The following is a 573,320-nucleotide window of genomic DNA, read 5'->3' as shown; positions in this document are numbered from 1 at the left end:
TCTGCTCCAAAGTGGAGGCGGTTCTCTCTAACTTTCTCCGTTCTATTTTCGGCGTTCCCCGATGCGTCCCCAATGCAGTCCTAAGGTTAGAGGCAGGGCTCACGTCCTTGGAATGCCAGTCTGGTCCCGCACCCTATGCTTTTGGTCCAAGCTGGCCTCTCCTAACCTTAAGTCAGATTACGCTACTTACATCCAACAGGATTTCTTTACCAGCTCCTGGGCTAAAGCAGTCCAACTCAAATTCTCCTCTATCCCACTGCTATCCCTAACTAGTTTAGACCCAATTACAACTAAGGTCTCTATCAACAGAAGACTTAAGGATATTGATCTACAAATGGACACAGCTAAGGCTTCCACCTCCTGTTCCCCTTTTCATTTTGGTCTGAGCTTTTCATCCCCTTTCCCTGCCCCGTACCTGGCTTTTCTAGACCTTCCATGCTACAGACTAGTCTTCTCACGGGCCAGGTTTAATTGCCTAAAGTCAGCCCTTCTCGAAGGCCGCTTCAGGGACATCCCATATATCAACCGATCCTGCCCCTGCAGCCCCAATGAAATCGAATCTCTTGTGCATGTTCTTTTTATCTGTCCCTTTTATCACACGCCTCGAATTAAGTTTCTAAATCCCCTGATTGCCAAATTGCCTCAATCCAGCTCATTTTTAGACAAACTACAGTTTCTTCTAAAAGGGACGGACAAGTATATATCCCATGGGACTGCCAAGTTCCTGCACACAGCTCAATCTCTACGATGCCAACTTTTTTAACCTTCCCTGTTTTTTAATTTTGTTTTTACTGTTTGTAGTTCGGGTCTCTGACCGCACAATAAATTTGAATCTGAGCTCAGGATCATTTCAACATTCATTTCTGCAAATGTTTGCAGGAGCAAAAGTTAATTGTTCTAAAGCAGCAACCATTGCCGCTAATACATTTTTACTATCTAGTTCCTGCCACTTCCATTGCAGCGGCTAATATGGTTCATCAGGATAGGAATTTATGATTGTACCATTACACAATGGATACAGGATGACTTTCTATGATTAGCTGATAAAACAGACAGTTATGGTTAGGGAAAACAAGAAGCAATTTATTGGATAACTGATAGGCAATCTTTAATCTTTTGGAACACCTCTCCCAATATGAACCTACCTGGACCCTTAGAACCTCTGAGGCCCTCCCTTGCTCTGAGGGAGGCTCAGAGGGTGGTGACAAGGGAGAGGGTCTTTTCAGTTGTGGTTCCCAAGCTGTGGAATATGTGAAGTCCACCTGGCACCTTCATTGTTATATTTTCGGCGACAGGTAAAGACGTACCTTTTGTCCCAAGTATTTGATAGATTGAGATGTTTTGTTTCAATATGCTGCCAGACCTTCCTGGGGGTGCTACTGCTGTTGTTTTGTTGTTGTTTGTTGTTATATGTGTTTATAGTGTGTTATTTGTTTTTGTTTTAAAATTATTTAATAATCTAAATCATCATTATCATCATAATCATAATCATCCTTTTTGGAAGTGGGTGCCACCAAAACAAATAGGATTTCCTTCCAAGTAAACTTTAGAATCAGGGCTAACTGACAGCATTATTTTTATTCTGTGTCTTGCTTAAAACTACATGTTAAATAAGTGAGACAGCTAGGAAGATATGAGTTATCACAATTTGACAGGATTTTTTTTAATTGAAGGGGAATATGTATAATATTCTTTGTGACATCTAATCCTTTCTTCTTTTCTTTATAAACCTCCTATTTTCTTTCTGTATTAATAATGACTTTCAAAAAGTGAAAGATAATTTTATAACACGAGTAATTGATTTCGAACTTACCCCCCCCCCCCCGTCCAAAAGCATCCTAGCAACAGCTGCACAGCATTCTGTGTGGAGTCACTCATTATTAACATTTTCAGTTTGATTGAAAGAAAGTAATGAATTTGTTTTCCTGTGATGTTCCCAACACATGATAATGCCTGAATATTTCGTAAGGGCTTTAACAGATCTGATAGCTGGGAAGCACTCTGTCTGAAGCAGCAGGCTGGCATTCAGTCACAATATTAACAAGTAAACTTCCCAACTTGCTATGAGAAGTGACATACCAACAGTTCAACAGTAGTGGAGCCTTTCATATTCATCAGTTTCAAAAGTGCTAGCATGTTACATTTGCTCAGGTTTACTATGTTGAGAAACCCGTGACACAAGCAGAGTGGTTAGCAGTCCAGCTTCTTGCGCTGCCATTTTCTAAGATTAGACCAAGAAATCACACCTGTCCCAAGATGCAAGTAAATATCACTTAAGAAAAATTATACCTGTCTATTCCAAGAAACATTTTAGAATTGCAGAATGCTCAAATTAACTTTAGCCTTCCTGATGTTGGTGGATGATGTTATAATGGGTAGCAGTTACATCTAGCAGAGGGAACTTCAGGGAGACTGCCATGGAGATCTGGAGGCTGAGCTCTAGTGTAAAGGCAGAGCTTGGAAAAGTTACTTTTTTGAACTACAACTCCCATCAGCCTCAGCCAGCATGGCCACTGGATTGGCCTGATGGGAGTTGTAGTTCAAAAAAGTAACTTTTCCAAGAAGGTCACGTGGGAGGAGCCTGAGCGAGCACAGCAGATCCTGTAAGCATTCTCTTAATAAAGGTTTAGTTATAGCAAGCAGGTTTCTGTCTCCTCTCAGCAAAGAAAGCACTATTAAAACATGGTGTCAGAAGTGAATCTACTTTTCTGAAGAAAAGGAGGGCTCAGGCACCACTGCTTGCAAAGACAACAAGCGCACTGGTGGCAGAAGAAGATACTTTGGCAATGGCAGACAGCATGATTCCAGTTCCAGGGCCCATGGACATGGCAGGTGATATTTTTAATAACTGATGTTTTTCGAAGTGTAGTGGGAGAATTATGAAATAGCAACAGGATTGGATGGCAAAGATAAAAAGATTAGGGTTGCAACACTGCTGTCAGTGATGGGAAAAGAATGTCATTTGCTCCAGCAGTACCTTGATATTACAGCAGCAGACAGACAAGATCCTGGCAAATTGCTAGAAGCGCTTCAAAGGCATTTTGAACCTACTAGAAATGTTATATATGAACAATATCTCTTTAACAAATGTGCCCAAGAACCTGATGAAACTCAGTATGTTACAAAATTATGCAAACAGGCAGATTCATGAGCATATAGCACTTTGAAAGAATAATTGATTAGAGACAGATTGGTTATAGGTATTAAGGACAAGGAAGCACAGATGAGAATGCTCCGAAGGCCTGCCTTGACTCTGCAGGAAGCCATAGACATATATGCAAGGCTAGTGAACAAACCCTTGTGCAAATGCAGAAATGCACCCTTCAGAAGCTGATAGCATTCATTATATCAGCAAAAATAAACATTCTAACATGCATATACCATCATGCAAAAACATGCATATGCCATCATGCAAAAATAGTGCTGAGCCCAGAAGATTTCAAAGTGAGAGTTGTGGATACTGTGGCACAATTCATGATCCTGGCAAATGTCCAGCATTTGGAACTATTTGCAGAAGCTGTGGTAAAAGAAATCATTATGCAAGAGTTTGCAAACAATCTAAACAGAAAAAATCTGCACAGCATGTGAAACAGATAGGCAATGATGATCTATACAGTAGGTCAGACAGTGATATTTTCTACATGCATGACATCAAAACAGTGCATACTAAGACAAAAAAATGGTTTGTCAAACTTGTATTAGCACCTTGCCCAGAAACTTTGCAGTCCTGGCTCAAGCAAGACACTGAATGTCAAATAGACAGTGGTGCATCTGTAAATGTAATGGGTTACAGAGATTATCTCAGTATTATGCAAGATGGAGAGGCAAAGCCATCACCAAGCAAAGCTAAGCTGAGACTATATGATGGCACAATTCTCACACCACTAGGTCAATGTGTGCTGCAGGCAGAATATCAAGCAAAAAGACATCAGCTAGAATTCCAGATTGTGAATTACAGGCAAAAGCCCCTCCTATCAGCAAGCACTAGTGAACGTATGAAACTGTTAACATTAAATACTACACAAGACATCCATACACTCAGACGTGAAGCCAACAGTACCTTGGCTATGGGGACAAGTACAAGGTGGCATAGCAAAGGCACAAATTCTTAAAAATTACCATGATGTCTCCTTACATTTCAAAGTGGATGACACTGTGCAACCAGTGCAGCATATGCCACATAGAGTCCCTGTCACATTAAAAGAAAAAATAATAACTGCAATAAGACAAATGGAAAAAGATGGAATAATTGCCAAAGTGACAGAACCTACCAAGTGGATAAGCAGCATGGTAGCCATAGAGAAACCTGGTAAACTTCGTATCTGTATAGATCAAAGTAATTTAAACAAGGCATTATTACAAGCTCACTACCAGATGCCCACCATAGAAGAAATCTTACCAGCCCTTGCCAAGGCAAAAATATTCTCTGTCTTAGATGCAAAAGATGGGTATTGGCAAATCTTATTAGATAATAATAATAATAATAAAATTTTATTTCTAAGTCGCCTATCTGGCCGAATTAACGGCCACTCTAGGCGATGTACAGAAAATTGAAATATAACATATAAATACAAATACAACATCAAACTCTACTTAATCTAAACCCACCCACATCTTTACAAAATAAAACTAGATTACCCAGGAGTCCCATAGGCCCGCCTAAACAGCCAGGTTTTCAATTCTCGGCGGAAACCTACCAGGGAGGGGGCATGGCGGAGGTCACATGGCAGAGAATTCCAGAGGGTGGGGGCCACAATCAAAAATGCCCTCTCTCTGGTCCGCACCAGCCTAGCTGTTTTAACTGGCGGGACCGAGAGAAGGTCTTGTGAGGCTGATCTCGTCAGGCGGCATATTTGATGATGCTGGAGGCGCTCCTTTAGATAAACTGGACCGAAACCATGTAGGGCTTTAAAGGTTAACACCAACACCTTGAATTGGGCCCGGTAAACAACTGGTAACCAGTGCAGATCTTCTAGCACTGGAGTGATATGATCATGGCGGCGGCTGTTCTTAATCAACCGTGCCGCCGCATTCTGTACCAGCTGTAGTTTCCGGACCGTTCTCAAGGGTAACCCAACGTAGAGCGCATTACAGTAGTCTAAGCGAGAGGAGACCGGGGCATGTACCACCCGTGGGAGCAGATGGACAGGAAGGTAGGGATGAAGAAAGCAGCCACCTTACTACATTTTGGACCCCAGAAGGACGTTATAGATGGCTGAGAATGCCCTTGGTAATAAAACCGGCAGCAGAAGAGTATCAGCACCACCAACAAGATGCACTGGCGGGTCTCAAAGGAATCAGTGTAAATACAGATGACATTTTGGTATATGGCTGTGGAGATTCAATGGAGAATGCCATAACTGACCATGATCGGAACCTCATCTGTCTCCTGGAAAGGGCGAGAAAAGTCAATCTGAAACTCAGTAAAAATAAGATGAGGCTAAGACTGACAGCAGTACCCTATATGGGACACCTCCTAACATCACAAGGCTTACAACCAGATCCAGAAAAGATGAGAGCTATCCAGCAGATGCCTAAACCATTCAATACCAAATCTCTTCAGCAGTTACTGGGATTTGTTAATTATATGACTAAATTTCTTCCTTGCCTTTCTGATGTTTGTGAGCCTCTCAGACGACTATTGGACACAGGTGCAACTTGGGTGTGGCTACCTCAACATGATGCAGCCCTCCGACAGATCAAAGACGTGGTTACTAGACATCTGGTGTTGAAGTATTATGACATAAATGAAGATGTCACCATCCAATGTGACGCCAGTGGAACCGGCCTGGGTGCTGTATTTTTGCAAAAAGGACAGCCTGTTGTTTTTGCATGGAGGTCTTTATCACAGACTGAACGGCATTATGCCCAAATTGAAAAAGAATGCTTAGCAATAGTATTTGCTTGTGAAAAATTTGACCAATATATATGAGGTCAGAAATGCATTAAGGCTGACAGCGATCATAAGCCTCTAGAAGTTATTTTTAAGAAGTCATTGCTATCAGTTCCAAAACGCCTCCAACACATGCTTCAACACATGCCTTGAAGGTACAATATAAAAAAGGAGCTGAGATGTACATAGCGGATTTCCTATCCAGAGCACCCTTGGCACATGACAAGCACACTGACAAACAAGACTATGAGATACTCAATTCCCTTGAAGTGCAAGCCAGACAAAAGGAACTAGAAAGCATTAATCAAGCTGCTTATATGCCCATCTCACATCAAGGACTTCAAAGAGTCCAGGAATATACTTTACAGGACAAAGAGCTGCGAGTATTGATCTCTGTTGTCTTAGCAGGTTGGCCAGACACCCGGGACAAAGCTCCAGTGTCTACTCAAGAATACTGGAACTATTGTGATGAATTAAGCATCCAAGATGGCATCATATTCAAAGGACACCGAATATGCATTCCAAAGGCCATGAGAAAAGACATAGTATCAAGAGTACATAGCAATCATTCTGGAGTAGAAGCATGTTTGCAGAAAGCTAGAGGTGTGGTATACTGGCCAAACATTACTAATGACATCAGAGACCTTGTACACAACTGTGATGTGTGTGCTGAGTTCCAAGCCAGTCAGCAAAAAGAACTATTGGTGATACACGGCATTCCTAACAGACCATGGAGTAAGGTGGGGATGGATCTTTTCACAGAAAATGGCAGCAGTTATCTCATTCTAGTAGACTACTATTCAGACTTCTGGGAAATGGATAAACTGCCAGATACAACATCAGCAACTGTAATAGGAAGAATCATGAACCACTTCAGCAAACTCGGCATACCTGACTGTGTGATTTCAGATGGTGGACCACAGTTCACTTGCAAAGAATTTGCCACATTTTCAAAAGACTGGGAATTTCACCACATAACGTCATCTCCCTACAACAGTCAGTCTAATGGCAAAGCTCAATCAGCCATCAAAATTGCAAAAACTCTACTAAAGAAAACAGCAAGAAATAAAGAAAACATATAGCAAGCTATCCTGGAGTGGAGAAATACTCGAACTGCTGGCATGAATAGCAGCCCAGTGCAAAGACGTATGTCCAGACGCACACAATCCTTTCTACCTACAGCTCTTGCATTATTGAAACCCAAAATTGCAATGAAAGTCACAGATCTGCTGCAACACAAACGCAATGAAACTAAAAGCTATTATGACAGGGATTCAAAAGAGCTACCACCTCTGCACACTGGAGATTCTGTATGTGTCCAATTATTTCCTCAAGACATGACATGTCCTTGGAGGAAAGGAACATGCATGGGACAAATAAATCCCCGGACTTATATTGTTGGAGTCAATGGGAGTTCATATCAACGGAATCTTAAGTTCTTTCTCCTAATGAGTTCTCAGGGACTTAAAGACACCTCAGATGTGGTGGATGATGATATACAGGATAATTCCATCATTCCATGTGTTCATGAAGATGCACACCATACTCCAGGCCCTGAACCACAAAATAAAGAGACACATGTAACTGTATCACCAACACCGAACAGTGACCGTGTCAAGAGCACACATACCTGCAATCATATCAGACCACCTAAACGATACACAGATTTTGTATTAGATGACTGAGAGGCAGTTCAATTATCAGTCATTCAGAACCAATGCTGCTGTCAAGTTAATTGCTTAGTACGAAAAGTTATATTTACGTTGTTTGTATGTTCTTATAACAAATATGACATTGGGGATGTTATAATAGGCAGCAGTTCCATCTAGCAGGGGGAACTGCAGGGAGACTGCCATGGAGATCTGGAGGCTGAGCTCTAGTGTAAAGGTCAGGTGGGAGGAGCCTAAGCAAGCACAGCAGATCTTGTAAGTGTTCTCTTAATAAAGCTTTAGTTATAGCAAGCAGGTTTCTGTATTCTCTCAGCAAAGAAAGCACTATGAAAACAGATGACAGCTCCCATCATCCCTGACCATTGGCCACGCTAGCTGGGGCTCATGGGAGTTGTACCGCAGCAACACCTGGAGGGCCTCAGGTTCCCCACCTCTTCTATACTGGTTGCTATGCAACAGTTGCTTGTCTTTTAACACATTTAGGTCTTAAAAAGTAATGTCAACGGCAGCGCTGAAACTACTGGCAGTAACATTAATGTTTTTGTGGTGGTGTTTTGTTACTGAACTTTCAAATAAAGATGCTGAGGAATCATAAAGCACAATATACAGCATAAAACATCAAGCTGACCATTATATTTAGATACTTACTAAAGCTGTCGGAATATGACTGAGGGGAGATCTAAGCTCCCCTTCTTGTGTCGATTCTGTTCCCCTGACCACTGATGTTGTTGCTGTGTTCCTAACTGCTTTGAAAAAAAACCTGTTGTTTTCCAACTGCCACAACTATGCACTAGAATGTTAGCAAAGTCCACTTGAGCTCACTGTTAACAGGAGCCTTTTTCCATAGAAATAATTATAGGGTATGTAACAGCAACACCTCTATCTTAAGAAGTATGAGAAATATTATTAAGTCCCCTATACCATTATCCCATAACACTTAGGTACATATTTGAGATCTACAGTCACTAATGATTTACTAATTTAAGGGGGGGGGCTGCCAGACACTGTTTTGCTGCTTTAACATGGCTGTCATGAGATTTCTGTGAGTGAAGTTCCCTCTTGTTTGGGGTGATGCAGTCATCCAACATATTGTTGTCTTCTGCTTCATTTAATAGAGGTTTCTATGAGCTGGGGAAGTAGAAGAAAAAGCCACTCTCTCTTCCCCCTCCTCATAGCTCAGTGTTATGCCACTGCCTACTTTTCTCATATGAACAATAAACATTATTATTATTATTATTTCAATTTATATACCGCCCTTAGCAGAATAGCTCTCAGGGCGGTGAACAAACAAGATAAAATACAATATATCATAGTAAAAAAACCACAAAACATGTACAAACAACAGAAAGCACAACAAAAACGAAATACAACACAAATTAAGGATACATGTTAAAAGTAGAAAGATTAAGAAAATTAAAAGATTAAAATGCCTGGGAGCATAAAAAGGTCTTTACCTGGCGCCGGAAAGATAGAAGTGTAGGCGCCAGGCGTATCTCTTTGGGGAGGCTGTTCCACAACTCAGGGGCCACCACAGAAAAGGCCCTAGAGCTAGTAACAACCCTCCGGGCTTCCCGATGAGCTGGTACCCGGAGGAGGGCCTTAGATTCTGAACGAAGTGAACGGGTAGGTTCATAGCGAGAGAGGCGTTCCACAAGGTATTGAGGTCCCACGCCGTGTAAGGCTTTATAGGTCAAAACCAGCACCTTGAATCTCGCCCGGAAGCAAATAGGGAGCCAGTGCAGACGCGCCAGAATAGGTGTTATATGCGAAGACCGACTGGTCCTCGTCAATAGTCTGGCAGCCGCGTTCTGCACCAGCTGAAGCTTCCGAACTGTCTTCAAGGGCAGCCCTACGTAGAGCGCATTACAGTAATCCAATCTTGAAGTTACCAGAGCATGAACAACGGAGGAGAGGTCGTCCCTGTCCAGATAGGGGCGTAGTTGGGCTACCAGACGAAGATGGTAAAATGCATTCCGTGCCACCGAGGCCACTTGGGCCTCGAGAGACAAGGAAGAATCGAAAAGAACCCCCAAACTACGTACCTGTTCTTTCAGGGGGAGTGTAACCCCATCCAGAACAGGGTGAACATCCACCATCTGAGCAGGGAAGGTGTTCACCAGCAGTGTCTCGGTCTTGTCTGGATTGAGTCTCAGTTTATTAGCTCTCATCCAGTCCATTATCGCGGTCAGGCAACGGTTCAGCACATCAACAGACTCACCTGAAGAAGATGAAAAGGAGAAATAGAGCTGCGTGTCATCAGCATATTGATGGCAACGCACTCCAAAACTCCTGATGACCGCACCCAGCGGCTGCATGTAGATGTTGAAAAGCATGGGGGACAAGACCGACCCCTGAGGGACTCCACAATGGAGAGTCCATGGTGTCGAGTGATGTTCCCCAAGCACTACCTTCTGGTGACGGTCCGCGAAGTAGGAGCGGAACCACTGCCAAGCAGTGCCCCCGACACCCAACTCCGCGAGTCTCCCCAGAAGGATACCATGGTCGATGGTATCAAACGCCGCTGAGAGATCAAGGAGAATCAACAGAGTCACACTCCCCCTGTCCCTCTCCCGACAAAGGTCATCATACAGGGTGAGCAAGGCTGTTTCGGTGCCAAAACCGGGCCTAAAACTGGATTGAAACGGATCTAGATAATCGGTTTCATCCAAGAGCGCCTGGAGCTGGCCGGCAACCACCCGTTCCAAAACCTTGCCCAAAAAAGGGACATTCGCCACCGGTCTATAGTTGTTCAAGTTATCTGGGTCCAAGGAGGGTTTCTTTAAAAGAGGTCTCACTACTGCCTCCTTGAGGCTACCAGGGACTACTCCCTCCCTCAAGGAGGCATTAACCACTTCCTTGGCCCAACCGGTGGTCCCAGCCCTGCTAGCTTTCACTAGCCAAGATGGGCAAGGATCCAGAACAGACGTGGTTGCCCGAACCATTCCAAGCACCTTGTCCACTTCCTCGAGCTGCACCAACTGAAACTCATCCAATAATGAAGGACAAGGCCGTGCTCCGGACACTTCAATGGATTCATCTGTCGCAACATCGGAGTCAAGATCCCTGCGGATACATGCAATCTTATCTTGAAAGTGTCCAGCAATTTCGTTGCAGCGGGCTTCCGATGTTTCCGTAGTATCGTGGGGGCCAGAGTGTAAGAGCCCACGTACAACTTTAAAAAGCTCCGCTGGGCGGCATAGGGATGTTCTATCAAACATTTGATAGAATGGTACATATGTTTACATCATGCCACCCTGGGCTCCTGCTGGGAGGAAGGGCGGGATATAAATCAAATAATAAATGAATTAACGAAGATGGATAAATAGACAGAATCCAGACTAGTCATGCTTTAATCTCTTTGTAATCAATGGGGCTTAAATTAGTCATGAGAAGTTCCACTGATTAAAATGGGGCAATATATATATATAACTAATGTAGTCTAGACCAAATCTATCTGTCCATCTGTAATCTATTATCTATCATTCTACACACACATCCCTTAACTGTATACATGACTTTTTATTCTTATTAACATTTATTACCCGCCCTTCACCCAAAGGTCCCTTGGCGGGTTGCAACCATTTTAGAATACATATAGCTTGTAATCATGATTCGCCTCATCGAATTTGTGTAGATTAGAGAACTAGGAAATACCAATTACTCAAAATAAAATACACAGTAAAAGGATGTGTTCTGTGCAGAGGGACCACTTACACATCATCAAAAAAGAGGAAATGCATCACATGAAGTTGCATAAAATTTGCTTATATTATAGATGCAAATCCAGAAATTATTGCTATATTATTAATAATATAACTGTATATCCCCAGTATGATGAAATGTAGAAATATATCTCATTATATTAGGGAAGACTGTGATCAAGGGTTGTATTCAATGTAGCACTAAGTTGAACGTTCCATCAGTGCAAGGATTTTTCCTTGTGCAATAGAATGTTCTCTACCTCACCTACTGCCAAACCCCCCGTAAATCCATTCTGGATTTCCCCCAACCCTCTGGAACCGATTTGGGAACAGCATGGGGCACGTGTGGGGAGAGGTGGGGGGAAGAAATTCCACTGCACTAGTTGAAGTAGTTCTGCTAGTGCAAGAGTGTAGTTGAATACTGCTCCAAGTGACCAGTGTTCCTGCTCAGTCTGCTGTCCAGATTGACTTGAAGACTTCAACTAAACAGCCTTTCAAATAAAGGACAGTATTCTTAAGAGTCCTTGAAAGAGAGAACAGTCTTCTGTAAAGTAGGATACATGACCATCTTAGTTCTGTGAAGCTGAATTATCCCTCATTATGTCAACACAGAAATAAGTACCACTGAGTTCAATGGGGCTTCTCAGGTAAATATGCAGGGTTGGCACCAGCCTGCCCTTGGCCCACAGTGCCATAAGGCAGAATACCCCCCACAATACAGCAGCGCAGAGTTTAAATAAGACCACCTGCCCCACCTACCTGTCACATCTGTGTATCAGGACATCAGTGGGCACACTTACAATAATCCAAGATGGCGCCAGGGGAGTCAATCCCTCAGGGATGCTCCTGCTGCCATTTCGGGTGATGGAAGACATGAGTGCACAACACACGGTCCAAGTGAGCTGACATGACAGGTAGGTGGGACAGGTGGGCTTATTTAAGCCCTGCACCGCCTATATTGGGGGTGCTGTGGAGGCGCCTGGGAGCTCCCACTTTACGCTTTGCAATCTGCAGCAGTGTCAGGTAGCTGAGTCCTACAACCCGACATTGCTGCAGATCACCGAGCGGAAGCTTTACCCTCCCACCCTAAGGAGCTGCAGCGTCCCTCAACCAGGGCCCAACCTAGCTGCCCACTGACCCTGTTAATATGTACAGGATTGCAACCTCAATGTAGAGTGAGAGTTTCTGTTTGTGGCTGTGTGTTCAGAGCTAGTGTTCTTAAGTGTGTATAGAGATATGATAGCCTGGTTTGGGAAAAGATTATTTGTCTGATGTTATCATAAAGAGATGCCTTTGTAAGATTTGTTTAAATTACTCTGAGTTATAGGATGGTTTGTACTCTAGTGCTACTTGTTCTGAGTACCAAATGAAACTGCTGTTGCATTTTTACTGCTTTTATACATTTTAAGTGATACACTGTCATAGTGCGACAAAAAGTAGGCTATAAGCACAATTAATCAATTAATCAATAACAGAAACAATTGGAAATGGACAAGATATTTAATTTTGCAGTCTGCTTCTCGAAGTGCTGCCTGTCCGTTCTGTACAAATGTATATATGAAGCAGTATGCCTTTGAGTATCAACTGCAAAAAGACAAGCAGTGTGAGAGGGCTGTTACCGTCATGGCCAGCATGCCCAGATGCATCTGGCTACAGGATGTTGAAAGCAGGATGCTGGACTTTGGTCTCATCCAACAGGCTATCCTTAGATTCTTAAGTGGTTAGGTTAATCCAAAATGATTTCAAGATGATTCCAGAATATGTTTTGTTAAGGCATTGAAATAAATTTCAAAAATGGGGGGGGGATGGGACGACTCCCATGACTCGAACACAGCAATTGAAGGATATAACTTGTTCAAAAAGAACAGAAGGAATAGAAAGGGATGCAGAGTCATGCTATATGTTAAATATATATATATCCCTGCAGGATATATATCCCTACAGGAGGATGACCTTGGTAGCCCCACCAAGAGTATCTGGATTAAAAGTAATGGGGCAAGGAATAAAAGGAACATGGTAGTTGGAGTCTATTATTGACCACACAATCAAGGAGAAGATGAGGATGGAACTTTTGAAAAGCAAATTGCTAAAGTTTCTAGGAGGCATGATGGGGGAATAATGGGGGACTTCAATTACCGCAGTATCTGTTGGGAGACAAATTCTGCCAAACACGGCCCCTCCAAGAAATTCCTGACGCATTAGAGATAATTTTCTCCTACAGAAAGTGGAGGAAGCAACTAGAGGATTAGGTATCCTTGATTGATTCCAACCAATAAAGATGACTTGGTAAATGTAGTGGCAGTTACGGAAACTCTGGGGGAAAGTGACTATGCTACACTTGAGGTCTTGATTTTAAAGGAAGGAAAAGCTGAGAGTAGCCATATGAGTACCCTGGACTTCAGGAAAATTAATTTTAATAAATGCAGAACAATGGTAAGTAAGATTCCGTGGTAAGCGACTCTAATGAGAAAAGGAGTCCAAGATGGGTAGGAGTTTCTAAAAGAGGAAATTCTAAAGGCACAATGGCAACAATTCCATCAAGGAAAAAAGGAGGAAGACAAGCAGAAGAAGCCAATGTGGCTTCACAGAAAGCTTAGAGATGACCTGAAAACAAAAAAGGACACATACAGAAAGTAGAAGGAACACCAGACCACAATGGAAGAGTACAGGCAGGTAGCACCGAATTACAGGATGGCATCAGAAAGGCTAAAGCTGAGAAATGAGCTAAGGTTAGCGAGAGATGTCAAAAGCAATAAAAAAAGCTGTCTACAGATACATCCATAGTAAATGACAGAGAAAATAAATGGTGGTATAGTTACTCAATGAGGATGCAAAATGATAACAGATGACACAGAAAAGGCAGACATGCTCAGTCCCTACTTTCGCTCAGTCTTCTTCCAAAAGACTTCTTCCCTCCTGCAAAACATGAAGTTGAAGGAGCAGGATTGCAGCTTGACATTGATGCACAAATGGTCAAGGAATACCTAATCACTTTGGATGAGTTCAAATCTTCAGGGCCCGATGAACTGCATCCTAGAGCAGTGATTCCCAACCTGGGGGCTGCGGCCCCCAAGGGTGCCGCAAACCAATAAAAAGGGGGCCGCGAACAAGAGGTCAGACTGCAGAGGAAATGCCAAGCCTGCTGCCACCACAAGTACAAAGGCGGGGAGGACAGAGCCTGCCTGCCTGCCTGCCTACTAGCTGGAGGCTGTTGGACTCCTACTCCCATCAGCCCCAATGAGTGTGGCCAATGGACAGGCATGATGGGAGTTGCTGTCCAGCAACATCTAGAGGGCTACAGATTCTCCATTCCTACACTTAGAGGGTTTACTTTTCAGCACACATGTTCAGGATTTCAGTACATGAGACAGATTTCTCCCTGGAGGTGGGGTGGGTAGATTCATATTCAAGCTTGCTTAGAGAAAGAAACCAGTGATCCATAAAAACTCTTGGTTCAAGTCCCTGCTCAGCCATGAAGCTCACTGGGCAATCCTACCTCACAGGATCACTGTGAGGACAAACTGACATGCGGGGGGGGGGGAGGGAAGGGAGGAGAGACCTGCATTCAGCCTTGAGCAGCTGTGTAGGAAAAAGAAGTGCAGGCAATAAAAATGAAACATATAAAATCCTCTCTTCTGGGACCTTGGCTAGCTTGCACTTACCCACTTCGCTATACGCCATACGCACCGCCCATCCCAGAGTATTAAAAGAGCCCAGCGGCTTGCAGAGCTCCAGGCAGCCCACAGCGAAGACTTCCACCTTGCAGGCGCCTGGGACACAAGCCACCAGAAGCGCATCTCGCCCGCAGCAGAAGAGTGCCGGCTCCTGCTTGCTAGGCACCACTTGCTGCGAGCCGAACGGGTGCAAGTTGTACAGCTGCACCATGGTGCCTACTGGACCCAGCCACTTCCTGGGCTCCGGCCACTGCTGCGAGAACTTCTGCCAGGGGGACCGCCCCACGCTGGTCAGCTTGCAGACGGCGTCAGCCATGCCCCAGATCCCAGCTGCGGCTTCCCACAAAGGCAACATCTTGGCCATTCAGTGCTGACTGAAACCCAATACGGACCCCATTTATATCCCCAAAAAGAGAGGTGCCGGGGTTCACACCTGGAATCTTATACAGGGGATAGCCCTGCATCTGATGACTAACAGTGCAATCTTATACATGTACACTCAGAAGCAAACGCCCATTCTGTTCAGTGGTACTTACTCCTTGACAAGGGTGTAGTCCTCCATGGTGGTGGTGAGGATGTCTTTGCCCTTTACCTTTTTGGAAGCAGGGTCCCAGAAGGGCCCCTAGGTCTCCAGTGTCCTACTGGCCAATTAGAATGAAAGGGGAATATGTTAGCCACTGAGAAGAGTCTTCTAACTTGCTTCCTTGCCTTTTTCTGCTGATTGGAGTGAATCAGAGTGAAAGGAGGTGAGTCAGCCGCTGAGAAGATTATTTTCAGTAGGTACTGTAACATGCTTCCTTTCATGCTGATTTGTTCCTAACCGTTGGAACGTTCAACCACTCAGGGAATTGTAGCTCTCTGAGGAGAACAGGAGCCTCTCAACAACTCTCAGTACCCTTGATAAACTATACTTCCCAGGCTTTGGGGGGGGAAGCCATGAGTATTTAAAGTGGAATAATAGCAGAATAAATACATGGTGTGAATGTGGCCTGGTTTCACTCTTCTTCACAATGTGGCTTTTAGAAGTAATTATCTGAGCAGATTCACCTGGGGAGGGACCTGTTCTGGTGGGTGGGTGAGTGAGCAAGTGTGAGTGTGTGTGTGTGTGTATGCATGCGCACCTGCACGCCTGTGCCTATGGGTGTGGATGGGTGTGTTTTGGGAGCTCCTGTGTGTGTGTGTGTTTTGGGTGTGTGTGTGTACATGTACGTGTATGTGTATGAGGTTGGTGCGTGAAGTCCCTAGTTACCTGAGTTGAATATCCTTCAAATTTTGTTATAAGTTGTTTATATTCTGTAATCTGCCCTGGGACTTTCTGGTGAAGGGCAGATAATAAATATCATCATATTTGTTGTTGAGATGAATAAAAAATGACATTATTTAACACTTCATTATGTTTTTTTTTTCAATTAACAGATACTAAAATTACAACAATTAGCATGTGGGGGTCACAAAAAAAAATTATTTTAAAAAGGGGGTCCCGTACTCATAAAGGTTGGGAACCACTGACTTAAGGTACAAGTGCAAATGAGACGCAGTCATTTAAATTACTTAGCACTGAACAAACTAAACTGATCATCTGGATCTAGGTATCCAATGAATGCTAACTTCTGTGTTCTGCCAACAATCTTGTTGCATATTTCCAGCTATCGACTCCAGTAAGAACACTCACAAAAGTGACTTCAACCAATTTGTCATGGATCGATTGTCATACCAAATTGGTTGTGAATAGATCCAATCTGGCAAAACAGAGGCTCCTATGCTTTGTCACAAAAGATTACTGGAGAAAGCCGAGACACTTTAAATAAAGTAGCACCTTGCTCTACAAGTGGGATGAACAATTAGGCTGCACTTGCTGCTGCTATTATGTAAGGGCTTTGTTTCAGTTTGTTCCTTAATAGAGCAACTTCATAGCTTCCCAACTGACACCCCTCCATTTTGTGTCCTGCCTGAACCTTGTCCTGCCTTGGCTGGTGCCCAGCCTTAACCTTGCCTTGTCCTATAGCCTGGTTGGGCCTTGCCACACTACAGAGCAGGACACCCAATTTGTTTTTAATTCCACTTCAAAACTCTCCCAGTTCAGAATCATCCCACTTTTAGGGCTGGCTACAGCAACCTTTCATACAAGTCCACAGCAAACACTTCCATCTCTGCACATTTATGTTAGTCATTTGTGGTAAGTTTCAGTCTGAAAGGAAATAAAAGAGAAAACAATGCATTCTCTATTTATAAAATTGGTTAGTGATTCTTCCCCACAATAGGATACTAGTAAAATTACTAATTACATGGTCAAGTTACACATTCTCTCCCACTTGAAGGGTTCCCAAGAACTATTTCCCTTTATACTGTGCTACTTCCATGAATACCCTGGGAGGAACATGAGTATTACAGGATTTCAAAGAACCTGGCACCAGATTTGCTACTGAGTGTGGGAAGTACTGGGGCCTAGAGATGCACAGGCAACAGATGCAAAACAGAGTAATACTACAGTAAGTGACTCAACAAACTCAGGAACAGAGGTATAATATGGGACAAAATAAGAGCAGTTTTTGTGTTGTGAAGAGCAGGACAGGACTGAAGAAGATTCAAAGGAAGTAAGGTGACTGGCAGCAAATAAGAGTGCTTCCTAATGAAAGGAAGTGTTTTCTGTTTGCTTGTTTTGGTCTCCCAGATGTTTTTCAGTTGGTCATTTATAAATGCTGGGACAATTTTGACTTCCGGGAAGGGTGACTTAGCCTGTGCCTGCTTTTGAGACGGGCTCCTGCCTCAAAAGAAGCTTATTCAGATATATCAGTCAGTTTTTTCTTTTTTTTTGACTGATTAAACTTCTCCCGGGTAGGGAGAAACGAAGAGATTAACCTCAAAGCCTATTTTTGTTGGGGCGACCAGATCTCATTAATTTATGGGACGAGGTCCAGCCGACGAAGGTGGGACGGATTTTCAACAGCAAGCTCTATCTGATAAAGCGAACGTTCACCTTATCTTCTAAGAGAGAACGCACTAACAGGCAAGCACCCTTCTTTCTATATTTTTCTTTTACTTGACTTAAATTGTTGCTGTTTAAAAGAGATTTGCCAGATTGATCGGTTTTTGACATCTCACTGGGGAGCCATAACTTCTCTCTGCTACGCACTAATTAATAGCTTATCTCTGTTTTTGTTGCAAAAAGCTGTCCTGGATTTGCATTCTAAAGATATACACAGAAGAGGGATTTCTATTCCAGATTTTTATTTTGAAGAATATTATATTGTCTGAGACTACTCTCTTTTTGGTCCATTTTATTTTGACGAATCTGTTTTTTGACGACTGCCATTAATTGTTTCGATCCTGGGAACTGCATTTTGTTTACTTAACTATGGAGAGATAAGGCTGTCTGCTCTGTTTATACTGTGATGTCACCAAGTTTGGAGTATTAACCCAATTGTTGCTGAAATAAGAAGTGGTTTTCCTATATTTTTCTTTTAAAATGGCAATTAAGAAAGTGGCTGAGAATCTGGAAATAACTATGTTTCAGAAAATAATGGATGAGATTGAGATAACGAAACAAAACCTGCGACAGGGTTGTAAGGAGTTGAAAATTGAATTGAGTAAAATGACGCAGGAGATTAAAGATATAGGGGTCCCTGTGAGAGAGGTGACCCTGGAAGGGGTCCCTGTGAGAGAGGAGACCCCGGAGATTGGAACAAACGTGGAACAGGAAAAAGATTTGGAGTCTATGGACTTTAGAAATAAAATATATTGCTTGGAGACACAGGAGATTAAAGACATAGGGGTCCTTGTGAGAGAGGAGACCCTGGAGACTGGAACAGGGGTCCCTGTGAGAGAGGAGACCCTGGAGACTGGAATAGGGGTCCCTGTGAGAGAGGAGACCCCGGAGATTGGAACAAACGTGGAACAGGAAAAAGATTTGGAGTCTATGGACTTTAGAAATAAAATCTATTGTTTGGAACTCAATGTTATCTCTGAAGAAATTAATGAAGATTCTAGAGATAAAGTTATCAATGGCATGGATAATCTTCTGGACTGGAATGACGTGATGGAGCCCAATATAGAGAAAATCTATGGAATTAACTGCAGCCATGTGACAATGGAAAAACTTTCAAGAGATGACCCAGTGTATTTTGAAAAAAAGAACAGAGATATGATTTTACAGCAGTATTTCAGCAACCTATTTAGAATGGATGGCAAGAAAATATTTGGGATAGAGGTAATTCCCATCAGACTCTTACTATATGACTATGGCTTTGACAGCAAGATTATTATGGAATACTGATAATGGAAGATTGGATACTGAAATTACTGGACTTAACAAGACTACTGAAGATGGAAGATGGAAAATGGAACTAATAGGGATAATAGAACAATGGCTACTGAAATTACTGAACCTAACAGATTCTGATGTGATGGATTAATTGAAATGTTTATTTTGACTATGGTTATGACAATAAGATTATCATAATTAGTAATGAGATGGATTAATCGATATGCTTATCTGGAAAAAAAAATTGATAGATATATTTCTTAAAGAATTGAAACCTCTCTTTGACTTTTTGTGGAAAGAATAAAGTAATGTTTATGAGATTTGATGATTAAGTAAGATAACTATTGGAGGAAAGTGATTTTATAATATGACTTAAGAGACAGGATTGTTATATATTATAGACTTATAACTGATCTGATCTTTGACAAATGGGAAGTCAATATTTTACTCTTTATTTTTTATTTTTATTTTTATTTTATTTTTTTTTTTTTGTTTAACTATTTTTGATTTTGTTTTTTGTCTTTGAATGTTTTATGATTTCGTCTTGTATGTTTTATGAAAATTTGAATAAAAATTATTGAAAAAAAAAAATATAAATGCTGGGACAATTTTAAATTTGCATACATGCAAATTAACTAGTGCAAATGAGCAATAGCTTTAGTGGCGGTTAACCTCTTATTTCTTCAGAGGAAGGAATAAAACGTCAAGTCATTACATAAGGCTATTATATGTTTTCAAATCACATCAAAGCTTTCCAAACGAAAGAGGCAGTCTATATACCACTAAAGACAAAATCTAATCTTGCCTGTATTACAATTTCTGTGCATTTTATCCAAAGAGCTTATTGCCTGATTCACAACATTTATTTTTCAATGAATTAATTTCCCCCAGTGAATTCAATATGCCCGTTCATGATAGCTGCTGTAAACCACCCAGACAGCTTCGGCTATGGGGTGGTATATAAATGTAATAAACAAACAAATAAATAAATAGCAGATTCTAGATATAGGAAAATGTTACTGGAAAACTTAGTTCATAGACTGCAGCACTCATATAATAAAGCATCATTGTTTTTATATTGTTTTAAATTTTAAAATTGTGTTTTAAATTGTTTTTAAAATATGTGTTTTAAATTGTATATTTGTTTTAATGTTTTTGATTGCTGTAAATCGCCCAGAGAGCTTCGGCTATGGGGCGGTATACAAGTGCAATAAATAAATAAATAAATAATCATGCACAATTGTGGCACTATATAAATACCAAAATTTAAAAATAAAAAATTGTCGTTGTTGTTATGTACCTTCAAGTCGATTATGACTTATGGCGACCCTATGAATCAGTGTCCTCCAAAAGCATCTGTCATGAACCACCCTGTTCAGATCTTGTAAGTTCAGGTCTGTGGCTTCCTTAATCCATCTTTTGTTTGGCCTTCCTCAAAATAGTGGAATGAAATTAATATTTTAAATACTCAGAGGACTCTCTCCTTTTTCTGACATTTTAAACAGCAAATATATTTCTGGGTCACCCTAGTGAGTGCTCTGTAACAAATCACTTGTGTTTTCAAAGGCACACTCACAACTGGTGTTATTTTTAAAGCTAACTGAATGGCCATGTGTCAAGCGATACTTGATAAGAGTTAAAGCAGGAAAAAGAGGAGCAAGAATACTTCCTGTCCCTCTCCCTTCCTCCTCCTTGCATCAAATTCTTTGGCTGACCTATTAGCTTCTATGTTACTACTTTTGGATTTGGATTTCTCAACAACGTCAAAGTTGTTTAGGAGCTGCTTTTATATCTGATAGAATTATTGAACTGGGGGGTGTTTCCTGAACTTCTTTCCATCAATATATCTATCTGTTTTTCAAGCAAAAGTCAAATGGTATGTTATGGTATATTATTCACTAAGGCTTGCACAATCAGGTCATCACTCTTTTATAACTCTTTTATTTTTCTGTTCTGAGATACACTACAGATTCAAAAGCCTTAGCCAATAACAATTGCAAGCAGAGGCTGGAAGAACATATCATCTTCTCATGATCTCTAGAATTCTTTTTCTAACTGTTCCCCGCTCATAAACCAGGCTTCACACCCAGCAACTGGATTGTGTGTAGTCAGGTACTTCATGGGTTCACACCCGCTTGTGCTCCAAGCTCAATTCATGTATGCAGAGAACTGCTTGCTAGGAGGCATGTTTTCTTTAAGTGTCCAACAGCTGCAAAGAAGAAAGCGACAACAGAACAAAGAATTTAAAAAACAGTATTTTGCTCTTGAATATGAGCTTTAATGTGAAGATCTCAAAGTTATTTTAGAAATAAGTGTCTGTGATGAAATTCAGATACAGAGAAGTTTATTGACTTGCCAAAGTTCATAAAGGGAGATTGCTGCAAAGCTTGAAACATTACTAAAACACATGCATACAAATTCTAGTCTTACTGTAACAGCCTCAACAAGAAGCAGGGCATTCTTGATGGTTGCCCCTGGGTTGTGGAACAGCATCACAGAGAAAATACATCAGAAGAGAACCCGTGGCCTTTAGAAGAAATGAAAGAGAAATCTGTTTAGATGTGTTTTGGGAATTAATGGAAGATTTATATTGGAAGTTATTTCTACTGAATTGCATGTGTACTATGTTATATAATGCATTTAATATTTTGTTTTCTATGTATTGTTTTTAAATGTTGTGAGTTGCTTCAAGTCACAGGACAGACAGAAGAACCATATGCTAAATGAATGAATGAATAAAATGTAATGGTCTTGAACAAAGAATTTGCCTAACTTCAATGACAGACTAAAGTGGACTACACACTTTTAGCATAGATCGGTAAACGTAGAGTAATGACACAACCAACTAAGAACACAAGAAGCTGCCTTATACCAAGTCAGACCATTGGTCCATATAGTTCAGTACTGATACACCAACTGGCAGCATCTCTCTAGGGTTTCAGGCAGGAGTCTCTCCCAGCTCCGCCTGAAAATACTGGGGATTGGACTTGGGACCTTCCACATGAAAGGCAGATGGTCTACCAATGAGCCATAGCCATTCTCAAATGGTCCTGTGCTTATGGTCATCTGCTTATGAATAAAAGAGTAGTTAAACTCCATCTCACAGTAACTAGTGTGCAGAAAGTGATTCTGATGGATATGAGAGCTTTTACTCAGGGCAATATGGAGAAGGAAAGCCTTGGTGTAACCTTCTGTAGCTGACAGTTGACATCTACACAGTTATCAAGTTGAGATGAAAGAGATTCCAAGTGAATGAAGGACCTGAAGGGCATAGAAAGACAATAGGTATGACAAAGAGAGAAATAGCATAGGGAAGAGGAAAAGAGCATCACTGGGATGAGATAAATGAAGGGAAAATGGCAACAGAGAGAATATCACAAGGGAGGAGGCAAAGCGAATGCACAGGGAATAAAAACCAGGAAGCATATGTAATTTTGCAAATATACAGCAATTTGTTTGGCAAAGTTGAACCATAAGCAAACTTACAAGCTTTTACTTAGTCTGTTGTTTAGCTTGTTTGCTGCATGGTTGAAATTTCTAATCCCAAACCAGGCTATGTTGTACATTAAATATGTCAAATTAAAGACATCAGATTCTTGCAGTGTGGGCAAACATGTGTTGAAAGGCGGAGGAATGAAAAATGCCTAACAGGAATAATAATAGTTATCATTTATACAGCATTTTAGAATATTCAGAATGTTTCATGTACAGTACCTCAGTAATTCTTATCTCAACCCGTTACTGAATATTGTGATCACATACTGCAGATGGAACTCAGAGAAACAGAAGCTTGCTTGAGGCTGCAATTCTATACAACATGGGTGACTACCCTTTTTTTGGCCTGAGGATATCACCAAATGTTGGGCACACCTGTAAGGGTTGCATGCCAGTGTGTCCACACACCTTTGAAACATATGCACATACAGTCATGGGGGCGGGGGAAGAGACAGAGAAGTAAGTAGTCTGCTGCACACTTGTATAGATGCACATGCTCAGCAGAAGTGGGGCGACAGACTCAGCAAACACAGTAGAAGATACACACACACACTTACCCAGAAGCACTTTTGCTTCCAAGGGAAGCTAATACTGCTTATATCATTAAGAAAACTCTACTGATTATAGGCTGGCAGATGTATTTTTTAAAAGTGGTCCAAAAAAAGCATTTCAGATTGTGATTCCCCTTGGTTTCAGGAACAGTAAAAGTAGGTCAATGCCAGGTGCTTTTTATTGCTTAAACTGAACAGTACAGTAGGAAGGAGATTCAACAAAGCTTTTCATGGCGGGATATTGAATTGCAACACACTCAGACAATTACATCCCAGACTAGGGGCATTACATCATCTGAACAAACACACTTGCTAATCACACTGTGCAAGGCAGTGATACATAGCCCATTAGCTTCTCAGTTGATCCTTTTCATGGATGATGGCATGTACCGCCTCACAAATCTCTTTGAGGAGGTGTCTCTGGCAGTTGTTGAAATCCAAGTTTCCTTTATTAAATTATCCTGTATTGCAGTTTCCCTGAAATATCTCCCTTACTTTCCTCTCTAGATCAGGAAGACATTTCAGGACTGTCCTTTTCTTTATCCTACAACAACATAGAAATATATTAATAAATAATAATAAAAATCTGTCAGTTGTATGTTTTGGGGTGGTAATCCTCCATTTCATTTTTATTCAGTTTTCAGGAAAAATGCACTATTTTAATTTCACTACACTTTGAATCTCTAGATCCCCTCTTGGATCTGTCTGAGGTCTGCCTGCGTGCTTTCCCACTACCCTTTGTCCTCCCCACTTTCAGTGAAGGATGGCCCTTTAAATAACCCACGATGTGACCCAAACATTTTGCAAATATTTAAAACCTTGGAGAAAGCTGCAAAAAAGCTCCCACACTTATATACATTCAAATGTGAAACCAACAAGATCTGATCAATTTCAGGTAGCTCAGCCAGTTCTGTCTGCTCCTCCATTTTTCCTTAGCTTCCTCCCTCCATATCACCTCCACATTTCTGTTTCCCTTCACTCTTGATTCATGTTTGTGTATTGTAGTTGTTGACTCCTGTTTATATTTTTAATAATAATAATAATAATGTTTTGCATAAGACTGCTCTTGTGCAAAACCGTACTAAAAATAAAAAGTAAAGAATGATTTATGATTAGCAAATGTGGCTTTCATTCCCATAATCATTCACTCCCAATGTATGTCTAGCTGCAGATTCAAAAAGCAGTCACATGCAAAACCACTGTATTTTTTTTTTAATTAGAAGGTTGATATATGTTCTGTAAATGTGCCCTCAACATGCAGCAATTGGGAACAGGCACACTTGGAAACAAGGGTTCTTTTGGCAGCCACAAGGAATGAAGCATTTCCTGTACCTGCCAATTCTTCCTGAAGGGCCAATTTTATTTTTAATACAACTGTACATACTACCCTGAACACTCCCAATCTCGTCTGATCTCGGAAGCTAAGCAGGGTCAGACCTGGTTAGTATTTGGATGGGAGACCACCTGGGAATACCAGGTGCCGTAGGCTTAGAGGAAGGCAATGGTAAACCACCTCTGAATACTTCTTACCATGAAAACCCTATATCCAAAAAGATTCATAGGGTCGTCATAAGTCATAATCGACTTGAAGGGATATAACAAGTACAAGGGCAGTTTTGGACACAGCTGCTGTTTTAGTGCCTTCAGCAACAATTAATGGAAAGAAGCATGCTGCATCATTTCCTTTGAGCTGATGGGAATAAAATGGCTAGATTCTGCTCAGGCAAAGATCAAAAGTAAGTAGGGGGTGGGGCAATAGACAAATCACAGCAAACATCACCACATGCGTAAAAAAACCGAGCTCATGCAAATGTGTTATAGTATGTACACAGCTGGGCAACATGGACTTTTATATTGGATTTTCATCCTTTATCAGATTGTCTGTAGATTGAGAAAATCCAAATTGATTGGGGGAAAGTGTGGGTTGCCAGCTGGATGATGTTGTGTGAATGCTGCAATTAAATAAATAGTGAGACATAAACAGCTTCAAATCCAAATTAAACTCCTGTGTGGATAAGCTCACTATAAATATGATCTGAATGTATGATATCACTCAAATGGTTATTGTCAGCTTCGGAGGGGTGATACCTGGGCTATATAAACTCATTAGCTGGCAGCTAGCTGGGTTGTAAATCTGCCACGGCTAGGCAGATAACAGGAATGGGACAAGGGAAGGTCAGAGGAGCTATTCCAGACACATGTACCAAAATCAGTGTTCAAAAAAATGCAGTCCAGGAGGGAAAGCTGGGTCCAGTGAGCCAAGAGTTCAGTCCGAGGGTCTGGGTTCTGGAAGCTGGGTCACGACCGACATTGTAGTCAGCAGCCTGCTGCAGCCACGAACTGCCTTTTAAATCCCACTCCCTAAGACAGGTGCAGGTAATCAGCCTCCTGGCTTCTAAGAAATTGCTTGTCTTAAACGGCCAGACTGACAGCGTTGTTGCAATAGTCGCTGGTGTCTTTGCTCTGCAGGGGGGAAGGGAGCCTCCTGCTCATTCCCTGAAACCAACTGAGGGGCTTCAGTCGTGTCCTGGACACTCTCCAGCTGAGGGAGAGCTGGAGCTGCGTCCTCGGAGATTCTGTTTGTTCCTTCTCCTGGGTCTGCTGCTGCTGCCCCCGAATCCTCCTCCTTCTCTGAGGAGTTCTCCGAAGGGGCCCTGATAGTTATGATGGCTGTATTTGTTTATTTATTTGTTTGTTTATTTATTTATTTATTTATATCCCACACTTCCTCCCTGTAGGAACCCAGCCTTAGCATTCAAACCAAAGCAGTAACGATAACAAAGATGGCAAGTAAATTTCATGACAGGTAGAACTCTCTATGACTGTGATCTGCTACCAGTTTGTACATTGATATATTGGTTTTAGATCTTTTCTACCCAAGAAAAATATTGAGATGAAATCAGTTTAAATTAATGTACTGTACTTTGACTTTAGTATGTTATGGATTCGTTTGTGTGTCAGACAGACAGACAGATTAACTGATGTGACAGGTGTAGTTGGATCCCGAGATTCACACATGGAGATGTGGCCCAGGGGCTGAGGGGAAGGAAAAGGCTGTGTAAAATTGAGCAAAGGCATGGCTAGGGTGGCTGCTAAGGAGAGGAGCGGGCAGGAAAGTATTATTATTTACAATATTTCCATCCCATCCTTCTACCCTAAATTAGGGCACTCAGGGCAGCACACAATAAAATCATACACAATAAAAACACAAAAAAATTAAAATAGATAAAAGTACATAAAATCTAGAGGAGTGATCTTAAAAGGGGACTCAAGAGGTACATTCTATCTACCCTACTTTACAGGCAGATCTCTAGATTCAACCCACAGATATTCACATTTATTTTAGAAAGCTTTTAACAACATAGTTAGAAATTTTAATTTTTCTTTTGGGCTTGATTTTTTTATTACAGTTCATCCATTCATTCATTTTACATGTGTGTGTAAACATAATATGCATGGTGTCCACAAATTATTTCAAGGTTATTGTTTGGGAGTAATCTCTGTTTTTAATTTATGCTTTCTTAATGCTTGATTACTGTAATTCCTTGCTTGGACCCCGCCGATTCCAGTTTACTAAGATTTTGGATTATATAACTTTGGACTGTTGAATTTGTCGTGTGTGTGTGTGCCTTCAAATCAACTATGACTTATGGCAACCCTATGAATTGGTGAACTCCAGTAGCATCTGTTGTAAACCACCCTGTTCAGGTCTTGTAAGTTCAGGTCTCAATTAATCTCTTCCTCTTTTTCTACTCTCTTCTGTTTTCCCCAGCATTATTATCTTTTCTAGTGAATCATGTTTTCTCATGATGTGTCCAAAGTATGATAACCTCAGTTTCATCATTGTAGTTTCTAGTGATAGTTGTGGTTTAATTTGTTCTTTGTTGTTGTTATGTGCCTTCAGGTCAATTACGACTTATGGCGACCCTATGAATCAGCGAACTCCAAGAGCATCTGTCATGAACCACCCTGTTCAGATCTTTTAAGTTCAGGTCTGTGGCTTCCCTTATGTAATCAATCCATGTCTTTTTTGCCCGTCCTCTTTTTCTACTTTATTCTGTTTTTCCCAGCATTATTTTCTTTTCCAGTGAATCATGTCTTCTCATTATGTGTCCAAAGTGTGATAACCTCAGTTTCATCATTTTAGCTTCTAGTGACAGTTCTGGTTGAATTTGTTCTAACACCCAATTCTTTGTCTTTTTTGCAGTCCATGGTATGCGCAAATATCTCCTCCAACACTCCATTTCAAATGAGATTAATTTTCTTTTATTCCTCTTTTATTTCTATACAATAACTATTGTAATAGTTCTCTTTGTCCCTACCTGCTAGTTGCTGTATTGTTTCATTTAGGGTTCTGACCATGTTTCTATCTACTTTTGCTTTTGCTTTCCTTCTCTCTTTAACCATTTTAAGAGTTTCTTCAGTCATCCATTGAGGACTTTCTCTCTTTTTAAATAGTGGTATTGTCTTTTTGCATCCTTACCTGATAATGGTTTTCTGTCAACTAAGTTTAAAGCCTCAAATCTGTTCCTTATTTGATCTTTATATTCTTCTGGGATGTTATTTAAATTGTATTTTGGCATTATGATTGCTTTGTTGGTCTTCTTTAGCTTTACTCTGATTTTCAATATGACCAGTTCATGATCTGTACCACAGTCTGCTCCTGGTTTTGTTTTCGCAGAAAGTATGGAACTTCTCCATCTTCTGCTACCAATTATATAATCCATTTGATTCCTATATTGACCATTAAGTGATGTCCACATGTACAGTCGTCTTTTCGGTTGCTCAAAAAATGTGTTTGCAAGAAACAAATTATTGGCTTCACAGAATTCAGTAAGTCTTTCTCCTGCTTCATTTCTGTCTCCTAGGCCCCATTTCCCCACAATTCCTAGTTCTTCTCTGTTCCCTACTTTTGCATTCCAGTCCCCCATGGTTATCAGCACATCTTGTTTTGGTGTGTGATCAATTTCTTCCTGAACTTCTGCGTAAAATCTTTCCAATTCCTCTTCTTCTGTGTTTGCTATTGGAGCGTAGACTTGGATGATGGGTATGTTAATAGGTTTCCTGTTTAAACTCATTGATATCACTCGTTCAGACCTTGTGTTGTAGCTCCTAATTGCTTTTGCTACATCACTTCTCACTATTAAAGCAACCCAGTTTCTTCTTAATTTATCATTTCCTGTATAAAATATTTTGTAGTTGCCTGATTGAAAATGTCCCATTCCTGTTCATTTTAATTCACTCACGCCAAGTATTGTAATGTTGATACATTCCATTTCTTCCTTGACAATTTCTAACTTTCCCTGGTTCATGCTTCTCACATTTCATGTTATACGTCGTATAACTCGGGACTCTCCTTTTGCATCTATGCGCATCAGCCTCTGGGCTTCTTTTCGGCTTTGACCCAGCTGCGTCATTAGTCACAGTGCTACTTGTCCTTGTTCTTTGTTCTTCCCCAGTAGCTCGGTGAGTGCCTTCTGACCTGGGAGTCTCATCTTGCAGCACCATCTTGTGTTTTGGATACTCTGTTCATAGGGTTTTCGTGGTAAGAGGTATTCAGAGGTGGTTTACCATTGCCTTCCTCTGAGTTTGGATGCATCATAATCTGGTGTCTCAGCTTTGACCATTCCGCCTTGGGTGCCCCTGCTAGGAGTCTAGCCTCTTGGTCTCATTGGTCTCAGCTTCTTCAACATTCTCAAACCCTCTCACCACTTTAAGGTGTGCATCCTAAAGGGGTTTAATTTGTTCTGACATCCAATTATTTGCCTTTTTCGTGGTCCATGGTTTCCACATAACTCTCCTCCAACACCACATTTCAAATGAGTTGATTTTTCTCTTGTCCACTTTTTCACTGTCCAGCTTTCACATCCATACATAGAGATCGGGAATACCATAGTCTGAGCGATCCTGACTTTGGTGTTCAGTGATACATCTTTGCATTTGAGGACCTTTTCTAGTTCTCTCATAGCTTCCTTCTCCAGTCCTAGCCTTCTTCTGATTTCTTGGCCATTGTCTCCATTTTGGTTAATGACTGTGCCAAGGTATTGATAATCTGTAATATTAATTAATCATTTGATTAATATTTAAGGCTTGTTGAATGATTTTGTAATAGATTTAAGGCCTTCTTTATTATATTTTGGTACATATTTCACTTATTATTGTTTCATGCAACTAATCATGCGTACAGTTACAAAAAACATGCTTCCATTTGCAATGCTAAGGGTGTTTTCACACATGCACCAGTGTCAAGCCGATCTGTAGACTAGCAACAAATAAATAACCATTTGATTCTCAGTCTTGTACACTATTCAGTTTTATTTGTGATATATAATTTTGCTTTGTTTTTATCTTGTTTTTAGGAAATTTTATTGAATGGTAGTATAATCGTTTTTACGTAAACCACTTAGAACTTTTTACTTCTATTAAGCAGTTTAATTTTTTAATTAATAAATAAATGCAAGGTGAAATTCTGATTAAATGCTTCTTGTAGGAAGCATATGGAAATGTTAAAATTGACGCAATTCTTATAGAGAAGAATATGTGTGTCTTCTAAAGTTCAGAAAGTACAAGGGGCAATTCAATATACACTTCATTTGCTTGTTGTTTTTCCTTGTAAACTCAACACCTGTGTTTTGTTCACAGATCTTACATTGAAATTGGTCCTCTATGGGTGTTACTACAGTGAAGCAGTACTACCAGCTAGTATCAAAGGCAGACAATGGGCAAATCTTAAAGATGATTAATCCTCGGGTCATTTCTGTCTAAGAAAATACCTTTGTCTGTTTAAGGAAGACTCCCTGAAAGATTAGGTTTACTGCTATGCCTCTTGCATACTTGGTGTCCTCAAATAGTGTGTAGGCTGAGTTGGTAGGGTTCATTTTCTGCTGCACAACAGCTTTTGCAAGGGAGCTCTGCTGATACTGGTTAACTAGATTTATGGCTGCAGGTGATAACGTGGTCATTGTGTAGACTGCACACAAGCAAATTTGCAATGGAGCTATTTTCAAATTCTTTGCTACACTGAAAGTCTGTTCAAACTTCTTTTTCAGATAAGAGATTACTTATTTGGGAGAGAGCAAAGGTGTGTAGCAATTCCTTAAAGTTTTGAGTTGAGGTTTCTGGCAGGAAAGTTTTAACAAATTAATTATAAGTTTAGGTTCCACAAATAAAATTAAATAAATGGCTCAAACTATTTTTATAATATAAACTGCTTCCTGTCTCATCCTTCTGCTTAATTTGTTTTTTTGTCAAACTAATTTTAGATTTTTAAAATGTTTATATTCATTCTAGGACCTATTCTAGTGGTTGAGAGCATGCTTTGCATGCAGATCCCAGGTTCAACTCATAGGCCTCTCCAAAAGATTATCAGGTGATGAGAACAATTTCTGCCTTGAATTTTGGGGCCTGATCAGATGCCGGTATAATGAGGATCTGATGCTTTTTGCAGATCCTTTTAATTTGGACCATTTACATGACGTTTTTGCCAATGCGAGGGCATTCAGCTGCTTTTGCCTTTAAAACTGGATTAAATTGTGATAAAAATCCAAAATTGACTTAAAAATCTGCACCTGCCTCGGTGCCAACCTGCTGTGTGGTCGCATCCTCTGCTGTTCACCATTTTAGATCCTCCTTTTCTCCACCCCCTTACAATGTCTATGGACATCATTTTGTTTCCTGCTGCTGACGGACAAATTTCCGGTTGCTTTACGTGCTATTTTACTTTATGAGCCAGGCGGGGGCAGTGAGGGAAGAGAAGAGGCGCTGCGCTACCACTCTTCCCTGCCCCTCTATCTGCCGGGGGAGGAGGAGCTGCTTCACTCCATGCCAGTTTGTGGGGAAGAGACCAGGTGGGTATTTAGGGATGGCGCCCGGGGCGTGGGTGGGCGAGCAGCCCCTCCTCCCCTTCCCTTCGAGGCAGTGGCAGTGAGCAGTCCTGCCGGCCAGCAAAGGCTGCCTTCCCTACAGCCAGCGTGAAAGCTGCCCGTGACTAAGGAGGAGGGAAGAGATGCAGCCCAGTGAGCAGGACTTGCCATGGGATGCGCCAGGGCGGCCCTGCTTGGTTTTCTGGAGGGGGAGAAGAGGGGGGTCAACCCAGCCCCCCCATCTAACACTTTCCAGCTGGGACACAGCCTGGGGAAAGCTCCTGCAGAAGCCATGTTGCAACTATATTCTCATTCACAAAGAGGTTATGTGCGTGCACACACACAAACACAAAAATATACACACTGCGCACTATAAACATTTACAGCCATGGGTGGGAGCCGGGGGGACGGGAGAAAGCCTGCACCGCAGGGAAGGGGGTGGCTGTAGGCGATTCCCCTTCTTTCAAGCGCCCTCCCTCCGCGAGGCTGCATCACAGCTGCACAGAGGGCTAATGTGAAAGCATAATCCTTCCTTCTTGCTTGACACGCCATGGTGTAGCCATGCTTCCCTTCCTTTAGGGAAAACCGCCCCTTCCCCGCCTCCACAGGTAACATTCTAATGTGTGAGCGGGGCAACAAGGAAACACTGATAGCAATAAACGCGAATGCATGTGAACGCTACAAAGAAATACAGCCAATTTAATCGTAGCGAGGGCGGACGTATGTGAACTGTCAAAATCAATTGCAATGGAAAAAGCAGCATTTTTAATGCGGATCTTGGCTCATATATGAACCAGCCCTTGGATATGTGCTGCCAGTAAACAAAATTGGGGGAAATGGACAATTAGTGTGACTTTGTATAAGGCAGATTCTGATGTTCTAAGACCCTTCCCCACAGGATGAAAAGGCACATAGGCTTTCTGCAGCTGATACCTTTTTAATGAAAAGTAAATGTTTTTGTTGTTTTTAAAAGGAGAAATTATATTCAGTATTTATTAATATAATTATCTTTATTAATACATATTAATACATTATTTACATTGATTTCATTAATTAAAATCTTACTATATATAAATAATAATAAAAAATATATTTAACACCCCTTTCCCCAAAGTAGTCCAATACCTAGAAATGTTTTTTTTAATTCAAGCATTCAGCATCAGGAAAAAGCATGGTGGATTGCTGCAGGGTGGTTACGTAGGACAGTATTGCTGATTGCCATTTTTTCAGTGCTGGAGTCATACAGCAGAAAATGTTCAGCCTCTACTAAAGCTAAAAGAAACCCCAAATCCCCCCCCAATAATCCCCTAAAATAAAAAATAGGATAGTGTGTGTCACTCCCCTATGACAGTGACTAGTCAATAGGCATCCATGACACTCTCCTAACACACTGCATATAATATTTTGAACTGTAATATGCACCTTACCTGGGAGGGTTCCCAGTGACAAAATGTTGTTTCAACATTTGCCTAGAACACGTGCTTTACCTAAGAAAAGCTTGTATATTCCACACAATAACAAACATATGTAAACTGGTGAGCAACACCTAGCACAAGCCAAGTGCTCACATCTATTGATATGTAAGAAATGCAGAGGAAACAAATAGCCCAACTAGAAACATGTTGCTGGTGCTGGCCAGAGAAGGGAGCCAATGACTGGGGTGGTGGTGGCTGGAAGGGGATGACTTCCACACAGCTGCCTGCGGAGACTCAGTGTTCTCTATGGGGGGACCTCTCTCTCCATTCCACAGGCACCGCCCAGTTTATCTGCCATGTAAGACCAGTCATCCTCCCCGCCATTCTTTCAGGCCAGTCTGCAGGGACATGTTGCTGGGTTCTGTGAAACATTGCTGGAAATTATGCATCTACTTTATGGAATTCCTAAAACTTAAGTCTAAAGCAGAGGTGGGGAAATCTGTGGCTCTCCAGATGATATCAGCCTCACTATCATCAGTCCCAGCCAGCATGGTCAATGATTCGGGATTATGGGAGACTCCTGCTATATATAGGATTTGTAGTTTAAGAGCTGAGGAGAAGCTTCACGATTTAGTGTTTTAGCCACATAGTCTGAAAGGTTGTCTCCTTTTAGATCTTGTCACACACAAAAATTGTCAAGGTTCTTGAGACAGTTCCTCAGCTAGGTATCTGTGGAGTATGCATATGATTAAAGGATGAGACATCTCACCAGTTTTTCGAAAAAAGCACATGCTGGCTGGGGCTGATGGGAGTTGTAGTTCAAAAAAGTAACTTTTCCAAGCTCAGGTTTTTCCACAGGGTTTTTGGCTCCTTGGCGGTCATTTAACAACAAATATGTGAAATATAAAAGCAGACGTGTCTGGGAACAGATTCTCCCACACTGATCTAGAATTCTTCAACTTCTGCACACCAATTTGCTTTGCTAATGATACCTAATCAATCAGAAGTCTGGCTATTCTACATGAGGATTCCTGAAACAGTTTTTAAATGGCAATCAGATCAAATCTGAGATCTCCATATGAACAATACTGTACTCAGGGGTGCAGTCCTCTAGGGTTCCAAGAGGCCTTAGACCCCTTACCTTTTGGGGAGCAGGGTCCCAATGTCTCCAGCATCCTTTCCTGCTGATTGGAGCCAATCAGACTCTTCTCAGTAGCCAACACACTCCCCTTTCATGCTTATTGGCTCCTAGGGGCGTCTGTTGTTGTGGGAGAAGGAATAAACAAGGATCTCATTCTCAACCTATTAGCAAAAAAAGGGGAGTTCCAGAGTAGTAGGGGAGCAGAAGAGAAAGAGAGAAAAATACATTCAAGGCAGGAGGTGAAAGAATGTGTGTGTATATATATGTGTGTGTATAGAGAGAGAGACAGAGACAGAGAGAGGTTAGGATCAGGAATTTCCTTGCTTTCCTTCTTAAACTGATAAGCTCTGCCCAAATACAGTGACTTTGAGTCTTAGTATGACAACCAGGAAGGGAAACTCTGCAAAGGATGTGCTTTACCTTACAGCATCTTAGTACATTTGCCCATATACATGCACGGAAGATTATACAGTCAAGAGAGTACCATTCTGATGCTTCCCATAAGCTAATTTCAAAACAAAACCTTAGAAAACTTATAGTCCTGAACTCAGAAACGCTCGCTTAACAGCCCTCTCAATTTTCATGGTGATACACAAAACAGTCAGAGAGAATTGAGAGTTCAAAATGTAAAAACAGAGAGAGAAAAACCAGACCCCTTTTGGACTTTTTTCTGTCAGAGTTCTCATAATTTGTTGAAATTCATTAAAAATCAGCCATGTCCACAGAGTACCTGTAATTCTATTACTGACCTTGCCCAATACTCTGACTTTCACCTTCTGCAGTTTTAAAGTTAAAAATATGCCTGGCTGATTTTTAATTAATTTAAGAAATTTAGCATTGAACTCAATGATATGGCTGGGCGTGCTCAGTAAGAACCAACTGTCAGTGTTCTAAAAGACAGACTCACAGCCGCTGGGCGTGCCTAATTAGGGGGGCACACCCACACCAAACCTTTATTTCACTTTAGACAGTTATGGCTTCCCCCAAAGAATCCTGGGAAGTGTAGTTTGTGAAGGGTGCTGAGAGGAGACTTTTATTCCCCTGACAGAGCTCCAGTGCCCAGAGTGGTTTAACAGTCAATTGCTTGGTAACATGTGCCTCTGAGCATATGGTGAATGGTGGCAATACCTGCAATCAGCCCAAATAACAGAAACAAGACACGTGCTCTGCTGATCTTGTTTAAACAGGGAGGAATCAACAAAATTGAAACAGTTGATATAGTTCAGATAATCACTTTAAATATGTTTGATTTACTTTGCAATTTTAGTGAGGTTTCCTAGAGTAAATCAATTTTTTTGCTTCTGTTTCTGTGAATATGTGAAGTACAGCAACACTTTGCAACACCAAAAAAAAGCTCCAGAAACAATTGTGAAATAATAGCACTAACTGTTCTGCAGAATAGTTTTCAATGGACATGAGGAGCGTCTCAGTTTGCACAAGATAAAACAATGGGAGGTGAAATATATGCTAGCAAAGTTCTAGGTGTGTTCTATGTTTTTGATTGACCATGCCCACCTTTCCTTAAGTGGAGTGGTTTAAGCACAGCAGGCTGAAAACATGCATCTTGGGCAGGCCAAGTTTGTTTTTTCCGGCAGCTAGAGTCATTGCTTAAGGAACAACGTAAGAACATAAGAAGAGCCTGCTGGATCAGGCCAGTGGCCCATCTAGTCCAGCATCCTGTTCTCACAGTGGCCAACCAGGTGCCTGGGGGAAGCCCGCAAGCAGGACCCGAGTGCAAGAACACTCTCCCCTCCTGAGGCTTCCGGCAACTGATTTTCAGAAGCATGCTGCCTCTGACTAGGGTGGCAGAGCACAGCACATATTATAATCAGTCTGATTTTACATCAAACTGCAGTTTCAGATTCAACTGTTCATGAGCCCCAAATAGAAATAGAGCATAACCTCCAGTTTGAAACACAAAAAAGGTTGTATTCACCATCATATGACATTAACCAATAAAAAGGCTTTGAAATTAATAAAAATAAATATGACACAGACTTCTAGGATGAATAATGAGAGAAATATAATTTTCTAAGTTAGATTCTCTGTAGAAACAGTAGTAATACAGAAAAGAAGCAAAGTAAGAAGAACACCAATGAACATACAAAAATATAATTCTCCATCTTTGGAGATGGCAGGTGTTGCCACCACTCACCATATGCTCAGAGGCACATTACCAAATTCTTCCAAGCTACACAGGAAGTGGATTGGACTGAGAAAGACCAACCCAACTTGTGTTTGCATTTTGACCAATTTGTAGGGCAGTCCAATATCTCAGAGAGGAGGTCAGGTCTCCTGCTCCCCTGGTGCATTCACTATAGCTGCCCAATTCCCCTGCTTTTTAAAGTTTGTTAGAAATATCTGTTGGCTGTAGGTACGTTCTTAAACCGCAAGGTGTTTTGCCTATTAGTGAACAGTAGATCTAGCTGAAAGGCAACACATGGAGTTATTCGTTGATTGTTGCAATGCATCAGTAAGGAAAAGTAATCCAAGCAAAGTAAGACACTGAAATCTCATCTTATTGTATGATCTTAGACGGTTGTATAATCTTAGAAATGTGTTTTATTTCTTTTTAATATTGTGTTTCAGATTTTGTAACCTGCCCTGGAACCTGTTGGTGAAGGGCACATAAGAAATTATTTTTATACTTATTATAAGGGGGCATGGCTATGAGGGGGCATGGTGTGACTATCATGAAGAGACCCTGCACTTCTGTATTTGCCACTATACTACTGACTGTACTTAAGCAAGGAAGTTGTTATAGAACCTTAGAGAAAAGCACCAACTCATTGTGGCATCTGGCATCTGTATTAGGCTTTACAGACAAGAAGTCTGCCTCCCAAAACACAACTGTTTTCACCTACAAGTTTTCAAAGCAGATAAAAAGCTGCTTTAGCTGTTATTGAGCCAGCTTATATTGGTGTAGAGTTTCACCAAGTCATACACTTCAGAGAACTCCCAAAAATTAAACAAACAAAACTGTAGCTGTGTATGCAGATTTTCCTTCCTCAAGATAAACAGATGTGGTAAACCATGCCATAGACAACACACGCTGCTGAACATTATGCGGTTACTAATAGTTTAAGTAATAGGTTTTCTGACACTTTGAGCAAGAGTGCTCATCCTGCCCACATCCTATGGTTGGTACTTTGCAAAAAGAATCTGCTTACATTCATCTTCTAGCCAATCATTGTTTTGTAAATCGCATTCTGTCTGTAGGAACATATTAACCATTCAGCGCTACAACATGAGAGAGGGGAGCTGTGCTTGGAATTTTACAAATTTTGAACCACAAACTAATTATCCAGGATTATTTCTTTTCCTTTTTGCCTTTATTATACAGCTAGTGCCATCAAACGTTCATGGCACTTTACAGAGATGAAGCCGAAACATATTTGAATGTTAAAATAATGACTTGAATCAAATAATTGCCAAATGACATTGGTGTAAATGGTGCTTTATATATTAACAAAAGAAACAATGATTTCCAGAGTAGCAGCCTTATTGGTCTCTTGCAATAAAAAGTCCATAAAGAGCCTTAAAGTCTAACAAGATTCTTCTGGCAGTCTTTGCTACAAATAGTTTACACCTTAAACAGTGGTAGACAAAAGTGGAAGATGAGGAAGACAGAGTAACAGAACAAAAGAAAGAGAGGAGCAAATGTAGTTCCTTATTGGAAAAGATCATCAGAGGTTAAGCCAAGAGTTTTAAATTGCAGAGTTTAAAATACAAAGAAAGGGAAGGAATAGGCACAGGTTACACATTAAATGCTGGCTTACACAAGAAAAATGTGTTAATTACAGATGCTCAAGAACATGACCACACGGAAAAAGTTCTTAACTGGGTGGTGTACTCTAAAATGTCTCATCATCATCACCACCACTACATATAAGTTGTTTGTTACCTAAAAAGTCCCTCCCCCACAACAGCCATAGGAAGCTTTGGCAGTACACTAACAATAGATCAGAATCAGCTCAGTCCATGAAAGGCCTAAAAAACAAAAGGCAAGTCTTTACCTAGTGCCAAAAATAAGTCAGCTAAGGTGCCAGATTGACCTCACTGGGGAGAACATTCCATAGATGGGGAGCCAGAACTGAAAAGATCCTCCCCCTTGTTGTCTCCCTCTGAGCCTCCCTCAGAGGAGGGACCCAGAAAAGGTCCTCAAATTAAGATCTAAGAATCAGGGTAGGTTCCTATCGGGACAGGCATTCCAGAAGATACTGGGATTTTGAGCCATAAAGAGCTTTAAAGTTCAAAAGCAGCACTTTGAATTGGGCTCAGAAGTGTACAGGTAGCCAGTGCAGTTGGAACAGAACTGGTGTTATATGACCTGTTGGCCTTGAATCTGTCAACAGTCAGGCAGCTGCATTCTGCACTAATTGAAACTTCTGAACTATTTTGAAAGGCAGCCCTACATAAAGTGCATTCCAATACTCCAATCTCGAGGCTACCAGAGCATAGAGTACTGTAGCCAAGTTATCCCTGTCCAGATAGGGTCATAGCTGGGCCACTAGCTAAGCACTCTGCACCCTCAAGGCCATCTGTGCTTCAAGTGGCAGCAATGGATCCAGAACAAAACTCAAACTATGAACTTGCTCCTTCAAAGGGAGCATAACTCCATCTAGAGGAGGCTGAACGCCACTCAGTAAGACAGAGGAACCACCTACAAACAGCATCTCAGTCTTGTCTGCACTGAGTTTCAGTTTATTGGCCCTCATCCAGTCCATTTTCACAACCAAGTACTGATTCAGCACATCCAGTGCCTCACCGGCAGAAGATGAAAAGGAGAAATAGAGCTGTGTGTCATCAGCATACCAATGACAGCATACCCAAAACTCTGTATGACCTCACTCAGCCATTTCATATAGATGTTAAACTTGGTCATGTTCCTATAAAACATCTCCACATGGGAGTGTTCCCCCATATACAATCACATGGAGAAAATAAGCAGCAATCATTTGGGTTAATCAGGGTTGCAAGCAATTGCAGTTATATGTATGCTTAGCTTACTTGTGTAGTAGGTGGAGTGCTGGACTCTCACAGAGGTGACTTGGGTTCAAATCCCCTTCCCCAGTCAGCCATGGAGATCACTGGGTGGCCCTTGACAAATCACTGTCCTTCAGTTAAACTAACCACACAGAGTCGTTGACAGAACAAAGAGGAACAAAAGTTAAGTATGTCGGGATGAGCTGCTTGGAAGAAGGGCAGGTACAAATATAAAGGTCACATAGTTTTCTTCTTCCTTACTAGCATCCAGGTCCTGCAGCATGCATTCCACTTTATCTCCACTCAGCACTTCAGCAATTCTCACACACAGCAGGAGCGAGTAGAGGTTTTGTTAATGTGAATTGTAGAAAAACAGCAAAATTCAACCATGGAAGAAGGGAGTATATTTGAGGCAAAAGTATTGTGACCTGCATTCTGAAATTAAATTGATGTGATTGGATAGGGAACAACAGAGTTGGGGAAAAGCTGAATTTGCAGGGTAGCCAATGTGGTGCCCTCTAGAAATTTTGAATTGCAACTGCCCATGCTAGCTGGATCTCATGAGAGTTATAGTCCAACAGATCTGGAGAGCACCAGCTTGGGGAAGGCTGAACTAAGATTTCAAAGAGAGTATTTTAAAAAAGGAAAGATTATTAACAGTAGGCATTTGGCGAGGCTATAAGGAGCAACAAGGGAACATGTTTGAGCTGATCAACAGCAAGACTGTGACTGTCATATTCCACCACAAGACAGAATTCATCTGGATGAAGATATAAATGTCCAAAATATGAATGCCAAAAGAGGGGCTTATATGGCAGCAGCAGTTTATTGGCCACCTAGAATGCCAAACTACGTTAAGGCCACCTATAAAGGAAAGGTCTCAAAAAAAGATGGAACATGGCCACAGTGGTTGTTTTCCATATTCTTATAGTGACTAGGTCAGCCTTCCCCAGCCTGGTGTCCTCCAGATGCTTTGGACTACAACTTCCATAATCACTGACCATTGGTCATGCTAAGTTGGGGATGATGGGAATTGTAGTACAATACCATATGTACAACACCAGGTTGGGGAAGGCTGACCTAGGCTACAGAAAAGAGTCAAAAGTTGCAGCTGGTTGAAATCTGCTGCACTGACAGCTTGGAGCAAAATTGTTTACATTTTTTACTGATCTACTACTGTAATTATATCCTCTGCATGGAGTCAGTTTCTCTCATCACCTGCACATGGCATGTATCAATCCTGTCTGAACTCTTTTGGAGAAAGCAGTCATTAGATGACTACAAAGATATGTCTACACTTAAGTATCCAAGGAAGAAATATGCAGCTGTTTGCTTTTAGTGTGTAAAAATCCAAATCAGACACTATCTCTGCTTACCATCTGGACCTTAGGAGAGAGGCTCCCTATGATTACCTCTGCTGTCGTTCCTCTGGTTTTAAAGCTGTGTCACAGTTTGCTTTTTAAAATGAGAAATGCTGTGCCTCAATCTTCGTTATTCCCTCTATCAAAAGTGTGTGTGGGCTGTGACTACATGTTACACCACAGTTGTAGAGGAAAATCATATTACTACACAGAAGCCAGCAAGACTGGCCCTGGATGCTTCCTAAAACCTTTTCAACTGACTTCTTTGCTCATGGATACTTCTCAAAACCCTCAGAGAAATCTGCAGTAATATGAGTTGCAAAATAATAGCAACAAACAAACTTCTGGACAAGTCTTAATGTATGTTATTGTTGTGGTCATGTTAACAGATGCTGAGTTTTACAAAAATCAGACCTTGCGGTTTTCTCCATTGTTCCTAACTAGAAGCTGAAGTTTTATTTTTTCAAATTAAATTAAATACAGCTCTCGCAGTCAGTAAAACATCCAGTGGCTCCTACTGGGTAATGAGAAATTGTTCTGGCAATTAAAATACCTATCAAAACCAAATGTATTCTTCTGAAATACATTTTTCAAAGTGTGTTTTAAATAAGGATACTTATTTTAGTGTTGTATCACCTACCCTTTGGAATTCCCTCCCCTTAAACATTAAACAGGCACCATCTCTGTTGTCTTTTCGACGCCGACTGAAGACCTTCCTCTTTCAACAAGCCTTTTAAGTAGAGACCTTATCCCAGTCTGTGTCTGTGTTGGAATCGCTTTTTAAGATATTTTTAAAACATTTTTAAAAGATATTTTTACAGATGGTTTGTGCTAATATGTTTTTAATATGTTAATATGTTTTAATATGTTTTCAAATATGTTTTCTTTTAATATATTTTAATATATTTTAAAGTCTGTTTTTTGTTTCAGGGTATTTTTAGTGTTTTGTTTGCCACCCTGGGCTCCTTCTGTTTCCTGACTCCTAACTAAGCTGAGCAGAGGGAGCTGTGTCAGCTGGTCCAGAAGACATACAAGCGAGCCAGCTCTCCAACAGAGAGCGAACAGAGTGAGCTAACAGGAGTTCGGCAGAGGAGTTTGGCAGGGAAGGTCAAAGGAAAGGTCCCTAATCTTTTTTTCTTTTACGGTTCACCATACACCAGTGGGATTCTCCTGTTTACCCTAAAGGAGAGGAGAACAAAGCACAGGTCATTCCAATACAAGTAGAAAGAAAGAAACAAAAGGCAGTAGAGATTATGGATGGGAAGGCCACTCCAGTGATGGTGACCTACATGGTGTGTGCAATGTTTGCCTGAGAACAACATGGTGTACACATGCAACAAGTGCAAGGTGGTGGTAGTAGTAGTAGTGGGAGATTCCCTACTGCATGGGACTGAAACTCAAGTATGCCGGGAAGATCCATGGGCTCACCAGGTATGCAGTCTCCCTGGAGGGCAGATTAGAGATGTCATCACTCATAAAGCTCACTGACAAATATCCCTTTCTTCTCATCCATGTGGGAACGAATCACACTGCCAAGTGGAGCTATGAATAAATCACATCAGACTTTGAAGCTCTGTAAAGGAAATTTAAGGACTTTGGAGCCCAGATAGTTTTCTCATCCAGTACTTAGAAGAGGAGTAGAAAGAGGGGAAAAATACTCTGGGTGGATGACTGGCTACAAAAGTGGTGCTGACCCAAGAGATTTGGATTCTGGGACCGCAAGCTAGTCTTCCTGGAAGATGGACTGCTGCCAAGGGATGGATTGCAAGAGGGATGGATCACAAGAACTGGGAAGAATGTGTTTGGCCACAGCATGGAGAACTTCATCAGGAGAGCTTTAAACTGAATTCTAAGAGGGAGGATCAACTTGGCAGTAACGACTAATAAAGGCTTGTGCACAATAAGAGGAACTGAGAGAATGGCTCTAATGGGGATCAATAATAGCCTTCATAAAAATGTAGGAGGGAAACCAAGCCATAAATCACATGGTCTTCAATGTCTCTATACTAATGCCTAGAGTATGGGAAACAAACATGATGAACTTGAACTCTTAATACAGGAGAGTAAATATGAGTTGATAGGTATAACTGAAACTTGGTGGGATGACTCCCATGAGTGGATTACAGCAATTGAAGGATATAACTAGTTCAAAAAGAACAAAAGGAACAGAAAGGGAGGCAGAGTTGCACTATATGTTAAAATATATATCCCTTCACAGAAATACAGGAGGACAAGCTTGGTAGCTCCACCAAGAGTATCTGGAGTAAAATAAATGGGGCAAGGAATAAAAGGAACATGGTGGTTGGAGTCTACCACTCACCACCCAATCAGAGAGAAGATGAGGATGAAACTTTTGAAAAGCAAATTGCCAATGTTTCGAAGTGGTATGATGTAGTAGTAATGAGGGATTTCAATTACCCTGACATCTGTTGGGAGACAAATTCTGCCAAGCATGGCCCCTCCAAGAAATTCCTGATGTGTTGGAGATAACTTTCTCCTACAGAAAGTGGAGGAAGCAACTAGAGAATCAGCTATCCTTGACATGATTGTAACCAACAGAGATGACTTGGTGGATGAAGTAGCAGTTACAGGAACTCTGGGGGAAAGTGACCATGCTATACCTGAGTTCTTGGTTTTAAAGGTAGCAAAAGCTGAGAGCAACCATACTCGTACCCTGGACTTCAGGAAAGGATCTTGGGATTGTAGTTGATCACAAGGTGTGTATGAGCCAACTGTGATGTGGCTGCAGAAAAGGCAAATGCTATTTTAGGCTGCATTAACAGAAGTATAATTTCCAAATCACATAAAGTATTAGTTCCCCTCTATTCGGCATTGGTTAGGCCTCATCTTGTGTACTCTGTTCAATTCTGGACACCGCACTTTAAGAAGGATGCAGACAAACTGGAACAGGTTCAGAGGAGGACAACAAGGATGAACAGGGTATTGTATTTATATACCGCCCCATAACCAAAGCTCTCTGGGCAATTTACAATAACTAAAAACATTAAAAACAAATATACAAATTTCAAAACACATCTTTTAAAAACAATTTAAAACACAATTTAAAACAATTTAAAACACATGCTAAAATGCCTGGGAGAAGAGGAAAGTCTTGACCTGGCGCCGAAAAGGTAACAGTGTGGGCGCCAGGCACACCTCGTCAGGGAGATCATTCCATAATTTGGGGGCCACCACTGAGAAGGCCCTCTCCCTTGTTGCCATCCTCCAAGCTTCCCTCGGGGTAGGCACCTGGAGGAGGGCCTTTGATGTTGAGCATAGTTCGTATCGGGAGAGGCGTTCCATCAGGTATTGTGGTCCCACTCCCAAGCCGTGTAAGGCTTTATAGGTTAAAACCAGCACCTTGAATCAAGCTCAGAAACATACAGGAGGAGAGACTGAAAGAACTAGGAATGTTTAGCCTTGAGAAGAGAAGACTGAGGGGAGATATGATAGCACTCAAGTACTTGAAAGGTTGCCACGCAGAAGTGGGCCAGGATCTCTTATGATTGTCCCGGAGTGCAGGACACAGAATAATGAACTCAAGTTGCAGGAAGCCAGATTTTGACTAAACATTAGGCAAAACTTCCTGACAGAGAGGTAAGACAATGGAACCAATTACCTAGGGAGGTGGTGGGCTCTCCAACACTGAAGGCCTCCAAGAGGCAGCTGGACAGCCACCTGTCAGATATGCATTACTTTAGATTCCTGCATTGAGCAGGGGGTTGGACTTGATGGCCTTATAGGTCCTTTCCAACTCTACGATTCTATGATGCTATAAATTTAATAAATAAATAAATAAATATTTTTAAACAATCTGCCAAAGAAGCTTCTCTGGAAAACTCCAGATTCTTTGCTATGGCTGAAGTATGTGGAAAAACTACATTTACATAAAGCTCTTTGTAGAATTGCATTAATTTTCCCCCAATAAGGTAACTGAAGATCACCAATCAAGGCACCAATATATATTGCTTACAACCCATTCTAGTCACTACAAGAACTCATTCTGTATTTTTATTAAGAAGTTTTTTTGGGGGGGGTCTGTCCCTCTCTTACAATGTAGATCCTTCTCTCTAAGAATAGATCTCTTAGGTATATTCCAACAAATGAAAGACATCTGATGTCAAGTGTGCTTGGAAATTAAAATCTCTAAGCTGGAAACCTTTCCAGCTACTTCCACAGCTGGTCCTGGTTGCTCAGTGGCTACAGAAAGGTACACAACAGTATGTTTAAACCCACTCTTTCTTATTATCACAGCATATTTTACTAGGGTGATCCCTGGCACTGAAAAGTTTCTAGGGGTAAACCATAGTGAGCCTTGGTCTAAAATTGCCTCTTGCCTTCTCCTGTATGGCTTTTCTTACACTGATTGTGTTACCACTGTAAATATGGGAAATATTGGACAGGGGTATTAATGTGGCACATGGACACTGCTATTTCAAGATACTATTTTGCTTATACTAATAAAACATACAGTAACCTTATTCAGGCGTTCCTTCCCCAGTTCCAGCTGCATGGGGGGGGGAGAGCAGAGGTATGCCTCCTTGTACCATTCCCTTTGTTATATCAGTGTTAGCCACTCCCCACAAATTGGGGGCTGAGCTTCTTCAGTGGGGAGCCTTCTCTACTCATATGCATGCATCCCACACAATTTAGAACCTAATCTTTCCAGCACAGCAGGCTCCTCACTGCAGACATTCAACCTCCAACATATTGGAGGCTGCAGGTACAGTGCATCTGAGATGCAGGGCAAAAGGAGACAAAGGCCTCATTCCACCTCTACCCCTCAGGCAATGATAATCATATGGGAGAAGGAGCAAACAGGACTAGTGATGCATTGACACTCTCCATTTCAAAGGCATTATGAGATTTGAACATCATTTATCCTTTCTCCCTAAAGGGAAGAAGATGGGTGAGTGGTAATCAGCTCTACTATCTACCTGTATGAGTTTCTGCAAGACCTGCTCCCTGCATTTCTGGCTAATTTCCACCTGGCCTGGAGGGGTGGGGCCCTGTCTCTCTCCAGCTACAAAAGCAGCAACTGCTGAAGGGGCCAGAGACCATCTACCTGTGTGAGTTTCTGCAAGACCTGCTCCCTGCATTTCTGGCTGATTTCCACCTGGCCTGGAGGGGTGGGGCCCTGTCTCTCTCCAGCTACAAAAGCAGCAACTGCTGAAGGGGCCAGAGACCATGTGTGTGTATGTGTGTGTGAACCTGCTGCTGGGGATGTCTATAGACTACTGGGGTTAGTTGTTTTTTGGTTGTTTTGGGGGTCAAGATTTAATTTTGGAGATTCATTTTTGCTGTTATTTGGACTACAGCATATTTTTGTTAAACACTGTTGTGAAGTGTGTGGGGATTGTTTAATTGTATATTTATTGAGATGTTCTCATTAGTTTGTTGTTTATTATTATTGTTTGGCTACTTATATACTGTGTATATTTATATGTTAAAAATAAAAATGCTACTTATTTGCTGGGAAATTGAAGATTTTTATCTAGGCCTTTTTATAGTGTTTGGTTCTCTTATTGTGACACATTTAAATGTTTTTTCTTTTCTTTTAATAATGTTATTTGTTATTTAATTTTGAGAATTGCATTATTGTATTTATGCATTATGATGTGTTATATTCATGTTTTTGTAAGCCGCCTTGAGGGCCTTTTGGCCATAAGGTGGGGTATAAATTTAATAAATAAATAAATAAATAAATACTCTCTTCATGTTTATACATGAATGCTACACAACATCAACAACAACAAAACCCTTCCCTAATGGCAATAGTTCCACTGATGAAAGTTTAAAACAAGTATACTTTTGGCTTGATCCAAGGTGAATAGCATGCTTGTGTAGGCAGGGCATAGTGGACAACTTCTCCTGTCAGTATGATATTGTATAGTGCTCAATGTGAGGTAGTACTTCCCTAATACCTTCGGCTCTCAAACATTTTAAGATTTTTGAAGTCATCATTTCTTGGCTGCCGGAGGAACTCAGAAGATGGCATTCTCAAAGAAACATGTGGCTCACTATAAGGAAGCACAACTTAACCCATAATCATCCCAGCCCTGTCCAATCCGTTTGTGATAAGCTTGTTGTAGGTTAGTAAGTGTGGGCTGATTTTAAATTGGGTGTGTCAAAAAACGGTTTCATCCAGTGTTAAATTATGTGTAGATCCACTCTGCCCACACTGTCAACATTCAAAGAGCTATTGGGATGAGTAGTTAGTCTGAGCTATGGTCACCCACCCAGAACATAGCTTACAACCTACCCACCCCATTCATCATTCCACTGTAAAATTGCCCCAAATGTGTTAATGGTGGCATGGTAAAAGTGAATTGAGTATTTTTGTATGAAGAAATCACATGACCACCACTTGTCCCAGATGCAATCTCCCTCTATAACTTCATCAGGTCTAGGCTACAGCCTAGAACAGGTCTAAAGCCCAAACCAGATTGAGGCAAGAATCTTTGGTATGCCAGTAGACAGGAGCGGGCACCTAAAGCAGGGGTGGGAACAAAAGAAGAGCCTGCTGGATCAGGCCAGTGGCCTATCTAGTCCAGCATCCTGTTTTCACAGTGGCCAGCCAGTTGCACATGGGAAACCTGCAAGCAGGACTTGGGTGCAAGATCACTCTCTACTTCTGTGGCTACTGGCAACTGGTTTTCAGCAACAAGTTGTCTAATCTTCTTTTAAAGCCATCCAAGGTGGTGGTCATTACTGTCTCTTGTGGGAGTGAATTCCATAGTTTAACTTTGCACTGCGTGAAGAAGTACTTTCTTTTGTCTGTCCTGAATCTTCCAACATTCAGCTGCATTGCATGTCCACGAGTTCTAGTGTTATGAGAGAGGGAGAAAAACTTTTCTCTACTTTTTCCATGTCATGCATAATTTTGTACCCTTCTACTATGTTGCCTCGGACTCACATTTTCTCTAAAGTAAAAAGCCCCAAATGCTGCAACCTTTCCTCACAGGGGAGTCGCTCCATCCCCTTGATCAATCTGGTTGACCTTTTCTGAACCTTTTCCAACTCTACAATATCCTTTTAGAGGTGAGGCAACCAGAACTGTACACAGTATTCCAACTGCAGCCACACTGCAGATTTATACAACAGCATTATATCAGCAGTTTTATTTTCAACACTTTCCTAATGATCCCTAGCATGGAATTTGCCCTTTCCACAGTTGCCACACACTAGGGCCCTCCAGACGTTACTGAACTACCATTCCCTAATATCAACCATTGGCCATGCAGGCTGGGGCTGATGGCAGTTCGGTCCAAAAACATCTGGAGGGCCCTCATCTAAGTTCTTTATCCCTGCTCTAAAGAGAATTTTCCTTCCCCCATCAGGGCCCAGGGCAGGTTACAACAATGTAAAAACACAACTAATTATCTCCAAGTACCCCAGAAAGTCAAGTATTTGTTATTCAGACAGAATCTATATAAAATAATGGGAATTTCCTGCCTTACTTGGTTGAGGCACTTACCCCTTAGCCTTCTAAACCAAATTATGTGCCTGACCCTTTTTAGTTGGATAAAAATAAGGGTAAATATATAACGATAACAACGTTCCACCCTCTCACCCTATTTTTTTTACAAGCAGGCAATAAACATTGATATCCTTTGTTATGTATACACTATTCAGTCACCTTGAAAACCTAACCAAATGGTAGACTCACATGTCTGTAGCATTAACTGATCCTTTTCTTTGAGTGGATTGTTTATCTTTTGAAAGTACAGAGAAGTGTAGAAGTATTTAACACTAAGGTGAGAAAGTCTGATTCAGATATGCAAGAATGTAACTGTTAGTAAAGCACTAGTGATGATCCTTGAAATGTAAGGTTTTGGTTGAATGACAATTGGGAATTTGGAGATAGTCAGAGATACAATGTGCCTGCTTGGGGCATACTTTAATCATTTCATTAGGGCTTGTACAGGAGGACATCCTGGTGAATTGTGCCCTATGCGAGTCAAGAAAGGAATCACATGAAAGAACCAGTGTGATAAACTTGCAGCAAGGATAAAAGGTGACATTTTGTAAACACACTGATCCTTTTGTTTTTGCTGTGGCCTTGTCCATTGTTAACGTAAAGGAATGAAAAAGAAAAGAAGTTACCAGGGTGTTCTGAGTATAACTAGAGTATGGAACCAAGGATGCACAAACATTTTTTTCTGGGGTTGCAGAACACATTTGTAAAAACATATTATGCAGAAGCACCATTAGCACAAGCATGTTTACTGAAGTAGATTTTGAGATGATTCAAATCTTTCTCAGGCTTATGCTGAGACTTTGTAGAAGAAAGCAAAGAATAAGTAACGTATTAAAAAACAATCTCTCCTTGCATTTTATTTTTGCCTTTTTTATTTTTTCAAGTGGAGGAAAAAGGTGCATATCACAATTATAACTGCAAAGTGGACTTTGGTACAACCCTCTGGCTTCCAGGAAGTGTATAACAGTAGCATCCCCAGATGTGTGTCTGACACAATGGCTGCAACTGGAGAATAGGCAGTCCCTGCCCTTTGGAACTCCCTACCAATACAGTTTAGGCAGGAACCATTCCTCCTTTTTTTCAGGTGTCTTTTAAAAACTTTTTAGACAGGCCTTTTGATTCCCACCACCCATACAGTATTATTGATGCTTTTATTGTTGTTTTTAATGATAATTTTATTGTTTTTAAAAAGTTTTATGCCTTTGTATGTTGTAAGCTGCCTTGATGTACTCTATGACAAATGCAGCTTATAAATACTTTAATTAATAAACAGATAGATAACATTGTAGTAGATAACAGATAGTTCCCCAGTCATGGGGTATACTAAAGCTTTCTTTAGGGTTCAGGGACAGATGAACTTTAGTTCTTTTTAAAGTTTTTGATTGAAATGTTTCAAACTTTCACACAGAACTGGGAACCAACTTCATCATCATCTCTAATGGAGAATATCCAATTCTGCCATTGATGAAATACGTTGTTTAACTTGGGCTGGATCATTTCCATGGAATATTTCATCCCTGTAACTTGCAATACCATACATGAATAAGTTATAGTTACAAGGTTTAATACACTGTTTTTAGAATCTTTCAGTAGATTTCCTATCTCAAGAAAAAAAAACTTCCCAGAACTATGAGACTTAAGGGTCTTGTTTCATCAGAATTTATTTCTGAAGAACAAAGACAGACATGGTACACTCCCAGTCCAATAGGCTGTCATGTATGAATCTTGAAGCAAATGGCTCCAAAACACAGAGATTTGTTGTACTCAAGTCCAAAACCGCAGGGAGAGGAGTGAGCTGATAAAATCCATTGTCTCTAAGTCAGGGGTTCCCAAACTGTGGTCCATAGACCACCAAGGGTTTGCGAGCTTCATCCAGGTGGTCCACAGCATACCTGTAAAAATACAGTTTATTTTTATTTATTTATTACATTTATATACCGCCCCATAGCCAAAGCTGTCTGGGCAGTTTACAAAAATTAAAAACACTGAACATTAAAAACAAATATATAATTTTAAGAACCATACAAAGTTTAAAACCATGAAGCACAGATAAAACAGGTAAAAGACCTGGGGTCAGAGCTCAGAACATGCTGTTAGAATGCCTGGGAGAAAAGGAAAGTCTTGATCTGGCGCAGAAAACAATGTTGGTGCCAGGCGAACTTCATTGGGGAGATCATTCCATAATTTGGGGGCCACCATTGAAAAGGCCCTTTCCCTTGTTGCCATCCTCCGAGCTTCCCTTGGAGTAGGCACCCGGAGGAGAGCCTTTGATGTTGAGCGTAGTGTATGGGTGGGTTCATGCCAAGAGAGGTGTTTTGGCAGGTATTGTGGTCCCAAGCCGTGTAAGGCTTTATAAGTTAAAACCAGCACCTTGAATTGGGCTCAGAAACATATAGGCAGCCAATGCAACTGGGCCAGTATCGGTTTTATATGTTTGAACTGTCTGGTCCCTGTTACCAATCTGGCCGCTGCATTTTGCACAAGCTGCAGTTTCTGAACTGTCTTCAAAGGCAGCCCCACGTAGAACACATTGTAGTAATCTAATTTGGAGGTTACCAGAGCGTGGACAACTGAAGCCAGGCTTAAAAACCATAGCATAGCCCATTACGATTCCTACAACAGACAGAAAAAGAATTAAGTAGTCCACCAAGACCTTCAGCAATTTTCAAGTGGTCCATGGGAAGAAAAAGTTTGGAAACCACTGCTCCAAGCCAAGTCAATTAATGATATGAACCAGAATATATATATTTATCACCACGTCTCCAAATGTTAAAATTTAGTCAAACAGGGATTCCTTTTTTTAAAAAAAACCACTCTCTGTGAAATGCACCCCTTTCAGCAACTGTTTGGGCAGACCTGTGAAACAGGGTGAAAATGTTCATCTATTCGGACGACTCACCCTGATTTGGATTTGTGACACCATTACATAACCAAATCTGATTGGATACTTGGGAATATCAGAAAGTCTACCAGAATGACCAGAATGCTTCCTGTCTTCAAGATGAATTAGGCTTGGGGCATTGCGATGTGGCCAAATCTGATTAGCTGCATAGTTGCATGATTGTGTAACATTGCCACCCAGCTACATGTCCCCTACTTGGCTGCGATTGCCTGAGGAAAAAGTCCCTGTTTTAAAAATACTTGTTGCCAAAGCTGCAGATCAGGGAAGGAAGCAGCTCTAAGTAAGTGGCAAAGAGTTTATGAAAAGGTAAGCAAGGTATTTTCGGTGACACTTTTCATCTCCCCAATACTTCCTTTTTAATTTTTGTAGAGCAAAAGTTTGGCATAGCCATATTGATAACTCCTGATAATATTACAATCTTCTAAATAATTATTAGACTGTGACAAAGGAAATAAGGCAAAATGCATAATAAGGCAGTACTTTTATTTGGACCAACCAAAATGACACAAAACAGAAAGCAAGCTTTTGAGTTTTCCAGAACTCTTCATATGGCCAAATGTTAAGCAAAACACTGGGGAAGCACAAGCTAGCATAGTAAAGCCATGAAGTCTGCAGAGAGAAACAGTCTTAAGGTGGATTCCAGAAACTGTTGTACAGGCTTCATTAGATTACCCTTTGCTTGGTACTAAAAAAGATTTTTCTGGTTGCTCCAAGAGCTGTTTGGAAAAATAAACAGAGATGTCTGACCCCCATTTTAAAAAGTATATAAATGCTAGAATTGTTTGGACCTGTCTTTTGTGGATAAGCAAAAGCTGATTTCAGACAACGTTCCTTCAAAAAAACCTGCTCCTCCTAAAAAACTGTTTTATCTTCAGTAGTTTGTATAGAACTATATTATTCTTTGGTAAGGCAAACAATTTGCAGCATTTATTGATCTGAAAGCTAGCAGGTCAAGAAAAAAGGAGCTCTCCCAAGACCAGGAGATAGCTATTACAAACTGAAGATCTTTTGATTGATAGCTCAGTGCTCAAGCATGCACATCATAAAATACATGACTCTGTTGGGGCATGTTGTTTTCAGGAAACGTCCTAAAAAGATGCAGCAATCTAGTTAAAAGCTTGACAGTGAGCACTAGGGAAGCCATTAATGAAATAATTCCACACTAAGGGTGCTTCCAGACAGGGATGATATCACAAATGGGTTGTTCAGATCCAATTTTTGTTTGTGTGATTGGCACATGAAGGTCCACACATGCAGTTTAAGTCCTCTGCTCTTAATGCATATAGAACTATTACCCATCCAAAGCAGTCGGTGTTGGGATACAAGGAACTGTCAATTTTGGTTTTCTCAGTTTCTCATTTTTCCAATCTGCAGCAATTTGTGACTTTAAAAAAAATCCTCATAAAATTCTTCAGCATTTTAGTGTGAATTTTTCCTAACACACACATTTTTGTATGCAGTTTTGATTTTTGCAAGCAATTTCTCCCAATATATAATGCATTTTGCACTAATATATTAATTTTCATGCACACTTTGATCTAATACATGCATTATTGTAAACATTCTTTGGTTGGAGAAAACTACTTGAAAACGACTCCCCTCCCTTTTCCCATTCTGAGCATGCACACAGGTATTTCTGTATCTCTGTGTGTGCCCCTTAAAATCTCTCTCTCTCTCTCTCTCTCTCTCTCTCTCTCTCAGGAAGTGCATATGAGCAAACAGTACAAGCCATTTAGTATGTTTTACAATGGAGGTCTGTGCTTTGGAGGAGGGAACATCCATTTCCATTTGTTTTAAAATAATATTAATAATAATACATAGGGCTTGCATGGCAGAAATTCTGATAGGAGTGTTCAAGCCTTCTGTATTTTTTTTACATTTTCATGTAAGTCCTGTGATCACAGTCTTCAAGGGAACCCCCCATGTGTTGAGATCTTGAGAGAACAGATCCTCCAAATTGGGTTGCTTAAATTCCTTGTGCCTTCAGTAATTAGTGGAAATAGGCACACTTGCATTTGAGCTACTGGGGAATAAATAGCTATGTTGTGCTCAGACGAGGAGCAAACGAAAGTAGGGGCGTGATGATCCAGACCACCTATTAAAACTTCACCACATATAACTCACTCACTCATACACACACACCCCAAAATGTACAAACGAGCCTCAACACCAGTCGATGTATAATGGGTTATTTTTACTACACAGATTTTCTGTGGTAGAGGAAATCCAGTTTAAATGTAAAAAAAGTATGAACTGGTATTTTGATGATGCTGATGCTGACAATGTCATGTAGCAGTGCAACAAAACAAAACAAAATCACTTGTGTGTGTGAGCAGCACCAACTCCACAATAAATTTTCATCTGGAAGCACCTCTGCTGTAAAAAGGCAAGAGCTGTATTGGAACTAGAGCCAAGCCACTTCTGGCTACTGCCTGAGCAAAAAATAAAATAAAAAAATTTAACACTTTGAAGAAGGAAAGTGAAACCGTACAAAAGGATCTCCATCACCTGAAAGGTCTGTCTCAGAATTTACTCACAGGGGAATATCATCAAATTTTGAATTGACCACAACTGATAATCTCTCAGATATAATAGTTCATATAGTATTCTCCAAACGCATACCACTGTAATTTATTCTGGCCCCAGCAGGCCCAAATTCATTTCTGGGTCAATTAAAGAGTAATACAATTTATCACTGCCTTCTCGACAAGCTGCAAAAGGGCCTGACTCAGCAATACTCACCAAAAGAAATGAACTGATGTGCTTAAGGAGTGTCCTATAAAAGACTCTCTTAGCCTGTCAGGCAAGCAGCCCAGGATCACTTGAACTGGATTGATGTAACCATACAAGGATAAGAGTGCAATTAAGGTTTCACTGATACTATGTTATACCACAGCAGAAAAATTGGAATCATGCAGAACATCTACTAAACAAATAATTTATCCTTTCACAAAGCAATCAAGGCAAGATCATGGAAACTTTCTGCTGAGTTAGTGCAGTTTCTAGACACATAATCCAAGGCATTTCAACTAAAATAAAATTAGCAAAGTGAAAAATATGGAGTGAAGTGATGTGTTAAGATACACATTCTTTTCTTGCTGGCATGGATGAATAGACTGGATCATCCTCCATTTCCTTTGCAACTTTTTTATCTCAGTATTTTTTGGTCATTTCCAATAGTGCTACAAAATGTAAATTTCATTTAGGAGGAATGGGAAGGAAGCAAGAATATACTAGCAGGTATATTGCTGTCATACAGTTCCACGAACTTTATAATGAAATTCATTCCTTTTCTAAAATACTAGCCTATAGTTGAATTTAGATCCTAGAACAATTACTGTCAGTTTTGGGAAGGGGAATGGTGATTGGATTCAGATCCTTTTCCTGGGCATTTTCTTAAAATGTAGAGTGAAATCACATAGCCTTTTAAGTTTCTTTTTTCAAAAAGATTTTCTTTTTTCAACTTATTTTGAATGACTACATGGTGATTCACAACACATATTCATCACATGTCCAAGTTCCAGAACAGTCACAAACAAAAATAAGAACCAGATTCAAGTATTCTGAAACTCTGATGGATAGTACCATTAACACAAGATGAGTTGCCACATGATGACTGAAACAAGCCAACCCAGTTTGAAAAAAAGCTCTTCCAGGAGACAGTAGGAATTAAACGTTACAGGTTCTTACTGCATGCTATTGTAGTTATATTACATCTTTATGATTTGAGACTGCCTGCTCTGCTTCATGCTCTACATGCACCGGAGACCACCATTTCAAAGGATCCCTGATTTTTATAAAGTTTTATTTGACCATCCTTTCTTCTCAGCTAAAGTAAAGGCATCCTAAAATGTTAATCTTTCATTTTCAATTTCATATTGAGATCTTCCAGCAATTTCAGTTTGGGCATGCTCTCCTAGTCACTTATAGTGGGATCTCCTAAAATCATAGGTTGCTTCATATAAGGCATTTTCCAAATGGAGATAATCCCACACTTGTAAGAAATTGCTGAATTGTGGTAATTGAAAAAGCAAACATAGACATGTCTCTTCAGCTTCCTCAAACAATGTTGCTTAAACAGGTCATGTATTGCACACATCTGATTATTTTTTAGCTTAAAGAGCTGGAGTTTTTTGTGTTGAAGTTGCTGAACAAAAGCACAGAGGGCAGTTCATTAAAAGTTTCATTAAGAACATTTTATAGAATCAAGTATAATTTCTATAATTGTTTTCCTTAACTGCCTAATCAACTGGAATACAAACCAGCAACAGCAACATTTTTATTGCCGTCAACCAACCATTAAAGCAGCTTGTATAGCACAGTGGGGAGGAGAGCCTGGCTGGGAGTCCACAGTCTGTGAGTTCAAATCCCCGCTCATGTCTCCTGTATCAAGGGCCAGTCAAAGATCACCCCCACAGTGAGTGGCTCAGGGATTACGTGCCCTGCCACTTGTGCAGCCGTGGGCAAACTGCATAGTCCCAAGGAGCCCAGTTGCCCCCCAGCTGGCAGTTGTGGACAAGGAAGGGGCTGGCTTGTGCAGCTGTGGCAACCTGAGCAGGCCCTAGCCAGCTGGGGAGAACTAGCCTCAGAGGGAGGCAATGGTAAACCCCCTCTGAATACCACTTACCATGAAATCCCTATTCATAGGGTCACCATAAGTCGGGATCGACTTGAAAGCAGTCCATTTTCAACCATTAAAGAATATACAACCGTATAAATACATAGCTACAAAATCAAAAGAGCAAAGGTGAAGATTAAGAACTAACAATCACTGAATGTCTAAAAGATATTACAACATTCAGAAATATTGCTACCTGTTCAGTAATGATAATATTGGACCTCCCAAGGAATATACAAAGCAGTCTTGCAGCACAAATGTAATTCATGCTACTCCTTTGTTCAAAAGAATTTTGTTTGCCGCCCTGGGCTCCTTCTGGGAGAAAATGTGGGATATAAATTTTATTCAAGTTTTAAAAGATATTTGGTGCAATAATATGTAGTTTTAAGTATGTGGATATGTGTGAATATTTCAAAACATGTTTGATGGGGCTTACTACCAGACATCATGGAAGTAGCACTTCTATTTGATTTGAACCCAACGTTCACTTCAGATGAACTAATGTACCATTTACATCTGTCAATTGCTGCAGGATTCAGAAGAAAGCTTAAGATCCCAATCTGAATATATATTGAGAAGTCCTTTGATTTCAGTAATTATGCGTTTTTACGGTGCCTACATATCTTTGTACTCTACTGTAGTAACTATCACAACTGAGTTTGCAATCCTCTGCTAAGCCACAATAACATCTAAAAGGACACATGGGCTAGCTACTGAGGTGGCCTGGAAGATCTAAAACCAACAGGAGAGGAGAACATCACTGCCTAAGAAAAGGAAGTTGGCTGCTTTATAACTGCTGGATCAGCATCTCTACCTTCATCACTTTTTTGGGGGGGAGGTGTTAAAAACAGGTGCTTGTCTGAGTGGAGGAAGCCATATTGGGACATGTGTCAAGGGAGTGATGGGGGAAGGGTGGGAGGCCAATGTATAGAGAGGCTGGGCGGCAGATGCTGGTGGAAAGCTAGGGGCAGGCCAAGTCAGAGAAGAGGAACCAGGGAGAGATGCATAATATCTGTCCCTCGTTCCGGGCCTGTCCAAAGCCAACAGATAGCTGGGGGAAGCCGGACTCCATACTCCGGCCTTCGATTGCTGCTGTGCAATGCCAGGTCTGTAACCCAAAAAACATCCCTCATCCATGATATGATATTGGATGAGGGGGCGGACCTGGCATGTATTACGGAAACCTGCCTGGATAATGCAGCTGCTCCTATCCTGACTGCCATGTGTCCGGCTGGGTTCTCGTATGCACAGCAGCCGAGGGTCGGTAGTCGGGGAGGAGGAGTGGTGGTTATCTATCAAACGTCTTTGGTTTTCACCAGACCTCCTCTCTGTGAGACCAGGGTGGCAGACTGCATGTACTGGAGATTGGGCCCAAAGGGCAGTCTAGGGATTCTGCTCATGTACCGTCCACCCCGCTGCACGACGGACTCCCTGGCCGAGGTGCTGGAGGTGGTCTTGGATGTACGGGTGCAGTCCCCAAACCTTTTGGTATTGGGGGACTTCAATGTGCATTCGGAGGCCACTCTCACTGGGGCACCTCGGGACATCTTGGAAACCATGGCTTCCTGGGAGCTGCACCTTATTTCTATGGGGCCCACCCATGTAGCTGGTCATGCACTCGACCTTGTGTTTGTCTCGGGAGAGGAGGGAAGTGATCTGAAAATTGGAGGTACATCCATCACCCCTGTGTCATGGTCAGATCACTATTTGGTGAAGTTAGACTGTTCGATGCCACAAACCCTCTGTGGGGGTGGAGGACCTATTAAGATGGTCCGCCCCAGGCGTTTGATGGATCCTGATGGATTCCTGAATGCGCCTGGGAATTTACTGGAGCAGGTACACAGCCACTCAGCTGAGGCCCTGGTGGAAGGTTGGAATACTGCAATTACCGGGGCATTAGACCGGGTGGCTCCGAAACGTCCTCTCCCCCTGAATAGAACTCAGACCGCACCATGGTTTACTCCACGGTTGCGAATTCTGAGGCGGGAGGTGAGACGACTAGAACGCCGGTGGCGGAAGTCTCGCTCTGATGACGATCGAACACATGTTAGAGCTGCGGTGGCAACCTATCATGTGGCAATAAAGGCAGCAAAAAGAGACTTTTATGCTGCCTGTATTGCTTCGGCAGAGTGCTGTCCCAGGAGACTGTTCCAAGTGGTCCGGAGCCTGGCCGGTCCAGTTGCTCCGGAACCGATGGAACATGATAAGGTCTCCTGTGACGAATTTGCAAAACATTTTGCGGAGAAAATCGATCGTATTAAGAGCGCTATTCCGTACACTGTGGATACTGTGAGTGAGCCAGAGGTGACTGGTAAAGCTCCGGTGCTGTGGGATCGGTTCCAGCTTCTTCCATCCAATGAAGTGGACAAGGTGCTTTCAACCTTAAAGCCGACCACCTGCTTACTCGACCCTTGCCCATCGTGGCTCGTTATGAGCTGCAAAGATAGACTCGGTGAGAAGATTAAACTGGTGGTAAATGCTTCACTAGAAGAGGGAGTAATGCCATCAGCGCTCAAGGAGGCAATAATAAAACCAGTCTTAAAGAAGCCCTCCTTGGACCCTCGAAATTTCAACAACTTCCGCCCGGTTTCAAATTTACCATTCTTAGGCAAGGCGATTGAGCGGGTGGTGGCAAAGCAATTGCAAGCACACTTGGAGGAAGCAGATTATCTAGATCAATAAGGCTTCAGGCCTGGACATGGGACTGAAACAGCCTTAGTCGCCTTGGTGGATGATATGAGGAGGGCGTGGGATAGAGGCGAATGCACCTTCCTTGTCCTCCTTGATCTCTCAGCGGCTTTTGATACCGTTGACCATGCTATCCTCTTGGACCCGCTGGAGAGGTTAGGCGTAGGGGGCACTGTATTGCAGTGGTTCCACTCCTTCCCCTCTGGTAGGTACCAAAGAGTTGCATTGGAGGAGGAGGTGTCGGATCCTTGGCCTCTCACTTGTGGGGTGCCACAGGGTTCCATCCTCTCTCCGATGCTGTTTAACATCTATATAAAGCCGCTGGGGGCAATCATCAGGAGATTTGGGCTGCAATGTCATCAGTATGCGGATGACATGCAGCTTTATCTCTCATTTAAATCTTCACCGAGGTTGGCTGTAGAAACCCTGTCCAAGTGCCTGGTGAGTGGCTGGATGGGAAGGAATAAGCTGAAGCTGAACCCTGACAAAACCGAGGTACTGTTTGTGGGAGACAAGGGAAGATTAGGGGATATTGACCTGGTGCTCAATGGGATACGTTTGCCCCTGAAAGACCAGGTCCGCAGCCTGGGGGTCATTCTTGATTCCCAGCTGTCCATGGAGGCTCAGGTTTCGGCTGTGAGCCGGGTGGCGCTGTATCAACTCCATCTGATACGGAGGCTGCACCCCTACCTTCCCAACCATCTGTTCTCACCAGTAGTGCATGCTCTGGTCACCTCTCGCCTAGACTACTGTAATGCGCTCTACGTGGGGTTACCCTTGAAAACGGTCCGGAAGTTGCAACTGGTACAGAATGCAGCGGCTCGTCTGATTAAAGGCAGCCGCCGGCAGGATCACATCACCCCAGTGCTAAGAGAGTTGCACTGGTTACCGGTTGTTTACCGAGCCCAATTCAAGGTGTTGGTTTTGACCTTTAAATCCCTATACGGTTTCGGGCCAGTCTATCTAAAGGAGCGCCTCCAGCATTGGCAGGGATGCCGCTCAACAAGATCAGCCTCAGAAGACCTTCTCTCTGTCCCACCGGTTAAAGCAGCTAGACTGGTGAGGACCAGAGGGAGGGCCTTTTCAATAGTGGCCCCCACCCTGTGGAATTCTCTCCCAAATGATCTCCGCCATGCCCCTTCGATGATGAGCTTCCGCCGGACTTTAAAGACCTGGTTTTTCAGACAAGCCTTTGGGTTGGGCTAAGTTTTTACTGTTGGGTTTTTATATCTTAATATTGTAATGTTTAATGTATTTTACTTGTACGTCGCCCAGAGTGGCTGGATAACCAGCCAGATGGGCGACTAATAAATATAATAATAATAATAATAATAATGCTTCCAAGTAAATGTGCACAGGATTGCAGTGTTAGTCATCCACTATTTTGCTTTTTAATTATTTGGCACATTAAAACAGTGTAAAAAGTTGGACTTTTGTGAAGATAGAAGTTGGGTAGAGACCTGAAGGTTGGATAAAAGTATGTGCTTATGTAAAAAAACGAATACAAAAAATATATATGTGCTCAAAGGCATTAGTCCAGCTCTAGTCACCTGTCTTGGGCAGAACTAGTGGTCCAAGATGGCAATTCAAACTCATACCTGCATCAAAACATGATGGAGAGGCCGTGCAAGCCCTGGACCGCTGCCTGGACTCGGTGGTGGGCTGGATGAATAAACTGAGTCTGAATCCTAGCAAGATGGCGGCGCTGTGGGTTGGTGGTTCCCAAGTTCAGATAATTGGTCAGTTGCCTGCTCTGGATGGGGTCGTACTCCCTCTGAAAGAGCATCTGGATCCATCTTTGTCGCTAGAAGCCCAGGTGACCTCAGTGGCTAGGAGTGCCTTTTACCAGCTTTGGCTGGTAAGACAGCTGCGGCCGTTTCTGGACTGGGATAGCCTAACCACTGTTGGCCACGCACTGGTAACCTCTAGGCTCAATTACTGTAATGTGCTCTATGTTGGGCTTGAGGTTGGTCCGGAAGCTACAGCTGGTGCAAAATGCGGCAGCAAGACTGCTCAGTGAGGCAGGGTATTGCCAACATGTCACCCCGCTGCTGAAAGAATTGCACTGGCTGCCCATTTGCTCCCAGGCTAAGTTCAAGGTTCTAGTCTTGGTGTACAAAGCCCTATACAGCTTTGGTCCAGGATACCTGAAAGACCGTCTTATCCCTTATATACCCAGTCGATCACTGCACTCTGCTCATGAGGGCCTCCTGCAGATACCATCTTATCAGGAGGTCCATTCCGCACAATATAGGAAACGGACCTTTAGTGTGGCAGCACCTACCCTGTGGAATTCCCTCCCTTTGAATATTAGACAGGCGCCATCTGTGTTATCTTTTTGGCGCCTATCAAAGACCTTCCTCTTTCAACAAGCCTTTTAATTTGAGACATATCCCAGTCTGTGTCTGTGTTGGAATTGCTTTTTAATATGTTTTTAAACCTTTCTTTAAAAAACAAAATGTTTTTAACCTTTTTTATTTTTAAAGATGTCTTGAAAGCTTTTTTAAAATGTTTCTAAAGATGTTTTGTTTTAATGTATTTTAAAGTCTGTTTTTATAATGATTTAAAGTGTTTTTAGTGGTTTTGTTTGCCGCCCTGGGCTCCTACTGGGAGGAAGGGCGGGACATGAATAAAATAATAAATAAATAAAATAAAATAAATAAAACAAGCATGTATAATGTTCATCTGAACCCTGATTATCATCATATCATGAGAGCATCTGCATATCTACAATACTCATCTACTCCATAGTAGTGTAGTGGCAAATACAGAAGTGCAGGATCCCTTCATGACAGCCACACCATGCCCCCTTTTCTATGATTATACAACCTTCTAAAGTTATACAATAAAATAAGCTTTCAGTCTCCATATGTTGCCTTTCAGCTGGATCTACTATTTTCTGTGTATGTACATGGGCAAATGTACTAAGATGCTATAAGATAAGGAACTTCCTTTGCTAAGTTGCCCTTCTTGGTTGTCATATTAAGACTCACAGTAACTGCATCTGAGCAGAGCTTATGAGGTTTAGGAGGAAACTAAAGCATGGACATTCCTAATCCTAACCTCTGGTGTTGGCTGCAGCGCGTGCGCGCACACACAGGCATATTCAGTTGCATTTCACCTTACTATGCATGACAAAGCATATAGAACTTCATTAAATGCTGAAACACCATCTCTCTCACACACATACACACTTTCTCTCCCCCCGCAACATACATTTTCTCTGTTTTTCTCCTCCTCCCCTACTACTCCTGGTTTGGGGCTGGAACAAAACCACACATATTCCCCCTTAATCTCCTTTTTTGCTGCTGAATTGAGAATAAGATCCTTGTAAACAAACAAACAAACAGGAGGCAGCACAGCAGAGAGGGAGAGAGAAACCCCTTCAGCCCAAGTTCTCTCCTCGTACCTCCTTTTCCGCTTTTCCTTGCTTGCTTGCTCTCCATTGTCATCACCACACTCCTCAGTCCTTCCTGTGCACACCTTCTCCCAACACAACAGAAGTCCCTAGCATGAAAGGGGTGTGTGGTAGCTACCAAGAAGAATAATTAGTTCCAATCAACAGGAAAAGGTGCTGGAGACACAGGGACTTTGCTGGGACCCCCTGCTTCCAAAAAAGTAAGAGGTCTAAGACACACACACCCCAGGACCTGGGATGCCTACAGCTCTGCCACTGCACACTTTCCTTGCTGGATCAGAGGGAAAGAGCTGTAATCTCAGTGATATAACACAGAATCTTGCAGCTATAAACGATTAGCAAGTAAACGTTTGGGTCTGATTTCTGCATATGGGTAAAAAGAGAACATATGGATTACATTTATTAATAATCCAACTTTACCATGGGAAAAGTTATGACCTATTCTTATTTACTACAAAACTGGGGGGGGAGTGAGTTAGTTAAAATTATAGCAGAAGGCATTAATCAATTAGGTGGTGATTAATTGGTTTAACTGTTGATTACAAATTAAGCTTATAGTTGCAATTAATCAATATAGGCCATCTGAACTCTCTTACTGCCACCACTGTTACCTGATTCTAAGGCTGATTTTTTGAAGGCAGGATGTGAAGGCCACAGTATTATATTAGCAGAGGAGCTCTCAATATACAGGAAATCATTTTTACTCTGGGAGGCAGACCACTTTACAGATATATATAGAACAGAGAACGAAAGAGCTGGCTCATACCTTATTCCAGCTTTCAGAATGCTGTAGAGGAGAGGTCCTCTTATGAAGCAGGAACTGGTAAAGAAACAGGAAGCAGGGAGTAGGAATAAAGCGCCAGTTCTCCCAATGGAGGGAGACTTGGCTTCAAAGCCAGCTGCTGCAAATCAGTGGGGGAGTAGGTCTTCCTCCAGGGATGGCTGAGGGCTCTCCTTTTCTTACTGGGAGGGCAGTAGCAAAGGTACAGCAATAATAGACGGCAACAGTTTGCTCCACTGATGTTTCGGTTACTCTCCTGCTGCTGCTGGGGTTTTCCCATATAGGGTTATGCCCTGGGAAAGTTTGTACTCAAATGGGGTGGATATTTTTATTTAATTTATAAAAATACTTATATATTGCAATTTAATAAAAAATATCAAAGCATTTTACAATAGACACACACACACACACAAAACCTCATAAAAACTAAAAACACATATCCATCCATCCAGCTATTACAGAAGGAACTCTTTCTTAATTGTCTGCATAAACCTGGTGGTATAGAAATGTTTTCAGTTAATGTTTAAAAATTAATACAGAAGGTGTGTGCTGAATCCCTATTGGAAAAGCATTCCACAGGATCACAGGGTTGGGCTGATGACCCTGAAGGCTGGGTTTCGTGTTGACATCAAATGAGCCTCACCAACTCTGCAACACTTCAACAGATTACCTCAGTGATTACTGGTGAGAAAACAAGGAGGGTTTCAGATACAGATCTTAGATTACAGCCAGGATTATAAAGGTGCAGGTACTCCTGTAGACGATCTGATCCCAACCCATTTAGGGCGTTAAAGCTTAATATTATCAGTCTGAATTGAACCCAGAGATGAACTAGCAGCCAGTCCAACTGACACAAAAGCAATGCCACACGTTCAGTCCTTCTGGTCCCTATTAACATCCTGATCACTACATTTGGCATAAGCTGATGTTTCTGAGACATCTTCAGAAGCAGCTCCACATGAAGCACATTGCAACAGTTCAGTTTGGAGCTAACTAGAGCACAAATGACTCAGACCAGATCCTGCCACTTCAAATAGACCAAAACTGGTGTACCTGAGCAGCTGCCCCAGCTGGTAGAATGCCATTCTGGCCACTGCCACTACCTGTTCCTCTCTACACAAGCAACTAGTAGTCCAAGAGCACTCCCAAACTGAGTACCTGATTCTTCAGGGGAACAATAACCCAGCTAGAACCGGATTAACTCCTCTGTCCACTGACAGATCACCTAAACCACATGACCTCCATCTTATCTGGATTAACTTCTCTTTCATCCATCTCAAAACTGCATCCAGGCACCCATTCAGGAATTCCACACCTTCTGTGGGACTTGCATACTACAAATCACACACGATTTGCATAATTGTGGCATCTGCCTAGATTTTTCATTGTCTAACACAGTGATTCCCAACCTGGGTGGCGTGAAGTAATGCAGGGGGGCCACGAACAGTAAAAAATGAATTATTATTTTTAAAAAGTCTTCATTCCCTGGATACTCTCTGCTCCCCACTGCCACTGCATATGACACCTCCCCATTGCTCCAGACAAGAGGGAAGGACTTTTGCTGAAGGGGCAAAGCATATTTCAGGCGTGCTGAGGGCAGGCATCTGCCTATAAAACATGAGGCAGATGCCAAAGAAGGCTGAGGGTGGAGCTACCAGGAAGAAGAGGGGATTACTGTCTCTGACTCCCGTCTCCTCGCTGTCGACAACACCTTTGCTCAGAACGAGAGGAGAGGGCTTTTCGTGAAGTAAGGCTGCAAGGAAAGGCTGCTTTCCCCCTTCCTGACAGCCAGCCTGCCTGCCTTTCTTGGCTCCTGCTTCACTGCCACCACCTTTTAAAAATTGTTCTTATTTGGGAGGCCCTCCAGATCTCACCTTTGGCCCAGATGGAGCCAAGCAGCAGTGAGGACACTCGGGACCTGCTCACCCCCCATCTCTGAGGCTAAATGTGTGTGTGTAGAAAAAAAGGAAGGCCAAACAAGAGATGGATTGATTGCATAAAGGAAGCCACAGACCTGAACTTACAAGATCTGAACAGGGTGGCTCACGACAGATGTTATTGGAGGTCGCTGATTCATAGGATCTCCATAAGTCATAATTGACTTGAAGACACATAACAACAAAATGAACAGAGCCTATGTACTACAGTAATTCAAAGCTGGAATCTGCTTTGGTGGCTTCCTGTGAATCCTGGCTTCTAGACTCAGTGTGAGTGGTCTCATACCTTCCTATTCAGACCCCTATAATGCAGACTGTCAGCAAGAAGGATCTTTTGGCCTAAGAAACTGTATAAAGCTGAACAATATATTTTTTTAATTAAGCAGTCTACACATTTGGTTAAATATAAATAAATAATTTACAGCATTATGTAGCAACTCTCCTTGGCCGAACGTTGTAGCTGGTTGAGTACAGCAATGAAAGACTGCAGAACTGATGGGAGGAGACCCTGGAAAATGACTTCTTTCTGAGAGAAAATCTTACTAGAATTCAACAGTTCTCAAAACTTGCTCTGTTAATATGATGAGCATGTGAGCGCTGTAGTGGCTAAGAATAACTGGGAAGCTCTGGTTTGAATCTCATCTCTGCCATGAATTCATTAGGTGGCCTTGGTCAAGTCATAAATTGATTGCCATAATTAGTACATAAAACATAATAATAAACCATAGCTTTCTTATCCACCTACTTTCATACAGTGTGTGTTCTGCATTTGTATGGCTATTAATACCTTTGTGCTCAGTACACTGCTGTTAATGTTTTCCCCACCTAGTGTCTTCCAATAATCTGTTGTTGATTGAACCAGATGTCTGCATGTCAGCTGCTCCAAGTGCAGTTGTTTGCATAATACGGTCCAAAGCTTGGGTTGCTTTGTGTATGTTTTAATAAAGAAAGGAAATCACAAGAATTAGGGCTTTCTGGGAAAACAATCTTCCTTGCCAAATTAGATTTATCTGATTTGACTCCCAATTAGATAAATCAGTTGTGTGGAATCATGAGTATGTGACGTGTATTTTAGAACATAACATAAGAACATAAGAAGAGCCTGCTGGATCAGGCCAGTGGCCCATCTAGTCCAGCATCCTGTTCTCACAGTGGCCAACCAGGTGCCTGGGGGAAGCCTGCAAGCAGGACCCGAGTGCAAGAACACTCTCCCCTCCTGAGGCTTCCGGCAACTGGTTTTCAGAAGCATGCTGCCTCTGACTAGGGTGGCAGAGCACAGCCATCATGGCTAGTAGCCATTGATAGCCCTGTCCTCCATGAATTTGTCTAATCTTCTTTTAAAGCCGTCCAAGCTGGTGGCCATTACTGCATCTTGTGGGAGCAAATTCCATAGTTTAACTATGCGCTGAGTAAAGAAGTACTTCCTTTTGTCCTGAGTGCATATGAAGGTGGGGGTGGAAAGACTGGAAAGGGCAATTTGTTTAGAATGGAGAGAAGACCGCACTTGAAGATGGACCATGGTGGTGTATGGAAATATCTGCTATTAATACCATGAAAAACCTATTCATAGGGTTGCCATAAGTCGGGATCAACTTGAAGGCAGTCCATTTCCATTTCCAATCCCAGCACTTATTAAAAAAATACAGTGTATCATAATGCAAGTTCATTAATTATGCATAGACTTTTACTATACGGTAAACCACTTGGAGTTGAAGGTTATTCCATAAGAAATGTTGAAGTTACCAACTGAGCTTAAATTTAGTATTGATGTCTGATGACTGTGCAATTATCATTGCATTTTATGTAATTACAGAGATATTTTAAGAGCATCATTGAAGGTTACAGTACAATCCTAACCATGTCTACTCAGAAGTAAATTCTATTGACTTCAATAGGTCTTATACCCAAGTAATTGGGGTTAGGAACACAGCCTCAGGTGGCAAATACATGTCTACTCAGAAGTAAATTCCGTTAGGTTCAATGGAACTTATTCCCAGGTAAGTGTGTATTGGATTGCAGCCTCAGTCACCAGCTTCAGGGATTGTAACTGTTTCATTTCTGCAACAGGGGTTGAAACCTATTGATGAGGCATGAATATTAAGTTCAGTTTTTTGATGGGGAGTCAGTTTCCTGCAATAAAAACTTTCAGAAGTTTGGCTTGTATGTTATTCTACCTAGTTATCACTGAGGTAGTGAACTTGTATCTGGTTTGTACTACTACAGCAGACAGGTCGGGACTCACATGAACAAATGTTCCTCTGTAAGAAATAAAATAAAAACTCAACAGATAGAAAACTAGCATCTCAAGGAAAAGTCTTCTCTCTGATATCTTACTATGTGTTTAAACACATGTTCAGCACCCACCAATGCCTCCCCTTTACCATCAACATCCTTGTTGACCATGTACTCTGCATGTTAAGCTACCATGATGCATACTCATGTATAGTTCCTCCATGTGAGAGGGAATCCTGGGCCAGTCAGGACTCCCTGTTGGGTGGAGAAGCTCTATTACATACCTGTACATCAGGGCCCATTTTCACAGTCACCAAATACATAGCTGGCAGTGTATGAGGCTTGCCTATGCAGCCCTCCAACCTCCCATATTCTCTATCTATGCAGGATTATGATGGAGATGATGTAAAGAGGAGCATTCTGTCATGGATGCCCTTCCTTGCAGTCTTACCATCATAGTGAGAATAAGGCCTATGTAGATTAGAGTGTCAGAGGATCTCTGAGTAGCCAGAATGAATTGGGAGACCGGATTTTCAATAAGGGGGGCAGAGTATCTGGAGTTGCTGTGGTCTGATGATTTGTGGTGATTGTGGAGACGTTTAGAACTTCTAGCAGGGATAAATCTCATTTGGGAGAGTTAAGGTAAAAGTGAGTCAAGTGAGCTGCAATATTTTAATTTCAACTATGTATATAATACATATAACATTAAATAGTGTGGATAGATATATATATCAAATCTATCTATTTAACATGTTCCGTAAGTGTTCATTGCTTATTTATATAAAAACAGTATAAAATGGGGAGAGGGAAGAAGGGAGAAAGTAAGAGGGAAAATACATAGTCAATAGCAAAAATATACCCTATCTGTTTTAGTCTCTGAGACATCAATCAAGTACAAGAAAAAACACTGACTGAGAAACAGTGTCTATCAAAAATTTCAACATACAAGTTCCAGAAAGCAAAGATGCATGGAGTCATTTAATTTTGGACTCCCATGTTGCAAAATTGGGAAGCTCATAAGTCATTGCGTTAATTGAGGGTGAATGTGAAAACTTCTATCCTGGTAGATCCAGCCTCTTGATCACTAAGGCAGCTGTCCTAATCTAACTGGTATGGGCCTCTTGGAAGTCCCAGATAACCAGAATATGGCCAAAAAAGAAAGTATTTAACAATAGTGTCAGGGCTGTTTCCAATACTTTATTGATTCATGTCACTTTAGAACAGATGAAAGGACGTCTCTGGCAACCCCACAATATTTTATTATTATTTATTTATTTTATTTTATTTTACTCAATTTTTATACCGCCCGAAGCCAGAGGCTCTCTGGGCGGTGCACAGCATAGCATAAATACGATACAATAAAAATACATTAAAATGACAATAGTAACACTAAGCATATATGTTAAACGATTAACAGCCTGGTCTATGTAACAACAAAAATTTTAAATATTTAAAAAGCCTGGGAAAATAAAAAGGTTTTAACCTAGCGCCAAAAAGATAGAAGTGTAGGTGCCAGGCGAACCTCGTCGGGGAGACTATTCCATAGTTCGGGGGCCACCACTGAAAAGGCCCTAGATCTCGTTACAACCCTCCGAGCCTCTCTGTGAGTCGGAACTCGGAGGAGGGCCTTTGATGTTGAGCGTAGTGAGCGGGTAGGTTCATATCGGGAGAGGCGTTCCGCTAGGTATTGCGGTCCCGCACCGTGTAAGGCTTTATAAGTCAAAACTAGCACTTTGAATTTGGCCCGGAAACCGATAGGTAACCAATGCAAATGCGCCAGAACAGGTGTTATATGTGCGGACCGTCTGGTCCTAGTCAACAGTCTGGCTGCTGCGTTTTGCACTAGCTGTAGTTTCCGAACCGTTTTCAAAGGCAGCCCCACGTAGAGTGCATTGCAATAGTCCAATCTAGAGGTTACCAGAGCATGCACAACTGAGGCGAGGTCGTCGCTGTCCAGATAGGGATGTAGTTGGGCTACCAACCAAAGGTGGTAGAATGCATTCCGTGCCACCGAGGCTACCTGAGCCTCATGAGACAGGAATGGATCAAACAAAACCCCCAAGCTACGAACCTGTTCCTTCAAGGGGAGTGTAACCCCATCCAGAACAGGTTGAACATCTACCATCTGGGCCGAGAAGGCACTCACCAACAGCGTCTCAGTCTTGTCAGGATTGAGCCTCAGTTTGTTAGCTCTCATCCAGTCAATTATCGCGGCCAGGCAATGGTTCAGCACATCAACAGCCTCTTCTGAGGAAGATGAAAAGGAGAAATAGAGTTGCGTGTCATCAGCATACTGATGACAACGCACTCCAAAACTCCTGATGACCGCGCCCAGCTTCATGTAGATATTAAAAAGCATGGGGGACAGAACCGATCCCTGTGGGACTCCACAATGGAGAGTCCAGGGTATCGAGCAGTGCTCCCCAAGCCCTACCTTCTGGAGACGGCCCATCAAGTAGGAGCCACGCAGTACCTCCAACTCCAACTCCCAACTCCGTGAGTCTCCCCAGAAGGATACCATGGTCGATGGTATCAAAAGCCGCTGAATATGTGAATAAAGATGCCCTCATTTCAAATTGTAACTTTAATATGATGTGAATGTGTTTGTTTTCTGTCCAAATGATCTCTGCAGGCCCAACTAGAGTTGGAGTTTCTGTTGCATTTGTGTCAGATAAAAGATTTTGATGAGTGTGGGGGTGCCACAGCATCTGATTGTCCTGATGCGCAACCTATACTCTGGACTCTATACTCTGGACAAGAGGCTACTGTAAGGACAGAACATGGAGAAACCGATTGGTTCCCAATAGGAAATGGTGTGAGACTGGTGAATTTTATCACCCTATTTGTTTAATCTATACGCAGAACATATCATATGGAAAGCGGGATTGGACCAAGATGAAGGAGGTGTGAAAACTGGAGGGAGAAATATCAATAATTTAAGATACGCAGATGATACCATACTACTAGCAAAAACCAGTAATGATTTGAAACGAATGCTGATGAAAAAAGCAGGACTACATCTGAATGTCAAGAAGACTAAAGTAGTGACAACGCATTTATGTAACTTTATAGTTGACAATGAGGCCATTGAACTTGTCAAGGATTATCAATACCATGGCACAGTCATTCACCAAAATGGAGACAGTAGTCAAGAAATCAGAAGAAGGCTAGGACTGGGGAGGGCAGCTATGACAGAACTAGAAAAGGCCTTCAAATGCAAAGATATATCACTGAACACCAAAGTCGGGATCATTCAGACCATGGTATTCCCAATCTCTATGTATGGATGTGAAAGTTGGACAGTGAAAAACCGGATAAGAGAAAAATCAACTCATGTGAAATGTGGTGCTGGAGGAGAGCTTGCGCATACCATGGACTGCGAAAAAGTCCAATAATTGGGTGTTAGAACAAATTAAACCAGAACTGTCACTAGAAGCTAAAATGATGAAACTGAGGTTATCATACTTTGGACACATCATGAGAAGACCTGATTCACTAGAAAAGACAATAATGCTGGGGAAAACAGCAGGGAGTAGAAAAAGAGGAAGGCCAAACAAGAGATGGATTGATTCCATAAAGGAAGCCACAGACCTGAACTTACAAGACCTGAACAGGGTGGTTTAAAGCAGATGCTCTTGGAGGTCACTGATTCATAGGGTCGCCATAAGTCGTAATCGACATGAAGGTACATAACAACAACAACAAGAAGAAGAAGTATAAATCTATCCGACAAATGCCAGTGTCTGGTTCAAGAAGAAACATTTAGAGATACATCTGTATTGTAAGTTGAGGCTGGAACTCATATATGCACTGGAGTGGTGTTTAAATAAAGTAGGAAGATATTAAATGGGTGTATTTAGCTTCTGAAGTTTGACTTGTAGCTTTCTAAGCACTGGAAGACTGATTTATTGCAAAACCAGATTTGACAGGCATGTGCATAACACACATGTAGGATCTAGTCATGCTGGTCTACAAATAATCTTCCACTAGGACCAGGTAAAATGAGTGGACCAATATATTTGTTATGTTTGAAGCCTCGTAAATGACCAGCACCTCTTTTTAAAAGAAGATTTAGGACTACTTAAAATTTTAAATATGCCAAGCGGTAATAAATATGAACCTTTGTTTTAAAAAATTGCATTCATCTAAAAGAAAATAGGGAATGAATATCTGCTTTGGGTCCATTTCTCATCTGTTTAGAGTAGGCCATGTATATTTATGTTTTTCATGTTCCTGGTTCCCATGGCTATTCAAAAGCATAAGAGCAGTTGTTTAGCCTAGTGTTCCTAGAAACAACTGTCTGGACTATTCCACTGTAAATAGCTTGAATTACGAGATAATGAGATGGAGGGACAGTGCTGGCTGTGCAGCCCATTCTGCCAGGATCCCTAATATAAATGAAGAGAGACTTTTCTTTTGTTGTGCCCAACTTGTGGAGCTCCCTCTTTTGATAGGTTGCTGGTGCCCTTTGTTATATTTTTGGTGCCACATGAAGTCTGTTCAGTTCATGCCTTCATTGACCTATAATGATGATTGACTCATTTTAAATTGCCCTCTGCTGTTATGCTTTTTTATCTTGAGTTTAATCAGTTCCATTGTCATCTTTTCAATTCGTGATTTTAGATTACAACCCAGACAGGACTTGAAACAAAATGTGGTAGTGTATTCCCAGCCCCTAAGACCAGAACACCTGTTCCAGGCAATAGAAACAAACATTTTTAAAAAAATTCCAACCTGAGGCTTTCCCTGCTGTGATACAAGAATCAGACGATGTAAAAAACATTTTGCCTTAGACCCTGGAGACCAGCTGTCAGTCAGAGTAGACAATACTGGGATAGATGAACCAATTGTCTGATAGTTACCAACACTGTTTTAGCAATGTTATAATAGAGGATAAGGCCACCAGCCCCTGACGTTTGCATTTTATAGCTATATAGCCCAGAGGGGGATATCTGGATTGTGGGAAAGGTCTCTCTTTTCCCCTCCTAAAACATCCCTGTATTGTATTTATTATTTATTTATTTATTTATTAAATTTATTAATCACCCATCTGGCTGGTTGTCCAGCCACTCTGGGCGACGTATAAGATAAAAAAAACAACAATACATTAAAACGTTAAAATTTAAAACCATAACCGTAAAAACCTAACCCACCCCAAAAGCCTGCCTGAAGAGCCAGGTCTTCAAGGCCCGGCGGAAGCTCATCATAGAAGGGGCATGGCGGAGATCATTTGGGAGAGAGTTCCATAGGGTGGGGGCCACTATTGAAAAAGCCCTCTCTCTAGTCCTCACCAGTCTAGTTGTTTTAACCAGTGGGATCGAGAGAAGGTCTTCTGAGGCTGATCTTGTTGAGCGGCATCCCTGAAGATGCTGGAGGCGCTCCTTCAGATAGACTGGGCTAAAACCGTGTAGGGTTTTAAAGGTCAAAACCAACACCTTGAATTGGGCCCGGTAAACAACCGGTAGCCAGTGCAACTCCTTCAGTACTGGAGTGATGTGATCTTGCCGGCGGCTGCCTTTAATCAGACGAGCCGCCGCATTCTGTACCAGTTGCAGCTTCCGGACCGTTTTCAAGGGTAACCCCACGTAGACCGCATTACAGTAGTCTAGGCGAGAGGTGACGAGGGCATGTACCACCGGTGGGAGCAGATGGTTGGGAAGGTAGGGGCGCAGCCTCCATATCAGATGGAGTTGATACAGCGCCGCCCGGCTCACAACCGAGACTTGAGCCTCCATGGACAGCTGGGAGTCAAGAATGACCCACAGGCTGCGGACCTGGTATTTCAGGAGCAATCGTACCCCATTGAGCACCAGGTCCACATCCCCCAGCCTTCCCTTGTCTCCCACAAACAGTACCTCGGTTTTGTCAGGGTTCAGCTTCAGCTTATTCCTTCCCATCCAGCCACTCACCAGGCACTTGGACAGGGTTTCTACAGCCAACCTCGGTGAAGATTTAAATGAGAAATAAAGCTGCATGTCATCCGCATACTGATGACATTGCAGCCCAAATCTCCTGATGATTGCCCCCAGCGGCTTTATATAGATGTTGAACAGCATTGGGGAGAGGATGGAACCCTGTGGCACCCCACAAGTGAGAGGCCAAGGATCTGAGACCTCATCCTCCAATGCCACTCTTTGGTACCTACTAGAGAGGAAGGAATGGAACCACTGCAATACAGTGCCCCCCATGCCTAACCTCTTCAGGCGGTCCAGGAGGATAACGTGGTCAATGGTATCGAAAGCTGCTGAGAGATCAAGGAGGACAAGGAAGGTGCATTCGCCCCTATCCCACGCCCTCCTCATATCATCTACCAAGGCAACCAAGGCTGTTTCAGTCCCATGTCCAGGCCTGAAGCCCGATTGAAATGGATCCAGATAATCCGCTTCCTCCAAGTGCGCTTGCAACTGCTTTGCCACCACCCGCTCAACCGCCTTGCCTAAGAATGGCAAATTTGAGACTGGGCGAAAGTTGTTCAGATCTTGGGGATCCAAGGAGGGCTTCTTTAAGATTGGTTTTATTACTGCCTCCTTGAGCGCTGATGGCATTACTCCCTCTTCGAGAGATGTATTTACCACCATCTTGATCCCCTCACCCAGTCTATCTTTGCAGCTCATAATGAGCCACGATGGGCAAGGATCGAGTAAGCAAGTGTTTGGCTTTAAGGTTGAAAGCACCTTGTCCACTTCATCAGATGGAAGAAGCTGGAACCGATCCCACACCACCAGAGCACCACTGGTCACCTCTCGCTCGCTCACTGTGTCCACAGCGCACGGAATAGCACTCTTAATACGATCGATTTTCTCCGCAAAGTGTTTAGCAAACTCGTCACAGGAGGCCTTAGCATGTTCCATTGGTTCCGGAGCAACTGGACCGACCAGGCTCCAGACCACTTGCAACAGTCTCCTGGGACAGCACTCTGCAGATGCAATAGAGGCAGCATAAAAATCTTTTTTTGCTGCCCTTATTGCCACATGATAGGCTGCCGCAGCCGCTCTACCATGTGTCCGATCATTGTCAGAGCGAGATTTCTGCCACCGGCGCTCTAGCTGTCTCACCTCCCGCCTCAGAATTCGCAACCGTGGGGTGAACCAGGGTGCCGTGTGAGCTCTATTCAGGGGGAGAGGGCGTTTCGGAGCCACCCGGTCTAATGCCCCGGCGATTGCAGCATTCCACCCCTCCACCAGGGTCTCAGCCGAGTGGCTGTGTGCATGCTCCAAAGAGTCCCCAAGCGCATTCAGGAATCCAGGAGAACAGTTTTCTATCTCATGGCATGCATCCCAACCCTAATAGCTTCCCTCAAGTAAGCTATAAGCTATTAAGGGCTTGAGCAGGACAATTCCCTCTTTTCGTTCCAGCCCACCCCTCCCCCCAACACTCTGTAACATCTCAGCATGCTTACATATCCTTCTCGGGTCATTTGGGATTTTTTCTTTTTATGTATTTATATTTTATTCAAGTATTCATATACACTTCTCATCAAGAAAAAGATCACAACAGCTCCTACATCTGCCTGTCTTACATTACGTTTATGCACCTGTATACCTAGAGACTTCCCTGAATACGTAGAAACCACTGTCTCCTTTTTGGGTGGCCCCATTTTGCTTTTAGATAGGCACTCAGCTGCCTGAGTTCCCTATTAGAAGAAATGTTTGCATGTTTTGTAGTGTATGTATGTCTTGTAAGCTTCCTTGAAACTATTTTGTAAAAGGTGAGGAAGTGAATGTTCCTTTTCTGCAGGGGAGAAGGGGAGTCCTAGGTTGGGTTGTCATTGCCCATTCACTCCACTGACAAGAAGAATTATTTGGGAGAAATTACCTTACTGTGCTGGACAACCTCTCCTCAGATTTGCTTGTCATACATCTAAGTTCTCCAGATGTTCTCAATGAAAACACAAACAGATTCATTAATAGGCAAAAAAAGTGCGGTTTAAGAACGTACCTATAGCCCACAGATATTCTATCAAACTTTAAAAAGCAGGGAAATTGGGCAGCTATACTGAATGCACCAGGGGAGCAGGAAACCTGACCTCCTCTCTGAGATATTGGACTGCCCTACAAATTGGTCAATATGCAAACACAATTTGGGTTGGTCTTTCACAGTCCAATCCACTTCCTGTGTAGCTTGGAAGAATTTGGTAACATGTGCCTCTGAGCATATGGTGAGTGGTGGCAACACCTGCAATCAGCCCAAATAATAGAAAGAAGACATGTGTTGTGCTGATCTTGTTTTAGCAAGGAGGAAGCAACATTATTAAGACACTTGATATAGTTCAGATGGTCACTTTAAATATTTCTGATTTACTTTGCAATTTTAGTGATGTTTCCTATAGGAAATCATTTTCTTTTGTTTCTATTTCTGTGCATATGTGAAATACAGCAACACTTTGCAAGATTTACACTAAAAAAACTCCAGAAATAATTGTGGAATAATGGCACTGACTATTCTGCAGAATAGTCTCCAGTGGACATGAGGAGTGTCTCAGTTTACACAAGATAAAACAGTGGGAGGTGAAATATATTCTAGCAAAATTCTAAGTGTGCTCTATGTTTTTAATTGACCGTGGCCACCTTGCCTTAAATGAAGCGGTTTAAACATAGCAGGCTGAAAACATGCATCCTCTTTTTCCAAGTAGCAACATATTGTAGTCTGATTTCTCTGTAGAAACACTAGTAACACTAGTAACACAGGAAAGAAGCAAAGTAAGGAGAACACCAACAAGCATACAGAAATACAATTCTCCATCTTTGGAGATGGCAGATGTTGCCACCACTCACCATATCTCAGAGGCACATGTTACCAAATTCTTACAAGCTACACAGCAAGTGAATTAGACTGTGAAAGACCAACCCAAATTGTGTTTGCATTTTGACCAATTTGTAGGGTAGTACCATATCTCAGAGAGGAGGTCAGGTCTCCTGCTCCCCTGGTGCATTCACTATAGCTTGCCTTCCTTGCTTTTTAAAGTTTGATAGAAATATCTGTCGGCTATAGGTACGTTCTTAAACCGCAAGGTTTTCTGCCTATTAGTGAATTTCTATGCTTTTTAATCCGGGAAGTAAGAAATGGGATCCTGTGCAAGTTTGCTGAGAATGGATTGATCATTTGCATGCTTATTGAGTTCAGTGGGATTTACTCCCCTGCAATCATGCTTAGGATAGGTAAAACTGACTGGGGGGAAGGAGGGAGGGCTGGAGTGGGAAGGGGAGGAGGAAGAAGGAAGAGGGGAGGGGAGGAGGGAGAGGAGAGAGGAAGGAATGAAAAGGCAGGTCTGATCATTTGCATGCTTATTGAGTTCAATGGGATTTACTCCTATGCAATCATGGTTAGGATAGGTAAAACTGACCATGGAGGAGGAGGAGGGGGAAGGTGAAGGAGTGTTTTGGAGGGGGGCAAAGGGGGAGGGGAAGGCAGGTTTGATAATTTGCATGCTTATAGAGTTCAATGGTATTTACTCCCGTGCAATCATTCTTAAGATAGGTAAAACTGACCATGGGGAGGAGGAAGGGGAGGGGCGGGGAGGGGGGAGGGGAAGAGATTGGGTGGGTGGGCACTGGGCAGACGGGAAGCCCCTTTCCTTTCCAAAAGGACAACATTGTGAACAGTATCAATGCTTTTCAGTGTTTCCCTCACCTTTTTATTCTACAGCAGGCACATGCAGCCTCCCACCCAAATTTAAACCAAAGCTGTCCTTGGCCACATCCACACCAGGCCTTTATTTCACTTTGGACAGTCATGGCTTCTCTCAAAGAATCCTGGGAAGTGTAGTTAATGAAGGGTGCTGAGAGTTGCTAGGAGAAACCCTGTTCCCCTTGCTTGCTTGCTTGCTTTCTGAAGAGAGAAGGGGGAAACTGGGATTGAGGAAGGGACTGAGTAGCTCATGTGGCTCCAAAGGTGGCCTGTGCAGAAGTGGCCTCCAGCCTTCCTGGACGTAGCTCTTGGCCTGTCTACCTGCTACTAACTGGATCAGGATTGGCCTTGCCCTCCACAGCGGAAGTTGACCACTGGGTGGGCCAGCTCCCCTGCGGGAAAGAAACTTATCATGATAAGTCCATCATTCACTTTTCCTGCAGTGGAGGAGTGGAGTCTAGGTTGAGATATACCTCAGCCATCCCCATTTGGGTGGGTCCCGCTGTGGTCTGTTTCACTCTGTTCCACCACTTGCTGTAGCATTCACTTCCTTCTGCTGAAGCATAAGTACCCAATCTGTAGTGCTTGACAAAGGTGGAAGCTGATGACCAGGTGGCCACCCTGCATATATCTCCTAGGGGAGCTCTTGTCCCAAAGGCGGCTGAGACTCCTTGTGGAATGAGCTGTGATCCCCTTTGGAATGGCCTCTTTGGTGGCCTCATAGCACTTAAAATATGCATGCCTTGATCCAACACACTAGTGTGGCTGAGAATACTTTGCACACCATGGTGCTGGGCTGGAAGGAGGCAAACTAATAGACTGTCTAAACTCCTTGGTGTGCTTTTCCTTCTGGGACTTGGACTTAGGACAGAAGGATGGTAGGACCACCTCTTGGGCCCTATGGAATACTGAGTTTACTTTGGGCATGAAGGAGGGATCCAGATGCGGGGTTCTGAAAAAGGCAGAGTTCTTTTTATAGTGACAAGACTGCCAGTTCTGACACTCTCCTGGTTGAGGTGATGGCCACCATTAACAGAGTTTTCCCGCTTGGCATTTGATGGATGAGTCCCTAAATGACATGAAGGGCAATTTGGTCAGTGCTCTCATGACCCCGTGAAGGTCCCAGATAGGGTACCTGTGAACAGGGAGTGGTTTAAGTAGTGCTGCTCCCCTGAGTAATTCTGTACTCATATTATTGGGTGTGCTCTTAACCAAAACTGAGCTCTGCAGCCTGTTGCTTTAGTGTAGGAAAGCCAGAATCACGGACACCTCTCCAGATAGCGGGTTTACTTCCTTTTGTGTATCCCGTTGTATGTAGGTATTCCAGGTCACCTTGTACTGTGTGGACAGCCCAGAATTTTGGCATCTCATAAAGGTTATCTTGTCGCTGAAATCCGGAATCTTCACATGTTGCCTCTCAAGAGCCAGACATGTAGCTGAAGACAGTCAGAGTATGGATGCAGATTTCTTCCTTGACTCAGTAGATCAGTGGTTCTCAAACTTTTTTGGTTTGCGGCTCACTGTAAAACATATAAAGATTTTCTGGCGCACTTCGTGTACAAAATTAAAAAAATAGTATCTTTTAAATTATGAATAAAAATAAACAAACTATAGAAAACTATTACTTACCCTATACAAATGGGTTTCTTCTCATTTTTAAAATATACTTTCATAATATTTGAGGCACACCTAGCCACCTCTTTGAGAATCACTGCATTAGATCATGTCTTGAGATAAGCTGCCAGGGATCCCTGACACCTCAACCAGGTCTGGAAACCAAGCCCTGCAGGGCCAGAATGATGCTACTACTATTGCCTGTAGTTTGGATGTCCTGATGCGCCTTAGCACCATCTAGAGGAGAGCTGTGGGTGAGAAGGCGTACTGTACAGAAGTTCCCTCAGGCAGTCTGCTGTTAGTGCGTTGGCTCCCAGGGCTCCAAGAGACCTGAAGAGAGAGAAGAAGAGATTGACCCTTTTGTTTGCTGGGTTTGAAAACAGGCCCACCTTCAGTGTTCCAAATGTATCTATAATTTAGTGAAAGACCTCCTGGTGAAGACGCTGTTCTGCTGCTATCTGCTGTCAGCTGAGCCTGTCTGCCCTCATTTTGCCAAACCCTGAGATGTGCTGTGCCGACAAGGATGCAAGATTTTCTTTTGCCCATGTCAACAGAAGACTCACCTCCTGCATAAGGGTGCGCAATCTGTACCCCCCCTTGTTGATGTGTGCCTTGGCAGCCATGTTTTTGGTGCATACAAGGACATGCCTGTGCTGAACTGGATGAGGGCTAACCTTACTTCTCTGAGTTCCAGTCAATTTATAGGTTATGCCTACTCCTCCTGGGTCCTGAGACCCTGGGAGAAGTGGCTCCCAGAGTGCCCCCCCAGGCTGTCAGACCTGTGTCTGGCGTGATCTGCACCTGTGTCTGTTCCCTGAAGGATAGTCACTTGAGGAGGGCTGGGGAGAGCCACCAATGGAGTGAGTGCTTCACCTTCTGCTTGAAGGCAGACCCTGAACTGCCTGCACTCTGCTATTTCATTCTGGTATCATAGGTGGATCCACCAAAGCTCCATGGAATGGAGCCTCACACAAGGTTTGCATCCTATGCAAGCTGTTACTGTTCCCTGTAGCTGGGCCATGAAAAAGATGTCTAGACGTTTGGTGCTCAGTAAGGAAGACACCATGGCTTGAATCTTTGCTATGCACTTTTGGGGCAGGCTTATGATGCAACATTGAGTGTTGATCGGCGCTCGCAGATATATGATCTCCTGGACTGGTACCAGCTGGCTCTTAGCCTGATTGATCAGAAAACTGTGCTTGAGGGGGCATGCTTGTGTCAACCCCAGATACCTCTGTGCCTGTGGCCTGGATGCCAATCTGATCAGGATATCATCTAGATAAGGAAAAACATGTATGGGCCACCATTGCTACTAGAACCTTTGTGAAGACTCTGGGCACAGAGGAGAAGCCATGCCCTGATAAACAAAGTATAAGAACGGATGGTGCAGAGAATGAATCAGTATATGCAGACAGGCCTCTGTGAGGTCCAGAGATGTCAAAAAATCCCCCAGACTGAGAGATTGTAATATTGTCTTAAGTGTCTCCATATGGAACTTTCTCTTCCTCAGATACTGATTTACCCTCTTCAGGTCTAAAATTGCACATCAATCCCCTGATTTCTTGGGAATGATGAACAGGATTAAGTAGCAGCCTGAGCGAATCTGAGAAGGGGGAATGTGTTCTATTGCCTCAATCCCCAGTAAGTGTTCTAAGGTCCGTAGCATTAACATGTTTCAGGGTTTTCTGGGTCTTGGAGGAGAATACAAAATGATTAGGAGTCCAACTCCTAACAAGTAGCCCTGCCTGGCTGTGTGCAGTATCCACTGGTTTCATTTTTTTTTTTTTTTTTACTTTTTGTTGGTGTGTTGATGCAATTTGAGATGAATGGGTGCATGATTATATGAATGTATGTTTGTTTATATGCTGTATATATGGCTGTATATATAGCTGTTTTTATACGTTTAATTGTTGTATATTTTAGTTGTATTATGTGCTTCAGAGAGAGTTTTATCCATCAGGCGGGGAGACTTGAGGGGGCCCCAATTGCCGTAGTGACGGGCAAAGGAAGGTATGGCGCTGTGAGAAGGACGTGCCAGGTAAGGGGAACGCGGTCCAGACATGTTGTGGCTGTGCCTTGTTCCGGTCCTTCCCACACCCGCAAGGTCGTTGGTAGTCCTATCAGCCAACTCTCAGATCTCCAGTTGCTGTTATTAAATGCCAGATCGGTATATAATAAAACCTCCCTCGTCCACGATTTGATTGTGGATGAGGCAGCCGATCTGGCATGTATAACCGAGACCTGGGTGGGTGAGCAGGGAGGAGTTGGTCTCTCTCAGCTCTGCCCACCGGGGTACCTGGTCCAGCATCATGGTAGATCTGAGGGTCGGGGAGGTGGGGTTGCTGTTGTCTATAAGAGTTCCATCTCACTCACCAAGCACCATGTTCATTCAGTTACTGGCCTGGAGTGTTTACACCTTGTGTTGGGCCAGAGGGACAGGCTGGGAATCCTTTTGGTGTACCGCCCACCTTGCTGCCCAATGGCTTCCCTAACTGAGCTGGCGGAAGTGGTCTCGGATATATTGTTGAGGTCCCCCAGACTAATAGTACTGGGGGATTTCAACATTCATGCCGAGACCACTTTGTCTGGCGCGGCTCAGGACTTCATGGCTTCCATGGGGCTGTCTCAATATGTTAGTGGTCCAACACATGTATCGGGGCACACTCTAGACCTTGTTTTTGCTACTGAGCATGGGGAAAGTGATCTGGATGTGGGGAGTTTTACAACACTCCCTTTGTCATGGACAGACCACTGCTTGCTGAAGTTTAGACTTTCAGTAACCTCTTCCCTCTGCAAGGGTGGGGGACTTATTAAAATGGTCCGCCCCCGGAGACTAATGGATCCTGAAGGTTTTCAAAGGGCTCTGGGGGATTTTCCGGCTGATAGGACTGGCGCTCCTGCTGAAGCCCTGGTCGCTGTGTGGAATACGGAGATGACCCGGGCTGTAAACACGATCGCTCCTGCACGCCCTCTCCTGTGTAGAGCTCATACAGCTCCATGGTATACTCCGGAGCTGAGAGCGATGAAGCAAGATAGGAGGAGGCTTGAGCGGAAATGGAGACGAACTCCCGACGGATACAATTATGCGCTGGTTAGTGCTTCGACTAAGCTCTATGTAGGAGCAGTGAAGGCAGCTAAAAAACATCATTTTGCTGCCACTATTAAATCATCTCTTTGCCGCCCAGCGGAGCTCTTTCGAGTTGTCCGGGGGCTTCTCCATTCAAACCCTCCGGACAGGGTGGAATCATCGGAGGCCCGCTGTAATCAGTTTGCCGATCACTTCCAGAATAAGATCTCATGTATCCGCCGGGACCTAGACTCTCAAGTTATAGCAGTAGATCCTAGTGAGGTGTCCGGAGCACAGTCTTGTCCTGTTTTGTTGGATGAGCTTCAGTTGGTTCAACTCGAGGACGTGGACAAGGTGCTTGGACAGGTACGTGCAACCACTTCGGTACTGGATCCTTGCCCCTCCTGGCTGATAAAAACTAGCAGGAATGGAACAGGTAGCTGGGCCAAGGAAGTGATAAATGCCTCTTTACGAGAGGGAGTGGTGCCGGGCTGTCTGAAAGAGGCAGTGGTGAGACCACTCCTGAAAAAGCCTTCCTTGGACCCAGACAATTTTAACAGCTACAGGCCAGTGGCGAATGTTCCATTCCTGGGCAAGGTCTTGGAACGGGTGGTTGCTGGCCAGCTCCAGGCGCTATTGGATGAAACTGATTATCTAGATCCATTTCAATCGGGTTTTAGGCCCGGTTTTGGCACTGAGACAGCCTTGGTCGCCCTGTACGATGACCTATGTCGGGAAAGAGACAGAGGGAGTGTAACTCTGTTGATTCTCCTTGATCTCTCAGCGGCTTTTGATACCATCGACCATGGTATCCTTCTGGAGAGGCTCGCGGAGTTGGGAGTTGGAGGTACTGCTTGGCAGTGGTTCCGCTCCTACTTGGCGGGTCGTCTCCAGAAGGTAGTGCTTGGGGAACATTGCTCGACACCGCGGGCTCTCCAATATGGGGTCCCGCAGGGGTCAGTTTTGTCCCCCCTGCTTTTTAATATCTACATAAAGCCGTTGGGAGAGGTCATCAGGAGTTTTGGAGTGCGTTGTCATCAGTATGCTGATGACACGCAGCTCTACTTCTCCTTTTCATCTTCTTCAGGTGAGGCTGTCGATTTGCTGAACCGTTGCCTGGCCTCGACAATGGACTGGATGAGAGTTAACAAACTGAAGCTCAATCCAGACAAGACTGAGATGCTGTTGGTGGACGGGTTCTCTGATCGGATGGTGGATATATACCCTGTCCTGGACGGGGTTACACTCCCCCTAAAGGACCGGGTTCGTAGTCTGGGAGTCTTTTTAGACTCTTCCCTCTCACTTGAGGCTCAAGTAGCCTCGGTGGTTAGGAATGCGTTTTACCAACTTCGGTTGGTAGCCCAGCTACGTCCCTATTTGAGTAAAGAGGACCTTACATCAGTGGTACATGCTCTGGTAACCTCACGTTTGGATTACTGTAATGCGCTTTACGTAGGGCTACCTTTGAAGACAGTTCGGAAGCTACAACTAGTGCAAAATGCGGCGGCCAGATTGCTGACAAGGACCAAGCGGTCCGAGCATATAACACCTGTTCTGGCCAGCTTGCACTGGTTGCCAATATGTTTCCGGGCTAGATTCAAAGTGTTGGTATTAACCTATAAAGCCTTATACGGTGCGGGACCACGATACCTTGCGGAACGCCTCTTCCGATATGAACCGGCCCGTGCACTACGTTCTGCTATGAAGGCCCTCCTCCGGGTTCCAACTCACAGGGAGGCCCGGAGGGTGATGACAAGATCTAGGGCCTTCTCAGTGGTGGCCCCCGAACTATGGAACAGTCTCCCTGAGGAAGTACGCCTGGCGCCGACTCTGCTTTCCTTCCGGCGCCAGGTCAAAACCTTCCTATTCTCTGAAGCATTTTAAGTTACATTGATCTAATTTTAATAATGTTTATTGTATTGTTGATTGTATTTTAATATTATTTTGTTATTCATTGTATTTTTATACTATTTTATGTTCACCGCCCAGAGAGCTATCGCTAGTCGGGCGGTATATAAATTTAATAAATAATAATAATAATAATTCCAATGTGAGGCAAACAGCTGGAGTCTGCTTCCCACTGGTGTGGCACCTGTCAGGCCTGAGGGTGTTGCTGTGAATGTGGATGCCTTCCTCCCCTGTATCCCTCCCCTGTTGTGTGGTCCTGGGGAAGGAAGGATGAGTTCTTTGAGTCTGGTGTGAAAAGCTATGGCTTCTACAGGCTGGCTTGGATCCTCCACTGTCTCTGTGTGCATAGTGTCTCCTGTAAGGGATGAAAGGAAGAAATATTATCCTTTCCACTCTTCCTGTCTTTCTTCCTTGAAGTCTGGGGTAAGGCCTTCTTCTTGTCCTTGGTATCCATCAGGGCATCTTTTGGGGACTCCAATGAGTTTTCCTGCTTTGAAGGGGCACTGGCGAGATTTTTGCCTTAACATCCGCTTGCCAGCGTTTGAGCCATAATTGCCTACGCACTGCTACATTGGCTGTGAGGGCCCTGGCTGAAAATTGCAGTGTGTTTGCAGATGCATTAGCCATGTAGGCAGATGCCTTTGCCAATTTGCAGTGTCCCTGGCAGACATATGCATCATAGGAGACCTCCTTTAACAAGTCGTAAGCCCACAGAAAGACCACTCTGGCCATAAATGAAGTTGCAGAGGAGGCCCTAATGGCGAGTGCCGAGGCAGTGTTGTGCCCTGCGCAGCATGGCCACGGTTCTTTTGTCCTCTGGGTTCCTGGGAGAATCCTCCGCATCCTGGATCAAAAGCAATCCATGAGACAAAGATGCCACTGGGGTGTACATTGGGGGACTCCCAAAGAACTCAAATCTCTTTCTTTTCAAAGGGGTACCAGGACCTCATGATAGACTGTGAGGCCCTAGGGTCTCCTGGCTTCCGCCACTCGGCCATAATCCTATCCTTGAAATTAGAGGGGAAAGGAAAAAGCCTGCTGCCACGCCTGTGTTTTGGAAATACAATGGAAGCTCTGTCTGCCTCTGCAGCCTGTACAGCCTCCTGAGATTGCCACTCTCTTACAGGCCTTTCTAACCATGGCCTTGAAGTCTGGACCCAGGTATAATCTGGGGTCACCCCTTTTCTCCTCCTCCCTCTCCCCATCCGCTGACAGCTAATCCGCTGACAGCTAGCCCTCCCCCATGTCTAAGGGGAGCGGGAAAGCAGTGTCCCCAATTATATCCTCCTGGCCCTGGGTGGAAGGCTGCTTGGTGTCTCCCTCCCTGGGACTCCTCAGAGGCTGCGCCTAGGGAAAGAAGGCTGTGCTGGGGACTAGTGCCTGATTTGATGAACCAAAGGAGCCCTCTGTGGAGGATATCAGGCAGTGCTTTCCCGCGGTGGCCCCTGAAATGGGTCGAGAGGGAAGAGGAGCAACAAGAAGGGGGGAGATCTGTCCCCCTTGCACTAGTGTCCAAGATGGTGGCCATGGCTGCAATGGCCATGCGTGGCCACCTGCACCTTGTTTGTGGCCTCCATAGCTGGGGTTGCTGCCCCTTGTGTTTGTTGTTGCAGGCTAGCAGCCATATTTTAATTAGGAACATAGGAAGCTGCCTTATACTGAGTCAGAGCATTGGTCCATCTAGCTCAGTATTGTTTGCAGGTACTCAAGAAGGGTCCAAAATAATAATAAAAAAACCCTTACTATTAGGCTCCATTGCAGTTCATTGCAGTTCAACAGTTCAAGGAACATTAAACATTTCAAACACTAGTATATTGTGCTGGAACGATCTGAGCATTATTTATATCATAGCCAGATTTCTTCTTTTTCTTTTCAGTCTTTTCTTTTTAGATTGTAAGATTATTTCAAAAAATGAATTAGAAAATAATTCAAAATTAGTTGTTTGGGTAGGCAGGCATGTGGTACAATCCTCTCATACGTCTTTCTAATCTGTCTCAAAATACCCACGACAATAAAAAAAAGTTCCAGACTTTGTACCTAAAAACTGATGCCTAATATAAATGGCGTACTGCAGCTAAGGTTTAGCAGACATGCACTGGAATTTGTTGAGATACATGTACCTATGGAATAGGGCTCCTTGAGGCCTAAATGTCTTCACCAATAGACAGACCAGAAGATTTTATCTTTATAGAACAATCAGGAGAAAAAGGGATCTGTGACTATGCTTGAGTCCTTTTCAGAGAGTTACTTAAAGAATTAAGCTTTCTCTTTGCAATGACCCCTATCCCAGACTTAACATTTGCTGTATTTGGATTTGTTGTGAGGGGTGTTGATCTGGAAAGAGACTATCTAAATAGTCTGGAAGACACAGCAGAAGCAGCAGGAAAAGTTGGAGATCCGAAGGAAAACTATTTTACTCCACATATTAAATACTAATTGTTGTGACCATATATAGGAAATAGTTTTCTTAGAGCTGTTGTAAATGAAATTAATGATGAACATTTTGTTCTACGTTCATATTGTATACGGTTCCATTTTTTCCTTGCTTTTTAACACTCAGACTACAAATTCTTTTTTGTTCAAATCCTTTATGGTATGACAGCTTATGCAAGTTAACTTCTTCCAAATGTCCTTTAAACTTTTTGAATGAAAAAGGTTTACTTTCCAAATAAATATTTGAGCTTTTGCATGAAAAACACTCTCACAAATGTACATCAACTCACACACATTAGAATGTGTATATATAATATGCTGCAGCTTGGATTATTGCTCCAGGAGTTGCAATTTTGACCACACTTGTAGAAATATTTGAATTTAACTGATTTGTTACATAAACAAATTGCTTGAATACCCCCATTGTGCAATTATCCAGCTATACCACAGCAGCCATTTTCTTGTCACCAAATGTTTCTAAGTGGGTAGTCTGCTTTTCCACTTTATGTTCCCTATAATTCAGCTTATTTTTCTAAAAAGGAAAAAGATAAAAATGTGTAGTTTATATCCATCAGGAAAGATTGCAAGCCTTGCAACAAATCTAGTTTCATTAAAAACTGGAAACCAAGGGGAGTTTTGAGACAGTGCTGATACAACTTCTAGTTTAATTCTTATGAATTCTGCTTGTGAAACCTTGAGAAGATTGAAGCAACCTGCAAAACTAGTCTCCAGAGTCTGTTAGATTCTCTTAGTGTGTCTTAAACCAGTGGTTCTCCTCAAGAACTTTAATCCACCAACACCTACGATGTATGCAGCATGATTTATTATTACATTTATACTTCACCTTTCCTCCAAAGAGCTCAAGGTGGTGTACATGCATTCCCTCACGATTTTCTCCTTGCAACCATCCTGTAAGGAAAATTAGAATGAGCCAATGACTGGCCTAAGGTCACCCAGTGAGCTTCATGAGTGAATGGGGATTTCAACACTGGCCTCCTAGGTGCAAGTCCGACACTCTGACTACTACACCGCACTGCCTTATAATCTAGTGGTCCCCAAAACACAACTAACAAATTAAAATTTTAAAGTCCTAACACTCTAGCCAAGGGAATTTGAGAAGCCATGGAATTGCTCTTGGGTGGTAGAATGGAGATGGCAGAGATGGGAAATAATGGAATATGGAGGGATAGGTTCTGGAACCTCATATAGACAAGGAAGGAACAGGTTCTCAAAAAAAATGCCAATTTTTATTTAAGGCAGCTTGGCACTTCTTTGAGCCCCCATTTCACCCTTCTTTGTTGCTGTTACAGTGCCCCACTGCCATTGCTTTCTTCCTGGAAACACTGCACACAGCCTCACTGCAAATAGAAGTAGTATTCTTTTTTTCCCTCTAGCAGGGAGATAGCATTCCTGTTTCCCTTTTAGTGTGTGCTGCTTTATGGTCCTGAGGAGAAATCTAAGGTCTGAGATTTTATCCTCAGGGCAGGATGAGAGTGCACAACTCTCTTCAGCTGCCTACCAGAAGCCACTCTAAGAGGGGAGAATGGGCTGCCCACAATCCTGAATGCCTGCCCCCAAGTTAGGTTGTCCCAGGTAAGAATCACTGGGATAAGCAATGAGAAATAAAGTGACTGAACTTTAAAGCCCTTGGTAGCGCTCATAGTTCTCTTCTGAAAAGATTGATATTTGGTCCTGTGCTTTTAAACCCATTCATAAACAATCTTGTGCTTGGGATGAGTAGAGAGGTGGCCAAGTTTGCTGATTATACTAAATTGTTCAGGGTTGTTAAAACAATAAGGAACTCTCCAAACTGAGTGGGTGGTAAAATGGCAAATGCAATTTAATGTCAGCAAGTGTAAAGTGATACATGTCAGAGCAAAAAAAATTAATTTCACATATATGCTCATGGGGTCTGGACTGGCAGTGACCGACTAGGAACAACACCTTGGGGTCATAGAGGATAGCTCTACGAAGATGTCGACCCAGTGTGCAGCAGCTGTGAAAACAGCAAATTCCATGCTAGGGATCATTAAGGAAGGTATTGAAAATAAAATAAAACTGCCGATAACATAACTTTGCCATTATACAAATCTATGGTGTGATTGCATTTGGAGTACTGTGTACAGTTCTGGTCACCTCACCTCAAAAAGGATATTGTAGAGTTGGAAAAGGCTAAAAAAAGGGCAACTAAGATGATCAAGGGGATGGAGCAACTCCCCATGAGGGAAAATGGCAGCATTTGAAGCTTTTTAGTTTAGAGAAAAGGGGTTACATGACAGAAATTTCAAAAATTATGCATGTCGTGGAGAGTTTTTCTCCCTCTTTCATAACACTAAAACTTGTGGACATCCAATGAAGCTAATTACTGGAAGATTCAGGACAGATAAAAGAAAGTAATTCTTTATGCAGCACATAGCTAAGCTATGGAATTCAGTCCCACAGGAGGCAGTGATGGCCACCAACTTAGAGGGCTTTAAAAGAGGATTAGACACATTCATGGAGAATAAAGCTATCAAAGGCTACTAGCCATGATGGCTATGCTTTATCTCCACAGTTGGAGGCAGTATGCTTCTGAATACCAGTTGCTGGAAACTGGGGGGGGGGGGGAATGCTCCTGCACTCAGGTCCTGCTTGCGGGCTTCCTATGGGCATCTGGTTGCCCACTGTGAGAACAGGATGCTGAACTAGATGGGCCACTGGCCTGATCCAGCAGGCTCTTATGTTCTTAGGGGAAGATTTAGTAGGCTAGTTGAAGGAGTTGTGTGTTGTATTAGTATATTACCTTCACTATTCTAAGGCTGCCCTCATATCTTCAAGTAGATTTTCCTGTCATGTCACTGACAGCATGAAATTTAGCTGAAGTTTCAACCAGCTTCTTATAATATGTGACCACGAAACAAAGCAATTAGCATCTTTTATTTTTAAATATCCCTGACCACTCCCAGTTCTGGTTTGTAAGAGTCCAGAAAATGAACCATATAATTTTTCTCCACAAATATTACACTGTTCTAATCAAATGATATAATTGACAAAATGAATGGACATTTGGTATTCAAAAACTCAATGACATCATTTTTTGAGGATTAAAATTGAGTATCTTTTCAGCCACTTGACATATGTCTGCTTTATTGTAGGTCATGCAGTTGTGTGGGCTGGATTGCTGATAAGTATCTATGAACAGAATAGTGCAATGCATTCCTGGAGATAATGCAATAAAACTGTTTTAATATGCAACAGACACTAGAAGGGTGGTATTGTGTATGCTAGCACTCACTCTAATAACAACATGAGAAATAATATCCCCAAATTTTCTATTAACGTATATTTCGGTTAATACTAGATTTTTGAAAGGGCAGCGAAATTTATAGTTGGCAATTATAAAGCCCAAACTAAGGGGTTGTAGCCAATCCTGCACTAGATGTCTGCTTGTGCGGCAGGCCTTCCCTATCCTTCCTTCCCATTTCAACCTCCTAAACATCTCACATAGGAAAGAGTTAGGATATGCTGCAATGGGATGTGTGAATTATTCAAAATCTGCTTGTGAAAGCAACTTCCCACTTGTGCAAGCTCCCGCCCCTTCCTCCCTCTACTGTGTCACATGCTCCACAGCCCAGGCTTTTCCTAAATGTCCTTGTTCCTCAAGAGTAGGTTTTCTCTTGTGGGGCGGGGAGGATACAGCAGGAAGGAGGGCATCAAAGGTACCCTGGCACGAGCACTGTTCCACTTGCACAGCATTGGATATTTGACTGACTCTACCAACTGCTGACTGGAATAAGCAAATATATGATACAACAGCCACTAGTATTTTATTTCCCCTTACTAACCTAAGGCTATAATGCAGTACAGTTATGTTAAAGTACTACCCAAAATAGGGCAAATTCAGTATTGTACTCATGTACATTTTTTATAAAAGTGGGGGTTGAAGGTCTTGCACATAAAGATTTACTTCCATTGGCTATAAAAAGAAAGAAAGCTCATTGACATTTGGGGAATCATAGAGAGTTATACACAATAGTTCAAAGCAGTAAGCCCAGAAACATGAACTCATTTGGCAGACAGCAATAATGGTGAGATACATAAAGTTATAAACATTTCACAGCTGTTTGGCCACAGAGGGAAAAATGCTTATTTTTTATTTTTTAATAAAACTTTTCGGCTATTTTATGAAATGAGATCCCTCATTTGAAACCTTAGTTTCTTCCCACCCCAGTACTACCCAGGATAACACTGAACAACAGCTCAGACATTTCCAGCTAATTTTGTTTTTCACTTCAGGTGCTGAAATCGAGAAACTGTACTATACCCTATAAAATGCATTAAATGTCATCAAGAAGCAGCATTCTTTTCTAAGCTGACCAAGGCGAGAGAAACACTTTGGTTTTGCATTTTAAATGTTGTTGTTGTTGTTATGTGCCTTCAAGTCGATCACGACTTATGGCGACCCTATGAATCAGCGACCTCCAAGAGCATCTGTCATGAACCACCCTGCTCAGATCTTGTAAGTTCAGGTCTGGGGCTTCCTTTATGGAATCAATCCATCTTTTGTTTGGCCTTCCTCTTTTTCTACTCCCTTCTGTTTTTCCCAGCATTATTGTCTTTTCTAGTGAATCATGTCTTCTCATTATGTGTCCAAAGTATGATAACCTTAGTTTCAACATTTTAGCTTCAAGTGATAGTTCTGGTTTAATTTGATCTAACACCCAATTATTTGTCTTTTCATGGTATGCGCAAAGCTCTCCTCCAGCACCACATTTCAAATGAGTTGATTTTTCTCTTATCCGCCTTTTTCACTGTCCAACTTTCACATCCATACATAGAGATCGGGAATACCATGGTCTGAATGATCCTGACTTTAGTGTTCAGTGATACATCTTTGTATTTGAGCACCTTTTCTAGTTCTCTCCTAGCTGCCCTTCCCAGTCCTAGCCTTCTTCTGATTTCTTGACTATTGTCTCCATTTTGGTTAATGACTGTGCTTAGGTATTGATAATGCATTTTAAATAGTGATTAGAAAACCTTAAAGTGTAGAAACTGTCTTTTCTTTTTATATCATTTCCCCTTCCCTACAACCATTAGCCAGCCTGTGGGCAACAGCATGTCTTGAAAACACCCCTTAACACTACACTTTACAATGATTTAGTTAGTACTATTTTTATACGTTGTTCTTGCTTTGGTTTTTCATTATAGTAAGGCTTCAGGAAAGAGTATATTTCTTTGATTTTGTCTTTTCCAATATTGTTCCAGAGATATGTTATAGGCATTCTTCAAATTCATGCTTGGCTCATACTCCAGGAAACATGGAAGTCTGGAAAATAGAGGGGTGGGTGGGAGTGAGTGAGTAAATATTTTAAGAATTCCTTATTAATTGCTTGAAGAAATAGACCTTTTTGTTGTTCTCTCTCAAAAAAAGATGTTAGACAGCAACGTATCTGTAACATTACCGTGTTACAATTCTTTTGCCTGGAGGATAAGTAAAGCAAAATGTTTAACTGTTCTACATGGTATAGCGTACATCCTCCTAATATAGGCCGACCCCTAATGTTTCCTACACAGCAGTGTATACTGGAGCAATGAAGAAGTGTATTTCTCATCTTTCAGATTTATGTCAGTGTTGCTATGCTTGTGTCATACACTGAACAACTTTGTGACTGCCTATGTATAAATGTATATAGATCACCAATTTAAAGATCACCTATGTTACAGAGTATTGTTATTGTTATCATCAGCTAAGATCCAATTCTACGTATTTTTTTCTGCACCATATATTCCAGTACAAATGGTAGAAATAAAAATACTCCACATCAACTATTCTGTTGAATGAAGTTTGAACTTGGATTTCTAAGGGCATGTGGAAGTAGGTAGTGTGTGTCTCTGTGTGTGTGCCTAACATTAGAAGCATGTAGCAGCTCCCTATAGCTAACACATAAATGCAATTTAGTTCTGCTGCTACTGTAGAGGCCAGGCTGTATTCCCTCAGGGGGAAGTGGTTGGGGGCCATAGACTTGGCTGTACACTGAGGTTATGACGCAAGAGCTGTAGAGATGTGGTCTCAACAACTGTCCATTGGTTGTGGAATTCCCTTCCCCTTGAGTTCATCAAAGTTCAAGCATCTTTCAAGAATATAGGAGTAAGGTGATCCCAGCCAGCTAGAATCCTAATATCTAATTTTGAAACAGTTTGTGTGCAATTCAGAGAAATTAAAATGAGTCTTTTTCTGCAGTTGACTTTAATAGGATGTCACTATGTCCTTAGAGTCTTTTTAAAATAATCCACATTACTTTTGCAAGGAAACTTGTTTATCCAGTCCTTGCTAGAATTATCTGGAAAATTCACTCAATTCACTCACTCTCTTTGTCAAGAAGTTCAAAAGGAGAGGAACAACAAGTATAATTGGAAAACGCACTTTATAAATAATTCTGGTTACAAAAGGTTTATACAAAAGGGCCTTTGATATTTCTATATGAGAAGCTGGACTAAAGGTAACACTTTAATTTTATTACAAAATGTATATACCACTTAATCATCCAACATTTAAGCTGTTTGCATAGAAAATAGAACGGTGTAAGAAGCGGATGTCACCTCCACATCCCCCTACCCATTATCTGAATTGTTGTAATATGACAGAATGTTCATGGACGTTCTAAATGCTGATGACAGCAACTGAACTCAAGCCTTGGTGAAAGAAGTGAAATAGCGGTTTGACTCAGAGAAATCTGTGCAAATGCTGTGGACAGGAGGAGCTGTCCTTGTCAGGAAGGTGGACAGAGCAGTATTCTCTACACTCACTGGCAGCAGCTCTCCAGGGTTTTTCCCAGACCTATTTGCAATGCCAGGTATTAAACCTGGGGCTTTTTCCATGCAAAGCATGGGGAGCTCTAACACTGAGCTATCTACCCCAAAGAGGTTAGAAAGGATGGCAAACAATATACAACTCCCTATAGTGCAGAAATTAACCTCATGATACATATTCCCCCAGCCTCTTGTCTTCTAGGACACTTACTATATGCTGTGATGGACACAGCAAATCAGTTCCCTCTTTCCTCTGCCCCTCCCTGACTAACACATTCCATGTCTCAGTTACTCTCAACTTATGACTTATGGACTCACACAATCTGCTTCACTTCTGGTTCTTTTAAATGTCTTCCCCGCCCCCTCCACAGTAAAAATGAGGACTGTCCATAGAAAACTATGACGAAATCCAGGATTTAGCACAGCTGTAACTGGGCAGCAGCATGTTCAGCAAAAGGTTCCTGTGTCTGATGTTCAGTGTGAACTTGGAATTTCTCTCCCTACATAATAGGATAAGTTACTGTAGAATTTTCCCTCTCTATAGGCTGAAGTACTATTAACATGTGCCATGCAAGCTCATAAGCCCTTATTGGAACCATTCTGTGTTGATATATTTTTTTAAAATGTTCAACTTAATATACTTCTGCACTTAGTAGAAACCACTACAATATCTTTGGGTGGTATCATTTAACTTCCAAATTCAGAGGACTCCATGAGTCTGATATTAGAGGAACGACAAGCACTTAGTTTTATACATTGGAAGGTCGATCTGAATTTATTATCAGCAGTAAAGCACCATTAAATCCAACTTTAATTAATTAATTTGATTTATGACTTGCTTCCTATTTAATATCTCAAGGTGATTAACTTGGTATGTATTCAAGATATGAATATGTAATGAATGAAAGCCACATAGTGTAAAGAAATCACACACACAAAAGTGTTCAAAATCTATTTAGTTCATTACTACCATCAAGAGCAAGAAGCAAACACTGGGGAACATTTTGGGACAAGCCGGGCCTGTACAAAAGGGACGGGCTCCACTTGAACCAGAATGGAACCAGACTGCTGGCACTTAAAATTAAAAAGGTAGCAGAGCAGCTTTTAAACTGACTGAGGGGGGAAACCCGACAGGAGCTCAGAAAGGTCCGGTTCGGAATAAACCTCCCCCCTGGGATAAAAACCAAAGAAATGATGAAATTTTAAAAGGGGTAGGCCTAGAAGTAGGCATTGTGAGAGCAGGGGCACAGGATATAAATTCAGAAGAGCAAAATTACCACAGGCCTAACCACAAGTGCCAAAGACACTTGAAGAGAGACACTGCTTACAAGTGCCTGTACGCTAATGCTAGGAGCCTCCGAACCAAGATGGGAGAACTGGAGTGCTTGGTCTTAGAAAAGAGCATTGATATAGTGAGCATAACCGAGACCTGGTGGAATGGAGAAAACCAGTGGGATACAGTTATCCCTGGATATAAACTATATCGGAAGGACAGGGAAGGACGTATTGGTGGCGGAGTCGCTCTATACGTGAAAGAAGGCATTGAATCCAGCAAGCTCGAAACCCCAAAAGAGGCAGACTCCTCCACAGAATCGTTGTGGGTGGTGATACCGTGCCCCAGGAGGGACTTAATACTGGGAACGATCTATCGTCCCCCTGATCAAAATGCTCAGGGAGACCTTGAGATGAGATATGAAATTGAGGAAGCATCCAAACTAGGAAATGTGGTAGTAATGGGCGACTTCAACTACCCGGACATAGACTGGCTGCATATGTGTTCCAGTCATGACAAAGAAGCAAAGTTTCTAGATATTCTAAATGACTATTCCCTAGATCAGTTGGTCATGGAACCGACCAGAGGGACGGCAACCCTGGACTTAATCCTCAGTGGGGACCGGGACCTGGTGCGAGATGTAAGTGTTGTTGAACCGATTGAGAGCAGTGACCACAGTGCTATTAAATTAAACATACATGTAACTGGCCAATTGCCAAGAAAATCCAACACGGTCACATTTGACTTCAAAAGAGGAAACTTCACAAAAATGAGGGGATTGGTAAAAAGAAAGCTGAAAAACAAAGTCCAGAGGGTCACATCACTCGAAAATGCTTGGAAGTTGTTTAAAAACACTATATTAGAAGCTCAACTGGAGTGCATACCGCAGATCAGAAAAGGTACCGCCAGGGCCAAGAAGATACCAGCATGGTTAACGAGCAAAGTCAAGGAAGCTCTTAGAGGCAAAAAGTCTTCCTTCAAAAAATGGAAGTCTTGTCCAAATGAAGAAAATAAAAAAGAACACAAACTCTGGCAAAAGAAATGCAAGAAGACAATAAGGGATGCTAAAAAAGAATTTGAGGAGCACATTGCTAAGAACATAAAAACCAACAACAAAAAATTCTATAAATACATTCAAAGCAGGAGACCATCTAGGGAGACGATTGGACCCTTGGATGATAAGGGAGTCAAAGGTGTACTAAAGAACGATAAGGAGATTGCAGAGAAGCTAAATGAATTGATGACAAGATCTAGGGCCTTCTCAGTGGTGGCCCCCGAACTATGGAACAGTCTCCCTGAGGAAGTACGCCTGGCGCCGACTCTGCTCTCCTTCCGGCGCCAGGTCAAAACCTTCCTATTCTCTGAAGCATTTTAAGTTACACTGATTTAATTTTAAAAATGTTTATTGTATTGTATTGTTGATTGTATTTTAGTATTATTTTGTTATTTATTGTATTTTTATGCTATTTTATGTTCACCGCCCAGAGAGCTATTGCTAGTCGGGCGGTATATAAATTTAATAAATAAATAAATAATAAATAAATAAATTCTTTGCATCTGTCTTCACAGTGGAAGATATAGGGCAGATCCCTGAACCTGAACTAACATTTGCAGGAAGGGATTCTGAGGAACTGAGACAAGAGAGGAAGTTCTAGGCTTAATGGACAATATAAAAACTGACAAATCACCGGGCCCGGATGGCATCCACCCGAGAGTTCTCAAAGAACTCAAATGTGAAATTGCTGATCTGCTAACTGAAATATGTAACTTGTCCCTCGGGTCCTCCTCCGTGCCTGAGGACTGGAAAGTGGCAAATGTAACGCCAATCTTCAAAAAGGGATCCAGAGGGGATCCCGGAAATTACAGGCCAGTTAGCTTAACTTCTGTCCCTGGAAAACTGGTAGAAAGTATGATTAAAGCTAGATTAACTAAGCACATAGAAGAACAAGCCTTGCTGAAGCAGAGCCAGCATGGCTTCTGCAAGGGAAAGTCCTGTCTCAGTAACCTATTAGAATTCTTTGAGAGTGTCAACAAGCATATAGATAGAGGTGATCCAGTGGACATAGTGTACTTAGACTTTCAAAAAGCGTTTGACAAGGTACCTCACCAAAGGCTTCTGAGGAAGCTTAGCAGTCATGGAATAAGAGGAGAGGTCCTCTTGCGGATAAGGAATTGGTTAAGAAGCAGAAAGCAGAGAGTAGGAATAAACGGACAGTTCTCCCAATGGAGGGCTGTAGAAAGTGGAGTCCCTCAAGGATCGGTATTGGGACCTGTACTTTTCAACTTGTTCATTAATGACCTAGAATTAGGAGTGAGCAGTGAAGTGGCCAAGTTTGCTGACGACACTAAATTGTTCAGGGTTGTTAAAACAAAAAGGGATTGCGAAGAGCTCCAAAAAGACCTCTCCAAACTGAGTGAATGGGCGGAAAAATGGCAAATGCAATTCAATATAAACAAGTGTAAAATTATGCATATTGGAGCAAACAATCTGAATTTCACATATACGCTCATGGGGTCTGAACTGGCGGTGACCGACCAGGAGAGAGACCTCGGGGTTGTGGTGGACAGCACGATGAAAATGTCGACCCAGTGTGCGGCAGCTGTGAAAAAGGCAAATTCCATGCTAGCAATAATTAGGAAAGGTATTGAAAATAAAACAGACGATATCATAATGCCGTTGTATAAATCTATGGTGCGACCGCATTTGGAATACTGTGTACAGTTCTGGTCGCCTCATCTCAGAAAGGATATTATAGAGTTGGAAAAGGTTCAGAAGAGGGCAACCAGAATGATCAAGGGGATGGAGCGACTCCCTTACGAGGAAAGGTTGCAGCATTTGGGGCTTTTTAGTTTAAAGGCGGGTCAGAGGAGACATGATAGAAGTGTATAAAATTATGCATGGCATTGAGAAAGTGGATAGAGAAAAGTTCTTCTCCCTCTCTCATAATACTAGAACTCGTGGACATTCAAAGAAGCTGAATGTTGGAAGATTTAGGACAGACAAAAGGAAGTACTTCTTTACTCAGCGCATAGTTAAACTATGGAATTTGCTCCCACAAGATGCAGTAATGGCCACCAGCTTGGATGGCTTTAAAAGAAGATTAGACAAATTCATGGAGGACAGGGCTATCAATGGCTACTAGCCATGATGGCTGTGCTCTGCCACCCTAGTCAGAGGCAGCATGCTTCTGAAAACCAGTTGCCGGAAGCCTCAGGAGGGGAGAGTGTTCTTGCACTCGGGTCCTGCTTGCGGGCTTCCCCCAGGCACCTGGTTGGCCACTGTGAGAACAGGATGCTGGACTAGATGGGCCACTGGCCTGATCCAGCAGGCTCTTCTTATGTTCTTATGTTCTTAATATTTAACAAGAACTACCACTTACCTGATTTTTGTGCTTTTATTAAAACAACCCTTTGACTTCCTCTGTATCAGGATCCAGGTCAATATCATAGAAGCAAGGCCTTGTAGGTAATCCTGGCATAGTACTCATCTAGGGTAACAATGAACTACAAGTTACAATTCTGTAATTGTAAGCTGATAACCACACTGTGCATATATACCCATGATGAAGTGAAAGACCATATTGTTCTTCATGGGCCCATAACTTTACATGCACTGAAAACAGAAGAATCAAACTGCTACTCCAATCGCTTCTGCTAAATCAGATCCAGAAACCTTAAACAGATTCATTTACGCCTCAGATTGCTAACAAATGTATAGAAGAACCGCCGGAAAAGAAAACTAAAAACAATGCTATGTGAAACCCTGTGGTGTAGAATTTTAGGAAATTATGCGTTCTTCATGAAGAATATGGCAATGGAGCTAGGAATGTAGATAGTTAACAACCATGAATCGAAACTGTTTGGGTAACTGCTGAACCAATGGAAAGGTTAGCATTCTGTATTAGGTTCCTCCAGCCAACTCATTTTTGAAAGTCGGTTCTCAGTATCAAGATTTATTTATTTATTATTTGATTTATATCCCACCCTTCCTCCCAGCAGGACGACCTCCTGATAAGATGGTATCTGCACGAGGCCCTCACCTGCAGAGTGCAGTGATCGACTGGGTATATAAGGGATAAGACGGTCTTTCAGGAACCCAGTCCCAAGCTGTATAGGACTTTGTATACCGAGACTAGAACCTTGAACTTGGCCCGGTAGCAAATGGGCAGCCAGTGCAATTCTTTCAGCAGTGAGGTGACATGTTGGCGATACCCTGCTCCAGTGAGCAGTCTCGCCACTGCATTTTGCACCAGCTGCAGCTTCCGAACCAAGGGGAGCCCAACATAGAGTGCATTACAGTAATTGAGCCTAGAGGTTATCAGTGTGTGGGCAACAGTGGTCAGGCTATCCAGGTCCAGAAACGGCTGCAGCTGTCTTACCAGCTGAAGCTGGTAAAAGGCACTACTAGCCACAGAGGTCACCTGGGCCTCTAGCAACAAAGATCGATCCAAGAGCACCCTCAGACTACAGACCTGCTCTTTCAGAGGGAGTACAATCCCATCCAAAGCAGGCCACTGACCAATTATCCGAACTCGGGAACCACCAACCCACAGCACCTCCGTCTTGCTAGGATTCAGACTCAGTTTATTGACCCTCATCCAGCCCACCACCAAGTCCATGCAGCGGTCCAGGGCTTGCACAGCCTCTCCCGATTCAGATGTTACAGAGAAAGAGAGCTGGGTATCATCAGTGTACTGCTGACACCTTGCCCCAAATCTCCTGATGACTGCTCCCAAGGGCTTCATATAGATGTTAAACAGCATGGGGGACAAGATGGTACCCTGCGGCACCCCACAGCATAGCTGCCAGGGGGTCGAAAGACAATCACCCAATGCTATTTTCTGAAAACGACCTTGGAGATAGAATCGGAACCACAGTGCCTCCGATACCCATCTCACCAAGGCGGCCCAGAAGGATACCATGGTCAATGGTATCAAAAGCCGCTGAGAGATCAAGTAAGAGTAACAGGGTTGCACTCCCCCTGCCCTTCTCCCAATAAAGGTCATCCATCAGGGTGACCAAGGCTGATTCAGTTCCATAACCAGGCCTGAACCCAGACTGGGATGGCTCAAGATAATCTGTTTCATCCAAGAGAACCTGCAATTGCTGCGCCACAACCCTCTCGATCACCTTCCCTAAGAAGGGGGTATTTGCGACCAGTCGGTAATTGTCACAGACCAATGGGTCCAGCATAGGCTTTTTCAGGAGTCGTCGGATCACCGCCTCTTTCAAGGTGGCTGGAACCACTCCCTCCCACAGTGACCATGCCCTGGATCCACTCAGTCAAACCTCCTCAGCAAGCTTTAATAAGCCAAGAAGGGCAAGGGTCAAGAGGACACATTGCTGGTTGCATCAATGCAAGCACCTGGTCTACATCATCAGGCCACATCAACTGAAACTATTCCCAGGAAGTTGCAGCAGACGTTGCACTGGACACCTCATTGGGGACTGCAGTAGATGTGGATGGGACATCAAGACTGCTAAGGAGCAACTTTACCCTCAAAGTGCCTTGCAAACAATTCAAGATGTTTAGTCCACATGCAGTAGTAATAGCTGTTGAAAATGTGACAGTGCAACTCAGCTTTATGCCTGGGAGGGGACTGCATGCTACATGGGGAGTAGAGAGATAGAGAGAAGTCCTCCCAGATTCCTAGACTGTACTGCCCACTCTTACCTAAGCTGACTTTTCCTTGCAGGTGTAAACTCATACTCTCAGGGGAAACTGATCTCCTTTCCTGTTTCTTCTCTGATCTTAGTTTTACTTTGTTCTTCTTGCTAGCATGGCTCCCTGAGGAGGAGCAGAGATGTAGGAGACATCTCTTCTACAGCATCACCTCTCAGATGTAGTTTTTTTCTATCTAAATGTATTTCCTACAATATAGTTTGTTATTTTTTTCCTGTAACAGAGTCTCAGTGTAATTTCTACCAAGCTGAAGTGTAGCTACTGCTTAGTAGTTACTGCACGTGCTTAATGCCACAAAATACCATTATAACCCATAGATCCTAACAATAGCCACACAAAAGCATTTTTGACATCAAAATGTTTGCTCTGTTAATGGAAATAAACTTGGATAAATAATGAGTTAATAATTATACTACTACTACTAATAAATGCTATGTGATACTTAATAATTAGTTGAAACTAATTTTGGCCCTGATAGTGTGTCAGCTAAAAGAAAGAGTAAACTCTTTGATGGCATAAGAAAGTTTCTACAGTGGCTTGACACAAATTCTTCAGACGTTCCTCCATTTAAAATTCCAGTGAATGAGAGGAGTGCTTCCTAGTCTCCCCTGCAAATGCCTCCCTCCTCCCAATTTTATCCCCTCCCCATAAACAGGAAGGGAGCCCAGCTGGAGAAAGACCACCTCAGGGAGACACTGGCAGAAAATTATGTCTGTGTGCATGTCTTGAGGGGTTAAGCATAATTCAATATAAGTTCAATATAAATTCAATATATAATTCAATATAAATAAGTGTAAAATTATGCATATTGGAGCAAAAAATCTTAATTTCACATATACGCTCATGGGGTCTGAACTGGCGGTGACCGACCAGGAGAGAGACCTCGGGGTTGTAGTGGACAGCACGATGAAAATGTCGACCCAATGTGCGGCAGCTGTGAAAAAGGCAAATTCCATGCTAGCGATAATTAGGAAAGGTATTGAAAATAAAACAGACGATATCATAATGCCGTTGTATAAATCTATGGTGCGGCCGCATTTGGAATACTGTGTACAGTTCTGGTCGCCTCATCTCAGAAAGGATATTATAGAGTTGGAAAAGGTTCAGAAGAGGGCAACCAGAATGATCAAGGGGATGGAGCGACTCCCTTACGAGGAAAGGTTGCAGCATTTGGGGCTTTTTAGTTTAGAGAAAAGGCGGGTCAGAGGAGACATGATAGAAGTGTATAAAATTATGCATGGCATTGAGAAAGTGGATAGAGAAAAGTTCTTCTCCCTCTCTCATAATACTAGAACTCGTGGACATTCAAAGAAGCTGAATGTTGGAAGATTCAGGACAGACAAAAGGAAGTACTTCTTTACTCAGCGCATAGTTAAACTATGGAATTTGCTCCCACAAGATGCAGTAATGGCCACCAGCTTGGATGGCTTTAAAAGAAGATTAGACAAATTCATGGAGGACAGGGCTATCAATGGCTACTAGCCGTGATGGCTGTGCTGTGCCACCCTAGTCAGAGGCAGCATGCTTCTGAAAACCAGTTGCCGGAAGCCTCAGGAGGGGAGAGTGTTCTTGCACTCAGGTCCTGCTTGCGCGCTTCCCCCAGGCACCTGGTTGGCCACTGTGAGAACAGGATGCTGGACTAGATGGGCCACTGGCCTGATCCAGCAGGCTCTTCTTATGTTCTTATGTTCTTAAGCACTTTTCTCTCTTGTCCATGACAATTTCCTGCAAGTTTCCTTCCCCTGCATTCCTGTTATCTCAGTAAATTTAGGGTTGGGACTATGCATTTGCTGACATTGTCTAGCTCCATTCTAAGAACAAATTGATGGGAAACAAGCCCCTTTCTCTCAGTGCACAAGCTGTCAATGCTATAATACAAAATCCCTTCCTATACTTAAAGCTAAATTAATACAGAATTAAAGACAACCATTGCCAATTTGGAACAGCTTGCTAAGAGTAATCTCTTAAAATAGCATGTCTGTTTCACTAAACATAAAGGTTTTTTTAGCAGAAGTGGGAGCACCACCAGCCCCCTCCAAAGATACACATGTGGAACGTGTGTGCAGGGCCCCAGTTCAGATTGGGATGCCATGCATCTACCTTTCCTTAAAAATAGAAGTGGACAGCTTAAACATGCTATCTAAACAATGTGCTTAATACAATGTTTCCTCCAGACCTCAAATTCATAGTATGTTATTGTTTTGTTAAAAATAATTATACTTCCTTGTTTACTAGTTATTAGTTGGTTATATCTATATCTTATTAAATTATTCCAGAATAAAAGGTTGTGTCTATTTTTGTGTGTCTAAAGTGAATGTGCAAGGGATAAATGAAAGCCTTAAGGCATTTTAAAGTAGGGGTTTGTGCCACAGTCATCCCTAAACCAAAACCAACACATTTACTTTTACATCATCTCAGCAATGTGGGATTACATAAATACCTGTTTGCTCTCCCCTTCCCTCAGCACTGTTGCCCCTTTCCAATCAGCCTTCCCCTTGCAGTTTCATTTATCATTTTTTAAATCCTCGGCAAATCCAAATTACAGATCCTCCATATTACATACATTTGTTTTTTAGTAAGACCTTTCTGTGGGCACTGCTCAAACATATTCATTATTAGTTGTGAGCCCAGCAGGGGTTCTAATTTGGCTGGCAAGTCCTTTTTCCCCAAACCACAGCCACCTGCCTCACACCTGACTTCATATGTGACATCAGATGTGGGGCAGGTAAAAATGTGGCTGCAAAGGAACAATCGGGAGCCTTCAAGTGCACTCTCCATAGTTCCTTAGCAAGTGAGACATGCTGCCAGTGCCAGTCAGCAAGCCCACCAGGACTGGCTGCACTGCAGCATTCCTGATCAGGAACTCTGTACAGCAGTCAATCCCCTAAGACAGGGCTTGCTGTAAGTGCCAATCAGCTGATCAGTGCTTATAGTAAGCCAGAGAACTGCTGCTTTTGGCACCATGGTTTGATTTCAAGCTGTGTGAGCAAAGGCAGTAGAATGGCAGCTGTTGCCACGAACCCTTCAGTTTGAAATCAAATCACACCAACAAAGGAAAACAGTTCACCTGCCTTCATGGTACCATCAGGTGAATGACAGGTGAGTGGCCCACCAGCCAGATCCAGATCCTCATCCCTGCCCTACAAGAGAATAGCTGACTCATTCTTCGAATGTGCTCCTTATGTAGCCAAAACAAAACCATTCATGAATAAGAACAAGGTATCAGCAGACTTGGGAGAATTCTGAGGTGGGAGTGTCACAAACACTGAGTGGGGACTGAGCTTGCTCAATGGGCATGGAACGCTGGCTGACTTGCTGGTAGACCCAGAAAATGGGGGAAGGAGGAGGAATGGACTAGGAAGGAGTCTGCTGAAGAAGAGATAGCTGGCTGGAACTCTGGACAGGAGCTCTCTGCACTGCAACTTTGTTGTTGTTGTAGGCTTCCCTTGCGGACAGAAATAAAGAATTTGCTGAACACAGAAGGTTCACCTTCTGACCATTAATGATCTCAGTTCTGAGGCTTCAGCAGACCTTGCCAACGTTTATTCAAATTGCAACCACAACTGGCCGAAGAAGATATTTTTACATTTTGAAAAATGAAAACAGATTCTCAAATGACAAGGTGCATGATAGTTTCTGCACTGTGAAACATACAGTATCCATACTGCTCTGCAAATAAGCAGCTTAAATTGGCACAATAGATTTGAGGAATGGTGCTCCCTTAATAAATTTCATTATTCCTTGATGTACTCAGTATGACTGGGAAATGGCTAATGCTTCAATAAAATTAGAAAAATTATGTATAATTTAATTGGATTTTAAAATGAGTCAAAGAAGCAAAGAAGATATATACTAGAGATCTTCACAAACCTCCCTCTCCTACAAAAAAAGAAAAGAAAGAAAAGAAAACCCGAAAACCTCACATTGAAAAAGATAGGGCTGCCTTGCAAAAGAGTCAACATTTAAAAATATCTAATAATTTCAGGCTTTAAGGCAACATTCTTTTTCCAAAACAATTGATATACCTAAACATTTTTAGATGACATAATCTCAGTATATACATTCAGTACCTCAAAACAAATACATGGTTTATGAAAGCAGCTTAATCACAATTTTAGGCACTTGAGGTAGGGGTGGGGTGGGGAGTTAATAATACGATTTTATGAAGATTTCTTTCTTTCTTTATTTGATTATTAGTCACTCATCTGGCCGGTTATCCGGCCACTCTGAGCGACGTACAAAGCAAAACATATAAAACATCAAAAAAACTAAGCAATAAAGCTAAACAATAACAATAACATAAACACCAACCCAGATATATTTGGATTTGATTTACATCTTTAGCCAATTGTAAGAGGTTACTAAAACAACCACATATCATCTGTTTATCTGGTTTAGGAAATATTGACTGTAAGTAATTCATGCTTCTGCAGTAGATAGTAACCCAAATCAGTCCTGCTTAACATGTGTAACTCTGACCTTGTAATTCAATGTTCAAGTGACAAATGTCTCTTAACCTAACATTCAGCAGAGATCCTTAACAAATTTTAAAATTTGTATTTATCTGCATAATTACAGCCCTTTTAGCTAGACCTTTTATGCTTTTTCTGGAAACAGAATAGCTTGTGAGAAGTTGCAATAAATATGATGGTACATTTTTCCTGCTCCCCTCCAAAACAGGTAGATGATTAGTCTGATTTTTGAACTTGTATTCCAAGATCTATTGTAGCATTGTATATTTTTAAGAGAAATCATTATAAATAGAAAAACAGGCAATGCTGAACATGCAAGTTAAACTAGTTTTTGCTCAAACAGTAATAACTTTCACTGCATAACTTTTCGGAAAGATATGAATTAAAAACACAGATGTGGTATTTTGAAATAATACCCTTACAGTTACATAAAATGCAGCTAGTCAGACATTATCATATATAAAATTGTCCATGAATCATAAATAAAGGTATTTTTGTTATCCAAAATCCAGCCTTCCTATTTGTTTATTTATTGTACTTATATACCGCCCCATAGCTGAAGCTCTCTGGGCGGTTTGTATTTTGACAAATTTGTAGGGCAGTCCAATATCTCAGAGAGGAGGTCAGGTCTCCTGCTTCCCCGGTGCATTCACTATAGCTGCCCAATTTCCCTGCTTTTTAAAGTTTGATAGAAATATCTGTTGGCTATAGGTACGTCCTTAAACCGCAAGGTGGGGTTTTTTTTGCCTATTAGTGAATTTCTCTGCTTTTTAATCTGGGAGGTATGAAATGGGATCCTGTGCAAGTTTGCTGAGAATGGATTGATCATTTGCATGTTTATTGAGTTCAGTGGGATTTACTCCCCTGCAATCATGCTTAGGATAGGTGAAACTGACCACGGGGGAGGAGGAGAAGAGGGAGGGAGGGCTGGAGTGGGCAAGATAGGAGGAAGAAGGAATAGGGGAGGAGAGAAAACAGGGAGGAGGAGGGGAGATGAAGCAGAGAAGGGGAGAGGAAGGAGAGGAGGGAGGGGGAGGGGAAAGGCAGGTTTGATCATTTGCATGTTTATTGAGTTAAGTGGGATTTACTCCTGTGCAATCATGCGTAGGATAGGTGAAACTGACCATGGGGAAAGAGAAAGGGGAAGGAGAGCAAAGGGTATTTAAAGGGTAGGAGGAGGGGTGAAAGAAGGGGGGAGAGGGATTGGAAGGGGAGGGAAAGGGGTGAAGGAAGGGGGAAGAGGGAGGAGGAAGAAGGGGGAGAAAAGGGTAGGGGGAGGGGAGATTGGGTGGGCGGACACTGGGCAGAGGAAAAGCCCCTTTGTAAAGGAAAACATCGTGAACAGTATCATTGTTTTTCAGGGTTTCCTCCATCTTTTTATTCTATAGCAGGCAGATGTAGTCTCCCACCCAAATTTAAACCAGAACTGTCCCTGGCCACATCCACACCAGGCCTTTATGTCACTTTAGACAGTCATGGTTTCCCCCAAAGAATCCTGGGAAGTGTAATTTGTTAACGTGCTGAGAGTTGACAGGAGATGCCCTATTCCCCTCACAGAACTACAATCCCCAGGAGAGGGGCTTACTGTTAAACCACTCTGGACACTGGAGCTCTGTCAGGGGAATAGGAGTCTCCTACCAATTCTGAGCTCCCTTCACAAACTATACTTCCCAGGATTCTTTGGAGGAAGCCAGAATTATCTAAAGTGAAATAAATGTCTGGCATGGGTGTGTCCCCGATTAGCCAAGCCAAGCAGCTGAGTCTGGCTTTTAGAACACTGACAGTTGGTTCTTACTGAGCATGCCCATGCTTATCATCGACTCCAATGTTAAATTTCTTAAATTAATTAAAATCAACCAGATTTTTTTAACTTTTAAACTGCAGAAGATGAAGGTCAGAGTATGAGGCAAGGTCAGTAACAGGATTGCAGGTACTCTGTGAACATGGCTGATTTTAAATTAATTTCAACAAATTATGAGATTACTGACAGAAAAAAAAACCAACAGGGGTCTGGATCGCTCTCCCCGTTTTACACTTTGAACTCTCAATTCTCTCTGAGTGTTTTGTATATCACCATGAGAACTTAGGGGGTTGTTAAGCAAGTGTTTCTGAGTTCAGGACTATACGTTTTGTAAAATTATGTTCTAAAATGTGCTTATGGGAGGCAGCACGTCTGAGAAGTGCAATTGTTGGGCAAGGATGTATGGGGTGAGGTAGTCTCTTAGGTATCCTGGCCTCAAGTTGTTTAGGGCTTTAAATGCTAAAAGCAAAACTCTGACCTGTGCCCAGTGGCATATTGGTAGCTACTGCAGCTCCCTCAGCAGAGGTGTTACTTGATGTTGACAGGATGTCCCAGTCAACAACTTAAGAGCTGCATTCTTCACCAGCTGCAGCTTCCGGAATAAGCCCAAAACAAGCCCCACATAGAGCACTTTGCAATAATCCAATATGACAATCTGAACCACCCCATTGTGCTTCCTGTCCAGCTCTGCACTTCACCTGGTTGCCTCTTACTCCTGGTAATTAGCAACTGTCCCGTGGCAACTAGTTCCAGGAAAACCAAACACACAGAATGCTGTGTGTGTGTGAAATTCTGCTGTTCTCAGTTCTGGTTGAGAACTATTGTGGAGATTGGTTTAGGTGCAGGGCACACCCTTATTTGCAAGGGTGCTGTAAAACAGGTGGACACTGAGGCCTGAACTGACATTACTTTTGTTTAGATTAGCGAAGAAACAGGGTGAATGAGCTGGACAGTGTCAACATTATGCTAAAGAGGCTTGCAGGGATCAGATGAGCTGTGTGTACCCTTCTGACTTCCCTCTTCTCCAGTACTCAAATTCCATATAGATATACCCGAAAAATAAATCATACAATATTAATGGTTAATATTAAGCTAGTTTTGTATTTAACAAATGCGTACATTTCCTTAAGAAACATAATTAAAGTGCAGTCTACAATGGCAAATTAGTGCCCAGCTAACTAGGAGAAAACCTAATCATGTCTAATCACTTCAGCTACTGTTTCTCTGGCCTCTATTTCATGAAGTCTCACATACTTCTCTCATATGAGTCTAAAATTATGTAAAGGAAATTCTTGTTCTCAGAAAGTACCCATTCAATGTGTTATGACTGAAATTATCCCAAGCCAGTATTGCTCTGACCAAGTTAGTTAGAATTAGAACATATCCTTATCTTGCAGTTATAACTACCAACCATCATATACTTGTATATTAGTTCTCAAAATACAGGTATAGCCAACATGGAGTTCTCCAGATGTTGGACTACAATTCCCATCATCCCTGACCATTGGCTATGCTGGCTGGAGCTGACGGTAGCTACAGACCAACAGCATCTGGAGTGCACATTAGCTGTCCCTATCCACATATGTGCAACTGGCATGAGTAGATATAAATGAACCCTGGATTAAGAAACAAGCTTAATCCTTTAAAAAAAATGATGTTAAGCTGATCCAAGCACCTAACAAACAAACCCAAAGGATGAAAGATCCATTTTTCTTAAATCAAAAGAGCTAATTTCTGGTGAAGCATTTTTGGCACAGAAGCCTTTCTGCAGCATTACTGTTTAGCCAGGGGCACGATCAGCCAGAAATCATCTACAGTTTAGCTTCTCTTACTCCCCCTTTCCTGTGACCTCAAGTAAAGTAAAGCTTTCCATTATGACAGGTCTCAAATAATAAGCAGCACAAGAGTTTAAAAAATTCTGCAACATATTTAAGGAAAAGTGATGCCATTGACCAACTGAAGTATTTTCTCACAGAAGGCATCCAAGAAAGTTCCTCCTAGAACTTAATTCCCTGTACATTGCTGGCAAGCATGCAGGTTCAAATCCAGCCAGCATTCCTACTCATAGCTAGTGTTGAGTAATCTTTTCACTAGAAAGAATAATATTCTGATGTTATTTTCTACTACAGAGTTTTGTACTTAAATGTCCAACATAGTACAGAATAGGCTGGTAGAAAAATGTTTACTATCTTAAACGTATAAAAGACCTCATTAAATTGGTCCCTTTGTACATGACTAGGAATTACAACATGTGACTCAGGGGTGAGAATTTTACTTAGGAGCAAAGTTTAAATGTAATCCTCTAATAGTTTTCAAAGTTCCAAATTATATTATTATTTACTACTACTACTACTGCCACAAATATAACTGACTTTGTTTTACAATGGGAAAAAAATAGTCAGAGGCTCTCTGCCCCCACATACCCCAAATCCTCCCCCTCAAATCAGTTCCAGAGTGGGGGGAACCTTCAGAAAAGGGTAGAAGGCTGGGGGGCTGCAGAGGAATTGACAACAATCACCTCCTGCCTTCTATCAGCATCTGCTTCTTCTGGATCAAAAGTTTTTCTGTGAGTACAAGAGTACCAGATGGATTCCATCAATTATCTGTGACCATTTGGCTCCACTGCTTATAATTTCCCCCTGTATATCTTGTATGTGTGTCTCAGCAATATGAGGGTAATACTTCACACATATGAGAAAGTATTGTGCCACAATAAATCTGAAGCATGTCTGGGATATTCTATAAAACAATTAGTCTTATACTGAAGACCAGTTGAAAGGTAGCGTTAGTGTGATGTGGTCAATGAAATATTGGGTTTGAATATGGGAAACCATTATTCAATTCCCTACTATCCTAGAGAGGAGGACAGACTCAAGTGCAGATGACTCACAAGTCATCCCATCTGGTGGAGGGGGGGGATATACCCCAGCATGAGGACACGACTGTCCCATCAACCTCAGCTCTGAAGATGACCTTCTTGCAGATTCTCCTGTTTCACAGCCATGCAGGGGCATGCGACTGCAGAATCAGCTGCTTTAAAAACTGCATACAGCTCTCCCAAGAGGGTGGAGCCATTAGAAGGGAAGATTTTGCCAGTCTTCAGATCACTCTGAACCTTTGCTGAAACAACATTTTCCAAAGCTCAGCCACAGAGCCAACTGGGAGCTGCCCCAAGTCACGATTGGTGTAGCCTGAAGAGGTTCTGATAATTGGTACCATCTCCTCAGTAAGCACCATGCCCCAGCAGAACAAAATAGTAAGCTTCTCCCAAGCTGCGTTTTCCTCACAGGGTTGCTATGAGGCTAACATGTAGTTCTGAATTCCTGAGACAAAGGCTAATATATAAATGTAACAATAATGCCAGCTACTTCTAATGAGAGATTCAAGGCATAGAAATATTACATTCAGTTTATATTCAAATATATCACAACGTAATGTGAAGCTGTTGGTTTAAACAGTAGACTCAAGAGGAGTGCCATTTTCCTGCCTCCATTCTCCATGCCAGTTGAAACTGGCAGAATGTAGTGTAATCTTAGCCCTATTCAGGTGTTTAAAAGTGTGTTTACTTAACATTCAAGAGGTAGGCCACAGGAAGGAATGCACTAGCTTCACCCCTACCCCCGCTGTCTGGCTCACCTTCCAACTTGTGATTTCTGAAATGGAGAGTCTTCTGTGCTCATGAAAACGCCCTGTGTATTTTAGAACCCTTGCATTCTAAATGTAGCAAGCTTACTGACTATACATTAACTTTACTAAAAGAACTTATAAACCAGTCAAGTTATTTTAGTATTTAAAATCCTATGCCAAATCATTACCACCAGAATGTCAGCAGCTTCAGTTTATCAAGTATTCCAGTATGTTCTCATATAAGAAAAACTCTGATCTATTATTGTGAGGTTAATATACCAAAAATGGCATGCTGTGAAAACAATAGTCTAGATTACATCATATTGTCAATGTTTTCTTTCATTTGGGTTACATACATTTGCTAGTTTAGTTATAGGAGTTTGGGATTCAGCTGCACAATTGGTTTTGATACCAGCTAAGGTGCCTGGGTTATATACACTATAATTAAACACTTTCATTTCTCCTGCCCCCTACGTCTTCTGTGGTTACTGGGGAAGGGTAGACTCGAGGTGGGCAGAGTACAAGAACAGACAGTTTCAGTCTGAAAGGAGATGGAGATGAATTTAAAGCAAACGGGAGCAGGGATCTGGAACACAGTACAAAAATGTTAATATATTAAGCACAAAGTGTTTTATGTTACATTTCCACATGAGGCAATCAGGCACCGAAGACAGGGTTGAATGCAGTGTTAGCACAATTGAGAAAAGTCAGGATTAGGATTTGCACAAGACTGTTGCACAACACCTCTATATTGCCAAAGAGTCTGACAAATAATGGAGTACAGCCATATGGTCTGGAAAGGACAGCACAAGCTTAATGGCTATGCAGACTAGACTTACTACTTGATGCCCTTTTTCTTGGACATTTCTTGTTTTTGCATATATAACCGTTTAAAAACTAAGGCTGCAATCCAATAAATGTCTACTCAGAAGTAAGCTCCATTGGGTTCAGTGGGCCTTACTCTCAGGTATTGGACTGGATTGCAGCCTACGTCTGTTCCTATGGATATTTTCCTTTGCTACAGAGCATTTTATTATTCACTGAATCTGATTATACAAGAAGAAAAATATATAGTTTAAACTGATTTGGCAATTTTGGAATGATCTCCCTGACGAGGTGCACCTGCCTGGCACTATCACTGTTATCTTTTCGGCGCCAGGTCAAGACTTTCCTCTTCTCCCAGGCATTTTAGCATGTGTTTTTAAAATTGTTTTAAACTTTTTAAATTGTGTTTTAAATTGTTTTTAAAAGATGTGTTTTAAACTTGTATATTTGTTTTTAATGTTTTTAGTTACTGTAAACCGCCCAGACAGCTTCGGCTATGGGGCGGTATTCAAATACAATAAATAAATAAATAGGCTACAAGGCACTCAAAATGTTGTTAGTTTTATATTTTAACTAAGTTAGCATAGTAAAATCTTCCATACATGTCTGTTTCCATTATTTCCCCCAATGTTTTATAGTTTACAAAGCAGAAATATATACCATGACACGATCCAGGTTTGAACAACTTGATATATGTTTTAGGTACATCTAATTCCAGCTGTATATTAAAACAACCTCACTGTATATTTTTACAACCTCACCCTACATAAAAACAATTTAACACAGCAAAACAGTAAATCATATTTACTCTCTCTGACTATACGCTAACAAGACAGAGATAATCATAGCATGCTTTTATTTTGTTTTTTTGACTATGTTTCTGAAAGACAGGTTAACTTATACTCATGTAACTTGAAGTCTAAATCCATTTTAAGCCTTTTGTGGGGGGCTGGTCACATAGTCCCTTGGATCAACATTAGTACTGCAATAAGTATATTTATCTCCCTTTACCAAACAGATCACTATAATTTCCTGAACAATTGAGGTGAAAGAGTGGAACTAATATAATCTATTTGGATAGCTGTGTAATGCATTCCTCTTCTGTTTTTCCTGTACTGCATTTGTAAAAAGAGCTCTCTCCCAAAATTAAATTAAATGGAAGCTAATAACAATTAACTAACTCAGTTTTTCAACAGCAGCATTCCATGGAGGGAATATCTTATTCAAAGGAACACAGTACAGAAGAAAAATACACAATTATCCACCTCTTGGTTTCCTCCTCTGATTCACTGAAGCTCCCTTCTCAACATTACTTTTGTGATGTAGAAACAACTGCAGCAGGGCTCCTTCTCATGCCACAAAGGAAGCCCAGAGCATGGGCCACACAGAAGGATCCACTGGTGTGGCTTCCTCCACATTAGCATTTACATCAGCTTCTGAAAGAGGCTATGTTAATGCAGGGAGGAACTGCAACATGGCCTTCACCAACACGACCAAGGGCTTCACAGCACAGGAAAGCGCTGCACTGTAGTAGCTGCCACACTATGAAGCAACATGAGATGAGGCCATAGTAAACAGTACAGAGGAATGACACACACCTTTGGATGCATAGCCGACTCCACACTTCACTGCATTATCCCAACCTAAAGGAGTGTCCCCCACTTACCTCACTGACAGAGATGAATTCCCATCTGCCCTCCCAGCAAACAGGAGCAGATAGGTACCAGTGAGCAATGGATGTGAGTGGACACCCCAAAATGCATGGAAGAGTGTTTTTGCAAACATTTTCATGCCCTCTGAAATGTAACTTCTGCTTCAAAAATCAAATTTCACCACAATTTGACAAAGCACAATCCTTAACCCATCTTGTGGTAGCTAGGTATTTATGCTGTGAGGACCTGTAATGGTTGTCCACTCTAATTGGCCAAACTGCAGTGATTTAAGATGCATTTTAAAAGTTTAAATCCCAGTGGTACGTACAGCCCTCTGCAAGTTTAATTGTAAGTTAATTTGAGTTTACAGGCAGGCTTATAGTATGCATGTTCTAACTTCTAACAAAATATGCTTTAAAATAATGTCTTCAGATTAACGGAAGTGGTAAAGAGGAGCAATACTGATTGTATAAAACAGAACACTGAGCAGTAAAAATATAACTTCTAGTTGTCGTATGTCAGTTCTACAGAGGAAGCCAAGATGGTGTCCAGAGAGTGTTGCACTCCAAATCGCATCAGCTCAAACCAGTATGGCTAATGGTCAAGCATTATGGTTGGAGTCCAAGAATTTCTGGAGGGCACCATACTGGCTACCCCTGATAATCACAGCAATGAACACACTAGTGACCTATAGACTAGACTGCTGAATTTTATAACTATATAGTATGGCAACCACATTGTAAAACAGTGTCAGCTAGTACCAGTGAACTGAAAATTTAAATATTTAAACATAAATTAATGTCATGTCTGTACAATGACACCTCTATCCTGCTTCTACCTGAAAGATGCTATCTTAAGCATTGCAGTGCAACACATATATTGTTATTCTAAATCTTCAGTAACTATAGTAAAAACTGAAGAACAAATTTTGAGGAGTAACTAGCTAAAGAGAGAAATAAACTGAATTACTGCTAAAGCAGGAAATATAACAGGTGTTAGGAGTCATTTGGCTACCAAGCCAGGGGAAAATACATATTGCATTAGAAAATTGACATTCTGCAACAGTCACCTTGCAAAGGACCAACACAAACAAATATGTCATTAGGAGTATTTAGAGCAAACAAAGGAACCACATGGGATAGATAACTGTGGGTACTTTTAGTACAGAATTTTAGAAATCCTGGTTGTTATTCACCTTTAACATTCTTTCCTCCAGCCTAAACATACTCATTTTTTATGATTTCCCTACATTCCATGCATTCTAAATCCCTTCTCATCTCTCTTGCTCTTCCAAAGCCACTTTATTCCCCCCCCTTCTTTAAAGTGTTGTGACCAGAACGGAGCATAGAATACCAGCTGACTTTTCAAGGAAATAAAAATCAACTGACAAATTCGAATGTGATCTAGTACATATATGTTGCAAACATTCAATTATTTATCCTTCAAGTGTCTCCTGACTTAAATCTTTCACACAAAAAATCACTCCCTAAAATTCACATTTGATCTGTTGTGCTTTGTCTTGTTTTTCAGTAGATGCATTCCTGCATTCTAGATAACTTTAGAGTCTGGCATTTATTTATTTTATTTCTAATGTACTTATAGATCTTTCCTTTTGTTTCTCTAAGCAGATCTTACTTGTAAACAAAAGCTTCCAAATTCAAATCACACATTAAGCCTTATTTTCATAGAGTATTTGGCAACTAATTTATGCAAAGAACCAGGCAAACTAGTGAGCAGAACAGGAGAAATAATTCACATTTCAATGCAGTTTTCAATAATCTGTTGTTCTTTGATGAAGTAGTCATGTCCAGGCCCATCATCAATGGGCCAGTATGGTTGGACACATGCTGGGGCCCAATGCCAAATGCAGCCTCCCCCCCCCCCAAAAAAAAATTGCTGCTGGGCCACTCATTAAGTTTCAACCTTATTATTTAGCAAGGTGAGCAAGTGGTGTGTGTGTGTGTGTGAGAGAGAGAGAGAGAGTTACTCCATGATAGATCTATCAAAGATACCTCTTTGAGAAATATAGATATAAGGCCTAAATTACTAAAAACGTGTTCTGACTGAGCTTTTCTAAACAATGTTATCAGGAATCAAGATGGGCTACTAGATAGGAATGAAATACAACTGGAGCTTTTTTGCAGATTAAATTAGGATAAACAACATTTATGGGATGAGCTTAAAAACAACTGTGACATTAAGTAATTACCAGAGCAATTAAATGATAGACTCCATATTTTCCTGCTCAGAAAAGTACCTTGGATAATGTGACAGATGATGCCCCATACTGCTATATGAACCTGAGCCTATTTATTTATTTTTAAAATGTTTATCCCACTTTTCACCACATAAGTCTCAAGGTGGCTTACAGTGAAATATAAAATATAAAAATATACAATGTACAAAATTTAAAACAAAAAAACTGCAAAAAATGAAAATTCCATAAATTTAAATCAAAAACATCAAAACATTAAAAACCCATAACTGAAGCACTCGTGGTGCAAAAACCTCCTGAAATAAAATAGTTTTAATCAGGCACCTGAAACTCAGCACCTGAAACTCAGCAGTAACCTAGCCTTGAGGTTACCAACACAAGAACTACAGTGGTCAAGTTAACCTATCCAGGAACAGCCATAGCTGACATACCAGCCAAAGCTGATAAAAGTCACTCCTAGCCACAGAAGCCATCTGTGTCTCAAGCAACAATGATAGTTCAAGGAGTACAACCAAACTACGTACCTGCTTCTTCAGAGGAAGTGCAACCTCATCCAGGGCAGCAACTGCCTTCACTCCCAGATCTGAGAACCACTTACCCACAAAGCCTCTGTCTTCCCAGGGCTCAGACTCAGCTTAGTGGCCCTCATCCAGGCCACCACTGCATCCAGACACCGGTCCAGGCCTTTCACAACCTCTCTTGACTCAGATGTAACACAGAAATAGAGCTGGGTAACATCAGCATAGTGATGACATTTTGCCCCCAAATTCCTAACAACCACTCCCAACAGCTTCATATAGATGCTGAATAGCATTGGGGACAAAATTGCGCCCTGTAGGACCCCATAACATAACTGCCATGAGCCCAAGGAGCAGGTTCCTCTACAAGAAGGAACGGAACCACTATAGCACAGTGCTCCCAATACCCATCTCACAAAACCGGTCCAGCAGGACACTACAGTGAATGGTATCTAAAACCGCTGAGAGGTCTAGTAAAAGAAGCAGGGTCGCAGTCCCCCAGTCTCTCTCCCAATAAAGGTCATCCATCAGGGCAACCAAGACTGATTCAATCCCAAACCCAGGTTTGAACCTAGATTGAAATGGGTCTATATAACCTGTCTCCTCCAGAAACATCTGTAGTTGCTCCGCCATGATACTCTACACCACTTTACTCTAAAATGGAATGTTAGCAATTAGTTGACAGCTGTTGCATTCCATTCGATTGAGAGTTGGCTTTTTAAGGAGTGGACACAATAACACCTCTTTCAGGATGGCATGAGCCACCCCTTTCCACAATGAAGCATTTACCACACCCTGAACCCAGCTAGTCACACATTCCTGGCTGGGTTTCACCAGCCAGGACAGGCAGGGATTCAGACGTGGTCAGATGCAAAGCCACAAATATTATGTCCACATAATCAGGCTGCACAAACTAAAAATGATCCCACAAGACAGAGGCATTAGGTACTTCCACCAGAACTGCCACAGTTGTGGCATCCAAGTTGCTACAGAGTTGAGCGATGCTAGTATTGGGCAAATCATTCACATTTGGTCTCCATGTGCTCCACACTCCCGTCCCCCATGTTTGAATTGACAAGCCTCTGGACCACACGGAAAAGCTCAGCTGGGCTGAGGATGCAGTGGAGGCAGCAATGGACCACTTCTTAGCTGCCTCAACTGCTACTTAATAGGCACAATTTCTTGTGGCGCGCATCAAAGACCAATGGTCAACTCTCCTGTTAACCTTCAAGGCAGACAGGACAAAGCACAGGCCATTCCAATACAAGTAGGAAGACAAACAAAATGGCTAATATAGATGGAAAGAACACTCCAGTGATGGTGATCTGCAAGATGTGTGCAATGTTTGTTTTCTTGCCTGAGAACAACATGGTGTACATGTGCAACAAATGCAAGCTGGTTGCACTGTTGGAAGAAAAAGTGAGAGGCCTGGAGCAATGAATGGCCACACTCAAGGGTATAAGAGAAGATGAAGAGTTCTTAGACAGAACCTGAAACAACAGCAGCAAAGAGAAGTACAGGAGATGGAAGAACAATAGCAAGCAGAAGAGGAGAGTGTAGAGGTGGAGAACAATTAAGTGGAGGAAACTCCATGGAAAAGGGTGACAGAAGGACAGCTAGAAGACACTCAGCACCAGTGGAACTATGAAACCACTTTCAGGTACTTGAAGGTGAGACTGGAGGACAGTCTGCAGAGGAAGCTCAGTCAAGCAGAGGCAATGAAACCATGCCCTGCAACAACAAGAAGAGAAGAGTAGTAGTAGTGGAAGACCCTCTACTACATGGGATTGAAATCCAAGTATGCCAGGAAGATCCATGGACTAACCACATATGCTGTCTCCCTGGAGGACGGACTAGAGATATGACTGAAGGGTTGCCAACACTCAGAGCCCACTGACACTTATCCCTTTCTTCTCATCCATATGGGAACAAATGATATTGCCAAGTGGAGCTACAAAGAAATCATGTCAGACTTTGAAGCTCTGGGAAGGAATCTCAAGGACTTTGGGGCCCATCCATCCTTCCAGTACTTAGGAGTACAAAGGGATAGAAAAATATTCTATGTGAACGACTGGCTACAAAAGTGGTGCTGACATGAGAGATTTGAATTCTGGGACCACAGGCTATGCTTCCTGGAAGATGGATTGCTGGCAAGTGATGGGTTGCTCCTCACAAGGACTGGGAAGAATGTCTTTGGCCAAAGCATGGAGAACTTCATCAGAAGGGCTTAAACTGAATCCTAAGAGGGAGGGAGACATAAACAAATGATTTACAAAGGCACTGTAACAGGAACTGAGAAAACATTAGTCTTCATTAAAATGTAGGAAGGAAGCCAGACCATAAATCACATGGTCTTCAATGTCTGTATACGAATGCCCAGAGTATGGGAAACAAATAGGATGAACTTGAACTCTTAATACAGGAGGGTAAATACAACTTGATAGGTGTAACTGAAACTTGGTGGGATGACTCCCATAACTGGACTACTGTGACTGAAGGATATAACTAATTATAAAAGAACAGAAGAATAGAAAGGGAGGTGGAGTTGCACTATATGTTAAATATATATATATATCCCTGCATACAAGAGGGTGAGCTTGGCAGCTCCACCGAGAGCATCTGGATTAAAATAAATATGTCAAGAAATAAAAGGAACATGGTGGTTGAAGTTTACTAGTGACCACCCAAAGAAGAAGACGAGGACGAACCTTTTGAAAACCAAATTGCCAATGGTTCAAGGAGGAATGATGTAGTAATGGGGCACTTCAATTACCCCAAAATATGTTGGGAGCCAAATTCTGCCAAACACAGCCCCTCCAATAAATTCCTGACTTGTGTTAATGATATCTTTCTTCTACAGAAAGTGGAGGAAGGAACTAGTTAATCAGTATCCTTGACTTGATTTTAACCAACAGGGATTATTTGGGCTGCAACCCAATACATGTCTACTCAGAAGTAAGCTACATTGGGTTCAATGGGACTTACTCCCAGAGAAGCGTTATTGGATTGCAGCCTTAGTAGAAGAAGTGGGAGTTATGAGAACTCTGGGAGAAAGTGGCCATGTTATACCTGAGGTCTTGATTTTAAAGGAAACAAAAGCTGAGCATAGCCATACGTGTACCCAGGACTTCAGGAAACCTGATTTTAATAAACTCAAAACAATGATAAGTAAGGTTCCACGGCAAGCAACCCTAATGAGAAAAGGAGTCCAGAATGGGTGGGAGTTGCTAAAAAAGGGAAATTATAAAGGCACAACTGAAAGCAATTCCAATAAAGAAAAAACGTGGAAGACAGCAGAAGAAGCCAATGTGGCTTCACGAAAAGCTTAGAGATGACCTGAAAACAAAAAAAGATACATGTAGGAAATGGAAGGAAGGCCAGGCCACAAAGAAAGAGTACAGACAGGTAGCATGAAATTGCAGGGGTGGCGTTAGGAAGGCTAAACCTGAGAATGAGCTGAGATTAGCGAGGGATGCTAAAAGCAACAAAACAGCTTTCTTTAGGTACGTCCATAGTAAAAGACAGAGAAAAGAAATGGTGGTACAGTTACTCAATGAGGGTGGCAAAATGATAACAGATGACAAAAGAAGGCAGAAGTGCTCAATCCTTATTTTGGCTCAGTCTTCTCCCAAAGAGGGTCCTGGCAAACATGAAGTACAAGTTGAAGGGGCAGGACTGCAGCTTGAGATTAATAGACAAATGGTCAAAGAATACCTGATTACTTTAAATGAGTCCAAATCTTCAGGCAGGGGCATCACTACCAGGGTGCGGGGGGTGCGGATAGCACCCGGGTGACACCATGAGGGGGGTGACACCCAGATCCACCCCCCCCACACTCCCGCTAGTGACGCCGCTGCCCCCCAGCACCCGGTCCGGTGCGCGCCGAAAGCAGGCGCCCGCTCGCTGGCGGTGAAGCCTGGATGGGCCTTCCACTGTCAGCCTGGAGTGTGTGGTGAGTGCGCACACACGCGCAAGACCAGCCACCCCTGTCCATGCCCCTGGGAGGGCGCGCGCTGGAGGTCCGCACCCCCCCCGCACTCCTGCTAGTGACGCCGCTGTCTTCAGGGCCCAATTCACTGCATCCTAGAGTAATTAAGCAGCTGGCTGCAGAACTCTCATAACCACTGTCTATAATCTTTGTGAAATTATGGAGGATGGATGAAGTGCCAAATGACTGGAGGAGGGCTAATGTTGCCCCTATCATCAAAAAGGGCAAAACCGAGGAACCTGGGAACTACAGACCAATCAGCCTAACAGCAATCCCTGCAAAAATTTTAGAGCAGATTATAAAATGGTCAGTTTGTAAGCACCTTGAAAACAATGCAGTGATTACTAGAAGCCAACATGGATTTATCAAGAACAAATCCTGCCAGATTAATCTTATCTCACTTTTTGATAGGGTAACCTTCTTGGCAGACTGGCGGAATGCTGTGGACATAATATATTTCAACTTCAGCAAAGCTTTTGATAAACTGCTCCATGATATTATGATTAGCAAGTTAACTAAATGTGGGCAGGATGGAACAACTATCAGGTGGATCCACAGTTGGCTACAGAATCGTACTCAATGAGTGCTTATCAATGGTTCATTCTTAAACTGGGGGAGGTAACGAGCAGGGTACAGCAGGGATGAGGAGGTGTAGGGAATGCTTATCAAATTTGCAGATGATACAAGATTGGGAGGGATCGCTAATACCCTGGAAGACAAAAAGAAAATACAAAAGTGATCTTGATAGGTTGGAACATTTGGCTGAAAACAACAGAATGAAATTAACATTCATTAGGTTCTACATCTAGGAAAAAGAAACCAAATGCATAGTTATAAGATGGGGGATACTTGGCTCAGCAATACTACATGTGAGAAGGATTTTGGAATTGTTGATCACAAGATGAGCATGAGCCAACACTGGAATATGGCTGCAAAAAGGCAAATGCTATTTTAGGCTGCATTAACAGAAGTATAGTGTCCAAATCACACGAAGTACTAGTTCCCTTCTTTTTGGTACTAGCTAGGCCTAATCTTGAGTACTGCATCCAGTTCTGAACACCACACTTTAAGAAGGATGCAGACAAACTGGAACGGATTCAGAGGAGGGCAACAAGGATGATCAGGGGAATGGAAACAAAACCCTATGAGGAGAGATGTAAAGAACTGGGAATGTTTAGCCTTGAGAACAGAAGACTGAGGGAAGACATGATAGGACTTTTCAAGTAGTTGAAAGATTGTCACACAGAGGAGGGCCAAGATCTCTTCTCAATCATCCCAGAGGGAAGGCCACAGAATAATAGGCTCCAGTTACAGGAGGCCAGATTTTGGCTGAACATCAGAAAAAACTTCTTAATGTTAGAGCGGTACAACAACAGAATCAATTACCAAGCGAGGAGGTGAGCTCTCCAACACTGGAGACATTCAAGAGGCACCAGACAGCCATCTGTCAGATATGCTTTAACTTGGATTCCTGCATTGAGCAGGGGGTTGGACTCAGTGACTTTAAAGGCCCCTTCCAACTCTACTATTATGATTCTATGAATTGTGTGCCCTAGCAAGTATTCAGTTAGCTTCAGAGCAAATTTTAGAGTGCCACTTGCACTCTAATCTAGATCAGGGATTGTTGTTATGTGCCTTCACGTCGATTACGACTCATGGCGACCCTATGAATCAATCACTTCCAATAGCACCTGTCATGAACCACCCTGTTCAGATCTTGTAAGTTCAGGTCTGGGGCTTCCTTTATGGAATCAATCCATCTCGTTTGGCCTTCCTCTTTTTCTATTCCCTTCTGTTTTTCCCAGCATTATTGTCTTTTCTAGTGAATCATGTCTTCTCATTATGTGTCCAAAGTATGATAACCTCAGTTTCATCATTTTAACTTCTAGTGATAGTTCTGGTTTAATTTGTTCTAATACCCAATTATATGTCTTTTTCGCAGCCCATGGTATGCGCAAAGTTCTCCTCCAACACCACATTTCAAATGATTTTTCTCTTATCCGCTTTTTTCAGTGTCCAACTTTCACATCCATACATAGAGATCAGGAATACCATCATCTGAATGATCCTGACTTTAGTGTTCAGTGATACATTTTTGCATTTGAGGACCTTTTCTACTTCTCTCATAGCTGCCCTCCCCAGTCCTAGCCGCCTTCTGATTTCTTGACTATTGTCTCCATTTGGGTTAATGACTGTGCCAAGGTATTGATAATCCTTGACAAGTTCAATGTCCTTGTTGTCAGCTTTAAAGTTACATAAATCTTCTGTTGTCATTACTTTAGTCTTCTTGATGTTCAGCTGCAGTCCTGCTTTTGTGCTTTCCTCTTTAACTTTCATCAGCATTCGTTTCAAATCATTACTGGTTTCTGCTAGTAGTATGGTATCGTCCACATATCTTAAATTATTGATATTTCTCCCTCCAATTTCACACCTCCTTCATCTTGGTCCAATCCCGCTTTCCATATGATATGTTCTGCATATAGATTAAACAATTAGGGTGATAAAATACACCCCTGTCTCACACGCTTTCCGATGGAGAACCAATCGGGTTCCCCATATTCTGTCCTTACAGTAGCCTCTTGTCCAGAGTATAGGTTGCACGTCAGGACAATCAGATGCTGTGGTACCCCCATTTCTTTTAAAGCATTCCATAGTAGACAACTTTATTCTTAATTATCATTTTATTTTCCAGATAGTGATCTGAGGACTAGAAGAATTTCTCTTTTCATAGGCACATAGGATTGGAACACAGGAGGGTGTCTTATACTGAATCAGACCACTGGTCCATCTAGCTTGGGATTATCTACACTGACTGGTAGTGAGTCTCAAGGATTTTAGACAGGGAATATTCCATGTCTGACTGGTAGATGCTGGTAATTGAACCCGGAACCTGCATGCAAAGCAGATGCTCTACCACTGAGCTAAGACCCTTTCCCATACCAGTGAAACAGTGGGATTTTTTTTTTAGTATTAATTAATTAGAATCTGCTAGGGTCATAAATGGCCAGGTTAGATGGCTTTCAGGGCCAGATCCAGTCCATCAGTTGATCATCCCTAGTCTACATCAGTGTTCATAAAGATTCTCCCTCTCCCCTCTGTTTTATGCTATCAAAGAAGGAAGAGTGCAACTTGACTGATTTGATTTTCCTCTACCCCATAACTTCACAGACATAATTCTGTGATTTAATTATTGGTACCCAATATATTTTAAAAACTATTTGAAACAGATGTAATAATGCAATCAGTTAAATAAGAAACTGACATTAATTTTAAAAGAACTCACAAAATTATAGTTTAATCACATGCAATTATTGGTACTTGAGTAGGATTCTGTTGGAAGTACATCTCCCTATTTCCAGTGCCAAAATAAAAACAACTCTCTCTTATTGCTAGTATATTTGCCAATACATCTTCTCTTCAAATCTCCCCCAAGAACTTTGTAAGCATTTTTTAAATCAGCTTCACTACAATTCTCAGGAACCCCAGCTTGGGATATCTACTGGAGTGTGTCAACCTTTAGAACTTGCATTCTGACATATAGATATTGAGTGGTCATTTGTTGGAGATTAAGGGATTAAAGGTGAAAATGACAAACAACCAATACCCTCTCATAATTAACCCTGAAAGGCTAGGGCACTCAGGTAAGACACACACAGTGAGCCTTAAAATGTGACAACCCCTCCCCTCTCTCACACTGCCTAGAGGGGGAGGGTGGACTAGTCAAAGTGGAGTAGTAACAGCTGCCACCATCCCAGTCTCCTTGCAGCAAGCAGACTCAATTTGCTTGTCATTGATCCATCCAGCTGTGATATTTACCAGCTTGCTGCAGTTACTCCCTAAGTGCATTGTTTGCTCACCCTTTTGACAAGAAAGATGCAGCAGCAATGAAAAGGCTTACAAAAATCACTACTGGATGGCCAAGTGGAAGCCTTTAGCTGCAACAAGGAGAAGAATGGGATTGTGACAGTGACTAGGAATAGCAACAAGCTGGCAAAAAATGCACACACACATGCACATGAACCAGGGTCTGCCCTGTGATGTAGCAGGAGACTAGATGAGATTAGCTGCACAAGGAAGGAAGATTGCTCAGCAGCATCAATGGCTTCCATCTTATATATCTAGACATGTTACTATCCTTGTGCCAAATCTGCCACAAATGTTGTTGCCATGAGCAATCTCAGTGCTGCCAACAGGATAACCAATAGTGAGCAGTAAGTAGATTTTGCACAACTTCAGTAGCATTTGTAAATGTATGAAGGTGATGTCCCTTAAATCCCTTCTTTTCAAGTGCTGTCTTTGGAATCCAAACAAATGGAACAGGTTTTGCGAGGTGAGCAGTGGTGACAACTTCCAATATATTTAGAAATGTTTCACCCTTGCACCAAACCTGTCACTCCCCATTGGTCTGAGGTTGTATAGCTTCTGTGCATGTCTGAGAATGGCCATAAGGCTAAACTGTACTGTTGGTCTGGTCAATTATGAGTCAGGATATGGAAATAAGCAGATGCTCAACTATGCTGACCTCTAATGCCTGGCCTAGTTATCAATATTTAAAACAGATTTCCCCCCCAAAAAGGAATACTGAAGTAAATTGTTTTGGTTTCAATGAAAGTGAAGATCATGGTTAATATAAAAGGTTTGGTTATGCTTTGATCACACTTGCGTTCAAATGATGAATAGGGCATGTTTCAGAGCCAAAATATAGCATGCTGTTCACTCAGATTTTCAAAGCTCCAAATGCTTTTCCCAATTTTCATTTAAACAGCTATCAAAGATATGTGTCTAAATTGCCTCAACATCTTTGAAAATATATCAGACTGTATGTTATATCAGTTCTGTCATCAGTTTCTTTCCTCTAAAAAGCCTCCTTCAAACTGCAAAAATGCAAAGTCTCCAGATTAACAGTAAACTCTGAAAGAGCAAAACAGATCGTATAATGATCGTAAACTTCTCTGTAATGCATAAAAACTTAAGGTGTAGCAGAATAGTTTTTTCTTCATTGTGCTGGATAACTTTTTCTAACCGTCAACACTTTTTAACAAACAGGAAAAAAAAAGATGAACCCCCTAATATATTGAAAGGAAATGTACATACAGCACTTAAGACAGTCAAATGGCCAAGAATTAAACAAATACTTGTGCCCCAATCCAGCCATAGTTACAGACAACTAGTACCAGAATGCTCATCCAAAATGTAAGTAACACAGTATGGAAAGAATATACCTGCATAAAGTTCTGCACCTACAGGAACAAGTTGATAATCCACATCTAAATGTAGTATCTTCTCTTCACACTGCATCACTTACAATTGGATGTACAGTACATTTGAATGTACCTTCAACAACTACTCATGTGTAACTATGTGCCAACAGACCTGGAATCAGGGTACTAGAATGCAAGTGGTTTGTGACTGTATTTGCTTACTATCTTAACTTCCCACCTTTTTAGAAAACAAACATATTTTTGTTTGCTCAGAAACACAAACAATTTTGTGTATATAGAGGTGCAAGGGAATGTATGGCTAGGTTTCAGGAAAGGAAACATGGCATTCTCATGTTTCTTTGGTTTTGCCCATATTACTGTCATAACTCCCCTTCTGTTTGTTGACTCCTCCACTGCTAAAATATAAATAGTGTAAACAGCACATCCGGTGGGGGTCCTATCTTTTTGCTAATGTAATTCTGGAAGTGTCATGCACATTGATCTATGATAATCCTGGTTGGTTTGGTACATATGGACTGGCAGTTTAGCTTATTTAAAAGAAAGAAAGAAAGAAAGAAAGAAAGAAAGAAAGAAAGAAAGAAAGAAAGAAAGAAAGAAAGAAAGAAAGAAAGAAAGAAAGAAAGAAAGAAAGAAAGAAAGAAAGAAAGAAAGAAAGATAGATGTTCAATATATTCAATACAGCTTCAGGGTTGTTGTTTTTACTAACTACAAGACTAGAAGCTTGACAGATCCGTTGAGACTGTCAAGATTACACATTCTGCACATTCTAAATGACTGCTGACAACAAACTTGGGTCCATGCCTGCAGTCTGGGCTACCCACATGCCGAGCAGATTTCAAAGATTACAGCCACGTGCGGAGTGCCAGCAAGTGGAAACTGTGTTTTGCTGCCTATATACATATGTGGAATGTTTGAATTAGCTGTGAGAACAACTGAGGTGAAGAAGAAAAAGGCGGCCAGCATCTATTACTTAGTAGTAACTACAAAATCCCAAGCATTGCTGAGCTGTTGTACAACTTCAGTTCAATTCACTGGGGTTCCATTGAAAAACAAGAAGCAATAATTAGTGTGAAAGCAACACCATTTGGTGGATTCCATTCTGGGACGATTCATGCAAAACCACTGTGATGTGGGAGCCACTTCCATGCTGTCAGGTCCCTTTATGCAATCCTATGTACAGAAGCCACAAGATATAGCTAGATCAAGTGGTTATGTCCCATACCATTGCCATCCCTTTCCCCACCTTTCCACCACAATTCCAGTACCGAGATCTTACTGGGGCTCAGTCACAAGGAAGGACCTCCTACAATTCAGCTGCAATGTATTTATTTGCCCTTATTGCTAATGAGTGATGTGGCAAATGTATATCTGTTTCAACAATGGAAGGTACACCCAACTTTGTTAATTGAACAGCATCAGTAGTAAGTAATAATAAAGTAGTAATTTCCCCAGTGGCATTAAACTGAAAAATGCAAGAAGAGTGGCTATCATGGATTAGATAACAACCTCTCCCACAATGATGTGCAAGCAGAGATCACTTCCACTTGGAAGCAGGAGCTTCACGCCTTTTAAGTACCATCCTGGAGAGACATACAGGGACTGCCATTTGGAGAGAGACATTTTTAAAACCCAGGCATGAGCAGAGCACTCACTCATTTGGAAACAAAATATTCTTCAACCACAAGAACCATCACCACCGTTTGTCTGGCTCTCAGCACCTCACCACACAACAGAATTAGAATAATCATCATATAGTGAAGTGGGAAATTATAAACCAGTTTTAGCATTTTATTTTCCTCCTTCAGACATTTGTCTTCCAGATAGTTCCCTGAATCTCTGAAATTAGCCCCCTTTCACCTTTTAACACTCCCTGGAAAACTCTCTCCCCGAAATGAACTGAATAAGAGCAAAGATGGCTGACTAATTATGAGCAAAAATGTAAGAAGAGGGATTCCTGTGGGAAAGGAGCCCTTCACATCACAAAGGCGTGCCAAAGCTTTCTACCAGTGAATTAGATAAAGAGTGTGAGCTGACAGTTTTTCTGGCTAGAAGACAATAGAGAACAAGTAATAAGATATGATCAGGAGAACAAAGCAGCCAGGCCTCACAGGTATGTGGAGAAATGATCCAGCCACTCTTTCTAATCAAAACCCCAAATGAAAGTAAAATCTAGAGTAGGAGTAGAAAATCCCACCACTTTGAAAAAGAATGAAAGGGCTTGTAAATAGCTGAAGCAAAATAGTATATCCACCAGCGGAGGCTGGTCTACGAGGGTGAGTGGAGCACTGCCCCCCCAACCTCAGCCTGCCCCCAGGCTCAGCTAATCCCCACAGGGCTGCCTGCCTTCTTTCATATTTACATCCAGCCCATGGGCTGACACTGGCTGTTGCCTTCCCGTGCTTAGTCTCAACATTGCCACTGTAGATCTCAGCAGGGAGGAAGATGGGGTAAAATTAGAATTAGTTGGCCCTGCCTGTCATTGGCTCTGGGTCTACTTACTGCTGGACCCTCTCCCTTCTCCACCCCACCCACCCCAAAATCTATCATCCGTTTAACTTGGATGTAGTTGGTTTCGGATTTTATATTCTTGTAATTAAGTAATTAAGGCTGCAATCCAGTACATGTAAACCAGGTAACTGTGTATTGGATTGCAGCCTAAGAATGAAAAGAACAGCTTTCAATGATGTATTTTTAAAATATATTGACTGATTCATGTCCTATTTTAAATACATTTAGGCCTCATTGATCTCACGATTAGGGAGAATAAAGAAGCAAAAAGAATTTACTGCTAAATTGTGCATTTTAGCTAAAGTGCTTATTTTTTTTATTTATTGGCCAAAATATGAATCAAAGGTAACGTATAATTCCATTTCTTTTACCATGTTAATAAAACTGTATATATAGTATTTGCTAGTTTTCAGTTCTGCATAACTGTTTTGTTTTTTTAAAACTTCTCTGGAAGTTTGGTTAGTAAGCACTATACAAAGAGTATCAATGGCTGCTATAATCCAACAAAGTACACACACCTATTTGTTTGTTTTTGTAGCTATCTCACAGCAGATATCCTCAACAATTTTTCCATAAACCACTAAATTCTCAAATTGTTTTTTGAACTTGGGGAACAGTCTGGGGAAATGTCTACAAAGGAAACTGAATAACAAAACAGGTACATGTGTGCTCCTTTGGATGGTGGCCAACGGCTATAATCCTGTATAAAAGTAGGTCCCAAAATTTGTTTCCCAAAGACCATTTGAAAATTGCTGAGAGTCTTGGTGGGCCACTTAATGATTTGTCTGCATATTATAGCAATTGTAATGTGCTGTGCTAGATGCTGTATGGTTTTTAATTGTATTTTTATTGCTGCATTTATGTCTTATATATTGTATTTTAAAAGTTAGATGTAACATCAAGACATCAGCAGCATATAGTGGGCTACACCGAGTTTTAACACAGACAAAGAAGAGCATGCAATTATTAGCTGTGAGGCTATGAGATTATTTTAAAATGTATTTATTATTTTTATATGTTTAAAGTATGTTTTTATCTTATCTTATTTTTAATTGAATTAACTTTTTTGTGTTTGCCACACTCGGCTCCTTTGGGAGGAAGAGCAGGATATAAATTTAACAACCAAATAGAATAAGATTCAAATTCTTATTCAGCCATGTAGCTTTCTGCTGGTCTCCTCAAGTAAGTTGTCACCTCTATGCCTAATCAACTGCTAAGGGTTTTGTGATGCTAACAGAGAAAAGAAAGACTTTGGAAAACAAATTGTGCAAAGCTGCTGACATGATAAATAATGTGATAGATGTTTTATAAAGTCAATGATGCATACATTACATGGCAGCAAACTTGAGATTTGCCACCAAATGTAAACTCAACAGGGAGCTTCAGCCAATCTTGTTTCTACAATAAATGCTCCTGAATGATGTATGCCTTTCCAAACACTTGCTTGCAAGCAGCTGAATGAATATAAGACCTATTTTTGAAGCACCCTCCCTGTCCTACCTCCAGACTTCCATATATTTTATATTTCCTATATTTGAATGGCTCTTTGCATTTCTAGTATGACAGCTGGCTGTACTTGTTCTCAATTATCAGCTTAACATCTTTGGTCCTTCTCAATTTGAAGGCAGCTTTAGAACTGTCCTGCATTCAGCAAGCACATTGATGGCTCCTTCTATGGCTTGTGTTGCATTTTTACACAATCCATGCAGTAATTTGAAACCGGTAAAAAGGATGTTGAAATATGATGCCTTGATCTATATATATTGGCTTGACTGAAGTCCTGACCATGTCATATAATTGATACCATTTTGATAAATTAAGTAGGATACATATTCTGTCATCCTGATTCTCTCCTGGTAGATAAATTCCACAAAACACAACAAACATTCTTTGACTACCAAATTGTTCTAGAATTCAACTCTCTGCAATCCATTAAACTAATTCATGCTGAATTTTGAGCACAGAGAACAATCACTTTGTAAGATTTTTCATACACACTTTTAAACGATTCTCCAGAAGGGCATGTATGCAAGTTCACGCATGCTTTCAACTTCTTCCTGGTTGATCCTTGCCATTCTAATTTAGACATACTATTGTGGTAGCCAATGAATTCTATTTTTCTTCCACTGCCAATTGTTTCAAAATTGTTTTTGCACTAGAAGTAACAGAGCCACCCACACACTGCCACTGATACTGTACGGTGCACCTCAGTAATTGTATTAAAAAGGTTCTGGAGGGAAAACAAACAAAATCTCACAGCACCCAAAGTGGTAGTGTCTCATTGTCTCATTTTTGTTTTAACTCCTCCTCCCTTGATGTTTCTGGACTTCAAAAAAGAACACATTCCATTCTTTATGTCAAACTTATCAAAATTAAACTACCTCCAGCTGCCAAAACAGCTACAAGAAAGAAAAAAACCCATTGTTATTATATCATACAGGGCTGCTAGCTAGTTGTGGATTTTTTCCCCATCCACTACCAACAATACAATGTAATAAAACTCAACATATGTAAAAATACTGCACTGAGTAGGACAGTATACATGGCGATTAAATAATAAACATGTATGCTACCTTAACACATGTAATTGGTGTTGTGAGGAGAACGGGCCAGGTAAGGGGAACTCGTCCCAGACAAATAGTGCCTGTGACTTGTTCCGGTTCTCCTCACATCCCCAGGACTGCTGGTTGTTTTGTCAGTCAGCCTTCGGATCTCCATATGCTGTTATTAAATGCCAGGTCGGTACATCATAAGATCTCCCTTGTTCATGATTTGATTGTGGAGGAGGCGGCCGACCTGGCGTGTATAACCGAGACCTGGGTGGGTGATCAGGGAGGAGTTGCTCTTTCCCAGATCTGCCCACCTGGGTATATGGTTCAGCATTATGGTAGAACCGAAGGATGGGGAGGCGGGGTTGCTGTGGTCTATAGGAGTTCTTTCTCACTCACCAAGCACCCTGTCCAGGTGACGACTGGCTTGGAATGTCTCCACCTTGTGCTGGGCCAGAGAGACAGACTGGGAATTTTGTTGGTGTACTGCCCGCCCTGCTGCTCAACAAATTCCCTAACTGAGCTGACAGAGGTAGTCTCGGAGGTATTGTTGTGGTCCCCTAGACTATTGGTACTGGGGGACTTCAACGTCCATGCCGAGACTGCTTTATCTGGGGCGGCTCAAGACTTCATGGTTTCCATGACAACCATGGGGCTGTCTCAATTTGTTTCTGGCCCGACGCATGTGTCGGGACATACCCTTGATTTGATCTTCGTCACTGGACATGGAGATGGTGATCTGGAGGTTGGGGATTTATCATCTATTCCTTTGTCATGGACAGATCACCGCTTGCTGAAGTTTAGGCTCACAGCAGCCCTTTCCCTCTGCAAGGGCGGGGGACCTATTAAATTGGTCCGCCCCCAGAGACTAATGGATCCTGAGGGTTTCCAAAGGGCTCTGGGGGTTCTTCCGACTGAGAAGACTGGCGCTCCTGTCGAAGCCCTGGTTGAACTGTGGAATACGGAAATGACCCGGGCGGTTGACACGATCGCTGCCATGCGCCCCCTCCTATGCAGAGCTCATACAGCTCCATGGTATACCTTGGAGCTGAGAGCGATGAAGCAAGAGAGGAGGAGGCTTGAGTGCAGATGGAGGTGAACTCCCGATGAATGCAATTACACCTTGGTAAGTGCTTGTTCTAAGCAGTATATAGTAGTGGTGAGGGCAGCAAAAAAGAGATATTTTGCTGATACTATTAAGTCATCACTCTCCCGCCCAGCGGAGCTCTTTAAAATTGTGCGAGGGCTTTTACATTCTGGCCCTCGGGATATTATAGATTCATCTGTAGCCCGCTGTGATGAGTTCGCCGAGCACTTCCAAGATAAGATCGCATGCATTCGCCGGGACTTAGACTCCAATATTATAGCAGTTGGACCTAATGAAGTATCCAGATCACGGTCTTGTCCTTATTTATTGGATGAGTTTCAGTCTGTGCAGCTTGAGGATGTTGACAGGATCCTTGGACTGGTGCGGGCGACCACGTCTGTACTGGATCCTTGCCCCTCTTGGCTGGTGAAAGCTGGCAGGACCGGAACCGCCGGCTGGGCCAAGGAGGTAATAAATGCCTCTTTAAGAGAGAGAGTGGTCCCTGACTGCCTAAAAGAGGCGGTGGTGAGACCACTCCTTGGATCCAGACAACTTGAACAACTATAGACCTGTGGCGAATGTTCCGTTCCTGGGCAAGATCCTGGAGCGGGTGGTTGCCGGCCAGCTCCAGGGGCTCTTGGATGACACTGATTATCTTGATCCATTTCAATCCGGTTTTAGGCCCGGTTTTGGCACTGAAACAGCCTTGGTCGCCCTGTATGATGACCTCTGTCGGGAGAGGGACAGGGGGAGTGTGACTCTGTTGATTCTCCTTGATCTCTCAGCGGCGTTTGATACCATCGACCATGGTATCCTTCTGGGGAGGCTCACGGAGTTGGGGGCACTGCTTGGCAGTGGCTCCGCTCCTACTTGGTGGGTCGTCACCAGAAGGTAGTGCTTGGGGAACATTGCTCGACACCCTGGACTCTCCATTGTGGAGTCCCGCAGGGATCGGTACTGTCCCCCATGCTTTTTAACATCTACATGCAGCCGCTGGGTGTGGTCATCAGGAGTTTTGGGGTGCGTTGTCATCAGTATGCTGATGACACGCAACTCTATTTCTCCTTTTCATCCTCTTCAGGTGAGGCTGTTAACGTGCTAAACCGTTGCCTGGCCGCGATAATGGACTGGATGGGGGCTAACAAACTGAAGCTCAATCCTGACAAGACCGAGACGCTGTTGGTGAGTGCCTTCACTGCCCAGATGGAGGATGTTCATCCTGTTCTTGATGGGGTTACACTCCCCTTGAAGGAACAGGTTTGTAAGCTTGGGAGTTCTTTTCGATCCTTCCTTGTCTCTCGAGACCCAGGTGGCCTCGGTGGCACGGAATGCTTTCTACCATCTTCGACTGGTAGCCCAGCTACGTCCCTATCTGGACAGTGACGACCTCGCCTCAGTTGTTCACGCTCTGGTAACTTCTAGGCTGGACTACTGCAATGTGCTCTACGTTGGGCTGCCCTTGAAGATAGTTCAGAAACTACAGCTAGTCCAGAATGCAGCGGCCAGATTACTGACGCGGACCAGAAGGTCTGCACATATAACACCTGTTCTGGCTCGTCTGCACTGGCTTCCTATTTGTTTCCGGGCTAAATTCAAAGTGCTGGTTTTGACCTATAAAGCCCTACACGGCATGGGACCGCAATACCTGGTGGAACGCCTCTCCCAATATGAACCTACCCGTACACTGCGCTCAACATCTAAGGCCCTCCTCCGGGTGCCATCCCATCGAGAAGCTCGGAGGGTTGTGACTAGAACTAGGGCCTTTTCGGTAGTGGCCCCCGAACTGTGGAATAGTCTCCCCGATGAGGTACGCCTGGCGCCGACGCCGCTATCCTTTCGGCGCCAGGTGAAAACCTTTTTATACTCCCAGGCATTTTAAAGTGTATTTTAAATTGTATTTTATAGTGTATTTTATCAGTATTTTCATTATTGTTGTATTTTGACATTGTTGGTTCTTTGTTATTGTTTGTTTTGATCTTTGATTTTGTTATACTTATTGTATTTATATATTGTGCTTGTTTTATCTCTTATGTACACCGCCCAGAGAGCCTTTTTGGCTTAGGGCGGTATATAAATTAAATTAAATAAAATAAAAATAAATAAATTAGAACCAATTCTCAGAATTAACTAAAAGTAGTCTGGAATATAAAGCAGGAAATGAGAATACTGTTTTCCTATTAGACAGCACAAATGACCTTTATAATGCAATTATATTGAAATAAAGCCTACTTTACTCTTGTGCTTAAAGTTATTATGAGAAAGTTTTCACACATCAAAACACAACGGTACAATCTCTCAAATTATAGCTTATCCCCCAGTTTTTGTACAATTCTGCTCAAAGTGCAGAAACTGACATTGCATAATTCAGAGCGTGTTTTTCAGCAGGCAAGGGTCAATAGTGTCAAAAGGAAAATAATAGATACACACATCATATCAATCTGTGTTCAGTGCCAACTTTGCGGCAAGCAGTGTGGAAGCATGTTGATACCTGATCATCCTGCGTGCTGCCATTTGCACAGGAAGAAGAGACAGTGTAAACAGAGTATGCTTCCAAGCCTGCCTTTTGCTTTTCCAATGCTAGAATGAAGTGCAGGTAGTGAAAAATGGGTGCCCTTAAACTGTATGGTACTTTGTCACCGCCTTGCATTCTGTAAATAGATGTGTGGTAGCATGCAATAGTGCAATGAGCAGTCTCTTATATTTATTTTGATTTAACCCATCACGCAACCCAAGGCAGGTTATATAAGATTTCAACTTGATCACCCATCCAGATCCAGACCTACTTTGATTCAGCAAATGAATGGCCTCTCGAACATTTACTATAAAATCAGAATAGTATTAAAATATTTAAACATTAATGTACAGTTTGGACATCTACATTTCATGGTACAAAGTTCATTTCATGGTACAAAGAACTGAATACAATATATTTTATTGGTTCCCTATGGATAATGTCTTTGGGTTCTATTGAACAAAGTCGTCCCATTAGCACAAGGACTTCTGCTTGCATGACAGAATTTCCCCTCCCTTTTGTTTCCTCTGTGCACTCCCAAAATCTCTTTTGGGGTTTCTCCAAACCCTCTAGAGTAGACTTGTTGGGGCAGGAAAACACAGGAAGGGAGACAAGAGGGAGAGGAAGTTCCATCATGCAAGCAGAAGTCCTTGATCTAATTGAGAAGAGAAGACTGAGGGGAGATATGATAGCACTCTTCAAGTACTTGAAAGGTTGTCACACAGAGGAGGGCCAGGAGCTCTTTTTGATCGTTCCAGGGTTCAGGACATGGAATAATGGGCTCAAGGTACAGGAAGCCAAATTTTGACTGAACACCAGGGAAAAATTCACCAGGTGAACAGAAGGTATCTGAGTGGCTCCAGAATATTTAAATCAGCAAATGAATAACATGAGCCAAGCCCCTGCCAAAAAGAGTTATTTATATTATCAGATAACTCATAACAAAGGATCAGAAAGAACTTTAAAAAAACAAATAAAATACTATCTGAGAAAACTGTTATCCAGTGAAGCCAACATTTCTAACATTCTAGCACTTGTGTTATTTTAATACATATATTTAAAATGTATTAAAATGATAGGGTATAAACATTTACACTTCATAATTATGTGATTAGAAAGTGAACACTGGAAAATGTGGTTTGTTTTTTTAACAAAAAAAAATGGCTTGATAGTGACTTCAGATGCTGGTACGGTGAAATTATGTTTATCTCAACCCAATACAGAATTGGTGCTGACTCAGAGGAGTAAAGTTGTATACTTAAGTACTTTATGGAATATACCACTTCCACTACAATAGCAGATTAAGAAAAAATGTGGGAAAACACAAAGCTGCAATAACCTTTGGGTGGAGATAAGTCTGTTCACATGCACCAGAGAATCCAATTCTCCACCCAAACATAACTCATCAATGACCTCACCAGTTTCCTAAACACACTCAACAAGCCTTCCTGCCTGTTTGCTGTATAGCCAAACCATGATGTCAACAGTCCACCCGCAAGTATACTGTGGTGCCTTGGTCAGGGTCAGAGGGATATCAGAAAAAGCAATGTCAGTTAATGAAATGTGCCACTTGTTTTACTGCCAATTTCATCTGATAAAAATTTGGCACATTTATTTTCATAGAAGAATTCCCTATTGCACAGGGATTCCCCACTGCAGGGTTAAGTAACCACGTCCTTCCTAGAAGGGCAATAAATTATAAAAGGAGTTGCAAAGATTAGAAGTTGCTTTACATTTACACGTTATAGGAATATACATATATAGCCTAACAGAACATCATTTAATTCCTCCCCACATCTAACTCAGAAGTGCAGGTCTGGAAGGCAAAAGTGCATTGTGTGAACATGGAAGGGGCAAGATTTGGCTGGTAAATATTTCTGTGACTTCATTGAGGCTAGTAGTAATTTAGCATTTCAACTTACTCATAACATTCCACGAAACATTAACACGTTTCCCAAGAGTGCACAAAAAGGCTAAAGTCACGTTATGGATTACCTCTTTCTAAGGAAATGCTAACAATTTACTGCACTTGTGGTGAAAGGAATGTTTCCTGACCATGTACATAGAAAGCATACCCCCAAGGCCAGAGAGCCTTCATGACAGAATTTCCTGAACTCCAAAACCACATCTAGTCAACAATCACTTCCTTCCTTGCTCCCTTTCACTGGTAATGCAGAACAATAAGTCAGATACTTTCAGCCACTCCCCATCATGCTGCTAATGTTAGGAAGCCAGCCTGTGTTCTGGGATGATGAGATAACACCACAAGAGCACTCTCTTGTTACATGGTTGGTGCGTGCTTGGGTTCCACCTCTAGTTCAGCTACATAAGGCATCTTCCAATTAGAAATAATTAATGCCATGAAATAGTATCAATTTAAAAATAAATTGGGGAGAGCAACAAGATCAAACTAGAACTTAAAAGGGAAAACATATATACTACATGTTTTGTAAAGGCTGAAAAGCTTACAGGAGCAGTTTTCTCTAGCAAAAAGAAATGGACATGATCCCACAAGCTAGCCCAGTTTAATTTCTGACTTTTTAGCTTATCCTCATGGTGTATCACAAACTGCTCTCTCCACAGTTTCAAAAGTAGCATTGAGGAGCTGCTGTTTAAAGAAACACAAGTCTAAAGTGTACAGGTATGGTGTAGTGGTTAGAGTGTCTGACTGCAACCTGGGAGACCAGGTTTAAATCCTCGCTTGGTCATGAAGCTCACTGGGTGACCTTGGGCCAGTCACTGTCTCTCAGCCTAACTGTTGTTATGAAGGTTGTTATGAGGATAAAATCTAGAGAAGGAGATCCATGTTTGTATACCACCTTGAGCTTTTTGGAGGAAAGATGGGATATAAATGTAATAAGAAAGAAAAAAAGGCCCTTTGGTTTTCTGGAATAAATTTCACAGTTCTTTGGATCCCATTCAATGTACTTTTATTAAAATGTACTGATGTAACTTGCAGGTTAAGGCATATTCTGGTAGGTAGTGTTGTGTGATTATTTGTATTTTAGAAATTTCTACACTGCTTTATTTCACAGAGTTTCCAGCAAGATCTACAAAATATACAATACCTAAAACACAGATTCAAATGCAGTGGACCCTACTCACCGTTCCTACCAGTGGATAAATGAAGCCAGCTCCGATACTGGCCCTCACATCACTAATAGGCAGAATAAAGCCAGTGGGAACGCCTTTCCACTCAGGCATGTGAGAGAGGGACAGATGGGTTTTTGCCATACAAATTGGCAGATTTCCAAATCCCTGACAAAGGATAAATAAAAAGGGCAGATTACTGTGAAGATTGAGTTTGCGCTGTACAGAAGAAACAATAATATCCCCTCCAAAAACATGCATCAAAATAACATTATTCAACAAATAAGGCTAAATTCTATGACTATTTATACAGCCATGAGAGTGGCTGTATACTATAGTCAGCATGGAATTTTTGCATTCTGCAATGTTAAATTGAAAATACCCCCCATGCCATTCTGATGCTTCCCATAAGCTCATTTCAAAACAAAACCTTACACAACTTATAGCCCTGAACTCAGAAATGCTTGCTTAACAACCCTCTAAATCTTCATGGAGGTACACAAAACAGTCAGAGAGAATCGAGAGTTCAAAGTGTAAAAAGAGAGAGAGAGAAAACAGACCCCTGTTGGTCTTTTTTCTGTCAGAGCTCTCATATTGATTGAAATCAATTAAACATCAGCCGTGTTCACAGAGTACCTGTAATCCTATTACTGACCTTGCCCCATACTCTGACCTTCACCTTCTGCAGTTTAAAAGTTAAAAAAATACCTGTTTGATTTTTAATTCATTTAAGAAATTTAGCACTGAACTCAATGATAAGGCCGGGCATGCTCAGTAAGAACCAACTGTCACTGTTATAAAAGCCAGACTCACAGCTGCTGGGCTTGCCTAATCAGGGGGCCACAACCAAACTAGACCTTTATTTCACTTTAGATAGTCATGGCTTCCCCCAAAGAATCCTGGGAAGTGTAGTTTGTGAAAGGTGCTGAGAGGAGACTATTATTCCCCCAACAGAGCTCGTGGCCAGAGTAGTTTAACAGTCAGCCGCTCTGATTGAAGCTCTGTGAGGGGAACAGGGCATCTCCTAGCAACTCTCAGCACCCTTCACTAACTACACATCCCAGGAAGCCATGACTGTCTAAAGACAAATAAAGGTCTGGTGTGGATGTGGCCAGGGACAGCTTTGGTTTCAATTTGGGTGGGAGGCTACATGTGCCTGCTGTAGAATAAAAAGGTGGAATAAATTCTTCCAAGCTACACAGGAAGTGGATTGGACTGTGAAAGACCAACCCAAATTGTATTTGCCTTTTTACAAATTTGTAGGGCAGTACAATATCAGAGAGGAAGTCAGGTCTCCTGCTCCCCTGGTGCATTCACTATAGCTGCCCAATTCCCCTGCTTTTTAAAGTTTGATAGAAATACCTGTTGGCTATAGGTACGTTCTTGAACCGCAAGGGTTTTTGCCTATTAGTGAATTTTAAAAGATGGGCTGGACGAATAAACCTTGGGCTCATATATACATTTTTTTTTGCCAAATGAATGTGTGCATATATGCTGCAACATACATGCTCTTCATTGTTTGTAAAGCCTACACAACAGCAGCATGTCCTCAGAACTTTAGAAGCCCTTGGCACAAATTGGATAGTTCTAATCGATCATCCAAATAAATATACACAATTCATAAAACAACAGGGAAGGATATCTATAACATAACCAATTGCATACACCCTTATTGTTTTTACCTGCTCACTGTAACAATTTATTTGAGATTGTGCAGTAGGAGACAACTCAATATCTTCCGCTCCATATATTTTCTGTGCTATGATTCTTATTTTTTCAACAATGGGAAGCTGTGGAAACAAAAAGGGTAACAGAATGTTAACACACATTGCCAAGAAACTTAAGACACTCTCCTGGGCCGCAAAGTTTACTTGAAGGTTTTCTGGAGTATTTAGCATTGAATTATGCATACATTGCTGGGCAATGTAAAATGTTAATAATTATTGAAAGTGCTTGCTACAACAGAAAGTAGCCTCTGACACCCTCTGTTTGGACAGAAGGGGAAATATTGAGGAAAGGAAACAAGAGGAAACATTTTAATATTGTGTAAGTTGCTTGGGGATCTTCAGGTATTAAGCAAATTTAATAATAATAATAATAATAATAATTTGGATTCTAAATAGAAACAGATTTTTAAAAAGCTTAATTCTGTACAAACTCTGGTTCTCAAGTGTCTTTGCAAGTCATATATGCTGATGCTTTACAAGAAACCCTACATTTACAGAGGTTAGTTGTATTTATTTAGGGCTAAGTATGGGATGGCTAAAGGCAGTGTCTTTTTTAATATGTCCCAGGACTCAGAACTGGCACAAATCAAGTCCTGCATACATAGCCATTATAATTACAAAGGAGTTCTCTTACTTACACAATTGGAAGTGCTATGCTATCATTTACAATCCCCAAAGTCAGACTAGTTTCAGCAGTCTCACACCCTTTACAAATTGACATGTCTGACAGGTACCAATTGCACTTTACAGTCTGTATGGCTTGTATTATTCTTCCTGAGCTCCTAGTTAGGTTCTACACAGCACCAAACATGTACAGGCAGCAGTTATGCTGCTGCTCTGTTGACGAGCCTCAAGTAACCTTTTGCAAAAAGCCCTCACTGAGGTTAACAAGGCCTGGAAATGTAACTCCAGCATTTGCACAAGCTTCCCATTAGTGAAGGTTTGCCACCCTGGGCTCCTTTGGGAGAAAAGGCAAGACAGAAATGTAATAAATCAGTAAGTAAGGTGCTGTTCTAGACCTAAATTCAAACAGTGAGGGTATGTAGAGAGTAGTGAGGTCCCAAACAAAGAGGGGCGTATTGTAAAAAACAGAGGAACAAATTTGCATAAAATGTGCATGTGCTAATTTACATGTATGTCTGACACTAAGAAAGAATTACTACAATTTAAACAGAAATATGTTTCACCTTAGAGGGGAAGACTGACCAGGTGACCTATGTGCCTGCTCAGTCTGCTGATGGGCAACTTTAAGGGCTCTAGTCTGTCTTCTAATGGTTCTTTATCTTTAAAGTGGCCATGGAACTGGACAGCCCTTCAAACAAAGGACTGCCCCTTCCCCCAACATGCACACACATGGAACGCCTGTCTGTCAAAATCTGAGCCTGTAATGTTTCCTGGAAATCCTGTAAGACTTTCTTATGGAGATTGGCTTGCAACAGTTGTGCTTAAACAAGTGTAAGGTAATTTTAACTCACAGATTTGTATTTAATTGTGTACAATATTTTATTATATATTATTATAGATTTTATTATATTACATTTTATTAGTCTGTCATTTTATTTTGTTGTTGTTGTTATGTGCCTCCAAGTCGATTATGACTTATGGCAACCCTATGAATCAGCGACCTCCAAGAGCATCTGTCATGAATCACCCTGTTCAAATCTTTTAAGTCCAGGTCTGTGGCTTCTTTTATGGAATCAATCCATCTCCTGTTTGGTCTTCCTCTTTTTCTACTCCCTTCTGTTTTTCCCACCATTATTATCTTTTCTAGTGAATCAGGTCTTCTCATTATGTGTCCAAAGTATGATAACCTCAGTTGCATCATTTTAGCTTCTAGTGACAGTTCTGGTTTAATTTGTTCTAACACCTAGTTATTTGTCTTTTTTGCAGTCCATGGTATCCGCAAAGCTCTCCTCCAACACCACATTTCAAATGAGTTGATTTTTATTTTATTGTTATATAAAATATTATACAATATTTTATTATATATTTAATTATATTACATTTTTCTTGCAATTTTATAAACCACCTTGACCTTGAAAAGAACTTGGGATAGAAATGAAAATAAATAAATTTCCTTGGGAAAAAAGACAACAAAGGGATGAAGGAAAGATCCTTCCCTTTAAAAAAAAGTCAAGAGTTAACACATATAAGCCCCCTCTTCTCTTCCTCCCCACATAACAGCAGTTACCTCAGCTACATTTCAAGATTGAGAAGTCACAGTGAAAGCTTCATGCTCATACCAGAGGTAATTTTACAGCAGGATGCCTTTGAAATCAATAGTACATTGATCAAACTCTGACCAGTGTATCTTGCACATGCTTTGATTGCTGCACTTATGTCTGTAAAGCACTTCCAAGATCCCTCAGATGAAAAGTGCCATAGAAACATAAATGCTTCATTGCTCTCCTGTAAAATGACAGGGCTTAACCTGATCATTATCCAGTTTGGGAAGATTCCTCATTGTCATGTTGCTTTTTTAACAAACTGAGAGGGTTTTTTTAAAACAACAACAACTTTTCATTAAAGTTGAAATATGTGCATTCACATAATGAGCAAAACTGCTCAAGGAAATATTCAAGAACAATCCATGAGATTATCTTCTTCTCTGCTCCTCTTTCATTCACATCCGATCCTCTCCCTTGATCAGTGGTGTGTTGCTATCCAGGGCAAAGGCAGTGTCAGCAATGCCTAGGGCAGGGGTGGTGAACCGGTGGAACGCGGAAAAAATTGTTGGCACGCCTGGCTGTCCACCTCCCCCCAAGAGAGACCACGGTCTGAGAACTTTGTGAGATCTCTTCCTCCCACAGAGGACTTGTGTGTCTCTGCTGGAGCTCTCAGGCAACACACTGTGCTTTCACACACCCTCCTTAGATTAAGGGGAGGACAGACTGAAGGAGAAGGACAACCGCAGGCAGCTGGAGACTTAGCTGTGAAAGGAGAAGAGGAGACTATGACCTGGTGAGGAGGCTGGTTGGCTGCCTTGTTTTAAGAGCCATTGTTGTTGCCAAGGCCAAACAGGGCAGAGGTGCAACTGGGCAGGAGTGTGGACGCCCCCGCGCTGAGGCAAAGAGAGCAAGGCAATTGGCTGCCGCAATTCCCTCCTTATTTATATTATCATAATCAAGTTTATCGGTGAGATTTTTTAAATTGTATTTACCCTTTTCAGCTTGTTCAGATTGTCAGCTCAACCAGCAAAGAAACAAAAACGTTATTAATTTTACTTCTTGTGAATTACTAGTTATTAATAACATGTAATTCCTAAAGCTGTCCCGTTTTAAACAATTCAGAAGTTATTAGTTGCCTAAACAGACTTCTTTAAGAATGCTTTCAAGCATTTTGTTCTCTTTCTCCATAAAAAAATGTAAAATACAAATAACAATAATAAATGATAATCTGCTGTTCAAAATTACCATGGGCATGCGAGAAATTTTTTTAGAATATTATCGCCAATTTGGGCACAAGCTCTTAAAAAGGTTCACCACCCCAGGCCAAGGGTAATAGTTTGTGCTTCAGTATACACTGATGTCAATGGGGGATTTCTCCCCAAGAGCATAAGAAGAGCCTGCTGGTTCAGGCCAAAGGCCCATCTAATCCAACTTTCTGTTCTCACAGTGGCCGACCAGATGCTTATGGGAAACTCACAATCAGGACCTGAGGGCAACAGCACTCTCTCCTCCTGTGATATCCAGCAACTGGTATTCAGAAGCATAATGCCTCTGACAGTCGAGGTAGAACACAGCCATCATGCTTAGTAGCCACTGATAGCCTTATCCTCCATGAATTTTGTCTCAAGCTCTTTTAAAGCCATCCAAGTTGGCAGTTATCACTGCCTCTTGTTGGAGTGAATTATACTGTAACAAATATTGGCTTCAGAAGAGGAATTTTCTCAGGACAGCAGCCTGGAAAGGGTTAAATTGTCCTGCTCTCCCGCTCTGATACCAGTAATAAACACCCCATTCACAGCAGATGCAATCTGCACTGATGCAAAAACACATTTAACTTTGCATGTAGTTTAACCTTTAGAAGGAGGATAATTAAATTCACTCAGATAGATTTCTCTTTTTTGAACTTGCAATTGTGCTGCTCAGAATTTGTGTGACTTAAGCATGCTCATGAACCAAGGGTTTGATAATATTCACTAACAGGCAAAAAATCCTTGCGGTTGAATAATGTATCTATAGCCAACAGATACTTCTATCAAACTTTAAAAAGCAGGGAAATTGGGCAGCTATAGTGAATGCACCGGCGGAGCAGGAGACCTGACCTACTCTCTGAGATATTGTACTAGTCTACACATTCGTCAAAATACAAACACAATTTGGGTTGTCCAATTCACTTCCTGTGTAGTTTCAAAGAATTTGGTAATGTGCCTTTGAGAATCTGGTGAGCAGTGGCAACACCTGCAATCAGGACCGCATCTCCAAAGATGGAGAATTACATATTTTGTATGTTTGTTGGTGTTCTTCTTACTTTGCTTCTTCCCTGTGTTACTACTGTTTCCACAGAGAATCTAACCTAGAAAATTACATTTCTCTCATTACTCATCCTAGAAATCTATGTCAAATTTATTTTTATTAATTTCAAAGCCTCTTTATTGTTTAATGTCATATGATGGCGAAGACAGCCTTTTGTGTTTCAAACTGGAGGTTATGTTCTATTACTATTTTGGGTGCATTAACAGTTGAATCTGAAACTGCAGTTTGATGTAAAATGCAGTTTGATGTTGTCCTTAAGCAATGACTCTAGCTGTTAGAAAAAACAAACTTGGCCTGCCCAAGATGCATGTTTTCAGCCTGCTATGCTTAAACCACTCCGCTTAAGGAAAGGTGAGCATAGTCAATTAAAAACATAGAGCGCACCTAGAATTATGTTAGAATATATTTCACCTCCCACTGTTTTATCTTGTGCAAACTGAGACACTCATGTCCATTGGAAACTATTCTGCAGAATAGTCAGTGTCATTATTCCACAATTGTTCTTGCAGCTTTTTTAGTGTTGCGTGTTGCTGTATTTCACATATTCACCGAAAGAGAAGCAAAAGAAAATCATTTCCTACAGGAAACTTCACTAAAATTGCAAAGTAAATCAAACATATTTAAAGTGACTATCTGAACTCTATCAACTGTCTTAATATTGCTTCCTCCCTGCTAAAAAAAGATCAGCACAGCACGTCTTCTTTCTATTATTTGGGCTGATTGCATGTGTTGCCACCACTCACCATATGCTCAGAGGCACATTACCAAATTCTTCCGAACTACACAGCAAGTGGATTGGACTGTATTTGCATTTTGACAAATTTGTAGGGCAGTACAATATCTCAGACAGGTCAGGTCTCCTGCTCCCCCTGCTGCATTCACTATAGCTGCCCAATTTCCCTGCTTTTTAAAGTTGGATGGAAATATCTGTTGGCTATAGGTATGTTCTTAAACTGCAAGGTTTTTTTGCCTATTAGTGAATTTCTCTGCTTTTTAATCCAGGAGGTAAGAAATGGGATCCTGTGCAAGTTTGCTGAAAATGGATTGATCATTTGCATGCTTATTGAGTTCAGTGTGATTTACTCCCATGCAATCATGCTTAGGATAGGTGAGACTGACCACAGGGGATGGGGAGGGGAGGAAGGGCAGAGGGAAGGAGGGGGATGGGAGCAGGCAGGAGGGGGAGGGCAGGTTTGATCATTTGCATGCTTATTGAGTTCAGTGGGATTTACTCCTGTGTAATCATGCTTAGGATAGGTAAAACTGACCATGGGGAGGTAGGGCTGGAATGGGCAGGGGAGGAGGAAGAAGGAAGAGGGGAGAAGAGGAAGAAGGGAGGAGGAAGGGAGAGCAAAAAAGGGGAAAGGCAGGTTTGTTGATTTGCATGCTTATTGAATTCAATGGGATTACTCCCATGCAATCATGCTTAAGATAGGTAAAACTGACCATGGGGGGGAGAGGGGAGGAGGGGGAAGGAGGGGATTGGATGGGCGGGGGAAGGAGGGGATTGGATGGGCGGGGGAAGGAGGGGATTGGATGGGCGGGGGAAGGAAGGGGCAAGAGGAAGGCAATAGGAGGGAGGAGGAGAGGGCAGGCTTGATCATTTGCACGCTTTTTGAGTTCAATGGGATTTATTCCTGTGCAATCATGCTTAGGATAGGTGAAACTGACCTGGGAGAGGGGCAGGGAGGGGAGGAAGAGGGCAGAAAGGGGTGGGAGGAAGGGGGAGGGAGGAGATTGGGTGGGTAGGCACTAGGCAGAGGGGAAGCCCTTTCCCCTCCAAAAAGAAAACATTGTAAAAAGTATAATTTTTCAGGGTTTCCCACACTTTTTTATTCTACAGCAAGCACATGTAGTCTCCCACTCACATTTAAACCAAAGCTGTCACTGGCCACATCCATACCAGACATTTATTCCACTTTAGACAGTCATGGCTTCCCCAAAGAATCCTGGGAAGTGTAGTTAGTGAAGGGTGCTGAGAGTTGCTAGGAGAGGCCCTGTTCCCCTCACAGAGCGTTAATCAGAGTGGCTGACTGTTAAACCACTCTGGCCACTGGAGCTCTGTCAGGGGAATAAAAGTCTCCTCTCAGCACCCTTCATAAAGTAGGTTGGTTCTTACTGAGCATGCCCAGTCTTATCACTGAGTTTAATGTTAAAATTCTTAAATTAATTAAAAATCAGCTAGGCATTTTTTTAACTTTTAAACTGCAGAACATCGAGGTCAGTAATAGGATTATAGGTACTCTATGAACATGGCTGATTTTTAATTAATTTCAACAAATTATGAGACCACTGACAGAAAAAAGTCAAATGGGGTCTGGTTTTTCTCTCTCTCTTTTTACATTTTGAACTCTCGATTCTGTGTTGTGTATCGCTATGAAAATTTAGAGGGTTGCTAAGCAAGCATTTCTGAGCTAAGGACTGTAAGTTTTGTATGGTTTTGTTTTGAAATGAGCTTATGGGAAGCATCAGAATGGCATGGGGGATATTTTAAAATTAACATTGCGGAATGAGAAAGATCCATGCTGGCTATAGTATTCAGCCACTCTTGTGGCTGTATAATCTAAAGTCCCCTTTTGTAAGTCCAATAAGCTGGTCAAAGGGAGAACTAACTTTTAGGAGGTAAACATTTTTGGTTCTAAGAGAGGCCTTTGAGGACCCCAAAATATTTCCCAGAACCATCTTAAAAGCTAACTATTCTTATTGGCTTAACAAACTTAATTATCTGCAGCTGTTGCACTAGCACTTTGTTTGTGGAAGAGTTAAAAATCAGTCTTCCTGGCCATTGTGAGGTGGTTGTATAGTCCAATCTGACTGTCCACATGGTAACACTGTCACAGGCAGATTTTTAAACAATGAAATGGCAAGTAATTGGGTTCAGGAAGGAACCAAAAAGGGGAAGGGCTAATTTCATCAGACAGGAATATTTGTGAAATGTGTCCCCCTATTTCAGCTCAGTCCTTGTAATTTGGCTGTCTACACACCATAAATTGAAAGCATATTGAAAGAACATTATTTCCCCCAAAGAATCCTGGGAAATATAGTTTGTTCAGGGTCCTGGGAATTGTAGCTATATGAGTGGTAAACTACAGTTCCCAGGAGACTTTGCAAGAAATAATATGCTTTCAAGTTGCTTGAAATGCATGGTGTGCTTGCTACCAATACTTAGTCTCTGTCTTCACAGCGAGTGTTGATGATAATCTTATTCCATTGCTTTTCTATTGAAAATAAGCAACTGATGTACTTTTAAGTACAATAATAGAACAGTAGAGTTGTAAGGGGCCTATAAGGCCATAAAGTCTAGCTCCCCGCTCAATGCAGCAATCCAAGTTAAAGCATATCTGACAGATGGCTGTCCAGCTGCCTCTTGAATGTCTCCAAGGTTCGAGAGCCCACCACTTCCCTAGGTAATTGGTTTCATTTTCATACTGCTCTAAAAGTTAGGACGTTTTTCCTGATGTTTGGCCGAAATATGATTTCCTGTAACTTGAGCCCATTATTTCATGGCCTGCAGTCTGGGATGATTGAGAAGAGGTCCTGGCCCTCCTCTGTGTGACAACCTTTCATGTACTTGAAGAGTGCTGTCATATCTCTCCTCAGTCCTTTTCTCAAGGCTAAACATTCCCAGTTCTTTCAGTCTCTCCTCATAGGGCTTTGTTTCCAGCCACCTGATCATCCTTGTTGCTCTTCTCTGAACCTGTGCCAGTTTGTCTGTATCCTTCTTAAAGTATAGTGTCCAGAACTCAATGCAGAATAGAGAGTAACTAATACTTCATGCGATCTGGAAATTACACTTCTGTTAATGCAGCCTAAAGTAGCATTTGCCTTTTTTGCAGCCACATCACACGGGTGGCTCATATTCAACTTGTGATCAATGACAGTTCAAAATTCCATCTTGCCTGTAGTATTGCTGAGCCAAGTATAACTCATCTTACAATAGTGCATTTGGTTTCTTTTCCTAGGTGTAGAATTTTTTTTTAATTGCATTTCTTAGTCGCCCATCTGGCTGGCTATCCAGCCACTCTGGGCGACGTACAAAATAGGCATACAAATATAATAAACATTAAAATCTGAAAACAATGATAAAATCTAGCCCACCCCAAAAGCCTGCCTGAAGAACTTTGCACTTATCCCTGCTAAATTTCATTCTGTTGTTTTAAGCCCAATGCTCCAGCCTATCAAGGTCACTTTGAATTTTGTTTCCATCTTCCAGGGTATTAGCTATCCCAATTTTGTATCATCTGCAAATTTGATATTTCCTGTACTTCCTTATCCTAGTCATTAATAAAAACGTTGAAGAGCACTGGGCCCAGGACTAAGCTCTGAGATACCCTGCTAGTTACCTCTTTTACCTTTGCTGAAGTTGAGATACGTTATGTCCACAGCATTCCCACAATCTACCAGGACGCTTACCCGATCAAAATCTGAGATAAGATTAGTCTGGCAGGATTTGTTTTTGACAAATCCATGTTGGCTTCTAGTAATCACTACATTGTTTTCAAGGTGCTTACAGATTGGCGGCTTTATAATCTGCTCTAAAGTTTTCCCAGGGATTGATGTCAGGCTTACTGGTATGTAGTTCCCAGGCTCATCCTTTCTGAATTGAGACCTAGAACCTTTAACTACAGTCAGCAACCTTCACAGCAGCTACAGTAACTAAGGGAACTTCTCATCGCACCTCTAGATGGCAGACATTCCTTCCTACCATTATTAATTCTTCACTCACCATAGTTTTGTAGCATGCATTTTAGCACAGACCCAAATAGGACAATTGTAATTCTTTCTACACCAGAAAAGTGTCCCTGCTTTGTTCTGATTTTACAAATCTAACTTGGAAATTTAAAATATGTCAGTGGAGATCACAACAAATAATTAGCAGCACAAAGACAACTATGAGAAAGCTTTACAGCTCAGAGAACAAACTAGAACTGATATGTCTAAGCTTTGCTCTTTACATGGTAACTATAGGAAATGTGCTTAATGAAATCCATACCTTTAGGTATTTTTTAACAAGTTACATGCTTAACTATTGTGGTTAAACTGGATAAGATAATGCCACATGCTTGATTTCAGGTGTTTTATATAACAAATGTCTGAGAGAATATCTCAGTGAATGTCTTGGATGTAATTTCTGACAATCTGGAAGCAGGGAAAGTATTTTAGCAGGCAGAGTTTGCCATCATAAAATTGTGACTCTTGTTGCAATACTTCCATGTCAGCCATCATTGCAAACAAAGAGGAAAAAATGCAAAACATCCTTGTTAATGTAACTTTTGATTACACTCTGGATACAGCCAACAACTAGAAGTTATAACAAAGGAAAACATTCCCGTTTTTTCCCCAACAAGGTCCTGCCTGGAGTTCAGAGTTCCCTGCTGCTTCACTGTCTACTTTGCAAAAACATTTTATTTTATTCATTCATTCATTGGCGATCACTCGTGGCCGAGTAAGATTGTCTTCCAAGATAAGGTCTTTAACAGTGGGTCCGTGAGTGACTGTGGAGGCCAGTTTTGGATCCACACAGCCTCCCACAGTGAGGACATAGGTTTCCAGATGGAAGATGGTCGCAATGAGGATTTGTTTGATGTGCCTTCCGCTTAGCTCATTTGTCCCGTTCACCCTGTATTCGTGCTTCTTCAAAGTCCACAGCACCTTTGATAATAGCCGACTTCCATTTGGGATGTTCATGGGCCAAGGCTTTCCAGTTGTCGACATTCATATTACATTTTTTTTAGTTTAGTATTAAGAACATATTTAACCCTCTTTTGCTGTCCACCAACATTCCATTTTCCATCCTTAAGTTGGGAGTAAAGTTGCTGCTTTGGAAGACTGTGATCAGGCATTCGAACAACATGGCAGATCCAGCGAAGTTGATGTTGAAGGATCATTGTTTCAACACTGGTAGTCTTTTCTTCTTCCAAAACGCTAACATTAGTCCATCTGTCTTCCCAAGTAATTTGCAGAATTTTCCGGAGGCAGCGTTGGTGGAATCTTTGAAGAAGTTGGGAGTGGCGTTTATAGATGGTCCATGTTTCACAGGCATACAGTAAGGTCGGTAGTACAATGGCTTTGTAAATAAGCATTTTGGTCTCCCTGCGAATATCCCAATCCTTGAACACTCTACGCTTCATTCGGGAGAATGCAGCAGATCCATTATTCACATGGGCATGCTTATGTAGCCAAACTAGCACCATCCATGCATAAGAGCAGGCTTGGGGGAATACCAAAGTTTGCAGAACTACAAAAGTTCATTAGGAAAAAAACCCTCTAAGTTACATGTATGGGGAATCACCAAACAACTCAATGTGGACTAATCATGCTTAGTGGGCACAGAATGCTGACTCACTGTTGGGGGGAGGAAAAACAAAACTGAGTCAGGGGGAGAATGGAATGCAGCATCCTGAAAGAAGGCACAGCTGGCTGGCTGGCATTCAGCCAAGAACACACCACACTGCAACATTTCCGATCTCACTTGTTACTATCTCATGCACAATCTGGAAAGTTGAAGGACTGTGCAGAGTTCAAAAGTTGGTTATTTTTGGTCTAAATCATTCTATTCAAACCATAACTCGTCTGCACAACACAAGTCTTGAAAATGGTGTGGAATGGGGCAAGTGATCAAAGAATGTATTATTAGTGGGGGTCTGTTTTTACAAAATTCTGCCAGTGTAGCCCAAAGCATAAATTCTTATAACAAACTTAAACACGCTTTTCCGCAAGTCTATCAGTAGCTTCCACATATACCTGCTGTTTCCACTGATGGAACTATATTTCATTCATATACAACGGTTCCAACAGATGACCTAATAAGAAATAAGATCTGTAACTCTACTAAAGGAGAGCTGCACTGGTATGGATGGGAGAAGGGTTAGTTCCTGCACAAACATTTTTCCTGTCCATGTGTCCCTGTCTGCCACATAAATAACTGAATGTGGAAACTCTTAAAGCTTATGGAGTCCACTCCCCCCCAAAAAAAACTTAAGATCCATCCTAATTTCTAGAAGCCAACTCAGAGGGAAGGAGAGATACAGATTCAAGCACCCAAGCAAGAGGAGAAGTAAGAGCTTGCTAGGGCTTGATCTAGTGTTGATGCAAAGGCAACTATCAAATGTACACTGAAAAATTATGAACTAGTCCAATCCCAGTGCATTTGGGGATGCAAAGTCTTTTTTACCATGGAAATATTTGATGCCAAATACAGCTTAAGAAATGCTTTTGCTGTTCAGGCACGTTTCCAAGAGAAGAGAGTTCCATAGTCAGACCTATGTGTATTCTATAAGCACATCATTTGGAACTAGACATCCTGAAACTCAGGTTTTATTTTAAAATAAGCAAGTTTCTAATTGTACATAAAAAATAGGTCTTGAAGAGCATGTGAGTAAAGCCTGCTGAGGTTACAGAAGTTCAGCAGCATTCACAGTGGTGGGTGGGGGAACCACTGAATTGCTCTTTGCTTTCCCAAGTGATTAAGAGATTTTTAAAAAGCAAAAATAAATAAATGTGTACAAATTGTTTCATTTGTGTAATTCATACATGTATCAAAATTCAGTGGTACACAGTTTTGATATACATGTTAAAACAGAATAACCTCAGTATAATAGTGACACTGCAAAAGAAAATGCTAATCTACAATCCCCTTGGCCTTCAAACATTAATGTATGAATCACATTGTTATGAGAGCCCTTTTGGATTATTTAAAATGACTGAAATGGTACAAAGAGAGCTTGTTTTAGTACAATTCATAAACTACCTCTAAATAAAAATAATAAGCTACAGTGTGTGATGGACCAATTCGCTTAAAACAAAACAAAATGTTACTGAATATATGACCCAGTAATTGGAATCAGACTATACTGATAAAAAGTGATATTACATTTAATGTCCACATAAACACATGGACAATTCTCCTTGCATTTTGTTTTTAAAGAGACAGTCATCATCAGTTTTTAAACAAAATTATCAACTATGTGGTACAATTCTAACTAACACAGTGGAATCATTTCACAATGCCCCCTACTTTAATTCTGCTCGGAAATTATGGTATTTTACAATCTTTGTCATAAGAAAAGCTTTATGTATCCTCTGAGTTATATGCAAACATTTAAGTATCCAAACCTCTTGTTTCTTTCAGTTATGTCTGCATATTAAATCACAAATATGCTAGTACTGAGGTTTTACAGTTGTTTTGCTTGAGGAAAGCATTTCAGAATTAAGAGATCCAGAAGGTAACTACAATTAATAAATGCTACAAAACTGTTCTTGATTTGGCCCCAGCCCAGGCAATTTGGGAGAGGGGATTATGATTTGTACATTCAGGATACATGGTGATCAGTTGCGCAAAATTCACAACTAAAAAATGTAAAACAAGACTAACACTTTCTATCACAGTATAATTTTTTGTCCATTGTGAATTTCAACATTTATTTGCTTACAATGTTAATACACTGCATTTCCTTCCCTAAGAAGCCCACTAGAACTATGGGCCAGAAAAGGGGATTGTCTGCACTGAGCTAACCCAGAGGCAGCATCATGATGTGTGAAGGTACCCCAACGACTGAAAATTGGGAGAAGCACAGCAGCTTATCAGATATGGACTAAGCCTCTGAACTCTTCTGCGAGAGTGAAAGTAGGACGTACCATAACTTGAACCAGGCTGGCAGCGTCCTTTTCACCTCCCTTATGCAGCACCCTAGAAGCCGTTCAGGCCCACAACAACAGCAGAGATGAACACAAACCTACAGCAGCCATATTCCATAGTAAAGGACAGGAGTTAAGCATTGGCTGCATGTTGGGTTGACCTGGTCTACCTCACTTGCAAGATGCTGTAACTAGACAAATCCACAGCCAACTTTGGTACAATAAAAAAAACATATTTAGTATCTTAAATGAAAATTTTAAAACCAAAAAATTACTATGATTCAGTATGTTGTTTCCTAAAAAACCCCAAAAAGCACGGTGCAAAACTGTCTATCTTTCACATGACACTACTCAAAAGATGCTACAGCATTCAGTTCAGCTTTGCTGAATGTGCACCCGGGGATACTGGTGCTTATACCCACACTAATGGCATGATGCAACTCCCTTGATATTTATGGTGAAGATGGACTGTGTGGAGTCCTTAGGGATCAGGTATACTGCAGGCCAGAGGTGGAAAACAATTCGGCCATTAGTGTCCTGTTCTCCCCCTTCCTGATCTGTTTACACAGATTATAGTGACTAGAATGAAATCAATGCAAACTGAATGTTGACTTCCTGTAGTGAGTGGACGGGTATCCCTGAAGGAAAAGTACCTGTCCTGTCCTGGGACGTTTTGTGATGTCCTAGTTATGTCATCAGCCTGGGGACCTAGGAGAAACCTGCTATCTAGATGCAATCTAGAATTTACTATGGTGATATGACATGAGTACAATAGTCTCTACATCCATTAGGAATTCTGCCTTGTCACAAAGAGCTGCTTTATACAAGACACATACAAAACCCGGTAAGCATTAGCTGGGCAACTCAAAGGCTACTGCTTATATTGTGCGCTCAGTACATAAGGACTGCACTGTATATATTCAAAGTAGCTGGACAATTGAATCAACAGCATATATTTTAATACACTCTCCACCCCCACCTCACCCCTGTCATTGAATGGCCAAACACTAAACCTGGAAAAGTCTCAAAGTGAGAATTGTCCATATCTCTCAGTGTGGTTTGATACAAGTTCTGCATGCTTAAAACAGATGGCAGATGAAGAACAACAGACATTTTCACTATTAATCCCTTAATTTAGGAAACGGTGGTGTGGTTTCAAGTGTTGCATACATTTATTTGTAGCACAATACCAGGGAATTTCTTCCAGTGGAAATGTTTAATGCAAATTATACTATGAAACAGTCAGTGTAAGTTTATATTGAACATGACATGAGGTACTATAAGGGTCAAATTACATGCATACTTGCCTGTGTCTCAGTAGCTCTGGTACTACTCTGAGAAATAACAGAACCCTTCCAGTTTTACTATGAAGCACGTAGCCTAACTGAAATGAATAGTTTAAGAACAATCTAACTTATGCACTTCTTCCCATATGTATACAAGAGTGTAGAAATGGGCTCATTCAAAACTTCCAGTCATTTAAACTAGGTGCAGAATTCACCCCTTGATTACATCCTTAGCAATAACTGCAAAAAGTGACAGTAACATATACAGCGAAAGCCTATGTTAAAAATATCAGCTGCAATTTTGTCAATTTAAGAGAAATTCTTTGGGGGGTAGGGAGAAAGAGCATACAAAGACAAGCTTATCCCTTAAAAGATCACCTTTACCTTAAAACCAGGTAAACTTGACTATTGGCCAAATTTGGGCCACAAGTCAATTTTATCTGGCTTTGCTTACAGTCTTTACAAAACTATGGTTAAAGAGTAGCTCAAAAGAGGAAGAAAAGAGTTATTTCAATATGTAAGAAAGAGAGACCTGTCACTAAAAAGGTTTAGTGCGTGTAAGGTTTGTGTCACTGTTATGTTATGGTTTATTTCTAGGCCGCCTTTTGACCCAAACGGCCCCTAAGGTGGCTTACACACAAATAGAAAAACACAAATACAAAATGCAAATAAAAACAATACAATTTACAAAAAATCAAGACAACAAAATCCTAGCATTTCTAAAAAACAACAACAGCTAAAACCCAAAAGCACTCATCTTCCTGGTAAAGGACAGTCCCCAGAAAAATGTCACTAAGAGAAGGGGTGAGGGGGCAAGGCAGGTGGACAAGTTCACCCCTTGATGGTCCCAGCAGTCTCACCCCTGTAGCAATCACTGCTGGACATAATACTTGCAAGTAATACCATATCTAAGTGCATGTGTGCAACTTTTGTGAAGACCTCACAACTGGATGGTGGTAAGTCCATTAAGGAGCTTGCACCACTTGTGAGGTTGTAATTTATTTGAAACAAAGTATGCTTCAGCCCACTCTCTAGACAGCAAAACGGACTCCGAGAAGTTGGTCACTCCTGCCTTAAACCCTCCATTCCTACTGAAAAATGCTTAGCATTTAGAAAGGCTATTTCAAGTCTTCAAACTACTTTGTACACAAATTACCTGTAATCTTTACAACAGCCCTGTAAAGTAGGTCAATGTGAATATAATCTTCATATTGCAGTTGTAAGACTGAGAGAAAGGTGGTTTGTCTAAGACCACATTAATGAGTTTGTGGGTGTAGTGGGCACTTCCTCGCTTGCAGCTCACATTCTAAATTAATATACAACACCTACTTTCAAATACTTAAAAGATACTCCATTCTCTACTGCTTCTTATACTTTCCAAGAGCATTAGTAGCAGGTCAGACTGAGTCCTATTCTGAAGAAAGTGAAATGAATGGTGAGGAGAAACAGTTTGGATGAGTGGTGATGTATAATCGACTTGAAGGTACATAACAACAAATGTGCCTCCAAGTCGACTGTGACTTATGGCAACCCTATGAATCAGCGACCTCCAAGAGCATCTGTCATGAACCTCCCTGTTCAGATCTTGTAAGTTCAGGTCTGTGGCTTCTTTTATGCAATCAATCCATCTCCTGTTTGGCCTTCCTCTTTTTCTACTCCCTTCTGTTCCTCCCAGCATTATTGTCTTTTCTAATGAATCATGTCTTCACATTATGTGTCCAAAGTATGATAACTTCAGTTTCATCGTTTTAACTTCTAGTGATAGTTCTGGTTTAATTTGTTCTAACACCCAATTATTTTTCTTTTTCACAGCCCATGGTATGCGCAAAGCTCTCCTCCAGCACCACATTTCAAATGAGTTGATTTTTTTCTTACCCGCTTTTTTCACTGTCCAACTTTCACATCCATACATAGAGATCGGAAATACCATGGTCTGAGTGATCCTGACTTTAGAGTTCAATGATACATCTTTGCATTTGAGGACCTTTTCTAGTTCTCTCACAGCTGCCCTCCCCAGTCCTAGCCTTCTTCTGATTTCTTGACTATTGTCTCCATTTTGGTTAAGGACTGTGCCGTGGTAATCCTTGACAAGTTCAATGTCCTCATTGTCAACTATAACGTTACATAAATCTTCTGTTGTCATTACTTTATTCTTCTTGATGTTCAGTTGTACTCTTGCTTTTCTGCTTTCCTCTTAAACTTTCATCAGCATTTGTTTCAAATCATTACTGGTTTCTGTTAGTAGTATGGTATCGTCCGCATATCTTAAATTATTGATATTTCTCCCTCCAGTTTTCACACCTCCTTCATCTTGGTCCAATCCTGCTTTCCGTATGATATGTTCTGCGTATAGATTAAATAAATAGGGTGATAAAATACACCCCTGTCTCACACCCTTTCTAATGGGGAACCAGTCAGTTTCTCCATATTCTGTCCTTACAGTAGCCTCTTGTGCAGACTATAGGTTGCGCATCAGGACAATCAGATGCTGTGGCACCCCCATTTCTTTGAAAGCATTTCATTGTTTTTCATGATCTACACAGTCAAAGGCTTTGCTGTAATCTATAAAGCACAGGGTAATTTTCTTCTGAAATTCCTTGCTCCGTTCCATTATCCAACGTATGTTTGCGATGTGATCTCTGGTACCTCTTCCCTTTCTAAATCCAGCTTGGACATCTGGCATTTCTCGCTCCATATATGATAAGAGCCTTTGTTGTAGAATCTGGAGCATTACTTTACTTGCATGGGATATTAAGGCAATAGTTCGATAATTACTGCATTCCCTTGGATGCCCTTTCTTTGGAATTGGGATGTATATGGAACGCTTCCAGTCTGGGGGCCATTGTTTAGTTTTCCATATTTCTTGAGATTTTTGTCAAAATTTGGACAGATTCAGTCTCAATAGCTTGTAGCAACTCTATTGGTATGCCATCTATTCCTGGTGATTTGTTTCTTCCAAGTATTTTAAGAGCAGCTTTCACCTTGCATTCTAAAATTTCAGGTTCTTCATCATACGGTTCCTCTGTGAATAAATCTGTCATCCTGGCATCTCTTTTATAGAGTTCTTCAGTGTATTGCTTCCATATTCCTTTTATTTCATCTCGGTCAGTCAGTGTGTTCCCATTGATTATTCAGCATCCCTACTCTTGGTTTAAATTTGCCTTTCATTTCTCTAATCTTTTGGAATAGGGCTCTTGTTCTACCCTTTTTGCTGTCCTCTTCTATTTCTATACAGTAACTATTGTAATAGTTCTCTTTGTCCCTACGTACTAGTTGCTGTATTGTTGCATTTAGGGTTCTAACTGTGTTTCTATCTCCTTTTGCTTTTGCTTTCCTTCTCTCTTTAACCATTTTAAGAGTTTCATCAGTCATCCATTGAGGTCTTCCTGTTTTTTTAACTAGAGGTATTGTCTTTTTGCATTCTTCCCTGATAACGTCTCTGACTTCATTCCATAGTTCTTCTGGTTCTCTATTAACTAAGTTTAAAGCCTCAAACCTGTTCCTTATTTGATCTTTATATTCTTCTGGGATGTTATTTAAATTGTATTTTGGCATTATGATTGCTTTGCTGTTCTTCTTTAGCTTTACTCTGATTTTCGATATTACCAGTTCATGATCTGTACAGCAGTCTGCTTCTGGTCTTGTTTTTGCAGAAAGTATAGAACTTCTCCATCTTCTGTTACCAATTTTATAATCAATTTGATTCCTATATTGCCCATTTGGTGATGTCCACGTGTACAGTTGTCTTTTTGGTTGCTCAAAAAATGTGTTTACAACAAACAAATTATTGGCTTCATAGAATTCAATAAGTCTTTCTCCTGCTTCATTTCTGTCTCCTAGGACTCATTTCCCCACAATTCCTAATTCTTCTCTGTTCCCTACTTTTGCATTCCAGTCCCCCATTATCAGAACATCTTGTTTTGGTGTGTGATCAATTTCTTCCTGTACTTCTGCATAAAATCTCTCCAATTCCTTTTTCTGTGTTTGCCGTCGGAGCATAGACTTGGATGATGGTTATATTGATAGGTTTCCTGTTTAATCTCCCCGTTTCTTCTTAATTTATCATTTACTGCATAATATATTTTGTAGTTGCCTGATTGAAAATGTCCCATTTCCATCCATTTTAATTCATTCACGCCAAGTATTGTAATGTTGATACGTTCCATTTCTTTCTTGACAATTTCTAACTTTCCCTGGTTCATGCTTCTCACATTCCATGTCCCTATTGTGTGCGTTGTACAACTCCGGACTCTCCTTTCGCATCTGTGCGCATCAGCCTCTGGGCTTCCTTTCGGCTTTGACCGAGCTGCGTCATTAGTCACAGCGCTACTCATATTTGTCCTTTGTTCTTCCCCAGTAGCTTGTTGAGTGCCTTCTGACCTGGGGGGTTCTCATCTTCCAGCACTATCTCGTGTTGCATTTTGGATACTCTGTTCATAGGGTTTTCGTGGTAAGAGATATTCAGAGGTGGTTTACCACTGCCTTCCTCTGAGTTTGGATGCATCTTAGTCTGGTGTCTCAGCGTTGACCATTCCACCTTGGATGCCCCTGCTAGGAGTCTATCCTCTTGGTCTAGACTCTTGACAGCATTGCTCTTAGCTTCGTCAACACTCTCAAACCCCCTCACCACGTTAAGGTGTGCATTCTAGAGGGGGATTGCAGATTTACATGACAATAAAGGCAAGGGGTTTAGAGAGTTAGTCAATCATCGTGTGGTAAAAGGGCAGCACAAACTGAAAAAAATCAGGAGTCGGGCACATGGTGAATCAGTCACTCAGCCCACATCCTGTTAACCCACAATGGCAGCTTGGATGTTATCCCCCCGCCACACATACCTCTACATGCCTCATGCTTCCTTCCCGCTCCTCTTCCATTCTCACCATGTGTGCAAAATGAAAAGACATTGTGTGTTCCAGTTACAGAAAGATCTCGACTCAGCTTTTATCTTTTATGCTTCATAAAGGGAACAAGAAAGAGACAAGGAAGCCTGGGCAGAAGCGTGTATGGGGAGCAACATCTGACTAGCCCCATAATGGGACCTGCTGTCAAGCGCATGCGAATGCTTCCAAATTAAAAGAATGATTTAAGACAGCCTTTCCCAACTAGTGGGCCACTAGATGTTGTTGGACCACAATTCCCATCTTTCCTGACCATTGGCAATGCTGGCTGAGGCTGATGGGAGTTGTGGCCCAGCAACACCTGGTGGCCCATTAGTTGGGAAAGGCTGATTTAAGATAATAAGCCTACTGTGTTGTTTTTAATCTTTTAACATCATAAGAACAAATCTTTTGATTTGTTATTAATAATATGACAATCCTTTTTTTGAAAAAAAATATAATAGACTTGAGCTTGAGGATCATTACTTCCTCATTTCTACACACAAACTGGGAGAAATAATAAATAATCAACCATCAGCTAAATGAAGCCATCTTTATCTTCCTCAAATCTGTTGTGAGGAACACAGCCAAGACAAAATGTATAGTTCAAGGTGCTCTGGATATGGCATGGTGCTAAAATAGCAGCTGACTCTGCACATTTCATCTTTCATTTCTTTTTCTTGTTACTTTCTCATCACCCTTTCATAAATCTGTTTTATGTTTGTAATTTCAGCTTTCTCTTTTGATTCCACGTTATGTGGATGACAAGAGGGCAAGTCCTACACTCAAAGCACCCTCCTTAGCTACAATGGTGTAGGACAGATTTGGCTGATTAATGCAAGGAAGAAAACGGTCAATTAAACTTAAACTGTTACGTGAATCTACACCTCCATCTGTGGTCATATGAGATTTATTTTCATCTTCCCAACATGCAGCCATTTCCCACCCCGTGTTTGAGAACATGAAAGGGATGGAAAATATTTAATAAAAACAAATATTAAAAGTGCCATGCTGTCACGTGGGGTGGGTGGAGTGTGCAAATAAGAAAGGGACAAAGCTAGCTTTCACACTCATCATTAACAAAAAATAATTCAGGCAAAAGGACATCCAGATTTTGTTTGAAAGGAATTCACATGGGGGGTTATCATACACTCCACTGTATTTATGAATGCTTTCAAGTGCAATGCTGACAGATGTGAGTCCTTGGAGGGGGAGGAAGCAGGGTGGCCTGTGCTGCAAATTAATATGATTTGAAAAGGGCTGTTGCAAAGGAGCAAAAAAGCTTTATTAGTCTCTCCACTGTGACCAACACTAAGCAACCCCTATAGCAGAGGTAGCCAATATGTTACCCTCCTCATGTTGGTCTACAACTCCCATCAATCCCAGCCAGCATGGCCAACGGTAAGGAATGATAGATGCTGTGGTCCAACAACATATGTAAGGCACCATATTGGCTACCCTGCCCTAAAAGAACAAAACTTCCGTTCACAAGCACAAAAGAATATCCTCATATCACAGAAACAAACATGTATCTATCACTCCAATAACATCAGATCCTAAACTTTTTCTCTTTGTCTTTTTTATACAATACCATATTAGACACTGTAATTATAGTTCAGTTTTAATAACTCAAAAGCTATATGGATAGATATGGTGAATAATTCTTGCTACCTTATTAATTTTGTATTTTGTATGTATCGGTTACATTCTTTCAATGTATTGTAATATAAAGAATAAATAAATAAATAATTTCCTAACTTAACATTTGTTTATTTAACAAAATGTATATATCGCTTGAATGTAAAGACCTCTAAGCAGTTTACAAAAAACATTAAAATAATCAAAAACAGTTAAAAACAATTAAAACATGTTTAAAACAATTAAAACCACTACTAACTTAAAAAAAAAATTAAACACATCAGCATCTATGTGTCTGGGTAGGCTTGCCTAGTATCCTGATTAGTTAACTGAGATTAAGCCAGAGTTCCCTGGTTTGGATGTGTGGCTTTATATAAGGCAGGAGCGAAGCACCAAAGCCAGAGCAAGAGGAAGGAGCACCCAGTCATAACACTTATTCCTGACATCATAGCATGGGGCAAAGAAGGCACCTGTTGCTACCTGGGAATATCACCACTGCTCCTCCCGAGCCATTTTATTTATTTATTTATTTAAAAAGTTTATACCCCGCTCTTTTTCCGAAGAACTCAGGGCGGCTTACATTAAAAACCAGAAATGATTAATAAACATGATATTCATTTTAAACAATTTAAAAATAAATTAAATAAACATAAGTTAAAACTAACTACATTAGTTAAAAGCCCGTCTAAATAGAACAGTCTTCACCTGTGCACGAAAAATCGATAATGAGGAAGCGAACCGAACCTCACTAGGGAGAGAATTCCACAGTCCAGGGGCGGCCACCGAAAAAGCCCTATTCTGTGTCTCTGCAAGATGAACTTGCAGGAAAGAAGGGGTAATGAGAAGGGTCTTGCTGGAGGATCTTAGTCCGAGCAGGTTCATAGAGGGAGAGGCGCTCTGACAGATAGCCTGGACCTAAGCCGTATAAGGCTTTATAGGTCAAAACCAGCACCTTGAATTGTGCCCGGAAACAAATGGGCAACCAGTGGAGCTGATACAGCAGAGGGGTTGTATGTTCTCTATATCCCACCCCAGTTAGCATCCTGGCTGCAGCTCTTTGTACCAATTTCAGTTTCCGAGCAGTCTTCAAGGGCAGCCCCACATAGAGCGCGTTACAGTAGTCTAATCGGGATGTAACTAAGGCATGTGTCACCGTGGTCAAGTCTGACTGATCAAGGAACGGGCACAGTTGGCGCACCAATCTTAATTGAGCGAAAGCACTCCCAGACACAGCAGAGACCTGTGCCTCCAGGGTCAGAGCCGAGTCCAGGAGCACTCCCAAACTGCGAACCTGTGATTTCAGGAGGAGTGTAACCCCATCCAGCACAAGTTGAATCCCTATTCCCTGATCCACCTTCCGACTGACGAGGAGCATCTCTGTCTTGTCAGGATTTAATCTCAGCTTGTTCGCTCCCATCCAGTCCATCACTGATACCAGGCATCGGTTGAGAACCTGGACGGCTTCCTTGGTTTCATCAGGTGGAAAGGAGAGATAGAGTTGGGTGTCATCTGCATATTGGTGGCACCGAACCCCAAAACTCCGTATAACCTCTCCCAGCGGTTTCATGTAGATATTAAATAACATGGGGGACAGAACTGAACCCTGTGTGACCCCATAGGTCAATGGCCAAGTGGTCGAACAGGAATCCCCCATAACCACCTTCTGGGTTCGTTCCTCTAGGAAGGACCGGAGCCACCGTATTACCATGCCTCCAAGTCCCATCCCAGCGAGGCGGCCCAGAAGGATACCATGGTCAATGGTATCGAAAGCAGCTGAGAGATCCAGTAAAACCAACAGGGACACACTCCCCCTGTCCAGCTCCCTGTCCATTTCCCCCCTCCCCAACTAGCCCCAGCATGGGATGAAGGCCAGCAGGCAGCAGCAACCTGGGCATCACTCCTTCCTCCACTCCCCACCTCTTTTTTTTTTCTTTCAAAGTAAGCCCCAGCACAGGGTGAAAGAGACACCCGGCACTGGCTGGCAGACAGCAGCAGCAGCCTGAGCAAACTTGCCAGTATGCTGTTCCAGAGCATACCAACAACAACAACAACAAAAGCACTACCTATCTCTATCCTCCATCCAGCCAAACAAGAGCCATTATCAGAGTTCAAGGACACAGAGCAGCCAGGCAACACATTCAAGAAGGGTGTGAAGCAGGGCAAGTGAGGGATCTGGCCTGGGGAGAGAGGGTGTTGCCTAAGGAGAATTCCAAGGGCCAGACAGAGAGCTGGAGGGACACATTTGGCCCCTCTGGGCCTGGCTGTCCCACCTCTGCTATAACACCTAGTAAGATAGTAAGCTCCATTAAAAACAATGACACTGCACTGAGTAGACTTGCATAGGATTGTATTAATGAAGTTAGGAGCAGGCAACCTTTTCTACACACAGACATACACCACTCTGTTCTCCATCCAGAGAAGCAAGAAATATTATCAGAGTTCAAGGACACGTTCCTGCCAGACAAAAACGTTCAAAGAGCAGTAGTATAGTGGCAAATTCAGAAGCGGAGGTTTCCTTCATGTTACTCACAGCCATGCCCCCCTCCCTTTTTGCTGCTGGGTTGAGAATGAGCTTCTTGTTAATGCCTTCTCCCACAACAAAAGACATCCCTAGGAGCCAATAAGCATGAAAGGGGAGAGTGTTAGTGTGATGCCTCTGTAAATGTAATACGGTAGATATGGTAAGTGCGGGTTTATTAGAGCATATGTGGTAAGTAGACTGAGTGAGAGGGGGGAGTACATGGATTGGAATGTTGATGAGTGTTGTATGATGATTGGCTGAATGGGTGTCTGAAGGTATAAATGGGAGGATGACAGTTGTGAGAGGGTTGGAGTGCTGAGAGAGGTTTTTGGAGGGGTGGATTAGATATAGGTGGGAAGTGAGGCAGGTTATCTATGACTAAGAAATATAAAGAACGCATCTTATGAAACCACACACATGTTGACTAAACCTTTAAGTAATCTTGTTATTCCCTGTGTAAATAAATAAATAGTTCTTGGTTTACCAAAATGCCTAATCCTTGGCTGGGTTTCACAGACCAGAAGGGTGGGCAGGGCATATACTAAGGTTGGGAAACAGTATCAATGGTGGCAGCGGTGAAGAGATAGTGTAACATCAGAAGGTATCCAAAACAACCCAGGGCTGTAATCTTTACAGGCGGGCCCCGCTTATACAGCAGGTTCCATTCCAGGCTGCCGCTGTAAAGCGGAAATCGCCGTAAAGCGGAACCCATTGAGAATGGGAGCGTCACGCAAAAATGCCGCAAAATGCTGCAAAAATGTAAAACTGGCTTTAAAGTGGGGAATTGAAAGCCGCCGCATTAGCAGAACGCCGGAAAGTGAAACGCCAGTAAGCGGGGCCCTACTGTATAGGCACAAAGATACAGGGGGCTTGTGGCCTGTAAGTGCACCCAGACACAATGTAGCAATAGGCCAGGAGGAGACTAAGGCACAGTCTCAAGGCTATATTGTTTGTTACAGAGTCAGGTGGTGGTGCCTAGAAGTGGGATCTTGAGAGATCTGCGCTAGGGCCGGTGAGAGAACTGTTTTGAGAGCAGGACCCTGAGGTGGGACCGTGACAGGCGGAGACCACGGGAGGGGTCCTGACAGTTAGCTACTGAGAAGAGTTTTCTCAGTAGCTGACTCGCTTCATTCACTTTGATGGGCTCCAATCAGCAGGAAAGGCAAGGAAACCACTGAGAGTCTTCTCAGTGGCTAATACACTCCCTTTTCATGTTGATTGGCTCATAGGGTGCTGGAGACATAGGGATCCTGCTGGGACCCTGCTTCCAAAAAAAATAAGGGGTCTAAGCCATCCCCAAGACCCTTTCAAAGAGAGACCAAGAATGGCCAATGAGGGTTGTGGGGAGAGGGTGTGTGACTGAGAAAGGAGTTTGATGTAGGAAAACTCCAGAGGGCCAGATAGAGAGGCTTGGAGGGCCACATTTGGCCTCCAGACTTGAAATTCCCAATCCCTGTGTTAAGCTTGGAAGGTTTTGGAATGAGATGTACAGGACTGCTCATCTACTTGTCCTGCTACCCCACCCTGGTTATCTAAGCTTATTACTAATGGGTGGTATCAATACTCAGAGTCCTACTCAGAGCTGACTCATTGCCATTAATAGACATGACTAACTTAGGTTCATTAATTTGTGTGAGTCTGGTCCTGCTTAGTTGAATGCAGCCCAATGAATGAGTTTGTTTTGAGTAATAGCTCTCTGCTTCAACTTAATGACTTGTTCTTCAAGAAAAGAGAAATGCTGCACCGGTATGTTGATGCTCGACATACGTATTTCAACTGATACAAAAAAAATCTTATGAAAAACAGATTGCTTCATAGAGTGTTCAGATTACTTTTGTGGGCAACTCTCTCTCTCTCTCTCTAACAATGGGAAAGAAATAATAAACAACATAGAGTCAAACAGTTTAAATGGGCTCTTGTGTGAAGAGAAACATTTTTAATATTGTAAACATCACTGTGGTCTTCTCAAAGTTTCTTGCCGCCTGTCTGCATTTTTGCAAAAATCCCTTGTGTAATTCCCCAAACCACAATTTATTTGTATATATTTAGCTTCACCTTATTTCTTAGTATTTTGGCCCCTTGACAAATGATGTATTTCGCATCTCTCTCACTCACTCAAATCAGTGTACTGTTGGTTCTTCACACCACATTTCAACTATGCCAGAAATTTAATTACTAATTTTGATGCTTACTTACTTGCTTATATCACTATACAAGCATTTATTGCACTAGGGCTATATACTCACAAATATAATGGAAAGGAAGGAAGGAAGGAAGTTCAACTGCTGTGTTTGGGGAAAGGGAATTAAATTTAATCCTGACAGCTTAAAAGGGTAATGATTTGGAGAAATCAAACAATAAATAAATTTTTGACAACTGCATATTTCAATCTTTTTTAAAAAAATATCCACTCCTCCTTAAAAAACAAAAATGGCTTGCATATGCATCTCCCAGTAGACTCCTACCTAGGAACTCATCCGCTCTTCATGTCCCCTTCCCCAACCCTAGGCAACATCTTCAAGAATATTATAACATCAGATGCTCCCAGAAGGATTAAAGATTTGAGGTAAGAAACATCGTAGTAGCCAGCGCTGTATGACAGTACAAGAGTTAGAACACAGGAACATAGGAAGCTGCTTTATACTGGGTCAGATCATTGGCCCATCTAGTTCAGTATTGGCTACACTGACTGGCAGCAGCTATCCAGGGTTTCAGGCAGGGAATCTTTTCCAGCCCTGCCGGGAGTTGCTGGGGGTTGAACCTGGGATCTTCTGAAAGCAAAGCAGATGCTCTACCACTGAGCTACTTCCCTTCCACTTATGGGTTGCATACATAACAGATCCTGGGTTTGATGTCACAGCAGAGTACAGCTCAAAACAAAGTTTGACTTCAACTATATATATTAGGATCTATAGGTTTTCAAATGTACAGAGTAAAAGAGCTGGACATGTTTAAAACATAATTTTGGCAAAAAACACAAACATATGATCCTATCAGGAGTAATGTGTACTGCTAGAGATACAGATTGAATTGCCACTTGCAATATAAAAGAACATGTACACACTACAAAGAAATTTGCTAGATCTTTTCCTTTTGTTGTTGTAACATTACTTAATCTTACCTCCAGGTCATATAGATATCTGAAACTCCTCTGCTGATTAGCAGCTCTTTTTACAGCCTGAGCCAATTCCACAGCTCCTCTGCCCCCATCTGACCAGTGATTGCAAGGCACAGCATCAGAAGCTCCAGACTGTTTAGCAATCTCACAGACTAAATCAACCTCAGCAGGAGAGTCCGTTCTGCCAACAAAACAGTTTTTTCATTATTTCATTTTTTACTTTATTCGTCATTCATATTTGCTAAGTGGTTCTCCATACTGATGTACTCAGGACAACAGCAGATCTTCAGGTAAGAAGAGTAGTGATCAGGAACCTCTGGCCCACCAGATGTTGGTGGATCCTAACTCCCATCAGCCCCAGGCAGCAGGGCCAATAGTCAGGGATAACTGGAGCTAGAGGGCCACTGGGTTTCTGATTACTGGATAAGAGGACTATAAAAAATATCAAATGCATATACAAACTTAATACTGTGTTAGACAGTTCAGGCTAAGGAAGAACAAAAATTTATACTGACATAACATGGGTGCAAGGTCCAAGATCCAGTCACCACTGACTCCTATAAAACTGGTCATGGTAACTGACACTACATTGCTGAAGAGGTTAAAAAGATGGCTTCTCCTCCTTCCATTATGCTGCTACATGTGCAACTTGGTCATCCTCTCCTGTTACTGAGGCAGAGATTTCCAGGTAGCCTACCTTGATTCTTGTCTCTTCTCAATTAACATCTGCCTAGGACAAAGATATGCTCTCACCTCAGCTAAAAGATAAGAACATAAGAAGAGCCTGCTGGATCAGGCCAGTGGCCCATCTAGTCCAGCATCCTGTTCTCACAGTGGCCAACCAGGTGCCTGGGGGAAGCCCGCAAGCAGGACCCGAGTGCAAGAACACTCTCCCCTCCTGAGGCTTCCGGCAACTGGTTTTCAGAAGCATGCTGCCTCTGACTAGGGTGGCACAGCACAGCCATCACGGCTAGTAGCCATTGATAGCCCTGTCCTCCATGAATTGGTCTAATCTTCTTTTAAAGCCGTCCAAGCTGGTGGCCATTACTGCATCTTGTGGGAGCAAATTCCATAGTTTAACTATGCGCTGAGTAAAGAAGTACTTCCTTTTGTCTGTCCTGAATCTTCCAACATTCAGCTTCTTTGAATGTCCACGAGTTCTAGTATTATGAGAGAGGGAGAAGAACTTTTCTCTATCCACTTTCTCAATGCCATGCATAATTTTATACACTTCTATCATGTCTCCTCTGACCCGCCTTTTCTCTAAACTAAAAAGCCCCAAATGCTGCAACCTTTCCTCGTAAGGGAGTCGCTCCATCCCCTTGATCATTCTGGTTGCCCTCTTCTGAACCTTTTCCAACTCTATAATATCCTTTTTGAGATGAGGCGACCAGAACTGTACACAGTATTCCAAATGCGGCCGCACCATAGATTTATACAACGGCATTATGATATCGCCTGTTTTATTTTCAATACCTTTCCTAATTATCGCTAGCATGGAATTTGCCTTTTTCACAGCTGCTGCACACTGGGTCAACATTTTCACCGTGCTGTCCACTACAACCCCGAGGTCTCTCTCCTGGTCGGTCACCGCCAGTTCAGACCCCATGAGCGTATATGTGAAATTAAGATTTTTTGCTCCAATATGCATAATTTTACACTTGTTTATATTGAATTGCATTTGCCATTTTTCCGCCCATTCACTCAGTTTGGAGAGATCTTTTTGGAGCTCTTCACAATCCCTTTTTGTTTTAACAACCCTGAACAATTTAGTGTCGTCAGCAAACTTGGCCTCCTTTCAAGCTGCCTTCTACAGGAATACCTCGCATTAACGTACTCAATGGAACCAGAGCGAGTACGTAAACCGAAAATGTCCTTAAAGTGAAGCACTACCTTTTAAAGCTTTTTTTACCTCTCCTTCAGGCGGAGCCTCAAACCCCCGCGCTAAAGCCTGTGCTGCTGCACTGCCGTGCCCCTCCGCTGAGCACAATCGCGCCTCCCAGCTGATTTGTGGTGGCGCGATTGCGTCTATTTCCACCCCCACGCTTGGTTAAGTGTCCGTAGGTGTGAAGCAAGCATACGTAAACAGGGGCATGGTGGAGTATGGAGTATGCCTGTAAAAGCGAGTGTACGTTAAGTGAAAGTCCGTATAGCGGGGTATTCCTGTATCTTTTGCAAAACCTTCTGCACCATTATTACACACATAAGTATGAATAAAGCACATAAACACTTGCAGAGTTAGCATGGTTGAGAATGTCATTTTGAACAGTTTCACATAAACAAGCAAAAACAATACATCACAAATAAGCTTCTCACCCTAATTCTTGATTGGAACTATTGTTGATTGGATTCAGTGCTTCATTTTAGAAGAAGAGATGCTGGGTGTTGAACTAGTACAGAAAGAACATGAAGTGGTCTGGAAACTTTCCCCACCCTAAGAAGGAAATGCACTCTCCTTAGGACAGCTTCAGCCTATTCTTATATTGCATATTCAATTCCAGCGCTAAAACGTATGTCAAATCTGAGTCTTATTGAAGCATGGCACAAATTAAGGATCCAATTTGTTACTCACAGGATGGCAGTTTCATACAATGGGATTTTGCAACTTAAAGAACCTATGTAGCTGTAGCTGTAAATACTATTGTTGTTCTTGTTGTTTATTCCCTCATTTTTATTCCTATAGCATATTTGTGATTATTAATTAATTTGATTTATTAATATGGGTATGTTTTCAAATTGAACATGTTCATGATGGCTTTCATTACCGTTATTATTTATAAGGAACCACTACTGTATGAACTTTGATGCATTTAGATTGTTATGGCCTTCAACTTAAAACAAAGCAATAATACAACTATTCTGAAAAAACATTTGCATGAATGCCCTATAAAAAGTAAAAGAGCTGGTCCTTTAGGCATTTGGACAAGCTATTGTTTCAGAGGGTTATCATCATCTGTACTTGCTGAATGGGTCTTTGAATGAACTGGAACATGTTAGACAGGAGGCTGGACTTTAAGAACCACAATCCACTACAGAAAAATCTCAGTCCAGAAATGTGCCCAACGAATGAAACCATCAAGGAGATGGAAACTAGACACTTCTTTCCCTTCTACAGGGCATGGAAGCCAAAAAGAAGGTACTTGGCCTGCACTTCTCAGGTGCTGGATGCAGTGCCGGGAAGAGGTGCTGTGGTCCCAATCCTGATCATGGGGACACACTTAAGGTAGCGCGTTGTTTGATCCTTTTTTGCTGGCAATGTCTTTGAATACAAATTTTAGTTTGATAACTCAAAACCTGGTTGATTCATTAGGCACTTAAACGACGTATAAATGAAGGACTGAAAATCAACAACATGGCCTGTGAAGTCCCATTCCTTCTGTGATATTCAATTACCAATTATTAAAGTTCTTTGTTGGCTAGATGTCAACTGGTGCAATAAATATATTTAGGCTGAACAATGACTAGGGTGGAAGTCCCACTGAGTTCAGAAGGTTTTACTTCTGAATAAACCTGTCTAGGATTGCACTGTTAATTAGTACAAACTTGATTACAGAAGATAAGATATAAGTCACAATGTCCAGCATCTAAATTTGAAATAGGTATAGATGTATAAAAGGACGACTAATTTTACCTGAAAACATTGAGAGCCACTACAACAGGAACACCAAATTGTTGTGCGATTTCAATTTGTTTCCGTAAGTTACTACAGCCATCAGACACCAGCTTGAGATTCTGGAGGAATATAAACCCAAAAGTAAATGAAAACTTTAAATTGCAAAGAAGACTTTTTATTTATCATACGATCAGGGGAGGTTATATTAATATAAAAATGCATTGTTAAAATCAGTAGAACAATTTACATTCAGAAAAATTGCCAACATAATGTGGGGGGAAAAAGAAGACACCACCAAAGAGATGCCTATCATGCTCCATGTCCCTTGACTAACAAAACCAAGGCACTGGAAGTTGTATATGCCACTGCTGAGTTTCCCCTGATCTAACATACAGCTCCATCTAAAGGTTTTACATGGTAAACACATATATTAAATGAAGATATGTCTTAGTATCTCCTCCGCTAAGGTTGCATCCTATGCATGCTTATCTGGGACTAAGCCTACTTCTGAGTAAACATGTTTAGCATTGTGTTGTAAGATTCTTATTAATTTATTCCACACTGCATAGAAAATTATGTTCAACTAGTTCAACAAAGGTCAAATCCAGATTGAATCGTGAAAACCACTCTACTGAAAAATTTCCAAGCTTATTATATCTGAGACACAACATTAATTTTGGATAAGGCTAATCTCTAGATCTCAAAACCTTTACTTGTAGAACTCGTATGGCAGTTGAGTGAATCCACATTGATAGATCACGTGAGTCAGTTCGTGGTGAGTGATGTTACCAGAGCAATGAGGAATTCTTGCTGTTTCCAACCATCCCAGAAAAATGGAAATGGACTGCCTTCAGGTTGATCCTGACTTACGGTGACCATATGGTAAGCAGTATTCAGAGGTGGTTTACTATTGCCTTCCTCTGAGGCTGAGAGGCAGTGACTGTCCCAAGGTCACCCAGTAAGCTTCATGGCTGTGTGGGGATTCGAACCCTGGTCTCCCAGGTCTCAGTCCAACACTCTAACCAGAAGCCTCCGTCAAAAAACAAAAAGCTTCTAGTTTCTTCACACCCATATCCTCCAAATCTTGAGATATTTCAGAACAAGGCTGGGTGTTTAACAGGGCAGGTTAAAAAGAGAGAGAGAAGGGAGAAATAAATAAAGGATATTGAGTCTGTGGATGTGGGGAAGGGAAAGATTAGCAGCGCATGTGAGAGGAGGGGGACTCCTTCCAGCACTCGCTATTTAAGGGGACTACTGATGGGTCTTAGGCCTACCAGAACCCTGGGTTCTGCTGTCATAATTGCATAAGCAAATTGGTCACAATGTCTTATTGCTCCAAGACACTCAGTGAAAAACTATATAAAACCTATGGTCAGAATATTTGTGGCATAAGCTTTGTGGCAGGTAGTCTACTTCCATTAAAACTATGAAGTAATAAAATGTATTGGTGAGTTTCATATTCCATGTAATGATGTACAGTGGAGGGAAAAGAAACAGACCAAATTAACATGAGAACTAAGGATAATAGCATTGCTTAAGCAAGTGATGTAGAAATGAAACAATGTGTATTCGTTAGATCATCAGAACAACAACACACAGCCACTCCTGTGCAATTTGTTAACACCACAAAAAGGTCTGGAGAAGCATTTGCTTCCTTCCAGAAAATCTATGCAGTACTAGATTTTCCCCCCTTTGACAAACATTTTCCTTTGTATTTAGTTCTCATAATGAATGAAAATGAATTTTTGTTGCAAAGTATTTGGCTGAAACTATTTTTTTTCATTTATATTATCATTTATATCCTGCCTCTGTAGCCCAGGTAGGGTATTCAGAAACAGACTAACAGAAGCATACACGTATAGAAAAACTCTGGTTAAGACTGGTAAATCTAATAGATAAATACAACAAAGTTAAAAATGCCCAAACAGAAATGCAACACAAAAGCACAAAAGTCCAGGAGTCTAGTCTTTGTAGGTGTCAAATTTAATTCCTGTGTTATTTTACCTGCCTGCAAAATAACAATTAAAGTTTTAAATCTGTCAGGAAATGTTCTTACCTCGTCTGTATATTCTTTCTTAAGAGGAGCACCAGCTGTCACCTGAAATAACAAACGATAAACAATGGTCATACAATAGATCAGCCCAAATAGATGGCTTCATGATTTGTTTCATGAAATCTTATTTTAAAAACTTACATTTCAACACCTTTAAAAGCAGCAACTATCAGCATTTTTACATATCTTGAAGTAACAGCATTTAAAAAACTAACAGTGGGAATTTTGGAATTTCATATTACTTCTTTTATTAATTACTGTACCTATGCAAGCAGATTATTATTGTTATGTGATTTGACAACATCTACTATTCTTTATGTTCAGCACTGGCTAAACAATGTTAGATTCAAACACAAAGTTCATTTTTGGCATATCTGGGCTCCTTTGGGAGGACGGGTGGGTTATAAATTGATATGGTAATAGTAATGATAATAATATCTAAAAACTTAACCATTAAATATGACCAAATTTTTCATGCTTTCATTTTGCAACTGAAGTTTTCTTTGTAACAGGGCTGTAATTTCTCATTAAGCCATCAAACAAAGATTCCATATCCCTACCCAATGTTTGCTCAGGCCCTTGCAAGCAAGAAGCACCAGCTGCACCTTAATCCTTTCTCTTTTTCCCTCACAGTTCCCCTTTACCCAGGGAGAGGCAGCTGGCATATGCGACTAGGATGAAATTCAACTGGAGGAAAATGTGGCCTGAGAGAAGAAGTTATGGGGGAAATCTGCAAGTAGGGAAAAGGATTAAGCACTCCAGCTTCTCCTCTGCAAAAAGCCTCCAGCACTATGTTTATATAATTAATCTGGGTCAGGAACTCAACTAACGTATGCAAACAACATGCTCTTTCAGCCACATTTTAAGATGGTTAAGCGTTACCTTTCAAGGTGAATGTGAAACAATTATAAAATAATAACAAATAAATCTGGAGCTCATATTAACTGTGATTCTAACCACACTTTATCATAAACTGTTGCCAGCTAATGTCCCAGTGCCAGATAAGAGCTGCAGCCTATCCAACAAACACAACCACCATTCTCTCTCTCTCTGTGTCTCCACACTCCTCTTTAGCATGTCAGTTCAACACTGCACAGTATCCTCTTCCTTCAATTATTCTGCCACTGTTATCACCTGATGGCCAGCTGTTGTTGGTTTCTAGTGTGTGTGTGGGGAAATGTGACAGTTACAAGAGAGTGCAGGTGGAGGAATTGGGAATGTGCTGGGAATGTGACTAGGAGGGCAGGCAGGGTGAGAACGTGATGAGGAGAAGGAAGAGCATAAAGAGGGGAAGACCTTGCTAGAAAGCCACACTGAGAGGTACAAAACCGGGGGGGGGTGTTTAGTAACAAACAGGGTTTGTTGGGTTTGCCTCTTCAATAAGAGCTGTCAGAAAATGTAACACGGGTTCCCCACCCCCACTTTGCAATCTTGTTACTTGCCAAATCGTGAACAACCCTGTTTGAAAATAATGACTAAAAAAGTATAAATCTGCTACACTACAGCTGCTTTCACACATGGGGCTGATTGTATTAGTTTGATTGAAAAGGAAGCGCTTCTGTCCTGATGTCTAAAATCCCTTTCATACTGCAGTACAGTAGGGCCCCGCTTGTCGGTGTTCCTCTAATATGGTGGTGCCAGCGGGGCGATCAGCTGGAGCGCGGGGAGCTCCAGACACCACACTCCAGCTGACAGGGATTAGCTGGAGCGCACAAGCTTCCTGCACTCCAGCTGATCGCACGCTCCAGCTCCCTGCACTCCAGCTGATCAGCTGATCAGCTGCAGCGCGGGCAGCTTGCACACTCCAGCTTATCATGCACTACAGCTGATCCCTGTCAGCTGGAGCGCGGGGAGCTCTCGTGCTACAGCTTATCGCTGTTGGCTGGAGCTCCCCAAGCGACAGCTGATCACGCGATTAGCTATAGGGCGGTACAATTTTTGTCAGGCAAAAAAACCCCCCACATGACTAAAGGGCAGGAATGCACTTCATGCTGGGATGCCTGTCACATGAGTGGCAGCATCTAATAAAAAACTCCAGCAATCTTCTGGGTTCCCAGCCTTGCTAACGGATTATTTCTGGTATCATTTATCACGGAAATTTGTGCTAAACTTGCACTACATTCCACTAGAATTCCAGAGCTCGCTTGTGCGTCGTGTGAAAGGTCAAATATAATGCGCAAATTACCAGGTAAGAAATTGTCAGAATAACGAAATAAAGTGCAGTGTGAAAGCAGCCTACATCTGGCAATTCTTCAATGTGGAAATCAAAAAGTATAACAAAGTAAATCAGTTCCAATTCCTGAAAACCAGCAGCACAGCACAAACGTGAAGTACAACTCACCTGGAAAAGTTGAGGAATGGAAATCACCTAGAAATGTTCAGCAGGGGTGAAGGGAGATCTATTTACGTTCTAATGTATGAATTATATGGCTTGGTGCTGTTCTTGCTTAGACTGAATGCCTCATTTGGCTAAGCTAAGAAGGTGAAACATGTTTTAAAGTTTTCAGTGGCTATAGCCTATTCAAAAGGAGCAATCTTATTTTGACCCAAGTTCTCAAATAAATAAGTGCATTCTCCGACTTCAGTTTTGGAGTTTGTTTGGTGTGAAACTACTGATCATTTTTACCCAGCCTGCAAATATCTGCAGTTACATGATGTGAAGGGCGTAATAAATAATATTAGGGCTGTATTCCAAAACATACTGACGTAGTAGTAGGTACCATTGAGATCAATGGGGCTTTACTTCTGAGTAAACATGGCTAGGCTCAAGCTGTAGGTAAGAGTTTGCAAAGTATTAAGTAGGAAAAGATATTTTGAAGAAGCTTAAAGGTGGAGATGGAGGGAGCAGGTCATGCATTCTGTGATGGAGTTTCAGCATGAGTGTTAACATGAAATGGTGCATCTACTACTTTAGGAACAAAGGCTGCAGGAGTAAGCATGGAAGATGAAGAGTCAGGAAAGGCAAAGGTAAATGCAGGAATGCGGTGGATGCAAAAAACACTGCACACTGGCTGAATATAACCATAGTGGCTATCACACAACACAATCTTGGAAGTAAAATTCTGCACAGAGGTAAGATGGCTGAAGTAGGACCAGTATGTTTGCAGGTAAATAGCAGTGGTCCACAGGTAGTGGTTGCAAAAGCTCAGGAAAGAGAGAGAGAGAGAGAAAGTTTACCCCTCAAAGAAATTCAAGTTAAAAAGAGGGGGGGTGGACAGTGAATCAGATGAAAGCCAGGCTGCATGCTTGGATGACAGGAGAAAGTACTACAAGAACTTTGAGAGGAAGGAGAGGGAGATTTGGTTTTCATACATCTGCCTAGAGTACTGCTATGATCCAAATCAAAAGAAGACAAAGGAACAGGGCATAATCAACCCAAGGTCAGTACTTTCATTTCCAGAGGTTTTAGTAACTCGGTTCCATTAAATTAAATGGGCCTTAACTTAACATTGGCTGAAGCATGCCTCTAGTAGTTAGCAATACAGGACTGAGGAAATGGCACAGAGTAGAGAAGGTAGTAGAGTAGACTATGGCATAAAGCATGGGTTGGATCCATACTTAGTCATAAGCCCCACTGAATTCAATAGGACTTTTTTTTTAGTAGACATGGTTAGAATTGCATGGTAAGTCTGGACCTAACCTGCGAGTTTAGCCATGACAGTGTAATAGCACTGGGTAATGGTATAGTAATGGGTAAATACTGTAAAATAGAGAGGAAGAAGAAACATTCCAAATAGATTTACTTCTCTTTCCTACATTTTTAGTTTAATACATCTTAATCCAACAAGCAACAAAGATAATGCCACATCTATGATGAAAGACAGTGCAATGAGAGTCTTTGTTAATCAGCTTGCATTGAGAGCTATTCCAGCAATTTTGAAATTAAAACATTTATACATATTTCAAATGATAAGGGCTATTTTCAGTTTAGGGAGTTCTAAAGATTTATCATTTGTTTTATTAGATAGGTACAGAAACTTACATTTGGCCCACCTCCATGCATCTTCAAAGCCCTCACTGTAGCAACAAGCACAACCACACTGGGAACCAGGCCAGAAGCTCTGCATTTGATGTTGAAGAATTTCTCCATCCCAATATCAGCACCAAAACCAGCTTCAGTTACTGTTAAGAATAAGGAATTATTTTAAGTTAAGAGGGATCAGAGAGTCCATTTAACAGTCATCAGAACCTAGCATACACACATAGAACTTCATATGTGCAGAGGTTTCTCCTTTCTCCTCTAGGAAAGATGAAACACATGTATGATCATGTGTTCATGGGGGTATGCAAGGAATTTCTTTTTTACATATATTCTATAATTATATAAAATTCTGTAATTATATGTATTCTTCCAGTATTGAAATTTAGATCACTTCCTGTTGCTATTGTTCTAAATCTCATTAGCATTTATTTTACACATGTCTGTTTTACAGATAAAAATTATAAGTACATAACTTATGATCAGCCATCTAATTTTCAGAATATATTTTCCTCCCATGCCCCCAATAATGAAAGTAAACAAAATTATTTTACTGGACTACCTTTCACACTATTAAAATACTCCCAAGTGCTTTTTGAAATTATAAGTACTCCAGATTACCTCACACAAAACAATTATCTCTAGATCATATTTTAGACACTCTATGCGTTATTACTCTAGATAGATTACACATAATTAGGGCCAGTCTATAAATAATGTTAACCTTGGGGAAGCTGGCTGAAACAATTTGCGTCAGATGTTGTGTAAAGCATAACATGTGGATCATTTGCACAGTGTGGGCATGTCTTCGCTGCCAGAAGCCACCAGGAATATTTGGCTGGCAGACAGTGACTTCCCTAATGCCACAAAGTGGCTTCATGACAGAGGTGAGATTTGAACCAGTCTCTCAGCCACTATGCTACACCAGTTCATATGCACAGAAAATGGATCCCATTCCTGTTAGTTATTATCGATACAGAGTCAGGGGATAGCAGTGCCAGTGACACTATGTTGTTTCTTTCAGGAAAAAGTGATCTCTAACGATATAATATTTTGGTAATGCATCACACATGGCGGCAGGACAGCAGGCAACTGAGGTTAGAGAGTGAGAGAAGCAATGATGGCAGGCAAGAAAGCAGGGCAAGCAGTTGAGATGGGATGGCAGGATGGCAACAGCATGGGCAGTCAGGAAACTAGTAAGCTGCCTAACCAGGAGGGTGGCAGCAAGTGCCTTGAGGGGCCTTTTGGGAGTTGTCTGGGGATGGGGAGGCTTTTGCGAGTTGCTTGGTGTGTGTGCGTTTGGAAGTCCCTGTGTATGTGTGTGTTTGGGGATGCCTGGTGTGTATATGTGTTTGGGGGTGCCAGGGAGTCTCTGGGGGGGGGTGTATGTATATGTTTTTGAGTCTCTGGGAGGATTGGGAATCCTTCTTTGTGTGTGTGTGTGTGTGTGTGTGTGTGTGTGTTTGTGTGTGTGTGTGTTTTAGGAGTCCCTGGGTGGGTTGGCACACAAAGCAAAGCTCTGGGCTCCTGCAGGGAGGAAGGGCAGGATGCAAATTAAATAAATAAATAAAATAAATAAATAATAAAAGTTACGAATACAATTATTAAACAATATGTGATTAATTTATTTTTGCACACACAAACCCCAAGTGAAAAACAAAACAGTGCTTTGTTTAAATTTTACCTGCATCAGTGCTTTTAATTCTTCTAGAGATGGTGTGGCTAAAAGTCTTTAGAGAGAGGCCACCAGAGATTGTGTGGCTATCAATGGCCTCCTTTTTTTTTTTTTTTTTTGCAAGCATAGTCATGGCCTACTGATTTACAAAGCAAGCATATATATACAAACCTCTTAACAATTAATGCCAAACTAATAAGCAATCCTCTGTCTATGCACACTTCCTTACAAGCCTAAGTATCACGTTGTTTGATCAAATCAAACTCCACTCAGTCCAACATTATTTCTTTAAAATCCCAGAACTAGCAGAGATTTAGGGCTCCCCAACATTTTGGGGCCAGAGGACATGTTTGGATATCAAAAACACTGCCAATTTCACAGAAGAAACATTACCAATGCTTGGAACCAGCCAAAAGAAGCAACTCGCCTCCCCACCAAACAATACCCCTCTGCAAAAAACCCCAAACCCTCCATTTAAAAAAATAAATGTAAAAATTGGGAGAAGCAGGAGACCCTGGTGGGTGTAAACGGTGTCTGGAGGTACCACGCTGGGGACCTCAGGATTAAGTGGCCAACTGGAAATTGGCCAATGATCCATCAGTGAACTGCCGTTTACCTTCTGCCCATCCCTGAATAGAGAAAATAAAATTCTTGACCTGGATTCTGAATTTCAGCATCTTTCAAACTAAAGTGTTAAGAAAACATTGGAACTTGGAACACTAGGGGTGTAGTCATCTGAAGTCGCAGGGGGTTGTACAGCCTTTACTTTTTGGGGAACTGCAAAAATATCAGGTGCCAAACAGTGGACAAATGGCCAGAAGTACAAAAGAAGAAGAAGGAAATTATGCATGTTGGGCTTACTGCAAAAGTGAATAGAATTTCTTATTTTAAAGACTCAAGTGGGACAACACAAAGTCAGGACTGTCGGCACTCCAACTTCTGAGAGAGGAAGGAAACAGGATGCTGTAAAAAAAAAAGCTGCTAGGATGAAGGCTACCAACTGCAAAGGAAATAAAACAGAGAGTAAATGTGAAGATAAAGTCATGTGCCAAAACCATGTACTTTGAAACCTGTTTGTGCTCATATATTCAGCACAATCACTTTTGTATTATTTCCTGACCACAAATAAAAGTGCCAAAGAAAACACGAGCAAATAGAGGCCAATGAGACAAGAAAGAATCAAGCTAGTCTTTAGTTCAATAATGACATAATTTATACTGCAGTCCTATACATACCTACTCGGAAGTAAATCCTATTACATTCACAGGCAGGTGAGCACAGGACTGCTGCCAAAGGTGGTTATTTATAACTATATAATTTCAAAGCTCAAACACACACATATTCATGCTTTGAAAACACTGTTTTTAGTCAGAGATAAAACAAAGGAATAAACAACAAACGTAAGAAATTATGAACATACATAAATGCAGATCACACTCCAGGCAAAGAAGAGCAATTTTTAAGTCACTTCAATATAACTACTCAACTAAACCAATGTGATGCAAATAATTTATTCACAACTTGCAATCTGTTTTACTGCGAGTACCCCTTGCAAGTCCATAGGTAGCCACTGGGACAAGTTAAGACAAAAAACCTGCATACTGTGCAAAGCCGCCTCTAGAATGCACACCTTCATGTAGTGAGGGGGTTTGAGAGTGTCAAAGAAGCTGAGAGCAATGCCGTCAGGAGTCTAAACCAAGAGGCTAAACTAGCAGGGGCGGAATGGTCAAAGCTGAGACACCAGACTAAGATGCATCCAAACTCAGAGGAAGGCAATGGTAAACCACCTCTGAACACCTGTTACCACGAAAACCCTATGAACAGAGTATCCAAAATGCAACACGAGATAGTGCTGGAAGATGAGATCCCCCAGGTCAGAAGACACTCAACAAGCTACTGGGGAAGAACAAAGGACAAATATGAGTAGCACTGTGACTAATGATGCAGCTGGGTCAAAGCCGAAAAGAAGCCAGAGGCTGATGCGCACAGATGTGAAAGGAGAGTCTGGAGTTGTACGACACACACAATAGGAACATGGAATGTGAGAAGCATGAACCAGGGAAAGTTAGAAATTGTCAAGAAAGAAATGGAACATATCAACATTACAATACTTGGCATGAATGAATTAAAATGGATGGAAATAGGACATTTTCAATCAGGCAACTACAAAATATATTATGCAGGAAATGATAAAAGTGCAGGAAGAAATTGATCACACACCAAACCAAGATGTTCTGATAATCATGGGGGACTGGAATGCAAAAGCAGGGAACAGAGAACAACTAGGAAGTATGGGAAAATGGGGCTCAGCAGATAGAAATGAAGCAGGAGAAAGACTTATTGAATTCTGTGAAGCCAATAATTTGTTTCTTGCAAACACATTTTTTGAGCAACCAAAAAGACAACTGTACACGTGGACATCACCAAATGGGCAATATAGGAATGAAATAGATTATATAATTGGTAGCAGAAGATGGAGACGTTCCATACTTTCTGCAAAAACAAGACCAGGAGCAGACTGTGGTACAGATCATGAACTAGTAATATCGAAAATCAGAGTAAAGCTAAAGAAGAAGAACAAAGCAATCACAATGCCAAAATACAATTTAAATTAACATCCCAGAAGAATATAAAGATCAAATAAGGAACAGATTTGAGGCTTTAAACTTAAGAAGTTGATAGAGAACCAGAAGAACTATGGAGTGAAGTCAGAGACATTATCAGGGAAGAATGCAAAAAGACAATACCTCTAGTTAAAAAGAGAGAAAGACCTCAATGGATGACTGAAGAAACTCTTAAAATGGTTAAAGAGAGAAGGAAAGCAAAAGTAAAAGGAGATAGAAAAACGGTTAGAACCCTAAATGCAACAATACAGCGACTAGTACGTAGGGACAAAGAGAACTATTACAATAGTTATTAGAAGAGGACAACAAACAGGGTAGAACATGAGCCCTATTCCAAAAGATTAGAGAAATTAAAGGGAAATTTAAAACAAGAGTAGGGATGCTGAACAATCAACAGGGGAACACACTGACTGACCGAGATGAAATAAAAGGAAGATGGAAGCAATACACTGAAGAACTCTATAAAAGAGATGCAACGATGACAGATTCATTCACAGAGAAATCATATGATGAAGAACCTGAAATTTTAGAATGTGAGGTGAAAGCTGCTCTTAAAATACTTGGAAGAAACAAATCACAAGGAACTGATGGCATACCAATAGAGTTGCTACAAGTTACTGAGACTGAATCTGTCCAAATGTTGACAAAATTTGTCAAGAAATATGGAAAACTAAACAATGGCCCACAGACTGGAAACGTTCCATATACATCCCAATTCCAAAGAAAGGGGATCCCAGGGAATGCAGTAATTATCGAACTATTGCCTAAATATCCCATGTCAGTAAAGTAATGCTCCAGATTCTACAACAAAGGCTCTTATCATATATGGAGTGAGAAATGCCAGATGTTCAAGCTGGATTTAGAAAGGGAAGAGGTACCAGAGATCATATTGCAAACATACATTAGATAATGGAATGGACCAAGGAATTTGAGAAGGATGTGCTTTATAGATTACAGCAAAGCCTTTGATTGTGTAGGTTATGAAAATTATGGAATGCTTTAAAAGACATGGGGGTGCTACAGCATCTGATTGTCCTGATGCACAACCTGGACAAGAGGCTACAGAATATGGAGAAACCAACTGGTTTCCCATCGGAAAGGGTTTTATCACTCCATTTGTTTAATCTATATGCAAAACATACCATATGGAAAGCAGGTTTGGACCAAGATGAAGGAGGTGTGAAAACTGGAGGGAGAAATATTAATAATTTACGATATGCAGACGATACCATATTCTTAGCAGAAATCAGTAATGATTTGAAATGAATGCTGATGAAAGTTAAAGAGGAAAGCACAAAAGCAGGACTACAGCTGAACGTCAAGAAGACTAAAGTAATGACAACAGAAGATTTATGTAACTTTAAAGTTGACAACGAGGACACTGAACTTGCCAAGGATTATCAATAACTTGGCACAGTCATTAACCAAAATGGAGACAACAGTCAAGAAATCAGGCTAAGATTGGGGAGGGCAACTATGAGAGAACTAGAAGAGGTCATCAAATGCAAAGATGTATCACTGAACACGAAAGTCAGGATCATTCAGACCATGGTATTCCCAATCTCTATGTATGAATGTGAAAGTTGGACAGTAAAAAAAGCGGGTAAGAAAAAAATCAACTCATTTGAAATGTGGTGCTGGAGGAGAGCTTTGCGGATACCATGGACTGCGAAAAAGACAAATAATTGGGTGTTAGAACAAATTAAACCAGAACTATCGCTACAGGCTAAAATGATGAAACTGAGGTTATCATACTTTGGATACATAATGAAAAGACCTGATTCACTAGAAAAGACAGTAATGCTGGGGAAAACAGAAGGGAGTAGAAAAAGAGGAAGGCCAAACAAGAAATGGATTGATTCCATAAAGGAAGCCACAGACCTGAACTTGCAAAATGTGAACAGGGTGCTTCATGACAGATGCTATTGGAGGTCACTGATTCATAGGGTCGCCATAAGTTGTAATTGAGTTGAAGGCACATGACAACAACAACTGTGCAAAGAGTAGCAGGAGTAATTAACATCTCCAGTTGCTGGATCTGTCTTTCACAACACAGTTTTAATGCAATACAGCCAGTAGTCCAAAAGACCTCAGGTCATACAAGAAGATACTTTAAGCAAGGCTATTTCACAGAACAAGGCCCATAGTAGCCGACCTAGATTCAGATCCTTCCTCAGCCACAAAATTAGCTGGATATCCTTGGGCAAGTCACTATTAGCTGAAGACCTTATTGGCAATCCAATCTGAGTCCTTAGGCTGGTTTCAGGAGAGAGGAAGTCTATTGCAATTTTGTAAGTTACACAGCAGCCAATCTTGGCTATTCACAGAGTGGACACTCAACAAAGGGTCATTGTGAATCCTAGCTCTCTGGTTAGTGTACCTCTACAGGTGTTTATGAGCATCAGTTTGTCATATTCACATAACATTTTTGGTACACACTTATAATATCACAAGCATACAACTTAACCATGTAATGTCTGAACAGGCCCCAAAATAGTGCAATCTTTGTCCTGGCTAAATACTGAAATACTTCCGTTTGCTCACTTTAAAAGTGTTTGCTGTTACAAATTTATAGATTTATCTGTACTCTTTGTGTGTGGAATAAAATTCTACAATGCATTGAACGAACAAATAAAGCATTACAATGAAAAGATGTATCGATAAACCATGCAACAAAATTAATTGATGGACTACGTGGTACTTTACAAGGACTACGAGAAACAGGTTTTGAACAAAATTTCCTGGAAGCAAAAAATTTGGCTGAAACAATGGATATAGAGATTGGGTTTCCTAATAAACGGAAGAGAAGAGTTAAGAAAATGGAAATAGATGAAGCACCGGATGAAGGAAGTAGCATGACAGAAGAAGAATTATTTAAAATGCAAATTTACAGCGTTTTTGACACTCTATTGTCTCAAATAGATTGGCGTTATGAGCAACTGAGAACTATCTGTGACGATTTTTGCTTTCTCTATGGCTCGTCTTTATAATTAATGAGCGTTGCTGATTTACAAAAATCGGCTGCAGATCTCGCTATTAAGTATAGCAAAAATTTAAATATGTACAAGCTCACATGTGAAATTCAAAGCTTTAAGTTTGAAACCTCGACACTAATACAAAACATTAAAACTGCAACTCCGCTTGATATTCTACAGGCTCTTCATGACTTTGGATTAATTGAATCATATCTGAATATCAATGTTGCTCTCCAAATATTTCTCACTCTTCCCGTTTCTACTGCTTCGTGTGAGAGAAGTTTTAGCAAGTTAAAATTAATTAAGAATTATTTAAGATCGACTATCGAACAAGGACGATTATCCAATCTTTCCATAATTTTGATTGAATATAATATTGTTAAAGATATTAATTATGATCATGTAATCAATGAATTTGCTGCAATGAAAGCCAGAAAAGTACAATTAAAACAATTATTTTCATTTATAAATACATGTGAATGATCTTGTATATTTCTTGTGTACACAAAAATTATTTATAAACAATTGTTATATCGTATTTGTTTTATTTATTTATTTATTATTTTATTTTATTACATTTCTAGACCGCCCTATAGCAGAAAGCTCTCAGGGCGGTGTACAACAAATAAAATCACAATTAAAATATGAGCAAGTGTGAAAAATATAACATGATAAAAATCCGAAATAGAATTGCCATGAGTTTATAAATTAAAATCCATATTAGGTTTAAAATTAAATTTAAAATGTTTAAAAAGCCTGGGCGAAAAGGTAGGTTTTTACCTGGCGCCGAAAAGATAACAAAGAAGGCGCCAGGCGTATCTCGTCTGGGAGGGCATTCCATAGTTCGGGGGCCACCACCGAGAAGGCCCTAGATCTAGTTGTTGATCTCCGGGCCTCTTTATGAGTTGGGACCCGGAGAAGGGCCTTCGACGTCGAGCGTAGTGAACGGGTAGGTACATAGCGAGAGAGGCGTTCCACCAGGTATTGCGGTCCGATGCCGTTTAGGGCTTTATAGGTAAGAACCAACACTTTGAATCTGGCCCGGAAACATATCGGTAGCCAGTGCAGCTGCGCCAGGACAGGTGTTATATGGTCAAATTTCTTTGTCCCAGTGAGAACTCTGGCCGCAGCATTTTGCACTAGCTGAAGTTTCCGAACCGTCTTCACAGGTAGCCCCACGTAGAGTGCATTACAGTAGTCCAATCTAGAGGTTACCATAGCATGGATAACTAAGGCGAGATTCTCCCTGTCCAGATAGGGTCGTAGTTGGGCTACCAGCCGAAGCTGGTAGAATGCATTCCGTGCCACCGAGGCTACCTGAGCCTCAAGTGACAGGAGCGGATCTAATAAGACCCCCAAACTACGTACCTGCTCCTTTAGGGGGAGTGTAACCCCATCTAGGGCAGGTCGAACGTCAACCATCTGGGCAGAGGGCCCTCCCACCAACAGCATCTCAGTCTTGTTAGGATTGAGTTTCAGTTTATTAGCTCTCATCCAGCCCATTATCGCGGCCAGGCAGCGGTCTAGTACATCAACAGCCTCACCTGACGAAGATGAAAAGGAGTAGTAGAGCTGCGTATCATCAGCATATTGCTGGAAACGCACGCCAAAACTCCTGATGACCTCACCCAGCGGCTTCATATAGATATTGAAAAGCATGGGGGACAGAACTGAACCCTGTGGGACTCCATATTGGAGTACCCAGGGACTCGAGTAATGTTCCCCCAGCATCACCTTCTGGAGACGATTCCCGAGATAGGAGCAGAGCCACCGCCAAGCAGTGCCTCCCACTCCTAAATCCGTAAGTCGCTCCAGAAGGATACCATGGTCGATGGTATCAAACGCCGCTGAGAGATCAAGGAGAACCAACAGAGTTACACTCCCTCTGTCTTTCTCCCGACAGAGGTCATCATACAGGGCGACCAAGGCCGTTTCTGTACCAAACCCCGGCCGAAAGCCCGATTGAAATGGGTCCAGATAATCAGTTTCATCCAAGAGAGCCTGGAGTTGGCGAGCGACCACACGCTCTAGGACCTTGCCCAGGAATGGAACATTTGCTACCGGCCTATAGTTGTCCAAATTATCAGGGTCCAAGGAGGGTTTTTTTAGGAGCGGTCTCACCACCGCCTGTTTCAGGCAGGATGGGACCACTCCCTCTCGTAAAGAGGCATTAATCACCTCCTTGGCCCAGCCGGCTGTTCCATTCCTGCTAGCTTTTATTAGCCATGAGGGGCAAGGATCCAGAGCAGAAGTGGTCGCCCGCACCTGTCCAAGCACCTTGTCCACATCCTCGAGCTGTACCAACTGAAACTCATCCAGTAAAACAGGACAAGACTGTGCTCTGGACACCTCATTAGGATCAACTGCTACAATAATGGAGTCAAGGTCCCGGCGGATGTTCATGATCTTATCACGAAAGTGTCGCGCAAACTCATTACAGCGGGCAATTGATGGTGTTATTGCATCCTGGGAACCAGAGTGTAAAAGTCCCCGGACAACTTTATAAAGTTCTGCTGGGCGGTTAAGAGATGACTGAATAGAGACAGCAAAGTATTGCTTCTTTGCTGCTCTCACTGCCTTCACATAGAGTTTGGTAGAGACCCTCACAAGTGCATGATTACAGCCGTCGGGAGTTCGCCTCCATTTATTATTATTTCCCCCCCCCCAAAAAAAAATTAAGGAGCCCCAAAATAAAACCTTGCACAGGGCACATGAAAAGCTAGTTATGGCACTGCATAATAATTTTATTCTCCTGAACTTGGATACTCCGCCTCCCAGTGTAATGCTGTGAGGAAGAGAATTAACAGCAAAACAGAATTTTGTCTTTTATTTTTTAAACATTGCTGAATCTGAAGAGAACTTTCCGAAGAATAAAGTTCCGGAAACAAGCAAAAGTTCAGAATTGCACATGGCAGGAAAAGGGATATAAGATTGATATATGGGAGGAAGAATGAAAAACAAATGTTTTAACTTTTTTTACGTTCAAGTAAAGTAGATACGTACACTGATGTAAAAAATCCCATTTTGGCTTTTTGGGAAGATTAAAAAAAAACCAAATCATTCTGGAAATTAAATATTTGCAGCTTATTTTATCCCCTTTCTCAATGCAATTTTTAAATATGCAAAATGCTCTTGGGAACTTTTTTTTATATAGAATACTGAATGTCAACAACAACAAACATCAGAATAAATGGTATAGTAGGTAATGTAGCTGATTGGATTTCTGACCCTTTAAAGAAAGAAAGAAAAAAGCTATGGTTACTATGCTGCAGTTTAAGCAGCTCCACAATAACCCTGACCACAGCAGTGGATTTTGACATGGCAGGGAGCCTTACAAAAAGGGACCACATGTTTCAGTTTGAATGGCTACAAATGGAACTGTGACAAGAAAGTTAATGTATCTCATAATAAAATTCCTTGTAAACAGAGGTGGATTTTAATGAAAGTGATAATCCTCCAGTCAGCAGTTACTATCAACATAACTAAATCAAAGCAAAGGTATGCACTGGAAGACCCTACAGAGAAACATGCACATTAGGCTAAGTTTCAGGACATGGAAATGTGAAGGCCAAATTCCAGAACAATGCAAAAGGAAATGGAAATTCTGAATTGCTAGCTGCTGTCCACTTCCATGATGTAAACATATCTGTCCTGGTGCAGCTGTCAGCAAGAAAACTACGGAAAGGAAGAGTTCAAAGTCACAGAAGCACATGAACTCTAAACCCATAGATTCAAGGCATTTGGGCTGGTGCTTGTTGTAAGCAGCAAATCACCAAACTGAGTAAATGCCAAAATAAACCAGGATGGATCATGATTCATCTGAAAGGACACCACATTTTTGTTACTACAGCAAGGGTGAATGAACCGTCTGTTTGTACAATATGACCCAACATCTCTTCCTTCAATGACTGATTGTGGAACTTAATGCTCTCAGATCTATCCAATTGTTTCAAATGTTTCCATGAATCTTATTTTTTCTATGACCTGCTCAGCAAATGTCTAATACTTTTGGCATGCTCATGGTCCTAGAGTTATGGTATTTAAAAAAAATCATTACAAGTCTGTGCAGCAGAAAAAAGACATGTACCATATAAAACAACTTTTAATGTGTAAATGATGCTTTCTAAGGCTTTCAAACATGTCACATTCCAGTAGTTCCAGGTTGGTTGGTCTTATCACCTCCATCTTACAAATTGACAGGGAGAGAGGAGGGAGCTGAACAACAGTAGCTTGCCTAAGGCCACTCAGTGAGTTCATGGATGAGGTGAGATTTGACCTAGGGCTTCCTGGCTCACATCTCACACTCACAGGCATCACACTATATCAGCAACATGTTGCAGCCTGGCTTGATTTTTATTAGGAAATTCTGCCTATGCCCTATTGAATGAGTCTCCTGTTAACAAGATTCCCCTCCAAGGGTACCTATGTGTAAGAAATTATTATTTTATCCAGTCTCCCATCCAAGCTCGTACCAGACTCAGATCTATGTGGATGCAGACATTAACTACTTGAGTTGCTTTCCAACCATTCTCTGCTTATTTGCTTTATTTCAGTTTTCCCAATGCCCTTCTAGAACTAGTTTAGACCAACACAATGGTTTAATGATGCCCTGGAGCTTTCACCCTGAACTCATTATGACAAGGAAAAGTGCTGCAATGGACCTTCCGTACCTCTTTGGGTCCCCATCTAGCTGCAGGTACCAGCTCTGCACACCTGTAGGCCAGACGAAGGATGTATAATAGCAATCCTCTCAAGGACACAAGGGGAGAACAGCAACTGTCGGGGGCATGTAAAGTTTGAATGGAAATACAACAAAATGGAAATGATTAAGCTCCCCCTGGCCAGCCATTTCTCTACTCTGATGTTCAGCTTCCTAAAGCTGCTTTTGGTAAAAATAAAAATGGGGAAAGATACTCACAACTCCATGTTATATAAGTCTATCGAATTTACCCCATTGTTTGTCTAGCCACACGGGTATGTTGGCTGAAAAGTATCATGAAGGAAGAGGCCATGCAGAGGATCTAAACAACAACTAGAACTTTACTATAACTAATCATATACAGAGAACAAGGCCCACAGCATGGTGCTGCTTGTAAGGCAGACCTAGAACTGCAACTGCCACAGCCTGGGGCTGACTCAGCAGTTCCTGGTACGGCAAGCCTGGAGGGCCAATACACTACATTGCCAATTCATGGTGTTGATTATCCATGATCCCTCAAACACTCTTTCTTTGATAGTGCTATATGGTATAGCAACATGGGCCTCACATCTATAAAGGCAGGTGTTTTCTCAGTGCTGACTACTACTACATTCAGATGCCTGGCCTTACTCTTTCACATAAGAATGGGTGACAAACATCTGCTAAATAGCTAAAATGCCCAACTATGTAATTCAGAACCTGCTTTAGGAGACGCTCTAACCAAACTAAATATTTTGAAATATTCTCCAAATGAAAATTTAATTCTACTTTTTAAATACAGACTTGAATTGCTAAAAGATTGTTCTAGTACAACAGTTCCTTATGCAACACAGCAATTTCAGCATTAGGTATTCTTTCAGATACATCCTGTTAACATCCCCATTTTCTATTAAAGTTGCACAGCTGTACTTTCTTCAGAAGACAACACCATTCATGATGTTGTTTAAAAAGCTACTAAAACAAATTTAAGACGTCTTGATTTTACATCCAGTATTGTATATATTGGAAGAAATTATAATCAAAGCAGCAGCAGCAGCAAATCTCAGAGAGCAGTCTTTCAATCAAGGTTGTTTCAAACAAGCTTACTCTTAAAACTGCTGTCAAAAATTGCCCTTAAAGTAAACACTCAGACAGTAAGGTGTTTCAAGTTGACATTTGTTTTCCAACTTCTGTATCAAAGCAGGAGCAAATAAACATTTGCTAGAGGCCTGTGGCCAAACATTCGCCTACTAAATACCCATCAATATATGAAAAAAGAAAGAAAAAGAAATCATCTCCAGCAGCAGCCTACTGTGTTGGGCTCCCTAGTTCAAAATTCTGCAGTTGTAAATATTTTATTTGGGTGGAAACCTTGGAATGCTCCTGCCAGAATAAGGAAACTTCTAACTGGGGAGGGGGGGAGGGAGAGAGAAAGGGGGGGCACTCTGCCTGGAACTAGGAGAGCAGGAATTGTAGCTTCAGATGTCAGTGTGGGTTTCACCCTCCCAAAGCAAATACTAGCTTCAGAAGAGGGATATTCCTTAGGACTGCAGGAGGGGTGAAAGAGTTAATCTCCCCCTCCTCACCTGCTCTAATCCTATTATCAGTCTCCCCTCCTCCCAGTTTATGCAATTTGCATTTTAAAAAAAACCTATACACACTTACTTGAGAGTAAGATCCACTGAACTCAGTGGCACCTCCTAACAAAAATGCAAAAAAAGATCAGGCTGCCCCATCCACTACATACTGCAAGAGAGAGAAAACACAGACAGGCAATCCTTTCATTTCAGATTTCTGCAACAAGAGGAAGCTGTGCTGCTCTCTCATATCTAGGGAGTCCTGCTGCATAATGGAAAGGACTGTGGTCCTCCCCCTGTTCTGTGTCATGCAGGTGAGGGAAGGCTGGCAAAATCCTTTAATTTTGCACAAGGCGGCATTGGAAGTGAGGAAAGAACCTCCTCAGGTGCCATGCGCATAGGAAAGAGTCACATTTTGCAGAGTGCTGGGTTCACTTCATCCCCAGCATGTGTTGTTTGGGTGGCAACTGGTCTGGGTTACTCACACATGGACTGAACACAGTGATTTCAATTTAACAGTGTTTGCCTTTATATTTTAGATGAAATCTTAAGACTCCTATACTTTCATCCGTCCATTTCCTAGGAAAAAACCAGTCAACCTCTCAACATACAGATTCATGTGTGGAGGCTACTTTCAAACTCAATAAAAATTTTACCATATTACATACGAAATAGATACAAGAGATATAGTAAAATGTGCCTTACTTCATCCAAGATGCTAGATGACCAGCTTGTGTGGATGTAATTGCTTTTTGGTAATCTATGAATAGCAACCATAATAGGCATTTGTATCCAAGAGCTTATACAACAGGGGTGGGGAACATTTTTTATTTGGGGGGGCACATTTTTGGCTCCTTGCATTGAATGGAAACTGCTGCCCCCTCCTTGAGCAAGGTGTACTCCTACTGCCCATCAGCTGATGTGTGGTTGGAAGTATGCCTTGCTCCAGCAAAGAAGCATCCCAATTGTTCCCTTACCCGTAGATAAAGGAGTAGGACGGGTGCACGTGGCTTCCCCAAAATGGCCCGATGGGCCAAATGGGGAGGCCTGGTGGGCAAAGTTTGGCCCACAGGCCAGAGGTTCCTTACCCTTCTTATAAAACCATGTGTTGTGATTCCACTTACCTACTTAGCTCAGATAGCTTCCAATGTTACAATTTCTTTATATGCATAGATGCAAAAATTGATCAAACAACTATATAGTGCACAGTCTGAAAGATGCAATGGTAACACAGCTCATTTTTATAAGCAGACAACAATTCCATCTCAGAACAGGCAGAATTTGTTTTCAGTGACAGGAATATATGAATTAGAAGGAAAATCAAATATGCCTTTGACAATAAGCAAAATATTTAGACTTTTATCCCACCCATCCTCCAAGGAGCTGCAGACAGCATATGTAGTCCCCCCTTTATCCTCACAAGAAGCCTGTGAGGAAAAAGATAAGCTGAGAGACAGTGCCTAGGCCGAGGTCATTTAGTCAGTTTTATGACTGAACAGGGATATATGTCGGATATCCCCAGTTTAAGCCCACCACTATAACCACCACACTATATTGGCTTTCTGAACCACATTCCACTCATGTGCTCCTGTGATTAGGGGCAAGCTTCCAGGTCAGTGTGCATGGCTTCCAAGAAGACCAAGGCCATGGCATTTTTCTCTTTTTTTAAAAAAATAATCAATCCCTAAATAGAAAATGTGAAGACTCTTTTTGGAAAAGAAATTTAATGACTGATAAAATATTTTTGCAAAATAGTAAGTTAAGCTTGGAGGTATAACTAGCAGCCTCCAGAGAAGCCTCCACTCTGTTGGTGGTGCCTATGGATCTTGTCAGGCCGTTTCAAGCGAGACGGAAAATTCAAGCTGTGGCCACACAAAGGAAGCTTCTTCCTTTGCAACAGCTCCAGCTTGAATTTGGCTTTTTTTAAATTCAAGAATCTTCCATTGTAGCCACAGCTTGAATTTTCTGTCTCCAGATGTCATATGACACAAGGGGAATGGCAGACAGATGGAGTGCCCACCTGTCATAGAGGCCCATGGAGAATTGGCTTCTTCTGGCTGGATCCAGTTCTCCACCTCTCCTCCACTTCAAGGTCACCATATCTGGTCAGCTGAAGACCAGGGTCTTTTCCCGTGAAGTAGTAAACTGCTCGGAAAGGAGGAGTCAAAATATCTGTTCACACACACAAGATGGTGTATATTCCCAGAGTACTGCTTGCTGTTCATAGAGATAACAGCAGATGATACACCACTGAAGCCAGTGGTCAATCAGAATGATCAATGTCTCTATCATTTGGTGCAATCATCCAGGACACAGCAAGTCTCAGAGTTATCAATCACAATGGTGCAAGGCTGCATCCCAATTCAAATCATAGGCTGCTTTAAGCTGCTGAGTGGTTAAAAGTATTGCATTTATGACTGCCTTTTTCTCCAAAAAATGAAATTTTAAAAAAATCAGGAGAGAGGTTCTCCTCCTATTCCAGTAATGCTTCTCCCTTATTGCCCAATAAGAGCCTACTCAAATGCAAGGATGATGTGGAGAGAGTGTACCTCCCTAGTGTGATCATTATGTTCACTGGGATTTCTTAGGGCTTTTACGATAGCAAGTGAACCTGGATTAATATCACACTGACATATAAAAAGAACGCAAATAGCATAACCAAAAAGGCTTCATGCAAATGGAAAGGCTTTAGTTCTCATTTTATTTATTTGTTTCTTATTTCTATTTTTATTATTACATTTGTTTCCTACGATTCTTCCAAGGAGCTCAAGATAGCATACATGGTTCTTCCCCTCCCCAATTTTATCTTCACAACAATTCTGTGAGGTAGGTTAGGCTGAGAGATAGTGCCTGGTCCAAGGTCACCCAGTTAGCTTCATGGCTGAGTGGAGATTTGAACCCTGGTCTCCCAGATCCTAGTGCAATATGCTAACCACTATACCATGCTTTGTACATCGCCCAGAGCGGCTGGATAACCAGCCAGACGGGCGACTAATAAATTTAATAATAACAATAACAATAATAACAACAACAACAACAACAATGCTGGCTAGTAAAATTGACTGCTACAAAAAGCAGCTTTGAGTGGTTTTCCAGAAAAATTTCAAGTATCATGGATGTCAAACTACATGTTACACACACTATTAATTAGGCTTTTGATCTAGCATCTACAAACATAAGAGTACAGTAGGGCCCCACTCATACGGCGGGTTATGTTTCGGATCCCCGCTGTAAAGCGGAACCAATTGAATAGAATGGCGCGCGATGCCCGAAAACCGCTGTAAAAGGGGAACAAGCGCCGTATGAGTGGGGCTTTAGTCTAATTGCGTCTAATTGAGACAGCTGTATTAGCGAATCGCTGTAAAGCGGGGTCCTACTGTAGGTGATTTTTGCCAGTGTCCCCTTCCTGCTGCAGCCCCTGTGGGCCCCCCCCCACAAATCCAGAGTAAGGGGATCCTCCAGAACAATGTGGAAGGTGGTGAAGGAGCACAGGGCAGGAAGGGGAAATTGGCAAACATTGCCTCCCTTTATCTTACGTTGGCAGAGACCTCCACCAGATTAAAAACCATTGTTGAAGGGCCATAGCTCTGTGGTAGAGCATCTGCTTCAATCCCTGGCATCTCCAGGTAGGGCTGGGAGAGACTCCTGGTCTGAAACTCTGGAGAGCTGCTGTCAGTCACTGTAGACAATATCGAACAAGATGGGCCAATAGTCTGACTCAGTATAAGGCAGTTTCCTATGTTTCTATGTTCCTATACCATTAAAACATGTGTAACAATAATCTCAAGGGCACTCAGAGAGGAAAAGTAGTGGGGGGGAAGGGATGTTATCCCTTTCCCAGACTGCCGTTTCCAGCTCCAAATTTCATCTCAACTGCCCCACATGGGGTTTCAAATGCAAGCCATCACTTTACTAGCCAGATTTAAGTAATATACCTGGTCCCTGCACCCACATGAATAAGCTGATTTGCCCCTGGGTTTTCTTATGTTCAGTATGTATATGTGAAGATACATTGCAGAAATGAGGGGTAGGGGGAAACAGCTACTACTATTTCCTCACCCACCCCACATATCTAATTGGAACCCCCTTATTTTGTGAATTGATAAGAATGAGCTATGAGAAGCAGTACCTTTGACAGTGCTGCTGGATTTGATTTATGAATTCTTAAAAAGAGAAAGAAAGAGACTGACCTCTAGTATTTTTTTGCCTGTGGGAGACAAAGAATTTTTCTGTGTTAGCTATATTTCACAGTGGGGGGAAAATGCTGAAATGGCTTATATTGAGACTATAAATTATAATGAGAGATGGCACCAGAACGATGTTTGTTAACAGATGTCTAACTAACAGAATATTTCTATTATCAGCAGAGCAGTTTACATCAAAGTTTTGTAAAAATGCAAGTGAAAACAAATATAAAAAGTAAACTAGTGCCTATATACAAACATGGATATCTTAAAAAAAAAAAAAGAGCTAACAATTGTTACATGGCAGGACAGGGGAAATTCAACTCTAAAAGCCCTTGGCATCCATCCACTAATAAAAGAACACCTCTCCCTATACTGCCCACTACATGCTTTGAGGTCAATCAGAGAACCCCTCCTCATGGACCCACCCCCACAAGATGCTGGGAGGATAATGATATGGGGCAGAGTATTTTCCATAGTGTCCCCCCCCCCGATGCTGGGGAAATACAATAGACAATAGACTTCCACAGTGAATAGTTTCAGGAAACAAGAAAATACTTTTTTTTAATTTCACCTGGCCTTTGGTTGAAGAGTTTTTTACTCTTCTTTTAAATTTATTTTTATTATTTATTTATTATTTGATTTTTATCCCGCCATTCCTCCCAGAGGGAGCCCTTTTTACTGATCTGCTACTCTGTTGGTTGCTCTGTAGCTTATGGAATTTTATTGGTGATTTTATAGTGGTTTTATTTGTATTTCTTTTCTGTGTAATACACATGCAGAATCCATATTGGAAGAAAAGTGGGTTGTAAGTCTAACTAACCAATACGTAATTGATATGGCATTAGACAATCCTACTGGAGAGGAAACTCTTATATTCCCTTCCTTCTTGTGTCGAACTTTGTTTTGTAAAATAATCTCACAGACTGAACTATGATACAAGCAAACTTAATTTACCCTTGTGTAACTCTTGCTTCAAAAAAATGAACTAAAACCTATACATCTGCTGCACACCCACCCTGAACCCATATTTTCTAGCACAATTAAAGGTGCTGATCTTGACATAAACCCCCTAACTAGTCTGAAACTAATGTAGTTGAAGGACTGCCTGTTCTCTTGTGAATCTGTCTGGTAGCTAAGATTTTCATCAGACTTTTGTTCAGGTGCCTCTAGAGATGTTAGGAAGGAAGCTATTGAGAAAAGGTTGTCCCCCTCTCCTCTTGTTCACAGTTGGATCCTGTTCTTATTTGTCTGTTTGTGTTTTCTCTGCCATTGGGTAGTCATGGCTTTCAGTACCATCTGCATGCTGCTAATACCCAGCTGCACCTCTCTATCCAAGGACCTCTTCAACCTGCCTGCATTCAGAAAATGCCAGTTTTTTAAATGGTAAAGATCCAGTCCCTGATTTTGTAGTAAGTACTTGTTATGCGAGAGCCAGTGTGGCGTAGTGATTAGCGTGGTTAGAGTGTTGGGCTACAACCTGGGAGACCAGGGTTCGAATCCCCACAGCACCATGAAGCTCACTGGGTGACCTTGGGCCAGTCACTGCCTCTTAGCCTCAGAGGAAGGCAATGGTAAACTACCTTTGAATACCACCTACCATGAAAACCCTATTCATAGGGTCACCATAAGTCCAAATCGACTTGAAGGCAGTCCAGTTTATTTTTCATTTTACTTGTTATGCATAGAAGTCTTACTCTCACTGTGTGAAGGGAAGAGCAGGGTTGCATCCCCCACAGGCCCTCCCTGCAATGAGTAGGTAGTCTTAAGTGAGGAAACTGCTCCGCAGTGCAGGGTTCTAAACCACACGAGGAGCCTGTGTGGGCAGAACAGGCTTTCCCCTTCAGACCTTCCCCTCCTCAGAGTAAAGATGCTGGGGGAGAAGGGCAAGTAGGGGATGGGTCAACAAGGGGTGGGGTCAGTGACCCTCTCTCCCTCACGTGATAGTTTTCACACAAATATAAACACCCAAAGAAGGCTAAAGTGCAGATGTACATTTAAAACATCTTAGGGATACACCTAAAAAAAGTGTACACTCATCAAGGCGTTATGATTGGCTGCAGCTCCATCAAGTATACAGACAGTAGTTAACATGGTTTTTCCTCTTGTGTGTTCTGCTTTTTTAAAAAAATGTTCTGGGTTGTATTCATTACTAGTCCTACTTAGAATACACTAATTGAAATGAATAGATACAGTTAACAAATGCATAAATTTCTATCTGGCTACTCTGAAGAGGACTAGCTTTGGATACAACCCTTTTGTGTTTTATTTCTTAGCATAAAAGATCCATTGAAATAGACACATTTGCAAAACAGCCCAAAGATCCGACTCTTCTACATCTTTGTGCTAATAGTTCTGCTGGTATTGGTCCTATTGTTATTAATAGCGCTGCCCCAGAATAAGATCTAGGCAACATAATGGATAGTGCAGTCTGGATGTGAATGCTTTATTTTACATGAGACTAAGATTTGGAGGTGGTAGCTTTATTTGAAGGATACAAATACGAGTGTGTTTGTTGATCTCCAGAGTCATTTTCTTGGAAATTGATCCATGCAGTAACTGTAGTAATAACATTAATAATTTTAGATGTTTTTAAGGAAAAGGCCACACTGTGGGTTTTCCAATTTTGCCATCAATGATCAATCACTAACCTCAGTTACTAACAACATATCAAGTAATGACCCAGCTTCCTTTGTTGTCTGTTAAGAAAAGACCCAGCTGGACAGAATGAAGGAAGGCCAGTCTTCATTTAAAACATGATGCAATTCCAAATGTTACTCCTTTATATTGGAAAAGAGTAATTCCCAAATAAGATAATTATTTGCAGAAATTTGCTCTCACATTATTGGGGAGGGGAGGCGACAAAGAAACAGAAAAGTAAAACCAATCTCTGTATGAGTAAAATCTGGTATTATCTGTCTTCCCCTACCCTACCCCTTCCACTCTTTGGAGTTGGGTCGTTTCTACCAGTTGGTCCTTATGTACAGTACTCAGCAGACTCTCAGACTGAATATCAGGCATCCACTCTGGGTGATGGCTGCAATGCAGACAGAAGTACAGCAATAATTTTTTTTTACTTGTATGTCTTCACCATTTTCCTACCTTTTACAATTCAGAATCAAACTGTTATACACTAAGCCATGGCACTCAATAGTGGCTATGTTATTGCCACTGGAATAGTTTGCAGGGCTGAGGAGGGGGGTCAAAATCCCCAGGGCCCAGACCTTGGGGGGGTGGGCCTCTGAGGACCTGGACTTTGAAAGAAGAAGCAATACCCTTCAGGGAGGAAGGGTGGGACATAGAAAGAAAGAAAGAAACTTTACAAAATAAATGGTGGTATATCAACAAACCAGAGAGTAGGTATGAAGTCTGTTGCTAAATCTCAGCATATCCAAGTCTTCTATAAGCACCAACATTTATTAATATGATCCAGACATTCCAAAGCACTACATGCACCGTGAGGGTTGAACTACTAGTTCCCAGTAGTAGGCCCCAGTTCACATTTGCTCAAAAAGCATTTCCTATAGTTCTCTTAAAGGAACAGTACACGAAGGTGGCGGGTAAAGAAAAAGCGAATATATGGGACTGCGTGTCACCTCATATTGTTTGGTCTGAGACTAGAACACATTGGAACAAGTCTACATGCAATCTGACATTGTTTTACGGTGAAATTAACATTGTGGAGCACAAATACAAGCTTAGAGCACAGAAGAGAAAAGTGAGAAAAATATGTAAAAGCAAAAATAAAAGGTCTGGCAAGTTTATTCAGCCTGGGCTTTGTTTCAAAATCATAATGTGGTGGTGAGGGAGACAGAGAAAGCCATTCGTTGGATGCTCAAGCATTACTGGAAGAAGAAAAAGCTAGTTAAGTGAGGATTCTGCTTAAGTAGAAGAACAGAGATGCACCAGCACTAGCACTACTCAGGGTAAGAACAGATTGCTGTCATATCTCATTATTGAATACTGTGAATTAATTTGCCTGTACACTTAGCACACCAGAAGAAATTTACATATTTCATGATGAAACCCTGGATAAAGTAACAGAAATCCAGAAGATCCACTCAAGATGGATATTTAATGTAATTGTCGGAAATCTAATTTCCAGCTTTAAAACGTCTTCTGAAGCTGCAACACTTTTAGATGAGAAATTTGGGTTTCTGTGGAAATATAGAAAGATGACTGAAAACCAGATTAAAGAAACATGGAAGTCATTCACTGAAGAGTACCATGCTGATGTCACAACAGACTTCTGTGAAGATGTGAAATATCTGAAAGCAATTCATTTGGCTAACTTTGGGGTCATTACTTTGCAGCCATTGAACCTTTTAAATAAGACTCGTGAACTTAACATTTCAAGATTATTTCCAAATGTTTGTGTAGTTCTGTGTATCTCTTGCACTCTTCCAGTGACAGTAGCTGAAGCATAGAGGTCGTTCAGCATTCTGGCTCATGTTACATGGATAAAGCTATAAATGGCTACTACACATGATGGCTATATTCTGCCTCCACGGTCAGAGGCAGCATGCTTCTGAATACCTGTTGCTGGAAACCACAGCAGGCCAGAGTCCTCTTGCACTCAGGTTCTGCTTGTGGGCAATGGGCATCTGGTTGGCTATTGTGAAAAAAGAACGTTGGACTAGATGGGCCATTGGCCTGATCCAGCATGCTCTTCTTATGTTCTTATGTTAAAACTGCCTCAGGTTAACAATGCGCCAAGAGCACCTGACAGATTTGGGAACCTTGGCTACTGAATCAAAATGTGCAAAAAACCTAAACTTTATTATATAATTGAAACATTTTCAAACAGAAAAGCCTGCAAAGCCCTGTTAAATGTGTTGTAGACAAACAGACAAACAGAACTATTGCAATAGTTATTGTCTAGAAATAGAAGAGGACAACAAACAGGGTAGAACATGAGCCCTATTCCAAAAGATTAGAGAAATTAAAAGGAAATTTAAAACAAGAGAACGGATGTTGAATAATCAACAGGGGAACACACAGTGACTGACTGAGATAAAATAAAAGGAAGATGGAAGCAATACACTGAAGAACTATATAAAAGAGATGCAAGGATGACAGATTCATTCACAGAGGAACGACATGATGAAGAACCTGAAATTTTAGAATGTGAGGTGAAAGCTGCTCTTAAAATACTCGAAAGAAACAAATCACCAGGAACTGATGGCATACCAATAGAGTTGCTACAAGTTACTGAGACTGAATCTGTCCAAACTTTGAAACAAATTTGTCAACAAATATGGAAAACTAAACAATGGCCCACAGACTGGAAGCATTCAATATACATCCCAATTCCAAAGAAAGGAGATCCCAGGGAATGCAGTAATTATCGAACTATGGCTTTAATATCCCATGCAAGTAAAGTAATGCTCAAGATTCTACAACAAAGGTTCTTACCATATATGGAGCGAGAAGAGCTGGATTTAGAAAGGGAAGAGGCACCAGAGATCATATTGCAAAGATACATTGGATAATGGAATGGACTAGGGAATTTCAGAAGGAAATCTGTGCTTTATAGATTACAGCAAAGTCTTTGACTGTGTAGAGATCATAAAAAACTATGGGATGCTTTAAAAGAAATAAGGGTGTCACAGCATCTGATTGTCCTGATGCACAACCTATACTTTCAACAAGAGGCTACTGTAAGGACAGAATATGGAGAAACCAATTAGTTCCCAATTGAAAAGGGTGTGAGACAGGGGTGTATTTTATCACCCTATTTGTTTAATCTATATGCAGAACATATCATACGGAAAGTGGAATTGGACCAAGGTGAAGGAGGTGTGAAAATTGGAGGGAGAAATATCAATAATTTAATATATGCGGACGATACCACACTATTAGCAGAAACCAGTAATGATTTGAAACAAATACTGATGAAAGTAATGACAACAGAAAATTTATATAACTTTAAGGTTGACAACAAGGACATTGAGCTTGTCAAGGATTATCAATACTCCAAAATGGAGACAATAGTCAAGATATCAGAAGAAGACTAGGACTGGGGAGGGCAGCTATGAGCGAACTAGAAAAGGTCCTTAAAGCAAAGATGTATCACTGAACACTAAAGTCAGGATCATTCAGACCATGGTATTCCCAATCTCTATGTATGGATGTGAAAGTTGGACAGTAAAAAAAAAAGCGGATAAAAGAAAAATAACCTTATTTGAAATGTGGTGTTGAGGAGTGCTTTGCACATACCATGGACGGTGAAAAAGACAAATATTTGGGTGTTAGAACAAATTAAACCAGAACTATCACTAGAAGCTAAAATGATGAAACTGAAGTTATCATGCTTTGGACACATAATGAGAAGGTATGATTCACTAGAAAAGACAATAATGCTGGGAAAAACAGGAGTCAAAAAAGAGGAAGACGAAACAAGAGATGGATTGATTCCATAAAGGAAGACACAGACCTGAACTTGCAAGATCTGAACAGGGTGGTTTAAAACAGATGCTATTGGAGGTTGCTGGTTCATAGGGTCACCATAAGTCATAATCGACTTGAAGGCATATAACAACAAACAAACAAACAAACAAATTCCTAACTTGCTCTTTCTCTCCTTTATGCAGCCTCTACTCATTCAAGAAGGTGGGCCCCAGAGTTGTTCAGGTAAGAGGCAGAAAAGGGCAAGTGAAAAGTTCACTGCTATCCCTCACCACCCCTCATAAAGGCACTAACACTAAATAACGTAGAAATGCTTTTACTATTAAGATTATCACTAGAAGCTAAAATGATGAAACTGAGGTTATCATACTTTGGATACATAATGAGAAGACATGATTCATTAGACAAGATAATAATGCTTGGAAAAACAGAAGGAAGTAGAAAAAGAGGAAGGCCAAACAAGAGATGGATTGATTCCATAAAGGAAGCCACAGACCTGAACTTACAAGATCTGAACAGGATGGTTACAACAGATGCTCTTGGAGGTCACTGATTCATAGGGTCGCCATAAGTCGTAATCGACTTGAAGGCACATAACAACACGTATATCATAATGTTAGCTCCAGCCCAATATTGTGCCCATATCAGAGTTTATACTCTTCACAAATATCATAAAACTTTCTCCCTGTAAATGATAGCCTGTCTCATTTCACCCATGCTCTCATACTGCAAAATGGTTTGGATCAACTCAGAGAGAGTTTAAAACATTGCCTACAATGCATGTAGGGAGAAGCAGGTGTGCCGTTAAGGACTGACAAATATAAGCACCACTATAAACTCAGATCTGTCTACACACTATTCTGGATCATGGCCATTATTAATTTAACATTTGACCCCAAAGACAAAAAAGGATAATTTTTATTACTGCAGTAAGCACTATATTTTCTTAACTATGGAAAGAAATGGAACTACAATAGCCAGAAAGGGAATGTTATGACATAAGATATCTAGGAGTTTTGAATTTAACACTAATTGGAACACTCAATACACGATGATTTTTCAGTGAAGTCAAGCAAAAAAAGAACAACTATAAAGAATCCCAAATAATGCAAATATTAAGACATCACATGTGCTCTGGTGCCAACAGAGATTTAAAGCAAATCATTTACTTCCTTTTTTGGAGAAAAGACTACAGCCAAAGGAATACTGAAAAGTATTTTACAGTCTATAAAAAAAGAATACTGCAAATCATTCTTTCCTATTTTAAACACGTATGCTGCGCTATTTTTACAAAGTGATTTATAAACATTTTATTACACACTTTAAGTAGATATACGAATATACATACATATAAATTTTGAATACATGAAAATATTCTTGAAATGCAACTGGGTACATGCTGCACAGATAGCTAAACAACCACCTAAATAGTTTCATTCTGATGAGCATTTTCAGTGCAGTACAAGGTAAATAAATTATTCCATCAACTTAGTAAAGCTTACTTCTGCTTAGGTTTACAATTCTGACAAAGCCTGCCAAAATGCCTCCAATTATCTGAAAGTGCCAGAACAGAAAAAGACCTATTCTAAAGAGGGCAAGATTAGGATTGGGAATGCTATATATATTATACAAAGTGGTGTGCCTCCAATGTTGCACAACCGGAAGGCAGCCCACGCAACAGATCTTTCCCAACCCCTCCTCCCCTTGCAGTTTCATGTATCCTCTAAAAAGCCCATCTCTAGAGGGGGCGGGGGAACAAACCAAAAATTATTTATTTATTTATAGCATTTGTTAGTCGCTTTTTTCCAAAAATAGGACTCAAAGCGACGTACAAAAAGGAAAACAAAAACACACTGCATATGAAATAGCTTACAGCAAGTCAAACAATGACAAAAACAATTTCAAGCGAAATAATACAACAATAATAGAGAAAATAACAAATGGCAGATATAACAGCAACAAAAAACCATACCAACACTATAAATATAATATACAATTGTGGCTTATAAAGCTCTATACGGCCTAGGTCCAGGCTATTTGTCAGACCGTATCTCCCCATATGAGCCTGCCCAGGTGTTGAGATCCTCAGGAAAGGCCCTTCTCTCAGTCCCAACACCTTCGCAAGTGCGACTGGTGGGGACGCGAGATAGGGCCTTCTCGGTGGCTGCCCCCAGGTTCTGGAACTCTCTTCCTAGGGAAGCACGAATGGCCCCTTCCTTGCTATCCTTCCGTCGGCAGGCAAAGACTTTTTTATTCCGACAGGCTTTTGGACTAGAAGATGTTTAAGATAGGGCCTCATAAGGTCTGTTGTATTGTTCTATGGTCCTATTCTTAATGTTTTAAATTGTCTTAGTATCTTAAGTGTATGTTTCATGGTTTTAATGTTACGAATAGTTTAATTCTATTTTAATTGTATATTTTTGTATGTTTTTTTACCTATGTGTAGTTTTTATTTGTAAGCTGCCCTGAGTTCCAGTTTTGGAAAAAGGGCGGGGTAAAAATAAAGATTCATTCATTCATATATCACCCAGAGCTGTAGTGGGAGTGTAGTGCCAGTGTGGTGTAGTGGTTAAGGTGTTGGACTACAACCTGGGTTCGAATCCCCGCATAGCCATGAAGTTCACTGGGTGACCTTGGGCCAGTCACTGCCTCTCAGCCTCATGAAAACCCTATTCATAGAGTCGCTGTAAGTCGGAATCGACTTGAAGGCAGTACATTTGCATTTTGTAGTGGGAGAAGGGAATTGCCCCAAATCAGAAGGAAGAATCAGGATAGACCACAGCAGAAAATCTCTCAGACACCATTTTTTTCTGGATATTCTGAGCCTCCAGGGCTACAAGCACCATCACCAGTCCTCTGCAACGGTCTGCCCCTTATCTATGTGATTGGTCTCTGCCTTTGCTAATTAGATTTCTTTTAGTTCATTTTATGATTGGCCGATTAGTTTCAGTTGAATTTGCAAACTTATCCTTTGCATTGCTTAGTATAAATAGTTTCACTCAGTAGAGTGTGGCTGCTTATAAATTGTAACTATCATGATGTTTATTTCAGATGAATGTGTGGGTCAATGAGTTTATGTTGTTATCAATGTTTTAAGACCTCACTTCCCAAGCAGGCCTAATTATGAACTATTTGTTTAAATTGGCCCTAGACACTTTACAAGATTAACTTCCATATATTTCAGGTTTCTGCCTATCATATCCAGGGCTCATGCAGATGTAATGGCTAAACATTGTTTTGGGATCAGGCTATAGAACTTTATGCTCCTTCCCCCTTGCACATATTCCCCTCCCCTCCCCATGGTCAGCATTTCTACTGATCAACCTTAATTCTTTTCAGAGTCTTCTAACCTTGTAAAAGGTGCACTCAGACTGGAGCAACTGGTGGGTGACCTCACAACATGCCGCCAACCCTAAACCATTGTTGGCCATTATATCTGTATGGCAAAATAGCAGAGGGAAATCTAAATAGCAAGTTTATTTCACGAAAAATATACTGTGAGACTGTCACTGCTGAGGATTGTTTGAAACAATGAAATTCAACAAAATATTGTTTTCAATCTGGATTGCTTTGTAACACTATGAAAGAGTAAAAGACAGCCCTTTATGGCCAACATCATCCCATTGTGAAAACTGAGCAGACAACAGGAATACTACTTGCCTCTGATTTAAGTGGATATCTACCCAGGCAAATGGGCCCAAGTGGAAACATGAAATTCCAAATAAACAATTCAGATCAGAAATATCTTTTTATTAAGAAAGTACCACTTAAATTATGTTTCATAAAATATTATATGCATCACTCGAGTAAAAACACACTTGGGCATTAATTTCAAATGAAATTATTCCAGCTCCACATGAACATGCCAAAACAAAATGAGTTTTCACTCACCTACAAATCCTTCTTTGCCAACCAATTTAAGGGCAATTTTGTCTGCCAAAACTGACGAATTACCATGAGCAATGTTTGCAAAAGGTCCAGCATGCACAAAAACTGGAGTTCCCTAAAAGTACCACATGAAAAAGCAAAATTGTCATCAACGCGCAAGAAGAAAACAGCTAATACATGTTACACATATTCTACATTTTTTTGCAGAGCAGTGTGGGATATTGTCTAGAGTGAAAGACAGAGTGGGCCTCTCTGTGAGATCCCTAGGGTCATAAGAGCTTATTTTGATCCTCAGCAGTAGTGTAAAACTGTGCATCCTGCTTATGTCAGGAATGTAGCCTTGTGTGCTGGCTGTTTAAGGAGGTAGAATGACAGATCAGGCTGCTCTAGTAACTAAGCTGGTATCCCTGTTCAGGGTTGTGATTTACTTGCTTAGGCAAAACCCTTGTGAATAGCAGGCATGGAAGCCCCTGATTCCAATTGGGACTGGAGGAGAGTCAAAGTGTTAAATCCCTCTACTGTGTGCCACACTCCTAATTCAGCTCATCTTTCCTCCTCTGCCCTCCCGCCATGCTAGTTGTCATTGTTATTGTTAAATACTATATGAAAAATGTCACACCTATTTTGGCCTTGAGAACTCAGGAGGATTTCAATGGAGCCTTCTCCAGCCTGGTGCCCTCTAGATATTATGGACTACAACTCCCAGCAGCTCCAGCTAACATGGCCATGATAGGCAGGGCTGATGGGAATTGTACCCAAAGCCTGAGGAGAGCACCAAGCTGGGATGGCTATTTTAGTGATGAAGTTAGGACCCATGTTTAGGTAGCTGCTTTGCTGGTTAAAAACCTTTTATTGTGCTATTCAAGCAGCTGAAGCAATCTGGAGAACTCTGAAAAATGCCTTCTGTCCAATTGCCTCTTTTCCCAGGAGAGTGTGACATCTGGTACTGCTACTTTCAAATATTCACTGTCACAAGCCAGCTGCTTTAACTTAGGCTCTAAAGGCCAGTTTAACTGAGGCTTGCAATCCTATACCCACTTACCCAGAAGTAAACCCCTCTGAACTCAATGGGCCTTACTCCGAGTAGATATGCATAGGAGTTAAGGATTAGAAATAATTAAAAAGAAATAGTGTATCTGGTAGCTCTCTTTAAGTTATTTGATTCATGAGATTCTAATAAATGTCTATCTGATCCAACAGCTCTAAAATTCCTCTAGGAGACATATGAAAGAGAGAACCTATGGTGATCCCATCTGTGAAAACACAAGTTTTCTTTAAGTAATGGAGAAGGCCAGGGGAGTGAAGAAAGGAATGTAATATAAAGACGGGGGAGAGCATATCCAAAAGAGGACATTTTGTATCAATGATAGCTATTCTGCTACGTGTGCTTTGAAACTGAAAACTGAAGCTGTACAGAAATAGCAAATAATAGTCCCTGATGGTATCAGTATTATTGAATAAATGCAATATATATTTATTCTTTTCAAACCAACAGGAATGGCTACTGATCATTTTTTATCAAGGAAATAATTTCAGTAGCTTTTGGGTCTCATTCAATCAACCAACAAGCTACTTTGTTCAGCAAGACTTATAGTGAATATTAGTGTGCTAGACCCTTGTTTCCGTGCTGATATATGATTACTGGTGTGATTGGTTCAAAGCTTTAAAATGCTATATAAATGCAAAGTAGCAATGGTGACTGGTACTCATTTGGACTGGTAGGGTGGGCTGTAGAGAGATCAACAGTAGTTGAGCCAGTACCAATGTAGGCAGAGCTGATTGTTAAGAGAGAAGGCAGGCAGGTGGGAACTGGTCAAGGGCAGGCTGAGGTTGGTGGGCAGTGCCCCACTTGCCCTAATGGACCAACTTCCACTGCACAGCAGTAATATTTGAATGGTTCCTGAGAGGTTGACAAGAATCAGAAAAGGATAATAGGCAAATTTCATGATTTTTAAAAAGGAATGGTACACACCCACATGTATTTATCCAGTTTTAGAAACTTTTCTGCACATACCCCTATCAAATGAGATGTAGTGGGCAGCTACTGGGAAAGGGTCTTTTTGGTGATGGCACCCAGGATGCAGAATGCATTCCCTGGAGATGCTTGCCTTTTCAGTTACTTTGTGGTATTTTCGGGACCAGGTGAAGTTCTTTTATATTACTAAACAATTAAAAACCCATACATTTTAAATCTAAAACTTAGTTTAAGTTATTTTTTGGTATCACCAAGATTTTTTTTCATTATAAAGATTTTACTCCCTACTTTATATTTATTGCCTATAGTTGTATTTTATTGTTTGTTACTGGATGGCATATAAATGTTAGGGCTATGCACCGACTCCAGACAAATCCCAGATCCTGAACCAAATCAGTCCAATTCAGGTCAATCCAGGATTATTAAGAAAACAAACACAATTTTAAGAATGCCCACAGCCAAACACAAGGTAGTATCTTATGTCTTCTACGGACAACTTCCATTGGTGTGCTTTTTTATTATTATTTTTGTAAAATAACACAATGCTATAGTTCTTTACTTAATAATATCTTCCAATAGTTACCCATGAGTGATGCACAATGTACACTAAAAATACTATATGAATAGTAATTCGGGGTATATATTATGCCAACATTATTCTTCATCATTCCTATGATCCCTAGATTTGTTATGCTGAAATATTGTTAACGCACCCATGCATACATCCTATTTGGCCACATGAATGGATACAACCAAACCAAAATTAGGCTAAGAGAAAGCTGGTTGTAATAAAATTCACCACATAAAATATAAACCCTCTTATATATAAGAAATGCAATAATGCTAAGAAGTTTTCAGCAGAGCAATCATGTGTTGTGCTTTGTTTTAAAGGGCACATACGTTAATGCAAAGCTTCTCTGAGAAAAAGATCAAAAAAGTATAATGGCTTGGTTTCAGAGTGGTCCTTTCTCAAATGGAAGAGCTCCTTCTGTTTGCAGAAGGGCTGATAATCCAGAGAAGGCTCCAACTAACAGAAGGGGGAATGGAGGAAATTTTGCTGATACCCTCTTCTATCTGCTTCCAAGCTTCCAAGACTAGTTCCCATATTTCTCCAAAGGTCCTCTAGAGCAAAAGCAGCTCGATGGTTGGAGTGGAGCCTCTATACTATCTTCTCAGCAGGTGGGTCATTGTTGCGTACCAAGAGGGAGACAGGTGAGCAATGAGAAGGTCAAAGTGGTGTAAACACATCAGTGGAGCCAATCCGACACACCTCCCAGGTCACAGGTAGAAGGAGGAATTGACAAAAAATGCCTTCCTCCTCTCTTCTGTGAACAGAACTACACTTGCAGTTTCTCTAGATCCAAATCAATTAAGTGCTGTTTTTTCTTTTGTCATTTTGGAAGGGGCTTCAAGTAAAACTGCCACGCTTAAACCAAAGCAAGTCCTATGACTCTGATTCTAAAGTCACACCAATTATCTTTTTATAAACATATATTTAAATATGGTAAAAGGGTATGTCCTAATACTATGTTTTTTAAAAAACAGAAAGCCCATTTATGTACTGTTTAGTTCTGATGGGTGACAAACCACATTTCATCATTTATGTTCCTGAAGAACTATAAAAGGAGAGGCTGTGATTGCTGTGACATATATATATATGCTTAACTCCCATGGAGTGGAATTTAAGCATGTATAGATTGCAGCCTCATTCTTAACCATCCCATGGATCCTGACGCTGTGCAAAGGGTTCTGCTCACAGAATGGAGCTTTCCTACCCCTTTGCCTCCACCATCCACTTCAAAAGCTGTTCCCAAGAATCCTCCCAGGAATGATGTAGGGTATGGCAAAAGAGTCTGAAGACAAAAGGCAGAGTTGGCAAAAAAAACCCTCCCTTGTGTAATCCAAATCTGTGTTTCTAGCACAGGTACTCTTATGGAAATTCAAATGTTCTTGGACTGAAGTGGAAAAAAACCCTCTCGTAACAACCTGCCTTGTAAAGCTCCCATGCAAATCAAATATACAAAGGAGCCATGTTGTAAAATCAATTGTACATTTAATTTTAAATCTTTTAAAACATTCACTGCCAACTTAGATATAGTCTTTTTAAGAAAGGAAGTGAAAGGTTAGGGTTATAGATGACTGGACTCACCTCTAATGTCTGCATCAGTGTTGGTTTAATTGCATCTTTCATCAAAACTGTCAAAGCACCAGTTACTCCCTAAAAAACAGAAACTGCTTATAGCTTTAGTTTTCAAGCTAATATTACTTAGCAGAAATTTAAATAAAATGGTTTAAGGAATCAAAGTGTCTAGCAAAACACAACAAAACTACAACCGTTAAAAGCATTATCATCTCCACATAGGGTGATGCTTAAAATATAAGAAATATGGGGCGGTTTCCAGCTAAACTAGCAGAAGGAGTTATAGCTGCCCATTGGAACTTTCCCACCCCATGCTCTCCCCATACCCCCGTAAATCTGCTCCGTAGGATTGGGAGAACCTCTGGAAGGTTTATGAGGCATGCTGGGGGCAAATGGGGAGGAGAGAAGACTACGAAGTCTCGCTGTATAGCTAAAACGTCTGCTAGCAGAGCTGCTTAGTTGGATACTGTCCATGGCCTCTATCACTATAAACTCTTAACCAGTGATAAAAAAGCCTGAGTTATATACAACTCAATTCAATTAAATAAGTAATACATGCACTGAAAAATATAAATATTTTAATGCACAGATCCGCAAACTGTAGCTTGCCTTTTGTACCAGCCACAACAGGCCTTCCCCAAGACCTTTACACATTTCAGAGGACTTAGAGAAGGGGGAGGTATGTCTCACTTTGCACTGGGCTTTGAAGAAAACAAAAGCAGTTGTAGAAGAGGAGGAGGAAGGTCCTTTTGCAGCAGTGCCCTGAGTCCCTTATGCTGCTTCTCCTTTCCCCAGTGCCTGCGAAGAGGGTGCACAAGGGAAAGAGCAAAAGGGACTCATGATGCTTTCCCCCCTCTACAAGGGGGAAAATCATGCCAAAGTACATTCCAGAAGACTCTGGTTGAGTGTTGTTTTCCTTTGCAAGCGTTCTACAAAGACAGTGTGAACTGAGAGACCATGTTCATCCCCCATCCACAAGTACTCAACACATTACAGAGACATTGGGGGACAGGTGGTCACTGGCAACCTTGCAGGTAGGTTTATGGAGTCTTGTTCACAGACAAACCTTATTTGCCCACTATTTGAAAGAAACTTCTTTGCAGCAGGAATCCCCTCCTTTGTGTACAGAGGAGGTTCAATAACTGAACTCTCCACGGAGCAAACAGAGAGGTCAGGTGGTAACAGGCTTGAACTTGGAGCCAATGCGAGCTGACTGCTTCACAAGCATCTTCCCTCTCTTGGTGGCCCGTTTACTCTCCTGTTGGCACAGTGTAGGTGGATTGTGCAGAGTGATCTGTAGGGAATTTCTGCCTTGCAGACCAAGTGTTGGACTAGGTGACTTTTCAGTCCCCTACCAGCTCTATGGAAAGGTTGCTTTGCCCACCAGGCCAGAAAATGCTCTCTCTTAATAGCCACAAGTAAAATGCTACTGAGTTTGTGGAAGGCAATAAATTATTTGTGATGGTGAAATCAAAAGCAGACAGTGGAGAGCTCCAAAACTCTCTGTCCCAACTGGGTAAATGGACAACAAAATGACAAATTAGATTCAATGTAAGTAAAATGCAAAGTGAGTAAAACTCATATTGGAAGAGCAACAACAAAATCCTAAGCATATATATGCTGCTGGAATAGGAATGGGTTGTGATTACCCAGAAAAGAAATCTTAAGGTTGTGGTAGACAGCTCATAGAAAAATGTTGACTCAGCATATAAGGGCAATGAAAAGGGCACACACAACACTGGGTATTATTAGGAAAGAGATTGAAAACAGAACAGCCAATATCATAATTCCTTTTATACAGAATTCTGGTAAGGCCACATTTTGAATACTATGTACAGCTTTAATCACCAAGTTGACACTGCAGAATTGGAAACAGTACATAAAAGGGCAACCAAACTGTTTGGGGGGTGGGGGGCATGGATAACGTTCTTTATGTGGAAAGGCTACAACCAAGATTTGGGACTTTTCTTAAGTTTAAATAAAAAGGCAATGGGGGGGGACATGATAGTAATTTATTAAAATTATGCAGATGTGGAGAAAGTGGACAGAGACACTCTGAGCCCATATAAAATTCTGCTCATCCTATGACACTGATTGGCAGAAGATTCAGCACAGAAAAAAGGAAGTAGTTCTTCACATGGCACTATGGAATTCATTGCACAAGATACAATGATGGCTATTAGCTTAGAGGATTTATTTATGAAGGAAAAGTCTCTCAATAGCTTGCAGAAGCGGATGTCATGGTGGCAATGTGCTGCTCACTTGACCTCTCCCAGCTGAATCACTGCTGCACACCAGGCCAGACAGAGGGAGAGATGAGGCAGCAGTGAGGTCAGCGCAGTGCACCGGGAGGAGCACCAGACTGGCTCTGCCAGCACGTTTGCATGGCATCGACCTCTCCATCACCTCTCCCTTCCTCTTCTACATCCTGGTATGAAGCAGCGACTCAGCCAGAGGGAGGTCAGGTGAGCAGTGCAGCCCCACAATGCCATTTCCTACTGATAGGGATGGGATCCGTTAGCCAGTGCCACTTCAAAAGCATTATGTTGACCTAACGGGCTAGTATCTTCAGATTTGCTCTTTGTCCATAACCCTCTGCTTTTACTGACCCTTTTTTTCTCTTGGAAAAAAATTGATATTAATATCTATATTTTTAAGGAAATATTGATATTTTAAAGGAAATGGCAATCAATTAAAGGAAATATCTATAAACTGAAGAAAATGTTGATAAAAAAATCTGTTTAGGAAAACAGCCACAGAAAATAACTACATAAAAATCTGTTCCGTTACAATAGTGAATGAGTGAATCAATGAAAAATTTGGTACCAAATCCAAATTGGAGGGAGTTCTAGCACTTCCCAAGCTTCTGATAGCTACTGGTCATGATGGCTACATGCAACCTCCAGGTTCTGGGTATAGTATTCAGTATGCCTCTGAATACCAGAGGGATATTGCCTTTATCTTCTGCTTGTGGACTTCCCAGAGGAATCTGGCTGAGCTACACTAGATGGAGCCTTATGTAAGACCATAGGAGAGAAGTCCTTTTTTGTAGTTGCTTGCAAACTGGTCAGGCAGCTGCAACCAGAAAGCCAAGTCCTCCATTTGCTGGCACTCAACAATTTGCTATCAATATAAAAAGCTGCAGGCTTTTTGTAAAGCAACTTCCAAGCTTTCTTCTCATGGCTATTCCTAACCCGTTTTCCTGATCTTTAGGGACTGATATAGTTTCTCTAACAAGACATCATCTTCATTAAGGCACAGAGGTTCAGAAACTGTGCTTTCTAAGATTAAAAACTGAATTCTGTTGATAACTGTCTCAATACAAATTCATGGCATACAAATACAGATGGACTCTCTGGTTGGATATTTTGTTTGCTAACGTTTGAAACAAGACCACATAGAACACTGGTTGTAAAAAAAAAGAAAAGAGCTCCATAAATTAAGATGTGCCTTTTGATAAGTTTTTTGTCCCTAACATAAACTCAAATGGACCCTAGACAATATCCTCACCTGTATGCTATTTGTAAAATGAGTTTATTCAACAATTTTTTTAAAAAAATCCTCACAGTAACTTGAGAAGTTTCACACAGTAACTTGAGAAGTTTCACACAGTAACTTGAGAAGCTTCCCTACTAAACAAATAGCTACATATTTATTTAATATTCTTCATGGCTGCTGAAATACTAACCTTGGGCATGCCAGTTTAATTTGCCATGGAGATAGGGCATCTGTCCATCAAGCATTTTGTTATAATACCGCAGCCAAATTGCAATCTAGTCTGTCAATGAACACCATATTTTGGCAACAAATTCTGTAGTTCCATTACGGAGGCTAGCTTTTTAAAATCCATTACACTTGTGAAAGGAGCCTCTGAGTTTATGAAATATTCAATTTATCTTTTCTTTTCAGCCTCCTCCAGCCCTTGCAGCATCTGGTTTTCATCTTCCAATGTGTATTTTAGATTTTGTTACGCTAAACTGAAAATGTAGTATAGCAGCCTGAAATTAAGAGCAATTGCATATTTGTAGGGTATATTAAACATTATTCACATCCGAAACAAATGAAAGAGAGAAGGAATTAGAGGTTTAGATTGAACATTAAATAATGAATTGAAGATTATTGTCAAAACCTAATTTTAATATAGAGAAAATTAGGCAACTTTACAATGGGTTCGTTTTTGAGCACATGCTAAGTGTTAATGGAAGTATGCACTCCGTGACTTCAAAATATTTCTGAGACTTAAAATTTAGGATACTGTCCTTTTCTACAAAAGATTATTTGTGGTTCCACTCCCAAGTTTTAATCTGCAAACCCTAGCCCTTTTTTGAACGTGTGGGAACATATGCATGCAGGTCATATTTCTCAAACTTTTTATTTATTTGGACATTTATATCCAGTCTTTCTATGATAAAATCAAACTCAAGCCAGCTTACAGATAAAAAATACAGATCAAATATTAGAAGAATCCTAACAAAAAAATAAAACAAATGGCATTAGAAGCAGCAGCATCAATCATCGCCATCAAAATTGTATCAACAATACAATCGCCAACAGCAACAGACTTGGAGTCCCTTTCTAAATTCATTCTACCTTCTTAGTCCACTTCTCAAGTCATCTCTACCACAGGACAGCATGCAGAAATCCTTGCATGCAGTCATATGCATGCAACCTGCAAAAATTCATGGTTTAAGGTAGGGATGGGAAACCTCGGGCCTGAGGGACAAATGCTACCCTCTGGAATCTCTATGTAGCGTTTGGGACCCTCCCTAGGCCATACCCCTCATTAGTACTGGTTCACCGGGCTGGAATATGTCCTTCAACACTGATAATGTCTTTTGCTTGCCTGGACAGAAAATAGAGAGGAGTGTGTGAGCATGTACAGAAAGGCCCCTGGGAGGTTGCCCAAAAGGGAATGTGTCTCTTGAGCTGAAACAAATTTCCCCACTCCTGGCTGACAGTATTAATCCTACCTAGCGGTGGAAAGGGGAATTGAAACCATACACAGGGACACATGCTGGCCTGGCACCAGCAGGCAGCCAGCTTGGGCATGGGTCCGAGGCTCCCTGCAGCTCAGAAGGGCCACTGCCTAAATCTAGAGGCTGGGGCTGGGACGGTGGAGCTCCGTGATCTGTGCCAGCATCAGGCTGTGGGGTATGATTTGTGGCCTAGGGTAAGGTGGTGGCAGGAGTGTCAAATCCTTATCCCTGGTGTGCCCTGTCACCTGACATTGGCATGGATCGCAGAGTGGGAGCTTCACCTTCCCAGACAACACCTCCTCCATGCAGCCAGCACAGACTTAAACAGGCCCGGCCGTCCTGCTTCCCGCGTTGCCACATCAGCGCATGCACATGCACACAGCATGCTAGCATTCTGATCTGACAACATGGGAGGCAGGGCAGCCAGGCTTACTTAAGCCCGTGCTAGCTACATGTAGGACTGTTGCTGCCCAAGGGCGCACTAGTGGCTGGCTCTGGCCCTGGACACATTATTAGAAGCAGCAGCTATTCCAAAAGCAGGTTAAGGTGATGGGACAAGTGGGAAAGCCATCAAGCCCAAAAATACAATGTGAATTAGTTAGAGTCTTTTGCTAGATGGAATTCATCCCACCATAGTTCACTGGCAAGGTGAAGAAGGCTCCATCGGCCTCAGGATTCTACCTCTTCCTGCTATCTTGTGCCCCTCTTCCAGGTTCTGATGTCCACATTTGAGAATCGCTGATGTAGGCAGGAAGAGATTTTGAAAACATAAATCTCCATCATGAGCAGTTTTGACCAGAACATGGCTTCCCATTTGATTCTTTGGTAATTAGGTGCACCCCCAGAGATACTACATCTCCAAAATTAGCTAAATGTGGATTTAAAAAACAACAACGGTGCATCATGCCTTAAAAAGCAAAAGGACTTCTAAGAAACATTATGTGATCCTTACCAAATCCTCTGCTGTTACTGGTTCTCCTTTTTTGTCATTAGCAACAACAATTTTCCCCATTCTCTCTTTCATATCTGACAGACCGCTGGTCAGTGCTAAGATTGCCATGATTTCACTTGCCACAGCTATATCAAACCGAGTCTGCAAAGAGAAAAGTACAGGTATAAAAGACAGTGACACCTGAGATTCTAATCCATTGCTGGGAATCCAATGTATACCACCTTAACTTCCACCATGGAAGAAAGGTGGGATACAACTGAAAGAAAAAAAATAAAGAATACTGTTTCTGTGGAGGTTGACACTTCTGAGTCAGCATGGTGATGGACAATGAACATCTGCATCTGGATGTTCACACTGTCTGCATTCAGTTGAGCTTTGTGGCTGTGCACTCAGCTGCTTCACTCTTCACTTTGCACAACCCAACAAACAAATCAGGACGTCTTCCATTAAAGACACTTCATGTGGACCTAGAAATATGGTTAATAACTTCAGAACAAACCAGGATATTACGCCATTGTGAAGTTGCCTCAATGTGCTGGCTTATTACAAAGCTGTTCATCATAGTTTCATGGTTTGAATGAATAGGAAGTTATAGTTAATTGTAAGTTCCTGGTTTGTTTGCCAGCTTGTGCAGAAAGGAGCGAAGTGGCTGTATAAACATTCGTAAGACTTATTCACATCTTGACATTTAAGCAGAGATTTGATTGTCCAAATGCAGCTGTTGTCTGGATGAGTTCTTAAAAAGATAAATAGCATGATGACTGTAACACTGTGAGAAGTTTGACATCTATAGGCTCAGCCCATGTGGTTAAACCCAGCATTGCCGTCTCCCTCTACGGCTACATGGAAGATGGATTTCCACTCTAGCCACGTCTCCAAGGTAATGTATGGGAAAAGCAATGCTGGTCTTGTAACATTTCACTCAGAGTAACTGTCATCTGTCCCCCATCTGGCTACTGGCTCTGTAGCCAGTCTTCCTTGTTAGGTGGGGCAGCCACATTTCTAAGTGGGACATGGGGGAGGAGGTGCACAGTGCCAGCCAATACCCCCTTCCCCTCACTGGTGGAGAGGACATGAGGGTCGTGTCAGGGGAAGGGGAAGGCAGTGGCCTCCCCCTCACTCCTCCTTCCAGAGAATGTGTTAACTTACATGAATGAAGTTTAATCAGTTGAATTGTCTCCTAAAAGCTTGGCTTTGCCTATAACTACAGTCCCTTTTCACCTGTGGTCTGTCCTTGTGTTCTGATTCTTCATGAACTGAACTACTTTGGTAAAGACAGTGAACTCCTGAGCTTGGCTTTGATGCTACATTAGGTATCTCAGGTTTAGATTCCACCTGAAAAACAAACTTGTGAATACTACAAGTGTAGGGAAGGGCAAGAGAAAATAAACTTTATAGGGTGTGTTTGTTAACTCCCCCTTAAGAGTCCCTCCTAGTCTTGTACCTGGCCTTTATAGGTTCATTCCTGTTGGGCAATCAAGGGAAAACTTTTTAACTGGCTGCTATATAAAGGACAAACAAAGCAATTGGAAACTAATTGGGGAAAGCAATTGGATTTTTTTTTTACTATTAGCTTAGTTGATTTTTCTGTCCAGAAACGCTGAAAAGTCCTCATACTGAGCTGCACATGTTGGGAAAACCAGAAATTAGACTTGAGTTACAGCTAAGGTATCCTTTGAGCTAACTAACTAACTGTAATGTACACAGTAATATTTCTATGGCTCTAGGGCTGTTTTCATCCTTTGCCATCAAATATTCAATAAAAAGAAGAAAAAACAGCCACTATGATTATGAGTGCTTTAAAAGGGTAAAAGGTAGCCATTTTTTCAGATCACTTTAAGTTCCCTCTTTATTTCACCCTTTAGCAATAAGCACCCAATCCTGATCTACTCATTATAATAAGTGCAGAATAAACAAACTTTTACTTCTTACTGCAGGCAAACAAACATGCTTCTTTATTACTGGCTGGATAGACAGCACAACTGAAAATGAAAATGAAAAGCAGAGCAAAGGAAAGTCCAAAGGGGAAAACGTAACTCTAGCCCATAATACCAAGTTCTAATATTTAATTCTTCAAGTGTCATATTACACATTATACAGGCTGTTTTTTCAGGATCACAAGTAATTACAGGATGACTGTAATAATTATTTATTATTTATTTACTCATTAAATTTGTTAGTCGCTTTTCTTCACAAAATGAATCATCAACATGGAAACACACTGACTGGCCGAGATGAAATAAAAGGAAGATGGAAGCAATACACTGAAGAACTATATAAAAGAGATGCAAGGGTGACAGATTCATTCACGGGGGAACCGTATGATGAAGAACCAGAAAATTTAGAATGTGAGGTGAAAGCTGCTCTTAAAATACTCGAAAGAAACAAATCACCAGGAACAGATGGCATACCAATAGAGTTGCTACAAGTTACTGAGACTGAATCTGTCCCAATTTTGACAAACTATTGTCAACAAATATGGAAAACTAAACAATGGCCCACAGACTGGAAGCATTCAATATATATCCCAATTCCAAAGAAAGGGATCCTAGGGAATGCAGTAATACCCAAACTATTGCCTTAATATCCCATGCAAGTAAAGTAATGCTCAAGATTCTAACACAAAGGCTCTTACCATATATGGACTGAGAAATGCCAGATGTCCAAGCTGGATTTAGAAAGGGAAGAGGTACCAGAGATCATATTGCAAGCATACGTTGGATAATGGAATGGACCAAGGAATTTCAGAAGAAAAGTGCCCTGTGCTTTATAGATTACAGCAAAGCCTTTGATTGTGTAGGTCTTGAAAAACTATGGAATGCTTTAAAAGAAATGGGAGCACCACAGCATCTGATTGTCCTGATGTGCAACCTATACTGTGGACAAGAGACTACTGACAGGACAATATGGAGTAACCGATTGGTTCCCGATTGGAAAGAGCGTGAGACAGGATGTATTTTATCACCCTATTTGTTTAATCTATACGTAGAAAACATATCATATGGAAAGCGGGATTGGACCAAGATGAAGGAGGTGTGAAAACTGGAGGGAGAAATATCAATAATTTAAGATATGCAGACGATACCATACTACTAGCAGAAACCAGTCATGACTTCAGACAAATGCTGTGAAAGTTAAAGAGGAAAGCACAAAAGCAGGACTACAGCTGAATGTCAAGAAAACTAAAGTAATGACAACAGAACATTTGTGCAGCTTTCAAGTTAACAATGAGGACACTGAACTTGTCAAGGATTATCAATACCTTGGCACAGTCATTAACCACAAGGGAGACAATAGTCAAGAAATTAAAAGAAGAAGGCGGGGACTGGGGAAGGCAGCTATGAGAGAACTAGAAAAGGTCCTCAAATGCAAAGATGTATCACTGAACACGAAAGTCAGGATCATTCAGACCATGGTATTCCCATTCTCTATGTATGGAATTGAAAGTTGGCCAGTGAAAAAAACGGAAAAGAGAAAAATCAACTCATTTGAAATATGGCGTTGGAAGAGAGTTTTGCAGATACCGTGGACTGCAAAAAAGACAAATATTTGGGTGTTAGAACAAATTAAACCAGAACTATCATTAGAAGCTAAAATGATGAAACTGAGGTTATCCTACTCTGGACACATAATGGGAAGACCTGATTCACTAGAAAAGACAATAATGCTGGGAAAAACAGAAAGGAGTAGAAAAAGAGGAAGGCCAAACAAGAGATGGATTGATTCCATAAAGGAAACCACAGACCTGAACTTACAAGATCTGAACAGGGTGGTTTAAAATAGATGCTACTGGAGGTTGCTGATTCACAGGGTCGCCATAAGTCGAAATCGACTTGAAGGCATGTAACAACAAAACAAGTGTGGCAGCACCTACGCTTTGGAACTCCCTGCCAATTGACATTAGGCATACGCCTTCATTGTAAAAAAATATTTTTGTTTAGGCAAGCCTATCCAGGCGTGTAGAAGCTATTATGTTTTTTTATCTTTTTTTAACTCATTGTTGGGTTTATTATTTTGAATGTTTACTGGTCTTTAACTGGTTTTGCCAAAAATTTTATTGTTTTAATTTCTTCTGTAAACCACTTTGAGATTTTTTACAATAAAGCGGTATATAAATGTTGTAAATAAAATATATAAATACATTTTGGAGTCACTGGGGCCCTTGGGTCTCTTTCCACTTTTAGGAACAAAGGAATCTGTCTTATACCGAGTCGGACTATTTGGTACCATCTAGCTCAGTACTGATGACATGGACTAGCATTGGTTCTCCAGGATTCCAGGCAATAGTCTTTAACAGAAATTGAATTTTGGAACTTTGCATGCAAAGCATATGCCCTACCACTGAGCTATAACCCTTCCCCTGTTTTAAAAAGTATTTATTTATTTGTTTGTTTGTTTAATATCCTGCCCTTTCTGGCAGTAGTAGCCCAGGGTGGCAAACGAAAGCACTAAAAACACTTTAAAACATCATAAAAACAAGACTATAAAACGTACTAAAACACAACAACATATTTAAAACATTTTTAAAAGCTTTAAAACCATTTAAAAAAAGGTTTAAAAATATATTAACAAGCAATTCCAACACAGATGTAGACTGGGATAAGGTCTCTAGTTAAAAGGCTTGTTGAAAGAGAAAGGTCTTCAGTAGGCCATGAAGATAACAGAGATGGTGCCTGTCTAATATTTAAGGGGAGTGAATTCCAAAGGGTAGGTGCCACTACACTAAAGGTCCGCTTCCTATGATGTGCAGAACGGACCTCCTGATAAGATGGTATCCGCAGGAGGCCCTCACTGCAGAGCACAGTGATCAACTGGATATATAAGGGATAAGACAATCTTTCAGGTATCCTGCTCCCAAGCTGTATAGGGCTTTGTACACAAAAACTAGAACCTTGAACTTAGCCCAGTAGCTAATAGGTAGTCAGTGCAATTCTTTCAGTAGTGGGGTGACATGTTGGCGATAACCTGCCCCAGTGAGCGGTCTCATTGCCACATTTTGCACCACCAGCAGCTTCCAGACCAACCTCAACAGTAGCCCCACATAGAGCACATTACAGTAATCCAACCTGGAGGTTATCAGTGCATGGAGAACAGTGGTTAGGCTATCCCTGTCCAGAAACAGCCACAGCTGTCTGACCAGTCGAAGCTGGTAAAAGGCACCCCTAGTCACTGAGGTCACCTGGGCCTCTAGCAACAAAGATGGATACAGGAGCACCTACAGACTATGGACCTGTTCTTTCAGAGGGAGTACGATCCCATCCAAAGAAGGAAACTGACCAATTTTCCAAACTCAGGAACCACCAACCCACAGCATCTCCATTTTGCTAGGATTGAGAGTCAGTTTATTGGCTCTCAAACAACCCATCACAGAAGCCACTGGTGGTCCAGGGCTTGCATGGTCTCTCCTGATTCAGACGTTACATAGAAATAGAGCCGTGTATCATCAGCATACTGCTGACACCTTACCCCAAATCTCCTGATGACTGCTCCCAAAGGCTTCATATAGATGTTAAACAGAATATGGGGCAAGATTGTACCCTGCAGCACGCCACAGCACATCTGCCGAAATACCATCGCCCAATGCTCTTCTCTGAAAACGACCTTGGAGATAGGTTTGGAACCACTGTAAAACAGTGCCTCCAATACCTATCTCACCAAGTCAGCCCAGAAGGATATCATGGTCAATGGTATCAAAAACCACCGATAGATCAAGCAAGATAACAGGGTCACATTCCCCCTGTCCTCCCGATAAAGGTCATCCATTCGGATGACCAAGGCCGATTCAGTCCCATAACCAGGTGTGAACCCAGACTGGAATGGGTCAAGATAATCTGTTTCCTCCAAGAGTACTTGCAATTGCTGCGCCACAACCCTCTCAATCACCTTCTCTTAAGGGGTATTTGCAACAGGGCGGTAGGGTCTAGGGTGGGTTTTTTCAGGAGCGGCTGGAACCACTTTCTCCCGCAATGATGTGTTGACCACACCCTAGATCCATTTGGTCAACTCCCCTCAGCAAACTTTAATAAGCGAAGAAGGGCACTGGTCAAGAGGACACTTTGCTGGCTATATTTTCACAAGCACCTTGTCCACGTCATCAGGCCATGTCAACTGAAACCACTCCCAAGAAGTTGCAGCAGACATTGCACTGGACACCTCACTGGGGACTATAGTAAATGTGGATAATGCATCAAGATTGCTACGGAGGCGAGCAACTTTACCCTGCAAGTGCCTTGCAAGCAATTCACAGTGGGCCTCCGAAGGGTCTAAAACTCCATTTCCTGGAGTTGATGTCAACAGACCCTTGACAATACAGAACAGCTCTACTGGATGGCTACTTGAGGATGCGATGTGGCACAGAAGTGGGCCTTCTTCACTGCCCTCACCACCGCATAGTAGGCACGGTTATGATGTTTTACTCGTGCCTGATCAGCCTCACAGCATGTTTTTTGTCACTTACATTCTAGCAATCATCCAGCCTGTTTCATTGCCCCTAGCTCACTGGTGTACAGGGTGCAAACCAGGCTCCACAATGCTAGAGAGGGCGCTTGGGGGCAACCGTGTCAAGAGTCTGACGCACCTCGCTGTTCCACAGTGTGACAAGGGCTTCAACAGAGTCACTTGCTCTATCTTCTAGGAACTCCCCCAGGGCATTCAGGAATCCAGTGGATTCCATTAGTCACTGGGGAGGGACTGTTTTAATCTGTCCATCACTCTTGCAGAAGAGGATCAGAGCCATCAGACTAACTTCACCAGGAAGTGGTCTGACTATCATTCTGGGCTCCTCCATTACCACAGACAAGATGGCTTCCACTAGAGAAGCTGCCGGGCAGCAGGGTGGACAGTACACCAGCAGCAACCCTCATTTACTGTCTTCTTGGCCCAACACCAGGTGCAGGCCCTCTCAGCCAGCTCCAAGACAGAGTGGTTTCCTGGCGACAGAGATGGAAGTTCTGTAGACCACAGCAACTCCTCCCCCCCCCGTCCCTATAGCCTGTGCTGGTATTGCACAGAGTACCCAGGTGGGCAAACCTGGGTCTGATCAACTCCTCCCAGCACACCAAATAAGCACATTCATCCATGATAAAATCAGTCACACCCACTCAATATTTTTCACACAGGGCACATCTACTCCCACTCTGTCTCATGCCCAGGGAGGGCCACCCTTCTGCCAGTTACAGACTCTCACTCTGAAGGCATCTGGTGACTTTCTCCTATTGTTCAGTTCACTGCACAGCCTCTCACCCTGCGCAGGAACTACACATCAACCATCCACCCTCCCCACTACCAATCTCCTCCAGATTGGTTTTAAAAAAAATAGAAGTGGGCAGCACCCTCGCCCTCGGGACTCCCCAAGGGCAGCCAGGCTTTTACGCCTCCTCACCCAGCCAGGAGCTGATGAAAGAGGCTGCAAGATTGACTGCAGTCTCTCTCTGGAGTCAGGGTCAGGCAAGGGGTCCCGGTCCTTGCAGCACTTATCAGGGACTTCAGCTGTCTCAAGAGACAGCAACCCATAGGAGCAAGCAAGCACCCAGATGCTCAGGTACTCCCAGGGCAGGTCTTCTGCAGCAATTTTAAAATTGTTCTTTTCAATTCACTAATGAATGCACAGCATACCTAGGGCAGATCCACACCACTCATTTAAAGCACATTAAACACACATTTGAAAAACATGAATCCCACCACAGAATTATGGGAACTGTAGTTTGTTAAGGGTGGAGAGAACCGTAACTGTGAGGGGGAAACTACACTTCCCAGGATTCTTTGGGGGAAATCATGCACTTTAAATGTGAGTTGGATGTGCTTTAAATGTATGGTGTGGATCTATTTAATAAACTTTGCCTACATGTAAATGGTTTTAATTAATTTTTCAAAATGGAAATGAGCTATAAAGTGAACTGGGTTACCATGGGCTACTCACAATCTCTAAGCCTATCTGCCCCTCAGGATGAAAACAGCAGAGGGGAACCATGACCACCCCAAGGAAGAAGGGCACACTTAAAATGTTGACGAACTAATAATCTGCAACCATAGTGTGAAATCAAATACTTATTGGGACACAGTATGAAGAAATATTTATATAAGCATGACTATCAAATATGTTTATTATTTACACAACCTGTAAAGGTATTTATAGTGCACTCCTATGTTTGTTTACTCAGAAGTCCCAATGTATTCGGTGGGGCTTACTCAAACAGGAAAGCGTGCAGAGAACTGCAATCTCAAGCGATAAGGAACTTCATTCACCCAAACCAAAATTCAGAATCATGCCACTTTAAGCTGTTTTGCAACTATTTATACTTGTTTTTATGGTTATTGGATTTTAAAGGGATTTATTTTTTATTGTGTGCTGCCTTTGTTTCCAATCACCAAACCTACCTCACAGGGTTGTTGGAAAGACTCCATATATATATATATACACACACACTGCAGATGTAAAAATACATACACCCCACATAAATAGTTTATTGTCAAACCAGTTGGTCATTGCAGAACATTTTTTAAAAATCTGTATTAGTTTCCTACATAATAAAAACTGTGATACCTAAGTAAGCCTTGCCTAATTGCTTTAAAAATAGGATTGGAGAGGGAGAGAAAGATTTACAACACAAACACAATTATTTGTTATGTTCACTCAAAAGTCCCATTAATTTACAGCACAATCCTAACCATGTCTACTCAAAATGAAATAACATGATTTTAATTTTGCACACTTTTTCAAGCGTTGACATCCCATTAATCTCTAACAAGTTTAAGGAACAATCCTATACAAATTAGGGGGTAAGCCCCATCAGGCGCTGTGGAACTTACATATGAGTAAACAGGCACAGGATTTATGCTGCTCAGTACTTATTTTCCCCATATATCAATGCAATGTCCGATTATCACACTACTTGACAACCGTATGGAAACCACTGCTGTAACCAACTACCATGCACCAAATCAAGATTCCCTACAAATTCATTCATATCTAAAACCTTTAAGCAGCAGGTTTTCCATTAATTTATTGCAATGATAGTAGGAAGGACACATGTGTAATAGTTAAAAGATACTTCCTCTGCAAACATACAGTCAGAACTTCACCTACCTGGCGAGAAAATCCCTTCTCTGTACTTGCTTGCCCAACTGTTATTTTCCTAAGGAATCTATCATTTGTATCTATCACTGAAAGGAAAAAAGTAAGAAACATTTAGCAAAAGAAAGAAAGAAAGTCATATCTAAATCTCATCATGTTAATGTGATAAAGGTTTTTATTTTAAAATGTGGCTGAAAGAGACTGTTCCTGGCAACCGGAAGATCATTGGATAAAATAATGTTTTAAACTGTAACTGTTTTTAGAATGTTTTAAACTATTTTTAGAATACTTTCAAAAAAATTTGTTGATGTGTTTGCCACCCTGGGCTCCTTCGGGAGGAAAAGAAATTAATTAAATAAATAAATAAATTCATCCGATGTAACCATAGTAATTCTTGTTTATATGACCTTGGAAATTCTATAGTGTAGCAGAATACAGCAGAAGCCTCTTGATTATTCAGTTTTGCTGTACACCCTCAGGCAGGGCCGGAGGGAGTTTCCAAACAAAAGCCAGAATCAAATTTAGACTTTTGGGTGGGGTGAGGGAATCTCTGTGGCAGAATGTGTTGTGATAAGGTAATGATTATGCCACCTTATCACAACACAATTGGCCACGGAGCATCTCTCACCCCATCCAATAGACTAAATTTGATTCTGGTTTTTGTTTGGAAGCTCCCTCTTGAATGCAAGTTGTCTACACTCCCTTCTGTAATCTTTTCTAGACCCTATCAGTAAGATCAAAATACTTTTGAGTTTTAATGTTCAGTTAAGAGCATGACATTAAATCTTTAAAAAACCCAGAAGATTTAAACAGCTTCTGATCTGTCTTCATGTATAAATTTTATTAGACAAATACCAGCAGAATAATCCAGATTATGCTTCGTAAACAGACATAAGGAATGTTGGGAATGTGCATAATCTCAACAATGTAAACAACGACATACTTACCATAGTATGAACAAAAACATGAAAGGAAAATGTAAAGGGTTTAAAGAATTTTAAAAAACATAAATCTTATCTAGCTGAAAAGATGTATCTGGTTTTCCATTGCTATTTAAAATGCAGAAACGTTGTTAAATGTCGGGAGGATGAGCTGGGCTCCTGGGGGGTTGTCAGAAGAGGATTCAAATGGCTGGCAGAGGGAGGAGGGAGGAACTTACCCTCTGTGGAGCGAAGCCGAAACAGAGGACATGCCAGAGATAGGGTCGCCTAGCAACGGGGAGCCTGAGAGCCTTGAAGTTTTAGAATCCCCCCCAGATATTCCCAGGCCCTCCCTTCTCCGCAGCTCAGAGCAAGAGGGAGGGCTGATCACAGCAGAAAGGCGGAGAGATGGTTTACCCTCAGTCCCTCCTTTATCACCCATAGGGGAATCGGACACTTCAGAAGAGGAGGAGGTGATGCCTCCCCCCTCACCACGCACACGCAGACGGTTGAAAAGACAGGAGAGAAGGGGGGAAGGCGGGCAGTACCTGAGGGGGAGTTAAGGAGGAGCGAAAGGTTGCGCGCCCGTTTAGCCCCTTCTTAAAGAACAGGCGGGAAGCAGCCCCTTGCTCTGTCAACTTTCTCCCAATGTCGCAGGACCTGTATCCCTGTATTGCTTCATGAGAAAGCGCAGTCTTTGTTGGACATTACTCTAATAAAACACGAATTAACTACAACCTCTGGTCTGGTTCCTGAGTCGCATCCTGGGCCTGACATTAAACAAGACATTTCACAACATCTGGCTCCAATGGCAAGGGTCAAAAAAAGTATGGCACTAGTTAAAGACAAATTTTACATGGTTAATCTGCAACAAGATTATCACTGAATCATTTTGTTTAAAACTCCGCTATTCTCATTCATACAGTTTGGTTAGATAGAACCGCAGCTGAGAAGAACTGTGGAATGATGGCATTCACATACTACCTTCTGGAATTATTATGGTGGACACATACGCATTAAGATATTTTGTCTGAAAGACTGGGGTGAATGAATGCCTCAAATGCATTTTATGTGAACTTGAACTTGTTTTCATATCAAGATTCAGTCATGAGCATGATTCATGGATGGACCACTTCAGCTATTGATTTATTTTTATTAATTATTGCCTTTATATATCTTCCAATGAGCTCAAGGTGGCACACATGGTCCCCCCCATTTTATCTGTACAACAGATAGAGATAAATTAGTCTGAGTCACTGATGAAAGGTCACCCAGTGCGCCTCATGGCTGAGTGGGGATTTGAACCCTGGTCTCCCAACTCCTAGTCTAACACTCTTATCCACTACATTACACTTACTAAATATTTTTAAGCATATGCATCTACACAATTCATTCCTAAAGCTCTGTTGCGTACATCAGGATTGGAACTTAAAACAGAAATATCTGTTGAGGTTTTTCTGAAAATGATCAAACATGAACAAATGTTTTTAAAAATAAGCTTCTTCTATTCAGAGAAACTCAAGAATTTAATTTCTGTTATGCGCTCCTCAGTGATTCACAAATAAACTGCCCTGACGAGTTTTTTAAAGTTCTTGATTCCAGTTATTATGAGCCACAAATCAAAAATACAGTGAACTTTAAAAAATAATTTTATTTATTTTATTTAACAAAATTTATATACAACTTGAATATAGAAACCTCTAAGCGGTTTATAACCATAATTTATAATAATAGTAATTATTATACCCCATTAACCACTATTACTGGCCATTATTTATGCCCGGGTTGATGGCTTTCCAGAAGCATCTGGTCCATCATGGTAGACAAGAGCAGGCTGGACTAGATGGACCTTTGGTTTGATCCAGAACTGGCTCCTCTTATTTTCCAACACCTACCTCTTTGCCATGTTATCGTAGATGTGTCTATGTCAAGACGTACAAATCTGTTAATCTCATCTGCTGTTAATATGTCAGGATCCATTTTGGTTATTCCTAGCCTCTAGAGAAATAAGCCAAAAAGAAGAAAAGCAACAAATGAGATGTGCTGCTTGAAAAGCTACAGAAATACCTAACACAACTCCGTTATAAAACCCACCACAGTACATCCTGTGGCCAGTTCAAGCCATAATAGCAGGTGCTGAAGGGGTCACATGACTGCTGCCCAGATATGCTAAAGTCCATGCAGATTGGCTTTTAGCTTAAATGACATCCAACCGTGTTTATTTTAGCAGAAGTCCATGCTGAAGGAGGTTTGTGTGATAGATTACACTCAAGTTTAGTTTCTAATTTTCTTGCTAAGGTGTATAAGTCCTGGGAACAAAGCTACAATCAAACCATCCACACCAAAACTGCCATAAATTTGTAACAGAAACTAGAAATTGCCACATGCAAATCAAGGTGATGTTCCTATCTGTAAAATACTGAACGGTCAGGATCCTGTTTACCTTAGGGACCACTTCTCTCTACTTGAATTCAGCCACCTTTTATGGTCAGCAAAAGAGGACACTGCTTGTGATTTCATTCACAAATGATATGAGGAATACTGAGTCAGGAACGGAATCTGTTCAATAGTGGCCAATGTATCCTGGATCCACCTGCCTAGACACCCTTATCCATGTGCAACCTTTTCAGGATATAGTACAGGTTACTCTAGAGAGATTCAGCAGTAGAGCTGCTGATAGGGGTCTGGGTAGGAGACAGTTACTGAATGTTTCAGTGTAAGGTGTAGAAGTGAGTACCTTGAAATTAATGATCAGGCTGTGACTGAGAGCCTGTACATCTAGTCAGCAGACCTGTAGCAGAGGTGCTCTCCATGCAGATTCCTTGGAGCCATCATGTGACAGAACTACTTTTAGCAGCATTCTAGTATGAGAGCATTTCAGTGTGGACATGCTATGGTCCATTTTGCCCCTTCTCTCATGAGACTTTCAGTGGCTGTAGTAGGTTCAGCCCACCACTGAAAGGTTCATGAGGGGATGGACTCAAGCTCTGAGGACATAGAGCAGAGACACACAATTTTTCTTTTTTTTTTTTTTTTAGCAGATGCTAGCCTTGGGGCTACAGGGGGTTGTCAAATGCGTTGACTGCAGGAACCACATACATCTTGATTCCCTTCAGTTAAGCAGGTGCCTAGCAGAATTGTGATCCATTTCTGTATCTTGAGATTGCCTAGGATACAATGCTGGCCTCCCTAGCATTCTGTACCTTGCCAATTCCCTGTAGCTACTGGGCCAGAGAATTCCTTTTTGCAGTAAATGGGGACTGCCCTGTTGCCGCGTAAAGGATCCCAAGGGAAAAGATATTTTGATTATTTATTATTTAAAAATCTATCCCACCTTTCCACAGCAATAACCCTCAAGAAGCCCTCTCACAAATTTAATTAATATTAACAACCATACAGAATATTATCAACAAATTCATTAAAATAACTATCTAAGAACAAATTCCAGAAAACAGATAAACAGAATACAGACAAGAGCAGACAACAGAATTGGGGTCAGAGGATAAAGGCCTTCTGCTGTGCTGTGTTAGAATTCAATTTGTTCCCTCAGAGGCCCTTTGAGGATCAAAGGGGACACTGCAATGATCCAGGAGCATCAAGTTCCAAGATTACATGCCTTCTAGCACAATTCTGATCCAATTCCTCTTCCCTCTACAATCCGGTTGGCAGCAAAAGGCCAGCCCCCGCTCCCTTTGATGCCAGAAAATGCATGACATTTTAATGGTCCCAACTTGTTTCACTTAATTTATAAACCTAAAACTGGTTATTACTCAAATCTAGTTCAGACCCCAACAATTCAATGCAACCCTCCTTACTTACCTGTCCAAAATGTAAATTAGTATACAGAAACCAGGCATGGAAAAGTATCACCCCCTAAAGGACTGCTCAAAACTTTATGAACAACAATCAGCTCCTCTTTTTTTTTTGCTAGGCTTCTAACATAAACAAAAACATTTTCAATAGATTATCTCATGCAAGTGTCTATGAGAGCAACTTTCCAACAGAGATAAATATAGGTAACACCTTTCTCTTGTTTTACAAAAAAACAACTGGCTGGTCCACAATGTAAGAACACATATTTTTACAAGATAGTCAATAGCAGTTTAAAAATAAAAAAACATTGGGCTCCATGAGTACTTTGTAACCATCCATTGCCACCCAGTGGTGATAAAGTACACTAACTGGCATGATATATGAGATGTTGAAAGTGTTATTATAAGCTAATGTGTCACTTTCTATATGACAATGTATGGTTGGGTGATAGGTGAGAAAAGATTAGTACAGGAATACCCCGCTATACGGACCTTCACTTTATGGACACTTGCGAGTATGGACATACTTACAGTAGCACCATTCCCGTTTACGTACTTCGCTTTGCAAGAACGGACACTTAACCTTTGGTTGTGGCCTGTTCTTTTGGTGGGGGTGGAAAGAGACGCAACTGCGAATCAGCTGGGAGGTGCGATCGTGATCAGCTGAGAGGCACGGCAGCGCAGCAGCAGAGACTTTAGCATGGGGCTTTGAGGCTCTGCGTGAAGGAGAGGTGGCACAGTGGCGGCGCAAGTGAAAAAAGGTAGTGCTTCACTTTAAGTACATTTTCGGTTTACATACTCGGTCTGGACCCATTGCGTACGTTAATGCGGGGTATTCCTGTAACCAGATGCCCCTAAAACCAATGCATGCTTACTTATTGTTTTATAAATTTCTGTACCAAACTGGATTCCCACTCACTGAAGGTGTAGCTTTATCAGTGTTCCAAGGAACTGTAAACAATTTGTAGTGGAAGATTCTTTGGTAGTATAAAATATACATGCAAAGCTGTGTGACATAGATGTCTTTTCCTGTAGGAGGTGATATGAACCATGGTCAACAAATCTTAGCTATACTCCAATAAGACATGAATGTCTACTGCAGACAAAATGTAGCTCCGTGAACCATACAGTGTGGCATTTCCAATCTGCTACTTGTATCATGAGAAAACATCTGCTACCTCAATAGGAAAAATCAGATGGATTTGTCCAAGGTTATCTATCTGTGTCCTTAAAGCCAAGAAGAATTAGAAGCACAATGCTGTGACGAAGGTTGCTTCCAGATGGCCTGTTTAATTCAGACTGATTTGTTTGCAGAGAGATTAGACTAGATCAGTAAGCGTTCATGCTGATTTGTTTGTGGGTAGACAATGTTGCATCTAGCATTATCCCACACTTTCCATTGCACTTCCCCATCACTTTCCTTATTGCAAAAAGTCATCTAGGGCAGGAGTTTGTTTCACAAAAACTCCAGATCAGCTTGAATTGCACAGCCTGAATTTCCTGGGATGTGATTGATTCCCACCTGAAAATAGTGACAAAGCACCCTAAGTGGTGTTATTTGCAAGCTTTTCCAGAACCATAAAAGACTCCAAAGCACCATACTAGTTTGGTGGGGAGGATGGAAGGTATGGGACAGTTTCCAAACAATTAACTTATTTTGTCCACCACCATATTCACTTACAGAGCAATCCAACTGCTGGACAGCTGGCAGGGGGGTGGCAGCAGAGGAACCAGCGGAAAGCTCTGTGGGATCCTCTTCCCGCTCAGGAGCCGCTAGCTTAGTTGAACGCTGGCTCCATCGGAAGCCGCACACATGAGACAGCCAGAAAGCACTGGCTCTGGCAAACAGGACTCCCAGGGAAGTAAGAACTGAAGGGCACAATAGGATTCTACTTTTTTTTTTTTTTACTCCACCGGCCTTTTGGCCAGTGGAGTTTGAAGGTTTGAAGGTGGATCAGGACCCGGGGGAGAGGTCTGAACATGAGAAGGATCTCATGTAAGTGCCCTCACAGCTCCTCCCCCACCACAGACCTTCTTCCAGCTTCCGCCAGGCCTCCATCCACCGGCCTGGCCATCCACAGTAGATCCCCAGCAGTGCCAGGAAGATCCTGGTGAAGCCATATCTTCATCGTGATGGAGGGCTGCTGCCGGGTGTCTCCCGGCACTGCCAGGTATCTGCAGCATCCAACTCACCCCAGCACAGAGGAAGGGTGAGTTGGATTGTTGTCAGCTTCAGGGCTGGGGGCTGGGCAGTAACGAAGCAGCCAGCAGTTAGCTGGGCAATAAATCAGTCAAGGCCAGGCAGATAATGGAGGCCGGCTGGCAGAAGAAAGGCTTGACAAACTAACCAGTAGCAGTGTCCAATAGCGTTGTCCAGGTAGGGAAGCAGAATTCAAAAAGCCAGGGGTCCAGTCCGAAGGTCTAGAGGCTAGCAACGGCGTTACACGCGAAGGGTCACAACCGACGTTGTAGTCAGCAGTCTGCTGCAGGCATGAACTGCCTTTTATAACAGACTCCCTAAGCCAGGTGCCTGTGATTAGTCTCCCAGCTGCTCAGAGCTGCTTGTTCTTAAATGACCCGACCTCTTCCTTCGTTGCTGTGCTACTCGCTGGCATCTCCTTTCTGCAGGGGGGAGGGGAGCCTCCTGTTCATGCCCAGAATCCGATTGAGTGGCTTCAGCCAGGTCCTGGACATTCTCCAGCTGGGGAAGAGCCAGAGTTGTGTCCTCAGGGGTTCCACTAGTTCCTTCTCCTGGGTCTGCCAACTCTGCCTCTTTTTCCGAGTCCTCTGAAGGGGCCATGACAATTGTGCCCTTAGACTTCTCATATACTTTTCTCCTTCAGAGACAACACAGTGAGAAATCTCTCATTGTGAAGAAATCACTATAAGATGGGGGAAATAACTCAACTGATTTCAAATTATATTTGTTTGGTGACTGTTTGGCCTTATAGTTTGAAAATAAGAAACCCTTATATATAACCTGAGTCAGTCTAAATACATTAGGGTCTGCTTTTTTAAAAACAAAACAAAGTAAAGCAAAGCACCAATGACTTCTAAGAGCGTCCATACTGAAAGTTTTAAAAGCCACTTACTTTTATCCGTGCAAGCTGTATGGTTGAAAATTTCCTCTCTCCATGAACTAATGGAACCAATCTATTATATAAGGCCTGCAAAGAACATACAATGGAGATCAGAAGGCAAAGTGCCAGTCCCCCATCAAAGATTGTAACCTGTTGTCACTGGAGTACAATCCTGACCCTACTAATAAAGAGAAACTGCTGATACAAAATGAACTCTTATCATAATCAGCAAAAAGTCTTTCATCAGGTGAGTAAGGAAGGAAGGCCTGCAAATTGCAAGGACCTTCTGCACACAAAGCCCACAATGCACTTCCTTTGAAGATTAGTGGTGCAGGTCTTTAGGACAGACATCCAGGACTCCACTCAGCAGAATAAGCAGGAGGTCCACCAAACACTGCAGGACTTGTGGCTTACTACATTTGGAAGTAAGTGAAATAATACACATTACAATCTAAAATCAAGGGCTTCCATAGGTCCATTAAGGTCCCTTAAGGCCAGAGTCTAAAATTATCAAACTGTGCTGCTCCTTGGATCCTCATTAGTATGGACTGAACACCCAGTTTCAGGGATGGAAGACAAGAGTTGCTTTCATTGCAGCTGTGTTCTCAAGTACAGCATTTCCCTTTTCCTTCTAGAAGTGAATCCCAACCTTTCAACTATAAGGGAGAAAATAAAGGGGTATACTTGGCAACACTAAACTGCAATGGAACCTAAACATATTTCCTGGCAACCTCAGAAGCCCACCTTTACACAGCACATCCAAAATTCTGTTTCTTGGTCACTCTAGAGCAGAAGTATCCAATGTGTTGCCTTCCAGATATTGGGTGCTTTCACACTGCACTTTATTCTGTTATTCTGACAATTTCTTACCTGGTAATTTGCACATTATATTTGAGCTTTCACATGACATACCGGGTAGCTTCGGAATCCTGGTGGAATGTAGTGCAAGTACTGTATAGCACTAATTTCCGCAATAAATGATACCAGAAATAATCCGTTAGCAAGGCTGGGAACCCAGAAGATCATGGGGTTTTTTCACTAGCTGCTGCCACTCACATGACAGGCATCCCAGCATGCAGTGCGTTCCCACGCTCTACTCTCACAGGTTTGCTTTTTGCCTAATGAACGTTGTACCGGTATTCCGGCATTGGCTCAGATAGCAGCAGCTCTTTCCCACACACCTCCGTCTTGATACAGCTAAAACTATTTAAAAAGTCAGATCCTAGAGGGCTTGCATGGCAACGGGACAAGATCTTAGACCTCCTACACAGTGGGGAACAGGATGCATGGGTGAGGGACGAAAACAAGCTGTGTGCAAGACAGTTGCGTGAAATGCCGCTATATCGGCTGAAAAAGCTACTGTTCATTAACTCAACAGGTACTGCAGTGTGAAAGGGATTTTAGAAATTGGGACAGAAGCGCTACCTTTTTAATCCGTTAAACTAGTGCTATTAGCCCCATGTGTGAAAGCACCCATTGTTTGACTGCACCTCCCATTGTTCTTAACCATTTGCCATGCTTGCTGGTGCTGATGGGAGTTGGAGTCCAACAACATTTGGAGGGCAGAACGTTAGCTACCCCTGTTCTAGAAATGATTGTAATTAAGTGATATAGAAATTGTCTAAATAAATAAATAGTGTGTGACAAAATGCTGGGTCTGTATACAGATGAATTTTATGTGAAAAATGTCTCAAAGTCCATCAGAATAAACCTTTACATCAAAATAGATAAACAAATTATGAAACGATCAATAAAATGAAATTTTAAAATGCTTTTAACTATGAATACAATATTCACAGTACCACTCAGAGACAATAAAGCATGGAAATGATAAAAGGCTGATCTTACCTTATCAGACTGAGTGTTTTCATGCAAAATCCTAGCATCTATGGCAGCAGCCAGCAAATTATTTGCTGCAGTAATGGCATGAATATCTCCAGTTAAGTGAAGGTTGAACTATAGATGAACAAAAAATGAGAAAGACATTCATTTTGAACACTCCATTAAACTAGTACTAACTAGTGAAACCATCCAAGCACTGTCAGTTTTGGGATTAACAGCTCAGCTGAATGACATTAAAAATTTGTGGAAATGTGATTAAATCATCATCATTAGGGTTGAAGAGATTTAATATGAAAGAGATCCTTTCAGTTCAGTGGGTGATAGCTTACAGCCAACACAACCAAAGTACAGATGAATTAAGACAAGCTGGAAATGAAGCTTTTGGTAGGATGTGGCAACCTACAATTTGACTCATATATTCTTGCTTTTCTTTGCAATGTGAATACTGAAGGACAGAAACTACTATGTGCTTCAATATGGTTGTGTGAATCAGTTGCAACATATTAGAAACAGAATGGCGGGTGGATGGCAGGGTCTTATGTTTTCATGAATTTCTTAACACCATTGAGCAAAAGTGTCTCAAACCAACCCAAAATGTATGATAAAAATTAATGGCATTACATAAGGGATGCCAGTTAAGCAGCTACTTAAAGATATTTCAGGAAAATTGCTTAATATGTTTTTAATAATGTTTTTAACCCTTTTTTAAAGTTGTTTTTTTAAAAAAACATTTTTAATGCTGTTTTGTTTTAATGCATTTTAAGATCTGTTTTTATGATGTTTTAAAGTGGTTTTAGCGCTTTGTTTGCCGCCTTGGGCTCCTGCTGGGAGGAAGGGTGGGATACAAATTAAATAATAAATAAATAAATAAAATGCATACTTGTCTCTGTATTTACTTTTTCAATAGAGGAGCTAGAGTCCATTTTTAATGATGTGAAACAAATTTTAGCTTACCTCTTCCATTGGTATGACTTGAGCATAACCACCCCCTGCTGCTCCACCTACACAGCAAATCAAATGCTTAAGTTACATTAGTAAGACTATTCTGAAGGAAGGCTTGAATAAGACCATGCACAATTCTGAGCCTCTAGTGAGAATCATTCAGAAAGCAAAGCAGCATCAGCAGTTCAAAAAGCATGTGCACACAAAGATTAATGCTGATACCCCTACATTATTGTTGTTGTTATTGTGGGCTAGCTGTTCAGACAGAATATTGATTAGTGACAGATTTTCCCATCAGAGTTCCCCATATGTTTTAAGAAGATGCTTCAGGTTAAAGAGGCTCCTTTGTCCTTTTTTGTTCCTCCAGTTTGACTGTAGTTTTTTTCATTCAATTCTGGGAAATTGGTCAAGCTCCTAAGAGTGTAACATCAAGAAGATAACAGGCTGACAGTCCTTTTATGGCTTTCCTGCTTACGACTGAAGCCTTTGATGAGGTATACGTGTGAGAATTTAGAGTTGGTCAGACCGATGAGAGCAAGAAATTCCCAGGGTAACATTTCATGGACCCAATAATTCGTTCTTCATTTATTCTTATGAGTGTGTTAAGCCTGCCCCCAATTTACCAGTCTCTTGGACTTGGTCATTCACCTTTCAATTGCTGTGTAGAGAGAGCTCTGCCTTGGGATTTAGAAGGTGAGAATTATTCATTCTTTTCCAGGTGGATACAACCTGAACTTACAAGATCTGAACAGGGTGGTTCATGACAGATGCTCTTGGAGGTCACTGATTCACAGGGTCGCCATAAGTCATAATCAACTTGAAGGCACATAACAACAACAAAAACTTAGATTTTACAGCATGTCTAGACTTATGTGGTTACATCATAGTATAACAGTATGCTTTAAAGCTTGAATAATGCTAACTAGTGTTTAATTGAATAGGTTTTGTGTAACAGCCTGACATATTCTATTATATTGCTTCACCCTGAGAATTTAACTCAATTTACTGGCTAGAGCCAGGATTGTATGTTACTGATGTAACTGAGAATTAAGTGTGTACAAAATAACCATTGTTATACCGCTGTGAAGATCCCATTATTTTGCTGATATATCTCTAGTCCTAAAATAATCTTTGGTGGGATTCTTTCCTCTCTTGATCTGCACCTGGGGATCTCTCCAGTGTTCAGAGACAGAGTGCATTTAGGTTAGCACAGTGTTTGGCAAGAGGAGCTCTGTAGGGCCACAAAGTTACAAGGGAACTCATGGGAATACTTGATCCTGTACATTCACTAGAATGAAGTAGTCCAATCTATAGTCCAGTCCAGTTTATTTCATTAACAAGCAAATTATTCTCACAACCAGTATGGTAGAGTCAATAGGTTATCGGCTTGAAGTTGGAAGACGAGGGCCCCAATTTCCCTTCATTTGGGATGTCCTTTAGGAAAAGCATTCTCTTCGAGACTCAGGCTTCAGATCTGCATTATTATTTTTTGTGCAGTCTTCCTCATTTAAGTGGCAGGTTGCACTCTTCCCCCAATTAATTTGGATTTTCCAAATCTGCAGACAATCCAATAATGGAAGAAAATCCAATATAAAATTGCATATTACCCAACTGTAATATATATTATTTTTAAAATAGCTATTTTGCAGAAAACTGCTCTTGGGCAAAATAGCTGTATTAAAAATAATAATAAAGTTGGCCCTACACGAAGAAACAGCAGGTACAGGAGAAGGAAGAGGAAAAGAAAAACACTTGATCTCTCTTCAAATTATTTCTCCATCCTGCCTTGGCCATGTGTGCTTGTGTGTGAAATGTACTGCTTATGTCTTCTCCAAGTGAGCCACCAGTCTGGGATGGGATGGAGAATCTGGATATTGAAGGTACCTCCTCCTCCTCCTGTCTGGTTGTTCTCTGTCTTCGCAAGGCAGTCCTTCTTGGGCTGCTTGTTCTCCTCCTAGCAGGGCACTCCACTGCCCCTGAGGGAAGAGAGGTCAGGAGACGCCTCTGTGTTACCTTTCACCCAAGCACAACACACACATATATATTTTTATTTTTGAAACGGCTGTTTCAAAACTGCTGCGCAAAACCAGGAAATGAAGAACATGCATTTCAAAATTAAAAATTATCCACTTTGTCCACTGTGAAACATCCCTGAAACATTTGCTTTCATGAAAATTTATGGCTGAACAATTCCACAGACAAAACAATTTTTTAAAAACAGTGGGCACATAAAAACACCTGCACATATGCCCGCGAAGGACCACAGATATACAGAATGCCTACAGGGATGGAAAGTAGTAATTGAGGGCAGGGGCCAACAACACACAGTGCAAATACATTGCATCAAGTACAGCCCACTAGCAAGGATGGGAAATACAGAGATAAATTTTGGAGGCATCAGAGTTGCTGATGTGTGGATGAAAGCAGACAAAAGCACACATGGAAGAATCAACTCACACACACATTAACCCCCTAGTGTGGACACAGTCTCAGCTGTGCATCTGTAAAATGGACAATCACCCAAATTATAGGTGCATACTTAAAACTATTTGCATACTTAAAAGATACAAACATTATTAAGGATCATATTCTCTGGATATGCTTTTAAAAACAAAGAGAACTCTAAAACATGTGAATGTTTCATTGGCTTTTTTTAGCCAAATAGTCGACAAGAAGCTAACCATAATGTCTTATCTAATGTGAAAGAATGAGTACCTTTAACACCAAATGTAGGTCCTTGAGAAGGTTGCCTCAGGCAGGCAAAGGAATTTACTTTAAGGTGGCCTGTGAGAGCTTGAACTAGACCAATTGTCACAGTGCTCTTCCCTTCTCCAAGAGGGGTTGGTGTAATCCTAACAACACAGGAAGAAAAAATGTATCCATCAATAGGCCTGCTGATGTCAGCCTTAACAGTATAATTTCAACAAAATGATGCTATTATAAAATAGTTAATGCCATCACGTTCTCATCTATTGCACTAACCATGGGTGACATCCAATGGTGTCAGCCCACTTGTGGAACAGATGTTCCCTCCTGCCATGTGACCCTCCTTCCTTCTCCCTACTGTCTCTGTGCACCCCAAAATATGTTCAAAAGTTAGGAGAATAGGGGTGCACAGGGGCTGCAGAGGGGAGGAGTGGAAGGGGAAGTCCATTGCATCTTCTCACATGATACTGTATATCACTCAATTATCAATACCTCTTCTGTTGAAGCAATCGACTTAAGAAAAGGAAAAACAATTTATTTGGCAACTACACTGAATTCAGTATAAATTTACACGAAAGGCTAAAGCCTCTCCAACTGTCTCAAAATTCTTCATATCTTAAAAGGAAGTACAATGAATAGGTATATCTTGCGTACCATTACTGAGTGAACCATGATTTCCTAGCCTCTCCAAGCATATGTGTGTGTGTGTGTGTGTGTGTATGTATATGTATATATAAAAATAAAGAGCAGAGAGCAACGAATTCCATTTGTGGTAGATTTCCATCCAGCATCTCCTAACTATCACTGAGCAATCAGGGAGAGCTACCCATTACTGGCAAACTCTGAACATCTTGCTAGAGCCATCAACAGTCCTCCTGTTGTAGCATTTTGCCAGCCTCCTAATTTGCGCAGACTGTTGTTGAGAGCTGTGCTTAAGCCACCTATCACCAATCTAGGGTCTCATCCTTGTCACTCCAAACGCTGTATCACCTGTGTGTACCTCAGGGAGACAGCTACGTTTACAAGCACTAGGACAGGCAGGACCTATTACATCAAACAGAACATCACCTGCAGGGTCCTGCAATATAATTTATGTCATCGAATGCAAAAGACCAGGATGTCATATCCATTATAGGTAAAACCACAACTCGGCAATCTTAACAAAAAAAGTAGAGCAACCAGTTGCAAAACATTTCAACATGGATGGTCACAGTCTGTTGGACTTTTCTATAACAGCGATAGAGATGCCAACGGATCCAGCAGCATTGACTAAAAGGGAGAACTTTTGGATTTACTCTCTGGACACATAGGCACCACATGGCCTGAACCTGGAGGACAGTACCACCACTACTTAGCTCCTGCAAATGAAGCCCCTCTAAGCATTCCATCCTCTAAGCTCTATAACTGCCACCTTGGTAACAGCATTTGTATGTTAGCAGCTGATGAAGATGGAAGCTGAAATGTTTTGTTAATACAGTAAAAACCTGTTTTGTTAATCACAATTACTTTCATATATCTATATCTATATATGGATATATATAATGGATATATAATGGTTCAGGTTGTTGTTTTTTGCAAGATATTATTAATACAATTTCCAGCCCTGAAGTACCACTGCAATGACACATTAACAGGTCAAAATCATGCAAATGGAAGTTGATTATAGTTTGATTTCTATGGCATCTCCATTCCTGGAAAGGTACGATTGCTAAAAGTATAATTGCTGCTGGGTGTGACAGACTGATCAGCTATTGATGGCTGAAGCATTAAAATCAAAGCTTCCTTATCTCTTCAAATTATGAAGCAGTTGATTTCTATTCTAAGAAAGTGGCAATAGAACCCTCTGAATCCTCTTATATTTAGGCAACAATTGCTAATGTGGGTGCTGAAGACCATTTTATATTGCCTGTAGATGTCTTTCCCCCAGGAAGGGCTACTGGTGGACAGCTCTGACAGGGCTCTCCTTCTCCAGGGCTGGAGGACCACACGTTTCTCATCATTTACTTAAACACAAAACAAGCAGTGAATGTGTTATAGTAGTGTTTGTAAAAGCCTAAAAATATGTGAGCCATCCTGGGAATTTTTAAACAGAATGGCAGCATATAAATATGCTAGATAGAAAAAAGGAATAAGAACAATATTTGGCCTACCAGCTTCAGCAAGAAAGTAGAGAACATCTTTTTCCCATGGAAAAATATTCTCACAGTTTCCTGATTACAGCTGGCAGCAGCATTCAGTCTTTCAAATTGTACCTGGACACTTGCTAATCATGTTCCTTCTCAACAGCAGATTTTTTCCCCAAGGAATAAACAACTACCTAGATATATGTCTTCTTAAAGCGTTTTGATATTTTTAACAATGATCAAAGATAGGCATAGTACAACATCTCAAATGAACTCTACCAACAACACCTTAGCAATTAATATAATTAAATACCTTAGGAAATAAAACAAAACCTGACTGGGTAAGGTTCCAGCAAGCTGGGTAGCAGGAGAACCAGCTTCCTGATGTTTTTTGACAGTTGTTCTAATTTGAAAGTCTATAATCTTAAGTTTAAGAGAATGGCACCCACATGTGAATTGCCAAAACCCTTGTCACATTCTGAACCAAGTTAAACCAGAAATTATATACAGGCATCAATCAAGCTGACTGAGATCACAAGGTTTTAAAGAGAAGAGAATTCAGCTAATATCTGATAATGAAGAAAGTGAGAGGGGTGAAGTAAAACCAACAACAACAAAAACATTGAACATAATTTTAGTTATTGCTTATAGCCTTCTGGACTTACCTGCATTATTTATACAGCCACGAGAGTGGCTGGCAGCGGGGTTTCCCTGCTTTTTAAAGTTTGATAGAATAGCTGTGGGCTATAGGTACGTTCTTAAACCGCAAGGTTTTTTGCCTATTAGTGAATATGTATTCTATATAACAGAACCTTTCTTAGATTCTGAATATTAGAAAGAAGTGGGGGTGTTCTATATTCAAGTGACAGCTGTCTGTAGACTTAAAATGCCCATATGCATTTTTCCAGACTTTGTGGGAGAAGGAAAGAACTTGGAAGGGTGAGGCTCACAGCAAGATTTTTGGAAATATTCAAGATGAAACTTGATACAAGGTGTAGTTTAAGAGCATTTGTAGAGATGACTATTTTTTACCTTACAATTACAAAAAAAAGACATAGATGCTCCTTGCAGATAATCACATGCGCTCTGAAACATTGTGGGGGGAATGTCCCACCAGACCCATCTTAGTCATGCCCCAGCACACATAGTTAAGACCCCAGATCTTTCAGAATGAAATGGAGCAGTCTATATCTTGCACAGGACAAGCGTTTCTTCACCATTCTCCACAGTACCATCCCTCAATTACTGTATGAGTCAGTATCCAAATAGCTTAAATCAATTTGTTTCTGATATATATATGACCTCAGAGCACACAATTCTCTTAAAATAAGCAGATCTGGCATCAGAGGGACTTGTAATCAGAGGGACTTGTAAAAAATCTGAAGGACCAGTATTCTTGGTAAAATGTAAAATGATACTAAATTAAATTTTGTTCCATCTTGTAATCCATCAATGCTTGGTTAATTTATATTCTGTATTTTAAAAAAAAACACCAAATGCACACACCTAAAGTTAAAGTATGATGAACGACCATGTGTTACCCTAGAAAGATTTTGAAAGCAGTCATACAATTCATTTGGGACGTTTCTTTCATCAGCCAGAAAATATTCCAAGTTAAAAACAAAATGAAACAAAACAAGATTACGTTTTCATTCACATCACTCCCACTCAATTTCTAAGGGAAAAGCTTGCCAAGATATGCTATACTTAACTGTTTAAATCTGTGATACTTTGGTACTTGCAGTGAAATAAGTAGTTTGTTTAAGGAATGTGACATTAAGGATTACATTTTCATTCCCAAGGACATATAAGCATTCATGCATATGCTAGCCAAAAGGGGTAACTCCTATAGCATGACCTCCTGAAGACTCTAGCTAGAAATCCACCTCTAATTAGAAACATATTTTCCTCAGCTATAGAAACTAAGCAAAAGGTCCAGCTGTCCTCTGTATGCTACACTCACTTCTGATGAGAGTTGCAGTCTGAAATATTTGTCTTATAGATTATCATCTTTTTTTTAAAAAAAATGAGTATTTTGCCCCCGCAGTTGCTATGGAAGAATGTGCTGTCTCTTCTCTCTGAATCTGGAACAGAATACAAGCTCTCAAAGGCATAATGCTCTTCACTATGATCACAGGTGCCAGGAAGACTGACAGACATTCTTTCCCAGTCTATCCAGTACTGAGAAAAATGTCATTTGTCAGTAGTCCAGCCTACAACCGATTTTGAACCTGGGATCTCGGAGATATTGTGGATTCAGTCTGTGAACCATCATCACCAATGTCCCAAATGGAAGATGTAATAAAGCAAATGTGTTTTCTGTGGCAGCATGTCCAGAAATCTCTCTTTCTGCTGATACTTGAGTAGGAAAACACAGAGCATCACGGTATAAGGATAGGTAAGTCTTAATAGACATTACAGACATGACAGAGGTGGAAGCTAGACATGGGCTTGCTATTTTCAGCAGTCGTCACACAGAAGAACATCTAGTCTTATTCCACAATTTGATCAAACAAAGAAACTGCATGGTCTGCGAGAGCTACCTGAAAACCCACTGGACCTGGTCAGTGAGAAGACCTGCCTTTTTGTGAGTAATTATTTGAATGTTCTGATACTTCCGGCACACACTGAGAGCACAGGCCACTCTATTCTGAACAGTTATAAAGAAAAAGCCCTTTTTTCTCCTTGATCACCACTGCATGGTTCTAACATATAATTGTTTCTACTGAATCCTGTCTGGCATTGTCAGCTGACGCAATGGCTCCAATCTCTAGCTGCTCTTTATGAAAAAACACATGTGGTTTACTGTAGCTGATTATAATAATACATAAGAAAAAAACTTTCAAACGTTAAGGACATTCTCTCATCTTGTCAGTTAACAGGTGACATCTTCATATAAGGAAAGAGGATTATAAACAAGTCAATGTTGAATTCTGAATCTGTTAGGATACTTCAAAGGAGAACATGGCAATAAGTTGAATTCCTCTCAGTTTTCCTTTGGTTCAAAACACAGAGCTAATCTGAAAGAAGTCCTCTTTAAAAATGAACAAGGGAGCTAAACTTAGCCTTTGTTAGCTATTCTTTTACAATTTATATAGTCAGCACCCTAAAAAAATTCAGTTTTTTAAAAGTGAAGCCTAGAAGACTCTCTCCCCTATCCCTATAATTTAAAAAAAATGCAAAATAAATCATTCCCATGTTGCAGTCACTTGCCCTAGCGGTGGTAGAAATATAAGAAATCAATGTGTGTGAGATGCAAAACACTAACAAACATCCTGGAAAAGTCCTTTGGTTTGCAGTGTGCACCCTTTTCATATCAGATTATGCTGTAATGTAATCTGTCTTCAAAGTGTCAACAAGCATACAGAGGTGATCCAGTTGACATGCTGTACTTAGATTTTCAAAAAGCTTTTGACAAAATGTTCCTCACCAAAGGCTCCTGAGTAAGCAGTCATGGAATAAAAGGAGAGGTCCTCCTACAGAGGTAGCCAAGTTTGCTGATGATATCAAATTATTCAGTTCAACAGAGAAGAATATTATATATGGCATGGAGAAAGCAAATAGGAATATGTTTTTCTCCTCAGACTACTAGAACCTGGGGCCATCCAATGAAGCTGAATGTTGGAAGATTCAGCTCACACAAAAGAACTTCTTCATACAGCACAGGAGAAAGGGGGAATTTGTGCAAATCACCTCCCCCCACTTTTGACTCATGGAAGCCTCCATTGAATGACAGAGCATTCCATCAGCAGATCGATACAACTGGATACATCCCAATGTACTTAAAGTCACTTAACAGAACAGTCGTAATTCAGAGCAGTGAGACAGGATAGGAGGATCCATGGCTTAAAATGGAAAAAGGAGAAGCTTGTAAAAAGGGTACACCATCTCGCATACTGCACTAAGTCTGAAAACAGGACTGTGTAGTATCTGCTGCTAATCCCCAGAATTACTGAACATAAAATAAGCCCTGTGCTGATGTATATTTGCAAAGGGCTTATCAGTTACTTAGGACATTTTCAGAAGCAATAACCATTATTACTTTAAGCTCTGTGCCTTCTACTCCCCCACAAAATGGTTCATCAATTTTTAATATTGGTAGAATTTAATATATTTTTAATATAGGCAAAATTGAATATCAGCAGAGGGAACTGACAGAGGGAATTAAATGAGAAAGGCAACAAAGCACACCTTTTTGGTGCTTGACCCAAAGGTTTCCCAGTTTACTATCCATTACCACACATTTCTAGTGGTGATTTGCTGCAGTATGGGGTCATAATCCCCTCTGAGTACTCTGATTCAGACCAGCAGTGACAGGAATAGGAGGGCGAGGCAGATGAGACAAGAGAGAACCTGGTTGAAAGAGCAGCCCCCTTGCCTCTGGGCGTGCCCAGTTCTGCTGTTGAAGCAGGAGCCCAGGGGCTTCCTCTCCTCCACCCATGTAGGAGAGGAGGCTGTAAGAGATTGCACAGGCCACATCCCCGCTGGGAGATAGGGAAAGCTCCGGGCTGCAGTCTGATGCGACAGAGCGAGAGGATTCAGAGGTGGACGTGGATCCAGCATTGTCTCCCAGGAAGAAAAGAAGATATGCATCCCTCTAGACCAGTGATTCCCAATGTGGGCGGTAGAGCCCCCCTGGGGGGCGGTAGAGCCTTTCAGGGGGGCGTTGGCATGACTACAAACTTTAGGGGGGTGTTTGGGTTCATTAGGGGGGCGTTGACATTTGGCGGTCTGATGCGACAGTTGAAGCATTTAAGTTTAATTTTATTTAATACACAAATCATTAATTTTTAAACTGTTTTGTCCCCAGTAAGAATGTATTTAATAGTCTCAATTCATGGAAATAACACTATAAATAGTGTGTGCTCTTTAGTAAAGAAATTCTGAATAGCGGCCAGTGTCATATCAAGGAATGGGGATATTAGTCACGCCCCAGCACTAGGTAATGTTCTGATGCTGTCTTGAGGGATGTTGGAACCAATCATGAGAGAGTGTTTGATAAGTTGGTGGAGGGCGCATTCTTCCAATGGATGAGTGCCGTGTGCAAACGGGTGACGCAGACAGTTATTCGCTGGTTTTCTTCAGGAATGGGACACACTCGCTACCCGTTGTTTCTGTGATGTTTAAATGAACTTGTTTGACGAAACAATGCCGGTAAACTGAATGAGTTTGTTGTTAAGTAACACAGTGTAAGACTATTACTATCCAAGTATACTCCAGATATTGTGAAGTTAGCCAAAACTCATCAAGCTCAAGGATCACACTAGTATTTTATAATAAATCTCATTTTATTTACTTTTCTATAACTATAACTATGTATGTATATTAATAAATCATACTAAGAATTCAATGTGTAATCTAAGTGCAATAAAAAGGCATGATAAAAACGATCAGTAATAATAATTGAAAATACCTTTTATGCATTACTCATATTTTAAGGGAAGAATAGGAAGCATTGGCATATACTTAATCTGAGGGGGGCGTTGGGCACAAAAAGATTTTGCAAAGGGGAGCTGGGTCGAAAAAGGTTGGGTAACGCTGCTCTAGACATAGCACCCATCTTCAGGCCACAAATTCCTGCATGAGCAGGGATTCTCATGAATAGATGGGCATCTCCGCCTCTGCTTAAAAGCTTGGTGGGTCAGCAGGGAAACTTGTTAGAACAAGTTCTCAGCTTCTGTGCAGACCTGAAATTCCTGTTACTGATCTTGGACTTGTGAACATTGGCCCTTGCACCTAGACCAGACTTATTCCAGCTAACCCTGGACTGTATCTGGTCTTTCCATGCCACTTAGCCTGTACCATTAATCTGCTTTAACAAGGTATCTTCCTTACTTATAAGTAAGTGCACCTGCTGTTGTGTTTTGGGTAGGAGCGAAAAACATATCGAGGCAAACCTGCAGTGAGGACCCATCTGTGCTGCAAGCTGACCCCCCCCCCAAAAAAAATGGTTCGCTGTGAAGAGCAGATGCCACACAGAGCAGCTTGGTCAGGAGAAGCAACCTCAAGCTCAGCCAAGTGCCACACTTTCAAGAAGAGAAGGTGTACCAGCAAAACCAGGCATTTCCTGAACATTCTTTCCTTTTCATTCTCTAGAATTACAGTTTATCTTCCTAGTCCATATTTGGTACATACTGTATATGGCAGTTCAAAGGAACACATGCATAGCTGTGCACAAGAGCTTCCAGATCTGCTTTTTTTACTGGGGAATGTGCCATAGGTGCAGTGATGATTTTATAATATTGAAATAAACTGGCAGCCCATGTTGCATGGAAATAAATGCATACAAGCAGCAGGAGAATGGTGACTCATAAACCTTTCAAAATAAGGTGATACATAAATATTTCAAAATAACGGTCATGGTTCAGCTTTGCATGCAAAAGGTTCCAGGTTCAATCCCCGGCATCTCCAGGTACGGCTTAGGAAAGACTTCCCACTTGAAACCCTACAGAGCAACTGCCACTCAGTGTAGACAGTGTGAAGCTAGATGGACCAATGGTCTGATTTTGTTTAAGTCAGCTTCCTATGTATGTTGCTATGTAATAATAGGAACAGATTTGTCAGAGAGTAGGATAAGCTTTTCTGGAGACATGCCTACATTGAAACCCCCAGGAATTTTACTTAGGTTTCCTGATTGTTATGCAGTAAAAACTATCGACCAAGACTAATAACTGTCATGACACCTCCATTAAAATTGTTTTATGATACACAGGCAAAGGGTAGTCACAGAAGAAATTCCTACTCTCTGAAAATATTTCTGAGCTGAAGAATCAAGAAAAGTTACATAGCTGCAGAAAGTCATTTTAAGCAGTGTGATCAGGTCTACCTTGCATAAAAACATGCTTAATTTCTGCAGTCACAGCAGGAAGGTCATTTTGTTAAGTGAAAGAAATCACTGCTTCAAAAATAGAGGGAGAACATTCATTTTTATCTTTTATTGAGCAGTCATGTCCCCACCCCACCCCAGCCATTTCTTAAAAACAAATATAAACAAGTACAAGGAAGGGATAGATTTTTCAGGGCTATGGACTTTAATCTTGAAGAAATATTCCATTAAATAAATTAAAGTGCAAGTTGCATTTGTGTTATGTAAGGGAGAGTTAAATGAGAAAAATGAAACAAAATACTTCTTACCCCGCAACCAGCACGTATTTTCCATCTGGCTGATCTTTTAACCTTTCCAGCAGGGACAGACATACTTTGGCTTTGGTTTGACCATAGATTTCAATTTCATCTGCAAGCAATCCTATCTCCCTGGCAAGGACATCAATAGCTTTTGGACTCTGTCCTCGGGAGATCTCAATATCACTGCAAAGGAAAACAAATTGGAGCCATGAGATCTCTCTCAGCTTAGGTGGTCAAAAGCAAGGAGGCAGACAGCAGCAAAAATAAAATAAAATAAACCGACAACAAAAGAGTTACTGTAGGCATATCACAGTCCTTTCGTTCTTTCCAAACTTACACTGCAATCCCATGCACGTCTGTTCAGAAATAAACCACATGGGGCTCACTCCCAGCTAAGTGTGCATATAACTGCAGTAAAATAGGTAACTAAAATATTAATATTGAAATACTGAAAATGTATTAGTATGTGGAGATGGGAAGAACTAAAAGGAAGGGCTCAATAATAGAACATATGCTTGGCATGCAAAAATGTCCAGGCTTCAGTCTCTGGTATCTCTGGATAGGACCGGGAAAGACTCCTGTCTGGAACCACTGGCAGTCAACGTAGACAATACTAAGGTAGATAGACCATTGGTCTGATTTAGTATAAGGCAGCTTCCTATGTTCCTATATGTCTTTCATTATATCTGTCTTGTTATACTCTGTGTGTGTATGTGTGAGGGAGGGAGGGAGGGAGGGAATGAGCCATTATGTGGTGGAGGGTGGGGAAGGGTGTCAGATATATATAATTTGATCTACACTTTAAAAAAGCTCCAACATTGTGCAATGCTTTTGCATTTCCAAAGACATAACTCTTTTGGCTGCTTGATATCTATATAAAGGGAAGCCCAGGGATTCATATAATTGCGCTTGAGAGACAGAGATGCTTATACACAGTGTGCTGCTGCTCCCCTGTTAGGTAGTACAGTTGGGCAGGTACAAAGTCAAACCAAGAAAGAAGGGGAGAGGGTAAGAGAAAGATGAAATGCAAAAAGGAACCAAGGCAAGGATATTGGATTCATGTAAACCTTCACAGAGAATATATTGCAGTTAGGACAATATATGAATCATATCTGCTGCACATGGCATGGATATAAAGAACAGTTTTGCTTGTCTAAAAGAATAAAACACAATCTTTGATCTCTATAAGGTCTTGGAATATTCTAAATGTAAATACTGGTGTGCAGACAAAAACTTCAAAAAATCACCAGATTCTTTTCCATCTCTGCTATAAAATCATCTCAGGTCTTCTTCACTTACAGCAGTTATTTGCATCCTGCCTGCCCCCAGTATAAGCTGCTGCTATACAATGTCTCATATGAAAACACCATGTGCAGCTAACAGCCGGACAGGTAGCAATAGATGGAATCATAATAATTAACCTTCCAACACTGAATCCCTTCAGTGTGTATACCAGGACCTTCAAAAGGATTCAAACCAGGTGAGTGCTAGATGACCAAGGTGCACTGGAAAAACTGCATTATATGTTGTATTTTTAATTATGTACGCCGTCTAGAGTGGCCGTTCATTCGGCCAGATAGGCGGCCTAAAAATAAAATTTTATTTATTTATTTATTTATTTGAGCATTCTTCTCCCCTGGTTCCTCAATAGCGAACTCGACATGCTATTCATGCATTTTATAATTTTTAAAATATAAATAGCTAGAAGGGGACAAGGTAAGCTGGACTGGGACCATGGTGTGGTCTAACCAAGCCTAAAGTTCACAAGGCTGGCAAATGGGCTGAAAGAGAGACAGAACTGTACCTTAGACACATGCCTTCTGAGCCCATTTTCTCCTCTTGTATAGGTGTGCAAAGGAGGCTTTTCTCTGCATTCTGACAGTGGTGATTGTTTGAGATGGAGAGAGGATTTTTTCTATGACTACGTCCAGATTGTGGAACTCCCTGTGCTGGGGGATCCAGTTGGCCTCCTCATCTTTCTTGATATTTCATCAGGTCATTAAAGGCATTTCTTTTCTGGCAGCCTTTGGATCCTCAAGCTTTAAAAGGTTTTAGTAGACTGCTTACCTATGCAAGAGGTTTATGTTTTAGCATTTGCTTTTATTCATTTTCATTTTTTCAATTGTAATTTTAATTTCCTTCTAAGCCACCCTGCACTTTGTTATTGAAATAGAAGGACAAAATGTACATTATATTTAAAAATAAATAAAAATCACCCCATGGGATCTTTTACTCAAGAAACTGCCCCTTCATAGTTTGATGGGAGAGGGAATTGCATGAGCCGAGTCTTTGAGCCTCAAACTATACATCCTCTTTGGAATCCCACTAACTTCATGGAGACGCTGAACCAACTGTGTGGCCCCCATCGTTCTGTGGCATACAAAGTTGATCCTTGTTTGGGCAAATTCTTGCAATCCAGCTTGGTTAAACTTTCCTCAGACATCCCTTGTATCCTCCGGACTCCTACTTATGGTCAGAACAGGACAATATGGGAGAAATCTAGCAACTGGGTCAGCCATCACTATTGTTGACCTATCCCATGCTTTAAAACTACGGGTCTAAATAAAGAAGCAAACCTTTGGATAATATACTTTTTGGTTGGCATGGTCTCGGTTCCAGTCTTAAACTTTCTCCTGTGATAGTTTATTGCAAAGCAGCCGCTCCTTTATCTATGCTGAGAGCTGTTCTCAGTCATAGGGCACTTTTAATGGCCAACAGGTTTTATTATCTGCATCTCATTCACAAGAGTCACAAAAACAGCACCACTTAGCAATTAAAAACAAGGGCTAACCAATAATAACTTAACTAAGGTCACCTTGTGAACCCCTGTCTGAACTAGGATTTCAAACTCTGCAGAATGAACCATGAATGCCTTCAGAGGCCTGGGTGATGGGGCAGAGCTGCAGCTTATCTGGACAGGATGGGGCAAGTGGCAGCAGGGCTGAGGGCTGCATGGCTCTCCAATCTAGTGCTCCCGCTGGTCTGTTTGCATGGCCCTTCTTGGTACCACCTCACCTCAGCCCCAACCCAGTAAGCTGCAACAATGCTGGTGTCAGGAGGGTGGCTTCATCCCACCACAGAGGTGATACTCATGAATGCCATCCTGAGCTTCTTGGAGGAACAGCTGGATAAAAATGGAACTATTTAATAAAATAAACAAACCAGAATGGCTATTTAATAAGAAATAGTACTGGCAAACATCTTTAAAAAATAAAAGTCCAAACTCTTTTGAGTCATGGCTTCAACCACTTGTTTGAAAGCAGTGCCTTGTGGTTCCTATCTTTGCACCCTGCCACTACAAATAGTTTGGCGTTGCTTTAGTTTTTAACTCTTATTTCTTTTGTAATATTCATTTTTTATCTAGGTTGTAAGCCCCATTGGGGTATAAATCTTAGAAATAAAAACAAACAAATAATACCTGGGAACGGGTGAAAGGGGCTGCAGTTTCAAGCAACGGAGATTCCAGTTCTTATACTGCTGGGCCCGTATCCATCGCTCACTGATCTTTACCAAGTTCTTTCAGAAAATGACAAAAAGAAAAATTAGGACTCTAAAACAGTCGCAGTATACAGTTTCAGCCTCATAATTTGTTTCTTAAGACCATTTCCTCTTTTCATCAACTTTGGGGCATGAATGAGGGGATTTTCTTGTGGGAAAGACCTAATTAGAGATGGGTACATTTTCTGTGTTCTGTTGGTGCTTCATCAGCCTTCTTATTTCTACAATTAATGTTATAATTGCACATGCACATCATGCCACTTTTTTCAGTTCACAGATTTTTCCGTATAGAATACTAATGCCCACCAGCACATGTGCATATTGATTAAATCACAGCACAGGAAGGAATCTCAATTGTGAGCCTGCATTCATGGACTATCTTCTGTTCTGCTTTCTGTGTTTCAAGATCCAAAAAGGTAATGCATAGACTTACTAACCTGCATGCATAATACCACTGCCAGCTGACCTACAGCTTCACCCAGAGTGTGGTCATTGTGCTTTACTGGCTGTTCACCAGAAGCATTTTGTCCTGTAAAATAAAATAAAAGAACTATCACATAAGTTAATCAGGAAAGGCAACTAGAACTGTACTGAGAGAAGAGAACTGACAACATTAGCAAAATTATGAGCAACTGTGATACAGGATTTTGTTCCCTTCAGTATTTGCAACTGAATATTTATAGGAAGGAGCCCAAATGTTCCAAGGCCAGGTTCAAGGCTCTTGTGCTAATATACAAAGGCCTGAACACAGGGCTGATAAAAATCAATTACTTTTTTTTTTTTTAAATGGATTTTTAAATTTTAAACCATATTTCAAAATTTTCTTAAAACAATTAGTAAAAAAAAAAGAGCCTAGGTCAAGTCATCATGAATACTATTTATACAACTTCTAATTATATTCTAGATTCTCTGTGGCGCAGAGTGGTAAGCGGCAGTAACGCAGCTGAAGCTCTGCTCATGGCCGGAGTTCGATTCCAACGGAAGGAGGAAGTCAAAACTCCGGTAAAAGGGGTCGATGTCCACTCAGCCTTCCATCCATCCGTGGTCGGTAAAATGAGTACCCGGCATATGCTGGGGGGGTAAAGAAAGACCTGGGAGGCAACTGGCAATCCCACCCCATATATACGGTCTGCCTAGTAAAAGTCGCAAGACATCACCCTAAGAGTCGGAAATGACTCGCACTACAAGTGCGGGGACACCTTTACCTTTTTAATTATATTCTATATTAACAGCAATTAATGGAGATGGAAGGTAACCTGATCAGTCCTATTCTGCAGGTGGTATACATGAAGTGCACATGTGCACTCTCTCTCTCAAGGCCTTGCCTTTCTCTAAGTGCAAAGATGAGATGGTCAATGAATAGAGAATTGGTGAAATGAAATAGATCTGAACAAGGAGGAGACCACTGAAGTGATAATCCAGCTCTTAACAGCAGCAGCCTCTTCTGCAGGTGTAGAGAGATTTTTTTCTTCCCTTGGACTAATTCATTCTAAATTGAGAAATATGTTGGGAACTGAAAAAGCAGGAAAGCTTTTATTTCATTTCAGACAATGAACAAGAAAGACAACGGTAAAAAAGAAGACTAAGTTATCTCAACCACGCAATATTGTAAGTTTCTCATGTTGATTTGATTGAAATTGTCTAAATTTACATTTATCTAAAAACTGAAATAGTTCATTAATGTTGTTATTTGTTGAAAAAGAAAACCAGAAGAATAAACAATCTTATTAGTACAATTTAAAAGCCTGTTTGGTAGTGGTGATTCTGGCACATCATGACAAAAATATAATGATTAATTGAACAGTTGGAGCTTGAGTACTAAAATGACCAAATTAATTTTCATCAAAAATGGGGTAATAATCTGAAAACAATTCAGAATAATTGCTTAGTGTATACCTTTGTTGTTATGTGCCTTCGAGTCGATTATGACTTATGGTGACCCTATGAATACCTACCTTCTAATAAAACCTACATCTCTGAATATTGTTATAGTAAACAATATTGTTTGTTTATTAAAATGATATCCCTCCCTTCCCCCCAGTAGAAGCCCAGGGCAGAAAACAAAAACACTCTAAAACATCATAAAAACAGACTTTAAAATATATTAAAACAATACACATTTAAAAACATATTAACACAAAACATCTTTAAAAACATCTTTTTGAAAAAGCTTTTAAAAAGCTTTATAAACAATTCCAGCACAGATGCAGACTGTGTTACGGTCTCTGCTTAAAAGGCTTGTTGAAAGAGGAAGGTCTTCAGTAGGTGCCAAAAAGATAACAGAAAGGGCACCTATCTAATATTTAATGGGAGGGAACACCAAAGGGAAGATGCCACTACACTAAAGGTCCGCTTCCTATGTTGCGCGGAACAAACCTCCTGGTAAGATGGTATCTGCAGGAGGCCTTCATCTGCAGAGCATAATGATCGATTGGGTATATAAGGGGTAAGACGATCTTTCAGATTTCCTAGTCCCAAGCTGTATAGGGCTTTGTAGACAAACACTAGAACCTTGAACTTAGCCGGGTAGCTAAGAGGCAGCCAGTGCAATTCTTTCAGCAGCAGGGTGACATGTTGGCGATAACTTGCCTTAGTGAGCAGTAGCACTGCTGCAATTTGCACCAGCTGTAGTTTCCAGACCAACCTCAAAGGCAGCCCCACATAGAGCGCATTATACAGTAATCCAGCCTGGAGACTACCAGTGCATGGAAAACAGTGGTCAGGCAATCCCGGTCCGGAAATGGCCGCAGCTGTCTTACTAGCTGAGAGAGGTAAAAGGCACTCCTAGTCACTGAGGTCACCTGGGCCTCTAGCAACAAAGATCAATCCAGTAGGACCTACAGACTACGGACCTGTTCTTTCAGAGGGAGTACGACCCCATCCAAAGGAGGCAACTGACCAATTATCTGAACTCAGAAACCACCAATCCACAGTGCCTCCATCTTGCTAGAATTGAGAGTCAGTTTATTGGCCCTCATTCAGCCCACCAGCGAGTCCAGGCACCAGTCCAGGGCTTGCACAGCCTCTCCCAATTCAGATGTTACAGAGAAACAGAGCTGAGTATCATCAGCGTACTGCTGACACCTTGCCTCAACCTCGCTCCCAAGGGCTTCATATAGATATTAAACAGCATGGGGGACAAGATCATATCCTGCAGCACCACACAGCACAACTGCCAGCGGGAGAAAAGACAATCACCCAATGCTCTTCTCTGAAAACAATCTTGGAGATAGGATTGGAACCACTGTAAAACAGTGCCTCTGATACTCATCTCACTATGTCGGCTCAGAAGGATACCATGGTCAATGGTATCAAAAGCTGCCAAGAGATCAAGTAAGAATAACAGGGTCGCATTCCCCCTATCCTTCTCCCGATAAAGGTCATCCATGAGGATGACCAAGGCTGATTCAGTCCCATAACCAGGCCTGGACCCAGATTGAAATGGGTCACGACAATCTGTTTCATTCAAGAGTACTTGCAATAGCTGCACCACAACCCTCTCAATCACCTTACCTCAAAAGGGGATATTTGCAACTGGGTGGCAGTCACAAATCAATAGATGAAGGGTGGGCTTTTTCTACTTCTACTAAAAAGTATGATTAAATAGAATTTTCCTCACTAGTGATTTAAACTGTGATTTAAATCATTAAAATTGACTCCTTCAGAGAAGCAAGTTAAATTATGATTTAAATCAATTTGGTTTATATCAAATCAACCCTCCCTATGAATCAGTGACCGCCAGTAGCATCTGATGTAAACCATCCTGTTTTTGTAAGTTCAGGTCTGTGGCTTTCTTTATGGAATCAATCCAGCTGTTGTTTGGTCTTCCTCTTTTTCTTCTGTTTTTGCCAGCATTATTGTATTTTCTAGTGAGTCATGTCTTCTCATTGTGTGTCCAAAGTATGATAGAGTTTAATCATTTCAGCTTCTAATGATAGTTCTGGTTTAATTTGTTTTAACATCCAATTATTTGTCTTTTTCGCAGTCCATGGTATCTGCAAAGCTGTCCTCCAACACCATATTTGAAATGAGTTTATTTTTCTCTTATCCACTTTCTTCACTGTCCAACTTTCACATTCATACATAGAGATCAGGAATACCATTGTCTGAATGATCCTGACTTTGGTGTTCAGTGATACATCTTTGCATTTGAGGACCTTTTCTAGTTCTCTCATAGCTGCTCTCCCCATTCCTAGCCTTCTTCTGATTTCTTGACTATTGTCTCCATTTTGGTTAAGGACTGCGCCAAGGTATTGATAATCCTTGACAAGTTCGATGTCCTCATTATCAACTTTAAAGTTACAGAAATGTTCTGTTGCCATTGCTTTAGTCTTCTTGAAGTTCAGCTGTAGTCCTGCTTTTGTGCTTTCCTCTTTAACTTTTATCTGGATTTGTTTCAGATTGTTACTGTTTCTGCTAGTAGTATGGTATCATCTGCATATCTTAAATTATTTTTAGACCTCCTTCATCTTGGTCTAATCCTGCTTTCTGTATGATAGGTTTTCTACATATAGATTAAACAAATAGGGTGATAAAATATACCCTGTCTCACACCCTTTCCGACTGGGAACCTATCGGTTACTCCATATTGTCCTGTCAGTAGCCTCTTGTCCAGAGTATAGGTTGTGCATCAGAACAATCAGATGCTGTGGCACCCCCATTTCTTTTAAGCATTCCATAGTTTTTCATGATCTACACAATCAAAGACTTTGCTGTAATCTATAAATCACAGGGTGATTTCCTTCTGAAATTCCTCGGTCCGTTCCATTATCCAGTGTAGGTTTGTGATATGATCTCTGGTACCTCCTTCTTTTCTAAATCCAGCTTGGACATCTGGCATTTCTCGCTCCATATATGGTAAGTGCCTTTGTTGTAGAATCTTAAGCATTACTTTACTTGCATGTGATATTAAGGCAATAGTTCGATAATTACTGCATTCCCTTGGATCCTTTTTCTTTGGAATTGGGATATATGCTGAACACTTCCAGTCCTACTCTTGGTTTGAATTTTGATTTCTCTAATCTTTTGAAATAGGGCTCTTGTTCTACCTTTTTATTATCCTCTTCTATTTCTGTACGATAATTTTTGTAGTAGTTCTCTTTTGGAATAGTTTGCCCCTATGTACTAGTCGCTGTATTATTGCATTTAGGTTTCTAACTGTGTTTCTCTCTCCTTTTGCTTTTCTTTTCTTCTCTCTTTAACCATTTTAAGAGTTTCATCAATCATCCATTGAGGTCTTTCTTTTTAGTTAGAGGTATTGACTTTTTGCATTCTTCCCTGATAGTGTCTCTGACTTCAATCCATAGGTCTTCTGGTTCTTTGTCAGCTAGGTTTAAAGCCTCAAATCTGTTCCTTATTTGATCTTTAAATTCTTCAAGGATGTTATTTAAATTGTATTTTGGCATTATGATTGCTTTGTTGTTGTTCTTTAGCTTTACCTTGATTTTCGATATTACCAGTTCATGATCTGTATCACAGTCTGCTCCTGGTCTTGTTTTTGCAGGGAGTATGGAACTCCTCCATCTTCTGCTACCAATTATATAATCAATTTGATTCCTATATTGACCATTTGGTGATATCCACGTGTACAATCATCTTTTTGGTTGCTCAAAAAATGAGTTTGCAAGAAGCAAATTATCGGCTTCACAGAAAAAGCCCCATTTCCCCACAATTTCTAGTTCTTCTCTGTTCCCTACTTTAGCATTCCAGTCCCCCATGATTGCATAAAATCTCTCCATTTCCTCTTCTTCTGTGTTTGCCATTGGAACATATTGTATGATGGTTATGTTGATAGGTTTCCTGTAAAGTCTCATTGATATCAGTCAATCAATCATCATTTATTACGGTCAATGACCAGCACTATAAAATGTAAAAACAGTAAAACAATAAAACATATCAGTATTATACAGAGGAGGAAACAAGGGCAGAAGCCTGAGATAATATGGTACTAATGGTGTTGAATTAAGGCATCAGTGGCCCACCCAAGATTAACTATTATTGTTATTTGCCATCATCACTCTCCTGCAGGTAACAGCCGAAGCACCACATCTTGCCACCTTGGCTGTCACCTGCTGGTTCCTATCAGAGAGTAAATATTCTAAATAAAATGCGTCAGACTTCCCTGGGATTTTTTTGGAGAATTGGATTAATAAGATCGAATCGGGAGTCTCAATAAAACGGACAATACAACAATACATGTGCAAGAGTTTCCACGCTTCCCGTATCACAGGGGCAAAAGCGCTCCTGTACTGGAACCTTGTAAATCTACCTTCTAAAAGCACAGAAGGTAAGACATTAAGTCTAGCAAGCATGAAAGCTTTTCTGTGTTTAGGAGTTGACAGATTTATCATATAATTTGTTGTCATAAACTTTCTCTATACAACTATACAACGACTAGTACGTAGGGACAAAGAAAACTATTACAATAGTTATTGTATAGAAATAGAAAAGGACAACAAAATGGGAAGAACAAGAGCCCTATTCCAAAATATTAGAGAACTGAAAGGGAAATTTAAACCATGAACAGGGATGTTGAATCATCAACAGGGGAACACACTGACTGACCGAGATGAAATAAAAGGAAGATGGAAGCAATACACTGAAAAACTCTATAGAAGAGATGCAAGGATGACAGATTCATTCATGGAAGAACTATATGATGAACCAGAAATTTTAGAATGTGAGGTGAAAGCTGCTCTTAAAATTCTTGGAAGAAACAAATCACCAGGAATAGATGGCATACCAATAGAGTTGCTACAAGCTACTGAGACTGAATCTGTCCAAATTTTGACAAAAATTTGTCAAGAAATATGGAAAACTAAACAATGGCCCACAGACTGGAAGCGGTCAATATATATCCCACTTCAAAAGAAAGGGGATCCCAGAGAATGCAGTAATTACCGAACTATTGCCTTAATATCCCATGCAGGTAAAGTAATGCTCAAGATTCTACAACAAAGGCTCTTACCATATATGGAGCGAGAAATGCCAGATGTCCAAGCTGGATTCAGAAAGGGAAGAGGCATCAGAGATCATATTGCAAGCATACGTTGGATAATGGAACGGAGCAAGGAATTTCAGAAGAAAATCACCCTGTGCTTTATAGACTACAGCAAAGCCTTTGACTGTGTAGATCATGAAAAACTATGGAATGCTTTAAAAGAAATGGGGGTGCCACAGCATACCATACTCTTAGCAGAAACCAGTAATGATTTGAAACGAATACTGATGAAAGTTAAAGAGGAAAGCACAAAAGCAGGACTACAGCTGAATGTCAAAAAGACTAAAGTAATGACAACAGAAGATTTATGTAACTTTAAAGTTGACAATGAGGACATTGAACTTGTCAGGGATTATCAATACCTCGGCACAGTCATTAACCAAAAGACAATAGTCAAGAAATCAGAAGAAGGCTAGGACTGGGTGGGGCAGCTGTGAGAGAACTAGAAAAGGTCCTCAAATGCAAAGATGTATCACTGAACACTAAAGTCAGGATCATTCAGACCATGGTATTCCCGATCTCTATGTATGGAAGTGAAAGTTGGACAGTGAAAAAGGCGGATAAGAGAATAATCAACTCATTTGAAATGTGGTGCTGGAGGAGAGCTTTGCGCATACCATGGACTGCGAAAAAGACAAAGAATTGGGTGTTAGAACAAATTAAACCAGAACTGTCACTAGAAGCTAAAATGATGAAACTGAGGTTATCATACTTTGGACACATCATGAGAAGCCATGATTCACTAGAAAAGACAATCATGCTGGGGAAAACAGCAGGGAGTAGAAAAAGAGGAAGGCCAAACAAGAGATGGAGTGATTCCATAAAGGAAGCCACAGACCTGAACTTACAAGATCTGAACAGGGTGGTTCATGACAGATGCTCTTGGAGGTCGCTGATTCATAGGGTCACCATAAGTCGTAGTCGACTTGGAGGCACATAACAACAAATTTTCTCGCACAATCTCCATAGTTAGAATAGAGTGCAGCCAAGCTCAAATGGGTTTGTAAATCAATGTCCATGATTCACTGGGAGACAGCCTATTTTGCTTGAACATAGCCTAGTGCCATAATAGTGGGGATAGAAAACCCCAAACACGACAACTTCATTGACAATTCTCTTTTCCATCTAGATTGGAAAGTATCTACCAGAGTCAAAGGAGCTAAACCCACTGGGAAGAACATTAGTTTTAGCCAGAAGTGTATCTTATATATCAATGTGTGAGCCTCAACAGAGATTTGTACTTCTCTGGGCATTCGCAATGGCATTTTTTATTTGAACTTTCCATGAGCCTGTTGAATGAAAGGTTACACCTAAATACAGGCATACCCCGCTTTAACGTTCGCAATGGGACAGGAGAGTATACTTAAAGCGAAAATAAACGTTAAGTGAAGCAATTGTCTTCACTTGTACTGCACGCAATCACCACTAGATGGCAGTGGCGTCATGCCAAAAAAGTGTACGTTATTGCAAAGCACGCGGACGTTAAGCGGGGTATGGGGATGTATGGAGCATGTACATTATAGCGAGGTGACATTAGGTGAAGCGACGTTAAGCGGGGTATGCCTGTATCTATAGAAGGTAACCTGCTCAATATGATGGTCATTAATCTGCCATCAATGCCTATTCCTCCTCCTATTAAAAATTATGACCTTAGATTTGTCATAGTTAGTTGTCACTCATTCTTCTTTGCAATATGAGGCTAAAGCACTTAAAAGGCATCATGACAAGGATAGAAGTACCGCATCATCTGCATAGAGAAAGATTGACACAGGTCTATTTGCCATCTTGGGAGGATGTGAATTTACTTTTGCTAGGGTTTCAATCAATGAATTAATATAAAAGTTATACAATGTAGGAGCTAAAATGCATCCCTGTTTCACTCCATTAAAAGTGGGAATGGGACCTGCCAAGTGACCAACACGATCACATTTAACCTTCAAGCGTGTGTTTTCATAGAGACTACACATTAATATAAGGAGCCTCCTATCGATGTTCGTAGCCTCGAATCTTTCCCATAGTTTGTCTCTTGAAATTGAATCAAACGCAGATTTAAAGTCAATAAAAGCTGTGTGAAGCCCCTCCTTCGTTGATAGGAAATACTTTTCCATAAGATGTCGATGAACAAGTCCTTGATCAATTGTGGAGCAACCTGTCCTAAAACCGTCCTGCTCATCAGACTTCCCAGGAGGATCCCTACGCCTGTGCAGCCTCTGAGACGAGCTCTCGTCTTGGATGAAACTTTTCCAGTTTAAATTCAGTCAGAAGGCTCTTTTCTGACTGGGAATAATTTCTTCCGGTTAAAGAAGAAACGTGAGATTTCCTACATAGCTTTGTTTTGATTGTTGGAGTCTGGAATTCGTCAGAATTGTCTGTCTTCCAGCAGCTCAGACAGAGCGAGGATTTTTATGCTAGCTCAGCTGGATAAGTGACCCGTTTTTTTATACGGATTAACAGGCAAACATCCTCCTGTCTACATTCATCATTTTCTTATCTATACAGCTAAAGAGATTTGTCAAAGTAACAGCAATTGAGATAACCTAGGTGAGGTAAGACTTTCCTTTTTTTATTCACGGAACTAAGGGGGAAGAAAATATAAATAGCGTATCTTTTTTTTTATTGCAAAAAGCTGACATGGAAAATAGCATTCTAAAGATTAAACGGATGAGAGATTTCTGATTGAAAGAGATAAGACTGGGACTATTTTTCTTGATCTACTTTTTTTTTTCTTTTTGACGAATCTGCTCATTCTCTCTGCTACTAGCTATTTCGACGCTGTGAACTAAAGCCGTTCTTACACTTCTGGGCAGATAAGAGATAAGGGCTGTCTAGCGTGTGACGTTAGTTTGCTGGAAAGATTAACTCCTTTGTAACTGGTTAAAGAAATAAGCTGCTCTCTGTTTGGGACATTGAAAATTGAAGGAGTTTTGTTCCTTTGGTTTTAAGAATGACAATTAAGAAGATCATGGATGTACAAGAAGGGACTTTATCTCTAGACATGTTTCAGAAAATAATGAATGGGATTAACTCAATAAAACAAGAACTGAGAAATAATAGACAAGCGTGGAGAATTGAATTTCACGAAATGAGACAGGAGCTGAAAGAAACTCAGGATTCTATGAGAAAGGAGAATAAAGATAGATCTGGAAAACAAAAAAAGGATGGAAGAGAAATTAAAGGCAAGGTTCAAACTATGGAGATTGGCTTAATTATGGACATGAAAAAAGATTTGGATTTTCTGGCTGTGATGGATCCTGGAGACAAATATTATAGTTTGGAATTCAGCGCTGTCCTTGAAGGAATTGAAGAGATTGGAGATAAAGATATTATCGGTTCAAGAAAATTCTTGGACTGGAAGGATTTGATGGAACTTGAAATGGAGAAAGTTAACAGAATTAATCCCTGTTTTGTGTCAATGGAAAAACCTTCAAGAGATGTACTAGTGTATCATGTGGAAAAGAGGAACAGAGATGCGGCTTTGCAACAACACTTCAGTGATACGTTTGGATTTGATGGTAAGAAAACATCTGTGATGGAGGAAATTCCTATCAGACTTTTATTATATGACTATGACAGCAAGATTTTTGGGTGCGTAAAGATGGAAGATGGACCCAATATGGATAATGACAGAAGAGCGATTTAAAATTACTGGACTTAGTAGATTTGATGAGTTGGATTAATTGGCATGTTTATTTAGAAAAAAAATTGATTGACATATATCTCAAGGATTGGAAACTTCTCTTTGACTTTTTGTGGAAGATTAAAATGATATGATGTTAATGAGATTTGAAACCAACTAAGATAACCGTTGGAGGAAGGTGATTTTATGATCTATTAAGAGATAGGTTTGTTATATATTATAGATTTATAGCTGAACTATGACAAATCGGAAGTCAATATTCTTTCTTTTTATATATATATATATTTTTTTCTTTCCTTTTGTATTGTACTAGTTATTGATTTGTGTTGTTTTCTTTTGTATTGTTTTGGTTTTGAAAATTGGAATAAAAATTAATTGAAAAAAAAAACAACTAAAACCGTCCTGCTCATCACAGAGTATATTTTCCTGCTCTAGCCAGTTTAGTAGTTTCTCGTGCAAATGAGAAGCATATAGTTTGCTAATTATACTTAGCAAGCTAATCAGTCTGTAATTAGAAGGATCGGACCTTTTTCCTTTCTCGTATATTGGAATAATGATGGCAAGCCCCCAGTCCTCTGGAACACATGCTGTATGATCAATACATGTAAATAATGATGCTAGGATAGGGGCCCACCACTCTAAATTTAACTTAAGGAGTTCTGATGGAATATTATCACTCCCTGGTGCTTTACCAGCTTTCAGTTTAGAAATAAGGCTTCTGACTTCATGGGAGGTGATCGGCGGCCACTCAGGGAAACTGCTTATGTCTACCTTTAATGACTGGTGACAGCTTGGTCCTGTTGCGTAGATTGTGCTAAAATACAATTCCCAGGAAGTCACTGGAATATAGCTGTCCATGTTAATTGTTGTTTTCGGGTAGCCCCTCGCAACCACACTCCAAAAAGTTGTGGTGTCGTGTGCTCTTGTCGCTTTAATTAAGCTTTGCCAAGCCTCCCTTGTGGCCTGCTTCTTTTTTACTTTAATTAAAGCCTTGTATCTCCTCTTTAACTGGAACCATTCAGGAGATAGTGCTGACAGATTTGGATCCCTGTATGATTGATATTTCTCAATTAGGGATTTTTCATATCAATGCATTCATGATTGAACCAGTGTTTGGATTTGCTAATATTTAATCTTGTCAGAATTTTAGCTTTTAAGCAATTATGTAAGGAGGAAATCAGTTCCTGGAACAAAATTATCACTGCTCTTGGAGAGTCTGCTGTTAGCGTAGCTTCACAATGGTATAGGCTGTCTTCTGTGTACAACCACTCTGTTAAAGTGTGCCCTATTGTATTTGACCACTTTACACATGTGGTTTTTGACCCTGCCTCAGAGTTTAGCAACAGGTCATAATCTGCGTGAATGTTTTGAGATCCGAGTTTCAAGGATAGAACCATAGGTAAATGCTCACTCTCCATACGCTTGCCCACCTTACAACAAGACACTAGGTTTAGTAGATCAAATAAAATGAAACAATCCATTGTGGAGGCTCCCAACCCTGAAAGGAATGTGAATTCGCCATTAATGTCACCTTCTACATCCCCATTTAATATTACTAGGTCCAATCTGTTAACCATTTGCATTAGACAAAGGCCAGTGTAGTTACAGCCCTTGTCTTTGGACTGTCTAATGGGAACCATATGGGTCTCCTCATTGATATCACTCGCTCAGACCTTGCGTTATAGCTCCTAATTGCTTTTGCTACATCACTTCTTACTATTAGAGCAACCTCGTTTCTTCTTAATTTCTCATTTCCTTCATAAAATATTTTGTAGTTGCCTGATTGAAAGTGTCCATTTTAATTCACTCACGCCAAGTATTGCAATATTGATATGTTCCATTTCTTGCTTGACAATTTCTAACTTTCCCTGGTTCATGCTTCTCACATTCCATGTTCTTATTGTGTATGTTGAACAACTTCTGACTCCTTTCGCATCTGTGTGCTTCAGCCTCTGGGCTTCCTTTCGGCAGTTGCATCATTAGTCACAGTGCTACTCGTACTTGTCTGTTGTTCTTCCCAGTAACTCAATGAGTCCCATCTGACCTGGGGTATGTGTGTCTCATCTTCCAGCACTATCTCGTGTTGCATTTTGGATACTCTGCTCATAGGGTTTTCATGGTAAAAGGTATTCAGAGGTGGTTTACCATTGCCTTCCTCTGAGTCTGGATGCATCTTAGTTTGGTGTCTCAGCTTTAATCATTCCGCTTTGGGTACCCCTGCTAGGAGTCTAGACTCCTGACAGCACTGCTCTCAGCTTCTTTGACACTCTCAAACCCTCTCACCACGTTAAGATGTGCATCCTAGAGCGGGGATGCACAACACGCTAGCACAAAAGTACTAAGTTTACACTTTCAGCTGTGAGATATTTTGCGGTTGTGGTGGTGTTTATTAATACCAACTAACGATACAAAGATGCATAGATGCATACAAAACCAAACAAGACAAAAAAGGTAAGAAACAAGGATAAGTTTGAGAGCTGAGGTAAGTGGTAGTGCACAGGCTTAACTGTCATAGTAATATGGGGATTATACTAGGAATTCTGCAACATCATTTATGGATGTTGCACTATGCTAAGAATGAGGCTCCTGCTAATGGAATGGCTGCCACAATTGTATATCACTCACTATATTTTCCTGGGATGCATTTTTTTTTTATGGAGAATTTATATTATACTCCCACATTAAAATGCTTCAAGGTCTCCCTTTGACTGAGGAAGGAATGTGTTTCTTCTACAATATTCAATAAAAGATCTCCAGTTTGATATAAAGTTATAAGAACATAAGAAGGGCCTGCTGGATCTTGTTCTCACAATGGCCAACCAGATGCCTATGGGAAGCCCAACTGAGTCCAGCGGCACTTTCCCCTCCTGCAGTTTCCAGTAACCGGCATTCAGAAGCATATTACCTCTAAGAGTTCTTAGGGTTAGATGCCTTCTTTCTCCATGAATTTTTCTAATCCTCTTTTAAAGCAATCCAAGTTGGTGGCTATCACTTGTGCAGGAGCAAATTCTGGAATTTAACTATGCACTGTGAGAAAAAATACTTTCTGTATGAAGAGGTTACTCTATTGATTTCTTTTTTTCTTGTACCTTTAACTAGAATGTCAGTTTGGCCATAAAGATAAAGTCACACACTTTCCCTAACCAACTGTTAAATGTGAGATTTTAAAACTGACTATTGCCATAGTCCAGCGAATTCTGTAAGAAACACGGCCAGAATCCACTCAGGCAACCACCTCAGGCAGTGGATTCTGGGTGTCATAAAACAGCAGCAAAAAGTTAGTTGTTTTATTTTTACTGCCAAGAAAGGGGAAACCAGCACCAGGCAAACACAAGTTCTTAGATGCATTTAAGGGGGCTCTTTTCAGTGCTGCTGCAAAGTACTTTGTCAGACATCATAACACAGGAATATTTTTCTCAGTGACTATGCAGTACCACCTGGTTATAGTTTACAAACAAAATACAACTTCTTGCTAGCTGTGCATCTCAGAATATATTAAAATTCTGAATCACAATTCTTAATTTCTTGGTAGCAAAGGTAACCAGGCCATAAAAAATGATTATATTTAGAATGATAGAATAGTAGAGTTGGAAGGGGCCTATAAGGCCATCAAGTCCAACCCCCTGCTCAATGCAGGAATCCAAATCAAAGCATTCCTGACAGATGGCTGTCCAGCTGCCTCTTGAATGCCTCCAGTGTTGGAGCACCCACTACCTCTCTAGGTAATTGGTTCCATTGTCATATGGCTCCAACAGTTAGGACGTTTTTCCTGATGTCCAGTCGAAATCTGGCTTCCTGCAACTTGAGCCCACTATTCCGTGTCCTGCACTCTGGGATGATCGAGAAGAGATCCCGGCCCTCCTCTATGTGACAACCTTTCATGTACTTGAAGAGTGCTATCATATCTCCCCTCAGTCTTCTCTTCTCCAGGCTAAACATGCCTAGTTCTTTCAGTCTCTCCTCATAGGGCTTTATTTCCAGTCCCCTGATCATCCTTGTTGCCCTCCTCTGAACCTGTCCCAGTTTGTCTGCATCCTTCTTGAAGTGTGGAGACCAGAACTGGATGCAGTATTCAAGATGAGGCCTAACCAGTGCTGAATAGAGGGGAACTAATACTTCACACAATTTGGAAACTATACTTCTGTTAATGCAGCCTAATATAGCATTTGCCTTTTTTGCAGCCACATCACACTGTTGGCTCATTTCTAACACTAAACAAACAATTAGGGGGAAAAACATGTCAAAGGCCTTTCATTTGTGTTCACCTTCAAACCCAGTCTTCTGGAAATGTTCAGTTTAGATTGGAAGTTGGAATGCTTCACTGGAAGTTAAAACACAGTCCGCCACAGCCATAAATTAACCATGCTGGGATCTCAGCCAGAGATATGAAATATGAAAGAGGAGGGACCAAATATTTGATTTGGCTTTATATAATTTATCAGCACAGAGATACCACGTGGATGACTTTCAAAGTTATTTCAAGCAATGTATGCTAGGAAACTCGTTTATCCTTCTGACTAGAAATTAGACTAGCTGAGCTGTTGCCAGAAATGACTGAGATGGAGAATTAACACAACAGATTGTGTGAACAGAGTCCACTGAAAAACAATGTATTTGAAGTGGCATCAGATCACATGAAAGTTCTCTCTGTAGCCCAGGGGTGGGGTACCGAAGTCCTGAAGCTAGAATGCAACCCTCCAGGCTCCTCTGTTTTGCAGGACTCCACAACCCTCACTAGCCCTGCTCTGCACCCTCCTTGAGCACTTTTGCTTGGATGAAATGTATTAATGAACGCTGATAATGGAGCTGGCTTGCCTAGACAGATATATGTGTGTGGTGTGTGTGTGTGTGTGTGTAGAAACCTCTGACTTGAGCATGGCTGGACTATAGTCTACTGTGCAAAGATAAGAATCCCATGTGTTGCTCTACCCACTTTTGCCTCTGACCCTGCCCACAACTGGCATGCAGCTGATGGAAATTTACATGAGGAAGTGCAGATCTTGGGCTGAAAAGAGTTGCCGGCATCTGCTGTAGAGTCTCATTCATGCACACAAGCAAGCCTTCACGTGATGCTGCAATCCTCAAATGATTTATTATTTTATTTATTTATTTCTATCCTGTACTTCCTCCCAGAAGGAGCCCCAGATGATTAAAAACATGCATGCTTGAACCAGCTAAGAGAGATACTGAATTAGTTTGTGAGAACTTGTTCTGTGAGAAGCTGAGCTTCTCCATTATCCAGTGAATCAAAAAGTTATGACAGTATATTATCCCTGAAACAGAATACTAGGAATCTTTCAAAATTCATCCACAACTGTTAACCTTAAGGAAATTCAGAGGTAGCAGTACCACTGGTAGTTCTCTTCTCAAGTGCAAGTTGAACAGAGGAAAGAACTAGTATCAGAACATGCCTAGCTTGTATCAGTACCCAAGAGGAATGACCAGTTGTTTACCACTAGCAAAAATAGGCAACAAGAGAACCATTACGCTGAGTACAAATAATGCTGAACTGAAACTGTCCATTAGGTTCTTCCTGATCATTCAGAATTCAGTGTATGAACCATCATTACCACAGTCATTTAGGTTATAGTTCTTTTATGTCACCAGGAAATTAGATAATAAAATAGCAAGGCTTAACAACTTCGATTGCAATGAAGAAAAAGACAATAACATTTAGGGGAACAATTAAGTGTTCACTTACATATATTCCAGTATAAGCAGTGAATGAGTTACCAAGTTTGATCATCAGTGCAAGGAGATTACTATGGTTTTACATCAGCTTTTACCTTTCATTGAAGGAACAAATATATCGATACATAGCATACATCAACTAAAAGCACCAATCAACAAAAAGAAATGGCAAAATTGTTCAATGGTGACTCTTAACTCCAAGCAGGATTTTCACTTTTATGACCTTACAGATGATAAGCAGAGCATTCTTAAAGAATGAGATAACACTAGACAACTTCTTTGGAATGTCAAATAACAAAGAATTTAATATACATATAAAAATAAAAAATATTGAAAGGGAACTTGCCTATCCCTTTTGATGCTATGGTTCTAGTCAAGCAGAAGCAACTGGTGTTATCAATAAATATTTTTGCAATTAAACTAAGTAGATTCTTTTTATCAGAGGTATGTGTTTCATACAGATGCGAACATTTAATGTATGTACTTTCCCCCATGAAACAATAAATATGTATTTAATAACAATAAATAATGAGAGTGTTTCTGCTGGAAGGGTTAGTCCCAGAGACAGTTTATTACAAAAACATATATACGAAGGCACATAGACATTGTGCAGGCAGTAAACAAAACAAGATTTCTCTTATTAAAATCTTGTCAAACCTTTTTTTTAAAACAACAACAACAACAACACTGTAAGTTCTAATACTGAAATCTTTTGATGAACGTTCTTGTGTGTTAGTAGATGCCTTAAACTACACTGGCATGGCATAGTCTTTTGCACACGTCTACTTCTGTGCTCAACAAATGCTAATTTATTATTCATACTTGCATCTTGCCCTCCCTCCCAAGAGAAGCCGGAGTGGTAAAAATACAGTATCACATATATGACGCAACAACAACAACTAATGTTAACAACAATATGAACAACAAGAGCCACAAAAAAAAAACAGGAAAGAGTCAAGAAAGGAACTACAACTAATTAGCATAAGGTGCAAGAAAGTATAAAAAACAGCTATGCTAGCAAACATAAGTGGACACAAATACAGTGTCTTGCAAAAGTAATCAGGCCCCTGACCAATGCTCTCATATTACTGAATTACAAATGGTACATTGTAGTTTTGTTCTGTATGATATTTTACTTTGAAACACTGAAACTCAAAATCAGTCATTGTAAGGTGACATTGGTTTTATGTTGAGAAATGTTTGTAAGAAACATAAAAAACTGAAACATGTTGCTTGTGTAAGTATTCAACCCACACACATTAATATTTGGTAGAGCCACCTTTCGCTGCAATAACAGCTTTAAGTCCTTTGGGGTAGGTATGTACCAGCTTTGCACACAGTGTCCGAGGCATTTTGGTCCATTCTTCTTGGCAGGTTCGCTCCAGGTCGTTCAGGTTGGTTGGACGTCACTTGTGTCCCCCAATTGAGTGCCACAGATTCTCAATGGGACTGAGATCAGGACTTTGACTAAGCCACTGTAGGACATTCACCTTTTTGTTCTTAAGCCACTCCAATGTTGTTTTGGCCTTGTGCTTGGGATCATTGTCCTGCTGAAAGGTCAATTTCCTCCCAAGCTTCAGTTCTAGTGGACTGAAGCAGGTTATCTTACAGTATTTCCCTGTATTTGGCTCCATCCATTCTCCCTTCAATTTTAACAAGATGCCCAGTCCCTGCTGATGAGAAGCATCCCTACAGCATGATGCTGTCACCACCACACCATACTTCACTGTAGGGATGGTATGTCTTGAGGCATGGGCTGTGTTAGGATTGCGCCACACATAGCTCTTTGAGTTTCGGCCAGAAGGCTCTATCTTGGTCTCATCTGACCACAAAACCTTTTCCGACATGGCAGCTGGGGCACTCTCATGCTTTCTGGCAAACTCCAGACGTGCTTTCAGATGGTACTTTTTGAGTAACTGCTTCTTTCTTGCCACCCTCCCATACAGGCCAGTGTGATGCAAAGCTCCTGATATGGTTGACTGCTGAACAATTACTCCACTCCCAGCCAGTGAACTCTGTAGCTCCTTCAAAGTGATTGTTGGCCTCTATGTGGCTTCTCTCACAAGTCTCCTTCTTGTTTGAGTGCTGAGTTTTGAGGGACGGCCTTTTCTTTGCAATGCCTGGGTGGTGTGATGCAGGTTTATTGATCCAACTATGCTCACTGGGATATCCAAACATAGGATATTATTTTGTACCCTTTTCCTAATCATGTGCATTTGTATTACATTATCTCTCACTTCTGTAGAATGCTCTTTGGTCTTCATTTTCCTTCTGATCCACAGCCTGACCAATGATCCTTCAACAGTGGGGGTTTTATCCTGACAATGAGACAGCAACTTTAATAGTTCACAGGTGGAGGCCAATGGTAAGGTAACTGTGTCCTCGATAGGGCATTTTCTTTCATCTGTGTAAACTGGAAGCTTCCATGGGACAGGGGTTGAATACTTATGCAAGCAACATGTTTCAGTTTTTTATGTTTCTCACAAACATTTCTCAACATAAAACCAATGTCACCTTACAATCATTGATTTTGAGTTTCAGTGTTTCAAAATAAAACATTATACAGAACAAAATTGCAATGTACCATTTGTAATTCAGTAATATGAGAGCATTGGTCAGTGGTCTGATTACTTTTGCAAGGCACTGTACATTAGCTTTTAAAAACTGTGCAACTTGAAAGAAACTTACCCCATAAAATGTCATGTGAACAGTCCACAGTGGTCATCTCAGGGGTCATCCAAGTAAGTGGAATCTCTTTAGGTTTGGTGCTACCCACTACCACCATATCAGCATCATGAAGCTACATGAAGATGGGCATGGAGGAAATCATACAAATGAAACATTAGGTAAAAATAAAATTTATTAGATCTCGTTGCCAGATGACATTTAATAAACTGTGTTGATGCTATACTTAATCCACTGTGATTGAAAAAACCCAAGGGTGGCATCCAATGGTGTTTAACAGCAGCACAGGAAGGGAAGGAGTTTTTGATGAATTCTCCTCTTCCTGGACCCGCAGCCACCCAGCACCTACTCTGGTGGGAGCAAATATTCAGTTCAGGAATAAATTCTAACCCTTTTCTATCTGGTAAGATTTTTAGTGCAACAATGTAATAGCTGCGACAGCTTCCAACAGTGCTTCATGCTGATGGTCTCAGGTAAGGTACACAGTCACAATAAATGCACATCAATCAGCCACTACAGACAAAGGGTTGTGGCCAGCTAAGTTTTACTCAGAGTAGACTGACTGAAATTGATGGACTTAAGTTAGTCATGCCCATTTATTTCATTGGGTCTACTCTGAGTATGACTAACATTGGATACAAACCAATGAACTGTTTGGCTGAAACCTGAGAGAATCTCAATAGAAGTCTCAGATTGTGTCATTTTAGCGACATTGTTTTTCCAGTATGATTTAATGTTTGCGGGTGGGATTATTCAACATTATAAAAGAATTAGAAAGTTATCTCCAGTACACTTGTCTAATAAGCATAAAACTTAGAGGTGGAAAGACCAATTCAATAACTGAGTTCATCTCCTCACAAATGCACTATATGGCCTCTAAACAGTGAACCTGATACAAAACAGATGCTACATGTCACTGCAGCCAAATACTGTAGAAGATACAGGGAAGTGCTAACATACTTCCAAAGGATACATAGTTACACATTGTAAAATGAGTTAAAAAATAATAATAATGAGATCTCACATGGAAAGAATGAAGAAATCTCACATAAACAATTGTTTAAGCAACATCTTATAAATACGTAAAAATCTCCATAGGGTCACTCTCAAGTGAATAAGCCATTCTAGCTGGCATTTTCTTCCTCCAATTCGTGGGAAATTAATGCCAATATATACTTTGAAATATAGCTCATAGCAGTACATAGTCTAACTCCAATGAGATTTATACTGAAGCAGGCTTAGAAGACCATCCCATTCCCAAGATAAAAGACTAAATGCTAAAACAAAAGTAATACAGGCACTGTAAAACAAATATGTAATAATAATGATACAGCATAGGTATATATTTCACATAACTGGAAAGCCTGCTTACTAAGAGTGCTGCATAAATATTACTTTCCCCTACAGCTGGAATCAATTTCTAAAAATGACATTATAAAACCCCATGACCAAATTCAAAAGCTTCAACTTTTAAAGTTAAAATATTAATGGGCATGTTTTTGCTAAGACTGATGTAGATATATTTTAATTAAATAAATACATGGGATGTTGAAAACATTAGGAATAATGGAACACATTCATTTAGTGTAGCCATCTTATCTATTGAAGATTTACATCAGGTATGATTAACCTTTTCTGGCCCGAGGATTGCATTCACCCTTGGCCAATCCTCTGGGGTCTAAATACCACCAGTGGGTGGGGCCTCTGTCATGCACATTCTCATATGTCTCTGAGCCTAACCTCCTCACAGAGGTGTTGTGAAGATAAAATCAGCAGGAGGAGATTCATGTTTGTATGCTACTTTGAACTCCTCAGAGGAAAGGTGGCATAAAAATATAAATATAAAATGAAATTAAAAAATAGGTGTTCAATATCAACCTGCATGTGAGGCTCTCTGCATAAGAGGAGTTGTTCTCTCTCTCTTTTTTAAAAAGATCAAACCACATTACAAAGAATGAACTCAGCAAGCATGCTTTATCTAAAACATTCACTATTACATAGCTCCTCTTAATCTATATGTACATATAGTCTCCCTTCGTAATCTAAACACACATTTATGACGAATTGGCTTTTCATAAACAGTTGCTCTTTGTATTTAGCCACCTCTGATCATGTTAGAATTCTAGGAAAAAAACTAAATACTCCTCCTCTGTTTAACAACTATGTAGGACTTAATGCAGCTCTGCCAAGACAAATGGTCATAACTAAAACCAAGCTGACCTATAAGTTAAAGAAATACGACTTGGATGTCCACTCCACCCAAATCAAAGGAAATGAAGGGGAATTTTTTAAAAAGATAGATGGCTACAAAGTAATCTCAAGGGCAAATTACTCATTACACATGAGATCTGTGATAGAATCTTTCATTGTTCTCCCCCCCCTTTTTATAACACAGTCACAGGGACATCCAAATTATTTGATCAGATCAATGGGGCTGAGGGAGGGGTTTTTGTTTTTAGCCTTTTCTCCTGCACTGTTTCCCTGATCTTCCCCCAAAGAAAAGCTGCTTTCCCATGGAGGGATACCATTGTTATCCAATCTTGTTGGAGGTAGATAACTGCCAAGTAAACATTTTCAAATATGTATTTTCTTACTGCATTCTTTGTTTTGTTTTGTTGCTCTGTCTATGGAGGCCAACAGAGACTTAACATTTGCTCATCCCTGCAAGAGCACACAGTGCATTGCTCCAGGCCTCCAGCTTTCCAGCACAAATTCGGCACTTGTCATGGTTAATGCTAACTATATTTGTTGTTAACCAAGATGTGGAACCAAGCTGGTTTCAAAACCCAATGGTTGAGAGGAAGGGAGCTTGGGATCTCACAATGCAGTCCTGAGCCATTACTAAGGGACTGAGAGCTCTCCATGTGTACTGGCAGCATGTGTATACCAAATCTTCTTGGCATTCTTCAAGTAAACCTTCATGCTTCTTTATTCTGAAGAGCAGTGAACTCACACAGGTTAAAGAACAATCTGGGAGAGTAACTTTCAAGAACTTTTATGTTGTTTCTCATGATGTGGGACCAATATATCTGCTAATGCCAGTATTTCATAAATTCTGTTTTATAGACTTATTTATTTATTATTTGATTTTTATCCTACTCTTCCTCCCAGCAGGAGCCCAGGGCAGCAAACAAAAGCACTAAAAACACTTCAGAACATCATAAAAACAGACTTTAAAATACATTAAAACAAAACATATTTAAAAACATTTTTATAAAGCTTTCAAGGCATCTTTAAAAAAAGGTTAAAAATATATTGTTTTTTTAAAAAGGTGCAAAAACATATTAAAAAGCAATTCTGCATATGCAGACTGGGATAAGGTCTCAACTTAAAAGGCTTGTTGAAAGAGGACTTCAATAGGCACCGAAAAGATAAAAGAGATAGCACCTGTCTAATATTTAAGGGTAGACAATTCCACAGGGTAGGCGCAGCCACATTAAAGTTCTGTTTCCTATGTTGTGTGGAACGGACTTCCTGATAAGATGGTATCTGCAGGAGGCCCTCACCTGCAGAGCGCAGTGATCGACTGGGCATATAAGGGATAAGACGGTCTTTCAGGTATCCCGGTCCCAAGCTGTATAGGGCTTTGTGCACCAAGACTAGAAACTTGAACTTGGCCCAGTAGCAACTGGGCAACCAGTGCAATTCTTTCAGCAGCAGGGTGACATGTTGACAATACCCTGCCCCAGTGAGCAGTCTCACCACCACATTTTGCACCAGCTGCAGCTTCTGGACCAACCTCAAGGGCAGTCCCACATAGAGCACATTACAGTAATCCAGCCTAGAGGTTACCAGTGCATGGACAACAGTAGTCAGGCTATCCTGGTCCAGAAACGGCCATAGCTGTCTTACCATCTGAAGCTGGTAAAAGGCACTGCTAGCCACTGAAGTCACCTGGGCCTCTACCAACAAAGATGGATCCAGGAGCACCCCAAGACTAAAGACCTGCTCTTTCAGAGGGAGTACGACCCCATCCAAAGCAGGCAACTGACCAATTATCTGAACTCAACAACCATCAACCCACAGCGCCTCCATCTTGCTAGGATTCAGACTCAGTTTACTGGCCCTCATCCAGTCCACTACCAAGTCCAGGCAGCGGTCCAGGGCTTGCACGGCCTCTTCCAATTCAGATACAACAGAGAAAGAGAGCTGGGTATAATCAGCGTACTGCTGACACCTTACCCCAAATCTGATGACTGCTCCCAAAAGCTTCACATAGATGTTAAACAGCATGGGGGACAAGATGGTACCCTGCAGCACAACACAGCACAACTGACAGGGGGCTGAAAGACAATCACCCAATGCTATTCTCTGAAAACGACACTGGAGATAGGATCAGAGCCACTGTAAAACAGTGCCTCCGATACCCATCTCACAAAGTCAGCCCAGAAGGATACCATGGTCAATGATATCAAAAGCCGCTGAGAGATCAAGTAGGAGTAACAGGGTTGCACTCCCCCTGTCCTTCTCCCGATAAAGGTCATCCATCAGGGCAACCAAGGCCAATTCAGTCAAGATGGGAACGGAATGGGTCAACATAATCTGTTTCATCCCAGAGACTTGCAATTGCTGTGCCACAACCCTCTCAGTCACATTTCCTAAGGGGGTATTTGCTACTGGGTAGCAATTGTCACAGACCAATGGGTCCAGGATGGGCCATTTCAGGAGTGGATCACAGCCTCTTTCAAGGCGGCTGGAACCACTCCCTCCTGCAATGATGCATTGACCACACCCTGGATCCACTCGGTCAAACCCCCTCGGCAAGCTTTAATAAGCCAAGAAGGGCAAGGGCGAGAGGACACGTTGCTGGCTGCATCATCGCAAGCACCTTGTCTATGTCATCAGGCCTCATCACTTGAAATGGTTCCCAAGAAGTTGCAGCAAACATTGCACTGGACACCTCATTGGGGACTACAGTAGATGTGGATGGGACATCAAGACTGCTATGGAGGCGAGCAACTTTACCCTTAAAGTGCCTTGCAAACAATTCACAGCGGGCCTCAGAAGGATCTAAAACTCCATTTTTTGGAGTTGATGTCAACAATACGGAAAAGCTCCACTGGATGGCTACTTGAGGATGCAAAGGAGAAAGAGAAGTGGGCCTTCTTCGCTGCCCTCACCGCCACACAGTAGGCATGGTTATGATGTTTTACTCGTGCCCGATCAGCCTCACAACACGTCTTTTGCCCCTTGTGCTCTAGCCATCGTCCATTTAACATGGCTTGTTAATATGATGGTACTTCTAAAATCTAAACTTGAGTTATTCTCATTTTCCCTCATCATAAGTAAAACATTCCAATGGTTTACGTGGATTTCTAGTAATCCAAATGTTTTGGGTCTCCTGTAAGCCATTTCTATGAGTATTGTTCACTATATTAAAAAAGCACTGCTCTATTCTTGAATGCAAGTAACCTGGGTTTATTTATTTAGACAATGTATATACAGTTATATTATGTAATATTTTTCTAAATGTCACGCTACCCGTGAACGCTTCTGTGCAGGCGCACACCAGGCACCCAGCAGCCACAGTGATACACAAGGCTTCCGGCAGCTGCAGTGGCAGTACATGGGTGACTGAGCGGGGGAAGAGGTAGTTGTGCTGGCTGGGCCTGGACTTCAGTGGGTTGCTTTGGGGGAGGAGGGAAGGGCAGCCTATGGGAGAGGGGAAAAGGAGAAGGGTGACCTGTGGGGGGAGAGAGGGCTAGTGACCCATGGGGAAGGGCTACCCATGGGGGACCAGGGGAAGGAGCGAGCACTGGTGACCCATGTGCAGGGGGAAGGAGGGGGAGCACTGCTGACCTGTGGGAGGGAGCACTGGCATCAGTAGGCAGGGTTGGGAAGTGAAGCGAGAAGGGGCAGAGCCCCTAGTATTGAAATGAAACTCTAAGCAGTGTACAATCTAAGTTAAGAATTAGGGATATATTATTTGTTTAGCAATGAAACTCCAGCTTATGAAATCAATTCTGAACAATTTTTAAGTCTCTGTGGACACTGACCAGATTTTGAAATAGTCCAACCTGTAGGGGAAACAGTGTGCGTGTGTGTGAGAGTGCACAATTATATATAAACACATACATGTGGTGCCCTTCTTAAGTAGATTTTCAGGCAACAGCAGAGCAGATAAATTTGCATAAACAAGAGACAAAATTAATGGGCATGTCACAGACCGCCTGCTACCTAACTTCTGAATTTTGTTTTCCTATCAAAATAGACAGTGATTCTGAAAAAGCATTTGGATAGAAGGAAATGTTTTCATAATATAAAGCAGAATAGGAGTGTTTGCAATTTATTCTCTGGATGGTCTGTTTGAATTAATACAACTCACACAACCTGTTGTTTTTTTAAAAATGCAGTTGCACAAGAATGGTCACAAAAATAAAAAAATGAAATATCAATACAATGTGATGGTGAAATAAAATGAACTCAAAAACTTTAAATTCAAAAATGTTAAATTCAGAGAGGCTGTTTTGCCATTGTGGAAGAGGGTTGTGCTTTTTCAATCTTCTGTCCATCACTTAAAACACATAAAAATGTTACTGTAACATCAGCAGCTGTAAAAACAGTGCTTTGCCAAATGAGAAATGTGTTAGCATCACAGCTGTTTAGGTTAAGGAAGACATGTTTTGCATTTTGAGTTATGAATCCAAAACCCAAGAGATTAACTTCCATGTAAAAACCTTTTGACTTGGCTGCCACCTTCTGGGAGTGTCTATGAAACACTGGGGAAACTTAGCATACACACAATATAAAGTTTCTCAGTAAGCCTTAAGGTTTTAGTGCTTTTTTATGCTCTGTGTCTGGGACAGCAGCATCAGCACTTGACATCCTCAGTGGACTGTCAGGGTCCAAGCCCCCAGGAAGGCCCACCAGTGCTGATGCCTGACTTGCAGCACTCCTTTGGCCACCAGTCAGCTAGAAGAAAGGGCAACAGTCTGGGAAGTTGCCTGCCATTTAAAATTTCCCACAATGCCCCAGATCATCATCCTCATACTGGAATCAGTCCTGTTCCATGTATTACTACTACTGCATTATTAGCAGAAGTGAGAGCCAGTGTGGTGTAGTGGTTCAGTATTAAAACAGGATCTTGGAGGCCAGGTTTCAAATCCCCACTCAGCCAGGAAGCTCACTGGATGGTTTTGGGCAAGCTGCTGCCTCTCAGCCTTACCTACTTCACAGGGTTGTTGTGAGGATAAAATGGGGAAGAAGGAGAACAATGGATGCTACCTTGAGTTCCTGGGAGAAAAGGTGGGATATAAATGTAATAATAATCTGCAAAATATCATGGGCAGGACAAGAGGCTGGGCCTATCATCTTCTATGCCCACTTCCTGGAAATATTTCTCTAGCCATCCTCCCCCTCTCCCTCTCCCCACCTCATAGGTCATTCATCAACCCCAGTGGGGCAGGTTTGAAACCAATTTGCTGCTTCCATTTGCATAGTCCCATCCTAAGTTTATTTAACTATATTTCTATTATACCTTTCTAACAAAGAAAATCTGATGCAGCTAGCAAATTCAAAACATAAAAATAAAAAAAGGTTTTGCAAAGTCCTACATGTAGCAAAATTAAATTAATTCAAAATGAGCACACTGAAAAACAGCAGCAAAATAACAGGAAACAATAAATGTCAGGAGTCTGTCAAATATATATGCAACAAGAGTTCTGTTTTCTGGTCATACTAAAAAGCATGACAATTGTGGGAATGTTCAGAAATGGCTTTTATGCCTTTTGATTAATTCCACTGCCGATGGAATCCCGCCACTAGGATAAAGGAAAGATGTATGTCTGTCCAAAAGCCTTTTAAGATATTCCTTCCTTGATTCCCATTCCACCCTCACCCCAACTCTATACAAACTGAAATCAAGAGTAGATCTTCCGGTCACATGCTTCCACTATGGTCTTCTCCTGCCCCTCCCACCCTGAATAGAATGCAACATCCAAACTGGTAAATCCAATTGTTGTCTGCACATAGGATCTCCTCTAGCCCTGGATATTAAATGCCTCTTGTATAGCACTTTCAATAGGCAGGGCGAGCAGAGATCCCATGATTAAATATCCATTGGATTGTGTGGTTCAAAGTTATATATGTAAAGGAAGGAAAGAACATGAGGAGATGTTAGTTAACCTGAAGCTTGTTCAAGATATCATTGTGTGCAGATAGTAGGAGAGTAATACCCAAACAGGCCCTTGCACTGAAAAACGCAAAGAGAAATGAATGATGAAAGCACATTGAGTGAACAAAAGTTCTTTGAATACTCAAAACTGTGAATGAACCCAGGATCTTGCTAAGTAGCAAACTTAAGATAAAAAGTATTAAGCATTTGGTTTAATTACCATAGTCTGAAGTTGCTTCGTTTTCCACAGGCAGCTCATAGTTATGGCCCCTTTTCTTTGAAGAAGGCACTGCAAAGAAACTTCCAAAGGTCCTTGAACTCCCAAAAGTAACACCTTTTTCCCTTCTAGGGTAGCACATGCTGTATAGCAGAATATAACAATTGCTCTAATTAACTACAATACTAGCAAACTGCACTGGAAAAATATAAGTGAACCACAAGCATTAATACAGAAGCTTGCCCCCCCCCAAACAACCATCTCTCATATGGAAAATGTTACAGTTCTAAAAATTGGAATAGGACAACATTATGCTCCTGGAATTTTTCTGATGACCAAGACCACCATGTAAGCAGGACAGGAGACATTTTATCAAATCTGTCAGATTAATGGACAGAAGAAAGTTTCATGTATTTACATGAGGAATGACAGTCTTGGCTTGCATAACAAAGACGTTAATGACATCTTGCTAAACTAAACTAGATATATTTTACTTGCATATGTTGCTAATGTATCTAGTTATAATTAGATCCAGCTCCATGCAGCCTCAAATGCATTTGACATTCCTTTACTTACACACCCTACCCACAACATACTTTTCCCCAGCAAAAATTGGCATCTGGGGTCATCCTGTCATAAACAGCCACCTCAACACTGTCCTTATGCATCCCATAATCCCAATGATAAAACATAATACTCTCCTTGCCATTTGCAGGGGGGGGGCTTTAGGGCAGCCTTTCCCAACCTTTGGGTCCTCGGACGATGTTGGACTACAACTCCCATCAGCCTCAGCTTGGCCAATGGGTAGGAATGATGGGAATTGTAGTCCAGCAATGTTTGGGGACCAAAAGGTTGGGAAAGGCTGCTTTAGGGACTATAGCTCCTCTTTCTGCCCTCTAGCCTCAGCTTCAGCATTATTAATGTGTTATTAACCTAACAAATAAAAAAATCAGACATACAAACAGAGGATATGGGTAAGATATCCACTGTGGGGTTAGCTACACTAGTAAATGACACATTAATAATTGCCACATATGAGAAATCTTTAATTTGGTTTAAGTATTTGTCCAGGACTCTGTAGTGAATGAGTAAGTTAAATCAAAGTCAAGTGAGGCTGTCTAAGTGCTGAACTGGTGTCTGACCATTGTAATCGGCTGGTTGTAATGGGTCGATAAACTGAGACTGAATCCTGACAAGACAGAGGTGCTGTGGGTTGGTGGGTCTCAGGTCCAAGAATGAGGCATACAAACTTCTCAAGATGGGATTGGATTGTGTGGTTCCTTCCTCTGAAAGAACAGATGTATAGTTTGGGAGTACTCCTATATCCACATATCACTGGAGGCCCAGGTGCCTTCAGTGGCTCAAACTGTTTTTGGCCAACTTCAGCTAGAGCCATTCCTGAATAGAAATAACCTGGCCATGCTCTGGTCACCTCCCAATTAGATTACTGTAACATATTCTATGCAGGGCTGCCCTTGAAAACAACTGGGAAACTGTAGGTATGTTGGTAGACAGCAACAACAAAGAGTGGAGGCAGAGAGTAGGGAAATAAGCCACACTGGCCTATTCTTTTCTCTCCAAATCCACCACATTGCTCATCACCCTCCCCCCCGCTCACCAGCTTCCAGTCCTCTCTCTATACAAGCAGAGTCATTGGCACTGCAGTACTATGGACAAACATTAATTTCCTGTAATATGTGGGAGAGGAGTGCAAATTAATGGGAGCTTTGCCTGCCCCCCCCCGGTTTCCTATAGAAAAGATAGGCACAGCCAGAAATTATTTTCAAAAGTATACCCATACTTCTGGCTATTTTTTATTTATTTATACATGGCTTTTTGAAATCCAGACAGGTAGCATAGACAGCCTCCTAAAAGATGATCAGCTCTGACAGCATTGCTCCTCTCTTGGGTGGTGAATGTATGTTGCAGGAAAACCATGCACACATCTCTGGATCCTGAATGTAGGCAAAGTCTCAACCCCCAAACCTTTCAGGACAGAGACAATCTATGACTAGAAAGCAGTTTCCACTCACAACTATTTTTTTCTGGACTGCTTGGGTATAAAACTAGAAGAGCACACTACACAAGCCCCTGTCAGCTTCAGGGCTGGGGGCTGGGCAGTAACGAAGCAGCCGGCAGTTAGCTGGGCAATAAATCAGTCAAGGCCAGGCAGATAACGAAGGCCGGCTGGCAGAAGAAAGGCTTGACAAACTAACCAGTAGCAGTGTCCAATAGCGTTGTCCAGGTAGGGAAGCAGAATTCAAAAAGCCAGAGGTCCAGTCCGAAAGTCTAGAGGCTAGCAATGGCGTTACACGTGAGGGGCCACAACCGACGTTGTAGTCAGCAGTCTGCTGCAGGCATGAACTGCCTTTTATAACAGACTCCCTAAGCCGGGTGCCTGTGATTAGTCTCCCAGCTGCTCAGAGCTGCTTGTTCTTAAATGACCTGACCTCTTCCTTCGTTGCTGTGCTACTCGCTGGCGTCTCCTTTCTGCAGGGGGGAGGGGAGCCTCCTGTTCATGCCCAGAATCCGATTGAGGGGCTTCAGCCAGGTCCTGGACATTCTCCAGCTGGGGAAGAGCCAGAGTTGTGTCCTCAGGGGTTCCACTAGTTCCTTCTCCTGGGTCTGCCAACTCTGCCTCTTCCTCCTCCTCCTCCTCCTCTGAAGGGGTCAAGACAGCCCCACCAGCTTGGTGAACAGCCCATATGAATGATTTGGGTTTTAAAACTTGCTTTAAAAGCAACTGATGTATAGATTCTTAGGGACTTGAATTCTCTGTCCAGTTACACACTGTGTGGTTCTTCTACAGTTCCACAGAATTAAAGCCTCCGCAATGTTCTGTTAATAGTTTAATAAACGAACATTTACTTATCACAGCTATCTTAATGATGGCCTTGCATGACAGGCCACTTTTTTTCAGGAGGAGGAATTGTGGCAGGGAAACCATTATCTGCCACGGGCAACTTAGGCATTGCATGGGTGAGCCATGATGTGAACATACTATGCACTAAGGCTGAAAATAATAAATAACAAACAATGATGTTGTACCTAGTTCTTCCAGAAGCTTGATCACAGCACTGGCAGTGGGTGGTACCACACATTCATGCATTTCTCCATGCATCAATCTTGCCAAGTTAAAATCTGTTGCTCTGCAACAAAATACAGGATAAGAGAGAAAGAGAAGAATGTACAGTATATGTAAGAATAGAGATACAGAACATTCATTTTATTAAAATCCAGGAATTGTAAGTGAGGGACGTAGGCTAGTGTTTCTTAGTGCATATTCATGAAAAACTATAGCTTTATCCATACATTTTAAGCATTCTCTCTGTACTATTGTATCCATAGCTATTGCTTATTCACTAATAGGTAAAAAAACCTTTGTGGTTTAAGAACGTAGCTGTAGCCCACAGATATTTCTATCAAACTTTAAAAGCAGGGAGATTGGGCAACTATAGCGAATGCACCAGGGGAGCAGGAGACCTGACCGCCTCTCAGAGATATTGTACTGCCCTATAAATTTGTAAAAATGCAAACACAATTTGGGTTGGTCTTTCACAGTCCAATCCACTTGCTGTGTAGCTTGGAAGAATTTGGTAACATGCGCCTCTGACAGATAGGCAGATTTGATCATTTGCATGCTTATTGAGTTCATTGGGATTTACTCCCGTGCAATCACTTTTGGGATAAGTGAGACTGACTATGGGGGGAGGAGGGAGGGCTGGAGTGGAAGAAGAAGGGAGGAGGAGGGGAGAGGAGAGGGGAAGGGAAGGGGAGGGAAAGGAGGGGAAAGGGAAAGGCAGGTCTGATCATTTGCATGTTTATTGAGTTCAATGAGATTTACTCCTGTGCAATCATTCTTAGGATAAGTGAAACTCACCAAGGGGGAGGGGAGGAGAGGAGGAGGAGTAGGGAGGGGAAAGAGGGGAAGGGGATTGGAAGGGTAGTCTCACTTCCATCTATTATCAAATAAAGACACATTAAAAATTGAAAAATAGCTAAGCCAACTACACTCCATAAAAGGGGAAGATAGTGAAGTATAATCACAATTTGTCAGACAAAGAAGTAAATCCTTTCTCAATTAAAGTCTCACTAATGGATGCCATCTACATTTTGCTGCAATATTATTTTCAGAATTAGGAAGTAGCCCTTATATCTAGGCTAAGGTAAAGATTGCTTATCTGCAATCAAACCCACTTTCTTTTAAGAGAAGTCTTCTCTTCTTAAGGCAACTGTGTTGATACTTGAAAGCATGTTATTCCTTGCTGCCACCTCCCCTCTTTTTCTCTGTCTCAGGCTAGCATCTGGTCTTAGTGAAGTGTCACTTTGATGAGGGAGTAGGAGTGACAAATCACGGGCCCAACCTCACTCCTAAAAACAGCCTGACAGTACACAGACCAATGTTTTCCAGAAGCAACAACAGAGGAAGTTTGATTGACTGCCAATGTATTTGGTGAAAATGAAGGAGGTGTACATGTTTCCCAACTTGAACATAACCACAAAGCATGAGAGGCAGCATGAATCAATTATAATTGCTCTGTCACCACTCCTGGAAAACTTCCACAGTTGCCACAAGTCCCATTGTCACAGAACGCCTCTGAATACCAGTTGCTGAAGAGCACAGCTAGTGAAAGTGCTGTTGCTCTCAGGTCCTGCTTGTGGGCAGTATTGAAGGCTGTCCAAGGAGGAGTCTGCTAGGAATTCAGTGGTCTTTGCCAAATTGTGCAGCCCCTCCCTGACATGCCTGGCATCTGGAGACACTTCTGTCAGTAGAGCTTTAGCCCACTTGACCCCAGCCCATGCCAGAAAACATTTGGCTGCTGAGCTCTCATGGCCAGTGCAGATGCTTCGTGTGTACATTTTAAGACAGAGTCATTGTGCCTGCCATTTTAGCCTCAAAGAGTATCCGCTCCTTCCTTGGGTATAGCTGTCTTGGCCCTGAGGGCAGACACAGGCTCGTCAATGGCTGGGACTTGAAAGGTTGCCATGATTGTGGCAGGAAGGCCATGGAGCTTTTTGGCAAGGCATGAGGAGCTTTGGATTTGGCTGGATGATCCCATTCTTCCTTAATAATGTCCTTGAAAAACTTAGGGAAGGGAATGGCCACCTTCTGATTCCCTGATCTGGAGAAGACGTCTGAGGAACCCTAGCTCCCCCTCCTGGGAAGTTTCCTTAGGAGGGTCTAGCTGAAGGCAGGCCATAGCTTTAGAAATCGGGTTAGGATAGGAGTCAGGAGAATATAGTTTCCTATGCACCGGAGATGGCTTGGGGGGATCCTCCTCTGAGAGTTCTCCCTCTTCCTTCTCTGAGCCTGATGCAGTGGGTGACAGGAGGGCACCTTCCCCTCAGATGTCTGGGCTAAGGGAGAGGCAGTCAGGCTGGGGCCTGGAAATGGAGTGCCTTTTACACTTATCCTTCTGGGTTTTATGCTTCAGGAATGAGTCCCTTCTTTTACTCTTCCCCCTTCTCCTATCTGGGCTGGTGTCCAAGGAGGAAAAAGAGCAGAAATAATCATAGGAGTGCGCCCTGGAGTGCTTGGAGTCTTTTTGTCTGTGCAAGCGAGCCCAGCGCTTGGCTAAGGAAGCTCCCGCCTCATCATGGCCTTGTTAAGCCAGACCAACATAGCTGACAAGGTAGAGGACTCTTCTAAATTGTGAGGTTTGGCACACTGTTTCCTGCAGGAGACATGCGAGCTCTCCCCCCACCCACCCCGATTAAGTGGAAAAGAGCTGAGAAAACTAAACTATTTCGGGCAGTGAATGTCTGTCTGTCTGTCTATCTATTTAATCTATTGCATTTGTATACCGTCCCATAGCCGAAGCTCTTTTATGTTCTTACTATTGCCAATTCCTTCACATCATCACTTACAGCTGGTGGAAACTAGGTGGGTGGATGACACCTCTGGCAGGGCTAGGTGTGGCCTAGAGAACATCTGGGTTTGGTTCATATATTTAGAGGAATATACTCATTGGCTGCATTCACATGTCTCGGTAAGCCGAAGGTTAACAGTTGACCATGAATGCACAGATTATCCCTACTTTGCTCCTTCCTGTAAGCAAACAAGCATAACAAACCACAATCGTTAGCTTAGCGCTACATTCGAACTGGGGATCATGGTTTTGTTATGAGCTATTGCCATATGCTTTATGTTGATTTCCTCCCTAAGAGTCCTCAATTATGTATTAATGTGTATTAATCCTAAGGAATATCAAATGTTCAGGTATGTGGACCTTCTAGAAGCCTAGAGTTTAAAAGGAGTCTTTCCCTTTCTGCTTCCCCTCCCCTTTTGGATGTTCTGGGAAGACAGCCAGCTTTCACGCTGTTCTGTAAACAAACTTTGATAAAACAATAGATGGTCATAGCTGCCTTATATGTACATTCCAGAGAGGTAGTCAGGAACATCTGTCAAGTAGTTAGGTAGTTACTAGCTTATCAGCTGCCATCAGTGATGGAGCTCAAGACATGCAGGTCGTGCAGCTGTTAAGCAAGATCATAGCCTTGAAGGAGGAGAGTTTAGACAGCAAGCTACCAGTGCTTGTTAGCCTGGTTGAAGAGGGCAGCTGCTGTCGAGGTCTGCCTCCCACAAGGGTGAGATGATTCCATTTCTTTCTGGATAAGAGAAAGAAATGAATCGAAACGTATTACTATGGCAAAGTACTAAAGATAGTACTATATGGATATCATATATCTGCACACATTGTAACGTACTTTGTTTTGATTCTGACTCAATGGCTAAGGCCGCTGTATGCATTACTAGTACAAATATTTAATATTTAAAGAATAAATATAAGAACTATGGAGACAAACCACTATTGAACTCCCATTTATTTTCCTGGTATCTCCCAAGACCCAAGAAGACTCAGGTGGGATCTCCAACCTTAGCTTGCCTATTCACACAACTGCTGTCAAAAACTCTGTAAGCTTAGAAGAACACAACATCTGACATATAAGGACTCTGAAAAGCTAATAGGCAATGGGAACAATGTAAGAACCCTCAATCATATGCATTCATAAGAAAAAAACCATCTTGCAAGTATCAGTTTGTTTCACTGGAAAAAAACTCAACTGGTAACCCAAGACTAAACCTTGGCTTCAGATCATCGTATGTTTGGGACAAAACAAACTACAACCCCCAATTAGGATGTAATGCTAAGCAAAGGATCATGGTTTGTTGCTCTCACTCGCTAACAGGAAGAAGCAAAACAGGAGCAATCTGCACATTCACGGTAAACTATTAACTGCGCCTTACTGTGCTGTGTGAACACAGTCAGTATATTTGACTTTTATTCAAACACCCAGTGTTCTGTCATCTTTCACACAGAAATATTATACAAGTGTTTCAGCAGAGTTGGAATAAAATTAAAGAATATAAGAAAGGACTGAAATTAAGCAAGCAAACAAGTATTTTGATAATGTTGAGAAGTGTAATTCTCAAGCTTATATAATGTTAGTATCATCCACTGACCATAATTTAAGCAGTAGCCTTATGCTTGATTTCACAAAAACACCTTGGCTAATTGCTCTCTCTGATGTATTAGGTCTTAGTAACTGTGCAATCTATGTGCTGGATCCAGACTTCATCCTTCAGGAATGGAAGGGTTCTTTTGTTCCGCAGAAGTCTTTTGAGCCAGCAGAATAATTCTGTTGGGTGAAGGACAGATGACTTTTGCCAACTCCCGCTCATTTCTGAAGACCCCAGCACCAGCTCTCACACTGCTCCTCATCAGCAGATATTTGGATGGCAAGAGCAACGTGTTCATCCAAGCCCATGTGTTAATATACATTTTCTGGAATCTCAAAATGTGTATCATTATAGAGTTTAACTTACCCATTCACATCTTTCCCTGGTTTCACAGCATTCAATATTTTGCTTGTGTATGACTCTTTACAGAGGCGAAGGAGAAGACCATGAATTTTAGGATTCTCATTGAGCTTTACGATTTCTTTTATGATCTAGAAAATAATATAAGATTAAGAAATCAGGATTTTAAAATAATCAGCCTTCAATATTAGAACATGATCAAATATGGAAAGTGTAGAGTTTTAAAATACTAAGAAAATTGGCTCATTGATAATTAGGATCAGATATGCTTTTTCACTTGCAGAAACTGAAGAATATAGCAAAAGTACACCCACAATTATGATCATGTGCTGCTGTAAAAGTCCACCTTTGGGCAATTGTACACTCCACTGCTTATCATTTGGAGCAATTCCTATCATTTTGTTCAATTCATAGCAAAGACATTTATACTAACTGCAACATTGCACAGTACAACTGTGAGCTTGTACTACATTAGTCTAAAGATACCATAGAAGAGTGATAAGCAAAAACAGGTCAAACAGTGTTTATCATTACTTGAACAAAACTGGACAGTGTAATGAAAGAACACTGTCACAAAATAATTGAAAATTTACTCTCAGAAACATGCCACCTATTAAGTGAAAAGGGAACAACAAAATAAAAACACAATTGTGGCAAGGAAGAATGGTGAGTGTATAATGCTTCCAAAATGTGAGCCTACCATTTTAACAGAGCTAGAGCATTTCTACCAGATAGGTGATATCTACTGTTGTTTTTCTCTGGAATATTCTTAAGAACAACACATGGGGAAGAAACTTACTCACTGATAGGGGCCCCCAGAATGGGAGAGAACAACGTGCCTTGTGGAGGCAGCTCTAGGAAGGAGAAAGAGGTCTCTGACACTAAACCCCCAAGATAAGGAGGGTGGGCTTAGGAGGGGTGGCAGCCTCCACTCCACAGTGCAGAGGCATTGCTATTCTCCTCAGCACCAGGATGATATGCTTGACATAAATGTGGAGACAGAGTGAGGCCAGGTTTTGAAAAGGAGGCCCATCCCTGCCTGAGTAAGTGGCCTCGATGGAAAGTTTACCATAGGTAAAGGACTAGAATTCTCCATCCCTGCCTGCCTTCCTCTTCCCTCTTCTTGAGAAGAGAACTGAAATACCAGCCACATTTTTTTTCTTTATTAGGTTTCGTTAACTGAAATGTAACTGTAATTGTGTTTTAGAATGTTTGTAACTGTTTTTAGAATGCTCTTCTTTTCTTGTTAAATTGTTTTAGTGATATACATGATGCCCTGGGTTCCTTTGGAAGGAAGGAGGGGATATACATGTAATGAAGGAGAAGTAGAGAAACAACTGGTTTTTAGCACAGTCTGTGTCTATATTAATGATTCAGGCTTTCCACATGAGAAAGCAATTCTTACTACGGATTTCCTTTTCATAAGGCCACCATTTCTGATGTTTTTCTATTGGAATATATAATTTAACTTTTCTTCAGAATATTGCTGACTTTCTTGTTGAAACCTAAGCCTGTTGTTAATCTCCCTCCTTGGCTGTAGCCTCTCATGTTCCCTGAAAAGCCACCCTGGAGGTTTAAGGGACCTTCTAGAGAGGATATGAAGCAGTGCAAGGGAATCAGACCTAACCATGTGCACACTTAAGTGTTTTCCACTTCCACAAAAGGATATTTGGCTCCACCCCATCAGGGCCACCCATAAGCTTGCCTGACATGGACCAGCAAATGCTACCCACTCTCCCCTGCCCTCTTCCAGCTCTAATGACCATTTCCAGCTGCTTCAAGAATACTGTCCTTACCCTCCCTTCCTCTCAGAGCATGAAAATGTGGGGTGACTGAGCAAAATGGCCTTAAAGAGTCCTGCTGGAATGCATACTGAGAGTCACTGGCTGCTTTGTTGCAACTGCAAACACTGTTTAAAGTCTGATAAAACTTTATAAACACCTTTTGCTGCTGTGCCAAATCAGCAGTGTCACTCCCAGGCTGCGGTTGTTCTATAGATAGGCTGGCAGGCACACAAGGCTTTCTCTTGGGTATGGGCTGGGTGGCTTTGCAATTTGTCCCCTGGGATAAAAGGCTCAATTTTCTTTATAGCAGGCTGGGCCTACAAGTCACACAGACCATCTTTCACAGGCACACCCCTTGCAAAGGTTCAAAGCAAACATAATGTAAAGAGAAAGGGTCAAAGAAAAACACTGATATAAAAACACCAATGAGAAAGTCTCGTGTTAATACCTTCTTTATCTGGCTGTGTAAAAGTGTTATATTCCTCCAACACTCCTTGTTTGTAAGGGTATCTTATGGCAGCTACTTATCTAGAATTAAATAACTGCAGAGTGAAACTGACCCTTATTAACTATCTATTGGTAATGGCCTTACAATTCAGTAGAACATATTGTAATTAAATGTAGCAGATTTCTCATAGAAAGAGTGCATTCAGTGGGAAACCTCCAATCAATCATCATTCATCTCAAGTTTTATTATTTTATGTAAATCTGTAGGCAAACACAATACATAATATACTGTTGAGGGAGGTAAATTGACGACTGAAGACTATCAATCGCAACTCTGAATTCCTTGGCTATTTTTAGAAATAGTCACACCATGCTCAACTACTTCAGCAAGATTAAAGATGCAATCCATTGCACACTTACACAATGTGATATACATGATGCCCTGGGTTACAGCACAATCCAAACCATGCCTACTCAGAAGCAAGTTCTATTAAATGCAATGGTGCTTACACATAGGGAAGTGGAGTTAGGATTGCAGCCTTGTTTCTGAGTAGCTAAACCTAGGAATAGGAGAGTGCGATTGTACACATGTCCTGCTTGTGGGCTTTCTGCAGGCAGGTGGTTGGCAGGTGGTGAGAACAAGATGCAGGACTCCAGTAAGGATCTTCTTACAACTTTGCAGTTGCAACCCTAAGTATACCATCACGGAGCATCTCATTCAGGACGATCCCAACCTCAGGAGAAGCCTTTGTCGGGATGGAGGTTGGGGAGCTGCTGGAGAGGGGAGTAATCTTCCACCCACCCCCTTTCACTAGTGCTTCTTTGTATCTATCCATTATCTATTCAACATTACTGGTAAGGGGGAAAAACCTAGATCCATTAAAATTATTACCTCATTTTCAGTATAATCATGAGGGAGACAAATATGAAGAATATTCAGGCCGATCTGCAAAAAAGAAAAAAGATTTGCTACAAATCTCAACAATTTTTCAATTTAATTTTGAGGGAGAAAATGTTTCCATGCTCTCACCTCTTCAGCAATGTTTCTGATCATTTCTTGCCCCAAATCATCCTCACCAGTCTTGAAGGGATTAAAAAAAGAGAATGAAAACTGTTAACAGGTTAAGGAAAGGCCTCAGAGAAAATATGACTGTAAATAATTTGTAACAAAAGAAAAATTGGCAAGCAGTCCTAGATCAGAAATTTGCAACTGGATCAGAAATATTATTTGCTGGAAATGGGGTCTGTACCTTAACATTAGCAAGAGTGAAACAAGCCATCAACCACCTTTGGGCAGATTCATGGCACTGAACAGCTTGGCTTTACAAACTCCATTCCCAATTGTAAAAAAACCCAAAACACTGATGCTTGCACATTCTTGTGGCTATACAGAAGTAAGGCAAGCCCCAACAAGAGATACAAATGGAAACATACTAACATGGCTTCCCAGAGCATTCCATAGAAAATGAGACCATTGGGAAGATGATATAGTCTTTTGGAAAGTTTTAGGATGCCAGCAGATTTACTGCAAAAAGCTAACAACTACACATAGGTGGAGGACTTTGTTCAGAATATTATTTATTTATTTAAAATGTTTTATACCACTTAATATAACAAAAATCTCTAAGCAGTGTACTTCAAAACAACAGAAATACAACATTCAATGAAATTTCCTAAGAACTAGATAAAAATGAAATATATCACAAATAAAACTCAGCGGTGTACAAAACAAAACAAAAATAAAAATTAAGGATCAGAATCCAGGAAAGCTTGGGTAAACATTTAAGTTTTTGAGAGGCATTTAAAGGTCATCACTGTCTCTGCCTCATTAATTATCTGAGGGACAGCATCCCAGATGGTGGGTGCTCTCACAGAGAAGGACTACTTCTGCACTGTCACCAAGTGATAATTCAATCCACTGGGTGTGCAATGACCAGCAGTGTCTCCTCAAAAGTTCTTACAGATCGGCTTGGTGTGTACCACATGTAGCAGTAATTAAGTGATTAAATTACACATAGCAATAAGAGCCAGTGTAGTGTAGTGCTGGATTTGGATTGGGGAGACCTTGGTTCAATAATCCAGGTCTGACCAAGAAACTCAATGTGTTATCTTGGGCCGCTACGGCACTCACAGCTTAACTTGCTTCACATGGCGTTGTTGGAAGGATAAAAATGAGATACATGGGAGAAAGGCAAAATAGCTCAGTGGTAGAGTATCTGCCTTGTATGCAAAAGGTTCCAAGTTCAATTTTCAGCATCTCCAGGTAGGGCTAGGAGAGACTACTGCCTGAAATCCTGGATAGCCGCTGTCAGTCAGTGTAGATGCTACAGAGATAGATGGACCAATAAACTCAGCATAAAAAACAGCTTCCTATGATACTAAAGTATGAATGTTTGAGAACATGAAAAGTAATTTCTTCTGAGGATTAGAAATTGAAGGCTCCCTTTACGAAGGAGTGAGTGAGCTGCTGATAGTGATCCAATGGAACCCCAGAATACATGAGTTCTTTTCGACCCTTCCCTGTCTCTTGAGGCTCAGGTAGCCTCAGTGGCATGGAATGCTTTCTACCATCTCCGATTGGTAGCCCAGCTACGTCCCTATCTGGACAGTGACGACCTCGCCTCAGTCGTTCATGCTCTGGTAACTTCTAGATTGGACTACTGCAATGCGCTCTACGTTGGGCTGCCCTTGAAGATAGTTCGGAAACTACAGTTAGTCCAGAATGCAGCGGCCAGATTGTTGACGCGGACCAGAAGGTCCGCTCATATAACACCTGTTTTGGCCCGTCTGCACTGGCTTCCTATTTGTTTCCGGGCTAAATTCAAAGTGCTGGTTTTGACCTATAAAGCCTTACACGGCATGGGACCGCAATACCTGGTGGAGCGCCTCTCCCAATATGAAACTACCCGTACACTGCGCTCAACATCTAAGGCCCTCCTCCGAGTACCATCCCATCAAGAAGCTCGGAGGATGGTGACTAGAAATAGGGCCTTTTCGGTTGTGGCTCCCGAACTGTGGAATGGTCTCCCCGATGAGGTGCAGCTGGCGCCGACGCTGCTATCTTTTCGGCGCCAGGTGAAAACCTTTTTATACTCCCAGGCATTTTAAAGTGTATTTTTACAGTATTTTATTACTATGTTGTATTCTGGATGTTGTTTGGTTTTCGTATTGTTTGTGTGTTTTTGTTTCTTGAGTTATTGTATTTATTGTATTTATATATTGTGCTTGCTTTTACCTTTTATGTACACCGCCCAGAGAGCCTTCGGGCTTAGGACGGTATATAAATTAAATAAATAAATAAATTTGACTTGGACCAGTTCCTCCCTTCAGCTTCAGCCCAGCATGCCACATCAAACTCTGTTTTGTAGAGCCTCCCTAGCCCTCACCAAGCACCCTTTACAAACTACAGTTCCCAGAATTCTATGGGGGAAGCCATGAAACGTGTATAAGAGTGTTTTAAATGTATAGTGTGGATGTAACCAACTTTTTCAAAAATTGCAGTAAGGAGGATTCAAGAAGATCCTAGTCAGTGTGATTATATACATTCACAATACTAAGATATTACAAAATGAAAAATTTAAGCCCAGCAGAAATATAGTTCCATCAGACTCTACCACATTGTTAAATGAATATAAGAATATACTCTCTGCAGCATAAAGTAACTGTTTATAGTTAAGATGGTATTATAGTGTGCAAGAGAAATAGTCATTCACAGATCTAGATTATGCACAGACAAAGCATTGGTTTGTTGATCCACTTTTGAAATAATAATCCATGGGGATTTACCTGTACAATGGAAAGTGTTGGCTTAAATGTAGGATGCTCTCTCTCCAGTAGATTCAGGGCTTTCCTTGAACTCTCAATTATTTGTCTTTTAAAAATAAAAATATTATCTGTATTAATATATAACAGCTTTCTTTCCATGCATCTCACCAGCTAGCACGTTATCAGCTTTGTGTATTACCCACAAAGACAATTCCTCATTTTCAACACAAATATCAAGAGGCAATATACAATATCTAGCAACTTAATTATATATAAAAAATCAAATCCTGCAGCAATAGTTAAAATATAAAAGCTACAATCCTAAGCACACTTACATAGGAGTAAGCTAAGCCCCACTGAACATAGGAGCCCTTACTGCTCAGAGAATATGCATAGGATTTGCACTGAAAGTCTTTTGTTTCCTTAACTACATTTATACTATACACTATAAGTAAATATTTAGTTATTTTTTTTACCCCCCTCTTTAGAAAAAAAGGCCCCTAGAATAACTTATAAAGGTTAGCTAATGGCTACTAATTTTGGCCTGTAGTTAATTTTATACCAAGATTCACTAGTTAATGAACTGTACAGATCTTTGCTACAACTACTTCGTATATTACATCACATTATCAGGGGCCAATTTCCCAAAGCAAAATACACACAAGCTATGTTATCTATCAAAGACACAAACAAGTGGAAGCGTCTGTCTTCTTCTTCCAAAACACACACCCAGTAATTTCATGCAGGCCAAAACTGTGTTTTATAGATATGGATGTATATGGACACATGTAAATGTTTTTTCATAAATGGCATTGCACACATAATGGCATTGTACACATTTCCCAAGAACAAACTGTAATGTACAGAATGAACCAAAGGTATCATAAACTAATAAGCTCTACAATGTTTAGGATTTTATGGTTTCATCCTCCTTGTAAAATCATAGCTCATGTTTTATAAAAACAAGGAGAAATACTGATGCTGCCTTGGGAGACCTTCAGCCCAAGGTTTGGGCATCTCAAGAGTAGGTTAAACCAGAAGCACCTTACTGTGCAATCCTGTGTGTGTCTACTGAGAAGTAAGCCCCAATGAGTTCTGTAGGGCTTACTCCCTGATAAGTAGGTAAACCACTGCAGCCTTAGTGTTGCAAATTGAGCCAACTATGCAAAGCGGTTGCAGGTGCACAATGAGAGGCGCTGTCTTTTTAACACTGCAAGTCTTAACACGCTTACTAGGAGATAAATCTCACTTCCTTTGGAGTAAACATGTCTACAGTTGCACTTCACAAGTTGTACAAAATGCTGGATTTCGATAGGTACAGATTCCCCCCTCTTTGATTGCCAACTTGTTCATTACCCCTTTCACAGCAACGGGCCATGTATTCAGAAACAGAAGCCATTTCTGTCGCAGAGAACAAATTATGGAGATTTCACAGGCTTAATTGCTACCTGTCAGAGTACTCTTAAAGGAAACGCAGCTTTATAAAATAAAAGTCTGATAACCCAAGGCGTTTAGGGCTGCACTGATGACAAAAAGCCAAAATTGGTGGATTGCCCTATCTATGTGCCAACTCTTAAAAAAGCAATGGCCCTCACGGATCCAACCAGCTGGTGTTATTTTTGTATTTATTTATTTTACTTGGTTGCAAATTCCTTCAGGATTCTTTTTATTGGGAAGCGATACATAAATAAATGCATTAAACCTAACTTTTAACTAAGTTAACATTAGTAGCTCTATAGGCCGGTACAGAGGAAAAGTAAATGGTCACGTGGCCAAAAGGAAGCCGCGCCTTCCGCTTTTTTTTTGCAGCGGATTGGTTCTATAAGCCACCGCTCCCCCGTCCTCTATTCATCCGCGTTGTTGCATCAGACACAGCGGAACCGCTGAACTGTCTCACGTGGAGAGCGGACCGGCTATGAGCTGTGTGACCGGGCAGCAACTACTTTCTCTTCCTCGCCTCATCCCCTTCTGAAAGAGTCGAACTGTCTGCTTACCTGGCCGCTGAGCTTTGAACCCCTCCGCTGCCGGTGACCTGTTGCTTCTCCAGGCGGTCCCACGTGCAGCATATCCCTCGGTGGGGCAAGAGCACGGCGGGGCAGCCGGTCGCAGGGCGCAACAGCGGCAGTTTCCGGGGACCGCAGCTTTTCTTCTTTCCGCCCTGCTTGGCTGCCAGCACAACCGGTCTCCAAGCCAGTTGACGGAGAACAGAAAGCCTCATGGTGTCAGGCAAAGGACGCTGAAGAGCGGCGAGTGCTATTTCGCTGCCGCTGATACTACCGAGCGGGGAGGAGTTGTTGGCTTGTGGGGAGGGACGTGGCGCGGGGAGGAGCTCTCGACGGACAGACCTTGGACGGCTCCAACAGCTGTCTGTAAGGCGGGGCTGAGGCATCGCTTTGTACCGTAGGCGGTGATGCATCCATAAAGACCCCCCTCAGGTTACTGAGGTGAATGCGTTGCAAGCTCAAGCAGCTTTAGGCGGTTGCGCTCTTGCGCAGAGTGGCCGGAAACCTAAGTCCCGTAGGACTTCTTCTCTGAACATACATCGTTTAGCCCACTTTGTTACCTGAAAGCATTTTTACTTTATAATAAACGTGAGGTAAGATTGGAACGTTGGCTTCCATCCTAACCAAATATATTTGGCAATAAATCCTTCTGAAAGCTGCTGGCCTTGCCTCAAAGGACACTGATAAGAATATAGGAGTGAGGCAGAATATTTTGCAATTAAAAGAAAACTGGCAACCTCTACCTCATCATGTTAGCGCTTAGAGAATCAGTCTGAACTTGAAAAGCATCTTATTTGGCTGCAGCAGACAGTGGCTACCAACCCATTTTAATTAACTTTCAGGAAATATTCCGGAGTATCCAATGTAGTGTCGTTTCTGGGGCATTAGGGAAATGAAATGGTGGCTTGGCCACCTGCCACATACTTACAGGGGCCTAGGGCAACCCTCACCCCTACAGGTAAGAAAGAGAGCAGCTGCATAATAGATATGAATCCCAACCTGTTTTGAAGCTCTTGAAGAAATGTAAGCTCAATGCTTCTTAATGAAAAGCTGCAGCCCTTTTTGGATGTTTCTGCTACAGTAGCATAGTGCTGTATAGACAGTAATTCCTGTAGCTGCCCTGGGACAAGTGCTACTCACAACCTGTAACAGGAGTGATACACAGTACAATACCCAATTCCACAAAGTCTAGATGAAAGTTTTCCGTCACAGGCCTTTAAGCACTGGTTTGTAGTGATTTCTGAAGGTTTCCTTACCCATACAGAACAGTATTTGCAGCTTTTAACAGTTGTAACTTTTCTCTGCTGGCCCTACTTCTTTCCCATTATTTGACTGTTGCTCCTACAGCACTGCCTGTTCTGAAATGCTTTCCTCTGGTGAGAGGTTCCTGAAGTTAAAATTGTACTGTGGCCTGCTAGTTTCAATTTCATCCCATTTTGCATTGAAAGCAAGATTGTAAAAGCAAAGGGTGGAGAATCAACAAGGCTTTACTGACTTTTTCTGTACATAGGCGTACTCTACAGGAATGGAGAACCTGCTCCTCTCCAGGTGTTGGACCACAGCTGCCATAATTGGCCATGCTGGCTGGGCCTGGTGGGAGTTGGAACCCAACATCATCTGATTGGCCACAGGTTCCCATTCCAGCACTGTAGTCTGACAAGGCTAAAAATGTTCACCAGCACCTTGCTAATTGCATCTCATTTGACCTTTTCCTACTAGAGAGCAGTAGCAACAACTGCACAGAAACCCTGCCAAGGGTGGATTCCCACAGGAGCAGTAGCTGTTGAGTACTTTAAGGGGAGTGTTACTTTTTCCCTTTCTGGAATAGCAACAGCAGTGGCCAATATTCTTTATAGCAAAAGGGATGGCCAATGCTCGAGTTTCTTCTGAAAGTGATCCACAAATTGTATAATTAGCATTAAAACAGTAGTCTAGCTCGGGTTGCCAACCTGTTGCCCACAGGTGCCTGCAAAGGCCTTCAGTGGTACCCCCAACAGCTACCCCAGAATCTGAGCTTTCATTATTAAAAACGTCTCTAGGCTTTTTAGAAAGATAGTTAAAGAGCAAAATGTGCCCTTCTAAGCTGTTTATGTGAAATGAGCCAGTCTGGCACCTTCTGCCTGTCAGTGTTATTAGCCAATGAGTGAAGTCAGAGCTGTGCTTGTTTGGACACCAGGCAATAAAACCACTGACAAGTAGGAGCTGCCAGGAGAGCTCATTTCACAAAAATAGCTTGGAAGGGTATCCCATGTTTTGCTTCATAATTTCCTTTCTATGAGGGCTAGAGACTAGCTTTTTCTTTTTGAAATGAAAGGTGGGAGTCTGATGCCCGATGGGGGTGCCATTGAAGGCCTTTATGGACAATGCATTGATGACTACTAATATGTTATAATGGAACACACCATCTTGTTTCAGATCCATCTCCTAAATATGTTCACCAGTGGTAGTCCTTTCCAACGGATTCAAGTAATGAGAAAAGCCAAGTAAAGTACTAGTTATAAAGGGGTGAATCCCCTTGGCACACTGCACAATATAAAATGAAACATTTTATTAATAAAGACTGAATTTTTTCCAAATTTGCTGCAAATAGTGTTTTATTTTTCCCCTAGGCAGCTCTTACTTATATATTTTCAGGTTTGGCATGCTTGAAACTCAGCTCTTAAGCATAACAAAATGAGAAAAAGTTTTACTTAAGAATCTTCTACATGTACATACATTTTTACATATTCCTTAAAAAAATTCCTTATGTGAAAAAGTGCAATGTACTGTTCCTAACCAGTAGAATAAAATGCTAATAAATGAAATGCAGAAATTAGAAAGCAATGTGAATCCATCCAGAATGACTTCATTTTGAATGCTGTCCAGTAGTATACTGCTGATACTACCAACAAATACAACAGAAATGCATTAAAATCAGCATATTTTACAAGCAATGTTACATGGTTAAAAATTATAAACTTCCTTTTCACATGCTGTTTACAAAGAGTTACAAAAGAGAGGTACAAGTCTTCAAAAGAAAAGGAAAAAATCACTTTTAATAAAGATGTGATAATGGTAAGTGCGCTAAGACCTATCCAGTTTGCAGTACGTGGTATTGACTCCTCTACTACAACCTTATTCTCTGGCCCTATTTTTCCTCTTTTCGCAATAGCTGCTATTTTCCCTGCTGTGCCCTCACTTTTGTGCTACCCACTGCCATTAATGAAGTAATGTACTCAGGACAGTTCAGATGGTAAAATGGGTCTATTAACCTACAATATGAGTAATGGTCTTAAAGAACACCCTCAAGTGAACTCACCTTTTGTGTACCAAGAAACAGCTGCTTTTGATTCCATTCACATTTGTATTGTCCTGAGACTGCAGAAAATTCACATCTAAATTATATATATTTGCTCATTTGAGAAGGCTGCACTGAAATAATTTTAACCTTTTAGATTACAATATGAGGAAATATACATTAGTGTTCATTAACCAAGTACATATGTAACATTCAAACTACATTAGCAATGGCATTCTTTTGCTATTTTTGGCTACATAGTTTTGGGCAAGGAACTATATTTTATAAATTCTAGATTTGTTCTTTTTTTAGTTGGGTGTAGTTTCCTCTATTACTGGTGGGTTTTTTTGGAAATTGTACTAGATGATGTTAGATAACAAACTCCTTAACAAAGCATAAAGATGCAAGGTTTCTTTGTCTCTCAATACCTAATTTTCTCATCCATAGTTGAAAACCACATTTCCCTTTGCTTTTATACAGAAACACTTTCCAGGGCTTGGCTACATATGAATTCATCTGCTTGCTTTTCTGCCAGCAAAGCTAGAAGTACCCGAAAACATATTGATGTTTGTTCATTACAAAGCTACGTGTTCCATTGATTATAGATCTCATTATTTTAGCAGATTAACAAAATTCCTCTATCAGTACAAAAAATGTAAATGTGCCTATTGTTAATGCACAGATTAATTTCTATTACTATTTACATTATTTTACATTTTTATTAAATAAAAATTGATATTTGCTAATTTAATATATATGCTTACAATCATCATCATATATTTTACTACACACAGGCTGAATTAAAGTCAGCTCTTCTACTGAAACCAGGACAGCCTTCTGCATATGCACCTTTGAGTTAATGGTAAAACAAAGAAAAGCCCAACACTTTTGAAGCAGTTTTTCAAAAATAAAAAAGCATTTGTTCTGTAAAGTTCAGAGAAACTCAGAAACCACAAAGCCTTCAATGTCTATGTTCAGTAGAACAAAATACGTACTTCAAGGATTTTTGTCAAACACACCTATAAAAGCAACTGTTGACATTTACAATTTATGAGGGCTACTGTGCTTTGTGCTAGAGCAAAGTGGAGTACAGTAAGTGGAAAAGAAATAACCCCCTGCTTGGCAACACACATTTCACTTTTAATCATATCACTGTTAAATGTCCTTCATCTGAAAACTGCCTACACATTGTATGTTCGCACATCATTTTTTCAAGTAAAAACACAATTGCTGCCAGGCCAAAGCTATGCAGAGGGAAAAAAAAATATACAGCGGCATAGGAGATAAGAATTAGCTCTATTCAGGCATTTGGAACCCATGCACATTAAATCCAGGGAGGGGCTATTGAGAATGTACAAGCCAGCCTGCCCCCTGACAGACACCTATGTGCCTTTTACATTCCCCAGCTGATGCATGATCAGGATCAGTCTGAAGGGGGAACCATGTGAGCACAGATGTACACGCATACAACCCCCTCCAGAGGAATGTATATCAATCAGGATTTCCATCTCTGTGGAGCGAGCCATATGTGGATATATATGGACCTCTCTCTTCAAAATGATGCCATTCAGTTGGGAGGCATAGCCAGCATGTGCTGGTGTTTAGCTGGTGGAGTAGCCTCTGCTAATTTGATGCTCCTTTGTATGTTTTTTATCCCAGGGTACCAAATGCCTGATTAGGGCTACTTACTGCATATGTTCATGTACTCGCAAAAAAAAAAAAAAAGATGGAATGTAGCATATTGAAATAAAAGGATACCATCTTTAACTAACGGGGAAAAACTAAAATGGGCCTGAATTATTCTTAGCTGGTGTTCAGTAATGTATAGGTTACAATTACTGATGCCTGAAAGTCATTTCCAAAACAGTTCTAGCTACCCTGCAGGATTAAATTTGAGAAAGGTGCTTTTCAAAAGGCTTTCCTGCTTGATCCCACAGTTTCCATTTTGGTCTGTACCACAAGTGGACATTTTACTTATCAAAGCTACTTGGAAAAGTGGGCTGCAAAAATATAAGAAGGAAATCATAACGCTTCTGGTCAAATAACAATTCATCAATAAGCTTCAATCCAGTCACAGTATTTCATACCTCACTTGATGAAAATTTAAGTAACAGTCCTTTAAGCAAGTAAACCTGAGAGTATTATGTATACAACTGATGTGGAGGATTCACTGCACATTCTGCAGTATATGCCATACTTCCCCCCTGCTTTTCAGTATTAATGCCATTCTGAGATTTCTTTTTAAAAAATCAGAATCCCTGCCTACATGACTGGCACTCATACATGCATTGCTATGATTTCAGCACAGGGGAAAATGATAAACATGAATGCAAGGAAAATCTAGCCAGAAATCTGCCTGTAATGTAAAGCCAGTAGATTACATGACAGTGCAAAACTAGTCACTTTAAATTTCTCACTAGATGATAGTTAAAATATACACATTACAATGTGCACTACTGGTACTGGCTGTCTACCATAACCTTGTCAGCATTAAGGCAGAATGTTAGGAAATTTTGTAAAATTTCAAGCAAAGCTGCTTGAGCTAAGACACTGAAATTTTTCCCTTAAGGACTGGACAATGTTCTGCTGATTAGGAGATGGTACTCTCCATAGGTAGTCATTCAATTTCTCTGAATCACTACTTGTGGTCAGGAAAGAGTCTGATGGCTTGACAGGAGCCAGGGACATATTTTTGCCACCATGAGGTTCTGAATGATCAGAATGTGCATTTATCTTTGGATTTGAAAGCTTTGGTTGGTTGTAGAAACTCTCCAAATCAGACCCCTCATCTTCAGATTTTATTTCAACATAGTCATCATCATCTCCCTCTCCACCATCAGTGTCTTTGAAGTTAGAAAAATAGTTCTGGGTAGCTATTTGTGCATTTGAGAGCAAGTTTCTATTAACTCTCAGAATTTTTTGAGAATCTTGCAGAATCATTTCTGAGCAATTCTCTAGGATCTGCTTTGTCCCATCACATGCTGCAAGTCCTGGAGTGGCACTTAGCACCGATTCTTGATAGTGGGCAGAGAGAAAGTTCCTGTCTGAACCCAGCTGCTTCTTGTCCATTTCAAGTGGATGATTTATTGAATCTCCAGATTTGTTGACTACTACAGAGGAAGACGACTGTGACCTGCTGTACATCTGTGGCTTTGCATTGCTTTCCTGTCTCCCTAAAGAGTTAAAAACCTGACTGTGGTGCAAGTTCTCTTTGTTAGGCTGACTTATGATAGCACTCCACCTTTGTGCAGGAATGTGTGGACAAAGAGGAATCTGAAGGGAAGGCACTGAGCAGGCTGCCGGCAACTGTCTCATGCTCTGTTTTGCACTCATTTCTGAAGGGGAGCTTTTGGACTTCAGGTGCGGGACTTCTGGCCAAGGAGAGAAATCAGAGAGTTCTCCATTACTGTAAGTTGAATGCAAAAGCCAGTCTTCTGCTCTTAAGCATTCGGCAGCTAACTGAGATGTTGACACTGGTGAGGAATATCTTACATTTGATGGGTCTTGAGAACTGATCTTTTTGGGAGAGGTTTCCCGAAAAACAATCTGATCATAGAGCTGGGAATATTCAGCAATTCTGGCACCTAAAAAAAGAAGAAAAAATGGTGTGTGAGAGGATGGATGTGACTGGTCAAAACAAAATAGCATTGCATATCATGAAAAAGCCATAATATGGAAGTTAGGCTACATCCTACCCAATAGGTCCCATTGATTTTAATGGGTCTTACCAGCAAGTAAGCATGCACAGGATTGTAGCCTCAGCCATATTTTCCACTCTGTTAGAGCTCTATTTGCACATTATTATTACTATGCAATTAAGATCACATGGAGAGGGGGCAGGGCTGCACATGCTGTTACTTGCCAGGTCCACCCCTGCACTGTCCACAAATTGGGAATTTCTCTGCAAAGGGGTGGGTGGATACTGAACATGCATAGACTGCTAAGTTGCCTCTCTGCATCTCCGCCAAAGGCAGAGGCATTCAAAGTATTCAATGTAAGAATGATTTTAAAAAACCAACACTGTTAGCATACCAATGGCAGGACCACCTTGTTTCTTCTCTTCCAAAATGGCTGCTAAGTCTTTGTGCCTCGATTTATGTTGCCGGTTTAGAAGTTGCTCCTGCTCTGGGCTTTTTACTTTCAAAAGCTGATTTGCCTTTCTAATTTTTTGGCTGTACTGTCTTGCCATCATGAAGACCCGGTTCTTTGTTTTGTCCACAGCATCCATTTCATTGTCGGCACTCTCTACATTAGCACTGCACAGAATATTACTGGCAGTTTCATGAAGGCTATCTACAAAAGCTCTCTCACTGGAGAGAGAAGATCTGTTGAGACTCATCAAGGATCTTGCCTTAAATGTTGCTTTCTCTTCAAATCTAAGGTTGGCTTCACTTAATCTGGCTACCTTGTTGGGCAAAGTTTTGGGGAAAACAGGTGTTTCTGGCAGTGAGAGAGTGGACAGTGAACATTCCACATCTTTATTTAATTCACAAGTTGTTCCAGCAGGCATGTTGTTCTCTGTTTCATCTTTGCAGACAGGAAAAGCTGCAAGGACATGGTCTCGTGTCCTTTCCTCATTCTTCTTGATATAATTCTCCAGGTCATTCCAGATTTCATCTACTTCCTCAGATAACTTATCTGCAGCAGATTTGTGAGAGTGTGAGTCAGAGTTTGAGGAGCTATCCACCAAGTTCAAACAGTCATGATCTAATGGGACATAATTATATGGATTTTCATCTTCACTGAATTGGAGGCTTTCTTCAGAAACAAATTGTCGGAGGTTGTCACAGCATGCAAAATCTGTTTCCAGACCCAGAAAACCCCTCTTTTTAGAACACTTAAGGTGGTCACATTTGGAATTTGGCAGTGACTGCTCTGGGAGGACTATGGTATCATAGACATTCTCCTCACTGATCCTTAGATCATGAGAGCTTACCAGTGGAGTATATCTTCTGGGAGTGGTTTCATTTCTGCTGGTAGGAATAGAGGTCCTACTTTGAGGTGCTTGTCTTTTATTGAAAATAATGTCTTGTGTCTCATATAGTGAATCTCTAGCTGACCCTTGTGGAGCACGGTCAGACTCCTCCCTCTGAGCCAGACCCATTAGTTTCAAATCTTCAAAACTTATATTGTCATAGACATGATCTATGTCATCAATAGTTAGTTCTTCTGAAGATTCTAGGTACACCTGCAGATTGTCCATGTCACTCCTAGAACTTTTAATTTCATTCCAAGTAGCATTTTGACCAAGGTCATTTTGTTTGTATCTTGAACTAGATGGAGTTTTATTTTCCCCAGCACTGCTGGCCCGCCTCACAATTCTGTGAGAATTAGAGATAGAAATGTCACTCTGATGAGCTAGCCCTACATGCCAGCTACAAGGGCGGCCTGAAGGGACCCTCTCTTCACATGCAATGGAAGCTAAATTGGATGTAGACTCTGATGGTACAAACATTTGATAATCATCTTCATCCTCTGTGTTCTCTTGTGGAGGGCGTCTGCTTGGGAACAAGGCTTGCCGGATCTGATGATCTGTCCAGATGTTTCTCACTGCATCTGTTCTCCCCAAAATATTCACTATGAATGAGTTGTTTTGTGGTGTGAACTGTCGAGATGGCCGACTACCTCCACTGCAGGAAAATGAAAGCTTTGGGTTCACCTGGAAAGATGCTTCATTTGCAGGCTCGTTGGAGTTCTATGAAGTTTTGAAACATAGCATATTATTAGTCTACACTCTAACCAACATTCAGAATCATAATCACATAAAAGAGATGGGTGTCCTTTCTTGAAGCTGGGGCCACATTCCCTTAGGAGAAAGTGACTAGGGGCTACATACTGGTGGTGGATGGAGGCAAGGCAGAAAGTAGGTGGAGCCATCTCTTTTCCCTCTCTCTTTCCGCCACCACTTTTATCTTTCTCCCCTTCATCTACCATTCTTCCTGTCTCTCACACAAACTCCCATACACACACACATCCCCCATTCATCTGTCATCTATTCATTCTGTTTCATACACACCACACCCATTCACAAACATTTAAGTGTGCAGGCTCCTCCAGCAGAGTCAGAATACCCAAGAGCCTCTGGATTCCTTAGGGTACAATCCTGAACAGACATAAGCCCCATCTGCACTAAACATTTAAAGTACTATTATGCCACTTTAAACGCTCATGGTTTCCCACAAAGAATCCTGGGAACTGAAGTTTGTAATGAATGCAGAGTTAGGAGAACCCTATTCCCCTCACAAAGCTACAATTCTCAGAGTGGTTTAACAATCAATCCCTCTTCCCAGGGAAGTCTGTTAAGGGAATAGGGGTCTCCTAACAACTCTCAACACTTCACACACTACAGTTCTGAGGATTCTTTGGGGGAAGCCATGACTGTTGCAAGTGGTATAATAGTAACCATAAAAGTAACCACACAGAGAATTGCACTGTATTATTTTCCTGGCTTTTTAAAGCAAAGTCCCTCCTTGCTCTCCATCTTTTTTTAAAACATAGTTAAAGGGGTGTGAGATATATTCTCAACCATCAATCTCAAGGGGATAGGCTAACAAACCTCCCCTTGAAATGCCTGCAAAGGATGATCTTATGAATATCTGACCTTCCCTCTGCCCACCCGATTTGCAGCCACATACAGGCAGAGGTGGGAACCCCGTGACTGCCTCCCCACCTCCACAAGTCACTCATTGCTTCCCTTAATCCATGTGGAGGCAGCAGTCTGGGAGGCATGCATGCAAGCTGAGAGGCTAGAGTGTTTCTCAGGACATTCTAGCTACTGTGCTCTGTCGTTAAGCCTCTGAGCTCATGTGTGCACATGCCTCTCCTTGTTTTCCATTGCCCTTCTGGACCACAACCACTACCCTCTGCAGAGATTAAAGAAAGGAAGAGAGAATGCTGAGGAATGCGTAGAACAAGGTTGAGGGCTGCAGCTTGCCCACCTCTGTCATATGTACTAATAGCAATAGCAAACTCAATTATCTTAGAATATTGCAAGCTTGGAGAGTTTGCAGAAGTAAAAAAGGTATTTAGAAAAAGTATCTTGTGGGGGGAACCCCCAAAACAGCCCCATGAGAATCGAGCGGACACTGACGGATTTTCTGCAAAAGGGGGAAAACGTGGGACAATTACTGTAAAAGCACAGGCTGATTACCCAAAGATGGCTACATCATCTGCATCCCCTATAAAATGTAAATGAACGAGGCACAGCCATTCCACATTAAACACCTCATCTGGAAGAGTCCAGAAGTATCAAGGAAGCTGTCGCTCATCCACCATCTGGTTGTTGGTTTCACTCCCCAACATTGTTCCTGATTTTGTTGTCTAGCTTTGCAACAACTGCTGACTGATCAGATTTGCCGAATTAACTACCTTGCCTGCTGGATTCCCTGAACCTCAAACAGTCTCCCACTTTCCTCAAAGCAGCTACACCAATTGTCACAATTCCATGACTGATCCTTCCTTCATGCCTGTAGTTACAGAACAAATGAATATTTCACAACCTGAGAGGAACTCAACCAATGGCTGGGATAGAGTGGGGTTAGCCAATTACATATTGGCTAATCAAACAGCCTTTAGCCTCCAAGCAGCCTTTAGCCTTCCTTTGTGTTAGGCCTTGTAGTATTGCAACCTATGACTGTTTTCTTTCTTGTTTGTGTTTATTTCACACTGCTGAAAACATTCAGTGGAAACATTATGAAATCAGTTTCCCCTAAAGATTGTATAGTTAAAGTACCTGCATTTCATAATTACTGAGATTAACACTTCTTCGTTTCTCAAAATTTTCAGCAATTTGACCGTTTAGTCTTTTGTGGCCTCCTTTTGATTTCTGTTGTGAATTGTGTTGTGCGCTCTGCAGAAAATAGAAGGGTTAGACTATGATGCATACTCCTTTAAACAGAAAGGCCTTCAGCCAAAGCCAAGTCTCAAAAATGTCAAGAGTTCAACAAGATACTGTATTATTACGGGGGAAAGGATTCCTCTGTGGTGTTTCCTAAACTGACAGAGGTCAGCAAAAGGCAGTACTAACACACAACTTTTGTCACAGAGGACACAGAATTTGCTTGATGTAGGGTAGATGGTGGGCTCTAGGAAGAATATTCAGGAATACATTGCTTTCTGATTAACATGGTACTCATGATCCCATCACTCTTAAAGTATGTGGCTTCTACCACATTTCGTGATGTTTTGGGTGGTGGTGCTCCCCTCCCCCTCCCAATAAATGTATTGCAGGTAGGGAACATATATAAGTCATGTCATAATGCCACAGAGCTGGGTCATTGCCAACATTTTTGGCAATGTCATTTACATTTTTTTAGGGAAGGCTTTTTGAGTGCAAAAGAGGAAAAAGAAAATGGTCCCTGGGGTCTAAAAGCAACCTAGAGAAGTTTCCCCAAATACCCCAGGGGTTATTTTTTTTGGGGGGGGAAGATGTAAAAATAATGATTTTGTACAACTATACAGAAGTAGTGACATGCAAGAGTTTTTGGTAGGATGAGGGGGGCACCCCAAAGGGGAGAAGACAGCTTTTCCCTTTTCTCTCTCCACATGAAAATACATGTTTAAATATCTCTATGTATGCATTTCTAAATGCCTGTATTGAAAAATATGTATTTTCAATGCATTTTTTTAAAAAAAACCATGAACTGTATCACATAATTCAAATCAAAAGTGCAAATACAAAGGATGATTACATTCCTATTCACACACTTGCAATGTGAACATCTGGATCAGGTCAGTTCAAGGATATCAAATTTCTTAAACATCACTAATCTATGCATCCTTTAACTAGATATATTTGACACACCTCATTGTTCCCAACTACATGATTATGAATCAATTTACATATTTTCCCCTTGTACAAAGGAAGGTGGTTACCTGTTCAGTCTCTTCTTCATCATCAGCATCAGTCTGGTCTGTAGCACCTGCAAGGGCATTATCCTCTCGGTCACTACTACAGGCCACTTCATTGGAGTCTAGCCCTTTGCGATTCAGTGAAAGCTTTTTCCTGGGACTGAGGAGGGCTTCAGCCTGAGACAGCAAGACTCCTTCAATACTGATCCGCTTGGAGAGAGAAAAAAATGTAAATGTACTGCCTTCAAGTCGATTCTGACTTATGGTGCCCATATGAAGAAGGTTTTCATGAGGCTGAGAGACAGTGACTGGCCCAAGGTCACCCAGTGCACTTCATGGCTGTGTGGGGATTTGAACCCTGTACTGTACTATATGCTGCACTATGTTGTGCTGTACTATGTAGGTCCCATCCCTCTCATTTTAAAGGTATATCTAGATCAGTAGTTATTCAGGCAACACACATGCACAAAAGCAGAAGGCAGTTAATGCAGTGCACACCACATCTCATCTCAGACAGCTTTTATCTCTCAGTAGAAGGCTCACATCCCTTTCCTGACCTTTATTCTGTCCTCCTACTTTCAATTACTGGATCCTTCTTTTTAAGTTGTGATTTTGTGTCACTGCAGCCTCAAATCCATTCAGCTACACAGCTTTTTGATTTTGTCCTCCTAATTTCTTCCAGCTGAAATTAAGGCTGGCTACTTCACAAATCCAGTCCCCAGCTGTTTCACAATCCAATATCAACACTCTCCCATGCCTCCTCTTGCATGGTAGCTTCATAGAGTTCATCAACTTTGTATGGGTGCAATTGTCCAGTTCAATATTTATTTATTTATTTATTTATTGAAAAATGAGAAACCCAGCCCAGCAATTCTGAGGATGACACACAGATATATAGGAAATGTGTGCGGCTTAATATCAAGGCATTAGGGGTAGAAGTCAAATGGAATTGCTAAATGCTGAGAGCAGAAGTGGGGAAACTGTTGCCCTCCAGATATTGCTAGACTCTGGGTTTATCCACACGGGAGCCTAACTTTGTACTAAAGAAGCTGCTTTTACCATCGTAATAGATTTTCAAGGTCCACACTTCTTGCTCAATGGTAGCTTCCAATCTGCTGTTTTCCATTCACACAATTAGGCATTCCTCTGGGAAGGATTAGCGTTACTGTTTCCTTGTGGCCCTATCCCCAATTTTACATGTTTACTCCCTCCAGAGTATTGATATGGAAGGCAACAATTCCCTCAGCTGCAACCCCATGACTGTTTGGGCTTCAAGGCTGAAGCTGGGAGAGCATCTCAGCATGCAATTCACAAGAAACAATGAAACTGACTAGACCCCTCCGCCCCTTCTCCACTGACCAAGCCTGAGTGAAAGGCGGAGGGGGGGAGTGAATGAAAGGCAAAGCAGGCAGCGGCTGCAGCAGCTGGGAATCGCTGAAGTAAGGATTCACTCGCCCAGTAAAAAACATCAAAGCAAAGCACCTACAAGGAGGAGCACAGCGTAGATGAGACAGTGTTTCCTTCTCTTTTCGGATTATCAGTGGATTGGATTAATACGGATTTAAAGGGGGAAACTGCATGATAGCTTCTGCCTGCCTGCAACATCATGTGAACCATGCAAATTAAAAGTAGCACCAGACACACAGTAAATTGCCATTTGGATAATCCCTCCATCTCCCATTAGTCACAGCCAATGATCAGGGATGCTGGGAGTTGTAGTCCAGCAATATCCAGAGGGCCGCAGTTTCCCAGCCCTGGTTTAAAGAGAGTATGAGATAGCAGTAGTACTTAGTATACTGTTCCAATGGTCTCTTTCTCTATCCTTCTATTTGTCATGCTCAAAAACAGCCCTAACATGGCACCAAAAGGGTGGCAGATTTGGGGTGCCATTGAGGGTGGCAAAATAGGAGGGAGACATGTCTGACTCACAGCGCACAGCCATCACATTGTTGCACAGTTCCCTTCATTTAAATAGTGACTGCACAGGAGAATTTCCTGGTTGATTTCTGCATGTTATGGTTTATGAGTTTGGGAGGGGTGTGTGTGTCAGATTTTTCACCTCAAGCATAAAACATGTTATGCCAAGCCTGAGCTAATTGTTTCAAGTTGTGCTCCACAACAAGGTGTAAAATAGGGTAAGACCATGATAGCCACTAGGTGTCAGACATGGATAACAATTGGAAAAAGGGAAATAAATGTTCTAAAGTTATTAGAAGTATTCATTACTCAAGTTCCAACTTTTTTAAAAAGCACTTCCAAACTGTTGAGGAGGGGAAATGACTTAACTTACCTTTTGCATATCTGGATCCATTTCTGAAATTATCGGAGAAAAACAAAGCAAAACAATCTTAAGTATTGCTAAGTACAAATATGATGTTTTGCATTTATGAAAAACTTAAGTTTGAAACTCATGCTTGCCTAAACTACTACTTGACTTAAAAAATAAAAGTTTTACTGTATTCCATTTGAAATGGGCACAGTTAAATGATAAATTAACCATGCTTGAATACTTTTGTGATTGTTTTCTCTGCTGTGAAAAACTGCTTTTCAGTGAATTTCTGGCAACTTTTTCACTGAGAGGCAGCAGTGGTTCAAAAGAGACAGGGAGGAACAGTCAGTGGTGTGGAGGCTGTTCCTCACTCCTCATAGTTACCAGAGGTAAAGTCCTCACCATGAGGCAGAGAGAGAAGAGGCTGCATTTTAGCATAATCTCTCCTCTCACAAAATGGCTGCTTTTTCCTTCACTTGCTTCTGGCTTCATTTCTTTTCCTTAGAATAGAGGTTTCTAACCTCTGGCCCTCTGCAGTCTGAAGTAGAAGCCATGTGTGTGAGTGTGTGTTCCCATATGCCCTTCAGCTCATTGACCGATCAGAGTGCACCTTCAGTCCCCTCCTCATGGAGAGGGAGATGTTTGAAGACATGCTGCCATCCTGGGCAGATCAGAGTGTGCCTTCACAGGCTTCAAAGGGAAGCATCATCTGATGTTAGGTGATGGCCCACCAGGGGTTAGGGAGATGCAGATCTGGTGCTCTGGCCAGAAAAGTTTCCCCACTTCTGTTCTAAGGTGTGTTTTAAAAACTTCTTATTGTGGTATAAGCTCTCATTGATTAGAACAGGGATACAGAGCCAACATCCAGAGGTTCCCCATTCCTAGATTAAAACTACTTAATTATCCAAATACTATTTGCAGTTTACAAGGTAAGGTATATAAACAAACATGGGCACCAGGAAACATTTTTTTTGCAGAGACAGAGTACAAAAGGCCATGAAATGAGAAGGAAGCTGTCATGAACCTGTAATGGTCATGAGTTATTAAAAAATCTAATAGCAATACTTTGGCTCCAGTAAGGGACTCTGGGAGACGGTTACAGTTGGAAAAGACAAGCCTTTGCCAATTTGCAAATCTGAGTTTCACTTCCCAGCTGAAGATGGTTAGAGAAGCCTTAACAAGCTGCACCTGTTTATCTTTGCTGATTAGCAAGTGCCTGGTACCCAAGGTCATCCTTGGCCTGTACAGTTGGAAAACACAGTTGGGAGGGGGGCCTGAAGGCGCAAAAATGTGAGAAACATCGAGAAGAAAGTTACATCAGCCAATTCCTGATTGGTCAATTAATCTTGGACCGTTAGGATCTTTTTCCCTTAAGTATAGGGCTAGAGACCCATAGCCTTTGTTCTCTGTTCTCTGCCTATGCTGACTGGCACCAGAGTTCCAAACCTTTCTGCCTTATGGTTCCAGGGGTTGCTTATGGGAAGGCAACCTATGTCTGGTTCCATTGCTTTATGTTGAACATCCATCTCTCTTAGGAGAGGTGCCACGCAACCAACTACCTCGTGTGTAAGTAGTTAGGTGAGTTAGTTTGTTATTTTCTTGTTGTGTGTATGAATTCTCTTGTAAGAACCTAAACCCTTGTTGGGTGAATGGTCTTAAAGGATTACTTGCTGCTATATGTTATGTGCACTTATATATCTTAATGAAGCTACTTCTATTTAACCTGGTGTGTTCAATTGAGAGAAGGGATGGTTCTGGATTCAGTACCTTGACCAATCTCAGTCACTAACTACCAAAGAGGGTTAAGAAGTTAAAGGCTTGGATTTTAAGTGTTAAACCAGAGGTGCCTGGCAAGGAGTGTAACTGTGACTCTTGCCTTTTAGGACCTTGGTTTTATATATCTTTTGGGCTCAGAAATCCCCTGGCTCTGAGTGGACCAGTATACAGGGGTGGTGGCAGCCTACCTTCTACCTTGCAGGGTTGTTGTGAGCGTACACAGCCTTGGCAAGGGTGAAGTAATAGTTTTTTTGGTTCCAGTCTCATTTCCCTAAGGGTGGGGGTCTGAGTCTGATGCATGAACCCAGTACCTTGAGGGTCCGGGGGTCATGACAGAAGCTGTTGCCATATTTCTATGTACATCCAAACATATACCAGATAAGAGAGTGGACTACTCAGAGGAGCAGTCACTGTTGATGATACTTTTCGTGCTGTGCTAATTTTATACTTATGGAGGAATGATTCTTTTTGGTAGATAACTGAAAGACAATTATCTACTATATATTTTAAAAAGTTGTTTATATGTGTTATACATTTGGGCACCTCACAAGATATAACCAAATTTTGTATGATGTTCCTGAGATGAAGGAGCAGATTTTCATCTGTGTTTGGATATAATCTTTCAAGATTTCACTGATTTTAACCACTGATTTCAAAACTGCACTGATTTTTTTTATTTCTTAGAATTTCCAAGCAATGCAGGGTACAAGGCTGCTAGATTTTAATAATACCAGTAATCAACTGAATCTGAATTCAACAAAATCAAATTTGCATATAAATTCTAGTTCATTAGTATCATACTGGAGCCTCCCATTACATTCTTTTTGGGGATGAGTGGTAATGTCAAGTGCCCTGGAAGCCTGAAAGGTTCGCCTACTGGTTTTTGAAGGTTGCCATTTTTTGTGAAAGATTTATAACAAATCTGACATTTCCCCCCCACAACAGACTTAACATGGCGATCCCCTGCCCCCCCCAATGCATTTAGTACAGTTTTTAATTACATAGACAATCTAACACTTAAATGTGCCATATTATTTTTTAATACTTATTCATAATGCACAATATCAAATATAGAACGCATCGTGACTCACCACTTGGCTTTATAATTTTATGGGCTCTGGAAGAAGGTTCTGATGGGAAAACACACGTGTATTTATTTAAACATTTTATCCTGTCTCTTGATCCAGAAGGTATTAAAAAAAAAAAAACATAAATAAACCAGCTACAACCAACTGCAGCCAGCACAGAAACAGTAACTTGCTGCCACTCTCCTCTGGTGGTCCCTTCCCCGCCCCCCAGCAAAACTCAGTGGACAGCCCTGTGCTTTGGTTTTGCAACAAATTATATGTGGCTACCTCAGTGTCAGCCAGTGCCAAGCAAATAAGATCTACAAATAGAGCTTATGCCAGGGATGGGGAACCTGTGGCCCTCCAAATGCTGTTGAACTCCAATTCCCATCAACCCTCATCAGCATGGCCAATGATCAGGAATGATGAGAGTTGTAGTTTGGCAACATCTGGAGTGCCACAAGTTCTCTACCTCTGCCATAGGGCTTGGTGTCGCTATTGAAAAGGCTCTGTCCTACACCACTACTCACCACATTTCTGATGGAGAACAAAGATGGAGTACAAGGGCCTGTTTAGATGACTACAGGAATGTTCATATGGGAAATTACAGCAAAACATTTTATTACCTGACTTCCTTCTCACCCTCTGTGGGCCGATTCCTTCTTTAGAATTACATGTTGCTTTCATTTCTCCTTCTGGGCTATAATGAAATCCTGGGTGATCTATAAAGAAATCAAAGAAACAATACTTAAGTATTACTTGGCACATCAGTAAAGCTGAGCCCTTTAGGAAAGACCTTATGATTACAATGTTACGCTTCTCAAGGCTGTGTTGCACTAGTGTATGACTAAGAAACAAAGTGCAGAATGGGACAATGCAGACAGAAGCAGACTTAGTTATTAATGGCTGGGGTCACCTTGGAACAGGTTTAGCATACCCCCTTAATGTCCCCAAAGGCACTTTTTCAATTTTCTAGCATATTAGTGAATGACTTTCCCAGAGATACTTGACAAATGCCTAGGCTGCCAAATTCCAGGGGCACCTATTAGCTATGTTAATGTCTTAAACTCCTCACACTCTTGGAGAAGGCATTCTACAGGCATATCAGTAGTTCACTGGATGGGTGACATAAAAAATGAAATGAAAAGATAATAGTTTATCATAGGCACTCTTGATTATCTAATGTGCTATTGTTATGCTTCTCAACATACAAGGTGATGCAAGAGCTGGCAAAACCTTCATTTGCCAAGGATAGCAAAAACTCATTCAGCCTGTGGTTGCCAACTGCCTGTCTAAGGAAAATGTGTCACACTTGCTAATACTGTGGCTAAAATTAGCACTCCAGCCCTAAAACTGGGGTGGATTAGCTTGTATGCCACAGGATGTAACTATCTATGCATAATTCTCACTACCATGGAATTTCTGCAATATAAAGCTCTCCCTAAATATACATACACAGAGAGCTTTACCTATTATATCATTTTACTAGTTCTCAATAAAGTTCAAATTTTAATTTAATAGTTTTTTTTAAAAAAAGAACCACACACATTGTTTATCTTATTGGAATTTTGGCTTTGATGAGGAGGTTAGTCATTCACATTCAATACAGCATAATGATGTAATAATAATAGCACTGCAGAACATGTTGACATCATAATAGAACAGTGGTGCAGTTAAACAGTAGTGTGGCAGTGTAATGGGAAAGAAAACTTGATTTTAAGTGGGGGGGAACTAGCCAATTGAGGGGTGTGGTTGCAGCCCCACTTGTAATATTATACAGGATAACATAACACAATGTTGGTATTAAATACATATCCCTTTAAGTAGCATTAAAGATTAAATACCATATATATTACTGAATGCTCTTTGTTTCATTGGCTAGTTATAATCAATACTGTTTGCTATACTAGTTATACTGAAGTGTTTACCTTATCAAATAGAACTAATATCAACAGTATTTATTACCTGTGGCCAGTGGGGTTTACACAATTTGGGCAAATAGATCTTGGAGAATGAGGACAGGTTTCAATTCTAATGTGTGAAAATGAGGTTAGTATTCAAAACATAAATGCTGGATTGTATAAAGCCAACCAGTGACAGGTGGCCATATTTATAAATTCTGTTCTTGTATAACTCAAATGCATACATCAATAGGATCAACTCCTTGCAAAGTTCCAATAAAAGAAGTATTTATTTGGAAAAATATCCATCATCCGCTTGCTTGCTTTGGTTTCTTTCCAATTACACTGTCATCACATTTCCAATGTTCCTCCTTGAAACAGCTGCTGATAAAGGTAGTGTCTTGAAAACTTAGCATAATTTAACAGTTCAGAAACATTATACCTAGTATTTCAATGTTCTAAGCCAGAGGTGGGGAATTGGATCCAGTAGGCAGGCCAAGTCCTTACCTCCCCCCACCCCCTGCAGGCCAATTTTTATAGGTGGGCACGGTTGCCCACCTGCCAATCACCTGATATCCTTATGAAGTAAGGGGCAACCTCAAAGAGTCAGGTGATTAATGCTGAGAGCACACTTTCAAAGGAACTTGCTGATGAGGAATTTCCTAGTGCAACTGATCCCACTGGGGCTCACTGGCAGTACTGTTCAGCTGTTTGTTGATGCCAGCAACCCCAGCTTGCTAAGGAACAACTGAGAGTCCACTTGAAGCTTCTGATTGTTCCTTTGCGGCTACAACTTTACCTAACCCACACCTGATGCCATATATGGCATCAGATGTGGGGCAGGAGTGTATGGTTTAAGGAAAAAGACCTTGCAGGCCCAAGTTTGGATCCCTGCAGGCCCTAATTAAGCTCATAGGCTGATGTTTTCCCACTGCTATTTTCAGGAAAGACTCAGAAGGAACAAAGGTCCAAAGACCTAGCCAGTGATTTGTACAATGGGTTCTAGATAAGGAATGAAAATTACTGCTGTGCCCATATTTGTCCTCCAGTTTCTCAAGTTATCTTTCTGTGCAAAGGAGGTTTCCATTTTTCTGCCTTGTTCTCAGGGTATGTTAGAACTTCTTTAGAATTTTGGTGGTGGCAAGGTCTTTACCTTATTTTGCAAAGTGGCCAAGGCTATGTGAGATTTTTCTTTCAAGTGAACATTTCTTCAGCACTCTGCAGTTCTTCCTGAACTTAAAAAGCCCCAGGGGAGCAGCTAGTTCATGATGTCTTCTACTGGGCTTTAACTGAACCTCAGGCACTGAGGCAGGCTGCAGAGTGTGGACCATCAAAGAGATGATTTGTAGAAGGAACAGGAATTCACAAATTATCCTCAGCTACCACAAAAGTAAGGTAAGTGAAAAAAACCTGAACTGCACCCATGAGATTTCCCCAAAATTCTCTTCCCCCATTTGATAATTTTTGAATGCAATTTCTTTTCTCATTAATTGATGGAGAATGGTATAAAAATTAGTGGAGAAAATTCTGGCAAAATACTACTGAAATATCACACACACAAGTTCATTCTCCCCATGAAAACAGAAGTGATTTTCTACAGCTTTCGGGAGCAACAGGTGGGAGACCTTCAGAAAAATGGGGGGGGGGGTTTGCTTACCTTAATCCACTTTACAAGGTGGCCGAGGGTTTTTTATTGGTCTCCACACTTCAGTTTCATCATGCAGTCCCATGAACATTTCAGGAGCTGCTGCCAAGCTGGAAGGCTGCATGCAGAGACAGCCTCACTCCCTGTGCCTGGGCCTTTTCTTTGTTAGTTTAAAAAACAACAAACATCCCTTGGCCACCTCATAAAGTAAGCGCAACCCCATGAACATTTTTCTGAAATTGTCACACTTCCTTTCAGGAACATTTTAATTCCATCTCACTCCACCTGTGAAAGGCTGAAAAGGAGATCCAACAAAAAGTTTGGTCTAGCATATTTCTAGAGCTTGATAGATCATGCACTCTCTCTTCTACATACTCTCTGTCTATCCATTAGGCAGGATTTGTTTGTCCCAGTATAAGAAGAATAGATAGCATGGCATATTTGCCCCATTATGCATTCCTTATGTTGTTCTTTGGGAACAGAGGAGAGAGAGACTCTGTTGCCATCAGGGGAGGCTGCTTCCACCTGCCTTGCCCCACCCTCCAGCCTTCAAAAGGGAGCTGCCTCAAGAGAAGGACTATGAGGGGAGAGAGACTCTGTTGCCATCAAGGGAGGCTGTTTCCACCTGCCTTGCCCCACCCTCCAGCCTTCAAAAGGGAGCTGCCTCAAGAGAAGGACAATGAGGGGAAAGAGACTCTGTTGCCATCAGGGGAGGCTGCTTCCACCTGCCTTGCCCCACCCTCCAGCCTTCAAAAGGGAGCTTCTTTAGGAGGACTTTCTGATCTTTGGGTTGGGCTGTGTGGGTTGGGGGATAGCTTCTACTTTGTTGTTTAGTTTTATTGCTTCTTTTTTGATGTTTATATACTTTTTTGTCTGATGTTTATATGCCTTTATTTTGTACGTCGCTCAGAGTGGCTGGGTTTCCAGCCAGATGAGCGACTAATAAATCAAATCAAATAAATAAATAAAATAAATAAATAAAAACAGATGTCATTCATGCAACTGTCTGCATGTATTGTGCACCGTTATCCTGAACACCATTGGTTTTATGAGTCTGGTATAGAAATCCCAAGAGCCAGTGTGGTGTAGTGGTTTGAGTGTTGGACTATGACCTGGGAGACCAGGGTTCGATTCCCCACACAGCCATGAAGCGCACTAGGTGACCTTGGGCCAGTCACTGCCTCTCAGCCTCAGAGGAAGGCAATGGTAAACCCCCTCTGAATATCGCTTACCCTGAAAACCCTATTTATAGGGTAGCCATAAGTCGGAATCGACTTGAAGGCAATCCATTTCCATTTTCATAGAAATCCCCAAACAGTTTTGCTGCTCTGCAACCTTGTCTTAAAATCTTTATTAGCAGCTGCTAGCAGAGACTCAATGATACACGGCCTGCACACGTTGTTACTAACAATAACTTTTCCTGAGTTGTCAAAGTGTGCTACATTATCTCAGGGTTCCTCACAAGAACTCTAAGATAGACCAGCATTATTCCTCTCATCCTGCAGTTTGGAGTTGAGGCTTAGAGACTGCGACATACCAAAGACTACTCAGCGGGTTTGTGGCTTGTTAAGTTCACCTTACTGCCATGAAACTATGCTATAGGTACCCCAACTTTTTTCCTTGTGGACCACTTGAAAGCCACTGATGGTTTTGGCAGACCACTTAATGGTTTTTCTGGCTGTTGTAGCAATTGTAGTGTGCTAGGCTAGATGTCATATGATTTTGAATTGTATTTGTATTGCTTCTTTTATTTCTTATATATTGTATTTTATATACATTCCATAGAATTCAGATTGTAATACAATAAAATACAATACAAGAAATAAAAGAAACAATAAAATACAATTAAACAATGACATGAATATTTAATATGGACATGCTGCTGACCACCTGAATGAAGTTCGCAGAAAGCTGGTAATCCACAGACCACAGTTTGGGAACCCCTGCTATAGGGCATGCATCTAGAAGCCACACCCCCGTTCTGATTCAAAGATTCTGATTCAGGACCAGAAACATGTTGATCACCAAGATTAATGTATCCTGTTGGCTACTACATGTTGTCCCTTGTACTATCTATCCCTGCTCGCTTTTTAAATACAAATGCAAATGAATAGTGTTAAACAAAACATACTTACAGATAGCATCCATTTCTAGAATTGCTTGCTTGGCCTGAAAAAATAAAATACTGTGGATAAACAGTATGAATTCTAAAGACTTAACAATAAAATATAAATGACCAATTGCAACCCTTAATCTTCACTTATCTCAGATTCTGGGTAGAACTAGCCCTCACCTTTACAAATATTATGTGCCCTCAAACTGTCAAGGGGATGGGAATGTGGAGGTCAGGCTCAGAGTAAGGTAGCTTCCTATGTCCCTATGAGTGTCTTTTGGTGAGAACGTTCCAAGGGCATTTTATGTTTTTCATGCAGCAAGAAGGCACAAAAAAGAAAAGACAGACTGCGCTGTGGGAAGAATCCAGGGCTACTTCCAGTTTTTTGCCGATTCTCAAGTAAAAATGTCCATGGGCCCCACGACTGCTTTTCCTTTCTTGTATTCCCCACCCTTACCCTCAACTGCAGCTTCCTTACACAACTCTCTCCCTCGTCACCAGAGCTCTCTTCTCAGTCCAGTCCCTTGAACTCTCTTCTCATGAGGTATACACATCCATACACAATCCTATTGCAGCTGTTGCTTTTACACACATACACCCCAACTGCAGCTCTTTTACACACACACTGGCACGTGTGCATATTTACTGCCTCTACATCAGGGCTCCCTTTTACCCACCAACACTGCGCGCACGCACACACACACACACACAGAGAGAGAGAGAGAGAGAGAGAGAGAGAGAGAGAGAGAGAGAGTCTCCAACCCCTCAGAAAACACCCAGAGATCTGACAGAAGGAGCAAATCATGAAGGAGCTACTGTTCCTTTCAGATATCCCTCTCAACATCATCACAAAGGCTGTGAGTCATTCCCATCTGGAAACAATGCCTGGAGGACAGCAACTTTTAACCCCATTGGTGCTGATGAGGCTAAAAAGTCAATGCAAAGGTGGCTGCTCTGCTTTTTCTAGGGATCCCTCCAGCCATTTTACGGAGTTATCTGCAGAATGTTTCCCTTGGTAGAGACACCTGAAGCCCATGGTGAAGAGTTCCTCTTGGGCTACCTGGAGTAAGAGGGAGTTGCTCCCTCCAGGAATCTCTCAAACTAGCACATGCAGAGGGCTCTGGTAAAATTGTAGGTGAAATGGGTGACTGCCTCATTGAGAGAAGCCAACAGCTCCAAACAGAGCTAAAAGAAGTACCTTGTTCTGCTCCCTCCCATGTTCTTCCCCAAAAAGAAAAAAGCAGAGGCCCCTGCAATTAACACAGGAGGTTCTGCAGTGATCTCTTATTTCTCAATTAGCGTGTCTTTGAAGGAGCCATCAAGGTATGAGTGCCCTTGTGCTTTATTTATTTTGCTGCTGCCAGGCATTTCTCCCACTGAGAAATGGGAACCTGGCCCAGTGTCTCAGATCATCAATGGGCCCTTTGCCAGGCTATGGGCCCTTGGCTAGTGCATCATGCCAACACTTGACCGGCAACTTTGGTAAGAAAATTATCCTAATTCAAGTGAACTTTAAGTGTACTCAGTGAAATGCAATCCATGGGCCATTTATCATAACGTGGCTACACATATGCATCTACCAGGAAAGAATAAAATACAATTTTTAAAAACCCCACACTCTAAAAAGGCAGTTGTTAGTATTTTACCTTAGCTGGGATTTTGGCAGGGTGGTTTTCTAGAATTAATCTCTTCAAGTGAAGAATCCAAAGGCGCTTCTCTTGCTGTGATTTAGCCTGTTGTAAAGTTCCAAGAAGGCAAAAAGTTATAGCTTGAGACAGAGCGAAGGTAAGTAATACCAGAAGAGAAATTTAGCAGATCAAGGGTTGAGTGTCAAGAAGGGTCTGACTCCAACTGGATAGGACACAGGAGGGATAGGGAACCTGTGGCCATTCCACCACCCCCGACGATTCGTCATGCTGGCTGAAGCCGATGGGAGTTGAGAGTCCAGGGTCTCCATACCTGGGATAGAGTTTTCCACTAGAAAGGTCAAAGTTCTCTTGGCTCTACGATACTCTTCTATTGTCACCAGAAGAAATTACTTTTATTATACTTATTCTTGAATATTATTCTATATTATTTTTAAATCCCTATCAAGGGCCCTTCAAGGTATCTCACAATAATTAAAATAAAATAGGACAATGAACATGAAGATGATTGGATAGAAATCTGAACACTGAGGATTCCCATAACATTTGCGTGTTTGTATGACCTACAGGCATACCCCGCTTAACGTCGCTTCACTTAATGTTGCCTCGCTACGTACATGCTCCATATGCCTGTATTTCTCCAGAAACACAGCTAGCAAACCACTTACAGGGTTAGGGTTAGGGAGAGGCGTGGCAGCGCAGCAGCAGAGGCTTTAGCGCGTGGGGGTGGAAATAGACACGATTGCGCCACCGCAAATCAGCTGGGAGGTGCGATCGCGGACGGCTGAGAGGTGCGGCAGCGCAGCAGCAGAGGCTTTAGCACGGGGCTTTGAGGCTCCGCATGAAGGAGAGGGAAAAAAGTTTTAAAAGGTAGTGCTTCACTTTAAGGACATTTTCGGTTTACGTACTCGCTCTGGTCCCATTGAGTACGTTAATGCGAGGTATTACTGTATTTGCTTTCTGGAGAAAGCCAACCCTCCTTGTCTCTTCTCACTCCACAATCTGCTGCTCCTGTGCAGATTAGTGGTTAGAACAAAGTAAGAATTACTACTGCACAACCAATATAGCATGCTATGTGATGTGGAGCATGCTGGACTGCTTATTCCTGAATAGATCCACTAGCAGCACAGGCTCCAGTCTGCTTCTTGAAATAGTAAGTAGGAGCCTTTTCCAGCCAATAAAAATATATACATTTTCATTCACCCACAAAAACCATCCCATTACTCATTTCATTTTCCAAGTCATAGTAATATTTCTAGACTATGCTTGCTATGCTTCTCTAAAATTGACCTGTGGTTCCCCTCCAAGAATTAATATCAGAACTGAGGCACACTCTTCAAAATTCAGTAAAATAAAGAATTTCCAAGACATTCACTTCAGGCACAAAAGCAGTTTTGCAAATCCAACTTTATTCTTACTTGTCTAGTCCTCAATGTGCAAAGATGAAGCACAAGCTTATGGCCAAACAAGATGTGCACTTGAGTATGTAGCATACAGTTACATATCTTGGCTTTTCCTTCATTAATTACAGGGGCTAAAGAGCCCAAATCTCAATATGAAGGCAGCCTGAAGGAAGGGGAGGCTTATCTCCCACAGAGATAATAGAAATCATTCCCCTCTCCCACAGGGCTAGAAGCCTTAGAAGTTCCCATTGATGCCACATATTTAACTGCATGCCTAGTTTGGCCCTTCATGTCGTAAAAATGACTCCAGTTCCCACTACATGGTTGCATTAATTTGGAATTCTATTGCTCTCCAAAAGAAAGGGGCGAGATCATAGGAAATAGGGCCCTACTTACCTGAACAAACCTGGAAGTGGACAACTAATGACATGATGCAAACTGCAGTTACATTTCATAGGAAAATTATAACCTTAATGTCATGTTTCAAAATGCATTCAGTATATTGTGGCTTTTAAATACCTGAACAGTATGTTGCATCTTGGGATTTTTGTAGTGGAAGACACTAAAGCTAAGAGGTTCCTTTGGTATTACTTCCACCAGCATGAGATTGCCACACTGCAACAGAGAGAAAGGTTTGTCAGTCAGAGGAAGATCATTTAAAAAACGATCTGGGCAGTGCATGGAAAGGGTATTTATGTTTTGAACATTCTCAAATAGACCACTTCCTCTCCTTTGCAGCCTACCAGCTGCTTATTCCCTTAGCCTCCCCTCAGTAAACACAACCAGACATACCAAGATATGAGCTTTGTAGGTGAAAGTCTCTTCCCTCTTCTTAGTAATGAGCAACAGCTTGTCAAAGAGGAACAAAGTGCGCTCATTTTTGGCTCTCTGGATGCGGAATGTTCCTTCTAAAACCAACTCGCCATAACTAGCAAGGTCTGGTCCCTTCCAGTTAGTGAGTAAGCTTTGTATCTCCTGAAAGGAGGAAAGGGGGAGGGTAAATGAAGGGGGAGAGTAAATGAAGCAAGCACATTAAAAAACACAACATTGGGAAATATCCCCACATGGAAAGCCGTGTGTAATGAAGCCACCACCATGTTTTCTTTCTACAGTCAAGAGCGTGAAAAAACATTGCTTATATATAAGAGATGACTTTTTTGGTAACCCAAGAACCACATTCTGTGCTGGCCAATCAAACCTGCAATTGTATACTTCCTGTTAAACTATTATAATGTTGCATATGGCTGCTCTTTAAATTCACATTAGTCCTTCCAGTATCTCTATTGTTATATGATCAGTGAAAGATGTAAGCCTGTAGCACACAACACGTAACCGTAGCAACATACATGATATTCAGCTGAGTCTCAGAGATCATGGAAGCCACTCTGGAGCAGCAGCCAACAAGTGTTGCATTGCTTGTGTGAACAGATTCACCTAGAGAATTTCCTCAAGTAAGCAGAAGTCCAATAAGACATCTGAGCCAATTTGCAGAAGAAATTGAAGGTATTAAGAAGAACTATCACCTTGCCAGGTAGTTAGCCATGTTTAACTGTGGCCAATTACTAGTTATCTTTTCTATAGATACATGCAGAGTTCATAATTATCAACCTAGCACCACTCACAAGGTTCAGACGTATAATTATTTTTTCAGTGATTACTATGTTCTTGGATGTAAGTATTCTGGTAAATTGAAAATATAGCTTAAAAAGAACTTCACAAAATGAAATACTCTAAGAGAAAAAAATGCATTCACTCCTTTCCTAGTTTCACTTTGGGGCTTCTTTTGTCCCAGATTGGAAAAAAAAAGTCACAAAGTTTCTGGTTTAATATAGCAAGCCTTTCTTACCCCAGTGAAAAGGCTTCTAGCTAAACTAAGAAAGTTGCTAGCAGTTTTGGTATTGTTCAGTTTTGGTAGTGTTAGCAAAACTGGAAATAGCTTCTTTTGCAGACATGGCCCTATCAAGTCATAGCAACGAGTTTTGTCATTTAAAATAAAATAAAATAAAATAAATGAATCAGTACATCTAAAGACATTTACTCATATTAATGCCTTGATGTCTACAGAAATGGATGAAGCCACTTTTAGTAATATACACATGACTGGAGAGGAGGCATTCTAATTGTACTCTTTTGATTTTAATTGTACTCTTTTGAAGAGACAGTCGTGTAACACAACACTCTATTTTATTTACTGTAGTGGGAGCAGAAATGAGTAACCTATTGCCCTCCAGATGTTGTTGGACTACAACTCCCACCATCCCTGGCCATGCTGGCAGGGGCTCATGGGAGCTGAGAGACTGACAAGATCTGGAGAGCCAAAGCGTCTCCATGCTTGGTGTAGACTCTATATTATACATCCATTGTACAGATGTGTATGGACAGAGACCAGTTTCATTTCTTCAGAACAGTATTTTGCAGTTACACTGAAAAAGCTCACACAGTAGAGGCATAAATGCTACTACAAATGGGTATCACTATCAATGAGTGAGGCTCTCCATCTCAATTGTATGGTACCCTAGTTTGCAAACTATGGCAGCATCTCCTGAGCACAGCTATGCATAGATTTATAATACTGATTTGAACGGAATTAATGTCTGCACAAGAACACAACACATTTTACCTACACAGAAATAATACCTGCATACACAGTTACTTTTGAAATGAATTGTGTTACTTGTGCACATAAAACAGGCTGGGAATAAGAAGTGTTAGGGTTCAATCTGGAACATCCCGTTTTGGAATAGAAATATTTCCCCCCTCATCTCAGATGTGTGTGGACAAGTTATGGCACTTTGATAGATTTGGAAATGCACATGCATTTCCCTTAACCACATGCTTAAAGGAACTCTATCCTGCATGGCATAATTTGAAGAACGAAGTCCCAGCTTCGAAACTCTTTCGGTCACTTGTTCCTGATAATACTAGTTCAAACTAAAGACCTGCACTCACATTACGGTGGTGAAGTCTGATATTGGCCTGGCCAGGCATGTCCACATCACCAGTGAAACATAGGTGTGTGAGCAAAATGTGCCTTTGTGGGATGTTTTGGGCAGTCATTAGCCATATGGATAATCTTTGAGACTACATAGGAATCACTCAACCCTAAGGAAACTTGACAAGCGCACTAGGAAGACTTCACCTTTTGACAGAAAAGAAGGATTTGTAGTCGGGTTCTGTTCTCTCCAAAGAAAACTTTTTTGTACATGAGACTGACATGCAGATTTCTAGAGAACCTCTCAATCAGTCTTTGCAGGTACTTTACCATGTAACAAATCTGACACATACCAGAACATTTGTTGGGAACTGCCATGGTAAGTGCATTTTGGGATGTATCAACATTCAGCAAGATCAAATTCAATGTGTGCCAAAAGGTGTTGTTATAGTAACTATGCACAGAAAGGCAAACCATTTAAAATATTGGTGTCCAATATATGTAAAACAAAAACCAGGTAGAAAGATAAGCACAACTGATGTGGAAAACATGTTGACTCACCTGCAGCCTGACAGCATGTTCATGTTTTCTCTTCATGTCATTAATATGCCATGCCACTCTCTGCATCGTATCTATAGCATCTAAAACCACATCATAACCTTCAGTGTCCTTGTCAAGGTGATTTTCTATCTCCTAGTAAAGAAGTTAATAAAAGGAAACAATTTACAACTCCTATAGGCCTGCAAACAAGTTTTGCTGGCAAATTACAGTTAATTATCTGACACTTCGTTCCCTGCAGCTGCAGCTGTCCTCTTTGGGCTCCCTAGATCAGAGCTCCCCAGCCTACAAAATATGCAGTACAGAACTCCTTAGCCTGTGTGTGAAAGATTTTCCTTCAGTCCTGCACCCCACTGACAGTCACCTCATTACGTATGTCCCTTTTCCCTTCTCCACATCCCTCTTGATTCCTGGATCATGAACATGAGGAAGAATTTATTTTTCCTCTCTATAGCCCCAGAGCAACTGCAACAATATGGTTTAGGACCAACCTAGATAATAGATGTGATGGCTTTCATGTATCTGATACATACATACTTACATACATATACACACACACACATGAAAATATCAGCCATAAGTGGTCATGATTGGACCATCAAACTGGGGAGCTAGGACTAAATCCATAGTGTCATGGACTAAATCCATATATAGATAAGATACAGATATAGTAATGTCATGCTCACTGTATATGCTTCAGCCCAGGCGCGTGGCAGTGCTGAAAAGGGAGAGAAGAGGCCTGTGAGCCCCTGGGGAGGGGTTGGCAAGAGAAGCGAGCAGGAGGGCTATCCCCTCCTCGTGTATGTGTGTGTATCTGTATAGATACCTGACTGATAGTCAGAACTGAGTCTTCAGGACATGGGAGTTAACCCAAAACTCTATGATACCTTAAGGACCACTGGAGCCCTTATATCCAGCTTGGTCATTGAGATAATCTGGAGGAGTGGTGTTGGTTGTGCCCTGTATTACAGAGGCCCAGCTGGCCTCTGTTGGGCATTTAGTGTTGCCAGTCCCATACTGTGGAACACTCTTCCAGCAGAGATTTGGCAGGCATCCTCACTGTTAACTTTCAGATGTCTCTTGGAGACCTTTTTAAGTTGACAGGTCTATTCAATTTAAATTTTGTTAAGATTAGCCAGACATTTTAATGAAATAAAACTGGGATTAAAAGATCTGCACTGCAACAACCAAGTGTTTTCTGTCACATGTACTTCCTACTTCCAGTGTGGTCCCTTATTTAGAATTTGCAATGGGATTTGTTGTAGGAACTGGCTGAGACTATGGCAAATACACTGCAAATCTGAGCAGCACAGACAGATAATATGCACTCTGAATTATTGGAAAAGTTTATAATTAAATATTTGGCTAAAAGTCATTTGAATGCATTATCACTTCCTCTGAATTCAGTGATCACAATTCGGCTAGACAAGACTGGCACATCAACTGCTTATGGCAACCCACTAGCTACGTATTGTGGCATGCCAGGTGTGTGACATCCGGTTCACTTTTGTTGTCTCCAGCAAGAAGCAAAAGTAGAAGGCTTATTGAGCTTTTGGTGGAGTGCCATAAATGCCTAGTGGATTGTGGTTGATTGGTGAGTCATAAGTAATAGAGGCATCTTTAGAACAACTGCATCACACACTGCATTACAGCAGCAGCTATCAAAGTAGAATTTATTAATAAGAGAAATGAGTCAGCCACTCAGTATCTTCTCTTGCATTTACTTTTGACTACAGAACCTCAGCTTAATAATTACATTTCAGCATTAGACTCTGCTGATACTGGAAGCACACACAGACTCTACAAATTAACATTTCTTGACTCTGAAATGTAATTAGAGTATGATCTAGAGTATGATAATTATTAAAAAGAAACCATTTCTGAAAATATTGTTAAAATCATGGGAAACAAAATAGTAAAGAGATATTTACTTTCACTACCACCGTGCTTACAAAAACAACAACAAAACAACTTTTTGATGAGTTTAGCTGATTTCATGCAGGTCCACTCTCCACCCCAGTTGCCCTGTATGGAAGTGAGGCTCCACTCCTAAACACACTGGCTAGTGTGTAAGCCCCACTGAGCACAGTAGAACCCACTTCCATGTAAAGACGTGTAGGCAGGTTTTCTAAATAAGGTGCAGCATCAGGGAAGGAGCAACAGCAGTTGTATAGACAGGTGGAGAAAAAAAGGTGGAGAAAGGGGCAGTAGAGGTCGAAAAAAGTGAAGAAGCAGACATGATTGAATAGAATAAGTGAAAGGGGGGAGAGAAGGATAAAAGGAATGTTCAAGGAAGCATGTGGCGGAAAAGGGCATCCGCAACCTTATCCATGCCACTGCAACTGATATAAATGGGTGGGGAAAAATGAAACAGGGATGACAGAGCCAGCCTAGATGTTCAGAAAAAATCATGTGGCATAGCCCTCACCATTTCAGAGTGCAGGTGACACAGGATCAAAATTCTAGCATGTCAGAATGATGCTAGGTTACCGTACTTCTTCTTGAGATTCTAGTTTTCCTCAGAAATATTCTGGGTTTTTTTAGCCTGAGGGATCATTTAAACATACAGTATTTGAGAGAAAGTAGATGGGTGGAAATGGCTATGATAACTCCTTGAGACTCTTTAGACCCCCACAGGGATACCAAGCCTTTTCACTGCCATCTATTTACTTCCTGACTCACTCACATTTATATCCTGCCTTCTTTCATCAAGAAACCCAAAGTGGCCTACATATGATTCACAGCTGTTCTCCCATCCAGGCACTGACCAGACCCTGACCTGCTTACCTTCAGCAAGGTGGTGAACACATGTGCCTTCATAATATACCCTGGGACCTTTCATTTCATTGCAGCCATGCAAAATTGTTGCTACAAATTGGCGAGGGGACATAAATGAAGTGAAACAGACGGCTGTAACTCTTGTCTATCTGCCACCCAATTTTGATGCAAGACTTAAGTATAAAGGCATAACTACACATTATCTTATTCACTCTTCAACAGACATGCTTAGCTTAGAATTGACTATAATTCTGAAGAAAAAGCAGCTGTAGGATCCAACGTGGAATGTGCTCCTGATCTGGACTGTGGCCCTATGCCAGGTTCCTGATGAATGCCACTGCCTCCCTGGCTGCAGTGGTCTTGGCAGTACCTTTGGAGTACTCTTATAGCAGGGTGCTGGGACTCAGTTCAGATCAGGAGCACACTGCAGATAGAATAACACAGCTGCTTTTCTTCAAATTAAAGTGGCCAGTTTAAGCACACTTTAAAAAAAAGTGAGTATGTTAATGTGTCTGTTTGGTCTTTACACCATTCTTCTGCAGAGTGTACACAAAGGTCCAGAGAGGAGGCACTTAAAATGACAACATACGTGCAAAAGGAGGTGATACTTGAGTATTCGCTGGACAGGTTTTAAGAGATAAGATCCTAATGGTAGAGAATGTTGCAAAGCTTCTTGTCTCTCTCTGAAAAACTTGGCCAGGGACTTGTTCCTCATACATTCAGTGAGTACAGCCACTGACCTGTGAAGCAAAGAAACAAAGCTTTCAGAATTGCTTTTTAATCCTATATTATGCAGAAATCCACAGCTTTGGATCCACATGCATGACAGTCCCACAACTGAAAGGAACACTTCAAGCATTATGCATTTCCTGTGCAAGATATATAAGAGCATTATGTTTGTCTATTGTGCACTCTACAAACTTGTGGTTGCCATACACGGTAGTTAGTATATGGTTTCTTTAAAGTGTTTTCTGTTTGAAAGCATGCTATTATTAATTTTTTTCCTGCCAATGTTCTGCTATTTTACAGAAACCCCCTACCAAATGTTTGTTCCTGCTAGGAAGAAAACAGAGGAGAAACCAAAAAGAAAGATGGCTGGACAGATAGGCTTCATAGTGCAAGTGATATCAATCACCCAAAACACACTCTCAGCTTTATTCCTCCCACCTCTATTCATATAGTGTAATTCTAGCACCAGCACAAACTCAGAGGAAGGCAATGGTAAACCACCTCTGAATATCTCTTACCACGAAAACCCTATGAACAGAGTATCCAAAATGCAACACGAGATAGTGCTGGAAGATGAGACTCCCAGGTCAGATGGGACTCACTGAGCTACTGGGGAAGAACAAAGGGCAAGTACAAGTAGTGCTGTGACTAATGACGCAGCTGGGTCAAAGCCGAAAGGAAGCCCAGAGGCTGATGCGCACAGATGCAAAAGGAGAGTCCAGAGTTGTACGATGCACACAATAGGAACATGGAATGCAAGAAGCATGAACCAGGGAAAGTTAGAAATTGTCAAGAAAGAAATGGAACATATCAACATTACAATACTTGGTGTGAGTGAATGGATGGCAATGGGACATTTTCAATCAGGCAACCACAAAATATTTTATTGAGGAAATGAGAAATTAAGAAGAAACAGGGTTGCTTTAATAGTGAGAAGTGATGAAGCAAAAGCAATTAGGAACTACAACGCAAAGTCTCGGTGAGTGATATCAATGAGATTAAACAGGAAACCTATTAACATAACCATCATCCAAGTCTATGCTCCAATGGCAAATACAGAACAGGAGGAATTGGAGAGATTTTACGCAGAAGTACAGGAAGAAATTGATCACATACCAAAACAAGATGTGCTGATAATCATGGGGGACTGGAATGCAAAAGCAGGGAACAGAGAAGAATTAGGAATTGTGGGGAAATGGGGCTTAGGAGACAGAAATGAAGCAGAAGAAAGACTTGTTGAATTCTGTGAAGCCAATAATTTGTTTCTTGAGAACACATTTTTTGAGCAACCAAAAAGATGACTGTACACCAAATGGGCAATATAGGAATCAAATGGATTATATAATTGGTAGCAGAAGATGGAGAAGTTCCATACTTTCTGCAATAACAAGACCAGAAGCGGACTGCAGTACAGATCATGAACTGTCGTATCAAAAATCAGAGTAAAGCTAAAGAAGAAGAACAAAGCAAGCATAATGCCAAAATACAATTTAAGGAACATCCCAGAATATAAAGATCAAATAAGGAACAGTTTGAGGCTTTAAACTTAGTTGACAGAGAACCAGAAGAACTATGGAGTGAAGTCAGAGACATTATCAGGGAAGAATGCAAAAAGACAATAAATACCTCTAGTTAAAAAGAGAGAAATACCTCAGTGGATGACTGAAGAAACTCTTAAAATGGTTAAAGAGAGAAGGAAAGCAAAAGCAAAAGAAGATAGAAAAACGGTCAGAACCCTAAATGCAACAATACAGCAACTAGTACATGGGAACAAAGAGAACTATTACAATAGTTATTGTATAGTAATAGAAGAGGACAACAAAAAGGGTAGACCAAGAGCCCTATTCCAAAAGATTAGAGAAATGAAAGGGAAATTTAAACCACGAGTAGGGATGTTGAATAATCAACAGGGGAACACACTGACTGACCGAGATGAAATAAAAGGAAGATGGAAGCAATAACCTGAAGAACTCTATAAAAGAGATGCAATGTTGACAGATTCATTCATGGAGGAACCATATGATGAAGAACCAGAAATTTTAGAATGCAAGGTGAAAGCTGCTCTAAAGATACTTGGAAGAAACAAATCACTAGGAACAGATAGCATACCAATAGAGTTGCTACAAGCAACTGAGACTGAATCTGTCCAAATTTTGACAAAAAATTGTCAACAAATATGGAAAACTAAACAATGGCCCACAGAATGGAAGCGTTCAATATACATCCCAATTCCAAACAAAGGGGATCCCAGGGAATGCAGTAATTATTGAACTATTACCTTAATATCCCATGCAGGTAAAGTAATGCTACAACAAAGGCTCTTACTATATATGGAGCGAGAAATGCCAGACGTTCAAGCTGGATTTAGAAAGGGAAGAGGCACCAGAGATCATATCGCAAACATATGTTGGATAATGGAATGGACCAAAGAATTTCAGAAGGCAATCACCCTGTGCTTTATAGATTACAGCCAAGCCTTTGACTGTGTGGACTGCCTTCAAGTTGATTCTGATTTATGGCTACCCTGTGAATAGGGTTTTCATGGTAAGCAGTATTCAGCGGTGGTTTACCATTGCCTTTCTCTGAGGCTGAGAGGCAGTGCACCGGCCCAAGGTCACCCAGTGAGCTTCATGGCTGTGTGGGGATTCAAACCCTGGTCTCCCAGGTCATAGTCCAACACCTTACCCACTACACCAGATCATGAAAAACAATGGAATGCCTTAAAAGAAATGGGGGTGCCACAACATCTGATTGTCCTGATGTGCAACCTATACTCTGGACAAGAGGCTACTGTAAGGACAGAATATGGAGAAACTGATTGGTTCCCAATCAGAAAGGGTGTGGGACGGGTGTATTTTATCACCCTATTTGTTTAATCTATAAGCAGAACATATCATACAGAAAGTGGGTCTGGACCAAGATGAAGGAGGTGTGAAAATTGGAGGGAGAAATATCAATAATTTAAGATATGCAGATAATACCATACTACTAGCAGAAACCAGTAATGATTTTAAACAAATGCTGATGAAAGTTAAAGAGGAAAGCACAAAAGCAGGACTACAGCTGAACATCAAGAAGACTAAAGTAATGACAACAGAAGATTTATGTAACTTTAAAGTTGACAATGAGGACACTGAACTTGTCAAGAATTATCAATACCTCGGCACAGTCATTAACTAAAATGGAGACCATAGTCAAGAAATCAGAAGAAGGCTAGGACTGAGGAGGGCAGCTGTGAGAGAACGAGAAAAGGTCCTCAAATGCAAAGATGTATAACTGAACACCAAAATCAGGATCATTCAGACCATGGTATTCCCAATCTCTATGTATGGATGTGAACATTGGACAGTGAAAAAAGCGGAGAAGAGAAAAATCAACTCATTTGAAATATGGTGTTGGAGGAGAGCTTTGCGCATACCATGGACCACGAAAAAGACAAATAATTGGGTGTTAGAACAAATTAAACCGGAAGTATCACTAGAAGCTAAAATGATGAAACTGAGGTTATCATACTTTGGACACATCATGAGAAGCCATGATTCACTAGAAAAGACAATAATGCTGGGGAAAACAGAAGGGAGTAGAAAAAGAGGAAGACCAAACAAGAGATGGATTGATTGCATAAAGGAAGCCACAGACCTGAACTTACAAGATCTGACCAGGGTGGTTCATGACAGATGCTCTTGGAGGTCACTGATTCATAGGGTTGCCATAAGTTGTAATCAGTTTGAAGGCACATAGCAACAGCAGCACTAACTGAAAAGTTCCTGATCTACATTCTGTATAAGAGAACTAGGATGAATGCGTATGTGCTGAGGCTTTTAGAAAAAATTCAGGGGGAAGATATTGACCAATCTGGTAGTAAGAATATGTTGTACTAATCTATTTTTCAAGTAGCAATTCTTAACTTCCTATTTTCAAAATAAATGATCAGTGTGCAATAAAAATTTAAAAAATTACAAGTATAAAAATACTTGGTTGCATTTTCTAAAGGACACCACAGAAGGAAATATCCACCCTCTTTGCTACTTTCCCTCTTAATAGCTTTGATAAACATGAAAGCATACACTTCTGATTAAAGATAGTCTTAAGCGCTATAGCCATACTCCCTATATTCACCATATTTCACAAGAATAAAAGGTAAAGAACACACACACAAAAAAGATACTCCTACCTTGGATAATTGGTGCAATACTGTGTATATATGTGGAACTCTTCACTCTAAGGAAAAGGGGGAAACACTGATTAAGTCTCTTGATTTTATCACAACTCCCTAGAAATGTTGCAACCAAAACACATTTGAAAACAGCCTTGCAGAGAAGTAAAAAAAAAAAATATTACTAACCATTTTTACAATTTCACTTGCCTACTAGGTATGTCAGTCATGTGTCACAGGAAGAACTACATGCAATTCAGCATAAGATGTTGTTTACACTTGCTCATTTATACTGTATACATAAAATAACCTGTGAAAAAAATCACAGTCTAACCAATTCTACAGTTTCCAGGTTTCCTAAGATCTGTTTATCCATTTTGCTTTATCACCAACCTCAATGTACATTCATATGGAGATTGTAACATGCAAATGGGATGGCCACAGTTACGGACAGCAGCAATTCCCATAATTATTGCCACAATTGGGGAAAAGGGCTGCCACAACTACAGTCTGCTTTACTCTCTCTTGATCATCCAGTTCATATCTTATATTTGCCCATGGCAGCCTGAAAATGGCTGTTCATTCCTGTCCTTATTGAGGATTAGGATGGGATCCGTTGGCTGGTGCCAATTTGAAAGCATTCCATCAACCAAACAGGCAGTATCAATTCAAGATCATTCTTTGTCCACTATACCTTTATTCCCATTTTTTCCTTCCCAAAATATCAATATTAATATTGTTATTTTGAAAAAACCCTATTCATATTTTGAAATAAACTACTGATACTTTGAAAGCAATTACTGACATTTTGAAAGGAAAGTGGCTTCACATCATCCCCCGCTATTACAGTGCCTTATAGGCTTGGCTTGCTTCCTCCCCGCTTGGAGCATGGATTATTCAAGTGGAGGGAGGTGGCAGAGTGCATAATTGGGTGTTAGAACAAATTAAACCAGAACTATCACTAGAAGCTAAAATGATGAAATTAAGGTTATCAAACTTTGGACACATAATGAGAACACATGATTCACTAGAAAAGACAATAATATTGGGAAAAACAGAAGGGAGTAGAAAAAAAAGGAAGGCCAAACAAGAGCTGGATTGATTCCATAAAGGAAGCCACAGACCTGAACTTACAAGATCTGACCAGGGTGGTTCATGACAGATGCTACTGGAAGTCGCTGATTCATAGGGTTGCCATGAGTTGTAGATGACTTGAAGGCACATAACAAAAATCCAAATTCAGTGGAATTCTTGCCCATCTTTATTGGGGACAGGGATTCATGGAGCATTTCACAGTGTGTGATAAGACTTGGTAATCAAGGCCAACTGGCTTTTTTAAAAAATAGTAGAACTCGCCATCCTGCTTAAAATGCTGTTTTATAACTGAGGTAGTGACAATCTACCCAATAATTATGGAAGATTTCAACTGAGCCTTTGCTGATATTTTAATTTTTATTTCAGATTTTAATTTATACAGCTGTCTTCATCAACAAGACACACGGTAAATTTGCATCGTAAACCTATTACAAGCATATGCTTTAAACAAAATAGCTGTGGCAAAAACCTACACCTGCACAGAACTAGTAATTAAGTCAAACCACAATCTGCATCAGAGACGTTACAGTCTATCATTATCTGGTGGAATCAGTTCACATTCTTGTCATCATATTAACGGGGAAGGAGCACACCAATGGCTTCTCACATGCACAACTGAACTTTAAAATTACACCCAAACTGTAAATAAGAATTTGAAAGCAAGCAACTATGAAAAAGCGGAAAACAGCTTACTATGTTGAGTTTTCATGGTCATTTAATCATAATGTCATACAGCTACTGAACCACGAATGAACTGGGGTTTGTTTAACCCATCATTATCATAATTATATGTTCTGTCTTTTAGCACTTTGCCATCATGAAAAATGAGAACACAAAATGAGCTAAAGTAGTTATTATAAAGACCAACATAAAAAAAATTAAAAATATGCAAATTATCCTTTTAGAAGCTTTTTTAAAAGTAAAGTTAATGTAATACTTGTTTTGCAAACTACCTACATTGCCAGCTCTGTATTTCCAGTTGCTGTCCCTTAGGGCAGTCAAAGAGGACTGAGAGCTTTGGAGGAGTTTGGGAGAGACGTGGACATTCTCAGGGCAGTTAAAGGTTGGACGGAGAACAGAGAACCTGAGGACATTACAGAAAGAAAGTGATAAAGAACTATTGAGAGATGATCATGCAGCAGAGAGCAGCCACCATCTTCTATCCTCACACAGCAACTCTTATTCAGGACTAGGATGTGCTAGAATTCCACCCAATTTGGATTTGGTACTGAATTTTCCATTAAATTGCTTATTTGCTATTGTTGTAGATTGGAATTTTATGTAGGGATTGTCTGTGGCTATTTTCAGAAATGGATTTTTTTTATGGACATTTCCTTCAATTTATCAACATTTCCTTTCAAAATAATTAATACTCCCTTTAAAAATATTGATATCAATGTCAATACTTTCTCCAAGGGGAAAAAAATGATTTTTAAAAGCAACACTTGTAAACAAAGAACGAATTTGAATCGATACCAGCCTGTTAGGTTGACAGAATGCTTTTGAAGTGGCACCAGCCAATGGATCCCATCCCTATTCAGGACAGAGTAGCTCCCTCGCCACAACCTGAGGCCTACACCTGCATCCCAGGATTGTACCGTACAGCCAGAGACAGGTCTGGAAGACTATGAAAGCTTGCCTATGTCTAGCTTAGTTATCAGACTCCATCTCCTCTTATTGGGATGCTTGGGGGCTTATTTTGAATTGCATACCTACCTGAATTATTCCTCTTGCATCCCCCAACCCACCCCCACTTTCCCACCTCCCTGTTATATAAATTTTAGCTTCTGGATTTCCCTATTCTATTAAGTTGCCCACTTTTAGGAAACTTAGGGGCTGGTGACACTATAAACTGTTTTGGGGTCCTGGCATTTTCCCTCCCTCCCTCCCTTTTATATCCCACCCTTCCTCCTATAAAAAGCCCAGGATGGCAAACAAAAACACTAAAAACACTCTAAAACATCTTAAAAACAAAAGAATTTACAACATGTTAAAAAAAATCTTTAAAAACATATTTTAAAAAAGCTTTAGAAATATCTACAAAAGTAATTCTAACACAGACACAGATTGGGATAAGGTCTCTGCTTAAAAGGCTTGTTGAAAGAGGAAGGTCTTCAGTAGGCACCAAAAAGATAACAGAGAGGGTGCCTGTCTAATATTTAACAGAAGGAAATTCTAAAGGGTAGGTGCCACAACACTAAAAGTCTGCTTCCTATGTTGTGCAGAACGGGGCTCCTGATATGATGGTATCTGCAGGAGGCCCTCACGTGCAGAGCGCAGTGATTGACTGGGTATATAAGGGATGAGACGGTCTTTCAGATATCCTGGTGCCAAGCTGCATAGGGCTTTATACGCCAGAACTAGAACCTTGAACTTGGCCTGGTAGCTAATGGGCAGCCAGTGCAATTCTTTCAGCAGTGGGGTGACATGTTGGTGATACCCTGCCCCAGTGAGTAATCTTGTCGCCACATTTTGCACCAGCTGCAGCTTCCGGACCAACCTCAAGGGCAGCCCCACATAGAGCACATTACAGTAATCCAGCCTAGAGGTTATCAGTGCGTGGACAACAGTGGTCAGGCTATCCCAGTCCAGAAACGGCTGCAGCTGTCTCACCAGTCGAAGCTGGTAAAAGGCACTCCTAGCCACTGAGGTCACCTGGGCCTCTAGCGACAAAGATGGATCCAGGAGCACCTACAGACTACGAACCTGTTCTTTTTAGATGGAGTATGACCCCATCCAAAGCAGGCAACTGACCAATTATCCGAACACGGGAATCACCTAACTACAGCGCCTCTGTCTTGCTAGGATTCAGACTTAGTTTATTAGCCCTCATCCAGCCCACTATCGAGTCCAGGCACCAGTCCAGGGCTTGCACGGCCTCTCCTGATTCAGACATTACATAGAAATAGAGCTGGGAATCATCAGCGTACTGCTGACACCTCACCCCAAATCTCCCGATGACCACTCCCAAGGACTTCATATAGATGATAAACAGTATTAGGGACAAGATGGTACCCTGTGGCACCCCAAACACAACTGCCAGGGGGACGAAAGACAATCACCCAATGATATTCTCTGAAAACAACCCAGGAGGTAGGATTGGAACCACTGTAAAACAGTGCCTCCGATACACATCTCACCAAGTCGGCCCAGAAGGATACCATGGTCAATGGTATCAAGCACCGTCAAGAGATCAAATAAGAACAACAGAGTCTCGCTCTCCCGATAAAGGTCATCCATCAGGGCGAGTAAGGCTGATTCAGTCCTATAAACAGGCCTGAACCCAGACTGGAATGGGTCAAGATAATCTGTTTGATCCAAGAGTACCTGCAATTGCTGTGCCACAGCCCTCCCAATCACCTTTCCTAAAAAGGGCATATTTATGACTGAGCAGTAGTTGGCACAAGCCAAAGGGTCCAGGGTGGGCTTTTTCAGGAGCAGTCAGATCACCACCTCTTTCAGGATGGCTGGGACCACTCCCTCCAGCAAAGATGTGTTGACCACACCCTGGATCCACTCAGTCATACCCCCTTGGCAACCTTTAATAAGTCAAGAAGGGCAAGGTTTGAGAGAACATGTTGCTGGCCACAATGTTGCAAGCACCTTGTCCATGTCATCAGGCTGCATCAACTGCACCTGATCCCAAGACGTTGCAGCAGATGTTTCATTGGACACCCTCAAAGTGCCTTGAAAACAATTCACAGTGGGCTTCCAAAGGGTCTAAAACTCCATTTCCTGGAGTTGATGTCAACAGACCCCTGACAATACAGAAAAGCTCCACTGGATGATGATGATGATGATTTATATAACACTTTTTGGCCAAAAGGCCCCCAAAGTGGTGAACAACATATTATAAAACATATTACCAAAGAAATATACAGTAAAAATACAATGTATACAATAGATAAATCAAAACCGTATTTTAAAAATAACACAAGAATTCAATCAATAGTACCAATTACTCTTTCCTATGTTCATTCCCACATTAACAATCTTCACACATGCTACAAGCATCAAGAGAATTACTTAAAGGCATACATAGAAATGGTTTTATTTCTGAGGCTTACATTTAAAGTAACAATCATATAAGGATTACTGGCTTTCTCGATGTTGAAAGCAATACATTTTAGATTTAGCAACATTTCCATGGCTAAAGATAATCCATTAAGATATTCTCACTAACACTGTATGCCTATTAAGAAAATACAAAAGCCCTTTTCAGGCATTTGCCTGACCTATCCCAATGTCCCCATATGCAAGTGTTCTTAGACCTCCATATTCGACTGAATGTAAATCTGCTCTATGGAATTCCAAGGACAAAATGAAAGAAGACTTGTAGATCAGATTACTGATATTCAGCTGCTGAATTGCTTTAGAGTCTTTCTATAGGTTCTCTTTTGGTGGGACTTTTCCAAACAACTTCCAGTCAGGAGCACTGTGGACAGCAGGTCTGAGTTCCTTTGTCCTTTTGGTAAAGAAATTCCTCATGAAGAACTCGGCGAAGCTAGAGCTGGCGATGCCTCCTAACCACTTAGCTCAGTCCCCTTGCTTTGAACCACCGGCAGCAGCAGCAGCAGCATTAGCGCTGGTGGTAGAGGCAAGGGCAGGCTGCTTCGGCAGTGGCTGCAAATCTTCCAGGGTGCTGTGGCAGCAGCTCACCTAGAAGGTGTTCCGGTAGTTGAGGCTGACGTCCATGAAGGCCAGGGAGGGCAGGCAAGGGAGAGCCCTTGATGCCAGGGAGACCAGGCTCTTAGCCACCTCCAAAGCCGGTGAAGGGCTCCCCGAAGCGGAGGAGCACCAGGGTGAAGGCAACATGGCTGGAGGTGCAGCAGCCATCATGAGGCTGCAGCTCTTCAGTGGCTCCTCAAGAGCAACCCTGCTCTGGGTCCCCGGCAGGAAAAAAGTGCAGCTGCCGTTGTGGAGCTTGCCCTCCTCTCCTCGCTCAGAAGCACGCAACTGAGGTGGCTCCTGAGGGCTTGAGGGCCCCTCTCTTGAGGCAGCAGCAACAACAGGAACCCTGTGTTCCCGTTGGCCATTCTCTCTGCACCGCAAGCATCCCCATTGGGCAGCCTCTTGCCGGCCACGTAGCGGTGCAGCCGGGACCCGGGGCTTTCTTGGTTCCCATCCCCCTCGCCCTCCTCCGGTGATGCCTCCTCCTTCTTCCAGCTTGAGGGAAGCAAGGCTACGCCACCCTGAGCTCCAGCATCCTCCGGCCCAACCATTTGCCGACACAGAACCCCCGGGGAGCCAGATGGCTATTTAGGGATGCGATGGAGGCAGAGAAGTGAAACTTCTTCACCATCCTCACCAAAACACAGTAGGCACAGCTATGATGTTTTACTTGTACCCGATCAGCTTCACAACACGTCTTTTGCCACCTGTGTTCTAGCCGCTGTCCAGCCTGTTACACTGTCCTAAGTTCACTGGTGTACCAGGGTGCAAACTGACTGGGCTCCACAATGCCAGAGAGGGTGCTCAAGGGAAACCATGTTAAGTGCCCGATACGTCTCATTATTCCACAGCGTGACAAGGACTTCAACATGGTCCCCTGGTCTCCCCCAGGGCATTCAGGAATCCAGTAGATTCCATTAGTCTCTGGGACCGGCCATCTTAATCTACCTACCACCCCTGCAGGGGAGGATCAGAGCCGTAAGTCTAAACTTCACCAGGAAGTGATCTGATCATGACAATGGGGTGACATCCACTCCCCCATCTCCAGACCACCTCTTCCTCCATCTGGAAAAAACCAAGTAGAGGGTGTGCCCTGCCCTATGTGTCCCACAGGTGAACAACTTGAGACAGCCCCATGGTCATCATGTCCCAAGCTGGAACACTAGAGGCAGCCTGGACATTGAACCATGGACATTGAAATCACCCAGCACTATTGTTCTGGGCTCTTCCAATACCACAGCAGAGACCGCCTCTGCCAGCTTTGTCAGAGAAGCTGCTGGGCAGCAGGTTGGATGGTACATTAGCAGCAACCCTAGTTTACTGTCTCTTTGGCCCAACGTCAGGTGCAGGCTGTGATGTTCCTGTATTAATGTATATATGGTAAGTGCTGTTTGTATAGAAGATACATGGTAAGTGGAATGAAAGAGGAGGGGGGAGTAAATGAGCAGTAGAATGCTGGATGATTGGCTGAGTGTTTGGATGGCTGAGAGTATAAATGGAAGGATGACAGTTGAATCTGGGTGGACGTTAGTGGGTTGTTTGAGAAGTGTTTGGGGTGGACGTGAGTGGGTTGTTTTGGTGGAGTTGGGAGGTGGGTGTGAGTTGGTGTATGTCAGGAGAGTGTGGAGAAAGAGGGAGGTGGAGTTCAGATTAGTAATAAGTCAAATATCACAGTAATAGATGAAACCATAAGCTTGTAGATCATTATCAAAGTTATCTTGTTATTAATGTTATTTAATAAATACTATTTTGGTTTACCGAAGGCCTGATCCTTGGCTGGGGTTTCACAGACCAGAAGGGAGGGTAAGGTAATAACCAAGGCTGAAGGGAAACAGTAACGGTGGCAGCGGTGAAGAGGAGAAGATGACATTATAAGTATCCAGAGCAACCCCGAGTTATGAGTTATCTGCATTGATACAAGGGGGTTGGGAATAGCATAGGCACGCAGTCACGAATGTAACCGGATAGAGAGACTCAGGCAAGGTCTCTGGGAACATTGGTTGTAGAACGTGACTGGTGGTGCTGCCTAGCAGGGGGATCTATTGAGATCTGTGCTAGAGCGGAGAGAGAAACCATAAAAAAGGACAGTCCAGACTGGTGGAGTCCCTGGTGGTGCCTAGTGAAAGGCAGTAGCCATGAGCAGGTAGGAACCTGACAGGGAAAGCCAGGGAAGGGTGTCACACAGGCCCTCACAACCAGCTCCAAGACAGAGTGGTTTCCTGGTGACAGAGATGGAAGTTCTGTAGGCCATAGCAACCTCTCTCCCCGCATCCCTGCAGCCTGTGCTGGTGTTGCACCCAGTATCCAGGTGGGCAAAGCTGGGTCAGATCAACTCCCCCAGCTCACCCACACAGGTCTTGGTAATACACACCAAATCGGCACCCTTATCCATGATCAAATCATGGATGAGTATGGTCTTCTTGTGTACCAATCTGGAGTTAACAACAGCACACACAGGCCAGAGGGCACAGCAGGTAACAACCAGAAACCCATCCATGGGAGGAGGTGGAGCAAGGAACATAGATAGCCATGTCCTTGTCTTCCATAGTAGCTCATTGCCTCCCCATGACTATACCTCCCTCTATCCATTATCACTGCAGCTGGTGTGGCGTCAGCCATCTCTCTCTCCTTTCCAAGACTCTTCCTAAGCACGATATAGGCACAACAAGAGCCCATCAAAAAAACCTACCAGAACTAATTATCTCAGTACGCATCTGAGAGGACTGAGGAAGAACCAGACCCACCCAATAATTTTCACACAGGGCACACCTACTCCCCCCCCTCCATCTCATACCCAAGAAGGGCCAGCCTTCTGCCAGTTGCAGACTCTCACTCAGGAGAAAGTTGCCAGATATCTTCAGTCACACAGTTCACTGTGCTCTCATCGTGCACAGGAACCGTTTGAATCCAGGTCCCAGAATTCTCTCCACAACAATGGGAAAGTGGATTTACCCACTGATTCAGCTATTTAGCAAGATTTATATACCACTTCATGAAAAATCTCAGCGGTTTATTTAAAATAGTAAACTACTATTATGGTACTTATATGTGGACTACATAGGAAGGAAGGAAGGAACTCTGCCTAAAATTCTTATAAACGGGGCAATGCTGACCTGATTTTTACCCTTGCTCATCAACATTTTGTTTTCTACGATAGCTTGGCATTTTTTGTGTGGGCCCTTTGTTCAATGTCCTGCCCACTCATTAGTCATTGTTCCCTTTGTGGTCTATGGACATATGGGCATCAGTGGTATACAACATGTTGTAGTACCCAATTGTGACAGTGTCTCCCCATAACATGCTGCAGTACAGCTTTGCCATTTTGAACTCTACCTTCAAGGGGCTGTTTGAGCCACAGACTACTGGCACTTAGTGTTCATATTTTGTGGTTACCAGCCAGTACCAGTCCAAAGGGAGAGGCAAACAGGTCCCACTCCCACTGATGTGGATGAGGTCGTGGTTAGTGTCACCATTCCCCACTGCGCACTTATCTATTCCCATACCTTACACAGTGTAAATGCACTGGTGCAGCTGCACTAGCCTAATTTCTGTATTTTGCTGCACAGACACAAAACTAGGACTTGCAATATTGGCACTGCTAAAAAAACCTCTAACAAATACCCTTGTATAGCAGACCACAGGTTGAGGCTGTAAGTCAGGGCAAAGTTTACTAAATGTTAGTTAACATTAGAATTAAACTGCTGTGCTGTTTTTACAAAGACTGGATGCACAAAGAACTCTACAGTAAGCTATGTTTTATCCCTGGTATGTTTATATTTCCATCAAACCTGCATTTCTAGTTTGAGCTATTATCATGTATATTCCTGCATCTGTGGCAAGATCCTTTGATGTTTCATGAGAGCTGAGCAGCAGGGCCAGTGGCCAGCACAGAGCCATAAATACTGCAGCCCTGACATCATGCAATACTTAAAGAAAGCGGCACATATTTATTTTTAGATATAAATACTTATTTCCAGATTATTCTACTGTGTGAAGTTTAACATGACAAATCCAATCCCTCTAGTTAAGAGCAAGGGTGAAAGGGAAGAGGAGAGGATTTGAAACTGATGAACAAGCCCAGCCCACACCTGCCTTAAATTTTCCCCATTCTGGTGGCCAGCTGAAAGGACAAAACTGTCATCATGTTTCTAAACCTAAAACACATGAAAGCCCACAAACCAGCTTGGAATTAAGAGCCTCAAGCCAAAGATTTCCCACCACACATTACCGGGCATAGTCCTGTTAGCTTAAATGACTCAGACAGTCTTACAAAATCAGAAGAAAGAAAAAGGATGTCTTAACCATAGTTCCAAGGAATGAAGATTCTAGACCAAAGTCAAAATTAACCATATCCTCACTTTTAGACAATTACAGCAATAACACATTTGTTACTTAACATCTGAAGCAAAATCCAAAATTTACTCTTGCAGAACTTCAAAGTTCAGTTTGGCTGTGCTCCTGGACTCAGTTCTGAACTTGCCCAGGTCTCGGCCGTGGCCAGGAGTGCCTTTGCCCAGTTAAGACTAGTGCACAAGCTGCGCCCGTTCCTGTAAATGCCTGATTTGACTATGGTGATGCATGCCTTAGTTACATCCCGTTTAGACTACTGTAACATGCTCTACGTGGGGCTGCCTTTGAAGACTGTTCGGAAACTTAAACTGGTACAAAGAGCTGCAGCCAGAGTATTAACAGGGGCTGGTTACAGGGACCATACAACTCCCTTGTTACAACAGCTCCACTGGCTGCCAGTTTGTTTCCGGTCACAATTCAAAGTGCTGGTTTTGACCTTTACAGCCCTATACGGCCCAGGGTAGCTATTGGGCAGTGCATGTTCAGGAGCTACAAAACTCCCTTCACCCCAGAAGGAATGACATGCTATTGCCTGGACAATTACAGTCAAGAATAGATCTTACTTCAAATATGAAAAAGAATTGATAGCAGTACCCTGCAGAAGACTCGTTACTTCATCCACTGTACTCTGAAACACAATGTGGTTTCCAGCACTTATACACAGGGTGCAATACCTATGCATTGGATCATCACATATTATGAATTCTAGGGACCAGATAATATGTGAAGTAGTCTTTACAAAAGGATGTGAACACTCATCTAACTCATGCCATGACACTGTATGTAATAGCAGAAATGGACAAAGAGCCCCATCTACTAATGGCACTTCAAGAGCTGTGAGGGGAAAGGGCATTAGACACAGACATTTATACAAGAACCGATTTTGTGCTTGTTTACCCAGAATGTTTCCAAAATCAAATTTTACAGTAGATGTTAAATTATGTCCCACATCACAAGAATTTGCATTGCCTCTTTTTTCCTCCTTTCAATGATGAATATTAAAATTAGTGTAAATAATAAATAAGGGATGCAACTATGGCTTAAATTTTTTTTTCTCAAATGTGCTTTCAATCTTTTATGCCAGTCCCAGAGGAACATATTAAAAAAATCAAAGATAATAAATAGTGCTTTAGCTCCAAGAAAAGATAGATAACGTTTATTGCGGTCACAGACCAAACATATCAATTAGACATTCCAACATAGAAATGGTTAAAAACAATTATTTTACAGCAATTTAATACAAGTTAAAATATTAACATATACAGGGTATCAATTTTTTCCCTACTCAGATTTACTTGGAAAAAAGAGCTTTAACCAAGCAGAGATAGATGGCCATCAAACATGTGCACAGAGTAAGTATGAATCTCCTTGTGCATAAGCTCTAAGGCCTTTGCAATATTAACAAATCGGATATTAAAAGAATAAAATAAAATAAGTCATGGCAAATCTCTAAAGAGTCTAATTTCCCTAATTAAAGCGAAACCATTAGGGTTATAATGAAATCTTAGACAGCCAGCTAAAATTATCAACAAACATAAATACAGAAGTAGCACATAGGTAAACTGTTAAATACAAGTTAAAACATTATCACCATCAGGATATCAAATTTTTCCTACACTGAATAGCTGAGGCACAGAATTTAGCAATTTTTTCCGTGATTTTAGGAAAGCGATCAGATAATAAAAGTTCCACATAATAGCTGTCACTTTTTCCGGGAAACGAATCCAAAATAGGGGTGATTATTTTGATTCTAAGAGTACTATAAAACGGACAATGTAGCAGAACATGTGCAACTGTTTCTATTTCATCAGTGCCACATGGGCATTTTCTTTCGGCTAAAGGGATTTTTTTATACTTGCCCTGTAAGACTGCAGATGGTAGTATATTGAATCTAGCTAAAGTGAAGGCTCTACGCCATTTAGGTATCGTCAGGTTTGATAGATAAGACATCGGTATTAGGGGTTTTATATTATATCTGTGATGTCTTATCAGCATCAAGTGATGTTGATAATCTATATCTTTGATCCGTTGGATGATAATTGTTTTGGCCTTTTCATAACCCAAATCTAGAATTATTTGAGTTGAAAAACCTAATGACGATATTTTATTTAACATCATCTGAGTCCAAGTAGATTGGAAATTATCACTTAATGTGTGTGGTGCCAGACCTACCGGGTTGAACAGAAGTTTCAGCCAAAAAATAATTCTATAACTCCAGATACGGGATTCTACTGAAGGTAGTCCTACTTCTAGTCTTATAATGAAATTTGGAATACACCGGGAAACTGACAAAATCGATCTTAAGAAAGAATTTTGAACTGACTCAAGTGAAGCAAAGTTTTGACAAGTATTGGCTTGCATACCATATGTCAGCTGTGGAATTACTTTTGCCACAAATATTTTAATGGCAGCAGATATAATTTGACCCCCTTTGTTATAAAAAAAGGATAGCAGAGCCTTCGATGTTCTCATCGCATTTAGGATAATCATTTTTATATGTAATTTCCAAGATCTGGATGATTGTAAAGTTATACCTAAATATTTAAATGCAGATACTTGTTCTATTAATCGACCATTTAGCCGCCAAAGGTGTATGGATGGTCTATTATTTTTCGTAAAGATCATGACTTTTGTTTTGTCATGATTGATTGTAAGATGTTCCTTATCACAAAAATGTGCTACATTAGATAGTAATCGTTTTAAACCAATAGGGGTTTGGGATATTAGAACTAGATCATCTGCATATAATAGAATAAATCTGGGTGCTTCCGCTAATATCGGAGGATGAGAAGGAATTACTGCTAAAGAATTAACTATTGTATTTATATAAATGTTAAACAAAAGTGGAGCCAGTATGCATCCTTGCTTTACACCCTTATGGGTACGTATAGGATTCGTTAAATGACCTTTATTATTGCACCTAACTCGAAGGTAAGTGTTTTCATAAAGGCCTCTCATCAATGATAGTAAACGCAAATCAATATTAGTACCTTCTAGTTTTTCCCATAATTTGGCTCTAGATATCGAATCAAAAGCCGTCTTAAGATCGATAAATGCGGCATAAAGAGAGCCCTTTGTTCTTTTGGTGTATTTCTCTATTAGATGTTGTAAAACCAGGACGTGATCTGTAGTTGAACGACACGTCCTAAAACCTGCTTGCTCTTGAGCCAGAATATGTTCATTTTCAGTACAATCTATTAATTTATTATATAAATGGGCAGCGTACAGTTTACTAATTACACTTAATAGACTTATAGGTCTAAAATTGGCTGGGTCGGATGTGACACCTTTTTTATAGATTGGGACAATTATTGCCACGCCCCAATCTTCAGGTATTTGCATAGAGTAGTCTATATAGGAAAAAAGTGTTGCAAGTACTGGGGCCCACCAATTTGCATTATTTTTAAAGACTTCTGCGGGGATGTTATCTGGGCCAGGAGCTTTATTTGGTTTTAATTTGGATAATAAATCTAGGATTTCGTTCACAGTTACAGGTTGCCATTCAGGTATATTATTATTGGTGACTTTTTGTGGGATTTGAAGATCTGAATCATTCTTATATAGATGTTTAAAATAAGATTCCCATGTTTGTGAAGGAATATAACATTCTAAGTTTGTAAAAGTTTTTTGCCAATTATTTGTTATTAGTTTCCAAAATAAAGAAGTATTTTTTAAGTTGGCAGCATTATTTAAATTATTCCAAATTTCTATTAGACCTAATTTCTTTTTCCTATTTATAAGTTGCTTATATTGGCTTCTGGTTTCACAGTATATGTTCAGCAGTTCTTGTGATCTTATAGACTTATATGCTTTAAAAGTGGCAATTAGATTTTTTTTTTTTTAACACACACTCGTGATCAAACCATGGTTTGGAATTTAGTTTCCGATTCTTTAAGTTATTTTTTATATTTGGCTGAAAAATCTGTTGAAGATCCTTTAATATCTGTTGAACTAGATTGTAGGGGTCAGTCTGTTGATTGTTAAGAAGTATAAGATCTTTTTGGGCCAAATTATCTACGTGATTCAATCTATCTGAAATTTCTTTTTCTAGTTTCGGGATCCACTTGAGTCTGTTTGGACGAATTTCACAATCAATGATCGAGAATGATTGCAAATCAGAATAGATTTGAGCTTCTGTACATTTTAGAGTTATATTGACAGGCGAATGATCGCTCTCAGGCCTATCGATTATTTTGAATCTCTCTATTAAATGGTAGAGTTCTTGAGATACTATACAAAGATCAATTGTGGATGCACCTCTAGATGATAAGTACGTAAATTCACCTTCGAGGTCTCCACTAGTACGACCATTTAAAAGAATTAAATTCAATTGAAAAATCATTTGCATTAAAGAGAGGCCTACATAATTAGATCTATTATCTTTTGCATGTCTGATAGGTATAGAAATTGAGCCATCCAATGAGGGGACTATCATTTTATATTTGCTAAACAAAGCTTCATCAGATGGACCCAGTCTGGCATTGAAATCTCCAGCTATTAATAAAAGGGCAGCTGTTAATTTTGTTATATAATTTTCAAGCTGAGCAGTTTTAGTAGCGCTCGATTTTACCTCTTTACCTGGTGGAAGATAAACATTAAATAATAATAACATCTGGCGCGATAATTTTATAAGTACTGCATTGGCTAGATCCAATAGGGGTTCACAGTTTATAACAGAAACATTAATTTTTGTCGAAACAAATATACATAGACCTCCTTTTGGACGTCCCCCCCTAAGGCTGGGTATGGCTTTTAGCTGGTAGGCTGAATATCCATCAAAACTCATTAATGATGTTGCCCATGTTTCTTGCAAGAGCAAGATATCATATTGCTCCAAGAAATTCTTAAAAGATGGATCCTTGTCTTTATTAAACCAACCAGCAATGTTCCACGATAGTATCTTTAAGGAAGGGAGTTTTAGATTGCTATTACGTCAATTGGTATTTAAATTTGACAAACGTTTCTCTCTTTCCAAGGCATCTGAGGGGATATGTTGGTATACTTTTTCAATTTTATTTTCTCGGTTGGTCCTAGATAATTCTGAAACCCCTTGGGTTATTTTTTCTGTTGCTACAGGGATGTTAATGTTCCCTATTTCATGCTCACAATCCATTTCTTTTACTGTAGTTAGCAGATTTTCAAGTTTAAATCTGATTTCTGACCTTGCTTCCGAAGATAAAGTTGTAAAGGTCTCCAGTAAAGATATTTCTTCAGGTAGAAATTTAGTGGCCTCCATACTTTTTATTTCTATTATAGATTGGTTGAGTATGTCTGACTCTCGTGCATCCACTTCATGTTGGGTTAGAATTCTCTCAGAGATAAAGTGACGAGACATAAGACTTTTAGGAGGGACTTGGTTGTCAAAAATTCTGGCAGTATAAATATTTTGAGTTACCATTAATTCTCTTTTGTGCTGGAAAAGAGATAGTTTCTCTTTCAATGCAAATGTAACGATAGCTCTGGCGCTAATATAGTTGTAAAATAAATATTTGATGTTTATGATGTCTTTTGTCTGGACCAATCCTGGGGATACTTTGTTAACAATATTAGTCAGATGTCTCTTTCTTTCATTTTGTGTTAAATATCCCACTGGTTTTGGATAATTTATTAGAGCCAATTGATTTTCGTTTAGGATTAAATTCCAATCTCTGTTATTTTGAATTGAATAAGAAGAAAATTCATTGTCTGGGTTCATTATTAAATGTTCCTTAGGAGCTTGTTCATTCAGATTAAAGTTCGAGTTCGCCTGGATACTTTTTGGGCTTGATAATCTTTGTGTATCTTGTTCTAAGATTAATTGCGATTTTCCTTCACTAGATGGCACTATGCTCTTTAATTCAGTGCTCTTTTTCTTCGTCTTCTTTCGTTTTCTTTTCCTCTTTTTTTTCTTTGGCGAGGTTTTTTCTGTGTCAAGTAATTTGAAAAGTTTTTCAAATTTCAAGTGGCATTTACGATGACTCCTAATAGATTTAATGTTTTTAGATTTTTTCGCAGTTTGCATTGGAGGTTTAGAGCTTATTTCTTTTTTCTTCAAAGGAAGATGATCTATCCTTTGGTCTGAATGGGAAGTCTGCGTAGCTGCGTTTTTATTTTTGGTGTCAGAGTCAGTTTGTATTACTTGTTTTACTGTTAGCTCTGTTAATGTTGTTAAGAGTGAATTTGCTTCTGCCACAAATTTAGCAATTTGCATGAGTGATTGGGACACCATTTGACACCAATCATCATTAATTGGAATTGTTTGTATTTTGATTTGTTCATGTTCATTTTCTTTTCCTGCAATCGAGATGAAGGATTGGGAGTTGATTTTAAAATCCTCGTAGGAGCCTGAAGATTCCAATGGGGGCATTGAGTCCTCTTCGTCAGGTAATGATGTTCCAGATTGATTTATACATGGTAATAAATCATGGGTAATTCCGACATTTTCTGCCTCCTCCATTTCTTGCGCTAGATTTAAAATGCTGTTTTTTTCTTCATTGCTTGGCAGCCATGATGGTATTTTGTCTATATCCCATTCCATTAATAAATTTTCAAAGGAAAAGTTTTCTTTCAGATCTATTTTGTCATTTATCGTTATTGCATTCATTTTCGGTTGGTAATAAGAAGTGATTTTAGTTTGTTTTTCCTTGGAGGTTTCTTGTATATCTTCTTCATTTAAAGGAATACCTAGCTCTTTACGTTTTCATCTAGTTAGAACCATAATTACTCTCCCGGATACAGAGTCAGCATTTAAAACAATTTAAAAATGATTTAAAAGTTATAAAATATTGATAAGGTGTTAGCTTTTTAGTTCAGTTGCTGTTATATACTGTTTCTTATTAATTTTCTCTTCAATAGTGGAACACAGAGACGTCTTATCTCATGTCTCTCTCTCTCAGCTTTTCACATGGTAATAAATCAGCAGAGTAAAATAATGAGCAAGGCAATTAAATAGAGTTGTCCAAATCAAAGTCAGGAACTAGTAGGCACAGTCTTGTTATATTGCCTCTTCTTTAGTAGATTATATTGGTTGTTTTTTTTTAGCTACAAAGCTGAAGTATTTAAGAGCCGATTTTGCTGTACTCACTCTCACGCGGCCATCTTCCGTTGAGGCCACCTAGTAGATGAAATGCAGTGGCTTTTAAAAACAAAAGAAAATACTTTGCATGCAATATGTAATTAGTCCTTGGATTTCATTGCCCTGAAGGCCAGGTCCCAGAGGAAAGATCCCCTCAAGACCTACTTCTTTCTTGCATAATTCATGTACAGCAACTGTTGCTAGTCACCACTAGAAGCAAGGTATTGGCACTGATCTAGTTCTACCGCAAGAGTTCTTAGATTTTTCTAGCTCCAAGAAACGAGTCACCCTTGGTTTTCTTCCATCAAATGTAATTATATAGTTTAAAGAAATTCAGCAAAAGCTGTAATGATTTGAAACACAGATGTATAATTGTACAGCTCTCATCCATTTCAATAAGTTTTATGTGAGACATTTCAGACTGAATTTTGTCCTAGCTATAAGGGAAAAAAATTGTCACAAAATATTTTCATAGTTTTTGATTTGTTCAGAAATATTTAGGAGAGAAGGAAATCTAATATTTCAATGTCCACACAATCTTTTTTTTAAGTTTTAAAAACTTTATTTGTGCCACGCCACTGTATCATACACTTTATTTTGTAGACATTTGGGAACTGATGGAATCATCTTGAGTACCTTCAAAGAGACTGTGATACAATATAGCTCAGATTAAAAAAAACAGGAAAGTAATATCACTTACCTTAGAAACAAAGCATTCTGCTATAGCTACAGGGTCATTTTCACAGTTTTCTAAATCTTGCAGAAGTTCACTAGTTCAAATAAATGAAAAGGAAGAAACTGCAATTTTTTTAATTGGGAGAACAACATACCAATGCTGCCTACATTCAAAATAAGCACTGCACTTTCAATCCAAGTTCAAATAAAGTTGCCCCAGTAATATTGTTCCCTGCTATAGGGCTAAGGAAACATTCGGTTTGGGGGTTACTAATATTCTGACACTTCTTTTGCACTTATACTAAAGACATTAATAAATAATTCAGCATTTGCCTACATCTGCACAACTTGCCTTCACCACCCTCCCTGTACTCTTGCCTCCACCACCAATTCTGTCTTTCATTAAAAGACCACCAGCTCTTGTCCATACTACCCGAAAGTGGGAATATGCAACGTGTGCCTCCATAGTGCTGCTCTTTGACAAAACATCTTTATGTACCTTTTTGCATGTCTCTGTCTCTCCTAGTATTAAGCAGCTAGTAACCCTTTAATGGAAGGAGAGAAAAAGACATGCAGAAAGGCGCAGAAAAATGTTTTGTGAAAGAACAGAACTATGTAGGCACTCCATATACGAGCACAGTGCTCCATGCACGTAGCACCCATAGTGCTGCTGTATACTAGGGGGTCACATGCCTCTCTCTTCCTCTGCTAGTATAGGAAAGTTCTCTCTCTTGTCCCCATACTGCCAATCCCTCCTCAATTATGAGAAAATAAACTGTTGAATCAGACTAAAGGAGGTAAAGGAGAAGAAAAAAAATCACTGCACTGCTTAAGAAAGGAGGGGGAGAGAAAGCGAAGGATAAACTACTAAAATGGTTTCCTGCACTAGGCCATACACTTGAATAACCCTGCCCTGTTGAGTTTTACAAGCAAGTTTTCACGTTCTACCTGTTCATTTACTTTTGATACCTAGGTAACTAAATACATTTTGACATTAATTATTGCTGCAAGTGGATGCACACTTATTTTTAGACAAAAGAGAGTGGATAATTAGTCTACAAGCTTAAGAGCAGATTTAGATGCACCAAAGATAATCATGATTGCCACAGTCTCATTAATGTGCTGCAGGGAGGAAATATCAAAACCATCTCTCAGTAAGTGGTTTTAGTTACAAACCTGATTCTGCATATTTGAATTAGAAAGCCCATTGAGATCAGAGGGGCTCTCACCACTAGGCATGCATAGGATTGCAAAATCCTGTCCAAACTAGACACAGTATACAGCTGTATTTTCTTTCCCCCAACTGTTTGGATTGTTGTTGGTTTTCTTTTAAATGAAAAGCAGCCTTGGAGCCTATGATTGAAAGCAGAGAAGTAATGGGGCAGGAGCTGCTCAAACCTTTATCCTCAATGCAACATTCCCCCAGATAAAAAGATGCAGGGTTCCCATATCTTTTGCCCATAAAGAAAAAAGCAGCTTGTGGGGCTGATTTCAGTGGGCGAACAGCCAGAGATAAAAGGGTTATAGAGACCTTCTCCCTTCATCTTTTGCTTCTGACCACAGTCTCAGACAACAAACTGTTGGATGAAAGTAAGTTCCACCAAGTTCAAGATAGCTTTCTCCCAGGATCCAAGTCTTCCTTAGGCAGTTAAGACAGGTTGCACATGACAGGCAAGTTATCACTGTCCAAGGCCTGATGACATTCTGGGGAAAAGGCAGGTATTGTGGCTACATAACCCTATTTCCCATTTTACTTGGCATCACTTTGGGCAAACATATTGCACATTACGCTGCACATTGGCTGCTTTTTATGGGAGAGCATGGAAGGATTTTTTTAATGGTAACTCTGATTGCTTATGGGTTTGCATGTTTTTGCTTTCCTTGGGAGTCTCTTCTCTCCATCAACTGCCACCTGGAGAAAGCCATTACATCAAGCTGGAAGAGAAGAGATGCAGAAACATCACAGTCTCTGCTGAAAAGCCAAGCTCCTCCCACCATCAACTGCCATTGGTGCTGCTGAGACACCAGGAACTTTTGGCATCTCCTCTCCTTGAACTTCTCCACACTGACGGGTCAAAAGAACCACCCTTAATTACTGACTTGCACATGAGTTTGTCTATACTCCCTTCTATCCCAGTCATTTTTCCTTCTGTGTCATGTCTTTTTTAGATTTTAAGCCACTCTGGGAGTCTATTTTCTCTGAAGAGCAGAGGGGGAAATCATTTAAATAAGTAAAATTAAGATTTTCCCCTTTTGGACAAAGCCTAGGTTACTGACAATTTTAATTGGATCAATCTTGCTGTTTTGGTTAAACCTTATTGTTGATTGCTTATTTGGCACAATTCTAGAGAAAAGGGCCAGTCCTGACATGAAAAAACACAGGTAGGAGGAGAGATTAGGAACAGCAGATACCCTTAGTGGGGGCTAAAACAAGCATCTCAATGAGCCTGAGAATGGCAAGCACTCACACAGCTGCTATGGCTTGTGAGGGGGACTGCTGGTTTTGGCTGTGAAGATAAGGTCACCCGACAAGCAAGCAACTCCAAAAAGGAACATACCTCACAGTACCCTCTTCCTGTGTTGAGGAAAATGCGCATGTTCTGAAGCGTCAATATAGTTGTGCTAGGGAGCACCTTGCCTGGTTATCCACAGTCATCTCATTAGACTGAATTCCTGGTACCCCTTCACACTTTGTCTCATTAGCTAACTATATTCCAGATTCCATACTCCTGCATTAAAGTCACGGCTGGTTTCATTCCAAAGCTTGGTGCTCACAGCTCTTTATTTCTTGACCCCATTTACATTTATCCTATCCTGAAATAGCTGCATAGTAGGGTGTAAACATTTTATTATTATGTAGTAAGAGCTAATAATAAAATGTTTACCCCCTACAATGTAAGTATTTGAGGACAGGGTAAATGTAAACGGGGGCAAGAAATAAAGAGCTGTGAGCACCAAGCTTTGGCATTAAACTGGCCATGACTTTAATGCAGGAATGTTGAATCTATAAAGTCACTCCTCACATCCCAGCACGATCAAGTCATTATGGAAGAGGAAGTCAAAAAAAATTAATCCTCTTCTCCTGATCCAGGCAGAGTGTAAAATTTTGTGAATGAAAACAGCAAGTAACTTTAAGGAATTAATAATCTAAATCTAACTCTCGTTTTCAAATGTCTTGACATGTTTGTGTTGCCTTGAGAACTTCAGGCTGCCAAACACTGCAAAAAAATGCAGTGAGAACTCTAGCAGCCAAAACCACTTAAGAGGACAATTCTTTACATGTCACTATCTTTTAATACACATTTCATGTTTGTATGCATCACCTGGTATTACTTTACAAAGGCTTTTCTTGGTAATAAGCCAATAGATCAAAGCAGAGAAGTCATTTGGTGTGATTTGTCTGCAGAAATGGCTATTGTTATCCACCAAGGACATACAATTAAAAAGAAAGGACATAACCACATGCCTGACAACTGGTGTCTTGATGCAAGATTGCAGTTATCTAGGCCAGCAACACTTTACACTAAAGCCAATATATGATCTTTGACCCTGTTTTCCATCTTTAATTACATTAATTACATGTTAATTGTAATTAATTAATTACATTAATTACATGTTCTTTAATTACATTAGCTAAATACGTAGATGGAGCACTGCTGCAGTACATGGAGCACTGCTGCAGTACAGAGCTGCACTGTCAGAGGTTTAATCCCTGGACCAGAAGGATATTGTGTGCGCGCATCTGCACACATCGAACTGTTTTGGGAACAAGCTATGGAGAGTGTGTACATTTATGCCATCTTGTCCCAAGCCCTACCCATTCATGGGCAGGCCTTACTCCAACGACATCTAGGGAATTGTCAATAGGAACCCCATAAACATCTCATGCCAGCATCTAAAAAGATAACTTTTTTGGATTTTAATCTGAAGTTTTTGCTTCAGCTGGGGGGGACAGGCAGCAGATGAATCACAAAAGCCTTGATTTTTGGATCCCATATATGTTTTCACTTACTTTCATTTACTTACCTATTGAAATGGTAGATATCTTTTATGTTTCCAAACAAAGCTGATCGTTCCTCTATCCCCAAAGACAGCTTGGATTGGTCAGTGATACAATCAAGATAATCCTATGAAATAAATGAAAAGGGGTGCCTTAAACATGTCTGTTCTTTTCTTTCTGGGTAAATGGAACTATCTTTAATTGTTGAAGAGGAGTCTGTTCCAGATCAATTTCACTTTATATTACAGTAATCCCTTCAGTAGCTCTACTCTGAACAGTCCTCCTATTATGGAAGGTAACAATACTTATCTGTTCACCAATACCAAAAGAATAAACCCAAAGACTGAATGCTTTGCTGCTCAGATTGTTCACTGCATTTTTTTCAAGCTGCAAATGTATTCAGCTTTCATCCACAGTAACAGCTTAATTATTCCCATTAATTACTCAGTAAGATCAATGACATCTTCCTATATATCCTGGAAAAATATTGCCATCTTTCAGAGCTACTGAAAAAGTATTTTTAAAATTCCAAAACGCAATACAATATAAATGGTAAAGTTGCCAGCTCTCTTCTTTTGCAGGACCCACCTTGTGTACTAATCAGAATCTACATGTGCTACGCTGGAACATATTGAAGAAAATATTTATTTGCATGCTAGTTAGTTATGTAAATTACATTTCAGGGCTCATAAGCAAGAGAGCTATAAATTAATTGGGAAAATTTTACTTTAACTCAGTGGTTTTCAGGTTATCTTCCAAAGCAGGTGCTTCCCAGTAGAGAAGTCAATGTCCTACAGCAGAACTTCTGGGTGTATGCCTTTGGAACTTGTGAGAGTGTGCACACTCAACTCTAGACAGGCCAATTGGGCCTATCACCCCATGTGTCCTGGAACACACTCAACATTGGTAGTGACAGGCAACAATGTTTCAGAGACTGTTGTTTACCACTACTGATCTTCTTGTGGAGAAGCCATTCATAGAAATGTCATGGTTCCCAGAACACAATTGGAAGGCCTCTGCTCTAGCTAGACAAAAATGGAGCTGTTCTACATCTCCCATTTATTGCCTGAAGCAGGGTAGGGAACCTCTAACCCATGAGCTAGATCCAACCCACAGCTGCACATCTGGCTCTCCAGATGCTGAGAGCCCACTCTTGGCTTTCAAGAACACCTCATTCCTCTTGGCAGAGAAGGAGGGAGAAGTGTCTGTCTGTCTGTTGGAGAGAAAGAAAAGCTCAAAGAAAAAAGAGAGGCAATTGGAGAAAGCGAGAGGAGGGTGGGGATAAAAGTGCATTGAGACATGTGGGATGGGTGGAGAGGCAAAACACTGAGTAGCAGGACATTGAAGGAGCTGGAGAAGGAATGGTGGGGTGAAAAAAGAGGGGAGAGAGCATGCGTTGACCTCAAGGGGTAGGCAGAGAGGGCACAAGGAGAGACGGAGGATTGAGCAATAGCAGGCCGGACATAACTCACTTTCTGACTTGTAAAACAAGGTTCAGGCCATAACAGCCACTTTTAATCTAGCCTGAACTGATTGGTGTTTACACAGGAAGTCCTTCATATCTCTGACTCTGTCCACCATCACCTTCACCCCGCAACTGACTTTTCCCCATGTGTTAATCCTCCTTAATAGAAAAAGTTTTCCCAATTCTGGCCTGAAGCACCACCTTTGAAGAATTGACCAAATCTATTAATCAGACTGTTTCATATAGGTATGTGTATCACTTGATCTCTGAACAGTTCACTATGCAAACTGGCTCCACTGAAAAATTTTGCTTAAGGAGGCATTGTATGTCAAAGTTCTCTTTGGTTTTATAATTTTGATGGTACATTTACATATAGAAATTGTCCATTGATATTATGATCATCAAATGCCTGTGTGAACCAGTGTATTTAAACTACTATTTTACACAACAACAAAACACCAAGTATGCTTCCATAACTTTTATAAAGAAACTCTGCAGGAGGAAGGAAAACAATAGTGTAAGAGTGAGAACAGCTGGAACCATGTTAACAAAACCCTGACATGATCCCTAGCCTGGAGGTTTAGACAACATGTGGTGGCATTTTACCAATGGCAACATAACATTCCATAGCACTAAATTCAAGGAATTCTGGGAAATGTCAGCTAGACCATGAGGATCTTGTTATATAGCAACTGAATTCTAAAACCCACACAAGATAATCAAAGGGGAAATCTATCTGGGAAATATTATTGGATATTTTCACAGTATTTCTTTTATAAATAATTTGATGGTTTAAACAAACAAGCAAAACAAAATACTGTTAAAACTGAGAACAGCACAAGATGAACTCTCATTTGCAACTGTGTACTTATATTTTGTAATTATGGAATTTCCTCAGTAGTGAATAGTCATCCAAGCCTCCAAGAAGAACTACACATCCTAGAAAAAACAAGGCTGCCACTGAAAATGGCAGCCCTCTCTTGAGTTCTTCTCTACTCTTCTGCAACATGTAGATCAACTTACATTACATCCTGATGCCATTATTGTGTGTCTGGGTGCTTCCCCCCGCTACCCATCGCTGGATGCTATAAGCTGCAGTGGGGAAAAGATCAGTAGTGTCATAAGAAGAGTCTGCTTCATCAGGCCAGTGGCCCATCTAGTCTAGCACCCTGTTCTCACAGTGGCCAACCAGATGCCAACAGGAAGCCACAAACAAGACATGAGTGTAACAGCACTCTTCCCCACTTGTAATTCCCACCAACTGGTATATGGAGGCATACTGCCTCCAACAGAAGAGGTAGAACATGTTCCACTGACATGCTCTTTTGTATGAGCAGTGTGTTTCTGATTCTACTTGTGTAAGTTTTAATTTAATTTGATTTTAAACCGCCCAGAGAGCTTCAGCTATGGGGCGGTACATAAATACAATAAATAAATAATAAACACATTTAATACACTTTTTTTAAAAAAAGGATTTCCAAGCCTAGCCATACAGATCCCACCAGGCAGTCTCTGAAGAGTCAAGCTGGGGCCCTGAAGATCTGCAGTACCTGTAAAAAAGGGATTTCTAACAAAAACTGTTGCTGGAGAGATGAAACAAGAGATAAAAAGGCTCATATCATTATTTAGCTACAGCAAAGAACTTTAGACAGATACTTCAGTGATCTCTTTATGTGTCAGATAAGCATCTGACCATTCAAGGATAATTCATGTCTACTGCCATTTTTATTTTACCCATTTCACATCTTTAAGATGTAAGCACACTGGGAAATATCCCTTAGAGCAGGGATGGGAAACCTGTAGCCCCCCAGATATTGCTGAACAATAACCCCTGTCTTTCCCTGACCATTGGCAATACTGCCAATAATAAAGACTTATGAGAGTTGAGGCATTCCAACAACATCGGGGGGGGCACAGGTATCCACATATATTGCTATCAATACTTACTAACCACAACAGCTGTATTGTGCCTCCACTCTCGTAGGTAGTATGCCTCTGAATGCCAGTTGCTGGAAATCACAAATGAGGAGAGCACTGTTGCAGTCATGTCCTGCTTGCAGGCTTCCCATAGGCTGGCCACTGCGAGAACAGAATGCTGGACTAGATGGGCCTTTGACCTGATCCAGCAGGGCTTTTCTTATGCTGTTATATTCTTATCCCCAGGTTGAGTTCCTTCCTCAGGCCTCATTCCAAGGAAAAGTCTGGCACTCGTCCATCAATACCGATTCTGGGATAGACTTTCAAGGCTGCTACAGATCCAAAGCAGGCTTCCTCCAAGCCTTTAGAATGGGATGCCAGACAAAGCATTGTCCCAGTAACCACCAAGTCTCATGTTGCTTGTCCTCTTGTGAGACAATGGCAGCTTAGTGCTACCTAGAAGTCCTACCTACCTACTGAAGACCTTCCTCTTTCAACAAGCCTTTTAAGTAGAGACCTTATTGCAGTCTGCATCTGTGTTGGAATTGCTTTTTAAGGTGTTTTTAAAGCTTTTAAAAAAATGTTTTTAAAGATGTTTTGTTTTAATATATTTTAACGTCTTCTATGATGTTTTAAAGTGTTTTTAGTGCTTTTGTTTGCTGCCCTGGGCTCCTACTGCAAGGAAGGGCAGGATATAAATCTAATAAATAAATAGAAGAGATTTAGCCAGACATGCCCAGCCAAAGGGCCCAGCCATTTCTAATGAAGTGACTTCCATGTTACCCACCTAAAAATGACAGTTCTGGCCATATTCAAACATATCTTTCACTACAAGCAGTGTTTGGCTCTAGTTCTGAAGAGTGTCACCCTACCTAAATGCAATTTTATAGGTACACATTGGAGGCTTACAACCAGGAAACTCCATGACAGCTCAACTTTCCGGCATACATGATCTACACCTCTACATTCCATCCTGCCTCCTATTAACTTATGACCTCATCCCTAAATCTGTTCTCTTAAAATATGTTTGTGCATTAAGTCATTATAACAATCTCTCCGGGGCTTCCCAAAACTGTGAGTGACCTTTTGTTTTCACTCACAACCTCCCTTGGAGCAGAGACTTAAGAAGCTTCATGAAGCAGAAAAGATTGCTACACACACACACACACACACACACACGGCAACCTGGGTCAAAAGGGTGGAAAAATGAGTACAAAACAGGAAGAGCTTATTCCCTGCTGTAATTTTGAACACACATTTGCATTCAGTAGAATGAGGTGTAAGAAAATTGACTGAGCCTGCCCCAGATAGCCAGCTTTTAAAAAGTGATAAAAGCTTCTATAGAAATGTTACCCTTTTAAAGCAGTTTATAATTTGCTTTTTAAAAGGAAGGTTTGCTTGATGTGAAAAAGGACAAACACTGGGGCAGCCAATGTGGTATCCTCCGCATATTGTTCAACAACTGCCATCATTCCTGAATTTTGGCTGAGGCTAAAGGGAGTTGAAATCCAACAACAGCTGGATGGTACCACATTTCCGCATACATCTCTATCATTCATCCAGACAAGCAAAAGGTATTATCAGAGTTCAAGGACACAACCCAGCCAGGGAAGAACAGTCAAGGAGGGAGCAAAGCAGGGCCAGTGCGGTCTGGGGAGACGCTCACAGGCAAGACAAAGGCCTGGAGAGCCACATTTGGCCCCTAGACCTGAAGCTCCCCACCTTTGGCCTCTGAGATCCATCTCAAGAGGAGGCTAGGTCCTCCAATGGCAAGGGCAGGTTTTATTCTCACTGTAATGGTATCCTCAGATGCAACCATTTATTGTTCCCCATTTCAGTAAGTGGAAACTATTCATTAAAAAGGGAGCACACAAAAACACTACTGATATGGGGGCTAAAACATACAGCCATCCTTGGTGATCCCAATATTTTGGAAAAGGTTTTGGCCCTCCCACACCTCTCTGCCTGTTACAGCAAGTTTAAATTATGTGGGACAAAGCAACAAGAGCCAATTATGATTAAGGCTGCTCCTACCTGCATAGGCCCACCCTGAGACCGTCTAGCTAAGCTTTACTATGTTGATAACTCAGCCTTCCCCAATCTAGTGCCCTCCAGATACTTTGGACTACAACTCCTATCAGCCTTGACCACCAGCCCTGCTGGCTAGGGCCAGTGGTAGTTATAGTTCAAAAAATCTGGAGAGCACCAGGTTGGGAAAGGCTGTGATAGAATGCGACCAGAGATGGAACAAATCAATTTTTGCAGGATCATGAAGTTCCCTATAACTCATGGGACCAAAAACTTAAAACAGTCTCCAGGCTAGCAGAGTTGCATCATGTTATGCCTGGTCATTTTAACAGTTCTGTAAACTCATCCTGGAAACAAAAGTACCATTCAGAAATGAACTTGATCTCTCAGTGAGTCTCTGAAGAAAAATGATCAAAGCTATGCAACCATGATTTTGCTTTTAGTAACCTTAATTAATTTATCTGTTTAAAGATTATTTGACCCTTAAAGGTCAATGAAAATTATTGTAGCAAACAATGTTAACAGCAACTGCAATAATCTGAAACCATAATAAAAAACTTGGAAACTCCTTAACTGCATACCCAGCAACAGCCACAATGAAATTATGTATGAACTTTATTAAAACAAAGTAGAGGATCTTGACATTTATTTACTTGTTACCAGAGCCAAGTAAACTCTATAGTCTCTCTGAAATTGTCTTGGACTACAACTGGTAGATTTGTGCGTTAATTATTATTTTATAAATATTTTAGTTGTACATTTTATATACTGATGTACTGTTGAGCATCTCATGTTGTATGTCACTCTGGACTCTTAGGAGGAAAGGTTAATCCTTAAAAAACACATAATAACTCTCATCAGCCCCAGCCAGCATGGCCAACGGTGGGGGATGACTGGAGTTATTTTCCTCAATATCTAGATGGCTCCATGTTGGCTACCCCTGGTCTACTAGCATGAACAAACCTAAAATGGCAGCTGTCAACAGCAGTTTATTCTGTAGACATATTTTTTACAGAATACAAAATACACCCACAGCAAGTAAGAGAAAATAATTAAAAAGCTTTGGTGCTGCTGTTGTCAGTGACCAGGGACTAGAGGCAGCTACAGCAATAGTGAAGGTTTGAAGAGCAGTCACAAATAGTCCCTTCACTGCAGCGCCTCCATTCAGGAAGCTCCACTTGCTTAGGAAAGTCTATAAAGCTCAGATTCCCACAGCTGCCTTAGTCAGTTCTCTTGGCGCTCACCAAGGTGTTCTATTTTTGTTCTTTAGAAATGAGGTTTCTTGTTGGTTGATTGGGGATTGCTTATTTTGGGTCCGTGTGCCTTTTTGGGGTCTGTTTTATTTGTTTTTTGGGGAATTTAGGTGTTTTGCCTATAGTCTGAACATCACTAGTTTTGATATTGGTCTTTTTTGGCCTCTTAAATTTTCAAATGTGCCCCTGGGCACCAAACGATAAGGGAGCCCTACTCTACGGTCAAACAAGCATGATAAATGTGGAAATGCCTGAACTCACAGGTGTAGGCAGCACATGAAGAAATGGCTTGAACATACATTCTAGGGTGACACAAAGGAAGTCATACTTAAGACAATTAATGTGAAAAAAGGACTGTGGCTTGCCCCTGCTACTTTCTTAGCCATATATTAGCAAAGACATCAGATCATTCACTGTTCCCCCAACTGTCACCGCAGGGGCATCTGCAGCAGAACCATCCTGCCATTATGGGAGAGGAGAAGAAAAAAGCAGTAACAGCATCTTAAACGAGCTGTCTTTTCCATTCTGTGGTAACTTTTAAAAAAAATATAATCAATACTTATTGTTGTAATAATCTTATGTAAACCTTTTGTGAGGTCCACCTGTAAAATGGTATATAAACGCTTTAAATAAATAAATATTCATGGTCCAGAGAAGATAGCCTGTTAAAGCATCTGTCTTGCACATCTCTTGAAAGCTGCAAGAACATTCAGGCACAGGAACAAAGTATGGGAATTAACTAGATTATTAGCACATTTATCACTTGCTATATAAACAGTATGTAGCTGAATTGAGAAACAACTAGCCTTCTTTGGTGCAGCAAGAAGCATTAGATAAGCAATTCTAGCCGTGATGGCTGTGCTCTGCCACCCTAGTCAGAGGCAGCATGCTTCTGAAAACCAGTTGCTGGAAGCCTCAGGAGGGGAGAGTGTTCTTGCACTCGGGTCCTGCTTGCGGGCTTCCCCCAGGCACCTGGTTGGCCACTGCGAGAACAGGATGCTGGACTAGATGGGCCACTGGCCTGATCCAGCAGGCTCTTCTTATGTTCTTATGTTCTTAATTCTGATCACTTTCTCCAGTATAGAAACAAAAACGGAAGAGTTTTCCCAATCAAAATCAGAATAGCTCAGCTTTAATCTTAGTTATTTCTGCAAGTGGCAAGTAGCTCCTTGAAAACTTAGTAGCTCTTGGGATACAGAATGTCTCTGTATGATACATTCGAGTTTAAACTTAATCATAAAAATCTGTCAGAATACTGAATCATCTCTACCTTACTTTCCAAGATGTAGTGAACTTGACACAGAGACGGAAATCCACAAAACTAATTCACCGTGAAAACCCAACAAGCCTTGATGTTGGATTTGCCACTGGCCTCATTACTGCATGTGACTCTAACAAGAAATATAGTTTTGCATGTTTCAAAGCTAGGTTATTCTATCTGCAAGTTCATTACACTGTAGATCATTTCCTACAGGGAAGAAAAAACATGCTTCTGAACCCATCCAGTCTTCCCCAACAACTTGAAAAGTTATGAACCTGTCTACAACAGGCTGAACTCTTGAATTTAATTCATAGGCTTCTCCTTAGCAACCTTTTCTATCAAGGTCTCCTACTGTCTCCCCCCCCCTTCTTAGTATTGAACAATAGGAGACTTTGGCAGAGAACTCAAAACTCATTATATTATACAAGAATCTAATATATTATAACTTAATTTAAAAATCAATAAAACATTATAGATACATGGATCTGCTGCAGCCTGGATTTTTGGTAGAGATCTCCAAGGTTTGTAAATATATATGTGGAATCATACACACATTATTATTAATTTATTACCCACCCTTCACCCTAAGGTCTAGGGCAGCTTAAAACAATTTTAACTATAACATTAAAAACAGTATAAAGCAAATTATAATCACAAAGTTAGGGTGGATCCTAAAAACTTACATCTCAAGTGTCAAAAGCAAGGGTAAAGAGGTTCATCTTCAGCATTCACCAAAAACTGTATAGTGAAGGTTTCACACACCACTCTGTGGGGAGAGAGTTCCACAACTTAGGGGCCACCACAGAGAATGCCATCTTTCAGGCTGCTACCATCCAAGCTTCTGAGAGAAGTGGAACTACCAAGAGGGCTCCCTCTCAATCTTTTTCACAAAACATTATAATTTTCTAAAATACACATTTTTAATGCATTCAGGTATGCGTCTCAAGCCAGGAACTCTATCGCAAAATTTGGACAAGTGCAAAATTCAAAAAGATAATTATGTCCCAATTTGCACTTTAGTCCACAAAGTGAAGATCAAGTCAATTCACAGATATCGATTTCCTCAAATATTCCCAGAGTGGACATAGGGGAGGGGGGAGGAAATGGACAAGGAAATGGACAAGGTGAAGCTAAAAGAGATGAGGCACATGGCAAGGAGGAGAGGGCAAAGAGGAAAAAGAAAAATAACCATTTGGAAGGAAAAAGATTAAGAGGAGAGAGAATATATGCAGGGCACATGGATCCGGAGACACCAGAGTACTCTTCCTTCCTTTTCTCCCATTGTACATGTGTGTGCATGCTTTTAGAAGAGATATATGTGAGTATCTTACATGAAAATTCAAGCCATGTGTATGTAAGTGTGGAAGGAAGGCACACATCCCATTCCTGGAACACTTCCCAAGCTCTTGATTTTATGTCACAATATCCGACTATAAATAGAGACAACTATTGTCTGGACCTGCCCTAGGTCTTTATTCTAGACACTGAATGAAAAATTATTGATGACATTGTTTCCCCCCGTAATCTACACTAATTTTGCCTTTTAGAGTCAATATTTAAACCTTGATTTTTCCTATCTACCTATTAGTAGAATTACTGTAATACCCCTTAATAATTCACATGATCCTCCCTCTGGATACATGGTGGCTATTTGAAAAGAATCTAAGTAGTGAAGTCGAAGGCAAGCTGAACAGCTGCACCAACCCACAGCAACACAAGCTGGATGTCAAATTCTGTAGTTTGTAATACTGCCTGACATAGTATGTACTTCTCCACAATGACCCATGAGAACGTATCCATGATCTAGGTCAATGGTTCCAAACCTTTATGAGTATGGGACCCCCTTTGTAAGCTTAAAAATTTCATGACCCCCCCATGCTAATTAGAATTTTAGTCTCTGTTAATTGAAAAAATAATATGTGGCAAAATCATATCTCCAAATATCCCTTTCCATTAAAAGCTCCCTGAAGACAGGAAGGTGTTGCTTTCTTTTCTTAATGCAAAAGTCCAATCAAATTGGTACCCCCTTACTACACACACACACGCACGCACACACACAGTCTGAAGAAGTATAGTCCTGTTTCCCAACACCAGTGGGTTACAGTGTCGGGTTAAGATCCAGGTTCAAATCCCTACCCAGCCATGAAGCCCACTGGGTGATCTTGGGCCAGATACAGTCTCTCAGCCTGACCTAACTTACAGGGTTGGTGGAAAGATAAAATGGAAGGGGGGGGGAACCATGTGCACCACCTTGAGCAATTTGGAGGAAAGGTGGGATATAAATGCAATAATAAATAAATAAATAAATTTCTGCTGCAATACCAGGATCCCAGCCTCTGCCAACCTGCTGGGCTTTTCTTTTTCTTTTTCTTTTTCTTTTTCTTTTCTTTTTTTAAAATTAACCAAGAAGCAGCAATGTGTTGGTGATGGGGATGCTAGATTGTGCACTGCAGACAACAAGGTGCACAGATTGAGGAGGGGGGTTAGTGCTTTTAGGCCTTGGGATGATCATCAGAACTGATGACTTGGTTAGCGTGCACTTGGGGAATGAGAATGGAGCAGATCAGCGCACGCACACACACACTAACACATCTGCCCCTCCTGCAAGCATTTGCAGGCATGCATGCATTCGGGCATGTGGGAAGGGGGAAGCCCTCAACTGCTGCATCATCCTGGAGAGAGAGAGATTGGGGGGGGGGGCAAAGTGTAGGTGGAAGAAAAGAAGGACGATGGCCACACACTAAGCCTCAGAAATGGAGGGTGAGCAAGTCCTGCGCTTCCTCACTGCTTCTTGGCTCTGTCTGGGCTGAAGACAAGATCTGGAGAGCCTCGCAAATAAGAACAATTTTTTAAAAGGAGGTGGCAGCGAAGCAGGAGTCAAGAAAGGCAGGCAGGCTGGCTGCCAGGAAGGAAGGGGGAAAGCAGCCTTTCCTTGCAGCCTTGCTTCTTTTTGCTCCACAAAAAGCCCTCTCCTCTCGTACTGAGCAAGGGCGTTGTCAGCAGCAGCAGTGCAAGGAGTTGGTGATAGTAATCCCCTCTTCTTCCTGGTGGCTCCTCCTTCAGCCTCCTTCAGTGTCTGCCATGTTTTTTATAGGCGGACATCTGCCCTTGGTGCACCTGAAAGACACTCTGCCACTTCAGCAAAAGTTCTTCCCTCTTGTTTGGAGCAAGGGGGAGGGGTGTCATCTGCAGCAGCAGTGGGGAGCAGACAGCATCCAGGAAGGGAAGACTATTAAAAAAATAGATAAATAAATAATTCATTTCTTTACTGTTTGCGCCTCCCCCCAGATTACTTCACAGCCCCCAGGTTGGGTACTACTGATTTAGGCTCTAGATTCTAGGGCCACCAAGAAGAAAACAGTTGTGTGAAAAGGCTAGTAGTTATACACGCAGCAACCAGTTCACACCACAGTAAATTCATTAAAACACAGGTTCAGCACAATTGTCACCAGCCAATACTCTATGACTATTTCCATCTCTCTAAAACAGGTGTTCAGTTATGTTACAAGAATAATTACTGTGGAAAAATCAGGTCTCCTGTATGCTGTACTTAATTTTTTTCCTCCTTCCTAATTAAAGAATCAAGAGATTTCCAAAAGCTGAAGCAGATTAACCCTCACCCTTTTATCTATGTTGATTTTCATTCACAATAGTGCTTGCTAGTTAGTCAACAGACAGTTTGGTTGAGTGATCCATTCATTGCTACAAGAGCAGCAAGTACAATAGGATTAATCTTCTGGGGCAATTCTATAGGACACTACAGTTAGGAGCACCAGCATATTCTCTTTCCCACTCAGAAGTTGCATAAAAAAGATTAACAGAGGATGTGTAGAGCATTCATTTACATTACTGAAGAATTATGTACTAATTTGTGTTGTGGCATTCCACCCAGTTGTCAAAATTAGCTTTGAGCTATTACAGACAACGTTAAAATGTTCTCTGATGATCAGGATTTAAGAGACTGGCATAGATGTTACAGATAGTCTCAGCAAGGTTCTGCACATTTTCTGTCAACCAAGGGAGAATCTGAAGAACATGGGAGATCTGGAGAGATACAGCCACCACCTCTCCAGCTGTGCTTGGCCTAGGGCAATGCCCCAAACTCAGCCTTTGTCCAGACCGCAACATATCAACCCAAAAGGATGCTATGGAAGAAGACTGATCTGCAGAGTTCACTGCACAAGGAGTTGATGAGCCACAATGATGGCTAAGAATTACATAATCATCCAAGTCAACCATGACTAACATTTCCTGTTCAAGGTGTTCAGTGCTGGCAGGCAATTAGAATTGTGTGAGGGCAGAGTGGGGATCCAGCAGATGTTCCTGATCCCATCCATCACATCCCACTCTCTGCTACCCACCATGAACTGGAGGGAGTCTCCCCTGTGGGGAGCTTGCTATATTTAGACTCATGCATGAGCAGGGAACCTCCATGAGTACAGCGGGATTCTTGCTGCAGATCTTCACCTCTGACATGTGGAAGGTGGCACAGCTGGGTGACAGGGACACAGCTGAGGGTGCAGGCCATGTGCAGAGCACATCTACACTCTCCTCTTATGCTTGAATTGGGGTCTGGCAGAGATGGCTAACCTGTTGCTCTCCAATGTTCTGGACTCCAGCTCCCATCAGCCCCAGCCAGCGTGGTTAGGAATGATGGGAGCTGTAGTCCAACAATATATGGGAGGGCCATCAGTTAGCCATCTCTGGGCCATGGGCTCACTTTTAACCAAATTTTGAAACCAGGGTTTGAAACTGTTCAAGATATTGGTTAAGGCTGACAGCAGTTGCAGGGGGGGTGAAAAAGAGGGTTGGTCTTTTTCTAATCTGTCTTTTTTTAAAAAAGAGGTAAACAAAATGCTCAAGTCTGGTCAATATGGTCCTGGACCATATTGATTTGTGTTTGCTTCACAGAATTCATATAACCTTGTCAGCAAATATTGTGAGGCTCATCTACCCTTGTAAACAGCAATGCCTACCTCTGCATGTGCTGTAATGGGCCTGTGGCTTTGAAGGGCATCATTATTCAAGTGCACACCTAGTCTTCTGAGTTGTGTTTGTGTTTAAAGAGAAAATGTAAGCTGAGAGACAGAATTTCATGGCCACAATAGCACGCTTTCCTATTCCAGGTGATATAAAATACTTTAATCACATCATGGAGAATGTCATCTTACTTGTAATTAGCTACTAACAGATTATACCGCTTGTCACAAAGCTAAGCATGTTCATGACTGCCTACCCAGGAGGCCACAGTAAAGATAAAGCCTCTAAGAAGCAGCCTTAGCTGCTGCTAACAATGTCAAGTTGATTGCCATAGTGCACACTCGACTGCCCTGCCTTTTGCTTGTTATAGAGACTAACTACTTTCTGGGATAAAACTTCCTTAGGAATGTAACATATTACCCACGGACATGCCGCGTTTACTAAAATCCCTCAGCAGGGGCTCAACTAACAGCTAGAAAGCAAGCACAGTCAATGAAACATTTTTCAGACATGCCATTTTAAAAGCTGTTTGGCGTCTTTAGCATCAGTAACTGAGGAATGTCTCAAAAATCTTAGCACATTTACAAAAGTCTGAAATGCTATTCTCTTCTCAGCCACTCCATTCATTCTCCACCTGTGCATGCTTACTCCTACTCCAATTCTTAATTACTCCACAAAAATAAAAAGGGACAAAAAAGGATACCACCAAAGGTATATTTAACTCCTATGAAAGTCCATAATATCCCAGGCCTAAAACCATGACTCTTGTTTTTGCCAAATGAGTTCCTCCCCTCCCAAGAGAATATAGAGTTTTAGAATCATTTTTTTAGTATAAAACTAGCAAGTATTTACTTGCTAGTTAAAATATTCTTAGCAGGAAGCACTAAAATTGTGGAAGGAATGGATAACCCTACCAGTCCACTAGTTAGTTTAGGGTACAGGAAGCCACCCATTCAGCTTCTCATTCCACTTTCTTTTTAGTGCTTCCCTATAGTTTTAATTGATTGCTGTTGTGTAACGCCAGGTCTGTGGTACAGAAAACATCACTCATCCAGGATATGATCCTGGATGAGGACGCAGACCTGGTATGTATTACGGAGACATGGCTGGATGAGGCCTCAGCCCCTATACTGGAGGCCATGTGTCCAGCCGGTTTCCGATATGCACAGCAGCCGAGGATTGGTAGGCGGGGAGGGGGAGTGGCAGTTATTTACCGGGAATCTTTGTGTTTCGCCAGACCCCCTCTCCACGAGACCAAGTTTGTTGATTGCATGTACTGGAGGTTGGGCCCAAAGGGCAGTTTAGGGATTCTGCTTGTGCACCGCCCACCCCGCTGCGCAGCAGAATCCCTGACTGAGGTGCTCGAGGTAGTCTCGGCTGTGCGATTGCTCTCCCCCAATCTTGTGGTGATGGGGGATTTCAACGTACATGCCGAGGCTGTCCTCACAGGAGCCCCTCGGGATTTCATGGAAACCATGACTTCCTGGGATCTGCACCTTAGTAATATAGGGCCTACCCATGTAGCCGGTCATACTCTCAACCTTGTGTTTGTCTCGGGAGGGGAGGATAGTGCTCTGAAAATGGGGGTGAATTCTTCTAACCCCGTGTCATGGTCAGATCACTATCTGGTGAATATAGATCTCTCGATGCCGCATGCCCTCCGCAGGGGACAAGGACCTATTAGAATGGTCCGCCCCAGACGCCTGATGGAGCTCAAAGGATTCCTGAATGTGCTGGGGGATATGGAGCTGACTGAAGGTCTCCCGGTCGAATCCCTGGTGATGGAGTGGAATAAGGAAGAGCACGCTTCCGCTTGCCGTGGAGACAGGAAGTGGGCCAGAGTCGGCCAGTTGCATTCCGGTCTGTTGGGATCGGTTTCAGCCTCTTCTCTCTGAGGAAGTGGACAAGGTGCTCTGTACTGTGAAGCCGACCACCTGTCTGGTTGATCCTTGCCCATCATGGCTCATCATGAGCTGTAAAGAGAGACTGGGCGAAGGGATCAAGGCGGTGGTGAATGCATTCTTGCAAGAGGGTGCAATGCCATCAGCCCTCAAGGAAGCGGTAATAAAGCCCATCTTAAAAAAACCGTCCTTGGATCCCCAAGAGTTAAACAACTTTCGCCCAGTCTCTAATTTACCATTCTTGGGCAAGGTGATTGAGAGGGTGGTGGCTGCGCAATTACAGACACACTTGGAGGAAACGGATTATTTAGATCCATACCAATCGGGTTTTAGGACTGGTCATGGTACAGAAACAGCCTTGGTCGCTCTGGTAGATGATATGCGGAGGCCATTGGATAGGGGTGAATACACCTTCCTTGTCCTCCTGGACCTCTCAGCGGCTTTCGATACCGTTGACCACGGTATCCTTTTAAACCGCCTAGAGGGATTAGGAATAGGAGGCACTGTCTTGCAGTGGTTCCGTTCCTATCTCTCGGATAGGCAGCAACGGGTGGCATTGGGAGATGAGGTTTCAGACCCTTGGCCTCTTCATTGTGGAGTGCCACAGGGTTCTATCCTCTCTCCCATGCTATTCAACATCTATGTGAAACCGCTGGGAGCAATCATCAGGAGTTTTGGGTTGCAGTGCCATCAGTACGCAGATGACACTCAGCTCTATCTCTCCTTTAAGTCCTCACCGGAGTTGGCTGTGAATACCATGTCCAAGTGCCTAGAATCCATAAGTGGATGGATGGGAGAGAATAGGCTGAAGCTGAACCCCGACAAGACTGAGGTAGTACCTGTGGGAGATGAAAGGAAGTTAGGAATTACTGACCTGATGCTTGATGGGGTAAGTTTACCCCTGAAGGACCAGGTCCGCAGTCTTGGGGTCATACTTGACTCCCAGCTGTCCATGGAGGCTCAGATTACAGCAGTGAGCCGGGCAGCTTGGTATCAATTACATCTGATACGGAGACTGCGTCCCTATCTTCCTGTTCACCTGCTCCCTCAGGTGATACATGCCCTGGTCTTCTCTCGCTTAGACTACTGCAATGCGCTCTACGTGGGGTTACCCTTGAAAACGGTCCAGAAATTATAGCTAGTACAGAACGCGGCGGCACGCTTGATTACGCATAGCCGTCGCTGGGATCATATCACCCCAGTGTTATTAGATCTTCACTGGCTACCAGTTGTCTACCGGGCCCAATTCAAGGTGTTGGTGTTGACCTTTAAAACCCTATACGGTTTCGGCCCAGTATATCTGAAGGAACACCTCCAGAATCACCGATTGTGCCGCCTGACGAGATCAGCCTCGCAAGACCTTCTCTCGGTCCCACCGGTGAGAACAGCTAGGCTGGTACGGACCAGAGAGAGGGCATTCTCTGTTGTGGCCCCCACCCTCTGGAACTCTCTCCCTTTCGATCTCAGACATGCTCCCTCCCTGTCCAGCTATCGCCAAGCCTTAAAGACCTGGCTGTTCAGGCAGGCCTACAAGATTGGGACAGATTAACTTATATTACAATTGAATTAATGAATGGTTTTTTAGCTTAAAATTTGATTATGTTGATCTATATGTATTGTTTTTATTCTTGTTGTTTGTCGCCTAGAGTGTCCCTAACCCGGACAGATAGGCGGCTGAAAAATAAAATTTATTATTATTTATTATTAAAGGAGACAGGAAGGAGATTGTAAAGGGGGCCGGAGTGAGCAAAGCCAAATTCTAAGCCCCTGAAGGATACAGACCCACATAATTCAAACACTTCTTAGCTGTGCTGAGCTTGATGATCAGGTACAGAATGTTTTGCCTCCTAGGTGATGGAATACTGCGGGCATCTGCACCAGCAAAGCTTTCTATAATGTGTGTGTTTCTGTCTGTCCTCCAGCAATATTAGTGTTGTCTTGCCTGTAAACCTCCCTCTCCACCAGTGGAGAAACATTTGTGCTACTTTTTAAGTCTACTCAGGATAGGGTGTAAGATCGCAGCCTAAACCTTTTTGTTATATCGTTTTTTTTACATTTGCCACCCTGGCCTCCTTCAGGAGGAAGGGCAGGATTTACATTCAATAAGTAGCAGTAGCAGTAGCAGTAGTAATAATAATCCAATTATAGTACTATTTAAAAATATTTTATCTCATTTATTCCACAACGGGGGGTTACCAAAGCTTTTATATGTACAAGTTTAGATGCAGTTATTTTATGCTCTATTAATAAACACTGTTGAAGATGTGAAAATTGGGTTAGCAGCTATACTGAAATTTCTAAACCCTATTTAAATTTGTGCTGAACAAGTATGCTGTATGTAAGAAGAAATGCTTGCTCTAGCATTTTATTTCACTCTTGTTTAAGAACTTTTAAAAATGCCTTCTTTATAGATATTTTACTATATCCCAGCAGTCAAAGAACCTAATGCAATTGTGCAGGAAAAGACTTGTTTCTGCGGATTAATTTTTTAAAAAAACATGTCTTTGTATATCAAACCTTGATAATCTTTTTTGCCTCGCTGTCTGCTTTTTTGTGTCATCAGACTAGTATTTTCTTTTCCAGATTAGTGATGTACTTAACACAGAGAATTGCCCAGAGCTACATATTATAAGATTTCCAGATTATGTGTATGCCTCCATGATTTGTGTCTGCACTGGACAGGAGGCCAAAGAATCATCGCTGACAAAGCAATAAATAAAATATAGCCCCCCTAGGAAAATGGTACCATTTGGAAGAAATGGTCATATATTCAAAAAGTCCCAATTCTATAAAAAGGAGGTTCAAATTTCACATTTTTTGTCTGGTCACAGGGTGGTTGGAAACTGCACACGAGAGTGCAGTAATGACACTCAGCAGGCTTTGTAACCTGAAAGAGAATGACTCTGATTGCTGATGAAGTTCTATCTCCCATGGTCACTCAAAGTTTGCAACCTGCATGTGGCTCTGGGTCCACTGCTGCACCTGAAAGTAGGAGCACCTTTTACCAAGCCAACCCCACCTAATGAGAAAACCTGGCACCATACACACCCCAGCACATCTCTGCTAGGAGTGATGGTAGCAGAAGACAGCTAAATACAAAACACTTTTTTAGCAAAACACTAAAGATTCCTAAGAATTCACAAGATACCAGATTTTTGTGAGATTCCACGAGCACGAGAACAGGGACAGGATATAAATCCTGATCACAAGAGGGAAGGGAGGGAACTACCAGGTGGTTTTGAAAACATGGTACACTAAACGTGAGAAACCATTTAGCAAATAAATAATTTTTAAAAACCCTATTGAACCAGAACTATCAGCAATTCATATTGTCTCTCCAGGAAGTTGTTATATGCCTTCAAGCCAATTACAACTTTTGGCGACCCTAAATCTTTTTTGGATGTATCCATAGGGTTTTCATGGTCAAAGGTATTCAGAGGTGATTTACCATTGCCTTCCTCTAAGCCTAAGGCACCCAGTATTCCCAGGCGGTCTCCCACCCAAGTACTAACCAGAACTGACCCTGCTTAGCTTCCGAGATCAGATGAGATCAGGCGTGTTCAGGGTAGTATGGCCATATGTAGAGGTGTCTCCAGGAAGATACCTTTACAAAAATTATGCTGCTATCCAAATATTATCATTGACAGAGCATTCATTCATCCACAGCAAGCAGCCTGCACTGCCCACCAGAGAATACCAATTTAGTGCAAGCCTCACCAATTCAGTCTTAAGCATTTCTTTTTCTGGAAATAGTTACATGTACCCAACAAGCAATACAAGCAATAAAGCTACATGCTCTTGGTATTCCCTCCATATGGATTTATTTTGCACATTCTGTATCACAATAGAATTTGAGAGAGATCCACTTACCTTCACAATGCTTTTTAAATCCTGCACATACGTCCTCTCTGTCTCTAGGATTTCTTGGACCACTCTGTCAACATACAGGAGCTTTGGGCTTGTAGGCTCGGCAATCAAGGACATGACACAGTTTTTGCTATTTTCCTTTGATTCAGCTTTCCGTGGCATAGTTGGCCTTCTTCCAAGACTTCCGTCAGAGACGTGTTCCTTTATAGGATTATTTTTTCTTGGCTCCTTGCTGGAAAATCGTTGGGCAGGACTCAGCTCTAGTTGTATGGCCCCTGCTTCCTTATCCTGGTTGAATAAGCCCAGATGATTGTTTGACACTAGCGTTGTTCTGCTGCCAAAGGAACAGTGACTATCCCTGGAGGATGCAGAGGATGATGTGGAGCTGAAGCTAACAGGACGGTCACTGTCTGACAGTTCCATGGTCTTGATTCCACAGTAGTGGAAGTGTCCATCTTCTCTGTGCAGGCTCTCCTCTGTTGTCTTGGAGGTCGTGCCCACCATCACAGGAGGCAGCACGTCAAGAGGCAAATGGTAGCCATCTTTAAGGGGAGGAAAAAGAAACATCACCTTTGCTTGTTATCAAGTATCATTATAACTGGGCCACCTTGATAAACAGGACTTCAAATTGTACAGAGACAGCTGGAGATGAAGGGCGCTCTCTACAGATATTCTAATTAATGTGTACAGGATGGAAAAAGAGTCTGCCAAACATTCCATACACATTCACTGAAAACATGAAGAATGTTTATAAGGAAGTACATACCTAATACCAGGTGCCATTTTTCTATGTTTCTACCTCCCCCCACTCCTAGGTCTTACTTTTGACAGCTATTTAAAATCATCTCTCCCAGTCCAAAATCACCATAATAAACCAGCTTCCCTAGAGTCCCTCCCTAGACTCTTCCTCCAGGGATGTAAATAGCCATGTGACTGATTATCTGTACTGAGCAAGCATACATTTCGAGTAAGGGAAGCTTTTATAAGCTGGCAAATAAGTGAGTAAAACATTTTGCAGACTAGTAACTTTTGTGAACTGGTTTGTATGTCGCCTTGTATGTTTTCCAGAGTGCTCCCCTCTTTTTCTCTCTTATTTAAAAAAAAATGTGATTGAATGCAGACAGGAGCTTTCAGCTTTATGTTTTATCTTCATTTTTGGGAAAGAGGTGATCTCTCCGTCCCTCTCTTACTTGGAGAAGGAAAGCTCAAATTACACAGTCCCAAGATCTCCCGGCGTACTATTACTGGACATATCTTCTATCTTACACGTGTAAATAATTACTGGACCCATTCAAACCTACATTAGAGATTCATCTGTTTTCATACTTCAATTTACAGAGTACAGGGGGAAAATGTACCTAAATAAATTTGATGCAGCTCTGGAGACACCACAAAACTGTTGTTTTTTGCTGCAACAGATTTACACAGCAATCCAACTGAACCCCTGATCCACCATGCTGGAGGGAGTTTAGGTAAGGAAAGTGGTGGGTGAAAACCTACCATCAGCAGGCAGCAGAAACCTCTGAAATGGGGTGTTGGAGGGGAACAGCCAGCCCTAATTGCCATCATGCAACAGCAATGTACTTGATTCCGGGCCTCTTTGCTGCATGAGCCCGGGAGCTGGCACTGCATAGCAGCATTTTCCCTACGCCACTACACACACACACACACACTTCTGCCCTGGCTGGCACAAGCAATGGGACTATAGAAGCGGCAGTGGCCAAGTTTCTCCATTAAGCCTCACCAATTCAGTCTTAAACATTTCTCTTTCTGGAAATTGTTACATGTACCCAACAAACAAGACAGAGGTCTCTCTAAAAAAATTACAAAAATCTGTATATAAGAAGAGTTTCTTCAGTTAAGCAGCAAAAAGAAAAAAAATTCCTTTGCTTTCTGACAAAGAAATATGCATGTATGTTATCAGCATAAAAAGCAACACTAAAACCAGAATAAAAATACTCTGTAGATTTAGAATGGCTTGGAACCTGGATAAATAAGATAACTGGAAAAGCCTTCCGCTAATTTATCACAAGACATATACCTAAAAATCTGTGACAAAGGACACCTGATTAGCTGCCTTAGCTGAGACAGAAAGAGTTCCTGTTTCATTCAATCACTTTGTAGTCTTTCTTCCTGTTTCACTGATGCTTTCTCACTTACAGATAACCTGAATGAACTAGAAAATTATGTTTACTTTGTCAACACAGCACAGTTCAGTAATATAAACTATACAAAAAAAAAAAACAAAGATTCCTCTGGACTGAAAGAATCCTTCCAATTTTAAGAAAATACAAGTAAAAAAAGATATTCTACAATGTGCTCTCCACTTATTTTTACAACCATTTAGCTTTAATTAAGTTGTAATGTGGTTTGCTTTTAAAAGCCTTTATATACAGGACCTTGGCAAAGGATTTCGGACAGAGATGGGGAACCGGCGGACCTGCATTTTGTTGTTTGACTCCAGCTCTGATCAGATCCAGCTAGTACGGCCAATGGTGAGAAATGATGGGAGCTGTAGTTCCACAGCTTCCCCATTACTGTTTTAGGATCATGAAAAACCTGCAGCCCAATTCTTGGGATCTGAATATTGCAAACTTTTGTCTGAAAAGTTAAAACTAACAGGGACTGTGCAGATGCTAATGAATATGTGTGATGGCACCTTTTGTCCCTATTCCTGTCCACTCCACATTCATCTGCAGGCCTAAGCACACGGCTGTGGCTGCTTTCACGCTGCACTTTATTCCATTATTTTGATGATTTCTTACCTGGTAATTTGCGCATTATATTTGATCTTTCACATGACGCACAAGCTAGCTTCAGAATTCTAGTGGAATGTAGTGGAAGTTTAGCGCTAATTTCTGTGATAAATGATACCAGAAGTAATCTGTTAGCAAGGCTGGGAATGCGGAAGATTGCAGGAGTTTTTCGCTAACTGCAGCAGCTTGCATGACAGGCATCCCAGCATGCTGTGTGTTCCCACCCTTTAGATGCGCAGGGGAGGGGGGTGCCTGACGAACGTTGTACCGGTATTCCGGCATCGGCACAGATAGCAGCAGCATTTCCCACACACACACCCGTCTTGATACAACTAAAACAATTTAAAAAGTCAGCTCCTAAAGGGAGAGGGCTTGCATGGTGACAGGACGACATCTTAGACCTCCTACACAGTGGAGAACAGTGTGCATGGGTGAGGGACAAAAACAAGCCATGTGAAAGACAGTTGCATGAAATGCCAGTATATCGGCTGAAAATGCTGCTGTTCCTTAACGCAGCAGGTACTGCAGTGTGAAAGGGATTTTAGAAGCGCCACCTTTTTAATCTGTTAACCTAATGCAATCGGCCCCATGTGTGAAAGCAGCCTATGTGAACACAAGCTGTTCCAAAAAGGTAGGAACACCAATCACACAGATAGAACATACAAACTTCTAAATATGTAGGCTCTGTTTAGGTCTTCAGACTGACATGAAGGTTGGGAATGGACACTCTCCTCTACCTCAATTGTCTCAATTACCTTTACAGGGCTGGATTCAGGGTTTATTCAGTACTTTTGAAAGAGGTGCAACTGCAGACTTGAAGAAACACTGTTGCTAAAGCATATGTCTCTACAGTAACTAGAAAGTTTATAGTAACAAAGGAAGAAAGTTACCAGGCCAGACTGTTTAGTCATGTACCTCAGGGTTTTTTATTCTGAATGGCAACATCTATCCAGAATCACAGACAGAAGCCAAGCCAATCATCTAGCGCTACATAACCCTTTTTAAAGCTGGAGATGCTAGGGATTTAACATGGGACCTTCTGCATACCACTCAGTGAGGGTCTGTCCTTTTGTCCTATCCTAGAGGTCTTACAGCAGAACCTAGCACAATGACAGCAGCAAGTGACCTTCAGATTCCTGGTTCAGGTGAAATCAGTATTTGTTGCTGAATGCTATGTTTTGTGGCAATCCTTGTTTATAAAAAAAATAGTTTTATAAATTGTTACCACGAGTCTTTAGTGGAATCTAAAGTCCAAAAGAACAGGATACTGCATTTGATCATCCTTGGGATCCCTTTAAACACATTCCTCTGCAGAAATCATACTTCAGTGAAACTACCCAAGATGCGTGACATGGGGCTGTTGCAGAAAATAGCAGCCTATCGAAGTTGTCCCACTTTATAAGATTTAGTTAGACTTATCATTTAATTTCCCCAAATTTTACCATCCTGCTCCATATCACTGGTTGCTAGTTGTGGGGGCAAGGGAATCACAGGGACAAATCTGACAAAGTTATACTGGGATATGTGCATGCGCTCATGGTGGCAACATTTTGGGCAGCAGGTTTACAAGTATCAAATATTTTATCATACTCTTGAAGAAATGCCATCTTTACACACTTTCATAGATTTACAACTGGCAGGGGCCTTGGTTTGGTTTGTACAAGCTAAGCACTGGAAAGAAGGCTAATTGCATGTTTATCAACACTTGCAAGATAAATGTGCTTCACCAACATGATCCCTTTCTGTCCATATCTTTCCACAAATGTAGTTAATTCCCCACCCTGTCCGGCCTACTGCCTGTGAAGCCACATTCTGCTGATACTCCAGCAAGGTACTTTAAACACAAACCAATACACACAGTGACCCAGAGAGATTGTGTTACATTGAAGACCGGGAAATGAACTATTTCCACACCCACAGGTAACTGTAGTACTAGAAACCATCTGCTGCAACATCACATATAAACAGAAGAACTTTCCTATGGATAATAGTCTAATATTAATTTACATGAAGTTTTGATATCAGGTATACCTTATTCAGGTATACTTTATTCAGCTTATCACCATTAATTATGTGTTTTATGCAGCATAGATACCTTTAATGGGTAAGTTTGCAGCAATCACTGAAACAGCTATTTCTGACAGTTTCAAAGGTCAAAATAACGCAGCTTGAAAAACCCAACAATGCAAGATTTGAGACTTTACACCCATTTATATTCCTTACAGTAACTGTTGAAACTACATATGAATATCTGCATCCCAAAGTAAAGCATATGGTTCATGTTATCACCTTCGCCAAAACATGTAACTTTAAAATCATCATCTACATAATCAACATTATGCTACCAAAATCTCCTTTTTATTTATTCCACATGAAATCAAGCGTTAATCTAAACTATAACTTTCCATTCTTAATTATAATCCAATTAGGTAGCTTTCAAGTAAAAACAGGTTATGCAATTGTACAACAAAGACCAAGAAAGGTTGTTTGTAAGAAAGGTAAGGACAACATGTTCCAGAATTTCACCACCCACCCAAAAAGATGCTGCAAGCTATTTGATCAAGAAATTTGACAAAATGTTACTGTCACAGAAAATTCCTCAATAGATAAGACACTCTGTCCTGAATACCAACAACATCAAAGAACACTTTGCATAGGCAGCTTGGACAGTTCACTTGGGTTGTTAAAAAAACCCCTCAATCTATATCCAGAAGAATTCAAGCAGGGCAAGTAAAATCTGCATGCCTTACTGCATATAAAATAAACTCAGCACACTATAGAAATATTTGACAACTGATTCAAGAACTACAGAGCTTGCAACAAATGAAGCCCTTCATATGATGGGCTCATTTCAAAGTCTCCAAAACATGTCTTGCTGGGAGTTTGAGCAAGAAGGTTTGCTTGTAAGCAACTACAGAGTTGCCCACCAGTTTGACCTAAGTTTCCTAAGCTCAAATGAGCTACCCTACCATATTACACAGTCTTCTGTCATAGCATACAACACACTGGAGTCCCCAAGCACTGTCCCAAGATAAAATCCTCTGCTACAGTACCTCACCACTGTGGAATGTCTCCAGCTCCTTAAGCAGTGAATGAACAAGCTCCTCTCTCTCATTTATGCTCCCTCACACAACTTGCAGCCTACCTGTGTAACAGAAAATAAATGCATACTCCAACTCCCACAGTTCCCAAAATCACCTCACTTAGACACTCGGGTAAAATGAGATGGTCTTACTAGTCTATACAGCTCCTTTGGTAGAAATATTGCATGAGTCAGCTTTCAGCTATCAAAACCCTAATGCACAAAAGGCTCCGCAGGAACCTGATTCACAACTTTCTCACTGCCCTCACCAAATGCAGTCTTCAACATTGCTAAGAGCCTTAAATGAAACATGACATCATTCAATTCAAGAACAGGACAATAGACACCACTGTGGGTAACTTTAAATGCACACTTCACTGAGCAACCTTCTGTAAACTGTTCTTGGGGGGTGGGGCGGGAGAAGATGGGACATCAAGCAGTTACACAACATTTTGATTGTTTTCTTTCAGCCACTGATTTGCTCTGTACAACACATAGGAAAATGCAGAGTAAATGTGAGCTGGACAGACAAAAATCAATACCCTGTTGGTGCAACAGAGTAATAATAAAAATACATAAACAGCTAATCAATACCTTGAATTGCACCAACATCTGAAGGTTTGGCTGACACTTTGCCTAGCAAATTTAACAGCAAAAATTTGGCTTTTATAACGACCTTTTTTACATGTGTGTGTTGTGTGCCTTCAAGTTGATTACGACTTACAGCGACCCTATGAATTAGTGACCTCCAAGAGCATCTGTTGTAAACCATCCTGTTTAGATCTTGTAAGTTCAGATCTGTGGCTTCCTTTATGGAATCAATCCATCACTTGTTTGGTCTTCCTCTTTTTCTACTCCCTTCTGTTTTTCCCACCATTATTGTCTTTTCTAGTGAATCATGTCTTCTCACTATGTGTTCAAAGTGTGATAACCTCAGTTTCATCATTTTAGCTTCTAGTGATAGTTCTGGTTTAATTTGTTCTAACGCCCAATTATTTATCTTTTTTGCAAGTCCATGGTATCTGCAAAACTCTCCTCCAACACCACATTTCAAATGAGTTGATTATTCTGTTATACACTTTTTTCACTGTCCGACTTTCACATCCATCCATACATGTACCCCCCCAAAAAACTCCAGTAATTAAAGCTTTTATTTAAATTAAAAGAAGTGCTTGTGGGGTTATCTGCCTCAGGTGCTAGAAATAACTTGCCTTGATACTATGCACCTGGAGTTTTGTGTGTGGGGTGGCAGAAGTGGCATTTTGTGCTTCACCTCCAGCAGCAAAATGTCTTGGGCCAGCCCTGGCCTCATCATCCCCTGCAATCAGCAGGCAGTATAAACCCTAGGTATTGGCCAGGTCTGATATAACAATTAGGAGCCTGGCCTTCTGCCATCTATACTTCAGGCTCCAGCAACTGACCATGGAGATCCTGAGCTGAAGAACACTCCCTCAAGTACAGCAGCTTGTGGTCCCAGCCTGAACTTGAACTTTTTAAGAAGCAAACAATATATGAATCACAGATTAAAAAACTACATTTTAAACAGTGAATACTGGTCACATAAGGGACACTATCTCCAACTCTTCTGTGGACATCTTTCTGCAAGACGTGGCTCAGGGCTGGATAGGTGGAGGCAGTATGCCAAATACCAGTTGCTGGAAACTGCAGGAGTGGAGAGTACTATTTGTACTCAGATCCTGCTCACGGGTTTCCTATGTGCAACTGGTTGGCCACTGTGAGAAGAGGATGCTGAACTAGATGGGCCACTGGTCTGATCCAGCGGACTCTTCTTATGTTGTTAGGACTCAGGTATGCTCATTCAGCACTTCTAATCCCTGCAAACAACTCCGACGCTGGCCTGATCTCCATTGGCATCTGGCACACTGAGAGCCAGAGCTTTAGCACACTGGGTATCAGTTCATGTTGTTCTATTTACACATTAAAAGCTTAACTGGCAGCATGTGAAATTCCCATGTAGATAAAGTTTGCCGCAAGATGGAAATAACATTTTTTATGATTTTAATCTACAAGAAACTTTTACCTTTATTTCTATCCAACATAAAATTGTTGTAATAACCTCAGATAATTTCTAGAACTGGCAAAGCAGGAGAGGAAAGATGTGGATATTTTTGAAGAATATCCTATAAAGGGAAAGTTTTTTTTGTCCAAAATGGGAATTTTGTTTATTGATGCAGTTCTTTGGTATCTGTTTGAAATGTTCAGAAATGTATGGTTTTGAGTGCCCTCTGCAATAAAAATTAACCAAGCTTTCAAAAATGTATATGCTTTCTAAATGCAAACCAATTAGAAATTACTGAGGGGGACATTGTGGTCTAACTTTAATGACTGCAAGTATTAAGTTTCCTACTTCAGGAACCTTAACAAACCATAAATGAGCTATAGTCAGCTCAGGAACTTCTAGAGGACATTTTGACATCTTCCCCAAAGAGCAGGGTAATGTATTAATAACCCTCTGCAATGCAGTGCAGTGACTATTTAAACCTGTACATCATACTGCAGAGACTTTATATAAAACAAAAATCTTATCCTTTGCTGATGCATATACAAAACTTGGATTATAGTTATTAAAAAAAACATTTGATTCAAGTGTGCAGCAAATGCCTTTTTCTGACTTTTAATTTAAAGGTTTAATACAATGCTTGACAGAATACTGCTAGAAAACTTTCATCATTTTTTTTCTTATAGGCAAAATGATTCCAGTTATGATTAGCAATTATTCTACTGTATTCCAAAGTACTATGCAGGCAAATACATTATCATTCTAGTAGCAGACTGACAACATCACTGCTAAGTCTAGTAGTGCAATGTATTACACTGAGAAGATGACCACTATTCTGGTATGTTTGTTCCTTGGCTATCACCTAGTCATACCACAGAAAAATTCTGGAAAATTTTCTTTGCACAATGTTTTTGTTATTATTTCATTCTGCAGCCAGATTTTCTCTATCCGGCTCTGTTCATCAAGATGAATTTTTCCTCTTCTGCAACTTATAGAAAGACAGGAAGGGGTCTCTCAAGGCTTCCTGCAAGAGGCTTCGGCATCCCTTGCTCAAAATGCTTCCCACTAATGGAATTCAGGTCCCTCCACTCCATTTATTATCCTATTCTTTGAAGTTTATATAGCCATCACTTCTGCTACTGAAAAGGTAAGCTGCTTTTTGGTTTAAGTTTTAAAATTTATACCAAATACTAGCTTTGTCTCTTCACCAATTAAACAGTGTAACGGCCAAACACTCGAGACTTTGCAGTTCTTACCTTCCCATTCAATTAACTGCGAAACTGTACAGAACACAAATGGTTTAGCTCTATTCCAAACGATTACTGCACAACCTTGACATTTCAAGTCCTTGTACAAAGTACAGGGTAGACCAAGGGTTGAGGGTTGTTATTGTCCATAGAAGCGCCATCTCCTTCACCAGCAAACCTCTTGATCTTAGGATGGGCTTAGAGGGTCTGCACCTGGTGCTGGGACAGAGAGACACTTGGGATGCTACTGGTCTACCAATCACCCTGTTGCCCAGTGGCATCCCTCACCAAGGTGGCTGAAATAATCTCTGGTGTGGTGTTGGAGAACCCCAGGACAATAGTTCTGGGTGACTTCCACATACACACAGAAGCTGCCATTGGGGTGGCACAGAACTTCATGGCCTTCATCGCAACCATAGGGTTGTCTCAAAAATGGTCAGGGTCCAACACATCAGACAGAGCATACCCTTGATGTTGTCTTTACCCCAAGCGATATGAGGTATGGACGAAGGTAAAGGGTGTGCAGTGCACTCCCTTGTCATGGTCAGACCATCATCTAGTGAAGGTTAGACTAGTAGCAGCAATTCTCCCATTTGGACAGCCTTCCCTCTGAGACTAATAGAACCTGATGTGTTCCTAAATCCTCTGTGGGATTTTCCAGTTGAGAAAGCTGATGATCCTGTAGAAGTCCTGGTCTCACTATGCAATAGTGAGATGAAACTGGCAGTTGACATAATTGCTCCAGAGAGTCCTCTTTGGCATTGTGGAGTTCAAGTGGCTCCCTGGTATTCTGGGGATCTTTGAGCTATGAAGCAAGTCAAATGAGGACAAGAGCACAAGTGGTGCAAGTTTTGCTCTGAAGCCATCTGAACACTGGTTCGTGCACACAATTGTGCCTACCATGTGGCAGTGAGAGCTGTGAAGAAGGCTCAGTTTGCAGCCAGCCAGCAGAGTTATTTTGAAAGGTTCAGAGCTACTAATTCCCTCTGTGGGGGAGGGGCCTCTGGAGTATTCAAGGACCTGCTGTGACCAACTGCTACACACTTTCAGGATAAAGTCATTCAACTTCAGAGTGACTTTGACTCAGCTGTTGTTGAAATTTCAGATGAAGTGCCCAGTGCTGGAGTTGATAATGTGTTGTGGAATCATGTCAGGTACATGTCTGACTACATGCTCTCTTGACCCCTGACCCTCCTGGCTTATTGAATCTAGCAGAGGGGGGTTGACTGGTTGGGTCCAGAGTGTGATTAATGCTTCACTGCATGAGGGGGTGGTCCCTGCGGCCTTGAAAGAGGGGAAGGTGAGGTCAGTCCTAAAGAAACCTACCCTGGATCCCTTGGATTAGAATAACTATTGATCAGTCACAAGTACCCCCTTTTGGGGGAAGGTGGTGGAGTGGGTAGTGGTGGGGCAGCTGCAGGCATTCTTGGGTGGCATGGATTATTTAGATCTTTTCCAATCTGGGTTCAGGCCTGGCCATGGGACTGAGATAGCCTTGGTTGCCCTGATGGATGACCTTTATAGAGAGCGGGACAGGGGGAGTGCAACCTTGCTCCTGCTTCTCAATCTCTTTACGGCTTTGATTACCATTGGCCACGGTATCCTTCTAGACCAGCTCCATAGAATAAGAATTGGGGGCACTGTGTTACAGTGAATCCAGTCCTACCTACAGGAGCAAGTCCAGAGAGTAGCACTGGGTGAATGTTTTTCAGTCCCCTGACAGTTGTGCTATGGGGTTCTGAAGGGTATCATCTTATCCCCAATGATTGAGCACTTCTCTCTGCGGAACAGGCACTGTTATATAGGTGCCACATAATACTCATTCCACACTTGTAAGAAATCATTCTTTTAGTGTGGCAGCACCTACTCTTTGGAAACTCCCTGCTTATTGACATCAGGCAGGTGCCTTCACTGTATTCCTTTCAGCGCCTGCTTAAAACGTTTTTGTTTAGGCATGCCTATCCAGACACACAGATGTTGATCTGTTTTTATTTTTTTAGTTGGTAGCAGTTTTAATTCTTTTAAATATATTTTAATACTTTGTTTTTAACTGTTTTATTGACAATTTCAGTGTTTTTTGTAAACCGCTTAGAGGTCTTTACATTCAAGCAGTATATACATTTTGTTCAATAAATAATTTCTGAAATGGAAAAGCTACACTCTGTTCCTCTGGAACACTTTCCACTAATCCTAGATGTGTGGCTGTCCGTGGTTATTATTTCTTATGAGAACAGTAGAACACTGGAAAATTCCTGTGGTAAACCAGGAATTATTTATTAATTATGAACTCTGCAAAAGCATCCAGAGCAAAGTATATACTTCTGCATTCAATAACTTATCTATGGCTAGTTTTTATCTCTTTAATTTTAAGGCCTAGTTTAGGGCCAAACTAGACATTTGCCAAATTACATACCATGCAGACGTATATCTTAAGAGGTCTTTACATTCACAGGGATGTAGTTGCCCAGGGTCCAGGGGGGTCTTAGACCCTTTACATTTTTGGGAGCAGGGTACCAGCAGGGTCCCTATGTTTCCAGCATCCTACAAGCCAATCAGCATGAAAGGGGAGTGTATAGGTCTCTAAGAAGAGTCTTCTAATATGTTTTCTTGTCCTTTCCTGCTGATTGTAGCCGATCAGAGTGAAAGGAGATGACTCAGCCACTGAGAAGACACTTTTCAGAAGCTAACACTCCCCCTTTCATGCTGATTGGTTCCTAGGAATGTCTGCTGTTGTGGAAGGAGGCTACAACTCAGTAGCCAAAATTGCTGTGACTATCATGAAGGGACCCTGCACTTCTAAATTTGCTACTATACTACTGTACATTCAAGCAGCATGTACATTTTGATAAATAAATAAATAAAAATAAAATAGCCTGCTCCCTAGATGCACAGCACCAAGACATTCCCTCCCTCCCACAAGTTCTCCATGCAACAAGAATTCAAACAGTGGGGTTGGGTACTCATTTTGTGCTAGGTGTCCTAGACAGAACCCTCTTGTCCAACCCAGTCACTCACTTTGCACCATGCTTTGGAGACATTTGGAAGCCCCAAGACTGAAATATTAGTTCCCCACTATTCAACACTGGTTAGGTCTTATCTTGAGTTCTGGTCTCCGCACTTCAAGGAGGATGCAGACAAACTGGAACAGGTTCAGAGGAGGGCAACAAGGATGATCAGGGGACTGGAAATAAAGCCCTAAGAAGAGAGACTGAAAGAACTGGGCATGTTTAGCCTGGAGAAGAGGAGACTGAGGGGAGATATGATAGCACTCTTCAAGTACATGAAAGGTTGTCACACAGAGGAGGGCCGGGATCTCTTCTCAATCGTTCCAGAGTGCAGGACACGGAAAAATGGGCTCAAGTTGCAAGAAGCCAGACTTCAGCTGAACATTAGGAAAAACTTCCTAACTGTTAGAGCCATACGACAATGGAATCAATTACCTAGAGAGGAAGCAGGCTCTCCGACACTGGAGGCCTTCAAGAGGCAGCTGGACAGCCATCTGTTGGGAATGCTTTGATTTGGATTCCTGCATTGAGCAGGGGGTTGGACTTGATGGCCTTATAGGTCCCTTCCAACTCTACTATTCTATGATTCTATGATCCTTGCTGCTTCTAAGTAGCAATGCTGCTGAACCTCATAATACATATTTGTCCAACTTGTAATGCTTGGATGATTTACAAAAACTGAGCATCACTTTCCAGCTCAGAATGTAAAAAGTAATAATATATGGAGTCAGCATTCATCCTGACCAGTGTGCTTTCTAGGGACAACCTTTCATTCAACAGCTAAGTTCTATCCCCAAGAATTCTCAGAGAAAGGTCTTAAATACAAAATTGATTCTGACTGAAAGATCACTTCTTGTCTCAAAACAAAACAAAACAAAACTCACAGTAGAAGTGAAACTCTTCCCTGAATCCTCTTCTCAGCACATCTGGGAAGAATAAAAGGATGTGAAGGGTTTGTGCAAATTCCTATTAGGCTAATTCCTTCCCTTACAAGCTTTTCAACCTACTAAACACTTAGGTCAGCTCCATTCTCAAAGTATTCCCCCCTCCACCTGGAGAGCATTTGGAAAACCTCTTGATATGCTAGGTTTTTATAGTTTAGTTTTACAGTTTACACCCTCCCTCCTTCCATTCACATTGCTAATTCTCCTCAAGCCAGTGCAAGCACAGGTGAAGAATAAGCACATGGAAAGAAGGAAGTTTTGGATGAAGGGGGCATAATCACAGGATTAAAACTCTGCCAATCTTGTTGGGAGAAAGCTTCAGGAACTCAATATTTTGCTCAGAGACTCTAGCTTTCTAGAAATAAAGAAACCACTCTTCTGGATCAGACCAAAAACCCATCTAATCCAGCATTCTGTTCCCACAGTGGCCAGCCAGATGCCTACAGAAAGCCCACAAGTAGGATGTAAGTGCAACAGCAGTCAATCCCAGTGTTCTTTGTGTTTCATGCCTAGGTTATTTCTTTCTCTTGCTAGCTTCAGCCATCCTCTGGTATGAAATATGCTGATATTAGTTATATGGCTGGAGGATAAATTCTGAAAACTAGATTTAGTCAAATCATTCTGAAAAATGCAACATCTATTAATTCCTAGCAGGTGAAAAATCATAGCACAGAGTCCAACACGTACAAAGACCTAGGGTTTACCTCATTTTATGTCAAAGCTTTCAAAAAATATTGACCACAGTAAACCACTGTTTTACACCTTTAAATTATTCTTGGCACCTATGGTCTTCCATCAAGATAAATACTGCCACCACAGACATTAGCTAATCCACTGACACATCACCCTTTCGAAAGGCAATATGACTCCAAGTGGTTATTTCTTTTTATTGCACAGGTAGCCCAGTTTTGAATTAGAAACCTCAAGATTTTACCATGGTTGATAAATGATGCGCTACAACAAAGTTAATTAAGCAACAAAAGGAATATAGTTACAATGAAAAAACTTCTTGACCTAATCTCCTTAGTGTGAGGGTTTTTAATAATCATTTTGCAGACAAAACAAGCAGTAACCATTGGTTTAATGAACACTCATTTCCATCCAGCCTCCCCCCTTGCACATCCCTCACCTTCTTTAATCACAGTTCATTGATAACCATAGTTAAGAACATTTCTATACCCTTAAGCTATCCGGTCTCACAGGAGAACATAGATACAACAAGAAATAGTGACCTTTTCTATTGCCCATAATTGTACCCATCCACAGAAACTACTATGGTGGTTTTGAGAACATTATTTAGTAGCCAATCCCATAGATTTTAATAACTCTTCCTAGAAAACTAGTTTTGAGATCACAACCTTAGCCAATATATACACAGTTGACTGCAGTGGTGGGACAAAGATATTCTTGTTGTTAAATCATGGATCTTAGACTCACTTAAGATCATCTTCTATGTTTCCCAGAGAATCTATCCATTATCTTGAAGTTACCAGAGTTCATTCAAAAAACAAAGTGAGAGGAAATGCAAGGGAATGGTAACACAAGTTTCAACAATTGTATCCACACTTCTGACATTACCTTTTTCATGCATTAATTCCAAAATATGCACAGAGAATTAGCCAGAAATGTGGGAGGGCTCATATGCACCTCAGCTATAAAAATGACAAAGAACTCCCTGTGTCCAGTGTGTGGCAGATTCCCTACTTATTTTCCAGAATCCAAGTTGGGGGGAAACTAATAATAAAAGCAGCTACTTTACCCTGACTTGAAAATAGGGAATGACCATGGCACAGTGGTGGAGCACATGCTTTGTACATAGAAGGTCCCAGGTTCAATCCCTGGCATCTTCAGGGTAGATCTATGAAAGACTCCTGTCTGAAATCCTGAAGAGCTACTGCAATTCATTGCGGATAATACTGAGCAGATGGAACAATGATCTGACTTGGAATTAGATAGTTTTCTAATTTGTTCCTATAAGCAGCGTTGTTGTTTAATACTTCTCTGTCAAGCCAGTTCCCTCTTCTCTGTCAAATGCCTGACCCATTTCCTGGACAGCCACTGCCAATCGGTGTAGACAATACTGGGCTAGACAAAGCAATGGTCTGACTCCATATCAGGCAACTTCCTATGTTCTTATACATTTCATTCATCTTTCCACTTTAACTAAAGATGTCAGGAAAATAGGGGTGTAAACTCTCAAAAAACCAAGAAATGCCTATAAAATCTATAGCAAATAAAATTGTTATAAACAATTCAAATAACAATCATTGTCTTAAATTTAAATACTGTATTTTACCGTCTTAAGTATAAAGCAGTCAACTATGTGTAAATAATCTTAGAGGACAATTTAATAAATAGGCATCTTTAAACATGGTTGCCTTACAATGTCATGAATATGTTTCAAGTGGCACAGTGCTTCATTGCATTCCACTCTGCTCTTTCCCTGCCCCATGGGTGGGCACAAGAAAGCCTTTCACACAAAAGTTTCTAACACAAATGAAAAACAGAAAAAACACTGGCCATGCAGAAAGGTCAAACTGCTCTCATTACTTGTGCACAGCAGGGCCACAGCATGATAATCGCCAGCTTTTTTCCAGCAGATACAAAACTCCACACTTCTTTGCTTTACATTGTTGAACCTAATATTTTTTGTAACTTGATGGGTATGTAAATACTAGGAACGTATCCCTGAATATTTTATTTGTTATCACAAGCTACGTTCAGGAGCATAAAACACACAGAGCTTCTCCTCCCCCCATCTGAGGCAATGGAGTATTATGTCAATTCCAAATCAAGATGTTCGAAACTGGACTAATATGAAACCAGAAAAACAATGCATTCAAGATTTACCTCTGTATGAGTGTACAATAACTGTATAACAATTTGCAACTAATTTATGAAATGAGAAGCACTGAGACTCAATCTTGCCTTGCAGTCATTTTCTCACAAGACTTTCTTTCTCAACACAAACATGCTTGGACTGACTGAACACTACGAGGGTTAGCAGTGGCATGGAAATATGACAAGGAAGTAAGAAATGGAGCTGGTGATGCTACAGTTTTGATCAAAGGAGAACAGGTGATCATTCACTAGGGATGAGGAAGAAATCTTCCAAATTCATGCTTATACACAAATTTGAGTTGTTTCGTCACCCTGAAGTCTACCCCAAAACAACCCCCTCATCTTATATGCTCCATCATACAAGTAGTTTTTGGGTTCCCCCCAAAATAGTGTTTTTTATGTTATGCTGAAGTTACCGCTTCCAAATGACGTCTCTGACCTTTAGCTATAATGGCAACAAATCACCCATACTTGGCCAGCTCTTTAGCTGCATAAAGACACTTTCTTCCAACAAAATGGAATGTGCCAGGCTCTCTACCTGACAAAAGAAACTGGATTTTGAATGTCATGAAGACTTCAGGATGTAAATGTGATGAACAGCGCAAAAAGAAAAAAGTGTAATTCACTGTATGAAAAAAGTACAGGAAAAATCCTACCTTTGCATGCAGGACAGGACAAAGAGGCAAAAATCCAGGCTACACACAGGACAGTAAAGTAGGGATTAATCCCTTCCACATGGGAAACATTTTTAGCAGTTTGCAACAGGTGGACTAGACTACTAATATTTTCAGTTCAGGCTTGCACCATGCAATATGAAGCCACAACCACTTCTGCTTTTTTAAAGCATAAGGTCTGAATCAATGCAAAATAGCTTATTCAGCTTGGGTTCTATAATCTTTATATTCTGTCCCCTCTATCTTTAAGATGAAAAGAAGACATCAAAATCACGTCTTTAATTTTCTACAGTTGGAAGATATGTTTAATTATTCAGTTTCTGTAATTAAAGTCTTACAAAGAAAATTCTAGGTCTTCCAAACAAATAGCAGAATGCATAGTCACCAGGATACACTGATAAGACCGATGCCTCTCAGAAGGACAAACGAAGGCCAAGGGCCTGGCACCCATGCTATATTAGGTCACTAGGATCAAACACATAGAACAGTCCGTGAAATCAGCAGAGAAACTTATAGAGCTTCAATCACATAAACAGTAAAAAAGGGGGGATATAGAACTGAAGCAACTAGGGGAAATAATTTCATGCCACATTACTATCATCATACAAAGACTATAGGAAATGGCCTCTATGTGATAATTTACCCTATCATAACATACAGTGCTGGACATCACATCATTCTGGCATGGGCAATCTTGACACTAGCATCAGTTTCTTTCTGGGAGTAATCATGCTAATTCTGGTTACATCACTGAAGAAATGAGATAATTGCCACTTCTCAACTTTTTAAAGAAAATTTCAAGCCAGTCTAAGTCTGTGCAGACAATTCATTGCTGAACAATGCAGCTCATTCATTATTGAATGAACTCCACAGCACAGTGAATCTCTGCGCACCCACTATATTGGTTATTATTTCACTGAGCATACCCTCTTATAAGAGCTATTAGTTAGCTAACCCAGTTTCTCTGAGAGCAGCTGTTAACCACCTCCACTTCAATTCCCCTTTTTATTTAAAAGGACAAGGAACGCCCAAGCTTAGGATATTCCAATTTCACCTATGCAAACTTTATCTTTTAACACTCCTTCTTTGAAAAATATATAGACAAAATATCCGGGACAGAATCTGAAGAGATATTTAATGTAGTTTTACTTTTTTCTTTGAACAGCATGCCTCTCCCACCCACCCAATCACATGCCATATAACAAATTACTTTTTAACATACCATAAGTTTCTAAAACAGTTTGCCATGTCATATGTTTCAGCTTATGAAACACAAATCTAAGGACTGTTGGATGTTTAAAACTGCTTATACAGTCCTGGTCGTAAAAAAAATTGGCAGATAATTTTAAAGTTCAATATTTTTCCTTTGGTACTTAGGTAAAGATTTTTTTTTAAAAAGCTGCAAGAGCAGTGAATAAGTGCACTATGGATGGGGTAATTTACCCAGCAGACCTTGACTTTGCTTTTTCCCCAGCAGCAGTTCACAAACAGCCTAGCTGCTGTCCAATTTAAAAAACAGCTTGCCTCTTTGGCAATAAAATGAACAAGCCAAGTTCTAATTATACCAACAATGCAAGTACAAAGCCCCTGATCAAATTCAGTAAAAACCTGTAACTACAGTGCCGTGAAAAAGTACTCGATCCCTTGACCAATGCTCTCGTTACTGAATTACAAATGGTACATTGTAATTTCATTCTGTATGATATTTTATTTTGAAACACTGAAACCAAAATCAATTATTATAAGGTGACATTGGTTTTATGTTGGGAAATGTTTGTAAGAAACATAAAAAACTGAAGTATGTTGTTTGCATAAGTATTCAACCTGCTGTGGAAGATCTCAGTTTATACAGATGAAAGAAATTGTCCTATCCAGGATATAGTTACCTTACCATTGGTCTCCACCTGTGAACCATTAAAGTTGCTGCCACATTGTCAGGATAATAACCCCACTGTTCAAGGATCATTGGTCAGGCTGTGGATCTGAGGGAAAATGAAGACCAAAGAGCATTCTACAGAAGTGAGAGATAATGTAATACAAATGCATAGATTAGGAAAACGGTATAAAATAATATTCAAGTGTTTGGATATCCCAGTGAGCACAAATGGATCAATAATCAGGAAGTTGAAGCTGCATCACACCACCCAGGCACTGTCAAGAAAAGGCCATCCCTCAAAACTCAGCACTCGAACAAGAAGACTTGTGAGAGAAGCCGCAGAGAGGACAACAATCACTTTGAAGGAGCTACGGAGTTCAGCGGCTAGGAGTGGAGAAATGGTGCACCAGTCAACCATATCAGGAGCTCTGCATAATACTGGCTTGTATGGGAAGGTGGAAAGAAAGAAGCTGTTACTCAAAAAATACCATCCAAATGCACTTCTGGAGTTTGCCAGAAAGCATAAGAGTGCCCCAGCCGCCATGAAGAAAAAGGTTCTGTAGTGGGATGAGACCAAGATAGAGTTTTGGCCAAGACTCAGAGCGTTATGTGTGGCGCAAATCTAACAGTGCCCATGCCTCAAGACACACCATCTCTACAGTAAAGTATGGTGGTGGCAGCAGCATCCTGTAGGGATGCTTCTCATCAGCAGGGACTGGGCATCTTGTTAAAATCGAAGGAAGAATGGATGGAGCCAAATACAGGGAAATACTGAAAGAGCTTGGGAGGAAATTCACTTTTCAGCAGGACAATGATACCAAGCACAAGGCCAAAGCAACACTGGAGTGGCTCGAGAATAAAAAGGTGAATGTCCTATAGTGGCCCAGTCAAAGGCCTGATCTCAATCCCATTGAGAATCCATGCACTCTTTGAAAATTGTGGTCCACAAGAGACGTCCAACCAACTTGAACGACCTGGAGTGAATCTGCCAAGGTAAAATGGGTCAAAATCCCTCCAACACTGTGTGCAAAGCTGGTACATACCTACCCCAAAAGACTTAAAGCTGTTATTGCAAATTATGGAATGATGTCCCTGACAAGGTGCGCCTGACACCATCACTTATCTTTTCGGTGCCAGGTCAAGACTTTCCTCTTCTCCCAGGCATTTTAGCATGTGTTTTTAAATTGTTTTAAATTTTTTAAAATTGTCTTTTAAATTGTTTTTAAAAGATGTGTTTTAAATTTGTATATTTGTTTTTAATGTTTTTAGTTACTGTAAACCGCCCAGAGAGCTTCAGCTATGGGGCGGTATATAAATACAATAAATAAATAAAATATTGCAGCGAAAGATGACTCTACCAAATACTAATTTGTGGGGATTGAATACTTATGCAAGCAACATGTTTCAGTTGTTTATGTTTCTTACAAACATTTCCCAACATAAAACCAATGTCACCTTACTATAATTGATTTTGAGTTTCAGTGTTTAAAAATAAAATATCATACAGAATGAAATTACAATGTACCATTTGTAATTCAGTAATATAAGAGTATTGGTCAGGGGTCTGACTACTTTTGCAAGACACTGTTTATGCTCAAAATATATCCCATGCAAGTGTTACATTTAATTATCAATCTAATTAGTGAAATATATCTTGTAAAAGTTTATTGGTTTAACTATTCAGCACAACAAAGCAGAAGAAAGCATGGAGTTCTCAAAGCGAGCCAGATTTTGATACAAGATTTTGACTTGTATGTGAAAGATATGTACACAGTGGCCTTGATGTTGATACAAGAGCCCTCTCTCAATTTTTGAGGGACTTCACGCTTGCACGGCAGCACCATGTGTTCAGGAGGGGCCCCTGACCCTCTTGAGAAAGTTTCCAGGGGTATGGGAGTGCAGCGGGGAGAGGGGAAGGGAAAAATCAGTTTTGCAAGCTACCTTCCACTCATAGAATTGTTGGTTAAAACTCTCTCACACACAGTTGTTTTGGTAAAAAATTAGGTGCTGGTACTCATACCTTCATAAAAGCGTAGTGGGTGCCAGAACAAAATGGGCAGCAAAGAAAGAGGCGACAGTATTCCGTGCAGGGGTGCAGTTGAGGGACTCGGGGAGTCTTAGTCCCTTCACTTTTTTGGGAGCAGGGTCCTTTTGTCTCCAGCATCCTATGAGCTAATCAGCATGAAAGGAGAGCATGTTAGCCACAGAGAAGAATCTTTTAACATGCTTCCTTGTCCTTTCCTGCTGCTTGGAGCCAATCAGAATGAAAGGAGGTGAGTCAGCCACTGAGAAGACTCTTCTCAGTGGCTAACACTCGCCCACTTCATGCGTGTTAGCTCCTAGGGATGTCTACTGTTGTGGGAAAAGGCATTTACAAGGAACTCATTCTCAACCCAGCAGGAGAAAAAAGGATGGGAGGGTGTGCAGCTGTGACTGTCCTGAAGGGACCCTACAGTTCTGAATTTCCCACCACACTACTGTGTACCAGTGTGTACTGTTACAGAAAAAACACTGGAGAGAGAGATTCAAATGTAGTATTCAAACTCTTCTATTGTGCTTCACCTGGGAGCAAAGATGCCATCCTATTATGTTTGCACATTAGTGGAAAGCACTACACAAAAAGATTACAGATCAAACACCAGAGCCTTTGGCTTTGGTCAGAATTTATTAGCAGCACAAGCTGTCATGGAATGTGTGCTCCATCTGCTTCTTGTTACCTTCATTCATGAGAGCTGCCTTCTAAAAATGATAACTTCAGAGTAATTCTTTCCATCTACATACATAGCCTGACTAAAATTCAAATTCTCTTCAATCTTATTGGCAAAGGACACTAACCCTAATGGCACATTATAAACATTAGTAGCCTTGTAATAGCAAACTCAGGTTTTCAGAAAGGTGAAACACCAGCCTTCACTTTTTATTATTATAGGTCTAGTCCTTGCCAATGCAAATGCTTTCCTACAGCCTTAAATGGTGAAAATTATAAACGTCTGCATTTCCATTTCCAAACATTTGCAGCCTTTATATATGTGGCATTGACAATTCCTTTTATAGGGTGCACAGTGTGCCAAACTGCAATACCAAGGGCAACCCCCCCCCAAGCAATTCTCTTTACTGTAAACATTCTGCCCTCAGGATGATGCTCAGGAGCTAAGGCCCTGAGGCTGGTGCAGAACACAGTGTGGAAAGGGTTCCCAGGGCCCACCTCTGCCAGTCCAATGAATTGAGCAGCATGGTGGAGGAAAGGATGACAGTGGCAGGCTGGCTACTGAGGCACTGGTGGGTGCACACTGGACAACAGGTGCCTTTCCTGCCCCTTTACCAAGTTCCTCAGCTAGAGAAGAGGACAAGGGAATTGGGCACCTGTCCTCAATAGGCAGGAGGTAAGGAAAAAATGTGGAGGGCAGGAAAATGAAATGTGTATTTTGAGGGAAATTAATTGAAAATGGTTGGAAGATCTGGTTGAGATTTGAATGTTTCGAGGTAAGTTAACTGAAGGGGAATTGATTTGGAGCCTCACACCTCCCTTGCATTCAAGTTTGTGACCTTAGGCAAGTCACTCATCTCTCAGTCTTCACCAGCTTTCTGTATAAATGAGTGTTGCAGCAGCAAATGTGGGATCAAAAGAAGCAATTTGGTATTTAGCCCCCACCTCTGCCTTGTACTCAGTTTGTAGTCTTGAGCTGTTCTACCGAAAGCCACAAGGAGAAGAACATAGTGATATTGTCCTGGAAAATACTCTACATAGTTTTCAAATAAAAGGAATTGAGTCTTTATGAGATGGCTGCATTTAGCTCCAAAGACATACTACTTCTTTGGAAGAAACTGTAAATTTGCTATTATCCGAAGACTAAAATACTGATTTCTGGATAGTCCTAAACTTTGTCCACCTCAAATCTCATATACACGGTCAACTCCACAACCTTCAGAAATAACAGCAGCAACAGCAACCACCACCACAACCAGATGCAGTACATTTCTATCCTTCTTGAATCTATAAAACTCATTTTTTAATGAGCAATTGGACATTATTTTCAGCTCAATCCATGCATGTTTCCTTTGAATTTAAATAGGGCTTACTCACAAGTAAGCATGTATAGGACTGAAGCCTTTGGGAAATCACAAGGCAGCAGATCACACAAAGGCACGAAAAGCTGAAACTCACAAAATACAGTTATATTCATTTTTTGAGCAAAACCCTTTCAAACTTGCTTAAGACACATATAGAAATGAAGACAATTCTAAGAACAAGATACATGCAAAAATGCATAAGAGAAGAAAACAGAAGAGAGTCAACAAGAATCAAAGGAAGTACAAGAAAAGAACTGCTTACCCTACAGATGCTTCCTTTGCAACAAACAAGCTCATTTTTTCACACGACTGGATGGATAAGCCTACCCACCACACTCCATTAAATCAATTGTTCATTCTGCAAATGGCAATTGGCTTAAGGCTGCTCTTGGGCATTTTATACATAGAGATGCGGCTAGCTAGAAATGCATCTGCAAAGTGAGGCAAAAACAACACCAACATATTTGTTAATGCATTCCCCTAAAGAACCAGCGTAAATAGATATTCACTGAATGGTGTTCAACACAAGATTAACAAGTGGCTAAGAGCCACCCTCTGGTTTGGATTTTGAAAGCTGCAGTTTTTGATACCACCGCTGGCAACCGGCCATCTCTGCAGGCCTCAAAAAGTAATGGAAAGCTTAAAAGAGAAATAAAGCCTGTCGGGAAAATTCTTCTGAGCCTGCAGCTCTGCAGCTCTCTCATTCTTTTCAGTGAAGAAGAGCAAGAATCCCCACCCCGTTACTAGCCTTTCAATTCAAACTTTTTTTTTAAAGGTAAGGAGAACTATAGTAAGAAACGTTTAACCCTGCTCTACTATAATAAATATTACATCACTGAGCATTCTGTCAAGATTTGATTCTGAGTGGACTACTCCTAAAACAGACTCACACACTCAATATATCAAACACACTCTCGCCAGCAGCGATATGAGTAACACAAGGCAAAAGCAGTAAGATAATAAAGCTAAACAAATGGGTCTTCCTCAGTCCCAACCCCTCCCATATTGGTTTCCCTGGTTCCGTTATTTATTTCAACATAGCTCAGGGTGGCTAACAGTTAAAACTACTATTCATAATACCATTTAAAACATCACCATGACTGTGCTAAAAGACCACCGTTTTTACAATGCAAAACCTTCATAAAACTACCTGGCCAAAGTCTTAACATTTCTCTTGAATGCAGCTAAAGAGAGGGGACTGCCTGATTTTCCCTGGAAGGGAGTTCCACAGCCAGGATACTGCCACCAAGCATGTCCTGCCTCAGGTCTCCATCCTTTGTGCCATTCCTATTGATGGGACCATGACAAGGATCTCTCTCCCATATACAGATGTCAGCTTGGAAGGTGCTGGTACTCTTAAGTGCTTGGGTCTCAAGTCTTTTAGGGCTTTGTGCACTACTGCTAATTCTACTAATACTACTAATGCATTGTCCTGAGGATTGGGGTGATATGGTCTCCTCCAGGTGGTGGGATGCTGCACTAGTTGTAGCTTCTAGACCATTTTCAAAGGTAGCCCCTTCTACAACACACTACAATAATCTATATGGGATGTTATCAGAGCATGAATCACTGAGGCCATGAATAGCCATAGCTGGTAACACAGGGGCAACCCATGCCTTCAGTGGCAGCTTACAGGCACACAACTGGGCATATTAGAAGCTTTGGTGTAACACAATACTTTTTACTTCTTTACACATTTTTTCACTTCTGCTGGGAAGTTACAAACCTACTTCCAACATTTCAGTATCAGTGATCATGGGTAGAGAGAAGTATAGCCATGCTGAGGTGGTAAGGTACCATGAAAGGTGAGGGCAAGGCTATCTACACCTTGTTCCACTCCTCCCATGGATGGGTTCCTGGTTGCTCATCTATTGCGCTCTCCAGCCTGTACATGCTGTTGTTTAATGCCAGATTAGCACAAAATGGCTGCCCCCATTTTCAGAAAAGACAGGTGGAGATGCACTGGAACCGACACAACAGCTGCACACTCTGTTGTCCGAGTCCTACCTCAGGGGCCACAATATGACCTGATAAGAGAGTCAGGATATATTATATAATTGCCATTATCTGGACATGAAAAGAGTTTAACAACATTAATATGAAATGCACACTTGGGCTGCTTCCACACTGGACATTTACTGTGGAGTAGCCAAGCCTTCTTCCCCAACTTCCAAAGAGATTTCAGGAAGGGGGGGAGAAAGAGTCCAAAGCAAGCATCAAAGTCCTGCTCCTATGGTTCTACTACTGCAGATGCCCCTGCGGTGACAACAGCATGGAGCCAACTATGGGGTGGTGGTGGAGAAGAATGAGGGGAGAAAGGAGCTGGAGGACACAGAGGCAGCGGAAGAATGGACATGGAGAACTGTGAAGCAATAAAATCTGCACCAGCAGTTGGAATTTCCAGGAGGCTGGGAAAGAGGGCTTGTCATCATTGCCCTCCTCAGCATTTCCCTGTTGCTGTGGCTGGTCTCTTTTGGAGGAGATAAAAGGCAGCCAACTTGAAGTCATGTAGGTGGTGAGAGGACTCTTCCGCTCTGAACTGTATTCAAGACAGGCTGCTGAGGCTCCTTCAAGTGCAGCAAGATGAGCACCTGAAACTCTGTTGTCTGTTAGTTTTCTGTTTGCTTTGTACTTGTTTTAAAGTCTAGATTATTTGTTTTGTAATACTGAATGTTTGCTAAATTGTTTGTTTTTGTCCTTTTTGAATGCATTGGTTGTTTTGTAAATTGACTTCTTTCCCCTACCTCAATGTTTTGTATTTTGATATTTTGAATGTTTGTTGTAAGCCGCTTTGGGCACAGATCACTGTGGAAAGGTAGCATATAAATAAACTCTAATAATAATAATAATAATAATAATAAAATAAGACCACACTGGTCCATCATTTGATCATCTGGCATTAATGCCGTGTATCACCAAGACTTGGGTGGATGAGCTGGGAAGAGTTGACCTGACCCAGCTGTGCCCACCTAGATATTTGGTGCAACAGCAGCACAGGATGCAGGGATGGGGGGGGGAAGAGTTGCTGTGGTCCATAGAACTTCCACCTCCATCACCAGGAAACCATTCTGTCTTTAAGATGGCTGTGAGGACCTGCACCTGGTGTTGGGCCAAGGAGACAGTAAACTAGGGCTGCTGCTGGTCAACTATCTACCCTGCTGCTCAGCAGCTTCTCTGACATGGCTGGTGGTGTTGGGGAGCCCAGAACAATTGTTTATATTACTTATTTATTAAATTTATATCCTGGCCTTCCTCCTAGAAGGACCCCAGGGCTGCAAACACTCTAAAACATCTTAAAAACAAAAGACTTTAAAACATATTAAAACAAAGCATCTTTAAAAACCTATTAAAACAAATAATCCTGGGTGATTTCAATATCCATGCTGAGACTGCCTCTAGGGTTACGGCTTGGGACTTCATGGCCTCCATGATGACCTCTAGTCTGACACATAGGGCAGGGCACACCCTCGATTTGGTTTTTGCTCCAGATGGAAGAAAGGGTGGTCTGGAGATAGGGCGGGTGGATATTACTTTGTCATCATGATCAGATAAATTCTTGGTGAAGTTCTTGGACTTACAGCTCTGGTCTTCCCTGCAGGGGTGGATGGTCTGCCACCAGACTAGTAGAATTAAGTGGATTCCTGAATGCCCTGGGGGTAGAGTTTCCAGTAGATAGAGCAGGTGACCCTGCAGAAGCCCTTCTCATGCTGTGGAATGAGACATGGGCTCTTGACATGGCTGCCCCTGAGTGCCCTCTCTGGCATTGTGAAGCCTGTTTTGCACCTTGGTACACCAATGCACAAAGAGCAATGAAACAGGCTGGACAAGGGCTAGAGTGCAAGTGGCAAAGGACATGCTGTAAAACCAACTGGGCATGAGTGAAACAATATAGACATTCCTACTGTGTGGCAGTGAGGGTGAAGAAAGTTCACTTCTCTGCCTCTATCATATCCTCAAGTAGCCATCCAGTGAAGCTTTTTCATATTGTCCAGGGTCCGTTAAAGTCTACTCCAGAAAATAAAGTTTTAGACCCTTCAGAAGTCTACTATGAATTGTTTTCAAGGCACTTAGAAGGTAAAGTACCTCACCTCTGTAGCAATCTAGACACCACATCTACATTCACTGCAGTCTCTAGACAGGTGTCTGGTGCAACATCTTCAGCAACTTCTTGGGAACAGTTTCAGTTGATGAAGCCTAATGATGCTAACAAGCTACTTATGATGATACAGCCAGCAATGTGCCCTCTGGTCCATTGCACCTCAAGGGGATATGACTGAATGGATCCAGGGTGTGGTAAATGCATCCCTGCGGGAGGAAGTGGTCCCAGCTGCCCCAAAAGAGGCAGTGATTCAACTGCTCCTGAAAAAGGCCACCCTGGACCCATTGGTTTGTGACAACTACCACCTGGTAATTGAGGGTGTGGCACAACAATTGCGAGTACTCTTGGATGAAAAAGATTATCTTGACCCATTTCAATCTGGGTTCAGGCCTGGTTATGGGACTGAATCAGCCTTGGTCACCCTAATGGATGACCCTTGCCGGAGGGGAAAGACGGTGAGTGCAACCCTGTTATTCTTATTTGATCTTTCACTAGTTTTGATACTATTGACCATGGTATCCTTCTGAACTGACTTAGTGAGATGAGCACTGATGGCACTGTTTTACAGTGGTTCCGATTCTATCACCAGGGTCAGTTTCGGAAAATAGCACTGGGCAACTGTCTTTTGGCCACCTGGCAGTTGTGCTGTGAGGTGCCCGCTGAGTATTATCTTGTCTCCAATGCTATTTAACATCTGTATGAAGGCATTGGGAGCAGTCATTAGGAGATTTGGGGCAAGGTAGCAGTACACTGATGATACCCAGCGCTATTTTCTTGGTAATATCTGAATTGGGAGAGGCTGTGCAGGCCTTGGACTGGTACCAAGACTCAGTGGTGGGCTGGAAGAGAGCCATCTCAAAAAGATGGAGGTGCTGTGGATAGGTGGTTCCCAAGTCCAGATAAAGGTCAACTGCCTGATAATTCAGATAATTAGTCAAGTATACTCCCCTTAAAAGAGCAGGTTCATAGACTGGGGGTGCTCCTGGATCCATCTTTGTCACTAGAGGCCCAGGTGACCTCAGTGGCTAGGAGTGCCTCTTACCAGCTTTGGCTGGTAAGACGGCTGTGGCCGTTTCTGGACTGGGATAGCCTGACCACTGTTGTCCATGTGCTGGTAACCTCCAAGCTGGATTATTGCAATGAACTCTATCTGGGACTGTCCTTGAAGTTAGTTCAGAAGCTGCAGCTGGTGCAAAATGCAACAGCTCGACCGCTCAATGGGGCAGGACATTGCCAACGTGTTACTCTGCTCCTGAAAGAATTGCACTGGCAGCCAATTAGCTACCAGGTGCTGGTTTCAGTGTATAAAGCCCTATACAGGTTGGGACCAGGATACATGAAAGATGGCCTCATCCATTATACACCTTGTCAATCACTGCACTTTGCAGATGAGGGCCTCTTGCAGATACCATCTCAGCAGGAGGTCCATTCTGCACAACAACGTAGGATCAAGTCTTTAGTGTTGTGGCACCTATGGTTTGGAATTCCCTCCCCTTAAATATTAGACAGGTGAGATCTCTGTTATCCTCTGTTAAGAAGAAAATGCACAAATACTTTAACCCTAGTTCTCGCCTCAAATCAACCAGTTTAATGGTTTATACAGATTTAATAAAGTTTGGACTAAATCAAGAGTCAGTACCGCTTCACCCGCAAGCACCCACTTTGGCAAAGGGTACCCTATATCCACCATGGAAGGTCACCAATATCCACCTTTGAAAACCTGGCTAGAAACCAGGCTTCAAAGTTCTTTACTGGGCTACATATAGGCTGAGCACGTCCCCTTTCCAGAGTCAATTCCTAGTGGATGCCAGCCCCTCTCCCATCCATTCTGGAACACAGGAGAAAAGAAGGGACCAGGCAATGGTAGTTGAGTACAGGCAGATTGTTATGCTTTTTCTTGTTATATCAAGGAGGGGGGAGTGTCAGGAAGTTTTAATTTTTTTCTTTTTTGCAGAACTGGGGAGCTGGTCTGCACTGCAGGGCCTTTTCCCATCTCTTGCCTGGGCTATCTGCCTCATGTTTGTGGGGCCGAGGGTAACTCTTTCCATTCTCCTGTTTCTTTTTTTGAGGTTCTTCTTCTTCTTGCAGAACAGGAGAGAGGAATGAAGGGACATTTTCCCATCTCTTGCCAGGCCACCCACCTCATACCTGGGGTTGGGAGGAGGTGCTGTGGGCCACTGAGATCACTCCTTCTGTTTTCCCTTTTTTTTTTTTTAGTTTTTTCTTTCTTTTTTTACATTTTTGCAGAACAAAGAGAGTGACAGGGTCGTGTTTTCTGGTCTCTTGCTGGCTGCCTTGGTGACTGCCATACAGGCCAGCTCCCCACCACTTTTGAGGGAAAGGGGTGAGAGACTGCCCACTCGGCCACCTCTTGCGTCATCAGCTTTGTGTGTGCATGCACGTGTGTAGAAGAAGAAAGGATGTCTGAACCAGGTTCCCTAGCAAACTTTATAGCTACAGGAGGGAGATTTTAATCCTGTGTTTTGCAACTGCTGTTAATTGTATGTGCATGCCATCCCTGCAAGGTTGCTTTAAGTTTTATTAACTGATTGACTTTTCCCTAGACAAAACCCTGCATGGTGAGTCTTTTCTGTGCATTGCAGATGATCTTCAGCCTCAGTCATGAGGAACAATATCTCACAGCACAGCACTATTCATGTTTACAAGAAAAAGTTCCACTGTGTTCAGTGGTCTTGCTCCCGGGTAAGCAAGGAGACTATCTAATCCTGTTCAAAAGTGGAAGCTCAGACATATTTTTAAAAATTTGAAGGAATTTTCTGAGCTTCAGATTTGGGGTGTGTAGTTTGTAGTAACTGGCTCACTGATATCATGTTGTTCATCATCATCAACAACAGCTTAAACTAAATGATTAACGCTGAAAGAATTTCATCTAAACCAAGTGTACTCAGAGCACAGTATGTTAATGAAGATACCTGTAGAGTGTTCAGTGCTTTATCCCAGGAAGTGAATGTTACTGCTTGAATCATCTGTTGCTTTCCAGACTGAAGACTGGACTACAGCTCCTATTAATCCTAGTCAGCATGGCGAATGATCAGGAATTATGGCAACTGTAGTCCAGCAAATATCTGGAGAGCTGTAGATTTAAGCCAATATCTAACTTCAACTGTCTATTGATCAAGACAAGCAATACTATTGTCACCATTATCACTAAAAATCAACTATGTGAGGGAAATCAGCAAGTGGCTAAAGTGCTTACTGGTGGATCAGGCTGAAAAGCAAGATTGTATTGATGTATTCTATGCAGTAGAATAGAACGCTCTTCTAAAACCAGACTTTCTTTAACCAAGGTTAGCAAGCATTAAAACACTGACCCCTGGAAGAGAAGGATGGGTGCAGAAGGTCCTGTGGCCCAATTCCCATTATGTATGATTTTGGCATTAGCAGAATACTAAGAATGCTAGGGAATAGATCAGATTATTTTTTTGCAATCAGAAGATGAAAGTTCTGCACTCCAGTTAAATAAGCCACCAGTGTTTAGACTAAATATACTTGAAAGGATTACCTAGAGTAACCAAGACAGGAAAAACGTTTGAAAATTACATACCAGGCTATTTTGTTGTGAAGGAAACCAGTGGGGGCTTTAGATGCAAACCATGTGATATTCCAGAACAATCCAGTTCTGGATTGTAAGGCAATCACATTTCTTCTTTCCCCAGTGCTCAAATACACTCAGTAACTATTTTAACTTGAACTTTGCATGGCCTTAAATATAAAAACCAAGCATACAGAACAGCTCTATTCAATGCAATCTGGGTGGCAGAATAAAGTGACATGACACATGAAAATACCAGCTTACTTCAAGGGAAGGTCAGGAGGAAGTCCCTTGGCTAATAAAAATATATTGCATCATTACACACTACATTGTTATGAAAGATTCATGAAAAATCCAGATGAGATTGTTATGACGACACTGGACAGTTATTGAAAATACTCAGAAGATTAGTATGGCTACCCTCCTTTGATTCATACCATAGATTTAGGTTCTTTATTCTGAACTGGTAGAACCTTAGTTGATCTAAAACTGGCATTTACTTATTCAAATATTCATCTCAACACCCAAACAGATGGACAAATGCACGTAACAGCTGCATAAAAGAGAGGCAAAGGTCTAACTTTATACTTTCATAAGAACATAAGGAGAGCCTGTTGGATCAGGTCAGTGGCCCATCTAGTCCAACATCCTATTCTCACAGTTGCCAACCTGATGCCCATGGGAAGCCCACAAGCAAGACCTAACCGCAAGACCACTTGGCCCCTCCTGCGACTATTGGCAACTGGTTTTCCTAAGCATACTGCATCTGACTACCAAGGCAGAGCACAGCCAACATGGCTAGTAGCCACTGATAAATTTGTCTAATTTTCTTTTAAAGTCATCCAAGTTGGTGGCCATCACTGCCTCTTTTACTGAAGTGTAATCTAAACCTGTAAATGCAAGATGCAAGTAGAATCAAAGGAAAGCAAATAGGTTGTTAAAAAATATTACAACAATGATTTCTCAATAACTTGTCACAGAAACCTTTCTTAATCCTTGACAAGAACTCAAAAAAGATGCCTGGTCTTGATGACAGCACAGTTTCCTCAGCATGAGAATAATCTCATCTCAACCCTGTCGGGAGCCCTTTCAGAGATACAAACTACACAACTATCACCTGCAAGTACTACCATCAAAAGGTAATTCTTCCCTTGATCTATTGTAATCCTCTAGATGATGGACTAAAACTCCCACCATTTCTGACCATTGGTCATGCTGGCTGGGGCTGATGGGAGCTGGGAGTGCAACATATGGAGCTCCACAAGTTTCCTAACCATGTTCTATTGAATAACCATGTTCAGACAATCATATCAGTCTTCTTAAAGATGAGATATGCAGCAGCCTTTTGACCAGGTATGCTGCCTACTGACTTCTCCCTTTGTGACAAGTTGCAATTAAACAAAGAAGCCTCTATAATTAACTATCGTTTTCCTTTTCATCCAAACCAGAAAACTATGGTTACCAGCTTCAGAAAAAGCCCGGATAGTAAACTATAGTTTGAAGTTTCCAGAGCTACTAACCATATGGTTAATTAGATACTTCCCAGTTTAATTGCAGCTCACATCATGGGAGGAGCACAGGGGTTCTGTGGGCAAGCAAAAGGTTCGTGCATAAATTGATTTAATAAGTGAAGACAGGACTGTTCAGTCTGGCTTAATCTGAAAGCTAGTCTACATCAATTGCCATATTGCGATCCAGATTAATTTTGTCATTATCTAAAATACTTAAGGCAGGAGTTACGAGAACCCTAAAACATTCTCTCTGTTTTTTTAATGACCAAATGGATCATCCACCACTTGTATAGCCATCTACTTCTTGGTTACCTTCCATAGTGACTGCTGCAGACAGCAAAAATAGAGCAGCATACAGCTTTTAAAAGCCTGTCATACAGAGGCAAATGCATCTATCACTTTAAAGGATTACTGCTGGCAGGCACTAGAAATTAAGACAAATCTCCAAAAGCCTGCTACATAGGATGTTTAGGATAACAGAATGAGATTTTGGTTGGTCCTATTAAAGGTGAATTTTGGTGAATGGAGACTTAACTCTCAGAGTTGAAATCATAGAAAAGCCAACTACATAACACAAGACACAACTTTTTCTTTACATAGGGAAAAACCTGTTCAATTACAGTGCCAGAGAATGTCTGGGACACCGGGTCCATGAAGGTCACTAGGTGACCTTGGGCCAGTCACCCTCGGGACTGTTGTGAGGCTAAAACTGTTGAGGAGGGGAGGAAAGATGGGCTATAGATGTAATAATGAATGAATAAAAAGTATAGTTCGTTATGACATCTTCACAGGGCCCACTGGCCACTGCGGACAACTAACAAGACAAAGTAAAATTTCTTCACTGAAACTTCAGAGCATCCATTTATCTGTTCAATATAAGATTTAAAAAGAACTAGGATGGGAAGCACTATGAGCTTTGCAGGAGCCAGAACGCTTGCAATAACTATTACATCTGCAACGAATACATCTGCAATGAATTTTTGTAACAACCTTATTTCCAAAGGCTGAAATACAAAGCTCAATATAAAGCAGCAAATAACTTTGCTTTTTGGCAGATGGCTAATATACCTCTACGTCTGAATCTTTAAACTGGAATTCTAGTTTATTCCATGTATCAAAGCAAGTCAGCCAAACACAATAATTAAATGCCTCCAGAATGAAGGAAACTTGCCAGAATTTGCTAGTTCAGTTGAAAAATAAGCATCAACTTGTGCAGTCAAGATGAAGCAAAAGAAGTTGAACTTTTTACCTCATGTTATATATAAAAGCAGATGCTAACATTTTTGTTTATGCTTATCTCCATAGAAACTAAAAATATCAAAAGATGGAGATTTTCAAAGAAAAGTTGTCCCTTTTGATTTAGTACCTCCACTTCACTCATACTACTACTTCTCATGAGTCACAAATGTTGAAATAATGTAAATAAAAGCAACAATTCCTGGGGTGCTTCCATATAGGGGTCCAATATTGCTAATGGGTTATTGGAAATTGTTTGGTGCTTTTTTTCCCCCACACATTAATTTTCCATGGAAAGGATAAAACAGAATTAAATGGGGAGAAGGAATATAGGCTGATATTTTGAGGCTGATGTTACATGGACACTGAAAAAACTCGCATGCATGAACAACATTGATCCCACAACAAACACCCATCTGGAAGCCCTCCTAGTCAGCCCTAATTTTAAATCATTTCCCTCCTTTTTAACAATGCATGGGGAAGGAAGGGCTGGTCCCGAGATGAAAGGGGGAAGAGTTGGATCATGGCAGTTAATCCTGGCACTTAAATGTAGACATGGATTTATGTCCAAGGGCATCTGGACTGAGGAATCTTGCACTCAGCTTGGTCTCACTTAAAAAATGCCACTAACCCCCCACCCCAAGTCTCAAGAAGCTGGTTATGCCTGCTCTATATCTATGTGGCTATTAAAGAACACATTTGCATTCTTTAGGATGAATGTATTGTTAGACCCCCAACAACATGCCACCAGGGGATAGAAAACACAGCAGGTGGTATGTTATTGGCACCCATTTATACATACTTCCGTGCAAATGTGTCCACAATGTGAACAGAGAAAACAGTAGATGCACATCCTAGGTGCACTGTATATACAGTACCCACCACCACCATTTTCTTCTATAAGACCCAGTTCACACCTTATGCCAACAGAGAGCTTCAAATAAATAGGAATCGGTTATTCTAAATACTGTGGGTTCAGGATCTGACATCTGCATGTTTTAAAACACCCTGACCACTATGCCACCACCTACTTACTTTATTTGCCTCATTCACCCTCAAGTGAAGAACTGAACTAAAAATATAGACAGGGAGAAATAAATTATGCTCATCCCAATAATAAACTGGCCAAATGCGATACACTTTCCATACACACACAAGCACAAAGCCAAGATAAAGAACTGCAACTATGTCTTTTAAGAGGAGTACTATCACAAAAGGAAATTTAACTTGGGTTCCTTTTCAAGATCCAGTGTAGAGATTTGTATTTACCAAAAATGTGAATGTTCTCAACTCTATGGTTTAACATAACCAGCCTGCCAGTTCATCCAAAATCTGCAATTTAACAGGTTAAGTTCTACATCTGAGCCTGATTTGCTGACTGCTCAAGAAATATAGTTTAGTAGTTTGACCCATCTCATAGAACATGCACTAGTCTATTAATATTTAAATGCTCATAAAACATCAAAGTTGTCTGCCTTCAACTTTGTCAGCAAGCAACAATTTCCTCCTTTTGAGCTAATTCAAACCACAGGGAGCCAAATAAAAAAAGTAAAGCTTAAGAACAACTATTTTCTTCTAGTAATCTCTCTAAATTGAGGGTTTATCAGGATCCTGCAGGTCTTCTTTCCAAAGCAATTGGAATTTCTTAATGTAACTAAGTGTATAGCTAAGGGAATGAAACAAGTTCAAACATTTTTACTTGACTTCAAATGGGGAAAGACAGAATTTATTTAAAATCCACTTGAGATTTTGTCTGCAATGCTTTTCTGAATATGAGGAAAAAGTTATTCATGTTACAGCATTCCTTCTTCCTTGGTCAAAAAAAGGCTAAATTACTATCTTGGCATAGTTGTCAAGGTTTTTCCCAGTAATATTAGATTTCACTAAGAGGCTAAAGGAGGTTTTTTGTTATTTCAAAATGAGCCTTAGTTTCCTTTTTTAAGTAGGCAATTATGTACTTCAATGAGGTAATATGAAATCAACGTTTTGCTCTTACTCTTTTCTATTTTTCAGTGAAAAAAAGGAGGGAGAGGATATTTTAAAAGTATTGCTATTGTGATATTTGGTTAAGCCAAGGGTGGGGACCCTTTTACAGTCTGAGGGCTACAGAAATCTGTCAGCATCCATATTCCAACAGTGGGTGGGGTAAGACCCACACACAATGATTCATATGCCCTTAATACATGCACACACAAACCTATTTCCCATGGAAACAGAAGCATATATTTAATTTTTAGCAACTCCAGTGAAGTGTCACCCTCCATTTATTTAACAAAGTTTTTAAAATAAAAAGCCCCCGATACCCCTTTTCTTTCCTGACTGTGCAAAAAAACTCAGTAATCTCAGCAAAGGAATGCAAACACCACCAATGCCCAGCTTTACTTCAAAGTACAAGCCCCGCCTACTTCAAGCATCAAAATGCAATTGCATACTGAAAATAACATTTAGGCAATTGCAAAATGCACAGACAACTTTTTGCAAATGCAAGGAACACAAATCTACCTGTATGCTGAGACATTTTCACCTCTGCTTTGACCTTCATGTAGCAGAGGAAGGAGCTGCAATTGCACAACATCAAAGCCCCTTTCGGCCTGAGGGAAGGTTGTTCTATATCCCTGGACTAAAAGTTGAAAAGTTCCGATAAACTTTTCTAAAATAAGACAATCAGATCTGATTTGATAGATTAATAAAGCTAAAAACAATGTCAATTTATTTTTGATACACTACACAAGGCTTGATAGCATTGATGGGACTTGTAGTTTAGCAACATCTGGAGGGCAAAGGTTCCCCACATCTGAACTAGACCAAGTACAATTAAAACAAAAGCACACATCAGTGTGACAAGAAAATCAGAGAACAAAGTATATTTCTCTGTTCTGTGTTACATGTACACAAGTATTTATCTGAACAGCTAACAGCTCTTTGTACATAGTTCTATTTAATTCTGTTTGCATTACATTTACCACACAGAAATAAAACAGAATGGAAAATAAAGCCAACTCCCCTCACACAACATGTTTATAAAAATAAAAGAAGTTGGCAATGGGGAAAGTGAGACATCCAGGATTGCTAAAATTGTTTCATATAGTGGAATTGACCTGATTTCAAAATAAACTGGTGTGTGTTTTTTTATAAAAAAAAACACCTTCATGTGGTAGCAATTTTATCCATCAAAAATCCATATTTGGAACAAAGAATTCCAAACAACAAAACTACATAATGTACTTTCAAAACACCTATGATGTATAAAAAGTGAAAACACATGGGCAATCTGAGATATTTAATTTCTCTATGGGAGCTTGTGAAATGGTTAGCACCTTATAATTTGTATTTGTTTAAGGCTAGATCTGATTTGTTATCTTTAGAAAAACAATGTGCAGGTAACAGCAATACATGAAACTCTCATGGCTGCATCTCATGTTACAAAAGCTGCACACGGTAGACATTTTCATGAAGAGAACAATTCTATTGGTACGTCAGTGATCGGTGCATACATGCACACAGCTTTCCTCATCACGTATCCACAGCAAAAACCAACCAAATATCTGCATATGTAATAATCAGATGTCATAGTTTACAGTCTATTCACCTGTTATTTCTTACCCAGAGGTGCCTTTCCCCTAGGAATTCTGTAATCATGTGAGGTGATCCTCATAATCTACAATACATGGAAGCTTTGATCAGCATCAGCTATTTTTGTATACAAATCCAAACTGCTGCTAAGAAGGGTAAACACAGTAAATTCATGGCTATTTTTAGAAAAAGATATTTAATATTTCACTTTGCCATATGTATCATCTTACACATTTAGTACCTTTCACTAGCAAAGATCCATTTGCCAAATCCACCCATTGGCCTGAATTTTGTTCTCCAACATGTGATACCGAAGTGCTTTAAGGATTCATGCTTCTTCAAAAGAAATATAGCCATCTTTAAAATGACAGGCAAACCCCTAATGTTTATTTGTTAAATCTGTTATTTATTAAAGTTATATCCCGCCCTTCCTCCCAAAAGAACCCAGGGGGCAAACATACAAACAATTAAACAATTAAAGTCTCTAAGAACATCTAAAAACAATTCCAATACAGATGTAGACTGGGAAAGAAATAGAGCTGGTGAATAAAACTCCAAATATATTAATGTACTTTAGATAAGTATTCAAATGCCTTTAAAAACCTTTTTTCTTACTTAGTATTTACATTTCCTTACACCAAGATTCAAAGAGCCAATCTGCTTAGTAGTTTAGAGAGCAATTTTCCTACTGCTATTTTTTTTTTAAAGTTAAGATTATGTTTGAGAAGAGGTAGCACAATTCAAATCTGGCAGCTTTTCTCAGTACTTAACCACCAACAGCACCTAACTCTAGCATGGGAGGAGGGCTGTGATTTTCACTGCGTTCATGGCAAGAAAGGCAAGGTTATATTTCCTTGTGTGCTGCAGTCCCAATAAAAATCAACCCCTACACCTGAAAATAAAAAATGAAGAAAAACCACAACACTTCAGACTGCAAGCCCTGCCTACTTCAAGCACTGTGAACATGTTCACAAGTACTGAAAGCTTTTGCTTAGTCTGTTAGGTGACATCCAATATGGTAGAAGTGGGACCTGCTCAAGCAATAAGACTTCATCTTTTCCTCCTCCTCAGGTCTTGCAGCCCCCCACATTCCCCAAATCTATTCTCCACCCAACTCTCCAGAAAAGATTTGGGGGGCACACAGGGGGAACCTGTTATGTCAATGATGTTCATTCCACTGGTAAATGCAGCCCACATATATCAGAATATAAAGACAAAGAAGATATTATAAAGCAGGTCTTCCCAACCTGGTGCTCTCCAGATGTTTCAGACTAGAACTCATATCATCCCTGATCATTGATTATACTGGATGATGAACGATGCAGTCCAAAACAAGTGGAAGACACCAAGTTGGGGAAGTCTTCTATACATAAACATCCTCAATAGTCAGCCCGAGCCACTGTGTGTATGCTTCAACAAAACTAAGTTTTATATTAGCTCTAGAAGATGCTAAAGTTTGGACTAGACAACCTGCAGGGAAAGGGAGGTTGTGTTGAGTTCCTGGCTTCTGGACACCAAGCGTTGCTGCTGCTTACAAGAGGGGGAGGGGCAAAACGCAGCCAGCACGCTGCAGGCATGGCAGTGGAGCAATCCAATGCTCCTGTGTCCAGGCCACCACCACTCCTACACCTTGCTTCCCACACCTCACGCCCTCTCCTCTTGGTAAGGAACCGCGATGCTTGGCATCCAGAAGTGAAGTATACAACACCGCCCTGTCCTCACTGCCCACCCACCGACACTCCACACAGCTCTATTTCACTTTTCATCTAATACAAAGGAATCTATTGGGGTTCTGAACTGGTACCTGGAGGTGCTACGCAGCTAGATGAGGAATAACAGAAGCTTAATCCAAACAAAACAGATTTTCTGATCAGGAGGGAGATTAGCTTTGGGATTCAACCTGTTTTGGACAGGGTGGTACTCCACTTGAAAAAAAACACAGATTCACAGTTTGAAAGTGTCCTGGACTCAGCAATGACCAGTTCCTAACAAAGTCAGACCTGCCTATGGTTAAAAAAAACCTTAGTTAAATCAAGATCAGATTACAGCAGTATGCTATACATGGGGCAACCTTAGAAAAATCTTCAAAAGCTGCATTTGCTTCAGAATGCAGCAGCAACCACATCTATGGCACCATGTTGCACCTATCTTGCAATGCCTGCAACCCAATGGCATTTTTTTTTCTGGAAACAGATGAAAGTATTGGGGAGTACCTTCAGTCTAGGATACTTGAATAATCACCTCCTCCCATACCTTCCTGCCTGCTCCCTAGGATCAGAGGAGAGGTCCTTCTGTGATTCACCTAATATGGAGGCACAACTGATGGCAACAAAAGGTACAAACTTTTTAATGGCTGCCCCAATATGGTGGAACATCTTGCCCTATTAAGTATGGATGCCACCCTCCTTGGGCTCTCTCTTGCTGGTTGGTAAATATATTTTTCTGGCAGGCCTTTACGCAAGTATCTGCTATAAACATCATGGCATATCTGTGGTATCTGCCTTTGTTGCACTTTAATGCTGCATATTTATCATATTTTACGATACTATCGATTCTGAATTGTACTAAGATGTCCTGAGTGGTGCATAGACGCTAGAAATGGAGGACAAAAAATTCTATATAAATAAATATCACAAGAGGACTCTGGTGCATCAAATAGATCAAAACGTAATATATAAGCTACACCTAAGCTTCAATCTTTACAGCAAGACATGATCAAAAGTGGGAAGGCTTTCCCTTTTTTCCAAAGAATGACTCAAACTCTATTTGCATTCAGAGGATGATGCAGAAAGGCTGTCTAATGTTACTTATATCAAGGGACGTAGCACCCTGCTGAGTAGGGCAGATTAGCTACTCTGGTGGTCCAGAGTGTCTCATTACAGCCCACTCAGGGAGGAAAATGGAAATAAGTTAGATGCTGTGTGACAACTTAATCTTACTACTCCTTACACATACAGGCATCTGGCTCAGTCTGCATAGATATAATTCAAGAGAAACTGCAGAGAAGATGCACACCTTTCTTAAAAAGAGGATATTGGAAGAATTTTCTTTCTTCTGCAATTTCATTTGAATTATTATTAATTAGGCCTTTAAGTCTTTTATCTATACAAGAAGTTTATTCTCCATTTGCAGCAATCTGCGTGCATTATAAATCATCACGAACCAGGTCTTTTTTTGGATATATACAGACACATGAGATTATTTAATAAATACATTAAAAAAGGAATACAAAGAGTCTGGATAAATTTGTCTCCTACAGCTGTCCCGGAAGAGATGCTAAAAATGGTGGTTTATCCAGATGCACTGCAAAACCTGGGGGAAACAGTTTTCATAAGAATGTGAAAAAAAATTCTGGCTTACCAGGAGAATAAGAACAGCTTATTAGTTTACTACATCCCACAAACTAGCCAGCTGTGAAGGAAACAGCCTGGCAACAAACCATACCAGGAAAGCGGGTCAGGATTTCCTGGTGTAATACAGGCTGATACACAAATAGAAACTAAAAAGAGGACGAGCTGCAAAAAGGTTTCCTTGTAAAGGCCATACGTAAATTGATTCTTATGCGGCAGCTTACAAATGGACTCTCATTCCATGCCATTTTTGTGCCAATCTTATACTACATAAATTACCTTGGCAATCAAACTTACTGTAACCTTTGCACTATGGGTGGAGACATACACAACTTTAGCTTCTGGGTGGCAAGCAATTCCTCCCCAACCCCAAGGCTTCATTATGCGACCAACACACTTCTGTTGAAATGATGATAAACTCAGATGCATTTTTTTTAAGTTTCTAGCTCTCATAGATTTCAGCATATGAAAATAATGTTTCTGCTGTGAGGATTAATGTCAATCAAGTTCCTTCCCACTGATTTATACAGAAGTTATTTTAGATTGCTTCGGTTCTCATTCATATGCTCAGTCTTGCCAAGATAAGAGCTCACTAAATGTGAACACTGGAAGATCCATTTCAATCAGGTTTTAGGCCCGGTTTCGGCACTAAGACAGCCTTGGTCGCCCTGTATGATGACCTGTGTCGGGAGAGGGACGGAGGGAGTGTAACTCTGTTGATTCTCCTTGATCTTTCTGCGGCTTTTGATACCATCAACCATGGTATCCTTCTGGAGAGAATTGTGGAGTTGGGTGTTGGAGGTACTGCTTTGCAGTGGTTCAGCTCCTACTTGGCAGGTCGTCTCCAGAGGGTAGTGCTTGGGGAACATTGCTCGACACCGTGGGTTCTCCAATATGGAGTCCCGCAGGGGTCAGTTCTGTCCCCCATGCTTTTTAACATCTACATGAAGCCGCTTGGTGTGGTCATCAGGAGCTTTGGAGTGCGTTATCAGTATGCTGATGACACGCAGCTCTACTTCTCCTTTTCATCTTCTTCAGGTGAGGCTGTCAATGTGCTGAACTGTTGCCTGGCTGCGATAATGGACTGGATGAGAGCTAATAAACTGAGGCTCAATCCAGACAAGACTGAGATGCTGTTGGTGGGTGGTTTCTCTGATCAGATGGTGGATATTCATCCTGTTCTAGATGGGGTTACACTCCCCCTGAAAGAGCAGGTTCGTAGTCTGGGAATACTTTTAGATCCTTTTCTGTCACTTGAGGCTCAAGTAGCCTCGGTGGCACAAAATGCGTTCTACCAACTTCGGTTGGTAGCCCAGCTACGTCCCTATTTGGACAGAGAGGATCTCACCTCAGTTGTTCACACTCTGGTAACCTCCCGATTGGACTACTGCAATGCGCTCTACGTGGGGCTGCCTTTGAAGACGGTCCGGAAGTTACAGCTGGTGCAAAATGCAGCGGCCAGACTGATGAGGACCAGGCAGTCCGAACACATAACAACTGTTCTGGCCTGCTTGCACTGGCTACCTATATGCTTCCGGGCCAGATTCAAAGTGCTGGTTTTAACTTATAAAGCCTTATACGGCGTGGGACCACAATACCTATTGGAACGCCTCTCCTGATATGAACCTGCTTGTACACTGCGCTCAACATCGAAGGCCCTCCTCTGGGCTCCGACCCATAGGGAAGCTCGGAGGATGGTAACAAGAACTAGGGCCTTCTCAGTGGTGGCCCCCAAACTGTGGAACAGTCTTCCCAAAGAGATATGAATGGCGCTGATGCTGCTATCTTTCTGGCGCCAAGTTAAAACCTTCCTATTTTATCAGGCATTTTAATTTTTTCTATATATGTTTTTAATCTGGTTTTAGATTGTGGATTTCTATATATATCTGTTTTGTATTGTTTATGTGATTTTATTGTATTCATTCATATTTGTTGTACACCGCCCAGAGAGCTATGCTAGTGGGGCGGTATAAAAATTCAATAAATAAATAAATAAATAAAAGTAGGCTTACTAATTTAAGAAAAATCTAGAATAATAATCTGCATAACAATCTATTCTTGCACCACACTTGTGTTCAACTGTGGACAAGTGCAATAGTCGTCCACTAAAGAGTGGATTTTTTGGCTACGATTAACACAAGAATGCATTTAGATCCCTCAAAAACATGTTCTGTATATTCTTCATGTACACACACCACCACCACTTTGATGAGATAAAGTAGACCATAACTTTTATAGGTCATTTTTGTTGACCAAAAGGGCTTGGTGGGAGAGGAGACAAAGAACAAACATTCTGCCTACTCAAGAGCTCTCAAGTCAAGGACCAAGTTTTAGTAAAATAATTACAAGACTCTATTCTCTTTTGTTTGCTTCTCTTTATTGCTCATTTAAACATGTATGATTGCAATAATGATTTAACAAACATATCAACCAGAAAGGTATTTAAATAAAAAGGGCTGGTTTTTTTATTGTCACAGCTGAATGTAGCTACATCAAGCAAAATAGACTTCATTCAAAAAGTTGTATTCATTGAGTTGTATGCATTGTATTTATTCTACTGAAGACAATAAAACTGCACATTATCTTCACTCTGTGGAAGAGCAGCTGAAGATGGGGCTCTAAAAAGGTTTGCGGTAGCAAGTACCACTGGTCTCCTAACTTTCTTACAGACAAGCACCACATCTTTTTTCAAACTGCAAGTGAGGAGCTCCCATGACAGAATGCTACCACAAAACAAATTCATACCCAAAGAAAGTTAAGATGGTAGGAAGGCCAAGCGAGAACCTTTGCCGTGGCATCTGTTTTCAATGTACCTGCTTTGATCTGCTTTGTTTATACAGAGGAGCATTCATGCAAACTTATACCTGCACTCAGAAATGGTACAGCCAAGACACGAGTCTATCAACTCATTGGCTATTTCTGAGAACTCACTTTGTTTGTTCTTTTAACAAAATTTATTTACTGCTTGATTGTAAAAAACCTGTAAGTGGTTTAGGTGTACATCTTCAGACCATTTCACACATTACAGAGAAGAAAACCTAGATTGTCACTGAAAGTACATTCAAAAGGGAGATGCAGCTAAATGTTGCTTCCTGGGGCATGATACATGTGGGGGGTTTTGGGGGGTATTTATTTATTAAAAGTCTAAGGCTTTAATCTAGTACATGTTTACTCAGAAGTAAGCTCCATTGGGTGCAATGGAACTTACTTCCAGGAAATTGTGTATTGGATTACAGTCTTAGATACTGCTTTTCACATAAGTATGTTATCTTATCTTAATGTTTATTTATACCCTGCCTTTCAGCCAAACGGCCCTCAAGGCGGCTTACAGAAAAAGTAAACACAAATATAAAAATACATCAACAAGTATAAAAGCAACTTAAAACAGTAAAATCATCCACATTCAAATTCTGTCACATTTTATATTTGTAAGGTGAACACCTAAAATGGTGCTCCTAAAAAATATTAGCTTTTGATCTCAAGATCTAAGCTTTTGATAAGCCAGCTGCCATAAACTTTCTCTTTGTCTAAGGATGGGGAACCTGTGGCCATGCAGATGATGCTGGACTACAACTCCCATCATCAGACTAGCACCTGTACTTTCCTTGTGCTGGGAGTGGGGAGAGATTTTACTGCCTAGACACTGAAATGAACATAAACAGATTTAGATAATGAACTGAGAAGTCCATTAAAACTTAAAATGTGTTTTGGCAAGCAAGATATGTGAACCAAGGCTGGGGGGAAAACCAAGACAAACTGGTTGCTTTCAGTCTAATTTCTAGCAACAAGTCAATTTTCAGTATTCAGCAGGCAAGGAAACAAATGATCTGTTAACAAGTCTGCATGTTGAAATATTAAATATCAGCATGTATCAGCACATATTAGAGAGCAGCAACTTATATTGCAAGATAAAAGTTTCACTGTTAATTTTTTATTTTGTAAAGAGTACAAAAACTAATCGTTTAATGCTTTTTTAGACTCTTCTTTCATCATAGCACCCTCCTTTTCTATTTTTGAAGCACTGTGAGTTCTAACATTTAATTTCACATAAAAGACAAAGTCCACAAAGCAATAAAAATCTGAAAAACACTTTGTCAGACTTCTATAGAAATGTCAATACAGTACATTAACAGTAATATTCCCATTCTTGCCTGGAAGCTTTTTGCATCTTGCAGGTTCACTATCAAACCTCTGCTCAGTGGTGGCTGGTGGCTTTATGTCTGTGGGACAGTGGAATCCACTCTGGTGTTTTAGTCTGAATTTTCAAGGAGATGTCCAAGGTGCTTCAGCACCTTGGAAGAGGTGACACACCTTATGCAGCATCCTTTGAAAGGTGAACAGTACAGGCTTCATATGAGGAAGCGCTCTCCCTTTCCTCTTTGATGAGAGAGAATGATTACAGGAAGCCATTTTCTCCATAATTATATTAGCCAATTATAATTAGATTTATTGCCAATTGGAGATTGATTTTGGAGTGGCTGTCATTTGCATGTTACATAGTCCCCTCTACACTTATTTTTTCTCCCCAACTGTGAGAGGTGAAATGTGATAGAGGTATCTAAGTGGTAAATGGCACAATACTTTCCCCACCCAAATAACCATGTTACACAGAATTGCCCCAAATTCTGTTCTTTGCCATGACCAGATACAACTTCAGTTATCTTCACCATCTTCTAAAATTAGAGAGCAGCACAACAAATTCCAGATCAACATGGAAAATACAGAATTTAACACTTGCCTTGTTTTGGTTATTTTATTGTGTTGACCATTACAAAATCCAGATGTGAAGCATATGTTAAAGTGTCATCACCTGATGTAACACCAATTGCCTTCACTACTATTCTGGCTGCAATTCTATACCCACTTACCTAGGAGCAAGCCTCATATAATTCAATGGAACCTACTTCCAAGCTGATACGTACAGGATTACACTGTCTTTTAAATTTTGTTCTGGTACCAAAATATACACAGTGATAGACAAATGTGTCAATTCACAAGCAGAATAGACTTCAGCTTGTGTGACAGGAGTTCCCCTTCCTATCTTCCCTCCTGCAGCCCTGTGTGCACACCCCAAATCTATCTGGAGGGTTGGGGAAGCATCCAGAGCAGATGGGGGGAGCAAGGAATGATGCGGAGGCTGGAGGAAGAGAAGGTGAAGAACTGTTGCATGAGTGGACATCCACTTGTACAACATTAGATATCACCAAAAAAGACTTACCAAATGCACATGCATACCCACACTCCAGAAAGATAAGAACTTGATGAGCCCATCCAACCCAATATTATATGAATCTCTCACCTCCCCACATGACACATTTTTTATCAATGAAACTTTTCTTTGTAATCATAAACAAAAGAAGGGAAGAAACAGAATATTCAGAAGGCAAATTCACAAAAAAGGGAATGATATTATCTTATGATATGTATTCTGAGAAGAAAGAAAGAAAGAAAGAAAGAAAGAAAGAAAGAAAGAAAGAAAGGAAGGAAGGAAGGAAGGAAGGAAGGAAGGAAGGAAGGAAGGAAGGAAGGAAGGAAGGAAGGAAGGAAGGAAGGAAGGAAGGAAGGAAGGAAGGAAGGAAGGAAGGAAGGAAGGAAGGAAGGAAGGAAGAAAGAAAGAAAGAAAGAAAGAAAGAAAGAAAGAAAGAAAGAAAGAAAGAAAGAAAGAAAGAAAGAAAGGAAAGATTTCTCAAGAGAAAAACAATACCTACCTCCACTCCTGGATAAGGTTTCTTTACCCTCTGGTGTTTTATCTGGCATCTCAGCCCAGACCAACTCAGTGAAACCTGAGGGACATAAACAAAGGAAACTATTCTCACACAGAGGAATACTTTTCTAAAGTTCAGGATACTATTACAAACTTTTTCACACACATCCTCTAAAACACTTCAGCAAAATGGCAACAAAGCTAACGGATTAATATATGCAAGCACAAAGAATTTGCAGACCCTATTATATGGCAGTGAGCTTAAGTAAAGTAGCAACAGCTTAAACGGATAGGGAAATCAGCATTGGGTTCATTTAAAGCAAGGATGGGCAACCTGTAACCCTCCAGATGTTTGACTACAACTCCCATCATCCCTGACCAGACCCAGCACCAGGTCAGCCAGGCTGGCCACTGGCTGAATGCCCCAGTGGTTCATAAGTTCCCCTCACTGATCTAGACCAGCTGTCTACTTTAACACTCTCCTTGTTAGGCATTCGGATGACCATTTCAGTGGAGGGCGGGCAGCAGTGCTGCTTCTGAATGGAAGCTACGTTTGGCTCCCATCTGCAGTGGCCATCTACCTTTTTAATTTATATACAGTAAATTCACAGATTTATAGGCTGGGGCATTGTATTTTGGGTAAATTAAAATGATGGATGGCCACTGCAGACGGGTACCAAGCTTGGCTCCTATTCAAAAGCAGCAGCACTACCCAGACACTACTAAAATGCCAGGGGCCTGGCGAGGGAGTGGCAACTAGCATTGCAGCTGTGGTGGCAGCAGAAAAGAAAAGTGTGATCTCACTGGGGGAGTGATGACCCATCAGCAGCACCATGCCGAGGGCCTCCTAAAATCTGGCATCAGACATGTCCTTGAACATACTGGCTAGGACTAATGGGAGTTGGAGTCCACAAACAACAGGAGAGCCACAGATTAGCTACCCAGGTTGAAGCAATACATATGCCCTAACAAATGTTTTCTTAGCATAAGCTCTCTGGAGTGAAAAAGTTATTAAAAAGTCCAGCTAGTGACCACTGAGCTTTCCTTAGCCAGTTAATCAAAGGCAAATCAATACATCATTGCAAAACAGCAAATCATTTATTGGCAACTATTATGGTATCCAAGTCAAAACAGTAAAGCAAGTTGTGAAAACAAAGCACTTGAAACACTGTACAGTGGTCTCATTCTTTTAAGGGAGGAGCGAACAACCTTTTTCCAGTCCAAAAGACATATGCCCTCATGGAAAAACTTCTGGGGGCCCCATGGACAAGCCTTTTAAGTAGAGACCTTATCCCAGTCTGCATCTGTGTTGGAATTGTTTTTAAAGATATTTTTAAGATTTTTTTTTAAAAGATATATTGCTTTTAAAATGTTCTAGAAGATGTTTTATAGATTTTATAGCGCCTTTTTGCCACCAGGGCTCCTGGATATAAATTTAATAAATAATAAATAATGGAAGCTGTGTGCAGGGCTGGAAGCCAAAGTAGGTGGAGCAATGGCTGTGACTCTTACCTGTGTGCAGTAGATTACCTTCTAGCCATGCAAAAAATCAGAGGTTTCTACACACTCTCATCTCTCCATACAGTGAAGGAAGTCCCACCAAGTTCAGTAAGGTTGCAAACCAATACACACTTACCTGGGAGTAAGTCCCAGTGAACCCAATGGAGCTTACTTTTGAGTAGACATGTATTGGATTGCAGCATTACTCTTGAGTGTTTGCACAGCATCATACCCAGACATTCAAGCAAATGCCAACTGAACAATTCCATCCCTGCCATCCTGACATTTTTTTTTTACAAGTTGTAAAATAATATTTAAACTACCCTTTATCAGATGTCAGGGTGGTATACAAAATAAGGTCAAAAATGGTCATACCAGTACAGATATAACCATAAAATATATACTAAAAATCTGATCAAAACAGGCAGCAAAATACAATAGTACAGGCTAAACAACAACTAAACTGCCCAGCCAAATAGAAACATTTTGACCTGGTGCTGAGAGGATAACAGAATCAGTATCAATCACGGGGAGGATGTTCCACATTCGAGGTACCATAACAGAGAAGGCTCTCTCCTTCATTGACACATACTGTAGAAAATACTTTTTAGAAAAGTTTCCCCAGCAGATACAGGCATTGGTTTAAGGGTACATGGGCAGGTTGGTATAAGGAAGAGACAAAATTTGGGTCTGAAGTAGAGTTAGCATGTCTCCGTTTTTTGGGCGGAGTCTCCGGTTTTTGGGGCCCCCTCTGGCTCTCTGGCTAGCACCCCTTAATCTCCAGACTTTCCGCTACAATAAAAAAAAAAAGTTTCTAGGTGGTCTGGTTCCCGAGATATACACCAAAACGTCAGCCCCCCGTGACTGTTTAATCTATTTAACTGATACGACGCTGAAGTTGGTTCCTAGTTCCCAGTTCCTTATTTGCTTGAAAGTTCAAAACACTAACAAAGAAGAAGAGTTGATAGCTACAGGAACTCAAACCAAACTTAACATGTCTCTGAACCCCAAAATATATGTTGGGGTACCCTGTATGACATATCACTGTGATCGGGGGACTCTCCCCATCAATGATAACAATACATTTATGCAATCAAAATCATCAGGCTTCTGATATTATCATAAATACCTAATGATGTCATAAAATAAAAAATAAGTAACTGGGGGTGCCCACCCCAAACTCTGCTCTGGGACAGGTCAAATCATATAGCCCAGGAAAGGGAAGGGTGTCCTCTACAAGATGCCACTGCATCCCGCCTGGCCCAGAGCTTCTGCTGGGCACAGGGCACGGAGGAGGGCATCTATGCAAAATCAAAGCAGACCAAAACATACAGGAAAAATAAGTAATTGGGGGTGCCCACCCCAAAATCTGCTCTGGGCCAGGACAAATCATACACCCCATGAAAGGGGAGGGTGTCCTCTATGAGATGCCACTGCATCCCACCTGGCCCAGAGCTTCTGCTGGGCGCAGGGGAAGGATGAGGGCATCTATGCAGACAGAAAGGGTAGAGAATCTTCTTACTCTTACTCATTTCTCAGACCTCTTTCTGAAGTGAAGGGTCAAATCTGTAAAAAAGTTTGGAGCAGCCACATTAAAAGATAAGGGCAGGGCATTCCAGGCAGGGGGTTGCCAACCCTGCTTGGATATGGATGTCTTTGCAGAGGATCCCTAGTCAAGCTTTACCAACAGCACAATCCAAACTATATCTACTCAGAAGTAAGTCCTGTTGAGTTCTATGGGGGCTTAGTCCCTTAGTAAGTGTGTTTAGAATTGCAGCCTTCAGGGGCATCCATCTTTAATCCCTAATGCTCCCATCTAACATCTCCAGAACACTAGGCTCCTTTCTTCCTACAGTGGCCTTCTGGTGACTGGCCTGGCCTGGCCTGAAGGCACTTAAACCCTTCTTGCCGAAAGCAAGTAAGCTAGATTAAATGTTCCCTACCCAGGCTCCATCTTTTAGCTAAGATGTCTAGCTTAATTTCCAGTCAGATTTTTTTTAATTGTACGCTCCAAGCAACTGCGATTGATGCTTAATGTATCACGCTTAATGACATCACTCGGGCCCGCCCCGTGACATCACTCGGGCCCACCCCTAAAATCTCAGGTTTTGGGATGCTTCTGACCTGGCAACCCTAGTCTGAAGTCTTTTAGGGCTTTAAAAGGTGAAAACAAACACTATGAATTGGGCCCAGAAACAAGTAGACAGTCAGCGCAGCTCCCTCAGAATCAATGTAGTAATATAATCTCATCTGATAGCTCCGCTTAACATTCTGGTGGCCAGATTCTACATCAATTAAAGCTTCATGGTCATCTTCAAGGGCAGCCCCGACTTACAAACAAGTATCTAGAACAGGCTGCACACCCAGTTCCTAGACATAAGAATTACCTGGCCTCCAACTTAAAGGTATTCAGCTTCAGTTTATTGGCCCTCATCCAGCTCATACAACTAGGCTGCAAACAGAGTAGATGGGGGGGGGCAGGATGTTGCACCACTGAAAATTGCCTCCCTCCCTGTTTGACTGATAAAATATTCCTTCTGTAAGTGAACAGTCACACCACACTTAGAAGTTTGTCTCTGGTACAAGGACATAACTGGTATCCTCAAGCCAACAAGAACATAAGAAGAGCCTGCTGGATCAGGCCAGTGGCCCATCTAGACCAGCATCCTGTTCTCACAGTGGCCAACCAGGTGCCTGGGGGAAGTAATGAAGCCTTACTTCACCCTCAACACACGAGAAATATTTAATAGTTTAAATTATTTAAAACGGATTAATGCCTGCCTTATTAACCAAACCACAGAGAAAGAACATTATCTGCACACGTTTCATTGAACCAAATGAGACTTACTTCTAAGTAGACATACATAATTGCACTGTAAATTATCATTTTGTGCTTTCAGCTACAGAATGGTGAAAGCTGAGTGTGTACATTGGGTTTTTTTAAAAAAGTTAAGTGGCCTATTAAGTATCATGAAACCTTAGAACATCATCCTCACTCTTGCCAACTTCCATGACTAATTTTAGAGAGATGTGAAAACAATGTCAAGTAGCAATTTGCTCAAACTTCAATTAATCTTTCTTTGCTAACAGTACACTACTTGGCTATGGAAGCATCACGTTACAAGCAGCACTCACTACAGAACTGAAGTGATTTATTAAAAACCTTTATGCTTGTATGCTACCACAAGACTGATCCACGCTATTTAGAATCATATTGGGTAGACTCACTTTGGATTCATTAAACTAATTCTCTTAAACTAACCCTTAGGTGTTCAATTTGTATTGTATTTAAACTTATGGGGGGCTGTACTGTTCTTAACCCTATTTTAGCTGGTTTTGTAAAAAATCTTGAGATTTGTAAATAATCTTGAGAAGAATGTAAGAGGAGGAGATTATGATGATAATCCTACACTTTTTTAAGTCAGAAGAAGTAAAGTAGTCAACAAGAAGTGTAATCCTTGGCTATGGGTACTTTCAAATATCCCATTAATATTATTGCACAAATGTCTTAAGAGAATCAAATAAAAAGCCAAAGGGAGGCAAGAACAGCCATTGCTCAGTGTAGACTGCATGGAAAACATCCCAGATTCAATTCCTGGAATCCCAGGTAAGGCTGGGAAAGACCCTTATCTGAACCCCACAGCAGCTTTCCCTGGCCTGGTGCCCTCCAGATGTTTTGGACAGCAAGGTGCCTAGAGAGCTTCTGCCAGTTTTTGTAGACCCGGGTGGCTAAGCTTTTCTGGCCCAAGGGCCACACTCCTGGTTGGACAAACATAAGGGTTGCATGCACACATGCACTCATATACTTCCCCTCTCTTCTGCCAATCAGCAGAGTAAGGGAGCACTGCTGTGGGTTGGACAAAACAGAGGAAGGGAAGCCCTTTTCTTACGGTTTAAAAAGAAGATCTTAGGAAATGAGAAGGAAACCTCCTCCTGTTTCCTGAACTCTAAGGCTTTCTTGCACTGGTGATGTCCCAGAAGCAAAAAAAGGTCCCTGTTTAAAGATAAGGCATCTGATTTGGGGATTGAAGGAGTTTTGGCCATCCAAAAATGCCTGAAAATAGCCAGCATGGACTTTGTGGATGAGGAGCAAGCAGAAAATAGGTTTAAAATTATATTTATTTATTTATTGCATTTATTTATAAGATTTCTTAACATTCACCTAAATTTCCCAGATTGGGTTACAGCAACGTAATCATACAATTATAAAACCAAACCAGTTCCAAACAAAAACAGAGCAGCATACATTAAACAAAAAGAGGGGGTTCCATAAAACTTTAACTGTCAAAGGCCACGGAAAAGAGGCATATCTATCTACAGCATACAGCAGAAAATATACAATGAAGATGCTAGATGCACCTCTGCGGTTAGGGAGTTTCACAATGTTAGGGTTGCCACAGAGAAAGCCCTCTCCTGGGTCAAACTATCAAGAGAGCTTTTTCTTTGTCTTTTAATGGCTGGATTTTTGGAGGTCTTGAGGGGACAACATAGAATTTTTTGGGGGGGGGATACAACTTGTGGGCTCTTGTTGTAGACAGTGCTAAGCTAGATGGATCTGGTATGACTCAGTAAAAAGGTAGTTTCCTATGGGATCTGACTGAAGTAATCTTTACTGAAATCCTCAATACAAATAACCTTGACTGTGAAAACTGTGAAATCTGCAAAATAAGTAAGTGTTGCAATGTGTGTGGATTTAAAATATCCCCAATACAATTGTTGAAATCATCCAGTTATTCCATAGAAATAACAAAATGAGGTTTTCATGATTATATTACCCAGGGCATCATAACACTTATTATGGACAAATTATGGACAAATCTTAACTGGATTTAATTGGTTAAGGGAAAAATATCCATCATCATGAAGGAACACCCAAGGAACTAGTAGGGGGCATAATTAAGCACATAAGGATTAAGTGACATTTTTGGGAGACATTTTATACTGGAAGAGTTTTGTAAAATGGTTCAATTATGTTCTCAACCTAAATGGGATATGCACTGGTAATACATCTCTAATATACCTATATTTTTCCCCAGACTGAACCACTGAATACAACAGCATGTCTCACACAGATAAGTCCAGCATTCATCAGTAAGTTGGCTCCAAAGTCACATAGGCGTCACAACAGGGAGCCCTGCTCACACACAACATTAGGTGAGTATATTCAGCTCTGGCACAGAAGGCACACCAAAAGGAATGAAAGGAAACTACAAGAAAAGAAAGATTACAGACACCTTTGAACTTTGACAGATTTCCCATAAGAAATTCTTATATGAAATGTGTCTGTTGAATAAATACAATAACACTGTAAAGCAGCTAAGGCCAACCTGTGGTCCTCCAGATGCTGTTCAATCAAACTCCCATCAGTCCCAATCTGTATGGCCAATAGTCAGGTATTTAATCTGGCAAAATCTGGAGGGTCATAGGCTAGCCACACCTGCTGCAAGGCTGCAGAGGAAGGGCAAAAGTAACAATTAAATGGCAGACAGCTACAGCATATGCAAAAAATGTTGGTTTAAAATATTCTTAACTCTGTTCCTGTGAATTACTTTGATCAAAATTATTGTTTCTCAAACTGCTCTTCTATACTTTGGGAAAAAAGATATTCCACAACAGATAATGGTTGTAAGTGAATAAAATCTTTTCCAATATGAGTGCATGAACATAATTATGCAGGCAATCCAAATGCATCAGATTTGAGTCACTTGACCAGCATGTACCATTCCAGTCAGTTTCAATTTAAGTCCTGATATCACAACAAGTGAGCACTTACTAAGTGATGGTACAGTGGAAAACACTGGATCGGAAGACAACACACACAACAACTGAACTTAACACAAGGGCAATATTTTACAACTATAATCTATATCGGTAAATAGAGAACAAGGAAATGGGGAGTGTGTGTGTTTGGCTTGACATTACTTATGGTTTATGCATGAGCAAAAGTCTATTTAAAGTTGCTAGCAGATCACTGGAACACTGAAGCCTGGCAATGGTGCTGACTCATTCATTCTACCTAACAACCTAAGGCAGTTAACACTTTTGTTATCCCAATGAAGTCAGCATAAAGAGTCTTTTAATCATCTTCCATGATTACTTCATGTACTACCAAGCAATGCATTTTATTTGAACCAGAGCAGAAAGTTTCCTTTCAGCTTGCCAAACATGTTGCTTTTAATCTAGGATTAGATCTGTGCATAGATCTATGAAATGAATCTTGGATGATGATCTGGAAAGTGCCATAGCTCAGTGGTAGAGCATTTGCTTTGCATGCAGAAGGTCCCTGGTTCAATCCCAAGCATCTCCAGGGAAGGCTGGGAAAGGCTCCCTGTCTGAAACCATGGAGAGCCACTCCCAGTCAGTGCAGACAATACTGAGCTAAACAGACTAATGGTCTGACTATATAAGGCAGCTTCCTGTGTTGGGGAATAGACCTGAACTAAGACGTAGCAGCCAACAGGTGTTTTAGGATTGGCTTTCCACCTTTTGATCCACCCAGTTGAAGGATTTTTATTATAGAGCTGAACTAGAAAACAGAGACTGACAATGCAAGTACAATCTTAAGCATATTTACTCAAAAGTATGTCCCGCTGTTTTCACTGGGGCTTATTACCAGATAAGTGAGCAAAGGGTTGCAGCTTATGCTAAGAAAGAACTAGAAGAGTCTTGCGGGCAGGGACTAAGCATCCCAATTCTGTACTCATCTGCAATTCATTCATCAAGGTCTGTTAATTGTGATAGGGTGGTAGGCCTTACTTCTGAACACATTTCAATACACATCCATGGTCTTAGATATGTGAATAGAGTGTATAAGCTCCATCTTGTCCATAGAGTCTCTGTGATCTAGGCACCTTACTTCCTTTCAGCTCCCTTCTCCAAAATCAGAACATGGACATAACTCTCAGAGCTATTATAAGGACTAATGCAGTAAAGACTGTGAAGGCACTACACACAAATTTAAAATGTTACACAAATTATTCATGAAAGCAATTAAATACCAACTACCAAGGGTAATATCAGACTGGAGATAGTTTTTGAAAATAATCACTGCTTCAAAACCCTGTCAAAATCTGTTTGATGAGAATGCCACAGTGGGAGAAAATAAGTGTGCAGACCATGGAACAGGTTTGATAAAAACTATTTTTTAAAAAAAAAAATTAAAATGGATTTTTTATTTAAACTGTTCTTTTATTTAAATCAGATTTCAATTTTTTCTTAAAACAATTAGTTAAAAGCCTAGATCAATGATATCATCATGAATACCAATTATACAACTTCTAATATCCTATAAATATGTTAGCAGTTTATGGAGACAGGAGATAACCTGATCAGTCCTATTCTACAGGTGGTAGAGGTGTACATGAACTGCATTCTCTCTCTCTCTCAAGGCCTTGTCTCTCTCTAAGTGCAAAGATAGAGAAGGTCAATGAAGAGAAAATTTGGGGAGATGGAGCAGATCCAAACAAGGAGACCACTAAAGTGGTAATCCAACTCTTAACAGCAATAGCATCCCTCTGCAGGCATAGAGATAATTTTTTCTTCCCTTGGACCAATTCATTCTAAATTGAGAAATAAGCTGGGAACTGGAAAACCAAGAAAGCTTGCATTTCCACCCAATATTTTAAGTTTTTCATGTTGACTTGGTTGAAATTGCTTAAATTTTATTTTCTAAGGAACTTCACATTTATCTAAAAACTGAAATCATTAACCGTTCAAAACCCCATGTGCATGTTTTGTTAATGTTGTTGTTGTTGAAGAATAAACCTAACCAGTAGAATAATCTTATTGGTCCAATTGAAAAGCCTGTTTGGTGTTGGTGATTCTGGTACATGACGACAAAAATATCATGATTAATTTAACAGTTAGAGCTGGTTCATCTCTTAAATGACTTCACAAGTTCATTCTGCTTAGGTACTAAAATTACCAAATTATCATCAAATTTTTGATGAAAATTAATCTGAAATTAGGTGTACCTTCCTTCTAATGAAACCTACATCTCTGAACATGTATTAAATGTATACTGTATTAAATAATAATGTACTTCTACTAAAAATAATGATTAAATAGAATCTTCTTCACTAGTGATTTAAACTATGATTTAAATCATTAAAACTAAGTCCTTCAGAATAATTATTTAAATCAATTTGATTTAAATAAAATAAACCTGCCATGGAATGATAGAATTAACTTCTAAACTTCTGGTTTCCTAAGATAGTTGAATACCTTAAGTGCTATCCCAAGGGTGGGGAACCTGTGACCATCCAGATGATGTTAGACTTCAGCTTCCATAATCCCCAACTATTGACCATGCTGACTAGAACTGATGGGAGTTGGGAGTCCAACAATATTGGGAGGGCCACAGGTTCTACACCCCTGGGATACAGCCTTATACCTGTTTTGTTTTTTAAATGAGAGAAGTAGAGGTAAAGGCTCAGTGGTTCAATCTGATGTCACCACATCTCCTAACTCTGCCTGTGTCAGTCAGAAGGCATTTCAAGAAACAATACCCTCAGCTATTATATACGGTGTAATTGTGCAGATATTTTCCCACTGATACAATGAAACTACATCAGATAAGGCTAGACAGACAGACTTTTGCTACTGGTGTGCTTCCACATTATACAAAGAATATGAGTCATGCCTATCAGATAAAAAGATTTCAGGGGATAAATATCAGCTAGGTCAAGGTGCCCCACACCAGCATACTCAAAATGATACACAGCCTCTTGTGCTCCCTCATAGGCCTGTGCATCTCTGCTTTCAAAATGGAAATGTTTACGAGAAATGGCCCTCTTAGTGCACATATATTCTACAACTCATGTAAATTATTGTAATCAGAACTGATATACTGCCAGACATACACTTAGGAGGGATCTTCCAATCTTTCAGCATTTTTGACAACATGCCAACTAAAATGTAAGCATAGTATTTTGACCAAACCAGAGCAAAACAGATGACTTCGGGCAGGCTGGTACTACAGTAGATCACCCTGTCTTACACATTTATTTTCTGGCACCAAATAAGCTCCAAATAAGAAACTCAGGAAAATAGTTATATAAAAATAGTTTTCCATAGCTACATTTGTTTATTTATTATTTTTGTTTATTTATTATTTTCTTAACCACCCCCATTAAACAATAATCAGGATTTGGCTCAAGTGTAAATTATATATTATGGTTATTATGCATGTTAAAAAGAGAATGGGATCTAACTTCCCAAGGTATCCAAAAGCCCTGAAATTTTGCACATTATGAGTCCTTGATGAAGTATGGTTATTCCCTTATAGATGAGATCACTGTGAGCAGGGGAAAGTAGTAACATGACTAGCCATAATGCAAGAAGCCCTACCAGCTAAACACACATGATGGGAGAAGAAAGGAAGCAGAGGCTCACACGTACTTGCAATATGATAGCTAAAACAAACGCTGGTGCAAGTATTATTGCAGATGTGACTGAGTACCGGTTAAGAGTTCATACTCATGCCTACAATGTGGCAGTAACAGCAGCAACGGCTTACTTCTCCTCCACCATTTCTTCCTCAAGTACATGCTCAGCAGAGCTTTCCTGAGCAATGAAAGGGGCTGGTCAGAATATTTTTGAGCAGAAATTCTTGGAGCCCTCAAAATTCTCCTGTGGCAAATTTGCAAAGTACAAGGACAAAGTTGTTCGCATTCATTCTGACTTTGATGTCACAATTATTGCAAATCCAGTGAAGGTGTCTATTACACAGTCCAGTCTGTTATCAATTTCAGTTGATGAAGACAGAGGATAGGGACAAGATGCTTGAAAGTGTTTGGCTTCTCATCTGTGCTCTTAACTCTTGCCTTTCTTGGCTGTCGAGACCTAGCTGGGTATATGAGTGTGTGTGTGCATACACGAGTGTGTGTGTGTATACACGAGAGAGAGAGAGAGAGAAAATGCATGCATCCACAGAATGATTAATGCTTCTTTGCAGTAAGCAGGTGGCCTCCTTAAAAGAGGTGGTGGTGTGTCCATTCCTCAAGAGACCCTTCTTGGACCCAGAAGAAAGTAACAACTACTGCATGATCACAAATATCTCCTTTTTGGGGCAAGGTGCTCAAGAAGGTGGTAGCTGACCAACATCAGGCATGCCTGGAGGAAGCAGGTTATCTTGATCCATTTGAATGTGGCTTCAGGCCTGATTTCAGCACCAAGGCAACTTTCATTGCTCTGTATGGATTTTGTCAGGAGCTAATGCTCAAGAGTTAATGTACTAACAGCTCAGTGGTCAGAGTATTAACAGGCATGTCTGCATTAGACCATTTAACACCCATTCTCAAAGACCTGCCCTTGCTGTATATTTGCCTCTGGGCTCAATTCAAGATTTTAGTTTTGACATATAAAGCTTAGGACCCAGTTCTAAGTAGCATCTCTCCCCATGTAGTCCTGACGAGGCCTTAAGGTCAGCTGGGGAGGCTCATCTGGCAGTGCCACTGGTGACTGAGATGAGGAGATATACAACTTGCCAGAGGGTGTTCTTGCCAACAGCACCCAGCTGTGAAGTACTCTCTCCTTTGTGTCTATTTTTCTGCATCAGCTGAAGACTTTCGTATTCCACCAAGCCATTTGAATGGTGGGGCAGTTTTATAGGATCTTTACTGTACTTACTGTGACTTTTGTTATTTCTAATCAAGCCTAAATGAACAAAGTTACATATAGCACAGCAATGGGCTAATGTGAACATTATGTAATGCAATACTATATTAATAAACAATCTATGCACTCCTGCCAAGGAACTTCAGGGTAAGTCCCCTTTAAAGATGATGACTCATGTATACAATAGTGCAGTTAAAACTAGGTCATCAGGAACAGCACATTTTTGAGCAAAGGAGCCAATTGGGGGGGGAAACACCACACACACCAACCAGAGAGATGGGATCATGTTATGCTGCCAGAAAACACAAATAAGGAAAGGCCTCACTTCATTCAGAAAACGTTTCCTCATAGATTAGTGAATAGCAAAAGAAACTAATAAACTTTCTAGCACCATTCGCAATATGGATATAATGTAACTGCCCATTTCCTGCTGTTCCATCTACGCCAATCCGATCATTCTTTTTTAATTTGTGCAGACATTTTAATGCCTTGATGGGTCCAAGTAAAAAGCATTGTTTCCCACACAGGACTTCTTCAGAGTTCCATCCTTACAAACTTTCATCAGAGGAAAGACAGAAGGCAAACTGCTGCAACCTAACAGAGCTCAATCCCCATTGCAATTGCAGCTTGTGGCTGCCTTTCTGCTGAATCTTCAGATTGCTAAGAGGCACAGTGATGAACTATAATGGGGAAGGTAGCCATTCAGCCAAAAGCTGTCATTTTCCCCAGCTTATCCTATGTAGAAGTCTTTAATCATCTACTAAGATGAAAACAAGCTCCATTTCCTAAAGTGGGTGAGCCAAAAAATGTGAATGCTTCCATTTCAAACCAACTAAAAGCAACAATTCTATTTCAGATTTTTAAAAGCAAAAATGAATGTATCGTTTTTGCTATATTTCACAAACATGAGCCTCAGAGGGGGAAAAAACAAATTCACATATAAAACTATTAACCAATATTTTGCCAAATTTTGAATGTGTGAATATTAATCCCCTAGGCATTTGGAAGACAAGCAAACACAAAGCTAAGGCAGAAACTACTTGGTTAAGAATGCATCCACAATGGAATCAAGTTATTTATTTCCAATATTTATAGACTGTTTTTCACCACTGACGGTCACAAAGCATTTCACATAACAATCAATAAAACAATCCATCAAAATACAGTGTTTAAAACCAAAACACACAGGTAAAAATGCAACATCAGTAAAGAGAGACAGTGAAATAAGGATCGGAAGAAAGCTTAATTATGGGTGGTTCCTGCAGACAGGGCTGTGGAGTCGGAGTCATGGAGTCAGAAGCAATTTTGGGTGGAGTTGGAGTCGGTATAAATGTACTGACTCTGACTTTAAAATAAAATTAATATTTTAATATTAATATTAATACATTAACATTAATACATTAATATACATTTGCCATTTATGAAGGAGTCAGAGTCAGACAGTAGAAAAATTAATATACATTTGCCATTTATGAAGGAGTCGGAGTCGGACAGTAGAAAAATAGAGGAGTCAAAGGTTTGACATACCGACTCCACAGCCCTGACTGCAGAATATATAGTTTACTTGTTTTGGTGCCCTAATATTGGTTACCTGAGAGAACAGTTTTATTGATCAGACCAATGTAGCTCTGACCCACCAATCACTGTCGGACAGAATAAGCTCCTGTTCAATATGCCTTTTTCTCTACAGCAAGTGTTAGGAACCTGTGGGCCTCCAAATTCCCATCACCCCTGACCACCGGTCATACTGACTGGGTCTGATGGGAGGTGGGTCCTACAAGGACCCCAAACCTGCTCTATAGCCTCAGGTGGCATTGAACACCTTGGGCTCCACTTCACTGCTGGGTTACAGTTAAATTTGTTATCAGAATCTGTCATCTCCCTTTCTCCCCTCCTTCCTTAGTTGTTCTGAATTTTCCTCAAAGCCACATGTTTACTATGGGCTATGGGGGGGAACATAGAAGAAAAGTTATATAATAAAATATTTTAAAGTAGTGTTATTAGAAATTACTGGGATATGTATTAAAACTTTTAAAGAATAAAAAACTCCAGTGCACTAAGCATTACTGTCCCCTGTTAAAAAAAACACCATAAGCCCTGAAACACTTGTGATAAACTGCACAGCAAAATATGCCGTTAGAGCAGGAATGGGAATGGGAACCTCAGGCCTGGAGTTCAAATGTGCCCCTTTAGGCCTTTTTATTTCGCCCTTTGGACTCTCCCCAGGCCCCTCCCTTCACTGGCCCTGCTCTGTGCAGTCTACCAGATGCTTTTGCCCACTTGTAATGCATCCTTTGAACTGCCTGTTGCTTGCTTGGTGTGTGTTCGTGTAGAAATCTCTGGCTCGTGTGGCTAGAATGTGGTCTATCTACTGCACAAAGGAAAGTCACGTCCGTTGCTCCACCTATTTTTTTGCCTCTAGCCCTGCCCACTGATGGCATGTGTTCCCCCAGAAGGTCGCCCATAAGGGAATGAGTCTCTCAGTCTGAAAAAGACTCCCCACTCCTGCTTCGACAGAGCCAGAAAATGAGAGAGGAAAATACTTGTATTTAAAACATAACAGGAAAAAAACACAAATTGCATGTCAAGGTTGATACATTTAGGAAATCCAAAGTGTCCATAACTGTGGGGGTTGGAAGAGTAAAGAATATGCTGCAAGCTGCAGTTCTGAAAAGATGCGACAGCAATAGATCTAGCATCTTAAGGTTTAAAAATGGGATTGTTTTCATTAAAGGAACATTTACCCATTTCAACATTCTCAATGCAAGGTCTGGATGCTGTCTCGATGTTCAAGTCAAGTTTGAACAAACTGACAAAATAATTCAGAGGGAGTCAATTAAAATATATGCTGTTTTTTCATCCTCTCAAGACATATCAGAAAATACAGCCTGAGTCATTATATATCCCAAGACAGATATAAGCATCCATTCTGGCCATGGCTTTTGTCATTTTCCATGAAGTCATGATCTGTTGTTGCATTTGCCATGTGCATGAATATCAGTTAACTCACAACAGCTGTCAACTTAAAAACTGTGAGCGCAAATCTTCAAAGCCCAGTTAGGTACTACAAGTCTCTGCTATAGTCATGTGTCTAGAACACATCAGCTTAGCTCTCCCCACAAATGACCAACATATGAGGCAGCCAAATGTAGTATGTCTCAGGAAAAACCCAATCTGATTTTTGTCCTGTGTAACACTTACTGCTACAGAGATTCCTAGTCAGAGGAACAATCTCCTATACAGGTCAGAAAATTCCACATGCAGTTCTCAGTGGCCAAATGTAACACAGAGGTAAATCATTTATCACTAGACACATCTTTGGAGAATCCTCACAAGTCTCCCTCCCCCAGTATTTAATAGCAGTTTTGGAAACTCACATTTGAACTCATTAGCATAAACTAAAATAAAATTTGTCTCTTCTGTGGAAATTCCAATCTTTCTGGCACAATCTTAAAAACAACACAAAGCCTAAACAAACAACACTTTTGGCTACAGTGACATTCCTTTGATTAGGTTGAATGCTCAACTCCTTCAAAATAAAAACTATTAGAAAAATATTTATTTTTACAAAGGATCAAGGGAGAAATATAATTTTTCAAGAAGGAAGCCAGATGTTTAATTTATCCTCCTTCAAAAATGATACTTTTGCTGATAAATAGCATTTAGTCACTGTTTTTAAAAAAGTTCGGGTTTCATTTCCTCTACTTTAAAAATCCACATCACAAAATTCAGACCCAGTATTCAGCTTATGTTGAAACCGCTCCATGTAATTTTGTAAGAAAAAAAGAGAAGCAGCATTTTCTTAGCAAGTGTATAATAGTTCATGCATTCAAAAATAAAACACTGCTGCTCAACAAGTCACAATTAATTTCAATAGCTAGTAGAAGTACCTGTTTGGTACTTGATTACATCTGGTGAAGATTTTTAATATCCCAGTATATGTTTTGTTATACAGTTGTTAAGTAAACAGGTTCCCCCATTCATCTCAATGGAGGTAGAGCTCTAGGACACATCTCTTCATGTGAAGAAGGAAGACCTTGAAAAAAGTCTATGGGTGCACATCAGAGACCCTGCAGGGATTTGGTAGTGATGCCAAGTATATCTGAATTCCAGCTTCCAATGCAAGTTGTGTATATTCTATTTTTGTGAAAAACTATCCCAGATATGCAGCAGAAAACAAACAGAAATTACCATGAATTTCTCTTCCCAGAGGTTCCTGGAGGACATTCAGCTTTCAGGGATGGTGCCTCCCACTGGTGAGACAGGCAGTCTAATCTTCATATCACCTCACCCAGGGGGAGGGGCCATCCTGTCCTCCAGACTGGCTGGAAGATTAAGGATGACCCCTCAATCCCCAGAATGAAAATCAATGGCGAAGTCATAGACTCAGAGGCCTGAGAGATTCACCACCTTGACATAACTGAAACTTGAACAGATTGAGCCAAGGGAACTAACTGTCTTATAGAAATAGAACAGAGAACTAGGCAGGAAAAAGCAAATGAACATTAGAAACAGAATAGAGAATGCCATGAAATCCCCAGGGAGGCCCTGACAACCTCTCCCACATGTACGGCACTGACAGAAGCTACCAAACGTCCAGCAGGACTTAGTCATGGAGCACTGGAATGAAAGGGTGGGGGAATGCCCTCCAGGAACCTCTGGGAAGAGAAATTCACAGTAAGAATTTCCATTTATTCCCCAGTGGCTCCTGGAGGACATTTAGCTTCTCGGGATGTACCAGAGCACTATGATCTCCAGGGCAGGATTCTGGGTGCGGACAGGTCATGCATGGACTACCCTTTGCAAAACCCTCTTGCCAAAGGCAGCATCTGCCGAAGCCTAGGAATCAATTTTATAGTGTTTGGGGAAAGTGTGTAAGGTGTCCATGTGGCAGCCTACAGCTGTCCATGATAGGAAAACTCCCCTTGAAGGCTGCTGAGGTCAAGTCTCCCCTCAGGGAGCTGTGAGCTCCCCCGAGTGGTGCCTTCCCCAGTGTCTGGTAGGCCTGGACAATGGCCTCCTTCAGCCATTTAGAAATGGAGGAAGAGGAAACTTTCCTCCTCCTAGTCACCCCACTGAAGGAAGCAAAGACAGCCTCAGACTTCCTGAACCCAGATGTCCTGTCCAAATAAAACCAGAGGGCAGTGCCAGGCGTGTTCTCTAGAGGATGTAGGACTGGGACAAAACAAGGGAAGAACCACCTCCTAAGCCCGGTGAAAAGCACAGTTGATCTTAGGAATGAAAGATGGATCTGGCCTAAGGTCTTGATGGAAGACACACAACTGCAGATCAGAAGACAGAGCCCCAAGCTCTGACACCCTGCGTGCTGATGTAATAACAAGAAAACTGTCTTAAGTGTCAGGAACTTCTTGTTACACATGGCCAACAGCTTAAAAGGAGGCCCCATCAGAACAGAAAGAACCCAGTTCAAGTTCCACATGGGAAACCAATGAATCACTGGAGGATTCCGCTGCCCCCCTCAAAAAAACAATGGCAGAATGTGTGTGTGGACAAATAAAGGTCCACCTTACAGCCAAGAATACTGCTGATGGCAACCACCTGCCTCTTAAGTGTATTTGTGCTAAGGCCCTTCTCCAACCCAGCCTGCAGGAAACCCAACACATCTGCTGTCTCCCTGGAAATTTGCTCATTGGCCCAACACCACTCCACAGAAACGTTCCATGTGGAACCATAAGTCTTATTAGTCGAAGCCTTCCAAGAGGCCAGAAGAGTATCCGCCCTGGAAAACCCCAGCTCCACTAGCCAACCCCGCTCAACCTCCATGCTGTCAAACAGAAGAGTTCTAAGTGCAGTTGAAGGACCAGTCCTTGCCTCAGCAAGCCCTGCTGGGAAGGAAGAGACCATGGGTCTCTGACGTGCAGAAGCTCCAGAAAACAAGGTCACTTCAGCCAATGTGGGGATATCAACATCACCTCAGCCTTCAACTGCCATATACGCCTGACTGTATGCAAAAGGGTCATGGTAATGCTCTTTCCAACGCAGTGCAATAGACTCTTTGTCCTTTAGAAGTTTGGTACCATCTATTGAACGTAAGGGATTTGTACCATAATTTGTTGGTCCATAGATGGCCTAACCAACACTGAAGAATGTCAATCACTTTTCTTATCTTGGCAGCCATCTCTCTGTAAAAGCTGACATCGACGCTGAAATTCATTCTCCTGAATGAAGCGTAGAGTGTTCGAGGATCAGGATATTCGCAAGGAGACCAAAATGCTTATTTACAAAGCCATTGTACTACTGACCTTACTGTACACCTGTGAAACATGAACCATCTATAAACACCACTCCCAACTTCTTGAAAGATTCCACCAACGCTGCCTCCGGAAAATTCTGCAAATTACTTGGGAAGATAGGCGGACTAATGTTAGCGTATTGGAAGAAGCAAAGACTACCAGTGTTGAAACAATGATCCTCCAACATCAACTTCGCTGGACCGGCCATGTTGTTCAAATGCCTGATCACCGTCTTCCAAAGCAGCTACTTTACTCCCAACTTAAGGATGGAAAACGGAATATTGGTGGACAGCAAAAAAGGTTTAAAGATGTTCTCAAAGCTAATCTAAACAAATGTAACATAAGCATCGAGAACTGAGAAGCCTTGGCCCGTGAGCATCCCAATTGGAGGTCAGCCATTATCAAAGGTGCTATGGACTTTGAAGAAGCATGAGTACAGGGCGAAAGGGATGAACAATCTAAGTGGAAGGCACGTCAAGCAAATCCTCATCGTGACCATCTTCCATCTGGAAACCTATGTCCTCACTGTGGGAGGCTGTGTGGATCCAGAATTGGCATCCACAGTCACTTACGGACCCACTGTTAAAGACCTTACCCTGGAAGACAATCTTACTTGGCCACGAGTGATCGCCAATGAAAATGAAAATGAATGAATGCTAAAAAGAAAGGCATAAAGCAATCCCACTGGCCAATCTGCCACCAGAGGTACAACCCCTGCACCCCCAGGCAAAAAAGCTACTGAACAAGTGAAAAACCTACTGAACTGAGAGTTCTGGTGTGTTGCAAGAAGATCTACCTGTGGGACTCCTAAGTGCTTGATGATCTGCCGGAAGACTAGGGGGGGACTCCAAGAGTGTTGTCCTGCTTAGCCAGTCTGCAGTCACATTTTGTATCCCTGCCACATGTTTTGCCCATAGCGACAGGAGGTGAGATTCCACCCATTGGAGACATAGGCTGACTTCCTTCACCAGAGCCACTGATTTTGTATCACCCTGATGATTTATGTATACCTTGGTCACCACATTGTCAGCCTGCACAAATGTGGGACCCTGTAACATACAATGTCAATTTCAGAAGTGCCAGCCCCACCATCCAGAGTTCCAGCCAACTGATGCTCTGTCTCAATTCTCTGTCCATCCATAATCCCTGGGCTACATGAGAGTCCAGATTCATCCCCCAGACATATAGGCCTGCATCTGTGGTAAGGACCTTCCTCACTGGTGTCTCCAGACTCAGTCCTATCAGCAGCCTTTGGGGGGCCAGCCTAGCCCAATTCTTTGCACAACAATGGGCTGATCAGAATCAATATTTTGCAGGACTCTGCGATTTGATCCTGGAATGGAAGAAGCACCTGCAGAAGGGGACAAGAGTGAAAGCAGGCCCAGTGCACCAAATCCTGACAGGATACCAGCATCCCTTGTAGTTTTGCCTGGTCCATCAGTCCCAAGGCAGCCAATGATGTCACCTTTCCCGTGACTTCCCTGACCTTGTTCATGCGCTTCTGTATGAGCCTCATAGTGTATAGGACTGAGTCTATCTAGACATGCATCTACTTCAAGATGCATGATGACCTGCGTGGGCTCCAGGGTGCTCTTCTTGTAGATCACTACAAAGCCATGACTTGTGAGGCAGGACAGAGTGGTCTTAAATTCCCTCTAGCACTGATCCCTCGATGGGGCCCTGACAAGGATATCATCAAGGTATAGATGGACGTGCACTCACAGGGTGCTCAGGTGAGCCACCAGCACCACCAGAACTTTGGTAAAGACCCTGGGGCAGAGGTCAGTTGAAAGGGCAGGGCAGTGCCCTGCATTGATAGTTTATGTTGGTGTAGAAGAAGTGGAGGAACTTTCTGTGCTCTTGGTGACTTGGGATATGAAGATATGCCTCTGACAGATCTGTGGATGCCATCCAGTCGTTGCAATTGATGGCCTCAGAGATAGACTTCAGTGTCTCCATTTTGAATTTATTTCAAGTCTTCCTCTGGTTCAGCCATTTGAGGACTAGGATGGCCTGTATGTCTCCATTCTTCTGTGGAATGAGGAAGAAAATTGAATAGACTCCCCGAGTCAGTTCCTGAGTTGGTACTGGGTCCACTGCTTGGATGTCCAGGAGGTGACATATGGCTATGCAGAATGCCCAACGTTTGTCCGGTTTGGTTGATCTCAGGGTTGCAACAAACTTTTCTCTTGTACATCTGTAATACTCCAAGGAGCAACCTGAGGAAACTGTTGCAAGGACCCAACGGTCTGATGTTGTAGTGGCCCATGCCTACTTGAAATTGAACAGGTGTCCCCTTATGGCTTCTTGGTGAGCTGAAGTCCTGGTGTCAACAGGACTACCCCTTCTTCACTCCCTTCTGAAACTTGGAGTGGGAGGGATAGTTAGAGGTTAGATGAGATCTTAACTAGCTGGAGTCTGTAGACCTGCCCGACTTCCCCCATTAAGGCTTATATCCTGTCAATATGTTCTGGCAATGGAAAAGCTTTGAACTGCAAAAAGACTGCATTTGTTTGCTCGTACGTTCGTTCTTCCTAGTCACAGGGAGAAGCTTTTGCTTGTCCCCAGTCTCAACAAGGACCTTCTCCAATGGCTCCCCAAACAGTTTGTCTTCCCCCCAAAAAAGTTGGCAAGGTGGCCTTGCGATTCAGGATCCAAGTCCCAGTAACTATTGTTTACCATTGCATCCAAACAAAGTATTTTGTAAAAAGAATGTACAATTACTGCACAGCAATAAAATTCAAAAATGCATACAACAATGCAATTGTATATTCCTCAAGATACTTCCAGTGATACACATTATACAATATGCAATTCTGTGACAAGTCTGAAGGAACAGAAAAAGTTACCTATTTATGACTGTAACCATAGCTGTATCTGTGTAACAATGCAAACATATGCCTCCATTTCACCTCCAATGGAAAAAAAAAAGGTACCTTGAAGACAGTTTCAACAACATACAGGAAGCTTGATACAAAACAACAGATGTGCAATAATCACAAATGCCCATTCATTTCCTTTATGTCAACACATACAAGCAGTCACTAATTAAGAATCCCTATCTATTGGACACGAAAGGAAGTGTACACATTTCCCTGATCATTTGACCATAACAATAGAAAAATGTCACAGGAAGAGAGCAATCTACTTCCCTACAACTACCAAGCAAGTCGACATGCCTTAGCAAAGTCATCTTTTCCTTAGAATGGTTTTACACTAATGAAATGAAGAACAGCTGCAATAAAAATAGTAGCTATAAAAACCAAATTTCAGCACAATTAGGAACTACTATATTTATATCCTGTCTTTCTTCCAACCTAGAACTCAAGGCAGTATATGTGGGGTTCCCATGAGGTCTCCCACACAGACAATGACTGGACTCCAGAACTGCTTAGCTTCAACAAGGTGGCTGCATCATGTGCCTTCAGACCATGCCAATGGATCCAATTTCAACCCTAAACTCTTGGAGCAACCCTAAACTCTTGGAAAGAGCAGCTGGGTCTCCCTCTCCATGGACTAATGGGAGGGGTCCATCGTTCAAAGCCTCCCTTATGAATCAGCAAACTCTGCCATAGTTGCTGACCTGCCCTGGTGTCCCAAGGACAATAAGGCTAAAAAGGGGCAATTCAGGACAGATTGATCCAAACCCTCCTCATTCTCTAAACATGCTTCTGAAATCAGGAGGAGGGGGAGAAAGACCATGCTAGCCTTGGAGCCGGTATAATTATTTTGCCTACCACTGGAACCAAAAATTAAAATTAACCAAACATTAAAAGGAAGAACCAACCAGGAAAATGAAAAAAACAGGAAAAGCCTCTCCCCTCCCCAATTTTGCCCTTAGGGCTTTGGAAGTGAAGGCTCCTTTGGACAAGACTTTTTCCTCTCCCCGACACCCATAAGATTGTTCTATCCTGAATGCATCAATAGTTTTTCCACAGAAATAAAGTGTGACTTAAAGGCTTGGTTTTTCTGTTCGTGCTCAGCAGCTGACTGCAATTGAAAGATATGACCTGTCCAGTTGACTATTTTGCCTTTTTCTTTGACCTATCATGTCAACCTATGTGCTACCACAAAAGCCTGTAGAATTAGTGTTCTTAACAGAGGACGCTTCAGCCTAGGAATCCATCATCTTTAGACATTCTGGTCCAGTGCAACCAATGGCCTTGTTTTATGTTACTAGCCTTCTCAGAATATATACACTGTGTATCAAATACATCAAATACATGCTTTGAATTTCTTAAGAGAAACAAACAAGCATCTAAAGGAGGCAGTTGTAAGGCCTTTGCTGAAAAAGCCCTCCCTGGACCCCTCTATTATGGATAATTATCGGCCAGTATCTAATATCCCATTTCTGGGCAAGGTAATAGAGCATGTGGTGGCCTCCCAACTACAGGGATTGTTGGATGAAATGGATTATCTAGATCCATTTCAGTCTGGTTTCAGACCTGGTTATGGGACGGAGACGGCTTTGGTTGCCTTGGTAGATGACCTACGCAGAGAACTGGACAGGGAGAGTGTGTCCCTGTTGGTTCTGTTGGACCTCTCAGCGGCTTTCGATACCATCGACCATGATATCCTTCTGGGTCGCCTTACCAGGATGGGACTTGGGGGCACCATTTTACAATGGTTCCGTTCCTTCCTGGAGGGTTAAACCCAGAAGGTGGTGCTGGGGGATTCCTGTTTGACTCCTTGGCCATTGGCCTGTGGGGTCCCTCAGGGTTCAGTTTTGTCCCCATGCTATTTAATATCTACATGAAACCGCTGGGAGAGGTTGTCCGGAGGCTTCAGGTTCGGTGCCATCAGTATGCAGATGACACCCAACTCTACTTCTCCTTTCCACCTAATTCCAAGGAAACTGTCTCGGTTCTAAAGCAGTGTCTGATAGCAGTGGTGGACTGGATGAGGGTGAACAAGCTGAAGCTTAATCCAGACAAGACAGAGGTGCTCCTAGTCAGTAGAAAGGCAGATCAGGGAATAGGGGTTCAGCCTGTGCTGGATGGGGTTACACTCCCCCTGAAGACGCAAGTTCGCAGTTTGGGTGTGCTCCTGCCCTCAACCTTAAACCTGGAGGCCCAGGTTTCTGCGGTGGCCAGGAATGCTTTTGCACAGTTAAGACTAGTGTGCCAACTGCGCCCGTTCCTGGAGTCGTCTGATCTGGCTATGGTGACACATGCCTTAGTTACATCCCGCTTAGACTACTGTAACGCGCTCTACGCGGGGCTGCCTTTGAAGACTGTTCAGAAACTTCAGTTGGTGCAACGAGCTGCAGCCAGAATTTAACTGGGTCTGGTTACAGGGACCATACAACTCCCCTGCTGCAGCAGCTCCACTGGCTGCCAGTCTGTTTCCGGACACAATTCAAAGTGCTGGTTATGACCTATAAAGCCCTATACGGCCTAGGTCCAGGCTATTTGTCAGACCGTATCTCCCTATATGAACCTGCCCGGGCCCTGAGATCTTCAAGAGAGACCCTTCTCACGATCCCAACACCTTCACAAGTGCGACTGGTGGGGACACGAGATAGGGCCTTTTCGGTGGCTGCCCCTAGGCTTCCCTAGGGAGGCAAGAATGGCCTCCTCTGTGCAGTCCTTCCGCCGACAGCTAAAGACTTTTTTCTTCCGGGAAGCCTTGGAACTGAAGGTTTTAAGGGTAGTGACTGAAGAGGATGCTGTATGTTATTGTTTTACTTGTATGCTCCTAAACTGGGTTGCAGTATTTTAAGTGTATATCTAATTGGTTTTAACATCTTAATAGTTTAATCCTGTTTTAATGCTGATTTTATATGTTTTATATTTTTATAGGTTCTTAATGATATGTACTTATTTTTATCTGGAAGCCGCCTTGAGTTCCAGTTTGGAAAAAGGGCGGGGTATAAATAAAGATAATAATAATAATAATCTGATCTTGGCATTTTCTTGAACCAAACACCTAGATCAGACATTAGTTTCCCCGTCACAAACAGGGGCTTGGTTTGGACGATCATATCTTAATAAGCCAATATGCTTAAGTCTTTTGCTCATATGTACAGCCCCTTTGTAGCAGTTTCAATAATACTGCACCAGCTCTAAGGGATCTGCACTGACTGCCAATTAACCACTGAACCATTTTGAATATCTTGCTACTTACACATAAAGCCCTAAGCAACTCTGGACAAAATTACCCCAAAGACTGTCTTCCCCTCTGCTGCCTACTAAAGGCATTAAGATTAACATATGGAACCCAGTTAGCTTTTCCATGGTCTGATTATCTGCTTGTGGTAACATGGAGTTGTGCTTTTTCACAGTGGCACCAGTGTTGCAGAATTCTCTCCCAGCTGAAATCGGAAGGCCCCATCAGCATTCCATTGGCTCTTGAAGACACACCTGCTTAAATAAACATAACCCTGATCTCATGACTTGAACCTCCTGCTGTCTTAATTGTTATGCTGTTTTAATAGGCTTGTTTGTTGTACATTTTAATTGTGGATGTTTATTTCAATATTTTGATAAAAACTATTGTGTATTTAACTGTGTGGCTGTATTTTTTATAATTTGCTTTATACTTGTACACTACTTAGAATCCATTTTGGCAAGTAAGCTGTATATTAATTAATTAAGAAGAACGTCAGAAATACTCTAACCACAGTTTTCCATTTCATCCAAATAGGGAAACTACGATCACCAGCTTCAGAACAAGCCATGATCTTAGGACAGGGTTTGAAGTTTTAAGATTCTGGCTTGTTCCAAAGTTGGTAACCATAGTCACCAGAAATGTTTGGCAGAAATGGAAAGCTATGATTTATTGGAGACATCCTGGCTTACTGAAAAATGCAGCAAAGGGACAGGGAATGGGCAATGGGTTCAAGCACATATCTTGGCTTAACAAGCCGAGATACAATCATCCAAATGCAGCCCATGAAGTTGCAATTGCTTGTCAGAACATACTGTAGTTGGAAAGACCCAGATTTAGGAACCCCAAACCTAAGTAGCATTGTACCACCACTGTGGATTATATATTACTTTTCAAAACCAGTATTCACTTGCAGAGGCAGTCAGGATTTCTTTCTTCCATATCTGGTACAAGAGAAATATAATTTTAAAAACCATCAGAATCCCGTTCCATGCCCGGTACTTCCGGGCAAAGGGGTGAGTTTGTGGCCACAGCCGAAGCTCAGGCCGCCATCGGGCGTGCACACGGCGCGCCGGCGCGCCATCGTGACACACAGGAAGGAGGCGGGGCGGCTGAAGGCCATTTAAGGCTGCTCTGCCAGCCTCCCGCCCTCCTTTGAATTTTGGCGGCTGAGGCTTTGTGGCGGCGGCTGCTGTGCGGCGCGGGGGGCTTCCCAGCGCGGGCGAGGCCTTCCGGCCGCGGCGGGGCCTTTAGTGAGCCGGCCTTGCGGGGGCAGCGGCGGCGGCGGGACGCGGGGGGCCTTCTGGCCGCAATGGGCCGGCCTTGCGGCTGCGACGAGACACGTGAGGACTTCCAGCGGCGGCGAGGCGCGGGAGGACTTTCAGCCGCGGCGAGGTGGTGTAAGGAAGATTTATGGTTGCATCCTAAGCACACTTAGAGAATAAATAAGGCCCACTGAATACGGGGAGAATTACTTCTAAGTAGCATAGAAAGGATCAGCCTGCTTATGCTATTCTTCCCAGTTGCACTCGGTAGAATAAGATCTAAACTAGTGCTTTGTTGTTTGATTGTTAATCAGGCAATGAGTGCCAGCCAGGGACATTTACCAGCTTCTTTTTAATTACTTGGTTGGCTTCTTGGTTTATCTTGAAAGCACCATCCTGTGCATCAGTGAGAATTTCAAGCATGGCAACGAGGTTAATAAAGATTTTGGCCCCCAAACTACTTGATTAGTCCTGTTGATTCTCTGTGGTGTTCATAAAAAGGCAGCTGCTTCACTATCCTGATCTACCCAAGGAATTATAAAGAGCAAGCTAGCATTTAATCCATGTTTTTCAAAGTATCCTAGCAGGAGGATATGTTAATATGCAGTGGAGATGGAAAATGCATCTGAAGTTTAAATGAGTCAGAACTGCAGATCCCTGGATAGTGAGAATTCAGGTGGTTGATTTTTGTTTGAACATCAAAACCATTCAGTACAATTTAGTTGAGTGTTTTTGTTTAAAAACAGCTGCTTATTTTTGTTGTCAATCATTTAATTCCTATTTAATTCACTGCACAGAATGGTGAATCAATGTGATACAATGGGTGACAATACTGTTTAAAAAGGGATTCAGCTGAAGAACCAAACTGAGGTATCACAACAGTTTACTAACATGAAAAGCTAGGTGATCTTATGATTATAAGTCAGCCTTCCCTAACCTGGTTTCCTCCAGAGCTTAGCAGCCATGGGTTAAGAACATAAGAAGAACCTGCTGGATCAGGCCAGTGGCCCATCTAGTCCAGCATCCTGTTCTCACAGTGGCCAACCAGGTGCCTGGGGGAAGCCCGCAAGCAGGACCCGAGTGCAGGAACACTCTCCTCTCCTGAGGCTTCCGGCAGCTGGTTTTCAGAAGCATACTGCCTCTGACTAGGGTGGCAGAGCACAGACATCATGGCTAGTAGCCATTGATAGCCCTGTCCTCCATGAATTTGTCTAATCCTCTTTTAAATTTAATCCTCCTTTAAATTTCAGCCTCCTGCTGCCTGTGGCCGCCACTTCTTTTGCAGAACAACCTAGAAAGATGCTCTGTCATAACGTAGCGGCCATTTGGATTGGAGCAATGCAATGTAATTACAAAGAGCAGGGGCTTTTTGAGGAGGGTGGGGGGCAGCTGGAGACAGAAGGGAGGCGGCAGGAGCCTGTAGGGACCCCAGTTAGTGCTGCAACCTCACCTCCAAAACTACCTCAACTCCAAAATGCAAAGGGAACTCATCCCCCCTTTTTTCACTGTTAAGCTTCTCCCCCCCCAAATACGTTCTTCAAACCCAGGTAAAAATATATGAACCTTTCCATCAGTTAAGTCCCATAAACCTCTGTCCTAAAACCCATTTAATCTGTGATATTCTGAGTAAACACACATAGGATTCTGCTGTATGTGTGCAATCACATGCACCCTTCCAGGGGAAGAAGTAACAAGACACTCAGGGATTTTCTCATAAGTAAGTATGCATAGAATTGGTCCAATTCATATTTCTCTGAGTAAATTATTTAAACATAATGGAATTAATCACGTGCAGGCTGCACATTTGCTTGCATCTTCACTTTAGCTAGTTTACAAACTGGTCTGTAGATAAGGTGCCCACCTTTTTACAGGCCTCTAGTCCTGTGCCTTTAAGGGTCATTTGATCTGCAGACATTAGAAGATGACATTGCTTAACTCCATGCCATCTAATAACTGCTGCATACGAACCTGCTATTAAAGGCACAACAACAAGCCAGAAGGATATGTGGGGCCAGGGCAGCCCCCAGCAGTGGCTGCTCAGAAAAAGTGTCCCTTCCCAGCTACGCTCGAGGGCTATGGACCTTGCTTGCAGACTGCCCAGTTATGGGGGGACTCATTTTATGATGTGGTTTTTCTTTATTATGCGGTTTTCCGGATCCTATGGACGCACTGGTCCAGGGGACAATTGATGAAGACATACAGTTGGGCAGGGTTATTGGCCCCTTCCCATCATCCCCTACCTCTGCTCTCTCAGCGCCCCCCCCCCGTATAGTGCCCAAACTGGCAGTGGGCAAAGTCTACCTGATTCACCATCTGTCATACAAGTGGGGTCACTCAGTGATGCCTTATGGGCAAGTGTGGCAGCTAATCTGCCTGCATTGCCGGCCGTTACACACGGTGGATTTTGAGCTGCTGAGTTTTGCCTGTTAAGTCAACTATGCAGCAGAGCATTACCTAGGGACTGCTGTATTCTTGCATGGAGCACTTCAGCCCCTTCTTGGAGACAAGAGGGCTCAGAAGCAGTGGGGCACTACTTTCATGATTTACAGTTCACGGGTAGGGCAGACTTGGGTGCATATTAGCACCTGATGGCACAGTTTATAGCGTAGCTATGAACTGGGGGGTTCCTTTGGCAGCTGGGGAAAGGGAAGATCCTGCCCCAGTGTTCACCTTCCAGGGTATGAAGACTGACTTTTGGACCCAGGGCTGCAGGCTCCCCTGGAAAAGCTTGAACTGTTGCAGATCAAGATCCTGCAGTTTTCAGGGGCTGGGGAAGGTGTTTGCTTCCAGCCCTTCAGGTGTTGGGGGCCTTCTACGGTGGGGGTGATGGTGCCATAACAGGGATTTCACAGCCTTACCACAAGTTCAAAGTTTTTGGCTGCCTTGTGCGCCAACCTCTGGTGGCCCCCTCCTTTCCTGCGGCGCGTCAATGGTGTTTCAGTTAGAGGAAGGACCGACTCAGCTAGTCGGGAGTCAGAGATGGCCATATGCCTATCTGCTGCCCCAGCATGCTCACCAGCTATCAGAGGGCAGGAGGGGATTCCTGGGAGTTGGGGGCTGGCAGGGGCTATGCAAGTGTGGCCTATTCCTTTGAATCACGTGCTGGAATTCATCACATGGTAGGAGTGTAGCTTGTCTGTCAGTGTGTCGCAAGGTAGGCTGGCAGGGGGCCTTTAGGACCATTCAGATGTCTTGGGATATGTCAGGTGCTGGCCAGCTGGCCCATGCACACCCCCACACCCCTTATCCTCATCCTCCATGTTCACCTGACCAGCCAGGGATGGTTGATCAGGGAGGTGCCCTGAGACCATCATGCTTCAAAGCTCAGCAGTTGCATGTAGCGGCCCTCACACTTAATTCGGAGCTTTCCGGATGGGGGGCGAGGGTGTTTGGGGGCCAGGTCAGACTTCCAGGCAGACCAGGGGTGCAAGAGTTAGTCCACATTATTTTACCCTCCCCCTGGACTGGACATTTCCCCATGACGGCATCATAGTGTTTTTGGCCTGAAGCTACAGGTCTGGTTGCCTGATATTCAGGGGGAGGGATCTTCCCTTATAAAGTTTCAGTCTAGTGTCGCAGTGCCTGGGAGCAGACCCATGGGGGTTTGAGGGACATGCTCCTCCGGAATGGGGTTTGCCTACCCGGCAGTGGAATTGCCTACCTGGGACGGTCCATTTGGTTTTGGTATATGCAGGTGCACGCCCTTAGGAGGTGGAAGTAGGGGGCGCATGGAATATATTCACCCTGGGGGTGAGTCTGAAGGTCCACGACCCAACTGTTCACGATTGTTTCTGTTTTGGCAGGTTGCTGGATGGGGATGGAGCAGACGTGCAGCCTACTCTGCAGCCATGGCATGATCTCATAGGCTGGCCTTGGGGCCGCAAACGCACATTGGTTCACAGCTGGGCCTCTGATGGTGGGCCACAGTTTGGTGGCTGGGTCGACAGAGTATGCACTGGAATGGTCTCCTACCCATGTTGTTCCAGCAGGGTTCAGGGCGGAAGGTTCTGCAAGTGGTGGTCATTCCCGTGGGTGGGAATTACCTTGGTTACTGAAGGACAAGACATGTGAGGACATGCAGTTGAGGCCACAATAGCATCTGTTCATCTGCTGTGGTCAGACATGGAGGGCAAGGCCCTCAGTGGCAGGCATGTGAGGACATGCAGTTGAGGCCTCGGTAGCCTCGGGTCGTCTGTTGTGGTCAGACATGGAGGGCAAGGCCCTCAGTGGCAGGCATGTGAGGACATGCAGTTGAGGCCTCGGTAGCCTTGGGTCGTCTGCTGTGGTCAGACATGGAGGGCAAGGCCCTCAGTAGTAGGCATGCGTGGACATGCAGTTCGTGGGGCAACGATGGCATCTTCCAGATGGACCTGCAGAGGGGTCTGCACGAGATTCTTATTGGGTGTGGGGTAAAGGGAGACTAAGCAGAGGCTTGTCCCCCTTTTGTGGCAAAGAAGTGCGGGAAAAGGTTTAAAGGGAAAGGGCAGCTAGGTGACACCTTTAGGCACCTTTGGGGGCGATTGGCGGTCCGGGGGCCTGCAGCTCAGGGCTATACGGCCCAGGGGGCAGAACACGGACCGCCTTTGGGGCCAACGTGCCTCATCTGCTCGGAGTTTCACGGCTCTGGGGGGCGGTGATGCGGGTTGGACCCCCTACACATCTTCAGGGTGTGGTTTGAGCTGGGGTCTGGCATAGGGCAGCCCCGGGCTCAAGCAAGGTTTAGTCACCCTATGGCTGCAAGCAGGCTTTGCCTGGATCATCAGAATGCTCCCGCACTTGATTTCCCCTCTGCAGGTTCATTATTCTAACTGATTCCGTTTAATAAAGTGGCGCATGATTTAACCCAATGAATGGTGTTTGTGTTTTATTTCGGCAATAGGCCACAATCCCGTTCCGTGCCCGGTACTTCCGGGCAAAGGGGCGAGTTTGTGGCCACAGCCGAAGCTCAGGCCGCCATCGGGCGTGCACGCGGCGCGCCATCGTGACACACAGGAAGGAGGCGGGGCGGCTGAAGGCCATTTAAGGCCGCTCTGCCAGCCTCCCGCCCTCCTTTGAATTTTGGCGGCGCCCGCCCGACCCTCCCTCTGCTGCAGGGATATTACTTTTCAAAACCAGTATTCACTTGCAGAGGCAGTCAGGATTTCTTTCTTCCATATCTGGTACAAGAGAAATATAATTTTAAAAACCATCAGAATTCTAGTTTGGCATGCTTTCTAACATGAATTTGACTGAATAATTGTGGGTTATTTGGTAGCTTTGCTCATAAATACAGTTCAAATTAAAACCACTGAAATATCTGAAACAAGCACACAACAAAATCTGTCTTACTCAAAACCTAAATCACGCAACCAATTTTTTACTTCTACAGGAAAAAGCCAAATTTATACACAAAAATAAAACCAAGAGCCAATTTAAGATTTGTACGGAACACTTTCACACAAAGCTTGTGCTATATATTGGGATGAAAGCACTTCAACCCTTCCAGCTATTTTTAAATACAGGGCTTTTCAGCAAAAGCTGCTGGTTTGGCAAATATATCATCAATGCAATGACAGAGCGTTGCTTGCTTGCCACTAACCAGATCTTTCCTTTCCTTTTCTTTTATTAATTCTTCATTTTGCAAAGTATTTTCCAAATATAGTTATAGCTAAAATGAGCAAAACCTTCATGGGTCTATTTTGTTCATGGTATGCCCTTTAATTAATCTTATACAGTGCCTTGCAAAAGTAATCAGACCCCTGACCAATGCTCTCACATTAAAATTGTTAAAATCGAAGGAAGAACGGATGGAGCTAAATAAAGGGAAATACTGCAAGGGAACCTGCTTCAGTCCATTCAAAAACTGAAACTTAGGAGGAAATTCACTTCTCAGCAGGACAATGATACCAAGCACAAGGCCAAAACAACATTGGAGTGGCTGAAGAACAAGAAGGTGAATGTCCTACAGTGGCCCAGTCAAAGTCCTGACCTCAATCCCATTGAAAATCTGTGGCACTCTTCGAAAATTGCGGTCCACAAGCAACGTCCAACCAACCTAAACGACCTGGAGTGAATCTGCCAAGAAGAATGGGCCAAAATCCTTCCGATACTGTGTGCAAAGCTGGTACATACCTACCCCTAAACACTTAAAACTGTTATTGCAACGAAAGGTGGCTCTACCAAATACTAATTTGTGGGGATTGAATACTTATGCAAGCAACATGTTTCAGTTGTTTATGTTTCTTACAAACATTTCCCAACATAAAACCAATGTCACCTTACAATGACTGATTTTGAGTTTCAGTGTTTCAAAATAAAATATCATACAGAACGAAATTACAATGTACCATTTGTAATTCAGTAATATAAGAGCATCGGTCAGCGGCCTGATTACTTTTGCAAGACACTGTATATAATTTATTGAATCTTTTAGGGTTCAGTCCTAAATGGAATATAGGCAGGGCAATTAGTGCAGGGATGGCTTTCTATTTTTCCTCTCAAACTGAAGTCAATGCAAGAAAAAAAACTTATGCCAAGTCTACAGCTGGTGTAAAATTGTGCCATCAACAGGGATGTAGCTATGCACTGAAGGCCTATTGGATATGAGAAAGGTATGCTCCTCTTCTTTCAACCTATGTCTCTGCCCTGGTTAAGCTATTCCACCAGTATATCTTCACCAGTGGAACAGTTCCAATAGGTGAGATAGCCACCAAGGCTATCTGTCAGTTCTGTATGCCCACCAGTTCTCCCTGAAGTACAGACAAGGTATCATCAACAGATTGCTCTCAGTACTAGTCAGCAAATATTCCCATGGGATACAGAAAAAGAAGTGGCAGAAGTTTGCAATCTTCATTACAATCTGACTTCCCAAGGCACAAAGCACAAAACCAAACCAAAAACTTGGGTCCTCCTTACTGAGTTGTCTACTGAACTTTGGATTCCACATTTCAGCTCTATGGCAACAGGTTTGTTAGAGGGTTATATACAGCTCCCTGGTAGGGCTTTAACACACAGGCCTGCCGCAGGGTTTCCCTTAGGTCCAAGGGAAGACAGGAAGGAAGAAGTCTGAAGGCTGGGCTCTGATTAATGTGACAGTAAAATTCAGTGTAACTGGGGGGGGATTACCTAACAAAATTCAATGTCCTACTGAGCTTGGAAAAGTTACTTTTTTAAACTACATCTCCCATCAGCCCCAGCCAGCATGGCCACTGGATTGGGCTGATGGGAGTTGTAGTTCAAAAAAGTAACTTTTCCAAGCTCTCCTTCACCCTGGAAAAGCTCATCAGAAGTGGAGGAATGAGCCAAATGGTCCTACTACATGCTGGTCCTGGAAGAAACAAATATTCTAAGGAAGCTTTGTTCACTCTCAGCCTTGATAGTGAAAACTTCTGTTACTCTGGTTCAGTTCAGATATCATGCCACACCATGGTTCAAGCTAACCATAGTTTAAAATCAAAATCATGGTTTATTTTTCCAAAACTGCACAAGAGGCAAACCATACTTCAGAGCTACTTGTTTGTTTTCATTTTCCATTCACAGTAATGTCTTTTGGAAGCTGAGCGGTAAGTACTTTCCCACTTTCATAGTGCAGCAGCACTGGAGGCAGAGCAATGGTCATAACTGTATTTAGAAAAGTGTTCTTTTTCAAAGTCTTCAATAAAACTATAATAAAAACACTATAGCTTATCAAGTCAGACATCACACCAACCTGCAAATCATGATTTTCAAAACTTCAAACCACTGTTTTCATTCTAGTTTGCTGGCAATTTATTTGCTGGTTTGTTAATTCAGATGTCACACCAAACCATGGTTAAGTTTCCTTAACCATGGTTTGGTGTAATGTATGAACTGAACCTGTGTCTTCTAACCCAGTCAATCCAGAACAATAGAAAGTCAGAGAGAACCTATCTCTCTAAGAAGGACTACCTAAAATGTGACAGCAACTAATGTAAAGGACTTACTGGCTACTGTAATTTGATTGACAGTATTTGAAAAAAATGCCGTGTGCAAACTGAAAAGACAAATAGTGAAATAAATATTTAAACCTACTTCATTAGCTGTTCAGAACTCTACAAAACCATTTGCCAACCTTGTAATCCAAAACATATGGCATATCTATTCTAACTTCCAGATGTAGGCGCTTCCCTAGAAATGTTGTTATATTCCCAAAGAGGATAATAACAGAGGATGCTAGCTTATACTGAATCAGATCATTGGGTCCATCTAGCTCAGTACTATCTACACTGACTGGCAGCAGCTCTCCAGGGTTTCAGGCAGGAGGCCCTCCCAGCCCTACCTGGAGATGACGGAGATTGAATCTGGGACCTTCTGCATGCAAGGCAGATGCTCTAGCACTGAGCTATAGCCCTTTCCTGAAGGACTGTATTATGTAGGATTATACATCTGCCATCACAACCACACTTAGGCCTGGTTTGAAAGTTAACACCAAACCATCGTTTAATAGTGTTATGTACATAAGCAGCAGCAGCTCTGAAGATACTGGAAGCATCGATCTTTACACTAACTAATGTTTCTTATTACATCCAAGTTATGATGGTTAAAAACTCTGGTTTATTAACAAGCCAGGAACATAAGCAACTGATCCAGGCTTGTTTCACAGCCCTGCTAAATTTGGGGGGGGGGATGCATGAACCTAAGGTTTCCTGCTACCCACATACATAACGATAAACCATGGCTTAGATTTGCATCTGAAAAAGGAACACTCTAATCAGGGGCAGGAGCTTTTACATATTTATTTCTGAATAAACATATAGGAGAATGGGCTTTGAATAATGGAGTAACCAGACTAATCTACAATGAAATCATTGTTTTCCTGCTGTAGAAAGAAACTGTTTTTAAAAAAGTGAGAGAAAGATCTAGGGACTCTGATACCATAAACTACTTGGCAAAAGTTATGAACACCTCAAACATCAACTGTGAACCTGAGAGAAAACAGTTGAAGATATATATTTTTATAACCATTTTTATAGTTGAAATACTATCAGATATACTATATACTATGGTATGTGCTACCCTACAGACATAGCAAGATATACAATTTGGTTAAAGATGCTTGCTGAAGATGCAGGAAATATGATGCCAATTTAATTCACATATTTTAATAATGCAAAAGCATTACAAAATTTTGGGAGATCATCTTGCTCTGATGGGATGCAAGACTTCAGAAGACCCATTGCTATCCTGTTGATTTGTTTGGAGGGTTGTCAAAAAAGAAGATATTGAAATAATTTGTTAATGGCAGCAAGAACATGTATACTCCTTTATTAGAGATTATTTTTAGACATAAATACATACGTACTTATCCAAGCTCTGGAAGTTTAGTAAACAAAATAAAATTTATACAAAAATTGCCAGTGTTTGTTCTGTAATTGAATGATACATTCCACAATAATAGTCCTATGTGCATAGGATTACAGCCCTAGTGTACGCTAACTCAAAGCCATCGCTGATTGATTTACAATAGATCTGCAAGAATTTCTCATTCACAGTTCTTTAACACTAGCAACAACAAAAAGGCTTTCCCCTCCTTTTAATTAGGGGAAACTCCTAATCTGTAGTTACTCACCTCCATATAAATTTGCATGTGTATCTGCAGGTCATTTTAGCATACGGCTCATACGTTCTACTACATACCTGGCTCTATCCCTGAGCAACAATTTACACTTAGCTCTGGTTGGTGGACCTTATGGCAACCCTATGAATAGGGTTTTCATGAGGCTGAGAGGCAGTGACTGGTCCAAGGTCACCAGGTGAGCTTCATGGCTATGTGGAGATTCAAACCCTGGTCTCCCAGGTCATAGTCCAACACCTTAACCACTACACCACACTGGCTCTCCAGGATTCTAGTAGGTTACAAAAATACAAATGGTTACAATACAAAAGGTTACAAATGCCTGCCCTAAAGCATTTGAATGGTTATTTCCTTGCTGCATTTAGCCATTTCATAGGGCCAGAATATTTACAGGAAGCATCAGCACCTGAACTAGGGCCTCAGAATAATCCTGGATATAAAGGTCCTCCTCAGTCACAAAAGACTGCTTTTTTTAAAGGCATATTTTCAATATACATTTGTTTTCTAGGGCTCACATGTGTTTTGAGCCCCATATACCACACTGTCATGGCAGCAGCTTTTTAGAAAAAAGACTCCAGTGTTCTTTTTCTCAGACTTCCAAGTTATTATATTCAAGGTAAGGCTCTGGATAAGGAAAAAACATTTTTAGAAGAATATTAAAAGGTGTTTTCATACATTTGGAATGGAAACTAAGTGCATCCAGCTGCAACTGATTTCCTGTATGGCAAAATACTTACAAGCATTCTACTAGATGAGAACATTTTAGAGGCCTCCTACACATCACCAGGTTTTCATACTAGGAAGGTGTTCCCAGCGGTCATTCCTTTGTCAGAATAAACAGGGTCTCTACTGATCTTCAGTATATATGGTTTACTTCTCCCCAAACCATAAGCAGGCAAAAAGTGGTTTCAAAACACTCAACAATATTAAAGACTGCCCTCTTTCAACCGAAACACTACAGTACTTGGGTGCTTTTTTTCCCTCTCACCAACACCACATACCTCCATACTTTAAAAAAAAATCAGTGCTGCAGCAAAAGCAAGCCATGGGAGGGTTTAAACGAAACACCCTATAAAGACCTTCTGAAGTATTTATACTTCTAACATCACACAAGGGAGAAAACTGTTCATGTGTGCACTCAGAAAGAAATATAACTGATGATTATTGGATTTGAATTTGAAAAACTCTGGCAAACATTTTCAAGAAAAGTAGTAACACATAAGGTGAACCCTACACGATTGGACTGCGGGTCCACCTAGCCTTGCTTCCAACAACAGTGGCCTATTAGATGCCTCTGGGAAGCACACAGACAGGGCATGTATGCAGCAGTCTTCCAGCTTTCTTGGACCTTTAGAAATCCTTCTCTCCAAGCTCCCTCTATGTGTATCCTAGTACTTCCCTTGAACAGAGCAGGCCATCTGTGCCTCAAGCTTTTCTATAGGAGCGCTGCTCCCCGTGAGAGTGTAGCATTATTCAGAAGCACACTCGTTCTTTACATGTTGTACTTTTCATATCCCCGCATCCTGACCTATTCCACTATGACTGCTGCTACTTCGCTTCTTCCAAAGGCATTTATATCACCAGTTAATGAGACAAATACATATTTTAAAAAGTGTACCTTTAGTGTTTTGGCCAGATGCACTTCAACATCCTGTCTTCCTCAGTGGCCTCTGGAATAAGTATTTAAAGTTTGTTTTTATTGTTTGATTTATCAGAATTCTTACATTCATGTATTATCTATCCTTAACTCTTTCCCCCCAAACTTCTGCATTTTGTTAAGCAACATTTTTCTGTTGCTGCTAAGCCACCACACTCCAAAGTTCTCTATTTCCCATACATTTCCACATATCTTGCTCTTCTCCAGTTTTCATTTTACTTTTGCCATTTGTCCCCAAAGAGTTTACTTCCCCCCACAGCTCCCTGATCCTGTTCCTACCATTCCCAAAACTTTCAAATTCTTCCCCAGATTTCAATTTGTTTTACTGAAGCTGTTCCCTCAAACCTCATCACATGCCCTTTTCGTGTCTCCTATAGCTTCCCACATGCCTTTTATCCCATTCCCTTCATATCTTCCAAAGTGCTTCCCAGTGTTCACATATTCCAACATTCATACCTAAATCACACTGGGATGCCTCATGAGAAGCGATTCATAAATTGTGTTCATAAAGTGTATAGGAAAAAGTTTTCTCCCTCTCTCATACCACTAGCATTTGTGGACATCCAATGAAGCTGAATGTTGGAAGATTCTGGACAGACAAAAGAAAGTTCTTCTTCACACAGCACATAATTAAACTATGGAATTCACTCCCACAAGAGGCAGTGATGGTCACCAACTTGGATGGCTTTGAAAGAGGATTACACAAATTCATGATAAGCCTATCAATGGCTATAGCCACTATGGCAGTCAAATATAGTACGCTTCTGGATACCGGTTGCTGGAAACCACAGGAGGGGAGAGTGTTCTTGTGCTCAGGTCCTGCTTTTGGGTTTCCCATGGGCATCTGGTTGGCCGCTGCCAGAACAGGATGCTGGACTGGATTGGCCATTTGCCTGGTGCAGCAGGCTCTTGTTTTCTTATGTGTTCTTATGAAATATAATAATGATGAAGATATGACTTGGTCCCTGCATACCTACTCACCCTGCTCTCTTCCTCCAGTAAAAAAATATTACATCCAATATAATAATCAGTATTTAATTTGTATTTATAGTTGGGAATTTATAGCTATATACAAAAAGTGTTAAAACAGCCTGAAAGCACAGTAACGAGTAGTGTATTTTAGCTGAGAACTGAAGACCAATAATAGCATTTAAAATGGAGAAGCCTGATACCAGTGCCTAGTTTTGTAAGGAAACTGAATTTAAACACAAGAGACAAGGGCTGTTTAAATATAAATATAAGTTACCAAAAGGTTGTCTAGTAATGTCCAAGTAATCCATGCAGAACTTTTGGCACCTACTTGTCAAAAGGCCAGAGATATGAAGAAGTATTTTTTACTGTCAAACATGTCCCAATTCATTTTTTTAATTCCTTGATTGCTAGAATCAAATTACTTGTTAAAGAGAAGGGTGCTATATATAAAAGGCTCAGCAGCCCAATTTCCAAGCTGGTCCACAGTTAAAAGACCAACAGAAAAGAACACGGCTTCTGACAGTGGGATGGACTCATGGTGCAAGATCACTGCTGACACCATGTTCAAGTTGAAACACATGGCAGAGTTTCCATTAATGCATTCTCAATCAAAGGCATATAATGCACTCATCCTATTGCAGCAACAAGGTCCAAACCTGTGAACTGTACAGTTCATGTTTGCCAAAAAGGAACGTACATTTTTAAAAACTTCATCAGAAGTCATTCAATACCAGACTGCCATAATTTTCTCTCTTCATCATCTAAAAAGGAACCAAGCCAAGACCTCCAAAAACAATCCTACATTTTCTGAATCCTAGCCATCTTACAATATCATCCTGAATCTTAAACCACTCCTATGTCAGTATATCAAATTGACATAATAGTTCACATTCCCATCTCATTTCTGGCTATAATATACCAATATAAAAAGGTTCCAACATTTGGGTTCTGTTGAACAACTGAACCAAGCCTCTTGTGAGCTCTGAGGTACAATTTCAGTGAAATTTTGTCATGAATTTGTTAAGAGTTTTTGATAGATATATATTGCTGCTATGTGGAGAAATAACTGGTAAGACAGGTAGATGAAAGAATAAAGAAATGTAAAGTTTATTACTACAAAGAGGTAAAGTTATACATGCTGAAACTAGAGATGTGAAGGCCCAGAATAAACCGGAAAAATCAGAAAAAAATGTATTTTCCCCATTTTTTCCAAAGCCTTTTTTGTTTTTTCCAAAAAAATGGAAAAATTGAAAAAAATGAAGAAAAAATGGATTATGGAATGTTTTATTTTACCATGATGAATAAAATGTTTCATTGAATCTTGGTCCACCCTTTTTCTCAGATTTTTAATGGGAATGGGTGCTTTATGTCTGCTTAACACTGTGGAGGACTAGAAGAGACATAAATAATTTTATTTGATATTATTGTTGATGGTTTCTTCTGGGGGGGGTTTAATTGTTTTTTGCCTGCTCCTCATAAACTGGCAAAATGAAAGAGGTTCCTTACAGTTCAGGAGCTGGTAGCTCCATTTGTTACCAAAAAAAGGGAAAAAAATAAAATATAAACTCAATTTTTAATAACTGTTTGAATAAAATGTACTTTTAATATACCAAATGTGATACTTTTCTGCCAAACCAACTTGTACATAATTACATTTGATGTTCCTGAAGTAACAAAGTGACTTTCAATCTGTAAAAAGTGCTAATATTGCATTTTTCCAAAACTTTCCATTCCCCCCCCAAAAAAAACCCTGGAAAAAATGTTTTTTTCCCATGACTTCAAAATTTCTGGAAATTTTACATCTCTAGCTGAAAAAGCCATGTGGGAACCATTATGAACTGTGAACAAAGATGGGAAGAGAAGGGAAGAAAGGGAGAAGCAAAGCCTGCAAAAATAATAAGCACTTTAGAGGAGGAATCGACCTAAGGAATAATATTTATTTATTTATTTATTTATTTATTTTATTTCATTTTTAAACCGCCCATAGCGAATAGCTCTCTGGGCGGTGTACAAAAGATTAAAAGTACAGAAATACAAAATATCACAATAAATAAACTGAAACAAAGAGATTTAAAATTGTAACATTAAACGCTTTAAAATGCCTGGGAGCATAGCCAGATTGCCTATTCCCTCCATTCCCGGTTCAGGTCACTTGTAACATGCATTGGTTCTTTATTCCCAATAAAATCAAAACTGGCAAAATATTGGGAAAAGATGTATTAGCATTAATTGAAAACTGCAGTTATTCACTGAAACGGTTGATAGATAGTTAATACCTTTTTTTTTTTGCTCCAAGCCAGGAAAGCATGGCTCACAAGGTAAAGCATGATGCTTTTGCTTAGAATGGGACACTAGTATTGTGCGTTCAAATTAATTATTTTAGTATATATAGAGGATCCTCGGCTCTACTTCTGGTTAAAAGGTCCATAGCTCAATAGTAGAGAACAAGCTTTACAGACCCAAGATGCCAGGTTCAGTTTCAGGCAGCAGGGCTTGCTTAGACTTCTCTCTGCCTGAAATTGTGGATAGTAGCTGTCAACACCAGCCCTACCATCAGGCAGAGTGAGGTGGCTGCCCTGCACCACTTAACTGCCAGTCCAGTCAGTTTTTGTACACAGAATGGAGGAGGCGTCATGTTGCCCTTCACCACAGGCAGGAAAATGTCTTCGGTCAGACCTAGTAACTGCTTGAGAATATGGACTCAGGATAAAATTAGCTTCATATGTAATGACCCCATGCAAGCCATAAGTCCACTGTCTATTGCTATTTTTGCAAAGCATTCAGGAAACATCCACAAGGCCCAATAAAACTAAGTAAGTTGCACATACTGAAAGCCACTTCTGCATGTAGGGAGATGCATTTTGGCTTTGGAATTCCCTTCCTAGGGAGGCAAGAATGGCTCCCTCCCTGCAGTCCTTCCGTCAGCAGGTGAAAACTTTTTTATTCCGAAAGGCTTTTGGAACTGTTGGTTCCTAAGGATGGGGTTTGAAGGGGGTGTTGTATTGTTTTACTGTTTTATCTATACCATCTTAAATTGAGTTTGAATTACTCCAACTGTATATTTAAATGGTTTTATTATTGTGGATAGTTTAATGGTATTCTAATGTAGATTTTTTTTGTATGCTTGTAAGTTATATGTATTTTTATATTTGGAAGCTGCCTTGAGTTCCAGTCCTTGGAAAAAGAGTGGGATAAAAATAAAGATGATGATGATGATGATGATGATGATGATAATAATAATAATAATTTTGTAGCATTATTTAGAACTTTCAGGTTAGGGCTTCTTAGATAAAAGGTTCTTCCACACTAAGCAAAAGAAAATAGTATAGCTAACTTTTCTTCTAGTGGTGTCTAGGTGAGATTCTCTGGAAGCATCATTAAAATAAACAAACCCATGTGCAAAAGCCCTTGCATCAAATTATGTTCTATATGTCTCAGAAATGAAAACAGCATGTACAATAGAAAAAGATTATTATGGGTGTAAAGATGCCAGCAATATTGACAGAGAGCCAGCCAATCCCTTTCGGAATCTACATTTTACGTTATGTCTTCAAAGTTAAACTTCTAGCTTAACAGTTGTCTTCCAAAATAAAGGTGTGAAGCTTTCTAAACCACTGTACAATACTCCTTAATATTCAACATTAATCTCCTGCCTGAAGTCATACACTTTGAGCTGATATACATTCAGGTAAGGCACATGGCACAGCCTTACACCAAAATTTCAACTGTGGGATCACTGGAGGTGGACATGGCCCTCGTGTAAATAGCAGCCACGAAGCTACCTGTTCAGGGAATATTCAGTCATGCATTCCCAACCATACTCTGATGTGGCATCATTCCAGAAGGGCTTTACCATTTTTTTTCTGAATGTGTCAATCACAATCACATTTATATTTGACTTACAGTACTTTTTTGGTGACTCCCAATGGAAGCAGTCATCCTATCGCTGAGTTAGCATTCCTGCTTATGGTGCAGCACCATGACAGCTGCCTTGCTGCCTCCACTTTTCAAATCTCAGCTTGCAACAAGGGAATTATTGAAAATAAACCCGGACTGTGGTTGTATGAATTGGCTCCTAAAATTAAGTCACAGATTAAGTTTTCCATGCAGACATCCAGCTTTGAAATCTGTTAGACATCCGTAAGAACAAATATTTATGCCACAGTAAGATGCTCATATAGTTTATAAATGCATTTAACAACTCCCTAGTCATCTGCAGTTCTGTAGAAAATATTCCACTGCTTTGTTCTCAGTCAAGATAACTAAACGTATGGTGCTACATTAAATTTAGGACTACTGGGTATCGGAAAAATTAAAAAGGTAAATCGTGAAGTTAAAGTCAGCCCTATATTTTGCCTTTCCAAACACAATTACTTATATATCCCATAGCTGACATTTCCAGATTTAGCTTTACTACAAGCAAACAGGATTCCATTATAAATTTAGCTACAGGCCAGGACCACAAGCAGTTGTGGAAATTTGAACCACAAGCCTTAATCAGTAAAGGCTGTTCACTATGAAAAAGGAAGATGAGTACTTCTTATAATACTGCTGGCATTTTATTGAGAAGAGTTATTATTTTTAATCATTTATAAATATAAATTTGTATTTATTAGTGTTATAAAACTACGCAAAACAGCATAGGTGGAAGGAGATGAATAGAGCAGGTAGTCTTCCATCCTTGCAGAAAGACAGTAATTTGACGCTTAAATGTCCACATTCAAGGATTGGTGCTTTCCTGCCCCCCCTTTGTGTCCTCACCATATATATATGTATATTTTCCTGGGGTTGGGACACCCTTGGAAACAGGGTAGGACATGGGGTGGAAGGTTCAAGCAGAGGGGGGATTTGCAGTAGTGAGCATGAAAACAACTAACAGCCCAAGTCTATGCAAATCTATTTAGACACTGAGTTCAATAAAGCTTCCTCTTAGGTAAACGTGCACAGGATTGCAACCAGATAGAACTGCCGCCTAAGAGTGCAACACAAACCCTAGCAGGGCATGACGGAGTGGCAGAGCCACAACTGCATCCATAGCTCAATTGCTCATGCTGGCTGGGGTGGCAGGCAGGGGAGCAGGCAAAAGCCTGCTCTGGGCTTCACAGCCTGGAGCTAGCATAGTGACTGGGCCAGATGGTGTCAAATGTGCCATCTGAGTCCCTCCTCCTAAACATCCCATTTTGGGGGTTTCCACTGGCAGATAGCCTGCTAGCTCACACTTTCAGTAGGTGGAATGGGAAGCTCCTTCTTGCACTATCAGCTATCTCGCAGCTCCAAAATTCTGTCTCCTATCCTAGTTCTGGGACAGAAACAGGTCTATACAGACCCATGCTTTATATATAATAATGATAAAGAAACACACTCAGAGTATGTGAAAAGTGCCTTTCCTTCCAGTAACCACGGGAATCCAGCAAAGGTATTTGTTTTATGTGGCATGGCCCTCTTGCCCCAACTCTGATTTCACCTATGCATAGCTAGCACATGCACACTAGTTTCAGGACCTTAGCTTCTCTCTGTGCATTGTTCATACAATGTTTTAATAAAGCGCAGAAATGTTGTAAATAATATCCAACATGCCAAAAAAGTGTGCACATTCACGAATGATTATTTCTTTTACAGCAATTATTGCAATAGAACCTGTGTTTCCCAGACAGGATCATTTATACTGCAAACCTTTGCATGTGTATTTGGAAATAAGTCCTATTGAGTTCAATGGGGCTTACTCCCAGGTAAGTGGGCTTAGCCTTAGCTTTCAACAGAAGCACAACGAACAACCCAGCTGAGATCTGTTGGTATCATACCATCCATACCTCAGTTCTGTAATATCTTCTGTTTTCTAGTGGTAAGGTTTAGCGTTTATAATTGTTCTGCAAATATAGGTAGATTGTGCTTTCCTTTTGATATCTCATTTATGCATCTATGACTGTTTTAGCTGCCACAACTGCCATCCAAACATGTTTTAATTGTTCCTTAGTACATAAGATCATCGCTGGCAATGATTTGTACCATTTAGCTATGACAGAAAAAAAGAAATAATGTCATCCAGTCAGCAGCCCGTCAGAGACTTGTATTCTAATCACACCTTTGCTATGAACTCACTGGAAGATAGTAGCAAAAGTCATTTATGTGACAGAATAGCTTTGAATGTTAATGCAAGGGAACCAGAAGTACCAGCAAGTCATGCTTCTGACACAACATCCAAAGCGGAAATGACTTTTGTTGTATGCGATTCAGAATATGTTGATATTTATATGGTATTTTTATAAATATGTAATTGAATATTATTTGTAAGCCACCTTGGTAGGATTTATCCTGAATGGTGGGATATAAATATAAATAAATAATAAATAAATAAATAGTATTTTTAGGAAGAGCAACTTAAAGGGCATAAATAACACTCATAGTTAACATGTAAAGCACATTTTTTCAAAATCACCTCAAGTACTTAGCAGAAAACAAGCCATATACATTAATCCAATGAAGACATCATAGCAAAACCATGGCTTAGCCATCAAGTACAGGCTTTGTACTTGTGTGTCTCTTCCTCACAACTTCTCCCTATATACTCAAATTCCCTCTCTCATTTCCTGATTCACATAACTATAGTTTGCCGTGGTGTCTGAAACATATAAGCTATGGCTACAGCAAGCCATAGCTCTAAACCTAACTGGAATCCCAGTTCAAACTGTAGTTTGTTTCCTTATCTGCTTTTCAGTTTGGGATGGGCAATTTGTAGTCCAGCACACGTGGAGGGCTACAACTCCCAACATCCCTGACCATCAGTCATGCTGGCAGGAGCTGAAGGGAGTTGGAGTCCCCCATCTGCAGGGGCACATGTTCCCCATGTCTGCATTAGGGTTTGTGGTAACTCCATGGCTAACACACACCCCACTACATATGCAGGCTAGCCCCCTGCCTTGCTGCATGTTTAATCTATGAGAAGGGACCAAATACATATACTGATATTTCACAGGATTCCTCCATACATGGGGTAATCTAAGGACAGTCAGGATTCCCCTCATGTGAAAGAGCCTTACATGTATGCTGCCCCTTCACATGGGCAACAATCATATTATTAGCAGGGGGAGATGCACAGAGTGCACACTGGCAACAAGGAAAGCCGTCACAATCCCATGACCCCGCCACACACACTGTCAATGCATGAGGGAGTTCCTTTGAGTTCCCTACAGCTTCAACAAGGTATAGGCAGTATGAACTAAGAAGTGAAGGAGTGTATCAGAACACATGAGGGGCGAGAATAAGGAGGAGGGAGTTCATTTATGACAGCCAAACCATTTGAACTGGGTTATTATCACAGTAATCATTACAAAATACCTGGAAAATAGGTCAGTAGTATTATCCTCATATTATTGTTGGAGCCAATGCTGAGATGGTGGTTTGCCTAAGGCTGCCCAATGAATTCATGGGTGAGGCAACATTTGAACTACAGTCCATCCACATTACAGTTCGCTCACTTAAACACTGAACTGCACTCGCTTACCAGAGTAGCATGTCATCCAGGACTGGTGCCAGAGGGCAGTCAGGCTGAGCCCTTAGGGTGGAAGGGTGGCACTCCCATTCCGTGATCCATGGCAGTGTCGGGTCCTGCAACCTGACCCTGCCACGGATTGTGGAGAGGGAGCTTCCAGGCACCCCCTCAATATAGAAGCACTGGCTTCAATGAGCTCACAAGCATTCCCCCACCTACCTCTCCCGTCAATGTGGATGCCGTGTGCACTGTCCACGCATGCATGCCATCACCCAAGATGTCAGTGGGGGCTTCCCATAGGGGCTGATTCCCCCGCTACCATCTGGGTTGATGGCAGGCATGTGTACTACTCATGCACATCATTTACACGACGTGGGAGACAGGTGAAGCGTGCAGGGGGGCTTATTAGCCTCGCACCACCTATATGGGAGGGGTGTTGGGCTATGGTGCCAGCGGCACAGGGCACCACGGTGCCAAAGGGCCCAGTCATGCCAGGTGCTGGCCCCGATATCATCCGCACATTCTTCTAACTGTCTTGCACATAGGCTCTATGTCTCACACAACAACTTCCATGTCTAGCCTCTTGTACAACAGTTCATCAGAAGCACAAAAGGTGGGCGTGTCCATGACTTCCACTTTCCATGCTTCAGCTTGACATCCAAAACCATCCTTAGCTCTACATGTGCTAGAAGAGTACTGACACCTATATGTATCACATTTCTGTGAGAATGAGATAATGCTTGTAATGTGTTCAGTGTACCCAGAAATACTATATAACACTATCAGTGTTTAAATTAGCAAGATCTACAAGTGATCAAACCAAACTATCTACTTCATACAAACATTCTGCAACTCAACAGAAGTCCAGAAATAAAGCTGCTTCTGAAAACTCCCTGCCACTGGTAATAATTTATTTTGTTGCAATTCAAGGAATGAAACTGCCAATGATCTTAACCTTTGCTGTCTTAGCATAACTCCTCCTAAGCATCACTTTCATTTAAAAACACAGTGTCAACATCTCTTCTTTACAAACTAGGATTGTCATCTCCTTTCCTAGCTCCAGGAGAGCATATCGTCCCCACAGGAACCTAGCACTCAGAAATTCAACATAAGCTGCTTTTCCTATCTCTGAAGCTCTACCAAAAAGCGATTTTGATTTCTCATCTTCATTCAGTTGTTAAAAGCACAACAAGACCTTGTCTCATTCAAAAGATGGCAACCATGGTGAAAACATGATCTAGCACAAACTAGACTGAGTGCCAATACTGAAGGTGAAGGCCTAGTTAAATGAAGTGGTGAATGAAGTATTGCCCTTCATTAATTTCTGGTACTTTCTGAGATGTGTGGTAACACCAAGTCTTGGATGCAGTTTTAGAGCAAAAATGTATAGCAACAGCAATGATGACACTTATGGAGTCAAACACAATAGGGATGAATATTCATGTTACTGATGGGATCCCAATGTAGTTGAGCTGTCTTCAACTTGCTGGCCGTAGGACACACCTCTCATAACAATAATTACACATATTCTTTTCATAGGACTGCAGGTGGCAAAATTATATGAGATTTGTTTAGAACACAGACCTCATAAAACAGATTTTTTTAAATAAAACACATGGAGCAAACCTCACAAGAGGACAAAAACAGGTTATGCAGTCTAGAAAAATTAATGGGCGATGTTTATCTGAAGCTAAAATAAAGTGGAGTTTATTCTAACAACCTTTTTCTTTTTTTAAAAATCCCTTATTTATAAGCTACACATTTTTCTTAAGAATCATCCACTGGCTGCATCATTCACAGGGAAAAAAATCAAATAATCTATCTACATGCCACCAGGAATAGGAGTTACTTTCAAGAAGAGGGCTAGCATTGTTTTAAGCAGCAGTGTACCTCTCTCCTCATATGCCAGAAAATCAATCGAAGTTACATACCACCAGGTATTTATTCCCCGTGCTGCCTAAGTGTAGAGCTATATAATAACAAGGAAGCTCATCCCAATAAGAACACTGAGAGACTATCATCATCAAAAATAAATCACTTGCCTAGAGACACAGCTCTGCAAACATTTGGTATTTTCCTCTCACAGCTACTTCATATACAACATTCAACATGCAACATGCAGATGTGTATGCATAAAATGTGCACAGCCATGGAAGCAGTCATGGGTCAGGAATGCACACCTGTCTAGTTAACCAGGGGTGCTCCAGCCACCAGTGCAAGCTGCAGCTTTGCAATGTATGTATATAAAATAGACACAAGCACAACCTTCACAATATTTCATTCATTTATTTATTAGATTTCTATCCCGCCCTTCCTCCCAATATTACTGTGTATGCAAGCCACCTCGAGTGCCAGAGAGGCAAGTTGAAAATAAACTTACAAAAAAAAAAAAACCCATGCCAATGCAGTTCCCTGCAGGGAAAATACATATAATGCAAAAGCAGCTCTCATATACATACATACAGAGAGAGAGAGAGAGAGAGACTGACGTACAAGAGCTTAAAAAAAATACTCCTCCCTCTGCTGTACAGAGTCTGTTGCCAAGTCTCTTCAGGTAACAAAAGATAAGGATACGATGGGCACTTTCTGAACTAGCCTAGCTTTTTGTTTCTGACTGCAACTTGGAGTACGTTTCATGGGCGTGTGCAGATTTACTTTTACCGTTCACCCCTTCAGTGGATGTACTGTTTCCAAGCTGATAAGCCACAGAGCTCTAGGAAACCTAAAGGAATGAATGATGCTGTTGCTGAAGGCGTAGGAGAGTAACCACCAGGGCAAGGGAAAACAGAGGCTTCTACAGTAAGAAAGAGCCCTGGAGAGAAGAACACTCAGGTGCACGGCACAGATTCTACAGTCGCCACTCGCTTACTTGCTTAACTCTCCCTCCCTCCCGTTTCTGTCGGTTCTCTTTTGAACCCCCCCTCCTCCTTTTTCCTAGTTCCAGTTAGTTCTGCTCTTGTAGTAAATCAGTGTTCGGCCCTCTTCCTCAACAGAGCTCCCTCCCTATTCAAAGCAGCCGCAAGAACAATAAATAGTAGCCGCAACTCAGGAAACAATGGGACAATCGTATCATACCTCGCGCTTCAGGCATCCAAAAAAAAAAAAGAGGGGGCGAGTAAGAGAAAGCGAGTCAGGTGGCGGTAGATCATCCCAGCGCCCCCCCCCCGGTGTAAAGCGATAGAGTGGTTCCGCGCTAAAGGGTTTCAAGGGAAAGAGAACGGGAGTCCAGAAGAGGAAAACCAGCAGCAGACCGCCCTGCTTTCTCGCCCACTCCTAAAAGTAGGGGGTGCGGGGAGGGGAGAGGAACAAAGCAGCAGCGGCGGCGGCTCTTACTGGAGGGACGGGCGGCAGCTCCGAGCGGGTGAGAGGGTCCTCCTCAAGTGCCTCCAAGCCAGGCTGCTTTGGCTGTGAAATCCAAGAGCAGGCAGCTAAAAGCTCCCGCGCCTTCATTCATTCGGAGGCGCAAAGGGGCTCATCCCACCGCAACGCACTTCTCCAGCGACTGTTTAGGAACCCGAGTCGGTGCGCTGTACAGGCGGGCGAGAGCAAGAGAAGTAGCCGCCTCCTCCCTTCGTCCCTCCCTCTCTTGTGCGGAGACAGCCAGAGTCGCTCGTGCGGCCGCTTGGAAAACTCCCCTCCTGTGTTTCCAGCGGCAATCCTGCCTTCGCCGGGCTGGCCCCTCCTCAAGGAGGCCTGGCTTCGCCTCGGGCTGCCGCTGGAGTTCCCTCAAGGGTGGAAGCGGGGAGGGGGGGAGAGATTAACCACTTGGATTTGTATATGGAGCGAAGCCAAAAAGGAGAGCAGATTACTGCCTCAAGGGAGATTGAAACAAAAACAAAAGCACCAACAGCGTAGCTACTGTTAGTACACACAGCAAGCATTTCACTGATTGGGGCCCTTGTTTCAGGCAGCATTCTGGCTTACTAGCCTCTGCTTCCATCTTTCCTACTAGTAACACTCATACCCGTTTTCTTTAAGCGTCTCCAATCCCGTTAAGGCTGCACCTGGAGTAAATCCCATTGAACCCAATGCGACTCGCTTCTGCAATTATGCTTGGTCTTGCTCATTTTTAGTTCCTGCAAGTCTCTTTTTAATACAGTTGGTACTGTTCCTCCACACATACACCTTTTTCCCTACCAGGGTTTCTCCGTATTACAGCCAGAAATTATCCAACAGGTGCAGTTTCCCAGCAGCGATAGATGGGAATTCTAGGCCTGTTGAATTTTTAGCTGATAGGCTAAAGAAAAGATTGATGGCAACCATCCTTTACATTGACAATATCTTGCTATCCCATCCTTTACTTCAGGGGTGGGAAACCTTTTTCAGCCAAGGGCCACATTCCCTTCTGGACAACCTTGCAGGGGCTGCATGCCAGGTGTGGGCCGAACAATTAATATAATTTTTTTACCTTTGTACAATACTAAACACATTTTCTAAACACAGGCACACACCCCTTTTCAGGAGTGTAGTCATCCAGAGCTGTGAGGGGTCATAGACCCCTTACTTTGGGGGGAGCAGTTTGCAGCCAGGTCCTTATGTACAAGCCAATCAACATGAAAGGGGAGTATGTTAGCCACTGAGAAAAGTTCTTGTCCTTTCCTGCTGATTTGAGCCAATTAGAGTGAAAGGAAGTGAGTCAGCCACTGAGAAGAGTCTTCTCAACAGCTAACGCACAGCCTCCCTTTTCATGCTGTTGGCTCCTAGGGACACGTAGTGAAGTGTGGATCTGAAGATGACATGGAGAGCAACAGAGACAAGGGAAACTGAAAAAGGGGGTATGGTTATGAGGGGCACAGTGTGACTATCATGAAGGGACCCTACACTTATGAATATGCCACTATACTACTGCTCTCTATACTCCGTCAAGGCAAGCAAGAGTCATTATCATCTGTTTTTCAAAGCTGACAAACATGCTCTTACACAATACATGAATACACACCTTCCAAACATTTATAAGCAAAAAGTTTTTAAAAAGTCACTGCTGTGGGCTATAGCACCACTAAAACAAAAAATTAAAAAGTGTGAGCACACAGACACTTAAATTATATTGCAGGGGAGCACATTTTCATATATATTCAACTTTTACAAAGAATCGCAAAGGAACCCAGGATCAGAATTCCTGGAGAGGGTAGAATCTAGTGAAAGGTCAGGAAAATACCTTCAACATCTGTGAGGACAACTGAACAACAAAAGGGCATTTATTGTACAGATATAGGAAGGCACTTACTTAGGACCAATATGGTGCTCATGGGATAGCTACCTGAGCCTCTTATGGCACATCTTTCCAATGTACTTATTAAATAGGTACAATGCATAGATTTGTATCTACATGTGTTTTGTCCCATATTTTTTTAATGGGCCAGCAGAAGAGCACGTCCTTTGTGTACAGATAACAGGCTCAATCGCCATCCCTTTCCCCATAAAAAGATCTGAGTTAACAGGACAGGCAAAGACCCTTGTCTGAAACCTTGGACTGACACTACTGCCAGACAGAGTAGTACTGGGTTAGATAGACCAATAGTCTGGCACAATGTAAGGCAGCTTCATATATTCATATGTTCATATGTTAGAGAAAGCCATTGGCTATGCTTTCATTGAAAAGGGCATCTGAAACAAAATATGGCATTTTACATTGCTATCTTTTACATGTTTACTCAGAGGTAAACCCTATTTAGTTCAATGGGACTTACTCTCAAGTGCATACGAAAAGGATTGCAGCATGAATATATTAAAAGGATTGCAGTATTAATATAAAGATAATTAATTGCCTAAAGTCTTGGATGTTTAAAAAAATGTGACAATGATATGGTTAACATCTGAGCTGAAATCAGCAGTTTTTTTAACTATGTGAATCAAATTAATATTTTCATTTAGTTCTATAAATGGATTATTGTTATTATTATTATAATTTTATTTATATGCCACTTTTTGGCCAAAAGTCCCCCACATTGGTGAACAGCATATTAAAAAACATATTGCGAAAGAACATATTATATAAGAAATATACAGTAAAAATACAATGCATACAATAGATAAATCAAAACCATATTTTTTTAAATAGCATACAAATTCAGTCAATTACACCAATTATGTAATAAGATCTAGTAATAATAGATGCAGCTCATCAGAGATGGCAGAAATCTGCTATTCTACTTGGCTTCTTTGCAGAAGAAAGGATTCGTTTGCTATCAGTTCATGTCATGCATGTACTTTAATTAAGCTGAAGTTCCCTAAGCAGTTCATTGTTTTACTGAGTGCCTGCCTGCTGTTTTTGTACTATATGTAGGTTTATTCTACTTGTGGTAGCAAGGTGATTTATTAATCATGTCTTTCCGACGTATTAGCAAATATGGTTCTTTTCCTCTTGGTTAACTGTGCAGATGTGCTTCTCCAGTTCTATTAACACTTATAAACACATTGGAAGCACTTATGCCCACTCAGTTTCATTGACTTAACTGGATGCCTATTTGTATAATCCTTATGAAGGATTTGTTGATCATTTGCTGCTTGTGCTAAGTGAGTCCTTTATGCTTCTTAACTCAAGCTCATAATGTAAAGACATTTTCTATAGAGCTTGTGGCTGTAGCTTTTATTTTTATTAGAATGGTCACATGCCACATAGTCCAGGATGCTTTTTTTTTAAACTCCACCAAGATAAGGCAAACATTCCAACTTCTATACCTCTGGAGGGGAAGTGGTTAGAGCATGCATATAAAAGGCTAGCTTACAGCACCAGAAACGCACAGATTGGATCATGGAAATGTTATTGGTAGTGTCTGTTCTGGATGTTTTTATTTAACTTTTGAGATAGGTTAACATAGGGATGGGGAACCTTTTTTAGCTGCTGGCTCACATTTCTTTGTGGGCAACCTTCTGGGGGCTGCATGGTGGTAGTGGGTGAGGCTGCAGGCAAAAGCAGGGGAGCAATGCATCTGACTCTTATCTTTGTATAGTAGGCTACATTCCATCCATGCAAACATCAGACGGTTCTACAACCACCCCCATGTACACATCTCTCCATCCTCCATCCAGTCAAGCACTTACAGCCAAGCAAAAGCACTCGAGATGGGTACAGATTATGGTCAGCTAGAGATGTAGCCTGGGCACAAGGTGTAGCCTGAGCAGCACCCTGAGGGCTGGATAGATAGAGGCCTGGAGGGTGGCATTTGACCCTTGACTTGAGGTTCCCCACTCCTAGCCTACGGAAACCTCTTATAATTATGTCTCTGAAGCGAAACATGCTGACACAGCAAAATATAAATATGTTCCAAAACCCAAATGGCACATAGATATTTAATTTAGTGTATTTGTTTCTACCCTAAACTTTTAGGGCAACCCTCACAACACAGATCATAATAAAATGTTCACTAAATCCTAACATCAGATACTGGGTTTCCAGAAGTCGCTGAACTACAATTCCCATCATCCCTGGGCATTGGCCATGCTTGCCAAGGCTGTTGAAAGTTGTAGTTCAGCAACATCTGGTGGGCCAAAGCACACCTGCTAATATTAACATCCAGATGTAACACTTTATCTCTGTCTTGCTGTAATCACAGACATACTGGCATTGACTTATGATGACTGGTTAATTGATGAATGGATGAGCTACTTTTCCACAGAACCACATGAATGGTCTGGTAGTTTGCTGTTTGTAATTTTAAAATTGTAGTTCTTTCATGCTTTTTTTAATGTCTGGAAGAATACTGGATCAAGTGCTTCCATACACTATTGAAAACCTTTAGGGCCAAGGGTATAACTTCACCTTCTTTAGCCTTAACTCCTTCTCCTTACCACTATGATTCAGAAGACTGCACCTTAATCAGGAGGTGAAGGAATTATCTTGGAGATGTGCCAATATGACAAAGTTACTTCCTCCTGCTCTCTGTTCCCAAAGGCTTCTAAGAAAGTGTGGAAACATCTAAATCTTCTAGCATCATCTACCTGGATATGTGAAAAAATGCAAAGCTTATAATATCTTATATTTCCTGAGGTTGTTGTCTTTGTCATTATTAGCATGATTAGCACTTCAGAAAATTTATTGTTGTTGTTATGTGCCTTCAAGTCGATTACAATTTATGGTGACCGTATGAATCAGCGACCTCCAATAGCATCTGTTATAAACCACCCTGTTCAGGTCTGTGGCTTCCTTTATGGAATCAATCCATCTCTTGTTTGGCCTTCCTCTTTTTCTACTCCCTTCTGTTTTTAAGTGTTGTCCAAATAAGGTGAACAAAAAGGAACACAGACTTGCAGGGTTTATTCTAAGCATTTTTTCCCTGCTGCACAAGCAGCCAGCATACTGCCCGCCTCCAAACTATTCAAGTAATTAGTCTCATAATATACCATTAGGAGGGCTTTTTGTGTGTGACAGTACTCACCAGTACAGAGTACCTGCACCTTTTTTGCTGCCTATGCCAGCCATTTTGTGCTACCCATAATATTTTTATCAAGGCACAAGTACCAGCACCTCATATTTTACCAAAAAAGCACTGACTAGTAGTATAAGGTTATGAAGATTCAAAAGGAACCAGTATTTTATGTTCATTTTCTATTTCTTTTTATCTTTTCTCATCTTTTTTTTTTTTTAGAAACTACCTCGGTCCTTATTAAATCCCATATGCTCAACTGCACAAAAACGTATTGCACACTGCACAAAATGTTTTGACACTACACAAAACGTGTCTAGCTGCACGTTGCAACAACCCTTGCAAACTTGCACACACCCCAAAATGCAAGCAGAGAACAAGGGATTCAAACAATTTGAAGAGCCTTTAACTAAAAGAAAGAAATGCCCAACAATAATAATTTTTTAAAAATTAGAAGCAGGAAACCAGCTACAGAAGTTACTGGATGGTGGGATGACAAGAGTTAAAGATATGCAAGCCCCGCTGGGACTGGTGCTACTCAGAAGCTCCCAATCAGAGCTCCAGAGTGGAGCAGATTCCTGCCTAAAGCAGGGCTTGTAGCTGCCTGGCTTCAGACCTTTCTTCCTTGGTTTGAAATCAAGCATATATCATCTGTTATTTTCATACTGCATGCTAAACAGATCAATGCCCTTCAGACTCTACAGAAAATATATTGTATTCCTTTCTGTAGAGTCTGTTAAGTAGTCCTTGGAGGACATGGCTTACAGGCAGGCCTAGCAACCCTAACTTTACCAATTAAGTATTGTCCAAGGGTCTAGTTTACAAATGAACTGCCTTTAAACTGATGGAACAGTTCACTAATGAGTTTAAGCCATCATTATGTTAGGGCCATAAATCTCAGCTTTTGCTTACGTGCGTTGGTGACCTGGTAAAGGCTTTTAATGTGCATTTCTTAAAGCATATAAAGAAGACTGTTGATTTGGGTTGGAGGGAAGAACTATATTCCACCCCTTCTGGAAGTACTGCCTATAGCAGTGGTTCCCAACCTTTATGAGCACGGGACCCCCTTTATAAGCTGAAAAAAATTGTGACCCCCTCCCCACAGGGAGGCAGGCTGGCTGCCAGGAAGGAAGGGGGAAAGCAGCCATTCTGTGCAGCCTTGCTTCTTTTTGCTTCCCAAAAAGCCCTCTCCTCTCATTCTAAGTAAGGGTGTTGCCAGTAGCGGCAGTGCAAGGAGACGGGAATTGGTCTTAGTAATCCCCTCTTCTTCCTGGTAACTCCACCCTCAGCCTCCTTTGGCATCTGCCATGTATTTTATAGGCGGATGCCTGCCCTTAGTGCTCTGGAGCTTCAGCAAAAGGCCTTGTTTGGAGCAAGTGGGAGCTGTCATCTGCAGTGGCAGTGGAAAGCCGACAGTGTAGAGGGAGTGAAGATTTTTTTAAAAAAATTAATAAATAATTCATTTCTTTACTCTTCATGGCCCCCTCTCGATTACTTCCTGGGCCCCCGGTTGGGAACCACTGGCTTATAGTGAATTTTTCATGCTGCTTCAGCTCTGAGACTGTAGTGCAGTATTCTTAGTATGGATCAATTGGTAGTAACTCAATGTGCATTATTTATTTATTTATTTATTAAATTTATACTCTGCCTTATGGCCAAAAAGCCCTCAAGGTGGCTTACAAAATAAAATGAACATAACAATACATCAATAGAACATAATACATCAATAAAATAATACAATTCTCAAAATTAAATAACAATTCTCAAAATTAAATAACAAATAACATTATTAAAAGCAAATTATTGATCAAGTGTTACTTTAAATACTTGTATTATTTATTGAATTTATATCCCAACCATCATCCTGAAGGACCCAGAGTAGCAAACACGTCAACACATTTTAACAATAAAAAAGGCATTCTAAAAACAGTTGAAAACATTCTAAAAGTAGTACATGTTTACTCATAAGCCAATCCCATTGGGTTTGACTTATTCCCAGGTAAATGTGTATATAATATTGCAGCCTAATTTTTCCAAGATGAGTTAACTTTGGAGAAGTGTTGTAACTTAGTGTCAGAGTATATGCTTTGTATGCACCTCCTGGTAGGGCTGAGAAAGACTCCTGGACAGCCAGTGCTAGACGGTCTAAAAACAATTCTGATCTAGATAGTTCAATGGTTAGACTCACACTATGCAAATCTCTGTATTCCTAGTTAACTCCATTAAGACCAAATTACAAGTTTCAGAGGAATCAGCTTCTAATTAAATGTGTTTTGACACTTGTTTGGCTTATGGAAGTAACTAGTGTATGCTGTAGTGGTTTATCTGTAAATGGAAAACACTCTGCACAAAACAAAACATTGGACAGCAGACTTAAATGAATCCAGAAAATGTACTCCATTATCTAAAATCTTTATGATGCTCATCAAATTCTTCTGCAGGTTTGCTCAGGACAAAGAGTCTGGTGAACCATTCAGCTAAATGTGTGAACATTCAGGCTACCGCCCAGTGTTCACATACTTGCAGCGTAGACAAGTCTCCCATACTAATCAGCATACTTTGTTCATAGCACACAAAGTAATTGTTTCACTTCTAAGATTGACTAATTGGCATGTGTAGGTACATTTATTTTCTCTGTTGGATTGATTGTCAAGCAGGTTTTTGGAGCCACACCTCTACTTCCTTTTACACTGGTAAAATCTGTATTGCGTAGATAGTAAAAAAAAAGTGGAGGGAAGCTTTTGGTACCTCTGCTATAACAACTTTGAAGGCAAACTGTTGCGCATACCTAATGACTTACGATTATATGTAACCTGACAAACTAAAATGTTGTGATTGTTAAAGTTTTTAAAAATTGTTTTTAAGGATGTATTTTAAATTGTTGTAACCTGCCCTGGGACCTCAGGGTGAAGGGTGGGTAATCAATCAAGTAGTACTAGTAATTGTAGTAATAAGAAAGGGAGGGGCCATAGCACATGTTTTGTGTGCAGGAGATCTCAAGTGTGAGCCAGTAGAAGTAATCAGCACACGGAAAGACACCTGCCCTAGACGCGGGAATGCTGCTGCTAGATGGCACTAGATAATACTAGGCCAGGTGGACAACTGGCCAGATCTGGAATAAAGGGAATGGACTTGATGGTAGGAGCACATGCATGCATAAAATCCCAGGTTTGGTCCTCCATTTTTCCACTAAAGACATTTAGGTAGCAGGATGGGGTGGGGAAAGCCTACTGTCTGAGACCTTAGGGATACATACTGAATCAAAGTAGATAAGGAGTGAGAGAGCCCCAGCTCAGCTGTAGAGTACATACTTTGCATGCATCTCAGGTTCAATCTCCAGCATCAACAGGTAGGCCTGTGAAAAATTCTTGCCTGAAATGCTTGAGAGCTGCTACCACTCAGACAATAGTGAGCCAGATGGAAGAGTATAGGACAGCTTCCTAGGTCCTTATCAGTTATAAATTCAACTCCCCAGGTTTCCATTGCACACTGAATGGTTGGCAGGGATAGGCACATGAAAGGGTGGGCCTGGTTCCATGAGATTAGAATTGCTCTGGAGCAAAGGTGAACTTTCTCTGATGTTGCCTGGAGCTACGTGAAGACTTCCTGGAGGAATTTTATTGTTTTGCCTTCTTTGATCACCTGTTTGTTTTGAAATTATTATTATTTATTCTTGTTATGGGGCATACACTACAATAAGGTTCACCTCTCAGTGAAAAACTTTGGGGCTAGATCAGGGATGGGGAACTGTGGCTCTCCAGATGTTGTTAGGCTACAATTCCGATCAACATCAGCCAGCACAACCGTAGTGGTGACTGAGGAATGATTAAAATTGTAGTCCAACAGGTTTCCCATCCCTGGGCTTAATAAACTGAGGCTGATCAATTTTACTGTTGCGGCTCATGCTCTGATACTTTCTTGCACATAATGTTTTTATTCATTGTCACTTAGCTTATGAATTTACTAATTTTTAAAATCTGTAAGACTGCCACCTGAAGTTGTTTGGAGAGGTAGGATGAAAAGTGATAAAATAAATTGTATGGTGCTTCGCACTTCCTGTTAAACGTTTTGAGGAGAGGACCCCCACAGAATGAGGCCTGGCACAACTGGATGAGCCCACCACACAACCACACCTTGGCTTGTGCAAACTGCACAATCACACTGGTGGTCTTCTTGTTCTCTTTTCTACTCGGCAGGGATCAGTCCAGGTTTAATCCCCATGGGCATGTGGGCTGTAGTGATGAAATTTCCTGAACGAGTACATTCAGTTTACAAAGAGATATATCATGTCCATTAACTTTTGAGTACAGCAGGGATTTCACCTTTTAAAAAAAAATCTTTAGGGCAGCCTTCACCAACCTGGGGCTCTCCAGATGCTTTGGACTAAAAGTCCCATCAACCCCAGCCAGCACAGCCATATAGCAGTGAAAACGTCACTGGTACAGCTTTTCCCATAATAGATTTACAGTGGTGGGACAAATGTTTCTTAAAAAGTACAGGACTTCTATCAGTCAACTAAAGAATGGGATTTGCTGACTGTTTGTCCCTGTCATTGTCATTCAATTGATGCTACCTTATTTTCTTTTTAATTTTTTTTCATTTCTGGAAAGCATGATACATTAATTTTTAAGAAGGCTTTTCAACACATTCCCTAAACCATGAGTAGCCAACTTGGTGCCTTCCAGATGTTGGTGGACTACAACCCCCATAATTGGCCAGGCTAGTTGGGGCTGATGGGAACTGGAGTGCAACATCTGGAGGGCCCCACATCAGCTACCCCTGGCCTAGACCAACCTGAGGTTTTGTCACACATGGTAAACACAGCTTGGCCGGAGACTTGGTTTCAATATAGAGGGCTTTTCCTATAAAACTTCTGAGGACCTTTGATTACCAGCTGTTAATACTTAGAAAAAGAAAGAAAACAAGATCCAACTAACAAGAAGTCAAGGCTTCCAGCTGTTTCCTTTTCCTTAGATAACAAGGCCAATAGCGCCAAGCCCGACTTTTTCCAATATAGAGCTGTTCTCAAAAGGCGACTCTGCTGGAGCAGTGCTTCAGTGCAAGCTACCTGACCCTAATGGCTTGGTTTTATGAGCTACTATGCTGTCCAATATGGCACTGGGTGTAAAGGTGGCAACAATAGCACAACACTGAAATTGATCCTAATAGTCTACCCAGGTTATCCAACATGCAGCAGTTATATATTCAGGTTACAGTCCTGGCAACAGGACAGTAGCTTTATGATGTTGAAAAGGTAGTTGAGGAGGAGGACATAGTAGAAGATGCAGGAAGCATTCAGAGAGGATCATTTCCATGCTTTTCTTACCGGCTTCTAGGGATGGAGAAGAAATTTGGTTCGGTTCACATTTAAAGCTGAATCCATCAAATCTGCATTTTCCAAAAAACCAAGAGAACCAAAATACAGCTGTCAGAATTCACACATCTGAATTTTGCAGTGCGGTTCTCTAACCAAACAATGTTTACAAAAGTGCACATATTAGGATAAACTGTGTATATAAATGAATATATTAGTGACAATAACATACAAAATGCATTCTATTAGGATAAATTACTTGCAGAAATGTGTACACATTAGTCAAAACTGTATGCAAAAATATGTTTATTAGGAGGAATTTGCAGTAAAATGCAAAATAATTTTATGATAATTTTTTAAAAATAGATCACAAATTGCTGCAGAATATGGACAACTAAATTTAAGATTTAAAAAAGAGAAATTGAGAGAACTGCAGATCCTTCCATCCCTACTGACTTCTGCTCCATGAGTAAACATTCTGGCTTGTATTCTATGTAGCGTTGAGCAGATCATTCAGTCAGTGCAAGTATTTTTCCTTGTGCAGCAGAATGTTCTCTGTCTCTCCTCCCCTAATGTGCCCCCTATTTCTGTTCTGGGTTTCCCCCCAAAGCTCCGGAGCAGATTTGGGAATCATATGGGGGGAGGAAATGGGAGAATCCCATTGTGCTAAGGCTAATCCTTACACTAGTGCAACTATTTAGTTGAATGCCATCCTTTATATTTGCTGGTAAGGAAACAAACTTTGGACCCTAATGATAGACATACTGAGTGGTGATTAATCTACCCTTTGGGGCAAGGTGCTTGAGCAAGTGATGGCAACTAAGCTCCAGATATTCCTGGATGACACTAATATGGTGACCCCATTTCAGTGTGGCTTCCTGCCCAGTTTCCATACTGAAACAACATTGGTCATCCTTGTGGATGATCTTCACTGGGAGATAGGCAAATAGAGTACATCTCTGCAGTGGAGGCTGGTCCATTAGGGGAAATAGGACACTGCCCCACCAACCTCAGTACTGATTTTTCCAATCCCACCTGCCATCTTACTTGCAACCAGTCCAGGGAATGGCCTGGTTGCCGCCTCCTCCTTAGTCTCAATGTTGCTCCTTGTAGAACTCAACAGGGCAGAGGACAAACAGTAGAACTGGCTGGCTCTGGCTTCACCTGTTAGTCTCCCTGTTTTCTGCCCCACAAGCCCCAATTATCACCAGCCACCACCACATCTGTGTTCATTCTCTCAGATCCCTCAGTGGCTTTCAGTACTAGTAACCATAATGGATCATCTGTCTGGGATGTGAATTGCACTGTTTTTGATCTTATGCAACTGCAGATTTCAGAAGGTGGGTAACTATTGCTCTACTCATAAGATGTTCTTCAGGGCTCTCTTTTGTCCCCTATGCTGTCCAACATCTGCAGCAAGCTGCTCAGGCTGTTTCCAACCAGAATGGTATGCCGTCCCCCCATCAAGTGTTATATCTAAGAGTTCAGGTGGGCTGCATATCGGGGTACCCAGTGAGCTCAAAACTGAGTGTGATAGCACTGCAATTTGACTGGGGAAACCAGCCCCAAAACTGGGCGATATGGAGTGGTAACCTAGGTCAGAGTATTTGCCGTAGCCCAGTATTGTCTGTTCTGACTGGCACTGGCAGACATATTTCACATAATCAGCCCGTATGTACTTGCCTTTGGATGGACATCCGAGGCCCTGCTCTCTGATCCACCAGTAAGATCTGTTGGGCTGTTAAGTACCAGTGAGACGGCCTTTTCTATGGTGGCCCCACATATCTGGAATACCTCCCCAAGGAAGAGCCTTCATGGTCAAAATGGGCTTGTGCTGTGAGAGGACAACTTGGTAAACTAGCCTCACCACCTCTCTCAGTCTCTGTTCCTTTCCTTTTCTTCCTCCCTTGCAGAACCACATGCATGCACAGCTTATTACTGATTGATTGATTGATTGTATTTATATACCTCCCCATAGCCAAAGCTCTCTGGGCGGTTTACAATAACTAAAAACATTAAAAACAAATATACAAATTTAAAAACACATCTTTTAATACACAATTTAAAACAATTTAAAACACACGTATGTGTATGGAAGAAGGGTGGATATAAATGTGACAGAATATATGCTTTATTCAGGGCGAATGATGAGAATTGCTCAAAAATGTTTCTGCTGGATAGCCAAGTGGTGAACAAGTAGAAACCAGCCACTGCCTTCAGACCAGCTCCCAGTAGATCATGTATGCCCACATTAGTGAACTCACCATCCTAATGGGAGTTATGTTAATTGTGAACTTTAGCAAACGGTGGTCCATCTCCTAACCCTACAGGTTGTCTCTCTAAGGAGGGGGTAGTTTAAGTTTGCATAAATGTTTGATTGTGTTGCAATCTTCCTGTGAATAACTTGAGGGGCACAATTTGCTACTTTCATAGAGGAACAGTCCCTCGAGTTGTTGCTGGAAGCACACATTCTGGTCTGTTGTTGCTGTTAACCTGACCAGGCAACCGTTCTCTGACAGTGAACATCTTGCCCCAGCTACCACTCAAGTGATTGTGCATCACAGCGTATATGTTGGCGGACAGTTGGTAATATTTTTATACACCTCTTCAAGGCTGTTTTTATAAAAACAAGTGATCAGCACTGCTGGCTATGCCAGTATTTTGTCTCTGGTTTTGTACAGGCTGTTGCCCAGCCAGATTTAAAGGGTATTGACCACACAGATTTTCATTTCGTTTGCTGTTATGTTTGTACCCTACCTGCCTCCAAAGAGTTCAGAGTGATATACGCAGGATTATCGCTTTGTATTCACACACCAGGTCTGTTCATTGTGTTATAGGGTTGCCAGGTTCATGGCCTGAGACTGATCCTGTATCTTTAGGAGAAGAGAAAGTCAGCCAAGTGCAGGTGTTCTTGCAACCCTGTAATGGGAAAAACCACAAGGTGGAATTCTCCTGATACAGGATCAGCCTCAGGCCATGAACCTGGCAACCCTATTGTGTTACTACCTCGTGGTAGCTTATATTTTTCTTCTTGGGTTTGGGATTTTTTACACACAATGGGCCTGAAGCAAGCATAGAGCTGCAGTCCTCTAAAATATACTTGAGTATTAGTCTCATTGAATTTAGGTGGCCTTTCTTTCAAGTAAACATGTATAGGATCAGGCTACACTGCTGCAATCCTATATGCATACTTATATTATCTCTAACAGCAAACCTAATGGCTCCATGGCAACCAGTAGGGGTCTCCCATAGACAAAGCCCTCCTGTAGGAAAGGAACATGAGTTAAAAACTCTGGAAGTGATGAAAGCAAGAGGAATGGGGAAATTAGCCAGGAAGGCAGCCTATTCAACAAGAAGGAAGGAACTTCTGTATAAATGTGGATAAATTGGCCTGCACATTTTGCCATACACTGCATGTAACTTTTGAACAGTGCCTTGCATTAATGGCTAACTGCACATTTATATATACTTCTGCCATAATCCAACCAAAGTAAACTGCTTTTCAGCACCATTTTCTGTATGTTTACTTGAAAGTAAGTCTTGTTGAGTCAACGGGGCTTATCCCCAAGTAGGTATGTGTAGGACCACATCATTTAATTCCCCTTCATTACAATAGGAGGTGTTAAGCTTGTGCTTCAGGCTGCAATCCTATACCTGCAAGTAAGACTCAGTGAACACAGTGGGACTTACTTCTGAGTAGACATGTGTAGGATTGTACTGAGGTTAGTCAACACCCACTGAAACCAACAGGCCTTTAAAAAGTCTCTTGTGCAGAAACAGACCAAATTAAATAGAGTGCAAACTCCCCTTAAATATACTTGTTGTGGATGGCCTTTCTCCATAGGTCACTGATTACTCACATAGTGGTTTTGAACAATTATCCTAATGGTAGTTTCTGTGGTAATTCAAAGGGAACACCTTAAAGTATATAACTACGGTCTTCTCTTGCTTGTCTTAAGGATTAAATAAAATAGTTTGAAATTGTGCTTTTGTAAAGTAAAGTAAGCTATGCCATTTAATCTTGCAACATCGCAGTATAATTAACCTAACTGTTTTAAACTACCATGTGAGAAATGAAAAATAAGCATCATAAAAAGTAATAATCCAGATCAATCCCTTGCCTGAATTTACTGACTTCACAGGTATACATATGCAGTCATGAACTTTGCACTGTGGATTTTTCAAGCATCATTTTTGTGTAAGTAATGAAAGTATCCCTATAAGGATACATTAAAGCTGCAAACCTATACCAACTGGCCTGCGAGTAAATCCCATTTAATTCAGACTTACTTCCTAGTAAACAGTTATAGGCAGAGCTTGGAAAAGTTACTTTTTTGAACTACAGCTCCCATCAGCCTAATCCAGTGGTCATGTTGCCTAGGGCTGATGGGAGTTGTAGTTCAAAAAAGTAACTTTTCCAAGCTCTGATTATAGGATTGTTCTGATAAAGGATAAAATGGCCCAAAGGTGTTCAGAAAAATATATTAAACCCAATGCACTGAGATCCTTTGGAGATGTTTACTTTTTAAAACAGTAAAGCACCAAGAGGTAATGTATTAAGAACCAGGGATTTTTTGCAACAGATTTCCACAAAAATTGTTTCCTTGCCTATTGCTGTTAGTAATATTATTTCTCATTCTTCTTAAACTATAGATCTTGGTCTTAACTTTTGTTAAAACTGTTATTAATGCTTTTTACCTATACAGATATATAATAAACCATATACTTAAAAATACATTAAAAATCCAAACATTGTATGGAGTACAGTGCCTTCACACAATCGCCTTACATTATACAACAATATTGTACAACAGTTTATTGTTTCTCTGCTTTTGGTTTCTCTTGAGTAGTTACCTTTTCCTTTTAAAATTCAGTTAAAGATTATATTACTTACCTTCGAAAGGATTAATTCTTTAGTTTTCATTTCCAATTTCTCAGTTTTTTATTGTTAATCCCAATCTAGGGATTGGGATTGCTAGGCAATCTTACTAATGAGCATTATAGTACAAGATGTATACTGAATGGGTGGAATGTAAAAAGAAATACAATGCTTTTGATTCTTCTCAGTACACTAGGGAATTTTTGTGTTGCATTGTTTCAGGCTGGCAACAGTTTTGAATTATAGCCAAGTCAGGTGGCCCATCATCAACACCTCTTGCTGTGCAGGCCCTTGGGTGGCTTGAGTTGCACTCATGTCGTAGTCAACTCAGGGTGAGTACAGTATAAAGGATATTCTAAGAAGTCTGTGAAAGGAGGATATTGCAGACCTCTCAGGAACTGAGAATCTGGAAAGAACAAGTTTGGAAACCAGGTGAGTCATCATACTTCTAACTTTCTGACCTTTCCCAGTTTCCAGGTGCTTCAGTTTCATTGTTTACATCTTCATCAAGGTAGTGTCAGCATTTTCTTAACAGGCAAGGGCATGAAGATGAAAATAATACACAGCATTTTATCACACAGCACCACTGTGATCTGCTTCATAATCTGGTGTGACTGCTGGTGGGTGTTAGCTGGGAAGAATATAGACAGTGTCATTTCCCTTGTGTGTCATAACTTTAGACATTAATCAAAATTAGGGATGCTTACAGAGTTCTTGTCTGAAAGGTAGTTCTCAGTATAAGTGGCAGAAAGGAGAAAAGTATGAGGGAACAGGAGACCTTCAGGTGTCTTGAGGGCTGGGGGACTGAAGGGCTGCAATTTATTGTGTTAGTTTTACTGATCATAATGATAGCACTTTTGTCCCCATTTCTAACATTCCTTTCACATTGCACTACCTGTTGCATAACTGTGACTTTTTGACCAATATGCCTCCATGTTATGCTAAATTTCATTCACACCAGTGGACACGGTGTGGCACAACAATGGACTCCTCTGGACATGTTGCTATACCCCACCTGTCCCCCTGTGATTTCCCCATGAAAATGGAAGGAAAGAACTGTATGCCAGAATACTGCCCCAAATTTTGTCACTTTACTCCCACAATTTTCTCGGTTAATGGGGATCAAAATGGATTTTATGTGGATGCAATTAACATGGAAATGAGCATTAAACTTCCACTAGATTCTGCTAGATTTCCAGAAGTGGCTTTTATGTTGTGTGCGAGATCAAATAAAATGCAGAAATTATCAGGCAAGGAAACTTTGGGAAAGCAGACTAAACTGCTGTCTGAATGCAGACAACATCATGGGCAGGGATATAATAATAATAAAATTTTATTTCTGGGTCGCCTATCTGGCCGGGTCAGCGGTCACTCTAGGCGACGTACAATTTAAAATTAAATACAGCAATAAAATACAACATAAAAACCAAAACTTCGATCTAAAATTAATCTAAAAACATCCACAGCTGTAGCAAGATAGAATTAATCTACTCCCAGGATCTTGTAGGCCTGCCTGAAAAGCCAAGTCTTCAAGGATGTATCAGGATGGGCAAGACCATGATAGCCTTTCAATGTAAGGACAGGGCACTTATCCTGGATGTTGGAGCAGACAGGAAGCCAGTTTGCAGATTTAAGGAAGGGGTATCGCATAGTCAGAGAGATGAGAAAAGTGAATGATTTTGGCAGCAGGATGCTGGACAGAGATCTGATAAGAGTCCAGTGAGGAGAAGACTGCAGTAGTCAAGGCAAGAGATAATTAGCGTGTGAACCACAGTGAAAGGGCAGAGAGGTTATGGTTTTTCTATGGCTGGATACATGAGAGGAAATCAAAGCTTTTGCTGAGTAAAGTCTAATTTAGCTGAAGAAAATTATGTAACTGATCCTGATAATAACAGGCGACAAAGGAAAGACAAAGTACTCAATTCCTACTTTGGACCAGTCTTCTCCCAAAAAAGGGTCTAAGACACTCCTGGGAAATGTGAAATTGAAGGGGCAGGATTGCACCTTGAAATTGATAGATAAACGGTGAAGGAATACCTAATTATTTTGAACAACTTCAAATCTGCAGGACCCGATGAACTGCATCCTAGAGTATTGAAGGAACTGGCTGAAGAACTCTCAGAACCTCTGTCTATTATCTTTGCAAAATCATAGAGGACTGATAAGTGCTGGATGACTGGAGGAGGGCTAATATTGTCCCTATCTTCAAAAAGGGCAAAAAGGAGGGACCTGGGAACTACAGACCAGTCAGCCTGACATCAATCCCTGGGAAAATTCTGGAGCAGATTATAAAGCAGTCAGCCTGTAAACACCTTGAAAACAATGCAGTGATTACTAGAAGCCAACATGGATTTATCAAGAACAAATCCACTGGCTAATCTTGGGCTCTTTCACACGACAAGTTACTGTGAGATTGGTGCTACTTACCCCCCCCCCGTTTTAATTTGCAGGGTTCACATGATGTTGCAGGCAAAGAGAAGCTAGGATACAGTTTTCCCCTTTAAATCCGTGTTAAACCAATCCAGGGATAATGCAAACAATGAAGGAAAACCTGTCTCCACTTTGCAGTGTTACTCCCATGTAGGTGCTTAGCTCCGATGTTTTTTGCTAGGGGGTCTATCGTCAATTTGAGATACTCCCCTTTCTCCACCCACTACACTCTCCATGAAATCTATTTTGTTTTCATTGACTTAACAAGCAACTTCTGACAGCTCCTGAACTGCTGCAGCCCTCCTTTCCTCCCCTTTCTCCCCCAATAAACTGCCTTCCTTCACTCCTGTTCTTTCTTTCTTTTTTAAACTTCAGCACAGTTCAAACTACCCCTGCGACTTTCCCACACAGTGCTGCCGATCTGCAGGAAGGGAATGTTGGGCTGTAAAGTGTGTGGCAGCATCTGCGTCTATGCCCTGGTGCAATAGAAATGGGGCAGCCCAGAGTGCATAACATGTTCAGCTGAAATCACTTTTATGACCCAGGCTAACAACTTCGGCAGCTGCACACGAGGCACTGCATTTCCCTTCCAGTTTGCTGCATGCCACCCCAGTGCAGGGGGAAAGGAGCAACCGGGGGGTAGCCTGTGCCACCTCCACATCTCCCCAAAACCTACCCACCAATTACCAGCGATGTGACAGGAGGCACAGTCTCACTCTCTCTCACACACACACAACCTGTCTCAGACTAGCTAATTAAAAAGAAAAGAAAGGGTTCTACTAAGAAGGGGGGGGTCTAGCCAGTGCCATGTCAATTTCACACAGAGGCACTCTCCAAGCTTCAGCCTTGAAGCCCAAACAGTCAAAACAAAGTTTTTCATGTGAATTGCACCCCCACCTCTCCCTTCAGTGTGCAATTGACAAGAAACAAACAGACAAAAAAACCTGCCTCCCCTTCTCTACAGTAAGGTCCCACTCATATGGCAGGTTCTGTTCCAGGCCCCTGCCGAAAAGCAAAAACTGCTGGAAAGTGGGGCCCTACTCAGCTGTAATGCAGGAGCTCCCTGCCCTACAGCTGATCGCATGATCAGCTGGAGTGCGGGGAGCTCCAGCCACTGCTCTCCAGCTGCCAGCGATCAGCTGGAGTGCATAAGCTCCCTGCGCTCCAGCTGATCGCATGCTACAGCTGATCAGCTGGAGCGTGGGGAGCTCGCACGCTCCAGCTGATCCCTGTCAGCTGGAGCGCATGATCAGCTGGAGCACAGGGAGCTTGCACGCTCCAGCTGATTGCTGTCAGCTGGAGCGTGGTGGCTGGAGCTCCCCGCAATACAGCTAATCACCCTGCTGGCACTGCTGTATTAGCAGAATGCTGAAAAGCAGGGCGCCAAGAAGCGGGCCCCTACTGTATTAGCAATATGGATACTCTGGAGAGAGTAAACATGTACATTTGGGTGCAAGGCCAACCTTTCCACATGAACGCAAACTAGTGTGAATGCAAAACAGCGGATTGGAAGATAGGAAGGTAGGAAGTGTGTGAACCTTGCAAATCTATTGTGATGGAAAAAGCTGCATCTTTAATCCGAAGTTCAGCTTCCATGTGAACCAGGCTCTTATCTCATTTTTTGATTGGGTAACCTCCCTGGTAGACTGTGGGAATGCTGTGGACAAAATATATCTTGACTTCAGCAAAGGTTTTGACAAAGTGCCCCATGATAATCTGTTAGCAAGCTAGCTAAATGTGGGCTGGATGTGGATTATCAGGTGGATCCACAGTTGCCTACAGAGTCGTACTCAAAGAGTGCTTATCAATGGTTCCTTCTCAAACTCGGGGAATTAATAAGCGGGGTACCAGAGAGCTTGGCCCTGGGCCCAGTGCTCTTCAACAATTTCATTAATGACTTGGATGAAGAGGTATAGGGAATGCTTATAAAATCTGCAGTTGATACAAAATTGGGAGGGATAACTAATACCCTCAAAGACAGAAACAAGATTCAAGGGGATCTTGATAGGCTGGAGCACTTGGCTGAAAACAACAGAATGAAATGTAACAGGGAGAAGTGCAAAGTTCTACACCTAGGAAAAAGAAACCGAATGCACAGTTATAAGATGGGGGATACTTGGCTCAGTAATACAACATGTGAGAAGGATCTTGCAATTGTTGTTGATCACAAGCTGAATATGAACTAACAGTGTGACGTGGCTGCAAAAACAGGCAAATGCTATTTTGGGCTGTATTAACAGAAGTATAGTTTCCAAATCATGTGAGGTATTAGTTCCCCTTTATTCGGCACTGGTTAGGCCTCATCTTGACTAGTGCATCCAGTTCTGGAGATTGCGCTTTAAGAAGGATGCAGACAAACTGGAACAGGTTCAGAGGAGGGCAACAAGGATGATCAGGGGACTGGAAACAAAGCCCTATGAGGAGAGACTGAAAGAACTGGACGTGTTTAGTCTTGAGAAGACTGAGGGAGATATGATAGCACTCTTCAAGTACTTGAAAGGTTGCCACACAGAGGAGGGCCAGGATTTTTCTTGATCATCCCAGAATGCAGGACACAGAATAAAGTTGCAGGAAGCCAGAGTTTGACTGAAGATCAGGAAAACCTCCTAACTGAGCAGTACGACAATGGAATGAATTACCTAGGGAGGTGGTGGGCTCTTCAACATTGGAGACATTCATGAGGCAGCTGGACAACCACCTCTCAGGTATGCTTTAAGTGGTTTCCTGTATCGAGTAGGGGGTAGGCCCCTTCCAACTCTACAAGTCTATGATTCTATGATGTAACTTATGGCTCAGTTTACAAATGGTAGTGGGTTTATTGGCTTTTTGTCCATTTAAATGGTTGAAATTAAACCTTTTGCTGGGCATGATACATCTCACCATTCAAAAACTGGTGCGGTATAGCCATTTGAAGGAGAACTATTTGGGCTTCATTGCTGAGGAAATGGAGCAAAACTTCCCTCATTAATACATCAATGAATTGCCCAATGAGCCAAAGGTAAGTATGTTTTTAAAAAACATTTAACCAGCAGTTTGATGGAATATGCTATTGTCATGGCAATTTAGTAACAGTCTCCAAAAAAAGTCAGTCATTAGTTGGCAAAATACAGCCATCCCTTTGGAACTTGCAGACCAGAGGCTCCAGGGGAAAACACACATTAATTTAAAGCAATTTTATTACATTATTCGCTTTTTTAAAAGGATGTGCCTAAGATCTGGTGGGCACATTTGCAGAAAAACTGTCATCCCAGCTGTCATACACAGGCACACCACAACCTATTATACTGATATGATGGAATGCTTTTATCAAGACTAATTTCAGGAGGAGGAGGGGAGAGGGAAGGAACACTGCAAGCTCCAGGGAAGTCCACGGTGTGTGCATGTGCATCTGGGAGTGTTGTATTTGCAACCCCAGAAGGTCTGGTAGTGCAGGGAGGAAATGTAGCATGTTGTGGTGGAGCAAAAAGGGGTAGCCTTCCCCAACCTGCCAACAGTCAGGAATGATGGGGGAGTACAAAACATCTAGAGGGCAACAGGTTGGGGAAGGCTGCAATAAGGGATACAGTAAAAATATTACAATCCTAGGATTGCTGAGACATTTGATTCTCAGTGTGTTTTGCATACATTATTTCAGCAATTTCACATCACCTTTGCAATTAAGTTGATATTAACATTCAATATTAGCATTTCCCATATTTCAACTGAGGGTGTGGGAGAGTGGCTTGCCTAAGGACGTCTTGTGATGAACTCATGGTAGAGGTGAAAGCTGAACTAAGTGCAGTTGTTTAACCATTATGCAAAAGCATCTGTCTGAGCAAACGGGGAATGGGGCTTAGGAGTCCTGAAGCCTTTTCAGGGTCCCCAATATTGTGCTTCTTAAATATTGTTGGTCTGTCCTTTTCAGTTCATGAGAACTAGTGTAGCATAGCAGTTAAGAAAATAAGCTCTGAGATAGGAATCCCTGGTTTCAAAGAAGGTGGAGAGACACTGATGTTGAGAGAGAGACTTTCCCAACGCCACCTAGTAAGTTCATTTTTTATTATTATTATTATTATTATTATTATTATTATTGATTTAACTTGTATACCACTTTATATTTCAAAAATATCTCAAAATGGTTTACATTTCAACAAAAATCAATATAAATTCTACATTCAATACAGTTGCTAATAAGAACAATAATCCACATTTTAAGTAACATAATTGAGCAATAAATAATGTACATAAAATGAAAACAAAATGAATAATATCCAAAAAATCCATTATAAAATATATCTAAAAAGTCACATGAATATTACTAAAAAAGCATTCTCACATCTAGTAATGCAGAAGCGATCAGGAATCCATCCATCCATCCATCCATCCATCCATCCACCCATCCATCCATCCATCCATCCACCCATCCATCCATCCATCCATCCACCCATCCATCCATCCATCCACCCACCCACCCACCCATCCACCCATCCACCCATCCACCCACCCACCCACCCACCCATCCATCCATCCATCCATCCATCCATCCATCCATCCATCCATCCATCCATCCATCCATCCATCCATCCATCCATCCATCCATCCATCCATCCATCCATCCATCCATCCATCCATCCATCCATCCATCCATCCATCCATCCATCCATCCATCCATCCATCCATCCATCCATCCATCCATCCATCCATCCATCCATCCATCCATCCATCCATCCATCCATCCATCCATCGTCCTGTTAGTTGCCTTGCACTGCATTTTTACAATGGTTGTAAACCACTTTCAAGGAAAGGTCCATTCCGGGGGGGGGGGTTCCGGTGAAGACGCAGAGACAGGAAGGAGTAGGAACATCAGGAGACATCAAGAGCTGGCAATGGGTCCTCAGCTGGAATGTGGATCTTAGTATATGCCGAACAATGTTGATCCATGATGCTAGCCCTCAGGTCTTCCAGAACTTTTCTTTAGAAACTTGAGCTCACTACAGTGATTGGTTGCTTCACAAGACATTGCTTCCTTGATGTTGTCTTGCCAGTGATGGGTTTTCTGAGGTGAGAGTTGAAGACTTCCTGTAGCCACTATAACAGCCAGCTCATGGCAAAATGATCTCACTATTGTTTTACAACATGGATAGGCACCTTTTCTGAGGTTAGGGGCCATATTCCCTCAGGAGAATGTGGCTGGGGGCTGCATACTCATGGTAGGTGGGGCCAGAGCCAAAAGTGGCTCTGGCCCCACCTCTTATCTTTCTCCCCTTCATTTATCCATCACCCACCCATACCCACTCACTCACCTCCCCCCCATCCATCCATCATCCATTCATTGCTTCTTTCTCTCAGCCACACACACATGCTTCCCCCCCCCAACCCTGCCATCCATCCATCCAGCCTGCCTCACACTGGGAGCACCAGCCTTTGGTCATACCCAGCCAGACTGCTCCACTATTGCCTTCCTCTCTCTGTTGTACTCTACAATACTTTCTGCCCATTGTTACTAGAGGAGTTGGAAGCCTCAGTGTTCCTAGTACCCTGGGCTCCGCCTGGGAGGAAGGATGGGATATTAAACAAATAAACAATACACTGCCCTCCTGGGTCTCTGCTTGGCCTCACTCTGGGCAGCCCCCCATACCTTTATGTCTATGCTGCAACTGCTGCCATGACTGCAACTAGCAAACAAACCAGCCATCTGGTGAAATAGAAGAGCCAGCAGAAAGGTAGCATAGGCATATGTGTGTCCCAACCCATGCTGCTCTAGCTGGATTGCTCTGCACCTGGCTGTCTGCAACCCAACCATAGAGCATGTGCACCTAGTAAAATAATAAATACATAAATAAATAAATATTCTACTTATATATCACCCTTCATCAAGAGACCCCAGAGTGGTTTACAACACAGAATGGAAAAAACAATATATATCAATATTAATGTAATATCTATACAATATAAAAAATTAAAGCAATTATCATGAGAAATACTCAGTAAAATACAACTTAAGTTATGACCTACTTATCTCAGGTTCAACTGTAAAATGCCATTCATATATAACAGCAACAACCTAAGATGTCATTAAGGGAGGGGGAAATCAGAAGCAAAATATATAAAATGCAAAAGCAATGAACAAGTACAGTCTAGTCTCTATACAAAAGTCATGCTTAATTCTCCCCTCCCGCCCTCACAGAAAATGGCAGACCCTCCCACCTGGGAGCTCTCCTTTCCTCTTCCAGTCTCTCAACCTGGGAAATCTCCTCTTCCCTGCCTCTCATGCAGGGTTCTTCCTCCCTCTATCTGCCACTTTCATGTGGGTGAAGTCCTCCCCCCCCCACGTCTTAGAAAGTTTCATGTTACAGTCTCTCTTTGAAGTTCCTTTGCACCAAGGTTGCCACTCAGTGACGTGGCTTACAGAGTGTTCTGGGAGGTTGAAATGTTTTCCCGCTGGCTTTTGGATATTCTGTGAATGAGAGCCAGGGTCACCAAGCTGCTACTCTCATATGCCTCTTTCCTCTCCTGGACCATACCCGGAGTAGCCCTTACTGCAAGATTTTTGTTAGAGAAATCTTCCATTGCCATTCTGTAGTGCAACCCTCCCTGATGAAAACGGAGTATGCACGGATTGTTCCTTAGAAGGGCTTAATATCTGGATTCATTCAGGTCATATTCCTCTGTGTCTGTTGGTGGTCTTGTCAAACATAAGCATGGCATCCTCTACCTCCTTCATGATATGAACAGCAACAGCAGCTTTGGCAAAGTCCTAGTACAGTGTAGGAATGATGTCACTGTGCTTTGTTGCTGAGTTGTGCCTTCCTGCCACCTCTTCAGTTTTTCCTGCTATCTCTTCTGTTTCTCATCACGGTGGTGGCACCATGGAAGTACCAGGGGGGCACACAGAGGGAGGATGAGGGCTGGATGTGGCCCACAGGTTGCTCACCTGTGTTTTACAACATGCCAAGCTCTTCACAGATCTACTTGACAAAATCCTAGAATGCGAAAATTTGATTGTCAGTTATCCCTGGAACTATGTCCATGTTTTTCTATATGTTAGAGCAAGAACAAGTGGGCCCTTGAACACAATGTTGCCGTGTGTTCTTAATTTTTTTTCAGTCAGCTATGCCCTCCTCTGTAATACTCCATTCCATTTCCCCTCCCAGCCTGCTTTCCATTTTCCCCCTTCATCAGTCAGTCATCATTCCATGGCCACTGAGCGTGCTCAGTCTTCATTGGGCTTTTTGGGGAGATCTCTCATTAGTTTAAATTACTTTCAGGAATGCCTCACCATGTATACTCCTGCCCAGTCACTTTAATTCTTGGGGAAAAACAGTCTTAGTAGTGTTAGGCAGGCACCTACAGTACTGACATTTAGGCATGTGTTTAAAACTCACCTAGGCTTTCCATGAGAGGTGATCTAGCTGTGTTGATGTATTATCTGTGATGTGTTTTGTATTTTTTATGATTGCTATTTTATTGCTGATTTAATGCTGTTCACTGCCATTATATACATTTTTTTCTTAATGTTTGCAATATAGACATTTTTGCAAATATAAATCAGTAAATGGAGACTTGGAAGAAAGAGGGAAAGAGCCAGACAAATGAGAGGAAGAGGGCATGACTATCTGGAGGACCCTGACAGGGAAAGCAACTCTGGAAAAGATCAGACCAGGCCTTCCTCAGCTGGATAGTTGGTTGGTTTATTGTATTTTTTAATCACTTCCCACAAAAGCTAGTCCTTAAGCAATTTATGAGAATAAAATACAATACAGTAGAAAATACATAAACATATTAAAAACATAATTAGAATAAAAACATCCAATCATTGGTGATGTCCAATTGCCTGTGAAAACAAATATATCTTTGCCTGGTGTCAAAAAGATGACAAAGTTGGCACCAGGTGGGCCACCCTGGAGAGAACCTTCCTTAGACAGGGAGTGACCACCGAAAAGGCTCATATTACAGAAAAGGCACACAGAGAAGGGCCTCAGATGGTGATCTCAGGGTTTGGACAGGGTCATATGGGGAAAGGCAGTCCTATAGGTATAGGGGTCCTAGGCCATATAAGCAGTACCATTTTTTTGGTAAAAAATGAGGTGCTGGTACTCATACATTGATAAAATTGCTGTGAGTACCAGCACAAAATTGCTACTATGGGCAGCAAAAAAGAGGTGCCAGTACTCAGTACCGGTGAGTTCCATCACAAAGAATGCATATAAGGCTTTAGAGGTCAAAACTATCACTTTGAATTTGGTCCAAAAACAAATCGGCAGCCAGTGCAGTCAGACCAGAACAGGTGTTATATGTTCATGCCTTCCTGTACCAGTTAACAACTGGGCTGCCATGTTCTCTTAAGAACAGAAACCTCTCCAGAGTGTCAGCAAGTTCTATTCCTATGACAGGATATGCATAAGAAAAACAGGAGATGTTTCTGTTACTTGCTGAAAAATAAATATTTATACAATTCATTTGTAATATTCCCCCATTGGGAGCTATTATATTTCATGGCATTGTTGGGTAGATTCTGTAAAAATTATGATGCCTGTGCAGGTTATATAAATAATGCCTTAATAATGTTAAATGCTTTCAAAAGTAGAAATTGGGTGATGTCCAACTTTAATCATACTCAGAGCAGACCCACTGAAATCAATGAATTTAAATATTGATGACCTGAGTATGTTTTTGTTGGATATAATTTATATTAAGTTATATTATATCAAACTTTATTTTTAATAAACAGATTTTGGCTATGAAACTACATATAAAGGACCTAAGATAAATTCTCAAAGGGAAGAGGAGGGAGTGGGTGTGGACTCACAAAAGCATTGGAGCTAAGCGTCTACAAGCCCTAGAGATACGAACCACAGATGGTTTTTCCTTCCCTTTTCAGATTGAAATTGAATTGATTTGCTGCGGATTAAAAGCTAAAACCAGGGGGACATCTTCCATTTGCCTTCTATGTCATGTGATTGCTGCGAATTAAACAGGCATGCAAGTAGAACCCATTTCACATTAAATCGCCATGTGAACTGGCCCATTATATCAAATTACCCTAGGACATGCTATGCACATAACTAAACCATATTAGAATGAAGAAAGTCCAGATCATAGGAAACTGCCTTACACTGAGTCAGACTATTGGTCCATCTAGTTCAGTATTGTCTATGCTGAATGGCAGCAGCTCTCAAAGCTTTCAGGCAGGGTTCTCTCCCAGCCTTACCCAGAGATGCAAGGGACTCAACCTGCATACAAAGCAGATGCTGTACCACTGAACTGTGGCCCTTGCCAGATATATAGATGGGTGCTATAGATACTAGAACTGCCAACTTGATTTTTTTTTTACTGATCTTGCTCCCATGTCTTCAACAACAACATGAGAGCAGAAATAAGAAGGTGAAGCTTTTTCCTAAATGTCTCCAAGCCAGGGAAAACTTTCTTTGCTACATTTGAAAATACAAGACTGCTGATAACAGACCAGAAGTGAGGCCATGCCCTAATGGACATTTAAGCCTCACCCAAAGATGCTATTCAGACAAAATGCCAGATCATTGTTTAGTGTTACTAGAATAAACAGGCACAAGCCTCAGACTCTTAATTCCCTTCTCCCCTTTCCTTCTTTCCTCTCCATCGTGTGCAGGTATTAGAAGTTTCCAGTCCCAGTTTAACACAAGCTGTAGTTTATTTTATCTGAATGTAACAAACCATGGTTTTTTAAACCAGGATTGCAATCAATGGTTTGGTCCTGATTTGTAATCCTGGCTTTCAGGAAAAGCAACTTTGATTTACACAAATCAGAATTTGCCAAGTTTTTGGAAACTTGCGTATTTTACTTTGCCATATTATGAGATTAAGTTTCCAATATCAGCACACCAGGCAAAAAATGAGGGGGAATGGGAGGAATAAACACAAAAGCCTGAGTTTGGTACCTGCTCATAATGCCAAACTGTGCTTTGATGTTGCATGTGAATAGCCTTAAGATGTCTATGGTCATAAGAACATTTAGGCTGTGATATTAAGGGGTCAGTCCTATATTCCCTTACCTGAGAGTAAGACCCATTTAAAATCACTTCTGAATAAACATGCACAGGATTGTGTTGTTAGTATACTAATTTAGAAGCAAGTTCCAATTAAACTTACTTTCAAGTAGATTACCTACTAATGATTGGTACTTGGGCATTCTAGGCTACTTTCACATTATACTTTTGCAGAAGGGTTCAGTCAGTGTTCCTTTTCAGTGTATGGAAGTAGCAGGGTCTGGATGGCTCAACCTTTGACCCCATGCCTGTCGGGCATACAAGATGGCTACAGAATTAAAATAAGCACAGCCCTCTTTCCAACCCCTCACTAGCATTTATAAAAAGTCTGATAACAGACACCATGAAAACTGAATAGACTATTCATTTCAGGTTTGAACAATGGGTGGGAGGGTGTTTTCTGTGATGGCTCTGCACCACTTAAGAACATCGGTATGATCAAAGGCCCATCTAGGCAATGTTATTCAGTCATGGGGATATTTACTATTGGCTTTTTTATGAATTATATTTTATAGAATTTGTAATTTGAATTGTTCTTTGGGAGTTTCAGGAGAGTTATTTATTCTGCTACAGTTGATATATTCTTATTTTAATATGCAAGCTGCCTTGAAGGATATTTGATTTGGAAACGCAGCATATACACTTCTTAAATTTGTACCTTCTTCCCTACCCAATTCACAACCATTTACCGAAATATCAATTCCCTTCAACCTAGAGGCAATATTCTACATAGCTGAATGATTCTTTTTAAGAGACTCTTGGCATTTTGATCACATCTGATTAATGTTATGGCTAGTCTGTTTCAAAGCTGGTATATTATTAGGAATGAATTTGCCTTGTAACAGTTTGGCTCTGAAAAATGGCACACAAGACAGGAAAGGCTTTATAGCTGAGCTTACACACTGCCAAATGAACAGAAATAAAAATGACATTAAAAATCCCTCTTGCCTGAATGTGTTGTTTATTTCCATATGTTACAGGGAGCCTTGGGGGGAAAAAAGAGAATGTGTTTCACAGACTGGGAGCCTTTCTATGTTTTGATCTTTGTGTTGTGAACATGGATAGCAACAGATTTTGCCATCAGGGATGGATGAACACATTTTGAAGAATTTTAAACCTTTCAGATAATTGATTCAGAAGTTTAGGCTGAACTTTTAAGGCAATGTAAGGGGTGGGGTCACATTAGAAAACAGATTTGGAGAGAAGAAAGCTATCAGTCTCTGATATGCAAAAGACACCAGTAGTTTTGAGGGACCTCCTCCACCTTGTCACCTTGAATGAGGATTAGAGAGAAGGGAGACAATAGTGTCCACAGTACGAATATTTTTGGACGTTATAAAAAGCATGATTGATTCACATATCCTGTGCATGTATTTCCTATGCAAACGCCAAAGGGAGAATGCATGCATGTCCCTTTAGTGAAATGTGAGAGTTCTTCCAAATGGATGCAGTATATCTCCATAAGAGTGCTGTATGAACTCCTTGGTTGAACATCACATAAATTATAAGGATCAAGTCAGTCTTATATTATTGCCCTTCTGCCATATTCAAATCTATATAGTTTTTCTTTCTTTCAGCCACTTGCAAGTCCCTTTTTCAAGAATCTTTGGGGGATCACACAGCCTACATGCATGAAACAGATAAGAGTGTAATCAACAAGAATCAGAACCAGGACTATAGTCCAATCTAGAACATGGGGGGGGGTAGAGCTCAAGGAAAGGCCTAAACCCTGAACCCATGTGATGCCTTATATTCCCAAAATGTCACTACCAGTGAAAAACCATGAGATCCATTAGCAAGGCTATCTAGGTAGGCCTGTGTGTGAGAGAGCAGGCCCTCGATTGAAAAAGGAAGACATATTTTAGTGACTGAGGCTACATTTTATAGTAGACACTTTAATGCAGGTACGGATAAACTTTGGTGCTCAGGATGTTGTTGGACTCCAATCCTTTGTAGCTCTAGCCACTATGGCCAATAGTAAAGGATAATTGGAGTTGTAGTCCAGCAACATGTGAAGAGCCCAAGGTTCACTATCCGTGGTCTACACTTGCTACCAATACTGCTCCAAGATTTTAGACTAGAGAGTCTCCCCCAATCCTCCCTGGAGAAGCCAGGGATTGAATCTCAGTCCTTTTGCCTACAGAACATGTGGTGTCTCATTGATCTATAGCCCTCTCCAAAAGTGGCTGGTGCACTGATGGGGCCAGACTGAATGAGGCTACTAGATGCAGAACAATGGATGCAAGTGCAGTGGGTATGACCCATAGTGTGGAGATTGCCCTCTGTGCAGCAGATTGTCATTGCTGAATGCAAACTATTGGCTTCACTCATCAAAGTGCTCCATTCACGGAAGTTGTTAGTCACACACAGAGCTTTGGCAAGCATTGGTTTTGTAGTTTTCTCCAGAATATGGTTCAACAAAGAATAAGGCCCTCATGTCTTAATCCAGCAGTGCTAACACACAAAGCCAATGGAATTTCTGGGAGGACTCTCAGATTTCACTGATACAAGAACCTGTGCCTCCAGTGCCAGAAGGGGGGGGGGCTAAGTTTAGTCTTCTGTAAACAGAATAATTCCATGCATGAAACCTGAACTGATTCTAATTCCACCATTTCAGAAACTTTCTGAATCTGGAAAGCCCTGCTATTAAGAATTTGTGCTGGTTTGTTTGGGGCTAACAGATGGGGCAGTTGCATGTTGCTTTCCCTCAGACTTTGGGTTTACCGCTAAATGAGGTGTTGTAATATTCACGGGTGTCTGCATGTACGCAATATATAGATGCCATAAGCACAAGCATATGTGAGATGCTAGAAAGATATAACAATTTATCTCAGTCTCCACATGGTTTCTCAGTTGCTCATCAGTTTCTTGGCTCGGGTGTGCACTAGCAAAACAAAGCGTTTCTTGTGCTCCCAGCAGGACTATTTTGATGGCAGGACTGTTTTCAAAGTTCTGCCCTGGTACGCTTCCACCATTTTAAGAAAGGAGAAAAGTAGCCCATTGTACTTCCCCGGGGAGGCTGGAGGTAAGTGTATTGCCAGCAATATCCCCAGAGTCCTTAATTGGACAACTCAAAATAACAAAAGCAAAACACTTTCTATTGCATAATAGTGCAAGATGGTGGTGGGAGAGAGCGAGCAAAAGTGAGTCCTGGAAGCACTATTGATCTCAGCTTTGTAAAATTATCATTGACTAGAAGCACTCTGCCTTCATTTCTAGAGTCAGTCCACTTCATAGTCGTGGTTCACACATTCACTGGGGCCAGATCTGGAATAGAATAGTGAAGTCAAAGTATGAATTCCTTTCATTCCACATGTAAATAACCTCTAAGGTGAGTGAATGTATCTATGTAAACACCTGATTGCCAAGTGTTTCTGCAATGTATCCCCTTCTACTAGGCATGTTGCATTTGAGTCATTTTACAATCAGCCATTAGCTTTATTCCCAACTAGGACTTTAAAGGAGTTTGATGGACCCTGATAACAGATTAATACTATCAAAATAAGGGTTGAGATAAAAATAGGTAGGGCAACTGATGGAGTGAAAAAGATGGACTGAAAGAGTGGAATAATAAGTTGGTCCAATCCTCTATTTTCATCTGATTTAAAAAGGAACTAATTTCACTGCAGTTTCCAGACTAATTGCACGTGCACACACAAATACACACACACACACACAGAACCACTCCCCCTCTCCCCTCCCAACTAGAAATGCCACCTGAGACCCTCTGCATGCAAGGCACGTGCTGTACTACTGAACTTAATTTAGAAAGTATAAATTACAGCCTAACAGGCTAATCACAACATAGTCTAAGCTTATCAGTTAACACCAAGACCGTTAGTTCAACATTAGAGCTCAGTGTCTGGGGAACAAGTCAGATTTCCCCAGAGATGCCCAATCCAGCTCAGTTTACATTTGTCTTTCCAGGTCCAGACCACTAACTACACTGAGAGACAGTGTGGTCAGTTAATACTGGCGGAGACTTGAACCTGAGCCAAGGAAACCAGTTTTCACGTTCCAGCCTAGCTACAGGCTCACTGGGTGGCCTTAGACAAGCCACTGTATTTACCATGTTTTAAAACGGGCATAATTGGTATCTACCTACCTCATAAGATAAAACTCATAAAATACTTTCCACATGAGTTCAGTATGACAAATAAATCATAACAGGGCTTTGACAGGGGCTCTAACTATGTGTCTTAGCTTTCATCCAAGGGTAAGGATGGATTGCTGTATAGCCACATCTTGATACAGGAGGGTTTGCTGTAACTGCTGCTAAAGGTGTGGGACATCAAATTAAGAACATAAGAAGAGCTCTGCTAGATAAGAATTTGGCCTGATTCAGGCCAGCATCTTGTTCTCACGGTGGCCAACCATATGCCTATGGGAAGCCTACAAGCAGGGCTTGAGTGCACTACCGCTCTCCCTAGTTTGACTCCCAGCAACTGGTATTCAGAGGGATGCTGCCTCTGACAGTGGATGTAGAATATTGCCATAACGGCTTGCAGCCATTGATAGTCTTATCCTCCATAAACCTGTCTAATCCTCTTTTAAAGGCATCCAAGTTGGTATCCATCACTACATCTTGTAGGAGCAGATTCCATAGCTTAACTATTAACTGTCTGTCCTGACTCTTCCAACATTCAGCTGCATTGGATGCCCCCAAGTTCTAGTATTATGAGAGAGGGAGATCTCCCAACTCCACCAGATTATTGTGCTTATTCCAATGATGCCATCGTGGAGGCAATAAAAGCCATATTTGTCCAGTTTGTCTGAATCACATCCTTTCTGCAGGCTAGAGGACTGGCATTCCTTCCTAATCAGTCCTCATGAAGTCATTCAGCTTATTGACTACACTATGCTCCACCCTTGTGGAATGGATGTTGCTTGATTTGATTTGATTTTGATTTTAATATTTCTACCCTGCCTTCCGGCCAAAAGGCCCTCAAGGCGGCTTACAAAAAAGCACCAATATAAAAATACACCAATAAAACATCAATAATATATCAATAGAACATAATAATACATCAATAAAAAATAAACAATAAAAACAATACAATCTGTAATACATTTCAAAGTTGCTATCCATTCTCTGGTTACCAAACTCTGCCCTCCCCCCTCCTCATCTCCCTTCTCTGTGTCTAAATCAGAGGTAGGCAGTCTTTTGCTCCCGAGGGCCACATGTGATGGTGAGTGGGCAGAGGCCACATGCCTGGCAGAGAGAGGGCTAGCATCACCCACACCCACACACCCACCAGTCACACATCCTTCTCCTCCACAGGTATATAGACATACACATCCTCCCCACTCACACAAACACATACACTGTAAACTCCCTCCCTCCTGTTGCAGGGGAGTGCAGGTGAAACTTATGTATCCCAATGATCCTGAAGCATCTAAAATCACTGTCCATGTGCACTGCTATTGCCATGTGAGTGATCGTGGCTATATCAGAAGCAGGTCGAAGCCTGCACTCCCTAGAGATTCTGATGCATCTAAAATCACTTCCTCATGCTGCTTAGCAGTGCAGGAACAGTGGCCTTTTTCCTGCTGCCCAACTGAGCCTCAAAGTTTGGGTCTTGACTCCTGACAGACAATAGTTGTGTTGTGTGTATGTTTTTTTCCCTCTGAAATGTAGTGATACTGGACTAGAGGATCACTGTGAGAATCTCTCTGGGGAGTTTGCATAGGTCGTTGCAGAGACTGCTCGGGATGTCTCGAATGGGAGGAAGGGCAATGTTGGAGCCATGCCAAGGTTAATGCCAGGGTCGATGCCAGAAGTCTCAATGAGCTTCCTCATCTCTTAGTTAGTCCAGGTTATTACAGAGATCTGCCACATCACACTGCAACAATATCTCACTCCACCCCCTTCAAACATGTTCTAACACATTTTTCTTCAACCACCTGCCTAAAATCACCATAGCAGAGTCAGGCACCTGTAATTTTCCTTAACCAATCACTCCCGCCCCTGTTTCTCTGTAATCATGGTGGAGTTTAGAATTAAAGTTCTTTCCTGGTAGTGCCTCAAGGATTCGTACTGAAGCAATGTACAGGAGACAGAAAGTCTTGAGAGAAAGATGAGGGAGAAATATCCTTATATTGCATGTATGATGCTATTAGTTTGAAGTAAAAACATGCGTGTTTATAATCAAGCTTCCATTATAATTGCTCTGGTTACACATCCAAACCAGCCTGCCTCTCTGTCTAATCACTTAAACTCACACACACAACCATATCCCTGGAATTGCTTTTTGAGATGTTTTTAACGTTTATTTTTTAAATATGTTTTTAAGATGTTTTGTTTTAGTATGTTTTTAAAGATGGTTTGGTTTTAGTAAGTTTTAAATAATTTTGTTTTTTAAGATGTTTCAAAGTGCTTTTTATGTTTTTGTTTGCCACCCTGGGCTCCTTCTGGGAGGAAGGGCGGGTGATACATTTAATAAGTAACAATAAACATCCCTCTTTTTTATTACTTAGCATACAAAGACAAGTGCCGCATGAGTACATATATCACTATGACAACTTAACACAAGCTTGAGGATGGCCAGATGCAAAAGTGGGCCGGGCTCCTGCACCTTTAACTATCGTGTAGCAGAGGGCATTTTGACATCTGCTGACGTTCCCTTTCTCTACCCTAAACAGCTCTGATGGGTCAGACCAGTATCGGATTATGCCCTACATCTAAGGGCTAAGCTATATGTCGGCAACATAAGCCCACAGCCCAATTCTCTACTGCCCGTTGCCCTTAAGAAGGGATTGGTTAGCAATAGAGATGTGGTTGGAAGAGAGATAGTGCTTGGCTCCTCCTTTACCCACTGCTGTCATGAGCCCCATGGAACGGGTGTGGGGAGGCAAGAACAAAGAGGAGGAGTCAGACTTTGAGTGGGAAGGAGATGCCAATGACATGTCTTCAGGTGCGCAGTTATCAGCTCCTATCGATCCAGTTACCAGTGAGGATGCCCATCCCAGGCAGGAAGACGTTTCTCCACCTACCTTTCACCCCCTTCCTTTGCCATCTCCGCCGTCGCCACTACGCAGCCCCCCTGCTCCTGTTGGGAAGGACCTCACTGAGGAGGTCTAGCCGCCCTTTTCCTGGACTCGTAGGAGGTGGAGCCAGCAATCTTAACAGGCTCTCACTGTCCCTCTGAGAAGGAGTGCACATCTGCACGTGCACTCTCCGCAGTGACACTCAGTCCACACAAGTAGTGTGCCCGCCCGCCCATCCTTACTTAAGGTTGGCAAAGAGGCATGCCTTGTTGCTGCAACAATCTTGTAGTGCAGTGTAGTCATGTCTAGTTTTTCCTAGTAATGAAACTGAATTTTGTGTAATCTGTACGCTGATTCATGAAGCGCTCTGAACTGAAACTTTCCATTAAATCTGCTAAAGAAAAACACTCCCCTGCATTTGTGTCTGACTTCAGCGGGTTCAGGCAGGACAACTGCTTTGGGGCTGCATGAGCCTTGCTTCAGACAACACACTAAGTCAAACCTTGTCTTAGTTCAGCACACTGTGGGAGCAAAAAAGAACAGGGAGGAGCAAAGCGGCTGAGAACTCCTCTCTGGGAGTCTGCACATTTCTGCAGTCCTAGCAAGCCATAGCTTGGCTTACCATGTAGTATGAACCGGGCCACTGTGCTGTTTGTCATATTTTTAATGCTTTTTAAACACTAAGACTAGGAATGGTGGAAAATGAAAATGCCACATAAGTGAAAGGGACTCTCTGGCCCTCCAGAGGCTGTTGGACGTAAATTCCTATCAGACCCAGCCAGCATGGGTCTCACTGCTCCTTGGCTCTGTCTGAGCCGAAGGTGAGATCTGGGTGGCCTCGCAAATAAGAATAATTTTTAAAAGGAGATGGCAGTGAATCAGGAGCCAAGAAAAGCAGGCAGGCCAGCTTCCAGGAAGGAAGGGGGAAAGCAGCCTTGCAACCTTGCTTCATTTTGCTTCACGAAAAGCCCTCTCCTCTTGTTCTGAGCAAGGCCGTCATCATCAGCAGCAGTGCAAGCAGATGGGAATCAGTGATAGTAATCCCCTCTTTTTCCTGGTAGCTCCATCCTTAGCCTCCTTTGGCATCCGTCCGTGTTTTATAGGCAGATGGCTGCCCTTAGTGCACCTGAAAGAAGCTATGGCTCTTCAGCAGAAATCCTCCCCTCTTATTTGGAGCAACGGGGAGGTGTTGTCTGCAGTGGCAGTAGGGAGCAGACAGCGTCCAGGGAGTGAAGACTGTTTTAACAAAAAGATTAATCAATAATCCATTTATTTACTGTTGGTGGCCCCCTCTGGATTACTTTATGCCCCCCCAGGGGGTCACAGCCCCCAAGTTGGGAACCACTGCCCTAACATATGCATTTGTATAAACATTATTTGGTTGGCAAACTGCACTGCAAAATTTGAATAAGTGCAAATTTTGAAGGATGGCTGTGTTTCCATTCCATATTGTTTCAGAAAGTGTGAACTCAATAGATTGGGCTTGAAATGTGAACTGAATCGAATTTCTCTCCCATCCCATTTCCTACACTAAAAGCAGTTTTAGGGGGAGCCTTTCTCCTATGGTCTTACACTCCAAGTAAAAATGTCATGCTGAGACATGTTTATAGATGTGAAGGGCTGCAAAAACTCTGGGAAAATTGAGAACCCCACCTTTTCCAATTAAAGAAAACAGAAAAATTCAGAAAATTCCCGCCATTGTCAGACCCAAGGGCTCTGGCGATGGTGGGCCTTTGCAGCCATGCTGGGGAAGACCTGGCATGACTTCAAAGCCCCTTCCCTTTAGGCGTGATGTGGCCATGCACACCTGTCATGTAGGAGGTGGAGCAGGGTGGCCATTTAAGCCCTGCTCCGTCTCCCTTCGGCCTCTTTCCGGTCCTTTGGTCCTTTAAGGTGATTGGTGGGTTCTGAGGCCTGCCTTCCAGGTTGTGTAGCCTGTTGGCAGGAATAAGGCTCACCTTTGGTGCTAACCTGTAACAGCCACTCAGAGTTGTGTGGCCCAGAAGGGGGTTGGAGCAGGAAGGTCTCCCTAACCACCCTGTAGGGATGGGGCCTGGAGAAGGGGATGGGGCTTGATCACCCCCTTTCCTATGGCAGGGTGTCCTCACCCAATTGGGTATGAGTTAGGTTCCACACTTGTCTCTGCAGATCATTTTATTATGCAAGCAAGCAAGCATGTTATTATTATTATTATTTTATTTATTAGACTTGATTAGACACCCGTCTGGCAGAGGTTAGTCTGCCACTCCGGGCGACATACAGCAAAACACAAATACAGTTCATATAAAAACATAAAAAGAGAGCATTAAAAATTAAAGGTAAAAACACCCCCAAAGCTGCACACTGCCAACCTAACCCCCCTCCCACGCCTGGTTAAAGAGCCAGGTCTTCAAGGCCCAACGGTAACAGAGCAAGGAGGGGGCCTGGCGAAGGTCGGTTGGCAGCGAGTTCCATAGTGAGGGAGCCACTACTGAAAAGGCTCTGGACCTGGTCCTCACCAGTCTCGCTGCTCTTAATGGGGGAATAAGAAGTGAACCGTTCGAGGAGGATCTTGTTAGCCGGCGCCCCTGATGAAAATGGAGGCAATCCTTTAGGTAGAGTGGGCTGGCTTCAAAAAGGGTTTTAAAGGTTAAGGCCAGGACCTTGAATTTGGCCCGGACAACCACCAGTAACCAGTGCAGTTCCTTGAGGACTGGGGTGATATGATCCCGCCTGTGGCTGCCTTTAATCAGGCGGGCTGCCGCATTCTGCACTAACTGAAGCTTACGGACAGTTTTCCAAGGAAGACCCACATATAAAGCATTACAGTAATCCAACTGAGACAGAACCAGTGCGTGTACTACTGAAGGGAGCAGATGGCTTGGGAGGTAAGGGAGTATCCTTCGGATGAGGTGAAGTTGGTAAAGCACCGCCTGACTAACGGCCGCTACCTGCACCTCCATCGATAACTGGGAGTAATTGGCTTTATTCCAATAAACGTGGCCCTTGATTTACCCACACGTCATCTTGTCTTGCCTCTTCATTTCCCAGCTATGTGCTGCAAAAGGGGAGACCCACTTTTTCCCAGAATTTTTCTGGGCCTTCACATCTCTATACATGTTTGGAATGAAGGTTGTGCTCAGGATAGATTTCTTTAAGGACCCATATTCACAAAGAATATGGGATAGTTTATCAAAACCATGTCTAGAAATTATGTCACTGTTTTGGCATGGAGAGAGAAAGATAGCCCTCCTGGATTGCTTTTTTCAGTTACATCATAACTAAATGATGTGTGGTTTGAATTAAACAGAAGCTTTGAGTTAAATAGAGGCTTTTGAGCTTCCAAGTTCTGGACAACTCCATTAACCTTTCATAATATTCCCTTTTACTTCCTATCCTAATAGTGTTCAACAAGTGGGACCTACAATAAAATACTGCTATGTGTTCCTGTTCCTCAAAAGGAATGCTCCAGTTCAGGACTCCAGGAAGCCTTGAACATGAGCCTGGGGAACATGGGCTGGGGAAGGTTAAGGAGGGAGTGCAGCAGAAAAGGATGCCTCCCCCCCTCTCCCGTAGCCTCCCCTAGGTTGGCCAGATGCGCAAGAGGACAGGACTCCTGCACCTTTAGTAGTTGTGTGGGAGTAGGAGAGGGGATTTCAGCAATTTGGCATGCAATCTGTTGAGATAAACTTTTCAAAAACAATACCCCTGAGTTTTTCTGTAACTAAGACACCACAGCAGCAACAATCTAAATTGTACATTAAAATAATTGGCAGCCTGCTTTTCCTTCAAATACTTGCTCCCTTCCAACTAGGAATGAAACTGATTCCTTGCAGAACTCTTAGATGAACAAGTCTGAGTAAACTGCTAAACCGTATGTCTTTCTGAGTAGGAAATCTAATATGTTTTCCATATATTCATTTCCTTAACTTACAAAGCAGCTCAGTGTTAACATCCAGAGTATTTTCACATTGAGGATGCAGTCTTTTTTTAAAATGACAACGAACACAACTCCACTTCCAGAAGTGTGCATGCATGTGACTGAACATGTGATCTCCATTAATATATTTTCCTGAACACAAAATAAAGAACAACTGGATTAAATTATTTGGCACTTGGCTGATTCAAAAATACACCAGTTTACAATTGTTCAGATAATTTTCTGAATGAATTCCATACAAATGGAAAAAAGTAATCTTGGTGCAAAATCAGCAGTATTACTCATCTTTCTCTGTTGAGACTTCCATAAGATCTAAAGCCAAGCATTCAGTAACATGCTGACAACAACAACAAAAAAAAGGAAACCAGTGCAAAACCCACACTCAACATGAAAGGGTTATGTTCAGTGGATCTCATATGCAGCCAAATGGCTGCATATTTGCGTGGCTCAAGTATTCTTGTAGACCAGGAGTAGCCACTCAGATGCCCTCCAGATGTTGTTGGACTACAACTCCCCTCATCCCTGACCATTGGCCATGTTGTCTGGGACTTATGGGAGTTGGGAATCCAATAACATCTGAACAGTTAAACCCCACTAAGAGTGCATTTCTAGCACAGTTACCTGTAAGCCCCAGCAAACACAGAAGACTTCTGAATAGGGATGGGATCTGTCAGCCGGTGCCAGTTTGAAAGCATTGTGTTGACCTAACAGGCCATTATTGATTCCAATTCGTTCTTTGTCTGCTAGCTACTGCTTTTACTGATCCTTCCCCCCCTTGCAATAACTATTGATATTAATATTGAGATTTTTAAAGGAAACATAGTAAGTTTGAAAGAAAATATTTATAAATAAAAAAAGAAAAATGAAAGGAAATGTACCCCTGTGCTTTATCGACTCCACTAGCTCCCAATTTGTTTCCCGGCCCAATTCCAAGTGCTGTATTTTAATTTATTTTAATGTTTTTGTGACTTTACTGTTTACAATTTTATTATGTACATGTTTGATTTTATTTTTGTAAGCTGCCCTGAGTGCCCTATTATAGGGTAGAAGGGCGGTATAGAAATATTTTAAATAAATAAATAAAGTTATCTATCTTAATATTGATATTTTAGGGGTGAATTTTTTTTAAAAAAGTCCATTTCCAAAAAGAGCCATGGAAAATTGATACATAAAAATCCAATCTGCAATGATAGAGAATAAGTGAATTAATTGAAATTAATGGTATTAATGGAAAATGTTGTACCAAATCTGAATTGGGTGGAACTCTGGCACCTATACCCATCAGAAATTCAGAATAAACAGTAGGAACATGGGAAGCTGCCTTATACCAAGTCGGACTAATGGAGCAGCAGTACCACCCCACTGTTTCATACAGGTGTTTTTCCCCAGCCCTACCTGGAGATACCTGTGACTTTTTTTTTTGCATGCAAAGCATGTGCTCTACTGCTGAATTATAATTCCTCCCAATGCATAGGATTGCACTGCAAGTTTTTTGTTTGTTTGTTTGTTTGGAGAGAGAATTTTTTTCTTTTGTTTTTATCTTCAGGGACATAGGTTTTCCTCTTTGAAACATTCATAGTCATTGTGGTCCCAGAAGTGGCTATGGGAGCATATCACTGCAGCTTCCTTCATTATCATTGCTGCTTTGGTCTGGATTGTGTGCATTCCTTCCCCTTTCCAACCTCTTGTAGAAGTGTTAAGCCTTCTGAGAAAGCTTTGGCTCTAAGGCATCTGTTCTCTGCTTGCTTCTCTCTTGAGCCTTGGGTGGGATTCTTAATGCAGATTACTTGGTATGGACAACTGGTGCTCTGTTGTCTGCATCTAGCCACTAAGCCTTGATCTCAACACTACTTGGGCACTACAAAGTTGACCTCCTAGATTCTGGGGTGTGTTCTCAGGGACACCAAACCATGGGTCCCTCCAGACATCCTTTTTATTAGGCATTCATGATTATTTGTGCTCATAACAGCATCAGGGTGGCTATGGAGTGTGGGAACCTTTGGCCCTCCACATGTTGCTGAACTACAACTCCCATCATCTCTAGCTATTGGCTATGCTATACATATTACTGCTTTCAGTACTCTTCACACCTGCAGAAGTTTCAGGGCAGCCATATTATGTTTTGTTTCCAGTCAGTAAGTGTCCCGTAATTTCCTGCTAAAATCCTGTAACTTTTTATTCCATAAATATTTCAGTTTATTTTCTGTTCCTGTGCAAGAGAGCCCCTCCAGACAGCTAAAATAAAAGCATCACAGAAAAACTAATAAAGCAGAACGATGTGTGGACGCTCCAGCATGAATCCACCACTTATGCACTGCTATTGAAGAGTTGCTTTATACAGCAGAGTTCATTGGAGATAGACAAGAATATGAAAGAGAGTGGTGTTTATCATAAACAAAATAAGCTCATTTTATGAAGAAAGTACATGTGTATAGGATAGCCTAATCATCTTCACTAGCTGAATTAAAAAGTTAGGGAGAGAGAGAATTGTGAGAAGAAAAAGGGGTAATGGAAAGTGATGATGAAAAAATGAAATGGACTGCCTTCAGGTCAATTTCGGCTTATGGGCAACCCTAGGGTTTTCATGGTAAGCGGTATTCAGAGGAGGTTTACCATTGCCTCCCTCTGAGGCTGAGAGGCAGTGACTGGCCCAAGGTCACCCAGTGAGCTTCATGGCTATGTGGGGATTCAAACCCTGGTCTCCCAGGTTGTAGTCCAACACCTTAACCACTACACCACACTGGTTCTGAAAGTGATGATAGAATTGAGAATATCAGTCTCACCAATCAGAGGCATGCTTAAACCTGAAGAAAATAGTAAGTGTAAGTACTGCCTTCAAGTCAATTCCGACTTATGGCGACCCTATGAACAGGGTTTTCATGAGGCTGAGAGGCAGTGACTGGCCCAAGGTCACCCAGTGAGCTTCATGGCTATGTGAGGATTCAAACCCTGGTCTCCCAGGTCACAGTCCAACACCTTAACTACAAGGAGAGAATTCAAGCAGAGGCCCTTTCAGCTGACTAACCCTATTGCCCCTAATGGTCAGTAGAGTCAGAACACACAGTGAGACAATGCATTGATTGAAGTGAAACTTCCATCAGTTATTGCATCAAAAACATGTTGCAGAATACACCCACATAATAAAAAAAAATCCAGAATGGAGTTACATAGATTGCAGTATAACTTTCCCCAGATTTTTGTTTGTTTGTTTGTTTTGTTTTAATGAAAAGCAGCCACTGGAGCAACAATCAGGAGCTGATTAAGGGTTGGGGCGGGGGGGGGGGGGGAAAGAGGAGAATTAACCCTTTAATTGCTGGTCTTTTCTTCTTCTTCCCAAAATGGCCCCCAGCTGCTTTCTTCCATATCTTTTTCCCAGCTTGAAGTAGGTGGTAGGCAATGAGCAGCACCTTCTCCCCTCATCATTTCTCTGCTCCCAATTGCAACCTCCTGAAGCTGCTGTTCATTACAATACAACCTCATAGCATCTGACCTGGGTGATGCCCTGCACTAAGTGAGAGTGCATCATGAGAATCAGCATGAGCCTGGAGCTTGTTTACACTGTACACAGGGGTATAGCTCTACATACAGCTGAATTTTGCACACATTTGTAGTGCCTCCTGAAGAACTGGTGAAAGGGAGTGGTCCATTTTGGTAGACCATGAAAATGGCTGAGAAGTTGAAGCTGATATTGTGACCCTCAGCACCAGGGGGCCAAATGCAGCCCTACAAGCCTCTCTAGCCAGTCCTTAAGGCTAGTCCCAGGCCACACCACCTCACTGCCCCTACCCGGCCACCCCCTCAAGCTCTTTTGCCTGGCTGGGGTATGTCCTTGAACGGCAATGCCTCTTAGTTACCTGGATGGAGAGATGTGGGTGTGTAGAAACCTCTGCTTTTTGCATAGCTGGAGCACAGCTTTCTGTACAAGGGTACTAAGAGCCGTATGTTGCTCCATCCACTTTTGCCTCGGGCATTACTTACATCAGGCACGTGGCTCCTGGACTGTTGCCTATGAGGGAGCGTGGCCCTCGGGCTGAAGGTTTCTCATTCCTGGCCTATATTAACTCACCCCAAGCTTGGAAAGTTAGCTGTCTCTGGACTAGATTCTAGTAGATTTGAGGCTGTGAAGTTTATTGGCCTAAATTAAGAAACTGCTATTTATTTTGCATTAATTTTAAACCAATAGTTTGGGCTCTCATATTTGCAAATGTCATGGCAAACAACTTTTTAAGGAGGAAAGGATGTTAAGTTGGCATGGTGACTGGAAGATGCATCAAGTTTTGACTGGCCTATAAAGGATGAAAGCTGAAACATCTGTTTGATTCGTGACTGGCTTGCTGGGGAGTAGGTTCAGTCAGCAGGGATGTCTGGAAGAGATCTGTTCTCCTGTCACCAGTAGGCGTCTGTGCAATCATCGAGGATGAATGCTGCAAGAGTGTCCAGGGCACACCCACCAGGAACAAAAACAACTTGGAAATATAAAATAACTACCAGAGTAATCCCTTGCCAGAGAAACCAGCAGCAGATTCCTGTTCTTATACATATTTTTCTTAAAGAATAACAAGAAAGCTGTTGACTTTTGAGCCTAAAGTAAGCAGCCAAGCCCAATTTTACTTGGCACCTATTTCCTCCCTTGTGTCCCATTGTGATCTAAGACTGACTAAGCAGTGATGGGGAACCTGTGGCCTTCAAGATGTTGTTGGACTCTTTCTTCCATCATTCCTGGCTATTGGTCATAGTGGCTGGGGGCTGATGGGAGTTGGAGTCCAGGAATATCTGGAGGGCCACAGGTTCCCCATCCCTAGAACAGGGCATATTCACATTACACACTTCATGTTGGTTTAATACCACTTGAACAATCATCATGGCTTCCCCAAGGACTCCTAGGGATTGGAGCTTGTTAACGTGCTGCAAATGTTAAGAGATCCCTAGCCCTGCTTTCACATGCCTACAGTTTCCAGAGTTTTCTAGGAAGAAGGAATTATTATTTAACCAGTTGAAGTCTGTGGTGTAGTTTAGGGCTGTAAGAACACCATCCTGCTTGATTAGCTCACAAACCCATTGGAGCTCGGTGAGCATGCCCTTCAAGGATCTTCAAAACGACGGGTTTTTCTAGATGCCCAACAGGCATGCTCACAAAACCCCAATGGGTTTGTCTCTCCCCTTCCAGTTTGCCTCACACAGTCACACATACCAGTCGAGGCAAGCAGAACCCTTAAACAGGTTCTGCACATTAAACCTGAAACTGTGCTCCGTTCAACTATAGTTTCAGGTTTAATGGACAGAGGAGGGTTGGGGTGTGAGCTCAGTTGAGAAGGACCTGTTTAAGGGTTATGCCTGCCTTGATTGAGGTTACTTTTAAACATCTGAACAGGACTGCATGCTTGCAAAGTCAAACACCCTGGTCAAATTCTTGCCCTTTTCTTAGAATAGAGGTGCCCTAAGAGAGCTTTCTTAAGTTGAGCATCTACATCTCAAGCTAGGAATGTAAGGGTGGACGGACTATGGATTATATTCAACTAAGTCCTACTTAGAGTAAACCCACTGAAGTTAATGAAGCTAAGTTAGACATGTCTATTAATGTCAATGGGCCTACTACTCTGAGTAGGACTAGCCTTGAATACCACTCTATGTTTCAGATGTGTGCCTCAGAACTGTGGAATATCCTTTCCCTAGAACCATACCATAGAAGTCTGATAATGTTCTATAAGCTGACTTCAGGTAGCCAGGGTTTGGGTGGGATGACAGTGACTTCTCTCTGTACTGTTTCATTGCCCATTTTATATGAATTCTGTATGGATTACACATACATACTGAGTATGTTAGAGTTTTTGGTAGACGTGTATTGCAGCAGAGTACAGAAATAAGTGGTCTGTTAAGGCTGGTAGTTGAAAGAATAAAGAAACTTAAAGTTTATTACTACAAAGAGGTAAGAGGAAGGGGAGGAGCAAAACCTGCAAAAACAACAAACACTTTAGAGGAGGAATCAGCAGAGGGAAGAATAGATTGCCTTTCTGTCTATCACCCCACCTCACTTGTTCAGCTGATTTGTAACATGTATTGGTGCTTCACTTCCAACGGAATGAATAAAGGCTGTACTAACAAGATAGGAGTTTTTAAATCATCTATTCAACCCAATATAAGAAAGGGGTGTTAAACTTCAATAGTATGGCAATTTTACATTGCTAAAATCCATGAGGCTAAAGTGAATTCCATTGCTCTCAATGAATGAGATAGTTTAGTATTGCCATGCCCAATAGAGTTCTTTCACTATGTCATTCTGCAGCAAAGGAAACCAAAATCTGCACTGAAGTATCTCATATTCAGTAAAGAGTGCCTTTTCTCTCCCACAGCATGCAGATGACACATGTTCTCTGTTGTCATGGCCTCTCATCAGAAGCTCACATGAAAGCACTGAGGCTGATTGTGTTTTGCATTTGCTTACTTGTAAAGTCAAGCCAACCTCCATACAGTTTCTCCAAAATGCATTCTGTCTAAATGATAATCTGGCAACAACTTCAGTGCAATCTTGAACCACTCACTGGAGTGACATGATACCAAATCTGCTTAATACTTACTCTTTCTGAGGAACTCTTTCTGAATCAAAGAGTTCAAATTGCCCATATCTGAAGGATTTTCCAGTTTCCTCTCACCCATGCCACTGTTCATTAGCCCTGAATGTGACACTGTTGACATGCTGCAAAAACCTACTGAATATTTACACAAGGTAGCTTGAGAAATGTGTGAGCAGCTGTTTATATCAATGTGCGTGACAGATGTATTAAGCAAATGTGCCAAATTCTACTCTGGGGCTGCCCCAACATTTCCACAGTTAGCTTAGCAGGACTGAAAACTGAAAAGTCAGCTGCAGCTGCTGCAAATAGGTTGCTGTTCCTAGCACGCTGTAAGCACTAGATAAATGTGTGGCTATGTTGTTATGTGCCTTCAAGTTGATTATGACTTATGGTGACCCTATGAATCAGCGACCTCCAACAGCATCTGTTATAAACCACCCTGTTCAGATCTTGTAAGTTCAGGTCTGAGGCTTCCTTTATGGAATCAATCCATCTCTTGTTTGGTCTTCCTCTTTTTCTACTCTTTTCTGTTTTTCCCAGCATTATTGTCTTTTCTAGTGAATCATGCCTTCTCATGATGTGTCCAAAGTATGACAACCTCAGTTTCATCATTTTAACTTCTAATGATAGTACTGGTTTAATTTGTTCTAACACCAATTATTTGTCTTTTTCGTGGGCCATGGTATCCACAAAGTTCTCCTCCAACACCACATTTCAAATGGGTTGATTATTCTCTTATCCGCCTTTTTTCACTGTCCAACTTTCACATCCATACACAGAGATAGGGAATACCATGGTCTGAATGATCCTGACTTTAGTGTTCAGTGATACAACTTTCCATTTGAGGACCTTTTCTAGTTCTCTCATAGCTGCCCTCCCCAGTCCTAGCCCTCTTCTGATTTCTTGACTATTGTCTCCATTTTAGTTAATGACTCTGCGAAGATATTGATAATCTTGACAAGTTCAATGTCCTCATTGTCAACTGTAAAGTTACATAACCCTTCTGTTGTCATTATTTTAGTCTTTTTGATGTTTAGCTGTAGTCCTGCTTTTGTGCTTTCCTCTTTAACTTTCAACAGCATTCATTTCAAATCATTACTGGTTTCTGCTAGTCATTTCATTTTAATTGGTGATCACTCATGGCCGCGTAAGATTGTCTTCCAAGATAAGGTCTTTAACAGTGGGTCCGTAAGTGACTGAGGAGGCCAATTCTGGATCCACACAGCCTCTCACAGTGAGGACATAGGTTTCCAGATGGAAGATGGTTGCGATGAGGATTTGGTTGACGTGCCTTCCACTTAGCTTGTGAATCTGTCCAAAGTTTGCCAAAAATCTGTCAAGAAATATGGAAAACTAAACAATGGCCCACAAACTGGAAGTGTTCAATGTACATCCCAATTCCAAAGAAAGGGGATCCCAGGGAATGCAGTAATTATCGAACTATTGCCTTAATATCCCATGCGAGTAAAATAATGCTCAAGATTCTACAACAAATGTGCTTACCATATATGGAGCAGGAAATGCCAGATGTCCAAGCTGGATTTAGAAAGGGAAGAGGCACCAGAGATCATATCTCAAATTATGATGACTTTATTAAATGTTTTTCAACTTGCATACTCAGTGTATTAGCAGTCTATACAACAACAACAAAGAAAAAAGAAAGAAAGAAAATGGATTAAAAAAGGTGGGATTTAATAGTATGGCTTGTGTGATTGACCCAGCAGGCAACCGCATATACAGTGATTAAGTGGTTGTGCTCCCACTGTTACAAATTAAAAATGCAGCCTGTGGTATAGGAATGGAAGTCAGCCTCTCCTGCACCACAGTCATAATTACTATAATTCTGAGTAGTTTGCAAGCCAAGCCTATCTCAAGCTTTTTGACAACACAGATCTGCTTATCAGTTTGACTGCTGTCAACTCATTTATGTAAAATCAGCATATTAAATATATATATATATCAGCCCTGCCTCTGGAAAAACATATATATTTTTTCCAACCTAGGTAGGAAGAAAATACTTCTTACCATTAGTCTGACAATTGTTGTGTTTTTTAAAAACTATAAATATACAATATGGATAATTGGTTCTGTGATGAGCTTTGGCTCATGTTACATGCAGCTGGAAATCATAAGCCAAGGGAAATTTGGCTACTGAGAGAAAGGATAGCTGATGAGCAACTCATGCTTTTAGCAGACACTCTGAGGTGGATTCTCAAAGTTGCTTCTCACAATACAGCTATCACAGGCAACTATTTGAAACTGTTTCTGTAAAGTGGCAGCTCTATATGGGTAGTTGGATGCATCAGTATCCATTGCTGCTGAAATAAGCTTTTCCCTGACAAGCAGATGATAATCAGGGAGCGTGCTGGGTATAAGAGGCTTGTCATATACCATTTGAGTTGGTGGTTGGTCAAACAGTCTTAATTATAGCCATTTTACTTTCTATCGGCTATATATTTTGGAAAATTGTCTGCTATGCATTTGAACACTTCTTAAGATATTGTAACCAAGGTTTGCATGAGGGTTCCTGAGATCAAGGAGCAGGTTTTTATCTGTTTGTAGAGAGTCTGAGGGCTCATCTACATGGTGGTTTAGTGTGTGTTTGGTGCTACTCATATCTCCTTTAAATTTGCATGGTTCACATGACGTTGCTGGCAAACAGAAGCTATCACGCAGTTTTCCGTCTGTAAATCTGTACTAACCCAATCCACTGATAATACAAAAACGAAAGGAAAAATGTCTGCAGTCCATATCTCTAGTGCTTGCAGATGCTTTGCTCCGATGCTTTTAGGTGGGTGTAGCAATCATTCCCCTCTCCACGCCCATTTCCTCCTCCTCCCTTCATTCATTGTATTTCCTGTAGGCTGACAAGCAACTTCCGGCTGCTCTCCTCCTTCTGCTGGCCTTTTTCATGTTGCTGCAAACAGTGCCTTTATTTTCATTTTATGCAAAAATGTAACAGTGCTCAAACAAAGATTTGTATTTCATCTGTATTGTACCAGTGAAAATACAAATAATCACACTTCCGGGTTATTTTGTTTTAAATGAAACTTACCCGTAGAACAAACTGAGCATGCTCGGTTGCCAAGTAACCAGAGGGAATGGAAATGTTAAATTAGAGGGCATGATCATTAGCAAACTGTGTGATTGATCCTTCCCCTCAGTGTGAATAGAAAACACTGTGTGTGCAGCTGGCATTGAGCCCTTACTGTGGACAGTGTCAATTAGAAAATGGAGGTAAACCAGCGTTTTTAGTATGAAGTTATGCTCCCGTGTGAATAAGTCCTGAGACACACTTACTGTTCTGCCGGTTCCCATGCATCTCCACCTCTCTTTTCTGGAAACGGGGGCACATGACGCTTATCAAACCCCACCCCATTTTACTATAAAACCTGGTGGGATCAGCTTGAGTGTTTTTAAAAAGTTTTTGGCAGATTAACCTCTTTTCCCTCCAGGTGTGGCCAATGGAAACACTTTGCTGTAGGTGACCAGTGTGCTCACAGCCTGTGTTTGGAGATAATTGGACACCATTATGAATCACAAAGGCAGAGTGAACCTTTCAAAGATGCACTGATTTTGAATGATTTGAAAACTGCATTGATTTTTTGTTCCTTTGCACTCTTGGGCAGAGCAATTCCAGGTACAAGGCTGCTCATATGTTATCATTTCTAGAGACAGACATCTATTTAAATTTGAGCTTAGTAGCAGATGGCAATTGTGATGCTAAGCCTGGTTAGAGCTTCAACTTGAATTTTAACCCAATAGGAGAATTTAAAGCAACAGCTGTCTGACTCATTGCTAAGAGATGTAACCCTGTGGAATGACCACAGGGATAACAAGAAAGGCCAGTCAGCAATGATGTAGAAGGAATATAGCAGTGGTTATATATTTTTATGTTATATATTTAATATAATATACTGACAAGTGGAAAGAATTGTCTTGTTATGTCACTCATGCTGAAAGCTTTGCACATGTATTACAGAAAAATACTAATAAACAATTACAAAGCAGTATTTACATATATTATTCAGATTTTAATTTCCATTACTAACACTGTTATTGAGCAATCTGAATACTAGTAGTACTTTTCATTGTTTCCAGAAGTTAATAATCCAGTTCTGATGCTTAATGCTGTTTCTCTAAAGGCCAGCTCTGCTAATGTCTAAATAGGAAAACCATAAAATGTGGGGGAGTGGGGAGACATAAAGATGGAAAATCACACTTAGATGTTTTGTTCATTCACAACAAATCCATTTCCTTCCATTCTTCAAAACAGGCCTGTTATTTTAGGGACCAAATTATCCCACTTTAACAATTTCTCATGCATTGCCCTTAAATTTAGCAAGCAGGTAAGAGGTGTGCACTCAATAGCAATATCAAAGTCTTTTCCTTAGGTGGGGTGGAGAACCCTGAACAGAAATGAATAAATCTATTTAATGTTACACCACAGGAACAAGATAATTACAATATCCCTAAGACTGCTGATTAACCTACTCTAAGCATGCAGCAAATTATGCAAGAGATTGAGGTGGTGGGATTCTGGAGAGTACCATTTCAGATTGTAGGTGGAGGATGCCAGTCGTGTTTCCTTCTCAAATTAAGATTAAAGGTCTCAAAAATATAAAGTTTATTAATTAGAAGGTTCTGCTGAACCCCTAATATACTAATATCATCATCATCTTATTTATATGCCACCTTTCCACAGAAAAAGTACTCGAAGCTGCTTACAACCAAGTGAATAGAAATACATCTCAAAATCAACAATTGCAAAAACAATTTCATAATGAAAATACTAAACACTAACATAACAGCAAACAAAAACAACTTTTCAGTGTTATAAATACAGCAATATTACATCTCTTGGCTGGCAACATTACACTTTTTGGCAATAGCAAAAATAAAAAGGAAATTCAACCATTTCACTTTGTTCCTAGAAACACCCCTCCCATGATGTTAGTCAGAGTCCCTTCCTTCAGCAGCTTCTTACAAGGCTTCGGAAGGCAGGGCATATACTTGTGCTAAGTAAGCCCTTGAACAAGCAGAATGACTTCAGCTTGCACAATGGGACTTCCCCCTTCCTCCCCTGCATGCCCCCTAAATTTGTTCTGGGGTTTTCCCCAACCCTCCAGAGCAGATTTGGGAGTGGCACAGTGTGCACATGGGGGAGGAGAGGGGGGGGAAGTCCCACTGTGCAAGTGGAAGTCATTCTGCTTGTGCAAGGATTTAGGTGAATACTGCCCTGTGTGTGTATGTGTGTGTGTGTGTGTGTGTAAATATATATAGAGAGAGTTTTATGTGAAACAGAGGTTGCCAACTTTTGTTGGCCTGTGTGGGCACATTTGGAATTTGGAGAGAGTAGCGTGAGCACCTCCCCTGGCTGTTTCTCTCCATGCTCCCCTGGGTCACTTTCCTTTCAGTCAGAAAGACGGAAAGCAAGAAAGAAAGGGTGTGCACATACGCGTGCACACAGTTTCTTTGCTTTTTGAAGGATCTATGTAAAAGTCCGATTCAACAGCAGTAAAACAGATCCCACTGAGTTTGCATGATATTTGCTCAGGGTAAAGCTTATGGTGGAGTTTGACAGCATCACAAAAACATTGATCCAAGGCAAAGATCCTCATGGTTCTTCAAAGTTTTTATATAGGATGGCAACAAAACTATCACAGAACACAGCTGTGGATGCAGTGACCTATAGTTTGACGGTGGTTTCAAGGGCATCCCTTAAAAAACAATGATACATATTGATCTGTGTCTTGGATCCATGTTTTTGTGGCATGGCAGTGCTGGAAAGCACCAGATTCATGATTTGTATGGTTCAGCCAACAGAGACAGATGTGATATGTGATTTTATGTGGTTTGGAAGGGGAGGAGGACCCATGAAAAAATTATGCAACTTCAAGAGGTGCATGTACCTTCACACTCTCTTTCTCTAAGGTGGCATTCTGTTCTCTGTTCCTCTTCTGACTCCTGTGACACCCCACATTCTCTCTTTGACCATTCCAAGTTCCTCCCCCCACCTACCCACCCACCCACCCACCCACCCAAATAAGTGTTCCAGATCGCTTTCCTTTCTCTCCTGCCTTCTAGATCACTACACATTCTCTTCAGCTGTTCAGGTGCCAGTCTGGGCCTTGAAAAGCACATCAAGCTAAAAGAGGAAATGGAAAAGAGTATCCTTCTTCCAACTTCCTCTTTCAGCTTTATATACTTTTCAAGGGTGGCGGGAAGGTGACCACTGTCAATATCTCATGCTGAAGTGGGCAGTGTGAGGGGGGGGCTTTGCAAGTGCTGGAGGAAGTTCTCAAGAGCACCACATTAGTGACTGCAGATGTAGCGAAACATTTCAAAATGCAATTCCACACTTGCACTGGTATGGTATGGTATGGGCTACTCTTCCACTTCAGCCTTCTTGTATCTTATTTGGTGTAGATCAAAAAGGCAACCGCAAAACTGGAATAGCAGCACTGGCAGGCAAAGAAAGAGAGAGGAAAAGGTCCAAGACCTGGAAATGAGATTTATTCCAGGCCCAGCACATTTCATAAAATAAATAAATAAAATCCTTCTACAGGTGCACTATAAATACACAAAGGAAATGGAAACAGTGAGTACAAAGTATGATAAAGTATAATCCATTCTCATAATCTCATAGTAAATTAATACCAAACAAGGTTATCAAGTTATTTGTTTGAAAAAGAAAAACTGCAGGAACTTAAAATGGATAAACATATCAAGAAGAATGCACCAAACAAAACTAAATTTAAAAAACACCTAGAAATGATGCAATCCTGAAAAACTGAGAACTACCAAAGAGCCTAATGAGTAAGAGCGCAATCCAACTTGCATTTACACTGGGTGGGGGAGCTGGATGTGGCAGATCTCCAAATGAGCTGGCTGAGTCCTGGCTCAGTCAAGCTATGTCAGCATAAATCCCTCAGCCAGTTTCTCTTGGCACACATGGAGCTAGTGTAAGTTGGTGTAAGGCCTGAAAAAAGGGCATGTAGGGGCGCATCAGGGGAGGGGCTGAGGTCTTAGGCCACATCCAACTCATGTTTGGAGCGTTCCAGCAGGTCCCAATCCAGGCAAAATTTAAGCCAGGGAAAAGGTTGGTCTAACAAAATAATAAGATGCTCCGTGGCGCAGAGTGGTAAGCGGTGGTAACACAGCCGAAGCTCTGCTCACGGCCGGAGTTCGATTCCAATGGAAGGAGGAAGTCGAATCTCCGGTAAAAGGGGTCGAAGTCCACTCAGCCTTCCATCCATCCTTGGTCGGTAAAATAAGTACCTGGCATGTGCTGGGGGGTAAACGAAGACCGGGGAAGGAACTGGCAATCCCACCCCGTATATACGGTCTGCCTAGTAAACATCGCAAGATGTCACCCTAAGAGTCGGAAACGACTCGCACTATAAGTGTGGGGACACCTTTACTTTACCTTTAAGAAAATAATAGCAATAGAAGTTAATGGAGAGGGCTTACTCCCTGGTAGGGGTATTTGTGAGAGCAGGCTTTCACTTTCTACTGCAGTTCCCAGCTGAGCCTGTGTTCAGCCAACCCAAAGGCTCCTGAATGACAATTGGATTCTGCAGAACTTTATGCCAGTTTCTCTTGCTCCAGCGAAACTTACACCAGCTTCCCCTGAGTTGGATTGCTCTGCCCAGCTAAAAAAATTATCTAAAATATATATACAGAATTAGGGTACAGTGGAATGCTCTATGAAAATTATAAATCACAGCCGAGAACTGGTCTCCTGTATGCTCATCTTCTGGCAGTCATGCTGAAGCCAAACTGGTAGCATGGACTAGTAGACCCACCGAGAGCTTTAATGATGCTAACTATAGATCCAAGCAAATAGTTATTGTTCTGTATTTGTCATGGTATAAATAGAACAGGCAAAGCCCTGTGAAAAATGCTGAGCTTTCAAACTTTTCTAATTTGAGTGGGGGAATACAGCTGCATCTAGCTTCTTGTTTTATAAAGCCCTAAGATCAGGTGCCATATGTCTGACCTAGCCTTCCTGCTAGGAAAAATTGCCCTGCAAGCGCTAAATATGGAAACCAGGCATTGTAGTTCCTGTGAGATATCCTCCCAGGACAGAGTGATGGTTTAGTTTCATGGCATGATCTGAAAGTAACTGGCCAACCGAAAAGCACTTTAAATGGTTCCATCAACATGTGTGACACTTTCTAGAGTAACTAAGCAAAATATAGGTGCCTGCCCTGAAAAGCATAGATTGAGACATGATGGGAAGATCAGCAGGTAGATGAAAACAGTAGAGAGAGGGAGAGGCAAAGATAAATAAGGAATGAATGCAAGCAAATGCAATATTTTCAGTTGGGTGTTGAAAAATAAGGAGTTAAGCCAAAGAGTTCAGGAAAAAGGTGGCTTATGACCTGGGTTCTGCTTTGACCTTTGCAGCATGATTTATTATTGTTGCTATGGGAGCACCAACTCTTTGGAACTCCCTTCATATTGACATTAGGCAGGCATCTCCCCTGTATCCTTTTTGGTACTTGCTTAAAACTTTTTTGTTTAGGAACGCCTGTCCAGATGCATAATGCTGATGTGTTTTAATTTGTTTTTTTATTTTTAAACTACTTGATTTTAACTGTTTTATAGATAATTTTAAATGTCTTTTGTAAACAATTTACAGAGGAATCCAACACAAAGGATACCAGTGGAGCTGGTGGAAGGGAAGGCAGTGGACGGGGCCACCACATCCTACCTCTCTTCAGCAGCCCTGGGTAGGGGAGCACTTTGGCTGTGCCAGCAGAGGTCTGTGGAAAGGAAAAAAAATGTATGTTTCCTTCCACCACCCTTTCTCCCAGCATAGCATCTGCTGGGACTGGAGGCTGCAGGAAGGAACCGAATGGGCTAGGATGTGGTGTAAGTCCCCCTCCCCTCAGTTCCGTCCCCCACCCCCAGAACACCTCTTTTTCAGGCCTTGTGCTGGCCTCAGCTGTGCCAGACAAGCCTCAGCTGTGCCTGGGTGGTGGCAAAGTTTCCTGGCTGTACTGCAACTGCGACCAGGTGGGGGGTTCCTGTCAGTGTAGCCTAGATGCGCCAACACGCTTCCTTCTCCACTGCAGCGATGCCGCATCCTGAATCCCCTCAGCCCAGCGTAACTACCAGCAGGATTGTGCCCGTAGAGGTTTTTTACAATCAAGAAATATATATAATTTTTAAATAAATAAATAAATGAGTTATCATGTGGTTACTCTAGGGCTATGGAATATTCTTCCTACTTCATTTATGTATTTATTTATTTTGTATCACACTTCCCAGCCAAAGAAAGTGGTCCCCAGAGAAATTACCTCATAAAACATATTCAAAATAACAGTAAAACCTATTAAAAATCAGTGACAGACAACCCAGATTAAATTTTAAAAGGCAACATGGGACTAATATAACCCCATCCAACAGTTTAGACAACCATTTTAAGCAACAGATAACAGTCTAAGGTGTAAACACTGTTCTACAGAGAAGATTTTAACTATCTCTTGAAATACAGGAAGGGAGCTGGACAGTCAGTAGGAGCAGCTATCAAAATCTCTGAGAGGAACCTGAAAACCTTCTGGATCCATTAATCTCTAGGGCCTGATCGTCCAACTAGGTCTCTCCTGTCAAGGAGTTGATGATCAGAGCCATTGACAGTCTGATCTTCACTAAGTAATGTCAGTCCAGTACAAGGAGTTCTATGTACACAAGATTGAGGTGGCTGATAACAAGTGAATTTGGAAAACTCAACGGTTGTCATTATTTGAACCTCTGCTATCCAATCTTACGTTAAACACAGATGTACAGTTAAGTTGAAGAATGAAAGCATGGACATTTACTACTTCAGAGACAACAACACTTCAGTTTAACTGGCCTTTTCCCTAGTCATATCATAATTCATTATATTTTTCACACTGATTCTTGACTTGGGGCTCCTTTCCTACTCCATTACAGTCTACTAGCCATCTATTGGTTTTGCCTTTATATTAGCTTTATTGCACCCTTTGTGGGAAGGAAAACAACAACCTGAATCCAGTTATTCAAGCTGGCTACAAAAGTGTTTGGAGAAAAAAGTTGGGAGCTACTGTTAGCTAATTATTCAAGGACATCAGAATGAAGAACTTGCTGGAGGAACTGGAAAAGGCATATCCTGAGATTGCCATTGAGGCAAGAAAAACAGCAGCACTGGGACAGGAAGTGTGTCACATGAATGCACGTCTTCCCCCAAGATTGCATCTATTTGGATGACAAAAGAATTCTAATTTTGCCTCAGGAAACAATAGGAAAACAGGAACTGTTCTGGATAATGTGAGGGAAAGGCAAATTCACTCTAAGGAGGAATCTCTCTCAGCCTGATAGTCTTTCAAAAGAGAGTATATTGTTTCATGTCTGATGTTTCATTTCATCCTCATAAGAACATAAGAAGAGCCTGCTGGATCACACCAGTGGCCCATCTAATCCAGCATCCTATTCCCACAGGGGCCAGCCAGATGCCTATGGGAAGCCAACAAGCAGGACCTGAGCACAAGAGCACTTTCCCCTTCTGTGGTTTCCAGCAACTTATATTCAGAAGCATGCTGCCTCTAAACATGGAGGGAGACCAAAGACATCATGGCTAGTAGCCATTGATAGTCTTATTCTCCATGGACTTGTCTAATCCTCTTTACAGCCATTCAAACTGGTGGTCATCACTACCTCCTGTGGCAGTGAATTCTATAGTTTAACTGTAGCTGTGTGAAGAAGTACTTTCTTTTGTCTGTGCTGAATCATCCAACATTTAGCTTCATTGGATGTTCACGACAACCCTACTAGATAAGTTAGGCTGAGAGATAATGGCCCAAGGTTCACCCAGTGAGCTTTCTGGCTGAGTGGGGATTTGAATCCTGGTTTCATAAGTCCTAGTCAGGAGAGCATCCTTTATCATACCTGAGGACAGCAGGCAAGCTTAGGGGACACAGCAGGCAGGCTGTGTGACACACATACCATTGTCCTCCAACACATTGCAAGTGTTCCCTACCTCACACCATCTGCCAACTGCGGCTGTTGCCTCACACTGCCTAATTATAGAGCCAGCCTCAGTTGCACCTGAAATTCTCCACCCTACTCAGGTGGCAAAATGGGGGGGAGGGAATTTCACTGAATATCGTTCAAGGAAAAACTGAAATTGTCCAGCACTTCAGGAGAAGCTTTAAAAATAAAATGTTCAAAAAGTTGTCAGAAAACCTTAGTTTGTACAATACTTACATTCTAAACACTTGGAAGAGCCATATATTGGTCCCAGGTTATGGTCTGAAGGCACATGAGGCCAGCACCCTGCTGAAGCAGGGTCAGGTCTGGTCAGTGCCTGGATGGGAGACGGTCTAGGAACCATATCTAAGCCACCTTGGGTTTCTGTCATGAAAAAGAAAGGCGGGGTATAAATGAAATAAAAGAAATAATAAATTGTCCTTCAAGAACTATTCTGTCTTGCCAAGCCCAGTGGAGATCATTTTTCCTTTTTGCATAACAGTGTGGCTGTTAGAAGACTCCTATTCCTCTCACAGAGCTACAATTCTCAAGATTTTTCTGGAAAGAGGAAATGACTGTTAAACCACTATGGCAAATTGTAGCTCTGTGAGGAGAATAAAGGTCTCTTAACAACTTTCAGCACCCTTCACAAACTACACTTCCCAGGATTCTTTAGGGGAAGTCAAGACTGTTTAAAGTGGAATAATAGTGGAATAAATGTCTGGTGTGAATGTGGTCTGGGTTAGGAGACTGGTGAGGCCAAAGGTGCTGGGTATTTGGGAGATTAGAGTGAGAGAGATTAAGATTAGAGCGTGCAAATATTCCTAACGGGGGACTCCTTAGAGGAGGACACACAGCTGTTTTAGCTTAATCCATCAGCATTTGGACTAGAAGCAATATAAGGTCACAAAAGTGCGGAAGAAATTGGGAGCTGTGACGTGCAATATATTTCACCCTTTCCTTTTATGAAACCCTAACCAAGACATATCATGCACGATCTTTGGAAACAGGAATTAAGCTGTGGAATCTTGCATAAATGTTAAGAATGAATGCAGTGTGTCCTTTGGGAATATTGGATTTCAGCCCCCTGGCATGATAAAGACAAGAGACAGCACAGACTGCAATAAAATAATTGGAATGGAGTTTCCAGCCAGGGCACCGTTGTGATCAAGCGGGGAACACTATTCCCAATCGGCTCAGGCTTTCAATGGCTGAATAAAGAGAACAATGCAGACAGGGTGGCTCCTTGTTGCCAACTCTAATTAAGGCCAAGCATATCTCTTTGCCTGACCTACATTACGTAGGATTTACACTTGACAGGCAACAGGATGCCTATCTGTTTGGGTTAGTTTATTACCGGAAATCAGTGGTGACTGATTTGAAGTGAACTTTTTAAGCATATCAAAAACAGAAAGGAGAAGGGGGGTGGGGTGGAGTGAGGGAAAGTGAGGCCAGCAATACTTTTACTCTTCACCCTCATAGGTTGAGTCCATTTTGAATGTGGTTTATCTACAATGCAACACTGCTTAACACAGCTGGAGTAAACTGTCATCTTATGCATGCTAATATGGGACTGACATCTTCATGTAATTTATTTTTTTATCAATATGCCTGTACAAATACAAAAGGTAAAATTACAGGATATATAAAGAAAACATAGCTATGACGACAACAAAAACAACATGGCTGTGGTCTTCCTCACCATTGCGGTTCAGGGGATAAGACTATGATGATCAAGCGCCAGGTAAATAGGGTCTCATCAAAGACAAAGACAAGATATGTGACAGGGGCAGGACATCAAACACGTTGCACCAAAAAGAAAGAAGTATTGTCTGAATTCTACCAAATGAAGTCATACTTGGGTGACATATAAGCCCAGAGTGATTGATTGTTCATGTGTGTCATGAAAGGACATCAGTCAGTCGCAAAGTCAGGGGACTGACTTCTGATTAAACATGCATAGGCTTGGGCTTCACACTATTTTATGTATGATGTTGAAGCGATTTTTCCCCATTTGCAGTGGACAGGAGTGTGAAACCTGCACAGCTTAGAATCGTCATTTGATTTTTAAAATCAGTCTTCTGCCCTGCAGGAGAATACAATTTGCACACAGTCACCAAAAGCGCATGAGAACAACAAAGGTTCTTGTGGTGCCATGTGTAAAAATGCCCTTAGAACCGTCTCTCTCTTGACTCAGTTCTTCTTTCAAAACATCCTGGAACGATACTCAACTATATATCTTTGAGCCTCCTCCCCCTGCTCTTCCCTCAACCACTGGTGTTAACAAAACCCTGGAAACAAAACCCCAACACATAATTATCTCCATATTGTTGTTCTATCCTACCCAACCCTCCGCCAACCCAGTTGCTGAATAATCTTTGACATCCCATTTCCCTTCTCCTCCCCATTCCCAACAATTCATTATTTTGATCTGAATTCATGCTTGGTTTGCTTTTCTGAATTTGGCACAGATTGGACGGTCCAGACACTTTCTCTCCTCCTTGTTTCTGACAGTGTTCGCTGGGCCCTGCCCCCCTCTAATTTATATCAGTGTGTTGAATGGCTTGGAGAGCAGCAGTAGACAAAACTGGGAGACCATTTTCTTGCCCTTTTGCAGCTATTGTGTCTGCTGGATACTCCAAACAAAGGTAACAGCTATTCAGAAAAAAAGAAAGAAGAAAAGCACGGAGGGAGGGTGGGTAGTAAGGAGAAGCCATTGTGTAAGTGATCACAGTGAGTGAATGTGCTGGGAGTCAAATTACTGTGGTGAACAAATGGGTTAAGACAGGGGAGACTAATCTGAGACTTTGTGAGGACTTGAAGACTTGCATTGTAGATGCCTCAGTACGAACAGACTATATGGACTGCTCCCCAAAGAATTAACAACCTGCCTTTCCAACTATCCTCCCTCATCCTGCTTGAGACCCTGACTGTCTCCACACCCTTGACATATGCTGAATCTAATAAAATAATCTATTCAGTTCACATTCAACTTTTCAGAAGTTTAGAAGGCCTGGCATTGCCAAAGCCAGAAGAAAGTCCAATAAAACATGGACAATAAGATTAAACTTAGGCCCTTTGTATAAAGCTGGTGCAGTATAATGGCTGAGTCTAAGCCGTGAACCAGAAAGTCCCCGGTTCACATCTCAACTCATAAGAGCCTTGGTCAATTATCAGCCCTCCACTAGCAATATGGAAATAATAATGCTGACCTACTTTACAGGGTTGTTAGATGCAAAAGAGGACAGGGCCCTTGTATCTTTACTAGCTGTGTACAAGAAAGAATCTCGGAAGGTGAGGTTTGCATGAGAAGCAAACCACACCTGCTGAAATGCCAATTTCTACACAGTTATTAAAGGTAGAGATGGACAAATCTGTCAGTTTCAGTTTCTCATTTTTCCAATCTTAAATTCAGTTCTCCACATCTGTTTGCAATTAAAAAAAATCCCTCATGAATACTCATCAGCATTTTAGTACAATTTTTGTATGCATTTTCACCTAACACAATGCATTTTTATGCTATTTTCACTGATATATGAATTTGTATGCACACTTCACCCTAGTTTATGCATTTTTGTGCACATTACCTGCCTGCAGAACTGGATTGCAAAATTCAGAAAAATGTGAATTTTGAAGGATGACTATGTGTCAGCTCATTTTTTAAAAAAGTGTGAATGTGTTAAGTTCCCCTTTAAATTCCTCCCCTATCCCTAATTAAAGGTGCAGGAGCTCTGTCCTCTTTTGCATCTCACTACCCTAGCTGTTGTAAGCATCACTAAGATAATGGCTGGGAACCAAAGAGCTACTTTAAGGGAGCCCTAATTTTGAAAGTTCCTTCAGTTTCAGAAATAGCATGCCATGGGGCATGAAGGACTACTGTTTTAAAAACTCAAGCACAAGTTCCCATGGATACACTGAACTAGTAGTTCAGTTGTTTGGAAAAAACAGGCCAATTAATGGGAAACACTTTGAACACACTATGGACTGCCTTCAAGTCGATTCCGACTTATGGCGACCCCATGACTAGTGTTTTCATGGTAAGTGGTGTTCAGACAACATGTACATTCTTCCTGTGCAACAGCCTGCTTCACTGCTCCAAAATCCTTAAGGGAGGAGGTAGTGTGATTTGCAGTACAGAAGCAGCTTGGGGGGGGGAGAGTTTTTATATGGTGCGTCCACACTGTGTACAGTTCTGGTTGCCGCATCTCAGAAAGCATATTGCTGATCTGGAAAGGGTGAAAGAAATGGCCACAAAAATGATAAATTCCCTTATGAGGAAAGGTGAACAAGGGGGAAACATGATAGGGATGTATACAACTAAACATGATGTGGAGTATGCGGATACGGACATGTTTTTCTCCCCCTCTTATAATACAACTTGGGGCCTTCCAATGAAGCTAAATGTTGGAAGATTCAGGACAGAAGAAAAGAAATTACTTTCCCCTTTCCCCATCATTTCATTACTACTTTGTGTAGTAGTGGCAATGACATTGGCACTGCAAGTCCACTTGGAATCATAGCACAAGACAGAGTTAACTATTTTTTTAACCTTAGAAGATTTATTTCATTTATATTGGCCTTGGGCTTGCATAAAGTGCCCTCACCTCTTTGGCACTGTCATTAGTGCAATTTCAGTAGTGATGGGGAAAAGGAAATTAAGTTTTATAAAGGAATCACTTTCCCTCTTTGGCAAGATGCAAAAATACCAAAGTAAACCAGTAACCAGCTATCCCCTCTTTGCTTTAAAATGCAAAATTAAATAAATGATGACCTCATTGCTGCAAGCCCTGATGAATAGGAGGAGTAGCTACTTCATAGTACCTACCAGTACCAGGTGATTCCTCACTGAAATCAGTCATGCTCATGTGATCTCCACCCACTGGACTATAATGATGTGTAACTTTGCTTCCTTCCTGTATAGACTCACTGTTTGTTGCTAGAAGAGCCCAACTGAGGAGATGAATTGACTCCTCTCTTCAAATGATTGAGATTGCGGTCCTGTATACCAGTTGTGAGGAACATCAGGTCTGGGGCCTCCATATCTGGCCTCTGGGACTCTCTCCAGGCCACATCTTTACCAGACTGTCCTCAACTGCTTTGCATATGTTAATGTTTCTTGCTTGCCTGGATGGCGAGATGTGCGAGCGCAGAAGCCCGACTGTTGAGTGGCTGGGATGTAGCCTACTAAAAAAGGCTATGCGTGATTCTTTGCTCTGCCCGCTGTTGCCCACTCCTTCTGCCCCACCATCATTGGCATATGGCCATAAGGAAATACAGCCTGCAGACTGAAAAAGGTTTCCCTCCCCTGCTGTATACATTTACCTAGTGGACAGTTCCATGCACATTACTAGAGCACAGAGTGGAACCTGTGATCCTCCAGATGTTGATCAACTGCAACTCCCATCATTCTTGGCTCTGCTGACTGGGGCTGAAAGGAGTTGGAGTCCAGCAACATCTGGAGGGCCTTGGCTTCCCCATCCCTGTACTAAATGGTAAGTTCATGTGAAGTTGGTGAGAACGAGGGCTAAACTACATGTTCCCTTAAAAACATTTTAGCTAACATGCTTCAAACTGGTTATGTTTCTTTCTTTAGCAAAAGGAAGCACAGCCCCCCCGCCCCAGTCCAGATCAGGATTGCAACATGGGCATTGGGCAGGCTTTGTTTAAAAAAATTCTCCCCATGCTGTTTTCCTGACAAAGATTATTTGTCCCCAAAGTACACTATTTGCTGCAAATAGCTCCTTCAGGGGCACACAGCAGATTCATAGGGTGATGTTCAGCAGAGAAGACAGCACAGGGGGACATTGAACTCTTCCTTCCTGTGTGCCATAGTCTCAATCCAAATCTTCTCTCCTTATGCCTGTTTTAGTTAGTTAGTTTTTTAGTTAGTTAGTTTTTTAGTTAGTTAGTTTTTTAGTTAGTTAGTTAGTTAGTAAGTAAGTAAGTAAGTAGATTTATATCCAGCCCTTCCTCCCAGTAGGAGCCCAGGGCAGCAAATAAAAGCACTAAAAACACTTTAAAATATCATAAAAACAGATTTTAAAATATATTAAAACAAAACAGCCATTAAAAACATATTAAAACAAAGCAGCTTTAAAAACATTTTTAAAAGCTTTAAAAACTTTTAAAGGTTAAAAATATATTAATAAGCAATTTCAACACAGAAGCAGACTGGGATAAGGTCTGTATTTAAAAGGCTTGTTGAAAGAGGAAGGTCTTCAGTAGGCGCCAAAAATATTTAATATTTAAGGGGAGAGAATTCCAAAGGATAGGTGCCACTACACTAATGGTCTGCTTCCTACCTTGTGCGGAATGGACCTCCCAGTAAGATGGTATCTTAGGAGGCCCTCACCTGCACAGTGTAGTGATCTGCTGGGTATGTAAATGGTAAGACGGTCTTTCAGGTATCCTGGTCCCAAGCTGTATAGCACTTTGTACACCAAAACTTGAACCTTAAACTTAGCCAGGTAGCTAATGAGCAGCCAGTGCAATTCTTTCAGCGGCGGGGTGACATGTTGATGATACCCTGCCTCAGTGAGCAGTCTCGCCGCCTTTTGCACCAGCAGCAGCTTCCGGACCAACCTCAAGGGTAGCCCCACATAGAGCGCATTACAGTAACCCAGCCTGGAGGTTACCAGTCCATGGACAACAGTGGTCAGGCTATCCCAGTCCAGAAACAGTCGCAGCTGTCTTATCAGTCGAAGCTGGTAAAAGGCGCTCCTAGCCACTGAGGTCACCTGGACCTCTAGAAACAAAGATGGATCCAGGAGCAGCCCCAGACTACAAACCTGCTGTTTCAGAGGGAATATGCCTCCATCCAAAGCAGGCAACTGACCAATTATCCAAACTCCGGAACCACCAACCCACAATGTCTCCATCTTGCTAGGATTCAGACTCAGTTTATTGGCCCTCATTCAGCCCACCACTGAGTCCAGGCAACGGTCCAGGGCTTCCACGGTCTCTCCCAATTCAGATGTTACAGAGAAATAGAGCTGGGTATCATCAGTGTACTGCTGACACCTTGCCCCAAATCTCCTGTTGACCGCTCCCAAGGGCTTCATATAGATGTTAAACAGCATCAAGGACAAGATGTGGCACCCCACAGCACAACTGCCAGGGGACCGAAAGACAATCACCCAGTGCTATTCTCTGAAAACGACCCTGGAGATAGGATTGCAACCACTGTAAAACAATGTCTCCAGTACCCATCTCACCAAGTCGGCCCAGAAGGATACCATGGTTATCAAAAGCCACTGACAGATCAAGTAAGAATAACAGGGTCACACTCCCCGTCCTTCACCTAATAAAGGTCATCCAGCAGGGTGACCAAGGCCAATTCAGTTCCATGCCTGAACCCAGAATGGAATGGGTCAAGATAATCTGTTTAATCCAAAAGTACTTGCAATTGCTGCACCACAACCCTCCCAATCACCTTCCCTCAGAAGGGGGTATTTGCGACCGGATGGTAGTTGTCACAAACCAATGGGTCAAGGGTGGGCTTTTTCAGGAGCGGTCAAATTACAGTCTCTTTCAGGGCAGCTGGAACCACTCCCTCCCACAATGATGCATTGACCACACCCTGGATTCACTCCGTCAAACCCTCTCAGCAAGCTTTAATAAGCCAAGAAGGGCAAGAGTCGAGAGGACATGTTGCTGGCCGCATCATCACAAGCACCTTGTCCACATCATCAGGCCACACCAACTGAAACCGTTCCTAAGAAGTTACAGCAGACGTTTCACTGGGGACTACACTAGGTGTGGATGAGGCATCAAGATTACTACTGAGGCAAGCAACTTTATCTTCAAAGTGCCTTGCAAACAATTCACAAGTCGATTACGACTTATGGCGACCCTATGAATCAGCGACCTCCAATAGCATCTGTTATAAACCACCCTGTTCAGATCTTGTAAGTTCAGGTCTGTGGCTTCCTTTATGGAATCAATCCATCTCTTGTTTGGCCTTCTTTTTCTACTCCTTCTGTTTTTCCCAGCATTATTTTTTTTTCTAGTGAATCATGTCTTCTCATAATGAGAAGTCCGAAGTATGATAACCTCAGTTTCATCATTTTAGCTTCTAATGATAGTTCTGGTTTAATTTGTTCTAACACCCAATTATTGGTCTTTTTCGTGGTCCATGGTATCTGCAAAGCTCTCCTCCAACACCACATTTCAAAGGAGTTGATTTTTCTCTTATCCGCTTTCTTCATTGTCCAACTTTCACATCCATACATAGAGATTGGGAATACCATGATCTGAATGATCCTGACTTTAGTGTTCAGTGATACATCTTTGCATTTGAGGACCTTTTCTAGTTCTCTCATAGCTGCCCTCCCCAGTCCTAGCCCTCTTCTGATTTCTTTACTATTGTCTCCATCTTGGTTAATGACTGTGCCAAGGTACTGATAATCCTTGACAAGCTCAATGTCCTCATTATTAACTTTAAAGTTACATAAATCCTCTGTTGTCATTACTTTAGTCTTCTTGACGTTCAGCTGTAGTCCTGCTTTTGTGCTTTCCTCTTTAACTTTCATCAGCATTTGTTTCAAATCATTACTGGTTTCTGCTAGTAGTATGGTCTTATCTGCATATCTGAAATTACTTATATTTCACACCTTCTTCATCTTGGTCTAATCCCGCTTTCCATATTATATGTTCTGTGTATAGATTAAACAAATAGGGTGATAAAATACACCCTGTCTTACATCCTTTCCGATTGGGAACCAATCAGTTTCTCCATATTCTGTCCTTACAATAGCCTCTTGTCCAGAGTATAGTTGCACATCAGCACAATCCGATGCTGTGGCTCATTTCACAAAATCAGATGCTCATTTCTTTTAAAGCATTCCATAGTTTTTCATGATCTACACAATCAAAGGCTTTGCTGTACTCTACAAAGCACAGGGTGATTTTCTTCTGAAATTCCTTGGTCTGTTCCATTATCCAACGTATGTTTCCGATATGATCTCTTGTACCTCTTCCCTTTCTAAATCCAGCTTGGACATCTGGCATATCCCGCTCCATATATGGTAAGAGCCTTTGTTGTAGAATCTTGAGCATTACTTTACTTGCATGGGATATTAAGGCAATAATTCAATAATTACTGCCTTTCCTGGGATTCCCTTTCTTTGGAATTGGGATGTATATTGAACGCTTCCAGTCTGTGGGCCATTTTTTCCTTTTCCATATTCGTTGACAACTTTTTGTCAAAATTTGGACAGATTCAGTCTCAGTAACTTGTAGCAACTCTATTGGTATGCCATCTGTTTCTGCTGATTTGTTTCTTCCAAGTATTTTAAGAGCAGCTTTCACCTCAAAAATTTCTAGTTCTTCATCATACGGTTCCTCCATGAATGAATCTGTCATTCATTCATCTGTCTCGGTAATGCATACCAAATCAGCACTTTTATCGATGATCAAATCATGGATGAGTGTGGTCCTATTGTGTACCAATCTGGCATTAAACAACAGCACACACAGGCCAGTGGGCACATCAGATGAGCAATGAGGAACCCATCCATGGGAGGAGTGGGAGTGAGGAACTAGGCATAGATAACCTTGCCCTCGTCTTCTATGGTAGTTCACCACCTCCCCATGGCTATACCTCCCTGTACCCATGATCACTGAAATTGGGGTGGCATCACTCATGTTCCTCCTTACTAAGACTCCTCCTAAACACCTGACATGGACCCAACAAGAACCCACCAACAAAACCTACCTGAATTATCCCAGTAGGCCTCTGCAAGAATTAGGAACAGTCAGACCCACTCAATATCTTTCACCCAGGGCACATCTACTCGCCCTCTGTCTCACACCCAGGGAGGGCCATCTTCTGCCACTTATAGACTCTCACTCTGAAGGCATCTGGCAATTTTCTCCTATCATTCAGTTCACTGCACAGACTCTCACTCTGTGCAGGAACTATGCATGCGCCTTACACCCTCCCCACTACCAATCTTCTCTAAATTGGTAAAAAAAAAATAGAAGAGAGTAACACCCTCATTTTTGGGGCTCCCTAAAGAGCTCCCCAAGGGAAGCTGGGCTTTTATGTCTCCTGACCCAGCCAGGAGCTGATGCAAGAGGCTGCAAGATTGACTGCAGCCTCTCTCTGGAGTCAGGGCCAGGCAAGGGGTCCCAGTCCTTGCAGCACTTATATGGGAGTTCAACTGTCTCAGGAGACAGCAACCTAGAGGAACAAGCAAGCAAGCACCCAGATGCTCAGGTACTCACTCCCAGGGCAGGTCTTCTCCAGCCCCCCAGTGCTGCAGCTTTTGCCATGACCAAGTTATAAGCATAATAGTGAAAAGTGTTTTTTTTAATCATAACTTGAAGTTTTGCCCTTATGTCATAGGATTACAGGGTAATAGTCTAGAATGGCAACTGCAGATTAAAATTTGCTTGTTGGATTCAAGGCTCTTTACCATAATACTTGAAAGGTGACTACTAGAGAAATTAAAGAAAATATTCAATCATATCTAATTCAAAAGAAAATATTAAAGATGGTCTTTCCTTCAATCAATGCTTTTGTTTATTACATTTATTAAATTGCAAAAATGTCTACTTTCCCTCCAAAATAGTACCTTCATTTAGAGTGCAGTATGAAAGCATTAGATTAAAATGCTGGTCAATATTTTCTTTAAAAATATTTAATTGGTTGCTTGTTGATAAGTGCCTGAAGCAGCTGCCCAGTCTGCTCTGGAGAATTGCTTCTTCTTTTCCAGATCAGCTGCCCAGGGCTACTCAAGCATCTGTTGTTTGCATATCAAAGGCAGACTACTTTCAGACAACACAAAAATTTGCCTAAATCTCTCTTGTTTATTGTATGGACAGATTTTTTGGGGGCCTGTTTTTGTGCCACAGAGAGATCTTAATGAATCTCAGCTTCTCTAACATTCATGAAATCCCTGGGATAATGAGCTTGCAAAATATATTACTGCTGTTTTTTTTAGTGGTCTGCTTCCACTTTCCACTCCCTCAGCAAGCTCATCCATGCTTGCATAAAAGCATGATTAAGTGTGAAATTGGCCCAAGCAGCTGTTTTTAGAGAAGAGTTTCTCTGAACCTCCCACTGCTGTAGGAAGCAGAAGGAGCCCCAAGGTATTTAATTCAAAAGAAGAATGGGAAGTGGCTGTAGTATCCACTGCCAACATCCCTCGACCTTTCCTTAATACCAGATAGCAGCTGAGCATTCAGGTCAAGGGTTATGATGGGCTGCTGTCTGGCTCCCTGACCACAGACCAGGGCGCCTTCTGTGCAAGTGTTTGAGAAAAACAGAGCTGCACGGCACAAGCCTACAACTGAGAGATGACTCTGTTGCTCAGCGCTGTGACACATTGTTTAATTAAGAGGTGTGTGACTTGTGTTGGAAATAAACGTGTGTTGAGGAAACTCCTCCCACCTCAAAATCAGGAAATCACTCTGCTTTTCCCCCACCAATCCAACTTTGGAAATTGATTCTGGCAAAACAAACAAGGAAATAAGTCCCAACAAATCAAAACAGTAAAAACAGAAATTGGGAACAAGCTAATTCTACCACCACCACCCAAGGCTTCCCACCCTCCAACTCTCCCTACCCACCCCTTTCAACTCCACTTAATCCAGTTCCCTTCAGTCCTACTTACCAGTGGAGGCCTCGTGTTCTACTTTACAGAGGAGAGGACAGCCCTCTGTTTGAAGAGCTGTCCAGCCCAAGTCCACTTTTAAGGAGCAAGAACCCTAAGAAGGGAGTGCAGGGTCCTTGAACTTGCCCATCAGTTAGCACCTGGACAACAGACTGAGTAGGCACACAGTATCTGGTCCTAACTATGGTGAGATGTATTATATTCCTTTATTTATAATAAAGCCTAATGTAATAAAAATCTCTAAGCAGTTTCATAAAAACAATAACATACAACATTTACATAAAAAACATAAAAAATACAACATTAAAAAATATATTGAAACTAGATAAAACATGAGATAAAAATAAAAAGCAAATGTATTTAAATATAATTAAACCATAATTGTAGGGTTCTGTTCAACACTATGTGTATGGAGTTCTTTCTCCCCTTCCCTCATACACTCTCTAAATTTGCTTTGGAGGGTCCTTCAACCCTCTGGAGGAGATTTTGAGGGTGCCCAGGTAGGCTGCAGGGCAGAGGAGGGGAAAGTTATATTACACAAACAGAAATCTGCTGCACTAGCAGAACAGCAGCATTGAATACCACCCACGATAATGATTTCTCAATGTGCCTATTCAAATTTCCTGCAAACTGGTATCCTCTTTTGTCCTCTTCACTGATGATAATTTCTTCTTTTTTAGTGATGTATAAGTAGTCACCCGATTGCGGTAGCACTCCAGAGGTAGCAAACAGCGGAGAGAGGGATGGGATAAAGATATTCCTCCTCCCTTCTTCTGTACCTTTCGTGCTGTACTACTCTGGACGAGGCCTTAAGGCCCTAAAACATAACCTAGGTATTATCTGAATATCACTTGGGGTGCAATCCTGGACAGACCATCAGCCTGGATCTGGAGGAAGCCCTGCCATGCAGATGGAGCTTGCTATCATTTATTTGTTATTGAATGTATATTCCGCCCTTTCTCCCAAAAGAAGCCCATCAGTGTGACAAAATGTGACCAGCAGAATTTATTTGATATGCCCACTGCTGTCAAAGGGGGATTCCTCCCTCCCCCCCATACACAAAGCAAACACCAGCTTCAGAAAAGATGTTTTTCCTTCAGACCACAGTGTGGGAAGAAAGGGTTAACTTCTCTTCAGTGCCTCCTCTGATCCTGTTGATTCCTAGTCCCCCCCCATTTGTCTTTTTAGAAAACTTAATGTTAAATGTAAAGATGCATTTAAAGTGTCATGTCTAATTTGGTCCTCAGAAACTTTCAACCTGAATCTATGTGCAATTAGAAGTAAGTCCTAGTGAGTTTGGTTATGCCTGTAGAATTGCACCTTTAAATAGTTTGAAGCAAGAAGATTGCCACTTGCAAGCTTGAGACAGACTTGGACAACATTTTCCTCCATTTCCAGCTCAGTGCTGTAGCAGACTAACATTTTAGACTACTGGCATTTTTATCCAAGTAGCATGTTAAGTAGATTCCATACCATAATATGATGAAGAATTCCAGCTATTTTCAACAGTGTTTGCATGTACAAACACACACAGTCTTTTCTCAGTAATTTTGAAAACTTCATTATTTTGAGAAATAATACTGCATTCTAGGAAGAAATATTTTAAATTGCTTGACTGAAAATGAAGACCTATCATTGTGACTTAACAAACCCTGTTTTATTCAGAGGAACAGCATGCGGTCCTTGCTTTTCTAGTTCATTACCTTCATGATGAAAGGTTTATCTGCAATTCTATGGCAGCCTATGGGAAAGCAGGCACCTGACATGACATTCTTCACTAAACGTGGCCATTGGCTTTATAAAGGTGATGAAATTTCCCAGTCATCCATATCCTCCATTTAGGCAAACTCACTTTCCAGTGTAAGCTGTATTTTGTTAGCAACTTTAGCCATCAAGAAAATTCCCCATAAAAGATAATGCCAATATTTTCTCTACGTAGTTTATTGATTAAATAATTATTTATTTAACTGGAGATAAATTATGGTATGTCATTTAGAAAGCATTAAAAAAACCTCATTAATTGAAACATTGGGCGGTATTCAACAAAACAGTTGTGCGCGTGCAAGGCTTAGCACTAGGGCAACAGGATTCCCCACCCCTTTTCTTCTCCCATATTAACCCCAGATCTGATCTAGAGGGTTGGGGGGAAACCCAGAACAGATTTAAGGGGTGTGCGGGGTGAGGAGCGGGGGAGAATGTTCCATTGTGCAAGGAGAAATCCTTGCACGTATGCAACATTCACCTTAGCAATACCTCAAATAATCATGTTCAGGCTAAAAAACCCACAAAACTTAAAATGTGCTTAACTGATCTATGCTAAAGTAACCTTGATCTTTTTTGGTGATTTTACAGTTTAATTCTTGTGTTTTCCTATGAGGAAGGACCAGCTGAATGCATGTCGTCAGAGAATTGTAACCCATTGCCTTTGTTCTTAAAGGAATGCAACTGGCCAATTAACGAGAGACAACTTTCTAGCAATTCAAAAGTGTTATCCTATGCACGGTAAGGGTTGGCCATAGATAGGGAGCAGGAACATGCGGGATTTTCAGTTTTTTTCCACACACCCTTACTGGGTATCCAAACATTGTCTGACTTGTCCCTCACTGGGGTGGTCATTTATGGATCACCCCAAAAGATGAAATTCATCACCCCTCCCCCAAGAGGACACATGTTTGTGTCAAATTTGCATATGCTAATTTATATTTACATACGGGAATTTTGCCAGGTCCTAACAGTTGATAAGCAACATATCCTCTGCTCTCCGTTCTTACAGTCCTTTTCCCTTTAAATCAGATCAGAGAACCTTTCAAATAAAGGACTGTCCTCTGACTACAGATACCGAAGAGTATAATGCAGGATATATGGCCATCCTATCCCTCACTCAAGACCTATCTGCACATTCAGAAAAGCAAAAGCCATAGCCACATTTCCAAATCAAGATAGGGGAATCGTGTGATTGAACTATATTAGTAAAAAACTTACTTTTTTCTTTTATTTATTTTAACTGTGATTTCACACACACACACTGGATTGTTGTGAAGATGAGTGTAATGAATCAATGAAAACTGAGGGTATGAAAGCAACAGAGTTTAGACTTACCAGCTATCAGGGTATGGGCCAAGCATTTTGGGGAAGGTGTCTTATTTTTCTCTGCAATTGTCAAGAGCAAGCTGATACATTTATGGGACCCATTAAGCCTGACCTATATGCAGATTCCAAGCCAATTCTCAAGGAAGAACTCTTATTTGATGGAGGAAAGAGACAAAAATAAAAAGGTATCTGGGATGTCTATTTACACTGCAAATCTATGCATGTCTATTCAGAAGTTAATGCTGTTGAGTTACTTCAGGTAAGTGTGTATAGCTCAGTGGTACAGCATCTACTTTGCATGCAGGTCCCAGGTTCAATCCCTGGCATCTCCAGATAGGGCTGGGAATATCCCCTGTCTGAACTTCTGGAGAGCTGCTGCAGTGAGTGCAGACATTCACTACTGAGCCAGATGGACCAGTGGTCTGCCTCAGAATAAGGCTGCTTCCCTTGTTCCTAGTTAGTCTTTGTGTGCTCTCCCTTTCCTGTTCTGGAGAGTCTCTCTTGGCAGCATCTGTGGTGACCAAGGATTTATATTAAATGTATGTTCAGCTGAAAGGAACCAAATGACCAGCTTCCTTCCCACTGGTTGTCATAACATGCCATTAGTCACATTGAACTTTAAGCAGATTGCTTCTTTTCATCTCTTCAAACAGAACCCATAAGAGTTCTTCACTTGACTAGATTTGAATTGGTGGAAGTGCAAGCAGTCAGTGTATATAAATGACTTCACTACTTTCTTTTTGAGGTTCCTCTTTTAAAGTTCCTGCTTATAAAAACCATCCATATTTTGTGATATCATAGCCCTGGCACTACAAACAGCGGTTCCTTAATCCATGGTTTTAAATCCATTTTTTAAAATGTTTTTTTTTCTGATATGAGGGAAGCCCTGCTCTTAAATAAATATAACATAACATTTTAAAACTAAAGTTGAACACTGGTATTAATTTTTTTAAATGATTCCAACCAATTTCATCATTTTAAAGAGTTTTGAGGATTCAAAACACCTTGTTTAATTTTACCAACAGAAATTAGGAGGCAATCCTGACCTTGGCTACTACTCAGTGTTGGCTGCCATGCACAGCAGCTGGAGTAGAGGGAAAGAGGCAGATTGATGCACCAGCCTGGCTCAATGCCCTCATCTGATGCCAGTGGGCACTGGCTGGGGATCCAATGTATCCAGGGCTGGCTCAGCAAGTCCCTATTCTCAGAACGTCCTGTTTTGGGGAACCTGCCAGCGACACTCCCACCAGCCCACGCGTTTGGAGGGCAGAAGGAGGAGGGCTGTGCCAACAGCCGACAAAGTGATGCTACTGTCATTCCACAAGTGGGGCCTGGCCTGGCTGGAGGGCTACCCCTTCTCAGTCCATATCACCACACTCACTCTGAGCAAATGGTGTTTGGGTTGCTCTGTAAGGCAAATAAATCAGCTACCTGGCCTGGAAAAAAAAACAGAAATATAATTGTTATAATCTTTATCCTGAAAGGCTCCTATTAACCAGCCAGGCAAAAGTGTGGCCCCATTGCTGGGAAGCGATGTTCAGTTCTGTCCCATCTGCCTCAAAATTGAATTTAGAACTGCATGGGACAATGCCTGTGCAGATATATTGAAGGGAATAGCAATTTATTTATTTATTTTTACCAGCAGTGTGTTGGCCAAGTTTCAATATGTTATTTCACTTTATCTAACATTTGTATAATTTGGCATACACAGAAGCCAGCAATCCAGAGTATCCACCTAAACATACACCCTATTAAGAAAGGTAAGGGTTGCTGCAAAATGTGTAGTGGAGCAAGAAATATAGAACAAACTTTTCAAATTGTACACAGGAAAAGTGTGTGTTTGGAGGGCGGGGAATACAAGTACACAGGGGGTGTCTTGTGCTAACAAGACAGCCCTGTTCTTTGTTCCGTTCTCTATAAATCTCCATTCCTTTCCCCAGATAATCTATTTCCAGCCAATCAGTGTAAATGGAGACATAGTCCTTATTCATACTGCATGGCTCCTTATGGGTGGGTGTGGGTGGGAGAATGTTCAAAAATACAAGGAAGGACCACCATTAAATCATAGAGAAGGTTGAAGAATTTATTAAACTGGTTGATCTGAAAGCTACAAACTCAAAAAGAATCAAATGCTGTTTCCTTACCCAGCAGTGTGGCCACACTCCTGCACCACCTTTTCCTCTCCCCCTTTTGGATTAAAAACCCTTTGAGAAAATTCTATCTTTGGGGATCTGTGGAGTAATGAAACGTTTTGTGTGTTGTTTCATCCCCTGCCAAGCAGCTGCCATCTCAGAAAACCTCCCCTTGCCAGTCTTTTCCTTTAATTCCAAATAATATAAAATCCATCAATTGGAAGAAATGCTCAAACACTTCTCAATTATCCCTTGAGTTCCCAAGTAACTTAAACAGACGGGATGGTGTCAGGAAAGCTGTTGATATGATATTTGCGCTGTAACCACAGACACCATTTATCTGAAGTAGAGCCTCCTTTGAATAAGACAACTTGCACTTAGAAAGAACGGGTTAGAAGACCAGGGGTTCCTAAACTGTGGTCCATGGGTGTGTCTGTAAAAGTACAATTCAAAACCATGCAGCATCTAGCACAGCACATTACAATTGCTACACCAGGCAGGAAAAAAAATTAAGTGGTCTGCCCAAACCCTCAGGAGTTTTCTAGTGATCCATGGGGGGGAAAGGTTGGGCACCACTGGGTTAGATTGTTCTTCATTGTTATGAATTGCTGCAGACAGCCATGCTGCTCATGCTGCTACAGCCAAATAGCATAATGTTATGCCAAAGTAATATGCAAGGGTAGAATTGGGGGAGGGCAGTCCCTGCCGCCCATGTTTCAGACCAGAGGTGGGGAGGAGGAAGATCCAGATCTACTGACAGATCTGGTGACTGCAGTAGATCTGCATGGATTTCTGTCTTCCAGTAATGTAACAATAGCTAGTAACAAAACAAAACAAAAAAACTGTGTAATGCTCAGACATGCGCCAGCTCTCAGCTTCTGTATTGCCTACCTATACACTGCAAATATTTTTAAAGCTAGTTTTAGAATTTTTGTGTTAGAATTCTCGATTTGTAGTAACTCACATGGTCACATCCACACCATACATTTAGAGCACATTTAAAGCATGGCTTCCCCTAAATAATCATGGGAACTGAAGTTTGTTAAGGGTGCTGGGAATTCTAGCTCTGTGAGAGGCAAATAACAGTTCCCAGGTACAATGTGGATGTGTTCTACTACTAGATAACTCATGATACATGGCAAGTAAAGCTCCCCCTCCTAAGCCTCCTTAGCATTTCTTGTCTGTCCCCCACTGACGATTCCAGCATGATGTATGAGTAGAGTTAAGCTACTAGAGGCAAGAAAGCCTCCTTCATAAAATGGAAGTCTAGTTCAAATGAGAACAAAAAGGAATACAAACTTTGGCAAAACACATGCACACAGACATAAGGGATGCAAAACAAAGAATTAGAGGAGCACGTAGCTTAAAACATCAGGACCAACAAAAAAAGATTATTTAAATACATTAGAAGCAAGGAACCAGAAAGGAAGTGCTTGGACTTTTGGATGACAAGGGAGTCAAAGGTGTACTAAAGGAGAAAAAGGAGATCACTGAGAAGCTGAATGAATTCTTTGCATCTGTCTTCACTGCAGAAGATGTAGGACAGATCCCTGTGTCTGAACTAACTTTGTCAGGAAGGGAGTCTGAGGTACTCTAGTGGTGAGTCCAAGCTGTAGCCCAAATTAAAAACTAACAAATCACCAGGTCCAGATTGCATCTATCCAAGAGTTTTTAAAGAACTCAAATGTGAAATTGTTGATATTCTTACAAAAGTCATCCCTAAGATTAGCCTCCATGCCTGAGAATTAGAAAATTTATTTATTTATTTATTTATTATATTTCTATACCGCCCAATAGCCGAAGCTCTCTGGGCGATTTACAGCATAAAAACATCCAATATACAATTAAAAACATATATCAAACACATTGAAACAATATAACAAAATAACTAAACATAGTTAAACACATGGACACGACAGACACAATCCTAAAATGTTAAGTATAAAAACGTATTAAATCAGTTAAAATATGAAGCTGTTTAAGATGTTAATGTTAAAATTACTAAAATTAAGATTGTGAGTGATAGATGTAGGTGTTAAAAGTAGATATTAAAATGTTAAAATGCCTGGGAGAACAAGAAGGTTTTTTACCTGGTGCCGAAAGGATAACAATGTTGGCGCCAGGCGTACCTCATCAGGGAGGGAATTCCATAATTCGGGGGCCACCACAGAGAAAGCCCGTTTCCTTGTTGTCACCTTCCGGGCTTCTCTCTGGGTGGATCCCCGAAGGAGAGCCTTTGATGTTGAATGTAGTGTACGGGTAGGTTCATATCGGGAGAGGCGCTCCATCAGGTATTGTGGTCCCAAGCCGTGTAAGGCTTTATAAGTCAAAACCAGCACTTTGAATTGAGCCCGGAAGCGTATAGGCAGCCAGTGCAAGCGGGCCAGGACCAGTGTTATATGTTCACATCTCCGAGTTCCTGTTAACAATCTGGCCACCGCGTTTTGCACGAGCTGCAGCTTCCAAACCGTCTTCAAAGGCAGCCCCACGTAGAGAGCATTGCAGTAGTCCAATTTTGAGGTTACCAGTGCATGGGCAACTGAAGCAAGGTTTTCCCTGTCCAGATAGGGGCGTAGTTGGGCCACCAACTGAAGTTGATAGAAAGCACTCCGTGCCACCGAGGCAACGTGTGCCTCCAGTGACAGGGATGGTTCTAAAAGAACTCCCAAACTATGAACCTGCTCCTTCAGGGGGAGTGCAACCCCATCCAGGACAGGTTCTCCCATCTGGTCAGGAGAACCACCCACCAACAGCATCTCAGTCTTACCTGGATTGAGCTTCAATTTATTCGCACTCATCCAGTCCATTACCGCGGCCAGGCATCAGTTCAGCACCTTGACAGCCTCACCTGAGAAAGATGAACAGGAGAAGTAGAGCTGCGTGTCATCAGCATACTGGTGGCAACACACACCAAAACTCCTGATGACCGCACCCAGCGGCTTCGTGTAGATGTTAAAAAGCATGGGGGATAATACTGACCCCGTGGGACTCCATATTGGAGGACCCAGGGTGCCGAGCAAAACTCCCCAAGCACTACCTTCTGGAGACGACCCGCCAAATAGGAGCAGAACCACTGCCAAGCAGTACCTCCAACTCCCAGATCAGTGAGTCTCCCCAGAAGGATACCATGGTCAATGGTATCAAAAGCCGCTGAGAGATCAAGGAGAATCAACAGGGTTACACTCCCTCTGTCTCTTTCCCGACATAGGTCATCGTACAGGGCGACCAAGGCTGTCTCCGTGCCAAAACCGGGCCTGAACCCCGATTGAAAATGACCAATGTAACACCAATTTTGAAAAAGAGATCCATGGGGATTTGGAAAATTACACCTGCTCTGGGAAAAGTAGTGAAGAACATTATTAACGATACAAGGACAAGCATATAGAAGAACAAATCTTGCTGACAAACCAGCATGACTTCTGCAAGGGTAAAGCCACTCGAGGATGAGACTGGAGGACAGCCTGTGGTGGAAGAATTACAGGAGACCCCATGAAACAATGAGCAAGAGGCTGAAGCTCAATCAAGCAGGGGCAATGAAACCACACCCCACAACAAGAAGGGAAGAGTACTAGTAGTGGGAGACTCCCTACTGCATGGGATCGAAACCAAAGTATGCAGAGAAGATCCATGGACTCACCAGGTATGCTGTCTATCAGGAGGACAGATTGGAGATGTGACGGAAGGGTTGCCATCACTCATCAAGCCCACCAACGAGTATCCTTTTCTCCTCATCCATGTGGAAACAAATGATACTGCCAAACGGAGCTATGAAGAAATCACATCAGACTTTGAAGCAATGGAAAGGAAACTCAAGGACTTTGGGGCCCAGATAGTTTTTTCATCCATCCTCCCAGTACTTAGAAGAGGAGTAGAAAGGGAAAGAAAAATATTCTGTGTGAATGAATGGCTGCGAAGGTGGTGCCGACATGAGATATTTGGATTCTGGGACCATGGGCTATGTTTCCTGGAAGATGGACTGCTTGCAAGTGATGGCTTGCATCTCACAAGGACTGGGAAGAATATGTTTGGCCACAGCATGGAGAAGTTCATCAGGAGGGCTTTAAACTAAATCCTAAGGGGGAGGGAGACATAAACTTGGTGGTAACGACTGATGAAGGGTTGTGCACAGTAACAGGAACAGAGAGATCGGCTCTAATAGGCCCCAGTAACAGTCCTCAGGAAAATGTAGTAAGGAAGCCAAGCCATAAATCACATGGTCTTCGATGTCTGTATACTAATGTCAGAGCATGGGAAACAAGCAGGACGAACTTGAACTCTTAATACAGGAGGGTAATTATGACTTGATAGGTATAACTGAAATTTGGTGGGATGATTCCCATGACTGGAATACAGCAATTGAAGGATATAACTTGTTCAAAAAGAACAGAAGGAATAAAAAGGGAGGTGGAGTTGCGCTATATGTTAAAATATATATCCTTGCACAGAAATACAGGAAGATGAGCTTAGTAGCTCCACTGAGAGTATCTGGATTAAAATTAATGGAACAAGTAATAAAAGGAATGTGGTGCTTGGAGTCTACTACCGACCACCCAATCAAGGAGAAGACGAGAATGTAAGTTTTGAAAAGCAAATTGTCAATGTTTCGAGGAGTCATGATGCAGTAGTAATGGGGGACCTCAATTATCTCGATACCTGTTGGGAGACAAATTCTGCCAAACACGGCCCCTTCAAAAAATTTCTGACTTGTGTTGGAAATAACTTTCTCCTACATAGAGTGGAGGAAGCAGCTACAGGATCAGCTATCCTGGACTTGATTCTAACCCATAGAGATGATTTGGTGGATGAAGTGGCAGTTATGGGAACTCTGGGGGAAAGTGACCACACCATACTTGAATTCTTGATTTTAACAGAAGCAAAAGCTGAGAGTAGCCATATGTGTAGCCTGGACTTCAGGAAAGCTGATTTTAATAAACTCAGAACAATTGTACGTATGGTTCCATGGCAAGGCACCCTAATGAGAAAAGGAGTCCAAGATGGGTAGGAGTTTCTAAAAAAGGAAATTCTAAAATGCAATGGCAAGCAATTCCAACAAGGAAAAAAGGGGGGAAACAGCAGAAGAAGCCAGTGTGACTTCCCAAAAAGCTTAGAGATGACCTGAAAACAAAAAAGGACACATATAGGAAGTAGAAAGAAGGCCAGGCCACAAAGGAAGAGTACAGGCAGGTATCACAGAATTGCAGCGATGGCATCAGGAAGGCTAAAGCCGAGAATGAGCTGAGGTTGGCGAGAGATGCTAAAAGCAACAAAAAAGCTTTCTTCAGGTACATCCATAGTAAAAGACAGAGAAAAGAAATGGTGGCACAGCTACTCAATGAGGATGGCAAAATGATCACAGATGACAAAGAAAACGCAGAAGTGCTCAATTCCTACTTTGGCTCATTCTTCTCCCAAAAAAGGGTCTATGGCCCTCCTGGGAAGTAAAAGGGGCAGGATTGGAGCTTGAGTGTGATAGGCAAATGGTCAAGGGATATCTAATCATGTTGAATGAGTTCAAATCAGCAGGGGCCGATAAACTGCATCCTAGAGTATTGAAGGAACTGGCTGAAGAACTCTCAGAACCTCTGTCTATTATCTTTGCAAAATCATAGAGAACTGATAAGTGCTGGATGACTGGAGGAGAGCTAATGTTGTCCCTATCTTCAAAAAGGGCAAAAAGGAGGAACTGGAGAACTACAGACCAGTCAGCCTAACATCAATCCCTGGAAAAACTCTGCAGCAGATTATAAAGCAGTCAATCTGTAAGATCCTTGAAAACAATGCAGTGATTACTAGGAGCCAACATGGATTTGTGAAGAACAAATCCTGCCAAACTAATCTTATCTCATGTTTAGATCGGGTAACCTTCCTTGTAGACTGTGGGAATGCTGTGGACATAATATGACTTCAGCAAAGCTTTTGATATTCTGATTAGCAAGCTAGCTAAATGTGGGCTGGATGGAACAACTATCAGGTGGATCCACAGTTGGCTCCAGAATCGTACTCAAAGAGTGCTTATCAATGGTTCCTTCTCAAATTGGGTGGAAGTAACAAGTGGGGTACCACAGGGCTCGGTCCTGGGCCCAGTGCTCTTCAACATGTTTATTAACAACTTGGATGTGGAGGTACAGAGCATGCTTATCAAATTTGCAGATGATACAAAATTGGGGGGCACAGCTAATAGTGGAAGACAGAAACAAAATTCAAAGGAACCTTGATAGGCTGGAGCATTGGGCTGAAAACAACAGAATGAAATTTAACAGGGATAAATGCAAAGTTCTACACTTAAGAAAAAGAAACCAAATGCACAGTTATAAGATGGGGGATACTTGGCTCAGCAGTACAACATGTGAGAAGAATCTTGGAATTGTCGTTGATCACAAGCTGAATATGAGCCAACAGTGCGATGTGGCTGCAAAAAAGGCAAATGCTATATTAGGCTGCATTAACAGAAGTATAGTTTCCAAATTGTGTGAAGTATTAGTTCCCCTCTATTCAGCACTGGTTAGGCCTCATCTTGAATACTGTATCCAGTTCTGGTCTCTGCACTTCAAGAAGGATGCAGACAAAGTGGAATGGTTTCAGAGGAGGGCAACAAGGATGATCAGGGGACTGGAAACCAAGCCCTATGAGGAGAGACTGAAAGAACTGGGCATGTTTAGCCTGGAGAAGAGAAGACTTAGGGGAGATATAATTCTTCAAGTACATGAAAGGTTATCACAGAGAGGAGGGCCGGGATCTCTTGTCGATCGTCCCAGAGTGCAGGACACAGAATAATGGGCTCAAGTTGCAGGAAGCCAGATTTCAACTGAACATCAGGAAAAACGTCCTAACTGATAGAGCCATAAAAAATGGAACCAATTACCTAAAGAAGTAGTGGGCTCTCCGACACTGGAGGCCTTCAAGAGGCAGCTGGACAGCAATCTGTCGGGAATGCTTTGATTTGGATTCCAGCATTGAGCAGGGGGTTGGACTTGATGGCCTTATAGGCCCCTTCCAACTCTACTATTCTATGATTCTATGAAATCCTGTTTAAATAACCTAACTGAGTCTGCAATCCAATACACACAGGAAGTAAGTCCCATTGAACCTAATGGAGCTTTATTCTGAGTAGACATGTATTGGATTGCAGCCTAACTCTTTGAGAATGTCATTAAGCATATGGATAGATGTGATCCATTAGATATTGTGTTGTTAGAATTTTTAAAAGCTTTTGATAAAGACCATAAAATACTCTAGAGTAAGCTTAGCAGTCATAGGATAAGAGGACAAGAAGCAAGGAGGAGGGAAAAATGGATATTTCTCACAGTGGAAGGATGTGAGGGGTGGGGTTTACCCAACAATCAGTATTGCAACCTGTGCTTTTTAACTTGTTCATGAATGCCCTACAGTTAGGGTGAGCCATGAGATAGCCAAGTTTGCTTATGATACCAAATTGTTAAAGGTGGTAAGCACAAAAAGGGATTGCAAGGCACTCCAATAGGGCTGTGCATAGGCCTCCCGATTAGGGTTGCCAGGTCTCCGGCTTTTGCCTGGAGATTCCAGATTTTGGAGTCTCTGCCGGGTCTCCAGGTGAGTCATCTTAATCTCCACACTCTCAGCTTTCAGCTTTCATTTTTTAAAAATTAAGTTTCTAGGTGGTCTGGTTCACTGGATATACACCAAAACATCAGCTGCCCCCCTGCAACTTCTGTTAAATGATTACTCGTACCTGGCTGCTTTAATCCCACCTTTTCATGTTTGTAGCCAATAAGTGAAGTCAGGGTTGTTATTTGTTGACCTCCAGGCAGTAGGTAGATTCCAAAATTTATATATGTATTTTGTTTATAACATTTATATATTGCTTCATTGTAAAAAATCTCAAAGCAGTAGCAGATTTCAGAGCAGAGGTATTATGTGCTGATAGGATCTAACTCATGTCAGTAATCGTGCCACAGCATTCTGCACTAAGTGTAGTCCCCAGGTCAGGCTGTGCTGCACGGGGATTTCTGTGACCTTGGCTCACTGGCTGCCAGGATTTTTTTCATTTCGGTTTTTGGTTAGGAACCCTGAGTGGATGTGGGACGCTGAATTTTCTGCCTTACTCATAGGAATCTTGTGTGGTTGGTATGGTACTGCATTTAGGAAATCAGCACTGTCTTTTTCTTTTTCTGTTTGCATTTCATTTACCTTTAACCTCACTTCCTTGCATCCATAGAAGCAACAAGAGTGCTTCCATGGGTTCAGCTCAACTCCCTTAAACCCACTGATGATCCGCCTTGTCGGTTGCATGATGGTTTGTTTCTTGCCCAATAGTGGTAAAAGAGAATTCACATACTGGGAAGTGTGGCTGCAATTGTTCCCAAGCTGCTGCCTGTGAAGGTAGACCAAACTATATGTGTTTTCTCTCTGTCAGTTATTATTCACTGGAATTGTGTTGGCTATCAAAGTAAGTTTATAGCAGCCCACATGGTAGACAGAAAAGGGTAGAGAATTTTCTTACTCTTACTCATTTCTCAGACCTCTTTCTGAAGTGAAGGGTGAAATCTGTAAAGACGTTTGGACCAGCTATGTAAAAACGTAGGGGCAGGGCATTCCAGGCAGGGGGTTGCCAACCCTGCTTAGATATGGATATCTTTGTGGAGGATCCCTAGTCAAGCTTTATCACTATCCAAACCATATCTACTCAGAAGTAAGTCCTGTTGAGTTCTATGGGGCTTAGTCCCTTAGTTAAATGTGTTTAAAATTGCAACCTTCAGAGGCATCTATCTTTACTCCTGAGTGCTCCCATCTAACATCTCCACAACACTAGGCTCCTTTCTTCCTACAATGGTCTTCTGGTGACTGGCCTGACCTGAGGGCACTTAAACCTTTCTTGCCAGAAGCAAGTAGGCTAGATTAAATGTTCCCTACCCAGGCTCCATCTTTTAGCTAAGATTTGTCTTAATTTCCAACTGGAGAAAAGTTTTTGTTTGAATGGTATGCTCCAAGCAACTGTTATTGATACTTAATGTATCATGCTTAATGACATCACTTCGACCCGCCCCAAGTGCTTGTGACAATGTGGCCGGCAATGTGTCCTCTCGATCCTTGCCCTTCTTGGCTTATTAATGCTTGCCAAGGGGACTTGACTGAGTGGATCCAGGATGTGGTCAATGCATTGTTGCGGGAGGAAGAGGTTCCAGCCACCCTGAAAGAGGTGGTGATCTGACCGCTCCTGAAAAAGCCCACCCTGGACCCATTGGTTTTTTAAAACTACCGCCCAGTCGCAAATACCCCCTTCTTAGGGAAGGTGATTGAGAGGGTAGTGGCGCAGCAATTGCAAGCACTCTTGGATGAAAAGATTATCCTGACCCAGTCCAATCTGGGTTCAGGCCTGGTTATGGGACTGAATCAGCCTTGGTCACCCTGGTGGATGACCTGTGTTGGGAGAAGGACAGGGAGATCTTTAATGATCTCTTGGCAGCTTTTGATTCCATTGACCATGGTATCCTTCTGGGCCGACTTGGTGAGATCGGTACTGGAGGTACTGTTTTACAGTGGTCCTGATCCTATCTCCAGGGTCGTTTTCAGATAATAGCTTTGGGTGATTGTCTTTCAGCCCCCTGGCAGTTGTGCTGTGGGGTGCCACAGGGTACCATCTTGTCCCCCACGCTGTTTAACATCTACATGAAACCCTTGGGAGTGGTCATCATGAGATTTGGGGTAAGGTGTCAGCAGTATGCTGATGATACCCAACTCTATTTCTCTGTAACATCTGAATCGGGAGAGACCACGCAAGCACTGGATCGATGCCTGGACTCATTGGTGGGCTAGATGAGGGCCAGTCTAAACCCTAGCAAGACGGAGGTGCTGTGGGTTGGTGGTTCTCGAGTTCAGATAATTGGTCAGTTGCCTGCTTTGGATGGGGTCGTACTCCCTCTGAAAAAGCACATTTGTAGTCTGGGTGTGCTCCTGGATCCATTTTTGTTGCTAGAGGCCCAGGTGACCTCAGTGGCTAGGAGTGCCTTTTACCAGCTTCAGCTGATAAGACAGCTGTGGCAGTGTCTGGACTGAGATAGCATGACCACTGTTGTCCATGCACTGGTAACCTCCAGGCTGGATTACTATAATGTGCTCTATGTGGGGCTGCCCTTGAGGTTGGTCTGGAAGCTGCAGCTGGTGCAAACTGCGGCGGCGAGACTGCTCACTGGGGCAGGGTATTGCCAACATGTCATCCCGCTGATGAAAGAATTGCACTGGCTACCTGGAGAAGTGGCTACCAGTGCCAGAACTGCACTGGCATTAGCTACCTGGCTAAGTTCAAGGTTCTAGTTTTGGTGTACAAAGCCCAATACAGGTTGGGACCAGGATACCTGAAAGTCCATCTTATCCCTTATATACCCAGTTGATCACTACACTCTGCATGTGAGGGCCTCTTGCAGATACCATCTTATTAGGAGATCTGTTCTGTACAACATAGGAAGCAGACCTTTAGTGTAGTGGCACGTACCCTTTAGAATTCCCTTCCCTTAAATATTAGACAGGCACCATTTCTGTTATCTTTTTGGTGCCTACTGAAGACCTTCCATTTTTAATAAGCCTTTTAAGTAGAGACCTTATCCCAGTATTTGTGTTGGAATTGCTTTTTAATATGTTTTTAAGGCTTTTTTTAAAAAGACCTTTTGTTTTAATATATTTTAATGCCTGTTTTTATGATGTTTTATAGTGTTTTTGTTTGCTGCCCTGGGGTCCCATTGGGAGGAAGGGTGGAACAACAACAACAACAACAAATCAGTATTGGTTTAAGGGGCACTCTGGCAGCCACTCTGTAGCCTCCTCCCTCCAGAGGCCAGTGCCTAGAGTTGGATGTTGTCACTCCCCCCCATGCCCCATCTATTATAGTCTCAGATCATTCTGTGTTGCCATACCTGACCTGTAGTGATCTGGAGCTATCTGAACCCAACTCGGTTGAGGTCCAGAAGCCTCCAAAGAGACCTGATTTGGCTTGGGCTTTGGCCAAATACAGAGCCCAGCCCTACAGTCCAAGTACAAAATGTAACATATGAAACACCCCATCTCAGCTAGCAACCCCCCTATCATCTATAATTATACCTATGGCAATCAGTTGACATGGGTGTTTCCAAATTATTTGACCTGACAAACGATTCAAGGATGAATTTATCATTTGAATGTTTCTATTGCAGCTGGCATACCGGGACAGACCTCTGAAAAGCACTTCCTTTCTGCTGGGTGTTGGTCAACAACATGACCAGGAATTCCACATCTGTTTAGGAGCCACCCTGGATCTCTCTTTGCCATTTTAGACTGCTAAGCTCTCTGAGTTGGTAAGCAATTGTGTTTTGATTTTCTGTGCTTGTAACAGCAATATAGAATTTTGATTGATGTGTATATTTTGATGATAAAAGCTGTGTGTATGTGCGTGCGCACGCAGAAATAGCACAATAACAGCTCTGCTTGATCAGACAGAGGTTCCATTTATGATATGCTTTTTTTCAACAATTGCCTTGTAGATGCTTCTGGAAAGCTGGCAAGTATTGCATGAAAACAACAGTTCTCTCCCTCTTTGCCACCCAGGAACTAGCATTCAGTGGCACACTGCTTTTAAACTAAGAAGTCCCATCATTTTGTCATGGTTAATAGGCAATGTACTCTTTCACACCTGCACTGTATTTTGAGGAATGGAATATAGTCTGAAATAAAAATCCAGCTCTTTGATCATTCTAACTGTAAATCCATAACATCTTCTGACAAATACTTGGAGCTCCGCAGTTCTCCAACGCTAACGTGGCTGCTGATTCAAGTTCTCATATAAAGCCTAATTCATAGGCCTACTCTTTGCATATGGAAAATAATAAGCAAAAGAGGTTAGGAGAGAATCAAAATGATAAAGGAAATACATTCAAAGTGATTGTTTATCCTGCTTGCGCACAATAAACTGCAAGGAAATGACGCTAGTGAAAACAGTTCTGTGCCATTCACTTAGAAGTACTAAGCATGACTTACTGGAATTACATTCACTTTGTTGCCAAGCCACAAAGCAGTAAGGAAAGCCCTAGAAATTGAACCAGCAAATGAACAAAACAATATTTCACTTTATCTAAAGCAGGCTTGCAGAACTTGTGGTTTACCAAGCTGAACATAGCCCACTACCTATTTATGGTGACCCAGCAGGACCTCGATAAACCTTCTGTTTTGTGCCTGCCTAGAAACTGTAAAAACTGGATGGTTGTCAAGCACCTGGCATGCCATAATTCCTGGTTGATAGGCTTGGTGGGTCACAAACTATGCAGGCCTTAATCTAGACAAAAGAGTATGCATTTGAAGCAGAGTAAATGTGCCACCTAGTGGTCTAAAGATAACATTGCCGTTGCATTTTCGGTAGAGTATATGGCTTTGCCAATAATTAAAAGATAGTAAATGATTTAAGCTGCATGCAAGACCACAAAAATAGCACTGTTTTAAAATAAATCTTGTGATAGTTGTCTCAAAAGCATAATGAATGTTCTTAACTGATTTTCTGTGGTAAAAAAGTTATATTAATCCAAATTGCTTGTTGATAGACATCCAAAATATTATCAGAATTTCTGATGTGAAATGTTTCTTCCTCGGGGCCTATGGAAAGAAATATCAATACATTATTTCTCTTATTTCTCCCTCTGGAGGGAGGAGGCTATAGAGCGGCTGCCAGAGATAACAAGATATTATTATTAAACACAACATATTCAGCAGTGATCATAAACATTCACACATAAATGATCTTTTCACAAATAGCATCAGCAGAGTCTTTTCATGAGTCAGACCATGGTGAAGCGGTGAGGGATAGACTTGGGCAACAGCAGTGATGAGCCAAGTATGCTGATGTGGAATGAGAATCCAAGGAAGAGTAAAAGGGGCCCTCGTAACTGAGCAATCCTTATATAGTGGTTCACTTGTGTTTTTGAATTATTATGGTGTAATGAATTATCTTCAGCATAGCTAATCTGAGCCAGAGCTCTTCCTTTGAGCTGCTTTTCAAAGCCTTGGAGCATAACGATAAAACAGAAAATGACTTTGGGTACCATACATACAATGAAGGAGGTCCTTCTGCAAAAATGCATGCCATGTGTCACTTTGTCTCTTCTTCTTCACTATAGCAGCAGAGCTGGGCCAAGTTTGTTGTTGTTGTTGTTATGTGCCTTCAAGTCGATCACGACTTATGGCGACCCTATGAATCAGCGACCTCCAATAGCATCTGTCGTGAACCACCCTGTTCAGATCTTGTAAGTTCAGGTCTGTGGCTTCCTTTATGGAATCAATCCATCTCTTGTTTGATCTTCCTCTTTTTCTACTCCCTGCTGTTATTCCCAGCATTATTGTCTTTTCTAGTGAATCATGTCTTCTCATTATGTGTACAAAGTATGATAACCTCTGTTTCATCATTTTAGCTTCTAGTGGCACAGAGTGGTAAGTGGCGGTAACGCAGCCGAAGCTCTGCTCACGGCCAGAAGTTCGATTCCAACGGAAGGAGGAAGTTGAATCTCCGGTAAAAGGGGTTGAGGTCCACTCAGCCTTCCATCCATCCGTGGTCGGTAAAATGAGTACCCAGCACACGCTGGGGGGTAAAGAAAGGCCGGGGAAGGAACAGGCAATCCCACCCCATATATACGGTCTGCCTAGTAAACGTCGCAAGACGTCACCCTAAGAGTCAGAAACAACTCACACTGCAAGTGCGGGGACACCTTTACCTTTTTAAATAGTTCTGGTTCAATTTGTTCTAACACCCAATTATTTGGCTTTTTCGCGGTCCATGGTATGCGCAAATAAACTGTCCTCCAACACCACATTTCAAATGAGTTGATTATTCTCTTATCTGCTTTTTTCACTGTCCAACTTTCATATCCATACATCAAGATCAGGAATATCATGGTCTGAATGATCCTGACTTGAGTGTTCAGTGATGCATCTTTGCATTTGAGGACCTTTTCTAGTTCTCTCATAGCTGCCCTCCCCAGTCCTAGCCTGATTTCTTGACTATGGTCTCCATTTTGGTTAATGACTGTGCCGAGGTATTGATAATCTTGACAAGTTCAATGTCCTCGTTGTCAGCTTTAAAGTTACATAACTCTTCTGTTGTCATTACTTTAGTCTTCTTGATTTTCAGCTGTAGTCCTGCTTTTGTGCTTTTCTCTTTACCTTTCAACAGCATTCATTTCAAATCATTACTGGTTTCTGCTAGTAGTATGGTATCGTCTGCGTATCTTAAATTATTCATATTTCTCCCTCCAATTTTCACACCTCCTTCATCTTGATCCAATCCTGCTTTCTGTATGATATTCTGCATATAGATTAAACAAATAGGATGATAAAATACACCTCTGTGTCACCCCCTTTCTGATTGGGAACCAATCAGTTTCTCCATATTCTGTCCTTACAGTAGCCTCTTGTGCAGAGTATAGGTTGCACATCAGGAGAATCAGATGCTGTGGCACCCCCCATTTCTTTTAAGGCATTCCTTAGTTTTTCGTGATCTACACAGTAAAAGCACAGGGTGATTTTCTTCTGAAATTCCTTGGTCCGTTCCATTATTCAACATATGTTTGTGATATGATCTCTGGTGCCTCTTCCTTTTCTAAATCCAGCTTGGATGTTTGACATGTCTCGCTCCATATATGGTAAGAGTTTATACAGTCTGCAGAATAAAGGAGTATAGCTTTATACTTCAGGCAACAGCGATGGAAAGGTTTGCATGTTTGAGTACTCCTTTCTTCCTATATTTATATTTTGTAAGCCTTTCACTGTCATCCTGCAATTTTCTTTAATATAGACAGGTGGTATTGCAAACTGCAGCATGACCATGCAGTGCTGGGCTCAAGGCTGCGTGGTGGTGGGACGGAAGGAAGGAAAGGTGGGTGAGTGGCCAGATAGAACTAAGAGAAGAGCAGCAGAGTGAGTGGGTGGTGGCAGGAGTGGGTGGCGGCCAGCAGCCTGGGCAACCTGTGAAGTAGCTTAATGGAGGCCTTGGGATCACCACCGCAAGGCCTCCCTTTCCTCCAGGCATAGTTGGGAGTGCACAACACTGACCTGAGAGCGGGACAGTGAGCACACAGTAGCAGATGGCAGTCTGGGTGACCTCCAGAGCCGCTCCATGGAAGGCCTTACAGTCCTAACATAAAGCCTCCCTTTCCTCCAGGCCATGGGGGGGGGAGGAAGGAGGATGTGAGAGACTGGGTGGGGAGGGGGGAGGTGCCTTGGTGACCTGCAAGAGAGGGAGGGGCAGCCTTGGCAATCTGGGGAATGGGGAGGGGAGAAGCGCTTGGCGACCCAAGAGACAGGGAGCTTTCTTGGTGACCTGGGCAGGGGGAGGGGAGGCCTTGATGACTGGGGAGGGAGAAGGTGTCTCAGCGACCTGGGGGAGGAGCCATAGAACCTGAGGTAGGGAAGACATGCCTTGGAGACCTGGGGGAAGGAGCTGGCATGCAAAGCGTGCAGGGGCAGAGCCCCTAGGATCAAAATAATAAACGTCATCATCATCTAGGTGTTCATACAAAACTAGCAGGCTATGTAGCAGGCTTGTTTTTTTATGTGCAAGAAATCTCCCTTCCCCCATTGGGGAACATTCAGATATGCAAAAAAACCCCACCACTCCTCAGTTTCAGCCTGAATGATACTTCCTGTAAACAAATTTACTATCTGATTATGCTGATTATGCTGATAGCCCTATGATGGCTAGACTACTCTTGCACGCACCTTTCCCTGATTTATCCACTCACCAGAAGTCAGTGCTGAAACAATGTAGTGGAGAAACAGCATAAGCTCAGGCCCTATGATTAGGCTGATAACTTCCTTTGTAGGTAGGGTGGCCAGATGCAAAAGAGCCTGAGGAGAGGCATCCTTCACCTTCAATAGTTGTATAGCAGAAGGAATTCCAGCAGCCACATGCAGAAGGTGAAGATTATTGCTGATCACAAGCTGGTTCACAAGCTGAATATGAGCCAACAGTGCGATGTGGCTGCAAAAAGGCAAATGCTATTTTAGGCTGCATTAACAGAAGTAAAGTTTCCAAATCTCATGAAGTATTGGTTTCCCCTTATTCAGCACTGGTTAGACTTCATCTTGAGTACTGTGTCCATTTCTGGACAACACACGTTAAGAAGGACGCAGACAAACGAGCAGGTTCAGAAGAAAGCAACAGAGATGATGAGGGGACTGGAAATAAAGTCCTATGAGGAGAGACTGAAAGAACTGGGCATGTTTAGCCTGGAGAAGAGAAGACTGAGGGGAGATATGATAGCACTCTTCAAGTACATGAAAGGTCGCCACACAGAGGAGGGCCAGGATCTCTTCTCGATCGTCCCAGAGTGCAGGACATGGAATAATGAGCTTAAGTTACAGGAAGCCTGATTTCAGCTGAACATCAGGAAAAACTTCCTAACTGATAGAGCGGTACAACAATAGAACCAATTACCTAGGGAGGCAGTGGGCTCTCCAACACTGGAGGCCTTCAAGAGGCAGCTGGACAGCCATCTGTCAGGAATGCTTTGATTTCCTGTGTTGAGCAGGGGGTTGGACTCGATGGCCTTATAGGTGCCTTCCAACTCTATGATTCTATGATGTATAGTCTCTATACACTTACCAGAAAGAAATGGTCTCCCCTGTGCCGATAATGATTGAAGGAAAAACAAGATATGCATCTGCATGATATGTAATTAAGCAGATGTCTGGTTTGGGCCTAAACTAGCCCCAGCATTAGAGACAGATACATTATTGAATGCAGAATACTTTGCTCTGGATGCTTCTACAGGGTTTGTAATTAATAAATTATTCCTGGTTTGCCACAGGAATTTTCCACGGTGTTTTACCATTCTCACAAGAAATAATAACCACACACAGCCACACATCTGGGAATTAGTGGAAAGCCTTCCAGAGGAACGGAGTGTAGCTTTTCCACTCAGACTTCAGAAATAATTTGCACTGAATTTCTGTTAAATATTTACATGTATGCCTCAATATTGCCTTGCACCCTGTAATGATTTTAAAATTGATTTTGGAACCGCATGTATGCACATGAAATGTTTAGAACATGCAGATAATATTTTTTGCCTTGGTGCTTAACCAAAATTGGGGTTCCCCTCATTTTGTTTTATCTAAACTAAGTTAGCCATTTAGTTACTGATATCACATCAGCTTTTTACAATAAAAGATGCCATTTAAAAGAAAATAAAAGACTATATCATCATTTGTCAAAAGCAGACAGGTTTCTACTTTGACATGATTTCTCTTAGGGTAAGGAAACCATTTATCACACAGCATCATCCTATAGTGCTTAAATCTTGCTATTTCATGATGAAATCACATTGGGACTCACTATTGGAGCTAGATTGTTGCTAATATCCACGTTCTCCTTGCACCAGCATTTCTGCATTCTACCTTGTTCAGCAAGCCATTCCAGAGAAATGTGACATGTGAAGAGATTTTCTTTTCACTTCTGCTTACAGAAATCTTTTCAAAATGGTTGTCCAAAGATTATATGGAGTTTATCCATTACAGTTCTTTTAAAGCCACCAGTGTGCATCCTGCCCCTCCCCATCTTTAGTACCTTGGCTTGGCTGCTCCCCTTCTCCTGTCACAGCAGAAGAATTCATAATTACAAAGACCAGAGAAGAACCTGAACTAAAGTATCTGAGTGACTCTCCCTCCTGAAACCAATACATGAACTGAAACACAGCTATCCTACGAAAATCACACACACCTGAATTTTGTGATGCAGCTGTCTAACCAAACAATATGTACAAACATGCATATATTAAGTAAAATGTGCATACAAACATATATGGTATTGAAAATAGCATACAAAAAAGCATCATTACAAGGTAAAATTCCTTGCAAATATGTGTATGTTAGGCAACACTACACAGAAAAATGTGTTTCTTAGGAGACATTTGCACTAAGATGCTGATGAATTTTAAAGAGGATTTTTTAAATAAAAAATCGCAGATTGCTGTGGAAATGTGGAGGACTGAATTTAAGATTAGAAAAATGAGAAATTTAGAGAACCAGAATTGATAGGTTTGTCCATCCCTACTCCTTGCACATGAGAATAAAAAGAAAGGAACAAGCAAAAATATACTGTAACTACTGGCAAAAGATAGATTGTGCTAAAAGGAAATTATCATATCTTATTTTAAAAAATTTTTTTTAGCAAATATATAAGAAAAAGAAACATCAGCTGACATTAACAATAAGGAATCCACATGTCCAAAGCAGGTATCCAAACAAGACTGACAGCTATAAGCTGTACTTTCAAATGTAGAAAAAGCAGTGAAATCTTCAGACCACTGAGTAGTGGATGGTGGGTGTTTATTCTTCCAAGGAAATTATTATTTCTGGCTGTCACTGCCGGAACCCTCCAGACCCTCTAGGGTGTCAAGATCAGCAGAGGGGGCCCTCTTTGTAGCTCTACCATCCTCAGAAGTTCAGGGAATGATGGCCTGGGAGATGGCATTCTCTAGGATGGCATGCTGCTAGGCTGCAGGATTCCCATCCCGCAGAGGTTTGTCTGGCACTTTTATTGTAGTTTCCATTGTACGCTAAAGATGCACCTCTTTACTCTGACTTTTGACACCTGAGATATGTGCTTTCAGGACCCACCCTATTCCTGTGATTTTTATTTATTTTAAACTGCTCTTAATAATGAATTTTAAATTGTTGCAACCCACTCAGGAACCTTGGAGTGAAGGGCAAGTAAGAAATCAATCAATCTATCATCTGTATTTTGTCAGGGGGGAAAAACTTGACTAACATGGTAAGCAAAAGTTGCTTTTCTAAACATATTTGGGGAGGCAAGCTACCTTTCTAATTATGATGCCCCTGAGTATGTTCTAGTTCCCTGCTCCCTGAATACATTCTGACCTTCAACAAAGTTAAAACCAAGGAATCCATGCACTCATTTGTCACTGTAGCCACTGCAGAATTATGTGATACATCACCTATGCTCTGTGTGGCATTATGAATACCTAAAATGCAAACAGACCTCTGCTAGCCATTCTCAGCCTGTATGTTGCTCAGACAGCTTCATCAAGTTACATGTACTACGTGAGAGCTCCAGGCTGGGTGGATTTAACAGTATCTATATAAAATCTATGAGGAAACAGTGGAGACCTAGAGGAATGGCTACATGTAAGTGTGGGGATGGGAAGCTGGAAGCCACTGATTCAGCTTTCACTTCAGTGTGGTGTAGTGGTTGGGATGTCAGAGTAAGAATGGGGAGACCTGGGTTCAAGTCCCCACTTTTTCAAAGCTCACTGAGCCAGCCATTATCTCTCAGTCTATCTCACCTCACAGGGTGGGAGGAGGAGAATCATGGACACTACCATGAGCTCCTTGGAGGAAAGATAGGATAATTTTTTTAAATTTCTTTATTTAACAAGATATATGCACCACTTAACAAAAAGCCTCTAAACGGATTGAGAAATAAATATTAACTCAATAGGCAGTGAAGACTGGTGGATTCAATGTCAGTGGGACAATGAATCCATCCCAGATTTTAGTCCAAACTTTCAAGGAGCACCTTGGACAGCTTCTTGAAAGTTTGGATTAGAACTTGGAGAGGATTCACTGCCACACAGACATTGTAGCCACCAGTCTCTGCTGTCAATAGCTGTTGGGCCAACATCGCATTGGATGTTGGATTGTGGAGGAGGTAAAATGATTTGCACCAGCAACAGCACTAGCTAGCTAGACCAGTGTTTTTTAGTTGCAATTGCACCCAATTGCCACCACCAAGTTAAGAAACAGGGAGAGGCCTGGAGGAATGTCAACCCTGTTTGGGAGACTGGAAGAGAACCACCTCTTTGGCTAGAGTGCTCAGGTTAGTGGGGAGGTGCAATCCACTATAGAATGATTTCCTGATTTTCATGCCATGCTGCTGTGAGGAAGCATGTGATAAAATCCATATTTTAGAAATAAGGTAAAATGGCATTTTGATTCTTTGTTTGCATTATAAGGTTGCCAGGTTCATGGCCTGAGACTGATCCTGTATCTTTAGGAGAAGAGAAAGTCAGCCAAGTGCAGCTGTTCTTGCAACTCTGTAATGGGAAAAACCACAAGGTGGAATTCTGCCTTCCCCCTGCCCAACTTTGAAAGATACAGAAGACCTCTTGGTTACCAGGCCCAGATCAGGTAGCTGTGGAAATTAATGTGATGAAAGTCATTGAGATGCCACTGCATATTTGCTCTTGGAGTAATGAGTAATGCTCATCAATTAACTAGTCCTTATCCACTTTACTTATTCTGATTGCTTACTGTTATTAATGAGTGCACCTGTTGTCATTATTGGGGCTTTGAAGGTGTCTAGATAGAAAAAGCTGGAGAGATACACATAAAATGTAGCTAAGGAGGGAGAGAAAAGGAGAAGAGTGTATAGACTATGCACCAATTCAGACATACTGTAGCCTCTCTAAGTGGATGCCTTTGAGCTTAACCACAACTTTGAGTGTGTGGTGGATGCTGCACACAAACCACATACCCAGTTACGTGTTCTTATGAGAATAGTAGCAACAACATGTGACCAGTTATGTACATTCAGCACAGAAATACAGTATGATCCATGTGATTGTGGGGGCACCTGAACTTGTGTGGGAGAGGCTGCTGCATGTTTGAAGGGGCCTCAATGTAAATGGCCAAGGGAAAGGAACATTCTGCAGACAACTCTCAACAGCGACACATTTTCCAGGGTCTCCTCCCAACTGCTTCATGTTTATATAACCACCATAATGTCTTCCAGTGGCTTGCGTGTCAAGTCTGGCACGGTAGCATCTTTTCTGGGGTAACCGACTGGCAAGAGCAAGAGTAGCTTTTCGTTCACTGGACGCTCAAGCAGCACCCTTAGGCGTGGGCCACAATTCAGGGGTGAAGAGGTAACTGTCACCAAACCCACATTCTAAAATAAAGCAGAGGAGAGATACACTGAAACACTGTAGGAACAGCATTCATCATCTTCCTTACCTGTGCTCTATAAACGTCCTAGGTGCCTACATTTTTCAAGTCTCCATTAGACTTAAAAATAAGTACCAGGATACATAATATATTTAAAATAGACATATTTACATTATATTTAGATATATTTACATCATCTTAAACAGCAACATATACTAACAGATTCTTAATTATAAAAAATTACCTACTACATATCACTAATGCTAATCAGCGTTAAGTATAGCTAGCTTCCATACAGTTCTGCACCAGAAGTTTCCATCACACTTTTGAATTTGTTTTGGGGGGAAATGTGTGGCAATGTCATCTAACCTCCTTGCAAATCAATCAGAAATGCTCAATAAATAGCCAATGTTGTGTAACTTCCTGCAAATATTGTGCAATCAAAGAACATAAGAACATAAGAAGAGCCTGCTGGATCAGGCCAGTGGCCCATCTAGTCCAGCATCCTGTTCTCACAGTGGACAACCAGGTCCCTGGGGGAAGCCCGCAAGCAGGACCCGAGTGCAAGAACACTCTCCCCTCCTGATTGCTCACTAAAGAGATTGCCTAGAAGTAACTCTGGAATTCTCCCATCTGCCCTAGGTTACTTGAGAATATGTAAAAATCCTTTCTGCCTTTCCCACCTTAGCCGGTGTGGCCCAGAACACAGTTTCCAGATGGGTGAAAGTTTGTGCTGGCTACCTAGAGGCTACTGTCTTGAATAACTGCTGCAAGTTTCTTATGTTTCATCCCAGTCTTGCATTTACTCAAATTGCAAGCATACCTGGAGTGCAGCGAGGAGAATGCCACAGGCAATAGAAACACTGATCTCATTGTAGTAGTGGGTTTTCTTTTTTCCATCTGGAAGCATTCCATACACCTGCTTGAAAATAAGAATCAGGTAGGGAGCTGTATCCAAGTATTCTTTGATCCAGTTTGTCCTAGAAAAGCATATTTTTAAAAAGATATTTAATCTTTAGTCCCATATAACATATTTGCATTGGCTAACTTTACTTTGTGCCGCATCTCTCTCTCTATATTCGTTATCCATCTGTTTAAAAAACAACAACACCGAATGAAATCCTTCTACCAAAGCCAAAAACAAAAACCCCAAACCTTTTATTCAGAGCTGCCAGGCTACAGCATTTGCCATTTTTCTGGAGAAGAGTGTTCTAAGCGTGTGCTCAGAGTCTTGGGCTGTAAGCACACTAGTTGCCTACAACAAAGCGTTTCCATTAACCATACTTGGAGGGGAAATGGGTTGATCTGCTGATGAGTTGCAAAATCTTTTTGAAGCTGAATTAAAAAAACCCGCACTCAAGCTGCTCCCACCAGGTTTTACAGTAAAAAGGGGCGGGTTTGGATTAGCGCTGCATGCTCTGTTTTCAAAAGAGAGAGGTGGCGACACACTGGGACCAGCAGAACAGTGAGCGTGTTTCTACCTTTGGATTGGACCTACACCCAGCTGGCATTTTGCTTCTATTGTTCCTCTTGGTTTTAGCTGTCCTAGTGGGTGCCTTGATGAACAGAAAGGTGGAATAGGAATATAAACATTTCTAGTTCAAAAAAGCATGGAGAAGGATTGATTAATATTTGTATAGTGCCCCCCAAAATCTGATATAATTAGAATAGTTCCCTTTCTCAGCTTGAAGATGTTCCCTTGAGCTTCTGTTTCGCTTCAGAAAGCAAAAATAATGTGTTAAAAATGGGATATGGGTTAAATTCATATTTAAACAATGAAACAAGTGTTTTTAAAGGATGGGAAACCTCTCAATGTTCGTTACAGAGGTGCCTAATCTAATCTGGAAATCTAGTCTGTTTTTAAAAACTTGGGTGCCATTTTTGTAAAACACAAATTCATTCACTTCTCTGATATTTATTTTTAGATAATATATATGCTGCTCTTCAGACAATAGTCTCTATTGTATATTAAAAATAATAAAAATGTAATCAGTCACATAAAAATAAAACATAGATTTGGAGTATGTCCTTTTGAGCTGTGTTCCAGTAACCATTTATATATGGCTAAGTCCCATCAAAATATAAGTGGCTGATGCATAAATCTTCCTTTGAAATCAGACTTGGACTCACAGTTGCTGCCTTGCACTAGCCCTCTTCAGTAATTTTTCGAATCCAGGAATTCCATAGGTCACTGGGGCATAGAAATCCTTTGCCCCATCCCCGTCATCCTCCATGAGCTGAAGAACAACCTTCTTCTAGTTATTAATGCTCCCTACACAATGTAGAACAATCAGGGTTCTACATTGTGCAGGGAGGTTCAACAAGTACAGGAGACTCCCCATTTCAGATAGCCACCCTTCAACTCATGGAGGGCAATGGGTACAGGGATGAGTTGGAGCTAGTGCATTTGTACCCTTGGCCTTCCTTCACATATAACATTCCAAGTTTAGAAAAACACTCAAAGATGGCCAACACAATACCCTTTTGGACTTTATGCCACTATCTAGAAATTAGAAGGGCCTTAGATGAGGATCTTAATTCCTGGAAAGTTTGTGTCCTGGAAAAAGATGCTCCTTGACGTATCCTGTTCCTAAGACTTTTAGGGCTTTGGAAATTAAAACCAGCACATTGAATTGTGCCCAGATATTTTTATAATATCTTGTCCAAGGTAGATCTCATGCACGTTTTGATTCCAGGCCTACCTAAACAAACTAACAGTAACCATCTTTAAGTTGTATAAGATGCCTGGAGCAGTCAGCATCACTGGTAATGGTACCTCAGTCTTCTCAAGTCATTAACCCATCTGTCTCCCATTCTTTTCTTGTAGTTTATTTCTTCCTCATCTTCAATGATCTCGCGGATCTTGTGTTTTACTTCTGCATCTTGCACTACTACAAAGGTCCAAGGCTCAGTGTGTGCCCCACTGGGAGATGTTCCTTTAATTAAATAAAATAAATCCTCATATTAAAGACAGCTGCTAAAGAAACTTAAACCATAAGACACCCATGAGATCTCACCCTACTTCTTCAAACTCTTTGGGTTTTTTTTAACTGCGGTGGGGAGGAAGAAAGATGTCTGTGAGTAGAAGAGACAAGTTCTGATTTGTAACCCAATACTGAAGTGCAACCTGAGATGTTCATACCCACCCTAGGCTCTGGAGCAGAGAAGGGAAACCTGTGGCCCTCCAAATGTTGTTGGAGTCCAGCTCCCACCATGACCAATCTTCAAGGATCAACATCTGTAGGGCCACAGATTCCCTATCCCTGATCTAATGCCAGTGTCGTCCCAATTTCTGGGTGGTGGCTCTTCCTACATGGTCCACAGCTTCTCACATTTCCCTGGCTGCATGCAAAGTGTCTCATATCACCAGCATACTGTAAGAACATGTACACAGTTGTCTAGAAAGTTGGGAGAGTATCCTTTGAGGAGCACCGAAATCAGCTGTAAATTATGACACTGTTGACCACGCCCTTCTTCACTATATTACTGATTCCTATTGCAGGCATCATTCCATATCACTTTGATACATTTGCCAAATTGCTGCTAAAGCTGACAAGATTCTAGAATGGCTCCCCGAAGTTTTTGTTTTGTTCCCAAGGAACCCATTCATACAGTGCAGTACCTGCTGTTTTAATCACATTGTCAATGATCTCTCTTGGAACCGGCTCGTCGCTTATAAACCTGACAGATCGTCTCTTATTGAGAAGCTCATAAAAATCCTTTGATCTATTCATCATGTCTTCTTCAGCGTATCGCTCAGTTGAAAAAGGGACATGAGCAATGTTGTCATCTAAGCCCTGCCATTCACCACCATCATCTAGAGGGGGGAAGAGATTTGCTTAACTTACCGAGTGAAAATGGAGATAAACATGTTTGATACATACCAGTGTAAAGTATGTCAGTCAAAATGGTTCCCATGGAAAAAGACAATTCCTAGATGTTGACAGTATTAAAATCATGTTTAATTTGCATGCTGGAAAAGGAAACTCTTGTGAACAGCTTTCTTTTACTGAGATTTGCAGAACCTTGACTGTAAGAAATAATTGCTATTATCTTTTCACATGGTCCTTTCATCTTTGGGGGGAAAGCTTAATCCAGCATGCGTTAGGTCCTCCCAGTTTCAATTCCTGGCACGTCCAAGTACGCTGGGAAGGCCCCTGTCGAAACCCTGGAGAACCACTGCCAGTCAGTGTAGATAATACTGACCAAGATGAACCAATGGTCTGCCTTAGTAAAAGTCAGCTTCCTCATATGTCCCTTATCACTAATATACCAACTTTATTTGGGGCGGGGCTTAGAAGAAATAAGCCAGTTTTGGATCCTGGCTTGAAACATTTTATCCTGGTCATTTTTCACAGTCCCATGGCCGCTGTATGTAGCTGATGCTTTCTGTTAGTAATGTTTTCCCAGGCTGCAACCCTCTTTTCATGTGTCTTATAAGCTTCTTCTTCTGCAAAGTATATACAGTTCTTCAGCACAACATTATCATCTATATTTTCCCTTTCCTGCCCAGATTCTCTCGCACACTTTTGCTGCTCTATGCCAGGGATGGGGAACCTCAGGTTCAGGGGCTGAATGCAGCCCTCTGGCCCTCTCTATCCAGCTCTTAGGACTCTCTCTGGGCCATGCTGAGGTTATCATACTTCGGACTTCTCATTATGAGAAGACATGATTCACTAGAAAAGACAATAATGCTAGGAAAAACAGCAGCGAGTAGAAAAAGAGGAAGGCCAAACAAGAGATGGCTTGATTCCCTAAAGGAAGCCACAGACCTGAACTTACAAGATCTGAACAGGGTGGCTCACGACAGATGCTCTTGGAGGTCACTGATTCATAGTTTTTTTTATTAAAAAGGTGGCAGAGCAGCTTTTAAACTGACTGAGGGGGGAAACCCGACAGGAGCTGAGAAAGGTCCGGTTCGGAATAAACCTCTCCCCTGGGATAAAAACCAAAGAAATGATGAAATTTTAAAAGGGATAGGCCTAGAAGTAGGCATTGTGAGAGCAGGGGCACAGGATATAAATTCAGAAGAGCAAAATTACCACAGGCCTAACCACAAGTGCCAAAGACACTTGAAGAGAGACACTGCTTACAAGTGCCTGTACGCTAATGCTAGGAGCCTGTGAACCAAGATGGGAGAACTGGAGTGCTTGGTCTTAGAGGAGAGCATTGATATAGTGAGCATAATGGAGACCTGGTGGAATGGAGAAAACCAGTGGGATACGGTTATCCCTGGATATAAACTATATCGGAAGGACAGGGAAGGACGTATTGGTGGCAGAGTCGCTCTATACGTGAAAGAAGGCATTGAATCCAGCAAGCTCGAAACCCCAAAAGAGGCAGACTCCTCCACAGAATCGTTGTGGGTGGTGATACCATGCCCCAGGAGGGACTTAATACTGGGAACGATCTATCGTCCCCCTGATCAAAATGCTCAGGGAGACCTTGAGATGAGATATGAAATTGAGGAAGCATCCAAACTAGGAAATGTGGTAGTAATGGGTGACTTCAACTACCCAGACATAGACTGGCTGCATATGTGTTCCAGTCATGACAAAGAAGCAAAGTTTCTAGATATTCTAAATGACTATTCCCTAGACCAGTTGGTCATGGAACTGACCAGAGGGACGGCAACCCTGGACTTAATCCTCAGTGGAGACCGGGACCTGGTGCGAGATGTAAGTGTTGTTGAACCGATTGGGAGCAGTGACCACAGTGCTATTAAATTCAACATACATGTAACTGGCCAATTGCCAAGAAAATCCAACACAGTCACATTTGACTTCAAAAGAGGAAACTTCACAAAAATGAGGGGATTGGTAAAAAGAAAGCTGAAAAACAAAGTCCAGAGGGTCACATCACTCGAAAATGCTTGGAAGTTGTTTAAAAACACTATATTAGAAGCTCAACTGGAGTGCATACCGCAGATCAGAAAAGGTACCACCAGGGCCAAGAAGATGCCAGCATGGTTAACGAGCAAAGTCAAGGAAGCTCTTAGAGGCAAAAATTCTTCCTTCAAAAAATGGAAGTCTTGTCCGAATGAAGAAAATAAAAAAGAACACAAACTCTGGCAAAAGAAATGCAAGAAGACAATAAGGGATGCTAAAAAAGAATTTGAGGAGCACATTGCTAAGAACATAAAAATCAACAACAAAAAATTCTATAAATACATTCAAAGCAGGAGACCATCTAGGGAGACGATTGGACCCTTGGATGATAAGGGAGTCAAAGGTGTACTAAAGAACGATAAGGAGATTGCAGAGAAGCTAAATGAATTCTTTGCATCTGTCTTCACAGTGGAAGATATAGGGCACATCCCTGAACCTGAACTAACATTTGCAGGAAGGGATTCTGAGGAACTGAGACAAATAGTGGTAATGAGAGAGGAAGTTCTAAGCTTAATGGACAATATAAAAACTGACAAATCACCGGGCCCGGATGGCATCCACCCGAGAGTTCTCAAAGAACTCAAATGTGAAATTGCTGATCTGCTAACTAAAATATGTAACTTGTCCCTTGGGTCCTCCTCCGTGCCTGAGGACTGGAAAGTGGCAAATGTAACGCCAATCTTCAAAAAGGGATCCAGAGGGGATCCTGGATATTACAGGCCAGTTAGCTTAACTTCTGTCCCTGGGAAACTGGTAGAAAGTATGATTAAAGCTAGATTAACTAAGCACATAGAAGAACAAGCCTTGCTGAAGCAGAGCCAGCATGGCTTCTGCAAGGGGAAGTCCTGTCTCAGTAACCTATTAGAATTCTTTGAGAGTGTCAACAAGCATATAGATAGAGGTGATCCAGTGGACATAGTGTACTTAGACTTTCAAAAAGCGTTTGACAAGGTACCTCACCAAAGGCTTCTGAGGAAGCTTAGCAGTCATGGAATAAGAGGAGAGGTCCTCTTGTGGATAAGGAATTGGTTAAGAAGCAGAAAGCAGAGAGTAGGAATAAATGGACAGTTCTCCCAATGGAGGGCTGTAGAAAGTGGAGTCCCTCAAGGATCGGTATTGGGACCTGTACTTTTCAACTTGTTCATTAATGACCTAGAATTAGGAGTGAGCAGTGAAGTGGCCAAGTTTGCTGACGACACTAAATTGTTCAGGGTTGTTAAAACAAAAAAGGATTGCGAAGAGCTCCAAAAAGACCTCTCCAAACTGAGTGAATGGGCGGAAAAATGGCAAATGCAATTCAATATAAACAAGTGTAAAATTATGCATATTGGAGCAAAAAATCTGAATTTCACATATACGCTCATGGGGTCTGAACTGGCGGTGACCGACCAGGAGAGAGACCTCGGGGTTGTAGTGGACAGCACGATGAAAATGTCGACCCAGTGTGCGGCAGCTGTGAAAAAGGCAAATTCCATGCTAGCGATAATTAGGAAAGGTATTGAAAATAAAACAGACGATATCATAATGCCGTTGTATAAATCTATGGTGCGGCCACATTTGGAATACTGTGTACAGTTCTGGTCGCCTCATCTCAAAAAGGATATTATAGAGTTGGAAAAGGTTCAGAAGAGGGCAACCAGAATGATCAAGGGGATGGAGCGACTCCCTTACGAGGAAAGGTTGCAGCATTTGGGGCTTTTTAGTTTAGAGAAAAGGCGGGTCAGAGGAGACATGATAGAAGTGTATAAAATTATGCATGGCATTGAGAAAGTGGATAGAGAAAAGTTCTTCTCCCTCTCTCATAATACTAGAACTCGTGGACATTCAAAGAAGCTGAATGTTGGAAGATTCAGGACAGACAAAAGGAAGTACTTCTTTACTCAGCGCATAGTTAAACTATGGAATTTGCTCCCACAAGATGCAGTAATGGCCACCAGCTTGGATGGCTTTAAAAGAAGATTAGACAAATTCATGGAGGACAGGGCTATCAATGGCTACTAGCTGTAATGGCTGTGCTCTGCCACCCTAGTCAGAGGCAGCATGCTTCTGAAAACCAGTTGCTGGAAGCCTCAGGAGGGGAGAGTGTTCTTGCACTCGGGTCCTGCTTGTGGGCTTCCCCCAGGCACCTGGTTGGCCACTGTGAGAACAGGATGCTGGACTAGATGGGCCACTGGCCTGATCCAGCAGGCTCTTCTTATGTTCTTATGTTCTTAGGGTTGCCATAAGTCTTAATCGACTTGAAGGCACATAACAACAACAACAAGTGTATAGTCAGTACCTGGAGATTTTGCAGAGATGAAGGTATATATGATTGTGTGTGAGGAGTCTGAGGATCAGTGCTTGTAGGTTGTGATGATTATTTGGAGTTCCAGGAAGCAAAAGAATAAACAATAGGAATAATACTAATAATAGAAATAATTCAGTTGATTACCCCCACTCTTCTTCATCAGGCCCAGGGCGGGTTACAACAATCTAATATTCAGCATTAAAAACAGTTAAGACAAAGCACAGTAACAGGAATAGGGTGGGTCTTGGAAATACATAGATCAATTGTCAAAGAGAGCAAAGAGGTGTGTCTTTAGCATATGATGAAAGCTATATAAAGAAGGTGCCAGATACACCTCTGTGGGGAGAGAATTCCACAACTTAGGGGCTTTCACAGAGAATGCCTTCTCCCAGGACACCACCCCGAGAACGTCTGAGGCAATAGAACTACCAAGATGGCCCCCTTTGCTGATCTTGACACTCTGGAGGGTTTACTGCACTGACAGCCAGAAGTTAGAATTTCCTTGGAAGGATAAACACCCACCATCCACTACTCAGTGATATGAAGATCTGAACACCTGAGAGAGTGTGCTGGGAAGAGGCAGTCTTTCAGATATTTGGGTTTTTAAAACTAACATGAGCACCTTGGATTGAGCCTGGGAACAAACTGGCAACCAATGTAACTGTTTTTAAGCAGGGGTTATACAAGTTCTAAAGGTAACCTTAACCAGTCATCTGGCTTTTGCATTTTGAAGATTTGGAGTTGTCTTCAAGAGCAGCCCCATGTAGAGCACATTGCAATAATCCAATTTGGAAGTTACCAGAACATCGTGTACAGCAACCAAGTCATCACTGTCCAAAAGGGGCCTGGAGCTAGAAATAGGCACTCCTAGCTACCAAGAACACCTGAACCTCAAGTGATAGTGCTGGATCAAACAATCTTGGATGATGATGATAAAAATAATATCCATGAGTTATATTTTCTAATAATGCAAACTTTAGTGATAGAGTTGAAATTCTGATGTTGATTCCTTATAAAATCATTGAAAGCTAGTCTGCTGCATAAACACTCTTTCCAGCGCCACTGCAAAATCAGTAAAATATTAGAAAGATATCTTCATGAATGTGTAAGCTATTTGAAATACATTAAAATCAGTTATGAAATGGAGTGGCACATATAATGCAAATTTAATACTAGTAGCTGGCATTAACTAGTCTAAAGTTTAGACCTTATTGGATCTGTTTTGTCACAATAAGAAAGAGATCTGCATTTTTAAATGTTCTGGTTTGTAGGGTGATTTAATTACAGGCTGGAATGCCCACAATCCAACAGAGATGGGCAGCCCAGCCCTATATATATTTTCTTGGGAAGTAGGTCCCATAGAGTTCAGGTTTACTTACTCCCAGGTAAGTGTGCATGGGATTTGCAGCCTTAACCTTCTTGACTCCTTTTAATCAATACTTCAGGTTGCTATCCTATATACAGTGGCTGAAATCTTATAGCTCCCCCCCCCACGATATGTTGGACTCCAGCTTCCATTAGCATGGTCATTGCTGAGGGATAATGACAGTTGTAGTCCAATAACATCTGGAGGGCCAGTGGTTCCCCTCTTATATACACTTACCCGGGAGTCAGTTCCATTGAAGTCAGTGTGGTTTCTGACTGAGTAGATATGCATAGGATCGCACTGTCGAGCACACAGCTCTGTTGGACTTTATAACCCTTTCCAACAAGAAGAGAACAGCAACAGAAAATACCTGACTTCACCCAGACACAGCTATGACCAGTGCCACCTAGTGACTAAACCATATAATTACTACCCACACACCTCTGAATTACAGATGCTAGTGACAAACAACTGTGGGCAGAGACCATCTTCATGACCTACTTGTAAGTGCTCAAAGACATCTGGCTGTCCACTGCTAGAAAGAGAATACTGGATCAGATGCACCTTTGATCTGATCCAACAAGGTAACTCTTATTCTTGTCTTGATGGAACATTGCTTTTCACTCATTTTAAGAGTGATATTACACCTGCTAAAAAAATTGCCTAATTGAAAATGGTTAATATTCAATGTGACTATAGGCTGGTCTTAATTAGTACAAAAAGAGTATCCAGCTACAGTAAATGTTTTAAATTCAATTACTGGCATCACACTATATTTTAACTATGTATCCTATCTATGAGATTAATGGCTTTACTGTAAGAAGAGGCATTCGTTAAGTCCCATGTTTCTTTCATTCCAAGGTAAAAGTAATTCACTAATAGCAGAGCTTGGAAGTAATTTGTTACAAGTAATTAATTACTTGTAATTCATTACTTTTTTGAGGAACGAGTGAGTAATTCCTTTACATTTTGATTGTAATAGAACTAGGAGTAATTTCACTACTTTTGTGGAGTAATTGTAACGTTTCCAGAACTACTTTTGGGCATTACTTGGGGGGGGGAGCAGGGGAAGTCTTCTGCTCCTCTGATTTGTGGATGAAAATCATGTGCCTCAAACTGGGCTTCTGTGCAATGTCGCTCTTTCCTCATGCTCTGTGGGTGGGTAGGAGGTGACGAGGGAGGAGGTGGAGAGTGAGACAAGGTGGAATGGAAAAAACAATTGTTTAAAAATATGGATGGTGGTGGTGAAGAATGGAGTGGAGGTAAAAAGGAGCCGGAGGGCAAGAACATGGATAAAGGAAGAGAAGGAGGCAGCAGCAAAATGGAGATAAAGAACTGTGGAGGAAAAAATGACAATGTGTGTGTGTGAACACTGTTTTGGCACTTGGCACACTAAGTGACCTCCACCACTCTCTCTGGCTACTGTGCTGCATTTGCAGTGTTTTAACTCTTTTGCATCTCAGGGGAAGATGTTTGCTTGGGTGAGTGTCCCTTAGTTGGGGGTAGGGCAGGGTCCGGGAGTAGGGTTGCCAGGTTCAATCCCTGAGACTGAGCCTGTATCTTTAGAAGAGAAAGTCAGCCAAGTGCAGATGTTCTTGCAACCCTGTAACAGGAAAAACTACAAGGTGGAATCCTCCCTTTCCCCCAGCACAACTTTTAAAGATACAAAAGACCTCTTGGTTGCCAGGCCCAGCCTCCAAGAGGTCTTTTGTATCTTTAAAAGTTGTGCAGAGGGAAGGGAGAATTCCACCTTGTGGTTTTGCTCATTACAGGGTTGCAAGAACACCTGCACTTGGCTGACTTTCTCTTCTTCTAAAGATACAGGATCAGTCTCAGGGATCGAACCTGGCAATCCTATCTGGGAGGTGGTTAAGTGAGGGAGATTATGCTTGCTGGCTGAGTGGGGAGTGTTGCACTTGGTCTGAAGTGCAAAGTTCTGAGTAGTGGCCTCTGCCTCCCTCCATACCTCCCTTACCAGCGGAGAGACCACCACTGCTATCATGGATAAAAAAAACTATTCTACTACCTTTGTATGTTTGTGTTTATTTTTAATGTTGTTTTAGGCTACTTAGATGTGCAGCAGCCAAGGCCAGCACCTTGTAGGTGTTGTTTTTTTTAACTGTAATTGTAGTGATTACTTTTGAGAAAGAGTAAAGTAATCAGTTACTTTCAGAGCAATTGTATCTGTAATGGTAATTACTACTTTTTGGGCCATGTAATTGTAACTGTAATTTATTACTTTTTAAAAGTAATCTTCCAAGCTCTAATAGGCAAAAAATCCTTGTGGTTTAAGAACATACATGTAGCCAACAGATATTTCTGACAAACTTTAAAAAGCAAGGAAATTGGGCAGGTATAGTGAATGTACTAGGGAGCAGAAGACCAGACTTACACTTTCCAGGATTCTTTAACCAGTCATAGCTTCCCCCAAAGAATCCTTTGAGGACATTGAAGAATAAATGTCTGGCATGAGTGTGGCCCTGTGATTAGCTAAACCAAACAGCTGTTATTCTGGCTTTTAGAACACTGACAGTTAGTTCTTACTGATCATGGCTGCGCTACAATAGACTCCAAGGTTAATTTTCTTAAATAAAAATCAGCCATGTATTATTATTTTTTACTTTTAAATTGCAGAAGATAAAGGTCAGAGTATGGGGCAAGGTCAGTAATAGGATTACAGGAACAGTACTCTGTGAACATGGCTGATTTTTAGTTAATTTCAACAAACTATGAGACCACTGACAGAAAAGTCCAACAGGGGTCTGGATTTTTTCCTCTTCGTTTAGATTTTGAACTCTTGATTCTCTCTGACTGTCTTGTATATCGCCATGAAAATATAGAGGGTTGTTAAACAAGTTTTTCTGAGTTCAGGACTATAAATTTTGTGAGCTTTTGTTTTGAAATGAGTTTATGAGAAGCAGCAGAATGGCATGGGGGTATTTTCAATTTAACACTGCGGAATGTGAAAAATCCATGCTTGCTATAGTATATAGCCACTCTCGTGGCTGTATAATTATGTTTATTATGACTGCTGCTGGCATTGAAATTCTGATAATCTTAGTTTGGTGACTAAACAGTGTCTCAACCTGTTGCAGATCAGGGTGTAATTGTGTGCCAAATAATTCGTATCTGTAAGTCCCAAATCAAAGCAGAGCAGTTTTATCATAATAGTATTAAAAGAGAAGAAAAATGTAAGTAGGTTAGAAATAGGAGAACAAATCTTGACCTGCAGCAGTGACATTCCTGACACTAAACCAGTATGTTCTGCACCCTTTCCCACTTAGAAAACTGTTGATCTGCTGATGATGCTAAGGAACGTCTCCTTTAGCTGCAGTCAAAAATCACAAAAACTGAAGAAGCCTTAACTTTTTCCAGTCTTCCACTAACACCACTAAGTAACTCTAGTGAATCCATCCAAGCAGTTCAGTGGGCTAAAAATAATGGGCTGCTGCTTCAGAGGTATGTTATTTTCGAGGTTTCTGATTCTCTCTCTCACCTGAACCACCTCAGCAAAATCCTATTTTAGCATTTTGAAAATTGTGGAAACAACTGTCTTGGCGCTAACTGTGGTGTACAGAATTTTACTTTTGTATGTTGGACCCAGTGAGCTATGGGAACCCTTTGGGCTCATATCCAAGGCCCAATCAGAGCGGAGCAGGAGGGCCATTTGGCCTGGACCTCCAGCTGAAAAGGGGGCTTTAAATTTAGACACGTGTTAATTTTTTGGCACTTGATCCGTTTCGCAACTTGTTTTTATGTGCATCAGATAGAAATGCAACACACACTGTTAGCTCAGACCTGCAAATTCAAGCAAATAAGAGATGTGATTTGGTAAGATTTTTTTTGTTATTGAAAAATTTTTTTTTTCATATTAAGGAGTTTAAAATGTTAATAAATATTAATACAAATATATTGTTTCCAATAGCAAAAGGTTAGATTGTGATGAATGTGTCCTGCTTGTGGGCTTCACATAGGTATCTGGTTGGCCACTGTGAGAACAGGATGCTGGACTAGATAGATCACAGACAGACCTGATCCAGCAGGCTCTTCTTATGTTCTCTCATGTCAGCTGATTATATAAACAAACCACTCACTTTTTCCGGGGTGACTAATTTTGTTTTTGTCTGCTGACATTGTTTAATTTTTTATTATGACTAGCAGCCTTAAAAGCTGGAAGAGGCCTGGGCCTCTTTGGACCTCTGAGAGAGCTTGTTTATACCTCAGAACTCTGTTCAAGGGCAGAAGGGGGAAATGGTCTGCAGCGGCCCCACTCCCAGTGATTGGCAGTATGAAGTATCTGGACCAGCCAGGGCTGGTGGTATAAATATTAGGACTCCTAGCATCCTGCCCACCCTTTAGGATGCACACCTTAACGTGGTGAGGGGGTTTGAGAGTGTTGAAGAAGCTAAGTGTAATGACGTCAGTAGTCTAGACCAAGGCAGAATGTTCAAAGCTGAGACACCAGACTAAGATGCATCCAAACTCAGGGGAAGGCAATCGTAAACCACCTCTGAATACCTCTTACCACGAAAACCCTATGAACAGAGTATCCAAAATGCAACACGAGATAGCCCAGGTCAGAAGGCACTCACCGAGCTACTGGGGAAGAACAAAGGACAAGTATGAGTAGTGCTGTGACTAATGATGCAGCTGGGTCAAAGCTGAAAGGAAGCCCAAAGGCTCATGCGCACAGATGCGAAAGGAGAGTCCGGAGTTGTACGACTTACATGATAGGAACATGGAATGTGAGAAGCATGAACCAGGGAAAGTTAGAAATTGTCAAGCAAGAAATGGAACGTATCAACATTACAATACTTGGCTTGAGTGAATTAAAATGGACGGGAATGAGACATTTTCAATCAGACAACTACAAAATATTTTATGCAGGAAATGAGAAATTAAGAAGAAATGGGGTTGCTTTAATAGTGAGAAGTGATGTAGCAAAAGCAATTAGGAGCTACAATGCAAGGTCTGAGCGAGTGATATCAATGAGATTAAATGGGAAACCTATTAACATAACCATCATCCAAGTCTATGCTCCAACGGCAAATGCAGAAGAAGAGGAACTGGAGAGATTTTACGCAGAAGTACAGGAGGAAATTGATCACACACCAAATCAAGATGTGCTGATAATCATGGGGGACTGGAATGCAAAAGTAGGGAACAGAGAAGAACTAGGAATTGTGGGGAAATGGGGCTTAGGAGACAGAAATGAAGCAGGAGAAAGACTTATTGAATTTTGTGAAGCCAATAATTTGTTTCTTGCAAACACATTTTTTTGAACAACTGAAAAGAAGACTGTACACGTGGACATCACCAAATGGTCAATATAGGAATCAAATTGCTTATATAATTCGTAGCAGAAGATGGAGAAGTTTCATACTTTCTGCGAAAACAAGACCAGGAGCAGACTGCAGTACAGATCATGAACTGGTTGTATCGAAAATCAGAGTAAAGCTAAAGAAGAACAACAAAGCAATCATAATGCCAAAACACAATTTAAATAACATCCCAGAAGAATATAAAGATCAAATAAGGAACAGATTTGAGGCTTTAAACTTAGTTGACAGAGAACCAGAAGTACTATGGACTGAAGTCGGAGACGTTATCAGGGAAGAAGGCAGAAAGACAATACCTCTAGTTAAAAAGAGAGAAAGACTTCAATGGATGACTGACGGAACTCTTAAAATGGTTAAAGAGAGAAGGAAAGCAAAAGCAAGAAGAGGTAGAAACACGGTCAGAACCGTAAATGCAACAATACAGCGACTAGTACGTAGGGACAAAGAACTATTACAATAGTTATTGTCTAGAAATAGAAGAGGACAACAAAAAGGGAAGAACAAGAGCCCTATTCCAAAAAAGTAGAGAAATGAAAGGGAAATTTAAACCAAGGGTAGGGATGTTGAATAATCAACAGGGGAACACACTGACTGATCGAGATGAAATAAAAGGAAGATGGAAGCAATACACTGAAGAACTCTATAAAAGAGAAGCCAGGATGACAGATTCATTCACGAAAGGAATCATATGATGAAGAACCAGAAATTTTAGAATATGAGGTGAAAGGTGCTCTTAAAATACTTGGAAGAAACAAATCACCAGGAACAGATGGCATACCAATAGAGTTGCTACAAGCTACTGAGACTGAATCTGTCCAAATTTTGACAAAAGTTTGTCAAGAAATATGGAAAACTAAACAATAGCCCACAGACGGGAAGCATTCAATATATATCCCAATTCCAAAGAAAGGGGATCCCAGGGAATGCAGTAATTATCGAACTATTGCCTTAATATCCCATGCAAGTAAAGTAATGCTCAAGATTCTACAACAAAGGCTCTTACCATATATGGAGCAAGAAATGCCAGACGTCCAAGCTGGATTTAGAAAGGGAAGAGGCACCAGAGATCATATCGCAAACATGTTGGATAATGGAACGGAGCAAGGAATTTCAGAAGGAAATCACCCTGTGCTTTATAGATTACAGCAAAGCCTTTGACTGTGTAGATCATGAAAAACTATGGAATGCTTCAAAAGAAATGGGGTGCCACAGCATCTGATTGTCCTGATGTGCAACCTATACTCTGGACAAGAGGCTACTGTAAGGACAGAATATGGAGAAACCGACTGGTTCCCAATTGGAAAGGGTATGAGACAGGGGTGTATTTTATCACCCTATTTGTTTAATCTATATGCAGAACATATCATACGAAAAGCGGGAAAATTGGAGGGAGAAATATCAACAATTTAAGATACGCTGATGATACCATACTACTAGCAGAAACCAGTAACGATTTGAAACGAATGCTGATGAAAGTTAAATAGGAAAGCACAAAAGTAGGATTACAGCTGAACATCAAAAAGGCTAAAGTAATGACAACAGAAGATTTCTGTAACTTTAAAGTTGACGATGAGGACATTAAACTTGTCAAGGATTATCAATACCTTGGTACAGTCATTAACCCAAATGGAGAAAATAGTCAAGAAATCTGAAGAAAGCTACGACTGGGGAGGGCAGCTCAGAGCTTGGAAAAGTTACTTTTTAAAACTACAATGGCCTTGACGTTTGGGGCTTAAATTACACAAAAGAAGGCTTCTCACTTCTGTCTGTGAGGCACACCTACTGAGTGGAAATTATGTCTGTTAAACACAACTAATATCTGAGGCCTAGTTGTGATTTCACATGTGTCCAGTAAGACACCAAGTGGGAAAGGTGTTTTTAGAGTTGGGTAATTGAATTTTAAAATTATTATTAATTAAAATAACTGTCAAGGAATGCCATCAGTCTTGTGAATGGTTTAATGATTTCTGCATCTTTTTTCACTGATGGGTTTGTTATGTGTGGATTCTAGGCAGACTTGAGCTCTTTTCAAAATGTGAGTTAATGCTTAATTTAAAAGGAAGTTTAAAGTATTATGCGATAACCTTCACTCCATTGCTATATAGGCTGCCTCTCCTTTGTTCTGTCTATGAGAAAGCCTGGTTGGCCACTGTGAGAACAGGATGCTGGACTAGATGGGCCACTGGCCTGATCCAGCAGGCTCTTCTTATGTTCTTATGTTCTTACTATGTTAAATGAAATGCACCCTATCAGTAACTCTTACTAGTGTTCTTAATCATCCCAAGAGATGGATTTGAACTGCTTAAGAGCTACAGATTACTCCCAAACCATGAGCAACGATAGGCGAAGAAAATATAGTTGACTTGCATTTTACTTCAAAATGTCCTAAGTCACACTTCCTGAAATAATAAGCAAACCAAAAATGCAGTTATTCATTGAAATTCACACTTTCCCAAATTTTGGGTTGCATTTATTAGAAGAAAGCATACATATAAATTGCTATATTTGTGAAAATAACAAACAAACTTGTTAACTAGGAAAAACTGCTTGCAAAATGTGCATATTTCACAAAATTGCATACAAAAATGAGTGTATTAGTGGAAATGTACACTAAAATGGCAAATTTGAGGACAAAATAAATTTTAAAAGTGAACTTACGTAGAAATGTGGGGGACTGAACTTAAAACTGGAATAATGAGAAACTAAGAGAAATCAAAATTGGCAGATTTTTCTATCCTTGACTTTGAGACAGCAAAACCTGGCTTAATCCTGGGATCCCACCTTTCCTTTCTGTGCAAACTAGAGGAACATCAGCATACAAATGCTGAACTATTCTCTTTTTCTTCTTTTTGCATACCTTCTTCATCCACATGAAGATCGGTGCTGTCTTTTAAGTCTTCATCCACCCATGGGCGAGACTCTGTCTTCCTGTTCGTTTTGTTCTGCTCTTTGCTGTTGCTTTTCCTGTTACCTTTCAGTATTATTCCAATCAAGACACAGATTATTGCTACAAAGACTGGAGTAAGGGAAGAGAATGCCATAGTCAAGTGCAGTAAAATGCTACAAGTCTCCCACACAGCAAATGCTTCCTATTCAAGAGAGTGAGAGATTTTATGAGACGGAGAATGAGACCACTGTGGCCACTGTAAGAAAGAGTGTAGCTAACAACACATTGAATGAAAAAAAGAGCAATGTTCAGCTCTCTTGGCTTCCTGCAGCCAGGAACCTTGCATAACTGTTTACACAAATCACTTGCTCTTCAACCTTAAGCAATTTCTGGATATCTTCCAAAGGCTGGAACTGTTTATTTTGTCCCAGGGTTGGTTATACCTTTGCAAAATGTTTTTCTCCCTCTCTCATAACACTAGAGGTCATGGACATTGTTACGACACGTGTCTATGGGGCCTGAGTGTGTGTGAAACTACCACCCACGTGTCCCATTGAACACATTGCTTTGAGAGGATGGGGATCTTTTGCTAGGGATAAAACAAGCACTTTGCCCTGACATGTGCCTAAATAGTGTGTGTATACCCCCCTCCCCCCAAATGCAGGTCCAAACCAGACTAAAGCAAAGCTTTCATATATTGAGAGAAAACAGAAGAATAGCATTACAAAATTACTGGGTGTGTGGCAGCATTAATCATTAATATCCTAACTCATTCATAACTTTAAACTAAAGAAATCAAAGGTCCCTACTGCGATAAGGAATGACAGGTAGCAGAGATTACCTATCCTAGGCCCAGAAGTGGGCGGTGGAATGCAGCTGAAGTGATATGAAGGAACTCTGCCCCCAAAGCAGGAAGGAATCTGTTTGCCTCAAGGCTTGCATCTAGACCCAGACTCCCTGCCTGTTAGGT

At 41.5% G+C, this 573,320-nt stretch overlaps 3 protein-coding genes, 2 long non-coding RNA genes and 2 pseudogenes across 19 annotated transcripts; 3 read left to right on the top strand and 4 right to left on the bottom strand.

The window, feature by feature from the left end:
* The first annotated feature begins 24,614 nt into the window (after nt 1-24,614).
* LOC133384648 (5S ribosomal RNA) lies at nt 24,615-24,734 on the top strand (annotated as a pseudogene).
* Nucleotides 24,735-86,942: 62,208 nt separating this feature from the next.
* Nucleotides 86,943-289,203, bottom strand: MTHFD1L (methylenetetrahydrofolate dehydrogenase (NADP+ dependent) 1 like). Of its 5 annotated transcripts, XM_061624122.1 has the most exons (28): nt 288,782-289,197; nt 286,809-286,893; nt 284,053-284,103; nt 283,915-283,968; nt 280,798-280,922; nt 276,018-276,118; nt 272,973-273,112; nt 264,643-264,754; nt 246,064-246,155; nt 245,547-245,644; nt 242,138-242,311; nt 232,890-233,026; nt 230,187-230,233; nt 229,239-229,346; nt 227,403-227,477; nt 222,394-222,496; nt 219,591-219,667; nt 210,506-210,646; nt 204,587-204,655; nt 200,466-200,577; nt 172,457-172,596; nt 168,478-168,519; nt 166,440-166,540; nt 162,812-162,989; nt 136,209-136,316; nt 134,542-134,694; nt 96,158-96,265; nt 86,943-90,020 (listed from the first exon to the last, which is right to left on the bottom strand). In XM_061624122.1, the coding sequence occupies exons 1-27, from the start codon at nt 289,174-289,176 to the stop codon at nt 96,176-96,178; spliced, it is 3,108 nt and encodes a 1,035-aa protein (XP_061480106.1). In that variant the 5' UTR covers nt 289,177-289,197; the 3' UTR covers nt 86,943-90,020; nt 96,158-96,175. The 5 variants fall into 5 exon arrangements, with proteins under 5 accessions (XP_061480106.1, XP_061480107.1, XP_061480108.1 ...); XM_061624123.1 differs by lacking the exons at nt 86,943-90,020; nt 96,158-96,265; nt 134,542-134,694; nt 136,209-136,316; nt 162,812-162,989 and adding an exon at nt 165,140-165,242 and having other exon boundaries at nt 288,782-289,198; XM_061624124.1 differs by lacking the exons at nt 86,943-90,020; nt 96,158-96,265; nt 134,542-134,694; ... (5 more) ...; nt 200,466-200,577; nt 204,587-204,655 and adding an exon at nt 208,056-208,575 and having other exon boundaries at nt 288,782-289,199.
* On the top strand, nt 288,572-291,366 carry LOC133383435 (uncharacterized). The gene is made up of 2 exons (XR_009762289.1): nt 288,572-289,383; nt 291,206-291,366. It is a non-coding gene; the product is annotated as an uncharacterized LOC133383435 (long non-coding RNA).
* Nucleotides 291,367-291,374: 8 nt separating this feature from the next.
* Nucleotides 291,375-461,808, bottom strand: PLEKHG1 (pleckstrin homology and RhoGEF domain containing G1). 11 transcript variants are annotated; one of them, XM_061624114.1, is made up of 22 exons: nt 461,791-461,808; nt 448,883-448,934; nt 411,954-412,028; nt 379,402-379,443; nt 366,411-366,949; nt 347,762-347,862; nt 344,912-345,088; nt 343,761-343,830; nt 325,909-325,955; nt 321,595-321,745; nt 318,231-318,362; nt 315,530-315,712; nt 315,257-315,352; nt 313,335-313,421; nt 311,711-311,744; nt 306,656-306,751; nt 306,054-306,092; nt 303,208-303,230; nt 300,942-301,127; nt 299,800-299,916; nt 296,100-297,762; nt 291,375-295,651 (listed from the first exon to the last, which is right to left on the bottom strand). In XM_061624114.1, the coding sequence occupies exons 3-22, from the start codon at nt 412,000-412,002 to the stop codon at nt 294,591-294,593; spliced, it is 4,893 nt and encodes a 1,630-aa protein (XP_061480098.1). In that variant the 5' UTR covers nt 412,003-412,028; nt 448,883-448,934; nt 461,791-461,808; the 3' UTR covers nt 291,375-294,590. The 11 variants fall into 11 exon arrangements, with proteins under 11 accessions (XP_061480098.1, XP_061480095.1, XP_061480097.1 ...); XM_061624111.1 differs by lacking the exon at nt 461,791-461,808 and adding an exon at nt 460,716-460,806; XM_061624113.1 differs by lacking the exon at nt 461,791-461,808 and adding an exon at nt 460,458-460,670.
* On the bottom strand, nt 366,004-366,122 carry LOC133384592 (5S ribosomal RNA; annotated as a pseudogene).
* Nucleotides 461,809-480,729: 18,921 nt separating the features above from the next.
* On the top strand, nt 480,730-564,621 carry LOC133383432 (uncharacterized). Its single transcript, XR_009762288.1, has 3 exons — nt 480,730-481,076; nt 544,854-544,994; nt 564,579-564,621. It is a non-coding gene; the product is annotated as an uncharacterized LOC133383432 (long non-coding RNA).
* On the bottom strand, nt 551,927-572,533 carry IYD (iodotyrosine deiodinase). The gene is made up of 5 exons (XM_061624107.1): nt 572,321-572,533; nt 558,206-558,400; nt 557,360-557,519; nt 555,407-555,563; nt 551,927-554,587 (listed from the first exon to the last, which is right to left on the bottom strand). Exons 1-5 carry the CDS (start codon nt 572,502-572,504, stop codon nt 554,405-554,407), a joined length of 879 nt encoding a protein of 292 aa, XP_061480091.1. The 5' UTR covers nt 572,505-572,533; the 3' UTR covers nt 551,927-554,404.
* Nucleotides 572,534-573,320: the final 787 nt, after the last annotated feature.

Source organism: Rhineura floridana, chromosome 4 (assembly GCF_030035675.1).
Source record: "Rhineura floridana isolate rRhiFlo1 chromosome 4, rRhiFlo1.hap2, whole genome shotgun sequence".
Taxonomy (NCBI): Eukaryota; Metazoa; Chordata; class Lepidosauria; order Squamata; family Rhineuridae; genus Rhineura; species Rhineura floridana.
Note: the sequence above shows the minus strand (reverse complement) of the source record. Positions and strands in the feature narration are given on the sequence as shown.

Bases quoted from the DNA above. Each gene is read 5' to 3' on its own strand.
- MTHFD1L (XM_061624122.1), bottom strand. From the start codon at position 289,176: ATGCCTCAGCCCCGCCTTACAGACAGCTGTTGGAGCCGTCCAAGGTCT. The intron at 230,234-232,889 runs GTACTCATTCTT...TTTGCTGTGTAG, and splicing joins ACCTACATTTGGTGTTAAAG to GTGGAGCAGCAGGGGGTGGT. The intron at 219,668-222,393 runs GTAGGTGTTGGA...TTTTCCTTTCAG, and splicing joins TACGATAACATGGCAAAGAG to TGATAGATACAAATGATAGA.
- PLEKHG1 (XM_061624114.1), bottom strand. From the start codon at position 412,002: ATGCCAGATAAAACACCAGAGGGTAAAGAAACCTTATCCAGGAGTGGA. The intron at 315,353-315,529 runs GTATGTCTGGTT...TCTCTGTTGCAG, and splicing joins CCTACAAAGCTCATATCTTG to TGTGGCAATCTCATGCTGGT. The intron at 306,752-311,710 runs GTAAGTATGTTT...ATTTCTTTATAG, and splicing joins TCTAGAAATGGATGCTATCT to ATCACCCAGGATTTCATTAT.
- IYD (XM_061624107.1), bottom strand. From the start codon at position 572,504: ATGGCATTCTCTTCCCTTACTCCAGTCTTTGTAGCAATAATCTGTGTC. The intron at 558,401-572,320 runs GTATGCAAAAAG...TCCCCCCTCTAG, and splicing joins TCTTCATGTGGATGAAGAAG to ATGATGGTGGTGAATGGCAG. The intron at 557,520-558,205 runs GTACTGCACTGT...ATTTAATTAAAG, and splicing joins CAATGTGATTAAAACAGCAG to GAACATCTCCCAGTGGGGCA.